This window comes from Lepidochelys olivacea, assembly GCF_965140295.1.
Source record: "Lepidochelys olivacea isolate rLepOli2 genome assembly, chromosome: 1".
NCBI classification, from domain to species: domain Eukaryota; kingdom Metazoa; phylum Chordata; order Testudines; family Cheloniidae; genus Lepidochelys; species Lepidochelys olivacea.
Window position 1 is genome coordinate 300,581,840 of NC_140411.1, and position 576,716 is coordinate 301,158,555.

The following is a 576,716-nucleotide window of genomic DNA, read 5'->3' on the forward strand; positions in this document are numbered from 1 at the left end:
TTTTGGGTGAATGTGGGGATGTAATTTTGTCTTTTGCAGCATGCCCTCAGTTTTGATCAAATAATGTTTGTAGGGAAAGACAACAGTGAAGCAACTTGAATAGTACTTGATTTCAGTGGGAAAGGATCAGGCCCATAATTAATATTTTTCAACTGATATTACAGAAATGATGAAGTGCAACATCCTGAAAATAACCGGGTTGCAGTTCATTTATGATGTTTTTTCACTTTAAAAGTTCTTAAATATGTGGTAAATCAGATCAGATTTTAAATATTTTGTGAACAGAACAAACAATGAAATTTTAAAACCACATTTATTTTTAATACAAAATCTGTTGCACTATTACAGAAGTGAGCCTGTATGTATACCCTTACATGCACAGATAAATTCAGCATCTACAATTAAAGAAGAGTAAAATTTCACGTCATTGTTACCAATACCATTGGGAACTCTTATTAAGAAACTCTCTTTGTGCTTTGTAATCAGTGTTATATAGTTCATTTTTTGTTTTTGTTTCCATAAGGAAAATGGATTATGGAAAGCTTAATGGTGCAAAAGAAGCTTGTTCAGCTGACTTCCATTTGTGATTACTTCAAATTGTGCTTTACCTACAATAAATACATAAAAGCTGTAAAGTGTACTATGGTCTAATGTAATCCACGGACACAAGCTCTTAAGATAATATCTAAAAATCTGCAGTAAATAAGTAGAACAGTTCACTATTTCATTTTCACAGCAAAAAAATATATGTTTAAGTAGATGCTTTAAAATACCATGAACTCCATTGGCTACAGTACTTCTTACACAGTACAACGTAGGCTTTTTTTGTTCTGTTTATTTGTTTGTAACACCTAGAAGCATATAGCATCTACACTTTAAGTGTATTTACAAATTCAACAAATATCTACATATAAAAAGCATACTTAAAATTAAACTTGATGCAAGTTATGAAAAACCAATTTATTGGCAAATGAAACTGAGCATTCCTTCAACCATAGGTTGCTATAAAATTTCATATTTGGAGGTAAACCGTTTGATTGATCTAGTATGTGAAAGGATATTTTTGTAACTGATAAGAGTAATCCTTTACCACTAAACCTTGTTAGCATTTGTCAGATTCCTTGAATTCTGCGGTTTGAGCAGTAATCTACACGCTGCTTTCATGCTGGAGATAATTTCAAAAGTTGCCACACGGGTCAAGCAATGACTCAGAGGAAAATTTGCTGTTGCTGGCATGGCATTTTTTAACATATTTTGCAAGAGCGTTTTAGGTTTTGCAGCATTATTCAAATATCTGAATTCAGCCATTTTTGTATAAACTGTGTAAGGCAATGAAATCGTGTTGTGCTCTAACGGTCTAAAAACTGTTATTTTATCTTCAAGGGAAAAATCATATTGTGCTTTGTGTAATTTAAAACATGTTAACTCCTTGCCTTTTGCAGCTCAACACTTTAGGAACATCTCTGCTTTTTACCAGTTACTTTGTTTGGCAATGATAGTAGTTCACTAATCACAGTTTATTGCACCAACTTAGTAGTACAGTGCATTATGGAATGCATATTCTATAAAGGCACTGAATGTATTTTGCCCTGTGTCTTCTGGAATATTTTGTCTCATTTTAAAATTTCACTTCAGTGACTGTACAAATTCCAAAATGCATTGCAATGGATATTGGTTTATGTCTTAAAATCAATCCAACATACACACGATGTAAAAATAGAACACTGTAGTGCTGTAATACTTGATAGATTAGGAAGGCTATAAAGTAATAGGAACAAAGAGCAGATAACAGGATCTCAGTAAGCATCAGCAAATGCAAGTGTCATAATTAAATCATTTAGCAATTATATACCATACATACTGTTCCTAATTGTCTTGCAAAAAGACATATGATACCTAGACATTAAGTCACCAATTTCACAACAATGTCCACAAAGACATTGAAGTTCTATATAATACTACTGTAACACTCTGACAATGAAAACGGAATTCATATCCAGGAATTCAGCTGAGGACTGCATAACAAAGTATCAAACCAGATTTTAATAGCATACACGGGTTTATCTGTGAAATGTGTAGCATTTTTCATGCATTATACTGTACTTTCAACAGGAAATAACATTAGCAGATGATGTTATATTATTTGTGTCAGTTCCTTTTTAAAAAAAGCAAAAATACTCAAGTTCAGAGCAAAATTATTGAGTTTTTCACTTTGATTCATACTAACATATCACTTACTGTGTTTTTATAGTGTATAACTGTATTGACCTATATGTTCTCATCGTATAAACATTTTGTTGCTAGGAGCATTGTCACCTGTATGTTCTTAGTATGAGAAGGAGGATGCACAAGTGCTTTAAACACAATGGAAAATATTCTAGGAAGGGAATTGAGTTTTTTGATTAAACAAAGGAATTCATGGCATTGACAGGAGAAGGAGCCTCAGAACTTTCATTTCCTTCTGCAGGTTCTTTCTCTTTTTTACCACTGTATTGTCCAATAAAGGAGCCATCCTCATTGAACTGACCATTTACACCTTCGCCATAGTCAACTAAACTATCATCACTGTCCTCCTTTTTCACAGTCCTGTCTGAAGGCGTTCGGCTTCCTTTCTTTAGAGGTTTATGATCCTCTGCATCACTGGAAAAATACAGGAAATTCAAATAATTAAGAGACATATCATAATTTACAAAAGCAAAACCAAAACAAACCATGCATGCAGATTTTTAAAAAGCGTGTGCCCAGTCCTACAATCCTTTAGTAAATGCAATCACATTGTAGAAACAAACTGATGTGATAAATACATGGTGTAGAAATGGTTTAAACATATAATGTCTTCAGTAGAGGGAGTGCAGTTTTCCCACCGTGCATGGTTTTTCAATGATAAGATATTCTGCTCTTGATTTGGAAGCAAAAGAACGGCAAGCATTAAAAAGGGGGTTGTTAACATTATAAGAGCAAGTTCTTTGTTCTTCAAAGAAAAAGCTTATGCTGTGCCATGAAGTTAGTCTGTTAAACTTCATAATTCATTGATTCCTTGAATATGAATGAAGAATGAATTCGGTTAAATGAAATATATTGATTCTTTCTGCTAGTAAAAAAGAAAAAAAAGTGGGACATTTCAAATAATTTGTTACATTATGCAGGCTAGGCTTGCAATTTTCAACCTTACCTTTCAAGAGACCTATATAGTCCATTAAAAGGGTGCAGAAGAAACAAATGAAAATAGCCTAAGAAGAAAAGCAGAGTCCATATCCTGATCATGATCAGTATTCATTTAATAGGAATTTGAGCTTATAATTGCTAAAACATTCAATATGTTCAGACACAGAATCTCTTTAGTTGAATATTGGTAACACAGGTCAGTTTCAAGCATGCTAAAGATCTTAGAAGTATTTTAGACTTTTTTTTTTTTAGTTATGGAAGAAATGCTTTGCCCGATTTCTTTTATCTTTGCTACCACCACCCTGTGGGTGTATGCACATAGAAAAAGACTGTTTTCATTGTTTAGACGGTTAGCTCTCTATTATACTCCTGACTCAAATACAATCTACATATGATAGGGTCCAAATCTAGTGCAGCAGACTTTGCTGGGCTGTGTTTAGATTTTTTTTTCTTCTATTAAACAAACAGGCTGTGAATGACCTTGAAGCTGAAGACTTCAGCAATAGTTCAAGCTGTGGCTTCCCATTTAGTAACCATTGGGTTAAGCTGCACATTCAAATGCAAATATCTAACTTGTAGGTATAATAAAACACTCAAGCCCATATGCATATAGGGCATAGAAGGGGTCCACAAACGTGTTTTATTTATTTATTCACAGATTCACAAATTATGGGGGTGAAAAATAATTTTGTATTAGGAAAAGCAAAACTTACATTGTGTCATACTAACCCAGAACGGCTTGTTAACTTTAGACATATATTCAGCACTGAGTGTTTTGAATTAGCTGCATAATTCCTGTTAGTAAATTCTTTAATTGTTCACAATATCTGTTTTCCATTCTTATTTGAAGGGATATCATCATATAATAATCAAGAATTTACTGTTGTCCAGCATGCACAAGAGCACACAGATATTGATTCTCTTGATTAATATTCTGAAATGCACTTTAACGTCATTACAAACCATTAAGCCAACTTTCTATCACACAAGCTACTTTTTACATTATCACCTCCTCTTTTTAGGCTTCAGAACATCCCAAATGGCTGGACCTTAAGAAAATCTGTTATCTATAGGCAGACCTATATTTACAAATAAATACATCACTGTATATGTTTTTATATCTACACATAGACAGAGAGAAGGTGTGCTATTGTATCATATATGTGCATTTAAGGATTTAATGTTTGAATAAAAAAGTCAAGTGACAAAGGAGTTTTGTTTGTGGCTACCTAGGCATACATGGCACGAGGATACAAACAATATCCTCATCTTCTCTGCCTGCTTTGGTATCATGAGCATACAAGGTATTAACAATGACAAGAATTCTACTCTACAATTTGAACAGCAGGACTGCTCACAAAAACAGAGTTGGCAGGGAGTGTGGTGGGCTCATGGTACATCATGCATGCAAGCGCCTGTAATTACATACACAGCCAGCATCCTGAGTTGTTTCTTGTTGGATCTCTCAGAAGAGCTTTCATTTTGGCAGGGCATTATATTTGTCAGGATGAGGAGGGAACAATGTATTTACACATCTTATGCTTGAATATCCTTTTAGCTAGCTAAGAATAATGTGATTTAGCCATTTTCACTGTTTTCACCAAACACTACATATGTATGATCTGAATCAACTTAAGATGAAACACATCACTTCTGAGTAGCACTATATCATGCTGCAATAATACTGTATTAATCTTTTCCATTTCAGTCAAATATCTGAATGCAAGCGACAGATCCACAGTCAGACAAACTACAGCATAATTAAGCCTTATATGGCTGGAGCTTCTAGTCAGCCTCATCTCTCCTGGTAATATTACTATATCTGCTGAAACAAACATATATATATTTTAAATCTGTTGAGTACCCATATGGGAGACTATCTCTTCACTCTGCTTGTTCCATTCTCTCATGACATATAGCTCACACTTGTGAATGTGGTTAAAAAGGTTTGCATTAGAACTGCTGCCTAGGAGACGGATACATTCACCACTTCAATTTTAAGGAACATGTTTTTTTCCTGAAATTCAGTTGTGGAGTTTGCAGTGGTCTGTATGTAACTGCAGTTAGCAATTAATACTGCATGTGTGATCTTCCTGATTAATTCTTGATTAATTCTAAAGCATTAAATCCATAACCACCACTTGCTATATAACGTGTGGTGTGAAAACAGAAAAAAAAACAAAAACAAAAAAAAAGAGTTTCTTGCATCACACTCAGATCTAACAAGTTGTTAGTCACGTATAGTGACTGCTCCATAAATATTAGGCAGCTCAATTCATTTCTAGTTTGATATTTTACAAGTGCAAAATGAGAGCCTGCACAATTTTGTGTTTCCAAATGTTCAGATAATCTTGGATGAAATGTAATAAAACACATAATATAATTTAAACTTTTGACATACATGCTGCAATGCAAAAAACAGGGTTACAGTTACAATATACAAAGATATAAATTAAAATACATGGTATAGTACCAGCAGAAGGGACAGCAGTCATTTTATACTAATGTAAAATTGAGCTACTCAGTCAGAAAATATTACATGCTTTTGTGAGGTTTTCAGTGAAGCATGTGAACTTGCTTATTGTAATGTCTTTAAATAGCTATTGAGTCACCACAACAAAATATATTTTGTGCATATATACATGTGCATTTAATACGGTGAGAACAGTGAGGTACAGTAAGCTAATTGTACTGGGAATTCACCTGAATAAAGATTTGGGTGAGTAAGAATTGCTGCCAAGATTTACAAATAGAGATGCCTGAAGGTAGGCTCGCAAGTGTATATTTAGACATCTAAATAAGTGGTTTGATTTTCAAAGGTGCTGAGCAGCCAGCAGTTTTCACTGAATCTAGGCATTCAGCTCCTTTAGAAATCAGGTCACCTCTTGTACACAGGCTCCTAAATTTTTCAAAATGATTCGTGATTTGGAGGTCTCTCAAATTTTGGACATTTAGCTTGAGACATATTAAAGGGAACTGATTTTCAGAAAGTGCTTACCATGTATCCTAACTTTCAGCACCCATTTGTGAAAATCTTGGTCAACATTTACATGATCATGTCAACTGCAATATTTTCAGGATAAAACAATCCATATAACACAACAAACCTTTAAAAATGTAACCAAATTGTTACTGCATATGTAACTATTTTGTTTTGTTAATGCTGATAAGCACTGCACAAAAGTCTTCAGTTGTTCCAGAAATTCTGTCCAATTTAAAAATGACAAAAATATAATTTCCTTCTCAAGAGTTCAGAATGTAAATCATTTAAAAGTTCTGTACTATACAGCGTATGATCAATTTAATTCTTACACTGAAACAACAAACCTGTTACCTAGTAAGAATCTTGCTTACCAAAAGATCCAAATATTTTGTGAGCTGTGCTTCAGTTAACTTAATACTTTGCCAAAGTTTCTGAATCTTTTGTTTTGTTTAAATGTACTCACTGTGGGATGACAACTGGCAATGAGCAACGATGGTATTTATGGTACTGAATTTTACACAGCCTGGTACAATAAGCAGCAAAGAAAGCTCATGGAGAAACTATTGCTTCCTATTCTACTGTAACACTTTTTACTTAAAATTCCATGATAACAAAATATTTGGACTTAACTGGAGAAGTTCTCTGTGCAGAACAACACGTGAGCACAGGTAGCTCAGTTCATTACTTTAGGGTATACAAGTAAATAAGAAATACTTTATAATTGTATCAGAAACATTTGTAACAGCACTGACTTCATACAATTATTGTACTTTCTACAAAACAAAACAGAATCTTTTTACTTCCAAGTTCCTTTATGTAACTTATATTTATTTTATTTTATTGGGGAGGGGGTTACAAAATTTATTTATAATCTAAATAATGAAAAAATACTTACACAGTTGGTTGCATTGGGTCTGTGATTTTTCTATATGCTAGTAAGGATGCAGATTCTATTGTCTGTATAATTAAAACAAACAAACAAACAAAACTGCAGATTTACACAGGAGTGTACCTGCATGGAGGTGGATGCTGGCGCGAATGCACAGTTACAGCATATGCAAAAATCAAATCTGGGCATGGGGATTCCCTCCCTTTTTGCACCACAGAAGTACAGTAAGAAGTTCTGCCAAAGTGCTGGCAGTGGAAAAAGCAGTTGGGATACCCAGGGAGCCTCCCACTCCTCATTTGGGAGGAGGGAAAGTAAGAATAACGTGATTTTTATCAACCCGGATTATGGTTAAGACTTGTGTGCTTAGATGAGCAACTACTAAATTTTTGGAGGAAGGGAAAGAAAGTGAGGGTGAGGGAGTGAAAAAAGGAAGGAACGAAGGGAAAAGGAGAGATGAAGGGGTAGACGGAGAGGACATGAGAACACTCACGTTTCATACAGTGCTTTTATATCCCTGGGGGTGCAAAACAGAGAAGGGACCCTGGTGCTCTGGGGGAAATGAATGAGTTTTCAATGTGTTGCCAAGAAGCATATTGCACAAAACAGCTGAATTGTCTCATTATGAATTCTGAAGCCCAAAGAGCTGTAGAATATCAGCTTTAGAATGTTTAATAACTCACTGCAAAACCAGATTGCTAAAGCCAGAAATTCTGATGTAGTATCTGTGAGGCTTGCTCTTCTTGTTTATGGAGCTTCATAAAACTTTTCCAAAATACATGCATGACAGATCATAAAATCCCTTTTTCTTTCTTTACTCATGATTTTATTCACTGACTTATACTTACCTATTGTAATTTTTAACAGGAAAATAAATTACAAATTTACTGAAAAAATTTGTAGTGAAAAATTTAAAACCAGTATTTTGAAATGTTTTGCACACACACTACATATAATTAACATTGAGACAATAACTACCAGGAACAAAATAATAGGTGTGAACATGTATGGATTTTGCACTGAGATGAGGTTGTTATCATAGTAAGTCCAATGACATGCTTGCTATTTGCTGTGCTAGAACCAAACCTTAAGTTCCTAGCTGTTTAATAAAGACTGATACTAATGGATGGCTAGACATTTTTCCCTATTATCTTATATTAGGAACCTTTGCTCATTGAAATTAAAAGACGTATTTTGGAGACATGAATTAAATATCTTGAATAAAATGGCAACAATCATGTAACAAAACTAATTCATTTTTCTTCCTGGTTTCATGAAACAAATAGCAAACTTGTAGCTGATGGTTGAGATGAGTGAAAAAGTGAGGAGGTGAGAATGAAGAGCTTAACTGTAGTGAATTTAAGAATATTTGAAGAAAACACATTAGAAAGGTGGAGTGCGCAGAACAGCTTTACAAGTTCATCACAATTTTTAAAGGAATGTATTACCTGCAAATCTTTTCTGTGTCTACATATTAGTCATTCCTCCCTAGAGATAGGTACATGCAACAACCAGTCAGAATGCAGAAGAGGTTTTTGTGCTCTCTGTACAGCTCAGCAGCCAACCAATTCCCAGTAGATTCTTCCATAGTCACAGACATGCAAAATAACTCAAAATATGGTTAGCACCATCCAGTTGGTAACACGCAACTTCTTTCACTTCTAGCATAACTCTGACTAGAAGGGGGAGACATTCTGGGCTGATGGATATGAGGATGCAGAAAATGAAGTTTGTAGGGAATAAATTACTTTTTCTGTGCTCTCAGATCAACAGCCTGAAATGATTGGGTATAAGAGGCCATATAAATATCTTAGATACATATGGCCTCTCTGTAAACCTGACCTGAAAACACTTCCGAACCCTTCTGCTCATAATCCCAAGTCAAGTGGGTCTGAAGATGAAAGGGATAAGGAATTCCTTCTCTGTACACTAGAAGTGTATAAATCAATCCAGAAGCCTATGCAGATTTTAGAGATTTTACTACCTTTCCTTAATCTCACTAAATAAAAAAAAGGTTTTGTCTAGATATGTTTTCTTAGCATCTCAGCAATACCAGGGCTTTCTTTCAACTGTGGCAGAAGCAGGAAAAAAATTGGAAGTTTAAGCTCTTGTTCTAAGACAAGATCAGATGAAACATTTGACAAGTGTCAAGGAACCATTCATGACTTCCTCTTTGTGAAAGAAAAATATCAGGGAAGTTTACAAGAAATAGCAGACAATTCACTGACCCTCCCACCTGATGCTATGACTACTCGGGAAAAAAAGACTTCTAACAGAGGAGTCAAAAGCAGTGACCCAAAAGAAAAGTGACAAAGAAATTGAAGATTCAAATTAAGACCCCTCAAAGTAAATGTAAGTGGGGACAAAGCAAGACCCACCAAAAACAATTAGAATATGCAGAGATAATTCCCCACTGGGAATTCTATAAAATACCCCTTAAGCTACAAGGTCAAAAGCTGCTCCATTTATCAAGAAATCCAGGATACAAAAGACATCTTCTTAACTGAAAACTCTGAAACTACAACAGAGGAAAATGATATTGTAAGCCTTAAAATATATCCCTGATGCTGACCATCATGCAGAATAAAGAAGGATTGCAATGCCTTATCTAATAAAACAAAGCACTCAGAGTCAACCATTCCTAAGCAAGTCTCTCACAGTCCAGATGTGGATTTCTGATTGAAACACTTGCTTGTGGGTCAAGATGTTGTGGAAAACAGGCAGAGGAACACTAAGATGTATATCTGCAGACCATCCCTGGGATGATCACACTGACACTCTTACTACTGTATAGGCCTTGTCCTGTATAGTCTTCTTGAACACCTTTTACAGAATTGGGATTGGTGGAAATATATGCTACAGAAATCTCTGGTTCCAGAGAACAGAAAAAAATCAAACAGTTGTACTGACTGAAGAAGCTTTGAAGTTTTCTATTGTCTTCAGTGATGAATGTGCATTTATGACCTCTCCCCAACTGTGGATCAGCAGGTTTGTAGATGTGGATAAAATTCCCACTTCCCTGGAGTAATGAATATTCTGCCTAGGATAGAAATTTGGCTTCTCCTGCAAGGTGAACAGGGTTGACACCTCTTTGGTACTTTTGCACTGAGGGGAACAGGAGCTCCTTGTATAGCCTCTGATTTCAGGTCTCTTTACACAGTCACAGTCTCCTGCTTAGTTGCTTGTGTCACTACTAAGACATTTTCTGTTTCCAGCATACTGGCCTAGACTAATCTTCTTCCAAGACTCAGAAGAGGCACAGGGCTTTACTGATTGCTCATAACAACAGCATGTTGATATAAAATAGCTTTCTGGAGGGACTCAATTTCATTTCTACTTTGTGATGGTCCAGGTATGCTCCCCATCAGAACAGGCATGCATCTCCAGTCACTGTGTGCTTCTGGGTTTCCTGAAGTGACATTTCCTTCATTGCATGAATCTGTCAAGAAATACATTCACCAGCTGAAGAGGCTAAACCAGCTCATGTGTGCCTTCACATGGAGAAATCACAATTGAAGAGGTCTAAACTGAAAACAGTCCAAGACATCACATCTGTACAGGATACTAGGAAGACTGGAATGTGAATGGGACAATGAATCTTCTTAAATCTGATATTGTAACCTTTCTGGAAAGTATTAATTTGTGGTAGAATCCTTTGCACCTTGCTTTGAGACAGCTATTTCTTTCGGTATGGGATTGTGCCTTCTTAGAGACACTTCTGCCATGACCTTTGAGAACACTTTAGGGCCAGAAATCAAAGTGAATGGAAGGGCTGATACTGAAGACTGATAAAATAAGAACTGAGATACTGGTGATCTGTAGTGATGTCCATAGTACGTAAGCATCTTGTGGGTCTACTGATATCTCCTGGCTATACTCTGTGAGGAGAGTTCTGGATTACTCAATTTTTAATTTATTACGAATAGATTGGGTCACCTGAAGTCCAGAGCTGGTCTCTCTTTGAAGACTATGAAATTCAGAGAGTAGACACCTAGACTTTTTATTCAGTAGGGCTTGAAATCACAGCCTTGGCTGATAACAAAAACGCACTGCTTTTTCCTGTGGAACAGAGAGGGAATTCAGTAGGAAGGGAGAGCATTTCTACAAATTCTGTGCTGTATCCCATTAGGGCTATCAAAAGGATCTACATGTCTAGTATCATAGTCCAGTCACTGAATATGTCAACTTCTTCCACCTATTTTGGCCCTTGAAAGATTGGGAAACAGCCCTATGAAGTCAGAAGGCTCCTCTTAATGGATCTATTGTCTCCCTGAAAACCAGGCTCCCTTATGTAGTTGGCACAAAAGGATCGAGAGACCCCATACTTTCTCTGTCCCCATTAGCCATTGCTGAAAAACATGATGTCCAGAGCCATCCCTGGATTTCCACTCATCTGATTGCTTTACCTCCTGACAGAGGGAACACGAGAGGGAACTAATCCTTGAGAGCTTTGAAGACTGCTTAGCCCTGCTCCTGGATGAGGGGGCTTCTGATCTGGTACTGGAGGATTCATCTGCTGATCTTCTGGACAAGTTGGATTGCTCAGATTTCACAGACACTGCTTTGGTAAAGCCAGGGTCTGCGTCATGAGTTTTGATGGCACAGTTTTCTCTTCCTGTCTTTGTCCAATGTCTTTATTGTCCACATAGACATGGACCTGAAGTGATGAAAAAATTCAAAATACTCGAATTCTTAGAGAAATTTTTAGAAAGAACCTAAACCACCTTTCCTCAAAGAAGCATTGCACCATGACCAGAGCTGTGTGAGGTGGAATGAAACTGGGAACTAATTGGCTGCACTGATGCTGAGCTGCAGAGAGGGTGCCAAAACATCTTCTGCAGTTTGACTGATAGCTGGAGATGCCCTGTCTCTAAGGAGAAAAAAAGGAAAGCCCATCATAGGCTAATGCCTCAGAAATTCATTTTAGAAAGGAGTTTTCTGCATGGTGACTTAGATGAGCAACTCCTTTCCTGTGAACAATTATAGAAGTTGCAGATGTTGTTCTCCATATTCACCACATAATGGGTTGGTAATATCTTTCTTAAAATGCATTATAAAACCATTTAACAAAGCAATAGATGGTTCTGTGGGTTAACACACAAGCCATTTAAATATGGATACATACATTCAAACCCTGGTACATGTCAACACATAAAAAGCAAATTCACTGGTCTCATCCTAGACCTGACTGAATATTTGTCAAAATCACAAAGCCATCACATAATTTGGCACAGTTCTGCATCAATGTCAGTTTCTGCTAAGGAAATGTCCAGGAATAGAAAAGCAGAGGGGCTGTAAATTAGAATTCAGGTACAATAGCTGGGCTGTATAGAGAAGATTGTATAGCACTTGTTTGTACTGTGCCTGTTCCCAGCCAATGCTTTCAGTCTCTCATTTTTGTCAGCTAAAATCAACTAAATTAACCCAATAGGCATTTCAAATTAAAAACAAACACCAAGTTTAAAATATTTTTATACTGACTTGGTAAATATTATGAGGGATTAGAATAATTTTAATAGCTGCAGGAGTAAACAGAAACTGCTCTTTGGCATTCAGAACAGTGAAAAAATATAGAAATTATTCCAGCCAGATGAGATGCACATTCCGCTACACAAAAAAATGTTACAACAGTCCAGTGAACCCCATTTGAAAGAACAGATTTTCCATGCACTAGAATTGATTACATATAAAAATTAAAGTCTTTTAAATTGTTATTTACATAGGAATATACTATAAAGAATATATTACCTATGGAAAAATAAATGTAACACTGACCTGTGAAAGAAATAATAAAATCCTTTTCTGTACTAAATCAAAATGTATTTAATATAATGGTACAGCTCTCTTTAAAACACACCATATGTAACTATTATGAAAAGACTTCTTTAAAGAGTATCTTTTTTGTGCTGCAAGGAGATTCAGCTCACATGTTTCTGCAAGAATGACAGTCAAAAATGGCATGCAAGAATGACAGTCAGCTCAGTGACATGGTCTGAAGCAGTCTGCTGTATCTCATGCACTGAATTCTCTGGAGTGGTGTGTTTTTCTTAAGTGATAGTTCCTCTTCTCTGTCGTGTAATTAATTTTTTTGCTGTTTCTGTATTGGTACTGGCAGCAATTTTAAAAGAACCCGCATTCCAGTGAATGGGATACAGGTTACTACTGTCTCTGTTTATATGAGAAGCACATTTCCAAGACAAAGTATTTTGTATGTGCTGCAGGACAGGGCAAAAGTGCTCCCAAGTATTTGAGATTTTCAGTATATTAAAGATGGGCCAGAGACTAAACTCTGTATGGAAATGCCCTTAATTTTGAGACATCAAAATTCAAATTTGGATCTGAATTTTACAGTGATGGCCCATCGCTAAAATATAGGATAAAATTAGCATAATCCTGCAAATCCTAATTCTTGATGTTTTACATTTTTCTACCAGTCTCATTAAAGATATATTTATAATTAATTATGTAAAACATTAAATGCAAAGTAATTTGCACCATTACAAAAGGTTGTAATTTCATTTTCATAAAATAAGTGTCATGTTCTATAAACTATATTTTATTCCTAAATCTAAAAATTAACAAGAGAAGGAAACATAAGGAAAACTATGTGTTAACTGCTTACCTGTATTCACCAAATGTTCCATCATCTTCTTTCATAGGCTGAATTTCTGGATCAGCATGTGCATCTTCCTTTTCCTTCACTATAATATTTGAAATTGGGATTTAATCATTAAATTTTAGGACTAAATATTTAAGGCCCTGATCCTGCAAAATGACCTATTTGGATGTGAGTACTATGGATTGGGCAGGATCACTTTGTAAAACCGGGGCCTTAGATTGTTACTTCTAAATAAAATGCATATGTGGTAGCTTAAAAATATCTTTACTGAAGGACAAGATACTGTACATCATTTGGCAGTAGTGAAAGTCCTTTGTTGCAGCCATTTTTGAACATGATTTAAAAGGGACACTTGCAGATTTAAAATTCTATTTTAAAAATGCATTACTTTTTTAGATTAATAAAAAAGTCAGAGTATTAAAATTTAAATACGTTAGTTTTATTTATGCTGTTAGTTGACTGCATTTCACTCATACTAATAAAGGAAAATGATTAGTTCATTTTGCTTTTGATTATAACCAGTTTCTAGCAAATTTGCTTTCATCTTCTTATCCACTGGTACAATTGCAGGAATGCCTGGGTTACAAACAATACATAGGGAATGTTTATTTTTATTTTAAAAATGGTTTCCATGGATTTTTTTTAACTACAGGAAGAATTTTTGTTGTTGTAACTATTTTTTTTTTAAAACTAACCAAAACCAAACCAAAAAATCTCCTATATTTGGGGATAAATATGACATAATCTTGTCTCTCTTAAAGTTAACTGTATTTTTCAAAATATTTTTCCTACAAATACTATTTTCAATTAAATACATCTTCTTTGTATACTGAGGCTGCAATCCTCGGAGCACTCAGAGATTTAACTAACTTTACGCATGTGACTAGTGCTATTTAACTCATGTAAAGATATTAACATGTATTTACAATATTGGGACGTTTGATACCAAGGTGACAGAACCCTAGGAATAACTAAGATAGAAGATAGATATTTAAATAGTACATATGCCAATAAATTGTGAATATAGTACATATGCCAATAAATTGTGGGAAATTATATTATGAATCTTACAAGTTTTTTAAAAAAATATTGTTTGTGTCTTTTCATTACTGTTTTGCTAGTTATTATTCTAATATGTTATCCTGATATAGTAGTTATGGGTATGTGGTTTATAGTATCACATTTTTACACTAGTAACAATTTTCATACTTGGTTCGTACAAATTTAGTTTATATTCCATTATTCAAGGTGATGTGAATCATCTTTGGCAGTAAAATTATGATAATGCATGTCATCTTGAGTAGTCACTTCTGGCTCTTATAATTACATATTGAAATAACTGATTTCTTTTGCCACAAGCCAGCTCAACATGACATGCTAAAATCAAAACACACAAAATTGTTAGTAATTGTGTGCTACGTATATCTCAGTTTATTTATGGAACTATACTTACTGTTGGAAAACTACATCATAGTGACTATCCAGACACATCTGTGGATGAGTAATGCACTGAGTAAAATTTATTCTGAAATAGCTGTAGAACAATTGGCACAAAGAAAGCTTTCTAACTGGCTATTAGCACATGATGTTATGCAGTCAATGTCCACTATGACTAGCTGATGAACAGGTATGACTTCTCCTGCATGTTATTATTTTAGTTTACATTGATGTATATCCTACCTGGATATTTGCCACCCTTATTCCTCCTTATGAAGCAAACAATCAGCAAAATCAAGATAAGAAGAGCAACAGCACACATAAGACCAATGAACCATCCTTGAGTAGCAATGTCAACCTGCCGGCTTGCCATTGCTGAAGAATGAAAGGGAAAGAAATATTAGATTATCTGATACACATTTAAATGTGTTTTATATTATTATTCACATAAATAACATATCATTTATTAATGCAGCAATAGTAACAATGTGGCAGTTAGCAATCATGAGGGATATAGCAACACTGTAGTTTGTAGTTGTTTAAATTTAAAAATTGTAGGTTTTTAAAAAGCTTAGTAAAGCTTAGTAAAAGTAAAAAAGCTTAGAACTGACTTTTGAATATCTCTAACATTCCTGTATTTTACTAATTTATCATTTAAGTTTAAAAATTCATTGTAAAGCATGTACATGTCCTACACATATACACTTTTTACAAATGTTAAAATTGTTCTCAAACTCACACTGATACAAGTAAAAAAAGGAATTGTGTTTTATAACTTATAAACATCTGGATTACATTCTTAAAAAAGCAAATACTCTTTGGCTAGCACAGGCCAATTCCACTGAAACAAGGGAGAAGGTAGGTCATTCAAGACCCCACCATTCAATTAGAACAAGAAATCAGCATTTGAGCACCATGTAAAGCCTTATTAGGATTCTGCTTTCTTCCAGGCCAACTATTATCATACAGTCCATCTTGATTGCCATGATTTAACAACCTATTTTAGCTTTTGAAGGACTAAGTGGCATTTGACTGGGCAGCCCCTCCCTGGGTCTCTCTCTGACCTAGTTTCCTCTGACTGTCTATCATGACTTTGGAAAGTGACATTCAGAAGAGACATCAATTATAGAGCAGATACTGAGGGCCTTTATGCAGGGTTGGAGCTTCCATTTCTTGTGCATCCCAGAAATCTGTGTGGTTTGGGTGCTGTGCCCCTGTTTCCTATTGTGTTACACAGGATGAGTTTTCCTAGTGAACGCAGTGTTTTCCCACTCTCACATGTGAAAATTGTGGAGCCAGCTGCCCTGAGGACTCCCCTTAAAGGGAGAGGGAACCCTTGAAGGAGGACAATAGAGGAGAAGACAGTTGAGAGAAGAAGAGGAGGAGTGCATCCACCTGCCACCAGCCTGTCCGCTCCCTGCCACTCCTCACTCATAGAACCCCTGGCCTGTGAAGAGCAGTCCAGGAGATTTGGGTCTGTAGGGGTTGATAGAGACAACAGATCCACAGGGATGGGGAAAACCCACAGGCACAAAATCCCCTCTCTGCACAGATGGGATATTTTTGTCCAGAATTTCCAGATTCCTCTGCTCCGTTTCAAATGAGCCCATGTGCCAGGGAGGTTACCCAGAATTTCTATTGAGATCAGTGGCATCTCACATCCAATCTCAGTAGAAATTCTACGTAAGAGTAGTTTATGTCTTAAGATCCATACATGAATCTCCCTTGCTCTGCCTCTGTATGAGAGAGGATCAGCCACCTCTATGGCACAGTCTCCCTCTCCAGATTCTGAAGAGGGTGCTCTGTGCACTTGACTCCAGGAAGAAGAAAGAGGAGAGGAGGAACAAGTAGCTGTGCTTAGGTAGGGGATGGGTTCAATGAAACACATACCTTTCCCCCAACAGCCCTGCAGAGATGACCGGGGAGATTACCACTCCTCCTCAAAGGAGATCCATCTTTAAGGAAAGTCCTGGGGACAGCTCTGGCCAGACAAATCCCTGGTAGTGCAGCTCCATTGGAGCAGCAACTCCTTGCAGCCAGAAGTCGAAGGAGACACTGGGGTTCCTGAGCCAATGTGAAAGCACAACCTCGGGATGGCCCTGGATTCTTGTGGATTTAGGGTGACCAGATGTCCCGATTTTATAGGGACAGTCCCAATATTTGGGGCTTTTTCTTATATAGGTGCCAATTACCTCCCACCCTCTGTCCCGATTTTTCACACTTACCATCTGGTCACCCTATGTGGATTCCCAGGATCTGTAGGCAAACTCAGGGTATCTTTGAAGTTTGGAGGCAGGACCTGCTGCTCATTCCACCTAGAGTGCAAGTCCTGTTCCCACTAGAAATTCTGGGGATGAGTTTGCCTGTTTCTTAGTACCCTCCTGTTGGTTTTACTGGGGGAGGGTATGATTTGCCCTTCACTTAATTTCTTCATGGTTGGATGAGTCTGATCGGTGTGGGATTGATTTTTGCAGCTTTCACAGCCTTTGGTGGGGCATCTGTATTCTGATTTTTAGAAGTTGAATAATATTTCTTACGGAATTGATCCCAACACTTCTACTAATACACATAACAAAATAAAACAAACCCATTTTCTCTCTTTTTTACATAAAGTGGACGTTAAAAACCTTAAACTTAAATATATAAAAATGTCAGGATAATATTTACAAGAAAAAAGAAATAGAAGCAGAAAGGTGATCCCGCTTTGAATTATAAATAAACCTATACCAGTAGTTTTCTTTTTGGGTCTACATTTACGTTAGAGCAATTTTGCTTTTTGTAAACATGCATATATAATAAGGCATTAAATTTTTAGTAGCAAATGCTATAGCAAAACACACAAGCACATTTAACATTCAAATGTAGTAAGAAAATAGTATCAAACAAAACAATCCATGCATAAAAACATGCAAGAGAGATGATAGGAGTAAAGATGAAAACTTACTTATGCAGCTTCTTGTATTCTTTGACTTAGTGTATATCCAATAAAGAGGGGTTTCTAAAGCCCAGTATAACTTTAAAAAATGGCATAAAATTTCCTGTTTACTCTAAACAAATTATCTGCTTCTGGCAGAAAGATATTTACTCCTGATGAACACAGAAGCTGCTAATATGTGAGAAAAAACATAACCCACTATACTGGACATACTCAAGAAGAGAAAATTGCACATTATGAAGATGCTCTATAGGAATGCTTGCTAGAACAAATAGACAATTTCTGGTAGAGGCCTCACATACCCAGTCTAGGGTTTTCCTTCCTTGCAAAGGAGTACTCGAAAAAGGTATCTTGCTCTTTTGTCCCCATCCCCAATGTTTAGCAGCATTAGCCCAGATTTCAGAAAGTGACATAGCTAGATTCTTTTAAAAAGAAAATTTGCTGTACAAATTATCTGATGGGGGACTCTAAAGCAATGCTTTATACTGAACCTTTGCCAGAAAGAGAGAACATTGCCTCTAGTGTTCCCAGCCTTGAAAGACTCAAGGAATGGAGCCAAGGTGTTTAACTTACTCACAGATACATATAGGAGTCTTGACTTTTTGATCTACTGAAGTTTTACTGTTAAGCAGAACGTTGACTGGGAAGGTTTTGGTCTTCCCCTCCCCCGCCGCTTTGAGTGCATTACAAAACAATCTTTGCGCTCTGCTGCCTACTGGTTCTGAACACACCTACATATATAATTTTGCATATCCGTTTTCTGGTATCACTAGCCTCCTCTGGCTAAAAGGTCACTAACAAAAACCTTTTTTTCTGAAACTGCAAATGTTTGTGAGGCACTGCTATTTAGCATTATGTTTCAAAAGCTTTCCTATAGCAACATTGTAACACTATGAGCATTAATGTACTATAAACATGAAACAAAACAAAAACATTATGACTTTAGAAAGTGAACGCTTTTTCAAACTGGCATGCTAATCACTTGCTTTGTTATCTGAAGGATCATTGTTTCATATTGCTCAAACTACTTTACATATTAGCAATCTATTTTCTTAAATCATAATGTTTGTGTAGTAGGTGAGACCAAAGTAAGATCTACTGGATAACTGTTCATGGGCCACATTGCTTGGAATGAGTAAGAGTGCCTGGCAAACACAGACCAGACAATAACACTTCATCAAGAACATGCTGATATTGCAACACCATATTCATCATGACATTAATACATTTCCAACAAAACCCTTTCTCTGAGTTAAATGAACAGGCATTACTTATTCTTGTATGAAGTCACAACTGCTTCAAACTTTCTTGCACTAAAATCTATTATTTTTCTATGGAAAAATAGCTATGGAACACTTAAAATTCTTAAGCTGTTTTATTAATGAGAGTATTTTGTAGTTTAAGTGATATAAAAATCATCTGGAAGCCAATGTTTGATGGAAAAAGAAACATTTATAACTAGAGATCTTCTTATTTGGCACATAATATGGATATGGATGTAATAATGGATTACAATTTTACATCATGCTTCTGGAAACTAAACTGCTGATATTGAGATTGTTAGTTTTAAAAATAGGTATTCTGCTGTGTTACAGTACACCACGTTATTTAAATATTGAACAATAGGTTCTAATTCAATTCAAAGATGAATTAGAAACAAACAAAATATTTCAGCTTAAGTGCACAGAATACAGACCGAATGTGAACAGTAAGTGTTTTTTCCCATAACATAAATGGCAGGGAAACAAAGTGAACTGAAAGAAGGAAAACATTCATAGTCTACAAATTAGATAGGCTGGCATGTCTAGAAGTTTACAAAGTAGTTTAGCACCACTGAAGAAAATGATATCAAAATGTTTTAGCTAAAATATCTCCCCACTAGCAGCAATTCAATGTTTCAGCACTTGGCATATCACAATTCTGAATGTGAGACAGAATTGGTATGGTGTGCCTCACCTGGACCTGTCTCAAACACATCCTCTGAACTCACAAAACCAGACAGACCCTCAGCACCAACCCGGACTTTATATGATGTTCCTGGTGTTAAACCCTTTAACACAAAGAAGCTCCGAGAACCATTTACAATTTCTTTTTTCCAATCTTCTTTGCCTATAAAAATTTTAGGAAAACAACAAGTTGGAATATTTTAAGTTACTATCTGCTACTCTAAGTTATAGTCAGAACACTTTCTATAGTCAGTTGGCTAAACTTGGATTTGTTGAACAAATAACTGCTTTCTCCAAAAAGAATATAATTTTAGGCAAAATAATGATTTTCAGTACTATACTGCATGCAATATCAAGAAAAAATACTATCTAAATAAGAATGCTTATTTTATACTTTTGTTCCACTGCATTACAGATAATTATTTTGCATCTATTTACAGAAATGTGTTTGAATTTGCAATTACAAATTATAAATTATAAAGAAAACATTTATTCACTGAATTTGATAATACTGCTTGCACTTTTAATCAGCATTTACTTTTGTTGAGAAATTCTCTTTAAATGCTGAAGATGATGTGGAAATAGTTCCCGATTGTTCTGAATGTTTTCCTCATGTTTGTGTACATCTTTTTCTAAAATCATCTCAAGTGACGCTGAGCAAAGTTCAGAACAAAACTTATACCTTTTCATAAGAAGACTTACAATTACAGTCGAACCTCAGGGTTACAAACATCTCGCGGATGGAGGTTGTTCATTACTCTGAAATGTTCGTAACTCTGAATAAAATGTTATGGTTGTTCTTTCAAAAGTTTACAACTGAACATTGAAACTTAATATTGAAACTTGAAACTTTTCTATGTAGAAGAAAAATTCTGCTTTTAACCATCTTAATTTAAATGAAACAAGCACAGAAACAGTTTCCTTAACCTCTCTAATCTTTTTTTAAACAATCCTTTTTTTTCAGTAGTTTAAATTTAACACAGTACTGTACTGTATTTGCTTTTTTTTTTCTCTGCTGCTGCCTGATTGCATGCTTCTGGTTCTCAATGAGCTGTGTGATTGACTGGTCAGTTTGTAACACTGGTGTTTGTAACTCTGAGGTTCCACTGTACACTGTCTCTGGCATTTATTCACCACTTAATAAGGACAGTGTACTGGAAGTATCTCCATTTTATCAACTCAGCATCTTAATGTTAATGCATAATGAGAACTAAATCAAATTGCTTTTACAGAGGGTTGGAGCTTTATTTTTGTTATTAACTACATGCTAATGTGTAGGTAGAAGTTTGTTGTTCCTAATATGCTATTTGTCTGCTGCTATTTTAAGGGATAACTTAACAAGATTTGTTTTTGTTTGATTCTTTTCTATTTTGATATGTGTATTTTTGTCACTGTAATATTCTTAGGACATTTAATAGAACCACTACAATATATTTTCACTGCAGGATTGTAATCACTGTATGATCAACAGCTTCAGGCAGTTAAAGGTAGTAATGGTTCTTGTTCACAAGAGTTGATAAAGTAACACAAGGGAACAAAGGCTTATTTTCTAAGCATCATGTATCCTGAAGAGCAGGAATTTTTATTACTATATTAATATGACACAATCTGCTAGATCAAATTAAAAGATATTTTTCTAGACATTTAAAAAGCTATCAATAAAGCTAGATCTATATATGCCAAATTCAGTTATTAAAATATTTTAAAATGTATCTCAGCACTTAGAATAATTAAACGAAATGACTTCTTACTGCCTGCTACACCATATTCAACATAAAAGTTCACATGATCTGGTCCCTCATACTCCCAACTGATATTGGCATAGGTCTCAGCAGCAGATGCCGTAACATTTCTGATCCTTGGGTAAACTGGTCGCACTGAATACACAATAGAAAAACAAAGCAAAATATGAAATTGTGGCTCCATGCATATAATAAAATCTATCTTAAGAAACCACTATGCAAATTTGGACCACATATATGGAATGTACGGTTCATACATACTCATTGTTTCCATTATTGAAAATTAGTGACTAAATTACAGCATTAGCACATGCGGTAGTTGAACAGCAGGTAGCCACTACACTATTAAATTAGAAAGGAGAACTAAGTCTATGAACTCTACTGGCATGGCCTAGACCACTAAAATTGCCAAACCCTTTAAAATACCAAATTGCCAAAGCCCTGGAAAATACTATAGTTTAAATCTCTTGAAGTACAATGCAGACAGCTGAAAAGTGAAGAGCATTCTACAGGTCACTCAGTACTGGGAACTGCAGGAGAGGATATATTGTAATGCAGGTACACAATTTCCTTGATTCCATGTGGTATTTCACAGACTTTGCAAATTCCTCACTGCTGGCCCTGCATAGAATTTTGCTTTTCAACTATCTCTACTGAATTTATAATGATAAAAAGGATCACAATACCCTTATAGAATGTTGGATGGACAGTATGTATGACAGGGGATGTTGCAAAAAGGGTTTCTGAGTATCCTTCATCACCAGAGATAATAGAAAAGAAGAAACATAAAAAGAGTAAAAACAGTTTTACATAGGAAAATGTTTAAGGAACACAGCAGATAACAGAAGCTTACCTGTTAAGTGAACCAACGCATGCATACTCTAAGTTCATGCAGGTTTCTTTACAAATAATTTTACTTGATAAAATATGAAAAGGACAGGGTAATGTAAATTACTCTGAAAGCAAGCCAGATTACAGATGTGCTAAACCCTAACATTTATAGAAGAACATTTCTTAAATAATCATAATTAACATTTCAGACTTTTATTTTAAATACTCTATTGACAATTTAGCCATCAATAGTAACTCTCCTGCACCAAAAAAAGCAATTAACTATTTTTAGATTCTAGTTAATCTGTATTAATTCTAACCCATTCTTGAAAAGCAAGTAATCAGTATGCAGACACTAACTTCAAGGGAAAAAAACAAGAGCCATACAATCTTTTTCTGGTTCTGGAAAATTGAGTGAGGTTTGACAATCCTACACACCCCTTGAGAATCTTTGGGAGATATTATACTTTTCTCTCTCTAATTTCTATGATTTAGGAGGTGGAGACCTACATTTTCAATTATCCATTTAGTTTGGATAGCTCAATTTTTGTTGTCCAGCCTCAAAATACCTAGGAACTTGATTTTTGAGGCACTTAGCATCCACAACTCCAACTGACTTCAGTGGAAGTTGCAGTGCTGAGCATCTCAGTAAATCAGGCCCTTCATGTTTCAAGTTGATAACCCTAAAATTGAGGTACCCAAAATAAGTGGACACTTCTGAAATCGTAGGTTATAGCATCCAGGTGTTAATTCAGACCTTATATAGTAAATCTGGACCCAGTCGAAAGTGGATGTTTTTTGTTTCTGTTTTTGAAAAATATAAAGTGGGTGGTTAAACAAAAAAGAGAAACAGAGGCCCAACACTTCAAAAGCTCACTACCGCATGAAAATGACTGTACTACTGGAAAAAACCAGGAAGAACCACATATTGGTGTAACCACTACCAAAATATTCTGGTGTGAAGGGTAGAAATCAATATTTTGCATAGCCAAGAAAGATTCATGGATAAGAATTATGGATATTATGGTATTATCTTATAAACACTGCCAAAAAGATGTTCCCTTCAACATGTGGCATTTTCCTGGATGAGGAGAAGGCATTTGATTGCAATGAGTAGGACCAGTTTCTTGTGGACCCTTAAATAGCTATATTTTGGCTCACTTCTTTTAAATCAGTATGTTTACTTTATAGTTCTTCAATTGGGCTGTTCATAAATAGAAACTGGTTTTAGTATTCTTGTGTACCCAATGCTATTAAGTAAATAGATTCTTTTTCACGACATATGTCATCCTGAAATCCATCTAAATAGAAATCCAGAGCAATTAATTCACTAAGCGGTTTTCCTTCAGAGAACAATGCATGAAATTGCGTTTCTGTGCTGATATTCTGCTATTGTAGTATTATTTGTCACTGAGGTTTCCACATCTAGTAAAAAGGCACTTTCTCTCTCTCAGATATAATACCAAGAATGCTTCTCAAAGACCAACAAAATACCATCGGTGAAATCCTAGCCCAAGTGAAGTCAATAGAAAAACTCCCATTGACTTCAGTAGGGCCAGGATTTCACCCCTCATGTGGAACCAGACAGTCTAATACTCTACAAATTAGATTCACAAATATGAGGGCACTCAATCTTTGCCAAAATAATATTATTAAATTGTAAATGACAATATGTCTGAAATTTGTTTTGCAAACAGGCCAAAAGATCTTGATGGTGCAATTCTCAGGTGCTATCACACATTTTTAAAAATCCTGCCAAGTTTATTATTTTCCCATGTTCATAACTCTGTTAACTCAGAGGATCTAATATTTATGGAGTTGCTTTCTACATCTTGAAGAATAATGCAATTCATTCAAAATGTGCTGCAGGTAGCCAATTTCTAAAAATATTCATAATATTAAACATGTTTATGAAAATCTCATTCTAAGTTTTCTCTCTTAGTTTGTGAAATTAATTCCCCAACTTAAATCTAAAGAGAAAATGCCTCATTCCAGCAATACACTTATGAGGAATATGTTTGTGGATGATCTGTTCAGAGTGAAAATAATAGTGAAACTGGTAAGAAAATATTACCATCCTTTAAGGCACAGAAAATTTAAATTAATTATTTTCTCTGAAAAGTTATTAATATTTTTAAAGTTCATTGTTGAAAGATACATGATCACATGTAACACACTGACATTCCACACCCAACCCTGCAGCAAAATCCTGTTCATCTGACTTGTGCAAGTAATCCCAGGAAAACATGATCTGATGTCCAGTATTTAAATATATTTTTAACTCTCCTTCTGCCCCCACACACCAAAATAATTAAAAAAAACAACAAAACCAAACCAAAAAGCAGCTCCCCTTTGTTTCACTCTCTCACACAGTTTCATTGTAAGGTTCAAATTACACCCTAAAACTACATCTGTTATTTTCCATAGTCTGCAGAAGTCATTGTGGTTCTTAATGGCTGGCCAATTTGAGTTTAATTTAGTCAATTAAAAAGTATCATCTGTATCTTCTTGCTGCTTCTTTGTTTGTTCTTTGTTTACTGGGCTAACATTCTTACCCTTCTATGTCCTTTCCACATCTTAGTATCTCTAAAAAACACAAGAAACTACTACTACAGAACCTTGTTTGCATCATAAAAGTATACAAAGAAACAAGAAAGAGCTTACAACACAGGATTCCTAACTGAAATTCACGTCTTACACCTATTCATAAACGGACAAAAACTATTCCATTAAAGCAAGACCATACATTTATTCAGTTTAGAGCAGAAGTAACACCTGCAGTCTCTCCTTAAATATCACTTTAGTAAAACACTTAATTCACTAATGTGAAATAAACACCTGAATAGCTACTGCAAGAACTTGTAATTATCTGCTGCACCATAACTCTGCAATAACAGATGAACTCATTTAGGACTTGATCCAATGACCACTGAAGTCAATGGAAAGAAGCCCATTGACTTCCATGGGTATCAAGTCAGGTTGTTAAATTAGAGGGGCTTGAAATCTGAAATACCCATTTCATACATCCTATGAAGTGAGCTGTAGCTCACGAAAGCTTATGCTCAAATAAATTGGTTAGTCGCTAAGGTGCCACAAGTACTCCTTTTCTTTTTGCGAATACAGACTAACACGGCTGCTATTCTGAAACCATTTCATACAGTACTTCTAGCTGCAAGGTGAGAGGGAAAATTACATATAAACTCCTTTGGGATCATTCTTTCTGTAAATCTCTCAAAGATGTACAAAGTAACTAAATGATTTAAAAAACAACATTTTTACAGTAATTACAACAGTGGTTTAAAATAGTCTTTTTCTTTAAGCCACTCTTTTGGCAAGATCCTTTTAATCATACAACTATTGAAGAGAGAAAGATTCTTGTGATAAAAGATGAGCCAGTCCCTCTACCTCACAATGCAGGAGAGTTCCTTGCAATTCATTTACAGCTGTTAAATCCAGTATAATGAGGGGGTTTATTCTCATTCTCTCATGAGATTATTCCACAGCCTAATAATTTCCATGTCAGGAATTTTTCCTGATACTGTATTTATATTACTGTTTTATTGTCTTCATTTCATCAGACTACTTCTAGTTAAATCCCTCAGCACACTATCAAACCACATCATTACTCTCCTTCCTCCCATACTTCTTGTTTACCTCATTAAAGTTTTGGTTGACTTTTATTGTGCCTTCCCAAAGCATCTCTCAGCCACGCTATACTGTATATATTACATCCCAAACCAAACCCCAACCCAAAAAATCTACATTAAAAAAGGAAATTTAGATTTCAAAATCAAGTAGTCAAAAGTTAGTAAATGCCAGATCTACTGTTGCCTGGGGAAACAGTTTTTAATTACATGATCACATACCATCATGATGCATATACATAAGGACATTAGGCTGCAGTCCTGACTCTTCCATACCCACTTTGAGGTAGCTAGAGCATATAGTGAGCTAATACTGAGCAGTCTTTGAACTTAGGAGAGTGCAGCGACTGGGACTGTGCCTGGCACTGGCAGCATGCAAGATACATAATGGTCCTTACTCATTTGCGCACTCAAACATGGGTCAGCCACAGTCTGGTCCTTAGTATTTGTTTCATTCATATACTGGGATAAAAGACTTACAGGATGGCAATTGTCACGATGGCACTCTTTGGTGGGGGGGTGCGGGTAAAATGGTACCTCTTTTTTTTCCTGCAATATTCTGGTCTCTCTAAAGTTGTCAATGATTTTTTAAATATAATTGTCAAAGGAACAGTAAGTTTTTTCGTAGGTTTTAAGGGCAGAAGTGTTGATTATGGTCAAATACTTCGACCTTCTGCATATAATGGCCACAGAATTTCACCTAATAAACCCTTCATCAAGTCTTATAACTTGTGGCTGAACTAGACCATGTCTTTTAGAGATTTCTAATCTTGATTTAAAGACTCCAAATGATAAAGAATCTACTATATCACTTGGCAGACTATTCCAATCGCTAATTACATTCCCTGTAAAAAATTTGCATCTTTCTTCCTTTTTGAACTTCTCCAACTTCAGTTTAGAGCTTTTGATCTAATTAGACTGCTAGAACTGCTAGGTTAAATTCCCTCTGGCATTGGTAAATTCTCCCTGTATATGTAATTGTAGACAGTGGCCAAGTTGCCTCTATTCTTCATTCTCTTTGTACTTTAGGTTCAATATCAACCCAGCTGTCTGATTTATGTTCAAATTCTCCACATATACTCTCATCTGATTCTTATAAATGGTTATTTTTACATGGTCTTCCTTGCTTACTAATTGTTCAGATTTCTTTTCTAGGTTTTTCTTACTGAAGACAGTATTTTGAAGAAAGAGTTCAGTTACACAGGATCATTAATTTTATACCCATCCTTTTTTTAATTAATTGACATATTTTTTCGTACGTTTTAGAAAAATTGGGGGGATTTGTTTGTTTTTTAAAGTCTGTCTCATGCACCATGTTCTCATGGTGTATGATACTGCATGTTACATAATTCAATATGATTTCTGCAGCCTGAGGTGATGAAAGCCAGGGGTCTGTGTGGTTGAACACCCAGAGTCTGTCGTAAATCTACCCAAATTCTAGCTTTCTGGGTCAGCACACCTCTAATGGCAATTAACCTTTGGCTCTGAAAACGGAGGTTTCTCAGCACTCATCACCAATGCATAAAAAACAATTGGCAGGAGCTCTGAAACGGTACTGGTGCCAACGGGTTAAAAAAAAAAAGCTTAGTACTCTTGTGAAGAAATGCCTATTCAGTAAGAGAGTAAATGTGCATTAAATTCTGTGCCACTGCAACTATACAATAGTGCTGTACAAGCAGTAATTTGATAGTCCATTCGCGCCACAAAGAAGAAACTGGATTACTATGAAGTGAACCAGTTTACACAGGCTGATTGATTATTGTTCAGCTACCTCCAACAAATTAATCTCTGTTAACCACTCTGTAGCAGTGATATGATGCTAAAATATAGCTGGCATCAATCAGTGACCATGGCTCCAATCCTGCAATGGGAAGCACGGTCTGGAGCCCCACTAGTTTCAATGGAACTCTCTTGGGTACAAACATTCACCTGCTTGGATCTAATTGTAGGATCAGAGGACCTAAATAATAGGACCTAACTAATAATAATCTCTTCTTAAAATCAATGACAACCACTGTTTTTAATCTCTCTGCATAGCCATGTATAACGTTCAAGCCATTCACTAACACTGTTCCTCTAGATAACTAACCTACACATAGAATATACAGTCGGTAAGATTAGTAATGAGATAAAACGAAGTTTTAAACTGAGGCGGATAATTTCTTCAATATTTAGTTCAACTGAATAGCTAATTAAATTCCCACAGGAATGATCCAATCATGTGACAAACTCACCATCAAACATGACTTCAGATGGATCCTCAAATCCCTAAGTCCTGCAGTAGTACACTACTACTCCATGAAGAAAGTGCTGGGTTGAGAAGGAAATATACATCTCCAGACTTCTGTAGAGTGAAATTATGTTGAATATGTCTATACAACTGCATCATGCTATTTTTGTTTATTGCCCTGTTGATAAGACCTGCCTTTTATGAGGCACTGTTGCAAAATTATAGGTAGATGAGGAATAGCCTCAAGAATATAAAGCAAGAAAAGATGACAGGTAGTAGATTCTGCCACGAATTGACTGGGCAAAGAATTGTGTGAAAGTGAATTTTTGTTAAAAGACAGCTATTGCACAATGAAACTCATTTCCCTGTGCAACAACAAGAGTGCATTGCTTTTTAGAATTAGGAGATGCAAGTATTAAGCTACTCTCATGCTATGTGAGTTGCTGAGATGATATTCTACTAGTAGAGAGCCGCAGAAAAGTCACCTTCCTGTTACACGTCTAACTAGTTTCATATGAAAATTGTCTGATTTCTGGACCATGAAAAGTTATGGCAAGGAAGCAATGATTGCATGCTATTACCAAGAAGTCATTACTGTCTTCTCTAGTCTACTCTCCCAATTATTATGAGTATTCAAGGGGGATTTGAATAAGGAGAATGAAGTTGCCTTATTGACCAGCTCCTGATGGGTGTTCAACACATAGGGACTGGATGGAGAAAAGCATAGAGACATTAACAGTGCGTTAAATCTGGCCTCATTGATGGAACCAGTGGACAGGGAGTAATACAAAAAGATACTAGGACAGAGTTATGCAGAGCCTTGAAGACAAGGACAAGAAACTTGCACTTGATATGGCAAAGGAGGGGGAGCCCCCTGAAGGGACTGAAAGAGGGAGCAGGGAACATGATCTTAGCTGAAGCATTTTATATGGAATAAAGGAGGTAGACTACAATGGTGTCTGGGAAGCCAAAGAGAAGGAGGATGCTACAGTAATCAAGATAGGAGATGATAAGGGTCTGAATATAGAGTTTAGCTGAAGGAAAAACAAAGTAATTAAGGCATAACTAATTTTACAGACCAAACTGTCTGACTAATCAGGCATTCTTTTATGGTTTCACAAGCTCCTGTAAAGGCAATTCCACTACAGTACTCCACATGTGAGCTAAGGGCTCATAAGTGGCTTTTTATCTGGGCCAGACTGGTGCTCTTCTCTATATACTAAATACCTCCTGATTTGGGGTCTGAGGAGAAAACAACTAGCAATAACAAGTCATATTGGAGAAAAGGCTGAGTGTGCAGGAAATCTGTCTTAAGTACTTATCCTGGTACCTGAGCACTGCATAATTTTTCAGTGTATTGTCTCCTCATAAGAACCCTCTCAGGTAGGGAAGTACCATTAGCCCCATTTTTTTTCAAATGGGGAACTGAGGCACAGAGAAACTAAGTGACTTGCCCAGTGTCAGGCAGGAAGCCTGTGGGAAAGCAGGGAATCATACTTGGGTCTCCTGAGCCCCAGACAAGTGCCCTAACAACAGGACCATCCTTAATAAGTGGTCTCTTCTCCTACTGCAAGCACAAATTTGCTGATGCTTCTCCTGAGATGACCAACACTCTAGCTGAAAGTAGGAGACAGGACTGCTGCTGAGAATGATTTTTAGTCCACAGCAAACAGCTACATATTGTATATGCAAGTGATACAATCAAAAAGGGGTAGTTTCAGACTCAGTGCCCACATATACATTTTTTGCAACAACAGAAGTAATATTTTAAAAAATGATCATCATTTGGGATTAATACAGAAAATAAGATACTATCCTAATGTATTTGTTTGATTAGAAGTGTTCGTATTTAATGCTAATGATGCTGAAGGTTATGCAAATAATTGTGCCTCTCTGTGAATGTTAAGTCAGTATCCCATATGCTCTGGTAGTATTTATCTTGCTGGTTCCTCAAATCTCATTCTCTCTCCCTTCCTTAATGACCTATTTATATGACCTGATGATAGAAGGTGCTCGGTGGGACTGAAGTCAAGTAATTACAATGATTTATTTCCGGTTGCTTCAATAATGTATATGTATCCAGCTTCTCCGTCGATAATCTTCTCTTTTATTTCAGTAGCCTCAAGTCCAGCCAGTTGATGGATTGCAAAAGAAGCATCAATTATACATTTATGTAGTTACCTACCTCCTAAGTGCCAATATTTTATGTGGTGTGTGTGTGTTTTATATATGCAGTTTTTAGATGCATGCATTTTAACCAGCTGTTGCTAAAAAAAAATCACCTTTATAAGGAGCTGCATATTCTGAGTAAACAGAAGTCATGGAGAAGGTCAAACAGAACAGGGTTAGGAAGACAAAGATCATGTAAGTGTAAATTTGAAAGTAAACCGAGTGTGACAGCGTGATTTATCCAGTTAAGTGAAGACTATGTTTCCTTCTTCAGTGATCTGGGCAGGTGGGGGGAAAGGCAGATTTGCATGACAAAGGGGTTGTTGAATCTCCTGCCTCTCCCTTGTTTTGTTTGGTTTTTGTTTAAGGATTCTTGAGAGTGGAAATATTGAAGGGAATGAGAGCTCAATTATGTATGCTCTGCCAAGGCTGCCTACTTGATGTAATAGTCTATCCAGCCCTGAGAATCTGGTTATGGGAGTTCATATGTACAGTATATTAAGTTTGAACAATTCTTCTCCCTTTTACTTTCTCTAAATTGCTGCACTATTCTGTCTTTCTAACTTCTCACAGCAGGGTGAGGAAAACATCTCTTCCCCAACCCTCCTTTTTTTCTTTTTTTCTATTTAAAAGGTCTATTTTACCTTATGTGAAAATTGCAGAGCAATAGCTTCTCTTAGTTTTGATCTAAAAAATTCTGGGATGCCTAAAGCAGTCATCTTCCCCTGACACGCACTACCATTCAGATCTGACCAATCCAGCTAGAGGTAATTTAAAGAATCTCAAGTTTAGCAATCAACAGCTAAGAGAAACGGAGAAAACAAGGATACTGTGGTTGTTTAAAAGATTAGAAACAGTAGTATACAGTCCATTTCAGACTTCACTTCTGCTTGGAGAGACAGTAAGAGAAGTATTGGCTCAGAAGGCAGAGGATTTATTTTGAGACTATGGTAAAAAGTTTGAGGAATTGTAAAGATCCTTAGTTTACTATAGCTTTGCTTGATTCTGCATTTTAAGGTGTGGTTCATGGGATGGAATATGGAATCATGGGACTTGTCCCATTGACTTGCACCACAAATGTGCTTGTCTTCAGGGGGTCAAGTACGAAAAACAAAGAATAGTTGTACTTTTCCAAGCTCTGCTCGGAAAATAAGCTCCACCCACTTGAGATGAGAAAATGAGATGCTGTTTTCAAAAGACTGTGCAGATGCTGAAAACTGGATCACATGGTCTACTGGGGCTTGGCTCTACATCACTGGGGTTCAATGCATTGCTGGGCTCCTTGGGGTTAGCTCCTCCTTGATGGGGGGAAAAAACAAGTGTTGCTGTCTCAGCTGTGGAAACAGTTAACCACGTTGACATACCAATCATCATCATTACTATCTGAGTTAATGCCCATTGAGATGAAAGGGGCAGCTAACATTTCACAGCTGTCATTTCAGGTTGTCTGAGAACTTAGTTGGATGTCTTGGCTTCTGTTATATTTGGTTCATGTTTTCAAAGTTTTTGTTGAAATCATAAAAACTAGAGACTTTTTTTCAAAGTAACATTGAAATTAGACCCGCAGTTATACATGTGGAATCTAATTTTCCTTCAGTGGGTTTGTACAGTGGGAACTCCTTGGGACTTAGTTTATAATGACCTAGAAGAACAAGAATCCAATTCCCTTGCTCCCAGCTGTGTTGACCTTTCAGTGATAAATGGAGTAAAAAAGCAGCAAAAAGAAACTGTTGTTAAAGTAAGCTGTATACACAACAGGAACACACCTGTTGTACGAAGATACCATGTTTATAAATCTGATTTCAGAGTATAAATACTTTAAATCAAATTTGTCTGGTTTAGTTTTGTCTGGTCAAGTTTGTCTGGTTTACTGATCCTGGATTAGAATTGAAGTATGTTCTTCACTAATGGACATCATTTAACATATCTGATTGCTTTAGATATAGTTTCCACTGAACAATGTCTTTATATTGTCAAATGTATGAAAATGCTTGATAGGATACTGCACACATAGGTATTTATGACTCCCATATTCTGAGTATCTACTTACTTTTCCTTAGGAAAAAGGGATGTTTCATCAGGGTTAATTATGTCTTCACAGTAAACTGTATAGTTAAATCACTCATATACACAGACATCTTTACGACTCATAACTACATTAAAATGTTTAGAGCTGCTTATTAAAAATGCATACAATGGGATCTGCTCTTATCTACTGTCTCAATTGCTTCCCTTTTCCAAAGCTATTACAAGAACTATACATGCGAAAATGCACAAAATAGGAAGGTATTATCTTCAAGAACTCTGCACAAAGGCAATCCTGTGTCTGACAAAGGGATCAGCTACCTCACTAAGGAATAAATAGAGCTGAATCCAAGGCCAAAGATGAACATGTGCCTCAAGCAGTAGATCAACAACTGAAGAAAATAGCCCTGAGTGCTCAGTCATAAGATTTGTGTGCCTGAGAAAGAGAAGAAAAGGGAGACAAAGAAAGCTGTTGCCTATATGTTCAACCTGATACCTCCTCTATGCCCTCTTTCTGTGAACAGACATATAGCAGAAGAGAAGGTCACTTAAGGTGCTGTCAGTAATCTACCTCCTATCCATATTTAATTTGTAAGTGAATGAAAGTTGACCAAATGGACAACAGTGACCAGGGTTCAGAACAAGGATTACTCCTGAGGGCATTCTGTGCCAAAAAATAAAAATTCTGCGCACAATATTTTTAAATTCTGCAAATTTTATTTGTCAAATAAATGTGGAGGCTCCAGCATGGCATTGGGGAACAGAGGCCACTGGTTGCACAGAGGGTGCACAAAGGGAGATCACTGTGCAGCTCCTTTCCCTTCCACCCCCAGGACATGGACTCAATGTTGAGGCTGCACCCAACCCTGACACAGTGCAAGGACCGGGCCTGTTCCAGAAACACCCCAGGGCCCTGCCCCTCTGTGTGGGCAGGCAGGCTCAGCAAGGCAGGATCCAAGTGTGGAAGGCTTTAGTGGGGGGAATGCAGGTGTGGGTTGAGAGAGTTCTGTGTGGGGCAATCTAGGTGCAGGCAGCTCAGTAGTGGATTCAGTTGTGGGGGGGATCTGGATGCACAGGGGGTTGTTGGGGAGTTCTGGGTGCAATGGTAGTGGGACTCTGCAGGGGGGTTCCAGGTGAAGGCAGTTGGGTCTCAGAGTGGGGGGGATAGAGCTCAGCAGGGGTGTCCGGGTGTGGAGAGCTTAGTGGAGGGGGGGTCCAGATTCTGAGGGAGTGGGGATCCAGGTGCAGCTGCTTGGGGCTTGGTGGGGTGGGGATCCGGGTATGGGTGACTCGTCGGGCTAGTTCAGGTGCAGGGGGAGCAGGGCTCATTGGGGGGAGGTTCTGAGTGTGGCGGGGGTGAGGTTCAGCGGGAGGGTCTGGTATGAGGGGGTCTGGATGCATGGGGGTTGGGTGGATGGGGGTACCATACTGGGATCCTTCCTCCTGCAGCTGAGGAGCGATGCATGCAGGAAGCGGGGTGGTGATGGTGGGGAGGTTGCAGAGCTTCCTGCAGCAGAGGGAGAAATCTGGGGGTGCCATGCAGGGGAAGAGGAATTCCTGTCCTCCCGAGTCCAGCCAGGACTAGAAGCTGAGCCCAGCACAGGGTGGGAGCCACCAGCCGGGTCTTTCCCACTGCCCTACAGTGATTTCTCTCTCTGCCAGCTTCCCTGGGAACCCAGAACATACTGCTCAGGAGGGTCGCATGACCACTCTTATTACTTCCCCATCAGAAAGTCAGCAGAACTCCCCCAGGAGTAAAGGATGTTCCTCTTCCCAGACAACATAAACTTGGCAGCATAGGTGCTAGAACAGTTTTTATAGTGGGGATGCTGAAAGCCGTTGAACCATACTGTAAACCCTGTATGTGATGGAAACCACTTCAAACCAGAGGGTGCAGAAGCACCCCCAGCATCCCTAGTTTGAGTACCTATGCTCGGCAGAGTCCTTTCAATATCAGTTGTTGGGTACATCTACACAGCAAGCAGCAGTGAGTCTCAGAGCCCAGGTTGACAGACTCAGGCTTGCGCTAAAAATAGCTGTGTCGGGGCCTGGGCTGGAGTTCAGGCTCTGAAGCTTAGGCAGAGGGATGGGGCTTGGCTCCAGCCCTCCACAAATCACTACACAGCCGTTTTTAGCACTGTAGTGCAAGCCCTGCAAGCCTGAGTCTGTCGAGCTGGGCTCAGAGAGCCCGCCATGGTCTGTACAAACGTACCCATAAAGGCTCACCTCTATAAGGTAGGTAAGCTTGCGTGAAAGAATGCCTGTTTACCCCATGCTAGTAAGAGGGTGAAACTGCACCTAGACCCTGAACACACAGGACAGTGCTATACAACTTCATAATGCAGAGAAAGAATTAGACTTTGCTGAAGTAAAGCTAACAAATTCCTCTGGAATGTTGTAGCAAAATATGCAAAATATGTAGGGTGCATCTTTATCAGAAAGGCAGCCTATTAAATAAACCGTTCCCCCAATATCAATTAATAGTTAATACAACAAAATATAGGTCAGTGTTTTCTCTCCTTACCAGCAGAAATTTCCCCATTTATAACACCGCAAAAATCCACACACTTACAAAATCATGCAGAGTTTTATTTTACCTTTGCCTGCACCTAGAGCAGGAGGGAGAATACCAGCTTTAATGGGGGAAAATAAAAATAGGACACTATATAATTAGATACAACACCAGAGGGAACATATATATATAAATATATATATAAATATAAATTGTCATAAAAGCATGCAGTAAGTGAAATGTATTATCAATGGAGTAAGAAATTAAATACATACTTATGCTGAACATTGATAGATTATTCTAAAAGTTAATATACATGCATTTATTAATTTTTACTGTTCATGCTTGTTAACATTCACTTTTTTAAAAAAGGTACATTTTATGATATAACCAGAATACACCTACTAGATCTACTGAGTTTCATACCAACCAATTTATGGCAGTTTCAACAAACTATAAGCTTACCAAGTATGAAACAAGTAAATCTAAAGCTTGCAATAAAACAGAATTTAATATTAGAGGTGTGCAAAATTATCAAAGGCCACATCACAAAGTTTCCAGAGTGATTTTAATTATTTAAATTGAATTTCCATAATATTTTTAAGGATAGCACTCCCAACAGAAGAATTCTGTACCAGATCCTAAATATAAAATTCCTAAAACAACATAAGCTTGTGAAGAGATACTCTCACTCCTAAATTAACACCAGACTCTTTAACTGGTGACCATATACTGGGCTAGTCTTGGTCTTAGCTGTGGTACTACATTTACAGTACACCCATGTTCCTATTAGGCCCATGACAAAACGTTTAGACTACATATAAGTTATTGTGACTTAGAGATTTGTATTGTTTTAGACTTTATAGATTTTCTACTAGCCAAACTGTAGCAGGCAGCATTTCATGACTTTATCACTGGACGAAGGATAACCACCAGAACAAAGTATTTTACCTGTGACCAGAAGAGGTCATGGAAGCAGAATAATATAGATATAGTATAGATGACTGGGGGAAGGCACTTAAGAGTATGTAAAGTTGCATGAAATTTTGAAAGGCACAGCCTAGCCCAGAAAAGCAAGTAGTCTAGATCTTCTAAGGAAAGTGATATACAGATGTGGCTTTTTATACCAATTATTTTAAATGTCAGTTGTGGTAGAAATTTTTGGCACATCTTTTCTTTAAAATCTGTTTTAAATAGTTTATATTAGTACACACTAAAACTAGGTATTCACTAAATAATTTTTAATAAAGATTGCTTCAGCAAGGAAAAAGTACTAACATTTTGAATAAAACATGTAGGATTCTTTAAACTTAAATGGACTTTCTTTATACATACCCAGCTTACCTTCATCCATAATTGTTACTGCTTCCTCAGTTATTTGACTTCCAGATCCAACTGATGTTTGTGCATAAAAGTAAAACTTGTATCGTGTGCTGTAATTTAAATTACTTAATATCAAGCTGGTCTCGTTTGCAGGAATTCTGATCTCTATCAAGGGGCCTAATTCATGAGTGCTGTTAACTGTCATTGTGAAAAAAGCATAAAGAGTTAGATGGTTTATCTTTGAATATTGAAGATATTCAACTATATTACAGTTGTGTAAATTAAAAACTTTTATAACCAGGTACTGACCTTCTTTTCAAATTTCTCTACAGTGCTGTTCATTTTCGGATTCCAGAAATGATAAATACTGTAACTTCTGCTATCTGACTTGCTAAATCAGCTATATGCTGGACAGAGGCTAGGCTTGCGTGGCTGTGTAATGGGGCATAAGGTTCAGTTTACTCCCTCCTGAGAATGGCAGGGAGACAGGGAGGTATTTTTACCAGTAAAAAGACTAAGGGCAACATTTTCCAAAGCACCTAAGTGACTTAGGAGCTTAAGCCCCATTTTGAAAAATGACTTTGCGCCAGATTTTCAAAGGTATTTAAGGGCCTAGGGATGAAGATAGTTGTCTAGTGGGATTTTCAAAAATGTCCACGTAGGTTAGGTGCCTAAATGCCTTTGAACAATCTGACCTTCAGGCACTTAGGAGTTTAAGTCACTTTGAAAGTCACTTATGAAACTGGGACACCTGTGTCATTTCTGAAAATGGGACTTACATGCTTTTGAAAAATTTATCCTAAAAAACTGCTAAAAGCTAATGCATATGCTAAATTAACTACCTAAGAATAAAACACACCAAATGTTGGGACAAAAATAGTTAAATGATTGCTAACTGGTGCCAAACTACTGCAGCAGTTGAACAGAAATTGAGGCAGCTGGGAGTTTTTTATGTGGGAGGGACATATGGCTCAAAATGGTTCTAGGTGCACCGCCTGAGACAAGTGCATCCCAACGGCAGGGCTGAGTGAGAAGCAATCTTGGAGATGAATTCAAAGTTAAGATACTTTCTGATATCAGTAGATGATTATGTGATTAAAGGTCCTCATTACTGTCATTATTGAAGCACACATTTGTAATTTATCAATAGTCAAGTAAAATACATATTCTATACATATATCTAGTGCATTTTTATTTTAATACTGATAAATTGCCCACACACCCACATGTATTTCACAGTCAAATGAACCCCATACTGTTACCAGGCAGAGAATAAAATATTCCAAATAGGACAAGCATCATGTTGCCACTAGGGGTTTTTTTATATTAACCATATTTTACCTGAACATTCATAAACTGTAAATATATGAACATATGTGAATGTTATATATGGTCCAACAAGTTTTTTATTTTTTGACAACTGATCCATGCTTCCTTTCAAAAGATAATAAAAAGGTATGTATGTGCAATTATCAACTAAACAATAAAAAAACACTCAGATGAACCTGCAGCTAGAGTCCCTCAATACTGACATCTTTTCATATTACATTAGCTATGCAGGGTCAGGCGTAGGCTGTTGCTCTAGGAGATATCAGCAAAGAAAACTCCGGCTGTACATGAAGGAGTGTTTGTGATGCAGCAGATGGAAGTCTTCTCTTCACATTGATAATGAATTAAATATGCCTTTGGCAACCTGGAGTGCTCAACCAGGACGAAGGATGGGGTGCACAAGGTGTTTGAGATGGCCAAGTGGGCTCTCCTGCAGACCAAGTGCACGTACAGGAAGAACTCATGCCAGTTGCTGTAACCCCCGCACCCTCCTGCCAGGCCCTCTTTCTGATCCCCATGCTTGGAGGGTAGGGGGGTAAGGGCCCCTCCATCATAGCCTCACAGCTCGTAGGGTTGAGCTGACTATCTTTTCTGGCTGCCGGAGCCTCATGCAGCCATGTGGGGTGATCTGTGGCTTAGCCCGCCTCAATCCCAGCTGTGGGGACCCCCAGTTTCTTTCCAGAACAGTTTGCAAGGGGGGCAGGGCTCCACTACTTCCCAGCTTCTCTGCCTCAGCCCCTTCCAATCCCCCCTTAATCAAGCCAGAAATCACCTGGTTTGCCCAGAACAGCCTGCCCTGTCCCGGAAGTCCTGGCCAGTTGCAACCTGCAGGTCCCCACTGAGGAGCTCATCACTGCTGCCACAAGTTTGAATATGTCAACCTGGGCCTTTCCCATCCCTAGGCTTCTAACCATGCCACCTCCTTGCTTGGGGGAGCACTGGATCATCATCAAGGTGCCCCTCTCCTGGGGTCTGCCTCCTGCCCCAGGACAGGGTGGGGTCATGGGTGCTACCCCCTGCTGTACAGGTTTCTCCCTTCACTCTCCTATTTATCTCTTGCCAAGCAGAGGTGGCCCCCCAGAGAACTATATATTTTTATGCAAAGTCACCGCGGACTGCTTTGCCTGAGGAGGGTGTCCAGCTCCCGTTCTTGCCTCTCAGCAAGTGCCATAGTCAGACCACTGCGGGCAGGGTCTCCCAGCGCCCCGCCCTAAATCACAGATGCCAGCCATACACATGTTTGTACGCAAATAGTAAAAATGGTCGTTACTTTTCAACTGTACTTGAAAGACAAACAAAATGACTCTTAGGGGCTCAGTCTTTCAGAAAATATATGAAACAGTTCTAGACCATTTGTGGTCATGATAAATCTGACAATTTTTGCAAAATTATATTCTGTCTACCTATATTCCCCATACGCGTCAACTGGGCAGAGTACTTTCTATCCTGTAAGTGTTGTGTAACTGTACCGTGTTCTGTTGAACCACTGTTGTTACATTTTATCACAGAGCTCTCTGCTCTCCAGTGGTGGATGAAGTGATTACTGTACATTTGATAAAAAGAAAAGGAGTACTTGTGGCACCTTAGAGACTAACCAATTTATTTGAGCTTAAGCTTTCGTGAGCTACATCCGAGCTTCATCGGATGAAGTGAGCTGTAGCTCACAAAAGCTTATGCTCAAATAAATTGGTTAGTCTCTAAGGTGCCACAAGTACTCCTTTTCTTTTTGCGAATACAGACTAACACGGCTGTTACTCTGAAACCTATACATTTGATGTAAAATCAGTTAGTAAATTTTATAAAGGGATCCAAGTGTATGATATATGCTACATGTCAGATATTTATCATGACCACAGCAGAAAGCTCAACTGTATTTAGAGTGACCAGATGTCCCGATTTTGTGGTCTTTTTCTTATATAGGTTCCTATTACCCCCCATCCCGGTCCCGATTTTTCACACTTTCTGTCTGGTCACCCTAAACATATTTATTAGAGTAACAATACTGTATTTCTGCTATCATTTATAAGAATTACATTGCTCCCAGGAGCCCAAGGCAGTGTCAAGCACATATCGTACATACAGAGAAACAGTTCCTGCCACAAAAAACTTAACATCTAATTTAAGACAGAAACATATGAAGTAGATGTGACAAATAAATGGAAAGAATGCATGGGGGAGGACAATTAGATGGACGAGCACAAGCCTATGGGCCGGATGCGCTACATCCAAGAGTGCTAAAGGAGTTGGTGGATGTGACTGCAGAGCCACTGGCCATTTTCTTTGAAAACTCATGGCGATCGGGGGAAGTCCCAGATGACTGGAAAAAGGCTAATGTAGTGCCCATCTTTAAAAAAGGGAAGAAGGAGAATCCTGGGAACTACAGGCCAGTCAGCCTCACCTCAGTCCCTGGAAAAATCACGGAGCAGGTCCTCAAGAAAACAATTCTGAAGCACTTAGAGGAGACGAAAGTGATCAGGAACAGTCAGCATGGATTCACCAAGGGCAAGTCATGCCTGACTAATCTAATTGCCTTCCATGACGAGATAACTGGTTCTGTGGATGAGGGGAAAGCAGTGGACGTGTTGTTCCTTGACTTTAGCAAAGCTTTTGACACGGTCTCCCACAGTATTCTTGCCAGCAAGTTAAAGAACTATGGGCTGGATGAATGGACTATAAGGTGGATAGAAAGCTGGCTAGATTGTCGGGCTCAAAGGGTATTGATCAATGGCTCCATGTCTAGTTGGCAGCCTGTATCAAGTGGAGTGCCCCAAGGGTCGGTTCTCGGGTCGGTTTTGTTCAATATCTTCATTAATGATCTGGAGGATGGTGTGGATTGCACCATCAGCAAGTTTGCAGATGACACTAAACTGGGAGGAGTGGTAGATATGCTGGAAGGTAGGGATAGGATACAGAGGGACCTAGACAACTTAGAGGATTGGGCCAAAAGAAATCTGATGAGGTTCAACAAGGACAAGTGGAGAGTCCTGCACTTAGGAGGAAGAATCCAATGCACTGCTACAGGCTAGGGACCGAATGGCTAGGCAGCAGTTCTGCAGAAAAGGACCTAGGGATTACAATGGACGAGAAGCTGGATATGAGTCAACAGTATGCCCTTGTTGCCAAGAAGGCCAATGGCATTTTGGGATGTATAAGCAGGGGCATTGCCAGCAGATCGAGGGACATGATCGTTCCCCTCTATTTGACATTGGTGAGGCATCATCTGGAGTACTGGGTCCTGTTTTGGGTCACATGCTGCAAAAAATTGGAAAATGTCCAGCAGAGGGCAACAAAAATGATTAGGGAACTGGAACACATGACTTATGAGGAAAGGCTGAGGGAACTGGGATTGTTTATAGTCTGCAGAAGAGAAGAATGAGGGGGGATTTGATACCTGCTTTCAACTAGCTGAAAGGGGGTTCCAAAGAGGATGGATCTAGACTGTTCTCAGTGGTATCAGATGACAGAACGAGGAGTAATAGTCTCAAGTTGCAGTGGGGGAGGTTTAGGTTGGATATTAGGAAAAACTTTTTCACTAGGAGGGTGGTGAAACACTGGAATGCGTTACCTAGGGAGGTGGTGGAATCTCCTTCCTTTGAAGCTTTTAAGGTCAGGCTTGACAAAGCCCTGGCTGAGATGATTTAGTTGGGGATTGGTTCTGCTTTGAGCAGGGGATTGGACTAGATGACCTCCTGAGGTCCCTTCCAACCCTGATATTCCATGATTCTATGATTCTATGGATTTGAGTCATTCAAAAGTTTTTGGTTTTTGAGGGGTTTAGTTCTAAGATGTAAATAAAATGAAAATCTTGATAACACCAGCTACCTGCCTAACTATGATCAGTTGGCTATTTACTGTAGACATCATGGTAGAAGTGGGGATCTGAAGGAGGACAGGCTAGTGGCTTTCCAGTCTAGATTGAGAGGGTATTTCATGACTTGTTTATTGCTTAGCTGACAATTACACATCAGCTTTTACTTGCATTTTGGGATGAAGCATGGATCAATTCATTGTAGAGAAGTACAGATAAATAAAAAACCAAAAATCCCACAGTTGTAGCCCAGAGGATGAACTCTTCCACTTGGGACTATTGTCAATGTAGATCAACCTTTACCATATTTTAACAAATATAAAATTCAGCATGATTTATTTGTAATTTATAAAGGTATACCACACAGTTGTTGTAAATTGTGAAATAACTACTGAATTAAAGGTATAAATTAGTATTCCACAGGTGGGTGGTCTGAGACAGGTTTTTGATGTTACCATTATTTACTTACTTGGTTGAAACTTTATTGTATATGCTATCAAAACACCATTTGGGTGAGTAGGCGGACCCCATTCCAAAGTCAGAGAGTCCAGTGTTGGATTAGAAATCTTCAAAAAGGAAGGTGAGCTGGGAACTTGTAAGAAGAATATATGGTAAATGCTAAGTATATTGCACTAGAATGTCTTATAAAATACTTTGGCATAACTTCTGTATCATCTTTACATTTGCTTTCACTTTTGTACATAAAAACATAATGTTTAATATTGTGCCTACTATAAACCCCCGATTTTATTTCTAAACTACCCAAGAAAGTTTAAAATTTAATAACAATCTTACAACATGCTATTTTTGAACTTACTAAGCTTAGCTTTTATACCTTAATTTTCTCATTTCATACCTCCTTCAGGAGTCTTAAATAATTTGTCAGGGCTTGCTGGTCCTTCCCCTTTACCATTAACAACTCTAACATTCAGCTTGTAGGAACTATAAGGCTCCAGTCCTGGCAACATTCCATGTGTCTTGTTTCCACTGAATGTCAGAATCTTTTTCTCCACATGCCGCCGCCTTCGTTTAGATAAACTCTGGACTTTCCAATAGTAAATCTAAGCATTAAAAAAAAAATCTGTAGTGAGTATTTTGGTATTCCAGTTTAGAAAACTGGTATCTCTGATTTTTTCATGAATACCTAACTACATTTTACAAGCTCCATGTAAGGGGCAGTGCATAGTTGCACTATCCCAGAAGCAGACCAAGGATCAGATTTCAGAGTAGCAGCCATGTTAGTCTGTATCCGCAAAAAGAACAGGAGTACTTGTGGCACCTTAGAGACTAACAAATTTATTTGAGCATAAGCTTTCGTGGGCTACAGCCCACTTCATCGGATGTGACTTTCAGAATCTTGAAGACATGTTTGTATGTGAAGGACACATAGGGATTTTTCTAGTCTGGAATGATAGGTAAATTATCAAAGGAGACCTATAATTCAGGCCTGCAATGAAATCCACACAGGTGCAGGAGTCTGCCTCCCTTCATCTCACTGCAGGATCTGGATCTCAGTCTGAGACAGGCTGAGGATGACCAAATGAAGCTTCTTTTGCAGTCCATTTTACATATAAATCATTTTTTAAAAAAAGGAACTTTCCCCGAGCTCTTGTGGAGGCTGTTCTTTCTTCACATGTTTATCCATGTTCTTTTGCTTCTGAATGCTTAGCCCTCTTTAATAAGGGATAGATACATGAAAGTGAATGAACAGACACTTGGGATGAATTTTAAGCAGACGGACATTTTATTTAACAGTGAAGAGGGGGATTATGTGCCCTGCCTCCCGTGCACTTATACCAAGCATTTAACATTGTGGTGTTCAGAACTCACACTATAGAATAACTAGGCTCATCCCTAGGACTCAGCTAATTTTTGAATACTCTCCACCTCCCCCATATGGAGGGGTCAGAGGCTCCCAAGGAAGGACTTCAGGTCTCCCCTTTTCCCATCAGTGAAAGGTCCACCACCACAATCCCAGGTCTCATTTACCCCTGGGATCTGATCCCTTTTATCCTTATCCACATTGGACACCAGCCACAAGTTGTGGCAAGCTAAGCCGTCTTACTTTCCTAATGTTAAACCTTTTTAAGTCTTAATGCTGGAACCTAACTGTGCCTCCAAGATGTTGCAAGGAAGGCAAAGAAACCCACCAGACCAGACCCTCTTACCAATTTGGTTCAATGGGAAAAATTCCTTCCTGATCCCAAAATGGGCACTTAGTCAGACCTACAGCATCAATATTAAATAACTAACCAGTGAGTCCATTCCCCCATGTCCAGCCAATGAAAAGGCAGCAGACCTGGCAGAGGGTAGCCCCCAGTTGTAACAATTCACCCGACAAATATACCCTTATTGTGAACCCAACTGTGGGAACACTGACAAAAGTTTACAAATGGGTCCAATCACATATAACAATAAATGTTGATGGAAAAGGCTGCAAAAAGGAGAAAGAAAGATTGAATTAGTCCAAACAAAAAGGCTTGCTGATATTACTCAAGACTATGTTAAGATCTTGTCCAATAAACAAGAGATGTGTGGGACCAGAAATCAATGAAGAAATGGCTACTTAATGTAACTCTGGCTCTTTGAGATGTGATGGAGACAGGTATTCCAAGTAGGTGTGTGAGCCCCATGTGCCAGAGCCGGAGATTTTTGCCTTGGGACCAGTACCTGTAAAGCTCACGCCTTGTGTCCACAGTCCCTCCCCTATATAAGGCAACACTGCCCCAATCACTCTCCGTTCCTTCACACTGAACATCCAGGGAAGACTCTGAAGCACAGGGGATGAAGGGTGGGTTGTGGAATATACATCTGCGTCACATCTCAAAGAACCCAATTACAGTAAGTAACCATTTATTATTATTCTTCGAGTAGATATAGACATTCTTCGAGTAGATATAGACATGTATTTCGACTAGGTGATCAGTGAGCAGTACCCCCATCTGGAGGTGGGGCTTGGAGTTTATCTGAGTAAGGATCACAGGACTGCTCTTCTGACATTAGTGTCCATTCTGGAAGAAGCAGTGATCATGTAATGATCCGTAAGTGTATGTATGGACGTCCATGAGGGTGCCCTATAAATGTCCGATATGGAAATGTCATTGAGTAATGCTACAGACATTGCATAAGCTCTAGTCAGACATGCCCATATCTGTTGAGGAGGCGTGGCTGATGCTATCTCATATGTAATCTTGATATAAGATATTGTCCACCTAGAGATGGTCTGCAAAGAGATTGCTTGTCCCTTCCTGCGGTCCACAAATGATACAAAACAGGCCAGGCAAAGCATGAAATTGTTTGGTCCTGGTCAGATAAAAGGCTAGACAGCATCTAACATCTAAAGGCATTGCTCCTCTGGGGAGGAATGCAGCTTGGGGGAAAATACAGGTAAATACACCGCCTGGTTCAAATGAAACTGAGAGACCACCTGGCATACAAACTTCGGATGTGGACAGAGCATAACCTTATCCTTGGAGAAATATGTGTAAGGAGGCCCTGCCATTAGCGCCAGCAACTCACCTACCCTCCCGGCAGCAGTAATGGCCATCAAGAATGCTGTTTTCTAAGACAGGAAATGTAGTGGATTGGAAGCAAGGCGCTTGAATGGAAGCCCCAGTAGAGCTGATAAAACTGTGTTCAGGTCCCAAAACTGGCTCTTGGACTGGAGGATGCAGGTGGAGAAGTTCTTTCAGAAAACTCATCACCATGGCACTGGAGAAAATCAATTTTCCTTGGATAGGTGGATGAAATGCCAATATTGCTGTCAAGTGCATTCTTAGAGAACTGAGTGCTAAACCAGATTCCTGAAGGTGTAGCAGGTACTCCAATATGTCCCGGGCAGAAGTTTCTGCTGAATGGCACCACAGGCCAAAGACCACATGGAAAACCTCTTGCACTTCGCCAAGTAGACTGTTCTAGTGGAAGGCTTCTGACTGTTAAGTAGGACCTGTTGGACGGCCTCCAAGCAACACTTTTCCTCCTTGTTCAGTCATGCAGTAGCCACACCATAAGGTGCAAGGGGCTGATCACCAGATGCCAGGTGCACCTGCAGTACTGTGTGAGGATGTTGGGAAGGAAAGGAAGCGGCATGGGATGCTGAACTGAGTGAGGAGGTCCCAAAACAAGCACGATCTCAGCCATGATGGAGTGATCAGGATGAGCCTGGCTCGATCCACCTTGAGCTTGGCAATAACCTGGGGAATAAGTATGGCAGAGTCAACTGCCAGCTGTAGTGCAAAGCATCGGAGAGGGAGTCCAGGCTGAGTCCCTTCAAGAGCAGAATAGGTGACACTTCCTGTTTTCCCTCACTGTAAAGAGGTTGATCGTGGGGATGCCCCACATTGTGAAACCATCCAAAGGGCCTCCACCCTTAGGGACCATTCGCAGCTCAGGGAGAAAACCCTGCTGAGATGATCTGCAAGGTGGTTCTGGATCCCTGGTAAGTAGACAGCTATTGGAGTGATTTCTTCTTCGATGCAGAACTGCCACAGGTTGATCTCCTCCAGGCAGAGTGATCTGGAGTGGACTCCCCCTTGTTTGTTCACACAGTATGTTGCGGTCATATCATTGCTGAGTATGTGAACCACTGAACATCTGATATGGTCCCAGAAGGCACGACCCACATTGTGGATGGCCCAAAGCTCCAGCATGTTGATGTGGACTAAGACCTCCTGTTCCAACCAGAGACCTGCACCCTCAACAAGTTCCGATGCTCCCCCAACCAGAAACGATGCATTGGTAGCCTTGACTTGGTTGGAGAGGGCTAAGTGAAGGGGATGCCTTGCACACATTGCATGGGGACTCCCACCAGCATAGGGACTCCAGGAATGATCGAGGAAGGTGAACCAACCTGTCCAGAGGCAGGGCAGGGCAATAAACCAACTGTAGGGCAGGGCAGTAAACCATCCTGAGCCACATATGAAGAGGGCAAACACACAACCTGGTAAGTTGTACCACCTGGCCCAACAGGCTCAGATATATGCCAACTGTTGTAAACGGTTGTGATTGCAGATCAAGACACATCTGTCAAATTGCCTGGAAGTGGTCAGTCAGCAGAAATGACCTTAACCTTGTGGAATCTAGCAGGGTCCAATGAACTCTGTTTTCTGTGTGGGAGCCAAGGTTGACTTCACGGTGTTTAAAATGAGTCTAAAAAGGTTGAATAAACATAGCACGGTGACAATATGGGCAAGAACCTCCTTTCTGGAACCACCCTTCAGCAGCCAGTCGTTGAGGTAGGGGAAGATATGGATTTTCTTCCATGACTACAGCCATGCATTTGGTGAAGACTCGGGGTCGCGGGCGAGGGGGAGAGAAGAGAGGACAAACAGGAGAACTGTGTACTGAAAGTGGTAGTCTCCTACCATGAAGTGAAGAAGCTTCTTATGACTCAGCAGAATGGCCACAGGAAAATAAGCATCTTGAAGGTCCAGAGCAGTGAACAAGTTGTTCTGAGACAAAGCAGGGGGGATACCTCCTCCACTGCTCCCAACGCTAGCAGAGAGCTGACCTACTCAAAGAGCAGTGTCTCATGAGAGGGGGTCCCTGAAGAAGGATGGAGAAGGAGGGTGGCAAGGGGCATGGAGAAGAACTGGATGGCACAGCCTGATCTCACAGTGTCTAGGACCCCGCTGTCTGAGGTAATCAAGACCCAGGAATTGTAAAAATGGGCCAGCATGTCCTCAGAGGAATGGGGGATGACAAGGGAGGAAGAACAACTGGAACAGTGCTCTGGTCCAACAAGTCAAAATGGCTGATTAGCAGGCACCAAAGGAGGGCACGCACACCGGCTGGGCCTCAAGACCGAGTGTTTCCTCTTATGAGACTTGTCCTTCTTCCTGGAGTAGTCTTGCTGTTTTGAGGGGGAAGGGCTGCACAAACGGATGTTGCAGCCTGTACAGCTGTTGTTGCAGTGCCCCGCAGTGGCACCTCTGCGAGGATGGCGCATATACCCCCAAATACCTAAAAGTAGCCCTTAAAGGAATTCAGGGTTTCATCAGTCTTGTCCGGAAACAAGGTTTGGCCATCAAAAGGCAAGTCCTCAATCACTTGGTGGACATCCAGAGTGATCCCCGAGTTTTGGAGCCAGGAAGCCCTCTTCATGATAATTGTCCCTGGCTGAAGTCCCTGCAACATCACAGGTGGATTACAGAGATATTTTGGCCACCAAGCAGCCCTCAAAGACAAATGCCCGAAATGCCTCATGTGAAGCCTTGGGCAATTGCTCCTCAAATTTGGCCACAGCTGACCAATTAAGAAAGTCATACTCGGCAGCAAAGCTTGCTTGTTTGTGATCCTCATCTATAGTGAAGAGGAGATGTATATCTCTCTTTCCAAAACATCCAGGCACTTAGAGTCTCTGTCCTTGGGAGTGGACTTGAATCTGCTCTGCTGGGTGATCATTCATCGCCTTGACCACCAGGAAGTTCTAGGCCAGATGGGAACAGAACCACATGTATTCATGAACAGGCATAAAACAGTACTTCTCCAAACGCTTGGCCAATGGCGGTACTGAGGCCAGTGTACCCCAAAAATCTCTTGCAGGCTTGAGGAATGCCTCTTTAATTGGAAGGGCCACCCTCCCAGGGACAGAGGGCTGGAAAATGTCCATTAGTTTATGAGTATTCTCCTGGAGAAACTCTGCTTGAATACCAAGGGATGCAGCCACACAGCGTAAACGGTACTGGTATGCCTGGAAGCCCTCCAGGATGGAAGGGGAGGATAAACCAGGCAGCACAGCATTGTCTGGAGGCAAGGATGAGGCTGTTGGCTGAGCCACAGATGGGTCACTCCTGAGTTAGCATCTCCAGGTGGGGAAACTCTGGTGGCTCCACAGGAAGGGGAACTGTGGGTGTCTGGACTTGCGGTTGATCTGCAGCCCACAAAGTCATACGAGCAGGCAATCTTGGTTTTGACTTGGACAAAGGAGCTTCCCACTGAGCCCAAGGGGCTACTGGTATGGGTAAGACATTGGTGGCCAGTAGGCATGGGGCCACGCGCGTCCATCCTGGCCTTGGGGCAAATGCCAACCCTCGTAGCCACACTGCTCTACCGGTGGCCTTCGGTCCTCCTCAGACCAAGTGGAGTGGGATGATAAGGATCCCAATTCAGAAAGAGAAGAGTCCTGACACCTTGGAGACTTTGCAGGGGGGAGCGACTCCAAAGGGAGCCAACAGGCGATCCAACTCATCCATAGCCCAGAATGAGGTCAGCACCATTGGTGCTGAAAATGCCTGTGCTGCAGGCCAGGACAGTTCCAGTGCAAACAGTGGTACTGGAGCGCCTGAGCATCTCGATGTCAAGAGTGGCAACAACCTCCATGGAACCTGATACTAAAGAACTTTGTACTCTGGTGCAGAGTCAATTCCAACCCCCGGGAGGCGTGCTTCCTAGTGCAGTGCTGAGAGGCCTGAGAGTTCGGCAGCACGCTCGAACCGGGGATCCATCGTGGGCGCCAGCCTCACAAAGTCCTGGACCGGTGGCAAAGACGGGACTGAAAGGCAAAGAAGATCTGCTGCAGCCTTGTACGCTATTCCCGTCAGCACCAGACTCAACAGACACCTGGAGGCTGGAACTGGAGTCAATGGTACAGGGTGTCTGCCCTCCCTACCTGTACCAAGGGAGTGTCAGAGGTACCCATGCCATCCCATGTGCTGGAGCCGGTCTCGTGCTGGTCTGTGCTTCTTTTACGGGAGGCAGAAGAGTTGCCTCAGGACCTGGAGTGCTCATGATTTATTCTTATGAGACCTCTTCTTTGGCACCAATGACAGAGAACGACTCCTGTGCCCCTTCGGCGAGGCCCCTGCCCTGGAACAGGAGGCAGCAGCCTTTTCCAAGCTGGATGGCCATCGGCAGCCTGAGGAAGGCCTTGGTACTGGGTCAGGCCGCATGGCCTGTTCAAGCAGGTGCTGCTTAAGCTGAAGGTCCTGCACCACTTGAGTCCTCTTCTTGAACAATCTACAGATTGAACAGAGCTCCTTAAGGTGGGCAGAGCCAGCATCTTGCATGGGGGTCACTGTTAGGAATTGCCCCTCCACGAAGGTCAATGTCTGTACCCCGGTGAGGGCATCACCAGGGAGCACTACCACTGTATTATACTCTATAACTTTTCCACTAACACTAACTAACTATTAACTATGTACAATTAACTAGGCTAAGAGGAGAAATTGTGAGGTTGTGAAAACAACAACCATGTGGAGCTCCAACTCCAACCGTCAGGTGGTGAGAAGGAACTTCCGGGAGGAGTGGGGGGGGGGGGGGTCAGGTGGTGCTGCCTCATATAACAAGGAGAGGGGCTGAGGACGCTAGGTGCAAGCGCTTCCCCTCTATGGGTAGTGTTAGGCAAAAGTGTCCAGCTCTGGCACACGGGGCATGCACACTTGTACTTGGAATACATGTCTGCATCTACTCGAAAAGAAACCAAAATTGGTATGTCAGAAACTAGCTTTAATTGCTGGAAAAAATTATGAGGGAACAGGCTCGTCTGCTCATCACTCTCTTTTGGTGTCCTAAAAAAAAAGATTTAGGGGAGAAAATCAAAGCAAATGTAACAATTACTAACTGAAAAAAGGAAAGGGGTAAGCTTCACCATCATGGCTGCCACTCCTACAGCTCCTGGGATCCTGGGATCTACTGTTACACTTTTGGGCCTTTGTCATCCTGATCCTGAGAGATGTTCTGATCAGCCCAGGCTGGAGAGAGAGTCCCAGATGACATCACCACCTCCACTGGCTTTGGCTGAATCCTGAACAACACCTGGGATGTGAGACTGTTACTTTGTCCCTTGTTTGTCCTTTTACTTCCCCACCTTATTTCTTCTCTTTCTTATCCTTCTCCTATTGCCTTCTGTCTTAGCCAGCAAAGACTATATTTTTGCAACACTGCTGTAAGCTCGTGACCAGAAAGACAGCTAAAAGCAATGCCTGAACAGGCCAATGCTGGTACAAGTTTGTCAGGTCTCGGAGTGGCTGGTAACGCCACATTTTGTGCCTGTGTTTCTCCAGCAAAGAGGATGCAAATGAGAGTCAACACGAGAGACATAAGCTGCATATTCTATCTTTGCTGTTCTTTTCTCTTCCCTATTGTGTGTATTTGTCTTGGGTTGCTTCTACAAAACAGAACTGGACTTTAACAATAGCAGCAATAATAAAAGCTCCAGCTCAACTCTTTTCCCCCCCAAACTTATTTTTTTCCCAAAAGGACAGTTATCATATCTTTAATACCATCTAAGAGATGGTAAAACAAGGACTTTTTCCTTATTAAAAAGAAAAGGAGGACTTGTGGCACCTTAGAGACTAACCAATTTATTTGAGCATAAGCTTTCGTGAGCTACAGCTCACTTCATCAGATACATTCAGTGTAGCTCACGAAAGCTTATGCTCAAATAAATTGGTTAGTCTCTAAGGTGCCACAAATACTCCTTTTCATATTGTTGTTTATTATTCCAGCATAAGGTATTGTGGGAAAACCTACAATATAAAAAAAGTATCTACAGAGCAAGAGGCTTCCTTCTGAAAGAAAGAGATTGTTCTATTGGTTTTCAATAGAAAGGATAACTCTTTATGCCCTTCAGTTTTGAACAGACGCAGTTGGCAAAATTTGAGTCAGACAAACAACAAACTGCATCCTGGTTGTCCAGATTCATGCAACACCATTTCTTGAAACACCTTGAAACTTCTTCCGTTCTGTAGTACTCCTACAAAAGTATTATGATCAGAATGAGTAAATCAATCAATGTTTAGCCTGTGGCAAGCTTGTATTTTGGATTGGACTCAGTTTGGATTTCGCATCTGTTCTGAAGAGCTTGGAAGCATTTTTACAAATCCAAAGTTTATTAGGTAACAGAAAAGGAAAGAAATGAGAACCATGGCATGTAGATTATGTGGCAAATGTGACCCTAAAAAGATTGGTCAAGAGAAGGAGAGTTACACATGTTATCAAATCTGCTATGAGGAAGAAATGAAATAAAAATACTTAGAGTAAAAAGAAGAAGAAAAAACAAACAAACAAGGATATACTAATATTTCGGTTCACAAGAGCCTTCCACACAGCTTCAGTGTTAAAAAATGCTGGTAACTTTCGCACTCCTGACCAGTTTAGCTTGAACTCCTGGTGTTACTAGTAGAATCAAAGCTAAACCATGCCATGTTAATTTTCAGAAATGTTGAAATCACAAACTTTTCAGAAAGCACTTTAGTAAGGGAATATCAGCAGTCAGACTGAAAATTGTCTCTGACTGAAATGAACTTGGAGGACATCCTACCAGGTGATGCAAAACAACCTTACTAAGAACAGATCAAATAAGTGGTCTATTCATCTGGAAACTGACAGGATCACTACTTCATACCAGTGCTGGCTCTGCAATACAACGTGCCAGAACTCTGATCGGTGAAGAAAAGATGATTTGGCAGGGGAATATGAAGTTCAAAGAGAATATGTTATGTTAGTCACATAATTTATAGTTCAGCCAGGAAAATGAATTAAAGTAATAGGAAGAAGGGGAGCAGCACCACTGAAAACAATGTGTGTGTTTGTTTTTAACCAGAATGATTCACTGCACTCAGTGGTATAAACTAGGGGCCTGATCTATGTGCCATTTTGCAAATGTGCAAGGGTGAGCTGGGTGTAACCTGCTTCATTCTGCAGCTACCCACATGACTTTCTATTATATGCCATCATGTGCCAGCAATGCCCTTTGCCATGTACATTGGTCAAACTGGACAGTCTCTACGTAAAAGAATAAATGGACACAAATCAGATGTCATGAATTATAACATTCAAAAACCAGTTGGAGAATACTTCAATCTCTCTGGTCACTCGATTACAGACCTAAAAGTGGCAATTCTTCAACAAAAAAACTTCAAAAACAGACTCCAACGAGAGACTGCTGAATTGGAATTAATTTGCAAACTGGATACAATTAACTTAGGCTTGAATAGAGACTGGGAGTGGATGGGTCATTACACAAAGTAAAACTATTTCCCCATGTTTATTCCCCACCCCCACCCACCACTGTTCCTCAGACGTCCTTGTCAACTGCTAGAAATGGTCCACCTTGATTATCACTACAAAAGGTCCCCCCTGCTCTCCTGCTGGTAATAGCTCACCTTAAGTGATCACTCTGGTTACAGTCTGTATGGTAACACCCATTGTTTCATGTTCTCTATGTATATAAATCTCCCCACTGTATTTTCCACTGAATGCATCCGATGAAGTGAGCTGTAGCTCACGAAAGCTTATGCTTAAATAAATTTGTTAGTCTCTAAGGTGCCACAAGTATTCCTTTTCTATTCTCTGGCTGGTTCTCAGTCATGTGACACCTGGGCACATCTTCTCCATTGAGCTGCGTATGCATTTCTAATGTAATGCTGCACATCCAATGACCAAAAGGTTTGAAATCCAGTTCCAGTAAATACATGCAGTAATCCTAATATAGAAGTCATTTTGTTTTCCAGAAAGGCCTGAATTTGGCGTTAGGACTTTGCTATTGTTTCATGAAAGATAATTGACTACTTTGTAAACCATAGACTATGACATCTGAAGTGCACTGTCTTTGTGAAGTAGTTATTCAGATTGGGCCTACTCCAACCCGCATTGAAGTCAATGTGAGGCTTTCCATTGATTTCAATGGGAGTTGGACTAGGCCTATTGGGAAGTATTACCATGCAATGCAGTGTTTATCCAAAAGTCTTACTCCTGACCGCCACTCCATTTATTTTGTGCCATCTTCAAATTTTACCAGTTATGATTTTATATTTTCTTCCAGATTGCTGCACCCCTTATGGCATGCTACTGGAGACACCCTGCCTCAGTTTTCTATCCTGGGTTTCCTGTGCCTCACAGCTTCCAACACTGTGCAATTTTTTGGAGTGATTTAACCCTCCCAATGAGTCATGTAAAGTCTGACTTCTGGGGTACATAAGTCCAAAAAAACCCACATAAAAACCAGAGTCTTCTGACCCACTCTTTAGCTGGTGACAGCCCTTCCTCTCAGGGTCTGTCCTCTCTTGCTAACACTCTTCAACCCTCCTGGACTTTGCTCAAGCTTTTCCCACTCTTTCAAGAGTGCCAACTAGATGTAAGATCCATCCAGGGTCTCTTTCCCTGGTGTCCTTCTGCAACCTGATGTCTCCCTACCTGAAGTTCCCCTGCTCCCCGCAGATCCTCTTCCGTTCTCCTCCATACTACTACCCTGCTCCAAGGCCTATTACCACAGGAGCCCCTCCGCCCCACTCCCTATATTCTCCCTTTTTAAACTGAGCCTTTACTGAGCCACAGCTGAGAGGCAGCTAACCAGTCATTAAGTGGGACTGGCCCCATCTCCTCCTTAAAGGGCCAGTCACTCTGTGACACAAATCATTGATAAAGATAACAAATAGCATTGGGCTAAGAACAGAAAAACCCCACTAAAAGTACTTCCACAGGATAAAAATTTCCAATCTATAATACTTTTTGTGATCTCTTAGATAATCAGATTTTAATCCTTGTAATATGGGCTATATTGATTTTGCACAGTGATAATTATTTTTAACCACAATGCCATGCAAGAATAAGTTAATTGCCTTACATATTTGCCTTAAGTATATTATGTCAACAAATTATCAACCAAAATTGTGGTATAATAAAGAACCGAAAATACTCATTTAAAATAGCAGTTACCTCCCTCCCAAACACATATACACATTAGGAATATTTTATTTTGATAGATGAGGATATAAAAGCTTCTACCGTTACTTACCCTGTATCCTTGAAGGTGTCCTCGGACAGTTTTTAGTGGAACAGGGTCCCAGTGCACCTTGGCTAATGTGCTGTTAACAATGTGCACCTGCACGTTGCCTGGAGCAACCATTGGTACTGTGTGGGAGAGAGATTTAACAAATCCCAGATGATAATCAGAGACTATATGAACAGATAAACTATATGAACACTCATAAAGAAATGGGTCACACTATTATCTCGTTTAACAACTGTTTGTTGAAGTGGGCCTCAATATTCATACCGCTGAGGTTTATGAAGCCTCTAACTATCCTCCAAAGATTTGAAGTTTACAATTTTCATTTATTACATGAGAGAAAAATTCCCTCCCACAAATTTTCAATAGCTTTTTTTAAATCCCTCTGTGACTTTGCATTTGGATATTTTTAATTAATACAAGTCAGTCAGTCTGAGCAACTTACAGTCTTCCCCAGAATGTCCAATCACCTCTGCAGGTTCTGGTGCATATCCTAGGTCATTTAAAGCCTGTACTTTTATCTCATATGGAACAAAGGTCGGTGTACCAGATACAATATATTTTGAAACATTTGCAACTATAACAGAAGTCCACTCATCACCAACATCTTTCTGACGCCAACTGACTTTGTATTGAAGACCTGGTCCATTGGACTGAAAACCTTTTAAAGGCTAAAATGAAAAAAAAATGAAATTAATATTTTAAAATTATTTTATAACATTTGCAAAGAAGAGCAATCCAGGATAATAACAAAATCATAGACTTCTAAAGAAGAAGGAAGGTGTAAAAATGAGCCTGGTTCACCATGTAGTTCCCCCAGTTTTATACCAGTGTAATGATATTGAAACTTCTGTTTCATTTTTACACTGCTGTAATTTCAGTTACACTGGCATCAAAGTGAAATAATACATTCGTATATCACCCTGAACATTTTGAAAAGCAGAGAACCTAATCACCAAGTGTTTTAATCATGCAAGCTAACTGATGTAAATATACTCTTGTTAGTTTTCGTCAGTCGTTGAAGACAGATACTACGAAAAAGCTAAAATAAGTTATTATAAATCATATTTCCCAGAGAGTTGGAATCTTTTCAAAGCTGTAATGGGAAGCTGACTTTGCAGTAATGAGTAGTTGGGAATCTGTGTTTAGAAAGAGAATCAGAATTCGTGCCTTGTAAGTGTCAGTACAATGCATCCACAAACAGCTTTAAGTAGGAAGGTATAATGATAATTTAGTTTATAATAAAGTTTAGTGAAGAGTTAGGATTTAAATTGGAATCCATTCTAAAATTATGAGGCTAACTGATCTAAGATACTATATATATTTTTTAATCTTAATGCATGAAAACACTTCAAGTTATCCTAAATTAATGAGTTTGTCAGGAAGAGGGAGAAACCACTAATAAACAAGAGAAAACAGTCCTTTGAAAGTATGTTTCTCACTGTGAGTATTCATTTACATTTTCCCCCTATTTAAGGAAGGGGAAAGGTTCAGACAAATTAGTGGATTTTTATTTTGTCTCAAACAAGCACCAACTGTAACATCTATTAATTTGTTCAAAGTTTATATTTTTATTTTCTAGAAAATGTTGCTTATAGGCTAAAAAACTTACCTCCCATATAATCACCAAATTATCGGGTTCTGATCCTATCCCTTGAACACCAGAAGGATTTTCATCTGGCTCTAAAAGTTAAATATTTATAATTGAGTAAGGCCCGACTGTTCTTTGAGTTCTAAATAATTCAATGGCGTCTAAAGAGTAAACTGATTACTGGTAAATGGTAGTGTTTATTTACTTGCAGCTTTTGTTAGGTATTGTTCAGATGCTTCACTTGGCTGACTTCTACCAATCTCATTGACAGCTATTACACGGAACGAATAGTTAACATACGGAGACAGCTTTAACTGTACAGTTGTCTGAGTCCCATGGACTTCTGTCTGGTAATGCCATACCCCTGGTTCACGCATTCCATCTTCATATTCAATGACAAAATCTATCAACAAAAATTGAGTTCAATTATATGTCAGATCTATAACATTCCTAGGCATCAGAGACTAGCACAGTCATTTATGAATGAAATAATCATAAGTCAGCAATCTGATCTACACTAAATATTTTTAAAATAAACTTGAAATTATAATAAATAAGTTAGAGAATACAACTGAACAAGTAGTCCTTAGCAAGAAATGTAATGGAAACATAACTCTTTGGCATTCTAACTGTAAGTAAGCATAATTCTATTGTAACTGTCTTAGCTGCTTGGATACTGCCACAACAGGAGCCTTAGAAATACCGTACTGAGAGAAAGACACAATAGATGAAGTTTCAGCACAGAAATAAGCAGTGAGAGAAAACATTTGAAATTGTATATGTACTGTGATGGACCTGCTAAGCAGGGGTTATAACTCCCGTCAGCCCTCCTCACTGCATGTCCCCTTCCTCTTGGACAGGTAAGGGGAAGGGTCCTGCATGAGGAAGTGGCCGGGCTCAACTGGGAAGCGGTGGCTGCTTGACAAGCCAGGAGCTGCAGAGAAATCAGATGCAGAGAGGAATCTGTGGGAACTGAACACAGCTCCACCTGTGGAACAGACTGTGACTGCTGGACCTTACAGCTGAGTGCAAGCTGGGTGGGACTTATGGGGGAGCAGCAGCGGCTGGGGAGGGAGCCACTGCAGAAGGGCCCCAATGAGAGACACTAACAGAGCCGGCCTGGAACCTGCAAACTCCTGTTTGCTGGAATAGAGACTGGACTGGACAGCACACCCCAAGCACTAGGCCTGAATGAACTGCTTTTGATGTTTACCTCTATCAAAAGTTTGGCTTTGAAAAGATCAGAAAAACCATCTGGTTTATAATTTTGAGGAAGTTAAAGCTTTTCTGTCAACAAAGATAAATAACACATAAAGGTATTGCTGCCAATGAGCTTTCAAATTCAACGGTCGCACATTCAGGTTAGTTTAAGATTTTAACACTGTCAAAAAATGTCTGGGAGTAAGTTTATTTCAGTGGGGCTGCGCATGTGATTAAAAATTTACTCCTGTATGTATTTGCAGGATTGAGCCCTTAAAAGGGGTTTCACATGGATGCAAGTGTCTGTGCTACTGGTTGTGACTGCAGGATTAGGGGCTTTTGACTGAACTCTGTGGGGCAGGGAATGTGTCCTTCCATATGTTTGAACCGCATGCAACATGTTTTGGGCACCACTGTAATACCGGTAAATAATAATAACAATGAAAGAATGTATTTGCTAAGCTTACTAGACAAAGGTATATTTCAAAACTCTTTGGAATCTGAAAAAGTAAAACAATGAATTTTTGTTCCAGTACATACAACCAAACATACTTGTAATGGGGCTGTTATTGTCATATCCTGGTATCCAGGACAGCTGTATGCTTCTTTCTAGCTGATCTGTTAATTCTAAATCAAAGGGTGGATCAGGACGATCTATAAGCCAAATAAATACATAGTAACTAAATATAACAGATTAAACAGTTTCTTCTTGGCAACAATTCTCACATTTCAACCAAAACTTTTCCAAAAGCACAACAATAAAGAGATCTACTTCCATTATGCCGATATGATTTAGTGGCCATTTGCATGCAATTGTAATGGAATGCATAAGAACTGATGTTGCTGGGAACTTTCTAAATACATTTGTAACAAGCAAACGCTACTGACAGAAACTCTATGCCTGATTGTTTTGCAATATAAAAGCTACTGTAATGAAAAGCAAAGAAATATGAAATGCATGGTTCAGCATCATGTTCAGTTAATGACTAATGAATATGAGTAGCTAACTATTATACACGAAATAAAATCTTTGGTCGTGAAAAATAAAGAAGTGCAGATATTAAAAAGAAACTGTTTCAGAATTAGTACAAATATTTCATGCGTCAATTTAAGAAAGATGCTCTGCAATAAGAAAAACAAAGGTATTTTACTTTTAACCTACACATTTTAAGAAGCCTGAAAATATAAACTAAACTGTTAATTTACAATACTCTGAATTCATAATTATGAAATTGTTCATCCCAAATTGCTGAAAATCATTCATTATATTAATAAGCATTTGGAATGAAAGACCGGAGTAGGTCCATTAAGGTCAATGGGACTTATTAAAGTGAATAAAGTTATTCATATTTTAAAGTGTTTGCAGTATCAGGTCCATAGTACCATATTTTGCCTTGCAATATAAATTCAGAGAATATGAAATAAGAAAAAGCCTTATTCAGGATATTGTAAAAGATTAAAATCTAGACACTCTTATGCCATAACATTAAAATTAATGTAAAATGTTAATGAGAAGCAGAAAAGAACCTTGATAATAAAGTCCTATTTCATTTCCAGTGTGGAGTAAAATCAAGACATTTATGAGATCAATTATTTGGCCACTTTTAAGGACCCCTTTCAACTGAGAAAACAGGATGGCTTTTGACATTGCAAATACCTATCTAGGGCCATGTAAACTGCTACAATTAGATTTTCAGGCCTCGTTTAGCTTATGCTTCTGTACTGTGGAAGCTAGAATTAAAGGCCTTGATGCTTCTCTCAGTGAAGTCAACAGCAAAACTCCCTTTAATTTAAATGGTGCAAGATCAGACCTATACTTGTTTTTGATGTGGGCCTTCAGGACACTGCTGAACTTTGTTCTTCAAGTATTTGTTCTGTATTACATATTATTACAGAAAATATATTGCATTACTGTACTTAGTATAAATAAATTTAATAATACTGTAAACAACAAACTTAAAAAATTGCTTAAAAACTTCATTTTCTATAAATTGTATACTCCCAAATAATTTAAAATAGCCTTGGTGTAAAATTCTAAAGGCTAATAATATAGTAATGAAACAGTCTGAACAAATAGCTAATAAGAAAATGGTATGATTGCACAGAATTCTCTTCTGCTTTAAAAAAAAAAACAAAGTTGGTAAAAAGACATGAAATGGAAATTAAAACCAAAGATGACACAATTTGCAATAGGCAAAAGTGTGAATATGTTTGGTGGATGATGCAGACAAATTTTGTATTAGTTTACCGTAAATGATAGCTGGAGTTGGGGTAGCAGCTGAAAAGGACATTAATATAAAGGATTTAATCAAAATTAGTAGCCAAAGAAACATGATTTTACACATAGTTAAAGATTATATTTATTAGAGATAATAAAGTGAAGTTATTTTTGCTACAAGAAAGGGTCAATTTTAAATCATGCATTGATTATTTTTAATTTTTTGCAAGAAAGATAAAGTATCCAATTTTTTTAAATGAAAAATTAAATCAAGAAAATAAATACAGAAATGACTCTTACACAAACTAGACAAATGTTTTTAACCTTATTTTGCATATGGACAAAACTAACATTTTGCTTATCTCACCCTTGAATAGTTATTAAGACCACTGCAGAATTTTAGAGCACCAGTAGATTTTGGTTGGAGATTCCTGCCAGCTTCTCTAGCTAAGGATCACATTGAAAATATACTTACAAGGCGGGAGATGATAAGACACCGGACTGAAGTAAAGCTGGTTAGAGAAATAAAGGAAGTAGGGCTGCCTTCTCACTCAGTGAGCAGAGGCAATAGCTACTAGAAGAGTTTAAACTCCTGGGGACTGATTCTGAGCTGGACAATGTTATACCAATAAAATAAAAACCAGCAGGATCTTATTAAAGGGGAAAAGGCAAAATGCCACATTTACTGTGAATACAGACAGAATCATAGTAAGCAGTTAGTTATAGCTATAACATTCCATTCAATTTCATATTTATTCACACATTCATTCATTCATACAACACATACACAGGTTCTGCAAGGTTGTTATCATAGTTACCAGCCTTAGAGTTGCTCATGCCAAGCCACTGGCCAGGTGTCCTGGACATGAGGAGGGAGCAGGGCCTTGTCAGATGCACATCTGATGCTCCTGGAAGTTGGTTTGCAGAATCAGACCCCAAAGTTCTCACTTTCTAGAGTCCATTTTTATAGGAATTTATTCCTATGCCAGTCTATAGGAATTGCTTCATCATGCTGTTTCTGAATCAGTCAGCAGATGGCACATTCCTGATGGCTCCGTGCTGCAAGATGTTATCTTGTTCTTCAGTTCTCCCATCCTTGAGGCTGTTGGGTGGATTCCAGTCTGCCCTCCGGGAGTACTCTGGTTATTTCCACTTGATGCCTTCTTCAGCCGATGGACACTGGATTCTTAGGCTGGCATCTCCCGGATCATTCAGTTATTATCCACACCAAGCATCCATCCACATACATCCTCTATCTCTATTGTAATCACAATTGTTAACAAAGCTAGATGAATACAACAAAAGGGCGGGGAGTCTCTGGGTGCTGTTTCTGTTGTTAGAGACTATTGCTTTGAGTCTCTCTCTCTGTGAGTAGTTGTTACAAAGAATTGCTTTGAGAACAGACTCTGTCTTAGGATGTACTAACACAATTAGCAGCTTGCAAGTTTCACACAGAGAGGGAGAGAAACAGTAAAAATAAGAGACCAAAAACCAAGAGACTTCTTAATTAATAATACCCTGGAATTTAAACTATGGGGAATCAAACTCATTTGTGATTTTAATACAGAACTTCTTTAATATGATTCAACAAGAGTGCTGGTAAGCAGCAGGATCTCCTCATCTGGGTATTGATTCCTTCCACAATTGGTGTCCCCAGTCAGCAGAAGGCATGTGCTGGAGGCATATGCACAGTACACTGTGGTCCAGCAGTTCCTGGCTGGTGGACTTCATAGCTATTTCTTAATTACAGGAAGCCTAGCTAAACTGAAAGAAAACTAGACTAAGAAAAATCCTGGAAGTAAGAGTGAAAGTTAAACAAGCATGTTGTTCAACTTGTTTGAAGCAGAATGCAACTGTAGAAGCTGGCAAGAACCTCAAGACAACCGGTGCTGGTGCTGAAATACTCTGCAGAGTCATTGGTCAACTGCACCAGCTCAAGTACAATGTAGGAGAGCATCTAGCATGAGATTGACCTTGTCCCATTGGAAACACTACTTGCTGCTTGAACACTTTCTATTAAGCAGCTGGTTCATATTTTACCTTCTGCTTCATACACTACCTTAAAAAATATCAGACAATATAGGCAAGATTGAATATCATTTATTTTTTATCTTAAAATTTAACTGAATGCCCAAAGAGCATATATGTGTTCGGGTGTTTTTATTTTATCAAACTCTGTTAGTGCCTGTCATATCAAATCTAATACTGCTTTAACAATTTATACAAAACAAACACAGCTTTGCCCTTACAACATTTTAAAAGCAATCTTACCAACAACAGTGAGTATGGCACTTGCAGAAACGCTGTCCAGGGTAGTATTTGCTACACATGTATAGGTTCCATCATCCTTATCAGTTACATTCATAATGGCCAAACTATCTTTATGAATAATAAACCTGTAAATAATACATTCAATAGTGGATTTTTCATTGTTATAATAAAGTTGTGTATAAAATTTCCAAATCCTAATGATGGCTTAATATTTTTGTGGGTACCAGCAACATCTCCATGACTTAATGTAACTTCAACATTTGGACTACAACTACATTTTCACTGATAGGTAACATCAGTATTCAAATGTGTTTTCTTTTCTGAACGACACCTCGCTTAGCAGTTGATTCGACCTCTGATCAGCAAAAGTGTTGCTTTTGCATCTCAGAAGCTAGCAGAAGTTTTCAATCCTAACCGTTGCTGCAACAGGATACTGATGTCCTCCAAAAGACAAGGCAGGACACATCACCAACACACAACTAGAGCTGTGAACATCTGATCAGATTTATAACGAATTCACTTATTCTGAGTTTGCTAACCTTTTGTAGCTGCTTTCTTCAAACATTTGTTTGATCCAGTTTTACTGGAATAAAAGAAAGTAAATTGCAAAGTCTTATGTGTACTTGTGTAATATGCCTAACTGTGGAATATTTGCATACTATTTGCCTTAACTTTTTAAAATAAAACCTTTCAACATTTCTGCCCAAAATTACAGTTGGAAGCCTAGAAATGATTCACCCATGCATGGTCATGAATGTAGGGTAAACACTGACAGAATCTGCTAGAAACATTAATAAGCAGCCCCCCCCTCCTTCCCCCACAACCAAATCCATACAGAGGTATGCTTTTCACTTTTGGAACAAAGAACTTACTTTGTTGAATTTGGCTGTATTGGCAGGTTAACATTAGCACAATATAAACTTCAGCCTAAGAATCCTACCCAAGCTTGACTGTTGCTAGGGCTTCCCTACAGGACCTCCTCTCTCCTAGCTCCCAAGCTCCTTCTCCCACCCATCTGCCAGTTTGATTTAACAGTAGTTACCTTGCAGTTAAATGTAGAGTTTTAGCCTAGGATGCCCTCAACAGAAAAGTCCTGCATTCTCATACAAGTTGTTAAAGTCGGCCACATAATTACAAAGCTCTAGTGTTTTCTAGATCAAGAACAGAAAAAGTACTCTCTCTGTGATTTAGAATTTTAGGCCAGAAGGGACCATAACGTCACCTAATATGACCTCCTGTATATCGCAGGCCTTTACATTTCATCCAGTTACTTCTGCATTGAACCCAATAACCTTTGTTTGACTAAAACATAACTTGTGTTTGGCCAAAGCACATATTCCAGAAAGACATCCAATCTTCAATGGATGCCACCAAGAGAAGGAGAATCCTTCACTTCCCTTGGTAGTTTGTTCCAATAGTTAATCACTCCCACTGCTAAAACTTTGTGCCTTATTTCTAATTGGAATTTGTTGGGCACCAGCATCCAGCCATTGGTTCTTGGGATTCCTTTCTCTTCTAGATTAAAGAGCCTTATAGTACCAGGTATTTTTTTCCCTGCTAAAGTACTTATACGTTGTAATCAAAGGATGCCTCAATCTTATTTCTGAAAACCTAAACAGATTCAGTTCTCAGTCTCACACTATGAGGCATTTTCTCCTGCCCTCAAATGTTTTTTGTGGCTCTTTTCTGCACCCTTCCCAATTTTTCAACATACTTATTAAAATGTGCACACCAGAACTGTATACAATATTCCAGTACCAGTCTCACCAACCCATATACAGAAGTCAAATCACTTCCCTGTTCCTACTCACCACTCCCCTGGTTATACATTCAAGGATCGCATTACCCCTTTTGCCACAGCATCACACTGGAAACTCATGTTCAGTTCAGGGTACATTATGACCCCAAGATATTTTTCAGTCACTGCTTTCCAGCATACAGGCCCCCATTCCTTAGATTTGGTCTGCATTCCTTGTTTCTAGATGTATAACTTAGCATTTGGCTATATTAAAACACATTTTGTTTGAAGATTACCAAGCAATCCAGATCACTCTGTATGACTGCCCTGTCTGCCCTATCATTTACCACTTTACCAATCTTTGTGTCATCAGTAAATTTAATTAGCTGTGTTTTTATATTTACTTCCAGATTATTTATGAAAATGATAAATAGAATGAAGCCTAATAGTGATCCTTGAGAAACCCCACTAGAAACACCACCATGATGATGACTCCCCATGTACAACTACTTTTAAAAATCTGTCAGCTACCCCTTTCTTAACCCATTTAATATGTGCTGTCTTAATATTGTACAATGCTATTTTTTTACTCAGAATGTCATGTGGTACTAAATCAAATGTCTTACAAAAGTTTAAGTATATTACATCTACAGTTAATTTCATCAGTCAAAATTGTAATCTCATCCAAGAATGAAATCAAGTTTGTTTGACATAATTCATTTTCCATAAAACCATATTGACTGGCATTATTTATATTCCTATTTTTTATCAATTGAATCCTGTATCAGCTCTTCCATTATTTTCCCCAGGATTGAAGTCAGGCTTACTGACCTATAGTTATGTGGGTCAACCTGTTTGCTCGTTTTGAATATCAGCACATTAGCACTCTTCCAGTTTTCTGAAATTTCCCTTGTATTTCAAGATTTATTAAAATTAATATCAGCAGGCTAGAGATCTCCTCACACAGCTCTTTCAATATTCCTGGGTGCAACTTTTCTGGATCTATTCAGTTTAAAATGTTTATATCTAGCAGATATTGTTTAATGAAAGCCTTGCTTATTAATGGACTAGAAATTACTTCATCATCCTGATGTGATACAAGTACATCATTCTGCTTCTTTCCAGATACAGAATAGAAATATTTATTGAACACTTCTGCCTTGCCTGCATCACAAACAATTTTATCATCTCTATCTATTAATGGGCATATACCATTGCTATGAATTCTTTTGCTCCTAATATACTTTTAAAAACTCTTTCTTATTGTTCTTAGCACTAACCATGGATTTTTCCCTGATGTCTTTAGCTTCCTTTATCAAATTTCTACTATTCATACTTCTAATTTATTTTGATTGCTATCTATTTCCCATTTTTTCCATTGTTTAAATGTTGCTTTTGCATTTCTAATTGCTGCCTTCACTTTGCCACTGTACTAGGATGGGCTTTTAGGCAAAGACAAACATGGGTCTGATGTTGTTATTGAGTAGTCTTCTTGTGGAAGAGTTACCCAACATTTCAGATGAACAGGAGAAACATGAACAAAAATGAGTTTAAAAGTACAATTACAAAAAACAAAATAAATAATTTATCTGTACCTTTCATCAACTGGCAGTTCACCATTATCCTTCAACCATGTAATAGCTGGCATTAAGGTACGATCATGCTTTATAGTACACTCAAAGGAAACCTGGCCACCCTTTTGAATGATTTTATATTCAGGCTGTTTAATAATCATTGTTGGATCTGAAATTTAGAGTTGCTATTAGACATTTAAATTGTTTGAAATTCTGGGTTACACTGTGATTAAAATGGTTTACAACAATGATTGGTTTCTTACCTTTGACTTCTAGATGGACCTCATTTTGTACCTTTCCTAATTTATTCCTTGCTACGCAGGTATATGTGCCAGTACTATCCTTTTGTGCCACAGGAATTTCCAGAGTTCCATTGTCATGAAAAACATAAAGATCTCCATGCAGGATGCTCCCTTTTACTCCCTTAAACCTTTATATTAAAAATTGTATCATTATCCAATATCATGCACTAATTCAATCACATCTAGTGTTAGAAAAGCAAATTTTAGAGTACTGCATAAGAAAATACAGATGTCAAGCAAACCCATGCAGTGAAATTTAAATGGAATCGATCAGTAATTTAATTAAATGTTAAATTACATAAATAATTTAATGTATCAATATTGTAATCAGTGCATGCTAAAAAAAAAGAGAGCCCTATTTTATTTTTAGAAAAAGAAATATAGAATAACAAAAAACATTTAAATGATTGCTTTCAAGGAAAGTTAATGCCTCTTCAGAAGTACTTATACACAATGACTACAACTTACCATTCAATTTCAGGCACAGGTGAACCAAAAAAAGCACAATCTAGCAATGCAGGATTGTTTGCAATGATTTGATATAATTTATTAGCAGGCGTCAGAATTCTTGGTGGCTCAGCTAAAAAGACAACACAACACATTTTATTTTATTTATCTATATATAAGGCATGTTTGATTACGACGATCAGGAGTAGCCTATAAAATTACACATTTACATCTCTCTCTAATGTGACTTAGGGGCTCTATCTAGCTCTGCTGCTGGTAGTCTGTAGAAGCTGTAATACAGGGGAATCTTCCTGTTACAAGTAAATACTTCCTTCTTGTTTTTCAGTGAGCAATAGTGATAAGCACTGAAGTATGTGACTTCACTGGAAGAATTCAAGTCAGAAAATGCTAAAAAAAAAAAAAAGAAGAAGAAGCAAGGTACACTGGGCCAAATATCTTTGCCCCAGTGCAGATGACTGATTTGACCACACAATTACCAGGCGGTTCTACAACTCCTGGGTGCAAGGAAGCTGCACACTCCAGGATCTGGGGTCAGACTCTTTGGTGGAGCACCTCTCCTTTCCTCTGGAACATCTTGCAATGAAAGAGGGTCTTTCCTCGGCTCCATCCACTGAACTCGGATCTTTGGAACTAATTATTTTGGTTCCTCGTGCGGAGGCTTTACAAGGTGACCTCTTTCCAACTAGGATTTTACAGCAGGCTTAAGCTCACAGGGAGGCACTGAAGGCCATACTACTCATGGCTGGAGATACTTTCTTAGAAGAAAGTCTCCCTGACTCAAGCATAACAAGATCATCTTGCAAGAGCAGATCCTGAAACAGCGTCTTAAAATCCTTTTGGATAATTTCTGAGAAAATCTTAAAGGTGTTGCAGGCTTTAGCTGCGTGTCCTTTACCTTTTTCATGACTATCTGAAGACCTGGTTTTTATGTGGATCAAGATAATTTTTTTTAATGGAACATTAAAAAATTAAAATGAAACATTAGTTTAAACCTAGTACTAATTAACTCTTTACAGCTATTTCTGTTGGCCTGAACTAACAGAGAAAGGGGACAAGATGCTTTCTTGCCTGCATCAGCAAAGGGGAGGGAGGAAGTTAGAGAGAGTGGGGTATCTATGCTCTTCATCTGTAGCGTGAGGGCTCAAGGGATATGCTCACACTCTACTCAAAAAAGTTCTGTAGCTATATGGCTGGGCATGCAACCCCTTCAGTGGGGCTCTGTGGAGACCATATATGAAGGAGAAGAAAGAACTGTGTTATATAGGGGTTTGATCAGTACTCATAATCACTTGCAATATAAAAGATTTATTTTATTAACTTTTTTATTGATTTAACCAGCAATATTTTTCTGTTACTTAGCATTGCAGAAAGTCTGGATTAGATTAAACAATATCAGGAAAATTTACTAGTCAACAACTCTTAATTAAGTTACAGATGAAAAATGGAAGATTGATCTTACCCAAAACATTCACAAATGCATTTGCCAGCAAGTATCCATATTCATTAGAGGCATTGCATTGATAAACAGCACTTGATCTTTCTTGCACATCAGAGAAAATTATGGTATCACCATCTACTTTTCTGCTAGGATCTTCTGGGGCAACTATATGGGTTAAAAAAAGTGTATTTATTCTTTCTTAAATTGTTATTAAGATGAGTACTATATTTGTGAAGGGAATGAAATATTATGAAAGACAGAAGTATTTCTTGATTCCATCTTCCCAGACTTCCCTTCAGTGGTTCACCATTATATCATGACGTGATTTAGAAGGTGTCAAGTATCAGGGGGTAGCCGTGTTAGTCTGTACCCACAAAAACAACAAGGAGTCCGGTTGCACCTTAAAGACTAACAGATTTATTTGGGCATAAGCTTTCCTGGGTAAAAAATGCACAGAAGAAGTGGGCTTTTAAAGCTTATGCCCAAATAAATCTATTAGTCTTTAAGGTGCCATCAGACTCCTTGTTGTTTTTGTGATTTAGGAAGTTATCCAGATTCTATACTTATTCAGTGCAAACTGGATACCTTCACTGTTCTTTTATGATTAATGCCAAAGGCATATGATCCATGTAATTTGAAGAGGAAAACATACAAAAATATACTGATGTATGTATGATTCAGACAAACAAAGATACAGACACAGATATGTAATGAGTGGGATAAGAAAAAACCTTCTTCTTAATGCCAAAAGAAAATGAATTTATAAAGATGGGGGAACTTTAGAATATTCTAAGAACTCAAACTGTTCCCATGTTCTGCTATTCTTAAACGTAAATATGTCTAAAAACATAAAATAAAAAATAGCTTTCCCCATGTGAAAATTACCTCAAATGAAACTGTAACAGGTCAGATGCATTACTGGGAAGGAGTTCTCTGTCAACAAGCTAGGAGCATTTATGGAAGTGGTGTTAGTGATTCAGTAGGTGGCACTCTTTCCTCTGAATGAGCACTGCCAGTTCAAAACTGTTCTGTAGTGCTGCTGCATGCGATTAAACAGCTGCTGAGTTCTAGAAGTGGCATGGGATGCTTTGGGATGAAATATACAATGCTGAGTAAAAGACAGAGATATTATTGAAGTTACTGGGCCAAATATTGCTCAGTTATCCCTGCACGACCACAATAAATTGGGAGGAGTTGAAGGTGAAACTGAAAATAGAATCTAGCCTGTCAAATTTTGTTGTATATAAATACACCAAAATACAGTTTAATGTATTTGCAGACATCACATTTTTGACGATATCTCCTGGGTCTGCATCCCCTGATATTATCTGTGAATTTGAGAGCATAATTAAGCCTGCAGAACGCATTGCCAAAGATATAATTCAGACCAAGAGCTGAGGAGAAGTAAAAAAAAAGTAACCATTTATATGGATAATAAGAACATCCACTGCCAAATTAGCAAGGATTTTTTTTTAAATGATATAAATCTTCATGCTTCAAGGCATAACCTAAATTCTAACTGAGAGGAATTAGGAATTAATTTCCCATATACGTTATTTCACAACTGCCTATTATGGGTTGTTTTCCTTGAACCTTATACTAAAACATCTGGTACTGACAACTGTGACAGACAAGATAGTGGACTAGAAATATCTCTGGTCCAGTTCTGTTTCTCAGTGTGACCCCCTTTCCTCTGCTCAAATGGCTCTCATCTCACTCTGATTGCAAGGCTTAGTTTTCACAAAGAAATTTCACCAATTTAACTAAATCATTTTCTAAATACATTTTTTCCTATCCAATTCCAGGCTCAAGAATGGTTTCCTTTTCAAGTCCAGTCCACCTCCATTCCTATTTCTGGGCCACCATCACTCTGTTGCTGAGGGGGTAATCAAATTTGCTTTGCTTCCCTTTTGTATCAAAAGTTTCTGGTCTTCTCATATTCTGTTTCAAGACCCATTTTGCCTTAATTCTGCCCATCACCTATCTTTCAACTGGCTTAACTACCTGGCTGCTTGGCTGGTCACAACATCAACACTTGCCTCTACTTCAGAGAATCCTCCTCTCTTTACGTATGCCTGGTTCAAAACCTGTTGCCAACAGACATGCCAAACCCGCAAAAAAACCCACAGGAATTTGGCTTGTTTTTGGCTTAATTGCCTTGTGAGTTGCTTGTTGGCTAGTTTTTGGCTTGTAGCTTGTTGTTTCTTTTTTTTGATTGGCTCCCGGCAAGCAGGGGCAAGGTGGGGCAAGCAGGGGAGACAGTCAGGGATGCACAGCAAGCTCACCAGAGTCCCAGACTGCACACCAGGGAGTCTAGTCACATAGAGTGTTAGGGTTCTTAGGGATTGGCTCATTTTGGCCTTGTTTTGAAATGGGATTAGCTTGATTTTTGGCTTATTGTGGAAGTCAGGGCGCTTATTTACCAAGTGAAAGTTGGCAACAGTGGTTGCCAATACTGGCCCTACTAAAAATGTGAAGGAGTCATGCTGTTTCACATGTTCACATGCTATGTCAAAGATCTTAATTTTATGATGACATTTCATACTCACGAAGTGAAACAGATCCTTCCAGCCCCTGAAATTAAATACTAAATCAAGGTCTCAATATAATCTCTGAGGGCATATTTACTGTGCTAGGCCCTGATCTTGCAAAAGAACTTTTCCAGGCACATATTTCTGCCAGTGTAGATCCCTTTTACAGGATGAAGTACTTTGAGTTGACTGGCAAAACCATATCAGTTTACTTAAAAAAAAAATCTTCTTCCTATGGAATGTGTCTATTCTGTGTGATTGATTTAGGAATTCATGTAATCAAAGATTGACTCTACTGGAATACAATTTAGGAGTTTCTGTAATATTCATAAGACTTATGATTCTTTTACTGTGTTCATCAACAGTTAACTGACTTTGGGCAATTACCACAGACTTACAAAGATGTACCAGTAGCACATAAAAGTGATGACATTATTTTTGGAAATGGACTATTTTTTGCAAGCAACAGGAAGGATTTGCCTTCTAAGACCTGTTTTGTGACATATTTGATAATTTGTAAGTCACATTGACCTCTGTGGAAGGAAGCAACTGAAAATGAGCTCATTTTTACACGTTTATGATAATGATGCTATAGGTAGCATTGAAAAGCCACTTTTAATATATGTGCCATTTTCTGTTGCTTATAACTTTCTCCAACAAATTACTTTTTGGGATGAAATTTCTCACATTAAGACTCAGTTCAAAAGTTAACTTGTGTGGGGAAGGTGTGGTGAGGTGAGGGGAGGCAGGTTGTCAAAATTCCATTCAGCTGTGTTTGAGATGTCAGTGTATGGAAAGAACAGTCAAATCTGACTGCTTTTTGCAATCCTATCTAAAAGCTGGCTACTTTTTAGAACTTCAGTGAATCTATGGACTTAAGCCCCAATCCTGCAATCTGATCCATGTGGACAGACCCCTGAACTCAAGCAGAGCTCAGCTGACTCTGTGCATAAGGGACCTGCCCATGTAGATGATCAGAGTGAGAATCATGACTTTTGTTCAGAACATGGACTACTGGCATGTTAGACAAAATTTGAGTTAGAAACATTGATAGCAAAAGCAGCAGGAAGCTGCATATTGTTTAAACACAGTGTGCAACTTTCTGCTAAAGGAATGATCAGGACTTGCTCAAGGAATTCTGTTGCTCTAGACAAACTTGTAAATATCTGTCCCGACAAGCCCACATTTGGTTCCACAACGTTACTGAAACCCTAATCCTGAAAATACTTACACACGTGATTACGTATTTGCAGAACTGAGACCTGAATGCTTTGCCACTCCCAATATTTGCAACACCCTTAGGTGCACATTTGCTTTCTGTATGTTGAATCAGCTTTCTATGTGCTTCTCCAAATATGCAAATAAATACAGCATGTTCAAATACAAAGAAAGCTATATACTATGTCAGACACTTCCTTTATCTTAGCTAGTCATTCCGCACCGTAAGTCTCCCCTATGTTGATCTGAATCTATCATCATCATTAGACTGCACATCCAGTTCTAGTTTTGCATGATATCCCCCACTGGATAGCACTGGACATTTCTTACAATAATATATTTATTTGATTGGACTTAGTAGCACCGTTCTATTTTCTTGTAAAAAAAGTAAATGCAACATTATAGATACAACTGATTAAAAGCAACATTATGGTTAGACTTGGGTGAAAAATGGAAAAAAAATTCCACAGAATTGTTTTTGCCATTTCTCATTGAAATTTCTAACTTTTCTGATGAGATGTATTTACTCTTTAGATTGTATACGTACAAAATTCAGGAAGTTCAAATTTATGATTCTCAGAGCAACAGTTAGTTGAGTACATTGCATATAAACATAGATAACTAGCAGTCAAAAGAAGAAAAGAAGAAAAATGTACCCTGATTACCAAGAAAAAATCCCTGACAATAAAATATTAGGGCCTGAACAAAAGCCCACTGAAGTTAATTGAAGTCTGTCCACTGATTTCAATGGGCTTTGGATCAGGCCCTAAAATGCTGTTGAATAGTCTTGCCAAGGAAAGGGGGGAAGTTACATTGCCTGACATGTTTAACATTCGACTAGTCAAACATGTAATAGATGTCCATTAGAGAATAACCCCGAGAATGAAGATGGGCTGGATGGCCTAAGATGTATTTTTCCATCTCTGGTTTCTATGAATTTATGATGTATTAATTATTATTATTATTATTATGATAATGGTCAAGCCGTTGAGTGCTCCTAGAATCACTGAGTGACTTCCTCAAATTATTTCCACGTCTGAAATGAAGAAGCCACCAAACATTAATATCACACAACAGCCGGTATTAAATGTTCTCAGCTATATTTATTTAAACTGTTAGACCCACAGGGCAGGGACCGTGTCTTTATTTGCCCATAAAGTGCAATGCAGGCCCAGGATACTAAACAAATTATTCTCAGAAATATGCTACTTGGAACAGAACCATATTTTGTAGGGTAGGCTGTTAACTGTGTTTCTGTTTGATAGTGAAGGTGATAACAAGTATGTTGATGACATGCTCAGATGCTGTGTGGCAGACTCCCTTGAACTAAAAGCTAACCCAGTATACTAGAAAGGAAATAAACACAGTAACCAAGCTGCTTTTTCACATATTGTTGACAAAACGTACACCTTGTCGTTCTGCTCATCTTGGAGCGTAATCTTACTTTGATCAATAAGATGTCATAAAAAACACAGAGTAGAAGTGGAGAAGAATTTCTCTTTGGGACAGAATAGCAACATTAATTACTCTAATTGCCTTTAGATGCCAATATCTTCTTTAACACAGTACACTTATGAATCAAGAGCAATAATTTCTTCCATGCTTTTAAAGCGAGCAGGTATGATTTCTGATAAACCTTTCAGAAATAAATTTTTATTTTTTCAACCCCCAAATAGAGGCCAATAAGATAGTGTTGGGACACATAATAGTGTACTTATACTCGATGCTTGATACTATCAGAGCAACAGAAGGAAATGTCGTTAAACTGTGATAATTCACAATCTCTTGTTCATCTTTTTTAAAAAGCTGTTATGGTATCATTTTGCAACAGGGTAGAAAATTAATCATTCAAAGAAACAAATACTTGATATGAATGTTGACACTGAACATATTTCATCATAACTGTACAGCCCAGATTGTCAAAAATATTTCTCATAGATTATGCACATTTTGCAGTGAATGTAAACACTATGGCGCATGTCAATCATAGCTCTTATATATGTGATCCCTAGCAGATGGTGCTTAAGACCAACTTCAGAGATAACTAAAACATGAGCAATATTCTGAAGACATAGTAGATCCTGTTGTTGTTTCTGATGAGATAATATAATAATGATAAGCAGTCTTTCTTATTGACATAAATTGAAATACTTGGCCATTGTCTAGCCTTCATGCAGAATGCTGTTAGTCCTCATGTAGGGTTTGCAAATTTTGGAATGACCAAAGTATCATCTGTCTTACAGCCAATAATGCTAAAAGTAATGCTATTTATTTCATCCTACATGCCTCTTCCTCCAGAGGATCACATTCATAACCAATATGTAAAAGTTGTGATCATATCCATTACTTGTCAGTCATTTCCCTACTTAAAGTTATAAATGTATGATCCAGTATTGCTGAAGGGAGCTGAAACCATAAAAGTCAAATAAGATCATAGTTAATTATTTGCATAATTGTGGTGACACTATGCCTTTTATTAGCTATAGTTGAAAGTCTAGAATGGGGACAAGACAGTAAATATAAAATAAAGGACAGAGTAAGAGAAGAATGTCCTAGTGCTTATTAGATTTAAGTAAATTCTGTTGGTAACTGGCTGAATCAAGATGGCATCATAACCGGAATAATCCATATCTTTGTGACCTCCACGTTTCTCACATGCTCTACCTGAAACTAATCTTGAAGAACATCCAAAAGCTACAGATAGTGCTGGATATGGCTGTTCTCCTGCATATAGATTTTAGCTGCAATGAACATGTTACACTTATATTATGTAAAGACTGTACTTGTGATTCAAGACACGACACAGGTGTATGATGGGGTATCCACCCCACATAAGGCCTGAAAGGGTCAAGGTGGCCAGGTAGGCCAATTAGCTGCCTAGGCTACACCTGGAGAAGCCAGGGAGATGGGATTAATTAGACCTGAGGTTCAGCTGGACAGGAAGAGGAGGGGCCTGTATAAAGCCCAAGATCCGAGAGCACAAAGGGATGGCAGGGAGATAGTCTGCTGTCACTTCCTGGGAGAAGAGGGTGTGTTTAGGGTATAGAGATAGGAAACCTACAGTTACTCCCTGGTTGGAGGGAGTTTGGGCTGGTAAACCAGAGAGGTGGGAGAGCCAGAAAGGCAGGAAAGGCTCAGGGGAAATGCAACAAGGTATGAGATAGGGCAGACCCTGGCTGCTGATGAAAGGGCACTGAGCTAGAACCTGGAGTAGAGCAAAGGCCTGGGTTCCCCTGCAGGCCCCTGGGGAAGTAGCGTGGACCAGGCAGCAGAGAGTGGACTGCCTGGGACAGCTTGTCTTGGAAGACTTTGATACCCTGGAAGGGGAGGACCTCAGTGATTTGGCCAGAGGGCTGAGTCACTAAGAGGAAGCTGCAACTCCTGGAATGAGAGATGCCAGAGGGTGGGAGATAATGACGGGTGAAGAGACTGACAGAGGAGGGCACAGCACCTGGAAGGAGCTAATCCCCAGAGCCACCAGGAGGAGGTGTCACCTGCAATGAGTGGACTCGTGACGTGGTGGAGAATGCGGACAGGCGATTACTCCTTATAAAAGGGGAGTCTAAGAGATTGTGGTGGACCATGAGGGACAGTATAAGGTGGTCACACCTGATACAAGAGGAGCGTGGAAGGCAATAACAGAAAAAAGGGAAAGAGAAAATGGAGTCACAGTAGGTGGAAGCCTTTTTTGCTGAAGGCACTTATACGCTCCCAGCCTGGACTCCAGAGTCGTCGCCCCTGCAGATGGGGACTGGCAAACAGCCAGAACGGATCCAGATCCTGCTGAAGTATGATCAGAGACAGTGGGAGGCACATTGGTACCTGCAAAACTATTTGACACAGCTGGCTCAAAGCACTGTATTTATTTAAGCTCATGCAGGAAGAAATTAGCAGAGACTGCAGAGAGTGGAAAAGAGGTACTAGGGCCAGGAGGGCAGAAGCCTGGCCAAAGGAGTGTTATGCCTCCAGGTGAAGGGGACACCTGAAAAAGAGAGTGCCCCTACCTGTATGGGGGAGAGAAGCCTCACCCAGAATGCAGAAAAACAAAGAACCCCCAAAGAGTCCAACCTGTGTGGAGAACAGGAAAGGGAGGGGCATGTTTTGCCTGCGGTCAGCAGGGGCACCTAAGGAGGACATATATGAGTTGTAAGGTGAAGGTGAGCCCAGGAGAGGGGACTAGACAAGAGAAGGTCAAAGCATGGCCAGCTGACAAGGCACAGAAAAAGGTTTGTTTTGGGTTCAACAAGATCGGCCATATAAGAAGGCACTGCCCTCTTAAGAAAGGACGGGGTCGCAAACAGGATAGCATGGACCCGAATGAGATAGGAAAAAAGGGATCAGAAGATAAAATGATTGGGATGGAGAAGGCCCAAATAGACACAGGAACGAACACAGAAGTGAGGGAGGCTATGATGGGAACTCAGACCCTGAGGGAAAGGGAGCTGGGGGATTCTGTGCAGCAAGTAAAGATGCTGCAGAAGAAATTAGGAGCAGCCAAGCATGCCTTACAAGAAGCTGTAGAAGATTTAGAATTGCAGTGAAGTGAGTATCAGGACACCATCGAGGAGAAAGGCAGATTGCTCCTCATGGTGGGGGACCTTGAGCAAGAGATGGATGACTTATGGGCCCAGTTATGGCAGATGCCAGGCAGGAGACACCCGTGTCTTCCAGGGATGCAATCTTGAGGAGGAGTGATTGTGATGGGGTGTCCACCTCACACAAACACTGTATAAAGCCCAGGATCTAAGAGCAAAAATGAACTGCAGGGAGGTAGTCTGCAGTCACTTCCTGGGAGAAGGGAGGTGTGTTTGGCCTATAGAGAGTAGCCTGCAGTTACTCCCTAGGAGGAGGGAGTTTGGGCTTGCAAACCAGAGATTGGGGAGAATGAGAAAGACAGGAAAGGCTCATGGAAAATGCTACAAGGTATGGGGTAGGCACACCTTGGTTGCTGATGAGAGTTGCAGGCCCAGGTTCTCCTACTAGCCACTGGGGAGGTGGCATGGACCAGACAGCAGAGAGTGGACTGCCTGGGATAGTTTGCCTTGGAGGACTTTGATACCCCAGAACGGGGGGACCAGAGTGACCTGGCCGGAGGGCAAGTCATGAAGAGAAAGCTGCAGCTCCTGAAGTGAGATGGTCCTCTCTCACCCTGTGGCCTACATGTGAAAAGACAGCCAGAGGTCTCTTCACACATAGGTCGCAGGGTGAGAGAGGACAATCTTACTCCAGGAGCTGCAGCTTCCTCTTCGTGACTTGCCCTCCGGCCAGGTCACTCTAGTCCTCCCATTCTGGGGTATCAAAGTCCTCCAAGGCAAACCATACCTGGAAGGAGCTAATCCCCAAAGCCACCAGGGGCAGGTGCCACCTGCCAGGAGTGGACCCTGTGACAATGTATAATTCACTCTACATAGTTTTGGGCCTGGAAACTTGAAAGGCTGCCTCTTTTCTATATGCTATCCCAAGGTTTAAGACTGATGGTTCTGAGTAATGGTGCCTAGATTTAAATGTCTAGGGGCTGATGGTTGAGGGCCCCGAGTGTCCATCATAACCAAAATCTGTAGGTCCTCAGGGCTTTGTGCAGATCTACTTTCTCAGACCTTTGATCAAAGTGGCTAAACGTCACATTATGTATTTACACTATTTTATGGGACTAGAGTCTTTCTGGTGGGTTTAGTCAAGGTGTTGTTTAATCACATATGTTCTGTGGGGAAAAACTAGGAGAGAAAAGCTGGGACTCTTGGCCTGCAGTTGGATTGTGTACTTTGGAGGAGTAGGGGAAGTGTTAAAGGTAACTAAGCAGGGCTTGGAGAAGTTCTGAACTGGGCAGTGGAAGGGCCAGGTTTGCAGGGTTGAGCGAAGGGAGTAAAGAAGTCATTTGGTCAATGAGGGTGTGGGTGAACTGGGAGTTGGTGTGCGTGGTGGCGAAGACAGTAGCTGAGAGGTGATTTGGTATGAGCTAGATTGGAGGAGCAGAAGTTGGGACTCGGAAAGAACAACGAGGGGACACAATGTTAAGAAGAATGAATACTGTTTTCTCTCATCTTGCCCTTTACTGTAAGCCAGCACAATTTTTCATTCTCCAAGAGAGAGAGGACAGAAGACAGAAGAGAGTGCCCCTTTATTTTCTCTTTTCTTCCTCCACCAACCCTTTCTTATTTGCCTGAAAACCAGCTGCCTGAGACCTCCCTAACTGGTACTCCAGGTTCTCACTCTGAAAATAGGGTCAACCTACAGGGAATGGTAGGAGGTGGAGGCTATAGGGTGACAGATTGTTACTTGCAGCCCCACCACGTATTTTGGGCACCAGCAACCACTGTCCATTGGGTACACTGTATGCACTAAATAAAACCCAGCTTCAATGGATTTCATCCATGCTATATTCATTAGGCCAGATCCTGGCCCATCTGCACAACTCCAGCAGGAATGATGGCTGGGATGGTGAGTGCATGCTGGCACTGACAGCCCATCTCATTCTCTTATGGGACTGGTCTCCTCCAGAATATCAGAGCCCAGTAGCCTCCATCCTACACTCATGTGGCTGGGACCAGCAGAGTGCATGTGTGTGTGTAAAAATTCAGGGAAAATAATAAGAACTAAGAATTTTCCTAACCAAGGATTATGAAACATTCTCATGAACAGAGATCAAAGGGTTATCCTTTCTGTCTTCAATTCAATGTATTATGTGATTACAAAGAGAGACTGAATAAAAATATCACTTTAATGTGAAAAATGATATAAGCATGTAAAGAGCATATCAAGTGAAGATCATCAGTTTCTTTCAGTATACTTCATCCTCTAATTTTGAAATGTGTGTGTTTAATATTTAATAGCTCAGCCTGTACTATAAACCACTGAACCAATAAATTAGTCTTTTGTGCAGTATCACAAGTACCTTTCTAAAGTCCAGTTATGTCAGTGGTTCCCCTTACAATTAATTTGGATAATTACTTCCTTAAAAGTTTAGGCACTTTATGCAAGATTTCCCTTTTGTAAACCCATGTTGAACATTTAAACCATAAAACCTAAAGATTGTGCAGAAGTATGAATGATGCAGAACTCAAGTGTTAATTGAAGCACAAGGCAAAGCAGAGTCAGGGTCTGAACTGGACACCCTTACTCATGTGAATTATCGTAATTGACCTCAACTGGACCACTCATATAAAGATTACTCATGTGAGTAAGGATTGCAAGATTAGGCCCTTATCATTCCAGCAAATTACTGTAATTATAAAATTGTTTTCCTTTTAAAAATGTGATCATTAACTAAAAATGAACTAAAATTTATTTCTTTTAAAAAAGATGTTCATACCAGGTAACAGACTCTGGTGGCGGGGGGGGAGGGTGATTATTTTAGCCACTACTCTTTTTTAATTAATTTTTTTAAGTGCCCACTATTTTCCCCCTTTTTTGCATGATGTTGCCTTTCAACTTTCTCCCTCTCCCCCTCCCTCTCCTGGATGTTAGGACCTTTCCTTTAATTGAAACATGGGTGAGTGGCTTTCTCTTCAACACTGCCCCATCCCTTGTCTGACTATAATAGGAAAACAAAACCGGAAGCATTAACCATCTCCCAGATGTGTTTTCGAATAGAAAACTAAAAGTATTGCAAACAGATTATTGGGCCACAGAAGGTGCATTGTGGGATCTCTGGTGACAGAAGCTCTTTGAAATTCAAACATAGCAGTTTCGCTTTGAAATGGTGCCACGGGTGTAGCTCTTCCAGCACTGCCCTGCAGCCCAACCAGCTGCTTTAGTTTCATCATTTTACAATGATACATTAAAAATTCAACTTGAAGCAAGTGGGACCCTGCCCACATGAGTATTTTCTATGCCAAGTGAAAAAGAGGGCATGGTGCATTTGCAAATCCCACAGACTGGCTTCAGCTATTTTAAACTGGAACATTTTCCTTTTAGAAGCTGCAGAATTCACAAGTATAGCACTCTGTCACTTGCCTCCCTTTATCTCCTGCACTCCCTCAGATGCCCTGTCATTTAGTTACACTTTGCACTGCAGCAGTCAGCTAAACTCCCAGTTAAATATTTGCAGCTGCTAAGGAAAGAGGAATGGTGGAGGGGGGACAGAACCCTGCTAAGGAGTGAGAGAGATCTCGAACTTCCAAAGATACCAGTGACACATCAGTATGCAATAGAGGTGGATCCTGATTACCAGAGGAGGAAGACTGGAATAATCAAGAAGGACAGAAGAGAAAGTTGAACAACTGGGTGAGAGTGGAGGCTGCAGTGGGAGGGGCCAGATGAATTGTAAGGGCTGACAGGACAAAAAATCTACATAAATATAGGGCAGAAAAGGAAACGAAACTGCAGGAGAAAGTAAAGGAAGAAAATTATGAAATGGGTATAAAAATGTATTTGTTATTTTATCAGCTGTCGACCTATTTGAGTGTATCGAGCACACTTATGAACGCTTTGAGATTTACCATTTAACCTCAAGGTTATGTGACTGAGTAAGCCATCATGACCCAGCATTTTAAAACCTATGTTACAATCTTAATCAAATCATATTTATCTACATGTCCCACACCACTTCCCTGGTGAGTTTTTCTACCTTCTCTCACGCAGATGTCTGGCTTACAGCATTATCCCTCAGCTTCTCCTGATAGTCTCCATTTTAGTCACATTATTAGCTGTTTTCCTCAGACCAGCTGTCTCTCTTCATTTTCCAAGAGGTTTCACACCTATCTGGTAAGGTTTTACTTTTCTCTTTTGCAACTTCCTGGGATGAACTCTGACTCCTGGAAGCCCTGCTGACTCTCACTGATCTTTACTTGAACTACTTCTTACCTTTTTTCAACTTCTTCAGCAATTTCCCTTTCATACTACACTTTCAAATCTTTAAAGTGCCAGCACAAGACGGCAGAATTTCAGAACAATATCATCATTTCTGACAAAGCAGCTGGTTAGGTTGTCTGGCTTTATCTTCAGTGTTACATTGGGAAAGATGAGGAAAAAAGGGTGAAGGACCAGCAGTGATTATATGATATAATATAAGCTGAATATAAGAAGAATTGACAGCATATTGCAATATTGGTGTATAAGTCTTCCTCAAGAACAGATGTGCTATAGATAGCGGTTGTCTTGCATCGGTCATATTGTGCTGCCAGTCATAACACTGCTAACAAATGAGTGACTGGGGCATCAATTCACAGAGCTTTTCTTATCCACATACACAGAATTAGTTGTTTCATTGCCTTAGGGGTTCATCTCCTCTGACACCTACTTGCCACAAGCTGATTTCCAGACAGCTGCTGATTCATTCACACAGCCTTACTACAGCCTTTGACTGCTGAGAGCTGGAAGGCTAGTACATATTCCAAATTCTAACCCCTACAGAGGTGCGTAATACAACCACAGAGGTTTATTTCTGACCTCCTACCCTCTTTTCAGTTCTTACACAGAACCAACTTTCCTGTGGGGATGCAACTGAGTAGATATGAATCTTAAGAGATCTAATACATATTGCAATGGCAATACGATTAGCAGTTCTATCCCTCTGATATCTCCAATCAGTGGAACACATCACAGTCTCATTACTAAGACCTCATCTCCATGAGTATTACACTAGCAGACAGCGTAACAGGATACTGAGTTGCCCACTTCAAAACAGTAATATTTGGAAGCTTCAGCACATTGGGGCACATTAGAGGTAATTTCTGCTGTTTCATCTTCATGCACAGTAGCATTTTTCTTTCATGACATATGCATTTATTATTCAATGTCAGGAAAAACATCCTTAAATATGGAATAATTATTCATATGTGAACAAGTTTCATATCCCTTATGTGTCCCTAATCTTTATTGGTTTGTGTTTTTATTCATCCTCCATTAAGATTATTAAAAGTCTTACTTGCTATAGGCACACCATTTGTTAGCCAGCTAATATTAGGTTTGGGGTTGCCATTAGCTCTGCAGATCAGGGTTCCATCCTCTCCAGGAGACAATACAAGGTTTCTAGGTGCTGTGATCCAGTATGGAGCAGCTTTGGTGAGGAAAGAAAACACAACAATCATTAATGTTACAGGTCTCCTTTCAGAAGGTCACACAGCCCAGTAGCTATAACTGGCAAAAATGCTGATTTTTATATCTGAATATTTTACAGGTAAAATCATGTTTTGATTAGCTCAGGTTACAAGTGACACAAGCCATTAGGCTGTCAAATAGATGGACAATAAATCATAAAGCATGCATAGCTGTCTGCATCAAAATTTTCAAGTAAACAAAATGTGATTCTTAACTGAATTTAAGTAAATTCGATTAATACACATCAATGGCTTTAATCCTAATCTGTATTTCTAAAGTCAGCAAAAGATAACAGACTCTGGCTTCTGTAAAAGGATTAGTACAGTAGCCTTTCTAATAACTTTTGAGGCATCCCTGGTCCTCAGGCTATCCATAGAAGAGGAAGAGAGGGACTGATAATGGGGAAGAGTAAGTTTGAGTGACTTTTGCAGGTAGGGGAGGAGAAACAGATTTAGGGTGAAAACCTGGCCCCACTGAATCAATGGAAAAACTCCAGTGATTTTAATGGGGTTGGCTGACAAACACAAAGAGACAGAGAGAGAGAGAGAGAGAGAGAGAGAGAGAGAGAGAGAGACAAAATGGACAAGAGATGATTTCTTTACAAGAAAAAATAACTTCTGTGTGCCTATCAGCAGATCCTTTGCAGTAAGTCTATGCAAACAGCATATTTTTTCACATTTTGTATAAAAATAAATAAATAATGCGTTTGTATTCGTGGACACAGGTGCATGGAAAATTTATCTTTTTATTTTTTAAAAAGGAAGTGGTTGATACCCACAGAACCATCTTGAACCAAACAAAGTCAACATCAATGTAAACTGGTATCAAGAGTTGTTAACAAACACTAGCAGGTTACTTAAAAGAAGTGACTGATTTGCCAGGTGAGGAATAATCAACTATCATTAGCTAATTCAAACAAGAGCCATCAGGCACACTTCAAATACCAATTTATTTGAAGTGTCTTTAATACCACTGGACAGATAAAACCTAGTAAAAATTAGTTCGGTAGAACCAGAAGGGGATACGAAAAAAGAAGGAGGGAAGATGGGAAGGGCTGATAAGGGAAAAGAGAAGGAGAATGGGGATGGGAGGCAGAGGAGGATGAAGAGAAGGAAAAGAGCAGGGGTGAAAGTGAGCTGGTAGGGGCCGGTACTGTGTACCGGTAAGAACCCGCACGGCCCATACCCAGCCCACAGTAAAGTCCCTGCCCCTTTTGCCACTGACGGCGCGGGGGGAAGGGGCAGGATATTACAGTGCTGCCGTGGCAGTGCTTTAAGGAGGGTCCTTTGCTGCAGCAGCACTTTGACACCGATGCACTCCCTCCCCCTCCCCCATCGCAGCAGCGGCGTCCGGAGCCCCGGGCCCTTTAAATCAACACGGGAGCCCCGGGCAGCGTGGGCCACGCAGTCTGGAAGGGCTGGCTGGGGGATGCTGACCCATCAGCCCTGCCCCTTCCACCTGAGGCCCTGTCCCTTCCGGGGGCCAAAGCCACCCCGGCCCTGTACCGGTAAGCGTCCTCAGTTACCTTCACCCCTGGAAAAGAGAGAAAGGAAGAGAGAAGGACGAGGAGCATCAGAAGGGAAAGGAGCAGCAGAGGAAGTGGGGGAGCAGTCTCTTATGACACTGAAAGAAAGCCTAGACCAAATTCACCATAGGTACCAGTTAGTATTGCATTAATGGACTTCTTTCTAAGGCAGGGCTTCTCAAACTGGGAGGTCATGACCCCTTAGGGGGTTGCGAGGTTATTACATAGGGGGTTGCGAGCTGTCAGCCTCCACCCCAAACCCCGCTTTGCATCCAGTATTTATAATGGTGTTAAATATATTAAAAAATGTTTTTAATTTATAAGGGGGCCTGCTATTTGAAAGGGGTCACCAGTACAAAAGTTTGAGAACCGGTGTTCTAAGTGATAGCTTCAAGTTAGCACCACAGAGCTGTTTGGCAAAAAACCACCACCACATACTAACATGAGGCCATCATAAAAATTAAAGACTAGACATGCTAAAGTCTGTCTTGTGGGAAACCTTAGTCGATTTAATGTTCAGTTCATTTTACATTTATCATTCATCCTTGTAAATACGATTTACTGAAATATATTTTCCTGATAAAATATATTACTATATAACCTTGCATTGGGATGCTGACATTGTAAAATTTGGGGTTATTTTAGCATTACCTTTGACAGTTACTGTAATGGTATGGTGAGTGGAACCTAATAGATTTCTTGCTACACATTTGTATTTTCCAGAATCAGCTTCGGAAACCTCTATGATCTTGAGAGTTTTCTTAAAGTTTTCAAAAAATGTCCTGTTGATGGGCAGTTCTCCACCTTCTTTAATCCAGCGGATAACTGGTGTGGGTCTGGAGAAAGAAAAAACAGATGAGATTAAAGAGCTGGGGTAAAAGCGAGGTTAAGAGTTCAATCCATTAATTTTTCATGTTTGTATTGTGAAGATAATTATTGTACTGAGAACTTCAACCCAGGTTTTTGGGGATAACCAACAAATGTGGAAAATGGTCCAGCATTACTCTGTCATTTCCAGTAAATTCACTAACATCAATAAACTTCCTTGATTTAATAATTACAGAATAATGTTGAATCAATTGCAATTTACAACCTTAATGACTCTAATAAAAGTTTCAAATACATACGTGAATGTTCTTTATCTAAATTATGATTATTTATTTGTGGTGGCAACTTGATGTTCATGTTACTTTAGAAGAATTTACTCACCTTGTAGTGATGGTTCTTCAAGATGTGTGTCCCTATGGGTGCTCCACTGTAGGTGTGCTTGCATCCCTGCACTGTTGATCAGAGAACTTTGGCAGCAGTATCCATTAGGTCCACACATGCACCATCTCCCCTCATGCCCCGTCTTGAGGCCAACTAGTGCACTTGGGCTAACCCACCTCAGTTCCTTCTCTACTGCAGAGTCATTGACAAGAACTCCAAAGTAGAGGGGAGGAGGGTGAGTTGTGGAACACCCATAGGGACACACATCTTGAAGAACCATCATTACTGCAGAAGGTGAGTAAATTCTTGTTGTTGTTGTTCTACTTCTTCTTTGAGTGGCGTCCCTATGGGTACTCCACTGTAGGTGACTCCTGAGCAGTATCCCACAAGGGCTGGGGCTTCGGAGTCAGGTCAGTTACTGATGATAGTACCGTGGAACCGAAGATGGCATTGGAGGCCAGAGTCCCCAGTGATTGCATAGTGTTCTGTGAAGGTATAAACTGACGGCCACGTTGCCGCTCTACAAATCTCTGAGATAGGGACATTCCTGAAGAAGGTGACGAATGAAGAGATTGACCTCATGGCATACGCACAAATAGTATCTGGAGATGTCATGTTGCCAATCTGATAACATTGTCTAATGCAGCCTGAGACTGACTTAGAGAGTCTCCGGGCTGCTGGGGTCCCCAATGAAAAAGGGGGAAAATAGAGTCTCCTTTTTTGACTGGGGTATAGAAAACAAAAAGAAAGACTACAGCTAAGACTAAGGAGACTAACTACTAGGAATGCTAAAGAAATTAATGATAGCAAACAGGCTGCAAATGGCACCATCTCTAGCCAGGGATGGCTGAAAAGGAACTAAGGGGGGGTCGCCTCGTGGTGGGGCATGAGAAGAGATAGGACATGTTCAGGCCTAACAGATACTGCTACCAAAGGTCTCTGATCAGCAGTGCAGAGACGCAAGCACACCTACAGTGGAGCATCCATAGGGACACTACTCAAAGAAGAAGGTAGCTTTCAATAATAATATCACCTATATGCAGCATCTGTCTTCTTAAGCTAGGGTGACCAGATGTCCCGATTTTATAGGGACAGTCCCGATGGTTGGGGCTTTTTCTTATACAGAAGCCTATTACCCCCAATCCTCTGTCCTGATTTTTCACACTTGCCATCTGGTCACCTTATATTAAGCAAACCCATATTATTTTTTGTACTTTATAAATTATACTATAGCAGGCTAGAAACCTGAAATTTGTCACACAAGAAATTTCCAAAACAAAAAATCTTTGAAAATGTTCATTTCATTTTGACTTAAAACATAATTGTCTATGTTTTTAAGCCAAATAGCAAAAATGAAATGCCATTTTGAGTTGAAACAAAAAAATTGATTTCATAAATGTCAATTCAAAACAAAAAATGTTCATTTTGACTTTTCCCATAGGAAGGTAGAAATTTTTCATCAGAATTTATATTTTCGTGTAAAAAATGTCTATTTTGACAAAACTGTATTTTTCTGAGGAAAAAAATTCAACTACTGTGTACACCCAGGAATCACTTCATTGATATTGAAATTAAGGTACCTCTGGGGTGGTTTGTGACAGCTCTTTAAGGCCCCAATTCCACAGGAAATGTTTGGCAAAACTACCATTGACTTCAACGGGAGTTGTTAGGAGTAGGCCTAACAGCACAGTGCAAGTATCTGCACAAGTTTTACCAGGAATATTGTATCTTACTGAAAGTGCAGAAAGAATATAGGTAGGCCAAATGAAGTTACATAACCCTAAATTTGTCCTGGCCAAAAAGAAATATTAACACCCTTATCTTCTGTAAAAAGTGTCACATAATTTTAACTGGGGAGGGCTTCAGTTTTAAATCTCATCCTAAAGACTACAACTGTAGCACAACTATATCATCTAACAACATTAAAGGGCACTGAGTCACAACTGACTCAGAAGGAAGAGAGACACTTACTTCTTGTAGGTCTCCCATCTGAGCACTGACCAGGCCATATCATTCTTGCTTAGTTTGTGAGAGCTGATCAGATCACAACCAGCATTACTCTGGATAGGGACCATAGCTTCAATACTTGGTTGTACTCCAGACACTTTGTGCCCTACCAGACAGATCTGGCTCACCAAAGGATTTATCATCAATAGAGGGAGGATCTTCGAATAGTACAGAGCCACAATATTAGTTTTGATATCATCCACTCCTCGAAAGCTGGTTTAGAGGAAATGGACAGAGCAAAGGAGACATACCAGGCCATTCCTGTGCCCCAACAAGGCCATGTCTACACTACAAACTTTGGTCGATACAAGTTACTTTGGCATACAGCCGTTGAAGTTTGTATATCATTTGGGTGAGTACATACTTGGCTGCTTATGTCGGTTATTGCACATACTCACCAGGAATGCTTGTGTCAATGCAAAGTGTGGTGCTCCATGAGTAGGTATCCCAGTGTGCCACATACCGCTATCCAGTGCAATACCTTTTAGGAAATTTTGCTTCATGTTGTGGGATAGAAATGACTGGCTCAGGCATCTCTGGGAGACAGGGGTCAACTTCCCACCACTGAAGCAATGAGGTTCCTGACTGCAGTGGAGCAATACACAGCATGCATGGCCCTATTTTGGTATCAGCCTACCTTGCCACAGTGTATAACAGAAAGGGCTACTTTTCTATGGTTATGCAAGCATTGGTGAATCATCAGGGAAGCTTCACTGATATCAATGTGGGCTGGTCAGAGAAGGTGTATGACGCTTCCATCTTTAAAGACACAGGACTGTTCAGAGAGCTGCAAGCAGGGACTTTTTGTTTTCTTGACTGGCAGATTATCATTGGTGATATTGAAATGCCAACAGCGATTCTGGGGGGCCCAGCCTACTCCTTGCTCTCCTGGTTCACGAAGCTGCACACTGGCCATCTTGACAGCCCCACGGATTCAACTACTGGCTCAGCAGGTACAGAATGACAACTGAATGTGCTTTTGGTAGACTGAAGGGACCCTGGTGGTGTTTAATCATAGATTGGGTCTCAGTGAGGGAAACATCCCAATGGTTATAGCTCTCTATTGTGTCCTGCATAATATCTGTGAGGCGAAGGGGAAAAGCTGCTGCCAGGGTAGAAGGTGGAGGTTGAGTGGCTCTCTGCTGAGTTTGAACAGCCAGACACAAGGGCCTTTACAAGAGCCCAGTGTGGACTGATATGTTTGAGGAAGGCTTTGAAAGAGCACTTTAATGGTCAGGCACAGTTGTGTTCTGTGCTGAAGTGTTCTCTGGTCCTAGAGCTTTGAGTGCTGCTAAGAATTGTGTAGCGCTGGCTGTACATTTATAAGCATGACAGTGTGTTTTCCTGTAGCTATGAATTAAATGGCACATGCTGTAAATCTACAAGTACTGATTGCTTTCAGCATGCATTCTGTAATATGTGTTGTGAACTAATAAAGATAATTTTATTATCCAAAAATAGAACTTTATTGAGTGAGAAAAACATTATAGAAAAACAATGTGGGGGGAAAAAAACCCTGACAATGTAACACAAATGTTTAACATAAATTAAAGGGGTGGAACTTTAACATTGGAAAAGGAGGTAACATTTCTGTCCATTTGAGTGCACACATGCAGTCTGTTGTGGCTATACAACACCAACCATGGTTCTCACAGGTCAATGTCACATATATGCAGCATCTGTCTTCTTAAGCTAGGGTGACCAGATGTCCCGATTTTATAGGGACAGTCCCGATATTTGGGGCTTTTCCTTATACAGAGGCCTATTACCCCCAATCCTCTGTTCCGATTTTTCACACTTGCCATTTGGTCACCTTATATTAAGCAAACCCATATTATTTTTTGTACTTTATAAATTATAGTATAGCAGGCCAGAAACCTGAAATTTTTCACACAAGAAATTTCCAAAACAAAAATCTTCGAAAATGTTCATTTCATTTTGACTTAAAACATAATTGTTTATGATTTTAAGCCAAATAGCAAAAATGAAATGCCATTTTGAGTTGAAACAAAAACAACTGTGATTTTCCTTGCTGTCCCCTAGCTTGGAGTGGTACGGGTAAATATGAGGCCCGTGATGCCATGTGCGGGGTGCAGGGAGCAGTGACTCTAGAGTTCTCCAAGGACTACCTAGGGTGGGGAATCTTGGATTTTTGGACCTGCAGGTCAGCCAAGGTCTGCAGCATTTGAGTTTGCTACCTGAGAAGACCCACCATAGAATCATAGAAATGTAGGGCTGGAAGGGATCTTGAGAGGTCATCTAGTCCAGCCCCTTGCACTAAGGAAGGCTCAAGTAAACCTAGAACATCCCTGACAGGAGTTTGTCCAACTTGTTCTTAGAACCTCCAATGATGGGAATTCTACAACATCCCTTGGAAGCCTATTTCAGAACTTAACTATCCTCTTAGAGAGTTTTTCCTAGTATCTAACTTAAATCTCCCTTGCTGTAGATTAAGGCCATTACTTCTTGACCTAACTTCAGTGGACAAGGAGAACAATTGATCACTGTCCTCTTTATAACAGCCCATAATGTATTTGAAGATTGTTATTAGGTCCCCCTCAGTGTTATTTTTTCAAGACTAACCATGCCCAGTTTTGTTAAACTCATAGTTCAAGTTCCTCATAGTTCAAGTTTTTTAAACCTTTAATAATTTTGGTTGCTCTTCTCTGGACTCTTTCCAATTTGTTCACATCTTTCCTCAAGTGTGGCGCCCAAACTTGGACACAGTACTCCAGCTGAGGCCTCACCAGTGACGAGTAGAGCAGGACAATTATCGCCATTTCGAACACTCCTATTGATATATCCCAGAATGATATTAGTCTTTTTTGCAACTGCATCACACTGTTGACTCATATTCAATTTGTGATCCAATATAGCCCTTAGATCCTTTTCTGGAATACTACACCTAAGCCAGTTATTCCCTGTTTTGCAGTTGTACATTGAATTTTTCCTTCATAAGTGAAGTACTTTGCACTTATCTTTATTAAATTTCATCTTGTTGATTTCAGACCAATTCTCCAATTTATCAAGGTTGTTTTGAATGCTAACCTTTCCTCCCGAGTGCTTGCAACCCCTTCCATCTTGGTGTCATCTGAAAATTTTATAAGCATACTTTCCACTCCATTATCTAAGGCATTAATTAAAAACAGTAGTGGACACAGGACCAAACTCTGCAGGATCCCACTAAATAAATATGCCCTGCCAATTTCACTTTGAACCATAGATAACTACTTTTTGAATATAGTTTTTCAATCAGTTGTGCATTTGCCTTACAGTTATTTCAACTAGACAGCACTTCCCTACTTTGCTTATGATAATATAATGTGGGACTGTGTCGAAAGCTTTATTTTAATCAAGATATGTTTACTGCTTCCCTTATATCCAAAAGGCCAGTAACCCTCTCAAAGAAGGAAATTAGGTTGGTTTGGCACTCATTTGTACTTGACCAATCCATACTAGCTATTCCTATTATACTCTAGGAGCTTACAAACTGATTGTTTAATAATTTATTCCAATATCTTTTCAGGGATTGAAGTAGGCTGACTGGTCCACAGTTCCTAGGGTCCTCTTTGTTCCCCTTTTTTAAAGAGAGGTATTATGTTTGCCCTCCAGGCCTCTGGGACCTGACCTGTCCTCCAAGAGGTCTTGAAGATAACAGTTAATAGTTCTGAGGTTGCTTCAGCTAATTCCTTAAGTACCCTAGGACGAATTCCATCAGGCCCTGTCAACTTGAAACCATCTAACTTATCTAAATATTCTTTAACCTGTTCTTTTCCCTATTTTGGGTTGTGTTCCTTCTCTTTTCTTGTTCATATCAATTGTGCTGAGTATCCATTAATGGTATCTGGTCACCATTAAACTTTTTAGTGAAGACTAAAGCAAAATAGGCATTAAACACCACAGCCCTGATGTTATCAGTTATTAACTCTCCTTCCCTGCTAAGTAGAGGATCTACACTTTCCTTAATCTTTTTCTTGTTCCTAATATATTTTAAAAACCTCTTCTTACTGCCTTTTATGTCCCTTGCTGGATGTAACTCATTTTGTGCCTTAGCTTTTCTGAATTTCTCCCTATATGCTTGTACTACAGTTTTGTACTCCTTCTTATTTGTCCACCTTTTGTAAGATTCCCTTTTGATTTTCAGGTCATTAAAGAGCTCCTGATTGAGCCATTATGGCTTCTTACTATTCTTCCTATCTTTGCTTCACATCGGAATACTGTAGTTAGCAGTTGTGCCTTTAATACTGTTTCCTTGAGAAATTGCCAGCTGTCTTGAATTCCTTTATCCTTTAGCTTTTCTTCTCTGGGGACCTTACCTACCAGTTCTCTGAGTTTGTTAAAATCTGCTTTTTTGAAGTCCATTGTCCTTACTCTGCTGATCTCGGTCCCCTTTCCTGAGAATCATGAAATTTATCATTTCATGGTCACTTTTATGCAAATTGCCTTCCACCTTCAGAAGCACAACCCGTTCCTCCACCTTCTGAAACAAAAAGTTGTCCCCAATATATTCCAAAAACTTAGAGACTTAGAATTGAGGGCCAGAAGAGACTACTAGATCATCTAATGTGAGCTCATGACTCTCACAGGCCACCAACATCACTCAGCACCCACACTCCAAACCCAACAATCAAAACGAGACCAAAGTATTACAACCCACAGGAGACTAGACTATTATGAGCCACAGGCAGAGAATAGGAGGCACCAAGGGGCACCAATTGAGCCCCCACAATGACAAGGAAATGGTTAAGTGAGATATACCCAGACAATCCTGGCAAGTGACCCACACTCACATGCTATAGAGGCAGGCGAAAACCCCACAAGGTCACTGTCAAACTGACCTGAGGGAAAATTCATTCTCAACACCACATATGGCAGTCAGTTAGACCCTGAGAACGTGAGCAAGGATCAGTCAGCCAAGCACCTGAGATAGAGAGAATGCACTGTGCCACTTCAGATCCCTGGCCTACCCTACTCAATGCCCCACCTCCAGCTATGGCCATCCCTACTGCTTTAGAGGAAGAAGATTAAAAAAACCCTCCTTGCATATGTTGGATGGGGGGATCTTCCTGACCTCTCCTGGTGGCTGTCTGAATCCTGAAGCATGAGCTTTAGGAACATAAGAAATAAATTGGAAATGAACCTTAGGACTGTAGAACCCTGTCATCATCAGAATCAAGCTCCTCATATAATTGCACTTATTGGACATTATGTCCTGGTACATTTCCCTTTCCTTTTTCTGCTGGAATTCCTGGGCCTTTCCCCTGTCCTCTTTCCTTCTCCATACTGCCAGTCATATTGGCCCTCCAAGCCCTTTGTTCATAGTCTGATGCAGCAGTGGTTTGTAAGATCTCTCTGAACATGTCTTCTTTCTCCTCCTCCTCAGGGGCAAGAGTTCTGGGGCTGTGGAGAAGGCACTCCTCAAGGCCATCATAGCAGAAGCTGCTGATAAAAACCGAGATGTACCAATGGATTTACAGTCACAACAGAAAGGAAAAGATAAGTTTCTAAATTCCCTTCCCTCAATCCCATAAACAATTTTAATAAGAAATGCATATTGACACTTCAGCTTTGGAGTGCCTTGGCACAGCCCTAGCCACGGTGAATATTGCCTGTCAGGGACCAGGGGAAAGGATTTTCTGATACTCGAAGCTATAACATTTCAGTCCCTATTCCATGGGTACTGAGTACAGGGCAATGGCACTGAATATTGGCACGATTTTCCACAGGAGGTGGTGATTTTAGCTGATATCTTACTTCTTCGGGTAACAGAGGCACAGAAAGCACAGCTACTACTGGGGTCCAGAAGCTGCCTGGCCCCTGTGCCTCTAGCCTGTTTACTCCAGTGGTGCCTGCAAAACTCACTGCAGAGTGGAACGGGGAAGTGTTCTACTGTAGAGGAAGGAATAACGCAGCCATCCTAGAAACCTTTGGGAGAGGACTGCAGAGTAGCTCCCTGGAAGTTTCATTGAGATCTCTCAGGAGGATAAAATGGACATCCCTACGTACGTAAACAAAGTGCTCTGCATCCTGCCCTTTCCCACTTGCCTCAGCCAACCGGGGAATGAAAAAGCAGCTGCCAACTCAACTTGTTTGTTGTACCTCTACCTCTTCGCATGTGAGTAAATCAATGGAAAGTTGATACCTGTGACTTATTAATTTGGGGCTGGGCTGGGCTCCATCTTTAAATTTAAACACTGTGAGGAAAGATGCATGCACACGCTTACCTGAGTTCCCTTCCCCTTCATCATGCTCATCTGTGCTTGCCTGGTGGGACTGGCTAGACTTGAGGCGGAGTCTCAAACAGGTCCTGGCTTCCAGCATGGTTGGAGCCCCCCACTGCATATCCCCCTCCTCCTCCTCCTCGATGTTCACAGTAGGGGTTTCTGTATCAGCCTTGTCTGAGGTATCCGTGGTGGTCTGTGGAGCGCTAGTGGGGTCTCCACCAAGTAGGGCATGCAGCTCATTGTAAAAGGGGCAGGTCTGCAGGGCGCCATCAGATCAAATGTTGTGCACCCTGGCCTTGTTATATCCCCGGAGACGTTTCTTTGCTTTCACAGGGCACAGTGGCTGACCCCTGCTGTACCCCTTTGCCAGCATCCCCCCTGTCATCTGTTTGTATCGGTCAGGGTTTCTGTGGCTGGTCCACAGCTGTGCTTGCACAACCTCTTCTCCCCACAGGGCCAGGAGATTCAATATCTCCTGCCTACTCCAAGTAGCAGGGCATGGAGCCAACACAGTAACTTGGGCAGTTGCATACAACAAGGATGAGCCGATAGGTGTATTGCAAAGGTGGGCAATCAGGAAAAGGCATATCAAAAACATTTGAAGTTTTAAAGGAGGGGCAGGGGAATGACTTGCCGTCTCTGTGACTCCTGGGCAGTAGAGTTTACAATTGAAACCAGACCAGTCACTGCCGCAGGGAATGGGGCATTGTGGTACAGCTGCTGGAGATCCGTTAGTGTCGACACAGGTCACATATTGTCTACACTCACACTGTCAACCTCAGTAGGTCAGCCAGGACTCCACACTGTTCAGGGAGGCAGTTTTACTGCTTCACTGTAGCAGGGCACTTACATCATCCAGAAATAAATTTGTTCATAGACACATGCACAAATAGGTTGACACGAGGTGACTTACATTGACCTAACTTTGTAGTGTAGACCAGGCCTAAATGTGCTGGGGATGAGCCCATCGCAGAGCAGCCCCTGTATTCGGGGAGGCCAACCACCCCTTCTTTTCAGCTGCACTCAGTGCTCTTTGGCTGCAGTTGAAGTTCTGGGCCCACATCTAAAATATCAGATGATCTGTAGTGTACTGAGATTTTGAAATGCTAATAGCAAATTGTTTGTTTTAACACCACATCTGAGCTGACCAAACTTATGGAGAACTATTTTTAAAAGTATAAACATAAAAAATTATATTTGTTTCTCCAGTAGAATGTCACCTCTCAAATATAAATAATTCAAAGCAGATAGCCATTTAGAAATCTAATATCCAAAATTATATACAGTAAGATGTGCTCTCAGTAATGATGGTGTTAACTAGAAGTAACTGGTTTACACCAGCATAACAGAGCAGAATTTGGCTCCACATGCACTGTTATCTACTAATAAATAACCACCATGGAAATAGACAAGACACAGTGTACCTGGTTAATATTTCAAAATTTTACCCCATTTGATGCAATCATGTGTACTTTATGCTAACATGGGCCACGGACTGTTTTTTTTTATCTTAGGGAACCACAGAAGTCTCAACGAGTGATAGAATGTTTCTAGTTCTGCACCAAATCAGTTCTGCACCCTTCTCTGCCAATTGCTTATTAAGAGTTAAAAACGGATGTGTTAGGTAAAATTCATTTATCAAATTGGTAGACTCAATGATAAAAGTATTTTGTGATTTCCTGTGCATACAGATACCAGTGGGGGCAACCAAACACAATATTAACGGAACATAAATACATACCAATTAACAAATTAATTTACAAAGAAAAGACAGAGGCAGGATAGAATGTGGTCCTAAGGTTTCCCACACAAGTGATTTGCCAGCTATTGTCAGTAGATGAAGATCAAGTCAGCAGGTTCTTACTTGTTTCTATAGTTTCAGAGAGTTTAGTTATCACAAATGTGAGGGAACACGAGCATTGGCTTGATTCAGGCATGGAGCGGGAACATGACAACAAACTCTTCCTTCCCTACACCTCTGCAGATGCATCCCAAGTGTAGCCTGAAGCACCCATGCTATTCTACTACCTGGCCTCTCTTGTACATAAACAATCAATACTACTGAGTTTGTGCAGCAGTTTTGTGATGTGCAAGGGTTGGCCAGCATAATAATGGTTGTTTCATTTATGTCCTAAATATGTGTTTAATCAATCACTATCCAAATATATGTGTCATGTTTTGAAAACAAACACCTCGGTTTTTAGTTTCTATCTGCTTGTCTCTGTGCATCTAACAATGTCTATCATTATGACATCTAGCATTATGCTATGAGTACTTTCTACGGCATTGATTTCTTTCTGAAATATTTCTCAGTATTTCTACATTTGTATTTAAAGAACATTTTGACTTAAAAAGCAACTCACAATCCTTCTGCAATGCACTCCAGCAAAAGGACATTTCCCCTTAGTTCCACTTTATTACTTGTGCTCCCCACTGGAGTTAAAAGAGTTGGTCGTCTCTCTGTCAATGGCTTGGCTGATTAAAAAAAAAATTAGAATAATGAAAACAATCAGAAAGATATATTTCAAACATATTTCCCAACCCAGCAAAAATCCATCTGCTTCCAAACAGTGACAGTAAATATATTTATAGTCAGGTCTGGTGATAGCGTATATATTAATATTAAAATGAAGGCCCAGTTTCATGCATATGGGCATTTCAGAATTTAGCACAGGAGTTTTTTCTGTGTATTGTTCATTTAATTCAAAAATCCTTTTGTAAGAATTTGCACAGCTACAAAGGGTTAGGGTTTTGCCCAGCACGCTAGAGTCCTATCTGGACATAAGAAACATTGTAATTTTGGACACATACATTAAAAACAGCCAACCTGTTCAATATTGTACTTGCTTAGGCCCTGATTCTGCAATATGATGGGTTCACATGGACACGTACATCTGTGCAGAGCCCCACACACTTCAGTTAGGCTCTGCATAGGTGCAGGGATCCATCTACATGGATCATATTGCAGGAATCATATTCAACATCTGATGTTTTCTGTACTTCCACTAACACCACAAATAAGACATAGAAAAAAATGGAGCCAATGTAAACCTGTTGTATTCAAAAACATGAGTGACAGGATATATTGCAGTTTAAAATATGCTTTGCTCAGCATCTTCCAGTCTACAAAGGACTTTTCTCATAAACCTCAGCCATGTCTTGTCCCTTTAAAACATAATTTTAATTTGAATATTTTGGCAAACCTGAACTGTATGATCAACTGCTTTCTCCACAGTAATAAAAATTATATAACATGGCCAATATATAGACCTAAAACTAAACCCAAATTTATACACAGATTACTATATCTGCTTCCAAAACCTTTGGAACTTCTTGATTTAATTCAAAGTCTATTACAGTATTTCATAACTCCATTTTAAAATATTGATGATAATGAAATTGGATCAGACTGTTTTCTGGAAATAAACATTATAAAACACTTTAGTATTCTACTATAATAGCTTAAAACATAGTAGTCTGCTGTGGTATTTTTTTTATATGGACAGCAATATAAAGATGTATATGCCTTGTTTATCTGGACATAGGATTTATTGCTAAATTAAGTCATAAAGAACACATTACAATAATTTTAGGATGTACCTAGAGCACCTCAAATGTGAGTATATGAAATGTGCCTCTTCAGAAGATAAAGATAAAGGAGAACATAGAAAAAGGCCACACTACAATAAACAATCTGCCCATTTCATGCACTGCAAAAACCCACTCAAGGCTGTGAAAAATCCTGAAAAATTGATTTCTGCAGCCTTGTGTCATGTGCCAATTGAATGGGTTTTTAATAACTGTACTCGATATGTCATTCTATTTGCAGGTCATTATTACCCTATTACAGAAAACCCACCATTATGGTTCGCTAACTAAACTTAACTTTTATGTAGACAATGAAAAGTTGTCATGCTCCTGCTATATTTTAGTTTTCAGTAATTGAAGATTAGTGCCTATAGAACTTCAGTTATGGAAAAGACCTCAAGATAAATACAATAAAATAATAATATATTTTTTATCTATTTTCTACCCATCACATAGAAAGTAAAATTGTGGGGCCAGATCCTCAGCTGATGTAAAATTGTGTACCTCGATCAAAGTCAACTGAGCTAAGGAGTTTTATACCAGTTGAGGATATGGCCCACAATATAGAAAAATAGACCATTCAAAATGGACTGAATTAAAGTTAATTAAAACAAAAATATCCAGAATTTTGTTTCTTTTAAGTTACTTTTCAAATACATTTCAAAGTCTTAGATTCTTTAATTTAATTCAAAAGTCTTTAATTCAATCTAGTTTTACATTTATAAAACAGATTAAAAATGAATGGTATATTAAGTGAATTATTAAATATTAAGAGCATCTGTTAAATTATTTAAGGTTACTAATAATGCTTATAATATAGCATGTGATATTGACTAGTTCCAGTGATAATGAAGGTTTCCACTTATCAATTAAATTAGAGGAAAAACATAAATGAACAGCATAATACAGAAGCAAGTAGACAAATAATCTGTAAAATCTGCCAGTGTGACTGGATTCATTTGCTGTAAAAGCTGAGATTTTTGTTGTGTGTCATATTGTTGACATTACATCAAAATTATTTAAGTATTTTTAAAGGCTCACACTGTGGCATCCCTTTGTAAAGTGTATATTATCACCAGTACTAATGGATATATTTATTAGAAATTGGAAAGGGGAGTCAAAGGTAAGTAGCCATGGAGGTGAAAGTTAGTTAACTAAATTCTACTATGAAAGAGGGAATACCAGTGGGGATCACCATCCCATAACTCACCACCATAAAAATCAGTGTCACTCAAATTAGCAGATATAGTTTCATTCAATGAATCCACTGAAATAAACAGAATATCATGAAGAATGCATACAAGTGGGTAAATCAGATTATTGGGCATCAAACGTGAATCACTATGGACAAGTTGATTTAACAATACAAGCAGAGAGCAGTATGTTATTGCAGATGTCTGCTGATTAAGTCATTTGAACAGTCATGAGCATTATAAACTGGTGTATGCACATAGGAGTGCCAACTTAAATTCAGTATTTATCACATTATAATTTTTAAATAAGTAAAATGTTACAAAATATAGGTGATTTGAGTGAGATATTACTGAAAAAGAAAAAATCAGTATTTAACGTAAAACTTTAAAGGCGAACATGGAAAGTAAAACAGCATGTATGATTTAGGACTACTCATGTTTTTGTAAAGTATTTATAAAGAAAACTGGACATTAATATTTTAAAGTTGTATAGAATTATTTCTTACTTATTGTGATGAAGATTACAATTTCTCTCTCACATACAACTACTTAATTGTAGGCCAGCAAGTGAAAAATCCAGATAAATACAATGTAAGTGTATAATTAAGAAAAATAATACTTACTTGAAAAAACCTTCACAGAAATAGGTTGCTTCTGCTGTATAGTCTGAGTGTGATTAAATCTCGCATAACAAATATAGTCCTCACGAGTGTCCTCTGGTTTTACATTAGAAAAATAAAGGTCTCCATTCAGACCTTGGGAAACCCTTTCATTTTGAGGCAGTCTTTGGAAAGCTAAGTAAAAACAAGGACACATTTATTTTCATTATAATACATAAAAAAATACATTAGTGATCTGTGGACCCCAGATGTGACCTACCTTCTGCCTTTTGTAATGTCTCATCTCTTTGTAAGTGCTCTCAGCTGCTTCCTTATCTCCCCTCAAAAATACGTCAACAAATATAAAACCACAAGACTCATGAAGACAGCCCCAACCCTCTTTGCACGCACTGCACATGAGCAGCCTCTCTGCAGGCATGGCCCTTCCTGTTCTGTGGAACTGTGCAGCCTTGCACAAGCAGAGACTAGATTTTATCCTCACTGAGCAACTACACTGTCTCCTGCAATTTTTCATAAGTAATTATAAATTATTTAGAACAGTAATCAAAATTGTCAAGAAATATGTTCTTTATGCAGATTTAATATAAACTTACAATTATCCATCCAAAATATTATAGGTGGTGGTAAGCCAACTGGAGGGCTGCAGTGAAGTACTAGAGGATCACCTTCTCTGACATATTTTGGTTCTACTTTTTCTTTAGTCCACAAGGGGGATCCTGTAGAAGATAATTTTCACATTCATATACACTCTGGATTGATAAAGTTACAGAACCCCACGAAAGAACGATATGTGTCACATAATTTAAAAGGAACGGTCTTCTGACATTTACTGTACATGGATTATAACTTCTACTTCTGAGTAGTTGTGTTGTCTTTGGGAAAAAGAAAGGTTTCGTAATTTTTTTGTTTATACGTTTTAGAGAATCATTGCTTTACTCTACGCAATCAAACAGAAAGGGATTCTTCTGGGTAATCACTAACATTTGACAAGTTTGATTCTGGATCATGTAGAAAAGCAATGCATACAATTAGAAAAAAACAAAGTGAGACAGTTCTAAAATGGCATTCCATGTGGAGAGATTTATCAAAGACTATGGTAAAAATAAGAGCAGCTCAAGAAAATACATTTGAGCTCAAGAGCTGTGACGTTTGAAAAGTAAGCCAATATAATACCACAATAAATTCTAAGATTTGGGGACAGGAGGGATATATGTGTTTGTCTCAATATACTCCATGTTAGGGCTTTTTTTTTTTTTTCTTTTTTAAAGTAATTGCTTTGCAAGAACAGATTTTTTTTAAAAAGAGTACTCCACACCAAAGAAATATGTTAAAGATTTACAATTCTTTTTTCTAATTGTAATGTTTTATACACTGTCCAATTTTAAACATGACAAATGAGTCAGACATACTGAAAACCAGGAAAACATATTGGGTGTTTAACTTACTAAGGAACTTTGGAGAAAATTGGCAGCTTTTTCATGCAGTACAGCACTAAACCAGAATATCAGAAACTGTACAATTACCTTCTAATAAGATCGCTTTGATGATTAAAAAGATGTCTTTTTTTTTTTTTTAAGGAAAGGAAAAAAGAAAATAATTAAACCAAAAAGTTCACAACAAAACAAATAAGTACAAATGTTTCAGGTTTGATGAATGTTAGAGTTACACTTACTGGACGGGCGTATAACAATGTTATTGGAAATTGCTGCTCCACGTTCATTCCTTGCTGTACACTGATACACTCCTTCATACGCTTCTGCCTTTCCGCCATTCATAATGTTTATTACAAGGGTTCCTGAGTTTGGCTTCACTGTTACCCTTGCATCTTTATCTATATCAAAATGAGTTCCATTACGTGTCCATGAGAAACTAGAATCATAAATACAAGAATAGGAAACTAATTACTAAAGATTTGGAAAAAACAAGAAAAATAACTTTAGAAAAATCTCTTAACACCACACAGATTTTTGTAAAAAGAAAAGGAGTACTTGTGGCACCTTAGAGACTAACCAATTTGTTTGAGCATAAGCTTATGCTGAAATAAATTGGTTAGTCTCTAAGGTGCCACAAGTACTCCTTTTCTTTTTGCGAATACAGACTAACACGGCTGTTACTCTGAAACAGATTTTTGTGTATACCATAAAAATGTGGCTTAAGAATAATATATTTGAATTATTTAACTGAGAAATAAGTAATAAACAAACATGCTTTGAGACAAAAGACTTGGTTATATTTGTTAATAGGTGCCATTTTTAGGGTCAGCAGTTTTGCTATATATTATTTATATTATTAAAAATTACAAAAGATAAATTATTGTTTATAATATTTATATTATAAAATTACACAGAAGGATTGATAAGCTAATCACAGAGGAAAAAATGCTTTCATTTTCCACTAAAGATGATACAGCGAAATCTGCTAGCACTGATACTGTTAAAGCTTCATTAGCATTTCCATTATAAACCCCATTATTCAAAGAGTTTATAACTGGCCTGTAAGAATTTGCTCTGGGCTGAAATGTGTCATATAAGTTCTCAGCAGGAGATCATGTCTTTTACTCGGTTTGTCCATTTTTTAAGTTACCAGAGTGAATAAAAAGGTAATATTGTGGGTTTGATTGCTTTTCACTACTCTAATGCAAACAGTTGTGATTCTATATATTAAATTTTGCATTCGGGTAGGCCATAACCAATCTATTAGGTTCCTTTTGGTGTTACCCAAAACAACTGATATTTTGTAAAGTAGCTGCTGAGAATTTACAGTATTACAATTCATAAAGATTTATTTTTTGGGAAAAAAAATAGATCCATAGTATGCCAATCCTACTGCTCTAAAAATGCATTCATAAGATATATTCTCTTACTTCCAAAAATACATTGATACAATGCTAGGATCGTGACTGTATGGCAGCACCTCATGAGGTGCTGAGCACATACAACCCCTAGTGTAGTTAGAGGGTGTTGCTGATACTCATTACCTCTCAGGATCAGACCTTAAACATTTACATTTGAAAACTAGTGAGCTTTTTACATATAAATCTAAATACATGTAGTACAAGTGAAATTCAACCAACTCAGCAGGGTTCACACAGCTTAAATTGTGGTATGTCCTCCTATGGTTGGACAGTGCAGGAGAGTTTCTGTAATCCATGAGCACCATGAGTGGCTCAACTTTAGCTTCAGATAGATAGGTGCGGAATGGGCAATGTAGGAGACTGAACTTGGAATAAAAGCATGAGCTCTGTTGCTCAAACTAAAAAGACAGCTTGCTGGTTAGAAGCAGTAGCATATTCATAAGCCTCAATCTATGGTTTAGTCCAGGGGTTCTCAAACTTCATTGCACCGTGACCCCCTTTTGACAATAAAAATTACTACATGACCAGGAGAGGGGACCAAAGCCTGAGCCCACCTGAGCTCCACCGGGCCAGGGAGTGGGAGGCAAAATCCAAGCCCCGCCGCACTGGCGGGGAGGGCCAAAGCCAACGCTTGAGCCCCATTACCCCTGATTGGGGGGGAGGGGGGCAAAGCCCAAGGGCATCAGCCTGAGGAGGGGGGGGCTGTAACCTGAGCCCCACCACCCAGAGCTGAAGCCATCAGGCTTTGGTCCTAGGCTCCAGCAAGTCTAACACCAGCCCTGGCACCCACTTTGGGGTTCCGACCCACAGTTTGAGAACCCCTGGTTTATTCAATAGCAGGGGACAAAGATGCACATTGCATTAACCCTCTCTCTAGCAAACTTTAGAGTTCCATAGCCATGCTAATTCCCACTTGTGTCTGAAGGGATCTAACCCAGAACCACTTGATCTAAAAGATGAGCCTCTACTGCTTGACCAAATGAATCAAGTCAATTAGCTCAATCAAAAAAAAATATTTGGTCACATAGTGCCTATGAAAATAGGCATAAATAAACTCAGGCTGTCCCGTCTTGTCCGTTCCCCCCACTTCCCTTTGGAAATTGCACTAGAAAATTCAAGCACTTCACAAACTACAGAAAGCATTACGAATTCATCACCTCACTCAACACGGAGTTTTTAGAGAATGTCATTACCTCTGTTGAAATAGAAATCCTGGTGCAGCATTAACACTAGAGATGCTACCGCACCTCTATAACAGACGTGTGACATTAAAAACATCCTACAATAAAAAATTTGAGAGCACAGGAGGGAAAATCTCCCTGCTCTCAGTTCTGGTGTCCAGCATCAGAACTGCCCCCAGATGCCAGAAGGAACAATTGCTCAGCCATGGATTGGCATATGTCAATGAGCTCTGTGGGGGTGAAGCATGCTCAGTGTAGTTTGCATAGAGCATTGTGTGAGTGGCGCATGCTCAGTACACAAAATGTTTGGTGAACTTTACTTCCAGCCTCTATCAAACCTCTACTGAACATATACAAATGGTAATTTTTAGATGTTTATAAGTTGAACAAATTCAGGTGGATTTTCATGAAGACACCAAAAAGAACCTCTCTTTGATCCCATAGTCACATCCCTGAATATTTTCAAGACCCAACTCTAAAAACTGGAGGGAATTAGAGCTTCTCAACAAAAGCTGTAAGATTTTTTTTAAATATTGGCAAAACAATATATTTTCCCTTACCCTCATTCTAGAAAGCAGCTGAACTCTTTCTGCTGAAACTTTCCAGACAATTCAGCCTAACACGCAGACATGTGGCACAGAAAATTTCAGCCAGAATTATTAAAAATTGGTAAAGTTACAAGCAACTGAAAACATGGTCTTACAATGGAATTATTGGGGAACCGTAACTATAGGCACACCACCACCTGTGCCCCTAATATACGGTGAGTAATGTGAAAGCTATAAAATAAGCCTAGAAAATCAAGGGCACTCAAGTTTAAGCTGACACACATTCCTTAGCTCATTGCATTTTGCTCACAAAATTGTACAATTTAGCAATCATAGAATACATCAATCAAGCAAATAATGGTGCAGACCATGGATGAATTTGAGACCTCCACTTTCAGCCTTGTTCTAGCAGTTATGTGTGCTCATACGCCACCTGCATTGTAGAAATTCCACCAGGATACCCAAGGGTAGAAGGTGAGCAGACCAGTGCTATGGTATTCTTTGAAGTGCCCCCCTCCTTTTACTGTAATGATCCCCTTTACTGATTTTCCTATTGAAAACTTTAAGAGGATCTTTCAACATTGTAACACTATACATTTTTAGAATGTTTCTATGGTACTGTTGTTCAGTTCAGTCTCCTCAGCACTTCTATGGGAAGGACTCACTTAATGCAGATATTATTAATATTATAAAAATAACAAGGATGGTAAACATAAGACTTCATACTGATTTGATGTCACTAGTTTAGATTAAAGCTATGTGTATTAGTCTAGAAAATTACTTCATTTCCTCTTAGTTTTCATATTTGTTATTCTAGCTTTTCTACATTTTTCTGTAGCAGCAAAAACAATAGAAGTAGTACTAACCTAGGAGGTGGCTTTCCTTTTGCTTCACATTGTATTACAATATTCTCTCGAGGGTCAACAATGTAGTCTTTTGGAGATTGCTGAGTTATTGTTGGAGGCTGTGATACTTTATTGCAGAACATAATTAAGAAACATTAAGAAACAATGATATTTTCAAGGTACCAACACACCAGTTTTATAGGCAAAAAAGACAAAATTAGCAACAAAAGACTGGTATCAAAGTATCCTTTGCATTCAAAAGGCAAGATGGTCTTCTATTGTAAATCAGGTTAGCTCTATTCACTTCAATGAAGCTGTGCTGATTTACCACAACGGAAGACCCTTCAAAAGAGGTTTTAATGGGTATTCCTTGTTTAATATACTACAGATCTCATTCAATATTTGTGAAGTCAAAGGACACCCGAATCCTTAAAATCAACAAATATTTCAAAACAAACAAACAAGAGCCCTAATTTACACTTGAAAAGAGCTCTCTTCAGTCTACATAAACCAATCAAAAGTGATGTACGTTGTTTTCATTTTATAAATATTGGATGTGTTTCAAACACTCCAAGTAGGAGTCCAGTTTGTTCAAAATTTCAGTCATAACATGACTAATTCACACTTGAGGTATGATTTAAGGACAGCTACATTTCAGGAGTAAAATAATTTTTGCATAAATTTGTACCTGAAAGTTTGACTATAGCTTAAGTTTTTAGAAAAATAAATATATCCACTAAGGATGGAATAAGACAGATACTGACATTTAGGAATTCTGTATCAAAAGTAGTACTTGGAAAAATTCTACATTTTTTTCTCCTAGTACTGAACAAACCTAAAATGGATTTTGCATTTTCTATCTTTTCCATAAACTAATGAGGAATAGCCATTTTGCTGAATTGTCCAAGGATGAACAAGAGATGTCAGGGTCAGTCAAGTGCTCAAGAATGATTGGCATGGTTTGACACTCATTCCCCTGGTGAAGGAGTTGGTGCCAATCTACATAAAGTAATTTGCAATCATTTACCATTGATTGCACCTCTCTTTGCACAGAAAGGAATGCAAAATTTCCTGACAGAAGAAGGAGTTGCAGACAGTGCCAGTCAATGTCTTACTGCATTTCTCACTCCCAATCTGTTTTACACTACAGTGGCAGCCAGAGTATCATTACAGTAGTTCAGAGTGCTATCCCTGAATATGTTCAGCTTTAAATAAATAAAGTCCATTAAATCCCTTGGCCTATGACCCTTCCTCACATATGCTGCTTTTTTCCAGAGTAAATTCCTCTGAAATCAAATGTAAATTATTGTGCACGTAAGCATGTATACCCCAGTATTCACTTAACCACTGAATTATCTGACCTGATCTGTAAGGGTATCATCCTGAAACCCTTACACGGGTAAAAAAATGTTCACTGACAAAAATATTCACCATAAAGTTCCTCTGGGACACTTCTGTGTGTAAGGATTGTAGAACGGGGACCTAAGATTGCTCTAAACATGCTGCTAAGGAATCATAAAACTGTGCAAGATTTTCCAGCTAGAAGTTGGTTAGTACCTCAAAATTAGAAGAAGTCTTAGTAACAAGGGTCCTGATCCTATCAATGGGAGTTGAGAGTGCACACCATCTCACAGGCGGTGCTCAAGTGCCTCACAGTACTGGGCCATAACTGTCACACTAACAGGAAGGTACTGAAATTCTCAGAGCCAACCTTTTTTTTTTTACAAATTTTGGAATTTTTTCATTAACTCATTGCAAATGCATATTTCCATATTTGACTAGTTATTACGTATCTTGAAAAGAGAAAGAGAAATGGTTTCACAAGGGACCAACCATTCCAGGAGATACTTCCCAGTGGGCTGCAGTGGGAGTTGCACATGCTCATCTCCTGGAATAGCAAGGTGGATACGTTCAAATACCATTGTATCATGGCGTGGTATAATCCCCTAAATAGAACAGAACGGGTCCTTCAGGATTAGCATGTCCTTTCCTCCCTCACTGCATACAGGAAAGTGATTGGGAGGTTTTCTTCCCAGGATATGACTCTTCACATGTTCCTGTAGAGAAGCAGTCAGAGGCTAGTTCTTTTCCCCTCTGGGGAACAGTTCCTGGGGCCAGTACACCCAATGTTCTAAGATGGCAAAAGTGCTGTCTGAAAAGGGGTACAATTTGAGCACTTCTGTAATACAATATATTGATAGCACCTGATGCACATATAAGATCTCAATCCTGCATCAAGATCTGAAAACATTCAAACCTATGTGGAGTCCCGTTGTATTTGAATTCATTGGATTCAAGATGGGCACAATGGCCATGTTAGTGCATCCTGAAGGAAGACTGGACCTAGTTAATTCACTGTATGCACTGTTTAAAAATAAATAAAAATGTCTCCACCTTCAGAGTTATAAAAAATGAGTGGATCATATTGTCCCTGCCTTATGCATACACACCTCTCAATGAATTCAGTTTCACCAAATGTGTTTACTCCTGAAAGTAGCAATAGCAAATTGCTTTAAAAAAATTGTAAGACTCTTATTGTTCAGGTAAAGTAAAATTAAACTGTGTTTGAATGTTTTATTTTATAAAAACACCTTCAAGCTGACACGTATACAATAGTGTTTTCTTAACACTGCATGCACAAAACATTTAGCCACAGCAAACACAATTGTGAACAAATACCTGATCCACATTATTTGGACTTTACACTCAATGCTCAACAAAATAAGTATTAATTTTAAGCAGCACACATTTTATTTTTCACTATCTATTTTTTGTGGACAGAAACTTACATTCTTTGAGAAGTATTGCTTTTCCCCCCATCAGAATCAGCAGGTGAATGGGCAAACAGAGATTAAAGAGAATCATTTGTTAGTAAGAAGAAACTTAGCATCTTAGAGAGGGAAGGTAAGTATCTCTGACAAATACGTGGACGTCTATAAAGAGAACATTTATCAACAGTTACCACACAGTAATATCTGAAATACTAAAAACATTTGCCATTGTGTCAGGAAATACTACAGTATCTCAGATTCCACTGTATAGGAAACTGCTCTGAAATGCTCACTTTTTAATGGCAACCCTGGTATGTGGCATTGACCTAAAAGGGACATAAAACATTGATTCGGAAGTATTGAGGAGGCAGGAAATCAGAATTAATAGAGTACATTGCTCTCATGCTGCAGCCAAAATCAATCTACCCATATGACCATATGGAAGTACAAAGGAAATGCTTAAGGCTAAAATAACTCTTACAAAGACAGGTTTCAGAGTAGCAGCCGTGTTAGTCTGTATTCACAAAAGAAAAGGAGTACTTGTGGCACCTTAGAGCCTAACAAATTTATTTGAGCATAAGCTTTCGTGAGCTACAGCTCACTTCATTGGATGCAAAGACAAAAGTATCTAACTCTATTCCACAGACATGCAATTAATTTCAATTTGAAAAATAACTGAAAAGTATAATTAATCTTCCCTGTCACATGCTATACTATATGATCTCATCCTCATACTGTTTACTTTGCATATGGTCCCATCTTCAATAATATTTCAAAGAATGAAAAGACTAAAACTACCTTTTATTACCTAAACTGTTGATCATCCCTTGGTCACACTGAAATAATTAATATATGTTCTGATTGTTTTTACCATTATTTATAACAACAATTATTTAGCTAATAATTTAAGAGCTGGCATGGTACAGGTAGGAGGTCCATTTTTGCTGTCTATTGAAGGCAGGTTAATCTAATCTAAAGCGTTGCTTTTATGGTCTTTCATGTGCCCAGATACCACTGTAATGGGCACATTAAAATCATTCAAATAAACTATATACATTTCAAACCTATGAAGGGGCTTGAATTACTTTTCTTTTTATTGTGTAAAATTAAAGAGCCTGGGAAACAAGTTCTACTTAGAAAACACAGGCATTTGCACCTCAGACTTTAAAAATCACAGAACGGCAGTTTAGTAATGTAGTGCTGTAAGGGCATTTACAAGTCCAGTCTCATTTAGATATATTGATCTTGTTATAGAAATGAAGGTCATTAGTTTGAAATATCTGGGAAACGTGTAGGGGAAAACTACAAATACTTGCAATTTAGGTGTATTGTTATTAAAGAAAAACAAGCATTTACAGTAGTGGATGCAGACATATGTTTGTGGAAGATTATAATTTAGAGACGCTCCCTCATAAGGGACAATATTATGAATATAGGAATTTAGAGATGTGCGCTGGACGCTAGCATTGAGAACACAGTGTAGCTGTGTACAGCAGTTCACCACAGAATCGCTCTACTTTGTTTTATTAAACGTTTTATTCCTTTCTCATTCACTGCTTTGTTGCTTAATGAACCCCAAGATGATTACAGTAGATAATCGTTTATTACAGACAAAACTGTGGTAAAGGAAACCATGCAGATTAGAGACATCAGTGAATTTGCTCATGTATTAAACCTGCAGTTATCAGTGGTCCTAAACTGTCCTTTCAGACAATTGGTTTAAGACAGGCATAGCACCTAAGGGGGAACTTGTGGCTCAGAATTCTGAAACATGGCCCATGACCATACTGATCTTCAAAATGGAAGTGAAGCCAGATGCCTTGAATGCCCCGATAAAGTTGCAGAGCTACCTGCTGGCCTTTTAGTCCCTGCAGGCTACACCACTGGCTCGAAGATGAAGGAGGCTGTTTTACACCAATTAGGAATCCACCTCAGACTTCCAGCAAATTGCCTACATAACCCTTGGTGTAGCAAAGTTTGAGTTTCCCTGTCTTAAAATTAACTTCTGTTAAATATGACTAGATTTAAACTGGGTTTCCCTGTTCTACGTGGTGTGATAAAGTTCCTTCTCTGCCTTGGTGGGTCTTACACTTATTGGCGGATTTGCTCTCCTCACAGATTCACAGTAGCCCTTGCTTGTGGCTCAAACCTGCCATTCACTCAGCTAACCTCATCGCTGGCCAGCACGGAGAAAAGGAAGGAGAACAAACCCCACAGCCTCTGTTGATCCACCTAGTGGGTTGGGAGACAGGCCAGGGACTTTTCCCTCTGGTGGGACCCACAGTCCAGGTCAACTGCTCTTATATCCAATGGGAGAAGGGGGATGCGGGGGAAACTGGGCACGCCCTCTACTCTGGTTCCAGCCCAGGGCCCTGTGGATCACAGCTGTCTACAGCATTTCTTGTAACAGCTGTGTGACAGCTACAACTCCCTGGGCTACTTCCCCATGGCCTCCTCCCCACACCTTTTTTATCCTTGCCACAGGACCTTCTTCCTGATGCCAGATAGCGTTTGTACTCCTCAGTCCTCCACCAGCACACTCTCTCACTCCCTGCTCCTTGCACGCCCCTCACTGACTGAAGTGAGGTCCTTTTTAAACCAGGTGCCCTGATTAGCCTGCCTGTCTTAATTGATTCTAGCAGCTCCTTAATTGGCTCCAGGTGTCCTAATTAGCCTGCCTGCCTTAATTGGTTCCAGCAAGTTCCTGATTATGCTGGAACTGCCCCTGTTACCTTACCCAGGGAAAAGGGACCTGCTTAATCTGGGGCTAATATATCTCCCTTCGATCACTCTCCTGTAGCCATCTGGCCTGACTCTGTCACAGTGGTTATAATCAATGGAAGTGTTCAATATAGGAACATAGCAATTGCTGCACTGGACCAGACCGGTGGTCCATCTAGTCCAATGTTCTGTCTCCAACAATGACCCACACCAGATGTTTTAGAGGCAGGTGTAAGAACTCCACAGTAGCTAGATGTAGAGTAATCTGCACCCCCACATTACATCTCAACGCAGTCTATAATGATTAGAGATTATCTTAAACCCAGAAGCATGGAGTTTTCATACCCCTTTCAGAATTGTCATTAGCGTTATCTACAACAACTCTGGATATTATTCTTATCCAATTCCTTTTTAAATCTTGTTAAATTCTTAGCCTTAGAAACTTCCTGCAGCAGTGAGTTCCACAGTCTAATTACATATGTGGCACAGTTACTCCCGGGAGAATTCTGTACCACTGCGCAATGCAGAATTTTGCAGAAACTAACATTGTGTACGCAGAATTTTCTTTCCCCCACAGAAATGGGATGCAATGCTACTGGGGGCCACTAGGGGCCACTGACCCAGACAGAGCCCAGCTCACACACCGAAGACACTGCTGGGTGGAGGGCGAGGGAGCTAGAGGATTCCTGGCAGCTGCAATTATCAGCACACCCTGAGGGAAGGAGACGGCAGCGCGCAGGAAGCTCCATGCAAGCCTGGGACCAAGCATTAGGCTGTTTCTCCCTCTAGATTCCTGGGCTCTGGGGCAGGTGTCTGGGCTGGAGGAGACATGGCTTGGCTCTGGTGGGGGAGAGAGGGTGGATGTCTGGGCTCTGGGGGGAAGAGAGTATTGGCTGAAGGGGCACCATGGCTGGACTCTGAGGGGAAGGGGGTTGTGGGTGTCTGCCCCCCCCCCGGGCTGGGCTTGGGCTGTGGGGGGGGGAAGGGGGCAGAGAAACTGGAACTGAGTTTTCATAGGGGTTTCTTTAACTCTCTACTCTTGGGGGAATTTTTGTGTGTGTCTGTATTGTTACAGACATACTTTCTGACAGGCATTTTGAAATAAATTACCAAAATAATTGAAACTGGTGTGATTATATAGTGTTATTTTGACAAATAAAATTTGCAGAATTTTGCAATATTGTGTGCAGAATTTTCAATTTTTTGGCATAGAATGCCCCAGGAGTAAACAGCATTTCCTTTTATCACTTTTAAATTTGCCATTTTTAATTTAATTGAACATCTCCTTATTCGGGTTAGGAGACAGGGAGAACAGAAGCTCAAGATCTACTTTCTTTGTACCATTCATTATTTTATATAGTTGTATTATGCCCCTTTTAATTTGTTTTCTTTCGAAGGTAAACAATCCCAGCCTTTTCAATATCTCAACATGTAAGAGTGTTCTCATGTCCCCAACCATTCTCATTACCTATTTCTGAACCCTCTATAATTCTGAAATACCCCTGTGAGATAGTGTGAATAGTACTGCACAGTACTGTGGATGAAGCTGCACCGCTGATTTCTACAATGGCATTATAATATTTTATGTATTATTCTCCATCCTATTCTTTATGTATCGTAGCATCTTGTTTGCTCTTTTGACTGCATCTGCACATTGAGCAGAGATCTTCATTGAGATATCTACATAACACTTAGGTCTCTTTAGTGAATTGATACTTTCACTTTTATGTAGTTTATTTTTAGTATCACACACACACACACACACAACTTTGTTACAAGAACATTATTTAAGTCGCAAAGTCAACCATTCCAAATTTAGGAAATGCCACTATAAAAGGGTGACCTGCTCCCTGGAGTGTCAGGTGACCTGGGGCAGAGATGCTAACCTTGGATATTTATGAAAAAAATTAGGTAGGAATTAAGGAGGTGGTTTGCAGCTCTTTCTCCCCCGCTACCCTCTCATCTCCCTCCCAGCTCCCTGAAGAAACCAGGACCTCCTCCCCCCAGCTTTCCTCACCTCTCTGTTTATGGCCAAAGCGCGGAGATCTGAGCCCCCTGGCCCTCCCTTGTTGCACCCCGACCCCCGAACCTGGAAACAGGGAGAAGGGGAGGATCGGCCCTAGGGAAGCTGTCCCCCTATGCCACCTAGGGCTCTTAATTATCTTTGCCAGTCCTGGGCCTGGACTTCCTTCCTGGAATGATCCATGGGAGAAACAATGTATTTTTCTCTAGTCTGTTCCTGAAAATGACTGAACTGTTTTGGTTGAAATTTTTCCAAAAAAAATCCAACCTAAGGCAGACACCAGGCATTGAACATGGAATGGAAAATTTCAGGCAAAATGGTCAAAGTTCAGCAAAATTATAAACTACTGAACACAGGGTCTTATAATGGGAAGTGTTGGGCAACCTTAACAATACCATCCCGGCCTATAATAGATACTTTTAGAAATTTGTCATAATTATGGAAATCTTCCATCAGCCATTCTCAGGCTAATTATGCAGGCCATTTTATTTATACAGTTCTTTTAAAACATTATAAATTGAAAGTAAACACTTAATGATTAAAATGCTTTGATACATAGATTCTCCTTCATTGGCTAATACATTCTCAATGTTTGGTTTTAGATGTTGTCCTTATCTTCCATTATAACATGCTTATTTCACAAGTTAATACTTACGATCAAGAGGTACTTCCAATGCAGTAATCATCTGGCACAGAAAGAGAATCAAGGAAGCTCTGCTCGCAGATATGGTCTTTTTTGTCATCATTATTTTAAGATGGATTAGTTAACTCCCACTGAGACAAACCTGCCCAACTTTCTTTTCTTCTTACCAAACTAGATGTTGGAATAGGTATGTAAATGTAACCAAGAAAGCTGGAAGAGAAGAATAAGAGAATAATTGATGTAACAATACTACAGAGATGTTCCATCAGTAGAGAATTAGTTCATATATTATACTTAGGACTAAGAACAGTGCCAAATCTTTTGGCCTTGGTGAAATTTAAGCCACTCATCAAATCAGACCTAAAAGCTGCAAGGAAGACTTAGCTCATGATTAAAGCTACTTTTTGTCATGAAGGTCATGAAAGTCACAGAATCTGTGATATTCTCTGCTTCAGTCCAAGGGGCTGCAGGACTCTGGAGCTGGCAGCCAGCAGGGCCTTGGCAGGATTCCAGTAACAGGAGACAGCAGGGACAAGGGACCCCCTGCAAGGTTCCAGCGACAGGTGACAGACTCCTGAGGGGGCCCTCCTCAGGGTTTCAGCGACGGGCAACAGCCTCGCACAGAGGGATGCCTCGGGCGAGTGGCTGGGGGTGTCCCATTTTCTCTTTTGAAAAAATGGTCATACTGCAGCTCCCAGCCACCATGGGCAGAGGGGGGCCCCCCTTGCAGCTTCCAGCTGCTGCGGGCAGAGGGGGAACCCCACAGCTCCCAGCCACCACGGTGGCAGGGGGGAGCCATGGAGCCTCAGCAGCAAAAGTCACAGACAGGTCACGGCTTCTGTGAATTTTTGTTTATTGCTCATGACATGTCCGTGACTTCTACTAAAAATAACCATGACAAAATCTTAGCCTTACACGTGATATATGAACCTGGTGCTTTTCCCTCATTACTAGTGGATGCTAATACCCTTTTTTAACTGGGCCCTTTATTAACTGAAAACATCAATGCCTCCTCCAAGAAAGACAAACCCTCTGCAGTCTAGCTAATTTTGAAAAAGTCTACACTAAGTGTCTGCAACCTTACCAATTAATGCCCAGTTTCCAAACCCCCTTTTCTTATGAAGGTCATTGACATAGTGGTGGCAATGAAGGCCCAATGGAAACTGTCCTCCAAAAATTTCCTCAGTCCTTCTTAGTAGTCCACCTCTCTGGCATCAAAGGTTGATGGGATCACCTCAAACCCATGCTCAAAGAACTACAGTGGCTCCTTTTTATCTAAATTCAAGTCCTGGTTCTAATCTAAAGTGACTTTAATGGGTTGAGACCTAGTTACCTCTTAGCTCCAACATCATCTGTAACCCACCAAGATCCACATGGACAATGTAGCTTGAAAAAGCCAGGATAAAACTGTTAGGTGCTTGTGGCAGAGGATTCTCTGTGGTGTGACTCCAGCTGAGAAACTACTTTCCAGAGGTCAGACTGAACAGAAACCTCATAGCATTCAGCATTAAGAGAAGGCCTATCTTATCAATAACATCTCACAACACTCAGATTGTAATAGCAGACACAATGTCACTAAATCCCCGACAAATAATAATTTATATGGTATAATAATGTGGTAATAATTAGCCAAACCTATAAAAGACTGGACTTTTTGTTTTAGACACAGACCAGTTAACTGTGGATTCCACTTTCAAGAGATTTGGGCAAATTTGACTGTCTCCTGCACCTCGGGACTTTAGCTGCCTCTATCTTACACTTGAACCCTTTTTCTGTGAGATCTGCATCTTTGAGTCTTTTTACCACAACATTCAAGTGGTTTGGAAGCAGAGCTGTGATCTAAGGTGCAACTGGTAAGCTGTGGTGTACTGTTCCTTTGGGAACTGTAAGAATTTAAGGGACTATAATCTGGGAACATGGTGGTTTAGCATTGCTGACACTACTGCATCATCATTGGAAGCTCAGGCCAGGTTTTCACTGGAGGACCTGGTGAAGCTAGACACTGCTGGAAGAACCATCCAGCAGGGTCTGAGTGGTGGCCCCGCACAGCCCAGCATTTGGCTCACATTGGTATATTAAGCCATTATGGGGAGCTATCTGAGCAATGATGCAGACCATCTGCTTTCTTCTGCTCCAGACCTTCCCTTACTGTGGACACTAGACTCCGGTTTCTGAACTTCATTCATCGCCAACTCCACTACTTGCCTGCTGCCTGTAAGCTGCTGCCTGAACCCTGACTTCCTAGTATCCTGACCCAGCTCAACTCTGATTCCACCACTCATCTCCTGAACTCAACTTGGTAACTGACTGATGCACACAGGCCACCCACAACCCAGCTGTGACAGTTTGCTCAGACCACTTTCAGCTCTACCCTCCCATCCAACCCCTCCACAGATGATGAAAGGGGTGGGTTACCCTCCGGCAATGAGGTCCCCAAGGGCCCAGGACTTGCAGGACCAAGTCACTGACCAGCAGGTGGAGAATATCATGCTACAGGCCCAAGTGGCACAGCCTGCTGCCAAAGCATAGACCTCATGCAAGTAACTAGCACACTAACAGGGAGAAGCAGCTATGCTATGTGACCAAACAGATCACTCATCACTTGAACTGGTTCCCATGGTGCCACTGCCCAACCAGTTTGATGGGGACCGTCAGAAATTCCGGGGGTTCCTGAACCAATGCAGGCTGCTCTTCCTGCCTGCCCTCAAATATACCCCAGCAAAGCAGTCACAGGTGAAGCTAGCAGTCTACCCTCCTACTGGCGAAGCGCTCTATTGGGTTTCCCCCGTTGGAGCACAAACAGCCCAGTGCTCTCCAATTGGGACACCTTCCTGAAAGCCTTCCCAACTATCGTTGATGACCTGCATGGCGTCCACTCCACAGAGTCTTCCCTCTGGAAGCTTTGCCAGGGGCAAGGGCTGGCCATCTCCTACATCATTTATTTCCGATGGCTTACAGGTGATATCACATGGAATGTGGCAGCTCATCTATACCAGCTCTGGAGGGGACTCAGTGAGGATGTAAAAGAAGAGCTAGCCCACACTGAAAACCTCACCCACCTAGAGGCCTTTATTTATCTCACCCTGTGCACTGACTTTCAGCTGTGCTTGCAGAAGGAGGGAAGAAGGGATAGCCCAATGACCCCCTGCCTGCCCACCACACCAAAACCTGTAGAACCAAGTCCTGAACCCATGCAGGTCACTGATGCCTGGTCCCAGAGGAGAAACAATGTTAATGGCAGCTGAACCTCTGCTTTTACTGTGGGACACAAAGACATATCCTCCACTCCTGTCCAACCTGAAAGAGCTTGAGAAACAAACCAGCACAGGCCTGGTAGCAGGGCACACACTGGTGGAGGCAACAGATGGGTCACTTCTATAGCAGGACCGATGACCCAAGAGACCGTCCCCGCAGGGGCAGTAATGGAAAGGATCCAGGAAATAATATGCTTTGATGTGATCTGCTCTTCATTCTTTCCAATAATTATTGGCATTCCTTGTGGAGTGGTATCATTAAAAGTAAATAAATATCAAGGCTCTAAAATTGATACACCCCTCGAAATGCATTCACAGAAAAATCTCTAATGAAGTTTCTTTGCAATGATTCTCAAATAAAACTGGACTTTAAATGAAGAAAAAAAAAACACCCCAAGAGTAAAGGAGATAAGAAATGTTGATTTTACGAATAATTATGTTTTCCGTAATTCCTCCTTCCCTTTCTAATAGATTAAGGGTAGCAAAAAATAACATATACTGATGTATAACTTTGAAATATAAAATGAAAAATTGTTAACGGTTAAGATTCAGAGCTTTGATAATTACAAGTCATTAAAAACATAGCTATGTATAGTGAATGAGTACAGATGAGGAGTAACAGGCTAAGGCTTTGGTGGCATAAGTATGGTTTTGCCAGTTCTTCTTTTACATAGACTGCTAATCTGTTTAAAATGTTAAGGCCGACAGAACAAAGGTAACATATTGGAAGATGTAAGTAAGAGATACATAAAAATGTAATGATAAATAAAAAAACCCTTCTTCTGGGAAGACCCAGGGCAGAGTGACACAAAACAACATGACCAGAAACTGCAAAACCATAAGGAAAAATACAGAAGTTGAGTAATTGTGGCTTGCTCATGCATAATGTATAGGTTACCTAAAACCCAGAGTTGATGTGCTAAAAGACAATAGGATCAAGATTACTTAATCTGCAATGCAGAAATGTATAAAAGACTGAAGTAAACATGGGCCCAACGTGGAGAAACACCAGCACAGAAACTGAAGAATGTGACTGAAGGACCAGACCAGGGGATTAATGAAGGGAGTGACTGTCATGGAAGGTGGAAGAACTTCTTGGTGCTCCAGAATGTGGTAACTTGGGCCCATTTACCAATATAGTGTGTCTGGCATAAATATATGTCCAGATACACTATAAATGACAATAATTCTGTCTGAAATTATATAAATAAAGGCAAACATTAAGCCTACATTGAGTGGATTTGTGACTCAGTTCCCCAATTTGTACTCCCAACACTTGGTTGAAGCTGCATAACCCATGTATCTCCTAATGGCACAGGAGTATTAACTTCTTCTCTGGCTATTGCCAAAAGCTTGCCTCCAACAAAACTGACCAGTCCCCAGGTGACCCACACCCAGGGCTCCAGGAGTTGGATAAGACCCTCGGAAGCAAGACCCCAAATGGTGGCGGCTAACCAGAAGGGAGTGGCTCCAGACCAGAACCTCAGTCTCCCTGAAAAGTGCCAAGACTATCTGGATGTGTTTGAAAAGAAAAATGAGGGTTTACTACCTCCACACAGAGACTATGACTGTCCTATAGACATACAACCTGGGGTAAAGGTGCCTTACAGACAGATATACACCATGTCTGAACCAGAGCTGGAGGTGCTACGCACACATATCCATTAAAATTTTGCCAAGGGGTTCATTTGGAGATTCACCTCTTCAGCAGGGGTGCCAGTTGTGCACAAAAAAAAAAAAAAAAGTTGGGTCACCCCTTGTTCTGGAATTGTTGGACCACTGAAGGACTATTAAGATCTTCACTACTCTAGATCTTTGTGGGGGCATAAAATCTAGTGTTCATAAGACCTGGGAATAAATGGAAGACTTTGGATACTTAGCAATGCCATTTGGCTTAACCAATGCCACTGCAAACATTTAAACATTTCATAAATAATGTGTTCAAGCACATCCTGGACCAGTACATGATCATCCACCTTGACGATATACTGGTGTATTCTAAGACACCTGAGCAGCACTGCTATCATGTCCAGTCTGTCTTGGAGAGATTACAGAAGCATGATTTGCATGCCAAACTAGAGAAGTGCACCTCTGACGAGGCCACCACTGAATTTTTAGGTTACATCATCTCCCTGAAGGGCATTCAGATGGACCCGCAGAAGTTGGAAGCCATCTGCAACTGGACAGCATCCCGGACCTGCCAAGAACTTCAGTGCTTCTTGGGCTTCATGACTTTTTATAGGCGATTCATCACCAACTTTTCTGAACAAACAGCCCTCCTGACTTCCCTCCTTCATAAAGCCATTCAGTTCAGTTAGTCACCTGAAGCCCACCTTGCTTTTGACCAGCGTAAGATCTCCTTCACCATAGCCCCAGTTCTGGCACACACTGACCTGACTTGTCCATTTATAGTGGAAGCGGATGCATCCAACATGGCCTCAGGGTAGTACCCTTGCAGCGGCTCAGAAGCTAATCAGTTTTGCACCCATGTGCATTCTACTTTTGAAAACTCACCACAACAATCCTGGACTGGCAACACCCCAAAGAGGAGCCTGAAGGGGGAGGAATGATGCAAGAACCTGCAGGACTAGAATCTGGGACCATGGTGGTTCTGGGCTGCTGATGCTTCCACATCTCCACTGGAAGCTTAGCCTGGGTTTCTGCTGGAGGACCTAGTGAAGTTAGATAATGCCGGAAGTACCACCCAGCAGGGTCTGAGTGTGGTCCACCACAGCCCACTGATTGGCTCATGTTAGTATATAAACCAGGAACCCCTCATGGGGAGATGTCTGAGCAATTAGACAGACCACCTGCTTGCTTCCGCTCCAGACTGTGCCTTTCTGTGGACACTAGACTCTGGCTGCTGACCCTCATTTGTCTCTGACTCTGCTACTTGCCTACTGTCTGTAACTTGGTGCCTGACTGTGACGCCCTGGTATCCTGACCCAGCTCAACTCTGACTTTGCTATTCATCTCCTGACTGGTGTACACAGGCCATCCATGGCCAGGTTTGACAGGAACAGAGGATCTGTGAATTCTGTAAGTGTCCAGTGGATCAGGGCCTGGACATTCCAGGGAGATGCTCAAAGGACACAGGAATTGGAATGTGCCCATAGTTAACCTGTAAAGAGAGAGTGGGACCTACATAGGTCTGAAAGTCACTGCTTGTGTTTCCAGAGGCTGGTGGTGTTGGGGATCTGACCCACAGATGGCACAGACAAGACTTCCCCATGCTAAAGGCAAGTGGTAGCAGGGTGCCTCACAACTCTGGGAAGCATCACACATACACAGAAAATAACATTAAACCTCAAAAAGAGGAAAATCTCTTGGAAATGTTTGTTTTTTTAGATAAATGTGTTTGGAGCAAAGGTAGTAACATAGCAACTACGTTACAAAGAGCAACTAGCTAAGATTACATAAAATAAGATGGGACACGGGATCTTGTATAACTGCAAAAACATCTTATGCCTAAACGTAGCTCCTCCTGGGAGAATTTCTTGGACTTGCCTTTTTGGGCAAAACAGCTCACAAGGACTCCTGACTGCAGTGAACTTTTTACATGGTGGAGGAAAATAAGGGAAATACTTTTCTTTGTTTGCATCCTAACAGTATTTGGGCCCTAGGCACATGCTTAGTTTGCCTGTGCATTTATCTAGATCTGCATACTTTACCCTTGATTTTTGTTCAAGCTTCATCTTGACATTAGTGTGAGGTCTGTTGTGAACTGAAATTTATATTCCAAACCACAACTAGAAGTGAAATTTGGCCCTCCTCACAGAATGAGTGTGACATCCATGATTTAGAAAAATCTCTCAGTGCTATGGGACCACACCCCAGATGAGTTTTGGCCTTCATTGATTCCACTCCCCGCAAAGCTTCCACCCAGATAGCTTCGGCTAACTTCACTCTCCCTTCAGGGAAATGCCCAGCACTCGATTCTTCACTGCATGGCATCTTATGGTGTATTTATTCCTGTGCAAAGTGAGTATAACACACTCGTGCATTGATTTGATAGCATTTTACACCTACATTGCATTCACTTTGTGCACATGTAAATGACTCCACAAGGCATTGGGCCATGACGAATGAGGTCCCTGGACTGTAAATACAATTAAAACTAGTGTGAAATTGGCATCATGCAAAAATACCTCCGGTTTTCTATCTTTATTACTGCAATGCTTTAATACAATATAGAATGCTGAAGTACTCTGGTATGCTATGGGGGAAGTAGCATTGGGAAAATTAATGCTGAATTTGCACTCCATATGTTATTAAGTGTCATATTTTATAAAGAGAAGATGCCCAAATGGTTTACGATAGAATGTATTTAACTAATTACTCCAGTATGTCCGTCAGCACAACTTGGTGTTCTTGTTCAACATATTCAAAATGCAATTTGCTATAATTTAATACTATATGAATACAACAGCTGCTGAATGTTGTTATATTATGTCATAAAGTCAGCCACTACAAAATAAGATGTGTCCTTAAATACAGGTCAGTATAAATGGTTCAGTTTCAGATCTCCAATTTTGGTACAACAAATTTCCTTTTCCCTTAACCTTTTTATCAAATATCTCATAAACCAGTGTCTCCAACCTAGATTCTTTACAAGAAAACACATGAAAACAATCTTTCATAGTAAAATTTGGCAGGAAGAGCAGGTTCAGGAGCCATTCAATAGATTTTCAGATTATACAAAAGATTGTATATACACCACTAAAACTAACTTACGGTGGTATTTCCTGTATTTCTTGCTGATGTGTTAATTGTGAGTGAGCTCAAACATGTGTATGTTAAACATGGGTTAAGGGAGACATATGCAAGCAAGCAAAATACAATCTGAGAGTCTGAAAGGAAGTTTTTTTTAAAGTATGCTTAGAAAAAAAGAATAATATTTAAAATCAAGGGGGAAATGTCTGTTCCTTTTGAAGTAAGGCATAATTAAATTTGGAGAACAGGACTAGAGTAAGGGCTCTGGACGTACCAATGACGCAGGAGCAGAGCACTAGGTATTGGCACAGCACACAGTGATGGTTCCAGCTAGCCACCTGCTCACAAGGATTCAAGGGTCTGGGTTGCTTCACCTGGGAAAAGAAAAGAAAAAAGCAAATAATCCCTCTGAAAGGAGGGGTGGGGGGTGGGAGGAAGAGTACATATAAGGAAGGGGTAAACTGGGAGGTAAAATCTGGATGGACACCTCAGTGTTTTATGGAACAAGTCCCCATCTAACCAAAGAGACTCAATGCCTTCCATAGATGCTATTGGGGTGGGGCAGCCACACACCACCTCGAATGTAGTCCCATGCTGAATAGGTACAACACACCCCTGATCTCCCATTAAATGCAGCTGCTGTGCCATCTTTTTAGGAGAATGTCTGATATGTGCCATATATTGCTGGCTGGTGGCAAGGTACAGGAGCTATGCCTAGTAAATCTGGCCAATATAGTTTTGATGTACAAATATGCACATAACATCACGCATACAGCCCTACCTGTCTACATCATTCTAGAGTATTCACATTAAAGTCAAACAAAGTTAGAAATGTGGAAAGACTATGACATTGCAAGAAAGGAATAATAAAAAAATGAATGGGTTTTAGGAAAATGTGCAATCTATTACATTTACTTATGAATACTGGAGGTCAGGTCAGATACTGTAAATCCAAGCAAAATTACAAGTAAACTGGTAGAGTATGAAACTTTTCTTTCCCCCCTCAGTCTAATATCTGTATTCTTCATGTAGACAAATAGATGAATATTTTACTACAGAGGACAATGAGGCTTTTTCAGGGAAATTCATCTGTTTTGAGCAGCAGTATATAGGTTCCCAGGGAAACAATGAAGAGAAACATTTCCACATGAGGGAAAAGGGAGTTAATAAATAGAAGCATTCAATGATTTGTACATAAAAAGCTTATATGTTATAAATATTCATTTTATGGCGCACATAGTATTTTCTGGGGAAAAAAAGTTTAATCAAAATATTCTCTTTTTGTGATTATAGCAACTCCCTTATCAGTCAAGTCCAGATCTTTGCAGGGTTTCTTTCTGTGTTTTACACAGCAATTATGAAACCGTCAGAATTTTTAATAGAAAATATACTTTTATGATGTGAGCGTTTTTTAAAAACAAGTCTATATCGTAAAGAAATGCAACATTTACTATTACCTAGTATTGAAATGATAAAGTTAAAATAAAAATTCCAGTTAGAAACAATTATAATCCAAAATCTTAAAAACAAATAAAAAAAAGCTAACACAATCTGATGACTATTTCAGCCATTAGTGACAGAATATTTTTATGGAGGACAGCATGATTCCACTGGATTGGGATTCAGGAAACCTGCCAGTAACTCAGTGAGTGACTTTGGGCAAGACACTTCACCTCCCTGGGCCTTTGTGCTATCCCACCTTTTAAAAAGGAGTACTTGTGGCACCTTAGAGACTAACAAATTTATTAGAGCATAAGCTTTCGTGAGCTAGTTAGCTGTAGCTCACAAAAGCTTATGCTCTAATAAATCTGTTAGTCTCTAAAGTGCCACAAGTACTCCTTTTCTTTTTACGGATACAGACTAACACGGCTGCTACTCTGAAACCATCCCACCTTTTGTCGGTCTTGTCAGTTTAGACATATGCACTCCAGGCAGGAACTGTCACCCACTGTGTTTTTATACAATCCCTAGCACAGTCGAGACCCAGTCTTAGTTGGGGCTTCTTAAGTGTTACTGTAAAACACGAACATTATAATAAATTTATAAGATATAAACTGCATAACTTCCTATGAGACATACGAATATTGACGTGTTTCTAGAACTATTATGCTTCCTCCAAATTATGCATTTTCAGTATGAACAATATTTACATTGTCTTTATCATTGCAGTTAAAACCATAAAATTAGCATTAACAGAATAAAAAACAAATTTATGAAATATCATACAACTCAAAAACCATTGCAAGCTGAATATCTCTGTGTTGAAGTCTCAAGAAAATAGTCTTATTCATAATGAACAAGTCACAAAAATATACATAAACATGTTACTTACCACTTCCTTCACAGCAATGATGAAAACATTATTTTCCTTTAGAGTGAAAGTATTTTGAGGCAGGGACTGTCATTTACTATAGATTTGTACAGCCCCCAGCAAAATGGACCCCTGATCTGACTGCTTCTAGGGGCTACCATAATATAAGGGTAAAATAATAATAAAAGTAAACCAGTTTTATTACCTATATGCCCATTCTGTTTGTGTTCTGTATCATTCTGTTGTAACTGATAACTCTGATTGCGACAACGTACAGTAAAAGCTTTGTTATCAGGCATGTTGGGGGAATGGGAGGTGCCGGTAAGTTAAAAATTTCGGTAAGATAAGAGGGAGGGAGTTTGAGTATGGGAGGGGGCTCAGGCTTGAGGGTTGGAGTGCAGGAGGGATCGGGGGCATAGTCCCCGGCCAATGGAAGCTGCGGAACCAATGCTTGGGGCAGTGGCAGTGCACGGAGCCCCCGTGGCCATTCCTCCACCTAGGAGCATTGACCACAACCAATGGGAGCTGCAGCCAGCTGCGCCTCTCCGTACATGTTGCTGCTTGTGGGGAGTGGCCCAAGGTGAGCGCTGCCTGGATCTGGTACCCCGAGCCCCCTCCCGTACCCCAGTTCCTTGCCCCAAGACCCCTCCCATACCCAAACCTCATCCCAGAGTCCACGCCCAGCACCCCCTCCTGAAATGCCGGTTTATAGAGTTTTTCGGTCTGTAAAGTGCCGAATAACACAGCTTTTCCTGTAATTTACTCTCTTCTCCATGGGCTTACTCCTGCAATAGGCTGAGCACTCTGGACCAATACAGTCTAAATTCAGTTGAGCTCTATCTACATAGGTGCTGGGTTTCCATCTGCCTGGAGTTAATTACAGGATTGGGTTGCACAGGTGTAACTGTTGATGTAGTTTCAAGACAAGACTGAGGAACTCCACAAGGAGGCTCTTTTCAATAGATCCTCTCTCTCCTGTGGGCGTTTCTGCATGGAGTTGGAGACCAGGGGAAACAATTGGGCCTTTGGCTTAAAAATAAAAAATGGATGTCAGTTCCTCTTCTTACAGCTGCTCCACACTGCCGGAGTAGGGGCAAGTGGTGTCAAGAACCCAAAGCTTTTAGTTTGCTTGGTTTTCCTGTCCTCCCAAGAGTCTCTGCAGTTCTACTCTGAAAAGTGACTATGTAAAAATGGCGCCTTCTTATTCAGCAGCTTTGCGATCTCTCACCCATCATTGTATATTCAGTCATCTCTGCTGACTTTTGTGATAAAAATAATACTGCTTTTTACTTTGGTTAGTTCTGCAGAGTCTGTACAACTCAAGAAAGCATGCTCCTTCTTGTGTGTCAAAGAATTGCTTACAAAGTTTCAGTTGATTACACCAATACAAATTCACCGAACGCAATGACAATGCATTGTTAACACCGCGAATACAACTTGCACAGGTGTAAGTGAGACATAATTTAGCATTTCTTACAGATGGGGAAGGAGGAAAGAACACAGCTTGACCCTCAAGATGGAGTGGGAGTTTGCAAGACTGGTAGTTAGGAAAACAATATTTTTATTTGTAAACTAAGCATGCTTGTTCTAAAAGTCATTGACATATAATACACAGGCAGCCCCATCATACCATTGTTACAATATTTTTTTCGACTGGTACCTAACTACACTAGGCCCAGATTCACAAAGATTATGCTGAGCATCATGGTACCTAACTTTCAGGTGCTTAGAAAATCACAGGAACACTGTGATCACCAAAGCCTGAATTAAATGCCTAGGCTCCTGCAATATGAATGGGGAGAGACAAGTGTCTTAGAAAAGGGATTCCCAATGTTTCATTCTAATATTGGTTACAATACAGAGTGAGCAAGCTTGTAAATCAAGCCCATCTCTACTTTAACAAATGAGACTAGTCATACTGCCACTGCACAGTGAGGAAAGATATCAAGAGAAATACTTGTCAACAGATATCCCAGCCATGATGGGTTCACTAACCAGACCCCCGGTCAGGTTACGCTCCAGAGAAAAATGTAGATGCATTATTTCAAGGATGTCCAGTAAACTGTGACACCACAATAGGTCTCTGGAACTTTATAACTAACTGTTGTACCTTTGCTTGAAGGAAAGCTTACACTATGGAAAGCATACATAACTGGCAGTGGAGCAATGAGTGATGAGAAGGTAAAAGGGTGGGTGTAAGCAAGAATGGTTTACTTGACGTATGCATCAATGGGGATTGTCTGCTTTTGGTGGTCTCAGGTATGCATAGAAAAGGACACTGGAGGTGGGGGAATTACTGTTAATTCTTTCAGTTTTTTTAAATCATAAAGTGCAAAGTAAAGTCTTCCAGATTTCTAGACAGAGAAAAACATTCAGCATGTGTAATAGGACAAAGAGAGAGCACAAATGGTGCAAATGCAAACAGAAAGCTGAAAACAAAATAAACGTATTTGTCTCAGAACAATGAACTGCTAACAACAAAGGCACTTCATTGCGCATTCATGTTATTGTGTTGAGTATTGACTATCTGCTTGGCACTAGAGAATGTAGAAGAGCCTGCCTGCCGTGAGGAGCTTACAAAGGAACCAAACAGACAATAATTCAAACACAGAGCAACCTCCTCCTTGCCCCCTGGGGTGGATACAGCACAGAGTAGTCTATATGTTTTGTGTGGTGTTTAAAATAAAATAAAATAAAATAAAAATAATTAGCAGCCCTTCATTAGGTGGCAGACTGACCCTTATAGAGGAGAGGGTGTGTAGTTGCAATAGCAGAATGGAGAGACTATTCTAGGTGTAGGGGGCAGCTTGGATGAAAAGATGGAGATGAGAGGGGGAGAAAATACAAAAAGAATGGTATCTTTTATGAGTTACAGGAGTGAGGACAGAACAGAAGAAAGAGGAGTTGTAGATATTGCATTAGTGCCTACAGGTTTCAAACAGGTCACAGCCCTATTGTATTATGCACTGTGCAAACATGTGGTAAGAGACAGTGCCTGCCCCAAAGAACTCACGGTGTAAGGAAAGGGCAACACACAAACTTGCATCAAAATTGGTTTCACCCCTTCATTTCCTCCTTCCAAAAAATCCCAAAATATGAATGAGTTAATTTTTATATGTGTTTCATACCCAGGTAAATGTGGATATTTTCTGTGACTTGAGCAATTTGAAAGGATTAACATGCCTATTTTTAATGCATCAAAAATAAAACCAAAGCTTAATTCTCTGACATGTTAATCTTGCATATCTAATGGAATTTTAAAAATATCATTATCACAAACTAATCCCTCTAAAAGAGAAAATGCTAACATCCTTTCCCAATGTGCTTCCCTTTCAGTTAAAGCTTATTTTAAACTTAGTTTATATGATATTTTCTGTTTTCAAAAATCAGAGAAGGTCATTTAAAACCATTAGAATAATACAGTTTTAGGTGCAATATCATCAAGCAGCTCATCACTAGGACAATGCCAATTACTATGATCTGTCTAAGTGACACAAGTCATTAATTCAAAGCTTTAGGGTAAGAAAGGATTCATTTATTCATCAAGAGGTAAATCCACTCTGTTCTCTAACTTACTTTATCCATGGCATGTGGGGGGTGGGGGAGTGAAGAAGGAAATGCTATACTTTACTTAGACAAAAATAATTATCCATACTTATTCAGAAGTACATAAATATTATCTAGGTAAACCAAAGCCTGGCCCTAGAGCAAATGGCGCCGTAATGACGAATGTCTTCGGCGCCTCCATCCCATTTGTTAAACTTTTAAATACCTTATTTGTATTGTATTTATCGCTATTTTCGTGATTTTGATGCACGATTTGCATGTGTGATTTATCCCTATCATATAAGAGGATAAATTTGCACTCTAGGATCTGTAAATCTGTACCTATTCATCCCATATATAAACAAATAAAAAAATTCATTTCCTCTAAGCTTATAGAACCTTTTTAATTTTAAGAATAACTGAAATGTATTAATATCAAGAAATTGAACTGTGCACCAACATTCAGAGGACCAGTATTAAATAGTGTTGCAGTCGGTGACAGCCTTAGAATGTTAACCCTAGTCCTTTAGTTCAAAAAGTTGCTTTTCTTGCCTTTGCCCTCACAAACTGAAGCACAGTGTCAGAGAGATCCAAAGACGGGCCAATGGCATTTTCAAGTAACAGAATAGCAAGCGATCTCAGTCTCTTGTCGGCCATTGTCAATTGAAGATATGTTTTAATGAGCCTGAGCTTCGAAAAGCTGCGCTCACCACTCGCAACTGTGACTGGTAGCATGAGCAGAATTCTCAATGCTATCCACATATTAGGAAAAGTGTCCTTCAGCTCTGCATCATGAATGAATTGGAGAATTTGGAGAGTACAGTGCTTCCAGTGTGGCAAAATGTGATGGATGTTGTCCAATTTGACTTTGAGGTCTTTATCATTGATGTCCGAACATTCCCTAGGTGTCAACATCCAGTGAAGGTCCATACAATTGCTTAAAAGTGTTTTCTTGTCCGCCAGAAGCTTACTAAGGTTTCACAAAAAAACACAAGTCTTTTTGTCATGCTTCATTTGTCCGAACCTTTCTTCAATGTATACTCGAACAGTGTCATTGATCAAGCAAAAAAACTCCCTTTTGAATTTTTCTTCTGAGCTTCCCATAACCTCACCTCCACCCTCTTAACCAAGCTGTTTCTTTTTTCAATGAATACGAGCTTCCTAGTAGACAGGCTCAGCTCCTAAGTTTCCACCATTTCTTTGGCAGCAGTGATGGCATCTTCACTATGTTGTCTCTGTAGGCCACAACAAAATCAAGACAGCTTCTCATCAAAGTAGTAGCAGTCGCAATGTCCATCGACTGAGTTTGTAATGCCTTGCTTATAACATTTACTTGAAACAGGATATCTTGTCAAACCACAATTGCGACCAGAAATTTGAAGTCAGTGATCTGGTTTGCCAGGCCGTGCACCTTGTGTTGGATTCCAGCCTTGGCTTTCCTTGACTGTGCCACTTCCATCAGGGCTTCATAAATCTCAGTCACCTGGTACCTCACTGGCCTTACTCTGTCAATGCGACTTTCCCAGAAAGAGTCACTGAGAGGCTTCACTGTCAGATTTGTAACATTGTAAGTGAGGATCTTCCACCTGATTGTTGATGTTGAAAACAGGACGTGTATCCTTTGCAGTACTCCGAATGGAGATCCTGAATCTAAAGAAGATGACACTGCATCTGACACAACCAGGTTGAGGGAATGGCATCCACAAGGCATGAAGAAAGCTCTTGGATTCAGCACAAGGATCCTTTCCTGGACGCAACTGCTTCTTCCCTTCATGTTCGTGCCGTTGTTGAAGCCTGGGCTGCAGCAGTCCTGAACCTTTATTTTATTCTCATTCAATATGTTCCTAAACAATCCTGTTTGGCCTTCTCCAGTAGAGTCGTCCACAGACCGGAAACAGATAAAGTGTTCCTTTAGTTGGACACAGCGATCCTCTTTGGCAACAAACCTTACTGTAAATGACATCTTTTCACTGTGACTAATGCTGGGAGTGCAGTCCATTATTAAGTTGTAGTACTTTGCTTTTCCAAGCCACATCATTATGTTTTCAAGCACCTTCCTTGCCATAAAGCCAACCAATTCATTTTTAATTGTTTTGCTGCAGTAATGGCTCCTAGCTTCTTTATGAAATATTCAACATAGGTGCTCACTCATGACAGTGGCATATTTCCCAAGGAGCTCTACCAAACTGGGGAAATTACTGTCTGGGAACAACTTATCCGATGAGCCCCAGAAAGCCAAATTATTCTTTGCAAGGAAGAGGATGATAAAGATCAGATGCTTGAGCACGTTCCTCCAGTGCTGGGTTTCTACATTAACAATGTGCTGTTTATCTGCGTCTATGCATTTATTCAGCTTGAGCCTGGACTCAGCCCCCATCCATTTGGAGTGGGCTGTAAAATGGCTGGGTCACTTTTCTGGTTGCTTCAGAACATCAGCTAAATTATGCCAGTAATTGTACCTGGAAAGTGCAAGCAATGATTTGGCATCTTTGTCAAATATTTTGCAACAAAAATAGAACATTTTGTCAGTTGATTTACAGTAAACTAGCCAACGCTGATTCAGTTTCTCACCATTCTTGAGCACTCTTTCACAGTATGATTTTGAGAAGTATCACATCTCCTCATTTTCTGGAAATGTCAGTTTTGCCCAGGCCTATTCAAAATTGTTCGATCAATATCTATTTGTGGTATGCAATTTTTCTCACTGCTGTTTCTGTCATCACATGGGGCTGATTGTAGTTTTCAGAAAGACTAGAAGGTTCCATGAAATTCTACAAAAGTCCAGAACATTCTAGGAGGCTAGTGAAAAATGAATCCACGTATGGAATACCTGAAACATGTTACTTCCAACGTTTTATTTTCTCTTTTGTTGTTAACAACAGAAACACCACCCCGAGCTGACACCCCCCAATCCTGGCACTCTAGGTGGTCACTCCTGCCCCTAAATCCAGCCCTGGGCAAACATTACACTTTGATGTAATAATTTAAAAGATGCAAACATGAACTTCCAATTCACAGAGATACGGATCCACAATTCCACTAAACAGACTTGTTTAATGCTAATTTGCTTGACTGCTATTTTCCTCAGGATATTTTCTGCATACATTATTGTTTTGATGAGAACTCCTATTTTTTCCTTGTAAATCAAGCTTTTGAACAAGGGTATGTTTCAATTTTATTCTCCAAGGGTATGCATACATACAGAATTTATTGCCGTCTATATTTTAGTTATTGAAATGAAGATCAGTATATTTCTCCATCAAACAGATGGGAAAGGATTTTTCTACTATAAAATACTTGCTTCCACATCATATAAAACTTATGCCAAGCATATACTATAGATTCTCACAAAATGCATAGTAAGTATTGAATCCAAAGAATATAATGTGAAAAGGAAATACAGCTCCGTAGCACCACAAAAGAGAAGCGGATAAATGCTGCTGCATATAAGAAACCCAAGAAAAATGCCATTTGGGACTATTCAGATGCTACTGCCAAAGCAACTGATTACAAACTTCTACCTGGAGCATGTATTGGTAAGTGTAGCTCATGGGTAGGCACATTGTTATTTTCCAAATTGGAGAACTGATTTATGGAAACAGAAGAAAAATTAAGACTGAACTTCAAAAATGTGAAAATATTTTAAACTATACAGTGAGAGAATACTATCTCTGGAGAAGGCCAGTAGAGTACAATTTGAACCCAATCAGAAAATATACAGTTCCATAATTATGCTTCTATTATGACCATCAGCACTGAAACCCCACACTCTTAACTTTTGTCTTCTCACCCAAGTTGTAGCCCTGCATTTCTAAATAAATATGCAGGTAACGCTGTAAATACAGTTCCCCATTCTAGTAGTACTAAATTGTATTGTGCGTAATTTCTGGTATCAAAGTTATTGGAAATTATGTTTTATAAAATACTTTTTTAAAAAACTGCAATTGTGGAATTCCATGTGTACTTTCTTTATTATATATATATATACTATATTCCATAGTGTGTAAGTTCCAGCACAAACAACACCGTAAAGCAACACACTTCCTAAAAATATATAGAAGATTTTTTAATGGTTTTGATCATATGCTTTGCTATGCTTTAAAATTCTCTCACTCTTACCTTATTTTTAGAATGAATCAATAACTTTAGTCAACCCAATTATAATCAGAATAATGGTACTTCAGACAGACAGCTATTTCCCGGTCTGAAGTGAGACCTGGAGATGACAGAGATGTGCTGGATTTCACTATTCAGGATTTCTAATTGTAAACAGTGTTCAGCTGCTGACACCTCAAATGTTAAAGGTCAAATTCTGTTCTGAACGACACCAGTTGAACTAATCCAGAGTAACTCCACTGAACACAGAACTTTGATTCTGTACAGAGTTGCTTTATTGCAGTTACTCCAGATTAACACTAATTTCAGTAAGAACAGACTGAAGCCCTTAATCTTTAAGGCAAAATTACAATTCCATGGTTTTTCAGTATAATTCATCCACATGTATGGAATTATTTAAAACTGTGATTTCTTATATGCATTGTAATGAGGGGTTGGACAGAATGAGCAAACTACTTCAGCACTGTTTGACTTCCTCTCCTGGCCTTGTTTTCCTAAACCTCCAAAAATCATCCACTGGTTTATTTCCATCTTTGCTCTCTCATCAGTCTAAAGGACGCTGCCTCCCACAGCCTTCACAACTTCATCCTCACCCAGACTTCCTTACAGGACCTACATCCCAAAGCAGTAATGGTGGCAAGCAATATGTCAGGACTTGGGGTTGTTGCCAATTTTCCCTATGGCCCTGCAGGGGAAACTGCTGTAGCCAAAAACAGAGATCAGGGAAATGTGTGGAAAGGTGATTGGGGGAAGGGCCAAGGGGATGACAATTGTGTACATTTATGAGAGTTTGCAGGTGTAATGGGGGGAGGTGGGGATTTAGGGGAAGGGTTTATAAAAATCTCCTACCAGATGCAAGAATTCTAAGTAGGAGCTCTGGTAGCCACTGTTTTGGGGAAAGTAAAGACACACTCCCCATCAGCCTACTTCCTCTTGAGCCCCTCTCATCCTTAAGGGATCATCGCTGCCCATCCTGGCTAAAAGCCATTGATGGACCTATCCTCCATGAATTTATCTAGTTCTTTTTTGAACCCTGTTATAGTCTTGGCCTTCACAACATATTCTGGCAAGGAGTTCCACAGGTTGACTGTGCATTGTGTAAAGAAGTACTTCCTTTTGTTTGTTTTAAACGTGCTGCCTATTAATTTCATTTGGTGACCCCTAGTTCTTTTGTTATGAGAAGGAGTAAATAACACTTTCTTATTTTCTTTCTCCACACCAATCATGATTTTTATAGACCTCAATCATATCCCCCCTAAGTCGTCTCTGTTCCAAACTCTTTTCTCCTCGTACGGAAGTTGTTCCATACCCCTAATAATTTTTGTTGTACTTTTCTGAATCTTTTCCAATTCCAATATATCTTTTTTGAGATGGGGTGACCATATCTGCACACGGTATTCCAGATGTGGGCATATCATGGATTTATATAGAGGCAATATGATATTTTCTGTCTTATTATCTATCCCTTTCTTAATGATGCTCAACATTGTTAGCTTTTTTGACTGCTGCTGCACATTGAGCGGATATTTTCAGACAACAATCCATGATGACTCCAAGATCTCTTTCTTGAGTACTAACAACTAATTTAGAACTTAATTTTTACATATAGTTGAGATTATGTTTTCCAGTATGCACTACTTTGCATTTATCAACACTGAATTTCATCTGCCATTTTGTTGACAAAATGTTTGTTTCATCTGTCATGTTTGGACTTGACTATCCCATGTAAGCAAAGGTTACTTACTATAACTGGAGATTCTTCAAGATGTGTGGTCCCTATCTGGATTCAAAGCATGGGCGTGCATGCACACCATGCACCAGAGCTGGAATTGTTCATAGTAGTGTCTGTTGACCTGCGCACACATCGAGCACACGGTGCGTCCGAGGCTTTAAGAGGCTGCATGGGTCGACGCCACTCCAGTTCCCTCTTACCAGGTGGTAGGAGAACCCGGAGCCAGGGCCATCCCTACAGGGGTGTGGAGCCTGGGGTTGAAGTGACGGATTCGTCTCTTCCGAGACTGACCGTCCTGGCCAATCGCACCGGCTCGTGGGGCCCCCCAAAACGCTGGGCTCAGAGCGGTCGCCCCGATTCGCCCTACCCAAGGGATGGCTCTGCCCAGAGAAGAGGGGACAGAGAGCGGGACTGGAATCCAGATACGGACCACACATCTCGAAGAACCTCCAGTTATGGTAAATAACCTCCTCCTCTTCTTCAAGGGCTGGTCCCTATGTTGATTCCAAGCATGGGAGAGTAGCAAGCAGTACTTTGGGAGGAGGCGGGCGTGAGGGCTTTCAAGAAGACCAACTGTGTAGGACAGCATGACCGACAACAGCATCCATCGTCATGGAGTGAGATAGTGTAATGTGTGGAGAAGGTGTGTACAGAGGACCAGGTTGCTGCCTGGCATATGGCCTGCCAAGGTACATCTGCCATGAAGGCAAACATGGCAATGTGAGCCTGTGTTGAGTGGGCTGTGATCCTGAATGGAAGAGTGGTGCCCGAGAGGTCATAGCATGTTTCAGTGCAGTGGGAGACCCACTTGGAGAGGCATTGTGAGGGTAAGGCAGAGCCTTGGCAACGTTCAGTGATGGCAACGAAGAGTCACGGAGATGTGCGGAAGGCCCGGGTTTGGGGGAGGTAAAAGGTCAGTGCCCATTGAACCGCAAAGGAATGGAAGGTGTGCTCCAGGGAGGAGGCGTGGTGTTTGGAGTAGAAGACTGGGAGGTGTATACTTTGGTTGAAGTGAAAGGAAGAAGCCATCTTGGGAAGGAATTTGGGGTGGAAGACAGTAGCGGGGGGGAGGTCTGCCATCATGGCCGCTAGCTCACTGACATGACATGCTGAGGTGATGACCAGGAAGATAACCTTCATGGAGAGGTGGGCAAAGGAACAGGTCACAAGGGGCTCAAATGGGGGTTTGGTAAGGGCTGAGAGGACCAGGTTGAGGTTCCAAGGTGGGAAGGGCTGTTTCACGGGAGGAAAAACATTGAGAAGTCCCCAGAGAAATCTGGAGGTCATTGGATGAGAGAAGATGGAGAAGGCATCCACAGGAGGGAGGAAGGCACTGAAAGCAGCTAAATTAACTCGGATAGCGGAATGAGCCAGGCCCAAATGGTGGAGATGGAGAAGGTAGGTTAGGAGTGTAGGAATGGAAACAGAGTTGGTAGGAATGTTATTTCGGCTCATCCAGGCTGTGAAGCGACGCCATTTGGCAGAGCAGCAGGTTGAGTAGAGCGTTTTCTGCTATTAGTGACATTGCTGCGGACAGGTGTAGAGCAGGCCAGGTCTACAGTGGATCCCCAACCAAATAGCAAGCTGTGAGGTGAAGAGGGAGCGTGATAGGGTGTTGAAGACGGCCATGGTTCTGTGTCAGGAGATTGGGAATGTCAGGGAGAGGGGTGTGAGGGCAAGCGGAGAGATGGAGGAGATCAGTGTACCAATATTAGTGAGGCCATGAGGGGGCTATAAGGATCACCATCACTCGACCCTTGAGTATTTTGCATAAGACCTTGGGGAGAAGGTGAATGAGGGGAAATGCATAGAGTAGATGTGCAGGCCAGGAGACAAGAAGGGCATGGCCCTGAGAGCCTGTGCCCAAGCCTACTTGGGAGCGGAACACGGGTAGTTTGCTGTTCTGTGGTGTTGCAACGAGATCACAGTGAGCATGCCCCATTGGTAGAAGAGGGACTGGAGAGTGGGATCGTGGAGTTCCAACTCGTGGTTGGTGTGGAAAGAATGGCTGAGTCTGTCTGCCAAAGAGTTGCTGGTGCCTGGGAGGTGTACAGTATGTAGGGTGATTTGGTGTCAGAGGCACCAGTTCCACAGGTAGGCGGCTTCCACGCACAGAGAGGGGAACTGGGCACCACCCTATACATTTATATACATGACCGCTGTCATGTTGTCTGAAAGTACTTGGACATGGAAGGAGCGGAGGAAGTCTAGAAAGGCTTGGAGCTCAAGGATGTTGATGTGCATCTGTGCTTCTCGTGAGGACCAGAAGCCCTGAGCTGTGCAGTTGTCGAGGTGGGTGCCCCAGCCCACTAAGGACACGTCTGTGATGAGGGTGGCAGTGGTTGTGGGGGGTGTGAATGGCATGTCCACCAGGACCATGGACGGGTTGCACTATCGTCAGAAGGAGGTCAGTATGTGGAGGGGAGGACCAGCAGATTGGTGAGAGAGTCTACCTCTAGATCATAGACTGTGCAGAGCCAATATTGGAGGCTGCACATATGGAGGTGGGCATGTGGTATAACAGCAATCTAAGCTTCCATGTGTCCTAGAATGGAGAGGCATTCGCAGGCACGTGCACACGGATGATGTCGGAGCATGGTAATGAGGGCAACAAGAGTGGTGAAGCGGTCCCTGGGGAGAAAGGCTTTGGATGCCATGGAGTCCAAACATGCTCCTATAAAGGTAAGTCTGCAGGTAGAGACGAGGACTGATTTTTTTTCATTGATGCATACTCCTAATTTCTGAAAGAGGGTGCGCAGGGTGCATATGGTGGTCAAAAGGCGGGAGCAGGAGGGTGCCATAAGAAGCCAGTCATCTAGGTAAGGGAATAGAGTGTGCCCAAGTTGGTGCATATAGGCTTTCACAAAGACCTTGGTAAATTTGCGAGGGGCAGTGGCTATCCCAAAAGGGGAGGACACGGAACTGTTAATGAGCATCGCCCACCACAAAGTGAAGGAATTTGTGATAAGCAGGATGTATGTCTATATGAAAGTATGCATCTTTCATATCGAGAGCTGTGATTGAGGCTCCGTGGGGGAGGGAGGGGATGAATTTATTTAAGGCATGGAGGTCCAGGATAGGGTATATACCATCCCCTTTCTTTGGAATGAAGAAATAGGGGTACTAGAAGCCACGGACATGGTGGCTATGTGGCACAGGTTCTATGGCGCCCTTGAGGAGGAGGACGGTGGCTTCATTATGGAGAAGGTGGAGTTGGAAAGGGCCCGGGGGGAAGGAAAGGAATTTGATTAGGTATCCCTGACAGTATCCCAGCAGCTGGAGGTGATTGAGCTCCAAGTGCAGGCAAAGAGTGCTAGACAACTCCTGAATATGACGGGAGGTCTGTCTATAAGAGTTATCAGTGGTTTTGCGGGTCTCAATCTGAGAGTCAAGACGATTTCTTGGGTCACAACCATTCCTCCTGGAGGGTGGCCGTATGTACTGGAGAGGTGCAGTGTGGGTGACGCACATTGCGATGATGGTAAGGGTCCCATGAGGCCCAAAACGGCCATGAGTAGGGGCTGCCATGCATAGGCAGGGGCCGTGAGTATCGGAACCAAGGGTTGGCAGTGTGACTAGTCCTGAGGGTAGGCACAGTGCTGAGGGTCTGGACTTTAAGAGTGAGAAGGTGAGAGAGATGTGTCCGGTTCAGAAGACCAGTCAGACTCCAACTGTTCCGGGAACGGGGAGGCGATGGTGCAGGTGGTACCAATGGTAGCAGTGATGTCAGAGGACAGTCAACTGTCAACCAGGAGAAGGGGCTTGGCTTGTTGCTACCGGCACAGAGGAACAAATTACGAGGGGTTCATTGGATGGAGTAGGGAGCCTCAGGCCCAGTGGTGGTCCAGAATGTGGTGGGGTACAGCATAGGGTAACATTAGCTCTGCTGTTGGTGTAAGAGGGGATAAACAACCTGGAGTGTGCAGGACTGGGAGCACTGAGCTTGATGGACCCGGTGCGGTCAACGGTGCCAGGAGTGATGTGGAGAGTCCCAGTGTTGGAATCGACGGGGCCGGCAGAGAGCAGTGGCATTTAGAGTGATGCTCTATGCATGCTTTCTTGGAAGTTGGTGCTGAAGTCAAAGTCAGATCTTCAGCTATTGCGTGTAAATTCTCACCCAACCGATCCCTGCTTGGGGAGGAAACGCTGCACTTTGAGGTGGTCCCAATTGGGGAGCCACCCTTGTGCCCATGCCTGTGCTTCTTGTGCACGCGGTGGGGCTTGGACGGTGCCATATGGGAGGGGACAGGTGAGGTGCTCACTGTAGGTGACAGGCATCGCTCTGGTGGTTCCGCCAGAGCTGGATCTTGCTGCGCACGTGGCTTCCTCCATTAGAAAGTTTCGGAGCCAAAGTTTGCGAGCTGCCTACGTCCGGGATGGAAAACAGCAGCAAATGGAACAGTGAGAGAATATGTGGGCTTCGCCCAGACATTACAGGTAGAGGGTGTGCTTGTCGCTCACTGAGAAGGAGCAAGGGCATGAGGCACAGTTTTTAAGATGGTTTAATGGGACATAATCCCTTCTGATGATAAGTCAATTTTAAGTAAACAATCTTTCCATGAATATTCAGTTTCACTCTCCAGGAAGGCTGTGTGTCATCAAACGCGATATATTTCAGAAACAATGGCTCTTGAACGGCTCTATAGTAGTAATCATAATGTGATTAAATGTAACATCCTTGTAGGAGAGGTAAATGTTAAAGAAAGCCACCACAGCAGCTTTAACTTCAAAAAGGGGAAGTACACAAAAATGAGGAAGCTCGATAAATGGAAATAAAAAGGGTGAACTGCCTGCAAACTGCATGGGGACTATTTAAAAACACCATAAATAGACTCAAAACTAAATGTATACCCCAAATAGCAGAAATAAAAAAGAACAGTAAGAGGACCAAAAAACGTCACCATGGCTAAACAGCACTGTAAAAGAGGCGATTAGAGACAAAAAGGCATCTTTTAAAAATTGCAAGTTAAATCCTAGTGAGGAAAAAGGAACGTAACATAAGCTCTGGGAAGTCCAGTGTAAAAGTATAATAAGGCAGGCTGTGGTGGGTGAGGCCTCTCAAGTCCCCACCAGACCACAATTTGGGCTGGTTCCTTCTCCAGACTTGTGGCATACAAGGGATTCTCCAAACAAAAAAGATGCCTTTCCCTCTCCATCTTCTGGGAGAGAGAGAATCAGAGTAAAAGAAAAAGACAAAGGTGCTCAATCTTTTAGGCAGTCCTTTGGGTACCCCTTTGGGGTTTGGCTTATCTGCAAGCTCTACGGTCCCTGATCAAGGTTAGGGTCTGCCTCCAACCCCTTCTTTTGGTAACCCCGGGTTTATACCTGGTCCATACATTCTCAGGTGTGGCAGGATCTGTGACCATTTTCCTCTTTGTTGATCTATCCCCGAAGCCAGCAGTCTCTGAGGCAAAGCAGTCTTACCGTAGTCACCTCCCCATCCTGTGGCAGGATTCCCTTTTTAAGCTTCCTCCCTCCAGGCAGAGCAAACCTTAGAGGTGTGCCTGGCTAGTGCTGGCTGAGCCCATAAGAGCTTGTTAGCCTCCCCTCTACTATTCTGAATTGTCTGTAATATGAGTCAGCAAATAATTGCAAAATGTCCACATTTTGTGCATTTATTATATCTTGTGCCTTTGGCTGGACGTACATCTCTTGGGCTATGAGTTTTCCCACTTCTTGTGCAGTTGATCTGGAAGGCTTTGTAATTAGCCTGGGAGTTCTACCTCTTTGCCTCAAGGTTTTTATGATAATTACTTTTAGCACTCATGCTGTGTCTGTTTACTTCTTCTAAATTAGTTTCTGGTTTGGCAAGTTTGTATTGCTGCTTCACAAGTTTGGACTGTCTTGCTATTTAAATAGCTGTATATAGGGTTAAGTTTGTTTTAATTGTAGTTGTTATGAAAGACTATACCTGCAAGGGCAATAACTAATCTATTTCTAATGTTTTCACCTTTTACAGGCACAAAACCACAGTTGTCAGCCAATGCATGTAAAGCTCTAATAAAAGATGCCATAGATTCCCCTGGTTCTTGAATTCTCCATTTTTTTGAGATATAAAGTATGCCTCAAACATAGCCAGAACTCTGTCATAGTCACCTTTCTGACTGTCTTCAGTGAAGGAAAGGATTTAAAGATACTGTCTGCTTGCATCCCATCCCCATAGCATACACTAAAGAGCATACCTGTTTTCAGTTTACGGGTGGAATTTAGTAGCAATTCAAAATCTTGCAAAAAGTTGCTTCCAATCTGTCTATTCTGAAGGTCTGACAAAGCTGATTTACTCTGGGGCACTGAAAAATGGCATCAACTTTGTTGGGTTTTTTTTTCTGCTTGCAACATTTGGTGCAGCTTTCTTTCTGTTTCTGTTCTCCTCTGGCATCAGTTTGGCTTCCTTCGCTTCTGACACCATGACATGTGCCAGATATGGACTGATTACACAGCTTCCATCCCAGAGACGCACCAGATGTGTTCCTGTTAGAAATCTTACTACACTGCGCCCTGTAGCCATTACCGGCTCAGGTAAGGTGTTATCCACTGTGCCACCTAGTAGCTGAACAGTGTAATACAGTTTAGCTTTTAGAAAATGACACTTTTCCTCCCTACCATCTGCTATCTCTTCCTCCAACCAGCTCTCTCTTTCCCAGCAGCTCCTGGCTGTCTGGACACCAGTAGTGAGAATGTTGAAAGTGGAGGAAGAGATATTCTTAATGCCAGTGCTACAGCACCTTCCTGCAAACACAGTCATTACAGGGGAAATCCTGGATAAGGGAGTTGGAACAAGAGTACAAGAAATCTAAAAGGACATCTCATGCTGAGATTTGCATTTTCTTATTGTCAAGTTTGTAAATACAATATTAAGACAAGAGTTTAAGACCCACCCATACATAGGCTAGTCTGCAACCATGGGGTCTGGCTCCACAGTTTGAGAAAATGTGGTGATATTACTTGGTGAAATTAAGCATACTGCCCCCGTCTCTCTGAATTTGTTCTAAGCTGTACCATTGCAAAGATTTCTTAGCCCTTTCTCTTTGGATTGGGGTTGTCGTGTTTTGCCAATGGCATGTTATAAATTTTCTGACATAAATTACAAATTATTTCAGAGTGATGCTTCAGAATCAAGGTCAGCTCAACACATGCTCCTACCAGGTCATGTAAAGTGCTAAATTCTCATTCACCACCTGAATTAAATGTGCATTAGAAAAGGATTTAAAAACCATTTAAGTTTCTAAATCCAGGGAAATAATTTCAATTTTTAAGATTAATAAACAAATACTATAACACTGAAAAACAATTTTCGCCAAGTCTATAAGGAACAGACTTATTCCTGGGCAGACACATTTAGAATCCTTGTATGAGTACTAGGGCATATGAGAAACACTTTGGTCTCTGCTAATCTTATGGTTCTCTTCTAATAGGTCTTGAAATATTAAAAATGCAGTAAGTTAATATCTACAATGTTCATTGGGGGAACTGCAACAAATCTGATGTTCAATATCATAAAGCAGAATTTCTGACTACAAAGCTAATAAGAGGAATGACTGAGACTTTCTGAACTTCAAACATACGTTTTCCCAAATGTTTAATCAGCAAGAGTTTACCCAAGCCACTGAACACCCACTGGCACTGGACTAACCAAGATATTGAATGCCATAGGGAAAAAGAGAGAGAGAACACAAGGATTAAAAAAGGATGATTAAAATACTGTTTTAAAAGGAACCATTCTGTGTATTCGGGTCATGGGATTTGTACAAAAAACAGCACCTAGTGAAGTGTGGATTATTATGACAAATATAATTAAACCCTAACTAACTCTAACTATCCTTACAGAGCAGAAGAAAAGACAGCTATTCAATTTCCTTTCACTGTTTTAATGACATTAGGGTCCAGAATTTCAAAAGCTGGGTGGCTTTTCTCTTACCTGTAATTACTGTCACTTGGTTATCAAAGCACCTGATCTGAAGGTGCAGTCAGATATTTGAACTACCAAGTGACCTACATTGTGTCTGCAAATAACTACAGACATGAAAAAAGAGACCACACAAAAACTGAACTGAATTTGCTCCTATTTGTAAAAGATGAGACATCTGCCTCATACATCCGAAAAGTCATCAGGTCCATAATCATCACTTTTCCATAAGATGAGAATGGCATCTACCAATGTTTGCCCCCTGCACTTCCTCCCCAACCAAATGGTCTCAAGGAAACTACTGGATGCCAGGGCCATCTGAGCAAATGTCACGTGCCCTCTGCCTGCAGCATCCCACACAGCGAGATTCCTGCAGGAGCCATGCTGGCAATGTGTTCACTCGTTTATGATCCTAACAGTTCTCTCTAACCCTTTGGAGGTATGTGCATTTCACTCTTCAGTGAAGAAACTACTACAAATTAGTACCCAGCCAACATGTCTGAGAATTCTCATGACACCAGGTGGGAGCAATGCCACAATGAAAAGTCATTCCCATGATCCTAACTCTAACTCCACTCCTCCCTCCTATGGGAGCCCAATCCCCGGGAGCACCTCTGCAAGGATGGGAAACAAGGGGTCTGTGCTGTAGAGGGGAACATTTGGCTATATATATTTAGGCAGAAGAAAGTTCTTTAAATACAAATAAAATTAACCAAAGAGACTTCTTAGTATTTTTGTTCCCCTTCACTGCTTTTGATTCACACACAGGCGTGCCAAGGCATCAACAACAAACAATGACACAGCAATCTTCAAAATTCATTCAGTATTCAAAAAGGTTTAAGAGTTAAAGGGCCTTACGAAGAGATGGCATCACAATAGATTTCCTCCCCCAGCTTTGTTTTTATTGTAGGGAAAATAAAGTCACTTACCAAAAGTCCACGCTTGCTGCATCTCCCACAGACTTCCTTCACACTGCTACTGAATGTTTTCCACACTTCATTGTACTATGCACTTGTATTCATGCTATTCAAATAATTACACAGTATGGTCATTCTTTTTCATTCCTTTCAATAGGGGCACAATTTCTTCACTTTTCTCACTGAGATATAACTTTGACACACACAATCTTTATGCATACTGTGCATTATATCATCTTTCATGTTAGCAGTCTATTCAGCTCAACCACCTGATGGCTATGACACCTGCTTTTACAGAACTATGTCTTATCAATTTTATGTAACTACTGCTGGATTCCTATTCTGTATTCAGCAAATTTATAGCACACAGAGTTCAAACTTCCTTTCACTTTCTATTTCTCAGGATAGACAGGGGATTAAGACACAGATGAGGGGATAGATTTTAAATTGTGGGCTGCAAATCTGAGCTGTCCAGCCCCCTCACTCCCATAGTGAGCATTTAACTGGAAAAAGCTAATGTACTCAATGCTTTTTTTGCCTGTCTTCACTAGCAAGGTCAGCTCCCAGACTGCTGCGCTGGGCATCACAGCATGGGGAGTAGATGGCCAGCCCTCTGTGGAGAAAGAGGTGGTTAGGGACTATTTAGAAAAGCTGGACGTGCACAAGTCCATGGGGCCGGACGAGTTGCATCCGAGAGTGCTAAAGGAATTGGCGGCTCTGATTGCAGAGCCATTGGCCATTATCTTTGAAAACTTGTGGCGAACAGGGGAAGTCCCAGATGACTGGAAAAAGGCTAATGTAGTGCCAATCTTTAAAAAAGGGAAGAAGGAGGATCCTGGGAACTATAGGCCAGTCAGCCTCACCTCAGTCCCCAGAAAAATCATGGAGCAGGTCCTCAAAGAATCAATCCTGAAGCACTTACATGAGAGGAAAGTGATCAGGAACAGTCAGCATGGATTCACCAAGGGAAGGTCATGCCTGACTAATCTAATTGCCTTCTATCATGAGATTACTGGTTCTGTGGATGAAGCGAAAGCAGTGGATGTATTGTTTCTTGACTTTAGCAAAGCTTTTGACACGTCTCCCACAGTATTCTTGTCAGCAAGTTAAAGAAGTATGGGCTGGATGAATGTACTATAAGGTGGGTAGAAAGTTGGCTAGATTGTCGGGCTCAACGGGTAGTGATCAATGGCTCCATGTCTAGTTGGCAGCCGGTGTCAAGTGGAGTGCCCCAGGGGTCAGTCCTGGGGCTGGTTTTGTTCAATATCTTCATAAATGATCTGGAGGATGGTGTGGATTGCACTCTCAACAAATTTGAGGATGATACTAAACTAGGAGGAGTGGTAGATACGCTGGAGGGCAGGGATAGGATACAGAGGGACCTAGACAAATTGGAGGATTGGGCCAAAAGCAATCTGATGAGGTTCAATAAGGATAAGTGCAGGCTCCTGCACTTAGGACGGAAGAACCCAATGCACCGCTACAGACTAGGGACCAAATGGCTAGGCAGCAGTTCAGCGGAAAAGGACCTAGGGGTGACAGTGGACGAGAAGCTGGATATGAGTCAGCAGTGTGCCCTTGTTGCCAAGAAGGCCAATGGCATTTTGGGATGTATAAGTAGTGGCACAGCGAGCAGATCGAGGGACGTGATCATCCCCCTCTATTCGACATTGGTGAGGCCTCATCTGGAGTACTGTGTCCAGTTTTGGGCCCCACACTACAAGAAGGATGTGGAGAAATTGGAGAGAGTCCAGCGAAGGGCAACAAAAATGATTAGGGGTCTAGAACACATGACTTATGAGGAGAGGCTGAGGGAACTGGGATTGTTTAGTCTGCGGAAGAATGAGGGGGGATTTGATAGCTGCTTTCAACTACCTGAGAGGTGGTTCCAGAGAGGATGGTTCTAGACTATTCTCAGTGGTAGAAGAGGACAGGACAAGGAGTAATGGTCTCAAGTTGCAGTGGGGGAGGTTTAGGCTGGATATTAGGAAAAACTTTTTCACTAGGATGGTAGTGAAACACTGGAATGCGTTACCTAGGGAGGTGGTAGAATCTCCTTCCTTAGAAGTTTTTAAGGTCAGGCTTGACAAAGCCCTGGCTGGGATGATTTAATTGGGGATTGGTCCTGCTTTGAGCAGGGGGTTGGACTAGATGACCTCCTGAGGTCCCTTCCAACCCTGATATTCTATGATCACCTCTGAATCCTCTTGCTCTACCCTTGTGATGGGGAAAATGGTATCAATGGTTATCTCAGTCCATGAAGACTTCATGTGTCCCCTTCTCTTTACAGGTAAAAAAGATCCCTCAGCCATATTCCAGGTCTCATTTAACTCTGGGAGTTGGCCCTTTCAGCCTTTATCTGCACTGGACACTGGCTGTAAGTTGCAATGAGCTAAACATTCTTATACTCCTCCTACCATTAAGATTCCCATTCTTACTCTTTTGACCTAAATTTGACCTTCAAAATGGTACAAGAAAAGCTTTCCTCTGGACACCTGCCAATTTGGCTCATAAAAAAAAATTCTTACCTTATTCAAAAAACAGGTAATGAGTGAGACCCACAGCATCCTGGAAACACAGCTCAGCAATACCTCAACTATCGGGGAATGAAGCAGGGCAGCAATAGTGGAAAAATGTCCCATGAATACCCAGAAGGGCTTTAAATTAAGAAGAGGGGCCCCCATGAGAGCCTTTTGGCTCCCCCGGCTGGTCAAATATCCCTGTGCACTTGAGGATAAGGAAAGGCTAAGCTCTAGCATATTTGGGATCAAGCGCTTTTCATTCCCTGGCCCCCCAAGAGTTGGCCATGCTTCCCCACCCCTCAGATGGAGAAGAGCATTTGAAGGAATGCATAGTGAGAATTCCACACATTATTATTAATAGTTTCTTAATTGCCAAAGGATGATCTAGGTGCCTCACAAAGACAAGGCTACTGCCCCCCAAAGTGCATAATGTACATTCAACATGGAACAACAAGGAAAGATAATAAACAGGTATGTATGAATGGGGAGAAGGGGAGAAAGACAGGGTTGCAATATAGTATTATCTTGTAGTTACTTAGACCGCATCTTGCAAAACACTTAGACACATACTTAACTTTCAGCTTGACTATTGCCAGTGATTTCAAAGGGGTCCTCTCATGTTTAAAATTAAGTATGCACATGAATATCTGCAGGATCAGAGCCTTAGGAATGTAAACAATTACGGTTGTTACTTTTAAATACATAAATATATGTGACTTGTCCTTCCTTTCTGCTTCTCATAGGCAAAACGACAAGTCAGTTTCTAGGAATGCCCTCTTCTGTACTCAATACAGTTAAACTGATGGCTTCAAATTTTAGGTCCAATTCTATCTTTATTTACACCAGTTTTATATGGGTATAACTCTATTCACTTCAATGGAATTCTTCCTAATTTACACTGAAAAAGTGGGAGTAGGCTCAAGTTCACAGTCTTCATTTTTAACTATGCTGCAACCATTCTGAAACAGCACAGCAAAATTTAAACATTCACTCTTTTCTTATAACTTCCTGTATACAATCAGAGGATATGTTTTCTTGAATTTCATTATAATCTTAAGAACTCCATTATTAGCTTCTCTTTTTTAAACAATCTTTATAATTCAAAACACATTTTCTCCATATTTCCTCACAAGAATTGTAGCACCACTTGTATATTCCATCAGAACCGAGAAGATGCAGAAAAACAGCACCTGAGGAAGATAGGATATATTCGCCATTCACAATAAATCATGCAAGAAGGAATCTCAACCCTTCAATGGATTTCCTAAAGAGAGTTTGCTTACACAAAATTTGTTTTTATGTTCAAGAATAAAAATGGGTAGGATAAGTCACTAACAATATAATTTAAAAAAACAACAGATGCCCTTTTTACCAAAACATGAAAAGACAACCTTATTACCGAATTATTTTATTCTCCTTTTACATTTTAGTGTTCATAAAAAAGATATGTGCAACAAAGTTTATGCCCAGTAATGCATATCTAATAACAAAAGTGTATCCTTATCCAACCTTATAAAATACTAAATATCTATTTCTATAATAAGTTATAGGCATAACCTAAGACAACCTGTATAAAGTGAATGTCAAAAAGAAATAAAATATTTTAGTAAAACATAAAATAATGTAAGAATTAACTTTAGTTCAAAAATATTTCATTCAGAAAGAAGCATAATAATTCATTTATTTGTTGCACTTATTCACTCTAAGCAGCTTGAATAAACCATCTGATTTTTTAAAAACTGTTGCACCATTCAAGAGCATAATTCCTAGATGTTTTCAGTTAATATTTCTAAAATATTTGTGGAATGCAATGCTCATAAAGGTATGGTATCTTCTACAGCTCATTTGGATTCAGGCAAGCATTATGCATACATTTTCCCCACATAATTCTGTAAATATGCTATAATTCATTTTATTGACCTTCAGACACATGTATCAGGATACACCGTACAGAAAGATTATACACCATAGATTAAGTCATGAGGAAAAATAATGTTTTAACCAAAGATGTGAAAATTGATCCTTTTAATATAAAAAAAATCCTAAAACTTTGACAATTCCCTTATACCAATATAAGGGAATGACCTCTTTTCACATCTAAATCGGTTTGGTAAATAAGTCATCTGTCATTCAGGCCCTTAGCAAACAATGTGCCACGATACCCAGTATCTGGAAGGTTTGTAACCAGAGTCCTGTAGGTCTGGTGACTTGTCTGCTGGGTCCTACAGTTGCTCCTTTAAAAATAAATTTCCTAGCGCTCCTGGCTTCCTCATTTAGTTGTACCCCAGAGCATACAACATGTCTGGAATTCTAAAACTATTCAGTTTACACATTAAGGTGCAAATAGTCTGGAAACCATGGTGTGATCCAAAATTTAAAACAGTTGCTAAAACGGAATATAGCAAATCACATTTGCAGCAGTGATGAAGGAGAGGTTCTGGATGAGGAGAGGAAAGGATAGAACTGCTTACACATTACTAAAAGATTCTGTTTGGAATGCGGTAAAAAGAGGAAGAACTAGTCCAAGTGTCTCAGCCATAACCGGTAATATCACTGTCACCCTTTTCCTGCTGGTAATCAATTGCGCTGACTCTGACAAAATACGTAAAAGTTTTGACATGAGAACAAATGTTTATCAGAGATAGTTGTGACCACTAACTCTATTTCACCTCTTGATATACTTTATTTGAAACAGAAAAGAATATTTTTCTCTGAAGCACTGATTGATCACAACAAAGCTACAGTAAATTACTATTTTCTTTGTAGAAGAAATACTTTAAAGTCAATCAGTGTTGTTTCTGTTTAAGATGTAAATACTACAGTGCATTAACAATTTATGATACCAACAGAGAAGAGAGATGTATTATATAAACACACATATATATACACACAAAAGAAATTTGTCTGCAAAAGCTGTTGTGATCTATACTTTTAAGTTATTCTTTTCTCAAAGTTTCATGAAAATCTCAAATTTATGTTCACACTCTGCTTTACTTAGTACAGAATTCCATGAAAAATAAGTAACCAAAATTCATATTGTTTCCTACTTTTAAAACATGTATTCTTTCAAAGGATATACACAGCTAGAAGAAATAATATTATTTTCAATGGCTAACCTCCAGTGCTTGTTTATATGTAACTTTTTATATTATTTTTGCCAAACACAATATATAGTCAGGGGTGAAAGTAAGTTAAAGGATTTACCGGTACACCGGAGTCCTAAGCAGGGGGCATGGCCTCAACCGGAAGAGGCGGGACCTTAAATCCCCAGGCCCTTTAAATCAAGATTTAAAGGGACCGGGGATCCAGCTGCAGTAGTGGTGGCTGGGAGCCCCCGGCCCTTTAAATCACCCCCAAGCCACTAGCTGCAGAGGGGGCTGGGAGCCCCGGGGCTCAGGTGTGATTTAAAGGGCCCAGGGCTCCAGCTGCCGCAATCGCAGCAGAGCCCCGGGCCCTTTAAATCACTGAGGAGCCCTGGGGACTCCCGGCTGCCACCACTACCCCAGGGCTCTGGCAGAGCTTTAAAGGGCCTGGGGCTCCACTGTGGTAGTGGCTGCCGGAGCCCTGAGCCCTTTAAATCCCCGCCTGAGCCCTAGGGGAGCGATGGCGGGATCCGGCGGTGATTTAAAGGGCCCCGGGGTGGTAGAGGGCTGGAGCCCTGGGGCCCTTTAAATGCCCACCGAAGCCCCACAGCCGCTAATCCAGGGCTTTGGCAGCAGGGTTCCAGCGGGGATTTAAAGGGCCGGGGCGGTAGCGGGGGCTGGAGCTCCGGGGCCCTTTAAATCCCTGCCGGAGCCCCGCCGCCACTACCCCAGGGCTTTAAATTGCCATCTGGGAAAGCCGGTCCCAGTACGGTGCACCGGTTCTTGCCGTACTGAGGTGTACCGGCTTACTTTCACCTCTGTATGTAGTTCATTGATTCATTTAGCCACCACAGTATGTTAATAATTTATTTGTATTTGCAAAGCCTTTAAAACATTTCAAGTGTAAACTTTAACACCAGAAATGTATGTTCTTTTTCAAAATATTTGCACTGTTTAATTCCTTCTGATAGTATTTCATAAACCAACGAGTTTGTTGGCAAATGAACGGATGACAATATTCAAAGTAATGTGTGTTTTCACTTTTTGTGGTTAAAACATTTGATAGATTTCATGCTGAAAGGTGTTCATGCTGAATGATACTTTATACAGGTTGAACAATAAAGAATTATATTCCAAACTTGTAAAAGCCAATAAAACCACATGAATTGTAATTATTTTGGAAACTAAATGGCATCAACGTTTAAATATCCATTCTTTGTTTTGTCATTCTAGCACTGTGCATTGTACACTCATTATCTATTCTTTCAGCAGTATTAAAAGGCTTTAGAAACTGCTGACAGTAATCAACTATCTAGTGAAGCAGCAAAGCTCTGCAATATTACTGGACCATGTCAAATATGAAAAGACACTTAGCTCCTGCAAAATAGGGTTCCCAATGCCTGATGACATTATTGAACAGCTACAGTACACACATCTGCTTAATTTTAGAGAATCCGTAAGAGCCCGTGAATTCCTGAACAGAAGTCACTGTTCAGTAAAAACCAGAATACATCTACACCAAGATACATCATTTACATGTTTTTGCTTTGAATTCCCATATCGAACACAGCACCCCTTGGGTGCTTCACTAGTGCTTGTTCTATTTTACTAAGTGCTTAGGTAGCTTTCGCATAAGCAGAGAATTTTGGACAGAAACACAGAAAGTTAGTTTTGGTCACTGTGGAACAGCCAGGATTTGCAGCTTTAGGTAACCAATTAACAACATTTTAGAATATAAAACACAGCAGATGATTTCAGACTAACAATGAGTCCAACTGAAGGCACAAACAGTATAATTAAAACATGATAAACAGCATCCTCTCTAGCCCATACCCATAGTCTTTCTCTCCTTTACTCACTATTGAGAGTAGTTTATAAAGCCTTTTAATCAACTCTGTAGTGTAAACTGAAGCTAGCTGGTCTGCCTAGCAAGTTTGTTCACAAGACTTGGGTTGGGTTTCTTACCTCAGAATCAGACATGCTGGATTGGGATCCATAAAATACAGCTGGGGTCACTAGGTTTTAAACCACTGCTGGATTCCAGGGCCTATAGACCAACGCTCTGTGTACCAGAGAAGGAGACTACCAAAGTACAAAGGTCATCACTGGAAAGGCAGCAGTCACCACACCACAGTTATTTCCTATTATTTGTATATCTGAATAACTGTGGGATCTCAAAAACAACAGTATGATGACTGCTGACAGTTTAATGGCAACCACAGTATTCAGCGAGGGCAAGGTATCTCTCCTTAGAGAATTCCCCCATTGTGCATGGCACAGTTGTTATTCTCATTTCAACTTAACTAAGTTTCAACAAACAAAGACAGCCTTGTGTGTAATCTTCCTTATATTGGCTTATTACAAATCAAAATGACTGATGAAAATCAAAATATAACAGGAAAAGAAAATTCACGTAATTGATGTTCATTCTATCTGTTCTAATTTCATACTTCCCTAGTCATTCTGATTTTATCACAAGAGATACTGAATGAAATCCTGGAGCAACTGAAGTCAACTGCCACCCACTCATCTCACCAGGTGGGATATAGATTGGACCTGCTGTGTGGTGGACAGACCCAGAAAAGATATGGAGGAAAGGAGCTCATATTGGATATCTTCTGACCAATTTGAATAAATTCAAATCAGCGGGGCTTGATGCTATTCACCCCAGGTTACTGAAGGAATTAGCTGAAGAAATCTCGGCGCCACTGGCAACAAGGTTTGAAAACCCATGGACGACAGGTGAGGTCCCAGAAGACTAGAGAAGGGTTAACATAGTGCCCATCTTCAAAAAGGGGGAACGGAAGAGAACTACAGACCAGTGAGTCTCACCTTGATACTTAGGAAGCTACTAGAGCAAAGCATAAAACATTCCATTTGCGAATACCTGGAGGATGAAGGGATGATCACCAGCAGCCAGCAGGATTTACTAAGAACAAATCAGAATTCAGAGGGATCTTGATAAACTGTAGAAGTGGGCTATAGACCAGTGGGGTGCCTAGGGGAGGCAAGCAGCAACACTGGGTGTCTCATGCCACCCCTGTGTGGTGGAGCCCAGGCCAGCTCCCGTAGGGAGTGTGGAGAGAGTGCCACGCTTACAGCCCTGCTCCACCCGAGAGCAGCTCCTCCCCCAACCCTGTTCAGCACCCAGTCCTGTTCTGCCTCCAGCCCAGCTCCACCACAACCCTGCTACTCCCCAAGCCCCGGCTCCACCCTGCCCCCTACTCCACCCCCACCCAGCTCTGCTCCCACTTCCTCTCTGCCCCCAGACCATCTCCGCACCTAGCCCCAGCTCCTGGCCCATCCTGAGTTCTGCCCCCAGCTCCGCGTCAGCCCAAGCTCTGCTGCTGAGGAAGCCTTGGCTGTGCAGTAGTGGGGGGGGGGGCGAGGGGGCAGAGTCAGTTACTGGTGTGGGGGCACAACTGGCAAAGTTTGGGCATCTCTGCTATAGACAACAAAGTGAAATTCAACACAGAGAAATGTAAGGTGCTGCACTTCAGGAAGAAAAACCAAATGCACAAATACAGAATGGGGGTTACCTGGCTTGGCAGCAGCACTGCTGAGAAGGACCTGGGCGTTGTGGTGGATCACAGCTTCAACATGAGCCAACAATGTGATGCTGTTGCAAAAAAAGCAAATGCAATTTTAGGTTGCATGTGTCATAAATATAAAGGGAAGGGTAACCACCTTTCTGTCCACAGTGCTATAAAATCCCTCTGGCCAGAGGCCAAACCCTTTCACCTGTAAAGGGTTAAGAAGCTAAAGGTAACCTCGCTGGCACCTGACCAAAATGACCAATGAGGAGACAAGTTACTTTCAAAGCTGGAGCGGGGAAGAAACAAAGGGTCTGTCTGTCTGTGTGATGCTTTTGCCAGGAACAGAACAGGAATGGAGCATCAGAACTTCTGTTAAGTTAGTAAGTAATCTAGTTAGAAATGCGTTAGATTTCCTTTTGTTAAATGGCTGGTAAAATAAGCTGTGCTGAATGGAATGTATATTCCTGTTTTTGTGTCTTTTTGTAACTTAAGGTTTTGCCTAGAGGGATTCTCTGTGTTTTGAATCTGATTATCCTGTAAGGTATTTACCATCCTGATTTTATAGAGGTTTTTCTTTTACTTTTTCTTTTATTAAAATTCTTCTTTTAAGAACCTGATTGCTTTTTCATTGTTCTTAAGATCCAAGGGTTTTGGTCTGTGTTCACCTATGCAAATTGGTGAGGATTTTTATCAAGCCTTCCCCAGGAAAGGGGGTGTAGGGCTTGGGAGGATATTTTGGGGGGGAAGACGTCTCCAAGTGGGCTCTTTCCCTGTTCTTTAATACGCTTGGTGGTGGCAGCATAGGGTTCAAGGACAAATCAAAGTCTGTACCTTGAGGAAGTTTTTAACCTAAGCTGGTAAGAATAAGCTTGGGGCGGGGGGGGGGGTTCGTGCAGGTCCCCAGATCTCTAGCCTAGAGTTCAGAGTGGGGAAGGAACCTTGACAGCATGCAGATCACAGGAGGTGATAGTAGTGCTCTGCACAGCACTGGTTAGGCCACAGCTGGAGTTATATGTCCAGTTTTGGTCACCAATGTATAGAAAGGATGTAGAGAAACCGGAAAGGATCCAGAGGTGAGTGACAAAGATGATCAAAGAGATGGAAAGCAAGAAAAGGCTGAAGGAACTGGGTATATTTAGTTTGGAAAAGAGGAATTTAAGGGGAGACATGATAACAATCTTCAAATACTTGAAAGGCTGCGATAAAAAAGATGGAGAAAAGTTGTTCTCTCTTCCACAGAGGGCAGGCAGGACAAGAGGCAATGGGTTCAAACTACAGCATTTCAGATTTAGATTAAAACTCAGGAAAAACTTCCTAACTGTAAGAACAGCAGGACAATGGAACAAATTGCTTAGGGAGGTTGTGGAAGCTCCTCCACTGGAGGTTTTCAAAAGAAGACTGGATAGCCATCTCTCTTGGATGGTTTAGACACAATAAATCATGTAGGGTTTAGACTAGATGGCCCCTGAGGTCCCCTCTAACCCTGTGATTCTATTATTCTAACACAGGGACTCTTCAACTTGCCATTGGCCAGCCAAAAGGACATGAGAGCTGATTGGTCCCTCACTCCTCCTTCCCCCTCATTAATATAAACCTTTGCCTGGGTCTTTTAGAGACTGCCCCACTCTCCTTCCCCATACTTGTAGCATGTTTTTTAAAATGTTGCAGGTCTCACTGATTGCCTGTTTCAAGGGTCAGGAAGAAATTTTTCCCAGTGGGGCTAAATTGGCAGTGGCCTGATAGGTTTGTGTTTTTTTGTTTTTGTTTTTTGCTTTCCCCACAGCCTCATGTAGTTAGGTTAAATAAGAGCAGGACTCCGAAATTAATATTAGTAATTTGTAGGAATGTTTAGTTGTCGCAACTTGTGAATAGTGTCTAGTGTGGATAAAGGCTAAAAGATCCAGCTCCCAGATCTAAAAGAGCCCTGGGAGTTTGATGGTGGACTCGTGGCTATGGGGGAAGGGGAGACCTTAAGTCATTGCAGAGCAAGGTCCCTCTTTGGTAATCTCCATCCCCCGTGAGGGAAGGAGGATTCAGAAGAGTGAACTGAACCCTACGGGTAAGCGGAGCAGAGCCTGTTTTGAGTTATATGGTAAAACCTTGTAACCCAGAAAACTGACCCACTTTAAATGCCTGGTATGCAAGAGTCAGGGAGATGGAGCAGATTACACTGTGGGTGGGTGCTAAATTAATAAAGTTAAAGCCTGCTACTTAAATCCATCCCTGTGTCTATCTTCATTCACCTGCATGGCCTAATCAAGGGAATTTTGCAACCGACTTCAACGGGGCCAGCATTTCACCCAGTGTTTTCCACCAGTTGTACAGGGGAATGTATGTCTGCCTCAATCCAAATGTTTAATTAGCTATAGCCATTATTAGGACAAATTCTGCAAAGTGAATGCAAAATGAACCCACAGGATGTAAACAGGTATAGTGGTATGCTAAACGGCTGAAAAGTACTGTAGTGAACACCGTGTAAAATAATGCTATCATAGTGATGGGTGCAAAGTCAGGGCAGTGCACAGTAGTATAACTGACAGGCAAGGTCTGATGCAGGCTGGATCTCAAACTCCCCCAGGGAAAATACTGTCAAACTCAGCAGATGTCAGAGGCAGTTATCGTACTGAACAGACACAACTGCACCATACACAACAACAGAGATCAATGCAGACACCTGTCAAGGTGCAAACGCACATGTCATACAGTGCCCTTACGGAATGGCTCTGTCCTATGTCAGTGTACATCACCACAGCAAGCTCACTTGACCATGCCATATCCCTGCTCCTCAAGCATTTTTAATGTGTTAGACCTGTTTGTGGGAACGTACTGTTATGGCACCAACAACAGGCTTGTGTGAGGAGATAAAGAATTGTGTCAGTGTTGTGCTTCAAGAGGACTAATGGGGGAAGGGAGCATTTGGAAGTAGTGGTACCAGTGCTTCAATCTGCAAAATAATTTTAGTTGTGTGTGGCTACTCTTTTACTGCCTCTGTATAGAATAATTTAAAAGGCAATGCCCCATTTTGGACTGGTGATATACCATTTGCCACTCGATTCCCTTTTTCCACCACCTCAATATCTAATTTAACAAAGACTCTGTTTATAGATTACCAGAATCTCTCACTGATGCTCTTGCAGTTTTCATCTTCTTGCACCAAATTACACTACGCTACCTCTAAAATCTGGTGGTGGTGGTGGTGATGGTGGGGTGTTCCATTATATTGACCTTTCACGCTTCGTTACCCCACGGAATTGCATGGAGTTCTCAACATTTGGCCCATTGGCTACTGCTACTTTTTTTGAGATGATGTTGTAAATGTTCTTCCTGAAACTTCCTAGCAACCCAAATGATTATTAACAACAAACTCATATTTAATTCCATGTAGCACGATAAAGATTATTAATATTTCTTGCAGAAGCTTTTTGTGTCTCTCTTCCCTTTAAAGTACCCCTGGGCATTGGTATGCAAAAATAAAATTGCATAAAACCTTCTCTCTACACCATCTTCCCCTCCTCCAGCTCTTCAAAAAATAATGCTTTAAATGACCAAGTGAATCCATTCCTGTTTGGCAGTGCACTATTAAATATCGCATCAATACAGGGGAAATGGTAATTGCAAGGGTAGCAATGACTGTTTCACTAAGTATAATAAAACTCTTTGTGGTGGGCTTTTAAAATGATTTGGATAGTTTCTGTCTAATCCAGGGGTCTGCAACCTTTCAGAAGTGGTGTGCCGAGTCTTCATTTATTCACTTTAATTTAAGGTTTCACGTGCCGGTAAAACATTTTCACATTTTTAGAAGGTCCCTTTCTGTAAGTCTATAATATATAACTAAACTATTGTTGTATGTAAAGTAAATAAGGTTTTTAAAATATTTAAGAAGCCTCATTTAAAATTAAATTAAAATGCAGAGCCCCCCGGACCGGTGGCCAGGACCCGAGCAGTGTGAGTGCCACTGAAAATCAGCTTGTGTGCTGCCTTTGGCACACGTGTCATAGGCTGCCTACCCCTGGAATCCATGGGCCAAAACCTATTCAGCAGTACTTACTTATGTATCTCATCAACTTCACTGGGGCTACTTGCACGATTAGAGACTATTCATGCGAGCAATAGTTTGCAGAATCAGGCTCTGTATTTCTAATAACTTAATTCTGAGAGAGCAGTGAGCAAATATCAGATATATCCAGGGGTATGCTTTGGCTTCAACATATGTGAAGTTGCTACAGTTTCCTTGCAGTTTTAAGTATAGTTGCCAGTCACATTTGCATCAGTGCTGGAAATCAGTCAAAACCAAAATCAGCCTACGTAAACCTGTGATTAATTTTCAACTGACTAAACAAAGCATATTTTTGTAGTGAGTACAGTCATTTCACAAGGTCGTAAGTTAAAATGCTGACAAGTAGCACACTTTGTGAAGGTTCTGTGAACTGCATCTGTGCTTCACACTAGATATTGTTTTGGGGGAGTCATGTGGGAGAAGGGAACAAAACTTCATTGTTTACTCAAAAAAAGAATTCAGGCATGGCCTTCCCTTATACCCCACCTCCACTTTTCACATCACCACGCAGAGGGGCCTTTTCTTCCTACCAGCAGTTTTTGTGAATGACCAGAATTCAGAAGTGTGTCACTGATCAGAATCCAAGGCGTAACACAGAATTTCTTTACACTTCTCTAACTTCCTGGATCTTCTCATTGATTTGATTTAATCTTATATAACTCTAACTTTAATCAACAAAAAATAAACTTAACAATGTAACCATGTTTCAATCCTGACTGATCGTTAAGGCTTCAACTGTTAAGTTACCTAATAATGTGACTATGCCTACTGAAGTAAATAGGCATACTCATATGCTTAAAGTCAGACACATACATAAGTACCTTCCTGAATAGGGTCCTAAAATCATAACCCAGGATTCTGACTTCACTTCTAAATGGGCATATTAACATCCCAAAGACATCTTATTAGATTTATAATAAACTAAATAAGCATGTATGAAAGAGATTTTAGTGTTACGCAAAATACTTCAAGATAACTCCTTCTAATGTATGTAAGCCATGCATATGAATCAAGGGAAGAGTCTACTCCGCTGCATCTTTTGTGTTATGCTTTTTAAATTTTTTTAATTTAGTCTTTTGTTTTCAATATGGTGAAATTTTAACTAGAGTAAACTCTCAAATAATGGAGACGAGAAAATACACACACACACACACACACACACACACACACGAAAGCATTTAAAACACACTAACAAAATTCTAAAATGACTTCCTGTTAAAATGTGTACCATACAACCAATATATGATGACGGTATAAACAGTTTTCATCAACTCTCCATGAATGACCTACTTAACTCTTTCACAACTTTGCACCGCATGAATAATTCAATCATCCCAAACTCAAGACAGTAACAGATCTGTAACACAGTGACCCACCTACATGAGGGTGAAATAGAAAATATTTAAGAAAAAATGTAAGCTGTACATGGTAAGAAACATTAAACAGAATAAAATACTATCCACTATCCCTTGTGGCTTCACTAGTAAATATTGTGCTATGTTGATCCTATTAAATATTAAAAAGAATGGTGGTGAATCTAGGGAAAATGCTAAAATATATTATTCTTAATTAAATTCATTTGTCTTTCATGAATTAAAACTATCCTGAGCTGTGCATATCCTGTAAGACCAGGTGCTAGCTCTAGCAAGCAGACTCAGATGAACAGTTTGCTTGCTGTATATTATTGTGCCCCCATGTCCAAAACACAGTTGAGCATCTGCAAGTTGTACAATTACTTGGAGGAAGTGAACTTGTGCAAGTAAGTTATCTTCATACATTACACTGCTCCAGATTCTGAGGGCCTTCAGTACTTGCTGAAATGATGTAGGCTGAAAGAGTTACTCCAGCTATAGGACTGGAGAAGCCTATTGAAACATCTATTGACAAGTGGGGATGAATATGTGGGCTAGACTAGGTCATTAAAAAAAAACAAAAAACCTAAAGACTTTTTTGGGAGAGATGAAGAGGAAGTAGGAGCTCCCTTCAGTCCACATTGCAGGCTTTAAGTTGTGCTTGCAACATCTTTCTTTCTTTTCTCTGGCTGGATAAAGTCCATTCCTGCCTGCCTATTTTTACCCCTCATTTATCTCTAGTTCCTTTGAAGTACTTCTTGAGAATGTAACAGCCCAGTAAAACTTTCAGGTAGAGGCTAGCCCTTAGAGACTCCAGGGGAAATAGTATGGAATAGTTTATACATCTTTCACAGTCCGTAAGGTGGGTAGAGAGGCTCTGTGGGCCACCAGCGATGGAATCTAATTTTGACTAAACTGGGATTCAAAACTAAACTCAGTCCTGGATTAAAGGGGAGGAACTCTCACAGAAGACAATTGGTCAGCACTTCTGAGAATCAGGCCACTTATTTAGGTGACTGAATATAGATTTACGTGCCTAACCGTTAAGCACTAAAGTTTGAAAATTTTGGCCAAAACTCTTATCTGAACATCATTTTTCCTCTGGATTATTCTTTCCCCTCAGCTACATCATTCTTTCTGATGTAAATAGTTTGCCACAGTGAAAGTGAAGAGACTTCAAATTTATGTAACAAAAGTATGCAAGTAACCTGGGAACTAAAACGAGCGAGGTCTTTCAAAATTATTTGAAAGTTATACTCTACAGAACTAAGGAAAAAAAAGGCAGAAAGCAGTAAAAGATCAAGTTAAAGTTCCTCACAAAGAGCTGATACAATTGTGCAAGACTTTATAAAAAAAATGCAGCTTGGCTAATTCAAAAGCATGACTAACATGTCAGAAAAAAAAGTTACAGAACATAAACTTAAATTGTAACAAAATCGGATTGTAAACATTCCCTGACACGACAAACCTCCCTGTAACCCTTTTAGTTTGGAAATAATTGTTTTACAGAGCAAAAATACTTTACTACAATACAGAGTGTTAATCACCAATGATACAGTTTATTACTAATGTATAATGAATGAGTCTTGAAATGCTGGGTTCAGCAAAACACAGGTGAGTAAACAGCCAATGAACTCAGACTAAGTGAAAGCTTCTAGACCATAGTTGCTATAAATGACAAATATGTAATAATCCTGGGGGGATTCTGCACCAAAAAAATAAAAATTCTGTAACAAAAAATTAAAAATTTGCACACATTTTCAAATTCTGCATATTTTATTTGTCAAAATAACACAATATAATCGCACCAGTTTCAATTATTTTTGGTCATTTATTTCAGAATACCTGTCAGCAAGTATGTATGTAACAATACAGACAAAAAAAGATTCAGGAAATGTTTTTTTTTTACAAATAGATTCCTTACTAGGCATATTAATAGAGAACTCTGAGTAATAATTCATTTAAACTACAATACAGAAACCTATTTCCCACACCCCTCAGAAGCAGTACAAGGGCTTGTGGGAGTCGGAGTAATGGAGGAGCTGGAGGAGAGGGAAGTAATTGCTGGGAAGGAGCCTGGGTGTGAACTTGGAGAGCTATTGGGTATGGGTGGGAAAAGTATGGAACAGGTTTGGGGGTTTTTTTTGGGGGGGGAGGGATTATTAGGGAGCATCCCCCATGCAGTCAGGCACATCTACCCCTGTCCCCATGAGCCCCTGCACCCCCATGTGTCCTTGCACCCCCCATCCACGTGTCCCTCCATCCCCACTCAGACACCCATCCCCATGTTGCTGCTTGCAATTCACAACCAGGAACCCATCTCCTGGAGTCAGGCAGTTTAGGCACCTAAGGTGTTTCTTGTGATAATACCTTAAGCAGGCACCTAACTCCACACATAACAGCTGGTGGTAGTACATCCACCACCCAACTCTACAACTTTTAGCCCAGTGGTTAGAGTACTCACTTGGGATGTGGGAGACCAAAGTTCAGTTCTGCCCCCCTTCAGGCAGAAGGGGAAAAAGGATTTGAACAGGGGTATTCCACTTCTCCAGTCTGTATTCTAACCACTGAGCTAGGGAATATTCCGATATGGGGTTTCCTCAACTTCTCCTGGTGAAGCTGTTGCACTGTGGATATATAATTAGAGAGCCTCTGGTCCATAAAGAACAATTCTGTCAAGCAGTGGTTAGGGCACCCACCTGGTAGGTGAGAGACCCAGGGTCCAGTTCCCCTGATCCGATGACTTTTTAATTATTTACCCACAGTGGAATAGTTTCAATAAGAGACTAAGGGAACCCACATCCTAATAACCTATTTCTCAGTGGTCAGCCCACACTCCTTAGAGGTGGTAGACCCTTATTCAAACTCTATCTCCCCACCAGGCACAGGGGAGAAATTGAACATGGGTCTCCCACAGTGCTTAATTTGTGTCACAGCTTGCTAGGGCTGAGCCCCTTTCCCTCTAGGCTTGGCAGTTCATAGGGCCGGCACCTCTGGGGTTGCTGCATCAGTTATGAATGTAATATAAATTGCTTGAGCCCTGGCATCTAATTGCTTGAGCCCCTGCACCTCTTTCATTACAAATCAAGCACTGGTCTTCCACCTCCCAGGGGAGTGCACTAACTGTGCTAAAAGTTATAAGGTCAGCACCATCACCGTGACCACTTCCAACCCCACTAGATTTTGAATAGGACCCAATTTGGTAGGCAGCCTCTAAGTACAATTACCAGATCAGGCCCCACATTCGATTTAGGTTTCCCCTGCCTATCTTCCCTGGTTCATGAATTGTTCTGGAGCTTTGGTGGGAGAGAGCTACCTGGACAACTAGTGAGGCAGCAAAGCACATACTCACAGGCAGAAACTTAGGTGCCAAGGGAACTTTTACACTGAAAATGTAGGCACTGTGTGAGTTTAGGGTTTGGTGGGAGTTTTCTGAATCATAGTGAAGCCAACTCAAAGTGTGACGTAGACTATATCTACACTACACAGCTTTTAGCGACATGGCTGTGTTGTGATAGCTGTGCTGCTAAAAGTCATGCAGTGTAGCTGCTGTTTGTCGGCTCTCCTGACGACAAAAAACGTCTACCTCCAATGAGCGGCATTTGCGTTGTTGGCAAGAGAACGCTCCTGCTGACAACACGTTGTTCATATTGGCACTTGTCATAGCAAAACTTTTGTCTTTTTTGGGGGGGGGAGGGTATTTAACACCTCTGAAAGACAAAAGTTTTGTCATTCAATTGCCAGTGTATACATAGCTTTAGGGATCTAAACCTGAACTGTCAATTTTGTGAACAATAGCTTTTTAAAGAAATGTCTAGTTTCACTACAAATATCAGCCCTTTACAGCCCATCTATGCTCAGTAGTTTATAATGCACAACTGACTTTTGCAGGCATAAACAATTTGGGATACAATTTGCTTAAAAGATTAATTCAAAATTAAAATTAATGTACTGTATTGTATTATTCTCCCTACCTATTTAGACATACAGTACTATATAAATTTGTTAAAATGTTCCTGCTGTTAAAGGTTTAGCTATATTCTATGCGAAAGGACATCAGCTTTGAATGCTGATGGGACACACAAATACTAAATTCTTTGTAGTCTTTAGCCTCATTATCCAAGATTACTCTATGCTATATTGCATGAACTCAAGCAGTATAAATCAGTCCAGATCATCTGAGTTTAGCATGTCTTTTCATTTATATTTGCTAACTTTTCTACAATTTCAAAACAGAAAATGTAGCCCTGGGAGAAACTGCATCCTTTCTTGCCCATTTACAAACAAAATAATAAAAAAATAGAGACACTTGCACAAACCAGCTCATCTCTCTCTCCACCTTGAACTGCGATCCTTTGTCTTTTGTATGCTGCTATAATCCATTCCAGGGGTCCCTTTCTAACTAACCTTGTAAATTGATCTTTTGTGTAGTATAGTATCAAAAGCTTTTCTGAAATTTGGATTAATTATGAGGTTCACTGATTCTCTTTTGTTTGTCACTTCAGGAAACTCATGCATGAAGTTACACGTATGCAGACTATTCTAAACAAATTCAGCATTTCCAAATCTTCTGTATTATAGATCCAAATCTATTTACAGAGCTTCCTCTACCAAAGGTCTAGGTATTAACTATATCTAGATGTTTATGAGCCACCCAATCCCTATGGACACTAAGGTTTTACTATGCTACAAGGACCAGCCCCTGTGGTCACAGAGGATCCATTAGGATCACTGAAATAGGATGGTGGGGGAGGGGCAGCCCTGCCTTCGGCCTGGCAGCTCAAAGAGACATTTGGATTAATTTTATATAAGAATCTGTACCTCAGGGAGAAGAGATTCCATTGAATATATGCCTGGCCAAGACTGAGTAACAAAAAGCCTCTATTTGGATGCCTGCCTGTGTCTGGGCTGCTATGCTATGGTAAAATAATCCTACCTTTTATGGTGATTGTTTTTTTTAATATGGTACTTCACTGGAATTCTAGGATATAATTCACCTTAGTGGAGAAGTTTATCACCTAATTATTTTATTTTCCTCCCACATTTCAAGCATAACTAGAAAATATTTTACTCCAATCTCTCCCCTCTAGGCAAAATTAATCCTACGTCTAGTATACAATCTCCTGATTCTTTCAGATATTTATGACACAAAGAATTCATTCAAGCTTGCAGAAATTTCAGCAATAAAAATATCTGCCATTCATAAATTTTAGGAAATACAATAAACTAAAAAAAATGAGAGAGTGAAATGAAGAAGTAAAGAGCAATAATGCCTCTCTAGAAATGTTCCTGAATGGCAACTCTTCTTTAAACAGGGATTAATATACCATATTCAATATCTTAAAAACCAAAATTGAGGGTTTTCTAAAACCATTGGCTCCCACAATAAATGTGCATTTCAAATTCTATATGAAGTGTGCCCTCCACCCTCCTGAATGTAAAGGGAGGGAGAGGAGTAGGGCGGTTTTTCCTCCTGTTCTAATCCTCACTCCCACGTGTTTTGTTCCATCTGTCCTGTGTTTACAACCTCCGCTGTTGTAGATAGTCTATATCTTACGCTTCGCCCTGTGTTTCACCTTTCCTCTGTCTGGTCACCCTTTCTTTCCTGCTACCCTTCTGATCTACATCTCTTTCCCCAGTCTCTCTTCAGTTCCTATTGCTTCCCCCTCAGGCAAGGTAGCAGTACTAAAATTATGCAATCAGGAGTTACCTATTGCACCTGACTGCATTCTTTTCACATACTAAGCCAGCAACAGCAAAATCCTGGCCCCACTGAAGTTAACAGCAAAAATCATTCATTTCAGTGGGAGTCAGAGGAGTAGAAAAAGCTTGAGGAGGAAAAGGTAGGAAGATGTTTGTTACAGGGAAAGAAAAAGAAGTCAAAATATAGAGGCTATCTGAGATTTAAGTAGTACTGTGTTTTTACTAATATTGATTTAAATATCTTTACACATCAAGTCAAGCAAGTTTGTCAGATGCTGTGGCTGTGATTCGGCATAAGCAGACAGTTAATCAGGTGCTCAACTTTAAATCTGTCTTTAAGTCCCACTGATGTAGGGTAAAAACATGTTTACAACTCCAAGGGCTTTTCCCGTCCTTTCTGCCCCTTCATAGGTTGGATGCTGCAGGAAGGGAGGAGCGTGGGGGGAGGAGCAGAGGCACTATCTTGTCTCCAGGGAAAACAGGGGGAGAGGTGGCAGTGGAGCAGCCTGGCTCTTTGCTCTCTCCCCCACACCTGTGAGAACAGCTTTGGGTTGCTGCAGTGAGAGGGAGGGAGCTCCGCCTACAGCAGCTCTGATTGATTATTCTGTCCCAGGAGGTGTGCAAGTGGGGCATGCAGCCAATCTGAAGGCTCAAATTTGTTCCAGGCCTGGAGCATTTGCATCACCAGGAAACTGGTGCTAGCTAGTTTTGACAGCAAAACTCCTGTCACTCACAAAAAAACACAAGAAATGACAACACTGCCGTTCCAAGCTCAGCAAGGATTAGAAGTCGTTCCCTTCTACTAAATATTTGTTGGTCCCTATAAGACAGAAGGTTGGCAAGTCCCAGTTCCTGCTCCCATGTCACACAACCATCACTATGCTTAGCACTATAAGTTCTTCAGAGCAGGGACTGGCTCTTTGTATTTGTACAACAGAATCCTGATCTTGGATGGGACCTCTAATGAGAGCTCCTGCCAGAGAAGCCAAAATCGCATCACTCACAATAATTTTGGGAGCGATGTCAATGCTGTAACTATGCACACCTAGTGGGGGAGTGCATAGGGGGTTCAAAAATCTGCAGACAGATCAAAAAACACTATTTAAACTTCAAAAAATAATTTCAAGATTTTTTGCACCACTTACACGATGTGGGGTTAACTCACGATTTTTGAATGTTTGGGTTGGCAGAACTGTGGCATAAAATTGCGTTAAGTCTAATTCACTGCCTATCACCTATGAAAACTGTATCAGCCATCCCACTGAGGGTAAAATATATTCCTTTTATTCCTCCTTCAGCATCTACCATCTTGAAGAAATGTGTTACAACAGAGCTACCAAGCAAGCAGCTGAAGGACGCGGTCCAGTGAATTTAATTTATTTTCACAGTCTCTGAATCCTGTGCTTTCATGCTTCCATGCACTTAAGGTAAAAAAAAGCCAATCAATCCAAAATCCTTCACACACACTCAAGTGGTCCCAAGAACTGAAGTCAGTTTCTGCTCATTAGAATCAGTCACACTTTGCTCATTAGAATGTCACTACCCAAGAATCTCAAATAAATCAGAACCTGCAAGTACTTTTATTGAAAAAAATATTTTAATTTCAGATACATCTTTCCCTGTAATATATTTTATTATTTAATAAATGAAACTTTTATGAAGTCTATACCTTCAAGTCAGCGGCACTGCTATGGGTACCCGTGTAGCCCCACAGTATGCCAACATTTTTATGGCTGACTTAGAACAACGCTACCTCAGCTTTTGACCCCTAACGCCCCTGTCATAGATATAAAGGGAAGGCTAACCACTTTTAAATCCCTCCTGGCCAGAGGAAAAACCCTTTCACCTGTAAAGGGTTAAGAAGCTAAGATAACCTCGCTGGCACCTGACCAAAATGACCAATGAGGAGACAAGATACTTTCAAAGCTGGAGTGGAGGAGAAACAAAGGGTTTCTGTCTGTGTGATGCTTTTGCTGGGACCAGAGCAGGAATGCAGGTCAGAACTCCTGTAAAGAGTTAGTAAGCAATCTAGTTAGATATGCGTTAGATTCTGTTTTGTTTAAATGGCTGATCAAATAAGTTGTGCTGAATGGAATGTATATTCCTGTTTTTGTGTCTTTTTATAACTTAAGGTTTTGCCTAGAGGGATTCTCTATGTTTTGAATCTGATTACCCTGTGAGGTATTTACCATCCTGATTTCACAGAGGTGATTCTTTTACGTTTTCTTTAATTAAAATTCTTCTTTTAAGAACCTGATTGCATTTCATTGTTCTTAAGATCCAAGGGTTTGGGTCTGTGTTTACCTATGCAAATTGGTGAGGGTTTTTATCAAGCCTTCCCCAGGAAAGGGGGTGTAGTGCTTGGGGGGATTTTTTTGGGGGGGGAGACATTTCCAAGTGGGCACTTCCCCTGTTCTTTGTGTAACACTTTGGTGGTGGCAGCTTTTAACCTAAGCTGGTAAAAATAAGCTTAGGTGGTCTTTCATGCAGGTCCCCACATCTGTAGCCTAGAATTCAGAGTGGGGAAGGAACTTTGACAGCCCCTACTCTACTTGAGCTACATTGATGACTTCTTCATCATCTGGACTCACGGAAAAGAAGCCCTTGAGGAATTCCACCATGATTTCAACAATTTCCATCCCACCATCAACCTCAGCCTGGACCAGTCCACACAAGAGATCCACTTCCTGGACACTACAGTGCTAATAAGCGATGGTCACATAAACACCACCCTATACTGGAAACCTACTGACCACTATACTTACCTACATGCCTCCAGCTTTCATCCAGACTACACCACATGATCCTTTGTCTACAGCCAAGTTCTAAGATACAACCGCATTTGCTCCAACCCCTCAGACAGAGACAAACACCTACAAGATCTCTATCAAGCGTTCTTACACTACAATACCCACCTGCAGAAGTGAAGAAACAGACTGACAGAGCCAGAAGAGTACCCAGAAGTCACCTACTACAGGACAGGCCCAACAAAGAAAGCAACAGAAGGCCACTAGCCATCACCTTCAGCCCCCAACTAAAACCTACCCAGCGCATCATCAAGGATCTACAACCTATCCTGAAGGATGACCCATCACTCTCACAGATCTTGGGAGACAAGCCAGTTCTTGCTTACAGACAGCCCCCCAACTGGAAGCAAATACTCACCAGCAACCACACACCACACAACAGCACTAACCCAGGAACCTATCCTTGCAACAAAGCCTGTTGCCAACTCTGTCCACATATCTGTTCAAGGGACACCATCATAGGACCTAACCACATCAGCCATGCTATCAGAGGCTCGTTAATCTGCACATCTACCAATATGATATATGCCATCACGTGCCAGCAATGCCCCTCTGCCATGTACATTGGCCAAACCGGACAGTCTCTACACAAAAGAATAAATGGACACAAATCAGACGTCAAGAATTATAACATTCAAAATCCCAGTCGGAGAACACTTCAACCTCCCTGGACACTCAATTACAGACCTAAAAGTGGCAATTCTTCAACAAAAAAACTTCAAAAACCGACTCCAACGAGAAACTGCAGAACTGGAATTAATTTTCAAACTGGACACCATTAAATTAGGCTTGAATAAAGACTGGGAGTGGATGAGTCATTAAACAAACTAAAAACTATTTCCCCATGCTAATTTTCCCCCTACTGTTACTCACACCTTCTTGTCAACTGTTTGAAATGGGCCATCCTGATTATCACTGAAGTTTTTTTTTTCTCCTGTTGATAATAGCCCACCTTAATCGATTAGTCTCGTTAGAGTTGGTATGGCAACCTCCATTTTTTCATGTTCTCTCTGTGTGTGTGTGTGTGTGTGTGTGTGTATGTGTATATATATCTATCTATATATATATCTTCCTACTGTATTTTCCACTGCATGCATCTGATGAAGTGGGCTTTAGCCCACAAAAGCTTATGCTCAAATAAATTTGTTAGTCTCTAAGGTGCCAAAAGTACTCCTCATTCTATAAACTTTTGCTTTCACAAAGGATAAATTGGCAGCTCAGATTCTTTTTTTTTCTTTAAAAAAAATCATCATTCCTCAGTCAATTTCTCTCATTTTTCAAAATGCCGACAGTTCCTTAGTGAGATTTTTTGTGATTCACAAAGCATCGTTTCACCATCTTTTTTGCTGAAATTTAAGAACTACTGTACTTTTCACTGCTACAGAAGTGTTGAAAAATGCATACACAACTTTTAAAAGAGGATTTTTGTTGTCAAGTTTTTGAAAATTATCTAGAGGTTTTGTCATGAGCCAGGTTTGTTAGAACAGGAAACCATTTTCAATTTCTTTTTAAAGGAATACTATTGATTTGAAAATCACATTTCTATTTGTACCTACTATTGTACCTACAAGTAAGCCATTAAGATTTCTATTAACTAAATAGTTTAGAGAAATATTTTCCCTCTCTTATTTTAGTTTGTTTGCTTTGTGTTTAAACTCTGTGTTTAGTTAGTTTTACTGTTTTGCTGATGGTACATGAACTTTCTAGGCCCTGAAAGTAGGTGTTTACCAGTAATAGTAGCAGCATAGCTGAAAATGAAAATGGGCAACAGCAGCAAACATCATTATGCAAAAAGAGAAAGGGGGCTGGAAAAAGGTCTGACTATATGCTCATTTTAGACCCACTCAAAAGACCCTTCTAAATATAAATAAGGGAGTATAAAAACCTATTTAACAATTTTTTAAGGATTATTTTAAATGCTTATTATTTTAAATGGCTCCTATTTAAAAGGTGCTCTTCCAGACAAATGCATTTTTACAATTAACCAATTGAAAAAAAAAAAACCTGTGTCCCTTTAAATAAATGCTGAATGGAGAAACGTTTCCTTCACAGAGGCAGACGGACACTGCCAGCAGGATTCAGTGTGACAGAAAATGGGCGTATGTCTGGGTGAGACACTCTTTGAAGATGCAGATTAGGACAGACCAGCTAGAGGAAAGGGCCACAAGGCAGGCTGCCATGGCTGACTGATGAGGGAAAAGGGCTAAACTCTGATCCCCCTACCTTCTCCATTGCCTGTGATTGGATCCCACTGCATACAGTCAAGCTGTTTAAAGCTTATAGGGTGGTTCTGTCTTGCAGCTCCACTGAAATCAATTCCCACCTCTCCCATGTACATAGTGATGCCCAAGGTTCTATTTCTTGATGTCTAGCCATTACTAGTGCCATGTGTTTCTGTACCTAATAGGCAGCTTCAGTGCTGCATCTATTGTAGCTTTGTTTACACTGATCAAACCATCTCATTGTGTAGTCATGTCATCATATACCTATGTCATAGAATCACAGAACTGGAAGGGACCTCAAGAAGTCATCTAGTCCAGTCCCCTGCACTCAAGGCAGGACTAAGTATTATCTAGACCATCCCTGACAGGTATTTGTGCATCCTACTCTTAAAAATCCCCAATGATAGAGATTCCACAGCCTCCTTAGGCAATTTATTCCAGTGCTTAACCACTCGGACAGCTAGGAAGTTTTTCCTAATGTCTAACCTAAACTGCCCTGGCTGCAATTTAAGTCCATTGCTTCTTGTCCTATCCTCAGAGGTTAAGAAGAACAATTTCTCTCCCTCCTCCTTGTAACAACCTTTTATGTACTTGAAAACTGTTATCATGTCCCCTCTCAGTCTTCTCTTCTCCAGACTAAACAAACCCAATTTTTTCAATCTTCCCTCATAGGCCATGTTTTCTAGACCTTTAATCATTATGTTTGCTTTTTTTGCAACAGCATTACACTGTTGACTCATATTTAGCTTGTGATCCACTATGACCCCCAATCTCTTTCTGTAGTACTCCTACCTGGGCAGTCATTTCCCATTTTGTATGTGTTCAACTGATTGTTCCTTCCTAAGTGGAGAACTTTGCATTTGTCCTTATTAAATTTCATCCTATTTACTTCAGACCATTTCTCCAGTTTGTCCAGATCGTTTTGAATTTTAATCCTATCCTCCAAACCACTTACAAATCCTCCCAGCTTTGTATCGTCTGCAAACTTTACATAAGTGTACTCATTATCTAAATCATTAATGAAGCCATTATCTAAATCATTAATGAAGATATTGAACAGAACCGGACCCAGAACCGATCCCTGCAGGACCCCACTCGTTATGCCCTTCCAGCGTGACTGTGAAACACTGATAACTACTCTCTGGGAACGATTTTCCAACCAGTTATGCACCCACCTTATAGTAGCTCCATCTAGGTTGTAATTCCCTAGTTCAGGGATCAGCAACCTTTGGCACGCAGCCTATCCGGGAAATCCGCTGGCGGGCCAGGACGGTTTGTTTACCTGCAGCGTCTGCAGGTTCGGCCGATCGCAGTTCCCACTGGCTGCAGTTCACCATTCCAGGCCAATGGGGGCTGCGGGAAGTGGCAGCCAGCACATCCCTCGGCCCATGCCGCTTTCCACAGCCCACATTGGCTTGGAATGGCAAACCAGGGCCAGTGGGAGCTGCAATCGGCCGAACCTGTGGATGCTGCAGGTAAACAAACCGCCCCGGCCCGCCAGCGGATTTCTCTGATGGGCTGCGTGCCAAAGGTTGCCGATCCCTGCCCTAGTTTGTTCATGAGAAGGTCATGCAAGACAGTATCCAAAGCCTTACTAAAGTCAAGATATACCACATCTATCGCTTCCCCCCTATCCACAAGGCTTGTTACCCTGTCAAAGAAAGCTATCAGGTTGGTTTGACATGATGTGTTTTTGACAAATCCATGCTGACTGTTACTTATCACCTCATTATCTTCTAGGTGTTTGTAAATTGATTGTTTAATTATTTTCTCTTAATATCTTTCCAGGTACAGAAGTTAAGCTGACTGGTCTGTAATTCCCCAGGTTATCTTTATTTCCCTTTTTATAGACGGGAACTATATTTGCCCTTTTCCAGTCTTCTGGAATGTCTCCCATCTTCCATGACTTTTCAAAGATAATTGCTAATGAGTCCGATATCTCCTCAGTCAGCTCTTTGAGTATTCTAGGATGCATTTCATCAGGCCCTGGTGATTTGAAGACATCTAACTTGTCTAAGTAATTTTTGACCTGTTCTTCCCCTATTTTAGACACTGTTCCTACCTCATTTTCACTGGCATTCACTATGTTAGACGTCCAATCACTACCAATCTTCTTGGTGAAAACCGAAACAAAGAAGTCATTAAGCATCTCTGCCATTTCCACATTTTCTGTTATTGTTTTTCTGCCCTCATTGAGTAACGGGCCTACTCTGTCCTTGGTCTTCCTCTTGCTTCTAATGTATTTGTAGAATGCTTTCTTGTTTCCTTTTATGTCCCTAGCTACTTTGATCATGTTTTGTGCCTTGGCTTTTCTAATTTTGTCCCTACATACTTCTGTTATTTGTTTATATTCATCCTTTGTAATTTGACCGAGTTTCCACTTTTTGCAGGACTCTTTTTTGAGTTTTAGATCATTGAAGATCTCCTGGTTAAGCCAGGGTGGTCTCTTGCCCTACTTCCTATCTTTCCTGCGCAGTGGGATAGTTTGCTTTTGTACCCTTAATAATGTCTCTTTGAAAAACTGACAATCGTCTTCAATTGTTTTTCCCCTTAGACTTGCTTCTCATGAGATTTTACCTACCAGCTCCCTGAGTTTGCTAAAGTCTGCCTTCTTGAAATCCATTCTTTATTATGCTGTTCTCCCTCCTACCATTCCTCAGAATCATGAACTCTACAATTTCATGATCACTTTCACCCAAGGTGTCTTCCACTTTCAAATTCTCAACCAGTTCCTCCCTATTTGTCAAAATCAAATCTAGAACAGCCTACCCCCAGTAGCTTTTTTCACCTTCTGAAATAATAAATAGTCTCCAACACATTCCAAGAACTTGTCGGATAATCTGTGCCCTGCTATGTTATTTTCCCAACATCTGTCTGGGTAGTTGAAGTCCCCCATCACCACCAAGTCCTGTGATTTGGATGATTTTGTTAGTTATTTAAAAAAAGCCTCATCCACCTCTTCTTCCTGGTTTGGTGGTCTGTAGTAGACCCTACCATGACATCACCCTTGTTTTTTACCCCTTTTATCCTTGCCCAGAGACTTTCAACAAGTCTGTGGGCAGGTCTTCACTACCCACCGGATCAGGAACTCCAGCTCAAGAGAGGCAGAAGCGGAGTCGACAGGGGAGCAGCAGTGGTCGACTCGCCGCCATCCTCATCGCCAGGTAAGTCGACCTAAGGTACGCCGACTTCAGCTATGCTATCTGCGTAGCTGAAGTTGCGTACCTTAGGTTGACCCCCCCACACCTAGTGTAGACCAGGGCTGTCTCTTATTTCTATGTCAACCTCAGTCCAAGTGTATACATTTTTAATATATAAGACAACACCTCCTTCCTTTTTGCCCTGCTGTCCTTCCTAAGTAAGCTGTATCCTTCTATACCAATATTCCAGTCATGCGTATTATCCCACCAAGTCTCCGTGATGCCAACTATGTCATGTGTATTTACTAGCATTTTGAGTTCTTCCTGCTTATTCCCCATACTTCTTGCATTAGTATATAGACATCTAAGATACTGATTTGATTCCCACCCCCACCAGTTCTGTCTTGTTTCTCCCTTATTTCTGCTATAACAGCCCATGCTCCCCCCAGATTCTGCCCTTCTCCCAGGTCTTCATGCTACTATGCATTTTACAGTCACAAGTCCGAGTGTAAGGTACTGGTCCCTGCCAAAAGAAGATAATGCATCATCCCTCTCTATCTAAGTTGTTTCTAAGAGGCATCAAGATTTAAGAGCTCAAACTATAGAAGCAACTAGCAAGGCACAGGGAGAGTAAGAGTCACAGAGGAAGGCCAGACCACCTCACTGCTGGGGAGCAGGCACCTGTCCATGAGCCAATTCAACATTCAAATGGCTGTCAGCTTAGGTATGGCTGGCTGTCACTCAGCCATATGGCCCCAGGGAATCTGCTGCATGGCAACATTGCCCAGCAAGAGAACAGGGTCTCAACTGGGCAGCAAGGGCACTGTGACAGGAACTCAAGACCCTAGTGAATCAAACCAGCCTTCAGCAAAGCCAGACGACCTGAAGGCTTCCTAGAGAAAATTTGGTTACCACCCAAATGAGCTTTTGAGCATCTTTAATAGTGTTTTTTTTCAGACAGCAATCTAGCTTCAAAAAATGATGGTAACAGTTGACTTTTATGGAACTGCATTTAGCTCATGAATGACTTGGTACCATTTTGGACAAGATTCTTGAACTGTACAAAATAAAACCTTTAGAGAGAAAAGATGCAGTGAATGCTGACTCTTAGGAACAGCAGCACCATTTGGTTCACGTCAATGTTTTTTGTTACCTATCACTTTCTTTACATTGTTTTAAGTCTACTGTACAGTTCATCAAGTTGGGAAATAATCTGAAACACACAAATCAAAGCGAAATGTCTGTACGGCCACCCATGCCTATGAACTGCACAACAGAGATAGCATCTGTTCTGATGGACACTACTGTATTCAAGATCCCAAAATAAGAGTTTTCTTTCACAAAAGTCATATATTAAAACACAGATGTCTATTCAGCAGCCACTGCTGAATTCTAGCAATGCTATCTCTTCTTAGTGGTGAAAGGCCTGTGCAGAGCAAATACAAAAAGAACAGAAAGCAGAATCAAAGTAACTTCAAAACTTCCAAAACAGGCTTTTTACTCTTTTGACCAAAACTGTGGGACTGAAGAACCCGTGAGTGGATGGCTCCGTAACAAAAACTGTAAGGGAGTGTGGAAGAGGGGGGGAAAAATTGTATTTACTCGCATAATAAGAATCTTCAAACTTCAGTATCTTCAGAGGAGCATTTGTTTCCTGGTATGACTTGTTCTGAAGTTTGTTCCCTGTTTTGCCCAGCTACGAACATCATCATTTATTAAGTGTAATTTCTTAAACATGAGATGCCATGGGACACTGTTTGTCCGCTTTTCTTTTTTAATACATTTGATCTGAGCTCTTTATCAACTAGAAAAACTTACATTTTTTAGTTTCTACTTATCACAAACTGTTTATGCCAAGCTTGAAAATGCAACTTAATACAGAATGTGATATATCATTTTATGAACACAACACAATCATGGTATTTTATGCCATGAGATCTGATTTCACCTAGTGTTAATTGGTAAAAGAAGATAAATGTTTAGGAAGAAAATAAAAACTGTCCTACCTTTGTACAAATACTTTCAGAGCACAATGATCTGTGTCTCTGTTTTTCTTTCCTTCTTATCTCTTGGGACTTCTTTATGTTACTGCTTGGTCTGGAAAAAAAATTGAAGAACGAGACATTTAAATAGGTATATATCCCTTCTCACTGAATCATGTTAAATAGTAACCTGCTACAAAATAGAAATTAGAATTGTAGTACAGAAGTAGACAGACCTGTCAGAGATACGTCTTGACATACCTGCCACAATAAGTTCAATGTAGGTGGATTGAAATTATATTCAAAACTGTGTTTTAGTAAGGACTGAATTAATAATATTTCTGTTGATTTTCTCTTCCCCTTCATACAGGAGCACTGAGTCCCAATGGTCACTTGCAACTACTCGGGGCAGAAGTGCACCCTCTACGTCTCAGGTGAGGGGTTAGCCCGCAAGAGGTAGAGATTGCTTCATCAGCAATATAAAGCAGCTACTTGTTAGAGCTTCAATTGCCTCCCTACAGCCCTGTGATTTCTTGTATTACTGGCTCATTATGAATGGGAGAAAGATTTGAGATGAGAGAAGGGAATGTGGGTTGGGAGAGGGCCTTGAAAGGAAAACTGTGGTCAACACCTGAAGTGGAGGGAAGAGGAGAGTTGCATGGTGGAATGAGGATGAGGCTGGTTGAAGGTAAGGCGGCACTTTATCTATGATGAGCAATGTAATGTGTTTAGAAAAACAGTGGCTCTGCAGAAAGGGTTCAGGAATCAGGTTCTGCTATAAAGAGATAATAAATAATAAAGAAAATCAAGAAAAATCAGGCAAAATTTAAGGTCTTGGCAGGAAAATGACTGATCTAAAAGCATTGAAGAGGTGCTTTTATATATATTTTATATATACACAATATGTGTATTGACACATGTATATGTGTCGATATACATATTCTGAGACCAATAAGACATTTATACATGTTACCTGAATAACCATGCGATCTTATCATCACCTGCATATACGCCTTCTATTCCCCCCACACACAAACATCAAACCTATACCCAGGTGTTTGTTCCTTTCTCTTGTGTCACGACTACAGTTAGGTTGTAAGTGTTTCAGGACAGGGACTGTGCCTGTTTTACTACCTTGTAAAGCAAACAGCAAACTTTAGGAACTATATAAATAACAACAACGTCTCAACTCTGTACCTTAACACCAAAATAACTTTATTCCTTTTTGTTTTGTTCTTTTTTTTACATTCTGGCATTTTGGGGTAGCAGACAGCATTTTGAGGTAAAGAAATAAAAAAAATTCTTCTTTACTTTCAAAATATCTGTAATAAAGAAAGACTAACATCTGCACTGAAAGCTCTGATACACACAAGGCTATAATTAAATAATTTAAAAGTCAGGAATTCAACTATTTATACATAATTTCCTAGAAATCCCAGATACTGGAGGGGAGAGGGAAGTACAGCTGTCTTTTAGTAATACAGTGCATTAGTAAAATGCTTCAATAAATGGAGTTTTGGAGAGGGAAAAATGTCTGCATAGAATTGCAAAGCATTTTCCTGATTAAAACCTTTTCTTTACCTAGTGAAGCATGTAAAATATAGACAAAACTTTCTAAAAAGTTTAATCTCACTAATGATACTGTCTCAAAGACTTCAATGAGTAGATCAAAAACCTCATAATTACAGCTGTTCTGTGAGAGTTACTTTTTGGCTCAACAGTGAAAACTTGAAGTAATGCTATGTGGATTGTGATTAGGCATGAGGGCACAGGGGGGAGAATTGGGTTTTTTTCAAATCACATTCAATTATTCCAAATGTTTCAACTAGAATTATTCACCCATTTCTCCCCATAATTTAAGCCCATTTCCTCCTCCCTCCAATGACAATCCAAATTGAAAAACAAACTTTTTTAAAGTTAAAGAGATGCTTATACTATGTCTTAGGGCTAGAACAACTTTCTAAAAGTTACACCGGCAAAAATGGGTCACACACACACACACACAATTCCGTAATGAGATCCAACTCCTTTGTGCCACTTCGGAAGTGCAGATGGGCTGGACAGTAGATGCAACTGGCCAGCAGGGAACTCGCTTGTTAGAAGGAAAGTTCTTGCTGATAAAAGTGTATTGCTTCTCAACCCCTCCCAACATAGGAGGCAGGAGGGGGCATGTCACCAGTAAGCAGGATGTGGAGCAGCTGTGTTAGAGCTCTGTGCTTCCACGCCTGTGCTCTACAGGTGTTTACAGTGACCCTTCATCAGTGGAATATAGAGCTGTTACCTCTTGTCAGGACCCCAGCTGGCCCAAAGAATGAGGAGGCTGTAATCAGCACCCTGATGGTCTCCCCAGCCTGTCCTGTTGAGCGCTCAGTCACAGGAGTAAAGCAAGCCCAGTTCAGTATTTTTTTTAATTCAGTTACTTCTTTCTGATCCTTTTTCCACAGTCTCTGTATTATTTTTTCACTCCACCTGCTTGTCAAAATTTTAAACCTATAATTTACTGCAGAACTTCGATTTTATGAACAGCAATCTTATGAATAACAAGTTTCATGAATTTTTCCCAATTTGGGGGGGGAGAGGGAAATCACATAAGGAAAGTGATGTCGATGAAGAACGAGATAACATCACTTCACATTCCGATGAGCTCAGTGCATTGGAAATCACTGCGCAGTGGGTCTGAAAGTCAAGAAGTAAGTGAACAATGCACCATGCTGCAATGTATGCACTATACCAACTGTAATTCTGAGATGTTTAATTTTATGAATGTCTCTGTTTTATGCACTCCTCAATCCCCAACAAGTTCATAAAGTGGAGGTGCTACTGTGACCAGATTTGTTTTCTTTCTGCTGTTTTTCTAGTGTCTCTTCACTAGAAATCAAATCAAATACAAGCTGAGTTGACCTTTCAAATCTATTATGTTTGAAACGGTGAGAAATGAGCTTACCTGCCTCTCACTGTGAGTGCAGTGAGTTCTGAAATGTGACTTTACAGATTGCAAACACAACTGGGCTTGCAACTATGAGCAGTCCCACTTGCCAGGCCTATTCACGGCAATGTCTGCAAGATCAGGCTATGTGTCACAGTACAATACAATATCATTAATATAATTAAATGATACAATTAATATAATTAAAATTACAATATCAATTTTTTATTTCCTTTCTAGAGAGGTTATTACAGATGTATAACTTACTGCATCTCATTGCATTTCTGATTACAAATGAGAAGACTAAAACAGAAGAGACTTATAAAAAGTTAAAACTATGCACAACTCCTTTCAGTGACTTAGTTCATTTGTTTTAGTTTCATTCAATTTGATACCATTGGTCACACAAGATAATTCATCTGCATTTCTTTCACCTCCTGTTTAAGTCCATTTTGCTGTTACACTGTTCTGTGACCTGACAACCTTGATTTATTTCTCAGCACTAGCCTAGAGGTGTTTTACTTTGCTCACAACTATGTAACCATTTGACATGTTCTTTAAACTGAATTTGTGGTCCCTTCATAATCAAAAACCAGAGAGAGAAAGCAAGTCTAGTAACTCTGGAAGACTGATATGTGTCTTTAGTTTCACGGTTACAGACAGCCTTCCATTTCGATGCCATGTTCAAAAAACCCAAATGTTCATATATTTCAGCTGGACCACTTACAACAGAGAGGATCTAATTTTCCAAAGTCAACTTCCAGACTTGCACTCAAATGTTACATGCACATAGCTCCCAATCTAGCAATGCACTGAAGCATGTGAAGTCAATGGGACTGTTTCTGTGCTTGGAGTTATACAGGTGCTTAAGTGCTTTTCTGAATCTGGACCATATAGACACTGATGTAAATGAATGTTCATTTTCTGCGTGCCAAACACGTGCAGCTTCACTGACCAGTTTTGAAGCTTTTTTTCTTAATCTTGCCCAAACGATTTCTGTTTTCCCACACGATGACCTTTTAAACTAAATATGGTCTACAGCCTTGTATGCATTGTAATCCATTTTAATTCATTTCAGTTTTTCCCATTTAATTGTGAGAAAAGAAACAGGAATGAGACAAGAGCATACTCAAACTACTGAATTTCTGAACTGATGTGGGTAAAGGTCAAAGTGTCAACCCTTTGGTTAGGTCAGTATTAACTTCCATCTACTTTGAAGATCAACTGTTTGCAATAAGGCTTCTAGAACCCTTCTAATGAACTCACTTATAATTCATAACAAGAATTAGCCCTTTACTGTGTAGTTATTTATTTTTTCCTTAATAGTCTCTTATAAGAGAGCTAATCAAAAGCTTGAAGATCCAAGTAAATTATGCAATGGGATCATCTTTGAAACATCTACAGACCAATACTTGATTAAATCTACATTAAAAAGAATAAGAGTTGTCAGTATTAAGGATGTCAGTGACATGGGGAGACATCCTCACCCCACTGAAGTCAATGGTGAAACTGCCAGTGATTTCAGAGGGGCCAGGATTACACCCTAGAGGTTTAAACATGTAAATTAAAACCTGATTCTTGGTTTTGAAATTCTATGGAGCAATTGAAGCGTAGATGAATAATTGAGTAAGGGTGGGTGATGGCATTTATTAAAAAGCTCAGAAGAAGACTTTCAAATATGTAATATACAACTAGATTGTTTTGTAAGAAAGAATATGATTACAGAAATGCTGCTTTATAATATATTACAGCAAGGGCTTAAATTCAGCTGGAGCTGTCTGGAGCACCCCATCAGTTTCTTCTTACCAACCCTCGGAGAGAGGGGACAGTGGGCAGGTCTTGGAAAAGACATGTGCAACACATCTCAAAGAACAATAGTTACAGAGAGGTTAGTAACCGTTCTTTCTTCTTTGAGTGCTTGCACATGTCCTTTCCAATGCAGATGATTCACAAGCAGTTAGATAATGGCATACTGTGCTAAGAATGTGTGCTAAGAATGTCTCCTCACCCCCACCTCGTTCCTCAGACATTCTTGTTAAACCCTGGATTTGTGCTGGAAATGGCCCACCTTGATTATCATACACATTGTAAGGAGAGTGATCACTTTAGATAAGCTATTACCAGCAGAAGAGTGGGGTGGGGGGAGAGAAAACACCCATTAAACCCATTTATAGTGATAAACACCCATTTTTTCATGGTTTGTGTGTATAAAAACATCATTTGTATTTTCCACTATGTATGTATGCATCCGATGAAGTGAGCTTTAGCTCACGAAAGCTTCTGTTTGAATAAATTGGTTAGTCTCTAAGGTGCCACAAGTACTCCTTTTCTTTTTGCGAATACAGACCAACACGGCTGTTACTCTGAAACCTATGATTCACCAGTCAGCACCATGAAGCAGAAAGAAGGACCGGGAGAGGGATCGGTTTGCACCACCCCTTACACCTTCAGTATGGAACATGAAGAGAACAACTATGTGGGTGCGGACTAATGGACACTACTTGCTAGAAATCTCCAGTCTCAGCTCCATGGAGCATATGCATACCCACAGTGGAATTACACATAGGGACCAGCAGTAGTAGAAAAACTGCCACATCCGATCAGACTGTCTAGTTCAGTATCATGTCTCTGTGAGTGTCCGACACCAGATGGTTCTGAAGAAGGCAAAAGAAAAGTACCTGGCAAGTATGTGGGCAATTCAATGTACAAAGGCGGTAATTCTACAAACACATATGCAAGTGCATATAGTTACTAATGCACATAGTCCTAATGACTTCAGTAAGACTATTCAAATACCTAAGGGTTTACAGGATTGGGCCCTACATCTGCCACTATTGGTGAAATTATTGCGTTACACCTTTAAAAAAAAAAAAAGCATGGTTTGTGTGTTAATTCATCTTCTGACTCGGGATTCAGTGTGGGAACTCCTCCCTCTGGGATAACTCCATTCTCCTCACTCTACTCACTTACATGGGGTGATGAAAGTACAGCAGAACCTCCCAGAGGAGAGCCAGTCCTCAGCAGTAACAGAAACTTTTCAAGCAACAGCTGGAGTTGAAAGCAGTAACAGCAGCAGTGGAGAGGCTCAGATCTGTGGCTTCTTACCATCTCCCAGAAGGCTGCTTTTTGCAGTTTGCACTCTGGATATGATTTTTGATCTGTTGCTTGCTGCAACATCCTCCTACTTTTCCTCATCTCAGTTCCTCCCATGCTGGTTTCACACTTCCTGCCCTCTACTCTCCTCCCCTTCTTCCTCTCACACCTCTTTCCTCTCTCCACTCCCCATCCAATCTGTGTCCCTGTGTTCTTTCCCTTCTTACACTCACTCAATCCTACTTACCTGTAACTATCCCACATTCCATTATTTTTAAATGGGAGTCACAATTGGCAACATTTTCAAAAGTGCCTAAGGGAAAGATTTTTACAGGTATTCAGACACCTGAACATTTACAGGTGCCCAGGGGGATTTTCAAAAGCATCTAAGCGCCTAACACCCATTGATTTCAATGGGAGAGAGATGAGAGGGAGGGATAGATAGAAGTATTAAATCCTCTACCCTCCCTCTCATTTTAGATTGTGAGATCTTTGGGGCAAGAACTGCCTGTGCCTTTCTTTTTGTTTAAAACAATATTGATTCTAACTGGGATCTTTGAGTGTTTTCACAATATAAACAGTAAATAAAACCAATAATGAATAATAAGATATCAGGATTTCATTTGTTCCAAGATGCTAACATTTTTTAAGGAACTGATATCCTCAGAAGTTTATCCAAAATACTATTGTGCTTTTGGAGTGATATGCTAAGCTTCTCAAGTAATTATCACCAAATCAGGTACATGGGCAGATCTACTTATTTCAGCATTAGCCTAATGATTCCACATCTGAAGTGGAAAGTTATTCCACCTCAAGGGTGAGTAACTTCTTTGCCTCTATTGAACTTTCTTTTTCACCCATGCCAGGACAATGGAAGACCCTCCAGAAGAGGATTGTTGGATCAAACATTCTCTTTTTAGTCCAAATTCAGAACAGGTTGAGGTGATAGTTGATTCTTCAGTAGCTTTGTCCGCTACAGTTTGTTTTTATCTCAGCGTAGAACAGCATCCCTTCATTTTGTATGGCATCTTCTTGCTGTGTTATGTGTAAATTGGTTAATTCATGATGACATAAGGCAGATAAATAAATACTATAACAAACCAGCACATGCTCTAGCCTGGTACAACCATTCTCTGATCATTTCATTAATAATAAAGAAAAATATACAATATCAAAAAGTATAATTTAATTATATAATTATATAATTTAATTTCCTGAGGCCTACAGCTAACGTTGGTTCTGTTAAAATATTTAATTTTTAAAATTGTTGTTATTGTGGTACTCAGGGCCGGATTAACTCTCCTGTGGGCCCAGGGCTATTAGATTTTGTGGGGGCCCTATGTGCAAGACTTTTTCCTGGGAGGGAGTTGGGTGCAGGAGCAGGCTGGGGCAGGGGATTGGGTTGTAGGAGGGGGCACGAGGTGTAGACTCCAGCCGGGAGGTGCTTACCACAGGTGGCTCCCAGCCGGAGGTGCAGCAGGCCTCAGGCAGGCTACCTGCCTGCCTGCCATAACCCCACACTGCTCCCAGAAGCAGCTGGCTGCTAATACATCTCTGCGGCCCCTAGGAGGAGGGAGACAACATGTCTCCGTGTGCTGCCAATGCCCACAAGCGCCACCCCTGTAGCTCCCACTGGCTGGTTTCCAGCCAATGGGAGCTGTAAAGATCGTGCTGGGGGTGGGGGCAGCATGCAGAGCCGCCTCCCGCCAACCCCTCCAGGGACCACAGAGACATGCTAACAGCCAGCCACTTCCGCGAGTGGTTTGGAGCCACGGTATGCAAGCAGCCTGCCTGAGCGCCCCACTGCATCGCAGGACTTTTAGCGGCCCGAAGCTGGAAATCGCTGCCTGTGATTTATTTTTGTGGGGCCCCTCTTGAGCTGGGGCACTTGGCCGCAGCCCCTAAAGCCCCTGCCTTAATCCGGCCCTGGTGGTACTTAAGTGAAATATATATGATGAGCCGACCAAAAGACTTTTTAAATATAAATGTTTTCAAAGTTTCAGTGGTCTATCTGCACATAATGCATTAACATAATAACCAAATCAATGCTTTCAGTTCTCGGTACATAACAGACTTTAAAGCTAGGCATACTATGGTCAAGCAGAGGAGCCAGATGGTAAACTGTTACAAATGAAAGTCTCTTATAACGGGTAGCTTTTACTTAAGTGAAATATATATGATGAGCCGACCAAAAGACTTCCTAAACACTTTGTGCAATTCAAAAATAGGTTGCCAACCATTTATAGTGGTGTTTTATTATATAAATTAGGTTGTAATGAAACTGACAGAACACAGTACCCCAGTTAAACTCAATGACATTTCATAGTTATTTTAGTATCAGCTGATGGCAATTTGATCTTTAATGCTAAGATATAGCACAATATATCTATTTCAATTCCTTTTCAATTCCCCCTCAAACACACACAAAAGCTCAAACTTGTTTTAAAGTTCCAAAATACAAAGAAAGAAAAAAAAATCAAAGATTTCAGCTGATTTAAGTGATTGTGAAAAAGGCATAGATAAAATCAGTGGGGAAAAGATCTTAAAATATGACATTCAGCTTTGCATATCTGGATCTGAATGTATAGTAAATGTGAGCCAGACTAAAATTGTTAATTTAGTTTTTAAAAGATATTTTGATCTGCTTTGGAGTGTGCGAGTGATCATACTTCTCTGGGATATACTAGTACAGATGTTTATACAACAGGATTGCTTAGATACAGCATCCTAGACTGCATTGTGGTCTCTGAGATTTCAAAAAACAAAATTCATTTTTCTGACAGAATTTTTCCCCCAAGTATTTTCTAAAGAGGGTTATATGCAAAAATCTAACAGTCACTATAGGGATTTTTATCACAGAACTGTCACATGTCAATGTTTAGAGAGGAGTGAACATGCTCTTCTCTGTTTAATGAAACAGGAGCAGAAGAATCAGTGAGTGATCACACTTTTTCTTCTTGTGAACACACAGTAGTCTGTTACTTAGATCCCCGTCAAATATTCGTTCTGGAAGAATAATAACCAGGGAACGCCCCAAAACTCATTTAAAACTAATATGATAAATTTGTAACTGAAAAAAATGTCAATTTTTCATGAAAGAAAACTTTCAGCAATGTGAATCCTTGAAGAAAATTAAACAAGTTTATGATAGTTCAGAAACAGTTCTATCTCACATGATATAAGCTTTAAAATAATGGATCTCTTTTCCCAGAAATCAGCATTAAAATCAACCTAAGACTTTCCAGCACACCGTATTTAATTACATCTGGGCTTCACTGTGCTACCAGTTCAAGCCATTCTACACAATTTAACAAAGTTAGAGCAGTGTTGATTTCAAATTTTAGAACATTTAACCAAGCTAATCAAATATATAAAATTAATTGCACAAAAGAGATTTTCAACCTCATCCTCAGAGCTATAAACTCAACTTCCTCACATTTCTCATATTCTGATAAACCAAACTAGCTGATACAGTACTCAGATGCACAAATCTATCTTAATAAGCTGAACATCAAAGAGGAACAAAAGAGTGTACAAAAGGTAGCTGTAGAATATTACCTTACAGATGTAATTATTTGCCTCTTTCCATTTTCTTATTAAAAAATGGTAACTTGGTAAAACTCTCCCCCTCACGTTGTAATCCTGTGGACAAAACTGTGTGCTGCTGAACCCTGCTGTTGCTGGACTGTGTGCAGAAACATGTATAAAAAGAGGACAGTTTTAAACAGCCAATCACATTGTGTTTGGACCTCCCAGGCTTCACTGTGTGATCAGCACAGGCTTTGTGTCAATACAATAGGGGTTAAACATTTCCCTGTATTTATCTAAAAGCAAGCAAAAATCTGTTTAATTGCTTGAACCTTTAGTAAAATGATGTGCATTGCTTGGGGGTGGGTGGAGGTAAGGTTAAACAGTAACTGACATTCTATCTAAAAAAATAGAATCTCTCTAGCTCCTCCTGCTTTTACACAGTACATAAATAGTAAAACCAATTAAGTCAACAAGCATTTCCATCCAGATCTTCCCCCTCCAGTATTTTCCCCTAAGCAACTGATAGTGATTTGCTTCTCTTAACTCAGAGACCTGCTTTCACTTTGCCCTTGCATTCGGCTATATGAATTGCCAAATGGAGTAGCTCTCAATTTTCTGTTCACCATGCCTGAGATATGGATCCTTGCAAAGCCTTCTATTGATGATGACAAATGGCATTCCAGTGCCAGAAAGCAAATTTATCCATACTGAAAAATAAACCAAGAAAGTTCAGAAAAGCTGACTGCACCATACATTGTGTTGGCAGCCACGGTTTGTCACTTCTCATGAATCCCTGAATCACCTTTGCTTTTCAAGCAATTACCTTGAGGAAACATAGGTACATAACAGCGATTCTTTTTCAAGCTTTATAATTCCTTAGAAACATGTTTAAATACCATTCATCTATTTTCTGAAACAGCACACAATGCAAGCTGCAGAGAATTTCAGTTAAAAAAATCATGACTTTTGCTATTATTTTACAAGTAAAAATGTAAAAATCCTGTCAACATTAGTTATAGTGTTTGTTCACAACAATAACTATTTACAAATTCCCCTGAAACCCATTTAGCTCTGAAGACCCATTCAGAAGAATGCTTTTCTTCACAAAAGCACAACTAACATGTAATATAATCTACTTCAAAGCATATTGTCAGTGTGGCTCAACAATGACCACAGTTATATGACCTCTTAAACTTAACAGAGTATCTTAACTGGGCCCCTTCTGCACATATGGTGCACCAGTACTAAAGCTATGACTTATTTAGCTGAAAAATATAAAACATTTTAAAAAAGGAAATTAAAAGTTAACAGCCAAGTCTTGTCTGTCTTTTATCCAAATATTTATCTTTAAATCAATATAATGATGCTTATGCAAAAATCCTATCATTCAAAGTTATTCCTTTTTAATTACACATATGTGGCTGTGCAAGAGTTTTTAATGGTACCATCTGACATGAAACTGTAAATAATTAGCTATTTATTACACTACAAATGTGGTATGACATTATTCACATTTAGTATCATTTAATACATGCAAAACTCAATTCTCAAAATTACTATTTTCATAGCTTTATTCATTCCTTTTAAAGTGAAATCCCAAATGAAAGAAGTAATCTCCTCTCTGAGTTTAACCATTTGATCCCCTCTACATTTGATAGTATCCAGAGGTATAAGAATCAGCCATATGATGTTAAGAAATAAATGGTATTTTAACTAAAGATGCAAGGACTTTTAAAAACTGTATTTTAAACAATGATTGTTCTCTGTATTTTAGAGCAGAATGGAAAAGGGACAGGTCTGATTTTGTAGCTTGATTGACCAAGCCTAATCAGAATTATTTCTGCACACTGCTTCACTACAGTAGTAGACCCATTAAGCACTAAATGCTTCTGGAAGCCCATTCCCTTTCAACCTCCCACTGTGACACGTTACTTTTCAAACAGTAGCTACACAGTGGGCTACTCAAAACATTCAAAAAATGGAGGCGCTATATTTAACAGACATTTGAAAACCCACAGTAAAATCTGTCACTTGATTGCCAGGATGGCAGCTATCATAATAAAACAGATTCTTTGTGACAGAGAGTTACAAAAGAGTCCTTTGAACTAATTCTCTTACCTTGCAATACATTTTTATTAGGAAAAGGTTTTTAATCACGACATCTATTACTTCTTCAACAAAAGCAACTCTATGTATGTCTCTGAAAATGTTCACTGAGATATGCTTATTTTTAAGTCATCAGATCATCATCTGTGGCCTGCTATTTTACAAATCTTTGCAGCCTGGGAAGTTTTTACTGACAGATACGGCCATTAGAAATGCCCAGCTTCATTGCATACATTCCAATAATGCTACTTAGCAATTATTTCATATAATGAATTATTTAGAATAATTCTAATATAGCTGATCAACAGAACTTGCACACATTGTACAATTTTTCATTTTTATTAAAATATTTTTATTCATTTTCTTTGCTTTAAATAGTGTATGTATGTGTATATATATGTATGCCCATACCTACACTAAAATGTTAACAGTCATGCTTCCTACTACTATGAATAACATTCGAACAAAAAGATTTTTGTAATGCCCAATGACTCCAGAGTTTGAAAATTTCTAGTTCTGTCACACTGTGGATCTATGATTCTGTAAAACTGAGAAACTAAATATCTTGCAGATCTGTTGTATAAGCCTGGATTTTATAGATATGGGAAATATGATTTGAGGTGCAATCTCAAACAAAATAGGGGTGTTTCCAGCTGTATGGGATTTAGATAAGATGTATTTAATACAACTGTCTGCTACACACTCTGGGAGAAAAGTTTTTGTTTTTTGCCAGTGGGTGGGGGAAAGAAAGAGCAAATGAGAAGTTAGCACAGAAGACCATGACTGGGAAACAGTAGAATTGGAGAAAGGAGGTGGGTGAAAGGAGAGAAGGATCTCTTGAGGGGTCAAGGAGGGAGACTATGACTGTGAGCTAGAGCCAACAGGGAAAGTAGATAGAAAGGAGGGGCCGACAATTAAAGATGGGGTTTAGGGGAGGAGAGAAAGAACAGAAAATGAGCCAGGATGGAGGGAACTGAGACTGGCTGTGCAATAAGAATGAGACTGGGACCGACTGTGAAGCCCGGGACTGGAAGTTGGGGCTAGTTTGGAGAGGATGAGGCAGAAAGAGTAAATCTGCAGAACGGGGACAATGAGCAGAAGAGTTTATTCCCAGTAGAGCACATACCCCTCCAGAGCTTGAAATGGAGCCAAAAATTCCTATTTCACCATTCCTCTGCTGTCTGCGAATAGCTCCACATAGGTCCACAGGGAAGATGACAATCTTCTACTGCTATTTGTTACTCCATTAGTTGAAGTGACAGAGGTCTATGTAGTGGAGCTAAAGATCCCAACCCTGTTGATTCCTGGGTGTCTATGTGATTGCTGGGTTTTTTTTTTCAATTAGCTTTATTAAAAACTTAGTAAATTGTGTATGTGCATACACACAAGTCCACACAACTATGTTGAAAGAACATTATTAAGATTGCAAAGTCAAGCACTCAAAAGTTAGGAAATGCCAGAATTAAGGCTGTCCATGCAACCTTAATGCAGAGTTCTTATGTGATGCAGAGCAAGTCACTAGGAAATCAAACTTTTTACAAATGGTCACCAATTGTGTGTTCCTCATTTTCTTGGTGTCTGACATAAGACCTTAGATTTAATTTGCAGACATGCTGAGCACTCACAGCTGCGACTGAAGTCAATGGAAGCTGTGATTTGAACATATAAAGTGCTACATAATGCTATGTACTCTGAATCATCAGGTCCTAACTGTCCCAAATTGAGCACCCAGAATAAGTGGACATTCTTGACCTTAATCTCGCTCTTTTTCATTTCCCCATCTGTAAAATGGGGATAATAATATCCCATCTCACAAGAGCGTTGTGAAAATAAATTGTTTGTGAAGCACTTGGATACTACAGTTATGAGTACCACAGAAAAACCAATGAGTAAAGCAGTAATTCTGTCGTCAGAGCATGGTTTGAATCATGTGCTGTAAGTAAGGTATGGGGCCACACATTAACTGAGTGCTATCCATTCTGTGTACTGAAAGAGGAGTCCTGTGGAAAAAAATAGTATATGGATATGTAATTAAAGATTGTATCATAATGCATATGAATAGGAGGGTTGAATTAAGATTGCATGGGCAACTTTAATACTGGCATTTCCTAATTAATTAGTGCTTGGCTTTACAACCTTAATGACATTATTTTAACATAGTGTGTATGTGTTACAATATTACATGATATGGACATGTGTTTCACTTACAAAATTCCCCTCTAGGTCCTTGGGATAATTTTAAATCACTAAATGTTTAAGACTACTGAGATGCTGAAAATTCTCTACACTACGGGCTGCATTCTATCATCTTTAGTCTCATTATTCTCAGTGTGGCAATTTGTAGAGTAAGGAAGGATGGCAGAGTCTGCCTTTATGTGAACATGGATGATTGCTTTCAATAAGTAATGGTGTCCAAAATGCAACAATATATTTAAAAAGAAAAAAAGCATGTATGCAAAAGGCAATTAAGGTTCCTATGATACTACTTTAAATTGTAGGCATCTTAGATATTAAAATACCACTTTGAATCAATGAATGTTGCAATTTTTAACATTTGGTTAAAATAACCTAAGAGTATATTAAACTATAAGATTATTATTAAAGACAGATTAGGAAATAGCATGAAATCATGTATGAATACTTGGGCTTGATAATGCATGATACATTTAAGGATGAGTGAAAAAAGGATTGAGTATGATCAAAATTATTTAGGTAGCACATTTTGCCTAACATTTAAACAATTAAAATATATGCTTCAACTTATTTGCATGCCTTATGTTAGAATTTGTTTTAGCTGAGCTGTCACAGACAGTTGCACCCTCTATCCTCCTTTGTCTTAGAGGGTTTCTGGCCATGAAAGCAGTATAATGAGCAATGCAGGATGGGAAGGAGAGGAGCTGTACACTTGCTGTGAGTGTAGAGCTCAGCTCTGCAGTAGCCTCCAGAACATCAGAACACAGGGATTTAGGTGGTGCAAGGGTAGGCTTGGGTGTATTTCTGCTACTCAGATCCAACTCTGCCTCTTAGAGTAAGGACCATATTAGGGTTATTACCGCAGTAATAGCTTTGGAACAGCTCCAGAGTCATTCCAAAGTCATTTCCTTTTTCTTGTATATATTTGGCTCCCGAGTGCCCAGCCGAGTTACTTGGATTGGACACTGGATTTGGATTGTAAGGCTTGAAAAATAAATATTAACTTACTTCAAATGCAATTATACCATGTTGCTCACATGACATTAAAAATGTAAAAAATCTGGATTCACTGGAAAATGTAACTTGGGGAAAAGGGTATGTTGCGTCTTCTGTATTACCTCCTCTCAGCATTAATAATAAATTAGAAAGATACTATATGTTGAATATAAAATATTGTGACAAATGAAAAATACATTAATAGGAAATATGCAGATTCTGGATATTGGCTATTTTAAAAATCTTTTTAAAAATATTTAGGTTTAAAAAATGAAAAGATGTTTTTCTGCGTTGTAAATAAATTGCAATGTAGGACAATTCACAGGGAATGATCGGGTAGTAGAGATGTCCTGAGGTTATGAAAACAAAGATATGCAAAATAGGATGCCATAGATGATAACATAATTACTTTAATATAAGTGAAGCACAAGAACAGTTATGAAGCATGGAGTTGCTTTTGTTGAATTAATAATAGCTGTCACAATTGAAACCCTATGGACCTATTTTTGACTAAAACCACTGTCTTCAGTTTGTAGATATAAATTTTCTCCTAGCTTTTTATTCTATAAATAGTTTTGCATGTTAAAAGTGTAAATGTCAGGTATCAGTCTGATATTATTTTAGTTTTTATCCAATGTCAAATGTCAATAATAAATAAAGTTAATCATATAATTTCAAAGTGACAAGATATAAAGAAAAATGTTATTTTTATCCCATTTTTCCCCAACAGCTCTAACAACATGCAAGTCAATCAGCATATTGACTAGTATATAACAACAGTTTCAGAGCAATGAGCACATGAACAGTTAGAATATATTGTTTGCTTCTACAGTGCATTTTATGGTGTCTGAATTAGGATGGGGATTCTCCTTTTTTCCAAACACACTAACACTATGGAATTTATACCTGAATAACTAAATTCTCTCTCTCCACACTCACTGCTGTATGTATGCAGTGATTATGATGCCTGGGTGCTACTCTCTTCTGTGTATTTTCCTCTTAACATCCATTGAGATGGCCAAGACAAGCTGGCTGCTTGCCAGTAGCAGAAAATTATTTTTAGAATGCTCTAGGAGTGCAGACTTACTAGTTTGATTTCACTCATTCTTTCAGAGGCAGAGACTTTGTTCCCACATCTAAGGTGCTTAAGCTGTTTATCACACAGAGGAGTCTCTAGGGATAGTTACATATTCTCAGATTGACTCCAGGGTGCTGAAGTGAGTAGTACTCTCTTCAAATGCCTCTGTATCTATCACTTTTTATCAGCTGAAGAAGATAGCTTAGTGCTACTATAAATTGATAGAACTATGTTTTCTCTTTTGCTTTCATATTACTTTTTGAAGTGCATGGTACATGCTAAGTCTCTCAGGATCAGCTTCCACTACACTGTTTATTTCCTCCAATGTTATTCTTTCTTCCTCTTTTCACAAAGGGGCAAATCCTTTTCTCTTCCTCCTTGTGTGTGGTGGGTCCTGACTGTAGTACCAAGCACAGTTTCACTGCACAATATGTGGAGGTACAGCATACATGGAGCCAAAAGTGTGCCCTGTGTGTGGTGCAATAGTTGTTCTGCTCCTGTGAAACCCATCATCTATTCCTCTTTGAATGTGGAGGTTCACCAGCAGCAGAGCTGCTCTACAGCCATCAGAGAGAAGGGGAGACATTATCTCCCACAACCTCTGCAGAATTTATCCAGTGCATAGCCCAACTGGTACTGCTGGCGGAATTCTGTGCCACTACACGCATGCAGAATTCATGTCCCCACATGCTTCCCCACAGAAAAATGACTTCTGACTGGAAAGCAAATGGAAGCCGCAGGAGTGGTCATGCACTCCTCCCCAGCAGTGCGGGAGCATTGGTTTGAGTGCCTGGAGCAGCCAGCAGAGACGTAAATCGGGGTGAGGAGCAAGGCTGGGTGGGGGGGCATGCATGCAAGTGAGGTAGAACGACTCACACCACAGACACAGACCCCCCTCCACCAAGCCACACCCTCCCACATCCAGATGTCCCGCACCCAGACCACCCCATGCAGAGCCCCCCCACACACACCTGGACCACCCTATTCAGGCCCCTGCACCCCCACCCCACTGAGCTCCAACCCGCTGCACCTGAACCCCCACTCCATCCCACCAAGCCCCACTCCCCCAGCACCCAGACCCACTCCATGCTGAGCCCCATTCCTCCCACACTCAGACCCCTGTACTGAGCCCCAACCACCTGGATTTGGGGATAGGTCTAGGCGTGCATGCGAGATTCTGTCCTTCTTGGTCACTACTGTGGTGCCCTTGGTGCAGAGGGACAGGGCCCTACGGTCTTTCTGTTTCATTGCTGGAGCCTGGGTTCTAGGACCCTGCAGGGTGGGAAGGTCCCAGAGCTCTGGCTCTAGTCCAAACCCAGAAGTTTGCACAGCAATGAAACAGCCCCTCAGTCTAAGCTCTGCCCAAGTCGACTGGCACGGGCCAGCCACTAGTTTTTCTTTGCTTTGTAGACATACCCTTAAAGTCTTCTGTGCTTGACATCCTTGGAAATATTAGTATTGCAATCTGCTCTGTGGAGCCATATAGATGTGCTAATATACTTAATAAGGAAACTATTTGTCAAAAACATTTCCTAAATCTATTTTTGTTGTCTGTATTGTTACAGACATTCTCACTGACAGGTATTTTCAAATAAATTACCAAAATAATTGAAAATGGTGTGATTATATTGTGTTGTTTTGCCAAATAAAATATGCAGAATTTTAAAATACTGTGCGCAGAATTCCCTTAGGAGTAAGTTGGATTGGCCTCATGTGCATTAGAAGGAACCATTTGAGAAGGAAGCCATTTGTGTCAGCAGAGAAAAAGGAGGCAGTTGCTATCTCAAATTGGACCCCTGGTTCAGAAATAATCCAGATGTATTTTTCCACCTGGGAGAGTGGGTTGAAGAGAGCGGAGTTCTTATTTATGATGTGTAGGACTCTTTTGAGACTGCTGAGTTGTCTAAGGAGTTTTGTGTTTATTTTTCTGATGGGAAGGGATGTGATAAACTGTGCACCAGGAGCCTACTTTAGGTGCTGGGTAAACTAGAAGGCAGGAATGATACATTTTTTGCAGGGGTATTATTTAGGAAAGTTGCCAAAATTATTTATTTTATGACAATTCTTCTTGGTAATAAAAGCAAATTATTAAACAACATATAGTAGGGATACACTTGTAGAGTAACATTTACATTCACAATAAAATTAATAATCAGGAAAATATTCACACTTCCATATATTAGCACCTTAAAGGTAATATTCCTCAAGAAATCCCTTCCTACCACAGACCGGGGAGGGGAGGGCGAAGGGGGCGCGGCTGCCCAACAGCTTGCATACCTTTTGCGCTGCTTCACGTCTTTTGGTTGCCTCCTCTTTCAGGGATTTTCTAGAAGGAACAGTGCTGCTCCCTTTAGATTTTTAGGGGATAGCGACCACACCAACTGTACATATACAGTACAAGTCATGTAGGATGGACAAGGAAGAGCCTGTTCACCAAAATCTGCCCATTCCTATGCTTTATAGCTAGGGTCCCAACAAATTCACGGCCACGAAAAACAAGTCACGGACTGTGAAATCTGGCACTCAGCCAGGGGCTCCTACCTTGTGCAGGGCTCCAGCTGCCAGTCCCAGCTGGGAATGGGGAGGGATTAGACTTCCTCTTCCCCTCCAGGGGCCACTCTTAGAGTAAGTCTCCCCTAGCCGCAGAAAACTCGGTGGCTCCAGCTGTCCCCCCTCCCGCCCCCTGGCAGGCAGGAGACTGCTGGGAAAACCAGACATATGGTAACCCATCCCCCCAGACCCTGCAACCCTCACTTCTGCCCTGCCACTGGCCAAGGTGCTGGCTTTAGAGCTGGGCGCCCTTCCTCTCTGGCTGTCCAACTTTGAACGCAGTGTCCCTTCCAGCAGCAGGGCAGAAGTAAGGGTGGCAAGCCCATGACCCCCCTACAATAGCCTTGCAACACTTACCCCTACTCTGAGTGCCTTTTGGGTCAGGATCCCCAAGGTAACTACACTTTGACATTTCAGATGTAAGCATCTGAAAATGTAAAATGACTAATTTAAAAAACCCCTGGTCATAAAATTGAGCAAAAGGGACCATGAATTTAGTAGAGCCTTATTTATAGCCAAGGAAAAACTCCTGCCTCACTGTTGCTGAAAGCTATACTGGCTGTGGGTCTGAGACCTAGTGCTGAGCCCTTGAGTCATGAGCCTCAATTTTCTGCTCTGCAAAATCGAAATAGTAATATTTACCATAAGCAACAATGAAAATATTCAGGATTAAATGTATATTTAAGTGGGTAAATATCCTATCTCCATTCTACAGATAGGGAAAAGTGTCTAAGTAGTAATTTTCTTGCCTGAGGGCTCTGCAGTCTAGTAGATTAAACCTAAAACAGTAAGGTGCGAGACACGGGTTCTAATAGTGACATGTCACAGGAACTTTAGCAAATTACTTTTCTGAGCCTCATCTGTAAAACAAAATAATGTACCTACTAAATATTGTTTGTAAAGCATTATTACAGCATTTATAAATTATTAAGTGGCAGCAGTGACAACAAAACTCAAACTCCTGGCTTACTACTTTGTGCTCAGTCCACCAGGCTATGTAGTTTTTTTGACTTTTCACAATTTGCACTTTTGAATTTTCATACTATATAGCAGCTTTGAAATGTTTTATGCATCTACAGCACAGAATATATTTACCTTGGAATTTTGTAAATTTCCATTTCACTAACTCAAAAAGGCTCACTCACTGGAAGTTATTATGGGGAATATTTCTCCCAGCTCTACCTCTGATTACATACAGGTCTTGTTGGGCAATTCAGTCTACTATGTTCCATATTTTGGCTATGTAATCTGTAACAGACTTCCTAGCCATTTATTTACAGGCCATAACGAAGACCAGCATAGCAACTTGATCTACAACAGTCTGAAGATAAACAATCAATCCTGTACTGAAACTGTAGGCTTTAAAGAACAAGCTAGAGTATGTGTGTTATGATATAAAAATAAATGTATGCATATGTAAACATAAATATATATGTTATTCAACATTTTCTCATATCCTGTTCATGACTGTTGCAATAATACACTAAGTATAGCGGTTAGCTAAAATGTACGCCAGCCCACTACGTACTGCACTTGGGGTTGCTGAGAAATCGTGACTTGTATCATGCCCCTCAGCAAAGTGAAAAGTATATATTAACCTAGAAGTGTGTCATGCTTTTCCTTATCTGAGAGGTGGGCCATTTCACAAAATCACAAAATGCTCCCATCCCTTGTCACATTTAGATAAGTCATTCCATCTGGTTGTGTGTTCTCCCACAGGGAAACATTGCAAAAAAAGTAAAGTAATTGAAGACACTGAAGTCAATGTCAAAACTCCCATTGGACTGAAATGGGAAATAGGATCAGGTCTAAAATAAAGAATATTTTCCAATGTGAGTAATTTAAGATGAAAAATCTATGTGTTGTTTAATGTGGTGATAACTCAACTGATGCAAAGCACCCAGATGCCACAACAAATCGATAAATAATCTTTATTGAATTATACTTGGATTACTCATTTAATGAAGATTATCCATATTGTATCTGTCAAAGATTAAAAACAACAACATATGGGTGAGTGTAATCCATTCTTTGGTTTATGATCCAAATGTCCCCTGAGTATGTACAAACTCCTAAGATGTCCCTGAGTGATGGAGTTTCCATTTGGATCTGATTTAGCTCAAAGCTGTGTAAAATTACTGAATGTAAGATGATGACTCCCTACTGATTACACATCTAAGGGGACTTGTTGGCTTTGTTTATTCGAGTAATATATCATGTTCATGAAATGTGCCCAAAATATGCTAGTTTCAGACAAAAAATGAAAGTAAATAGGACAAACAGCTAAAATCTCTCACTTACACTCAAACTCCATCCTGTTTTCATTATCTTCGAGCAGAGAGGTGCTCTGACCAGTTCTACAGTGTAGAGGACAGTTGGCTAAACAGGGACAGAAGGATATACAAAAATCAAAACATTTTGTAGTCCTCGCTTGACATGAATAATTGGACATGGATGAGGTCTCATTTATTGGGAGACAGGATTAGGAAGGTAAATGGATCAGCAGGCTGGAAACAGAATGTCTAGACTAGTTAAAATAAAGGGGAACACTCAGAGAACCATTTACAATGGACAAGATAACAATGGATAAAATAAGCTTGGGTGAGGTAAAAAGTAAGTTGTGCACAGACAGTACATATTGTACAGGGATTAGTTCCAAAATGTGTGATGCGATGTATAGTGAATGCAATGTAATGTGCAATATAAAGGAAGAGATTTGCTGTGTAACCTTGGATGTGTGGAATGCCCCATGCCCACTCCTACACTGGAGTGTCATAAATATAAAGGGAAGGGTAAACCCCTTTAAAATCCCTCCTGGCCAGAGGAAAAATCATCTCACCTGTAAAGGATTAAGAAGCTAAAGGTAACCTCGCTGGCACCTCACCAAAATGACCAATGAGGAGACAAGATACTTTCAAAAGCTGGGAGGAGGGAGAGAAACAAAGGGTCTGTGTCTGTCTGTATGCTGGGTCTTTGCCGGGGATAGACCAGGAATGGAGTCTTAGAACTTTTAGTAAGTAATCTAGCTAGGTATGTGTTAGATTATGATTTCTTTAAATGGCTGAGAAAAGAACTGTGCTGAATAGAATGACTATTTCTGTCTGTGCGTCTTTTTTGTAACTTAAGGTTTTGCCTAGAGGGGTTCTCCTTTTTTGAATCTAATTACCCTGTAAGGTATCTACCATCCTGATTTTATAGAGGTGATTCCTTTACTTCTATTTACTTCTATTTCTATTAAAAGTCTTCTTGTAAGAAAACTGAATGCTTTTTCATTGTTCTTAGATCCAAGGGTTTGGGTCTGTAGTCACCTATGCAAATTGGTGAGGATTTTTATCAAACCTTTCCCAGGAAGTGGGGTGCAAGGGTTGGGGGGAAGACGTGTCCAAACTACGTTCCCCAGTAAACCCAGTTAGAGTTTGGTGGTGGCAGTGGATACTCCAAGGACACAGGATAAGATTAATTTGTACCTTGGGGAAGTTTTAACCTAAGCTGGTAAAAGTAAGCTTAGGAGGTTTTCATGCAGGTCCCCACATCTGTACCCTAGAGTTCAGAGTGGGGGAGGAACCTTGACAATAAATGTATATAAAGGAAGAGATTTGCTGTGTAACCTTGGATGTGTGGAATGCCCCATGCCCACTCCTACACTGGAGTCTGATCAACTCATGATGTATGCTAAGTAAAGAAACCTAAGCAACAAGACTGAAGTTGAACTGCGTTCTTGGAGCACCAAATGGAAAAGGGCTCGGGGGAGCACCAACATGTTTATTTATCTTCAAAGGTATCGAATCATCCCAAGGACCAAATCCCGGCTTCCATCTGTACATGAGTACACCACAGACACCTGCAGGGGAAATGTAAACATGGATGTTTTATACCCCCTTCAGGCTTCCCAAACATCTGCTGGGAACCTGTTCCACAGACTGCTGGTGGCAGGAGACACAGGGACATTCTGGTTGGGAGGCCAGGATCAGAAAGTTTGGTCCACACACCTTTGCATGTATAATCCTGGCCTGACAATGGCAATTACACATTCGAACCCCTCCACCCCCAATTATTAATATTCATTATTTGTTGAGCACTGACAAGGTACTCAGTGAGGTATAGGACTCAAAACAAAGACAAAATTAAAGTATATTGGAAAACAAAAATTACCCTTGGAGAGGAAACCCAAGCAGTTTATTCTTACTCCTGCTCCACGCTCACTGTGAGAGCGTGATGCCAGTCAGAAAGCAGGTGATACAATAAAGCTTATTTTTCAGTTTCAATGTCAGCCTGACATTGTTCAAAAACAGTCATTCAGTTTCAATGTTTGAGGGCTGTTTCTACACTTGTTTAGAATTTGGACTTGTTTGTGGAGGAGAAGGAAGGAATGTTGAAGTCCTGCAACCTTTCACACAACCACATCAGAGCTGCAGATACACCAAGAAACCAAAAAACAAAACAACACTTAATTTAGATGTGGAGTTGAACAACTGCTCTCCAGACCTTGAAGAGGCAGTGAAGAGCATTTGTTATTTATTTTATTTTTAAATTAAAAAAGATGCCGAAATAAGGCCCCAGGCACCCTAACAAGTAACTAGTAATACAATAAAATCCCAGCAGCATTAAAATAACAATTTCATACAGGAGCTCTGCTTGCCAGCTACCTACCAAAAACTCCTTTGCACTCTTTCATTGTTCTGGAAAGCATCCCTCAGTCCCTTCTGAAAACCCTTTTAAGCTTATTTCTTTTATAGCATGCCTGGAAGGTCACCAATTCAGGCTACTGTGGACCAAAGACAAGAGAAAGTTCCAGAGTCCCCGAGCCCTCACAGGATATGTCTACAGAGGCCATGGCAGAAAGCCTCCTAGCCCAGACTGATAGATTCAGGCTCGCACTAGTGATTTAAAAATAGCTCTGTAGATGGTACTGTGAAACTGCAGTTTGTGCTGGACTTCAGCCTCTGAAGCCCATCCCCTTCCCTAGGCTTCACAGTCTGAGCTTTAGCCCAAGCCACAATATCTAAGTGATTGGCCTGGTCTGGGAGGCTTGCTGTTGCAGGCTTTGTAGATGTACCCATAGAGAACAGCTGCCCTGTCAGCAGTCCTCTCTCTTTATAACAAACAGCTGCAGAGCCCCTACTAATATGGTAGGGCTTGTGTTGCCATAGCACCTGACACTAGGTGATCTGTACAGCAGTTAATATAAAGGACCTAAAACATGAGTCACATAATATAGTATAAAACAGAGGTTTTCACACTGTGTGGCGCACCCCCCTAGGGGTGTGTGGAGGAACATCCAGGGGGTGAGTGGCGATGCCAGGCAGCTCGTGGCAGCTCTGCACAGCCCCAGACCACCCCCCACATGGGACTGGGGAGAGATGGCCATCTCCACCCCAACTTACCTCAATGGGCGATTTAGACATCCACTATGTCTGCACTGATTTCCACGCCCAGCGCTGGCTCTGCCCCCAGAGACCCATTGCACATACCTTCCCCCACCCTGAAAACTCAAGGGGGTAGGGGCAGAGGGGCAGGCATCGGCCCTGCCCTAGCCGTGCAGCCTGGCTGCAAGGTAGAAGCAGCTCACTGCTGAGGAAGCCTTGGCTGTGCCATTGATAAGAATCTACATATTTGAAAATTACAGGTGTAGGTAAGGTAATTAAAGGTATGTTAAGATCGCTGTTAGGGTTATGAGTAAGCTATCAAGCTTTTGCATGTGTCTAGTTTTGTTTGGGTGGGGAGGGAGAGTGCAACCAAAAATTATAACTCAAAGCAAGGACTCAGCTCAAAAAGTTTACAAACCGCTAGTATAAAAGATGTGGTGGATATTTTCAAAAATGCTAAGGAAACTTGCTTGTAAAGAATATCTCCTTTTATTAAATAATAAAATTAACTGAATTACTAAGTAACAATAAGGTTGCAGCATGAACCAATAAACACAAGGACGCTGAAAGCTGAGGCTGACACTCCACCTTCAAGTTAGCCTGCTGTTCGCTGGTAGTATAGGCCTTTCAAATGCCTGGTTGTACAACATACAGTATGTACCTCAACACTTAGATTTGCGAGATAGAGAGTTAATGGAACTCACAGTTCTGTGGGTAGAAACTGGCATCTTTACAAATGACTGATGTGAGGATAATGAGAATTAAAAAAGCAAAACATTTCTGGTGCTGCCTCTCATACCTGGCACATCTCTAGGGTGAGCCACGACCATTTTGAAATATGAATGCCCCTTTCTGCACTAGGTGATAAATTTGTATTTAGCATTGTGTTACTTAACCTGGTGCATTTTCTTAGCATAGACAAGCCCCCTGAAGTTGCCGTACTCCACGCACATTTCAAAAGAATGCTCCTGCACAGGGGCTGTCCCATCAAACCACACCCAAGGATGATTTTTGAGTTTATTCAATGCTTTTGAAAGGTGCTGGACTGAAGCACTCAGCCAAATACAGCACAACAGCAGCAGCGCAAGCTTCTCTAGACCACCATCAATATGCCTTCCTCCTGTTCTCAAGGGACCAAGTTTGGAGGTGAAAGGATAAGTCAGTCTCCATGCTCATTCTGCGACCATCACCAACAGTGCCAGTTAATGGCAGCTATGATGCAGAAACTTGTACATCATCAGGAACTGGTCTGAGACCATTATTCACATCACAGAAAGTCTGATGGTAAATGGTGCTAATGTCAGGGTGTCCTCCTCCTGCCCCTGTACCTCGTCTCCACAGAACGGTGTGTCTCTCTGTTTCTCTCTCCCTCTCACTCACACACACACGGTGTGTGTCTCTGTCTCTCTCTGCCATGCTGTGTCTCCTCCCTCCATTCGTGCTGCCTCGTAGAGTGTGAGGCTACATTAACAACAATGTGTTAACCCTTGAGGGCTCAGCTGAATGCTAGTTCATCATTTAGCAGTAAGGCTTCCCTGGGAAATATCCCACCCTCTTCCACCCTCTGTCTCCACCACCTCAACCAAGCTTCACAAGAAAGAGTTGCAAACTCCCACTTCCTGACTCAGTGTTTGAAGCTTCTCCCTAAGCAGGGGAACCTTTTGTTCTGATCACCTGTGACATTAGCACAGTTCAAAGACAATCTGTATAATGGAGAAACTGACTTACTAATGAGGGTGCTTGTTCTGAGCTGAACCTGTGATCAACTTGTGACCACAGGAAAATCCCATGTGGAGTTTGAAGGACTAATCATCAACCAGAGCCCTTGGTGGAAGTGAGGGCGGGGAGATCTCTGGTAAGCTTATTAGCATGCATGTAGGTTCTTTTATTATTTTTAATATGTTTCCTCTGTAATGCTTTTACCTTAAGAATAGATGTGCTTGTTTAGAAAGCTGTACGGTACCTTAACTGTAGCAAGTACCCTGTTTGCCATCTCAGAGGAGACAAGGAGTTCACAGTATAGGCAGGGAGCTTTGCAGTCTGAAAATACCCCAGTCAGGAAGGAGAGACACTCAGGTCTCCACCCAAGAGAGGTGACAGCTGAGGAGCTTACTGGACCACAAAGGGAAATACGGTGCAGTTGCCCTGAACTATGACACTGGATTTGAACTGTTGACCTGGAGACGAAAGGCTCCACATTCCATTATCAAATCCCTGAGCCATACACCCCTACCCCAGAGTCTTGTTATTTTAAATGTATCTTAAATAATTAATACCGAAGGAAAGGTGACATTTGATATTCATACTCATTCCATCATCAGCTGACATTGCTGGCAACAGCAAGACCATTTTCCCCCATTCAATAAAATTAGTAGCAGCTTCTGTATTTAAAGTACACTTTATCTGTGTTTTGTAAGCAGCCATAATGGCAAGCAGACCTTTGTTGTTTCAACTTACTCTTCCATATTTACATTACTTGAATGCAGAGGAAACATTTCATTCATGTAATATCCTCTAAAGGAGCAATAAAAAGTAACTATGTGCATGCAATCTTTCTCATCACTGTGGCAACAGATAATGCTGCTGGTAATATATATATATTAAGACAGCAAAGGCAATTTGGAAGCACAGATAATGAAAAAAAGGATTAAAAATAATTAAACCATACATACTGCAAAAACTTTTCCACCAAGTAAATGAAGTTTGCAAATATAAGAGGAGGGAAAAAAGCTGTAGGATTTGTATGGGCATACAAAAGTAGATGGAAAAGAAGGGTTTGATTCATGAAGAGATGCAGTCATTATACAACTATTTAATGTGGAACTTGTACAGGAAATTTCATTTCGCTCTTTGTGCACAAATCTGCATTCCTCTCACACCCAAAACTCTCGTTGGATTTGAGTTTTGGTGCACAAGGAATGTAGGACTGGGACCTTAATTTTTTCTGTAAATCACAAACATAAAATAAAATAAAACAAAACAAGGTATCGGAAATATCCAAAAAGGTTTAATTATTATTTCCAAAACCTAATCCAAAGTCAGTCATTGGAAATGTCCCAAAAGGTTTAATTATTATTTCCAAAACCTAAACCAAAATTAGTCACCTTATTTTTGCATAATGCCTCTTCTCTCTCTCTTCTCTTACTTTCAAATAAACAAAATTTTAATGAGATTCTTGTTGAAATCTCCATAAAATTCTAATACTAGTGCACATGACTTGAAAGGTAACATCAGCATACATGGCAGTTGGTACTTTATGCATCACCACAATGCACAACTCAAAAGAAGGGAGCCAGCAGTTAGCAAGAGGAAATTAAAAAGGTGAAAATCTACCACCACTGACTCTATGACCAAAAATGCTTTTTATTATTATTGTTATTAAAGCATATATGATTTCACAATGTATCAACTTACACGCTTAAAAGTCCTGTTTTGAGACAATAAAAACACAAATGCATATAAATAAATAAATGAAAATCATAATTAAGTAAGTTTGGGTACAGTTTTTCATTAAAGCTGGGATTCAATCTCTTTGCTTTAAATGAAGAATTGTGTACCGTGACAAAGTTCCTGCTCTACCTTGGTGGGTCTTGCACTTATTGGCGGATTTGCTCGCCTTGGAGCTTCATGGCAGCCCTCAGCTTGGCCGTTTTTCTGAATTCACAGTCCAGGTAAACTCCTCCTGTGTCTGACCAGGAGTTGGGAGGTTTGGAGGGAACCCGGGCCCGCCCTCTACTCCGGGTTCCAGGCCAGGGTCCTGTGGAATGCAGCTGTCTAGAGTGCCTCCTGGAACAGCTGTGCGACAGCTAAAACTCCCTGGGATACTTCCCCATGGCCTCCTCCCAAAACCTTCTTTATCCTCACCGTAGGACCTTCTTCCTGGTGTCTGATAATACTTGTACACCTCAGTCCTCCAACAGTCCGCGTTCTCACTCTCAGCTCCTAGTGCCTCTTGCTCCCAGCTCCTCACACGCACACCACAAACTGAAGCGAGCTCCTTTTTAAAATCCAGGTGCCCTGATTAGCCAGCCTTAATTGATTCTAGCAGCTTCTTGATTAGAACACCTGCAGCCAATCAGCCTGTCTTAATTGTCTCCAGAAGGTTCCTGATTGTTCTGGAACCTTCCCTGTTATCTTACCCAGGGAAAAGGGACCTACTTAGCCTGGGGCTAATATATCTGCCTTCTAATACTCTCCTATAGCCATCTGGCCCGACTGTCACAGTACCTTCACCAAACTTAAATCCGTGGGTGAAGATTGAATTTTCTAGTGATTGTCAATTAAATCTGTTCCGTATTTTATGAGTTACAAATAAAGACATTCTTCTCCAATCTCTGACTTTTTCAATTATTTTTGGTTAAAAAATGTTGTGTGTTGTCATACTTCAAACTTTCCATTCAGTTAAAATATATTGCCAGTTACCTTTGAAGAAATTAGGTTATAATAAAGCAAAATTATTAATGATGTTTTTTCCTGTCTTACCAATATTTACAATTTTTCCATATTCAAAATGTCAGACATTTTCTAAAATGTACAGTGGGACTGAAGATACCCATTGGGACAGAAGCTGCTTATGCCTTCAGGAAAAATAGCCTTTACTGCAATAGTGGGTCATTGCATCAAATAAAGATGGCCTCCACCTTTCAATTTCTATTGCTTTCAATGGAAATGAAGCCACAGCCTAGCTATCATCTCTTTTATGCAACTGAGATGTTGACTCCCACCTTTATTCCGCCATCAATGCCAAACTTGATGGCCCATTTGTTAAATTTTCCATACACCACTTAATGCACTCTTCCATGACACCATTTATGCATGGAAATTGCTCTCCATAAAAATCCACAAAGCTACCACATTGTCCTCTTTCAAATGTCTCCTTAAAACTCATCTCTGATGTGATGTCGAAGAAAAACCATGATAATATGATAATTATATCAATATTGATAATCATCTCACTGTTACTTTGTGCCCTGTCTCTTTGTTGCATCCACCACTGTCTCGTCTTATTCTTAGAGTATATCTATACTTCCAGTTGGAGGTTTAAATTCCAGCTCAGGGAGATATATCCATGCTAACTCTGATCAAGGTAACATGCTAAATATAGAGTTGTAGCAACAGCAGCACAAATGGCAGGAAGGGCTAGCAGCCACAAATAGGTATCTGCCCAAGATGCTAGTAGAGCTGGTGTAGGTATATCTCCTCAAGATGGAATTCACACCTTCCAGCTGGAAGTATAGGTAAGGATGTCTTAGGTAAGGACTATCATTTTGTTATAGACTTGGATAGCACCCAGCATAACAGAGCCCGGATGCATGACTGAGGCACTACAGTGACACTAATAAATAATAATAAAGCATGAAAGTGCCAAGTTCTGGCACACTTCATAATGGTACTCTAATGCTCACACACAGCACATTCCTACTGATGATCAAGGACTCTGCACTATCACAAGGAACTTCCTTCTATCTCCAACCAATATAGAAACACATACACTCAACACATGAATCTCCATCTTAGTAGAACACAACATTTTAATTAATCCTCCATAACAATACTAGCAACACTATGTTCAGGGTTCACATACATGCACAAGTTAAGTGTGAAGTGTGCGGTGTTCTCAGGAAGGTCATAACTGAGATTTTATGATGTACAGTGAGGGAGAGTAATGCGTTGCATATAGTACTGAAGCAGAAGGAAGTTCTTTGAAACAATGCAGAATCTGTTATTATCAATGGAGACATGCTACGTGGACATCAGGGTATGGTTAAGAAGTGTCTCATAATTTGCCATATTTCTGCTTTTCAGGTTTTCTGTTGGTGAAAATATTAAAGACAATTTTGTTCATGGAATCAAGAGATCAAAAATCATGAGACATACCCCAAAAGTCATGAGATTTTTTTTAAATTGTGTTTTGATTTTTGGAAACCCCACACCCCTGCTCACCCCAAAGTGGGTGGGTGTGTGGAGGCAATTAGCATTGCCCACTCTTCCAAATTTAAGTAAGGTGATTTTGGCCTCCACTGCTGGAGCACTCACTCCAACATTTGCCCCTTCCCTGCCCAGCAATTAATTCTGCCCCCAACCTCCAAATCTGAAACCTGAAATTTAGCCCTCCCCCTGCTTTCTCTGAGGCTACTGCCTCCCAGACTTGATCTGACTCTCCACATACGCTGTGTACATAGGCCAAACTGGACAGTCTCTACATTAAAGGGTAAATGGACACAAATCAGCCTCCAAATCTGAAACCTGAAATTTAGCCCTCCCCCTGCTTTCTCTGAGGCTACTGCCTCCCAGACTTGATCTGACTCTCCACATACGCTGTGTACATAGGCCAAACTGTACAGTCTCTACATTAAAGGGTAAATGGACACAAATCAGACATCAGGAATGGTAACATACAAAAACCAGTAGGAGAACACTTCAATCTCCCTGGACGTTCGATAACAGATTTCAAAGTAGCCATCCTTCAACTAAAAACCTTCAAAAACAGATTTCAAAGAGAAACTGCAGAGCTACAATTCATTTGCAAACTTAACACCGTTAATTTGGGCTTGAATAGGGACTGGGAGTGGCTGGCTCACTACAACAGCAATTTTCCCTTTCTTGGTATTGACACCTCCTCATCAATTATTGGGAGTGGACCACATCCACCATAACTGCATTGGCCTTGTCAACACTGGTTCTCCACTTGTAAGGTAACTCCCTTCTCTTCATGTGCCAATATATATTTATGTCTGTATCTGCAAATTTTCACTCCATGCAGCTGAAAAAGTGGGTTTTTACCCACAAAAGCTTATGCCCAAAGAAATCTGCTAGTCTTTAAGGTGCCACCGGACTCCTCATTGTTTTTGCACATATACTTTGCTGACCTCTCAAGTCTTCTCCCATTGCTGCCTCTTTCTCAGAAAAAATGTAATCCAGAATCCTTCAAAACATCTCATGGGTTTCCCTTGTATTTGGATAGATCTACTCTGGTCCCCTGAATTATGTCCATTGGGAAAGAACAGCAAAAAAGTGCTTAATTCCCACTTCTGTCCAGTGCTGACATTAGATTATAGTTTCCGGTGTGGCACACTGATACATGTACTATCTGCCACACTCAGCATTTCCTCTCGCTGACTGACGAAACACTTCACATACTGAGTGTGAACTCAGTGCAGTGTCAGGACATACAGACAAGCAGGGACAGAGTTAGACAGCCACAAGAAAGGGTAGCCTACAATGGAAAGAGGGCTACAATTGCCACTATGGGTATTTTCTTAATAGCATAGGCTCTAAAGTCTGTCCTCAGTGGACTAAATTCTAGTAAGGGAGCTGCAGGGTATACACCAAAGAGAGTGCTTGTGTCCACATAAAATGCCTAAAATCTGCTATGTACTGACTAATCATTGCACCTCAGTGAGGGGGGGAAATAGCAGAAACACTCATTCATTGGCATTAGGCATATATCATCCAAATACAAACCAACCTATGGGATTCCTGCAGACTTCTCTGCAAACAGCACCTATTCCATCCCAAAGATGAAAAACTTACAAACCTACATAGTATTTATCGCTTTGTGGGCTATTAATACAGTTAGGCAGGCATAAATCAGGCATATATCTACTCAGCTTTTGATGAACATGTTTGTGTCATGTCTCTGTGGACAGCTTTTTTTTCTTTTCAGTTTAAAAGTTCAACAAATAAATGTAGGAATAAAAACCTTCCTCTTCACCTTGATAAATCATAGTTTGCTTTTCCTATTTCTTCAAGTACATATTGTTAAAAGTTTCTAATTTTTTTTTATTCCTGATTAATATTTCTTTTAAAGCTTGGTTGATCTGGTTGATGTTGCTAACAGTTTTTTTAAAGGAGAAAAAATTATGATCAAGATTAAGGAAAACACAAGTAGTGAACACGCAGGGAGTTTTTATATACACAGCAGGTCTAGCACTTAAACTCTGTACTATAGCTGCCCAGTAAATATTGCCAAACTTACATTTCATTCAGCTGTTGCTATGGAATCCTTGCCTAAATTAAAATTGGGTTTCTTTTCCTGTTTCCATGGTTTTGTAATCTGTGGTGCTGGGTAGTTCATCTACCCAGAGTGTTGCCATGTATGTACTGTACTCTCTATTATAAAAAAGCAATACTCTAACAAATACCACGAGAAGCAATGTAATTCAAAACTATTTACACTTAAAAAGTGAAACAATATATGAAATAGATTTGGTTTCATCGAGAATATACAAGAATTACAGGAAAAGCTATACGTTCGTTGTCACGCACAAAAATTACTGGAAAGAGTCAGCATGGATTGCTCAAGAAATCATTTACAGGTGCCCCACTCCTAAGTTATTTGAAGGTAATGTGTGCAGTAACCAGTTCAGTTTGAACTAATCAGATGACTTTTTAGACTTAAAACATGATATGGTATATTGAAATTGTGCTGCTATTAAAAATATTGAATGTCACTTTATCTTAAAAAAAGGACAAGATGTCTATTTCATCAAAATATGTGACACATGGTATGAGTAACTGTGACATCAAAGAGCATTTGAACTTTCCTTTTAGCACATACTCAAATTTAATGAATTCAGTCCAAAACTTTCATCTTCCAGATACTTGAAAACATTTGAAGAACTCTGCCTTCAAGATACTTTTTGTTTCACAGTTACAGTGTGTCAACTCAAATACATAAAATAATCTCACATCATTTAGAAATAAAACCTCAAAAATATTTCAGTACAAAATTACTTTCCATATATTTACCATATAGCTGACAAAATCTATTCAAACAATTCCCGACACAATTTATTAAAGCTGCCTTCAGAAAAGATGCACATTAGAATTTCTTTTGAAGTAAATTTTTGCAAAACGGTAATGAAATTAGGTGAGATTTTGGATCGATTAGGGCCCTGAAATGGGGCTAAATCAAAACCAGTGTTATAAAACTCCAACCTGGAGAGAGTGACACATTAAAACCTCTCTCATACTGTTTTGCTCTATCCCTGCTACGGGCCCTGTCCTTCTGAATTTAATCATATAACTACCACTGAAATTGCAATGATGGGGGCAGTATCATGTGGTAGAGGAAAGTTGTCCATGGGAAGGAAGGGGTGCACATTTCCCCTAATCCCTCCAGAGGGACTGCATGTGAGATAACACACTTGAGGCGTATGGATATGAGACAAAAACCTGAACTCCAAGTACCTTCATTCACCTGGGAAGTGAGAGTTAAAAGGATAACTGAATACTTGGCACTGATGTGGCACTTCATTTTCACTTCACTAACTTCCTCACAACAAACACCCTTTGAGATACCTTAGTCACAAGGTATTATTCTTATTTTACAGATGAGGCTGACAGTTTAAATCATTTAAAAGCTAGGAGGGAGTAAAAGTTCAAGATGGGATTAGGACTCCAAAGATCTGAGCTCCCAGTCCTGTACTTAGGCAACTACATATTATTAAATTATTATTACTTACAGTGGTTCCTAGAGATCTAAGCCAAGATTGGAGCCCTACTGTGTCAGGTAGTGTAGCAAAAAAGACAATCCCTACCTCAAAAAGAGTTTACAATTCTTTTGCGACTCTCTCTCATTAGAGACCCTTTCCTGCATCCACTGAAGTCAATAGGAGTTTTGTCATTTATTTCACCTGGAAGCAGTACCATTGCTTCAAGTATGTTTCTACTCTTATTAAAAATTTTATTGTATCTGAAACATGATAAATGGGTTTTACCATATTCTTGTCTGTATATTTTTTTGCTGTCTTTGTTTCCATTTTACAAAACCATGAAGACCCTTAAAACCAAAACAATTCGTAATTAATATTTTTTCTCAAATTTTTAATTATTAGACACTTTAGACATCAGGAGCACTGACTTACTTTCAGATTCCCTGTTCCACTTGTGTGGAAATAGGTATTGGCAAGAAAAAATAAGTTAAAGAAGAACTCCAACTTTCCTTTTACCTTTCGACTTTAATTTTTGCCCTTCTAACTTCCTTTTGAACAAACTTATATTTAAAGGGGGAAATAGCAGCTGACTGTCAGACTTGTCATTTGAAGAGTTCAACTGCTGACTATCAGCCAAGGTCTGGAAATGCTCTTTCAGATTGTATGAGCTTAACAACAATAATAAAAATTTGATATCCAGAGAAGGATCCACTAATATTCTTTCCCTTTAATTTTGGGGATGTGGAATGATGCTGAAAGGCAAGTGGCTAATGCATCTCAACCTAAGCAATTATATCAGATATCTGGAGAGCCAGAACATTTTCTAGTTAATCATATGCTTCCACTCACAATGCCCACTTTATAAATAGTAACATTTCACTCCTCACTATTGTATAGTCTGTATAAAATGACAATAAAAGAGTAACAAACAAATATTTGAATTTGCAAGGGTCTGTGTTTGCAGCATGATACAAAAAGATGACATCCGCAAAAGCTGCAGCGTATGAAATTAATTTTCACCACTTGATATGGTGAGTAATCCAGAGGCCACATGGCTGCTACCATAAGAAACATGGGACCGGGTGACAAGTTAAAAATGTATATTATTCTCCTTACTCGCAATTTTTATTTTAATTATTTATATAAAATAGAATATATTTAACATATAACTAAAGTGTCCCCCTCCTAGTGAAAAAACTTAGCTCTTCAAGAAGCTAATCCTGGCCACAAGGCTGGAAAACCCAAAAACAAGATCTTGTGAGTTGGCAGGTTATTAAAAGTGACAAGGTTCTTGCTCTATGAAACTTTGGAGAGGAGGATTTTTGTCAATTTCAATCCCCTACTGATTTACAGGAAAAGAGCTGACAGGACATTTGCAATCTCAACAATGAAAGTGTTGTGTCACCAAGACGAAGAGCTGGGATTTTAACAATGCTGCAGAACCCTTCACGCTGGAGGGCTGAGAGTGGAGGGAAAAAATAACCCTATAAAACTATCAGTAGGATACTTGAAAATAGAAAAATGAAATGTTTCATGCTGAGATGAGGGAGATTTTGAGCCTGACAAATGTATTTCTGTAACATGTTTCTCAGATAGATTTTGATTTCTCAAATTTACATTTCAGTTTGTATACCGATTGCACACACATTACATATGTGAAAAACTATCTTAAAGTTCATTTTTATCACACAGAACTTGGTATCTGACTAAGTTTCCCATAGCAACTGTGACAGGTTGGATCACAGAAACCACCTGGGAACTGTCACTTGATGTGCCAAAACTACTTCTGCCCCTGCTTTTCCTGCCAGCTTGGGACTCCAGCACCCTGTCTTGCTGAGCCAGACATGCCAGTCTGCTCCAACACAGACCCAGAGTCTGAACCACATACCCCAAAGCTGCAGACTTAACTGAAAGCAAGTTAAGAAGTGGTCCTGCCTTTAACACTCAGATGCCCAACTCCCAATAGGGTCCAAACCCTAAAGAAATCCGTTTTACCCTGTATAAAGCTTATACAGGGTAAACACATAAATTGTTCGCCCTCTATACAGTAACTACAAGGGATGTGAGGGATTGCTGGACCCAGACTAGAAGGAGACTAGTCTGTAAAAGGAAACTTACTGGAACTGGTGAGGTTTTATCTGTATTCAGTTTGATTAGACATAAACTTGCATGTTTTATCTTATTTTGCTTGGTAATTCACTTTGTTCTGTCTGCTACTACTTGGAACCACTTAAATCCTACTTTCTGTATTTAATAAAATCACTTTTTACTTATTAATTAACCCAGAGTATGTCCTCCACAAGTATTAATACATACTCTGGGTTAATTCTTCCCTACCTCTGCCACAGAGTTCCTACGTGACACTGGGCTAGTCAGAAGTCCCTTAAACCAAATTATGTACAAATGGTCACTAATTGTGTGTTCCTCATTTTCTATGTGACATTTGTCCCTGGGGTCTGATTTGCAAAACTGCTGAGCGCCCACAGCTGGAACTGGCATTTGTGTTTTGACCATATAAAGCGCTACATAATGCTACGTACTCTGAAAAATCAGGTCCAAGGCATCTCAAACTAGTGGATATTTTTGACCTAAATCTTTATGCCTCAGTTCCCCAGCTGTAAAATGGCAATACTAACCTATCATCTCATGAGGATATTGTGACAATAAACTGAATTAATGTTTCTGATGCACTCAGCTACTATGGTGATGAGCACCATACAAAAACCCATTAATTAAATTAATAATTCTGTCTTCAGAGTAGGGGGCACAGAGGGGTGCAGACCAGCCCCACAGGGGGGTGGAGAGAGAGTGCCACCCAGCCCCACTCCTCCCCTAGCTACAGCTCTGCTCCCAGCCCCACCCCCAGCCTTGGCCCTTGGTTGCAGCTTGGTTCCCGGCCCTGGCTATGCTTCCGGTCCCAGCCCTGCCCCCAGTTGAGTCCCCAGCCTCAGCCCCTTATCCCTGTTTGTGTCCTCCCTCTGCCCCGGGAGCCACAGCCCCACTCCTGGCCCTGGCTCCTGTGAGTATGGACAGAGGTAAGGGGGGGAGGGGGTCACAATCCTGAAAAGTTTGGGGACCACTGCTTTAGATCCACTGCACAGACCTTTGCAACTTGAGCTAATGGAGTAACAGATAGCTGTAGTAGGTTGTCATCCCCTGTGTAATTCCGCACTAAACAGGGATGAGGTGCACTTTGCAGTGTGTTTCATGGAAATTTCCTGACAGCAGAGGAATGGTGAGACTCAGAAATCTTGTGTTCCACCCAGGCTTGGAGGGAAGGGGCTTGGAGTGTTTCTAGGGGGCAGAGACTCTTGTGTATTTCCCAAAAGCTTGTTCCCTCCTACTTTTCTATGTCCCAGTCATGTCTGTTCCCCACCTGTGGCTCCTTGTCCCAGTACCAAATCCCCAGGCTTCTCATCTCAGCCCCAGTCTACTCACCTTCAGCTCCCTGTCTGATCTCAGTCTCTCCTCCCCCACTGACTCCCATTCACCGTTTCTGGCCAGGCCCAGGTTTCCCACACCCATCCCCGTCTCCTTATTGCAATCTCTACTCCTTCTTTTGCCCCTTCCAGGTCCAGCTCTTGTACCCTGTGCATTTGAATCAGGCAGTTTCCGCCTTCACATTGCCTGGGCATCAGCAGGGGGACACAGAGCACAGGAGAGTTTCCTTGCTTTCAGTTCCAGTGCCTGGTCCAGCCTGCAGCAGCACAGACCTGCAATTGCAGAAAAAGACCTACTCAGCCACCTGCAGAACTAATCTGGACCACGGTCAGGGCAGACAGAATCTTTAGGAAATGTAGCTGCAAAGCTTTAAGAAGACTCTACCGGGCACATGCTAACTATGATTTCTCAAAACCTTTTAACTCAGCCATATTTGACCAGATTTTCCCATGGGAGGCAAAAGGCACATGCAGGCCAAGTTTTGAGTTCAGGCTCCAAAGCATAGGTATGTCCTAGTTTCTCCAAGAAAAGGGTCCAGAATTTTTTAACATGGGTAAAACAATGTACTTTTCTCTAACTTCATTCGTGGAAACAGCTGAACTGTTCTGACTGGAATTTTCCAGAGAAATTCAGCCCAAAGCAGACACCCGGTGTGTACAATTTCAGCCCAAACAGCTAAAGTTTTGCAAAATTACAAGCAAGTGAAAACAGGGTCTTATCATGGAAAGTGCCAAGCAACCTTAATAATAGGCAGAGCCACCAGCCCCACCTCTACCAATACAAAATGATGATACATACATTCAACTTGGGCTATAAATGACTAAATTGTGATGCCCAGAACTGGACACAGTACTCCAGCTCAGGCCTCACCAGTGCTAAGTAGAGCAGGACAATTACCTCCTGTGTCTGACATACACACTCCCAGTTAATATACCCGAGAATCATATTATCCTTTTTTTTGCAGCTGCATCACATTGACTATTCAAATTCAGTTTGTGGTCCATTATAACCCCAACATGGCTGAGTTCTGTATGATCCCATAATGAATTATTCAACCCTAATTTATACATGCAATAAGAAAGTAAAAGTTAAAATATCCTGATTTGGAAGAGATTCCACTTTTAAACTTAGCATTACATAATTTTCTCGAATACAATTTTTTAAAATATGAAAAGCTGAAAGTGTGTAAGTATTGTTTGATTTTTTTTTATAAAAGGATGGAAAAAGAGATGATTTCATACACTACAGTATCAGATGATCTGTGGAACTTAATGGTTAACTTATCACTGTTTTTGCCCAACAGCAGCACTGTTCAGTGTCCAACCACACAACAGTTTGTGTGTAGTAGCAGTCACATTAACAATAAAGCTGCTGGTGTAGACCTACATTCTGGCAAGAATAAATAATACTTTGAACCGAAAACAGCAACTTTCATCCAAGGGTCTCCAAAAGTGCATACAAGTTAAAAATCCTGAAATGGGTATTTTGTAATTCAGGAAGGCAACCAAGGAAATAAACATCAAACAAAGGATTATCCTTGTGTACAAAGAATCTTTCCACCAGAGGACTGAACTGGAGATCTAGGTATCAAAAGCAACTGGGTTACTGAGGGCTAATCCTGCAAGGTGCTCAGATCCCTCAGCTCCTACTGACTGAAATAAAAGAAAATGGTGCTCAGAGCCTTGAAAGAGGTACATGGAACCTTATGGATTGGGCCCTTGTTGCACTAAGGAAGAATGTCTTTGCCTGTCAGTAGTAGTCCCATTGCAAAGACAGCTTTGAATTTAAAAGCAGTATATCTCAAAGAGCTGGATTAGTATTCAGCCCTACATGGTCATGCAAGGGTCGTAAGAGCCCACCCTTAGCCCATGGCCAGAACAGCAGCAACCCAGATTTTGAATCTGTGCCTGGGGGGGAAGGCAGGTGCTACATGTCCAATACTCCATGAGCGAGTGGGTTGGGAGAAGCTAGGGTGGCTGCAAACGGGAACAAGGCTGGGCCAGAGCTCTCCCCAATCCACACCCATGGGCCCAGCAAGCACAGGTAGCTGGGTAAGAGTGCTGGGGAGAACAGCATGCTACATTTATTAATGGAATAACAGAGCACATTCCCCACTGTGTGCAATACAGACGTTCAAAGGCATGTTTCAGAGCTCCTCCTAGGATGGCAAATCTAAACGTCTCCCCATACTCAGGGCTGAGAGTCAACTTGGCACCCCTTCCAAAAAAATTCTGTTGACCACTAAAAGAAATAGAGCAAAGAGCACAATAAAAACAGCCGGAGTCAGAGCACCACACAAAAGGAGAAGTAACAAATCTTTCAGCTCTAGGTTTTAGCAGTGCATGGGATCACTCATTCAAGTACTAATTAGGCTCATCCTATTCAGCTTTTAAAATCAGATGACAGCAGCACCAGATTGGTAAGGGCATCCTCTCTCAAATACCAAGCCGTATCCACTGCGCTTTCAACTAACTGATGACTCCCTTAACACATTCGGCTCAAGATACATTTTTCCATCTGAACTATTATTTGTGTTTGTTCCACTAACTTCTACATCTAGACCTGAAGTGCTGGACATGTTAAGGAATGGTCAGTGTCCTGATGTTGCTAAAAGGAGAAAAGATTTCTGGTCCTCAGAGATGGGACCAGATTGGGAATCTGGTTTGCAGTGAATTCCAAATGGGCCTCTACATGCCTAGAACACCTGTATGATATTTCAGCATTGGAAGATTCCTAGTTTTACGAGAGAAAGCAACAAAATAAGATCTTATTCCAATATCTGGAGAACCTAAAAGTGGGTGTGTTTGTTATACCAACAAATACAAAAAACATACATCATTTCCTCTCCTGATAATATACTATTCCCAATCAAAAAGCTTTGTTAATTTATATTTCAGATTGCTCATGTTATTTCTTCACAACAACGTGAAAAGGCCAAACTTTCCAATACTACATTTTAAGTGCAATTATAATCATAGCATCACCGCATACCATACACCAGATAGAGAATCACTCAAAGTGTTTTCCCTTAACAAAAAAAACTTCCGCTATGTATTTAGATTACTTTATTAAAAAAATAAGATCAACTATATAATATACGCTAGCAAACAAAACTATTCATCATGTTCCCGAAACGCACACATACAACACTTCACGTGTGTACTCATTATTAAATGAAATAGCCAATCATCTGGAAGCTAGCTAACCCAGACTTTTACAGGTCCACTGCCAACCAGTTTGGAGCTGGAAAGCTGACTGTGGGTAAAGTGGTGGCAGAGGTTTCTGAGGCAATCAGGCATGTGGTTACCGAAGGCAGCAGGCATTAAAGATACTTTGGAGGTAATTGCTGGTTTTGAGAGAACGGGGTGTCCGAACTGTGGTAGGGCTATTGATGGGACTCACATGCCCATAGTTTGCCCTCCTCAAGGAGCACAAGTACATAAACCACAAAGGGCACTACTCCATTATTATGCAGGCACTAGTGGATCACCGAGGCAGATTTATGAATGTCAATGTGGACTGTACAGGAAAAGTTTATGACACCGGAGTTTTCCACCGCTCAGCAGTCTACATTCATGGGCAGACTGGGACACTATTTCCACCAAATGGCATTGACATAAGCAATGTTACTGTTCACACTGTTATTCTGGGGGACCCTATGTACTCCCTTTTGCCTTTGTTTATGAAACTGTATCCTTATTTCAGGGGCCTGGGGGAAAAAAAACTTTAAATACATTCTTAGCAGGTGCAGAATGATTGTTGAATATGCTTTTGGCAGATTAAAATCATGTTGAAGGTGTCTACAAACCCATTTGGACGTCATCAATGCTGTCCGCATTACTGGGGTTGCTGTGCTCTTCACAACCTTTGTGAAGCCACACATGAGCCAATTCCCCCTAAATGGACCTGTGACAGCAAGGGGACACTGGATCTGGACTTTCAGCCAGAAAGTGCAGCTATCACTGCAGGAGGTGGTTGCACGCAGGCAGCAGAAGTCAGGGATGATTTGTGTTCTCACATTATGGAATTGCATGGCCCAATGGAAGTGGGGGAATACTACCTGTACAAATGTGCTTGTGGGGGGAAACTGTCTCATTTATTTGGGGGGGGGGCATTGCTTGAGAGGAGGGTGGGCTTGATTGCCAATGCAATGTAAGTCTGAACGTCATGATAAATAATGCATTTGGTTGTGGGGAAAGGTGGGGTCTCCAATGGCTGTAATACTTAAATATTAAATACTTTGAAATGTGAATTTCAAATTAAATACTTTGAAATTTGAATTTCAGATTAAATACTTTGAAATGTGAATTGCTGTACATAAGAACATAACAATGGCCATACTGGATCAGACCAAAGGCCCATCTAGCCCAGCATTCTGTCTTCCCACAGTGGCCAATGCCAGGAGTCCCAGAGAGAATGAACAGAACAGGTAATCATCAAGTAATCCATTCCTGTCACCCATTCCCAGCATCAGAAAAACAGAGGCCAAGGACACCATCCCTGCCAATCCTGGCTAATAGCCATTGATGGACCTATCCTCCATGACTTTATCGAACTCTGTTTTGAACCCTGTTACAGTCTTGGCCTTCACAACATCCTCTGGCAAGGAGTTCAACAGATTGTCTGTGCTGTGTGAAAAAATAACTTATTTTGGTTTGTTTTAAACCTGTTGCCTATTGATTTCATTTGGTGATCCCTAGTTCTTGTGTTATGAGATGAAATAAGTAACACTTCCTTATTTACTTTCTCCACACCAGTCATGATTTTATAGACCTCTATCATATTCCCCCTCAGTAATCTGTTTTCCAAGCTGAAAAGTTCCAGTCTTATTAATCTCTCCTCATATGGAACCTGTTCCATACCCCTAAGCATTTTTGTTGCCCTTTTCTGAACCTTTTCCAGAATTCAAGATATGAGCGTACCATGGATTTATATAGACACAATATGATATTTTCTGTCTTATTATCTATCCCTTTCTTAATGATTCCCAACATTCTGCTTGCTTTTTTGACTTCCCCTGCTCACTGAGTGGATGTTTTCAGAGAACTATCCACAATGACTCCAAGATCTCTCTCTTGACTGATAACAGCTAATTTAGACCCTATCATTTTATATGTATAATTGGGATTATATTTTCCAATGTGCATTACTTTGCATTTATCAACATTGAACTTCATCTGCCATTTTGTTGCCCAGTCACCCAGTTTTGTGAGATCCTTTTGTAGCTCTTCACAGTCTGCTTGGGACTTAACTATCTTGAGTAGTTTTACATTATCTGCAAATTTTGCCACCTCACTGTTTACCCCTTTCTCCAGAACATTTATGAATATATTAAATAGGACTGGTCCCAGTACAGACCCCAGATCCCTCTCTCCATTCTGAAAACTGACCATTTATTTCTGCCATTTGTTTCCTATCTTTTAACCAGTTACCAATCCATGAGAGGACCTTCCCTCTTATCCCATGACTGCTTACTTTGTTTAAGAGCCTTTGGTGAGGGACCTTGTCAAAGGCTTTCTGAAAATCTAAAACCACTATATCTACTGGATCCCCCTTGTCCACATGCTTGTTGATCCCATCAAAGAATTTTGTTCTTTACTACAGTTTCAACCAGTTTCCCCAGTACTGAAATCAGACTTACCGGCCTCTAATTGGTGGGATCACCTCTGGAGCCCTTTTTAAAAATAGGCTGTCACATTAGCTATCCTCAAGTCATTTGGTACAGAATCTGATTTAAATGACAGAACTACCAACTGTGGTTTGTAAGCTGCAATTCACATTTGAGTTCCTTCAGAACTCTTGGGTGAATACCATCTGGTCCTGGTGACTTATTACTGTTTAGTTTATCAATTTGTTCCAAAACCTCCTCTAATGGCACCTCAATTTGGGAGAGTTTCTCAGATTTGTCACCTAAAAAGAATGGCTCAGATTTGGGAATCTCCCTCACATCCTCAGCCATGAAGACTGATGCAAAGAATTCATTTAGTTTCTTCACAATGGCCTTATCATACTTGAGTTCCTTTAGCATCTCAATCATCCAGTGGCCCCTGTTCTGTCCTTCTGATATATTTTGTACCCTGGTATTACTGCGTCCCACTGATTATCCTCATTCCACCAAGTTTCCATGATGCTTATTATATCAATATCCTCATTTAATACGAGGCACTCTAGTTCACCCATTTTATTATTTAGAGTTTGTATAATAGCACTTCAAAAATTGTCACTTTTTAACTGTCTGCCATTACATGATGTAACTGAATGGGACTCTTTTTCATTTGACTGTTTCTCATCAAATCCTACCTGTATTTTATTATCTTCCATCCTTTCCTCCTTACTAGGACATAGAGACTCTCCATTAATAGACCCTCACCTAGGCGATGTCTTTGTCCAAACCACATGCTCCTCCGCATCTGCCGGCTTTCCCCCCAGTATCTAGCTGAAGAGAGGTATACCATTTGCTTACTAATGTTTATTTGCTCCTAACTTGTTTTTAGCTTTATCATCTCAAATCATGATTGGATGATGTGATGCACTGCTAGTAATAAACTATCAAAAACATAACATGCTTTATTTGTAAACATGCCTTAATACAGTAAACCACTAACATGGTCTAGGGCAGGACAGCTGCCATTACAAAAGCACACATCCAAAAAGAAAGGGCAGGAAATAGTTCATATCTGACACAATACCCATACCACTACATGTCTTCTGGCCCCATGTTCTCCTGTCTTTACACGTTTTCCCCTCACTTGGTGGCAGGGGATGAGGGGCAGGAAGAGGGATGGAAGAAGGAAGGCTGCATAGAATTTAGTTGCCCTGCCCAGCTGCTCATGAATCCTGAATGCCTGGGCAGCCCTGACACAGAGTTAGCCAAGTTACTGCTGGAGTGAGGGTATGGTGCAGGGTGTTCATGCTCTTGTGTGGGGGAGGCAGCAGGATCTGGTGCTGTTGCAGCCATTATAGACATTATAGGCTCTCTCTTGAACTCTGTCTGCCTATAGGCCTTCATCTGCGTGGTGAGCCTCACCCTTTCCTCCTGCCTGTCAGCATGCTGTTATTTAAGTCTCTCATCCCTCTTCTTCTTGTACTGAACCTGCTGTGACGCCCTCTCAAGAGCACCAACAATAACTTTGTAACAGAAACATTTCCATTTGTAACTGTCCTTGAAGGAATGTCGGGCAAGAGACTGAGTTCCAGAAGAACAGCAGGCAGGGTATGTTGAGGGTCCTGAAAACAAGTCAAGAAACAGAGGGTTATTGCCTAAAGCAGAAGAGCACAGAATTAATTATTGTGGAATCTCAAACACATAAAATTTAACAGTTCTGAAGTGAACCAACACCTATTGTGGAGGGGATGCTTCAGTCCTCATACTGCCTCTGGACCCAGCCTTGTTAACCACAGTTACAGAAGTGCAGAAACAATGGTAAGTTTAAAATTATAAGCTTTATTCTGTAAAAAGAACAAGAGGACTTGTGGCACCTTAGAGACTAACAAATTTATTTGAGCATACAGCTCACTTCATCGGATGCATTCAGTGGAAAATACAGTGGGGAGATTTATATACACAGAGAACATGAAACAATGCGTGTTACCATACACACTGTAACGAGAGTGATCAGGTAAGGTGAGGTATTACCAGCAGGAGAGCGGGGGGGAAAAAACTTTTGTAGTGATAATCAAGGTGGGCCATTTCCAGCAGTTGACAAGAACGTCTGAGGAACAGCGGGGGCGGGGGAAGGGGAGGTATATAAATCTCCCCACTGTATTGTCCACTGAATCCTTCATTCCGATGAAGTGAGCTGTAGCTCATGAAAGCTTATGCTCAAATAAATCTGTTAGTCTCTAAGGTGCCACAAGTCCTCCTTTTCTTTTTGCAGATACAGACTAACACTGAAACCTGTCATTATGCAAGGCACTGAATTTAGCCGTGTCAAGATTCCTTCCCCACTCTGAACTCTAGGGTACAGATGTGGGGACCTGCATGAAAGACCCCTAAGCTTATTTTTACCAGCTTAGGTTAAAACTTCCCCAAGGTACAAACTGTTTTACCTTTTGTCCTTGGACCTTATGTTGGACCTTATGCTGCCACCACCAAAGTGTCTAACAAAAATAACAGGGGAAGTGCCCACTTGGAAACGTCTCCCGCACAAAATATCCCCCCAAGCACTACACCCCCTTTCCTGGGGAAGGCTTGATAAAAATCCTCACCAATTTGCATAGGTGAACACAGACCCAAACCCTTGGATCTTAAGAACAATGAAAAAGCAATCAGGTTCTTAAAAGAAGAATTTTAATTGAAGAAAAAGTAAAAGAATCACCTCTGTAAAATCAGGATGGTAAATATCTTACAGGGTAATCAGATTCAAAACATAGAGAATCCCTCTAGGCAAAACCTTAAGTTACAAAAAGACACAAAAACAGGAATATACATCCCATTCAGCACAACTTATTTTATCAGCCATTTAAACAAAACAGAATCTAACACATATCTAACTAGATTGCTTACTAACTCTTCACAGGAGTTCTGACATACATTCCTGCTCTGGTCCCGGCAAAAGCATCACACAGACAGACCTTTGTTTCCCCCTCCTCCAGCTTTGAAAGTATCTTGTCTCCTCATTGGTCATTTTGGTCAGGTGCCAGAGAGGTTATCTTAGCTTCTTAACCCTTTACAGGTGAAAGGGTTTTTCCCCTGGCCAGGAGGGATTTAAAGGTGGTTAGCCTTCCCTTTATATTTATGACAAGCCGTATGGAGTGGAAATCTATCAACTTCATGAAAAAACTCGTACAGATACAGACAGACATCATCTTCCTTTCCAAATGCAAACAGATGGACATCATACCAAAAGTACTGAAGGTAAAAAATCTATTACAATCTACATACCACACAGACTATGCTGACAGATTGGGCCAGACACTCTCAAAGAAACTGCGGAACCACCTGATCACCATCCTCTACAGCAAACAGGGAAAGATTAAGAATGAGCTCTCAAAACTGGATACTCTCATAAAAAAACAACCTTCCACACAAGCTTCCTCGTGGCTGGACTTTACAAAAACTAGACAAGCCATTTAAAACACACACTTTCCTTCTCTACAAAAGAAAAAGGACACTAAACTATCTAAACTACTACATGCCACAAGGGGCCACAACAGTGGTTCCCTTAACCCACCCAGCCATATTGTTAATCTATCCAACTATACTCTTAACCCAGCAAAAGAATCTGTCCTATCTCGGGGCCTCTCCTTCTGTCCCTCCACCCCCATGAACATGATACAGTTCTGTGGTGACCTAGAATCCTATTTTCGATGTCTCCAACTCAAGGAATATTTCCAACACACCTCTGAACAACATACTAACCCACAGAGGCCTTCCTACCAACACTACAAAAAGAAGGATTCTGGGTCGACTCCTCCTGAAGGTCGAAACAACAGACTGGACTTCTACATAGAGTGCTTCCGCCAATGTGCATGGGCTGAAATTGTGGAAAAGCAGCATCACTTGCCCCACCACCTCAGCCATGCAGAACACAATGCCATCCACAGCCTCAGAAACAACTCTGACATCCTAATCAAAAAGGCTGACAAAGGAGGTGCTGTCGTCATCATGAATAGGTCGGAATACGAACAAGAGGCTGCTTGGCAGCTCTCCAATGCCACTTTCTACAAGCCATTACCCTCTGAGGGTTACCAAAAGAAACTACAGCATTTGCTCAAGAAACTCCCTGAAAAAGCACAAGAACAAATCCGCACAGACACACCCCTAGAACCCCGACCAGGGGTATTCTATCTGCTACCAAAGATCCATAAGCGTGGAAATCCTGGATGCCCCATCATCTCAGGCACTGGCACCCTGACAGCAGGATTGTCTGGTTATGTAGACTCCCTCCTCAGGCCCTATGCTACCAGCACTCCCAGCTATCTTCGAGACACCACTGACTTCCTGAGGAAACTACAATCCATCGGTGATCTTCCTGAAAACACCATCCTAGCCCTCTACACCAACATTCCACACAAAAATGGACTTCAAACTGTCAGGAACAGTATCCCCGACAATGTCACGGCAAACCTGGTGGCTGAACTTTGTGACTTTGTCCTCACCCATAACTATTTCACATTTGGGGACAATGTATTCCTTCAAATCAGCGGCACTGCTATGGGTACCCGCATGGCCCCTGTCATAAATATAAAGGGAAGGGTAAACCCCTTTGAAATCCCTCCTGGCCAGGGGAAAGCTCCTCTCACCTGTAAAGGGTTAAGAAGCTAAAGGTAACCTCGCTGGCACCTGACCAAAATGACCAATGAGGAGACAAGATACTTTCAAAAGCTGGGAGGAGGGAGAGAAACAAAGGGTCTGTGTTCTGTCTATAGTCTATATGCTGGTTTCTGTCGGGGATAGACCAGGAATGGAGTCTTAGAACTTTTAGTAAGTAATCTAGCTAGGTATGTGTTAGATTATGATTTCTTTAAATGGCTGAGAAAAGAATTGTGCTGAATAGAATAACTATTTCTGTCTATCTTTTTTGTAACTTAAGGTTTTGCCTAGAGGGGTTCTCTATGTTTTTGAATCTAATTACCCTGTAAGATATCTACCATCCTGATTTTACAGGGGGGATTTCTTCATTTCTATTTACTTCTATTTTTATTAAAAGTCTTCTTGTAAGAAACTGAATGCTTTTTCATTGTTCTCAGATCCAAGGGTTTGGGTCTGTGGTCACCTATGCAAATTGGTGAGGCTTTTTATCCAACATTTCCCAGGAAAGGGGGGGTGCAAGTGTTGGGAGGATTGTTTATTGTTCTTAAGATCCAAGGGTCTGGGTCTGTAGTCACCTAGGCAAATTGGTGAGGCTTTTTACCAAACCTTGTCCAGGAAGTGGGGTGCAAGGTTTTGGGAAGTATTTTGGGGGGAAGGACGCGTCCAAACAACTCTTCCCCAGTAACCAGTATTAGTTTGGTGGTGGTAGCGGCCAGTCCAAGGACAACGGGTGGAATATTTTGTACCTTGGGGAAGTTTTGACCTAAGCTGGTAAAGATAAGCTTAGGAGGTTTTTCATGCAGATCCCCACATCTGTACCCTAGAGTTCAGAGTGGGGGAGGAACCTTGACAGCCCCACAGTATGCCAACATTTTTATGGCTGACTTAGAACAACGCTTCCTCAGCTCTCGTCCCCTAGTGCCCCTACTCTACTTGTGCTACATTGATGACATCTTCATCATCTGGACCCATGGAAAAGAAGCCCTTGAGGAATTCCACCACGATTTCAACAATTTCCTTCCCATCATCAACCTCAGCCTGGACCAGTCCACACAAGAGATCCACTTCCTGGACACTACAGTGCTAATAAGCGATGGTCACATAAACACCACCCTACTGACCTACTGACCGCTATGCCTACCTATATGCCTCCAGCTTTCATCCAGACCACACCACATGATCCACTGTCCACAGCCAAGCTCTACGATACAACCGCATTTGCTCCAACCCCTCAGGCAGAGACAAAACACCTACAAGATCTCTATCAAGCATTCTTACAACTACAATACCCACCTGCTGAAGTGAAGAAACAGATTGACAGAGCCAGAAGAGTACCCAGAAGTCACCTACTACAGGACAGGCCCAACAAAGAAAATAACAGAACGCCACTAGCCATCACCTTCAGCCCCCAACTAAAACCTCTCCAACGCATCATCAAGGATCTACAACCTATCCTGAAGGATGACCCATCACTCTCACAGATCTTGGGAGACAAGCCAGTACTTGCTTACAGACAGCCCCCCAACCTGAAGCAAATACTCACCAGCAACCACACACCACATGACAGAACCACTAACCCAGGAACCTATTCTTGCAACAAAGCCCGTTGCCAACTGTGTCCAGATATCTACTCAGGGGACACCATCATAGGGCCTAATCACATCAGCCACACTATCAGAGGCTCGTTCACCTGCACATCTACCAATGTGATATATGCCATCATGTGCCAGCAATGCCCCTCTGCCATGTACACTGGCCAAACTGGACAGTCTCTATGTAAAAGAATAAATGGACACAAATCAGACGTCAAGAATTATAACATTCAAAAACCAGTCAGAGAACACTTTAATCTCTCTGGTCACTCGATTACAGACCTAAAAGTGGCAATTCTTCAACAAAAAAACTTCAAAAACAGACTCCACCGAGAGGCTGCTGAATTGGAATTAATTTGCAAACTGGATACAATTAACTTAGGCTTGAATAAAGACTGGGAGTGGATGGGTCATTACACAAAGTAAAACTATTTCCCCATGTTTATCCCCTCTATCCCCCCGCTGTTCCTCAGATGTTCTTGTCAACTGCTGGAAATGGCCCACCTTGATTATCACTACAAAAGGCTTTCCCCCCCCCTGCTCTTCTTCTGGTAATAGCTCACCTTACCTGATCACTCTCATTACAGTGTGTATGGTAACACCCATTGTTTCATGTTCTCTGTGTATATAAATCTCCCCACTGTATTTTCCACTGAACGCATCCGATGAAGTGAGCTGTAGCTCACGAAAGCTTATGCTCAAATAAATTTGTTAGTCTCTAAGGTGCCACAAGTCCTCCTTTTCTTTTTGCAGATACAGACTAACACGGCTGCTACTCTGAAACCTGCCATTATGCAAAGCTTTATTCTGTTTCATAAAATTTTCGTTAATAATTGCCACATGCAGGGGTGGCAGGTGTGTATTGTGCTCTCACTGTAAAAGCCTTTTTCTGTTGTCAGCCTTTCATATTTTGGAATGATAACTGTCCTTGTGATGCCCTATTGGCAAAGGAAGATATTACTCCAAACTGCTGGAAGGAAACTTTCAGTGTACATAGCTGAAATAGTCAAAGAAATAATGATCAAATAATACATCTGTGAGTGAAGCAAACTAATCAGTTATATGGGGGGCCTGGAAAATATGTCCTTCCCCACAGTATAACTAACTATTTGGAGTTCCTTGTTCAGCAGCTATCAGCATCCAGGACTGGGTCAGAATCCACGAGGGAATTAACATGATGCTGTGTTTCCTCACACATGGCTTACCCTGTTATTGCCATATGCAAATTCACTGAAATCTGCAGCTTTACTTGAACCTGCACAGTTCTGGGAAAAAATGGACACCTCACTCATTCTTGGGAGAAATGACTTTGTGACCTGCAGACTTCTAAATGGACTAGATTTAGAAACAGACTCCTGTTTCCCAAACACACACACACACACACACTCTCTCTCACTCACTCACTGTTTACAGGCAGCTGCATAGGAGTGATTACAGAGTGGCAAATTTCTAATTATTGAAAGGAAAAAAAGAATGACCCTGGCAAACCTCTGTGACTTAATAGTTAAAATAACTTTTACAGTTGTTTATGAATCTCCATGTGGGCAGGAAGGGGTGGGGAATGCCTAGGTGCTGTGATACAATCCACCATCAGTGGCCAACCACTGGTAGCTGGGGCTTATCATTTTTACATTTTTTCTTTCAGCAGAAATCCCTCCCATTAGCGTAGTATTAAATTTTTAATTTGAGTCACACACTTACCGGACTCTGGGGAAGCTTCTGTCTCTACGGAGTTCTCTGCAGGATCAGCAGTGAGCTGCTCCTTGTGGGATGGGGAGGTGGATCAAACAGCTCTTCCGTATAAGAACAGAGAATTTGGTATTGATCCTGATCCACGCTGTTCTCTGAGACTGGTTTCATTAAAAGAGTCATTTCATGCTCCTGACTGGGAGCCCGCTGCTGGCTCCCACCAGTCCCCAGCCTGGATTCAGAGGCCAGCAGGGCACCATCCCAGCTGACCAGGTCATCGTGAAGAATGGTTGGCTCTGTCCTCGGCACAATGCCCAGGACTTGGCAAAGTCATTATAAAATGGGCATGTGGTTGGCAAGTTGCCCCAGGTGCAGTTCTTGTCCCTCGTCTTCCAAAACTTGCTCTTCAGCCTCTCAATACACTTCCTCCACTGATCACCTGTCCAGAAAATCTGCAGACCTGCCAGCTTTTAGCTATCTGCTGGTTCACGTGGTCATTCCTGGTGCATTTACTGAAGTCCACAGTTTTACTGACCTCGTGCCGAGATTCACCAAAATCTGGCTGCACTCCCGTGACCAGGAGGCAGCTCACTTTGCAAAAGGCTTGATTAGTTTGCTCTCCATTGCAAACCCTGGAGGCTCTCTGGTAGCAGGCTTGCAGCTCAGTCACCAGAAGAGAATGGGTTAACACTGACTCACTGAGCAGCTGCCATTCACAAAGGAGGCTTCTTCTGTTTTCAACAGAGTGGATTTCAGATTGTTGGGATAGACAGGACTAAGAAAATCGTCCCATGGAATTGTAGGATACTTCTGGCTGACTCCTGGGACCAGGGTCATGCAAGGCTGAGTCTACACTACAAAGCAGCAAGGCTTGGACCCTTCAGCCCTACAGGGTCCTGGAACCCTGGGTTAGTGCAACTGTAGTGTATACACAAGGGGACTTAAGCTTGAGCATGGTCTTACATTGCATAGATATACCCTTTGAGTCCTAGGTAGGTGTCTTCTGCCCCTGTTCACAGTTTGGCCAACACCCTGTCCAGTGTTCATACTGTAAAGGGCTGGATCCAATGGGCATTGAAGTTAATGGGTGTCCTTCCACTGATTTCAATGGTGTTTAGATAAATCTCTAAGCTGTAAGGCAGTCATTTTAACAAATAATGCTTTCGCCAACAGCCTACCATACACAACTTACACAGAAGAAATAAATTATGCAACACATTCTCCATCAAATAACTTGTACAAAATCAATTTTACTCTAAAATGTTAATGATAAAATACATTGCAATGACCAATTAATCTGATAATAATTTAAACAATGAACACAGAGATATAATCAGAAATTATAAATACCAACAGCGTTCACAAATTTTAAAAAAATTGTAATATCACTCATAATATCACTCTTTTAAAATAGCTTATGTCTTAGGTTTTGGAACAACCTAGAAGTGAGAGTTTTCAACTCTCAAAGTTTAAGAATTTGTTGGCTAGAAGTGTCTAAAAAAGAATTTTAGTTTGTTATTACATTTGTATTAATAAAGTGTATACTTAGAACTCATTAATTTAAGTATTTGGTCACATTCTTTTCTGAAATATTGTGTGGTAACTTGCTGTTTCCATCAATGAAAGAGATGCTATAAAACCTTTTAGTGGATTCAAAAAACTACTGTCTATGTGCAAATGAGGGTAAGGCCATGGGATGTGAGTCAGACTGCTGGCAGCCTAACATGTTACAGATTAAAAGACCGGGGTGTGCTGGGTGGAAGCGTTTGCAACAGAAGACAGTTAAAAATTAGCATCACTGACATCATGGAGCCAAAGAGTTCCTTCAGAGTCCATATTCATTAGGCAAATATGTACTTAGGGAGTCTTTATTAAAGTTTCTTATTACTGATCCAATTAGCCTTAAACTGTAACAGATTTTTAGGGTTGTTACTGTGTATTTAGAAATGGCTATTACAAAAACGCTTAAAACATAAATTACTTATTTATCAATCCATATAAATCAAAGTATGAAGCTAGATGCTGACAAGTATTAATACTGATCTTTTTCTTTTTTTTATCATGTAAAATACTTGATGAAAGAATCAGTAGTTACAAGACAGATGCTGTAGGATTGTTGTGGGTTAGGATAAATCTTGTTTAAAAAGTTGTGAGCTCCACCCCTCATTTAAGATAGCTGAAAGAGACAGCTAAGGAGCCAGTTTGAAACTTGTTAACCAAGATGAGTTACAGCAAGGACTAAAGGAGATAAAGAAATAGAAGTGAAAGTCAGCCACCTGGATGTGGAACTGGGCCAAGCTGTATCTTGCTATAGAGGAGTATGGCTTGTTCAGGAAGGTCCGGCAAGATAAAAAAGCTGTTGCATTATACATCAAGAATATATATACTGGTTCCAAAGGAGAAGAAGCAGAACAGCTGAAGGTCTCTGAGTAAAGACAAAAGAGATTGAAAATAGGGCTAACATCATGGTAGCATTCTTCTATAGACCACCAAAACACGAAGAGGAGGTGGATAAGCCATTCTTGAACAAACAGAAATACCCAAAACACAAGACCTAGTAGTAACAGAGGACTTTACCTACCCAGACATGTGTTGGAAAAATAATATGTCAAAACACAAAATTTCCAATAAATTCTTGGAAGGTGTTAGGAACAACCTTTTATTTCAGAAAGTGGAGGAAGTAACCAGAGGCATAGCTATTTTAGACTTGATTCTGATTAACAGGGAGGAATTGCTTGAGTATCTGAAGGCTGAAGGCAATTTGGGCGAAAGCGATCATGAAATGAAAGATTTCAGTCTAAGGAAAGGAAAGAGTGAGAGCTGCAGAATAAGGACAATGGGCTTAGAAAAATCAGACTAACTCAGAGAACGGCTAGGTAACGTCCCATGAGAAAATCTAAGGGAAAAACGAGTTCAGAAGAGCTGGCAGTTTCTCAAGGAGATAATATTAAAGGCACAACTGCAATAATCCCATTAGAAGGAAAAATAGGAAGAACAGTAAGAGCTAACATGGTTCCATCAAGAGCTCTTTAACGACATAAAAATTAAAAAGGAATCCTACAAGAGGAGGAAACATGGACAAAATGTTAAGGAAGAGTAAAGAAGAAAAACACAAGCACGTAGGGAAAAAATCAGAAAGGCTAACCTACAAAATGGGTTACACATAGCAAGGGATATAAAAGCCAATAAGGAGAGGTTCTTTAAATACATTAGGAGCAAGAAAAAGATGAAGGAAAGTGTATGTCCTCTACTTAGCGGGAAAGGAGAAGTAATGACTGATGACACCCAGAAAGCTGAGGTGTTTAATGCCTATTTTGCTTCACTCTTCACTAAAAAGCTTAATGGTAACCAGATACTCAACACAATTAATATTAACAGTGAGGAAGGAAGGAAGCCAAAATATGGTAAACACAGGAGATCAGAAATTGAATATGAGTCAACAATGTGATGCAGTTGTGAAAAAGGCTGATATTCTGGGGAATGTTAACAGGATTGTTGTATTAAGACACGGGCGGTAACTGTCCTGCTCTGCTCAACACTGGCAAGGCTTCAGCTGGAATACTGTGTCTAATTCTGGGCATCACACTTCGGAAAAGACCGGGAGAGTCCAGAGGACAGCAGTAAAAATGATAAAAGATTAAAAAACTGGGCATGTTTAGTCTTGAGAAAAGAAGACTGAAGGGGCAGCTAGTAACAGTCTTCAAATATGAAAAGGGATTATAAAGAAGACTGATCAATGGTTCTCCAGGTCCACTGAAAATAAGATACAAAGTAATGGGCTTAATCTGCAGCAAGGGAGATTTAGGTTAGATATTAGGAAAAACTTCCTAACTATAAGGGTAGTTAAGCTCTGGAATAAGCTTCCAAAGGAGGTTGTGGAATCCCCCCCAAGCTGTGACCCAATGCACCCCTGCATTCAAACCCTACACATGATTGTAATAGTAATACTTTGTACAAAATATGCCTTGTGAGGCATCACTTGAAAACTAATAACTTGCTGGTCAATAATATCATGGTGAAATGTATGTAGCACCATTATATGTAAAGTTATAAAATTCCCCCTGTACGATATCAAACATACATTCTCAAACTCACATAGCTCCAATTAGGTAGAGCTGCTCAAGCAGGCCTATCTTAAACAAAAGGATATGTGTTTATCTCAGGTTGCACATAAGTGTAAACAGATTAATCAGGCATCGTGAAGGGGAAGAAAGACGACAAAAAAAAAAATCTGCATTTCAGCATACACAGATGAAAAGAAACAGCATGAGGCCTCCTTTCTTCACCAGATTCCAGGTCTCCTTGTTCTCAGCTGGAAAGAACTTCAACTAGGAGTATGGTCAAGAAAATGCTTTTCAAAGGGTTACTGAACTATAAAAATGAGAGGCAAAACCACCCCAAGTTCTCTCTCCCAGCCCATCTCCCTCTTTTCACCTAAGACGGCAAAAGAAACAGCTGTTGGACCTTTGGAGCAGATTCTGATCTGAAACTTGGTCAGCAATACACTGAAAACATATGGTAAAACTTCACCTTAAACCAAGTCTAGTTTGTTAAGTTGAGAAAGTGTTTTATCCTTTTTTTCCTTGTAATCATTTCTGACTTTAATGCCTCATTACTTGTACTCACTCAAAATCCTATCTTCTTTTGTTAAATAAACTTGTTTTAGTCTTTAATCAAAACTAATGAAGTGTTGCGGTTAACCTGGGCTGTGTGGTAACTCCATCTGAAAGGAGCAAGTTGTTGTATATTTTTCCCTTACAGGGACAACAAACCTAAAATATCACTACTGTCCAGATATTGGGGGGGGGGGAGGGTAAGAGGGGGGGAATTCAGGACTGGAGTGCATTGGGGTAACCCATCTTAGCAGTTTTCCTTGTCATTAATCACCAGGATACTAGTACAGATACTAGTTAGCGCTAGCCCCAAACTTAACTTAATTCAAAAAATTTCAAAAGGAAATGTCTAGTTATTTTCAACAACTCTGAGATGGTAATGACAGCTTAAGACTGTACACTGGAAAGGGCAGAATAAAAAAAATCCATTTCCATTTTTTTCCTCTGCAAAGTAGTGCTTTCTCTCACCTTAACAATTCCAAGATAGTCCCCAAAATGTTCTAACAACAAATTTTAAACTTGAAATTGACAAAATGAGAATTCAGAGAAATGTGAAGATGAAAATGAAAAATATTTGTTTAAGACAGAGTTACCACAGTCAAATGGAAATCCATATTAGATAATTTAAAGATGGCAAGGAAACAGACAGAGTTTTAAACATGTGAGCACACAAATCACACTCCAATTTCACATAAAGTCTCCCTGCAGTGAGCTTAGAGCCAGCAGTGAGAGAGACATTACACTTGTTGGGTATTTTAGTAGACCTCTAAAAAGGGTTTAAACGCAGCAGTGTATTGGGAAAAGCCATAGACTTGGCAGGTCTGCCTCGTGGACTAATTTGCACCCACTCAGATTCCCCTGTCTCAATATTATCTCTCAATGCAAAGCTGCGACTCCAGCACAATCTCCGGTAGAAATCTCTCTCTGCCACAGAATATGAGGCAATAATACTAAGTGAACTATGCTCTCCCCAAACACTGAGGCTGATAGTACGCCTATAGGATGCACCCAGCCTCAGCAATACCACAGAGCAAAAGGCACAGGAAAACTCCACACAACGATCTAAAATAAAGATTTAGGATATAGAGTAGCATTAGAAAAATATTACTATTGACTATATCCAGCATCTCCATTTTATGCAATACAGAATATTATTTCTGTCCCTTGAAGACTCAGCCCCACCCTATCAAGCCCTCAACCAACACCTCCAATCTGCCAGTCATCACCACCTGTCAGACCAATTTTCCCCCAGCCACATTTGTGCTTTCTCGTGCATCCCCCCTTAGGCACAGAAGAAGCTCCTGTGAAAACCCACAAACCTACTATATATTCCTCCTTCACATTCATTCTTAACACTTGCTTCTGTCATGATGCCTACAAAGTACTTGACCATGTTTAGGGACCTAGTGTGCTGTGACCCCTGCTCACTATGCTAATCGTAAACTTCATATTACTACCTTCGGCTCCCTCTCTGTCTGTTGTGTTCACCCTATTGTCTCTTAAAATAGATTTGGATTGTGAGGTCTTTTGAGGCACGGACAATCTTTTTGTTGTATGTGTGTGCAGTGCCCAGTGTTTTTAAGTTTAAAATCAAGATTGGTTTTGTTCATACATTATTTATACAATAGTGCTTTGAAAAAAAGCAAGCCTGAGGTCCGAGTCCACTGTGAATAGTTTATAAAATACCAATTTGAGACCAAGACCCCAGGGGCAACAGAATTTCTACCTAATACTGTTGCACATTTGAGAAGATATCATTAATTCATATTACATTATTTAAATCATTTTATAAACTAAGGCGTACATAAATTCATCAGGCGCTGTTCTGATTCTGAGATAAGAAGTTTACCCAATAATAGGGCTCAAAAAAGCTAATTATGCTTTACCACAAACATATCCAGTCCAATCTAATAACTATCAAATCAACAAGACAATGAAAACATAATTCTAATACAGAAAATTCTTACTATTGATAATAAACTTGAAATCGTTATCTCAATAGAAGCCTATTGTCATTATTGTCCTGTACTCACAACTACAAACTGCTAATACCAGTGCTTGGACTGTATGGGTAGATTTAATCTGCATTTTTTAAACTCATAAGTAACATCAGGGCAAAAGATAACACACTTCAGCTCAAACTGTGTTGCAAACCTATTGAAACCCTGCCAGTTCAATATGTCAACCTTGAAGTTCAGGTTTTAATAGAGAAGCTATTAAAAAGGTTACAGTTCTGAAGTTGTATGTGCTCAGTGCACCATTTGCCTTATGGTATGGAAAAATCCTTATTTGTAAGGCTTCTGTGATTTCGTGCCAGAGACCAATCTCCCTAAATGAGTCAAAGCATTTACCATGAGATGGGAAGGTGGCAGACAGTCGCAAGAACTGCTTCAAGCTGGGTCAATACATTAAACTGAAAGTACATGAACAATGAGGGTTTGTCATGTTCCCATAGCAGTGTCCATATCTGTGAAAAGAAAGTTCCCATATATTCTGAAAGTAAATCAAGAGAAGACTATTTTGACACTGCCCGTTTTCAGTACATGTGAATCACACTATATGCACCCCAGCAACTTACAGCACACTGGCTATCCTACAGTGTTAAGCCATCCTAGGGATTACAAATAACGCTTCAATAACTAAGAGAGCCCCCGGAGTTTTCTATAAATCATCTTGAACTTCATTGTGTTTATTAAGCTATTCTGACATTTCCAATGAATGCAGATGTTTCTTTAAAGCAATGGGGAGAAAGAGAAGCCTTGCCAAAATGAGCTGATCTGCACCACTGAAAATATTATGTTCTTGTATTTCTGATTATGATTTAATAGTCAGTTTTAACGATTATTTGTCACTACACGATGGAAACTGCAAAAGTCACCTTTGTTCCTCGGAAAAGCAGTGTACGGAAATGCATTGTGAACTGAAGAATAGATATCTAGAGATACCTGAATTATCTTCCAGGCTGAAAATAGCCTACATCAGAAAAAAAAAGGGGGGGGCATATTTTGTGATTTATTCATGGCTATTTAATGAAGAAATTAGTATGTTTATCAGGCACATGAATCAAAGCCCAAAACACTGAGTTTGCATTGGAAGTGAGACGGGCTGTTTTGCTGGGTGTTAGGAAAGGCACAGATGTATATAAAAATTCAAACGTAGGCAAAAGAGATGTCTGGTTTTGACTATGTTCAGTAAAGCACAGGAGCAATATCTAAGGTAGACAGGAATATTAAAAACACCACTACCATTTATTATAAATGATGTAATGGAATTTTGAGCCAGGAATAGTACAAGTGTGAAATAACTCCACACTAATGCACAGTAACAACATGGCAGGGAATGGTAACATCATTTGCCTGAGGCCCCCACATTGCAATGATACAGAACATTGTAAAGAAACACACTCTGCCTCTCCCCCACCTTCACAAAGCACAAACATGGTAAAACATGAGAGGAAAAGTTGTAACAATCACTATTGAGCATGACATTTAAGCTCTGCTCTTCCTTCTCCTTGCCCCATTTTTCATTAACTATTAATTATTAATTATTATTATTATTAATAACCATTTTTCCTGGGGGACATATTTTTCACACCTTCACTAAACACTTTTATTCTCTTAATTCTGAAAAGTTTAATTGTTATAAAGGAGCCATATATGAGTATTTCTAATTTTTCTACCAGATGTTGAAACTGTAATCCTCTCTCCAGAAAGAGCTTTTAGCTCAAAGTAGTCTCTGGGACATTGTATGTTTGGCAAAAAGAAATCCTTGCTTTCATCTTTGGATGTGAATACTATTCCACATTTACTGTTTAAAAATGTCAAAAAGTGGAACAGGAAAAGTGGGGTTGAAAAAAAAAATTCCCCATGGGTGCATAGTCATTCAGGTTTTGCACCTTCCTCTCAAGCATCCGGTGCTGGCCACCGTTGGCCAGAGGACTAAATGGAGCAACAGTCTGACCCAGAATGGCAATTCCTGCATCCCTGTGAAGGTTCTTGGGGTGAATGACTTTGGAGGGTTGAAGATGGCATTTGACATAAATTACTGTGATAGGAGGGATTTGAATGAGGAGAAGATTCAGAGACTGGCCTACTGTAACAGAGCTATGGTGCCGATTTGATGAGTGTTTCTTGGCACATACCCAACCAACCACCTTTACAAGGCTATGGACCCTCTGATATACGGAAGACCCTTTTCTCAAGAAGAAATCTGAGAGGAAACCAGGAATGTGTTTGTTTTCCCATCTTTAAGGGCAAAGTATTGTAATGAATTTGTTGGTTTATTACTGGGCACAGTTCAACAACCACCCAGCAGAGGGCTCCATAACCTCCAGAGCAGTTAAGTACAATCAGAGTTCAGAGGGAAGAAGCCAGAGACTGAGAGAGAGCAGGACAAGCAGGCAGTGCAGTGGCTGCAGGGGTGGACAGCTGGACAGAGCGCAACACTGTTCTCTGGGATTGGCAGTAGCCACATCAGGAGAACACGAGGTTGCGGCCTGCAGGTAGGCAGGACAGTATGAAGAGACTGGGACTCACTGGGACTCAGTTACTTTTATGCCCTGGTCTGGACTGCCCCTAAGGGCTAAATTGAGAAGTGTTATGTTTATGTCAGTTTGTGCCTGGAACATTTGCACAGTTTATTTCTGAAAGACTCAATAAAGCAGTTCACATAGACTCACAGACCTAAGGCCAGAAGGGACCATAGTGATCATCTCATCTGACCTCCTGCATGTTGCAGGCCACAGAACCTCACCCACGCCTGTAATAGACCCTGAGCCTCTAGCTGATTTAGGATTTAAAGATTTCAAGTTCCATAGAATCCATCATTTACTCTATTTTAAACCTGCAGGTGACCTGTGCCCCATTGCTGCAGAGGAAGGCAAACCCCCTGCACCGGGTCTTTGCCAATATGACCCAGGGGAAAATTCCTTCCTGACCCCCAATATGGTGATCAGTTGGACCCTGAGCATGTCAGCAAGACCCACCATACTTACCCAGAATCTGTGATTCTTTTGGGAACTACTGAAGGCTAGAACCCGAAAAGCCTCATGCTTGTAGCACCTATAGCACTTGCTTCATAGCAGGGGCTACCCTCAATAGGCTACCAGACATCCAAGAGACTGCTTTACCACAACTCAGAGAGACACCCTGCAGAGGCATCGATTACAGCGTGAAGGTAACAGGAACACTAGGAGCAAGTGAGCTGCCTGGGTACTCCTCTTCCTGCATTAAAAAGATTCTAAAACATATGTTCTAGTTCAACCTCAAATTATCGAATTAGAGGAATCACTAGGTGAAATTCTAGGGCCTGAGTATGACTATGTGATAATAATGGTCCCTTCTGATCTTAAAAATCTTTGACTATGGTTTTGTATAATGAATTTGTACCAGCTATCATTTTGCTGATTGTGACTGTGCTGTCCCACCAATAAAGACTATGAGATCACATAAGACTAAGATGAGAACTGCATTCCACATAAGAGGACAGCATAGAAATGAGAGTGGCAAAGGAATCAAATGGAACATCGAGGCTGGCACAGTTATTAGAATGGAGGGGGCTAGCGAAAACATGGTAAGAAACAAAATCAGAGATATAAGCTGGTGAAGAATTTTGCTTGTGAACTACAGAAAAAAATAAAATACTTTATAATCCTGATCTTGCTAACATCTACTACCATCCACAATGCCTGCTGGAGGGAATATTCCAAAAGGATACTCTCAGTAGCAAGCATGGCATGGAATTACTCTCATTCGTAGGCATTATACCCAGTAGTAGATGTTTGCAAGATCTGACCCCATTGCATTTTTCCTAAATTAAATGAAATAATTAAGTACCATTTTATTCTATTTTATTTTGAAATGCTCATTGAATATGAGATAAATATAAACCACAAAACTTCAATTAGGCAAGATGTGTATAATTCATCATCATATTAACTTGCATTCTTACTAGTTTCCAAAATGCCATCCTTATTGTATTTGTACATTTAAATATCAAGCAAAAAGATCACATATCAAAAATCTATGAACCACATGCTGATACTTTCTCATGTTGAGTGTTATCTTATTTCACCAGTAATTCCACTGTCAGTGTGGTTTCTCATGCAGTAAGGTGTTATTCAGCTTGAGTAAGCTGTCAGAATCTAGCCCTATTAGAAAATATATACATTCCCTAGCTGCTGTAAGTGTGCTCATATATTTGTTCATTTAAACAGCAAGCTCAATACACAGATGAAATTCTGGAAACTAGTAAAAATGTGTGTGTTCTCTCGTGTACAATTTCCCCTATCTTACATGCACATTTTAAAATTTTTAATTAACAAATCACAAATGATCTTTATTTTAAATAATTCTGCTAGAAAAATGAATATGACCCAATTTGCCAATCCTTACATTTGATATATTTTAAGAGTATGACAAGGGACTAATGAGATTATTATTGTTCTTGACATTTCAAGCATGAGAGAGATGTGGCAGTAGGAATTATGCCATTGTTCTCTCTTACAATAACCGTGGATTATATTTAATGAAAACCCAATATGATCAAATTAAAAAGGCTAATAATGTACACAACCCACAGAATTATGTTCAGCAATATACAGATCTCCATGTTCCTATTGTCTAAAGCAAAAAGGGTCAGTTTCACCTTCCATCATCATCAAGGGAAGTTCTTTTGCTGACTGTAATGGGAACTGAATCAAACCCTCAATGAAAAGAAATCTGTGTAAATTTTATACTGTCCTACTACACCAACCTTAGCTTCACTACACCCCACAGTACAGGTATAATTTCCCAGTGTTCTACAAAAAGCATACCTACACTATTTCAATTTATTTAAATACTCAACTTTATGATGATCCATAGAAAATACAAAATATTGTTTTAGTGTGATAATTATTAATAGCTACTTAGCATACCTACAAACATTTCTAAACACACAGGCATCAATTTTCAGCACATGGCACAGAAAATTAGTAATATAAATCCCACAACCAACAACATGAATTTTACTCTTAAGGTAATTCCCTATGTACCATATTGAATATTTCCCCCAAGAAACTTATTACAAATGCCAGCTAAATAAAATACATTACCATCATCCCTAATATAAACATAGATGTCAGAGAGGGGGATTTAAAAAGGCCTATTGGAGCATTTTGATCACTCTTGTGACAAAGTAGCATTGCTCCTTGCAGAATATTCTCAAGTGCTTTACAGAATCTAGCTCTCGTGATTACAGCAATACGGCAACCACACTTACCTCAGCTGGCTCTCCACAGTATAAGAGACCGCTGATCTACGAACACTTTCCTTACAATTAGCTGGGCTTGGAAGGATTAGATTTTTAGTGGTAAATGTCAATTTCACTGCACACATGCAAACAGACAGTAAGTATTTCTCTAGATGATAATCAAAATTCACAAACAGACAAAGAAAGAAAAATGCTGCTTAGGGCCTTGCGTAGACTGCTGCGTAGACTGTCGGTCCTTCATCAGTTGAGACTGAGCCGATCACAACACGTCTTCCAATCTTCTCTCGCTCTGGCCATCCTTCACCATGCTTGTCCATATCTCCTTGTTAGGAAATCATCCCACCTCTTTGGAGGCCAACCATGTGGCCGTTTCTGTTCTCATGGATACCATTCGGATACAGCTGCCGTCCATCTGTTGTCGCTGAGTCGGGCTACATGTCCCGCCAACCACATTTTGCTGAGCCTGCTTTCAACAACGTCTCGCACTCCAGACTGTTGCCTAGCCCAGTCCGCTGGTGGCTGAAAACAATGGCTAGAACAACATGGAAAACCTAGGACCTTACTAGTGTCAAAATCAAGTGATGTAGACATTTGAATTAGTCTTGCTTGCTAAAAACAGGTATGATTTGTTGTTGATTTAAGGATACTTTGTATATTTTGACAGGTGATGTTGACAATTTGTATTTTACATGCTTTACACATTTAACTTTTTGAATCTCAACATCTATCATCAATTTCATAATTGACCCCACATAATTTCCCATAATTGTGAAAATTTTAATAGACAAAAGTCTTTAAAAATGGTTAAAATATACATTGATATTATCAGTCAAAACTATAAAAAATTAAAATAAAATTCTGCCAAACCTACATTTAACCAACATTTTCTTTTGCTCGGTTTCTTCTCATTACTCTGGTTTATACCACCTTCCCTCGGTGTCTACCTGTCCATCGAGGTTCTTATATTAGCCCTTATAACCATGGTAATCCAAGAACCACCCAAGAGTCAGAATGACAGCCATCTCTTATTCTCTCTTTCTCCTCTCCCTCACCCTCCTCCTGCAAGAGACAGTCTTTAGTTATTGGCTTTTTACTTTTTTAAGAACTGAAAACAGAAGTGAGTGTTGGATGTAGGTGATGGTACTACTGCAGGAAACATGTTTATATCTAGCTCTGCTTGCAGAAGCTGGGATCTCAGGGTTTATAACACTACTTGAGCAAACATGTTTATATCTAGCTCTGCTTGCAGAAGCTGGGATCTCAGGGTCTTTGAGGAGCATGAATGTTAGCTGCACTGCACAGCAGCCCCAGCAGACAGTCCATTTGCTTAACCAAGTGGATGCTGTGGGGCATGTAGGAGAGCCCAGTGACCACTTCAAGAGGCTAGGAAGACTGTAGTTGGGGGAGGATGGCAGATTGCATCTCTCTCGTCAGGGTTGAAGGCACTACAGTGGAATCCAATTTCTGATGCTACAGGTGCCTTTGTGAGAAAACAGAAAGGATGAGGAGGGACCTAGCCTACAAGTATCCTTCTGATTACCAAGACATCTATTTCTTATCCCCATCTTAGATACATACTGATTTTTCGCAAATTAGTTGCACAATATTAAAAACCTTTTAATATATATGCATGCACATTTAGTTAATAATATTTGCATTTGGTACAAGAGTATCAATTTTCCATACCAGTTCAATTTCAAAATACAGAACAACTTCTGACAAAGAGAAGACGTCTCAATACAGATGAACATTTTTACACAGTTTTACAAAAAACTGCTTAATATAATTATGTGGGCTGCTGAGTTATGTTTATTTGTATACAACTTACTGAATTTCTTGTATCCCACCCCTATTTTAAAAAAGGATGAATGAATACATGTTGTCAGTTCTCTTCTGTAGTAGTACTATTTATTACTGATGCAATAAAATTGTGAAATTATATCTAATGCTGCCTGATACCTACTTTGAGCTTTTGAAAACATAACGGGTCTCATGTACAAGAAAAACAGAAACATCCTTTGGCTCACTAGTGCTGTCTGAGCACCAAAAATCTGCTATTGTCCATCCATGTTTTATAAATTGGATTATTGACCCTATTGACTATAGTAGCTCATGTAAATCTTTTTTTACTTAACTGACTGACTCAACACTCATTTGAAGTCATTATGGTCTGTTGTGTTAATCAAGAAGCTGAAGGTCATGTGCCCTTAAGCTACATGCTAAAAATCCTTATGAAAATGATGGAATGGAAATGATCATACATACACAAAATAACCCTGTTTCTGTCTGTTTTCCTTCCTTCTATCCACCTAAAACAAAACATATGAGCTGCACATCAGACAATTCACCCACAACATTTCAGTTAAAAAACAACACCTTTTTTGAGTAATACAAGTGCATAGATTGGTACACAACAGCCCAGAATTTGTTTTTAAATTATCCAAGTTTCCAATTTTGGCAAAAATGTCAAATGTGTGCCAAGCGAGTTCTACTACCTAGATATAAACTCCTGAAATTTTAGGCTTAATGTGTAAATACTGACACCTCAACAACAGTAGCATAAGCTACATGAAGAAGGGTGTTCCTAATGGGAAGGCAAAGAATCATACAAATGGAAGGAGAGAGAGAGAAAACATTCACAGAAGAAATGGGACACTGAAAGAAGAGAGATAGATAAGATCTTCAGAGCAGGAGAAATAGGAAAGCTCAAGAGTAGAAGAGAAAATGGGGATTTCCTTCTGGAAAAGCCCTATGTTCTTCCTAGGAGAAGGTTGGAAAGGAAGAAAAGCCCAAAGGCCACTCAGAAGAAAATCCTCTGGAGATGGGAGAAGTCCTGCAACCTGCTTCCCGTCCACCACCCTAAGAGGTTACTCCTGGGGGAATTCTGTGTCACTGCATGCACAGAATTCATGTCCCCCACAGATTTCTTTGCTTCCCTGCAGAGAAAATGATGGGGAAGCAAAGGGAAGCCTGCAAGAGCGGTCATGTGCTCCTCCCTGGCAGCACAAGCAGGTTGGTTTGTGTGCCCGGAGCAGTCAGTAGAGACATAAATCACCACTGCGATGGGAGGCCCCGCTGAGCAGTCATAAATGTGACACAGAGAGAGACACTCTGTCCCTCTTGCTCACTATTGCAGCATGCTTGGCATGGCGAGGCAGGCCTTTGGGGCATTTCTGCTCCGCCCCACACCTATCTCCTCAGAATGTAGCAAGCCTGACTGCTTAGTGAATTGTTCCCATTGCCTTTGTGAATTCCCCCAGGAGTACAAAACAGATGTAAAAGTTTTAAGACTCCTTTACATTGTCAGAGTGGTGTAAAGGACAGTATGGCCTTATAAATGCTCATGGTGTTTTAGTGATAAGAACTGGTCTAAGTTTTTGAACTGAAAAAAATTCCTATCAAAATGCATTTCATGACTGTTTGGTACTGACCTTTCTGGAGATGGTCAGTAGTCAATATAAATTGTGAGTTTGATTCCGCACCCCTCAATTGCTCTTCAGTTGCCTATGATGTAACACTGAGCATATGGCTGCATATATTTGTTGACTAATAACTAGAAATAAAGGGTCAAACTTAGCTACATTACTGGACAAAGGGAGGTTGGGAATTTCCACCAATGCTCCCGACGCCCATTCTCAATCCATTCTATTGTCGTTTAATAAATTACAAAAATAATTGTAACTGGTGTGATTATATTGTATTATTTTGACAAATAAAATATGCAGAATTTTGAAGATTTTTTAAATATTGTGCACAGAATTTTTAATTTTTTGGTGCAAAATGTTTAATATTTTGGTGCAGAATTCCCCAAGAATAAGAGATGGAGGAGGAGAAAGAAGGTCTGCCATCCTTCCAGTAAGATACCATGACAAGAAAAGATCTGTCATCCTCCTCGCAAGAAGACACTCATAGGTAACGTACGTCTGTGGTTGGAGTAGAAGTTTGCAGCAGATGGAGGATCATGAGGGACTTCTATAGATCCCCAATCTTGGAACTTCATGTACAACTCTCCAGTGGCTGGAAGTATAGCAGCCCACAAGCCTATGTCTTATTTGGATAATTGTCCCTGGAAAAATTTTTACAATGCTGCAATCATGGAAGGGCCTGTGTTAAACAAGCTGATCCTGTCATGTGTGCAAGTGGAGAAGACAGTGCTGTAAAAATTATTTTCAGTTTTCCCCCATCCTTCACCTTTAGGCCTCACAGTTCTGTGGAAAAAAAGTATATTTCGTAGCTTGTTGGAGCTACACATTCATAACCAATTAATTTTCTACTTCCCTATTTCCTAGCTTGCCTTCAATTCCAGAAATAGAATTTCCATTTTCCGATAGACCTGCCACCTAAGAATTCCAGTTTCAGTAACTGTTTATTTTTTAAATAAAATACAATAATCATCTCCCCAAAAAAGCATTATTTTTTAAATAAGATTCCCCTCCTCCATTCTCTCCCCACCAACATCCATTTTAGGTAATATTAATAACTTTTTTAATTTTAACATTTTTTTATTGTCAGCAACACCATCAGCTCTGCATTTATTATCTTCCCAGTACCTCATCTCTTCTTTTTCTGTTTGAACCATTTGTTCAATTTTATCTTCTTTTAATTTTATGAAGGTGTTATTAGTATTTTTAATTTATTATATTATATGTTGGCAAGGAAGGCTTTTTAAATAAATTATATTTTATTATAAACTAAGTCAAAAGGTACAATGCAAAGCACACCTATTATTTCCTGTACTTCAGAATTATTATTAATTCTATTTAATGTCAGCATGAGGTTGATATAAAATAGACTTGGAATTAGGTTTAAGAACATGTGGCTCATTATGAAGGGAGATTAGTGTAAGAATCTTACTAAATTATTCACAATGATGTAAAATTGTATTCAGTCTCTTTTTGTTGTTGTTTCCCCTTCTTTGGTTTCATTCTGATTTGCTGTGTTTTCACATCTCCAAGTTCCATTAACCTGAATCTTACATGCTTTGAAAGAGAATTTAAAGTCTCCACTTTGCCCCTAGGGCTTTAACCTAGCTGTTAACAAGTTCTCTGTTTCTTACCAAAGTAGTACGCAATTAAACATAAAATGAAGGAAGATCCTTAAATATTTTCTTCCTGGGCCAGAATCATGAAAAATGCAGTACACCATCAGAGCACCATCTCTCCAATCACAGACATGATAATAAAGGATAGACCTGACAGATCGAGATAGTTGCGGGTGTGCTGCTGAGAATTAGTCTGTTCCCTTTTTTTTCCTGAGGCAGTTCTTCTCAGCATAGTGACCCATGTCAATCTTATTGAGATATCCAGAGAAATTCATTAGAATACAATTAAATTAAATTTAAGTGAATAGTTTGAGAAGAAAATATTTACTTTTGTTTAATGTTTGTTACCTATTAATTTGTTACTTAGTAATTAGAATTGAAATGAATTTTGTATTGATATTTGAGTAATTAATTATTCTTTGTTATAATGGTTGAAAATAACCAACCATAGAAAAATGTCCATCTCTTCATTTAAAAAATTTTATTAATACATTTGGGGATGAGACTGTGCGTGCATCAAATATACATTAGGGTGACATTTTTACATATCTCTGATCATCATCTAGAAAGGGAAAGGAACAGGAACAATTTAATGTTTGTTTCTAGTTATCATTATAAGAGCCTCCATAAGAGAAAATGACACTTATAAATTGGCCCTGTGCATCTTTTATCCAAAGCCATTTTAAAATCCTAACATGGGTGAAACCCTATACACCCCACCCACAAAGAGCGGTCCTACAGAAAATAGTGGAACTATTTGTGTATGTAGGGCAAGATGAATTTGGCTCATAAGGTACTGGGGAAATTTTCCTGATTACTTACTGAAAACAGAGATTTGGGGTTCACCAGCTTATAATGGTTATCTGATAGCTCATTCGCATCTACTTAAAACATTCAGTGATTCAAATTCTAACAAAATCTGGACAAAATCTATCTAATCTTAATTCTACACTAACTAGTCTTTGGAACTCACTCTAGGCCTGGCTTTGTTTACCTGTTAGGCTTTTTCTGATGTCTAATGGCTTGTTCACATTTACAGCATTTATTTAATTTGTTACATCTATTACACTTGTTTCTTGATTACATACATGGAAAGTGATAATTGTTTGCACATCCACTAATTCATTGATCAAGTGAAAGGGAGAAATTGTAGAGAATCTTGAAACACAAGACATCTTGTTCTCAAGTCTGGTCTGTAAACTCCATTCTATTATGTGGGAAAATAAATATCACATAGAATATACTGAGAACATAAACACTAAACTACTACTATGTTTTCCCGTTTTCCCTTTAATGGGTTCACTTTGTCCTTGTGAGAATGGGATTGAGAGTCATCATATGTGGCTTTCTTGACTTCATTTTCTTTATTGGTTACACAAATTTATTCTCTTATACAACAGAACCAATGTAATGTTTTGCTTCTTTCACATAACCCTCCTTGAAAGACAGCTACATGATATGAGGCAAATGGTAACAGGAAGATGAGAAAAGTTAATTTCCCTGGAGAGTTCTGTGCAGATTTTATTTCTGATACTCTCCAATTATGTTTTTCCTCACTGTTCTGTGCAGCTCAATATATGTATTTATTTTTATTAAAAAAGAACAAAAGACATAGAATCATAGAATATCAGGGTTGGAAGGGACCTCACAAGGTCATCTAGTCCAACCCCCTGCTCAAAGCAGGACCAATCCTCAACTAAATCATCCCAGCCAGGGCTTTGTCAAGCCTGACCTTAAAAACCACTAAGGAAGGAGATTCCACCACCTCTCTAGTAACCCATTCCAGTGCTTCACCACCCTCCTAGTGAAAATTTTTTTCCTAATATCCAACCTAAACCTCCTCCACTGCAACTTGAGACCATTACTCCTTGTTCTGTCATCTGCTACCACTGAGAACAGCCTATATCCATCCTCTTTGGAACCACCTTTCAGGTAGTTGAAAGCAGCTATCAAATCCCCCCTCATTCTTCTCTTCCGCAGACTAAACAATCCCAGTTCCCTCAGCCTCGTCTCATAAGTCATGTGCTCCAGACCCCTAATCATTTTTGCTGCCCTTCACTGGACTCTTTCCAATTTTTCCACTTCCTTCTTGGAGTGTGGGCCCCAAGACTCATAGATATTAAGGTCGGAAGGGACCATTATGATCATCTAGTCTGACCTCCTGCACAACACAAGCCACAGAATCTCACCCACCCACTCCTGCAATAAACCTCTCACCTATGTCTGAGCTATTGAAGTCCTCAAATCATGGTTTAAAGACTTCAAGGTGCAGAGAATCCTCCAGCAAGTGACCCGTGCCCCATGCTACAGAGGAAGGCAAAAAACCTCCAGGGCCTCTACCAATCTGCCCTGGAGGAAAATTCCTTCCCAACCCAAATATGGCAATCAGCTGAACCCTGAGCACATGGGCAAGATTCACCAGCCAGATATCCAGGAAAGAATTCTCTGTCGTAACTCAGATCCCAACCCATCTAACATCCCATCACAGGCCATTGGGTCTATTTACCACGAATAGTTAAAGATCAATTAATTGCCAAAATCATGTTATCCCATCATATCATCTCCTTCATAAACTTATCGAGTTTAATCTTGAAGCCAGATAGGTTTTTTGCCCGCACTGTGTCCGGGCAGGGGCCACCAGATGCAAGTTTTACGAACTATTTAAAAAAACCATGTTCTAGAGCAGTGGTTCTCAACCCAGGGTACACAGAGATCTTCCGAGGGTACATCCACTCATCGAGACACCTGCCTAGTTTTACAACAGGCTACATAAAAAGCACTAGCAAAGTCCGTACAAACTAAAGTTTCATACAATGACTTGTTTTTACAACTCTATATACTGTACCCTGAAATGTAAATACAATATTTACATTCCAATTGATTTTATACCTATATGATCAAAATTAGAAAGGAAACAATGTTTCAGTATTCATGTATGGTGACAGTTTGGCATTTTTAGGTCTGATTTTGGTGAAACTTGGGGTACACAAGCCAAAGCAGACTCCCGAAAGGGGGAACAGCAGTCTGAAAAGGCCCCAATGATCTAGAGCAGGCATGGCTGGGGCTTCAGGCAAGTCATGCTTCGGCCATATTAACAGGATCTGTATTTCAATAGCAATTGCCACTAGCTCCCCGCCCGCGCGGATGGGCCCCGGGACACACTCGGCTCCGGGGGGAAAGCCGCTCAGCGCCAGCTCCGGGGGGAAAGCCCCCGGGCCGCCAGCTCCCCCACTGAGGCTGCTTCACCATCTTGATTTTCTTAAATAAACGCCCGAGCGCCCAGGCTGGCCACGCAGCGCAGGGACAAACCCTGGCCCCTCCGCACACATGCGCAGCCCGGCTCCTTCCCGCGACCAGCCCGGAGCCCCCGACACACCACGAACCCCACCTCAGCCGCCGGATCTCAGACCTGTGGAGCCCGCCAGCACGGGAGCAAGCCTGGCGCCGGAGCGGGGCTGCCCAGGCAGCCGGACCGGCCCCGCCATGCGCACCACGAGCCCTGGGAACGGTGTCACCCACGGGCCCCAAGCCAGGGCAGGAGCCTTTTCCTGCCCCCACCCCCACCTGCCCCCCACCGCCCCGCCGGGGGGCTCTCCGGCCCCTCCCACCCGCCGCGGGGCTCTCTTCCCCCACCCGCCCCGGGGCTCTGCCGCTCAAACTGTACACAGTACTCTAGATGAGGCCTCACCAATGCCGAATAGAGGAGAAATGATTACGTCCCTTGATCTGCTGGCAATACTCCTACTTATACTGCTCAAAATGCCGTTAGCCTTCTTGGCAACAAGGGCACACTGTTGACTCATATCCAACTTCTCATCCACTGTAACCCCTAGGTCCTTTTCTGCAGAACTATTGCCTAGCCACTCAGTCCGTAGTCTGTAGCATCTATCTCAAGTTCTTGATGCCCTGCCATCGATTAAAAGCACAATCCCAATAGACATAATAAAACCAGAACAGCAGACGAGCCCACTTTTGGTCAGCAAACATTACTAAACCAAAAGTCTCCACCCCTCCAATCACCACTATAAAACATATACCCCAAACAACTGTATGGAAAGATGGGCATTGCAGCCTGCCCTAAAAATCTTGGGTAGAATCTATTTCAAACAAAGGGCTTGTTTACATGGTAAGGAAATACACACTACAGGAGTGTGATTTCTAAAGTTCACAAATGTACTGCACATTAATAGGTCTCTGTAGACCCCACTGGTGCACACTAAAGGCTCCCAAATGTGCTTCAACATAGTGCTGTTTGAAATGGCACTACATGAAAGCACACCAGCAAGATCTACGTGGACCAATTAATGTACCATGTTAGTGGCCTTCACAAATCACACCCCTTTAGAGCACATTACCCCACCATGCAGACAAGACTTAAAAGTTGGGATCCAAAGTGAATTCCAAAGTTGAAGCACCTTCATGGAAAACTTTCAGCCCAGTAGTACCCTCTCCTACATGTCAGGAGGCACACCAAAGAAACTCCAGCTTCAGCACCTCTGCTGATCACAACTGTGGCAGTACTGCCGATGGAGAAAGGCAGAGCTTCAAAGCAGGTGTACAGGGCTGTGTAGTCTGGCACCAACACAAATGCTATCATCAATTCACATGGAGCATTTTGGTTTCAATTTAATGAATCCAAGAAAACACCACAGATGAGTGGTATTGAATATCACTACTGTCAACACAAGTTAACTGCAAGACCCTCACATGACTGAAGCAGAATACATTTCTGTAAAATTGGAGACATGAAGAATTAAATATGCCATGTGGTTCTGGGTTAGTTAGTTTTATATGTCAATCTGTTTAGAAACGTGTATCTCTGTGGTTGTTACATAACAGTTAACTGCTGTCACAGTTATGTAGAATGAATTACGGATGTAGATGTCCTACCAACATCAACAATGATGGAAATTTGAAATCAGGTTTTCATTTATTCTTTTATTGTTTACATAAATACAAATGCTTGGAACAGTGATACAGAATCAGAACTTCAAAACTTTTATTGGTTCTGTAAGCATTTGTTCAGTTCCTCCAAAGTATTTGTAGTAAGTCATGAGATAGCAGACCTTAATCATGTCATTCTTCTTACCATCTACTCCTCCCTCTCCTCCCCCTTCCATTCTAATCAAATTTTGGTGGCCTGTAACTTTAGAACAGAAGAGCTAGAAGCCACCATGTTACACCAAGACGGTGGAATCACAGCTTCATTAATCTCCAACACTAGTGAAATACCACTACGTGCTGCTGCTAGGGTGACCAGATAGCAAATGTGAAAAATCAGGACTGGGGGTGGGAGGTAAATAGGTGCCTATATAAGAAAAAGCCCCAAATATCGGGACTGTCCCTATAAAACAGGGACATCTGCTAACACACATACTGGAAATGAAACAGGAGGAGGAAAAGAAGGCACAATAAGATTTTAAGGTTATCTTTTTCATTACCTCCCAGATCCAGAAATGAAGAACCCAACATTAATTTACTGTAGAGTTTATTTTGGAGCTATGTGCAATGAATATGTGAAATATTAGCATTTGCTTTGAGTATAAAAATAGCTTAAAAGCCAAGCTGTCCTCCTATGCCTAACTTGCTGGAATTCAGCACATATGCAGGTAATGTAAGGATTCATTTGGGATGGCTGCATATCAGAATGAAATGTTTTGGCAACAGCATTGCTAGGTTGAGCAAAATTAAAAGAAAAACACCATTTCAAATAATTTCATTGTTAAAAGAGACACAATCAAGTTGATATTTGGTCAGATTATTTAAAAAGGTAACAGTTTCAGGTGCTGCACCTGCATCTAGGTCCCTCTGCCAATTAGTGTGATTTTATAGTCACTTTTTTTGAATTTTTAAAATATTTTTCTTTCCCTGCTGCTGTGTGAAAATAACACGAGAAATTAACTAACTGAGGCAAGTCCATCCCCTTTTCCCCTTCCTCATTACCGAAATGCAGTAGAGACCCTTAAAGGAGCCCTTTTACCTGCCAACCAAAGACTCATCACATTCAGTTGTGGTGAGCACATTTCAAGGGGCTATTTGTAAAAAGAGTGAATAAAAATTCTGGACAGAATGTGACCCTTTCATATAAATGTGAGCTGCAACCCCTTTGTTTATTCTTAATATTAAATTAACAAGAATCATGCCAAAATGGACTTTGTGGCCACCTATTTTTAAGTCAAAGACTTGAACATTAAAACAGAATTGCAGTTCTACTACTGCTGTCAATCAGAATGAGATGGGAGAAGCTTAGGGTGACCAGATCACAAGAATAAAATATCGGGCCACATATGGGGGAGCCACAGGCTCACAGCCCCACCAGAGCCAACGGGGAGGAGGGTGCACAGCCCAAAGAAGCTGCAGGTTGGGGGCAAGTGGCCCTGGCTCTGGCCCCTGCTGCAAGCTGGGGGCGCACGGCCCCAACAGCAGCCCCTGTCCACAGCCCCGCCGCAAGTTGATTGGGGGTGCATGTCCCCAGCTCTGGCCCCCGCCGCAAGCCGAGGATCAGCTGGGAGCACATAGCTCCATCTCCAGCCCCCACTTCAAGTGGGGGGTCCTCAGGGCTGGGGCAGAGTGTTGGGGCATGGGAGAAGGTTCAGGGTGCCAACTCTGGGAGGGAGTTTGGGTGTGGGAGGTGGCTGGAGGTTGGGGCGCGGGAGGGGGTGTAGGCTCCAGGCAGCGCTTACCTCAGGCAGCTCCCTGGAAGTGGCGACATCTCCCTCTGGGTCCTAGGCGGAGGTGCAGCCAGGGGGCTCTGCATGCTGCAGCTCCTGCAGCTCCCATTGACCATGGTTCCCGGTGAATGGGAACTACAGAGCAGGCGCTCATGGTGGGGGCAGCACGCAGAGCCCCTCTGGCCGTCCCTGTGCCTAGGACCCAAAGGGGAGCTGCACAGAGCCAGGTAGGAAGCCTGCCAGCCCTGCACCAACTGGATACCAGACAACCTTAAAAAATTAGGACAAATGGTGTCTTGATCGTACATCAGTGGGGATGTGGGACAAAGAATTAAATAGTGGAACAGTCCCGATTTTATCGGGATGTCTGGTCACCCTAGAGAAGCTTGAATAGAAGAGAACCTCGGTCTAACCCACGACTTAAGGGGCTGTTTGAAGAATCACAAATATATTGTCTGGAAGTATGCAATGGAACATGGACAATATAGAAACAGTATTTTTCTATTATATGCCTGTGACAAGATGAGCATACCCCGCACTAGGAGAAATAGGATTAACTCCACATTATGGGTAGCATAAAGTCCCGCCCCTCAGATCATGCTGGGCAAGCTCCAGCTGCTGCCTCAGTATAAAAGGGAGCAGCCCAGCTCATTCTGGGCTGACAGCCGGGGAGGAAGGATGCTTGGTGGAAGCTTCAGCCCTTGACTGCAGGAACCAGAGACCCTGAGGCACAGCCAGGAGACCGGTTGCCTACAGCCAGCCAACAGGAGTCAGAAAGCTTGGAGACCCAGACTACAAATGGACTCCAGCTTCAGGACTCAATAGGAAGTGGCCCAGGGAGGTGGGGTGAGTGGTATCGCCCACCCAAGGAAAGTCAGCGTGTGTGGCAGGATCCCCGCTGATTGGGTGGTGACCACACTTACTACCGACAGGGCCTTGGGCTGGGACCCGGTGAAGAAGGAGGGCCCAGGTCCCCCTACGATAGCCCCACCCACACCTAAGTGGCAGTCCACTTCCATAACTCCAGCCTCTAGGCTGTGCAGCCCCAAACCCAAAGGCAGCCGTGCCAACTCTGACCACTAGGTTGCACAGCCCCGAACCCAAGGGCAGCCATACCAACTCTGGCGCTAAGCTGCACAGCCCTTTGCCCGAGGGCAGCCATCTTGATCCTGAGCACTGATCCATGCTGCTTTCAGCCTAAGGATAATCTGATAGACAATAGTTGCTGTGATATCACAACTCCACCTCACCCTGAAATAGGATGGGGTGTGCATATTCTGCAACAATGCCATTAAAAAAACCTTTACATTCCATCTTACCAAAAAATACAGCTATATGAATATATTTTCAATTGTTCCATGACTTAAATATTATCAAATCCCTGCGTAGCATATGCTGAAGTTAACTAATAATTTCTAAATGAATGTTTTCATAGTATTAATTAATACTTAAATAAAACAACATTAAATTTACTACCTTTAAATGGGAATATTAATATATAAAATGTGTATTATTTAGGCTGGTAAATCTTGAAGAGATAAGCTGAATTTGGTACCACTGGAATTTGTTTTATCTGGTCTTTCTTCATGTACTATAGTTGTCTTTTTCAAAAAGATATATTCTATTCTCTAATATCAGAAATTAGAGGAACACACCAGTAGAGGGAAAAGGCTTAGCAGGACCAGTTCTGAACAATACTAGACATGCATCACTATGAGTTTGAAGTACTGTTATTTATTCATCAAGTTGCACTAGATAACAGGATTAATCAACTAAATTGGAACTTGCTTCCGCAAAACATTTATAGCAAAGCTAATATCATTAAGTAGCTTTCTTGCCTCTGAATATATTTTGCTGCTAAATTTTCTCTACAGGGCTACAGTATATGCACTGACCCCTAGATCAACTTCTAGTAACATATTACTGTCCGCTAGGATACCATGCATAGTAAAAAAAAAAAAAAGTCCAATGTGCTTGTGTAGAGGATTCCTCTGGGCAATAAAGAGAATTAAGTCAGCCAGGCATGCATTTGGCATTTCCAACTGACAACTGCACTACTTCTACTAATCACTTGAATAAAAGAATATGCAGTCTGTCAGAAAAGAAAACAAAGACCTGTGGCACCAGTAAAGGGCTCTCTACTCACTGGGCAGGGACACATTTACATTATCCTAAGCAAAACAACTTTTGTCACGAGAGTTTACCACGATCCACTCTCTTTGGGCTTGTCCATATGGCACAGCAACATACATTCGAGGGTTGTGAATTCTAAAGTACACCACCAGGCTGCACATTAACCAGCCCATGCAGATTTGCTTGCATGCACTAAAAGTTCCCTGCTGCCCATTAACACCACTATATTAACGTGCACTAGAGAACTTTCACAGTGCATGACTACCAGGCCTACGTGAGCCACATGCTGGTGTGCTTTAGAATTCACAACCCTCTAGTGTGCATTGCTGCTCCATGTAGACAACCTCTATTTCAAAACATATTATCTTGATATTATCTATAGCTAACTGTTTGGGTCCTCAAAAATAGCTGAGTAAACTGTAATTTGGACTGGACTGAACACGGTTTCATGTAAGTTGAGAAGGTATAGTATACAAGGCTAAAAATCATCTCACACATAAATGGGGTAAAATCAATCAGATTCTCCTATTAACCTTATTTGCGCACACAGAGCCCTATTAGTCCTTTTCTGTGGTCAGGGGGAAGTACAGGAACACTGCATTCTCTCACAATATCTGGCCTTTTTAAAGCTGTCAGACTGTCAAGACCATCTCCTCAGAACTGTAGAACTCACCCCCATTTTCCACAGCATAAAGCCCAGCTCTAGACTAGCAGATACATATAAGTGGGTGGGAGAGGAGAGGAAAGGTCTTACATCCTTTCTCCCTGTCCTACTAGCTCTGAATTAAAGACAGCTTAGGATCAAATCATGGCTCATCCTGCACAAAGGAAGCAGAAGGGCTGTAAGGCACCCCCTCCGCTCTCTTGCACTGTTCCCACTCAGAGAGGGAAGCAGACTCCACAGAGCCTATATTCCCTTCCCCCTTACAGGTGGGCAGAAAGAGCTGGGGAGTGGGCAGAGCCTTTATCCCCCACCCAACCCAATTAGCACTGTAGTTACATCTATAATTTTACACCCTCTCCAGATCAGTGGAATTTGGGGAAGACTCAGTCTCCCTTCCAGCAGACCTGCCAAGGGTTCTGCATCTCACATGGCATTCATGCATTTTGAAGCTCCATCTGTCACAAATACAGAGTAAGACAGAGACTCTGACAATACCCTATACACTAGAGGAAAATGCCCTGAGCTACAGGCCAAAAACCCATGAGTTCTAGTCGCAGCTCTCTCTATTCTTAATATTTCTGAGCATTTCACAGTCCTTATTATTCAAGGCCTCAGAGCTTGCCTTATGGGAGATAACCATCGTTCCGTTATCTTTGCTGTAAAATGGGTGAGAGTCGTACAAGGTCGCTGAAGTGAGAGTTGGGAAATAGAATCCCCGTTGCTAACATGACAGACTGAGTCTCATCCCCTCGGTCACTCTGCCTTTATTGTTATTGCTGAATATGCTATTGCTGAATTTTAATATTTAATATTTTGATTAATGGGAGCTGTCACTTTAAGAACAGAATTGGGGCACATATTATAGGGGTTCATTTTATGAAGACTGACCAGTGATTGGGGGATGATGCCTGTGTGTGCAGAGAGTGGAAGATCCTATCTGTGTAAGCTACAACAAGAACAGAACTTGATTTAATAAATGTATCATAAAGTGTGAAATTAGGTCTTGTATGGGGAGTGGGGGACTGGAAGCCTCAGGACACTGCTATCGAGCTTCAGAGCCTTTTGCCTGTAAGTCACCAGTCTGAATCCATACCAATGGAGTAGGAATTTGAAGTTGTTCCCATCTAATGGATGGCCCTTAAATGACAGGAGTTTGGTAGGTCTTAGTTCCAGCTCCTCTATCTTACACACACGACCATGCTTTGCAGACACAGCTAAGAGTCCAAGAATTTCATAAGCCAGTGAGACTGAACTATCCCTGGAGGAAATTCCTCTCCAAATCAGGGTTCTGTCATGCTAGTGGGAACCATGCTCTGTACAAAAACAGAGGGCTTCATTCATCAGGGCTGCAGGGGCACTAAATCCACATTTTTTTTTTAAGAACCCAAAGTTTATGTTACATCAGGTATGACATGATAAATCAAACCCGAGGATTAAACAAGTTTACCAATAAATGCCAAATGGAAAAGGGATGTGAGAAGTGAAATCAAAGAGATGAAGAATGTCAAGCCATATGCATAGATACTAAAAAGATCTGTAAGTGCTAAATACTGTTTTCAGCATTGTGAGATTCAAATGCCTACACAGTCTCATAATCCAAAATTAATATAGACAAATTTTAGTTCTGAACCTCATGACAAACTTTTATGCACCAAAAGTAACAACGTTTGCATACACATGATTACTGAACAAAGATGATGTGTTATCAGATATTGTTAAAAAAATAAAAACTACATAAGAACATTGTGTATTAAACTTCCTAGAAACAATTAATTCAGAAACAAAAATCATTTGTATTATTAGCTTTACTCATAGCAAGACTCCATATTGTGGTGAGAGAGAGAGAGCGAGAGTGTGTGTGTGTGTGTGTCACATATATATATATATTTTCCAATTTCAGAACTTGATGTTGGACTCAATATTTGCACCATCTACACAGAAAGTGATTTTTAAAGGTCGTATTATAAAATATGGTCAAAATTCCTAGATTATCTGGAGATAGATGCACTTTTAAAACTGAAAATGTAGAGGACAAAATACCACAGAAGAACATATACCTCTCTAAATGTAAGCAATTTTAAAGCATTTATTTTTTGGAAAATGACAGATCAACAGCTTTTTTAAATTGTGTATAATGTTATAAAGTAATGGACAATGTACACATAGATACATAAAGCAATGATAAAAGTATGATCTTTACTATGTACATCACAGTAAACCAAATAAAAATATTTTTCTAGAAAGCCACATATAGGGTTTTACATAAACCTGTAAAATTAATCTGCACAGAACTGCTTCATGTTGGGCCTTCATTCACTGTAACATCCCTAAATGGGCATATTACATGAAAAAAAACAAAAATCTTTGCTTACATGAGAAGTGGTAAGCCTCACTAGTCTATATATAAGTGTCTTTAAAAATTGCACAAACCAACATAACACACGGTCTGCTTTGTATTTTACATTAAATAGTAATCAAAGTCAGGAATCTGCACTGATACTTCAGAGCTAGAAGTAGACCAGCCGATTAAGAGGAATCGGCATTATTATTTCAGATGACATAACCACTGAATCAATAAATCACTGACCTAGAATATATTTTGAACCTTGGCTGTATGCACTATAAATACAGACATAAGTCAGTGAACATGGGGGCATTTTCATTCTTAATTGCGTTTTGTATAACTACATTCTTCCTGCATTTCACATGGATGCATTTACTTTTCTGTATGAAAGACTATTGTATAGTGATGTTCAGCATCATTAAACAGCTGTTTATTACATTCCACCCTAGTGGCGACTGCAACTCTGTTTCAGTGGCTAGTAATAGATTTCTTTACCTGGAGAGTTTGAAGTATGGTTTGGGATCGTTTGGAATGAAATACATTGGAAGACAGCATGCAAAAAAGCTTCAATAGCAACACTTTTATAAGAGAAAAATGGTCTACCTGGCTGACAGACTTCCTTCACTCATAGCTGCAGAGGGCACTGGCCACAATGAAAAGCCACATCTTCACTTTCAGAGTCCCAGCATAGAACACTTGCACCAAGTCTGACCCAGCTTTTCCTACTCCTTACTAGCAGTAACTCTAGCAGGACTGGGAGTCAAGTATTAATTTTTTAATCCCGGCCTATGAGATAGTGACAACTTCTACTAACCGTCTTCCCATGCTTTGTAATGAGGTTATCCTATTGAATGCAGCAATTAACTTCAGCATTCCAAGGGGATCTGTGTGTAGTAAAATCCTCTTATAATATAATGGAAATTCACTAGAGCCAAATCCTGCCCCTTCCTTCCCTGGAAAAGAGGGCCTTGACCCAGCAGCACCACTGTCTATCACAGATGTCAGCTCCGTAGGGGGCTCCCTCTGCCTTAGCATACAACGCGTTTGGAGAAAAGAAGCTGGTGCAGGTCCAGTGGATCCATCACTACACAAATCCATCAGCCACTCTACCCGTTAGAGTTTAGCACAAAGCATGCAGGATTACCACAGGTCTTCAACTGCAGTAACAGTTGTTGGGTAACAGCTGGCATTTTGTAACCTGAGGATGGGAGAGAAATTCAGGCTACACACAGGGGTCCTGGATCTGTTCCTAAAAGTGAAGCAAAAGTCTGTTTGATGCACCACATTGAAAAACTTGCACTCCACATCACTACTGGCAATTTCACTATACATGGGTACTGTTCTATTACTATTTCCATATTTTTACTAACTTCACTGTAGGGCATTGCTGAGTGTTCTGACGTAACAGTTCCTCTAGATATGTGGCTGCATGCTGGGTATACCACAAGCTCAGACACAAGCATTATAGGTACGCCAAGTACTAGGTTCTTCAGGCCCTAGCTCTCCAAGAGCCCCATAAATGTTCACTAAGACTGCCAAACACTAAAAAGGTGCACATACCTTAGGCACGATTGCTTTAATAATTACAACAACAACAACGATCAAACCAACAGTTGCTAGCCCACCGCCTAGACTCATAGGTTCCCAAGCCAGGAGGAACCACTGTGATCATCTAGTTGGACCTCCTCTATAACACAGGCCATAGAACTTCCCCAAAATAATTCCCAGAGCAGATATTTTAGAAAAAATGTACAGTAGAACTTCAGAGTTACGAACACCAGAGTTATTAACTGACCAGTCAACCCCACACATCATTTGGCACCAGAATTATGCAAACAGGCAGCATCAGAGACAAAAAAAAAAAAAAAGAAAAGCAAATACAGCATAGTACTGTATTAAATGTAAATTATTAAAAAATAAAGGGAAAGTTTAAAAAAAGATTTGACAAGGTAAGAAAATTGTTTCTGTGCTTGTTTAATTTAAATTAAGATGGTGCTTTTAACCATTTCTCTTCTGTATAGTAAAGTTTCTAAGCTGTATTAAGTCAATGTTAAGTTGTAAACTTTTGAGAGAACCATAACGTTTTGTTCAGAGTTACAAACATTTCAGTTACGAACAACCTCCATTCCAGAGGCATTCGTAACTCTGAGGTTCTACTGTACTATCTTGATTTTAAAACTGCCAGTGATGGAGAATCCACTATGACCCTTGGTAAACTGTTCCAATTGTTAACTACCCTCACTGTTAAAAGTTTACACCTTATTTCCAATCAATTTGTCTATCTCTGTCTTCTAGCCATTTGATTGTGTTATACCTTTCTCTGTTAGATCGAAAACCCCATTATCAAATATTTGTTACCCATATAGGTTCCTATAGACTGTAATCAAGTCATCCCTTAACCTTCTCTTGTTTAAGCTAAACAGATGGAGCTCCTTGAGTCTATCACTGTAACGCATGGTTTCTAATCCTTTAATCATTCTCTGAACCCTCTCCAATTTATCAACTTCCTTCTTGAACTGTGGACACCAAAACTGGACACAGTATTCCAATAGCAGTCACACCAATGCCAAATACAGAGATAAAATAACCTCTCTATTCCTACTTGAGATTCTCCTACTTATGTATCTAAGGATCAAATTAGCCCTTTTGGCACAGCACCACACTGGAAGCTCATGTTCAACTGATTATCCAGCACAATCCCAAATCTTTTTCAGAGTCACTGCTTCCCAGGACAGAGGCCCCCACTGTGTAAGTATGGCCTACATTCTTTGATCCTAGATGTACACATTTAGCCATATTAAAATGCATATTGTTTGCTTGCATCAGGCTTACAAAGCAATCCAAATAACTCTGAATCAGTGTCCTCTTCATTATTTACCATGCCCTCAATTCTTAAGTCATCTGCAAACTTTATCAGAGATGATTTTATGTTTTCTCTCAGTCACTGATAAAAATGTTAAATAGTTTATGGCCAAGAACTATTCTTTGTGGGACCCCATTAGAAACATAGCTGCTAGATGATGATTCCCTTTTTACAACTACAATTGGAGACCAAACAGCCAGTTTTTAATCAATTGACCGTGTGTCATATTAATGTTGTCACATTTTAGTTTTTTAATCAATACATTGGTATGGCATCATGTCAAATGCCTGACAGAGCTCTAAGTATAGTATATCAATACTATTGCCTTTATCAATCAAACCTGCAATTGCATAAGAAAACATGATATCAAGTTAGTTTGACAGGATCTATTTACCATAACCCCTTATGAATGGTCATCAATTATATTACATGGCTGTGCCCTGCCAAAGATCAGGGCAACTGCATCCTGTATTTCCCCCTGTATGGTCCCTTGATAGCATGCACTCTAGGCTCCCAGCTCCTCAGTCATCATCTTTCTTGGGCAGAGACCTGTCTCTCTCTCTCCCTGTTCCCTGACTACACTGATATTTCCAGCAAGCCAGATTGCCTAAACAGGCAGCATCTGCACATTGCTTTCTCTTCGAAGGTTAATGAACAATGTAATTACCAGCAGTTATGAGCTGTCACACAACTCTCTCTATAACCAAGTACATTTATTATTAAGGTGAAAGCATTACAGAGAAAACATATAGGAACTTTTATTGTTTTTATTTGCATGCTAAAAGATTACAAGAGGTCTCCCCTCAGTCTTATGGGGTCTCAGTAACCCAACGTCCTTCCAAGCCTTCCCAGGAAGCATTTGGGGCCTCCTCAGACAGAAGGTTCTGGCAGTTTGCTGGATCAGAAAGAAGATCAAGTCAGTTTAAACTCAGGGTATTTATCCAAAAATCCTTTCTTTGCCTGTTGGTCTCTGGAGAAACCAGTTTGAACTAGTATATGCAAGCCTCTCCACGTGATGGTACTTCTTTGGAGGTATTACAACCTGAGTGAATTTGCTTAATCACCCTCCACTGTTTGCTCCTGTAGGAGCTGTGGTCACCTTCTCCCATGCAATTACATACATTGGCCTACAATGACACAAAGTTAATATAGTAAGGTCTGTCACATTACCCTCCTCTAATTTTTTATTAATCCAGTCCTGTATCAGCTTCTCCACTGTCTTGCCTAGGATTGACATCAGACTGACAGGCCCATAGTCACCAGCTTATTCCGTTTACTCTTTTTAAATATTGGCACAACATTTACTTTCTTCCAGTCTTCTGGAACTTTCCCAGTGTTCCAAGACTTGCTGAAAATAAGCATTAATAATCCAGCGAGCTGCTCAATTATAGGTTTGCCAGGCATCAGATTTTCGACCCTGGCAGCTCCGATCAGCACCACTGACCTGGCCGTTAAAAGTCCAGGTAGAAATCCCAGCTCCGTGAAACTCCTGGAAGCAGCCGGCATGTCCCTCTGACTCCTAGGCATTGGGGTAGCCTAGGGACTCCACACGCTGCCCCCGCCCCAAGTGCTGGCTCCGCAGCTCCTATTGGCAAGGAATTGCGGCCAATGGGAGCTGTGGGAGCAGTGGCTGCAGGCAGGAGCAGCGCACAGAGCCACCTGGCTGCCCCTGCACCTAGGAGCTGGAGGATGGACATGCTGCCGCTTCCAAGAGCCGATTGAGGTCAGCATCATCCAGAACCCACACCCCCTCCCATACCCCAATCCCCTGCCCCAGCCTGAAGCCCACACCCGCAGCTGAAGCCCTCACCCCTCCTTCTGCACCCCAATCTCCAGCCCAGAGTCCCCTCCCACAGCCTGAACCCATCATTTCTAGTCCCACCCCAGAGCCCACACCCCCAGCCCAGAGCACTTGCCTCCTCCCACACCCTGATCAGCTCTCAGCCTTTTAGTCCCAGCTCCCAGGCGACCTCTTGTTTGCTGCTCCTGCACACACTGCCTATGGCTTCCTCCAGTGTCCAGTTCCCTCTGACTTCAAAATATTACTTTCTTTTCCTGTACTCAGGTAATTATGGAGCCCTCTGCTGGTTGATGATGAACTGGGTGACGGTGCCCTCCACTGGAATGTACCCAGTAACGAGCCAATAAGTTTAGTACAATATTATTATTAAAATACCTCAAATAATAATAAAGTGAAAAACAGTGTATTGATGCAACTTTTAAGTCATAAACCAAAACCCCAATCCGCCTATCAAAAAACAGAAAAAGCAGAAGAATTTCATAATAAGATTATCTAATATACTTCACATACTAAAATATAGTATGTTCAATGGATATAATACTGCTATGAGGACTGCATGGGTGGCCCCAGTCCTGGGTGGCCCCCGCCACCCAAGTCCCAGCCACCCTAGCTCCAGCCCCAGCAGAACACTTCTCTGAAGAGGAGCAGCATGCCTGGGCTGGGGTTAAGGGGGAAGGGCAAGCAGGGCTTCGGGGAGGAGCGTGGGCGGGGCCACGCCAGGCTGTTTGAGGAGGCACAGCCTTTCCCAGCCTATGCAATGTGCCATCCATGGAGAACTGTAACTTCTGGATTGCCAAATTTATTAGATTTACATCATCAACATTCACACTGCATAAATGTGTTTGTGTCTGGGGGTGGATGAGTAGAGGAGTAATGATTTGCATTTTATTTCCTGGCAGAGATTGGGGGGAGGGGGAGAAATCAAGCATATTCTTCTTCCTTGCCCCACATACCCAAAATCACCTAGAATACCTCCAGTTCAACATCAACATTTCTCAATGTAGTTTTGCTAAGTGAAAGAAACACAAGGCCCAATTGTAGCAAAGAGGAAAGAGTTACTCAGAGATCCCTTAAGGGGCAGCACAACCTCTCTGAAAATGTTACTTTCACCTTATTAAAAAAATCCTGAGACCATTTAACAGCTCCTGATTTGGTTTTGTAATATTAACTTAAACAGCACCTACGAAATATTGATGAAGCTGAAGGGAAGAAATGGTAATATATGCATAGTGAGCTAGGGAAACAAAATCAGTGCATACTAGCAGCCTTTGGCTGCTAGATATTCCTAAGCCCTGTATTGTTGTATTAAAATACAATTTAAAAAGGCAAGAAAAGGATTTCTCTGCTACCTCCTAAAAACACAACAAGATTTTACTTGTGAGTGATCATTCACACAGTACTGTAACTCCTCACTTAAAGTCATCCTGGTTAACATTGTTTCGTTGTTACGTTGCTGATCAATTAGAGAATGTGCTCGTTATAATGGAGCATTGTGCAACTTTAAATGTTGTTTGGCAGCTGCTTGCTTTGTCCACTGCTTGCAGGAAAAGCAGCCCATTGCAGCTAGCTGGTGGGGGCTTGGAACCAGGATGGACAGGCAGCCCATATCAGCTCCCCGTTTCCCTAAGTTCCCTGTGTGGCAGCTGCCCAGCAGGCTATCAATTGCCAGCAGTTCAGCTGTCCCTCCCCCCACTGCCATGTGCTGCTCCTGCCCTCTGCCTTGGAGCTGCATGAAAGACCCCCTATGCATATTCTTACCAGCTTAGGTTAAAAACTTCCCCAAGATACAAACTTTGCCTCGTCCTTAACAGTATGCTGCCACCACCAAGCATTTTAAACAAAAACAGGGAAAAAGACCACTTGGAGAATCTTCCCCCATAATATCCCCCCCAAGCCCTACATCCCCTTTCCTGGGGAAGGCTTGATAATACTCCCCACCAATTGGTACAAGTGAACACAGACCCAAACCCTTGGACCTTAAAAACAATGAAAAATCAATCAGGTTCTTAAAAGAATAATTTTAATTAAAGAAAAGGTAAAAGAATCACCTCTCTAAAATCAGGATGGTAAATACCTTACAGGGTAAACAGATTCAAAACACAGAGAATCCCTCTAGGCAAAAAGACATAAAAACAGGAATATACATTCCCTCCAGCACAGCTTATTTTACAAGCCATTAAACAAAAGAAAATCTAACGCATTTTCTAGCTAGATTACTTACTAACTTTACAGGAGTTGGAAGGCTGCATTCCTGGTCTGTTCCCGGCAAAAGCATCACACAGACAGACAGACCCCTTTGTTCCCCCTCCCCCCCCATTTGAAAGAATCTTGTCCCCTCATTGGCCATTTTGCGTCAGGTGCCAGCGGGGTTACCTTGCCTTCTTAACCCTTTACAGAGAAAGGATTTTGCCTCTGGCCAGGAGGGATTTTATAGCACTGTATACAGAAAGGTGGTTACCCTTCCCTTTATATTTATGACGTGTGTGTGTATATATATATATATATATTAGTTTTTTTGCCTGGTGAAAAAAATTTCCCTGGAATTACCCCTCCCCCTCATTTACATTAATTCTTATGGGGAAATTAGATTAACTTAACATCGTTTCGCTTAAAGTCGCATTTTTCAGGAACATAACTACAACATTAAGCAAGGACTTATTGTAGTCATAATACCTAGAATTAATAAACCTACCTCATGTTACCATTTTATATGGCATTTAAATGTGGGGTCTAATATCACAACAACAGACTGGTCCACTAGACAGTCTGAAGCCAAATGCATACTGTTCTGAATCTTCTTTCCCAACTTTAAGATAATAACTTAGAAAATATTTTTCCTACTCATGATATATATTTAATTTTTCAATCTACATCTCTTATGACATTTATATGGTACTTTCAATTTCATATTTTCTTTACTTATGAAATCTATAATAATACATGTTTTGTCTATATCAGAGATCCTGGGCATGGAGATTCTCCCCACAAGGAGAAATTTTTTTTGTGATGTGTCAGGACAGTGAGATTTTAAAACTGCCACAGATTTACAGGATGTACCATGCCTCCAGCTTTTATAGTCTCCCTGCCAGTGTTCCCTTTACTGTGCTAGGCCTTACTGTGCCACTTTTTGCAAAGCAAGGGCAAAACCCATGGCTCCACTACTTCAAAACTGAGCTCTCTGGCTTCAGCACCCGGTTCTCACCACAGCTCTCCAGCAGATCCAAATGAGTTAGATCCCTGTTAGAAACCTTACTCCTTTAGGGAGCAATGCAACTAGCATGTATTTGCAGCAAAGCAGACCAGCCTCTTCAAAACAAGCCAGCACAAGTTAGTCAGTAGCGGTACAGCATTCAGGTTAGAATGATGAGGTTAGGTTTAAATGAAAAAGCAAAGCTAAAATGAGAGTCCATGTTGGCACTATTACTTGCCATTCTAGTCCAAAACCTCCGAGGACTTCATCTCTATCTCCCTCTCCCATTCCGCCCTGCCAGCACAGAGTCTTATATCACAGTGTGCTTTCACATTACTCCTTTGTCTCCAGTTGCTGCCACACTGTATTCACACCATTCTGCTTCTGTTGGCTCCAATTCATTAAAAGTTACTATCCGGTTGTTTGTCATTCATATGTGGACTTTTTCTGATAGTTCATTCAAACCAACCTAGAAAGCCTACATGACATCAACACCCCATCCCTTATTCCCCTGTCCCAGGGGAGAAGGAAACGTTACTTACTCTGCGCAATAACTATTTTTTCCAGATGTATTCCCCTATGGGTGCTCCACTTCAGGTGCGCATGTGCCTCTCGAACCCTCGACTGGAGGTTTCTAGCCAGCATTATCCGTTCAGACTGCACATGCATCCTATGCCTCCTTATGGCAGACACCAAGGCTATATAGGGCATGAGGGCAAACTGCCCTCAGTTCCTTTTGTACCCAGACTTCCCCAAGGGAACAACCAAAGCAGAGGGGAAGGAAGGCAGATAGTGGAGCACCCATAGGGGTACACATCTTGAAGAACTACAGTTACAGCATAGGATGAGTAATATTTCCTTCTTTGAGAAGTGTCCCTATGGTTGCTCCATTTTAGGTGACATCCGAAGTACCCCTAAAGGGAGGAGGGAGCTTCGGTACAGGGTCCAGTACTGAAGACAGTATTGCAAAGCCAAGTGCTGTATCAAATCTGCCAGCATGGAGCAGGGCATAATGTTTCAAAAATGTATGGACCGAGGACCAAATATATATCGCTACACAGAACATTCTTCAAAAATGCAGTAGATTTTACCTGAGATCTGGCCAACTGTGCTCTCACCCCCAAGGGGCTGAGCCCCTGCAGACTCATAACAGGTGGAGATACAACCAGATATCCATTTAGAAAGTCTCTGAGTAGAGATAGGCTCCTCCTTATAGCCACCTGTGAAGGATACAAAGAATCTAGGTGATCTAAACTGTTAGTGCTATCCAGATAGAAGGCCCAGGCTATGGAAATAGGATCCTCTGGAGAACTATGGGGTTTCAGAAAAAAATACTGGTAGACGAATAGACTGGTTAAGATGAAAATCCAATGTAATCTTTGGAAGGAACCTAGGATGTGGACGTAAAGTGACTATCATTAAAGAGCACTGTATATGGGTGATCTGCCATCTAGGCTCCAATCCTCCTAAGTCTCTAGGCCAACATGATGGTAACTAGGGAAGCTTTGTTGACCTAAAACTTGCAGGACATGTTGTCTGACATGACCCAGATTGCTTTGCCACAATAAGGGGCAGGAAACGGAGGACGAGCATTCCTGACTCCTACCCCGAGCTCTGTCAAGTTCATGTGGAGACTGGTTTTGTGGGCTGTCCATCTGATCTGAATCGTGACAGTATTGCAGTGGGCTCTCCATCCTAACAGGGATGTGTCTGTTGTTAGAGTCACTGATGAGGTTAGGCAACAGAAAGGGATGCCCGCACAGATGATGAGTTGCTCCCCCACCAGTCTAGGGAGTTCTTTATGAACAAAAGGACCATCACCTGCCTGTCTAAGGTGTCCCTGTTCAGAGAATATGTAATTTTGAGCCATTCCTGAAAGCAGTAGAGGCATAGCCTTACATGATTGGTCACAAAGGTCCAAGTTGCCATATGGCTTGCGGGTTGAAGACAGTTCTTTATTGTGGTCTGAGGGCTTCCCTGAATTGTCAGTTCTAGTAGGGACAAGGTCACAAGTCTGTTTAAAGGGAGGCATGCTCCGGCCATCAACGAATCTAAGACACCCCTATGAACTGTACTCTTTGTACTGGTACCAGCATGGATTTCTTTACGTTCAGCGGTAGGCCCAACTCTTGAAACAGAGTGTGAGCTTTCTGAGTGGATGATAACACCACCTCAAAGGAGCGGCCACTGAGCAGCCAGTCATCAAGGTACACGTTCTCTCTAAGAAAGCCCTATGAATTTTGAATTCGCTCCCCTCCCTTCATCCAAAGTAGATGGATTTGGGGTGACAATTTGGGGTCTACTTAATGAAACCAGGGTACCTCCCACCACACTGGATTTTCGAAGTGTAAATTCCATACTTAACCATTTTAAGGGAGGTTTTCTAAGATGTTTCCATTTGTTACTTTCACCACTTGTCAAAGAGCCTACTCACAGCATTCCCACCTCCTCTGGTCTTGCCGGTTTTAGTGTTGCTCCGTATGGAGTCCTTCAATAACTAAATGTGAACTTCAGACTGAGGGGGTAGATTGAGCGCAACACAAGGCACTCCCTTCTGTAGAGGCAGCCTATGCTGTCATCATAACAATTCAACTCCTGGTTGACAGCACTAGAACCCATATTTTGATCCAAGTGAAACAGAATTCTGGCCATCAGGTCAGCTGCAATTAATCGTAATCTGCAACTTGTGCTCACATTTCTTATGAGAATGCATTACTAGCAGTTGAAAGAAAAAGAGAAAAGAAAGATAATGGTATTGATTCCCTTTAATTAAAACCAGCTGAAATTATAGTTTTCTTGCACACTTCTGATGTGCAATATTACATAAATATCCATTAAGTGCTCCCAGTGGTCAAAGTCATTACCTTCTGTATAGCCTCAATGCTGCCTCCTTCCGTCAGCCTATATCTAAAGGGTACATACTGCAGTGCACTAGAAGTGTTCCTCCACAGGAGTAGAGCAGCATAAATAGCTGGCTTGGTAGGGACCATGATGCTAGCACTAGGAAGCAGTATCACAGTTCTCCTCTGAGCATAGTTATCTCCTTACAAATGCTGACAAATCAGAGACAAAAGAATTAGTTCAAACTAGCATAAAAGTCAAAAATGTCAACTATTTGGCATCTTTCCAGTTAAATTTGTTAATAAAAAATGATTCCTCCATGGATTTCGAAGTCTTCAGCTTTCCAAAGAGAGTTGTATTACCTTAAAAGAAGGTAACTCTCCTTTCCCCTAATAGGGAGTGGCATATTATAAGCATTCACAGAATAAAGCACCACCAACAATGCAGTGCCACATGAAGCAACCCTTCTGTGCCAGCTGCAAGCTTCCTGAAATTTCATTTACCAAAAGGTCAAGAACTTGCAGTACTGGAAGTATGAGACTTTTCAGACATTCTTTGGAGTTTAATTGCTCATGACATTTTCCATGTACTTCAGTCCAAAACTAACAGTTCACTGATCTTGTTCATTGTACGACATTTTATCCCAAAAATGTCTCCTGTATACAGCATACATTAGGTGTTTTGTGGTGCTGTTTTGACAACTATGTAGAATGGCCATGTACATTCTTTGCCTTAGGAAAAGTACACAAAGTGATAGTCTGATACCTATTGAAGCGAAACTCAAAAACTAAGGGTACATTCATACTGCAGTTAGACACCTGGTGCTGGCCTGTGCCAGCTGACTCAGGCTTGCAGGGCTCAGGCTAAGGAGATGTTTAACTGCAGTGTAGACAATCTGACTCGGGCTACAGTCTGAGCTCTGGGATCCTCCTTGCATGGTCCTTGAGCCCAGGCTTAAGGCCAAGCATCTACACTGCAATTAAATAGTCCCTTAGCCTGAGCCCACAAGCCCAAGTCAGCTGGCACAAGCCAGCCATGGGTTTTTAAATTGCCAGGCAGACATACCCAAAGAGGCTATCCATTTTGAAAGCTATTAAAATAACTACTCACAGGTTTTAAATTCAACGCTTTAAACTGTGAAAAGAGAACTAAAAATATATCTAGGATTCCAATCAGAAGAACACCACTTTCCAAACTCAATGTACTAGGTTGTGTATAAAATGCAGGCATCTACCCCTAAAATGATCAAATATTAAAAGCACGGGTAATCCATCTTACATAAAGCCATTTGCATCCTGTAATCCTGTTAAAAATACTTATAATATCAGATCCATTTGATTATTAAATTCACTATTGTTATATCCAATCCACGAATTGCTCTCATCCAGTATATTTGCTGCTGGGTTTTTATGTCACTGTGTTTTTAAAATTAAGTCCAAGGCATCTAGAGATCAGGATATGCCTTTTTATATTTTGAAATACATCCGACAGACATGCAGCCACACACATCACATTAGTGGTGGGAATATTCTGCTGATAAATGTGAAATTTTTAATTAAAGTGATGTTTTTAAAATCCCATGATTATGCAATTTGTGTCTTTTACCACAATATCTGCCCTTTGCCCATCTGCTCCAGGACTATTTTTAACAAATAAACCACTGAGCACCTTCAAACAACTCCAAATTTTTAAAATAATCTACCAATTTTTTCCCCTAATTTCTTTCCAAATGTGGAATAGCTCTTTTCCTTCCATGAGATACTGTATCTTAAACCTCTCTGGATTCTTGAGAGGTTTAAGATACAGTATCTCATGTCACTGCAAGGCTAGAATGCGAGCTTTATACCACTGACAAGAGAAGATTTCCCAGCTTTCCAAAGAAACAAATAGCACTTGCTTCTAGCTCTTGGTGTCCAGAGTGATTTTCAGTTTAGAAAAGCTATTTTATATCATTTTAAGTTTTTGTGGCTTAGAATCATAGAATATCAGAGTTGGAAGGGACCTCTGGAGGTCATCTAGTCCAACACCCTGCCCAGAGCAGGACCAATCCCAACTAAATCATCCCAGCCAGGGCTTTGTCAAGCCTGAACTTAAAAACTTCTAAGGAAGGGGATTCCACCACCTCCCTAGGTAACGCATTCCAGTGTTTCACCACCCTCCTAGTGAAAAAGTTTTTCCTAATATCCAACCTAAATCTCCCCCACTGCAACTTGAAACCATTACCCCTTGTCCTGTCATCTGCTATCACTGAGAATAGTCTAGATCCATCCTCTTTGGATCTACCTTTCAGGTAGTTAAAAGCAGCTATCAAATCCCCCCTCATTCTTCTCTTCCGTAGACTAAACAATCCCAGTTCCCTCAGCCTCTCCTCATAAGTCATGTGTTCCAGACCCCTAATCATTTTTGTTGCCCTTTGCTGGACTCTTTCCAATTTGTCCACATCCTTCTTGTAGTGTGGAGCCCAAAACTGGACACAGTACTCCAGATGAGGCCTCACCAATGTCGAATAGATGGGAACGATCAGGTCCCTCAATCTGCTGGCAATGCCCCTACTTATACACCCCAAAATGCCATTGGCCTTCTTGGCAACAAGGGCACACTGTTGACTCATATCCAGCTTCTCGTCCACTGTCACCCCTAGGTCCTTCTCTGCAGAGCTGCTGCCTAGTCATTCGGTCCCTAGTCTGTAGCGGTGCATTGGATTCTTCTGTCCTAAGTGCAGGACTCTGCACTTGTCCTTGTTGAACCTCATCAGATATCTTTTGCCCAATCCTCCAATTTGTCTAGGTCCCTCTGTATCCTATCCCTACCCTCCAGCATATCTACCACTCCTCCCAGTTTAGTGTCATCCACAAACTTGCTGAGGGTGCAATCCACATCATCCTCCAGATCATTAATGAAGATATTGAACAAAACCGGCCCCAGGACTGACCCTTGGGGCACTCCGCTAGATACCGGCTGCCAACTAGACATGGATCCATTGATCACTACCCATTGAGCCTGACAATTTAGCCAACTTTCTACCCACCTTGTAGTGCATCCATCCAGCCCATACTTCTTTAACTTGCTGACAAGAATACTGTGGGAGACCGTGTCAAAAGCTTTGCTAAAGTCGAGGAATAACACGTCCACTGCTTTCCCTTCATCCACAGAACTAGTTATCTCATCATAGAAGGCAATTAGGTTAGTCAGGCATGACTTTCCCTTGGTGAATCCATGCTGACTGTTCCTGATCACTTCCCTCTCATCTAAGTGCTTCAGAATTGATTCCTTGAGGACCTGCTCCATGATTTTTCCGGGGACTGAGGTGAGGCTGACTGGCCTGTATTTCCCAGGATCCTTCTGCTTCCCTTTTTTAAAGATTGGCTCCTCTGAACTCTGTACATTTGGACTGATGGTAACTAAAGAAGGTCAAAAAAAATGTCCCAATAATACCTTTAAATCCTCTGTAAAACATTCCTAGAACAGGTTGTTTGGGTTTTTTTTACACAACATATGTGGCTTATAAAGAATACACAGTGGTGTGATTTAAAGGTTTTACTCACACTTTTTGAAATGACATGTACAACTCAGCCAATTTTTTTTCCACTCATTTGTAATGTGGTCATTCTGACTTCATGCAAATTAAATTAAACCTTTAGCCCACATCACACCATCATGTACGCTTCCTCTATATACACACCATGCTGTGTTTATATGCCTCTTCTGTGAAATGATCTAAAGTAAAGCGTTAACACAATCTAAAAATGAGGGAAAGGACAGGAAAAAGCCCCAACAAATTTCAAGCCACTAGCAAAATGTCTTCCATTTATTTTCAAATCAAAAGTGTCCTCTTTAAATTTGCAAAATATGGCTGCTTCCAAGCTTTGAATTAATTTCTGCACTATTCAGCTCTATTGCTTCACTGTCTTATGCTTTCTAAGCACTTTAAAAAGATGTACGGTATTAAAAGGGATATCGGCACTATTATACATTTTACTTAGGATTTCTGGTTCTGTCATCAGGATAATGACTTCTGACTTTTTAGACTCTGCATTCAGGAACTGGATGATTGCCTTATTTAAAACAGTGCATCTATTATTGCCACTTACTGCATATAAAAATACAAGATAAGGTTGCAATTAAGATACAAAATGCCATCACATAAAAATGTAAAATAGTGTCCCTACACTTTCCCACAAATGTTTTCAACTTTGTCCATTAGGAAAAACAAGATAAGGAGAGAACTTTTAGACCACAGTTTGACAGAAAACTATCTGCTTAAAATGTTGTTTGGAGAGACAAAACTATATTCTCCCCTTTTGGGAAATGTTAATTTAAATTATTCCTCAAAACAACTCAACTGGCACAATCAGTTGAATTAACCTGCATTGGTGTTGCTTCACTAATGTTTAATGCATAAGCCTATTTTCTATTCTTCAGATTGCATTCTGAATACATCTTGGGGTAATACTTTAAAGTATATGGAAATATTTATAGTGTCAAAGTAGTATCGAACTATAAATGAATGAAAGAACAAGAGATCAAAGGCTTGATTCCTTGATTCAACATTAACTTCACTGTTAATTTCCATTTACACTGGTGCCAGATCAGTAACAGACCTCTAGTCTAAAGTGACTTTGAAATAACTGCACATACGCCTACACACTAGAACCGAACAGACAGTGTCCATGTTTATGCACATACTTTGATAGTTAAACATTTTTTTTAAAGGGTACTGTTCACAGAAGTGAATGTGTACTATCTAAATTATTTGGGTCTTCACATATGCAGCTGGAGGATACAGAGAGAATATAGAATATTCAAATGAGGGTGCGCACCTGTCATTTGTTGTACAGGTTTGCAGGTTAAGAGTCTCATTGAATTGCCAGCTGCTCGAGCAGATAGCAGTTGCAGCCAAATCAGCTTCTTATCATTTCTGTACAGCCAAAAGATTGTGACACATTCTTTCAGATAGATACCTTGAACCATTATCCACATCGTTGTTGCTTCAAGATTAACCAACTGCAATGAACTCTACATAGGGTACACCTTTAAAAGGATGTGGAATCTGAGCCTGATGCACAGTGGCTGTTTAGTAAGCAGATATCCCATCTTAAGCATAGTGAGCCTGTGCTTCATGACCTGCACTGGGCTGCCTGTGTATTTCTGGGTGGCGTTTAAGGTGTTGGCCTTACCTTTTAGATCCTAAACAGCTTAAACCTCTATCTACCTGAGAGAATATCACCCTGTGCCATGACACCAAAGTTGAGATCAGCAGAGGAACCTGAGCTCAAGCACTGCTTATATAATTGAGAAGGGGCTGCTGGCCACGTTCTCGCTAAGAAAGCCCTATGAATTTTGAATTCGCTCCCCTCCCTTCATCCAAAATAGCTGCTTCTTGTATCACCATAAATCTCCAATAATTTGATGTTAAAATATCATTAAAAGCAGATGTGCACAGAAAGCTCTTTTACTTTGGATGCTTCAGAACTTCAGAGAATTAAATCCCAGCATTCACTTACTCCCTGAGCCAAATTTTATACTTGTAAATAAGCTACTGCATAATTAGATTTACAATAGGTTGTATCATTTATTCAGACTGTTGATGAAGTTAGTTAAGAGAAGAAGGCTGTTCTGGTCCTTCAAGTTGGATACTGGTGCTGTCTCACAAAGCCAGCTGCTGGGCATTTTATCTTCTTGACAATATAGTTCTTAGTCCCCGCACACTGAAGCTCTATTCAAAAATTAAACTAGCTGGGTATAAATACAAGCCTTCATTTTCTCAAGAGTGAATAATATTAACAGATACAAATCCTGCTTTTTTTTAAAAAACAGAAAACTTTCTGACAAGCAAGGTATTATACATAAAGGTCTTCTGAAGAAAGAAGTACTTTAAACAATACATGTTCTTTCATGTTGCATTTTAAAAGAATTTAAGATCTGCCGAACAACAGAAGAACAGGGTATTTATTATGCCTGATGTGAACATTTGGCAGGTCCTACTTTAATTTTTTTTAACTGCAACTAGTCATTTAATAATTTGCAATTACTAGTTTATATGAACATTTTCTTGTTTTCATACACAAACATCTATCTTTGCAGCAAATTTTTTTTAAAAGAGTATTTCTTCTGGGGGAGTTCCTGAACTGGTCACAGTCTTAGGAAAAAATGGGGAACTTTTTTTTAAGAAGGCTTTTAAACCTTGCATCTGCAATGACACACCTACAATTACAGCAGTGGTCACCAAGCAGTCAATCGCGATTGACTGGGAGATCCTAGAGGATCTCCCAGTTGATTGCGATCTCCGGTAGTGCAGTGTGGCTGCCGCTAAGGGAGACTCCCGGCCTACCTTGGCCCCACGCCACTCCCGGAAATGTCCAGCGCAGCCTCAGGGGCAGGGATCTCTTTCCACGCACTTCTCCTGCCTGCTAGCACAGCCCCCACAGCTCCCATTGGCTGGGAGAGCTGCGGGGGTGGTGCTTACAAAGAGGGACAGCGCAAAGAGCCACGTGCCCCCATACCTCACAGGGTCCGCAGGGGCCCATTGGTCCCTTTCAGGAGCATGGTGGAGCTGAGGTAGGCAGGGAGCCTGCCTTAGCCTCACTGCGCTGCCAACCGGGAGCTTCCGGAAGCAGGTGCTGTCTGGCTTGGAGGCCGCATGCCAATCCCCTTACCTGAGCCCCCTCCCGGATCCAGCACCCCATACCCTCTTCTGCACCCCAAACCCTACCCTGAGACCCCTTCTGGAGCCAGCACCCCAAACCACTTCCTGTACCCCAACCCTCCTCTCCAGCCCTGACCCCACTCCCAGAGCCAACACCCTGTACTTGCTCCTGCACCCCAACACTCTGCCACAGCCCAGAGTCCCCTCCTGCACCCGAACTCCCTCCTAGAGCTTGCACCCCTCACCCCCTCCTGCACCCCAACCCCCTGCCTCAGGCTCAGCCCAGAGCCCCCTCCCACACTGCGAACCCGTTGGCCCCAGCCCAGAGCCTGCACCCCCTCCTGAACCCCAGCCCCCTGCCCCAGCCTGGTGAAAGTTAATGAGCGTGGGAGAGAGCAAGTGACCCGGGAGGGGGGAGGAGAATGGCGTGAGCGGGGCAGAGCTTTGGGGAAGGGACAGAGGCTGGGTTGCCCTTAGATTCAAAAAGTGATTTGGGGCATAGAAAGGTTGGAGACCACTGAATTACAGGCATACAAGATAGAATTTAGATGTCTAACTATTTTCTTATACCTGCGTTAAATGCCAGCATAGGATTGGAGAGGCAAAGGCCCCCAGGGAAAGACAAGAAAAAGAGCCTCAGGATGTGCTTATGATGGGGTGCTAATCCTTCTGCTTATGGGGGAAGGAAAACCAAAGCAGTCACATGCTGTCCTGAAGCTCCTGTTCTGCCACTAGTGGTGCTTGTTTGGAGAATAAGGGCAAACACTGAATAATGGCAACAGCTAAATCCTCAATCTATTAACTAGTAAGGCCTATGTTCCTGAGTATTACTTACAGCATTGCAAGTTTTTTTTCCATTTTGAACAATGTGTCCTTTTGCGAGAAGAAAATGCTCAAAGTTAATCTCAAAATTTGGGTTTGGTGGTTCATTTTTGTCAACCCACCTCCCAACTGATAATTTCAAGGTTTTTATTTTTCCCTTTCAGAAAAACAGTGGGTTATTTTGAGGTCAAAAATATTATTAAAAATAAAAAACACAAGAACCCTGGTCAGTCAGAAAATGCTTTGCCCATCTGTTTTCACAAACATTTAGGGCTTATAGGTGGTTCAAGAAACAACTGAAAGGCTCTCTAAACATTACACACCAAAAATCAAAGGATCAGTGTTGCAAGGCAGACTATTTAAATATACTAACTGCATTTGGTATTGCAAATTGTAGTTCAGTGTATGAGCACTCACAGCATCAAATGGGTTCCAAATACTACTACTATATATCAAAATAAACAAGCACACACACATTTAAGGTACGGTCAGAAATGTAGCTTATTGCATACTCTAGCCATCACAATTGGATAATTGTTTAGATACAGTCTACAGTGTTATTCTGAATATTAATTCACACAACCACAGTTAAAACCTGCAACTGATAAAAGCATATATTGAAATAATTTACGTACATGTTTTATAAAATTAATTGTGATATCCACCTTTCATCATCTAGTAGATGTTAGACATATAAATCTACAGGTTTCAGAGTAGCAGCAGTGTTAGTCTGAATTCGCAAAAGAAAAGGAGTACTTGTGGCACCTTAGAGACTAACAAATTTATTTGAGCATAAGCTTTCACGAGCTACAGCTCACGCACACGAAAGCTTATGCTCAAATAAATTTGTTAGTCTCTCAGGTGCCACAAGTCCTCCTTTTCCTATATAAATCTACGTATCAGCATTATTTCTGCACCTTACACTACTGAACATGTTCCTCTGCTAAACTGCAGTGTCATTTCAAATACTCTAACCATTAAAGCACTGGAGAACCTATGCAGTCTATTATTTAAGCAAGACGGACTCCTTTAGAGGTTTTTAACACTTACCAAAGATGAAAGAAAGGTCACACAATATTCTAGCTAGTTATTAAAAGGCAGGGTCCCCTCTCATGGATGTTTATTTTATGTTTTATTTATTTCTGTGCATAACTAGGCTATAGAGTCTAATTTCAAATCCTCTTCTATCTATTCCCTCAATCTGAGTGCAGCAGATCACGCTGCAAGAGGATTTTTGAGATCTGTACTGCCCTTGCAAATTAGTGTTCACAGTGCTTTCATTTCCTCCTACAAATGCTAACATGTATGGTGAGCTTGTCTACAACAAGCATCTACAAGCACTAGTTCCAGGATAAAATTGTTTGTTACCCTAGCCTAAGCCTAACTGACAATCAATTAACTCCAGGTAAAAACAGTCCAGCATAGACATACCCTTTGGGCCACACACTCACCCACTCTTAGCTTCACACCTACTTTTATACAGTCCTTTGAGCTTATTATGGTCTTTCTATTTTTTGATTGCCATTTACCTGCTATTTCCTCCTCTTTCAAATTTATCTTCACATTTTACTGTATTCTATTTAGGTTTTTATACTGTACCCATTACTGTCATCTGTGACTCTTTTCCCATTATTCCTGCCTATGTTGGCTCCCTCACCAATGATTTCTCCACCCCCTCCCTTATTTCAACTGTTATATCCTACCTTGGCTGGTCTATGTTGTAAACTTTTTTGGTCAAAGGCTGTTGTGTCTATTATTTTCCCTACAGAGCACCATTAACATTGACAGTACTAAATATGAAAAGGAGTACTTGTAGCACCTTAGAGAGACTAACAAATTTATTTGAGCATAAACTTTCATGAGCTACAGCTCACTTCATCGGATACAACTAACACGGCTGCTACTCTGAAACCTGTCAGTACTAAATATGATTATCTGAAGTACACTACTCATATGTTCTTGGCTTAATGTTCTCTGCTCCAGCTAAACAGACTCCCTAAATCCCTTCCACCAAATGTACAGAGTCCCAATGTAACAGACTGCAAACACTGTGCATCTTCCAAGGCAACAGTTCCTTCTTTCCCTTTTCTTCTCTCACTTTCTCAAAGAACTTACCACAGTTCAACAAAGCCAACTCAGTACCTCTAACAGTTCACTCCACTATGTCAAAATTAGCTTCTAAACACTGAAATACACTGAAAGCACAAACCTGAGACAACCCAGAATTCATGTAGTATCAGACAGTCTGACCAATAGAGTCACCAATATATTCCAGAAAATGTTGGCTCAACTCCCCATGTATACGCACTACCCTAACTTAACTGCACTGAATCCTCCTCTAATTTACATTTTGCATCACAAACTGTCATGGATCAAGATGGTATTTGTGACAGTCTGTATTCCTATGTTCTCCCCTTTTACAAGATGATAAATTTTGTACAAAGGATGCCTCGTGAAGTATCATCTGAAAACTCAATCTGCTGATCATTGTTGTCCTGGTAAAATATCTGTGGCAACGTTCTATGTAAATCTATAAAATTCTACTGTATGATATCACTGAGACATGTTCCAAGTTTAGAAAAGCAGGCATAAACCAGTTTCCTCAGAGACAAAAGGCAAACTGACACCTCATCCAGGTGTCAACAAAATCAAATTGACAATCACCTGGTTAACCGGCCATTCTTTGGCAGGGAAAAGGGTGTGAGCGAGAAATTTACATCTTGGCAAAGGAACAGCTGGATGTTCCCATCCCCACTGACCTTCTGTCTCCTAAACCCCAGCTGGAGATTATTTTCAAAGAAAAAAAAAAGAATGATAAAGGGAACAGATGACCCAAAATACTCTTCCCTTTCTCTCTGCGCATGGCATCAACACCACCTTAAGGACAAGGAAAGTAACACTGAACTGGGGGAGGAGTCCTCGCTGAAAGGGTTCCAGCCAGCAAGACTGCTGAACCACGTGGTGAGAGAGACCCTTTGTTTTGAATTCATTTAGCTTGTTAAGTTAGACGATAGGTTTTTTTTACCTTTTATTTTCTTGTAATCACTTCTTACTTTTATGCCTCATTACTTGTAATCACTTAAAATTTTTCTTCCTGTACTTAATAAACTTGTTTTACTGTTTTATCTTAACCAGTGTTTGGATTGAAGTGTTTGGGAAACTCCATCTGAGATAACAGGGTTTGTGCATATCATTTTCTATTAATAAAATGACAGGCTTTATATGAGCTTGTATTGTCCATGAGAGTGCTGGGCAGTAGTAAGATGCACATTTCTGGGGGCAAGTGGGGGACTGGGAATTTGCTGGTATTACTCTGCAATGTAATTCATGAGTGGCTGGCTGTAGCACTCATACAATATAACTGGGAGTGATTTACATACTGGAGGTTGTGTGGGCACAGTTCAGGAGTGGTTGCTCTCACAGCGAAACAGTATAAAAGGCACCCCAGGTTAGAGAATTGAGAGGACACAGGTGTCCATCAGTCCAGACTGTACCCTGGTAATGTCACAGTACAATCATACAAGATGCAAGTGTAAGCCTCAGACGGAAGAATAAGGATACAAACAACCAGACTGCTTTCTGATGTGTTCAAAAAAAGATTTGGAGATATGGAACAAAAAAAACATATTGTGTTGTGTGCCCCAAGCCCCATCTGGACCCAAGGAAAAAGAAAACACAGCAAACTCAAAATATACACTATAGATTTTAATCAGTAAGTCGGTATAAGATTCCCAAATCGAATAAGCTGCAGAGGCAAGAAGCCAGGACAGAACAAATTAGAGTAATGGTCTGATGGCAGACTGTAACTGCAGCCACTCACAAATCCTTTTGCTATCACAGGATTGCACATGTGCTACACATCTCAATCATCACAGAATTATAGAAATTAGAGCGGAAAAAACAAATATATAGTTCGTATTAAGTTTCTCAATCTCCATATCTGTATAGACTTGTTTCAGAGTGTTTTGTCCTGGCTATTTGTAAATGACTCAAGTGGCAGAACTTCCATTATTTGCCTTTGGAGACTATTCTATAGTCTAATACAAATATGATTTTTTTGATATTCAGAACAAGCTTTCCTTTGCTTAATTTGATCTAGTTTCTCCTACTTATACCATTTTGGATCACTCTAAACAATTGCTCTCCTTCCCTACTCTTACACAGCTGTTTTTATCTCTCCATAACTCTATGTTCTTTTTTCAAAAACTTAGCCCCAATATGAATGTGATGCATAATCATCACAATCTGGATCAAGAAACTAACTAGTCAATGGCCAGCTCGTGTTAATTGACCTGCAGAGAACAACAGATGTGTGATTAAGTTATATTTTAAATAAATAAATGCTTTTTAAGAGATTTAGTAGAACTTGTACTATTCTGCTACAGTGAGATCTTGCACCAACTTGCTCTGTTTGGCAGTCCAGATAAATTCTGATTGGCAGTTAATTGTGCCATTCATAAAAACAGTGCTTTGATGTTTTTACAAGAATCATAGTTTTGCATTTTGTATTTTTGGAAGCCATGTGTGTTTACATGGTTTGCTGCTGACTATGTAAATAAAACTGGTATTATAAATTGCAAACATTCCTATGAGCTTCTAATTCCTACTCTAAAAGGGTCCAGGTTTTAATCCATCACCTACAAGTTTTGGAATATTTCATATTTCTATTTAATTGCATTTATTTTATATCATTTACTGTATAAAATATTCCTTTATCAACTGCTGTTTTACAAGGAATCTCCCCTTATTTTTTTTTTATGTTTTCATTTGGCCTTGGATTACAATAGATACAGTCAAGAAGGGACGATAAAACCAGGTTATATGTTCCACCCTATGAAGGTTTCTCTGAACTCTTCCTTGGCCAAGAGCAAGCTTTCTATTTTGCACATCAAAATGCTTCTAGCTCATCTTTCAATTCAACTAAGAAAAAAATCCCACATGAATATTCATGTCCCTCTTGTAGGTCCCCATTACTGTCATGCTTGCTTTTTAAAGGTACAGCACTTGAAACAGAAGATCACGGGGGTTTAGGTTTTGTGAAACCCTAAAGAAATATTTCTAATTATTTTAAATGTTCTAACAATATACAGAAGTGATTTAAACAAACCATTTAATGGAAATTACTCAGAATGTGTTAAACATATATCAATTTGTTCTGTAGCATAGATGAAACTCAACTATATTCCTTTCTGGCCTTTGTCTACTGTCAGCATCTCATCAGTCTTCTCCCTCTGCACCTTTATGAACTGGACTTTCATCTTCTCTGTTCCAAGCCCGTAGTCTCTGCTCTCAGTTCTTTCTCCTCCAAGACCCCATCTTCCTGATTCCACTATGCTTTTTTCCAGCCTCCCTCTAGTTTCTGTTTGCTACAGGCACCTTCTTCTCAATTCTGTCTCCTCCATTCTAATCCCACCGCTGGACTATACAGCTTGCTCCACAACAACATTTTCTAAGTGGTCAGCATTTTTCAAATACAGTTGCCTGAAGACAGGCACCTAAGGCTGTATTTCCTGACCAGACTACATTTATTCGTTTAGGTTTATAAAAGGTAACCAAGACATGGTCTGAGAAACTCTGCTGCCACTACAAGATTTAAAGATAAAACTAGGGAGAATAACTTTGAATTAGGGGTTGGCTTCAAATATTCCAGCCCAATCAAACTGAGAAGGGAAAAGTATGCAAACCCTGTCCACATGTGCCACACAATATCTGAAATTCCCTTCCGAAAACAGAAGGACAAAACACTTATATGGATGCCTATATACCGTAGCGATGGGCACGCTATAAATATGTAAGACAAATCTTTCTATCGACATTAACTTTTGAGCTAGGCCTGGCATTTTATTTTTAAGTCACAAAGAGTCACCAACTCTCAGCTCACTTCTGCAGCAACCAAAACTGAAATGCACGTTTCTCCTCTCACTTACATGGATACAAAAGCCAGCATAACTCTACTGGAGTCACTCCTAATTTACACTGATGGGAGAAACAGGAGAATCAAGCCTCTTCATTGTGCATGTGAATTATATATATGCACACATTCAGTTTTTTTAATTTTGATATCTGTTGCTGTACATACTGGACCAAATCCATCCCTAGTGCTATGCTGACAACTCTCACAATCTGATTGCTGTACTTAAAGCTCCAGCTTCTGGAGACAATTATATGAGAATCTCAGCTTTCATTTTAAAAGGATGAAGTTTCTAGTCACCATGTTTTCATGGAAAAGCTTAACATATGTGACACAATTTGAATCCTGAAAGCACAAAATCCAAAAGACAGATAAAAGGAATGCATTTTTTTTTTTCAATCTCATGATTTCTTGGGGATTAACATAATTTTTGAATTTGTCAGTACTGCTAGTAACATTCCATTGACTTGAGTCAGATCCTCAACCTCACTCCAGCCCCTATGTACTAGGTAAAAATGCCAGAGCAGTGTAAAGAGTCTCTAAAAGTCCCAGCTCTGGATGGGGAAGTATCAGCCAATACAGCAATTGAGGATAACAGCAGCAGGCTGTCCTTCCAAATACCCCCTCTCAAGCTCAACTAGCCAAGGAGTGTGCTGGGGCAGGAAAAAGAGCATCAGGACCAGGGCCACACATAGTGCTGTGGAGAGTCTGGACAGCACATGGGACTGTCTAAATCAGTCATTTTCAAACTTTTTTTCTGGTGACCCATTTGAAGAAAATTGTTGATGTCCGAGACGCAACAGAGCTGGGGATGAGGGGTTTGGGGTGTGGGAGAGGCTCAGGGCTGGGGTCAGGAATGAGGGGTTCAGGGTGTGGGAGAAGATGCTGGGCAGGGTTGGGGGGATGGCGTGCAGGTTCTGGGGTGGGGCCGGGGATGAGGGGTTTGGGGTGCAGGAAGGGGCTCCGGGTTTCAGAAGCTCAGGGCTGGGGCAGAGGATTGGGGTGTGGGCTTACCTCGGGGGCCTCCTGGCACAGCAGGGGTACTAAGGCAGTCTTCCTACCTGTCCTGGCACTGCAGACCACGCTGCACCCCAGAAGTGGCCAGCAGCAGTTCCGGCTCCTAGGTGGAGGCGCACAAGTGGCTCCACGCGGCTCTCGCCTGCAGTCAGTGCCACCCCCCCCCCAGATCCCATTGGCCAGGAACCAGCCAATGGGAGAGCGCAGCCGGTGCTTGGGGCACGGTGCAGAGCCCCATAGCCCCTGCTGCCTACGAGCCACACCTGCTGCTGGCCACTTCCAGGGCGCAGCGTGGCATCATAACAGGTAGGGATTAGCCTCCCTTAGCCGGGTAGCACTTCCGACAGGACTTTTAATGACCCAGTCGGCAATGCTGACCAGAGCCACCATGACCCAGTGCCTTACATCCTGCGACCCAGTACTGGGTCACGACCCGCAGTTTGAAAACCACTGGTCTAACTTACACTATGTGCTACTCCAGCCACCAGAGTTACCAGCCTTTCCAGAGGGGATAATAGCTGCATTAAATTATTACAAACATCTTTTAACAGCCCTTTTTTAACTGACAGATTGTACTCTCAGGGAAATGATAGGAACATGCACTGTTAACCTTTAAATGACCTGTTTTAAGCACTGGTAATGCCCCATATAACTGAACTGAAAATCTGCCAATACCTAAGCAATTCTCTTTCTACTTTCTATTCCTTTTACTGTTCTTCTCCCAAGTAACTAATCTTTTCTGCTTCTGAACTTCTTTCTGAGGATTCTACCTTTCCTCCTGATCTATTCTATTTTTCACTTTTACCTTCATTAGCTATCTTTTCCACTGTTTCTCCAATTCATACCACAATTTTACATGCCAATTGGTTTCCAAAAGTGTACATTCTTCTTCAATCCATTCAACTCTCAATGCTCCATCAAAAACTATTGTCCTTTCTCCTCAAATCTCTTACGTATTTTATTCTCAATTCTCTCACTTTCATTGCTACTTTCTATTCAAGTCTCCAATACTTTTTGCCCTTGACCCTTTCATTTACATGACAGCCTTTCACATAATAGATGTTGCTCTCTATCCACCAACTTCTACAGCCTTTCCTTTCCACATACACTTTCCATACTACAGTAATATCCCCAGTGAGAATAGCAGGAGAAGAGGTTGTCATCACTCAGTGCCTTCTGTTAAATGATTCATCCTTACAGGTGAGTTAACACACTACCATTGAGTTCTCGGTCACAAAACGTTGTGTGAAGTTAATTTGTGCATCTACTGGTCATATACTGTACCTTAGTCTGTCCAAACCCTGTAGCAAATTTTGATTTTTTCTTCAATCAATGTAATGCATTTAAACCATTAAATGTCTCTTTATTGATGTTTTTGCTAAAAAAATGTTTTGCTGATCTTCATATTGGTGTAAACGGCATCTTACTGACCACTTTAAAAAAAAGAAAAGACAGGTCCCTTCCCAGAGTATTTTACAATCTAAATTAAAAAAACAGCATGGATGACAACAAACAGGAATGGCGAGATATTGAGGGGGACGGGAAAATGAGAAACAATTGTTATAATAGTGAAAAATCATGGCACGCTAATTTTTATAAGCATCTTGGTAACCCCTTTCTGGGATAATTATGTTTTAAAATTAATATATTCATATTTGGGGACATTGTCTAAATTGAGGACCTGAATACAGGTCAGTGGTATTAATGTATCCAGCAATTAAGTTACAGATCAACTCTATTTATTCTAAGGCAAAAATTAAACTACAGCAATAATTGTATTTAGAAATAGCTGAAATAAAAAGGTCTCAGTATATTTTAATGGTGCAGGCAAACAACACCTAATTAGGGCTAACTTATTCTTCCTTATGCCTCACCAAAATTCAGAGATCTTATGTTTAGATTTATAAAAAAAACAGAAGAGAAGCCAAGTTAGCCTTAATTGTGTCTTGTTTAACTGACAATTTGAAAGGCAAACTCTTTTTTAATGCGGCTGTTTTTTAAAATTATCACGTCTATTTCTGAACTGTTCTTTTTCCTCATTTGACTTTTTTTATTTTTTGCACAGAGATTTGGATCAAATACTAAGTATAGTTGCTCAAAGAAGAAAAAGGGTACTGTGAGCTCTTACAGGAAGATTTTATAATTCAAGCTGTTATGCTTCATACTAAAAGTTAACAAGGAGAAAGCTGTAATCACATTATGAATTGAACCATTTCAAAACTGAAACAACGCAGGAAGTAACAAAAGATCCAGATGAACATTTCTATATGTATTCAACAAGCACTACAAGAGGAAAGCTGAAGAGTGGTCAAGACGAATATTTGCAATGCAGTTAGACTAGACGAGTAAATCTGACTGTATGCCAGCTGCAAGGGCTTGCCCTTAATTTACACAATCAAATGTCTAGTGTTGCACAGTGTCTAGCATCACTACCAACAATCTTAAAAATCTCATCAGATAACTCTACTTTTACTGAGCATTTTAATCAGGGACTGAACACATTTCTAGCTATACTATGTAGCGCACTCTTTCTGTTGGTCCACCACCATCTGTCACTTATAGCTTCCAGAAATACAAAATTTTTCACTTCATACAAACGCACTCTGCACTTAAACTAAGCTATCATTCAAATTCCGACATGAGAGCTGAATTCCTTTTCTAGTGTTCTTCAACTCTGACCCAACTATACCCACTCCTTCACTGAAAAGGGCAAAGACAACAACCCAGCAAGTGGGACAGGCAAAACAGACCTCCTTTGTTCACTTCTTTTTTTTCTTTCAGTTTTCTATTGAGGTAAATAACTGAAAAGCTCAGCCAGCCTTCAGTGGCTCAGAAGAATGCAATATAGCTAGCTTGCAACTATGCTTTCCTGATCAACAAACAGTATGATGAAACTTAGGGAGCATCATTTCAACCTTAAAGAACAATGTACTGAAGCTCAGAACATCTTTTAAATTATAGTAGGAATAGTACAATTTACAATATTAATCAAACATGTATACATAAAGTGACAATATCTTTAATGTTAACACACAATAGGCACTATTTGCTTGCTATCTTAAAATTCAGCAAATCATCACTATAAAGAAAATATACTGAATTTTCTACATGCTATCAGACCACTCAAGAAGGCAATATCAGATCCACTGCATATTGCAGAGCAGATGACCTGCTACTTCATTCCCTCAGTTTACACTCCTAGGATATGCATTTTTCAGTGTTACTTTCCATTTCTTTCCTGCTCTGTACATAAAACAGAACATAAACATACATGCAATAAGAACTATTACCAGCCTGTCCTAATGCCACTTAATAACAATGTCGGCTTCAATTGTGTTTGGCTTTGTTATCTGACAGCCAAGAAAAACATAGGGTAAATAATATCTCAATTCAAGGTGATTTGGGGAAACTATGTAGCTACATATATGCAAAACAGATTTATTTAGCGTTGCTTTTTGATATTTATTCTGTAGTTTAATCTGTGTAATAGGCCAGTTAGCCTTTTTAGGACTCAGTATTTCTTATATTCAAATAGTAACTGTAGAGATTCACTTCTTTGGATAAAAAAAAAAATCATCACCTTTGTTGAATTGAAATTTCAATCCTGCACACCAATAAAACAGGTGAATTAGGGTGATGCTGTCGCTCTCCCATTAACTCTGCTGAACAATTATAATCTTGTAGTTAAAGCTTATGCTGTCATCTTTGCAGAGTCCACAGTAGAAGGCAATACCCCAACACAGCAGGATCTAACTAGCAGCACCAGCAAAGTAGTAAACACCCACCTGAATGTTTACACCATTATCCTTTTCTCTCTTACAACCCTTCTCTCTAACAACAACAGAATTAATATCAGTTAGACAATCTTTTCCACACTAGAGAAAAAGCATGCTAAGTAATGGTCAGATTCTGATGCCCTTACTCACAAGGAGTGTTCTCTTATTTTGCCAGTATTCCCATTGAGGTCAGTGAGACTAACTGCATAGTAAGGGCATCAGACTCTTTCCCCATATATTCTCCCAACTGGTAATATTTTATTTCAATGGCCTCAGCATAAAAAAAAATCCTATATTTACATTAATTTTACATCATAGATTAGATATAATTTCAGACATTTCTGACTTCAAATATTTGTTTTTGTTGTAATTTGTATTAAAAATATTCACTTGTTTAACCATTTAAGTCATTTGCTCAGTAATTAAACATTTTAAAATGAGTACAGCCATCAACTAATTGCATATAGATTTCCCTGAAATGCTTATAATATAACCTACCTCAAATACATGGAAATATAAGAGATAAAATAGTTTGAATTAAAAATAGAATGTCTGTTGCCCCTGCAAATTGGTTTTCAAATAAATTTTTATATCAATATTGTACCATCTGAACAATTTCTTCCATTTTTCAGCTCACATATTTATAGATATTTGTTGACCAAAGTTTGAGACTTTTCTCTCAGCACATCTGGAGAACTGAAATCTAAAATGAGGCCAAATGACACTGAGTAATGCCCAGCTCTGCGCCTAGCCCTATCAATTTCAGTTTTAAAGTGTAATGTTAATTATGTCAAACAACTGGAAAAGATGAAGAAGTTGATCATATGGCTACTGGAATTAATGGAAGTTTTACCATTGACTTCAATGAGTGCAGGATTAGGTTTTAAACTTTTATCCACTGTTCCACACTATGTACTAAACACATTTTTAATTTGAGTCTAAACAGCAAAGCAACGGAAATACTACAAGGCTGAAGAATGGGAACACCAGTGAAAGTGCTAATCTTCACTGCCTCAATCAAAAGGTTTTGTCCGAGTAAAGAGTGCAAAATTGGACGCTACATAAGCAGAAAAATTCACATCCCTAACAGTATTAGACTCCCAAACTACAGTCTCACACTATTGTTATGTTCTTTACCTCACAATACAAACACCAAAGAAACGTTTTGCACTACCTTTCTTAATCGGATGGCCAATAGGGATCAGCGCTGGCGATTTGACAGAAGCACAATATCGTCTTAAATTTTTAACAGCTTGGAAGTCTTGTGATTTTTCCTGATAATCAGATATAACTTACTATTGAACTATAAGCCCTTGATTGAAATACATTCAACGCTTCAAAAATAACCTTTTGTGCTTGATGGTATAGTAGCAGATCAAGGTCAGGTTAATTATTACTTTTTAACTAACAGGTAAATACTTTTGCCACACCGACTTTATGTTCATTTTCTGCCAGTTACCATTAAAAGGGAAGAAGCAGAGAAAAGGTGCAGATGAACACCGCAGTATCTATGTACTGTTAAGTTGTTGCAACCATACAGTATACTGTATTTCCCGGTATGTGCATATAAATTTAACCACAAGGAAAATGCCGAAAGGCATCTTTGGGTTAAAAATAAAATGGTTCTACTAAATACATTGTACACTCCCAAACTACAATGATACATTTGACAGGTTTCAAATTAAACTAGATTGTGCTGGTCGAATGGCCGTCTGTATAACGAAAAGGAGGACTTGTGGCACCTTAGAGACTAACCAATGTATTTGAGCATAAGCTTTCATGAGCTACAGCTCACTTCATGCTCACGAAAGCTCATGCTCAAATAAATTGGTTAGTCTCTAAGGTGCCACAAGTCCTCCTTTTCTTTTTGCGAATACAGACTAACACGGCTGTTACTCTGAAACCTGTCTGTATAACAGGATACAGCTAAAAAGAAAAAACAGCACTAATGATAATTCACTAATGCTTTAGTAGCAGCGAATGATCCCCCAGCAATAGGTCCAGTACTCATGAGAAAACTGCTCTAGGGACAGGAAAAGCGTTTAACAGCGTGCAGGGGACTCTTCAACCCTAATCCCATGCAGTTTGCTACTTCAGCATAGACAGCTCCTTCCGTGTATTGCCAGGGAGACAGGAGGAGGAGGGGAGGAGGAGAGGAGGAGGAGGGGGCCGGGTGGCGTGGGTGGGAGGACAGGGCAGCAGCTACAGCGGCCTGCCTGAGCCAAGGGAGGCAGCTCCTTCCCTTCGCCGTTGCGCATTTGCAACCCACTTACGTGCAAGGGTGCGAAAAGGCGGCCTGCGGGAGGCAGGGGAAGCGGGCGCCCCGCCAAGCAGGCAGCCTGTTGCCCCCTGCTCTGCGCGTGAAATGGCGACCTCCCCGGCTCAGCGGAGCGCGCCGCGTGCGAGGCCAGCCCGGCGGGGCTGGATCCCGGTCCGCGGAGACGGAGCGCGACGCGCGCAGCGTCTCCGGCCGTGGCCGGGCGGGGGCAGCAGGGATGGGAGAGACTCTCCCAGTCTCAGCATCAGTGCGGGCGTCGGCACGGTCAGGCTGCCCCCGCATGCACCCAACTGAGCACCGCACACCGGCCCCCAGGCAGCTCCAGCCACCTGCCGCTGGCAGACCGTGCCCCGGCACCAGGCAGCCCTCCCAGCCCGCCCCTGTAGCGCTGCCCCGGCGGGAAGGAGCCTGGCCAGGGCCAGGCAGGGGAGCCACACAGGCACCCCCACCCCGGGGCGGCGGGCAGCGCGCCGATAGGGAAACACACACACGCCTGTGCGCACGTCCCTGGAGGTGGGTGTATAAACAGCTCCCTACACAGCCCGGGGCCACCGCACACCCATGCAGGTGCCTTGCTCACGCGCACACAAACCCTGGGGGACTGGACGCCGGCCTCGCCCGCCAGCCGCCCCGGAGCAAGGCTCCAGCAGACCCCTCCGTGCCCGCCGGCCCCCGCCCTGCACAGCCCCGGCGGGGGCGGGGCGGTCCAGCTGGGCGCGCGCCCGCCGGGCTGCCTGGGCATTTGGGGGCAGCCGGCGCAGGACACCGGGAGGCGGAGGGTCGCGCGTTCCCCATGCCCGGCGCTGCAGCGGCGCCACCTCTCCCCGCTGCCACAGGGCCCGGCGAGGCGGCGGCCTCTCCCCAGGCTCCCCCCGCTGACGGTACTCACGGGTGGCTGCGGCCCCGCTGCCCGGCTCGGGGTGGTGGTACGGCGCGCACCTCCCGCGGCGAGCCCCTGGCCCTCCTCCCCGCTCGGCAGGCTGGAGCAAAGCGCGCCGGCAGGCGCGCTCCCGAGCCTATCCCCTCCCCACCGCCCCCGACAGTGCTGCGGGGCGCGCGCCCGCCCGCCTGGAGGGAGCTGAGCAGGCTGGGAGCGCGCGCGCGCGCGCCCGCCGGACAGACGGCAGCGGCCGGCGGCGAGCTGCTGCTCTGCCCCGCACACCTGGCCGGGGGGGAGGCGGCGCGCCCCGGGCGCCTGGGCTCGTTAATGCCACGGTGCGCGCGCCTCGGCTCAGGAGGTTGTGCAGCGCAGATACGTGAATACAATTGTCCCGGCCACTTGTCACAGCCCGCGAGACGGAGAACAGCCACTCGTATCCTAGGCGTGTGCGCTAAGGAAAGGTGACCCTAGACATCTACCGCTGCTACAAGGATTTCCCACATTGGGGGGAGGGGCTATTCCACCTGAAACATTTTTTTTTTCTAAACAGACTAGTCCGTCCCCCAGTGTTTAGTAAAGAATAAACCAAACCGCCTTTTCTTATATGTCTACACTACGAAATTAGGTCGAATGTATAGCAGTCGGTTTTTTAGAAATCGTTTTTATACAGTGGATTGTGTGTGTCCCCACACAAAATGCTCTTCGTGCATTAGCTCGGCTGAGTGCTTCCACAGTACCGAGGCTAGTTGACTTCCAGAGCATTGCACTGTGGGTGGCTATCCCACAGTTCCCGCAGTCTCCGCCGCCCAGTGGAATTCTGGGTTGAGATCCTGATGCCTGATGCGGCAAAAAACATTGTCGCGGGTGGTTCTTGGTACATGTCATCAGGCCCTCCTTGCCTCCCTCCCTCCGTGAAAGCAATGGCAGACAATCATTTCACGCCTTTTTTCCTGAGTTACCTGTGCAGACGCCATACCATGGCAAGCATGGAGCCCGCTCAGCTCACTGTCACCGTATGTCTCCTGGGTGCTGGCAGACGTGGTACTGCATTGCTACACAGCAGCAGCAACCCATTGCCTGGTGGCAGCAGACGGTGCAATAGGCCTGAAAACCATCCTCATTGTGTCCGAGGTGCTCCTGGCCGCCTTGGTAAGGTCGGTCAGGAGCGCCTGGGCAGACCTGGGCCCAGGGACTAAATTAGGAGTGACTCTACCAGGTCATTCTCTTTAGTCCTGCAGGCAGTCCTATTGTACCACCTTATGGTGAGCAAGCAGGAGATGAGGACAGCTAGCAGTCCTATTGCACCATCTTCTGCCGAGCAGCTAGGAGATGTGAGTGGCTTGCAGTCCTACCGCACTGTCTGCTGCCAGCCAAAGATGTAAAAGATAGATGGAGTGGATCAAAACAAGAAATAGACCAGATTTGTTTTGTATTTATTTGCTCCCCCCGCCCTTGAAATCAACAGCTGACAATGGTTTTGGTTAGGTCTGTCAGGGGCACCTTGAAAACTTTAATGGAGATTCAATCCTGCCTGAAATACTAGAGGGAAGTATAGCTTAGTGGGTTGAGCATTCACCTGCTAAACCTAGGGTTTTGAGTTCAATCCTTGAGGGGGCCATTCTGTATGACAGTTGTTTTTGTTTCTTCTTGATGTAAAGCCACCCGCTTCGTTGATTTTAATTCCCTGTAAGCCAACCCTGTAAGCCATGTCATCAGTCACCCCTCCCTCCATCAGGGCAACGGCAGATAATCGTTACGCGCCTTTTTTCTGTGCAGACGCCATACCACGGCAAGCATGGAGCCTGCTCAGATCACTTTGGCAATTAGGAGCTCATTAAACACCATGCACATTGTCTAGTGGTATATGCAGCACCAGAACCTGGCAAAGCGAAACAGGGCGAGTAGGTGACATCACCGCGGTGACGAGAGTGATGAGGACATGGACACAGACTTCTCTCAAAGCACGGGCCCTGGCAATGCGGGCATCATGGTGCTAATGGGGCAGGTTCAGGTGGTGGAATGCCGATTCTGGGCCCGGGAAACAAGCACAGACTGGGGGGATCGCATAGTGTTGCGAGTCTGGGACTATTCCCAGTGGCTGCGAAAATTTCACATGCATGAGGGCACTTTCGTGGAACTTTGTGACTTGCTTTCCCCTGCCCTGAAGCGCATGAAACCAAGATGAGAGCAGCCCTCACAGTTCATAAGCGAGTGGCAATAGCCCTCTGGAAGCTTGCAATGCCAGACAGCTACCGGTCAATTGGGAATCAATTTGGAGTGGGTAAATCTACTGTGGGGGGCTGCTGTGATGCAAGTAGCCAACACAATCAAAGATCTGCTGATATCAAGGGTAGTGACACTGGGAAACATGCAGATCATAGTGGATGGCTTTGCTGCAATGGGATTCCCTAACTGTGGTGGGGCCATAGATGGAACCCATATCCCTTTCTTGGCACCAGAGCACAAAGCCGGCGAGTACATAAACCGCAAGGGATACTTTTCAATAGTGCTGCAAGCACTGGTGGATCACAATGGACGTTTCACCAACATCAACGTGGGATGGCCGAGAAAGGTACATGACGCTTGCATCTTCAGGAACTCTGGTCTGTTTCAAAAGCTGCAGGAAGGGACTTTATTCCTAGACCAGAAAATAACCATTGGGGGATGTTGAAATGCCTATAGTTATCCTTGGGGACCCAGCCTACCCCTTAATGCCATGGCTCATGAAGCCATACACAGGCAGCCTGGACAGTAGTCAGGAGCTGTTCAACTACAGGCTGAGCAAGTGCAGAATGGTGGTAGAATGTGCATTTGGACGTTTAAAGGCGCGCTGGCGCAGTTTACTGACTCGCTTAGACCTCAGCGAAACCAATATTCCCACTGTTATTACTGCTTGCTGTGCACTCCACAATATCTGTGAGAGTAAGGGGAAGACATTTATGGTGGGGTGGGAGGTTGAGGCAAATTGCCTGGACACTGGTTACGCGCAGCCAGACACCAGGGCGGTTAGAAGAGCACAGGAGGGCGTAGTGCGCATCAGAGAAGCTTTGAAAACCAGTTTCATGACTGGCCAGGCTACGGTGTAAAAGTTCTGTTTGTTTCTCCTTAATGAAACCCCCCGCTCTTTGGTTCACTCTACTTCCCTGTAAGCTAACCACCCTCCCCTCCTCCCTTTGATCACCGCTTGCAGAGGCAATAAAGTCATTGTTGCTTCACATTCATGCATTCTTTATTAATTCATCACACAAATAAGGGGATAACTGCCAAGGTAGCCTAAGGGGGTGGTGGAGGAGAGAAGCACTGGGAGGGGTGGTGGAGGAGGGAAAGACAAGGCCACACAGCACTTTAAAACTTTAAAACTTATTGATTGCCAGCCTTCTGTTGCTTGGGCAATCCTCTGGGGTGGAGTGGCTGGGTGACCGGAGGGCTCCCCCTCCCCCCACGTTCTTGAGCGTCTGGGTGAGGAGGCTATGGAACTTGGGGAGGAGGGCGGTTGGTTACACAGGGGCTGTAGCGGCGGTCTGTGCTCCAGCTGCCTTTCCTGCAGCTCAGCCATATGCTGGAGCATATTAGTTTGATCATCCAGTGTGGCGGTTCAATGATCAGACAGAACACAGCTTTATGCAAGCAAACAGGCTGGTCAGCGGAGATGGGCTGTTCTGCCCCCCCGTCTTCCACCTTCTCCTTTTATTATATTTCTCCCCCTAAGCATTACACACTGCTACCCAAAGGAATGTATGACGTTGATTAATACACTTAGTTACCATCCTTTATCTACTACAATCCTGGTTCTCAGGCCTTGAGCCCAGGCTAAGAAAGCCTCCCACAGTTGCTGTCCAAACAATCAAGTTCTCATGGTTCATATCTAGCCCTTGTCCTTGGATAGAGCAATGTGTGCATTGCTTCTACAAAACAGTCAGGGGGTGCCCTGCCTGCTTCCAGGTGGAATAGCTAAACATGAACTCTTCAATCCAGCAGCCTCAGCATTGAATCCTGCCTCCTCTCATCACGCTGCCGCCACCTTTCAGCTTCAACCCGCCACTTACTGTCCTCAGCCCGCCACCTCTTCTCCCAGTCATTTTGTGCTTTCCTGCACTCTGACATTGTCTGCCTCCATGCATTTGTCTGTGCTCTGTCAGTGTGGGAGGACAGCATGAGCTCAGAGAACATTTCATCGCAAGTGCATTTTTTTCGCCTTCTGATCTTCACTAGCCTCTGGGAAGGAGAAGATTCTGTGATCCTTGAAACACATGCAGCTGGTGGAGAAAAAAAAAGGGGACAGTGGTATTTAAAAAGACGCATTTTATAGAACAATGGGTACACTGTTTCACGGTAAACCTTGCTGTTAACATTACATACATAGCACATGTGCTTTTGTTCCAAGGTCACATTTTGCCTTCCCCCAGCGCGTGGCTAGCCCCTCTACCCTCCCACCTCCCCGTGGTTAACAGTGGGGAACATTTCTGTTCAGCCACAAGCAAACAGCCCAGCAGGAACGGGCACCTCTGAATGTCCCCTTAAGAAAAGCACCCTATTTCAATCAGGTGACCATGAACGATATCACTCTCCTGAGGATAACACAGAGAGATAAAGAACGGATGTTGTTTGAATGCCAGCAAACATACACTGCAATGCTTTGTTCTACAATGATTTCCGAGTATGTGCTACTGGCCTGGAGTGGTAAAGTATCCTACCATGGTGGACGGAATAAGGATGCCCTCCCCAGAAACCTTTTGCAAAGGCTTTGGGAGTACATCCAGGAGAGCCACAAATGCCAGGGCAAATTAATCATTAAACATGCTTGCTTTTAAACCATGTATACTATCTAAAAAGGTACACTCACCAGAGGTCCCTTCTCCGCCTGGCGGGTCCGGGAGGCAGCCTTGAGTGGGTTTGGGGGGTACTGGCTCCAGGTCCAGGGTGAGAAACAGTTCCTGGCTGTCAGGAAAACTGGTTTCTCTGATTGCTTGCTTTGAGCTATCTACAACTTCATCATCATCTTCCTCGTCCCCAAAACCTGCTTCCGTGTTGCCTCCATCTCCATTGAAGGAGTCAAACAACACGGCTGGGGTAGTGGTGGCTGAACCCCCTAAAATGGCATGCAGCTCATCATAGAAGCGGCATGTTTGGGGCTCTGACCCGGAGCGGCTGTTTGCCTCTCTGGTTTTCTGGCACGCTTGCCTCAGCTCCTTAAGTTTCATGGGGCAGTGCTTCGGGTCCCTGTTATGGCCTTTGTCCTTCATGCCCTGGGAGATTTTGACAAGTGTTTTGGCATTTCGAAAACTGGAACGGAGTTCTGATAGCACAGATTCCTCTCCCCATACAGCGATCAGATCCTGTACCTCCCATTCGGTCCATGCTGGAGCTCTTTTGCGATTCTGGGACTCCATCATGGTCACCTCTGCTGATGAGCTCTGCGCTCACCTGCAGCTTGCCACGCTGGCCAAACAGGAAATTAAAATTCAAAAGTTCGCGGGCCTTTTCCTGTCTACCTGGCCAGTGCATCTGAGTTGACAGTGCTGTCCAGAGCGATCACAATGGAGCACTCTGGGATAGCTCCTGGAGGCCAATACCGTCGAATTGCGTCCACAGTACCCCAAATTCGACCCGGCAACACCGATTTCAGCGCTAATCCCCTTGTTGGGGCTGGAGTAAGAAAATTCATTTTAAGAGCCCTTTAAGTCGAAAAAAAGGGCTTCGTCGTGTGGATGGGGGCAGAGTTAAATCGATTTAACGCTGCTAAATTCGACCTCAACTCCTAGTGTAGACCAGGGCTCAGTCTTTATGAAACTGGCTGTGAACAGCAAACCACAGACTAGTCTGTTTGCACCCTCGCCCAGGAGAGAGATGCAAGACGCCCACCACGAGCATGAGTACCACAAAAGAAAGGTTTCAGAGTAGCAGCTGTGTCAGTCTGTATCCACAAAAAGAACAGGAGTAATTGTGAAACCTTAGAGACTAACAAATTTATTTGAGCATAAGCTTTCGTGGACTACAGCCCACTTCATTGGAAGAGGTGGTGGATGCTCTTCCTGCGGTAACAGGCAGGTACTGTTAACAGGAACAGAGGTCCTGATTCTGCAAAGGGACCAGCACAAGCAGACCTTTACACCCAGAGTCCAATTCAAAGACTTTACTTTAAATACACAGTATTTTTAATCTCATAGTGGCCCTTTAAATAGATAATTTAGAGTAGTTCCTAACTGGAGCTAGGGATAATTATTGGTCTTTATTACATGTATTATAATAGCACCTAGGAGGAGCCCTAGTCATTGTACATGACCCTGTCGTGCTAGGTATTGCTTTCAATTTAAATAATTTTAAGCTATTAAAATTAAGTAATTTTAAGCTAGTTTACTTCCGGAAGCGGACTTTCAGAGTTAATATAGTCATTACTTATTAACAGTCCTGATCACAAAATATTTACATATGCTTAACTTTTCACAAAAATAGTCCCATTGAACTCAACTGCGCTACTCATCTGCATATAGTTAAACATGAACATTTGCAGGATTGGAGTCAATACTTTTGCTCTGGCACTGTACAACAATGCAATAAAGAAAATCATTTTTAAAATACCAAACTCATGCAACTGAAGCTTAATAGGGGCCAAATTCTGGGACATGCTGAATTTCCTATAAAATGATGATGAGCCATTACAGCTTCTTCCTACAGGCTGTGACTAGAAGGTTTTTCATTCTCATTCAGCAGACCACCTTCCACATCCATCTCTTGATACCAATCCCTTGATTTCCCCACTTCATTCTTTGTTCCAATTGTCCTGAGGACTATCCAAAAGGGCTCCAAGTCTAGAACAGCCAATAACCTTTCCAAATCCTATACTACTGAATTTCAAACCATTCACAAGTAAATTTAATCTACATTCTCAATACTGCCATAGCTCTAGAAAGTTGAAAACTTCCTAGACATAGCTACTAAAGATGAATCAATCCACAAGATGAATTCTATGGCACTAACTTAATAGCGCAGAACACAATGTTTGCAGTGTGCAAAAACCTTATCCTAATTCTACTGACTGTACCAACAAAGCCATCATTACAACTGTGGCAGTGTTAAAGCTGTACTACTGACCTACTGAAAACACAGTGGATAAATGACGGGTTCTAGAAATGATGCAGCACAAGTTTAAATATCCAGAATTGTACTAAGTAGTAAATCAACTGATCGCCACTTTAGATTCCATAGGTACTAAGTTCAAGTCAATCAGTGTTGTGCAAGCTATTAGGTATTATCAGTTTGTTGTCCAAGATTAGATGGATGAGGGAAAGTCTATCTAGACTAGTTAACTGTGTTAACATTTAAAAAAAAAAAAGAAACAGTAAGTACTCAGGTTTCAGAGTAACAGCCGTGTTAGTCTGTATTCGCAAAAAGAAAAGGAGTACTTGTGGCACCTTAGAGACTAACCAATTTATTTGAGCATAAGCTTTCATGAGCTACAGCTCACTTCATCAGATGCATGCCGTGGAAAGTGCAGCAGGCTTTATTTATACACAGAGAATATGAAAAAATACCTCCTCCCACCCCACTGTCCTGCTGGTAATAGCTTATCTAAAGTGATCATCAGGTAAGTAAGCACTCACATAGTACACCATGATGTAATTTACTTGTACTTCTGCACTTACACAGCCTTCAGATATAGCATTCTCCAATTCTCATCTAACTTATTTTTGTTTATCATGAGCGTAGTAAAAATACAATTTAAAAACCCAACAACCTGCAAGAGGAAACCAGAGGGCCCAGAACGCCATGGTGCTGTCTGACTTATCCTCCCCATTGGACACAGTTCTCTTAAGAGATGTGTTGTTTCCCTGAGTGAAGAAGTACACGCATGAAATGCTGAAAGCAGCATTAACATCCAGAAAGATATCTGCTTGCGTTCCCACCAGATTCTGAGAGTGACCTGCAGAGCTGCAGCAATGAGCTTCTACAAACTTTGAAGGAGAGATAGCACGTAGTACAGCTTTTGCTCTTTTACACCCTTTTGTGTGCACATAACATATCTTAATACAATATTAAGTATACAATCACACAAGTCACAACATTCAAAGTCATAGTTTCCACAGTAATTTAAGCTCCGAAAGTTGTGTGTGAGATAGAATATATATTACATACACACAGAGTATGTATACATTCTAATGTAGACATTCAACAGCATAAACAATAATACAAAATACCAACTATTTATGATGTGCAGAGTTTACGCTTCTGAGGGAACCTTCACTTTTCTTCATGTAAGTTTTCAGAGTGACTCTCTGCAGCTTTGCATTCTATGAATTCGTTTTGCTACCTTTCTGGTTTTGTAATGTTTTACTCTCACTTTTCACGCTGAGTGTAAGTGACTGCACAGGCTGCCAGGAAGTTGAGAATCCATCCTAAAGTCTTTGTGCTGCATTAACACTACCTTTTTCCATTTTATGTACTGCATTAAATACGACATTTATTAACCCTTTGATATTTGTTGATTTTTGGTCACTTAAACACCAGTCAGGTGATATAATATGGCATATGACACTCAGATAATTGACATATAGAAGGCTTTCTCATGTGCTATAGCATAGGGAAATATACCATGTAAATAGGCATAGAGTGCATTATGGATATCAGTCATGACATGGACTCCGGTGAAGCATGGGTAGGAAGAAGCTATCAGCTAACATTTGCTGAGTGTTGATATAGGGAGGAGGATGGTTTCAGCTGAAAAAAAATTGTAAACATTTTGCTCCTGATCCAACTCTCATTAAAGAAAATGGAAAGACTCCCACTGACTGTAATGTGAGTTAGTTTAAGTTCTACACCACCAGTTGCTTTCATGTCACTCGTGCTGATGTACGGAGCAGAACGCAGTGAGGATAAGAGAGAAAAATTTCAAAAGCACCTGAATGACTTATTGAGTTATATTGAAAGTAAATAGGTCTTAGACTCCTAAGTGACTCAGGCACTTTTGAAAATTTTACCCAGGGTATCATGGGGCCATCCCTGCCGTATCCTAGTTACCTTTTAAGGTGGAAGTGGCCAATCCAGGTGTTCCCCTGACCTCTTCTTTTACAATAAGCCACACAACAAACTGATTTAGCAAATTGTTTTACATTTATAACTTGGTACATTTTCATCTAACTAATTTTTTATTATTACTAATTTCTCTCAGAGGGCCTGCTGATCCAGTATATTCACTTTTCCTTAATGGTTATTTCTGGGTTGCTGTACTAATGCACATAGGAAACTAGTATTTCTAGGCATCAGATAAACTGTGATGCAAATATAGGAAAATTAAATAATGCAAAGCAGAAAAAAAGAAGATCAAAAGCTCTAGTGCTCAAGGTCTAATGTAGAAACTGCACTGTTTGGTATACAGTAACAAGGTTACGTTTCACAGCATGCCATCTAGGATATATTCTTTTGATGTAAGATGTAGAGAACTTGTCTGGAAAATAATCACACTGAAGATGAAAAAGAGTGAATGCACATGTTGTGCTGTGTTGTGAAGAACTTGGTTATTGAAAATAATTAATATCTAATTTACGGCATCAGTGCACAATAAATATCAATTTCATTGTCCACTAACTGATATTTTAATGGGTCCAGTTGATAATTCCTTTTTTTTTTTAAATTAAACTGAAGGGTATGCCACAGAATACTGCATGGCAGATACTCCATGGTAAACTAGTTGTTTTTATTGATGTCAAAATTACGCTTATTGAGATCAAAAGAATATTACCTACTCTATATTTATTTATTATATTTGTATCCAACTGGATGAAATTTTATCTCCATTGAAGTCAATGGGTGTTTTGCCATTAACTTCACTGGAGCCAGGAATTTATCCACGGTGTACAGGGGCAGATGTTATGTAGTCTGCAAACTTTAAATATTTCTTGTACATGACTACATCATTCACCTTTCTCTCTTGTAAAAAACATCTCACTCAAAAGTTCTTAAAAATAGGAAGCCTAAAGACAGGCTTAACCTTGAGAGATTATCTAAAACACTTCTTGGGTTAATCATATATAATCCAGGGATTTTGCCTTTTCTCTGGAGTTTTACAAAACAGAAAGTGAGCATGGGGGCAATTCTCCTTTTAAGACTGTCAATTTTGATTAGCGTGTGAACTAATTTTTGTTAGTGATATAGTTTTACATTACTCTGTATGTCCTGATCCAGCAAAGATTTAACCTTACATATGACCAGTAGACTTACTGACTTCAGTGAAACTACGCAGTGTGTAAAGTTCATTGTGTGTTTAAGTATTTGCAGGATTGGAGATTGTGTGAGATTTAAGGATGGTGGAAGGGAGAGTAAATTTGGTGAGAAGGCAAATTGATGATCAAGGAATAAGTGCTGCCTTTTTTTGTTTGTTCCCCCCCCCCCAACACAATTTTGTAAAGTCAGCTTTGTCCACATGATTAAATGTATTAGGACTCATGATTGAGGGAGTTTGGGAATGAAGGATTTTGCATAAGCAACTACAAAAAAGAGGGGAAAATGTTAGTAAAAAATTGCATCATATAACAAAAGTCAGATGGAAGTGATGCCGGGGACTTTAACCAGAATGATGCCCTAAAGATCTTTTGTAGTTTGATTTCCTGAGATACTCTTTATTCTAAATCCTTTGGAGCTTCCAAAGAGGAGATGCCATTGGATCACATACAGGCTGTTGCCCTAAAGGCTTATATGTTTTGATGCTTTGAAGCAGTTTAAGTGAGAATTAAAGATTAATCTTTTATTAAATAATATGTATATGATGAAATCTTCAGAAAAATATCCAACCAAAATTGGCAACCCTATGTTGATTTCTTCAAATCTCCTTACTCTACACTAGTGGTCCTCCCCATTCAGGCCACTTATCCATCTCTCTCCTACATATGCTGGTCTCTGACACTCACTTATTCAGCATGGTGCTGCCTATGGACTATCAGCAACAGCTTCCTAGCTCTTTGTAAAAGGGAGATTTGCCAAATATGCAGTAAGCTGTTCAATTCTACAGTTTTTATACGCATAAAGTTCTTCTTTACAACACCTCTATGCTAAATGAACTTAGTTTGCTTTTCAGAGCAAAATGCAGTATTAGTACCAGCTGCTAGCTACCCTGTTTTATAGCAAGCAGCGTTACGAGAAAAAAAAATATTGAGAGTAGGATTGTCACGTATTGACCCAAAGCTAGCTCCACCACCATGTGACCTTTGGAAATCCACATCCAGAGTTCCAGGTGGAGTCTAAAGATATTAGCCCCCTTGTTTAGTGCATGAACAAGTATTGTAGCCTTGGGGACAGAGAATAAGATCCCCTGGTGTGCATACTAGCTACATACACTCAAGTACAAACATCTATAATATTAGCTCCCACTATTCAACCCACTCCCATTCCTTAGCGAATTACAAAGAATTCCTTTATTTCTTTCAATCTACGATAGCACCATTTAATTATAGTATTTTCCTCTCTCCGCTGATAATTCCCTTTTCTTCTACTTTCTTTGTTCCCCTGTCTTTTATCCCCAGCAGATTCTTAATGTCAATCCACCTTCTAAGGAAACTACTTCCTCCTCTCCTGTATCATCTAGGTCTGTCTCCCATATGCTTACTAAATTACCTCCAATATCCAACCCCTTTGTCACTGGTTTAGTACCTGCCCCAACTTCTCTGAAGTTATATTTTTATTATACAAGTACCCTTCCCCAACTCTCCAAAAACAACCCCCCTCCCTGACCAATTCTCCAACACTACTTATCTTCCTTTATTTTAGCTACATGATTTAAAAAAGGAGCTATCTCTCATCGAAAAAGAGAAAGCTATATTACTGTTTCAGTTATTTGCTGAATGTCTTAAAGTATCTTCCAAGAGATAGGCAAGAAACATTTGTGCTCAACTCAGCCTTTTAGAAATACCCTAACATTGTCATTTTTGAACACAAGAGACAAGGTTATTTCTTGTTTTATTATAGCACTTTGTGTTATTTTTTGTTCAATGGCACAAACTCAAACTCAGAAAGTAACTAAGAGAATTACCTTACCCAAATATAACTTTGTCCCTGAATAAACAGGAAAATAGTTGAGGACAAAGATAATTACTGTAATCTTTTAGCAATTAATGCTGCTGTAGCTGTTAACTTTCAAAAGTAGGCATTCATGCACTGACAACATTATAAAGCGAACAAGAGTGCTAGAAGAGGAGGTTGGGGAAGGGAGTCAACATTAGAGTACAAACCACAAGAAGTTAGCCTGTAAGACAGAGCTAGTGAGAGTTTGTCAGAAATTGGAGCTAATGCATGGAAAGTGCTGAGGTTTTCTGGTAAAGGGATAATAAAGAACCTAAAGTAACAGAGAAACTCGTGTCTGAACTCAGACAGGAACACTAGCATACCTTCCATTCTAGACCTTGATTTTCACCAGATGTTGTCCTAGATTTTGGTAGTAAGATGAGACTGGACCTACAACAAGGCAAGATGACTTACCTGAGAAGATCTAATGCAATTAGACATCTTCGCTGAGATAAGAGGGATCAGATGCACCTGAAAGCAGTTGACTGCTCACCAGCGACTACCAGTGCAGCCTGTTTAGTAACGATAGAGACATTTAAGTAGAGATTAGAGATATATTTCTCTGACACAGACACCTACCAGTACACATAAGTAGTATATTTAACAGAATAAAGGCCAAACAAAGATGTAAAACATTAACATTGAAGCTGCTATAATGTCATCCCTGCCTATGAGGTAAGGTGACTACACACAAGAGGTTAACCTTAAAATAAAGAATAGCCATCAAGGGTATTGTTTCATTCAAATTAAATGAAGGCTTACAATCTTATATTACTGTAAAGCTTTTCAAGTATATCTACATCAGATTAGAAAATATAAAACCTGCTGTGTTACTGTTTGGGGTGATGAGATTTACAAGGAGCAATGTGTTTGGCTTTTGAAAAAACAACCTGACAGGGCGACCTACCTTTTTTGTTTCTTTTCAGGTGTCTGGGGAGGAAAAGCTGTCTAGGGATTGTCATATAAGGTATATATTTTGGAGTTGTTGTTTAGGGATCCCTGAGGGTCACACTCCTGAATGGGAGATTAAAAGTTCTATTCACTGCCCTATCCAACCCTGGTCATATCCCACTTAATTTCTGGTTTCTCCTCTGCACTGGGAATCCTCTTACTTGATTTCTCTGAGCAAGAAGAGACACAAATAGTGAATGACTAATCCAACCATCCTTCTAGATCATTGCAAATCTGTCTTTCTAATAAGCTCCAGAACAAAAGAATGGTTCTTTTACCCCTTTTCCTGTGAAAGGACTAACTGGATAACTGAGTGGTAACTGATGTAGAGTAGCCTTAATTCAGAAGGAGTAGATCTGTTATGCAGTTGGCCACTCCCTGGATATGGCTGCTGTTAGGCATCAGCCAGCCTAGCAGTGGCAATTTAATGAATAAGCAAACAACAGAAATGGAATGTGAGTAATTCTGCTCTATAGGAGTGACACAGCAATGGTCTGGAATAGTATAAAGCTGGAGCAATGCTACATGATTTCAACTAATAGATTCTGGATATATTCTGAATTCTTGAACCAGTATTCTGCTTTTCTTTTAATATTTTGTTTTACATGAATAATTCCTACTTACTCTGACAGGTTTCAGAGTAGCAGCTGTGTTAGTCTGTATCCGCAAAAAGAAAAGGAATACTTGTGGCACCTTAGAGACTAACAAATTTATTTGAGCATAAGCTTTCGTGAGCTACAGCTCACTTCATCTGGTGAGCTGTAGCTCACGAAAGCTTATGCTCAAATAAATTTGTCAGTCTCTAAGGTGCCACAAGTACTCCTTTTCTTTTTACTTACTCTGAGTCATCTCAATGTAAGCCTAGAGCAGCTGTACTGAACTGGGGAGAAAAGACATTTTGTTGACTGTCTGCAATGCACTTAGTCAGTATAGAGGAAAAGACAGTTCCCCAAAGATCTTACAGTCTGAAGTAGATGGATAATACAGGGAAAACACAAAATACATTGGATGATCAGGAACTGGGAATCCAGGTCAAAATGGGTCTGGGATGTTGATTTTAGTGAATACTGTGCACCAGTGTGGTCTCACAGCAGTCACACTAAACTCCTTGATACTCAACTGACTAACACCATGCGCATAGTGTCAAGGATGCTCAAATTGACTCCAGTTCACTGGCTCCCAGTCCTATCATGCATCCAGCCTCCACAGATTTGAAGAGTTGCCCAGACATCTTGCTTTCTCAACCATGTCAATGCAAACACAAGGATCCCATTGCACGATGACTTCAGAACCTGCCAAACACAAGATTAAAATCCTGTAACCCTGGATGGAACTGCATCAAGACCCTTACACTCAACTTTGACTCTGAGGTTCAATGGAGAGCCACATGGAGCATTCTGACTGCTCAAAACAAACAGCTCACCATTGACCATGCAGAGGAACCACTGGGTTTTGATTTATGTTGGAGAGACTGGTGCAGATTGAATCGCATCAGGACATCTCAAGGGAGATGTGGACAAACCCTCTTTAAATGGAAAATGAGGCAAACACCTGTATGTGACGGTGGTCACCAGGCACAAACAATGGAGCACATCATATCTGAGTATCCCCTTCATTCTCTCGCTGGGACTCTGAAGGACATATACCAGCTCATTGCTTCCGCAGTGTGCTGGCTATCAAATCTAGATATACATTTGTAATCGTTGCTACCTACCCAAGCCATACGAAAGAAGATTTTTGGTTAGAACTAGCGGCATAAACACAGCACTTTATATTGTATTTTTTATCCATGTGGATAAATATACCTCCTCCTGGACTGCCTTACCTGCACTCTATCCACTAAGCCCCTTTCCCAGGGATTTACAACATTTCAAGCCTGCTGCAAACATCCACTATTTTTAAAATTCAACCTCCTAGGGAAATGTTTCCTTTTCCTTCTACCCCAATGTGTGCAATTCACACAAATCTGCAATAGCCCAAAGCCAGGCATTATTCAGCACTGCCCCATGACAAATTTAAGTCTAATATCTAGCTAACCTGTACAGCTAGAAAAGAGAACTCTCTAACATTCATCCCCCTTCAGCATCAATGGGCCACAACAGCACTTGCTTCCAGCTAAGTTCTCAGATTTTAAAGTTGTGACAAGGTTATCCATAGCAAAATTATGTTAAGTCATTTTCAGAGGTTTCAAGTTTAATTTCCCTCTTATTCCTAACCTTACCTCATGGTAACAGAGCTACATGATTTTCCAGGTAGAAGGATATAAATTAATTCTAATACAACTTTCAAACTATCAAACCTTTCTAAAATATTTTTTCTGCAACACTTGTGACTATTGACTCCTTGTTTATTGGACTGCATGATTGCTTGTCTTATCTGCCTTTCTCTCTTCTATCTCCCTATTTCCCAGTGCCTGACATAGATGAAAAAGAAGCCAGACACAGTCTAGAAAACAGCTTTGAACTGACAAGACTGAGTTCCTGGTTCCAGCTGAGCAGCCACATTAATTGACCGAACAGGAACCAAACCATCGGTTTTGCTGAAAAAAAAAGACCATATACTTGAGATATATTCTTATCAGGTTATAAAGCAATTACTTTAGTGTAACTGGGGTTCCAGTGGGGGCCAGCTGTGGTCACTCAACTAGGGTGAACTGCAAAGAATGGGGCAGACAATCCCTGAAAAGCTGGTGGATATTCCAATACTTAGATACCAAGACAGCATAAAACAGCTTCTTTATTACCTTACTGGGTACTCAGAAGTCCAAACAACACAGTTCCCTTCAACTGATCCAGCCTCAGGCCTCCATCCAGGTACCTAAGTCAAATATGTTGATTTCTGAAAATCTTATTTCATCATATAAAAGAAAAGGTTCTACCAATCCCAAAGGATTGGACACATTACCTCCCAGGTTATTGAATATTCCAGATCTTACCCAAATACACGCTACAGACAATTTTTATTAACTAAACTAAAATTTATTAAAAAACAAAAGAGAGGCAGTATGGTTAAAAGATGAATATACATACAGACATAAGTTCAATTCTTAAGATTCAGATTCATAGCAGAGATGGTGAGCTTTGTAGTTGCAAAGAGTTCTTTCAGAAATAGTCCATAGGTTATAGTCCAATGTTTTTATTTCAGGGTGATCCAGTTAGAACTGGGATCTCAGTCCTTGTGGCTTAGGCTTCCCCTGCATGAAACCTCGAGCTGATCTTAAATGAACAGGATCAGGACCCAAGGGTCTTTTTATACAGTGTTCTAGCATCAACTTGACCACACAGTCCTGCTTAAAAAATAGGCTTTTGATGTAACCTTTTGCTTGCTAAACACTACCAGTAATGAGTTACACAAATTAATATAGGGCAATTTATCCATTAGGCAGTCTATTACAAACGTCAAAGAGGCATATAGACAATGCCATTATTTAAGCCAAGATTCATCTAAATGTTAATATTCCATTTTAATCTCTGAAGTAATAGTTATAGTGACAGACAGGAACTATCTGTTTACATTTATAAAGACATGTTATAAAGACAATGGATTTCAAGAAGGCAGACTTTAGCAAACTTAGGGAGTTGGTAGGTAAAATCTCATGGGAAGCAAGTCTAAGGGAAAAACAATTGAAGACAGTTGGCAGTTTTTCAAAGAGACATTATTAAGGGTATAGTGTCCATCAGAGCATAGGAAAGATAGGAAGTAGGGCAAGAGACCACCCTGGCTTAACCAGGAGATCTTCAATGATCTAAAACTCAAAAAAGAGTCCTGCAAAAAGTGGAAACTCAGTCAAATTACAAAGGATGAATATAAACAAATAACAGAAGTATGTAGGGACAAAATTAGAAAAGCCAAGGCACAAAACATGATCAAAGTAGCTAGGGACATAAAAGGAAACAAGAAAGCATTCTACAAATACATTAGAAGCAAGAGGAAGACCAAGGACAGAGTAGGCCCGTTACTCAATGAGGGAGGAAAGACAATAACAGAAAATATGGAAATGGCAGAGGTGCTTAATGACTTCGTTGTTTCGGTTTTCACCAAGAAGATTGGTAGTGATTGGACTTTTAACATAGTGAATGCCAGTGAAAATGAGGTAGGATCAGAGTCTAAAATAGGGGAAGAACAAGTCAAAAGTTACTTAGACAAGTTAGATTTCTTCAAATCACCAGGGCCTGATGAAATGCATCCTAGAATACTCAAGGAGCTGACTGAGGAGATATCGGAGTCATTAGCAATTATCTTTGAAAAGTCATGGAAGACGGGAGACATTCCAGAAGACTGGAAAAGGGCAAACATAGTGTCCATCTATAAAAAGGGAAATAAGGACAACCTATGGAATTACAGACCAGTCAGCTTAACTTCTGTACCTGGAAAGATAATGGATCAAATAATTAAGCAATCAATTTGCAAACACCTAGAAGATAATGAGGTGATAAATAACAGTCAGCATGGATTTGTCAAGAACAAATCATGTCAAACCAACCTGATAGGTTTCTTTGACAGGGTAACAAGCCTTGTAGATAGGAGAGAAGTGATAGATGTGGTATATCTTGACATTAGTAAGGCTTCTTGTCTCGCATGACCTTCTCATAAACAAACTAGGGAAACACAACCTAGATGGATGGGTGCATAACTGGTTGGAAAATCATTCCCAGAGAGTAGTTATCAGTGGTTCACCGTCTGTCAAGGTTCCTTCCCCACTCTGAACTCTAGGGTAAAAACTTGCCCAAGGTACAAACTTTGCCTTGTCCTTGAACAGTATGCTGCTACCACCAAGCGATTTAAACAAAGAACAGGGAAAGGGACCACTTGGAGATGTCTTCCCCCAAAATATCCCCCCAAGCCCAAAACCCCCTTTCCTGGGGAAGGCTTGATAATAATATCCTCACCAATTGGTACAGGCGAACACAGTCCCAAACGCTTGGATCTTAAGAACAATGAAAAAATCAATCAGGTTCTTAAAAGAAGAATTTTAATTAAAGAAAAGGTAAAAGAACCACCTCTGTTAAATCAGGATGGTAAATATTTTACAGAGCAATCAGATTCAAAACATACAGAATCCCTCTAGGCAAAACCTTAAGTTACAAAAAGACACAAAAACAGGAATACACATTCCCTCCAGCACAGCGAATTTTACAAGCAATTAAACAAAAGAAAATCTAGCGCATTTTCTAGTTAGATTACTTACTAACTTTACAGGAGTCAGAAGGCTTGCATCCATGATCTGTTCCCAGCAAAAGTCTCACACAGACAGACAAAACACTTTGTTCCCCCATCCAGATTTGAAATAATCTTGTCCCCTCATTGGCCATTTTGGGTCAGGTGCCTGCAGGGTTACCTTAGCTTCTTAACCCTTTACAGATTAAAGGGTTTTGCCTCTGGCCAGGAGGGATTTTATAGTTCTGTATACAGAAAGGTGGTTACCCTTCCCTTTATATTTATGACAGTCATGCTAGAAGGGCATAATGAGCAGGGATTGGTTCTGGGTCCGGTTCTGTTCAATATCTTCATCAATGATTTAGATAATGGCATAGAGAGTACACTTATAAATTTTGCAGATAATATCACACTGGGAGGGGCTGCAAGTGCTTTGGAGGATAGGATTAAAATTCAAAATGATCTGGACAAACTGGAGAAATGGTCTGAAGTAAATAGGATGAAATTCAATAAGGACAAATGCAAAGTACTCCACTTAGGAAGGAATAATCAGTTGCACACATACAAAATGGGAAACGACTGCCTAGGAAGAAGTACTGTGGAAAGGAATTTGGGGGTCATAGTGGATCACAAGCTAAATATGAGTCAACAGTGTAACACTGTTGCAAAAAAAGCAAACATCATTCTGGGATGTATTAGCAGGAGTATTGTAAGCAAGACACGAAAAGTAATTCTTCCACTCTACTCTGTGTTGATTAGGCCTTAACTGGAGTATTGTGTCCAGTTCTGGGTGCCATATTTCAGGAAGGATGTGGACAAATTGGAGAAAGTCCAGAGAAGAGCAACAAAAATGATTAAAGATCTAGAAAACATGACCTATGAGGAAAGATTGAAAAAATTGGGTTTGTTTAGTCTGAAAGGGGACATGATACCAGTTTTCAAGTACATAAAAGGTTGTTACAAGGAGGAGGGAGAGAAATTGTTCTTCTTAACCTCTGAGGTTAGGACAAGAAGCAATGGGCTTAAATTGCAGCTAGGGTGGTTTAGGTTGGATATTAGGAAAAACTTCCTGTGACGTTGCACTCTATATGATTTTATAAAAATATGCTAATGTGTGTGAATATAATGTAACTGGGATATGCTTCATGCAAAAGGTCTCGTGTAAGGTATCATTACAAAGCTTATAATCTACTGAATGTGTTCATCCTATTTGTATGAATGTATCATTCTTGTATCTGAAACTAGAAATATAAAATATAACTCTGAGGGCCTATTGTAATTACGCAAAGTGTGGGCCATTAATGGTGGTTTGGAATCTTAATGGCTCCCATTAACCAGGACAATTGTCTGTAGATGGCTCTGTTTTACTTGTAAGTCTTCCTGTATACATGTGTGCTGGCAAGTGGGTAATGAAGTTTTACAGTGACATGTGATCATGTGTCACCTGAACTGGAATCCTGGCATTTAACCTGACATTTTTCCACTGAGAAGGAGGGGTGGGAACCCAGAGGGACAAAGGATTCCTGCCTTATGCAAAAGATGTATAAGTGGGTGGAACAGAACAGAGGGGGCAGCCATCATGAGAAATCCCCTAGCTGCCACCTGAGCTGGAACAAGGACTGTACAAGGGGAAAGGATTGTGCCCAGACTCAAAAGGTGTCCAGTCTGTGAAAGAAACTTATTGAAACATCTCTGAGGGTGAGATTTTATCTGTATTCAGTTTTATTACTGTACTAGGCTTAGACTTGCGTGTTTTATTTTATTCTGCTTGGTAATTCACTTTGTTCTGTCTGTTACTCCTTGGAACCAATTGAATCCTCCTTTCTGTATTTAATAAAATCACTTTTTACTTATTAATTAACCCAGAGTATGTATTAATACCTGTGGGGGGCAAACATAATAAGGTTTATACAGGGTAAAACAGATTTATTTAGGGTTTGGACTCCATTGGGAGTTGGGCATCTGAGTGTTAAAGACAGGAACACTTCTCAAGTTGCTTTCAGTTAGTCTGCAGCTTTGGGGCACGTGGTTCAGACCCTGGGTCTGTGTTGGAGCAGACTGGAGTGTCTGGCTCCACAAGACAGGGTGCTGCAGTCCCAAGCTGGCAGGGAAAGCAGGGACAGAAGTAGTCTTGAAACATCAGTTGGCAGCCCCAAGGGGGTTTCTGTGATCCAGCCCGTCACACTTCCTAACTGTCAGAGTGGTTAAGCACTGGAATAAATTGCCTAGGGAGGCTGTGGAATCTCCATCATTGGGGATTTTTAAGAGAAGGTTGGACAAACACCTGTCAGGGATGGTCTAGATCAGGGGTGGGCAAACCTTTTGGCCCAAGGGCCACATCTGGGTATGGAAATTGTCTGGCAGGCCACGAATGCTCACAAAATTGGGGGTTGGGGTGCAGGAGGGCATGAGGGCTCCGGCTAGGGGTGCGAGCTCTGGGATGGGTCTGGGGATGAGGAGTTGGGGGTGCAGGAGGCTGCTCCGGGCTGGGATCAAGGGGTTCAGAGGGCAGGTGGGTGATCAGAGCTGAGGCAGGGGGCTGGGGCACGGGACAGGGTAAGGTGTCAGTTTCTGGGTGGCACTTACCTCAAGCAGCTTCCAGAAACAGCGGCATGTCCCCACTCCGGCTCCTATGTGGAGGTGTGGCCAGGTGGCTCTGCATGCTTCCCTTTGCACAGGTGCCGCCCCTGCAGCTCCCACTGGCTGCAGTTCCCTGCCAATGGGAGCTGCGGGGGTGGCGCTTGGGGTGGGAGAAGCGTGTGGAGCCCCCTGGCTGCCCCTACGCGTAGGAGCTGGAATGGGGAGGTACCACTGCTTCCGGAAGCTGTGCGGAGTGGGGCAAGACCCCGACCCCACTCCCCAGCTGGAGCGGGGCAAGCCCCAGACCCCACTTCCCGGTGGGATCTTGAGGGCCAGATTAAAACGTTTGGAGGGCCAGATGTGGCCCCCAGGCCATAGTTTCCCCACCTTTGGTCTAGATAATACTTAGTTTTACCTTGAGTGCAGGGGACTGGACTACTAGATGACCTCTCGAGGTCCCTTCCATTTCTATGATTCTCTGCTAGCATTAAAGATATACACAATTAGTATCACTTCTAATGTCTAATAATATAAGTTCTAGCCTACCTAGCCATAAAATGGCCCTAATTACCATTTCTAACATGTCTTTAAAGGTCGGCTTTGCATACTGCAGCCTGCAAACTGTTTAACCCTCTCTGGCCATGAGTTACACTTTGTATAAGATTTGTGGCAAGTATACAACAGTATAGTGGTAGAAATAATGGCTTGCATAATTATATTTTAATCAGACAACGTCACACTTAGTACTTTACTATCAAAACTCTGAGAAAATCTGGAGATGCTGAAGGAGTGATCCAAATAAGGTTATTTTAGCTTTAGGTTAATAGATACAGGCATGATGCAAGCCTTTCTCCCCCCTTTATCTGGGTTTTCACAACTTAGTGAATCTTAAAACCTAAATTGTAGATTTACTAAGATCAGCATGTTACTTTATTGGCTTGCCAGCAGCTGTATCTCTAGCTATCCTAAATGGCGTTATCTGAGAAAAATCAAAATAATGGTATGGTCTTTCCTCCTCAAAATTGAGGGCTTTCAAATTCCATGTCAATGATGATGTTTCTTAGGTTACTACAATTATATGATATTTGGTTTCCTTTTTAGAATGCTTGAACTAAAATTAAGCTATAATTATAAAATATTCTTGTAAGAAACTGTATTAAATTAAAATTCAAAAGACAAAAACTGTATTATACCAAAGAATATTTTAAAATATACTTTGCTCCCAGTGATTACAAGAACATTTGAATTCCTGGTTTGATATATTATTGTGCTGAAAGATGCCAATGGCTGCCATCAGCAGAGTGTTGGATCCAAAGATAATCAGAGACCTTATTAGAGCCAGTGGATGTGTCAATCACCCTCCTTCAAGCTCAAGCCCCTTTATATAATAAGGACAGCTACAAATAACTGAGGCTACCACCCAAAGACTAGGTGTGTGGCATGCCAGAAACCTGATTGCAAAGGCATGGACTAGGAGACTGGGTTACAGCCTGTGTGTACTAGAACAGAAAAAGACTGGAGGAGTTGTGAGCATGACCCCGAGAGGAAACATGGAGACAGTTTCTTAAGCACAGAGATCACAAAAATCACAATTGAGGGTTTCTGAGCAAGGAAACTGCCTGCTGTTGCTTATTTCTACTGTGTTCAGGAAAACAGGACTTCTTTTTTGGTAAAGAAACAATATTACACCAATAACACCTGACTCGTATAACTGATGTTCTCATCTTAGTGGAAACAACTTTGCAGGGCCCTAAACTTGGCTAGCTACTTGGGCCAATCTACCGCATTTGGGACCTGATCTGGTAGGCAGCCTCTGAGCACATCTAGTGGATCAGGTCCCATTCAACATCCAGCTGGAGGAGATGATGCCCACCTTATAACTCTTAGTCTAGTGGTTTGCGCACTCACCTAGCATGTAGGAGAGACAGGTTCAATTCTCCCCTCCTTGCTAGAGGAGGAGAAAGGATTTGAATAGGGATCTCCTGCCTGATTTGCTTGTGTTCTTAGGACAATAAAAGAAGCTCCAAGCATAGGACCTTAAAAAAAACCTAATGCCTTAAACTTTATTTCCCTCCCCTGGCAGGTGAAACTTCCCCCCGCATTCCCTTCCACTCACATTATTGAAGAGTTACAGATAACCTGTGGACGTCCTAAGTCTCTGGTGTAGCATAAAGATAAAGAAAATCCTGTTATATTTATATTTATTGATTTTAAAAGACTTTGAGATCCAAGGTGCTTAGTGGTTATATGGGTAGGCTTAAGCATGATAAACAAGATATCTATACCTGTTTCTTCTTTTGTTTGAGCTTTTCCTTCCTATTGCCTCTCAAGATGAGATCAGAGTTCTGTGTCACTTCTGCAAAAGACCCGATACCATCTTCATCTAAATTTAAGCAGAGAACTTCATCCGTTATACTTTTTTCCCCCCATGGCATTATTGATTACTTTACAGAATTCTGAACACACTTCTGGCAGGTAAAATTCCTTTCACTCTACTTTTCAAATGTATTTGTAAATGTTAAGTTTACACATGCACTGTACTGTGTAAATTATATTATTTTAGGGACAGATTTTGCTACCTTTATTCATTCTGATTAGGGCTGTGAAGCGATTAAAAAAATGTATCTCGATTAATTGCACTGTTAAACATTAATATAATATCATTTATATAAATATTTTTGGATGGTTCTACATTTTCAAATAATTGATTTCAATTACAACACATAATACAAAGTGTACAATGCTCACTTTATATTTATTTTTTATTACAAGTATTTGCACTGTAAAAAAAAAAAGAAATAGTATTTTGCAATTCACCTAATACAAGTTCTGTAGCACAATCCCTTTATCATGAAAGTTGAACTTACAAATGTAGAATTATGTACACAATAAACTGCACTCAAAAATAAAACAATGTAAAATTTTAGAGCCTGCAAGTCCACTCAGTCCTACTTCTTGTTCAGCCAATCGCTCAGACAAACAAGTTTGTTTACATTTGGAGGAGATAATGCTGCCTGCTTCTTGTTTACAATGTCACCTGAAAGTGAGAACAGGTGTTCTCATGGCACTGTTGTAGCCTGCGTAGCAAGATATTTACGTGCCAGATGGCTAAAGATTCATATGTCCCTTCATGCTTCAACCACCATTCCAGGGCACACATACTGATGACGGATTCTACTCAATAACAATCCGAAGCAGTGTGGACTGACGCATGTTCGTTTTCATTGTCTGAGTCAGATGCCACCAGCAGAAGGTTGATTTTTCTTTTTTGGTGGTTCAGGTTCTCTAGTTTCCACATTGGAGTGTTGCTCTTTTAAGATGTCTGAAAGCATGCTTCACGTCCCGTCCTGATCAGAATTTGGAAGGCACTTCAGATTCTTAAACCTGGGGTTGAGTGCTGTAGCTATCTTTAGAAATCTCACATCGGTACCTTCTTTGTGTTTTGTGAAATCTGCAGTGAAAGTGTTCTTAAAATGAACCACATGTGCTGGGTCATCAACTGAGACTGCTATAACATGAAATATATGGCAGAATGTGGGCAAAACAGAGCAGGAGACATACAATTCTCCCCCAAGGAGTTCAGTCACAAATTTAATTAATGCATTATTTTTCTAACGAGCATCAGCAGCATGGAAGCATGTCCTCTGGAATGGTGGCTGAAGCACAAAGGGGCAAATGAATGTTTAGCACATCTGGCATGTAAATACCTTGCAATGCCAGCTACAAAAGTAGGAGCACTGCCAGCAGATCAAGGGAAGTGATTATTCCCCTCTATTTGGCACTGGTGAGGCCACATCTGGAGTATTGTGTCCAGTTTTGGGCCCCCCACTACAGAAAGGATGGACAATTTGGAGAGAGTCCAGTGGAGGGCAACAAAAGTGTTTAGGGGGCTGAGGCACATGACTTAAGAGGAGAGGCTGAGGGAACTGGGCTTATTTAGTCTGCAGAAGGGAAGAGTGAGGGGAGATTTGATAGCATCCTTCAACTATCTGAAGGGGGGTTCCAGGGAGGATGAAGCTAGGCTGTTCTCAGTGGTGGCAGATGACAGAACAAGGAGCAATGGTCTCAAGTTGCAGTGGGGGAGGTCTAGGTAGGACATTAGGAAAACCTATTTCACTAAGAGGGTGGTGAAGCACTGGAATGGGTTACCTACGGAGGTGGTGGAATCTCCATCCTTAGAGGTTTTTAAGGCCTGGCTTGACAAAGCCCTGGCTGGGATGATTTAGTTGGGGTTGGTTCTGCTTTGAGGAGGGGGTTGGACTAGATGACCCCCTGAAATCTCTTTCAACCCTAATCTTCTATTATTCTAAAAAGAGGGCAGCATTATTTCCTGTAAATGTAAACAAACTTGTTTGTCTCAGCGATTGGCTGAACAAGAAGGAGGACTGAGTGTACTTGTAGGCTCTGAAGTTTTACATTGTTGGTTTTCTATACTTTTTTATTTCAAATACAAATACAATATATGTCGAAAAACATCCAAAATATTTAATAAATTTCCATTGGTATTCTATTGTTTAACAGTGCGATTAAAACTGCAATTAATTTTTTTAATCGCAACTCATTTTTTTGAGTTAATCATGTGAGTTAACTGCGATTAATTGACAGCCCTCATTCTGATTAGTGCCTTACTCTGGAAGTAGTCCCACAGTTTGTACTACACACAAGGTGAAATCCTGGCTGCAGTGAAATCAATGGCAAGGATATCACTCTGAGTTTGACATCTATTTTTGTCCACTGTCTAAAATTGAGCTTTGCCATCTTTTCTCTAGTTTGAAAATTCCAGTACTTCTCTACCTTTTCTGATTCAATCTTTCTTGTTTTCCCACTCTTTGTTATTCTCTCCCGTTTGGTTTTTTTTTTTTTAAATGTAGTAACAAAACCTATTACAATATGTTGTTTGAGGGCTTACATGCTAAGCATAGTAAGATTAAAATCTTATTCTTCCATCTACATATTCCTATTTATACAACCCTATGATATGATATGATACTAGAGGTTTATTTTTCCCTCAACAGTGTCATTTTGTTGACTTTTTCAATTTGTTAACTGCGATATCTCCCAGAGCTTTCACTGTGGTACTGCACCAAGGCTGTGTGCCTCCAGCTTGTGCTTTTGCATTATTTTTCTCCCATGATCAAAATTACATTTGTTCTTGTTAGAGTCTCATTTTATTGGTTTTAGCCAATTTCTTCAATTTACCAAAATCATAAAGCATTTAAATCCCATTGTTCAAAGTATTTGTGATCCCTCCCAGCTCAGTGCAACCTATGCAGTTAATTAACACATTCTCCAAGCCATCCTCCAAGTCATTGTAATTTTCCTGCAATTCCATCTAACCCAGTGGTTCTCAGCCCGGGGTATGTGTACCTCTGGGGTACACAGAGGTCTTCCAGGGTGTATATCAGCTCATCTAGATATTTGCCTCGTTTTACAACAGGCTACATAAAAAGCACTAGCGAAGTCAGTACAAACTAAAATTTCATACAGACAATGACTTGTGTATATTGCTCTACATACTATACACTGAAATGTAAGTACAATATTTATATTCTAATTGATTTATTTTATAATTATATGGTAAAAATGAGAAAGTAAGCTATTTTTCAGTAATAGCGTGCTGGGACACTTTTGTATGTTTATATCTGATTTTGTAAGCAAGTAGTTTTTAAGTGAGGTGAAACTTGGGGGTATGCAAGACAAATCAAACTCCTGAAAGGGGTCCAGTAGTCTGCAAAGGTTCAGAGCCATCTAACCCACTGTTCTCTAGCACCTCTGTGAGCATACAAAAGTGCACCAAAGCCCCACCTGAATTTATGTGTAGGGTTGTAGGAACATGTCCACAGCAGATGAGATTCTAATGCACTGTTTCAATTTTTCTTGAAGGAACTAAATAGGTAATCACGAATGTATGGCCGCTGTATATTTTCACCTGGGCCAAAGGGGAAGCGTACTCCTAATCCATGCCTGTACAGTGTGTTTTGTCCTGAGGATCAAGGTGTTTACTATGAAAGGATTTTGTACATTTGTCTTAGAAATGTGTGCATGTAATGGCATGAAAGAGTCAGAATTAATTCTACTCTGCAGCTCAGCTCCCTTTTACGTATAATTTATAAGTACACCTAATGAGAGAAATAGAGCTACAGTAAATAAAGTTGTTACACTATAAAGAATAGAAGAAAAAGTGTTACAAATAAAGACCAGATACAGGCTACCAGCAGAAAAGATTTAATAGAATAAATGCAGCTCCTGCTCCAATGGAAGCAAAAGCAGAGCTCCTTCGGGAGCAGGAAATCAGCTGAAAAGAACAGCATGCAAAACAACGACAATAATCCTGACTCAAACCAGAACCCTCTCGTACACCCAATCTGGATCTGAAGAAAGCCTCCTCTGCCTATCTCTTCGTGACCCCCGTTTTGCTAGCTTAAGGTCAGTACTTTGATTTTTGACCTACTTCACTCCCTACATGGAAGAAGGATTTCACACTGGGAATTTTTGCTATGTATCCCTGTGTACTGACGTGAATCTGTTCTGTCCCAGACAGTCATACTTATCTAACTCTGAACCAGAGTTCCATTACCACACCGTGAGGGTGAGGCCACGTTAAAGACAATAGTTCACACATTACCCTTCCAAGTGCATGTGCTCGTACCAATATCTCAAAGTTCCAAATTCAGGGGTTTTATTGTTATTTAAATTAAATCAAAACAAAAGCTTACAGATAAGACAATCAGTTCTTTCTTAAGTGATCATATACTTCAAAAACTGCATACTCCAAAATTAGCACTATTGTGCACAGAGCTGGATTAAAGCAAAGGCAAACTAGGCAGATGCCTTCGGTCAAAATTTGCAGGGGTTGGGGGGCAGGACAGGGGCAGGGTGCAGCAATTTAAAAAAAAAAACAATGCAGAGTTGAGTGCAAACTGAAAGAACTTCGCTCCCTAGAGTGAGTGGTGTTGCGCTCCCATGCACCAGATTTGCAATGCCACTCAAGTGAGTGAAGTTCTTTCAGTTCACATGCGAATCCACACCAGTGGGTGAGTGGGCAGATAGTTCTCATACACAGCTGAGGCTATGCCTACACTTAAACCACGACAATGGCACAGCTGCAGCTGTGCCCCTGTAGTGCTTCAATGTAGACATTCACCAAAGTGACAGGAGAGTTTCTCCCATTGCTGTAGTTCATCCTCCTTCTGTCAGCCTAGCACTGTCTACACTGGGGGTTAGGTTGGCTTAACTATTTCACTCAAGAGGTGTGAAAAATTCTCACCCTTGAGTGACATAGCTAGGTTGACCTAACTTTTTAGGGTTGACCTGGCCTGAGTCCCTTTGCCATTCCCAACAGAATCAAGGAGAGAAGAGGGCGTTGGGTAAACAAATCGCTTCCTGCTCCAACAGCAACAAGTGAACAGGCTGGCATGGGGATTTCCTGCAGAGGCATGTATGAGGGAATATCACTGAAGTGTATTTCCCCCCCTTCTTTCCATTTAGTAACTGAGTGTTGTTATTCATATTAGAAGGTAGTGGCCCAGTGATGAGTTAATCCAACCTTGATTGTGCATGTGTATGCAAGCAAAATAATGTAGGTTTTCTCAAGACACATGGGTATTGTGAACTTATGAAGTTATAGTTAAGCCCTTTGAATTTGCATCCTTTGAATTTGAATTTGCAAGTGTTACAAATAAAGGTTGAGAGCCATCTAACCCACAGGGAAGGGAGAAAAGTGAGGTAAGCACTGTGCCCTATTTACCCTAAAATGTCCATTTTGCCAAAGGATACTGACAGAATGGCTTGTCTTTTCACAAAACACCTCCTGTGCTTCCTTCAGTGGTGTATAGGTTTTTTTTTTTAAAACACCCCCCCCCCACTTACTTCACAGCTCACAGAACAGACTGCCAGTGAACTAAACAGATTCTTGCCATTCTTTTGGCTTTAAGGACACTTGAGGGTGAAGATCCTGAAGAGAGGGTGGGAGTTGTATAATTCTTTTCCCCACCAAAACTCTACAGGTTGCTCTTACCAAACACTCCTTGGTGTCCGGTGATGGCATTGCAGGGGAATTAGCCTCTAGTGACCCCTGATGACCACTTCCTTGGCCCTGCAGTGGTCTGTTGCTGTCTGGGTCTTCCCAGTCCTTTCCCCAGGGACTATGGCAGTTTTCTTCAGGGCTTTCCCTACTACCTGTAGGCAATCACTCACCGCCTCCTCCACAAGAGCCTAGCGTGCTTCCTGAGGGTCTCTTCCAGCATGAATTTCCCAGGCTCTTCCCAGAGAAGAAACACCCCTTGCTCCTCTTTCCCTGATCACTTCCTTTGACTGTATCCACAGCTCTGTTTAAGCAACCCCCCTCTCTGATCCCTTCAAGCTAGGGTCAGTCATATAATTAAGTCCATCAGCCTCAGCTGGGCGATAGCTGTCTGGTCACAGCAAGGCTGAGCCCGGCTTGCCTTACAGGGCAAGCCAGGCTGCAGCAAAGACTATAGACATGTTCTTTTAAAGGAATTAACGTTAGCCTTTGTTCTGGGAACCCTTTCTGGTGCATGAGTGTTCATAATGACAAATGACCAATATACTTTATTTTTTCACCCAATTACTGTGACACCCTATTTTTCTAATCTTTCCCCAGATCAAGGAAAAACCCAACCTCATTCCTTCCCCCTCTGGTGCCCCAAAGTAGAAAGGCTTCTTTGGTCTTTGGGTATCTGGAATTTATTTGCATCATGGAGATCATTAAAACACTCCAGCCAAAGGTTACACTTGGGCCTTAACAGAATTTACTAGCTTCAAAGACAAAAAGAAACCTGGAAATCATGGAAAGTCTTATAATGGCTGAGGAAGGAAGAACAGGTGGGGCAGAGAGGTGACAAGAGTCTCTCATGTGGAAGTTGAAAGCTTGATTTTGTTTTACCCTAATCAAGCCAGGAGATATGTGGCACCCTGCTGAGGGGAATGCAGGATCTCAGAAGTAGCTTCCTCTTCCTACTCTGAATCCCCCTTAGAGACACTCCCTCAAAAGGAACCGGAGGACGTGTGGCACCTTAGAGACTAACATTTATTAGAGCATAAGCTTTCGTGGGCTACAGCTCACTTCATCGGATGCATAGAATGGAACATATAGTAAGATATGCATCCGATGAAGTGAGCTGTAGCTCACAAAAGCTCATGCTCAAATAAATTGGTTAGTCTCTAAGGTGCCACAAGTACTCCTTTTCTTTTTGCGAATACAGACTAACACGGCTGTTACTCTGAAACCTATCTTTGGAGTCTGTTTTTGAAGCTTTTCTGTTGCAAAATTGCCACCCTTAAATCTTTTCCTGAGTGGCCAGAGAGGTTGAAGTGTTCTCCTACCGGTTTTTGAATGTTATGATTCCTGATGTCAGATTTGTGTCCATTTATTCTTTTGAATAGAGACTGTCCGGTTTGGCCAATGTACATGGCAGAGGGTCATTGCTGGCACATGGCATATATCACATTGGTAGATGTGCAGGTGAACGAGCCCCTAATGGCGTGGCTAATGTGATTAGGTCCTACGATGGTGTCACTTGAATAAATATGTGGACAGAGTCTCAAAAGAAAATACACATTTTATTTGAACTTATTTACTCCATGCATCATCTTTATATACTTTTCTTGTACATTGGTTTCTAAAGTTTGGTGCTGTCCAGTTCTGAGATTTCAATATGTTCAGAAAGTCACTATTGCAGCATGAGAAGTGGGTTATTTCAAGAGTTTATTTCCTTTATTATGTGACAAGAATATTTGCTGGGATGAGGTTTGAGAGTTATTTTCCAACAACAAATAAATTATTCTGGAGTTGAACCTATAAAAGTTCATGCACAGCACAACTTAAAATTACAGAAAAAATACTGGTTGATTTTGAGTATTTTATACCTTTTTATAATCAGCAAACATCTTACTGGACAAAATTAATTGTTACACACAAAAAAGTGCATATTACAAACAAATTTTAACATCATCTTTGAAATGGAAAAGTGCATTTACATAGGCCAAGGTTTAGGTTTTCATAAACTGAAAGGATATTACCTTCGCTGGCAGTAAAACAGCTTGTACTATATATTGCAGGCCTACAATATACTTATTTAGAAATGAGTTTGATTTTTGTTTTTATTTTAAATTCAATAATAGGTAAATAAACAAGGTATTACTGTCAACATGATTATGGTATATATTTACAAAAATGTCTAGCATATTTGCTTTTCATAATTTTCAATCTTAGCTAGCACAAAGTGAGCTAGATGTAATTAATCTAAAATAGGCCTGCATGAACAGCCAAAAAACACCAGTATTTTACTAAAATTAACTAGTACAACAGTAATGTTCCTAAAGCTCAAAAAAGGAACACCATGAAACCTTATTCCAAGGATGTGTGTACAAAGCAAGCAGCACTATTCCAGTGCTTGACTGAGAACTGCTTTCTCTAGCATTCCCTGGACTTTGACAGCGATCCAGAATTATACAGTAACAATGTATGCACAGATCCCTTATACTATTGGCTGGATTTTCTGGAACAGTATATATAAGTTTTCGTTAATTACATATTCACAGTTTGGAAAGAAATGGAAGTCCTTCACACATGTAGGCTTTTAATCTTATCCACTCATTAAATCTCTGCAAAACTGTTTTTTCTTGTGTTAGGATTCTGGCAGCTTTTTTAATTTTTTCTTCATTTCGTTCTAAATACCGTATTCCATCTGTCCGCAACTGATAGAGTTTTTCCTTACGATTTTCATCCAGAGGTATGTCTTCATTCATTAGAGGATTAAATCTGAAATAGGTGTCTGGAGGTAACAGGCCATCCAGCATAGTATGGACTTCTGGTTTAAAACAAAGATAGTAAAATGTTAAATCATAATGAAGTTTCTGACAAATCAAGAGAGAAGCAGTCCTACAAATTCTGCTTGCTTTTGCAGGCTAATTAACGTCACAGCAACTCCACCCTTACCAATCACCTCCTTCAATATCTCCTCCCTCTCCACATTTCTTAGCCATAGTAGCTCCCATATCACCAAATTGCTTAGTTAAGCTTCTCTTCCTTCCCTACTTCCACACAAGGTGAACAACTCAGCTACCTCTCCACTTCACCATTTTACACTGATGGGAGGCAAACTAAAAGTAATAAGAGACCAAATCCAGCTTGCCTTACTGAGTAGTCTCACATTGTTGCTCTACTCATGCATGGAACTAAGCAGCAGGAGAACTATAAAGACATGTGGGTACTTTTTACATCAACATGTATCAGTTCACTCTGAGCCAATAAGTTTCCAATAAGTGTTGATACGGACAAAACATTATTCCAGACATTCACATTTCTGCAGCTTATAAAATGGAGAAAGGTATGACCATCTAATTATGTAATTCTACTGTGCTCCCATGCCTAGGTGAGATTTTGTTCTCAGATGTGTGTGAATGGCTCCCATCGACACCAAAGAAAGACACACTGATTGACTGACAGAACTTGGTCCTTAGAATGAAGAGGATGTTTTAAAAAATGTCACAAGTTTCAGAAGACAAATCAACATTCTGAATCAACTGCTTTAATATTTCTCTGTGAAAAGTTGAAACTATATACATAGAAAGTGTCCCCTATTTCCTTTACTCCTGAAATGATTTCCAGGATTATTGTTCTTCTGAAAACCAAGTTAAAACAAACAAACAAAATAAACAGTGCTTGACTACAGTAATTCTCAGCCAAATTCTTATTGTGATTTCTAAGGTTTATAACCTTTCTTGATGTAGTTTTGTATTCCTAATACAGCATCAGTATTATGGCTACACTGCTCTGATGTGATGTATTCATCAATTAAAGACAGCTTAGTAATAGCATACTCAAGGTGCAGACTCAGAGAGATAATTTAAATGCATATTTCACTAGCTCTATAATCACCCAGTACAATAACAAATAAAAATAAAAAGCCAATATCAGAGGTAATAAAGAGAGGGAAAATGATAAATTTAAAATATAGCAAGAAAACTGGAAATATTTACGATGTATGGTGAAAACAGATTACTGAAAAAACATTATTCTTTAAATCTCCATTTTCCTGCTTTGGTCTAAATTGACTTTTCATCTAAACTAAACCTGAAATCCAACTGCATATGCAGGCAAAGAGATTAACAATCAAATCCCAATTTGAAAAAAGGTCATGAAACGTTCCCTGGACTAAAAGTGGACAAGATACATTTAAATTTTCTTTATTGCATATATTTTCATGGTATTATATGTTTTTTGACGTACTGTATTTCTAATGATAACAAGTGACACCCTGAGAACCATAAATAGTTAAAATCAATTAGAAACAAGATGACAAATCATTAGACACTAACCTTCTGTGTCAGTTGCGCTGCTGATAACATTTGTAAGTTTGGTTTTCAAACTTGTGTACGTGATGCTGTTCTTCCTCTCACTTTCATATCGACCAGTGCCCAACGATATTACACACTGCAGTGGGACATTTGGCCAAAGGCATTTGCACTCATGGACTGCTAAAGCAGTGGGATTATTCAGAAGCAGACCTCCATCCTGCAAATTAATTTTATATTAAATTGCTTGCATTTTCATTATGATTTAACACTGCACAGCTGAAATATGACAAATTAATGAAACAGAACACACGGTAACTTGGTGAGTATTGTGATTGGTCTCCTTGGTCTCCATGAGGGTCACGTGGCTTGGCTTCCAGGACCTGAATAGGCCAGGTGAGACAGGATTGATTTGTATCTCTGTTAGGACCATGTGTCTGAAACCTTGCTTCTGTGATCAGCCCCTGCGTTTGAAGTCTTTGTGTGGTTAATCCCTCCCTCTTTTTGAGGGGATGGATTCAAGCAGTGAGGCTAAGTACAGAAGTCAGTTGCTAAGCGAACTCCTAAACAACCATACAGGAAGGGCAAATGGCAGTTTTGAAGGGAATGTAAGAGGCTCTCTAGGTACAGTTCTAAATGTAATAATGCGATGGCAAGGAGGAGGTAGTGACCTGCAAGGGCTATGCCGTACTTGCTTTCCTGCCTGAAGCCAAAAGGGACTTCCTCTATGGGAAGAAATTGGAGATACTGTGTAATAATTCACAAATACTGTACATTGATCTATTATCGGGATGTTTACTGTATGAATTTAGTGGTTTAGCTTAAAAGAGTTCTGTAATGAAAACAAGCAGGAAACGAGAGAATGGCTCAAGTTAAACTACTTCTCAGCAAACAGTTGAGGGTTGTTAAGAGACAATGCCAGGAAGCAACTGGGGAGCATAAAAGATCAAAGGACTAGCAGTTTAAAAAAAGGGACTATCTTGAGAGAGGGGGGCGGGGGAGTTGTTTGGGGAAACCAGGGTGAGAAAGAGCCCCTGCTGTGGTGTCTGAAGAAGCTGGGCCTGGTAGGTTACCAGCCCCTTAGGGTAAGACAGACATCTGTAGATGGTTTCAAAATCCCTTTCTCTAAATGCTTTTCCCCTACTGTTAAAATAAGCAATACTTAGGTTTTAATAAGGTCATTTGATCATAACAGATGCTATATATTATTGGTCACAGACTCTCTATTGGGAGAACTGCAAGTGCTAAATGCAGTCAGACTTGCTGGGTAAACATGGTTTATACACAGGGAACCATAGCCCAGGACACAGTCTAAGAGTGGGAGAATATTGGAATTCCATCCCAGGATAGGTAAAGGCCCGAGCCCTGACACATAAAGGATTATATTCAGAGAAACCAGGAAGGGGACAAAGGTGCAGCTAGCTTTTAAACTGTGACACTCTGTATGAAGTGCAAGTTGGCGGCTGAGCTGGAAGACAAGATTTGTGGTTGGGAAGAACAAATACTGATTCTGCAGAGCATCATTAAAGCTGAAGAGCACTTGGAGAGCCAGATTCAGGAAGCATCACCATCCCAGATTCAAGGAAAGAAAAGGAAGTGCTAACAAAGGAATGAGAGAGAGCAGAAACCAGGGAGAAGGAGAGGCACTCTATGTCAAAAATGGCTGTCTGAGTCACTGACAACTCTGAAACAAAATTATCCTGAATGCTTAATGGATCATTGTCCTAAAGGATAACACTCAAGATGACTGGGGCCTGCTACAGACCACCAAAAATCACACTAGAGAACAGGACTCCTTAAGCACATATCTTTAACATGCCCAGTATTCTGTCTTCCAACAGTGGCCAATGCCATGTACTCCAGAGGGAATGAACAGAACAGGTAATCATCAAGTGATCCATTCCCTGTTCCCCATTCCAAACTTCTGGCAAACAGAGGCTAGGGAAACCATCCCTGCCCATCCTGGCAAATAGCCATTGATGGATCTATCCTCCATGAATTTATCTTGTTCTTTTTTGAACTCTGTTATAGTCTTGGCCTTCACAATATCCTCTGGCAAAGAGTTCCACATATTGACTATGTTGTGTGAAGAAATCATAGAATATCAGGGTTGGAAGGGACCTCAGGAGGTCATCTAGTCCAACTCCCTGCTCAAAAGCAGGACCAATCCCCAATTAAATCATCCCAGCCAGGGCTTTGTCAAGCCTGACCTTAAAAACTTCTAAGGAAGGAGATTCCACCACCTCCCTAGGCAACGCATTCCAGTGTTTCACCACCCTCCTAGTGAAAAAGTTTTCCCTAATATCCAACCTAAACCTCCCCCACTGCAACTTGAGACCATTACTCCTTGTCCTGTCCTCTTCTACCACTGAGAATAGTCTAGAACCATCCTCTCTGGAACCACCTCTCAGGTAGTTGAAAGCAGCTATCAAATCCCCCCTCATTCTTCTCTTCTGCAGGCTAAACAATACCAGTTCCCTCAGCCTCTCCTCATAAGTCATGTGTTCCAGTCCCCTAATAATTTTTGTTGCCCTTCGCTGGACTCTTTCCAATTTATCCACATCCTTCTTGTAGTGTGGGGCCCAAAACTGGACACAGTACTCCAGATGAGGCCTCACCAATGTCGAATAGAGGGGGACGATCATGTCCCTCGATCTGCTCGCTATGCCCCTACTTATACATCCCAAAATGCCATTGGCCTTCTTGGCAACAAGGGCACACTGCTGACTCATATCCAGCTTCTCGTCCACTGTCACCCCTAGGCCCTTTTCCGCAGAACTGCTGCCGAGCCATTCGGTCCCTAGTCTGTAGCTGTGCATTGGGTTCTTCCGTCTTAAGTGCAGGACCCTGCACTTATCCTTATTGAACCTCATCAGATTTCTTTTGGCCCAATCCTCCAATTTGTCTAGGTCCCTCTGTATCCTATCCCTGCCCTCCAGCGTATCTACCACTCCTCCCAGTTTAGTATCATCCGCAAATTTGCTGAGAGTGCAATCAACACCATCCTCCAGATCATTTATGAAGATATTGAACAAAACCGGCCCCAGGACCGACCCCTGGGGCACTCCACTTGACACCGGCTGCCAACTAGACATGGAGCCATTGATCACTACCCGTTGAGCCCGACAATCTAGCCAATTTTCTACCCACCTTATAGTGCATTCATCCAGCCCGCACTTCTTTAACTTGCTGACAAGAATACTGTGGGAGACCGTGTCAAAAGCTTTGCTAAAGTCAAGAAACAATACTTCCTTTTGTTTGTTTTAAACCTGCTGCCTATTGATTTCATTTGGTGACTCCCTAGTTCTTGTGCTTTGAGAAGGAGTAAATAACACTTCCTCATTTACTTTCTCCACACCAGTCATGATTTTATAGATCCCAATCATATCCTCCCTTAGGCGTCTCTTTTCCAAGCTGAAAAGTCGAAGTCTTATTAATCTCTCCTCATATAAAAGCCGTTTTATACCCCTAATGATTTTTGTTTCCCTTTTCTGAACCTTTTCAATTCCAATATATTTTTTGAGATGGGGCGACCACATCTGCATGCAGTATTCACGATGTGGGCGTACCATGTGAGTTTTTTAAACTGTTACTCTCACCTATGATTTTATCTCTGTGTAATATTGTTTGATCTTGCAGCTTTGATAAGTTGTAATGTTGTATAATTGCACAATTTTATTGGCTATACTGTGAAATGTATGATATTTGGTAACATACAAATTAAGTTGTTTAGCTTTTTGTATTGTTTGTTTCTTTACAAAAATCAGTCATAAAAACATATTTTTTCTATAGGACACCTAGTCATGTCCTGACACTGAGTACCAGACTTCATTTCCAATTTCTGATTTTTTTAAAAGGTGTAATGAAAAATTTGATAAAACCACAATACCAACCGCCACAAAGTAAATCAGACTCCTTCTCTTTCTCTTCCTCCCTGCATTCTGTGTAATAGCCAAAAGGAACGTGTCTCCCCACGTGTAGCATTTAGTTACTCTACATATTGAATTTTTATTATAATCATATCAAGGACATTCGGCTATCACAGAGTTAATTTGCAATCACAATTCAATTCTAATGGAAGTATAAAAATTGATAATGTACAGTACAGGATTTTGTAATGTAATTACCTAGTCAGCAGTAACTGAATTTTAATAGCCATTATACAATTCTACTTTACCTTAGCCACTTCCAAACCCCACTGAAGGAAAAGAGTTTTTTCATTTAATTCAATGGCTTTTGGATCAGGTTCTCTGTTCAAAAAAGCATGTAAGCACATGCTTAATCTACCCCTGTCACGGTTCCTCCCCCACTCTGAACTCTAGGGTACAGATGTGGGGACCTGCGTGAAAAACCTCCTAAGCTTATCTTTACCAGCTTAGGTCAAAACTTCCCCAAGGTACAAAATATTACACCTTGGACTGGCCGCTACCACCACCAAACTAATACTGGTTACTGGGGAAGAGCTGTTTGGACGCGTCCTTCCCCCCAAAATACTTCCCAAAACCTTGCACCCCACTTCCTGGACAAGGTTTGGTAAAAAGCCTCACCAATTTGCTTAGGTGACTACAGATCCAGACCCTTGGATCTTAAGAACACTGAACAATCCTCCCAACACTTGCACCCCCCTTTTCCTGGGAAATGTTGGATAAAAAGCCTCACCAATTTGCATAGGTGATCACAGACCCAAACCCTTGGATCTGAGAACAATGAAAAGCATTCAGTGTTTTACAAGAAGACTTCTAATAAAAAATAGAAGTAAATAGAAATAAAGAAATCCCCCCTGTAAAATCAGGATGGTAGATATCTTACAGGGTAATTAGATTCAAAAACATAGAGAACCCCTCTAGGCAAAACCTTAAGTTACAAAAAAGATACACGGACAGAAATAGTTATTCTATTCAGCACAATTCTTTTCTCAGCCATTTAAAGAAATCATAATCTAACACATACCTAGCTAGATTACTTACTAAAAGTTCTAAGACTCCATTCCTGTTCTGTCCCTGGCCAAGACGACTACAGACAGACACAGACCCTTTGTTTCTCTCCCTCCTCCCAGCTTTTGAAAGTATCTTGTCTCCTCATTGGTCATTTTGGTCAGGTGCCAGCGAGGTTACCTTTAGCTTCTTAATCCTTTACAGGTGAGAGGAGCTTTCCCCTGGCCAGGAGGGATTTCAAAGGGGTTTACCCTTCCCTTTATATTTATGACACGCCCCCCAAATCTCAGCTAGGGTGAAACACTGGCTGGGATTTCTTCCTGGAGCTCTAGGAAAACAGAGTTAATAAGACACATGCATCTCTAAATATACTACCAAGTACATAAAGACTAACAATATTTTCCACATCTCAAGGACGATTTTAACCAGTTGATTCTGGGAAACTTTCACGGGAGAGTGCATCAGCCACTTTGTTAGAAGCTCCTGAGATGTGTTGGATGTCGAAATCAAAATCTTGGAGAGCTAAACTCCACCGAAGAAGTTTTTTGTTAGTTTCTTTGACGGTGTGAAGCCACTTTAGTGCAGCATGGTCGGTTTGCAGGTGGAAACGCCGTCCCCAAACATATGGGCGTAGCTTTTCCAGAGCGTAGACAATGGCATAACATTCTTTTTCAGTGACTGACCAGTTGCTTTCCCTCTCAGACAGTTTTTTGCTGAGAAACACTACAGGGTGGAATTCTTGATCAGGTCCTTTCTGCATTAAAACTGCTCCCACACCACGCTCGGATGCATCTGTGGTTACTAGGAACGGTTTGTCAAAGTCTGGGGCCCTTAGTACAGGGTCAGACATGAGTGTCGCTTTAAGCTTGTTAAAGGCCTTCTGACACTTTCCGGTCCACTGAACAGCATTTGGCTGTTTCTTTTTGGTTAGGTCTGTCAGTGGGGCAGCGATTTGGCTGCAGTGCGGTACAAATCGTCTGTAATAACCGGCCAAGCCTAAGAAGGATTGAACCTGTTTCTTTGACTTTGGGACAGGCCACTTTTGGATAGCATCCACTTTGGCCTGTAGGGGCTGATAGTTCCTTGACCCACCTGGTGTCCAAGGTAAGTCACTCTGTTTAGGCCTATTTGACACTTCTTAGCCTTAACAGTTAGTCCTGCCTCCCTTATGCGCTCAAGGACTTTTTGTAGATGTTCCAGGTGGTCTGCCCAGGAATCCGAAAATATGGCCACATCGTCAAGGTAGGCGACTGCATATTCTCCTAATCCCGCTAGGAGACCATCTACAAGTCTTTGGAAAGTGGCGGGTGCATTTCGCAGCCCGAAAGGGAGTACATTAAATTCATACAGCCCGAGATGTGTGATGAAGGCTGACCTTTCCTTGGCAGATTCATCTAGCGGTACCTGCCAGTACCCCTTGGTTAAGTCCAAGGTAGAGATGAACTGGGCCCGTCCCAGTTTCTCTAATAGTTCATCAGTGCGTGGCATTGGATAGTTGTCTGGGCGAGTTACAGCATTTAGCTTACGGTAGTCCACGCAAAAACGTATTTCCCCATCTGGTTTGGGAACTAGAACCACTGGAGATGCCCATGCACTTTCAGAGGGGCGGATTACACCCATCTGTAACATATCCTGGATCTCCCGTTCTATAGCAGTTTTAGCTTGAGGAGACACCCGGTAAGGTTGGACCCTAATTGGGTGAGCATTACCTGTGTCAATGGAGTGGTATGCCCGTTCAGTCAGTCCTGGGGTGGCTGAGAACGTTGGCGCGTAGCTAGTGCACAGCTCCTGGATCTGCTGTCGCTGCATACGCCCAAGGGTCATGGAGAGGTTCACCTCTTCCACACCACCAGCACATTTCCCTTCGTAGTAAACACCTTCAGGCCACTCAGCGTCGTCTCCTCCCTGGGCTGTAAACTGACAAACCTTTAATTCTCTGGATCGATTAGAAGAGCTGAGAGGCGGTGGGTTGCTCCGTGCCGCTGTCCAATCTCTCTGGAGGCTTTCATCTGCTTCCTGTTCGGTCTGGAACTGTTCCCTTGATGCTGGAGACATCAGTTCCTCATGGGATTGTGGACCTAGGCTTGGTCCCTCTGGAAGCGATATAGGGGATGGAGCTGTTTCTGTTGACTGTGAACCGCTCTCCGCTGGTGCACTATGTTGGGATTCAGGCTCCGGCTGAGCCTCTTGTGTAGGGTTATCGGCTGCTGCCAGTTCAGGTTCGGTGGGGCCCTCTGGTGTTGAGGTTGCAAGTACTGGATTCAGTGCTGGCACGGGGTCTGGTGTTGGTTGTTTGGCTGGTTCCGGTTCTGGGACTGGTTCCGTCTGGGTCTCTGGGACTGGATCCACTACTGCTGTTGCAGACATTGGCCTGGGGTCCGGGTCCATCACCTCTGACTGGGTCCTGATAGAAGTTTCTGGAACAGAGCTAGGCCTCACGGCTTGTTTAGCCTGGCTGCGGGTGACCGTTCCCACCCTCTTGGCCTGCTTCACGTGATTGGCCAAGTCTTCCCCCAACAGCATGGGGATGGGATAATCATCATAGACTGCAAAAGTCCACATTCCTGACCAGCCCTTGTACTGGACAGGCAACTTGGCTGTAGGCAAATTGAAAGAGTTGGACTTGAAGGGTTGAATCGTCACTTGGATCTCTGGGTTGATTAAATTGGGGTCCACTAAGGAAGCATGGATAGCTGACACTTGTGCTCCGGTGTCCCTCCACGCGGTGACCTTCTTCCCGCCCACACTCACAGTTTCCCTCCGCTCCAAGGGTATCTGGGAGGTATCAGGGCCTGTGGACCTCTGGTGTGATTCCGGTGCAATGAACTGTAATCTGTTGGGGTTCTTGGGGCAGTTGGCCTTTACATGCCCCAGCTTGTTACATTTAAAACATCGTCCAGCTGACGGGTCACCGGGGCGAGGTGGGTTGCTGGAGAACGGGGTGGTGGGACGATAAGGGGTCTGGAGGGTTCTTTGGGAGGTAGGTGGGGCTTTGGGCGGCCCCCGGTAATAGGGTGTGGTCTGGGGTGGTCCCTTCTGGTCTCCGTTCCAACTGCGACCAGTTTTCTTCTTCTCTGCCACCTCCACCCATCTGGCTCCAATCTCTCCTGCCTCGATTACAGTTTTGGGTTTCCCATCTAGGATGTATCTTTCTATTTCCGCAGGAACACCCTCTAAGAATTGTTCCATTTGCATTAGGAAGGGCAAATTTACTGGAGATTCAACACTTGCTCCTGATATCCAGGCATCCCAATGTTTCACAATGTGGTAGGCATGTCGGGTAAATGACATGTCTGGTTTCCACCTTAGGGCTCGGAACCTCCGACGAGACTGCTCGGGTGTTATCCCCATTCTGACTCTCGCCTTGGATTTAAACAGTTCATACTTGTTCATATGTTCTTTAGGCATTTCAGTTGCCACCTCAGCTAAGGGTCCACTGAGCTGCGGCCTCAGCTCTACCATGTATTGGTCAGTAGAGATGTTGTACCCAAGGCAGGCCCTTTCGAAGTTTTCTAAGAAGGCCTCAGTATCATCACCTGCCTTGTAGGTGGGGAACTTTCTGGGATGGGAAGTGGTACCTGGAGAAGGATTGCTAGGGTTTGTTGGTATATTCTGCTGGGCCTTTATCCTCTCCATCTCCTCCACATGCTTCCTTGCCTCCATTTCCCTCTTGTGGGCAGCCTCCTGTACCTCCTTCTCCAGCCGCATGAGTTCTATCTGTCTTTCATGTTCCCTTTGTTTTTCCTCAGCCTGAAATTTGGCTAATTCCAGCTGTAGTCGAGCCGAGGATTTGGCCATTCTAACCTCTCTGTTTTTAACTAACTTTACACCCGAGGTTTAGAAATAAACAAACAAAACTTGGCTGTAAAATTTTGCTGTGCTGGAATAGAATACCTATTCTCTGATAGTGATTGTCAGCCTACAGAAAAAGACAATTCCCTTGTCTCTGCTCTGGGCCCAAATTAAAGCAAAAAACCTCCAACTACTTGGAAACCTGCTTACCCAGCCCAAAGAAAAAAAAAATTTTCTTTTCAAACCTGTGCTCCTTGTAAAACAAAAAAAAAATCAAAATCCTAAAAAAAACCCTGCCACTTTGGTCTCCAGGCAAATGGGTAGAGCACACACCCCCTATTTACTTTTAGGAAGAAAAGAAAAAAAAAACCTCTGGGTTGGAAGACTGTGAATTTCCCTGCAGGAGTTAAGTACCCTGCCTCCAGGCAAAGAAAACCTGCAATTCACAAGATAATCCCCTTTTGTCTCTGCTTGGCCACAAAGCAGAGAGAAACCAAGCTGCTTTCAGTTTCAAAGCTGCTTCCTGGACTTCCTAAAAATTCCTTTTTAAAATCTGTATTTCTAGTTCAAAAAATCTCAACTGGATCTCAAAATGATTTCAGGTTAATCCCACCACTGTGCCACCATGTCACGGTTCCTCCCCCACTCTGAACTCTAGGGTACAGATGTGGGGACCTGCATGAAAAACCTCCTAAGCTTATCTTTACCAGCTTAGGTCAAAACTTCCCCAAGGTACAAAATATTACACCTTGGACTGGCCGCTACCACCACCAAACTAATACTGGTTACTAGGGAAGAGCTGTTTGGACGCGTCCTTCCCCCCAAAATACTTCCCAAAACCTTGCACCCCACTTCCTGGACAAGGTTTGGTAAAAAGCCTCACCAATTTGCTTAGGTGACTACAGATCCAGACCCTTGGATCTTAAGAACACTGAACAATCCTCCCAACACTTGCACCCCCCTTTTCCTGGGAAATGTTGGATAAAAAGCCTCACCAATTTGCATAGGTGACCACAGACCCAAACCCTTGGATCTGAGAACAATGAAAAGCATTCAGTGTTTTACAAGAAGACTTTTAATAAAAAATAGAAGTAAATAGAAATAAAGAAATCCCCCCTGTAAAATCAGGATGGTAGATATCTTACAGGGTAATTAGATTCAAAAACATAGAGAACCCCTCTAGGCAAAACCTTAAGTTACAAAAAAGATACACGGACAGAAATAGTTATTCTATTCAGCACAATTCTTTTCTCAGCCATTTAAAGAAATCATAATCTAACACATACCTAGATAGATTACTTACTAAAAGTTCTAAGACTCCATTCCTGTTCTGTCCCTGGCCAAGACGACTACAGACAGACACAGACCCTTTGTTTCTCTCCCTCCTCCCAGCTTTTGAAAGTATCTTGTCTCCTCATTGGTCATTTTGGTCAGGTGCCAGCGAGGTTACCTTTAGCTTCTTAACCCTTTACAGGTGAGAGGAGCTTTCCCCTGGCCAGGAGGGATTTCAAAGGGGTTTACCCTTCCCTTTATATTTATGACAACCCCTATTCAGGACCGTCACTTAGGGCATGTCTACACAGCCCTGCAGTTCAGACTATGCTGGTGTGAACAGAAGTACACAAAAAAGTGCTGCCCTGCAAGTCCCCCATGTGACCACTGCAGGCGTGAACTAAAAGGTTCCTACTTTGCTTTAACATAACCCTGTTCGAAGATTACATTATTATTTTAAGTATGTACTTAAATTCCATTGATTCTAATGGGATTTAAGCATGTACTTAAGTGCCTGTCCTGAGTTGGGATGCTTTCCTATTTCAGCACCCACACCACTTTCTAATAAGTGGACATCAAATAATGTTAAATATCAACAGAGTTACTTATTACAGTTACAGGAAAATCAGAACAATTCACTGTGATCATTATTATGATGAACACCAAAGGATGTAATAAAGATTTACCACATATTATGCATTGCTGCTGTGGCTTCCAATATTATTCTGTTCAAGTCTCTAACCCTTAACCATTGCATTTTAAATAGGGATCATGATAGGTCTTCCCAGTTTTGTTTGTTAAAGAAAAGATGAATGTTAAAAGCTGTGTAGCTTTGGAAGAAGTGTAAGTGAAAGAGAGGAAATTTGAAGGAGAACAAAGTGATACGGGAAGTAAAAGAGAAAGGGGAGCTGTATGGAGAACTGCAGAAGCAAAAGGGGCATTTTCCTTTTTATTTAAATAACAGAAATACCAAATTATGCAAAATCAAAGTTGGAAAAATGAATTACAAGACTATTAAACATATAATGTCATTACAGTCTATTAATACAGCTTGTAGTTCTAGTTACAAAGCTATGAATATGTATTATGGCACTATAACTACTAGATGCATTTATAGACTGTAGTGATCTATAATTTATTATAAATAGAGAAAAATATGATGGCTGATGTCTTATGACCATTATATTTTATGCATTCAGAGAAGAGGATTAACTCACTTGGGAACTACCAAAGTCCTGTCTGTAAAAATACTATAATAAAATATATGTACTGCACAAAATGTCTGAAGCCATTCTAGTCCTCAAAAAGCAGACAAGATATAGACACCTTTCACTTTCAGGTGCCCCAAAAGGTTGTTCTTCAAGTGCTAATATGACTACACATATAACCAATGCAAATTTTGCTGCAACCACAGTGGTGTTTTTCTTAACAGGATTGTTTGTGTTAATATGTATATTTCAGTGAAGTAATTAAATTTTATGTTAAAAACATTTAAGTAACAATCCAAAAATGCAAGGCCTTTTCCAGATAGCGGTCACATAAAAGCCTTGCTACAATTTCATTCAATTTCAAATGTTTCAGTATTTAAAAAAAAAAAAGGGGAACTACATATTTTCTGGAACCAAAATGTGTTCTACTAACTGTAAAATGACCTTTAAAAGTTTACCAAGACTAGTGAGTCACTATGCACTGGGAAAACTACTTCACTGGAGCTGATGTCACAATATCCTTTACTAAGCAATTAGCCCTTACAATAACCTTGACACATACTCAAACAGATTTTTTATCTTTCAATCCAACCAAAAGAATTGGATATAAAATCCAAAATGCTGAAAAGGACTTCCTACATGGGGAAAACATCACAAAAATAAAAATACCGTGAAAGTTTGAAGTAGCCCAATCAAAACAGAAAACATAATCAAGTTCAACAAGCAGCAGTTGAATCTGAATTCCTTGGAAATGTACCGTTTAAAATTTCACCTTCAGGCTTCTTTTGGGTGGGGGTATGGTTTTTAATATTTCTGCATTTATGATATATTTAAAAGTTCCAAACAACATCATTTTCACTGGCTATGTAAAACTGAGTTACCTCTGGAGAAAACAGACCAATTTGCCACTAATTTTGATACTTATTTTTTAACCAAACAGTTCTTTTCTTATTGCAAGTATGTATCAGTTATTGTACATTTATTTTGCCCTTGAAGCTTATAGAGATGTTATAGCTGAAAGACAGACACTCATCTTGGAATAACACCTTTTACTCTGGTGTGAATGTTGGAATTATATCACTGCTAAGATGCACACCAATGGTTTAAAACTCCAGTAACTCTCCTGTTGGAGGGCAGATTATTTTAATAAAAGTGGACCTCCTCGTTCTGAAAGCTGAATTTTGATACGAGGCAAGTAGTCTTTTTTTCTTGTGATTGTGGCTCCATTTGTGTCTGGCCCAATTAACCATTACGCAAAGTAAGTTAATAGCTCAGTCAAATTGTGACCTGTTTAAGGGCCTGATTCTGCTTCTACTAACATGAACTGGCCTATATCGGGGCAGGACCAGATACTCTGGCTTTGTCTACACTACAGACCTTACAGAGGCACAGCTGTACCACCGCAACTGCTCTGCTGTAACGTCTCCTGTGTAGCCGCTCTATGCCAGCAGGAGAGAGAGCTCTCCCGCTGGAATAATTAAACCACCCCTAATGAGTGGCGGTAGCTATGTCAGCAGGACAGTGTCTCCATACCGGCGCTTTTGTCGGTCGTGTGTGGTTTTTTTTTTTTCCACATCCCTGGCCAACAAAAGTTTTACCGACAAAAGTGCTATTGTAGACAAAGCCCCAGTCACCACATGAATAGAGTGAAAACAGATACCAGAGGAGGGTAGCTTACAATCTCTTCTTACTGTAGAGATGCAGTCCAGTAATGCATGTGTGTCAAAATTACACCGCTATTATCCTACAATCTTTCTCCAATGTGCTGCTATGATGAGCTATGGGACCTTTTCCCCAACTCAAGAATGTGCCCAAGTGCTTTCCTAAAGCCACTCACAATTGGATTTCACTTCCCCCTTGTTCAAAACAGCCCAAATCTGCTTTCCTTCTGGGCATGGTGAAAGCCCATCATTCTGAGTAGGCATTGCGCAAGACTAAGGAAATGGAGCTTTTTTTTGGAATCTGAGGAGAAATTTTATCTCTGCATATTAGTGGTTGTATGTATGAGGTTTAGCTGGTGTTTGACTTGATTTTAGTGGATAAGGACTGCACTTTTAATGGATGACAGAGCTGTCTAGGGCCTGGGATTGGTTTTATTATTGTAGTTTAAATCCTAACAAAATCATATCCAAAAACATTTAAATAATGTAAATATAGATTAAAGTTACAGTACAATATAAGAAAAACATATCAGCTGGTCCATCAAATAACAAATATAACCAAAGATGCACTCATACTCTAGCCTAGTTTGGAATAATAAATAATTTAGAGTGGATTCACATTCAACAGAAACCTTTTTTTTAAAAACTACAGCTGCAATGGATAAATAAATGTTGTGAAAACAGGATTATTGGCTTGATGAGGTTTTTTTTTTTTTTTTTTATTAAGCTTTCATTTGGATCTACAAAAGCTCTTTGAACTGTTGCTGGACTGGTTAGTACATTTTGCTCAAATGCAGCTGAAACGAACAATCTTGTTTGGTACACCGTATCCTCACTTATTGTTAATCTGTGTTCTATACAAAAAAAATCCCAACCCAAAAATCAAAGTATAGTGTTGCCCGTGAAGAAGCTAATTATTCATAGGACCTTAATCTAAAACGTCAATATTTCTATTTTGCCTGCTTATTTTCTTAATCTTAGAATAGAGTGTGTTAACTGAATCACATCTACTCATTCTAGTGAATTTCATTTAAGTTTCATTACAGTTCTGATTTTCACACACACACCCATCCCCCATGTGCTGTACAGAAGAATATGTGACTTGTCACCAAAAACTGAATGGAATTATAACCATCTGTAAAGTAGGCAAATCCATTAAAGCAATAATGCTGAAGTGCACTGCATGCTGGGATATTACTAGGTCTGGCCATGTTGCCATGACCAAGGCCAAAGGAGTGTGCAGTGTACACAACCACTGGAATGTTCCCAGCACAGCATACACCTGAAGTATCTCACAGGGATAATAGACCTGTGCAAAGAGTTTTAAAAGTGTGTGTGTGTGTGTGTGTGTACAAGCACACCCCTTCCCTCCCCACCCACTGTCCTGCCCCTAAAAACTTATATTACAAAGCTCCTGCAATGAGAACACACAGAGTAAAGATTTTATAGAATACTGATTTAAAGGGGAAGCCAATTTCAGCTGCATACAAATGAAGTTAGAAATTGTTCACTGCTTCCAATTCATATTTTTAAAGTTGAAGGCATGAGTGGGATATGGACTGAGGTTCAAGAGAAGTGCTTCCCAAATATGGGTCCTTGCAGCTCTAAAGGGAGTTTTACGAAGAAAGATTCTCTCCAAAATTTAGCTCAGTACATGGTTCTCTTCCATTTCTCAAAAGAAGTGTTAAAATTAGAGCAGAAAGAAAGATTCCAAATTACCTCTTATATATTTGAGATATTAAAGATGAAATCATTGAAGTCAATAGGAGTTTTCCCCTGACTTCAATGAGGCCAGGATTTCAACATAAATTTTAAAATCTCTCCTATAGTGAAGAAAGGTAGGGCATGAAACAGGCGCTGATATCAAAAGCAGGATGTAATGCCACCTTATCTGAAAATGCATACTTTTAAAATACTAGTGATTATATAACAGGGAAAGATTTAAAACAGCCTAAATTATTATTTATTAAAAATAATGGGAGTTACAATACTTGAAGAGGAAAAAATTGACAGGGAAGTTCTATAAACAATCTTTTATTTTATTTGTGTCTAATCAAAGTAATTGGCAAGGTAATCATGACTATCAACAAGGTCGCGCATCCTATGTGGCACATGAGACTTATTCCTACTAGCTGTTTATTTTAATATAAATTCAATTATTTTATGTTGCCCCTGATTTTAAATTCTGTGAATTTTTGTACCGACAATTAATAAATGAGTTACAGAAGTTGGGGGGGGGGGAGGGGGAGGCGGAGAAACTGGAAGTTAATTGCTGAATACAGACAGCTGAGGGTGAGTCATGGGAAGTTTTGGAGATCTTTAAGCAAGTATGGATGTTGGTAGTGGGGAAAGCAATGCATCTCCTCTTTCCCTTCCCCTTTTTGTTTTTGGAAAGGGTAGGGGACAATTTCCTGGTGCAAGTCCTGGAGGAACCAACTAGGGGCAGAGCTCTTCTTGACCTGCTGCTCACAAACCAGGAAGAATTAGCAGGGGAAGCTAAAGTGGATGGGAACCTGGGAGCCAGTGACCATGAGATGGTCGAGTTCAGGATCCTGACACAGGGAAGAAAGGAGAGCAGCAGAGTACGGACCCTGGACTTCAGAAAAGCAGACTTTGACTCCCTCAGGGAACTGGTGGGCAGGATCCCCTGGGAGAATAACATGAGGGAGAAAGGACTCCAGGAGAGCTGGCTGTATTTTAAAGAATCCTTATTGTGGTTACAGGGACAAACCATCCCGATGTGTAGAAAGAATAGTAAATATGGCAGGCGAACAGCTTGGCTTATCAGTGAAATCCTTGCTGATCTTAAACACAAAAAAGAAACTTACAAGAAAGGGAAGATTGGACAAATGACCAGGGAAGAGTATAAAAATATTGCTTGGGGATGCACATGTGAAATCAGGAAGGCCAAATCACACCTGGAGTTGCAGCTAGCAAGAGATTTAAGAGTAACAAGAAGGGTTTCTTCAGGTATGTTAGCAACAAGACGGAAGTCAAGGAAAGCATGGGCGCCTTACTGAATGAGGGAGGCAACCTAGTGACAGAGGATGTGGAAAAAGCTAACGTACTCGATGCTTTTTTTGCCTCTGTCTTCACGAACAAGGTCAGCTCCCAGACTACTGCACTGGGCAGCACAGCATGGGGAGGAGGTGACCAGCCCTCTGTGGAGAAAGAAGTGGTTCGGGACTATTTAGAAAAGCTGGATGAGCACAAGTCCATGAGGCCGGATACGCTGCATCCGAGAGTGCTAAAGGAGTTGGCGGATGTGATTGCAGAGCCATTGGCCATTATCTTTGAAAACTCATGGCGATCCGGGGAAGTCCCGGACGACTGGAAAAAGACTAATGTAGTGCTCATCTTTAAAACAGGGAAGGAGGATGATCCTGGGAACTACAGGCCAGTCAGCCTCACCTCAGTCCCTGGAAAAATCATGGAGCAGGTCCTCAAGGAATCAATTCTGAAGCACTTAGATGAGAGGAAAGTGATCAGGAACCGTCAGCGTGGATTCACCAAGGGCAAGTCATGCCTGACTAATCTAATTGCCTTCTATGATGAGATAACTGGCTCTGTGGATGAGGGGAAAGCGGTGGACGTGTTGTTCCTTGACTTTAGCAAAGCTTTTGACACGGTCTCCCACAGTATTCTTGCCAGCAAGTTAATGAAGTATGGGCTGGATGAATGGACTATAAGGTGGATAGAAAGTTGGCTAGATTGTCAGGCTCAATGGGTAGCGATCAATGGCTCCATGTCTAGTTGGCAGCCAGTAAGTGCCCCAAAGGTCAGTCCTCGGGCCGGTTTTGTTCAATATCTTCATAAATGATCTGGAGGATAGTGTGGATTGCACCCTCAGCAAGTTTGCAGATGACACTAAACTGGGAGGAGAGGTAGATACGCTGGAGGGTAGGGACAGGATACAGAGGGCCCTAGACAAATTAGAGGATTGGGCGAAAAGAAATCTGATGACGTTCAACAAGGACAAGTGCAGAGTCCTGCACTTAGGACGGAAGAATCCCACTCACCGCTACAGATTAGGGACCAAATGGCTAGGCAGCAGTTTGGCAGAAAAGGACCTAGGGGTTACAGTGGACGAGAAGCTGGATATCAGTCAACAGTGTGCCCTTGTTGCCAAGGCGGCCAATGGCATTTTGGGATGTATATGTAGGGGCACCTCCAGCAATTCGAGGGATGTGATCGTTCCCCTCTATTCGACATTGATGAGGGCCCATCTGGAGTACTGTGTCCAGTTTTGGACCCCAAACTACAAGAAGGATGTGGAAAAATTGGAAAACGTCCAGCGGAAGGCAACAAAAATGATTAGGGGACTGGAACACATGACTTATGAGGAGAGGCTGAGGGAACTGGGATTGTTTAGTCTGCAGAAGAGAAGAATGAGGGGGGATTTGATAGCTGCTTTCAACTACCTGAAAGGAGGTTCCAAAGAGGATGGATCTAGACTGTTCTCAGTGGTAGCTGATGACAGAACAAGGAGTAATGGTCTCAAGTTGCAGTGGGGGAGGTTTAGGTTGGATATTAGGAAAAACTTTTTCACTAGGAGGGTAGTGAAACACTGGAATGCGTTACCTAGGGAGGTGGTAGAATCTCCTTCCTTTGAGATTTTTAAGGTCAGGCTTGACAAAGCCCTGGCTGGGATGATTTAGTTGGGGATTGGTCCTGCTTTGAGCAGGGGGTTGGACTAGATGACCTCCTGAGGTCCCTTCCAACCCTGATATTTTATGATTCTAGGGCCAGGGCAGAGGAAACAAATGGGGGGCAGGGGAGGAGGTTTGGTTTATTTCTCCCCCCTTGAACTAGTTATCTGACTGCATCCTGTTCCCAATCTGCTACTAATTTAAACAAAGACAAAAACATAATAGATTGCTGTTTCTGTTAAAATGAACACTGTTGAAACAGTAAATGTTGACAGTTAATGTCATCATTTGGCTTCAGAGTTAACTCCTATTGACATTAGTGAGGTATGTTCAGACTTACCACAGCTATTGTTTTAGGCCTTCTGCAGACTCAGGAAGACATTACCATATCCATTTACATTTGGTTCACATTGTGAGACTGTTCTTTGTTATATACTTTAAAAAAATGAAATCCTAGATTGTGGAGTACTGTTGTGTAGCACTTAAATAATTATCTGCTATGATCTTCATTGTATACAGGGCACTAGCTATAGACAATGCAGTTACAATGAAGGATTTCCAAATGTCATTGTATAATAAAACATTTATATCAAATGAAATGATCTATCAGATTCTAAATACTTGTTTCCTCACTTCATATTGGTGAAGACTGGAAACTGTAAAATGTTTTCATTGAAACAAAATATTTTTAAATAGTCAATACTTAAGTCCTGAATGACTGACTTAAATATTGCATAAAGTGGATCACTTCATAGGATCATGACGAGCTTTTCATGTTTGTCTGAGACTCTACAAGACACTGCAAAAATAAGTCCTTATTCAATTGTATTTATAAAACACATTGAGATTATCACAATCTTCTTTACAACATACGAATCCTTGGCTGGCATTTGAGCGTCTATTTTTATTGTCAATTTGAGTTAGGTTTGTGCTAATATTCATTTAGTTTCTTTCTTCCATTTGCTGAGCATGTTCCATATTTGTTACTATTTTAAATGCTTTTTTCCATAGTTGTAAGCATTCTTAGCTTCTAAAAGTCAGGCATTACTATAATAGACACAAGCCAAAATATAGGCTAATCATTCAGTTTGGCTCACGTCCTTTCAGTGCTATGGAATATCCGACAGACTAAAATTAAAGAAAATGCAGAAGTACTAAAACAATGTCAGGTAAAAATGCCAAAGTTCTACATTGGCAAGGAGTTGACGAGCAAATAGATAAACTTGACCAATCCCTGGGTGCAGGGATCATATTTGTGGGCCAAAATCTGAAGGTTTGCTCTTGACTTCCTGCCTTTATTTTAAAAAGCAATTATGTCAAGTTTGTCGGTTTGATTTAAAGACCCAGTTTCCACTGTATCTGCCTTTTTGAAGCCTTTATCAATCACCTTTCTGAAGCATTTCATCTATTTGAATATTGGAGGTGTAACTGTTATCACCATTCCCAGCATGCTTCTGCAGCAAAGAAGAACAATGACAGGCCAAGGGTAGTATATCTGTATGTGAAGAGACTTACCCAAGCTATTCATGTTTGACTCTTGCTTGAAGAGATGGACCAATACAAGTTCATGATTGTGTGAAATCAAGTAATGGAATGAGGCTATGAAACACCCTGGTAGGTACAATAAATTATACAGTGGAGTGGCCATCACTGAAAAGAATGTGGGAACTATAGTGTACAAGAGCCTACCAGCTGTGGTGACAAGTTGCATTTTCTAACCTACAGATTAATAATGATGAGGTTTTGGAGAACTAGCTTGTTTTTCATCTACATGTATAATCAGTTGCACTTAAACCATGATGAACTTTTGAATGCTCCTAGGTGTAACAATTAGTGAATGCAAGGCATCAACAAGAAGTATAGAATGTATCACAAGAAGCATGTAGCCTTTAACATGTATTCTGACATCTCTACCTTTAAGGTCAAATATTCATTCCTCTCTCTATGTTTTCAAAATAGTGATTTACACTTATAACACACATTTCATGGACCCACTGTGCATATATGCATTCTACTGTCTCAAAGCCTCCCCCAACTTTCAGCTTATCCTAAGGAAAGATCAAGAAACAATGCAAACAAACCTATTCTTGCTTTACCAGACTGAAAATGTTTTCATCAAGATTAAATTATATCCCAAACAAAATGACCAATTTAAGGCGCAACTCTCCAAGCTCATGAGCACCTCGTGTGGGGAACTGAGCCTTCTCAACTCCTGGAGAAGAGAGGTGAGAAGAGAATCAACTCCTCTCAGAAAGTACAGAACACATTCCAGTATAAAGCCTCATTTATTTATTTATAAGGAATAGGGTGTACACCATGGAAGCATATATAATCAGTTAGTTTAGATTTAAAGTGAACACTTGTTTAAAAAATGTATTTTTAGCTGAACTTTAGTGTCAGCCTAAATCACATGTCATAATACAAATGGAATGGTCATTACCCATAGGGATTGGTACGTTGGAATCCATGATGAATCCAGATGTTCTTGTCAACTGCTGGAAATAGCCCACCTTGACTATCACTACAAAAAGCTCCCCCTCCTCCCCCCCCCCGCTCTTCTGCTGATAATAGCTCACCTTAAGTGATCACTCTGGTTACAGTGTGTATGGTAACACCCATTGTTTCATGTTCTCTGTGTATATAAATCTCCCCACTGTATTTTCCACCGAATGCATCCGATGAAGTGAGCTGTAGCTCACAAAAGCTTATGCTCAAATAAATTTGTTAGTCTCTAAGGTGCCACAAGTACTCCTTTTCTTTTTATGATGAAAAGGGTGACTACAATGTATTGCCACTCTTCAAATAACTATTCGGTTAACAAGCATCCATAAAAAGTTTGTGCAAATGTCCAGGGTTCTATTAGACTACTGGGCGAGTGGCCAGAGCTGACAAGTGGCTCATTCCCTTTATTCTCTCTGGTTCTTATGTTGTCTTGACCTACATTTTGACATCTCTTCCCTTTGTATACATTCACAACAGCTGCAAGTCCCCCTCTTCACTTAACCAAACATAGAGTCATCCCTGCCCTTTGCTGTTTCTCCATTCTTACAATGCTCTATCCTGTCATGCTGCTGCAGTCAGTGAGATAGCAAATAAGTCACACTTCCTAACATTATGATTTTTGCAACACCTCTCCAGATGTAAGTCCGCTTTGCTGCCAGAACACTGAACATAAAGCAAGGAAAGAGGATGTAAATGAGTGATGAAAAAGATTTTCTAACAGGTGTTAAGTTAACATCCCTTGCTCAACAGCAAATCAACTAGTGTCATACTGGACAATATAAAATTTTTCACACAGTGACAAATTTTACCAAAGCCTTTTATAAAAGTAATTCAGTACTATCTTTTAATTTTTATGCAATTTAGTAATATATTCATAGATCTAGTGTTATTTAGCGTGATATGGAAATTCAACAACAAACATTACAATATAAGATTTTTTTTCCTTGAAGTTTTGAATGTCTGCTCTTGGTTAGAATAGTAATTTCAAGGCTGGGGGAAAGATAAGAATTTTACTTCTAAAGCACTAGAACTCACAGTTACAACTTGATACTGCCAAAGGAACTGATATGTGCCAGTTATAATGCAAAAGCAAATACGATGCAATAAATAGGGTGTGGGAAATCAAATGGATGAGATTCTAAATGCAGCCATTTGCAGTTTTGCCCTATTTATTCTTTTGGAAGGAGATGGTCAAGTTTTTAAAAGCTGGTTATAACACTCCCCCAAATTTACAGTATACACATAAATGTACAAGCTTTTACATAAAGTGAGAGAGAAAATACACACAATTCAACATACATGGATCCTGAAAGATACTGAGTCTCACTGAAGACCAACACACAAGGGGTAATTGTAGGCATTTCTGGTTGATTTGTACATGTCAAATTAACATATTTGAAATTGATGGGGTTTGCATGCACTCTGTCTTCCTCAGGACCAGGCCTTTGGAGCAGTGGTTCTCAAATTTCTTAAGCCCATTTCGCCCCCTTCCCAAAAATTCACACCTTCTCTCCACATTACAAAACAGATTAACTAATAGTTGTGGAACATTCCTCTCTTTAGTTTCACTGATGGAGATTTGAGGGGGCTCAGGCTCTTGCAGAGCTTTAAAAAAAAAAAAAAAAAAAAAGACAAAAAACCCCAACAGATTTTTGTAACGGCGAAGTAGCCTAGAAAATGATTTCTTGTGACCAGCCTGCAAGATACTGACTAATTTGCAGCAGTAAGAAAAGGTAATTTTTGTGAAGTTAAAAACCAAACAAAACCAAAATAATGAAAACCAACATTCGCCCTGCACTCCAACCCCCGTCCCCCAGAAAACTGAAACCAGCCAACTTCTATTGGTTTCAAAGGTAAAGAATTAAAATTATGATATGGAAGTCAACTGTGGCAGGGATGTATAAGTATTATAAAGGAGGCAGACACAGACTTCTAAAGTCATAGGGAAATCTCACACATGCTAGAAATCATAAGCAGTGGAACAGGGATGGGGTGAGAAGAAGGCTAGTGTCCCCACAATGGAAATACTGGAGGGCAGCAGCTGATGCATGTCCCCCTCCCCACCAGTGTTTTCCACCACCACAATATCTCACAGAGGAGAGACTGGAGCAGCCACCACAGTGCATGAGGATTGGGCTGGCTACTAGGAACAGATCTCCGCTCTCTGCCTTCTAGCCACCACTAGTCCCAGCAGAGGCACATGTGCAAACTGTTGGGGTGGGGGACAGGCCACCCAGGCAGTGGAGCATCAGAGCACAGGGTGCCAGCCACCACAGGGCACCAGCTGCCAAGGAATTGCCATAGGAATGGCAATAGGAATTGCTGGGATGCCCTTTCCAGGGTGGGGATGGCTGCTCTCCCTGCTGACGTCCCCATAGATCCCCTTGCTCCCCCTCATATCCTTCCACCCCCCCCCATTCACAGCAATCTTATGCCCCCCACTAGAAACACAGGGGCACAGAGGAAGTACTGTTGACCTCACGGGAGGTCTTCTGTTCCTTTGATGGTCACAGACTGCACTTGAATAATCCTGGTTTTAGAGTATATAAATAATCGGTAAGGATCAAATCAAAATACATTACAGTATTCTATATTGTACTAACAATAGAAGCTTAATTACAGTTTAATTGTGTCATACTTTACTGTTGACAGCCAGCTGTTTGTACGTTCCTAGCCAGTCATCATATTTCCTAAATTTGTTAAATTCAGATTGTGCCTTGAAATTTTCTATGGCATCCTGTATACTGCACAGATTCACTATAATGCTGTTAAGCTCTGTGAAAAAATTTACCATTATATATGACTTGGTACAGCCAAGTCTGATATTTGGGAGCGGAGTCTGTTGGCTCCATAGTAACCATTTCACTTCACTGCTTGTGCAGACATGCTTTGAATTTCTAGTTCACTTTTACAGACTTGCTCTGTTGTTTACCTTCATTGTATTTGTGAAAAAGTGGAGACAGAACTAATACAAGACTATTGCAGGCAAAGCCAAGATTTTGAAAGGATTTCTCAAAAGTATTTTTCAAGTCTAAACGTAAAAATCAACATAATTAACAGAGATTAAAGTTAAGACTTGTTCTTGGGTTGAGGCATATGAAACGCTTCTACATTGTTAAAACGGACTACTTTCTAAAAAAATTAAATAGATTAAAGACTTTATCCTAGTTTCCAATAAGTGAGTGTGCACTGCCAAGTATACTGTAAATTCAGTTAATGCGCTTGCATAAGTGGCAGTGGATGTCCTCAGACCAGAAGGCAGGACGAAGCTTAGAAGCCAAATTTATGCAGCATCTTTTACTATGTGCAATATTTCTGATTTGGGCAGACACACAGAGAAAGTGAGAGACTGACTCTACAGCCCAGTGATTATGACATTCACCTCGCAGGTGGGAGAGGCAGATTCACGTCCCTGCTCCAAGAAATATTATTTTTACAAATTGGAACAGCTCCAACAGAAGAGACTGAGAGAGACAGACCCAACCCCTGAACTCCAAATAGCCTGGTGGTTAGGACACACTCCCCTCCCTCGGCTATCTTTTGTGCAGATTAGGCATAATCTGAACATGCTTAATGGATTGGGTTCCGCAGGTGACACAGATAGGGAAAATGTCCAGTTTGAGAATGCTTTTAGGGTTGAAGTGTGAACTAGTGTGCTGAATATCTCAGTGGTATTGGGATTTAGGCATTTTTGATATGCCCATCAGGGGAAATTTAGCTGCCTACAGGGTTAAGCAGCAGCTGGGTATGGTTTTGTGAATGCCAGTGGTGCCTAAATATTGGCTTTAGTTACCTAGAGAGCTAGTTAGGTGCTTAAATCTCTTTGTCAATCTAGCCCTTATATTTGTTCAGGCAATTATTACTGGTCTGCTAAATCCTAGTTTTTTCAAAGATATGCCTGAATTCAAGATTTTCCTTTTACATATGAAAGGAGTCTAACAAACCAAATCCAATAGTACCATAAACTAACCCCTGAATTATCCCCAATAGGAACATACTTCTGATGTAAGTGCATAAAACAATCCAATTGTCATCAGGCTGATTATTCTTACCTATTCATTCTGAATGTGTGTGAAGAACTTCTAATTTGTGGTGATGTATAATTTTAGGTGAACTGTGCTCTATAAGAATAAAAATCAATTTAAAAAATGTTTCTTTTAATAAAAAAATAGCAAAACTTAACCACTTTGGAAGCGCTACCGAATATGAGCTCCCCAACAGGCACTTGAAATCCTTAGGGACTGTCAGTCTGCTCTGTAAGCTATTTTCAAAAGTAGGGAAAATGGAAATTACACACTAAATAATGGAGAGCTAGAATTGCCTGACTTTTGCTTTGATGGTGGTTGGCAGCCAAGGGTGGTGATATTTTTATCTTAAAACCAGAAACCCCACATACATATTTTCATAAGGCTCTGGAACTAACTACTTACAGTTTCATTTTAATGTTAGGACTGTTCCATTTTAAAAGTTACATTTGGAAAGGGGAAGGGGGAAAAATAGTTTTTAATCTTAATAAAATTTATGTTTTATAGAAAATTGATTTTGTGGCTTAAAGGTAACCCTTATCATATAAATAAAGTATTTCATTCACAGTTTATTTGAAAAGAATACACACTTTTGCTACACAATAGAGATGCCCTAAGGTCACCAGATTCATTTATAATGTATGCTGTGTGTTGCAGTATTCTAAAATGGGGAATTAATTGATGATGTATAACAAATACTTTCCTTCCATAGACCGAATGCATCCATCATTTTAAGAATCAATCTATTCTTTTCCCATCCAGAAAGACAGAGACCCTCCTTCAAATTGCTCTCAAATGTAGCCGTGTAAATTGATAAGTAAAAGACTCATCATTATATTAACCAAACTATGATTTTCGTTCAATTTATTATTTTAAAAAGTTTAATACCAGAAACAAATATGCTAAATCAAGCTTTGAGAAGTGATTGCTGTAATCTGGCTGCTTAATGGAACACATTAATGCCACTAGAACTGGCTAACGGAATTATTTAAAAAAATTATTTGCATTACAAATTAAATAAAATGTAAATAGGAAAAAATTTCCCTCTCCATGTATTTATCTTGTTGCAAAAATAATTCTGGTATAAAAGCCTCCTTTGCTATCTAGTCTGACTTTTAATCATCATACAAAATGGATGTAAATGGCACACAAGCTGCATTATGAACAAAGACAGGATTACTTTATGCTGGATGACATAACGTCTGCTCTCAATTTTACCTTCGACTGAGAAGAAAACTATGCAGACAGTAACAATGTATAGAAAAGGAAACAGTTTCACAGTATAGCATTAACAGAATTTCTGAAACTCTTGAAATTTCACATACATACTGTATATTTAAGGAAAGTATGATTAATCAGTATTGCACTCAAAAATACACAAATAAGAGGTCTTATAAACATGAATTAACACTATATACTAAAGTTTGAAAGTCCTTTCCAACCCACCCAAACATACTTGTGAAGTAAAATACATGTACACACTTATTCATAGGATAATTGTTATATTTACATTTAAAATGTAAATAATTTTATTCAGATAAAAATTGATTCCCTTACTAACATGATATACTGTCCCATATAATAAATCCTGTCTTGAAAACCATTCAGCTGATACTGTAACACACTAATGAACAAACATCTATGGATGTCACACACAAATGTCACTCTACAAATTCTTAACTGGGCATATGAATGCTATTGCTATTAGAAGTTAAACATTTGAAAAACTTTATTTTTTTTAAAATAGCAATGCTTGTTCAGGGCATTTCTTCAGGATTAATGATGTGCTGGGGTTAATGGGCTGATTATCTTGAGCTATCAACTCCTCTCAGCCACTCATTAATCAACAGGAAATGCTCAGCTGGTTGGTAGTTACTGCTAAATTAGTGGCTGCATACTAGATATTGAGAAAATACTCCGATATCCTACTGATGCACATTTGCTAAATATTGACTAGCATATTAAAGAACAATGATTGGTCATAAAATATACTGTTAGATGTTTCATACAAAACATAGTATATTATATATATATATATATATATATATATCATAAATTGAAGTCTGTACACTGTTTAATGAACCGAGGCACACATCACCAAACAATACACAATACAACTCCTATTTTATGAGCTAATTGGAGACTGAGTTCATTAAATGAAAAGTTTACAAAATTTCACATCTCAAAATTAGTCAGTACTGTGCATAAGTTAACTTATGGATCATTCAATGATAATGCACATAAAGGGTAACAAAATGTACAGTGTTTCTTGGCTATCACGAAAGAGAACACTGAAGAACACAGATGCTCACACACTACCTTTTCAAAGCAGGACTCATCTGATACCAAGGTGCCTTCCCCCAAGTGTGGGAAGGTAAATAAACCCATACAAAGTGTGGGTGACCTCTGCTTATTGCCCAAGAACATATATGTGAACGTAGATGAGGGATATGGGTTTTTTTTCATGTTGGGTAAAAATAGTTCATGTAACTGGCGGTTCATAAAAATCAGTGTGTGCAGAACTGGGGAGCTCTACTGTACTGTGATATACAACATACAACTTGCCTGCTTCATTGGGATGTTGTGAGGGTTCAATTCTTAAGAAGAGAAGGGACTATTAGATCACCTGGTGCAATCTCCTATATATCACAGGACATAAAATTCCACCCAGTTTCCATTTGTTTAGAGCCCTATAAATTGTGTTTGGCTAAAACATACCTTTCAGAAAGGCATGAAGTCTTGACTTAAAAACTTCAAGACATGGCAAACCCACCACTTCCCTTGGAAGTTTGTTTCAGCGGTTAATCACCCCCTCTCAAAAATCTGTGCCCAATTTTTAATCTGAATTTGTCTGGCTTCAGCCTCTCTGTGCTAGATTTAAAACCCAACACCAAATTTAGTACGCAGTATTTTCTCCACAGGAAGATACTTATACACGGTGATCAAGTCACCTCTCAATCTTCTTGTTGATAAAGTAAACAGACTGAATTCTGTAAGTCTCGCACTAAGGCATTTTTCTAGCCCTTGAATAAATTTTGTGGCTGTTCTGGAGATTTTTCAACATACTTTTTAAAATGAGGACATCACAACTGTCACAGTAGTCCAGTATCAGTCTAATAAATGCTGTATACACAGAGGGAAAAAATCACCTCACTATTCCCGTTTATACATCCAAGAAAATCACTAGCTGTTTTTGCAGCAGCATCGCACTGGTGCTTATGTTGAGTTGCTTGTCCCCTGTGACTCCCCAAGACCCTTTTCAGCGTCAGTGTTTTCCAGAATCCAACACCCCATTCTATAGACAGGGTCTGCATTCCTTCTTTCTAGATGTATAACTTTGCATTTGGCGGTATCAAAACACATTTTGTTTGAATTGGCCCAGCTGACCAAGGGGTCCAGATTACTCTGTATGACTGCCCTATCTGTCATTATTATTTTACACTCTGCCAATCTTTATGTAATCTGCAAATTTTATCAGCAGCGATATTATATTTACTTCCAGATCACTGATAAAAATGTTGAAAAGTGTTGGGACTAGTACCAATCTCAACAGAACCCAACTAGAAACTCTCCCATTCAATAATGGTCTCTGTCCATAGGATTGAGATCACTTGACAGTGCATTTAGCAGGGACAACCCTAGTTGAAGACCTGAAACCAGACTGGAAGGGGTCTAGAATGTTGGTAGTAGTGACAAGTTCCTAGAGTTTGCTAGCCACCAACTTAAATGAATTTACCGCAGGAGGGAGAAAGATTAGTGACTGAGGAGTAGCTGACGTGCTTGATGGAATTAAATGATTCTTTCTTGACCATGAGACAGATTGATGCATGTTATAGAGATGATGGAAAAAATGGTTACTTACTTTCTCGTAACTGTTGTTCTTCGAGATGTGTTGTTCACGTCCATTCCAAATTCGGTGTGCACCCTGAAAGGTGCCAGGCATGGAGGGCTGATCAGTTATGCCCTCGAGCTCATCATTTGCACTGTGTTCGCTTAGGTCTGGGCTCAGTGGGGCTTGTGCTGCTGGGACTGCCAGTGCCGTTACAGTGGCCTTCCCGCTCTTATCCGGGCCTTGGGAGGCACCGGCCTCCTGTGCGGGGAACGACCGTGCCTTCCTTTCGGCTGTGTGGGGGGCCGCACCGGGGAGGACGAGCGGTGCCGGGGCCTAGTCTGGCGCTCTGGGGCCGACAGTTTACAGTGCTTAGCCGGTGTCGGGTCTCTTGATGGCTGCGGGGCACTACGCACCGAGGAAGCCTGAGCTGGCGTCGGGCACTCCAGGCCCGATAGCTATAATGCGGCTTCCATCAACAGCTACTTTAAACGAGTCTCTTTCTTTCCTTGTTCTTGGCTTAAATGTTTTGCAAAATGCTACACCGCTCAGTTTGATGTCTGTCTCCCAGGCAACGTAGACGTGAGTCGTGGGGGTCACTAACTGGCATAGGTTTGTGGCACATGGCGCAAGCCTTGAAGCCGTGGGCCTGCGGCGAGTGCTGGAAGCCTTCAAGCAGCTAATCACTTAAGTGTCCACAATAAAGGTATGTTAACTAACTGATAACAGCTAAGGGACTACTCTTCTACGAGAGAGAGAGAGAGAGGGAGAGAGAGGTTGTTCCAACGCCGCCATGGACGGTAAGAAGGAACTGGAGGGGGTCAGGCTGGCAGGGGTATATATGCACAGCGCAGTGGCGCCACTCGGGGGGGTCCCGCTGGCCCGACAGGAGCCGCTAAGGGAAAAAGTTTCTAATGCTCGTGCACGCAGCGCGCGCACACCTAATGTGGAATGGACGTGAACAAGCACTCGAAGAAGAAATAAACCTTCCTTGAGGGAACAGCTGTCAATAGTGGCTCTAAGTATTCTCCTCTGGCTTTTACTAGCAATGAAAATCACAAGTCCATGTCACATGCTTCCTTCTGTGCTTCCAGTACCTCTGTTAGAAACACTGGCTTACAGTCTGTTTGGAAAGGTGAAGTGTTTTTCACCTTTTATCTCGAGCTCGTTTGATAGAGCTGGAGAGATTGTCTCTGATACACTTGATTCTTTTAGCATTCTCATAGCATGTAGCATTTAAGTCTGGAACTCTACAGTGCCCTCGACTGGTTAGATGGCTCACTAACTGAATCAGTACTGCAGGCTGATATTTTGCCGAAGTCCTGGTAGAAAAGGAACATGATTCTTTACTCTCCTGTTCCACAATGGCATGGATATCATGCAAACCCTTTATGACGCAACTGAATGGACTCAGATTTAGTTCTTCATTATACCACCCTCTTCTGCTTTGTGTAAATTTGTGTTGTATTGAATAACTAGCTGGGTGAGCTGCATCAATAAAGTTCTACAAATTCACAAATCTAAACAAAATATTTTAATCTAACAATACCAAAAAAGTCACCATAAACCAGCTATAAGTGCCCCAATAATTAAATTCACATCTACAAAAAGATATCACCCAACTGCACAATACATAAAAATTAACAAACCACCAATAACATAGCAGCAAGACATACTTCCTCTCCACTTTGCCCAAACACACTATACTCACAAACCTCCCCAGAAGCCCTAACAAACAAGAATTTACACACGTCCATATACTTGGTGCATAAAGGTAAATTCCTCCTCTCCTAAACAGTAAAGGAAATTTCCAGTAGGACTAGAGGAAAGTACATGTGACAACAACTGGACTGAAACAAGAGATAAAAATAAATATTTGGAGTTGTTAGTTTCAAAATTTGTTTAATTTTATAAAATTGTGAGAAGACATACCTATCATGCTGCATCCTATCTAAGCCTGTATTGCACATCCATCACCATAGTATATCCCAGGCATGGGCAAACTGTAGCTCGTGAGCCACGTGGCTCTTTTACTATGAAAGTGTGGCTCCCAGAATCCCCCATGCATCTCCTATTGTCTGGCTACAAGACTGGGCAGGGGGGGAGCTTGGGGCTTCTGCCCTGCAACGGGGTAGTAAGACTAGGGGCTTTAGCCCAGTGTGGGGAGAGAGGGGAAGAAGCTCCATATCCTGGCAGGCACTGCCCCGTGGGACAGGTTGTGTGTGTCTTGTGGCTCTTGAACTTCTGAAGATTATTGTATGCGGCTTGGAGGGTCAGTAAGTTTGGCCACTCCTGGTATATCCCATGAATGTGAAGACCGCCGAGATGACCTACATTCTAAGTCGCCTCCTTAGAAGATGGGAGGCAGTCTGGAGTTTAATTTTGAAAGCTGCAAGTTTAAAACCAGTTGGGGTAAGGATTCACTGAGCAAGTCACCTTTGAGGGTCTCTCTATTTGGTGCAAATGTTGAGTACCTCTGCAGGTTTGTTGCCTTTAGTTGCTAGGAGAAAAAAGTCTAGAAAATAACTGGAAATTATATTGTTTTCTCTTTCATTTTATCAAGAGCCCATTTGAAGTTCTAGGCACTTCAGTATATTACTTTGACATTTTAAAATATTTTTCTATATTACAGAAGATATTTCTGTTATCTTTTAGGTTGCATCTTCACTAGCCGCCTTCTTCACATTTCCCATTATTCCACTTTCACAGGCGAAATTACACCATTAGCAGTACTAATGTAGACTAGCTGACAGCAATTTAACTACCATGTTATCTAACCCTGCCCAGAACAGGTCTAGATGACACGGTGGTTAAATCATTAGTGGCTTGCCTACATTAGTGTTCCCACAAGTGGAGTTGTAATATATTAGCGCAATGATGGGAAGGTCTGAAGAAATTTGCTAGTGAAGGGGAACCATTAGTGTTAACGAGTATATTTTGTCTTATGAAAGAAGATATATTGCTGTTTTAAATCTTTATTTTTTAATTATTCTTATGATACAAGTTACGTTTTCCTGTGAAATCAAACAAGTGAAATGTGCATAATAATTTTGGTTAAATCTTAGCCTGCTCTATTATTTAACTAACAAATTGCTTAACATGCTATGCTGCCTAGTCAAGAGACATTACTGAGTATCCCAAACACTGAATGTTTTTCATACTGAAGAAAAAAGGAGGAGAAGATCTAAGAAACTGCTTTCCCCGTGAAGGGAAAAAAAAAAATTCATTGGTAGCAAGAAGACTGGGAGATTCTAACAGATCATGGGTGTTTTATATCTAGATTTTAATATCAGATTTCTTTTTATATATAGATAGTAGTATAACTTCCATATCTTGACATCATGACTTGGTATCCCTAGACTTTCATGGTTACTGCTGAAGCACGCTAGAGGGATAAAATCCCTTTGAATGTTTAATGTGTTCCTCTTTTGAACCACAAAGAGCATTAATCCTCCTCCTCTCATCTACCAACAGCTGCATTGTTTTTCCGACTTGCTAGGGTGTAACAGGATAGCACCGCACGACTGAGCGAACATAAACATTGCTAGTTGTTTTTTTGGCAATATAAACTTTATAGCAGCTGATCTCCATCCAACAAATAGGAAAAATATTTAGGCATCTGATGCCTGTGAGATGTAGCAATCCCATACTCTGTCAACATTTATACTGAGAGTTAAATTTAAGAAATAATTAGCATAATACATTTCTGAGCCTTTCCAAAATTTGATAGCACCCAGTTCAGCAAGCCATCTTGTACGTGTTTTCCTAGAAATTGTTTGTGTGAGAGAGAGAGAGAGAGAGAGAAAAAATTTTTTAAATGAGAAACCGATAGCCATGGTTAGATTCAGACACAGTTCAGGAATGCATTGTTCAACATTCCCTATGCCACTCGGCCAATGCATCTCAATCCTGGCCTTGCTTCACTCATCCAACTACTTCACACAGTTCCACACAAGACTCCTATTTCAACAAATATCAGACAACATTCGTAGGGGAAACAGTCAGGCTGACTACCTGTAAAAATCTACAAAAAATTTGAAATGTCAGAATAAATATTTTTCAGATTCATCCTGATACCCTAAAGTCAGGTCTGTTTTTGAAAGCAGAATTGAAGGATGCAACTGACTGACGAACTGATGCAACATACTGTCTCTAAGTAATCCCTTATCAAAAACTGAAAGGCCAAAAGCCATACATGATAATGTTTCAGTTATAATGCTGTACTTTCACTGATACTTTAACAACCATCTTGACACCTTAACTGGGTCTCCAGGGACCTCTACAGAAGTTTTTTCAACTGTAAAAATTGTAACCAGGTCTCCATATACTATTCATGTGAATAGAGAATTAGTATTTTTGAAAAAAGACGACATGATGATGAGCTATTCTGAGTGGTGAGAAGACAATTTCCAAGCCATTTGAAAAACTCTTCTTTTAAAAACAAGTGTCATCATTCTGAGATAACACTACAAATATTAAAGCCTTTGACACAGGCCATTACTTCCAACTGAAGTAATGCCTCCTGGTTCTGAGACCCTTTGCAAACATATCTATATCATTTATTTGATGTAAGCATTCTATATAATTTCTGTAAAAAAAAAATAAAAATTTTAGTATGCATTTAATTTCCAGCCGAGTCTTTAAGAGTATGCAGTATTCAAAGCTCCCAAAATATAGCCACAATTTTCCCCATCAAATTGATAAATGAACAGATGTAATGTAAAAAAAGTAACCGGGTGACAAAACAGAATGATTCCTCTTTATACTAAAAATCAAAAGGAAAAAACCTTTTCTGCAGTATTTTGGTCAATGAGACTGATCGATGTAGGTAATGAAAATGTGAGTACTGAGTGCTCCAGAAATTGTACCACATAGGGTTTTCTAAGGTACATATCACCATGATATCAACATCACTGTACAGGGAGGCATACTAGGATTTTCCCCAAATTCCACCAGAGTCCAGGCAACCTTGACAGGTCATGTACCAGTTCACTTGTCCAATATGCCTTGCACACACTGGCAAAGTAAGATTTGCAGGATGAGTCCAATGGTAAGACTGATTCCCTCTGACTGCATCCTTTAGAACTCTACAGGAGAGTCTTCTGCCCCTCTAGAGATAGAGCTCCCTTGGTGCTTGCTCTCCAATGCCATTTGTCATCCATGATTTTTTACTCTCAAAATATAAGTAGGCAAGTGGATATGTTGAGAGCTGACCTTAGGAAAGCAGAGAGGAAATAAACCATCAAGTTCTCCCTACCTGAACTGGAGAAGTTTCAAACTAAACAACCACTGAGCTGACTATATACCAGAATTACTTTACGCTAACTTGGAGAAAGGAATGCATGGGAAACAGCAGGTTTGACAGTTTTAAAAGAACTCTATAAAGTTGTAAATTGTATGCACTGATTGATTATGTCTGACATAATGTCTTCTAAATTCCATTCTGTTAGTTTACCATCTTCTTTCCATTAGAGGAAACAGCGTTTAGTACTGGAAACATGCTCAGCCCTCTACAATACAGAAAAATAAAAACTGTTCCTGCCCCCAAAAGCTTAGACTGAAAGAATGGGAAACCCAGAGGTGGAATAATTTAGAGTAACCCACCACGTCTCACATCTCTTGTCTTCTAATAATTAAAATAAACCAAGTGAGGTTTTTGGAAAGATCTGAATGAGAAAAGAGTGGTGGATTTGTGAATTGGGAGGACTTTACACACAAAGGACCAGAATGGAAAAAACAGAGATGGGAGCGGAAAAATAGAATGAATAGGGTACTGAGTCTGGCATCAGCAGATTTTGATAATTATAGACAATGGACCTGATTCTTGGTTACACCAAGGCCCCTTACATGCTTTGGCAGCGTAAAGGGGCCTTAAAGTATGTAGATCATGAGTATATCATCATCTTTAAGGCCCTTTTACATTGTGGTGTAAAGTGGGCATTGTGTAAATGAGACTCAGTCCCATCATACTGTAACAATAACAATCAAAATATTCTATTGAGGGAAAAATCATTCTACTTTTTAAACCATTCTTCATATAGAAATGGACTTTTGTGAACAGTGCTCTCAGCCCAAGGAAAAAGGGGAAGGAAAGAAAGAAGAAGAAAAAGTGCTTCACATGGCTTAACAGTGACCCAACAAGCAGTTATGGAGCAGCTTGGAAGGTCTCCAAAAGCAAAGGCAGCCTCCTTTCCAGTCCTTCCTGGCCAGATGGGAGATGTACATACTGCTGGGTCTCAAGCAGTGCTCAGCTTGGTAATAAATGTGATGTATGTGTCCATTTTTCTTTTAAAAATAAAACTGTTATAAAATAACAACCTCAGTCGGCACTGATGAAAAGGGTGTACCTGGTTATAGTCACATATATCACCCCCAAAAAGAAACAGCCTCAAAACAAACACATGAAAAATAACGTATTAAGAAAATGGAAGGATTCTCAGGATCTGACTGAAGTGGCTTATAAATGTTTATACTCAAATATTACTTAAATTGTAAAGTCACTATTTTAAAACATTCCATAATTTATTAGGATTTAATATATTGTTTTCCCAACTACTAGACACATTTCATGCTACAAACATATGAACAAAGACACGTTGCCTGACACATATAAAATTAAAAGACTGGAAAAAACAAAGTGCACAATAAGGAATAATCCTTCTCTTGTAGGAAGATGTGCTGGATCACCTAATAAGTCTTTCCTCTGAATATACCTTAAAAAAAACATACTCCCTATAATAGATGCACTAATGCAAATATGATTTTTTAAAATAGAAAGTCAGCATTTCAAAAACCTCTACTAACATAATTTGATACCCTCAATTCCTATTTTATTTAAAACAAAACAAGGTATTATAGGGTACCGTGTGGCTACTCTCAAGCATCAGGCTAAGATCCATTCCTTCAATAGTGCTGACTCTCTGAATTGGACTTCCAGAATATTCCTACTCTGAAACCTGTCATTATGCAAGGCACTGCATTTAGCCGTATGGAGTGGAAATCTATCAACTGCATGAAAAAACTTGTACAGATACAGACAGACATCATCTTCCTTTCCAAATGCAAACAGATGGACATCATACCAAAAGGACTGAAGGTAAAAAATCCATTACAATCTACATACCACACAGACTATGCTGACAGCTTGTGCCACACGCTCTCAAAGAAACTGCGGAATCACCTGATCAACATCCTCTACAGCAAACAGGGAAAGATTAAGAATGAGCTCTCAAACATGGATACTCTCATAAAAAACCAACCTTCCACATAAGCTTCCTCGTGGCTGGATTTTATTAAAACTAGACAAGCCATTTACAACGCACACTTTGCTTCTCTACAAAAGAAAAAGGACACTAAACTTTCTAAACTACTACATGCTACAAGGGGCCACAGCAATGGTTCCCTCAACCCACCTAGCAATATTGTTAACCTATCCAACTATACTCTCAGCCCAGCAGAAGCAGCTGTTCTATCTTGGGGTCCTCTCCTTCTGCCCCTCCACCCCCACGAACATGATACAATTCTGTGGTGACCTAGAATCCTATTTTCGACGTCTCCGACTCAAGGAATATTTCCAAAATACCTCTGAACAGCATACTAATCCACAGAGTTCTCCCTACCAACACTACAGAAAGAGGGATTCTAGGTGGACTCCTCCTGAAGGTCGAAACAGCAGACTGGACTTCTACATAGAGTGCTTCCGCCGACGTGCACGGGCTGAAATTGTGGAAAAGCAGCATCACTTGCCCCATAACCTCAGCCATGCGGAACGCAATGCCATCCACAGCCTCAGAAACAACTCTGACATCATAATCAAAAAGGCTGATAAAGGAGGTGCTGTTGTCATCATGAATAGGTCGGAATATGAACAAGAGGCTGCTCGGCAGCTCTCCAACACCACTTTCTACAAGCCATTACCCTCTGATCCCACTGAGAGTTACCAAAAGCAACTACAGCATTTGCTCAAGAAACTTCCTGAAAAAGCACAAGATCAAATCCGCACAGACACACCCCTGGAACCCCGATCTGGGATATTCTATCTACTACCCAAGATCCATAAACCTGGAAATCCTGGGCGCCCCATCATCTCAGGCATTGGCACCCTGACAGCAGGATTGTCTGGCTATGTAGACTCCCTCCTCAGGCCCTACGCTACCAGCACTCCCAGCTACCTTCGAGACACCACTGACTTCCTGAGGAAACTTCAATCCATCGGTGATCTTCCTGATAACACCATCCTGGCCACTATGGATGTAGAAGCCCTCTACACCAACATTCCACACAAAGATGGACTACAAGCCGTCAAGAACACTATCCCCGATAATGTCACGGCTAACCTGGTAGCTGAACTTTGTGACTTTGTCCTTACCCATAACTACTTCACATTTGGGGACAATGTATACCTTCAGATCAGCGGCACTGCTATGGGTACCCGCATGGCCCTACAGTATGCCAACATTTTTATGGCTGATTTAGAACAACGCTTCCTCAGCTCTCGTCCCCTAAAGCCCCTACTCTACTTGCGCTATATTGATGACATCTTCATCATCTGGACCCATGGAAAAGAAGCCCTTGAGGAATTCCACCATGATTTCAACAATTTCCATCCCACCACCAACCTCAGCCTGGTCCAGTCCACACAAGAGATCCACTTCCTGGACACTACAGTGCTAATAAACAATGGTCACATAAACACCACCCTATAAATGGTCACCCATAAACACCACCGGAAACCTACTGACCGCTATTCCTACCTGCATGCCTCCAGCTTTCACCCTGACCACACCACACGATCCATCGTCTACAGCCAAGCTCTGCGATACAACCGCATTTGCTCCAACCCCTCAGACAGAGACAAACACCTACAAGATCTCTGTCAAGCTTTCTTACAACTACAATACCCACCTGCAGAAGTAAAGAAACAGATTGATAGAGCCAGAAGAGTTCCCAGAAGTTACCTACTACAGGACAGGCCTAACAAAGAAAATAACAGAACGCCACTAGCCGTCACCTTCAGCCCCCAACTAAAACCCCTCCAACGCATTATTAAGGATCTACAACCTATCCTAAAGGATGACCCAACACTCTCACAAATCTTGGGAGACAGGCCAGTCCTTGCCTACAGACAGCCCCGCAACCTGAAGCAAATACTCACCAACAACCACATACCACACAACAGAACCACTAACCCAGGAACTTATCCTTGCAACAAAGCCCGTTGCCAATTGTGCCCACATATCTATTCAGGGGACACCATCACAGGGCCTAATAACATCAGCCACACTATCAGAGGCTCGTTCACCTGCACATCCACCAATGTGATATATGCCATCATGTGCCAGCAATGCCCCTCTGCCATATACGTTGGTCAAACTGGACAGTCTCTACGTAAAAGAATAAATGGACACAAATCAGATGTCAAGAATTATAACATTCATAAACCAGTCGGAGAACACTTCAATCTCTCTGGTCACGCAATCACAGACATGAAGATCGCTATCTTAAAACAAAAAAACTTCAAATCCAGACTCCAGCGAGAAACTGCTGAATTGGAATTCATTTGCAAATTGGATACTATTAATTTAGGCTTAAATAGAGACTGGGAGTGGCTAAGTCATTATGCAAGGTAGCCTGTTTCCTCTTGTTTTTTCCTACCCCCTCCCCCAGATGTTCTGGTTTAACTTGGATTTAAACTTGAAGAGTGGTCAGTTTGGATGAGCTATTACCAGCAGGAGAGTGAGTTTGTGTGTGTATGGGGGTGGGGGGGATGTGAGAAAACCTGGATTTGTGCAGGAAATAGCCCAACTTGATTGTCATGCACATTGTGTAAAGAGTTGTCACTTTGGATGGGCTATCACCAGCAGGAGAGTGAATTTGTGGGGGGGGGGGGGGGGTGGAGGGTGAGAAAACCTGGATTTGTGCTGGAAATGGCCCACCTGATGATCACTTTAGATAAGCTATTACCAGCAGGACAGTGGGGTGGGAGGAGGTATTGTTTCATATTCTCTGTGTATATATAAAGCCTGCTGCAGTTTCCACGATATGCATCTGAGGAAGTGAGCTGTAGCTCACGAAAGCTTATGCTCTAATAAATTGGTTAGTCTCTAAGGTGCCACAAGTACTCCTTTTCTTCCTACTATGTTATGTTATATAAGTGCTAATTATGTGCTTGGTGCTGCAAATGGCACAAATTAAAAAAAAAGCAGTCAGTGTTCTGAGGAGCTTACAATTTTAAGAGTCCAATCCTGCAAACAGTTACCAGGCACATCTTTACTTCTGTACATAGCTCCACCAAAGTCTTGTGTTTCACCCAATTTAGTTTTAAAATATGTCAAGAGTGTCTTCCACCACTTTCTTTGGAAGACTATTCCACAGCCAAATTCCTTAGTGATCTCTCACTGTGAGGAAGGTTAGCTGATAGGCCTATGCACAGAAGTTTTCAGGATCAGGTCCTAAGAACAGACACAAATATGACTCACTAGGAAGTTCAGAGGACAGTGCAGTGTAACTTGTTGGATAAAATGTGCTGTGTTCTCTTCTAGAAGCTGCCCCTCATTCAGTGATCGAGCCTACTAAAGTTACAACATAATGGAACTTCTCCTTTAGCTCATGGGATAGAAGCCTGTGCTTTTGGTGCTGAATATCTCAGGTTCAATCTCCACTGACAACTGTTTCTGACAGCCAGAAAAATACCAGTCTGCAACAAAAGATTTAAGTGCATTCTACCTGTATGCTATAAAAAATACCCTTTAAAATCAGAAGACCTGCACGACTGGCAGTAAAGAGAGCACTGGAGGAAGGAAACAACACAGAAAGACTGAAGAGAACTATTAGAGAAATGTATGCGTCTCTTTCTACTTTCTCAAAAGTCAGTTAAAAGGTAACAGTACCTTAAAATGGAACAGGCTGTTGACATAAGAGATTGGCTTATTCAAGTTTTAATAACTATACATTTTTGTTGAACCAGTTAAAAGTGGGTGCTGCCAAAAGGGGTGCTGTAACAGCAGGCTATTCTCATAACATAGCATGTGGTCTTGGACTGGAAGGGAAATTCTCTTAGGAGGTATGACGGTTAGTGAGGGAAATTGAAATAATAAATTTTCTTCCCTAGTGTAGGGAACACGAATAGTACTAATTTGTATTTTTCATGCTTTATGCTATTGTTTAATATTAGTTATAACATCTGCTTAGTGAAATAATGCTTAACGAATTACCAGTTGGAAATAGGAACTTGGAAGCAATTTGCAACTCTTGTATAGTTTCCTTCCAGAATTAGAAGAATTTGAAGGCGAAAGTGGGGTATGTGTGTGTGGAGGGGGTTGGTCAGTGAGAGACAGACATTCTCTTTCTTCATACTTTTTAACTCTTCTGTAATTGCTAAGCAAACTAAGAGTTTCCTTTCCTTCCCATAACCTTCCTGGATTTTCTCTATGCTGCCACTTCCTAATAATCTAAAGAATAAATAATTACTAAGATTAGAATTAAACATGATAATAGTTCTTACATATTCATCTCCAAATATAATGTAACAGGATATTTATTTATGCAGATGTCAACTTACCTGATGAAGGTCATTACCCAACACATACTCCTGAAAGTAACCTGGTGCAGCAGATGATGCTCTAATGGCTTGCCATAATTTATATTGACAACCTCCAATGTAGTGAGACTTGACACCTGGAAAATGGTTGTAGTTTCTAAACACAAATGCTTTCAGTGGTGTTCCTCTGTTTACAATGGTGCTTACTGCAGCTACCTTGTAGATTAGAAAAATAAAGATAATTTCAGATACCGGCACACTATATCTCCCCTCCCACAGTTACAAGATTTAAATATTAGCTTTGTACATCATGCTGTGGGTACAAGTACACTTGACAACCGTTCAAGTAAAACGGGAAAATAAAATTCACATGACTAGCTTGAAGAAAAATGAATCCCTTGTAATCTACAACCTTGTCATACCTGTAACGTACAAGAAATTTTCTTCTTCATTTTTAACCCTATGTCAGGTTCTATTGCCCTTCTAGTTGTGAAATATGGACATTGCTCCCTGTGGAGCTCACCAACGCTTCTCCCATGTCAACCAGAGTCATAGCTGCAGAGTGGAGATACCTTCTCCCCAAGAGTCTGCATGCCAATAAAAGCCAGAGAAGCTCAAACTCTGAGGCAAAGACAGCATCCTGTATTATTTTTATCTTTAAAAAGAATACAACAAAACTCAATGGAAAGAAAGCACGGAGGATGAAGTTTTGTTTGTTTTTGAATTGCAGGTGGTAGTAGAAAGAACCTACAGACTTTAAATTCCCTATTCCTCTTCCAAACAGGCAACAAGAGTTACCAGCACCTTATGCTACATTAGTCAAGAGAAAATAGGTCTCCATATCAACTAAGAAAGTTTGTAAATCAGTGAAATATCTTTTCTTGAACTTGTTATTTTCTGAGAGAAATGATGAAATTATCACCATTTGCTATTCTGTTTTTCACAAGCCCTATCAACTGAAATTTAACAGAAAATAGTCAGGTGCCTGACATAAAATGATGTTTGGGGTTTTTTTAGTACGTTACAGGCAAAGGCAAATGTTGGAGAAAAAATATTGTTTAAAGACAAGTCCCAATGTCTAACAAGTGTTTTATTATTTTTAACTTATGTGGATATTTACAGATTCTTGGAGCTACTATAAAATAGTTATTTCTAATCAACACAAAGAACTACATTAAAATGTGGTCAAAGCTGCGGAGTGGAGCACTCAAAAAGAAAAAAAAATAGCACTATCCAAGTAAAAATTATGTGCAACACATACCTAATGTTACAAGCATCAACAGAAGTAACTTTAGATTGCCCAGTCTAGCACAGAAGCTCATATCTTAATAATTCATGTATAAACTGCACCTTTGTATTACACTTGTGGCATGCTTCCTTATCTCAGGAAAACAAAAGAGATAAAAAACATTCACTATATTTCAACAAAAAATTAATCAAATTACTATATAACTAAAATCACTAAGGTGATTAGTAGTATGAAATTGTCCTACATTTTATAGTTCTAGAATTTTCCATAAAGATACTGAAATATCATGAACAAAAGAATTGTGCATGTCATTCCAAGTGGGAGACAGAAAGTAGTCCTTCCCAGAAAGAAAGGTCTGGAAGCAACGATCAGCATGGTAAGAATTTGCAAGATCTTTAACTGATGATGCATAGTGCATGGCTGGCATTGTCTAAAACAGTGTATCTTGGCAAATTAGTGGGTGGGTGATACTATTTGCATACTAGTTTACAAAGCAGTCTTTGTTTTTGTGAATGTATTGCTCATCAGCACTTGAAGCTGAAGTTATGGTATCAGCATATTAACTCCCATCTCTCAGTTGCACAATTACAAGTAAATCACTGTATTCACAAAAAATATAGCTTTACCAGGAAAAAAACAATACATGTAAAACTTCTATATGACAGTGATTAAGATACAAATGATGAAGTACAACAATTTTCTTTTCACCCCAAAAGGGTCGTCTTCTGCTCCCATTGAAGTCAATGACAAAACTTCCATTGACTTCAATGGGAATAGGATCACACTGAAAAGCTCATATTTGTTTTTTTAACACCTACACATTTTTCACTTCAGGATATAATCCTAATCTGTGAAGTACTAAATGCTTCCTGCAAGGCACTAAGCATCCAACTCTTAATAGGAATTCAAAAGGAGTTGAGAGCATAAAGCACCTTGTACGGTTGCATGTTTTATTTGTTTTATGTTTTATTGGATAATACTATAGCCCTGTTACTTTGAATAACTAACAATTTCATTTCTATTTATATACTCATTTTATTACTCAGGAATTTAGAAAGGCAAGATCTCAGTTCAAAGATAACTTTTAAATCAAGTCAGTATAGGACATCAAATCCCTCAAAAAGTAGTATGGTGTTCCAGCTTTTTCCATGTCCTCCTTTTACACAGAGAGCATAAGGAGAGTCAGTTGAGCTCATGTCTATTTTCAGAAGAATCTGAATCTTTTCCATTTAATAGTAAAACACCGAATATAGTACTATAATGACACTAAGACCTGTTAATTACCAAATTGTTCTTAACAATGTGCTATTTTATTTCTTCTCCTTCCTAATAACAGAAACAAAATACCCTCTCCTTTCTCATTTTTCACTCTTGGGCTGTGCTAGATATAACACCCCTCCAATTTATTAGTGCCCTTCATATGCTACAGGCAAAGAGATCACTACCTACCAAAAGAACAAGAGGAAACCTGGTGATGCAGATGGAGGAGATGGTATGATGGGATAACATGGTTTTGGTAATTAAATATTCATGGTAAATAGGCCCAATGGCCTGTGATGGGATATTAGATGGGGTGGGATCCGAGTTACGCAGGAAAGAATTTTCTGTAGTATCTGGCTGATGAATCTTGCCCATATGCTCAGGGTTTAGCTGATCGCCATATTTGGGGTCGGGAAGGAATTTTCCTCCAGGGCAGATTGGAAGAGGCCCCGGAGGTTTTTCGCCTTCCTCTGTAGCATGGGGCATGGGTCACTTGCTGGAGGATTCTCTGCTCCTTGAAGTCTTTAAACTATGATTTGAGGACTTCAATAGTACAGATATAGGTGTGAGCGTTTTTTTTTTTTTGTAGGAGTGGTGGGTGAAATTCTGTGGCCTGCGTTGTGCAGGAGGTCAGACGAGATGATCATAATGGTCCCTTCTGACCTAAATATCTATGAAAAAAAAAAATGGGGAGAGACTACTAGCTCTCTCACACCACCCAACATCACAGGACTGCAAGGAAACACTGAAAGGATTCTAGGACAAAATAGCAAAACTGTAGAATCCAAGATGTGACATAAAAGCAAGGGTAGTTGAGAAGTATGTATTCGTAGTCAGTTCACAAACATCATCTCATGGGAATTAATGTATGTAAAATCAGGACACTTATCAGCTAAGAAGTATAAGACTACTGCAGCAGGGTTGGCAAATATTTAAGATATCTTGTGGAATTTTAATTTTTAAATGGGGATTGTTTTTATAGATACTTTTCAGAGTAGAGGTTACAAAAAATCATGCAAGTTGTACAAATAACATTCGTCAAGTGATGGCACTATCATCCAAAGCTATTTGTTCCTAATTAATTTTTTTCAGTAAAATATTAGTTTTTGAAAATCTACACTTACCTTAGGACATTTGGGATTTCTTGCAGTTTCAATCATGAGATCCGATCCCATTCTATCTCTATATAACAGGTAAAAAATTGAAAACGCATCACCAGTTTGGCATCATCAGAACAATAAATTAGTCAACATCAAAGAGACAAGTAGGGTGAAATAATATCTTTTATTAGACTAACTTCTGTTGATGAGAGAGACAAGTTTTTGAGCTTACACAGCTCTTCAGGTCTGGGAAACTTACTCAGTGTGTCACAGCTAAACACAAGATGCAACAGATTGTGTAGCATAAGTAGTTAACACATAGTTCAAGGGACCATTCAAGGTGAAGTGGCCTGTTATCATCTCACCCACCTTGTCTCTCTAATATCTTAGGACCGACATGGCTACCCCACCACTGCATAGTCAAAACGAGTCATTTATGCCTACTCTTACTTCTGGTATTTTCTATTTAAAACATACAGGGTGAAATCCCGGCTACATTGAAATGTATGGGAGTTTTGCCATTGACTTCAACAGACCCCAGATTTCACCCTCTGTATCTCCTCACTGGTTGGAAATGATGAACTCAGTATACAAATGATTTGAAAAGAATGACTGAGGCCTCAGTCCAGCACAGTATTTAAGCATGTACTTAATTTTAAATCAATGGGACATGTAACTAAAGTTAGGAACATGTTAGAGTGCTTTGACTGTTTGGGACTTGAAAAAGGAACTCTTAAATGTAGTGGTTTTACTTTAATGAAAGTCATTCTTGCTGAGGTGTACACCATTATCAAACAAGAAATAAAAACATCTTTCTTGAAAACCCCCCCCCCACTATTATGAATTTTTTAGACTATAAGCATGCAGCAAGAAAACAGAAGTTAAAATATCTATTCTTCATTCTGCATAGATTCTTTACAAGTCTCCCAACTGCTAAGGAGAAACCATGCAAATCATCCAAAACTGAATAGATCATCACATCAACTTTAGGGTTAGTGCTGCATCTTGTATATAACCCTTGTATATTCTGAGTCAGAAGACGACCTCAATACACGATCCAAGACTGGTTTCGGCAGAAGCCTGGAAGCAGCACTGTGCAGAAGGCCTTGTATCAGAAGATACCTCTGATCTTTCTTCTCAGCTTACAACATTCATTTACACCTTAAAATAGATAACAGCTTGACAGTTCTTGTGGGGACAGTTATAGACAGTAGGCTCTTGCCCAAGACAGATTCCCTCAGCTTCTGCAGAATACAAGCTTTCATTTACATAAAAAAAATTCTAGCCCTCCTGATAACAAAAAAAACCCTTCTGAATGCAGTCCAAGTTTAAAGCAGTGGGGTGCTGTCTTCCTAAGTCTGCAAAGACAGTTCCAGTGCTGCCATAGTCACTAGTTAAGGTGGTTCTGTGACCCAGTCAATGCTTGGTGCCAAATGGCAGAGGGCACAGGGAGTGCATAGGGCTTTACAGGGATCCTCTGGGTCAGATATACACATAATAATCAAAGGGTGGCATGTAAGGTCTGTCCTGAGAGCTGGTATCCCACTGGTCATTATAATCATTGAGAAACATATGTACGGATAACATTTAAGGAGTTACATTTCTATACCAAAAATTACGTTCTTAAGGTCTTGACATTAAAGCAGGTCACCAGGAGGGGGCATACTCAGGCATGCTCCTTTCATACAAAGGCTAGCAGACACTTATCTCCCTATCTGGCCAGTTGGGTATTGTGTATTGTATGCCTATTTGCATGAAAGAATACAATGAGAGATTGTGAAACTCTACAAGAAAGGAAATCTACAAGATGAAACAAACACCATCGGGAGTGTTCCTGTTGACGAATAAAAGACACAGGATGGGACTGGTATATTTTGGGAAGCAAAGAAACACTGGAGTTCTTCATCTAGGAGGCAAGCTGACAGCATTTGTATCTCATGAAGAGATGGATCACAGTCAAACCTGGCTGTAAAGTGCTGCAATGATTTTGGGGAAGCATTACTCTACTATATATGACAGTATTTCAGTCTAGGCCCTAGGGTGAACATTATAATTTTATTTTATATTTAACCACTTGTTTCCAATACTTGTACTTGCTACTACTTGAATCTCTATAAATTTATACTTGATTTCACAATAAACATACGTAAGTGCTGTGTGTTAAGTGGGGCACTGATCTAAGATGGAACTAGTAAGCTGGGGTGTACTATCTTTTGGAAGCAGCAGATCTGAATACCCTGAGTGTCCAGTGGACCAGGAACTGGACACTCCAGGAAAATGCTCAAGGGCTGGAGTGTACCAACTGCTAACCTGTAGAGACTGCAATGCTTAAAGGAGAGTGCTTGTGTTGGCCATGGCCAGTAGAGCGGGGGAGGTGACTGTTTATGTGGGGCTGGCATTCATTGATTTGTTTATAGGGACTAGATTGTACGGATCCAAGTAGAGGACCGGTGGAAGACCAAGTAAAAGGGGTGCATGGCTTGGGCGAGACTCAAGATAGGGAACTGCCCTTGGGAAAAGTAGGCTGAGCCTTTGGGATAGTAGACGTTGGGTAATTTTTCAAGACCAACTCAGGCAGAGAAAGTTTACTGTTGCACCAGCATCCACTACAAATTTTTTAGCATTATTTATTATAACTCTTGATATTCTTAACATTCACGTAAGTGTCCAATTCATTTTTGAATCTTGCTAAACATATGGCCTCAACAACATCCCATGGCAATGAGTTCCACAGTCTAATTTTCATCCAATGGTACAAGTCATTGTCTGTTACTAGTTTTGAATTAGTCCATCTTTTAATTTAATTGAGTGTCCTCGTGTTTTTGGGTTACCTCCTCTATACTATTCATTATTTTACATACTTTTGTCATGCCCCCTCTCATTTGTCTCCTTTCAAAAGGAAACAAATCCAATCTTTTCAATCTCTCTTCCTTTAAGAGTTTTTCCATGACATAAATAATAGGTCACCCTTTTCTAAGCCTCCTCTAACTCTTCTATCATTTCTGAAATGAGGTGACTTGTATTGCATACAGTTTCGTCACTAGAGCTGCACCACTGATTCATATAATGGCCATCATTATATTTTCTGTATTATTATCCATCCTATTTCTTATGCATCCAAACATCCTGTTTGCTTTTTTTGTGCACAGATCTTCTTCACTGAGTTGTCCACAACGACACCAGGTCCCTTTTCTGAGGTAATAAAGTTAATTAGAAACCTGCAAGTTGTAGAAGCAGTTACATTTTCCCTTGCAATATGCATTACTTTGCATTTATCAACACTCAGTTTCATTTGTCAGAGTATGGGATGTGGCCCAAAATGGTAAATAGGTTGAGAACCACTGTCATATACAAATCAGTTCCCCTCAATGTACCAATATTTTGGCTAGTTTGTCAAACCCCCTTTGCTGCTCCCTCCCAGATAAGTCTTCTGCATATAGTAGACACTATTCAAGGACAAAACAAAACAAAACACACATTCAAACTCAATTCAATACAAAATCCAACAATATGGAACAAAACTATATTCCTATTTTTTCTAGCATATTAAACTCAATATGGTATTATGTAAATAGATTTACATAAAAAAAGTAAGGTCACTTTTGCTTTCTGCAGGAAAAAAATGGAAATGAATAGTAAAAGTAACTACATGTCATAAATGTAATGATCTTAATGATGCTATAATAGGAAGCCATCAAATTAAATGAAAAGCAAAACAGGCTGCTCAATTAAAATTAAAATGCAAAGAAATATGCATAAGATTAATACTGAAGCAAATTCTCTGCATTACTTACAGCAAAAAGCTATTGTTCACCAACATTAGTTGTAATTTCCCAAGTAGGCTTTATACCACACTGTAGGGAAAACATTAGCTTTACTACGGTTATTAGAATTGTTCTGTCAAAAAGTGTTTTTTATTAATATATACTAGGGCAAATTTTATATTGGAAACCCTACGTTGAAGCAAGGAAGACTGTGTATTTTAAACAGAACAAGTTAGCACAACAAGGCATGTAAAGTTAAACTGCCTTGTATATTCTGCAATGACTGGAAGTGAGCTTAATCGAATTTTCTTACTGAAGCGTTTAGAGAAATGCCATCCAACATGAATATTTTTTTAGTATACATTTTAAGGCCCAGCTGCTAGATCATGACCTGTGTGGAACCCCACTGAATTCAGTGGAACACTGTGTGGGCATAGAGTCTGCCCTGATCCCTCCAAAATCTCATTGTAGGATCAGGTCAACAGTTATATTAATATTCATGGATTTTAATTTTCAGTTTAATTTGTAGACAAAATGTGTAACATGAAGATGACAGGTTTCAGAGTAACAGCCGTGTTAGTCTGTATTCGCAAAAAGAAAAGGAGTACTTGTGGCACCTTAGAGACTAACCAATTTATTTGAGCATGAGCTTTCGTGAAGTGAGCTGTAGCTCATGAAAGCTCATGCTCAAATAAATTGGTTAGTCTCTAAGGTGCCACAAGTACTCCTTTTCTTTTTATGAAGATGACAGTAATTGCCTTGCCACTATCCACATCACAAAAAGCGTACAGTACTAGAGTGCTTAATCAATACACTGCCTTCCTCCTGCGTTCTTTGTAGCTGCAGTAAATTTTCATTTTCATAAAAGTGTGTGTGTGTGTAGCATTTCCAGACAAGTTGGTTTTGACTTACACCAACCTAAGGGGTCTGCACCCATTTGCCCTAAATGTGAGACAATTTTCCTGAGAAGATTCCGTTGAGCATAATTGGGAAGCTGAAGGTCAATCCTTCTTTTTCAACCATCTAACACTAAAGGTGGATGTGGAAGAATTTTTGAAATTTAAAAACGTGCACTGGACTGTGTTAGATGCTGCTTCTTTATAAATGGGGTTTAAATAGGACTGGACAAATGTATCAGATAACTGCACATGAGAAAGTTCTCATCTTTCTCTTTTTTGTTGCCTGACCAAATGGCAAAGATCTCCAAGTCTTACTCCTTTCTCTGCATTCTTGGATAGCATCTTCAGACATCTGGACACAATAGGTCTGTGGTTTTCCTTTCAGAAAGGGAAACTATAACTAAATAGGAATGCATTTTTCCTGAATGGGTGCTTGCCACCATTATCGGATCATTCTTCGTATTCAACCATTTTACATTGGATTTTTGCTTTGTTTTTTAATATTGTGTTTCTTTATTTTCAGATGTCATAGTGGACCTGAGAATTTAAAGCTGTCTGGAGAATATCCAAGACAAAGAGCTCCAATTATTAAATTGTCATACACTGTAGGTGTGGATGGCATAAAAGGAGGACAAAACTTTTTTTTAATCGAGTACCTCTTTGCCTTTACACTATGATATTATAGTATATTCAAAGATTGGTGTCCACCATTTTCAGGATGTCAAAGACAAATACAACTCCTGAATGAAGCTGAAAAGCTACTTAGAGGCCTGAAATAATGACTGAAGATATCATCACGGCTATGTTTTGAGGATAATGGTGATGCTGAATGTGTCTCACTTGAAGGATTATCCAACTCCATGTTTTCCTCTTCTACTTCAACAGTGAAACACTTTTCTACATTATGCTTTTTAACTGTGTTTACTCCCATATAGTATTTCAGTTACTTTGACAATATCAGAAGTTAGACTCTTACATTAAGCTCCCTCATTAGCTATTTCAGTAGAATGATTCCCTATCTCAATTTTGCTTAAGATGGTTGATTACTAACTTTCTGTAACTGTTGTTCTTTGAGATGCGCTGCACATGTCCATTCCACTATTAGCGTGTGTGTGCCTCACGGACAGTCACCAGAAACTTCTCCTTCAGTGGCACCCGTCAGGGTGGCTTGAGCACCTCTGCTGCCGGCATTGGCACAAAGGGTCCAGTTGACCCCCAGTCTCCACAGTTCCTTCCTTCTGGAAACTCTGATGCAGAGGGGTAGGAGGTCAGTTTGTGGAATGGGGGCATGTGCAACACATCTTGAAGAACAAGTTACAAAAGGTTAATACACTGGACCCTCGCTAGAACGTGGGGTTCGGGATCCATGCGCGGTATCGTGTTAACGTGGGGACCGCTTTACCATGGATCCCACTTTAAACATTTAAATTTGGGATCCATCACCGTGACCGCGCTATATGCAAATCCGCGCTATAGCAATGTGCGCTCTAGAGAGGGTCTGTTGTAACTGTTTTTTCTTCTTTGAGTGATTGCACATGTTCATTCCACTCTTGGTGACTCCCGAACAGTTAAACAAGTGGACTGGAGTTCATGTACACAAAGACTGCACTATAGTTCAAGCAAATTTGGCATCATTTCTTGAATACTGAATGGTGGCATAATGGGAGAAGAAAGTGTGCACAGATGACCAGGTTGCTGCTTTGCAAATGGATAGGGATCTGTGCTAGGGATCCCCTGGAGGATATTTGCGATCGTGTAAAGTGGTCAGTCAGCTTGCCTGGAGGAGAGACACCTGCAAGATCATAACACAAAAGGATACAAGAAGTTATCCAAGATTAAATCTTCTGTGTGGAGACCTTTCTTTCTGTCTGCTATGACCACGAACAGTTGGGTGGACTGCCAAAACAGTTTGGTTTATGTAGAACAATAGTGCTGGTTTAACATCCAGTATGCACAGCCATTGCTCAACCCTATTTGCATATGGTTTGGGGTAAAATACAGGCAAGTAAATGTACTGATTGATATGAAAATCTGAAACTACCTTAAAGAGAAACCTCAAATGAGGGTGTAAATACATCTTATCTTTAAAGAAGACTGTACAGTGGTTTGGATGTGATGATGTGCAGTTTGGAGACCCTTCTGGCAGAAGTGATAGCAATTAGGATAACCACATTCCAGGAAAGGTATGATAAGAAGCACATTGCTAGAGGATCCCATAAGTTTACACAAAACTAAGTTCAAGTACCAAGGGGAAATGGGCTCCTTTAGTTGAGGGTAAAATTTTTCCAGGCCTTTAAGGAATCTAATTGTAATTTTGTTATTAAAAACAGAACAGTTATCCATGTGAGGGCAGAAAGCTGATATTGCTGCCAGGTAAACACTGATAGAGGAAAACTGCTAAGTTTGTACTATTTCAGGTGCAGCAGATAGTCGAGTTTTTGCTCGACTGACGAATGCAGCAGTGAGACTCTTTGGTTCCCTGTAAGCTAACCACCCTCCCCTCCTCCCTTCGATCACTGCTTGCAGAGGCAATAAAGTCATTGTTGCTTCACATTCATGCATTCTTTATTAATTCATCACACAAATAAGGGGATAACTGCCAAGGTAGCCTGGGAGGGGTAGGGGAGGATGGAAGCACCAGGTGAGGTGGTGGAGGAGGAAAGGACAAGGCCACACTGCACTTCAAAACTTATTGAATGTCAGCCTTCTGTTGCTTGGGCAGTCCTCTGGAGCGGAGTGGATGGGTGCCCGGAGTGCTTCCCCCCGACGTTCTTGGGCGTCTGGGTGAGGAGGCTATGGAACTTGGGGAGGAGAGCGGTTTGTTACATAGGGGCCGCAGTGGCGGTCTGCGCCTTTCCTGCACCTTAACCTTACGCCGGAGCATATCAGTTTTATCCTCCAGTAGTCTCAGCATTGCATCCTGCCTCCTTTCATCACGCTGCTACCACCTCTCCTGTTGCTCTAGCCTCCTGTCCTTGTGTTCATTTTGTGGTTTCCTGGACTCTGCTATTGTCTGCCTCCACGCATTCTGCTGGGTTCTTTCAGTTTGGGGGGACTGCATGAGCTCAGAGAACATTTCATCGTGAGCGCGGTTTTTTTGCCTTCTTATCTGCACTAGCCTCTGGGAAGGAGATGCTAGTCGCAGCGTTGAAACATTTGCAGCTGTGGGAGGAAAAAAAGGGAGATTAAAATTGAAAAAGACACATTGGCCATTTAAAGGGAGGGGCTGATGTTTTCAGGTTAACGTGCAGCACAAACCCAACTAACTGCCCCTCCTCCCCCCCCCCAAATTCTCTGGGATAATCACTTCACCCCTTCTCCCACCACGTTGCTAACAGCAGGGATGATTTCTTTTTAGCCACAGGCAAACAGACCAGCAGGAACGGCCACTTCTGATGTCCTCTTAATAAAATTCCCCTATTTCAAGCAGGTGACCATGAATGATATCACTCTCCTGAGGATAACACAGAGAGATAAAGAATGGATGTTGCTTGAATGCCAGCAAACACCAGGACCACACGCTGCAACGCTTTCTTATGCAATGATTCCAGACTACGTGCTACTGGCCTGCCATGGTAAAGTGTCCTACTATGGAGGATGCAATAAGGCTGCCCTCCCCAGAAACCTTTTGCAAGGGCTTTGGGAGTACCTCCAGGACAGCTTCATTGAGATGTCCCTGGAGGATTTCCGCCCAATCCCCAGACACGTTAACAGAATTTTCCAGTAGCTGTACTGGCCACGAATGCATCCCAAGTCTTCTGGGCAAATTAATCATTAAACACGCTTGCTTTTAAACCATGTATTATATTTAGAAAGGTACACTCACCAGAGCTGCCTTCTCCAACCTTCAAGGTCCAGGAGCCTGGGTTGGGAGGGTATTGGACCCAGGGTGACAGTTCCTGGCTGTAGTGGAGAACGGTTTCTCCGCTTGCCTGGTGTGCGCTATCTTCCTCATCCCCAAAATCCTCATCCCTATTGCGTGAGACTCCCCCCTTACAGGAGTCCATGTACAGGGGTGGGGCAGTGGTAGGGGCACGCCCTAGAATTGCATGAAGCTCATCATAGAGGTGGCATGTCTGGGGCTCTGACCCCGAGCAGGTGTTTGCCTCTTGGGTTTTTTGGTAGCTTGCCTAAGCTCCTTAAGTTTCATGCAGCACTGCTGCGGGTCCCTGTGATAGCCTCTGTCTTTCATGCCCTTGGAGATTTTTTCAAATATTTTGGCATTTCATCTTTTGGAACGGAGTTCTGATAGCACGGATTCATCTCCCCATACAGTGTTCAGATCCAGTACCTCCCGTTTGGTCCATGCTGGAGCTCTTTTGCGATTCTGAAACTCCATGGTCACCTCTGCTGATTGCCAAACAGGAAATGAAATTCAAAAGTTTGTGGGGCTTTTCCTGTCTACCTGGCCAGTGCATCTGAGTTGAGAGTGCTGTCCAGAGCGGTCACCATGGAGTACTGTGGGATAGCTCCTGGAGGCCAATACCGTCGAATTATGTCCACACTAACCCAAATTCGACCCGGCGATGTCAATTTCAGTGCTAATCCCCTTGTCAGGGAGGAGTACAGATATTGATTTTAAGAGCCCATTAAGTTGACAAAAATGGCTTCGTTGTGTGGAAGGGTGCAGGGTTAAATTGATCTAATGCTGCTAAATTTGACCTAAACTCGTAATGTAGACCAGGGCCTACACTAAGAGTGGAATGCACATGGGCAATCGCTTAAATAAGAGCTCTTAGTGATATCTTTCCATGCAGAATGTGCCACCTGGGTAAAGCTTCTGCAGTGATCCTATACCCCAGCCCAAGGTGATTAAAGTCACTTGACTCCATCTTGACTAAACCTGAAAATATGCAGGACTTGGACCACTAAAGCCACAGAAAATCATAAGCTGGTGAGAGACTGGACCTGTAACACTTCGTCACTCAGAATAGGCATCTTATGCCAATTCAAGGCCAACCCTGAAGATGCATATATTTTTCACTTCAGGCAAGGCTGTGGAAGAAAGAAGTTATTGTAAAATGTTTGCTCCACATTTTCATCTCTTTAAAATATTGAATGTGGAGTTAAAACAGCATTTGTTTTCAAGGATTAAACTATGTCCCCGATCATTTTCCAGATACTGAGGCAATTCAGGTATAATCTTCTACTAATAGACGTGACCTTCAAAGCAACAGTGGGGAAGACAGACTTCCCAGAATAGCAAGACATGGCAAATTCTCCATTATACTACTGAGTTTGGATAGCAAGTTGCTTCTACTTTATGTACAGTTGCAAACTTGCAGTCAGTAGATACTATTTGGTAGCGCAGATACGGTCCAGAGCATCAATTTTTTGAGACAAGCAAATGTGTCAGCCAACCTTGTGTATACCCTACCATCTACAGATGCCTGCTTGAGAGAAACTTGACTCACAAATACTCAACTGTCTTAACACAGACGCAATGCTGAGTTTTCTACAAGGAAATGTTATCATCGAGGGAGAGAGAGTTAGCAGCTGGTGAATGTGATCCTTTCTGGTAATGAATAGGGAGGTCTAGTCCATCTCAGCTTTAAAATGTCCTCTAAACAAATACTCAGTGCTTTCACCTGTAAATACTGGAAGATAATATTGTAATAACCAACCTCAGATGCTGACATAAAAGCTGCTCAAAAGAGACAAGGAATAAAACAGAACAGGTATTGAAAAATCAGGATTAAAATGTATTGGCAAGTCTACATATGGAAGCTTGCCATTATTGTTTGATAGATAATCAATGTTATTTGTCTCTCATTAAGAGCCCAAAAGTTTAAAATTTAAACAACTTTCCTCCATAATGTTGATATAGGTTTTCTTAACTTTACTATTTCCAAAAAGCAAGCCACTCTAAATATACAATGAATTATGAATACTAAAACTATTTTAAATATGAATATGAAGCAATTTAATAAAAAAAAAAACCTCCTGACATCAATATATAAAAACACTAAATGCATTTCTTCAACAAATGATTTCCTAACTTGTTATCTGTTATTACACACACAGAAAACCAACTGCTCCTCACTTTATAGACAGATTTTACACAGCAGCAGGTACATCTTTTCATCACAGTATGTTTTAGTGGATTTTTTCCTTTTCAAAGAAAAAGGCAGTGGGTAGGAAGATACATAATGTAGCATTTAAAATGGGGGGCGGGGTGCTTGACACAGCCTATTATTTCACTTTTAGCACTTTTCCTTAGGGAAAATTCACAGCATGTGGCCAGCAATATTTGTAGCAGACACGTAGTGAGACAGAATGAGCAAAGTTGGAAAGTATATGGGCATAAAATCAGAAAGCTGTATATCACAGCTCATTTTATTCCCTGGAAACAGAAGAATGATTGCATTAAATGCTTTCAGATACTTGGGCTAAATGGAAACAATCAGCTATTTCGAAAGATATTGGTATAATGTATCTACCCTTTTAGAGCTGTGTTTTTAAACTTTTGCTTACAATTAAAGCAGCAACAAGACCACATATTTTCAAAAATGATTTAAAGTCCATTTTAACTTACTTGAGCATCTTTTCCCAGATATCACTGTCATAAAATGCATGGCTCCAGCCCATTTTCATTGTCCCAACAATAACATTCTGCTTAAACACATCTGATCCTAATTTGTGATACAGTTCCTCACATTCATCCAGAGGGATATGAAACAACCCCAACATAAATGCTAATATAGCACCTGAAAAAAATAAAATAAAATTTGATATGTAACTTGGGATGACACAATGATGCTGTATTACTTCTTTTAATATAATAAGTTTCAGAAGCCACGGTAATTCACATATTATAATATTTTCCTTTAAAAGGTACGATCAACTGACTTTCTTTTCACAGGCTCTTTTTTTGTTCAAAGAGTATATCAATTTGTTTGGAGGGACATAACTAGAGACAGCTTTTACTTTCAGCAATAAAATTACGGAAAGTTTGTAAAGAAACAATAAAATATACTGTGATTTATTATTGCAAAGAGTTACATAAAATAAATATGATATTTGTAACAAGTTAAGTCCCTTTTTTTATTTGAGAAGGCAACCTAATACGTGAAGTCTAGGCTACATGTAACGGCCTAAAATCAAATCATGATGTTTATTTTTCACTCTTTACATACAGAATGTCTGACAAACTCATCAGTTCAGTAAAGATACTAAATAAATATGTAAAGATTCCAGGAAAGCTCGGAAAAATTAAAAGCTTTGTAATATATTTATCTGCAACTGATTTATAGTTAGCCATTCATTCATAGTGTCACGTAGTGTGTATCAAAATAGCCTGACCCTGAACTGCTGAGAAAAAAGGTTCAATGGTATTTGAAGAGCATGCTTGCAGAATACCACCAAATGGACTTTAGACAGTGCTGACATGTGTATCACAGCAGTGGCTTTAAGGGCAGGGCCAGGATCTATGACAGATGGAATTATTATTCTAGAGTCACTCTGCAGCTAGCACAAAAGAGAAGCATAGATGTATGGAAGTGAAGCTGAGCTCTAGTCAGATGCAGAGTTTATACTACGGTAAACCAGACGATACTGCAAATGTGGGTGAGGACACAAATAATCTATACACTGTATAGACGTTAGGAATCTGGGTATGAAATAAAATTAGACTCAAATTGGTGCCGTTCAGGAAAAAATAATGTAAAACTACAGATATTCAAAAAAAGGGGAAATATTGGGACACCAGTAATGTCAAATGCATACATATAAAGAACAGCAGGACCACAGATTAGATATGGACTGGCAATGTGATATTATGACTGAACCTCTCCTCCCACCTCCCCCAAAAGAGTAGAGGCACAGTATCAGGGACAGGGTGTTAACAATTTTCCTTTATAAAAAAAAAATCACGAGACAGATTTTAATTTGACCAGTAGACAATTAAGATAGTGGAGAGAGAATTTAGTAATATCTGAAGAGTTTCAATGCTGGTGAGGGAGAAAAATTGTTCAGGAGAGACAAAAAGGTACAAATTAGGAGTAATTAGATTAAACTGGGTAAAAGAAAATGTAGGCTCAATATTCCCCCCAAAAAGAGTCCTAGACATAACTGAGATATTTATTAGGAAATGTCTAATTAGTAGTCATTTAAAAGCTAGACTTCTCATAGTAATAGAAAATATGTAATAGGGAAAAATCCTGCAGTCACAAATTAATATTATCCACAATGCCTGGTCAGGTCAGGCTGTACTGTAGCCTGCTATCATAATGGCAATAGATGGTACCATCAGTGTCTGGCCAAAGTCTCAGGAAGCACCAATGGCTTTGGATGGACAAACACGTTGGGAGTGTAGTGCAACAGCTGATGGAGGAAATGCCATCTAAAGGCAGAAGTATTCAATTACGACTTAACCAGTGCAGCCACAAACCTGAGGTAAGGCAATTGCAAACCACCTTTTATATTTTCTCTCACAAGAACTATCATGGGAGAACAAAGGTAACATGATCCATGTGTGGTGCTGGATGGTGAGGAACACCCCTCTCCCTCCCGCCCACTCCCCGCATACACAGGTCCAGACGGCATGATAAATTACAGTGGGAAAGAGGTTCTGACCATATAAAAGAGTACTGCTTGCAGTTATGGTGGTATACCAAATCCTTCAGGAAATAGTGCCTGATATTTGCTCCAAGGTAAAGAATGACCTGAACTTTCATAAACTAATCATCAGAGTAAAGTATATATAAATGGAGGATTACTATTGTGACCAAAGAAATGGAAAGATGTAAGATAGCTGTATGTGGAACCTCAAAGCTATGATGGAATGGTAGAGGTCATTTCAGGATGATAAATGGTAGAGGTCATTTCACATGCTTTCTTGGATCCTGAAGAGTAACAGAAAATGGAATTATATTTATCTTATCCAAGGTGACATCCAAGTGTGTGCTTCGATACAACCCATCAAACAACTGACTCATTATAATTCGCCTTTGAATTAAGCCAGTTAATATGTCGATCATACAGGTTTATGACCCAGCAGCAGCAGCTGACGACGCAATTCATAAGTTCTCCACATGGTTTGAAGAGACACTCATTCAAAACACCAAGCAAAGACATCACCCTTGTAACTGGGAACTTAAAAGCAAAAATTGGAGCTATATGTTGTCCTAAAAAAAGAATGGGAACAATGGTCTTTGTTTACAAAATGAGAGCGGAAGGCTCCAATCATCTGGTCATTACAAACACCAAATGGGAGGTCAGCTCAGAGTGTGAAGTTAGGGATGGATTAAGAAGGCTTCCAAAAATTGTGCTACGATGTCACCAGTATTCAGACATGAATAAATAGTCTTTACTTGAAACTGCCTATTAGATCTGGAAGTTCTCTCTAGTATTTATGATTCAACTCAGTACTTCCTCATGGAAAGTCAAACTGCAATATTTCAAGTTGTGATGCCTGCTAATGTATTTTGGGAACAGATTACATATATATACAGAGCAGGAGAAATGACGTACTTAAATTTCTAAAGTGAAGAGTACTGTTTTGTAACCTAACCTGTATTGTGTTGTAACCTACAATAGACCACTTACATCAGCCTTAATAGTATTACATTGTTACTGACTGGACATTACTTTTTGAAAAGTGAACACCAGGGTGATTAATTGGTCAGTTTTGGCCTTCTAAAAAATGGTTTGGAACCTTTCTTCTTTTCTAGGGAGAAGCATCAGCCCACCTCTTGAGGTTGTTTTCTAAATCAACACATGGGGTAGTAGTAGGAGCTCCTGAAAATAACACACTGCTGTTTGAACAGTAGCTTAAGATGTACAGCATGGATGGTCAAAGAAGCTTTGGTGCCCACCCTTAACAGAATATGGCAGCTTAGGCAAGAAATACCACCTCCCGAGAATGAGAGGATTATGGTGGAGATCACTAAAGGGGAGATCAAGAGGCTGGTTGATGGAAAACCAATTCTATGAGGGAAGAGAAGACAAGGGGTGGAAGGAAACATAGGTGCTGTATCCTCTTCAAGTGGGTGGCAGATCAAATGGTTGCCAGAAGAGGAGTAGTGACAAGCAGGCCAGGACAGCAGATTGGCATGGGACAAGAGGAAGAATAGGAGCTCAGCACTTCTCTGTAATTGTTGTGCACCCTGTTATAGTTCTCTCTTTTGCAGAGGAAACTGCTTATCTGCCCCCTCCCACAAGCTGCCAGATCTTAGAAGAGGAGCACAACTGCTTCCCCTCCCCTGGCCTCAAATTCACTGCACATCTTCAGCCTTGTCCCTTCAGGCACTTTGGACATCTGCTGCCTAGAGCCCCACTCCTGCTGATATACAGGAAAGAATCTCAGCAAGTAGCAAGGCTTTTCCCTGGACATGGGGAGGCAAACAGCTAAAATTAAAACTATTTTAAAAAAAGACCCAGATTACAAGTATGTTTACTATGACACTCACTTTTTAAAGAAAGAGCATGTTTAAAAAGAACATCAAGCCATGGTAATAATATGTACACATGATCATAATACATACTGTGCTGATATATTAATATATTCATGACAAGTCTTACCACTTCTCTCTTCTATACTGAGGTGCCCATTTTTAATCACTCAAACCTTATAACAATTATGATCCACATCAATAAAATTATGTGTTGATTAAGCATCTTGGAATGTGATGCCAAAGAGATAGTGGATTTCAATCCCCCTCCCAAAACAGCAAGACCCAGGAAACCTGCTAAATATCAAAGAAGGTGTACATACATAAGATATTAATATTATTGCATCTGTTACATTTGTTTTTCTATAGACCCTTTGTGGTATTGCTCAAAACCTGCAATATTCCTCATCAGTATTTATGGGACACCAAATATCTTGATAGCTAGGTGTTAAAGAGCACTTTCTTCAAAAATAAATTCCTCTCAGTTTCACGGCTCAACATAAAATTAGACGGAAATCATGTGGTAATAAACAAGCATTCTTTGTGTCACCAACATTTCTACTTGGCAAACAATTATAGCTATTTAACCTAGGTCTTAAATTACGCTGTAAATACAAAAGCAAACTTCTCAAAGTTGCATCCAGTTACCAAAAAATAAAACATTCCCCAACAAAAGAACTGGTTTACATTTATGAAGATGGAGTTGTTTTCCTGGGGAAAAAAGATTTTTTCATATTTTTACTTGTATTAAGTTTATCACATAAAAATCCATGTGAATACTAATTACCTGTGCTTACACCACAAACGTAGTCAAAAAGTTCATGAACAGGCTTTCCAGTAAGTTCTTCTAGTTTATGTAAAGTCTGAAGTGCTACTAAACCCCTGAAACATATTAAAGGAACATCACAGATAATGGTGGTTTGGTTACGCCTTACGCAGAACTAAACATGTATACAGTTTGAATAAGCAACAACTAAGACAGGACATAATAAGTCTACAAGGTTTTAATACAAGAGAGGAAGAGGAATTTTGTAGTTTGACAATTATAATGAGGAGTAGTATGATGCAATAAGAAAGGGGAAAGGTATAGGTTAAATACCAGTGACTAATGATTTTGGGTGCCTAACTTAAGAGCCCTTGAAGGAGCCTGACGTACTCCATGGTGCTCAGTACATTCTGAAAATCGAGCCAGACACCCAAATTAAGGTACTCAAAATGACTAGTCACTATTTAAAACCTGTCTAGAAAGTGTCCTGCAGGAAGCAATCTCTAACTTTCATTATCTTGAAACTAAAGTACAGGAATTATTATATCAGTTGATGAAACACAAATGGGTACCATAAAACTGATTTTATATTTTGATTACATAAGAAAATGCATTTTACTTTTACTTTAAAAGTTGAAGAATTTTGCAGATTTGCCTTAAGACACCAAATAAAATTAAGTTTGCAAATTTTCTATTCCCCTGCTTTAGAAACCATACCATAAAAAATAAAATTATAATATGAAGACCTATAAGTCTTAGTATCTAATTTCTTAAAAATTAAAGGATTTACAAATAATTTTATACTGAAGTAAATAGAAATTTAGTCCCCGGTTTTCAGAAACTTAGTTTCTACTGCACAGATCTAACTCATGGGAAAAAAGGTCAAGGCTGCATAGTGAAAATGTAAAGCCCTCGGAAAATTAAAACGGAGTACAAAAACTAGAATATTTTATTTGGGTAGGATTAATGTCTCATAAAATGGGAAACAATCTGTTGTCATTCACCTTTATAGCTCATTGGTTCAAAACCAGACAAGATGATAGTGATTAAAAGAAACTAATCCTTGAAGGAAGCTTTATAATTTTTAAGCTCTTGGTTGTAAAAATAAATTCAGGTCCTAGTGGGCAGGAAGCCAGATTTCCCCCCAAAAGGCAACTGGCACTTCCCTTGGCACTCTGACCACTGCGTCTAAAGAATAAATAGGAAGAAACAAGTTTTCAGCCTGAAGATTATCCCTCTAGAGCAGAATTAAAGTAATGCGGCAAGATGTCATGAAAAAATACACATGCCCACTGCAAGTATATCTACTCTATGGATACATAAAAGACTTTAATTTCCAATATAGTTAATCTGACTTTTGTAAATAATAAAACTATGCAAATATTCAAATATTTGTATAATTGTAAAGCAGAAAAGTGAGTGCCTTTTGTTCAAACTACACTGGTATTTACATTTTTAATGAAGATTGAGCCTATCGCTACCTCTTTATGATCTTGAGACCCTGCGCTGCAGGCTTTGCGGGTCCTCTGCCAAAGCACCATAGTAACCTACAATTGTCTGAATTAAGACTTGACCCCCGCAAGTCTTATTCATGCTAAAAAGGGCTGAAGTAACAGTCCTTAGAATCTAAACTCCTTGTGGAATGAACCTTGTCAAAGATGTTTGTCCAGTTTAGAGCACACTATCAGTGCTAGATAAATTAAATATAGGATTGAAAAGAGCTACTGCATTATATAAATCTATTTTCACCATGTCAACTCTCTCAAGGCTTTTCCTTTTCCGTTGAAGTTTTCATGCTCTAAGTGGAATGGTGATTTTCTTTAGGAAAACATTAACAAAAATCAGCTGAGTAGCTTTGGAGTTATGCTAAAGGGGGGGACAAGGCATATCCTCTAAAAAAGAAAAAGAAAATGATATATATACTCAAGTAACCAAAACAGGACCTTAAAACTTGCCACGGACTTAGTCCTAAATAACTGTCTTTGATGTGAATGAAGAAATTTTACTCCCGAGGGCATTCTGTGCCAAAAAAATTAAAAATTCTGCACCAAAAAAAAAAAAAAGAAAAATTCTGCACACAATATTTCAAAATTCTGAAAAAATTCTGCAAATTTTATTTGACAAATAAATGTGGAAGCTCCAGCATGGCATTGGGGAACACAGGCCACTAGCTGCACAGAGGTGGGAAATCATTGTGCAGCTCCTCCTCCCGCAGGGACATGGACTCAACGGTGAAGCTGCATCCAACCCTGACACAGCACAAAGGCCAGGCCTGCTGCAGAAACACCCAGGGGACCTGCTCCTCCATGCCAAGTGCACCAGGTGTTAGCAGGCAGGCTCAGCAAGGCAGGATCCAAGTGTGAAGGGGCTTAGAGTGGGTGGATCCAGGTGTGGGTTGAGAGGGTTCTGTGTGGGGGAATCTGGGTGCGGGCGGCTCAATGGTGGATCCACGTACAGGGGGATCTGGATGCATGGGGCTCCTGGGGGGTTACTGTGTGCAATGGAAATGGGACTCTGAAGGGGGGGGGTGGGAGAAGGTGGCTGAGGCTCAGCAGAGCGGGGATCTGGGTGTGGGGGGGATGGAGCTCAGCAGGGGAATCTGGGTGTGGGGGGCTCAGTGGGGGTAGGGTCCAGATGCTGGGGTAGAGGACTGGGGATCCATGTGCAGCTGTTTGGGGCTCGGCAGGGTGGGTATTTGGGTGTGGGCGGCTCATCGGGGTGGTCCAGGTGCAGGGGGAGTGGGGCTCGTCAGCAGGGTTCTGGGTGCAGGGGAGGGGTGTGAGGGTCGGTGGGAGGGTCTGAGTATGAGGGGGTCTGGATACACAGGATTGGGTGGATGGGGGAGTAGCTCCCTGTACAGTGATCCCTCCCCCTGCACCTGAGCAGCAATGGGTGCAGGGGAAGGGGGTTAGGAAGAGTTTTCAGAGCTTCCAACAGCCAGGGAGAAATCTGTGGGTGGATCTGACACAGCCCCAGATGCTGTGCAGAGGAGGAGGAAGTCCTGCCCTCCCCAACCCAGCTGGGACTAGCAGCTGAGCGCAGGATAGAAGCCACTGGCTGGGTCTTACCCAGTCCCACCCCTGGCCCACAGTGATTTACTTCTCTGCTAGCTGCCCTGGACACCAGAAACATACGGCTTGGGAGGGTCACATAACCACTCTTGTGGTTTCCCTTTGCTTCCCGTCACAAAGTCATTTTTTTGCAGGGAAGCAAAGAAATCTGCAGTGGACAAATTCTGTGCATGTGCAGTGGTGCAGCATTCCCCACAGGAGTAAGAAATACTGTGTACCTACATCTATAAGCTACTGAAACTGAACTACAACTGCCCAATATTTCACTTTCCATTGGGGATTATCTGAAACCCAATTTTTTTGAACATGTTTGAAAACACTTGTTCTTTTTGAAAAATTTGGGACCCAAACCTGCAAACACTTGTGCACATGCTTAACTTCATACATGTTAGTAGTTTCACTGAGTTCAATGAGGCCTCACATATGGAAAGTTAAGCATGTGCATAAGTGTTTTTAGGATTGGAACTCTAGTAATCAAGTAAGTTAGGAAGAGGAAAAGAAAAAAAAAAAAAGATCAGTGATGGTGGTGGAAGAGGATGCATGAATCAGTAGGCCTTTAAATAGTGCTTTCTTCGCCACACCATTCATTCTTCTGTAGAGGACAATACCAGATGAGCTGCTAAAACAGAATACCTGAAAAGCTGCTACTTGCTATACCCATTGAGAGAGAGTAGTGTACTTTTGCGTTATCCTTGCTCCAGGAACTACATGTGAATTTGTTTGTCTTACTGTGAGTTTAGTACCACAAACAAATACTTGTGGTACTAAACTTGTGGCATTTTTCATTTTTATACCAATTTTGAAGTTTTGTAAGCTGATTCTTCCAACGAATTAACAACTACACACTCTAAACAGCATAATGCATGATGGAACCCTTTAAGATTAAAAAAACTAAACTGACTTTTTTACAATGTCTAATCTCAGGTATCAGAACTATTAAGATCAATCATAAATTAAGAACAGAAAGACTTTTTACAAAAAGAATCTTACATTTGTTTCCTTTACTTGCCTCCATAAACAAACTAGGGGCCCATTCCCACAAACACTTATGTACATAGTTTACTTCACATAGGTGAGTTATCTTAGGGGGATCAACTGGACCATGCACATACGTAAAGTTAAGCACACACACAAATGTTTGTAGAATCAGGTTCTAGAGCTTAGAGTTTGACTGCAATTTTACCTACATTTGCAGTTTACAAAGAGATAAAGAGTTTCTGTCATACCTTGTTCCTCCTCCATCAATAGTGAGAATTCGAATTCCCCAGGCTTTCACAGGGTCTGTATATCCAATTATAGCCAAAGCCTCCCTAACAGCAGCATGAAGAGTTTCATCAATTCCTTGTCTCAGCTGTAGTAAGCATGGAATTATTTTTTCCTACAGTTGAAATGAAAAAAGTTGTATTTAGACTAAGTGTTAACACCAAAAAACTTCCACTGTTAATTTACTACTTTAAAATCTAAATTTAAATGCAAAGTTTAATTTAAAATAGCTTTTTTTCCCCCCCAGTAGATTTATTATCTCAGGGTGGGAATGGTAGGAAAAAGTCCAATACTATGTGTCTTGTGTATTCACGGGAAACTTCATATCACAGTGCAACTATCAAAAAATTCTAATATCTACTACAACTATAGCTACAGAGGTTTTAGAGTTAGGGTGTCAATTTTGGCATACTAGCTAAATAGCAGCTCAGGTTATTAAATAAGTCCCTTTTTGGATCTGGGCCAAAGCATGACAATCCTCAGCATTGCAACTCCTGAATTCTAGTCACCTAGCCACACACTGGAATTGGCAAACCCTGCGCCAGACAGCTAGGCTCCTTATACAATGCATGGAAAGAGAGAGAGGTGCCTGAAAATGGGATGCACAAAAACCAGCATGCTCAGCGGGCACATGCGTAAATTAACCCATATCAGACACTGAGGAGAGGGGAACATCCTACGCCCTGCCCCCCTCAGGGACTTAGGAGCCTCTCTCTGGGCTGGAGGGAGGTACCTATCCCTGGGCAGCGGGTGGACACCTTTGGAGGGGCTAGCCTCCTGGCTCTGCCCCGCCCTACACAACCCCCAAGGCAGAACCCTGAGGCACCCCCTGCCCTGCCTCCCACAGCCAGAAAAGCCCAGGGCCTATCAGAACCCCTTCCCCCTGCCACTGGAGGAGCCCCAGAACGGCCCGAGCTGCACCAGCAGGCCTACCTGAGCACCGGCCTGGCTGTGCTGGCAACCCAACTACGCTGGCCCCAGCCCAACCACGCTGGCGCCGGCAACCCATGCAACCCTGGGCCGGCCACAGCTGCACTGGCTGACCGACTCGAGCCCCAGCCACGTCAGCCAACCGACCTAAGCCCCGGGCCAGCTCCAGCTGTGCCAACCTGAGCAGCCCAGCCCTGGCTTAGTCAGCCCCAGCAGCCCCAAACGCAGAGCTGACCCAAGCTACACCAGCCGGAAAATGGGAAAGGCAGTGCACCTTCCACAGCTACCCAACAGAAGAACGCTGAGCTTTTTATATACTCCATGCAGGTTCCGGGATGGCTGAGGAGGCAGTATCTGCTACTAAGCTTCCCAGGTTCATCAGTAATCCCTCTGGAGTCCAGGGAGATTACTGATGAACCCGGGAAGCTGAATAGCAGATACAGCCTCCTCAGCTGCCCCCGGAACCTGCATGGTACATAATAATAAACAAAAAGCCGCTAACAGTGTCCTGTGGCAGTGGCTTCGCCTTCCCTGGCCTATTATACCCACTGCCTACGTACCTATTGCACAGCTAGGAACCCTCTCCTGGAATTAGGTATCTTAGGTGCATAAGCCATTTCTTGAAAGAACAGCAGCGGCCCCTGGCTAACTCCACACAAAACAGCCAGGGGGTCAGGGTGGAAAGTGAAAGAGGAGAAGTCCCCCCTTATAACCTTTAGCTCAGTGGTCAGGATACTCATTGCAGGATGTGGAAGACCCTGGCCTGGATCAAAAAAGGGATTGGAACAGGGGTTTCCCATCTATCAGGGATATTCTGATGTGGGTCTCCTGTTGAAGCTGTTCCACCTTGGATAAACAATTAAATATGCATTAGGCTAGAGAGAACAACTGCAGTTCAGTGGCTAAGGCACTCATCTAAGAAGCAGGAATCCCCTGTTTAAATCGTGTTCTTTTCAAGCAGAGGGAGGACGTGAACTGGGGTTTCCAACATCCTGGGTGAGTACCATATACATTGTACTAAGGGTTATAAGTATGACCCTACCAAATTCATGGCCATGAATAACGCACAACAGACTGTGAAATCTGATCTCCTGCATGATACCTAGCTATTGTATGGGATGGGCAGGGCTGGGGGTACCCCAGCTGGGGACTCCCATCATGTGCTGGGCTCCAGCTGCTAGACCCAACTCAGTTGCGGAGGGATAGTACTTGCTCTTTACCTGCAGAGGCAGCTCCTGGGGCCGGTCAGACCCATCTCTGGGCTCTGGTGAGCTGGGTTCTGAAGGCAGCGCAGCTGCAGAGATATTATAAGGGAGGGGCAGGACTGGGGATGACCCATTTGGGGGCTCCTAATGTGCAACGCGCTCCAGCTGCTAGTCCCAGCCAGGCTAGAGAGGGATGGGACTTCCACTTTTCCTAGTGCAGCCAGGGGAGGTTCCTGGATGTGGATCTGACCCAGCCCTGGGAGCGGCCTGTGCAGGGGAACAGGAAGTCCTGTCCCTCCACAGCCCTGCCGGGAATAGCAGCCGAAGCCTGGAGCACAGTATGAGACCCTGGCTGGGGCACACCCATCCCTGTCCCTCCTCAGCTCTGGGCTCAGAAGTTCAAGGGGCTTTCTGCTGGCTGTGGGAGGGAGGCGGGATGGACCATAGTGTCCCCCTGACCATGGGCGGTCACCCACCCATAAGGCAGGCCCTGCTCCCCAAAAAAGGGGCAACCCTGCCTTATCCTGTGACCCCCCAACACACCACCATAACCCTCTTTTGGGTCGGGACTTCCATGGTTACACCACCATGAAATTTCAGATGTAAACATCTGAAACTGGCTATTTAAAAAATCCTATGACCATGAAATTGACCAAAATGGATGATGAATTTGGTAGGGTCCTAGTTATAAGAGTAGCCTCCTTCTCCCCCATACCATTTTGTGTGGAGTTAAGGGTGCTATAAGCACACCTTCTGGATCAGGCCCCGCAGACAAGAGGCGGGGAACACCTGTCTCCACCTGGTTTAATAACTGTGCTGGGGCTTAGGTGTGAGATTAGGCATCTGGAAGCCTGCCTGACGCAGTGGTACACATGACCAGAGAGAAACTTAGGTACTTACTGAGTTTAGATGCCTACAGGGTTAGGGGAAGGGTAAGTGGGAGTTTTGTGCATCACAGTAATGCACAAATCTGGGCCATTCTTCCTTTTGTTTTGAACAGGTATTCATAGTTTGTTATAAACTACAATGCCAAAAGCTAAGGTGTTTATTAAGACAAAATAAGGTGCACTCAGACAGGAAAAGCCTTCAAATTATTTTAGTAGTATGACAGAACAGAAACTTTTCTTTGTACTGAATAGTCTATTAGGTTTATTACTACTATTCATTATTTGTATTACACAAGCACACAAAGGACCCCAGTTAGGACAGGGGTTCTGTTAGGGCACTGTACACTGTATTGCTTTGAGAACTAAAGAATTCCTTAACAGTTAACGTATAGGAGAATTAAAAGTCCAAGGTTTTCTCCAAAGCAGATACTGACTGCCAATCATCATGGCTTACATATGTATCTCTTGGAGGGAATACATTAGCAATAAAAAAAAAAAAATGAAGATACTCACATAGTACAAGTATAAGATACAACAGTTTAAGAAGAAAAAAAAAGATCGATTATACATTTATCTATTTTATGATAAAACATCTGTCATTACAAAAAATACTTGTTATCTATCTGTAGTTGATAGGTTGAGAGTGAAAGTGATTTGTACCTTAATAGCAACTCCTCTGGTTTCTGGAAATTCCAGAAGATGGTAAGTCAATTCTTCAATCCTGTTAATAGAGACTCTTCGGTTAGAAGATCTTCGTAAGGCCTGAACTAAAGCCCGTGTTCTGTTATCAATACTCACTCTTGCAATTATCTAAAGATAAAGAGATATGTATATTAAGAATATGAAACTGCTCCAAGAAGATATATACAAATCTTGACATGACTTTTTTGAAATTTTTGTTTTCTTAGATTACTCCAAGAAGAGATGAATGGCTTATAGTAGAATACCACTAGAGGCTTCAAGGAAGGTGGCTTTTCATTTGTTTGGGTTTTTTTTACTGAACTGATCTCTGGTTCTTCATTTACGTAAATTAGAAGAGCCTACTATAAATCTGGCTCACAGTGACAGTCCTTCAAATATCTTGGTTCAATGTTTCACCTATGCAGGTGAGATTTCAATATAGCTTTGAAATTATAACATTATAAGGCTATAACATGCCTCTGACAACTATAGCAGCTAAAAAACCCGGTATTTGTAAACACTAAGCAAATACTTGCCTTTTCTCTCTGAAGAGACAAACGCTTCTCTTTCCCTTCTGCAGTTTTGATCTCTTTGCTGCCATCCTCTTCATCTTTCAAAGACTCTTCGCGTTCTTGTAGTTTATCTTCTGAAGCAGTCTTTGTCTCAAATCTCAACTTGGGGACCAGACTGCCTACATAACTGTCTACAAAAGCTTGTACACTGTTACTAGGGTATGAAAGGAAGCTTGCAATGCTCTTTTTAGTGGAAGTTGGAAGAGCAGTATTTGTCTTGTCAGCACCTTGAATCTCAGCTGCAGAAATTAAAGCAGATGCTGAACTCATCCTATTTTCATTACTCATTATGTCACTTTCTGGTGAATCAAGTTTATTTCTGAGTTCGTTCTCAGAGTCTTGTAGAAAAGCATTTCCTTTTTTCTCTTGATCCATAACAGTATTATTCCCAAAGTACCAGTTGATATGATTTGCTAAAAAGTTGTAAGTCTCTCCAAAATTTGTCATGAAGTAGCTTACATGAAAAAGGTTGTTTTTAATATCTACGGAATCTTTTAAAGTATCTTGATTAGTGCCACTTCTACTTATCAATGTAGACTCTGAGTTTTCATCTGTGTGAACAAAGTTCTTTACAGCTACGCTGTTGTAATCTCCCTGAGCTCCAGCACATGTAGTTTGTTTATCATTTTCTAGGTTTACCTTGAGATTGTTTTCCTGAACATTATTTTCAAATGCTTTCCCCAACGTGCCAGAGTTGGGCTTGAATCGAGCTATTCGTGCAAGCAGTTCACTGTGAGTGCCAGAAACAGCCTTTGAAACAGATTTGAAAGTGTTCTTAATTCGTGACATATGATTATTCACTTTTGTTAGTCCCTTGGGAGAAGAAGTGCTATGTTTAGAAACTCTATAATACAAAAAGTCATGGCTATAAATGTGTTTACTACACTTCCGTGTTTTGCTTCTGGTCCATTTACATTGAGTTTTGCCTGTATGAAAAACTCTAAGTGAAATACCATGACTAATCCTCCAATAAAGTTTAGGTCTACACAAGTAGTACAGCTGCTTGTTTCTCTGCTTCCCCCAAAGGCTTCTTGTGTTAATCAGGAGATAAAAATATGCATTTAAAGGCAAATTAACTGACATTACTTATAAATATTTATGTATTTCATATGTTGCTTCTTTACTTCACTCCAGAAAGCTTATCTCAAAAAAGTCACACTTCATGATGTTACCTGAAATGGAAAAATATTAGTAAATTAAAATAAAGATTAGGAGTAGTTTACAAATGAATACAATTTAGTTCTCTTTCTACTTAAATAGGGAACAAACATATGGAAATGAGGTAAGTTCTTAGGGGTACTATATTGCTCAGAGTATTTGGTAATGACAGGCAGCACTTTCCCACTTTAGGTTATTAGTTTAAATGCACCCCAAGGCAATAAACAGCAACTCAAAACATTTGGTTGCCTATCATAGAATATCAGGATTGGAAGGGACTTCAGGAGGTCATCTAGTCCAACCCCCTGCTCAAAACAGGACCAATCCCCAGCTAAATCATCCCAGCAAGGGCTTTGTCAAGCCTGACCTTAAAAACTTCTAAGGAAGGAGGTTATACCACATCCCTTGGTATCGCATTCCAGTGCTTCACCACCCTCCTAGTGAAAAAGTTTTTCCTAATATCCAACCTAAACCTCTCCCACCGCAACTTGAGACCATTACTCCTTGTTCTGTCATCAGCTACCACTGAGAACAGTCTAGATCCATCCTCTTTGGAACCACCTTTCAGGTAGTTGAAAGCAGCTATCAAATCCCCCCTCATTCTTCTCTTCTGCAGACTAAACAATCCCAGTTCCCTCAGCCTCTCCTCATAAGTCATGTGTTCCAGTCCCCTAATCATTTTTGTTGCCCTCTGCTGGACGCTTTCCAATTTTTTTGCAGTGTGGGGCCCAAAACTGGACACAGTACTGCAGATGACGCCTCACCAATGCCGAATAGAAGGGAATGATCATGTCCCTCGATCTGCTGGCAATGCCCCTACTTATACAGCCCAAAATGCCACTGGTCTTCTTGGCAACAAGGGCGCACTGTTGACTCATATCCAGCTTCTTGTCCACTGTAACCCCTAGGTCCTTTTCCGCAGAACTGCTGCCTAGCCATTCGGTCCCTAGCCTGTAGCGGTGCATGGGATTCTTCCGTCCTAAGTGCAGGACTCTGCACTTCTCCTTGTTGTTGTTAGGAAATCACAAGGTAGCCCCCATACAGTTTCTAATAGACAGGTGAGCAGAGACCAAGGGTAACATGGAACGATCATCCCTAAAAATGATTTTTCCAGTCAAGGTGTTGCATGTGTTCTGTGAATAAATAGTTGACTTTACACTTTAGTACTGCAAATCCAGCAGATTCCACCAATAAAAATAATATATTGAATACCTTTCACTCTGAATCTTATAAATCTCATACAACCTATACACAGAGATTTAACACACCACTGAAGCACCACCACTTCTGGAGTGAAATGCAACAGTTTGAAAAAATACTATACAATAGCTGCTATATCAGCTGAAACTGTAGGAAGAACTTAGGCAGGCAGATCATTACTCCAACTAGAATTTGGCCCAAACATCAGGGTTTAACACCTCTGTTCTTGTGAGTACTGCCATAAGTAGCCAGGACATGGTTTGCAAAAGCTGAGGAAGCCATATTCTGAGGTGCATGGCTGCAGGCAGGTAAGTGATTTACATGCACAGCATACAGATACATAGACTATGTATACACAGAATACAGAGATACGGTATACATGTACACACATTCATACACAGTATAAATACAGAGACAGGTACACATAGGTGCTACTTAGCTATCACATACCCAATACATGCTACAAACACAGTGACAAGAACAAAAGTCACTCACTGATGGTATAAGCACCACAACATACAGACAGGGCACGCACATTGTATAAACACAGAGACATACGTACATGATATACAGAGGACATGATACATGGCATATGCACATACAGGACACAAATATGCAGTCTAAACACAGTGACATCACACACACACACACTCAAGATAAACATGGTCTAAACACGGTGATACACACAAACGCAGGACAAAGTGATAGGCACGGAGGAACATGAGACACACGCACGTAGACACAGTGCCACACGTGGTATAAACATGTAGCGTGACACGTGGGGCGGAGGGAGGACACACGGGGAAGAGGGCACACCTAGGGATATACACCCCGTGTGCCATGCAGGGCGGGACAGAGGGCACAGCCAGGGATACACGCGCGCGCACACACACACAGAGTGACACACGGGGCGGGCGGGCGAGCGGGGGAGGGGGGGGCAGAGCACACCCAGGGATACACGCGCAGTGTGATACGCGGGGCTGGGCAGGGCACACCCTGGGGATACACCCACCCTGAGACAAGCCTGTCAGTCTCGCTTGTTCGCCCTCCCGTCCACAGACGTGCCTGGCACAGTCTCTCGCCCGCCCCGAGACGCGGACCGCCCAGGCCCAGGGACACACGCCCGGGGAGCCGGTCCGGCAAGAGTCCCGGCCCGCGCTGAGCGGAGCCCGCTGACACTTACCCCGGGGGGACCCGGCCCCAGGCTGGCGCGGGGTGGCACCTGTTGGGCGACGTTCCCGCCTCGCTCCGCTCCCCTCTCGCAAGACCCTGAGGAGGCCCCGCGACCTGCTGCCGCCGCCGCCCCTCTCAGACAGGGCCAGCACCGGGGCCGTCCCTCCTGGCGCGCGGGCCGCGGCGGGGAAGGAGGGAGGCGGCGGGGCCTGGAGACCGGCTCCAAACAACAACACGGCTACGGGCAGGAACCGGAGGCACCCCCAACGCGCATGCGCCGGAACCCGCCGACGCTTCGCTCGCTGAGGGGCGGTGCGTGTCGTCCTTTCCGCCCAGCCCTGCGTGAGTGGCCCCGGCCCTAGGGCGGGAGGCTGCTGAGGGACGCCAGCCCGGCGCCGAGCTCAGCGCCCGCTCCTTCCCCACGCTGGGTGCGTCGCCCCGCGCAGGGCCGGTGTAACGGCAGAAACCGCAGCCGCCCAGGGCTCCCACCAGCGGATCAAACCCCGGGGGCTCTGTGCAGGCTGAGCCCACCTGGCAGCCCCCGGTGGCTCTGTTACATAAGACTGGCCATGCTGGGTCAGCCCGATGGTACAGCTGGTCCAGTATCCTGGCTCCTAGCAGTGGCCGGTGGCTGGTGTTTTCGAGGGAATGACCAGGGCAGTTTGTCCCGTGCCCTATCCCCTGCCCCCGTCCTAGCTTCTGGCACTCACAGCATGGGGTTGTATCCCTGACCATCTTGGCTAATACCCACTGATGGAATTTGTCTCATTCTTCTTTCAAAATCCAGTTACACTTTTGGTCTTCACAATATCCCGTGGCAACGAGTTCCATGGTTGACGGTGCGTTGTGTGAAAAAGTACTTCCTTTGGCTTGTGTTAAACTTGTGCCTATTTATTTTGTTGGGTACCCATTCGGTGTTGTTATGAGAAGGAGTAAATAACACTTCCTTATTCACTTTCTCCACACCAGTCATGATTTTATAGACCTCGATCATATCCCCTCTTAGTCGTCTCTTTTCCAAGCTGAAAAGTTCCAGTCTTATTAATCCCTCTCATATGGAACTTCTCCCTGGCTGCAGCACCCCCTGCCCCTCCCCATGGAGGAGATCAGATTTCATGGCCTGTGACATGTTTTTCCCAGCTGTGAATTTTTGTAGCCCTTCTCTGTACCTTTTTCAATTTTAAGGTATCTTTTTAGTGATAGGTTTCAGAGTAGCAGCTGTGTTACTCCGTATCCGCAAAAAGAACAGGAGTACTTGTGGCACCTTAGAGACTAACAAATTTATTAGAGCCTAAGCTTTCGTGGGTTACAGTTTGTACGGCAACTTCCAACTTATCTGTATGTGCGTGTGTATATATATGTACTTACTATATGTTCCATTCTATGCATCTGATGAAGTGGGCTGTAGCCCACAAAAGCTTATGCTTTAAGAATTTGTTAGTCTCTAAGGTGCTACAAGTACTCCTGTTCTTTTTAGTGATAGGGTGACTAAAACTGCACACAGTATTCAAGGTGTGGACGTACTATGGATTTACCTAGTGGCATTGTGATATTTTGTCTTATCTTTCCTAATAGGTCCTAACATTCTGTTAGCTTTTTTGACTGCTGCTGCATGTTGAGCAGATGTTTTCAGAGAACTATCCACAACGATTCAAAGATCTTTCTTGAGTGGTAACAGCTAATTTAGATACCATCATTTTGTATGTATAATTGAGATTATGTTTTCCAGTGTTCATTACTTTGCATTTATCAACATTGAATTTCATCTGCTATTTTGTTGCCACTCATCTAATTTAGTAAGATTCCTGTGTAACTCTTTGCAGTCAGTTTTGGGCTTAACTATCTTGAGTAATTTTGTATCATCTGCAACTTATACTACCTCGCTGCTTAGCCCTTTTACCAGATCATTTATGAATATATTGAACGGCACTAGTCCCAGTACTGATCCCCGGGGGACATCACTATTTACTTCTCTCCATTCTGAAAACTGACCATTTATCCATACCCTTTGTTTCCTGTCTTTTAACCACTTAGTGATCCATGAGAGGACCTTCCCTCTACTCCCATGACTTCTTATTATGCTTAAGAGCCTTTGGTGATGGAGCTTGTCAAAGGCTTCCTGAAAGTCCAAATACACTATATCCACTGGATCACCCTTGTCCATGTGTTTGTTGACTCCCTCAAAGAATTCTAATAGATTAGTGAGGCATGGTTTCCCTTTACAAAAGTTGTGTTGACTCTTCCTCAACAAACTGTGTTCATCTGTGTGTCTGATAATTCTGGTCTTTTCTATAGTTTCATCCAATTTGCCTCTGAGGTGCCTCATCTGTGAAAAGTCTTTATAGATTAGAACCAAGGTTGTAGTTCAGGCTGGAGACCATTGGGGAGTCTGTGGATCTATTGAGGCATTTGGTATGTGTGTCAGGTTTCTTTACCTACGTCCACTTTGCATGCAGTGCCAGATGCAGCTTCCACATGATGATCGTGCTCAGTCATAGATAAATTGACCTGCGCAGACCTGACCTACACATGATGAAAATGTGGATGATTTTTTTCATGGATCAGATGGCACTGTCTCCTTCAACTGTAAACTCAAAGGGGACTTAAATGTTAGGCATTCATAGCACTGACTTAGGTGGCCAGGCTCCTACAATAGGGAAAAGCTAAGCACCTCTGCACGGGATCTACAAAAGCAAGCATGTTGAGCAGGGAGTTACCTTACCTAGTCAATATCAAATGCTGAAGGGTGGCATGGAGGGAAGGCATGATGAAGGCTAAACTGCTGCCTTTCAAAGGGACTTAAGTACCTAAATGCAGACCGGGGGAGGTGCAGATCTCAATGTAAGATTCATAGCTGCAAACCTTCTTCTGGAGATAGGCACTTAAACTCTTTCTCAACAAATACCAAGGAGGTGATGTTGGTTGGTGGTAGTGTTCCTCTTTTTCTCAGTAGTCCAGAGTTTTGTTGTAGAAATCTGGATCTTTTTTAGCATTTAAAACTAAAGAGAAAGGAAAATCAAAGTCCTTCTCAATAATTCTCAAACAAAAAAAATTCTCAAACAACAAAAAAAAGGGATATATTTGCTGAATAAATTTGTAATGATTATTTCACCCAGGGCTTGTCTACACTGGCCTACTAAATTGGCACCGCTGCTATTGATGCAGTGGCATCAATTTAGTGGGTCTGGTGAAGATGCAATAAATCGATGGGAGAGCGCTCTCCTGTCGACTTCAGTACTCCACCTTCCTGAGAGGCGGAAGCTAAGTTGGCAGGACAGCATATTCCACTGACAGCGTGCGGTATGGATGCTGCATTAGGTCGATGTAAGCTGTGTCACTCAGGAGGGTGATTTTTTCACACCCCTGAGTGACGTAACTTACATTGACTTAAGTGGCAGTGTAGCCCCAGCTTGGTTGTTCAGTTCTAGAAAACTCATGAGATCACCAAGGCAGCATGGCTATAGGTCTTCAAAGGGAAAATGTCAACCAGTTTATGCTCCCTAATAACTTTAAAGAATAGACACCACCCATGCAGCATCCCTTTAGGATGCATGTTATGCATAGGGATGTAAATATTGTTTAAAAAAAGTAACTATTTAAATATTCAAATTGTATCGGTTAAACATTTAACCATTAAGGAGTTCACAACATAGGCAGGGAACTAGGGATGTGGGTGGTGCTACAGCACCCCCACATTTTACGCAGGGCTCCACTGCACCTGGGATCCCAATTGCCAGCCCGACTGGATCCATTATATGTTATAATAGAAATATTGTCAATTAAGATATATTACTTACTAGCTGAAGTAAGCCGCTTTGCATTGACCTAGTTGTGCATATGTCCACTTAAATTTGTCTCCCACCAATATAAGCTCCCCATTATGCTACCATAATAATATCCCCTCTCTGAGTGGCATTGAGCCATGGTTGATATACTGAGGTCGTGCAAGTGTAAACACTGAGTTCTCTATGCCGATCCTAACAGTGCTCCAACAGCTGTCCCACAATGCCCAACACTGACCGCTCTGGTCATAATTTTGAACTCCACTGCCCAGAAATCATGCAGACTGGAAGGCCCCAGGTCCCTCTAAAGCCCTGCAAATTTTTGAAGTGCCTTTTCCTGATTGTCCAGGTTGGTGAGCAAACCTAACAGCTCTCCATTGTGCAGCTGCCCCGCTGACCATGCCAGCTACTTGCTCCAGATGTGCTTCAGCTTGGGGTAGATAGAAGATACTGGATCTTCTGGGCCTAAGGGGAGAAGAGTCTGTGCAAGCACAGCTATGGACCAGCCATAGAAATGTAGACATTTATGAGCAAACTGGGGATGCAGGAAAAGGGGTACAACAGGGGCCAGCAGTAGTGCCATGTGAAAGTGAAGGATCTGTGGCAGGAATACCGGAGAGGCCAACAGTCAATCCAGTACCAAGCTGCAGACCTGCTGCTTTTACAAAGAGCTGCATGCTATACTTGGCAGAGAAATCATCCTTTTCCCCAATGATTCAGTTCTTGCAGCTCTGCAAATACTGGAGGATTGTGTGTCCTGTGCTTACAAAACTCATGACAATAGTGCAGATGTGCAGGCTCCATGCTTTTGTAAGAGATGGTGAACAGTGAGGAGGGCCATGTGGGATTTTGTAGGGTTTTGAAAAAAAAATACATGAAAATTATGGGATGGAGACAGTTGCACACCTTGATCCCAGTCACCCCTGTACAACTTGTTTCTGCCCCACCATGTGTTGCCAAATTTCCCAAAGGAGAAGGTGCTGAATGGTTGCCCACTGGAATACCTACTCCTGGAGCACTACACTGTGTATCTATACAAGCAGTCCTGTTGAGTACCTGCACTGCCAACACAAGGAGCCAAGTGTGCACATACGCAAGCTATATACTAATTGCAGCGACTTTATGCTGACATAATTTGCATCAATCAAAGTTTGTATAGTAGACACAGTCTAGTTAGCTGCTTACTTTTAACATGATCTTCTAGGCTTTTTGTTATCTCATTGGTCAGTTCCAGTGGTACCCCATGTATTACCCCCTTTGTTTCGCTCAAACATTTTGGTAGATGGCAACTTATTTTAACTTTCCCTAAACTTTTAGTTTTTTAGGAATTTATCAGCCTACTCTTTGTATTTACATGCAGCTAAAATATCCCTATCTTGCATTTTTCTGGCTTTTACTATATCCCCTATGCTTTCTTAAAAGCAGTCATATCTACTTTCACAGTGCTAACGTCACCTATTCTTGTTTCCTTTGGTAGTGGCCTTAGTTATAACATTTTGGTTTATTTATTTTCTCATCTTTGCTTTTTTGACTATGTCACCATCATTTCAGTCTGCTTCTACTTTTTTCCTACTTTGTATCCATTTGTCCTCTCTACTAAGCTCTTCTTCATTTTCTGGAGTTACCGCCCCACCCCCAAAAAAAGTAAGACTATCTTCTATGGCACTCCACAGTCAGCCCTGGCTCTAGTACTCCTCCCATCCCAGCCTCCTAATGACCCTCATTAACAGCTCTCAGACTGAGCTCACTCAGGACTTTTATAAGGCTTGCTTCATACTACGAGGACACCCATCAGGTATGTCCGTTGTAGCTTTCTGTTCCATTCCTCCAGGGGGAGGTTCCTTGGTAGTTGACTCTGAGTATCTGATAAAAAAAATCATTACTTCTAGCTGCGTTAAATGCCTCATGGTTCTTTCCCCTTAGTCATAAGTAAGTCTGGTTCTTTAGTTTCTACTCTCCTGTTCCTGTATTGCCAACCTTCTACTTGTGGTGTCTGTGGCAACCATTTGTGAATCTGGTTGTCCAAAAAAAATTTTTCTTGGATGCTGTGCAGTGTTTGAACTTGGTCTTCCAGTCCTTGTATCATCTCCTTCAACATGGCTACCATCTTGTACCAGAAACTTCTTCTGGCTTGTGGCAGAAAGGAAAACAACACATCCAAGGCAGGTCACAGCAGTTGTTCCCTGGTGTTCATATCAGCTACATGGGATAGTCATACCTAAACAGAAGGAACCACACACTTCCTCCTGTAAACTACCTGTTAAACTGCCCTGTTCACCTGCACAAGGGTTTGCTTTGCAAATGGCAGATCCTAAGCTTTGCTGTGTAGCTCCACATTGTAACTGATAAATTAGAATCCACGAGAATACTTAGGTGCCTAAATCCTGTTTTTGGGTGTCACTGTGAGCCATAAAAGCCCCAGTCAGTTGCCACCTAACCCTGTAGGCACCTAAACTTATTCAGTGAGTAAGTTTTTACAGTAAAAGCTCCCTAGGTGCCTATGTTTCTGCCTCTGAGCATGCACTCTGCTACCTCACTCTAGGTCAGTGGTTCTCAACCTACTTACCATTGTGGACTGCATATGCAGCTCTCCGTGTTATGTGGGCTGCATCCACACAATAGATATGCTACCTGTATGGCCCTGAGGATGTCACATGAGCTGCAGCTGTGTACTGATTGGGCTGCAATAAGTCCATGGGTTGAGAACTACTGCTCTGGGGTGCTTGGGCAATCTATCTCCCACCTAGGCTCCAGAGTGATCCACAAACCATTGGAAAGATAGGTGCTTCTCTGCCTAAGTCAGATGTAGTGCCAGATCCAGTAAGCATGCTCTTCTAACAGTAGACAAGCCATGTAACTCCACACAGGAGCGGTGGGGGGAGGAAGGGAGAAGTTGGCTTCTCTTATAACCTTTACCTCAATGGTAAGGGTACTCACCTTGGCTGTGGGAGACCCCAGGTTCAAGTCCCCCCAGCAGCCTGGTGAGGAGAAGGGATGTGAACCAGAATCTACCCAGTGTTTAATTTGTAATGAAAGAGATGCCAGGGCTCAAGCAATTAAATGCTGGGCTCAAGCCATTTTTTTTTACATTAATAACTGATACAGCAAGCCCAGAGGTGGTATGAATTGCCAAGCCTAGAGGTGTTGGGAATCAGCCCTGGCAAACCCTGGATCTACCACCCTCTCAGGTGAGTGTCCTAGCTACTGGGCTATGGGATATTCTGATATGGGGCTTCCTCAATCTCTCCTGTTGAAGTTGTTGCACTTTAATTAAATAATTGAATATTTAAATATTAATTGAGCCAGAAAAAAGTTAGAATGACTTTAGCCCTGTGGTTGGGGTATTCATCTGATGGGATTTGACCAGGGGTCTACCACCTTTGTCCTTATCAGGCAGCTGAGGCTTGGACCAGAGGTCTTCACATCCTAGGTGAGTACCCTAACCACTGGCCTACTGCTGCCACCTACCCCCAGCTGCTTTGAGCTGTTAGGTGGCCTCTGCGCACACCTACTAGATTGGGCCCCACATGTAACCGGGGCAGCCAAACACCTATCTTTCCCCACTTTGTGGATCTCTAGCTGGGTAGGTGCCTCTCTGTAGCCCAGATTTGGGCACCGAACTCTAAGAGAGGGATGGACCTCAGCTTATATGCCACTGCCAGAATCTCCCATTGGCTAGATTAGGCGGCTTCCCGCCTAGCGTGCTGGCTTTGTGGATTGCTTTCTAAGGAACTTATTTCTCCCTATTCATTGTATAGAAGCCTAGGCACCTAACTCAGGACTTATGGATCACAGTTTTGTTCCTCTGATTTTCTAGGCATCTAAACATTAGGCACTGCAACACTCAGTGCACAACAGTTCAGTCTCTTTTGTGGATCTGGACCATGCTGCTTAGCATCATGAAGAGTCCTATTAGATTCTACGCCTAGTAGTCTGTGTCTGTCAGTCCCTAACAGCATGAGACTGCTCCCAGATGAAGTTAATGGTGAAAATGGGTTGACATTTGTCATAGTTCAGGGCAACAGCACCTGTATTTCCCTTCAGTGGTCCAGTAAGGGCATCTACTCTTAGGCTTCCAGTTCCCCAGCTGTTGCCTTTCTAGGGTGGAGATCTGTGTCTCCCTCCCTTCTGACCAGGGTATTTCCAGACTGCACAGTTTGCTGCCTTCACTATGTTATTTCCAGCAGAGACAGGCTGCCCAAGTATACCTGCTTGCTCTCCCTTCAGAGATGGCTAACAGAGTGACTGCCCACGGTTACAGATACCACACAGCTCTTTTTATTCAAACTTGTTTTAATCTTAAGGTAAAAATGCTATGGAGGAAGCATTAAAAACAATAAAAGAACCTATACCCGTTAACAAGCTTACAAGAGATCTCCCAAACCATAACAGGCTCTAGCAGGAGCAGTCCTTCAAAACCCCATAAAGGGGTCTCTTCTACAGTCACAAATTCATAACAGCCATAGCTCAGAGCTAGCACCCAGTCTTATGGGCCTCAATAGGCCCAAGTCCTTCCAATCCATCTCTAAGGATTGGGGCCCTCTGTAGGTCAGAGATCCTGTCTGTTTGCTGGATCAGTTTGCCCTGAGCCAGTTTAAAACCAGGCTGTTTATCCAAAAATCCATTTTTTGTCTGTTGGACCCTGGATAATCTAGTTTGAACTAGTATATGCATACCACTTCAAAGGTCTAATGATGGAGGAATTATATCATCATCTCACCCTCCTAGTAGAAAAGGTACATACAATAACATACACAATTGCATTTTTAATATAATGGACCCCAAAAGTATTAAACATAATTCAATAAGGTTTAACTCACTTCATTAAAGTTTATCTTCTTTCCATAAGGTTTGTCCAGGATATTACTGGATATTGTCAGTCTGCTTGACTCCAGTATCTCAAATTCAGCTTTGGGGAAAATACTGTTTGTTTTTCACATTAACATAGTTTAACAGTAGTCAGAAGCTTTATAGTATTCTTCATTTTTTAAAAAAATATTTAAATACAGAATATATATATATTCTGCATCCTAACACTAGATGGCAGCCAAAAGTGGCAAAAGCCCCTTTTTTCAAAACTTTTCTGTAAGGATTAATTGACAATTTGGTTTTATACATTTAAAGTTCTCAAAATATTAAGAATGGAGAGGATTGGATGGGTGTAAAAGTTATAATCTTATCACATTAGATGCTTTGAGCTCCTTTCAGTAGTACTGTGGTTTCTGGCACAGATGCTATTAATTGACTAGAACATTTTCTGTGTTATAGCTAGGCTTCCTCATTGCTTTTTCCTCCCTCAGCCACATCCCTACAGTATTTCCCCCCCTCTTTAGGGAATAATTAAAAATTATTATTCTTGGGCTTAAACAACTGAGCCAGATACATACTAAGCCTACTGAGAAGACTTTTATGAACAATGATCCCCATGGCTGTGCTTGTTCAGCTTCTGAAAACAAATGATGTGAGACCTGATTTTGTGATACATTGAGTGTCTTCAGCTTTCATTAGCTTAATGGAAAATAAAGGGTGCTCAGCATCTTACAAAATGGAGACTTGATGTGATATTCATTTGTAAGTGAACCCCAATTTGTCGGAAGAAGAGACTAAAATGACATACTTGTAGAAAAGGCAGTTCAATTTGATAGAAAGTTACAAACCAGGGCTTGTTGTAGACATCCAGAAATCAATCCATTTAAGGAAGAGAAGAAACTTTCTGAACAGTTACACACTTCCCTCTCTGTCCCAAATCCAACTGCACATACTCAAAAAGAGGTTTGAGGAATTCCTGTAGCAGGAAAGTCAGGGGCCTTAAAGGAACAATAACCACATAAGGACACTGTCATATATATATAAAGGGAGGGGTAAACACCTTTAAAATCCCTTCTGGACAGAGGAAAAATCCTTTCACCTGTAAAGGGTTAAGAAGCTAGGATAACCTCGCCGGCACCTGACCAAAATGACCAATGTGGAGACAAGACACTGTCAAAAGCTGGGAGGAGGGAGAAAAACAAAGGGTCTGTGTCTGTCTGTGTGATGCTTTTGCCAGGGACAGAACAGGAATGGAGTCTTAGAACTTAGTAAGTAATCTAGCTAGATATGCGTTAGATTATGATTTCTTTAAATGGCTGAAAAATTAAGCTGTGCTGAATAGAATGGATATTCCTGTCTGTGTGTCTTTTTGTAACTTAAGGTTTTACCTAGAGGGATTCTCTATGTTTTGAATCTAATTACCCTGTAAGGTATTTACCATCCTGATTTTACAGAGGTGATTCTTTTTTACTTCTATTAAAATCCTTCTTTTCAGAAACTGAATGCTTTTTCATTGTTCTTAAGATCCAAGGGTTTGGGTCTGTGGTCACCTATGCAAATTGGTGAGGATTTTTACCAAACCTTCCCCAGGAAGTGGGGTGCAAGGGTTGGGAGGATTTTGGGGGGAAAGATGTTTCCAAACAATGCTTTCCTAATAAATAAACCCAGATAAATGTTTGGTGGTGGCAGTGGAAGTCCAAGGGCAAAGGGTAAAATAGTTTGTACCTTGGGGAAGTTTTAACCTAAGCTGGTAAAAGTAAGCTTAAGAGGTTTTCATGCAGGTCCCCACATCTGTACCCTAGAGTTCAGAGTGGGGAAGGAACCTTGACAGACACATTCATCCCTTAATGATAGAATCATAGAAATGTAGGTCTGACAGGGACCTTGAGAGGCCCTCAAGTCCAGCCCCCTATGTTGGAGCAGGGCCAAGTAATCCTAGATCATCCTGACAGGTATTAATTCAACTTACTCTTAAAATCTCCAATGGTGGGCACTTCACAACCTCCCTTGGAAGCCTGTTCCAGAATTTAACTGCCCTTAAATTAGAAAGGTTTTCCTATTAGCTAACCTAAACTTCCCTTGCTGTAGATTAAGGTTATGACTTCTTGTCCTACCTTCAGTGCACATGGAGAACAATTGATCACAGTCCTCTTTATAACAGCCCTTAACATATTTGAAGACTATTATTTTGTCCCTCCTCAGTCTTCTTTTCTCAAGACTAAATGTGCCCAGTTTTGCTAACCTTTGTTAAGCTTTTATCATTTGTTGTTGTTGTTTTCCTCTGCATTCTCTCCAGTTTGTCCACATCTTTCCTAAATGTGGCACCCAGAATTGGACACACCTTGTCCTCACCAATGCCTACTGGAGTGGGACAATTACCTTTCATGCTTTACATACACCACTCTTCTTAATACACCCCAGAATATTAGCCTGTTTTGCAGCAACACATTGTTGACTCATATTCAATTTGTGATCCAGGATAAATTCCCAGATCCTTTTCAGCAGTACTACCACCTAGCCAGTTATTCCACATTTTGTAGTTGTGCATTTGATTTTTCCTTCCTAAATGAAGGACTTTGATCTGAAATCAGTAAGATGAAATTCAGTAAGAACAAGTGCAATTCTCCAATTTGTCAAGGTCATTTTGAATTCAAATCTTATCTTTCAATGTGCCTGCAACCCCTCCAAAGATTGGTATCATCCATAAATTTTATAAGCATATTTTCCACTCCATTATATAAAAATATTTACTAATATGAGACCCAGGACTAACCCTTGTAGGACCCCACTAGATATGTCCTCACAGTGACAGCAAATGAATAATAACTATGAGTGCTATCTTTCAACCAGTTGTGTTCCTCCTTTTAGTAATATAATTTAGAGCACATTTCCCTAGTTGGCTTATGAGAATGTCATGTGGGACTATGTTCAAAAGCCTTACTGAAGTCAAGGTATATCATGTGTTCTGCCTCTCATCCACTAAGCCACTAACTCTGTCAAAGTTAGTTTGGCATGATTGGTTCCTGTCATATCTATTCTGGGTATTTTGTTACGACCCTATTATCATCTAGGTGCCTACAAACTGATTGTTTGACAATTTGTTCCACTAACTTTCCAGGTATCAAAGTGAGGATGACTGGTCTATAATTCCCTGGTTCTCCCCCTCTCCCCTCTAGAGATAGGTACTATGTTTGCCCTTCTTCAGTCCTCTGACACCTCACTCATCCTCCATGAGTTCTCAAAGATAATCACTAATGATTCTGAGATTGCTTTAGCTAGTTGTGTAAGTACTCCATGGTGAATTTTACTTGAATATTTTACTTTAAGACATCTAACTTATCTAAATATTTTTAACTTTTTCTTTCCCTATTTTGTCTGGCATTCCTTCTCCCTTGTTAATATTATGTTGAGTGTTTGATCACAATTAGCCTTTGTAGTGAAGACGGAAGCAAAATAAACATTAAACATCTCAGCCTTCTAGTTGTCATCTGTTGTTAGCTCTCCTTCCCTGCTAAGGAGAGGACCTACACTTGCCTTTGTCTTTCTCTTGCTCCCAATGTATTTAAAGAACCTCTTATTGCCTTTTAAAGAACCTCTTATTGCCTTTTATGTCCCTTGCTAGGTGTAACTCATGTAACCCTTTTGCCATGTGGAGCCAGCAGCAACAGGGCCTGGTTCAGTATCTTTTTCACCAATACAACACAAACCGGCTCGAGCCCCCACCCAGTGATGTGGGACTATTAAACACCACCCCCGGGCCCCTTTAAGAGGCTATACTTTCACTCTTGCAAGCACAGAGTCTGAGTGTAACACAAACTTTTAATAAAAGGAGGGAAGTAATTCAGCATTAATTTGAAAAAACACTGCAACTAGGGTTCATAAACCTAAACCATGAGAAAAGACTCACTCCCAAGTAAGTTGGGCAGTGTTCTTTTCCTCTCAGGTTCTTAAGTCCAGCAGCGCAAAAGTCCCTTTAACGTGCCTGACCCTTCTCTGCACCCCACTCACAGTTGCTGTCTTTGGCCAGTGCAGCCCCAGAGTTCAGAGGTTCATCCGCAGAGTTCACCTCCCACTCTGAGTGGAAGGGGGGTAAGGAGGCGCTTTACATGCTGGGCTGCTTGGGCACTCACTCACCATCCTGCTGGCCAATTGCCACACCTCTCTATGGGGCTCTGCTCTGGCCCTCTCTGGCAGCCGCCCTGCTGTCCGCTCGCCGCGCCTCTCCGCCAGCCTCCATGCTGGCCACACCTCTCTGCCAGCCACATGGTTGGCCACTCACCAAGATTTATTTATGGCCCACCACGTAACACAGCTCTCAGTGATTTCAGCTGTTAGCTGGTGCACACTGGGCAGTCTCTTGCAATACAGATGCTATCTCAGGGTAGGTCCAATACTTAGACCTAGATATCAGTAATTTCAGCTCTGCAGCATGTAATAAGACTCTTAAGTGAGTCTAAATTAGCTTTTTTATTATACTATAGAGAGAGGAAGGGTCAAATGGTGTCTAGAACCCTTAAACAGAAGGTAGAGGTTCTTGTTGTTCTATTCTATTCTCTCCTTCCTCTCATTGGGCTTTGGAACCCATATTCCCTTCCTAGCGAGTTCCATTCAGTTGAGGGTGAGTCCCTTCATCGGGGTCTACCAGATACAGTTCTGCTGCCCTTGATTCACACAACAATTTATTACTCCTGCCCCAATAACAAGGAGACTGAGGATCCAACACCAGCCACAAGTGATCATCTGGGCAAGCAATCGCGTCATGCTGAGCACCTAGGCAGGGTGGGTGTGCCCATGCAAACGAGATCAGCTCCTGAAGTCCTTTTCCACAGCTCACCACTAGATGTCAGGGGAGAGCTCATTCAGAGTCTGCTTACACTCATATTGTGCCTTAGCCTTTCTGATTTTGTGCCTATATGCTTGTGCAAGTATCCTCCTTAGCAATTCATTCATGTTTCCACTATTTGTAAGATTCCCTTTTTTATTTTCAGTCTTTAAAGAGTTCTTGACAGTGCAATACTGGCCTCTTACTATCTTTCCTTTGCATGGGGATAGCTTGCAGTTTGTGCCTTTAATATTGTCTCCTTGAGAAAATGCCAGCTCTCCTGAGCTCCTTTATCCCTTCAATTTTCTTCCCACAGTACCTTGTCTACCAGTTCTGAGTTTGTTAAAGTCTGCTTTTTTTGAAATCTATTGTCCTTATTCTGCTGCTGTCCCTCCCTGCCTTTCCTTAGTATCGTGAAATCTATCATTTCATGATCACTTTCACCCAAATTGCCTTCCACTTTCAGATTCATAACTAATTCCTCCCTGTTGGTCAGAATCAAGTCTAAAATGACTCTGAATTACAGTTGCTGGAGCGAATATGTAAACCTTCTGCCAGGAGCAGTTGGCAGCTAAAAGGGCTGGATTGAAACATCTAGGGTCCTTCAACAATTAACACATATCACTGGCACAAGCCCTCACCCAAAAAACCTGGGAAAACTAAATTACCTCCCCTGGGTATCCTTGATATACACTAGTTCTCCACTCCCAAGCTCTAGTCTGAGGTTTAAATCAAGAACTTTACTCTATATCCCTTCTCCCCCCCCAGTGAATTTGGAAAACCACCAATAATCAACTGACAATATCTATCATATCTGTTAAGTAAAACCTTTTGCTCTCCATTCCCACCCCCTGGATGGTTTGGCAATAATTTTAAACTCAGTCCTCCTCTGTGTGTCAAATAAAACCATGACAGGTTTCAGAGTAGCAGCCGTGTTAGTCTGTATTCGCAAAAAGAACAGGAGTACTTGTGGCACCAGCTGTAGCTCACGAAAGCTTATGTTCAAATAAATTTGTTAGTCTCTAAGGTGCCACAAATACTCCTGTTCCTTTTGCAAATAAAACCATGTGTTTCTGAGACAGCCACCTCCCTTTTCTGCTTCCATTGCTGCATCTCCATTCACATTGGGCAGAGTTCAGAGTTTGGGCAGATCCATCTTCAGCCACTAAAGGAAGTGCTGCTTGGTCTGTTCTGGGTGCCAACCACCTAATGCAACCCTATTGATTCCAACTTTGACTGCTGGGTAGGGGGGCCTTCAAAATTCCTCAGCTAGGGGGCTGCCCTCTGTGGCTTTAGTGAAAATCACCTCAGTACTGCCTTAGGTTGCACAGCTATTTGTGTCATCTCCATCGCTACCTCTGCCCAGTGATGAGCTGCCAAAATCTTAACAACCAGTTCCCTCCTCACCCCACGAGGGGGTTGTGCCCCCTCCCCTGTCCCCTGACTGCCCCTGGATCCAGGCAGGAGGGTCTCATTGGCCACCATAGTGGGTGCCCACCCCTAAGAGGCAGAGGGACCTGCTGGGGGGTGAGGTGGGGATTCCCAGCGGTGCTTACCTGGGGCGGCTCCCACGAAGCATCCGGCAGGTCCCTCTGGCTCCTAGGGGCGGGGTAACGTAGCTGGGGGGGAGCAGGGCAAGCGGCTGCTCCCCCCACTGATCGCATCAAAAGTGGCGCCTTAGGCACCGACTCTGTGGATGCTCCAGGGCTGGAGCACCCACGGGGAAAATTTGGTGGGTGCAGAGCACCCACCGGCAGCTCCCCGCCCCATACCCGGCCCCAGCTCACCTCTGCTCTGCCTCTGCCTCCACCCCTGAATGCGCCAGCCCAGTCTGCTTCTCGGCCCCCCCCCACCCCCGGCTTCCCGCGAATCAGAAGCCTGGGAGGGCTGAGAAGCAAGCGGCGGCTTTGCGCTTAGGCCCAGGGAGGCGGAGGTGAGCTGGGGCGGGGAGTGGTTCCCCTGCGCGCCTCTGCCCCCCCAGGTTACCTGCTGTGGTGTGGGCGGTCCTCCTCGTGCCCCCCCACCCCAGCTCCCCTCCGCTCCACCTCCTTGGGCCTGAGCACGAAGCCGCCGCTTGCTTCTCAGCCCTCCCAGTCTTCCCACGCGAACAGCTGATTTGCGGTAAGCTGGGGGTGGGGGGTGAAGCAGAGAGGGGCGGAGCGTAAGTCGGGGCGGAGGCAGAGGGGAGCTGCACCCACCAAACTTTCCCCGTGGGTGCTCCAGCCCCGGAGCACCCACGGACTTGATGTCTAAGGCACCACTTTTGGCTGGTTGCTAAATTTAGAAGCCCTTTTAGAACCGGTTGTCCCTCGTGGGACTACCGGTTCTAAAAGGGCTTCTAAATTTAACAGCCGGTTCCAGCAAACCAGTGCGAACCGGCTCCAGCTCACCACTGCCTCTACCCACTTCAAATCCATCTCTGCACTGTTCCCCACTCACAAAAGCTACCTCTGTATCACTTCTTTGCAAAGTCGTCAGAGAGATCAGTGGCTGAACAGGGTCTGATGCAAGCTTATCCTGGGTGACAAGGAGTAGGAACCCCTTTCTCCTCTGGCTTTGTTCTGGCTGTTCCCCAAGCACACCAGACTGTTGTTTTGGTTAGCATGAGGCTTCACCCCAGGTACATTTGGTGCAGTTCTCTTCACCTTTCATTACCCCCAAATTTAAAACAACTGCCCCTAACTGTCACATAACAGAAATGCAAATGAAGCCTGGCCTATTCAGTCCTTTCTCTGTGCTCACCAACAGATGCTAGCAGAGAGCTCTCTCCCAGAGGGTAGTGGTTCTCAACCTTTCCAGACTACTGTGCCCATGTCAGGAGTCTGATTTTTCTTGCATGCCCCCAAGTTTCAACTTACTTAAAAACCACTGGCTTATAAAATCAGACATAAAAATACAAAAGTGTCATAGCACACTATTACTGAAAAATTGTTTATTTTCCATTTTTACCATATAATTATAAAATAAATCAATTGGAATATAAATATTGTACTTACATTTCAGTGTATAGTATATAGAGCAGTATAAACAAGTCATTGTCTATATGAAATTTTAGTTTGTACTTCACTAGTTTTTTTTATGTAGCCCGTTGTAAAACTAGGCAAATATCTAGCTAAGTTGATGTATCCCCTGAAAGATCTCTTCATACCCCCCATGGGTATATGTACCCCTGGTTCAGAACCACTGCCTTAGGGAACCCTTGTTCACCCGGAGCTCTCAAACTAGTCTGGGCTGCTCTTTTCTCAGTTCACCAACAGGTTCCAGTAGTGAGCTCCCTACTCCCCTAGGCCAAGGCTTCAGGACACTGAGCTTATGTTTAATATTTTCTTTATTTCATTTCTGAGAGAACATTCAGTGTTCTGCCCATACAGCCATTATCAAAATTATAGAACCCGATTCTCTGATTTTATTTTACTCTCTACGGGTGGAATTTTCAAAGTGCTTGAAAGAGGTAGGTGCCTTACTCTTACTGAAAGTCTTAGAGAGTTGGGCATCTCACCCTCTTTTGAAAATCCCTTCCTATATAATTGCTTGCAAACAGCCTAGGGCTGGACAATAGTATATTTTATTTTTGGATTTCAGTTATTTCTGTAAGTGAGTAATGGATGCCCTAGTTTTAACATCTAAGGAGTAAATTATGATTCTATTGTGTTCCTTTCCCCAACCTTTAATATTCTGTATTTTTTAGACTGTAAAAAAGCTCTTAGCGGCAGGGACTATTTCCTTATGTTAGTACAACTTCCTGGATAGGGCCTTTTGTGTCCTCCAGCACTATATTTAATAAAGGATCATAATAATGTGATACAGAATTTAAGAGTCATAGCCATGCTAAAATACATGGTTCCTTTTATGCTTATTTGTGATGACTGAAATAGTTGTATAATCATTTTTCTGCAACAAATAATCAAGATATGAGTTTCATTACGGTAGCAGCTGGTTGAAAGTAGGGTTGTCACAGTTTATACAAGTGACAAGGCCCAATGTTTGGCATGAATGGGGGTCAGAATAAGCAATCTCCCCAGGTGCATTTGAATTATTTCCCTGTCCTCACTATGGTGTTTGAAACTGTTGGTTTAGTAAAAAGAAAAGGAGGACTTGTGGCACCTTAGAGACTAACCAATTTATTAGAGCATAAGCTTTCGTGAGCTACAGCTCACTTCCTCAGATGCATCTGAGGAAGTGAGCTGTAGCTCACGAAAGCTTATGCTCTAATAAATTGGTTAGTCTCTAAGGTGCCACAAGTCCTCCTTTTCTTTTTGTGAATACAGACTAACACGGCTGTTACTCTGAAACCTGTTGGTTTAGTATCGCCTGAGAATTTCATTCATTGCTGTTTAATAAGGATGTTAAATAAGATTGGACTTTTTGCCAATCCTTGAGGTATCATATTAGGTACTTCCTCCAACTCAATACTTTGCCATTTATTATGTCTTTGTTTACAACTTCTGTATGTAACAGATTCCGCCATTAATGTAACGCCAAAAATTTAACAAGGAGCTATTTCAGAAGTTTCCCACCTCAGACAGCAATACAGCTCTGGGTAAAACACTTTTTCCACTGACCCACAGAAAACAATCCATCAGTTCCATAGGCTGCCCTTCCAAAAGCCATCAATCTTTTCAACAACCCACCCTCCAGCCCAGTATCTCTCCATCCTCCTTGCTTCCTCCTCCCTGGTACCTCAGGCTCCTGTAGGTGGCTCCCTTATCTAGCAACTATTCCTCACAGCACCAAGTGGGTTGGCAAAGTCTTTTTGGGCTATCTGGGATGGCATAACTGGAAAGAGATAACTTGTTGCCTGTTAGTACAACTGGCAACTGCAGTGATTCAATCAGATACCCTTCTCAGGTTCAGCTAAAGGGAGAATGCGAAGGACCCCACCGTTACTTGCAGGAATAGTAGACATACTTAAACTGTGCACAGTACCTTGAATGCTAATATTTTAAAAACCTCACAAAGTTTTCTGAGGCCAGCTGAAAGAAACTGATGTTTAAAGAATCATTTACAAGATGAGGGAAAAGAGTTCTACAACTGGAATTCAATTGTAGCAATTGTGCATGAAAGTTGCAGTCTTAGAGGAAAATCTCCAGTAGATGTGCAAGTGGGGCTCCCATTAACTTTAGTCGATATTTTTGAAGTCAATGAAAATCATGCACTTAAATCTGGAGTCCAAATTTGGCCCCAGGTAAACATTCTCAGTGGCTGATAGGGGAACCCAGGCCTGCCCTCTACTCCAGGTTCCAGCTCAGCACCCAAGGCTGTCATTAGCAGCCAAGGTCTGCCCTATCCCACACCTTGCTCCCTTTCCCCTGAGCCTTTCTTACCTCTCTTACTCTCCCTCTTCTCTGAGTTCACCAGCCCCAAATCCCTCCTCCCAGGGTGTAACTGTAGGCTACCTAGCTCTATAGCCCCAAACACACTTCCCTTCTCCTAGGGAATGATTGCAGACCTTTCCTGCATCCCCTTTTTGCTCTCAGCTTCTGGGCTTTATACAGGCCCCTCCTGTTTCTGTCCAGCTGAGCCTCATTTAATCAATCCCTGTTCTTTGGCTCTTTCTCCAGGTGCAGCCTGGGGCATTACTTGGCCACCTTAACCCCTTCAAGTCTTGGGTAGGGTGGACACCCCATCACACTTACATAACACTTTACTGAGCAAATAACTATTGTGATCCTTTCTCCATCTATAAAAAAACAGTCTCAGAGGTTATGACATTGCCAAAGTCACATCTCAGTACCAGGTGTAGATCTAGTACTTCTGACTCTCAGTAATGAGCCTAATACATTAGTATTAGACCACACTGGATCCTGGGCAAATCCTTTATAGGCAGTGAGACTGATTGTGATGCCTGAGAGATGCTATGATTTAAGTATAGGACCAAAAGTCACACAACCTGATTCTATTTCTGGACCTAGCAGTGGTTTTCTGTGTAGCATTGGGCATATCACTTAATCTCACTTAAAATTAGAGTAATAATGTTTGTTTGTCAAATTCTACACAAACACAAAGTGTTATGGTATGGCAAAGGTGGGAGTAGAATCTAGTCTAGGGTTGGTTAAAAATGTTTATCAAAAACTGTGTGGGTTTTTTTTGAGAACAAAATTTTTCTATGGAACTTTTCTATTTTCTATAGAAAATTTTGGTTTTTCAACCTAACATTTTTCAGTTTTCATTTTTTTCAATGAAAAATTGAACTTTTCCTTGGGAAAATGATCTCAGGACCTTAAACCACTGGAAAATGCACACTCGTGTAGGAGAGTCTCAGTGCTACTTCTTGAAGTCCCTGGGCATAAAGAGGTAACTAGTGCTGCAAGATTCACCAAGTATTCCAGAAGAAATCTGAGTGAGTGGGTTGGAGACATATCAGCCCTCTCCCACAAAGCCCTTTTTATTCAGATTTATACCAACCTTATCACCATAACTGAGCACTTGCAAATAGTGCATTAAGCAATGTGACTAACGACTGTCACATGAGGCTTGTTCTTTCATTCTCTCCCCAGGGGGAGAATTGTATGTGTAGTGCTGTCTTTTTGTTTTTTAAAACGTACATGCTGCTGTATGTTTATGTTAGAGAAGGCACAGTCAAAGAAGTGGCCCTTGTGCTTGCAGTTGGGAGCAGAACTTGGCAAGGTTTGTGATCTTGGTGGTGGTGGGCATAATAAGCCAGGGGAGGCTAAGCCTCCCCTGGTGCAACCACCACCACTGGACCCCAGGTTGTCGGTTTTGGCGGTTTGCATGGGCCGGGCTTCCGCCGGAGGACGTTTTTATTATGCGCCATGCAGGTTCTGGGGCAGCTGAGGAGGCGGTGTGTGCTACTCATCTTCCTGGATTTTTCAGTAATCTCCCTGAACTCCAGACAGATTTACTGATGTACCCACAAAGCTGAGTAGCACACACCGCCTCCTCAGCTGCTCCGGAACCGCATGGTGCATATAAAAAATTCAGGTTGTTCTGGAAAAGCTTTTGCTTGTCCCATGGGGCAACTCAGGGTCTCTGGCTGGCCTGGGGCTCCTCCAGACGGGTTGGGGGTTAACCTCCCCAAAGAGAGTGTCCCCCCTGCCGCCCATGTTTGTGATGGCCTTTAGTTTCTGTGGGAGTCTCTTCCATAGTCTCAGACAGGTTTCCTGCCCAGATGAGCTTTCCCCCTATAAAAGAAAAATTCATCATGTTCAAGGAGTGGAACTGTCACCTACATTCATCATCCTGCATTTTCTAATGCCTCGAGGCCAGCATCAGCAGCAGTCTATGGTGCATGATTTTAAAGGTGTTCTAAATGTTGCTTTTTAAGTATATTCCATGCAATAACCCATGGCCATTATGCCTGCTTCTACTTAATGCAGACAGCATAGCTCTAGCTACTACTATATGGATGTTTTACCTATATACACATTCCCCACCAGTGCTCTAGCTGTATGAGCTATAAATGAATTCTTAGGCCTGGTCTACAGTTTTTTGTACTGGCATAACTCCTTCAGTTATGGTGGTGTGTTTTTTTTTTTTTTAAATCAAAATAGTTATACTGGTACAACCTCTAACATGGCTGCAGTTATAGTGGTATAAATGTGCCTTATAAAACTTATTCTTATAAGGGAAGGGAAATAAGCTATACTTAAATACTAAATGCTTGAATTGTTAAAGCACTTCTTTTGCTATAACTCCCTCCATTCTAGAAGGGTTGTGCTTTAACTATACAGCTTTTGATTTCGCTAAGTCCTTGCTCTTTTTGCCAACGTCCCATACACAAGAATCCCTCTGCTAGCAATTATCCTGCTCTCAGAAGGAACTCTTACTGTGTTTACATGACTGTAGTTATATTAATATCCCAGAACATACTTATCATTAGGAAGATTATTTATATTTATGACAAGACCCTTGGGAAAATAAGAACTGATCTAATTTTAAAGGGAAGGGTAAACCCCTTAAAAATCCCTCCTGGCCAGAGGAAAATTCCTCTTACCTGTAAAGGGTTAAGCAGCTAAAGGTAACCTCGCTGGCACCTCACCAAAATGACCAATGAGGAGACAAGATACTTTCAGAAGTTGGGAGGAGGGAGAAAAACAAAAGGTCTGGGTCTGTCTGTATGCTGCTTTTGCCCGGGATAGAACAGGAATGGAGTCTTAGAACTTTTAGTAAGTAATCTTGCTAGGTATGTGTTAGATTATGATTTCTTTAAATGGCTGAGAAAAGAACTGTGCTGAATAGAATGACTATTTCTGTCTGTGTCTCTTTTTTGTAACTTAAGGTTTTGCCTAGAGGGATTCTCTATGTTTTGAATCTAATTACCCTGTAAGGTATCTACCATCCTGATTTTACAGAGGTGATTCCTTTACTTCTATTAAAAGTCTTCTTGTAAAAATAACTGAATGCTTTTTTATTGTTCTCAGATCCAAGGGTTTGGGTCTGTGGTCACCTATGCAAATTGGTGAGGATTTTTACCAAACCTTCCCCAGGAAGTGGGGTGCAAGGATTGAGAGGATTTTGGGGGGAAAGACGTGTCCAAACTACGTTTCCCAGTAAACCCAGTTAAAGTTTGGTGGTGGCAGTGAAAATTCCAAGGGCAAAGGGTAAAATTAATTTGTACCTTGGGGAAGTTTTAACCTAAGCTGGTAAAAGTAAGCTTAGAAAGTTTTCATGCAGGTCCCCACATCTGTACCCTAGAGTTCAGAGTGGGGAAGGAACCTTGACAGGTCTAGTAGAAGACAGTACTATAAAAAAAATGAAACAAGTGTCCCTTTCTGGCTTTGAGCACCCACTGGAATGAGGCAATTCAGTAAAACCGCTTTAGGCCGGGCAGGCTCAATTACTCTGTCAAAGATGAACTATCATGGGTGGAACCTCCACCTGGCTTGGGAGCTGTAAATTGATCTTTGCATTAGGATTGATGACCAATTAACGGGGAGGGCCCAAGAAAGATGTTGTGCTCCCCGATCCCCCTCGGTCAGAACTCCTCCATCTCCCAAACTTCAGTTGTCCTACCAAACCCTGAACTGAGGCAAGTTGACTGAGTCCAGCCCATCTCTCTGCTGATGAAAACAGCCATCGTGAGATATTCGGATCATGCCTGTACTGTGGGATGCACAGGCACATTACAGCAGGTTGCCTGACCAAGGGTTGGCCCACCCCTTGGTGGGGAAATTCCAGAGCCCAGCTCCAGTAAGGGGTTCTGGTTGGACTTATGCCCTACTCCTCCCCACAGCAAGTCTCATCGCCACCTCTCTGCCAGAATCTTGGCAGCTTCTATTCCACACATCGCCACTTTTTGTCTTCCGCTTCATTTCCAGCATCCTGTCATGCCTGATGTCCACTTAGAAGCGTTAGCTGACGCAGGTGCCTCCAATCATTGACCAGGAGTTTAAGGAGATTTGATTCCCAACCTCTACAAGGACTTCCCTGAGATCATCGAGGTTATCAGTGGGTCACCTCTTTCTTCAGGCTCCATCATGCATCAAAGAGCCTCCTGAAGATCATTCTCATTAGTTATCATGAGATTTTGCAGTTGGTGTTATCCATGCTCCACATGCGCCAGTCATCCCTGGTGTCCCCTGGCTCATCACAATGACTCCTGAATCAACTCACAGTCTATACTCTTCTGTTCCCCACAGTGCTGATGAGCATGCATTCCCAGCCCCATCCGATGATCAGTCAAGCTCCGCAGGGTGTTCCAGACCCCTAATGATCCAGGGCACAAACTGTAGGTTCATCAGCAGTGTCCAGAATTCTTGTGAAATATTGAGAGTATGCCAATGTATTTGACAAACAGGAGGTGGACACTTTACCACCTCATTGCAGATACAATTGCCTCATCAACCTCTAGTCAGGAGCAGAGGTTCATTTTGGACACATTTACACCATAGACAAACCTGTGGTGCAGGTCCTTTGGGAGTGTCTTTGTGTCCGATCTTCATCCACCCTCCAACTTCTCCAATGGGGGCACCTATTTTCTTTGTGGCTAACAAGGGTCAATCTCTCTGATCTTGGGTCATTTATTGAGCCCTAAACAAGATCATCATCCATAACGAATACCCCTTCAACTCATAAACAAACTCCTGGACAGACTCTGTCCCAGGTCTTCATGAAGCTAGACCTGCAGAGAGCATACAACCTGGCCAGAATCCAGCAGGGGGATGAATGGAGGATGGTATTTCAAATCAGATATGGCCATTCTGAATACCTAGTTATGCTGTTTGGTCTATAAAATGCTGCCACTATCTTCCAGCATTTTATGAATGTCTTCAGAAATACCCTTAACCGATTCATGATCATCTACTTAGATAATATTCTCATTTTTCCTGAGAATCAAGAGCTCCATGACCACCATGTGTGCACTGTTATTGATTGGATTTGCCAAAATCAACTTTATATGAAACCCAAGAAATTTGAATTTGACAAGAATAGTGTGGCGTTTCTCAGCTGGGCCATCTTACCAGTGAAACTCTCCATAAGGCTACCACTATCACTGAGTGGAAGGTGCCCTTGAACATACATAGGGTGCAGCAGTTCTTCAGGTTTGCAAATTTTTACCAGCAATTCATCAAAGGCTTTTCTAACATGATTGATATATATCACATATATAACATCCCTTTTCAAAAAGCGGGCTGACATGCTTTTGACTACTTGAAAAAGGTATTCTCTTCTGCCCTCATTTTGACTCATCTGGACCCAACAAAGGCCTTAATAGTAGGGACCAATGCCTTGGATTTTGTGATAGGTGTAGTCCTCTACGTATTCACAGGTCCTTGCCAGCTGCTCCATCCCTGCACCTTCTTTTCTCAGAAACTGACTCCCACAGACTGAAATTATGATGTGTAGGAGAAAGAGATCCTGGCCATCACTGTCACTTTTGAGGAATGGCATCACCTCCTTGAGAATGCCCGTGCCCCTGTCCGAGTTTGGACAAATCACAAGAATTTAGAACATCTACAGACATGACCACTCAACCAGTGTCAGATTTGCTGGCCCCTTTTCCTCTCTTGATTTGACTTTATGGCTACGTACCATCTAGGAACTAAGAACAGTACTGTTAAGTGGAGCAGGAAGCCCTCACCACTGTCCTTAAATCCTCCCACTTTGTCAGTGGGACCACTAGTTGTATCTCTGCTCCCAGGTGATCCTTTTGCAGACCTCATCTGCTGGTCTCTAAGACCTATTGGTGTTTCCCTGGATTCAAGGTTCTAGCTGCAGCAAGACCTCCTGTATTGTGGGATTACCTTGACATTCCCGAAGGCAGCTCCTGGCTTTATGTGCTAAGATTTGTAGACCCGGCTTGACATGAGTAATTGAACAAGGGTGAGGCCTTATTTCTTGGGAGAAAGGAATAGGAAGGTAAGTGGATTAACAGGCTGGAAACAGAATGTCTATAGTAGCTAAGATAAGGGTGAACTATCCAGGGAACCACTGACAATGGACAAGTCTCACAGGGTCCTCTCACCCATAGGTGTAACTCTTCCTGATTGCTCTGGGGATTAACTCTTTCCAGGTCTGAAACCCCTTTCTACTGCTCACTGGCATGACCTGAAGCCCCTTTCTGCTGCGCGCTCTTTCTCTCTCTCTCTTACTCAGGATGCGCTGTCTTTCTGGCATGGCCCTCCAGCCAAGTCACTGTGTGTTTTCCTTTTCTGGGGTATCTAAGTCTCTCCCTCCAAGATTGCACTCCTTCTTTCACTGCCTAGACTGTACCACTTCCCCAGTGGCTGATAGGGAAACTTGGGCCCACTCTCTATGCCAGGTTCCAGCTCCAGGACCCTCCAATCAGCAGCCAAGGCCTACATCATCTTAAATCTTGCTGCCTTTTCCCTGAGTCTTTCTTCCTGACCCTCTCTACCTAATTTCTCTTCTTTCCCTCTCTACTGTCCAGAGAGTGGCTATAGCCTCCCTCACTGCAGCCCCATTCTACTACCACTTTCCTGGCTTCATCCTAGCTCTACCTGCTAATTCTCAGCTGGGTTCCATCATTTTTCAGGGATTATGTAGGCCAGCTAAGTTCCCTCAGGTGAGGCCTATCTGGTTAATTGGCTTCTCATCAGACCCATTAACTCTTTCTAGGCCCGTTTGGGGTGAATGTCTCATCACAACAAGATAAAAACGTATAAGATAATCCTGGAATTTAAGATGAGGTAAAGAGTAAATCGTACATGGACAATGCATGGAGAAAGTATGCTGTACAGGGATTGGTTCCTACGAAGTAACCCAGCCAATCCCAAAACATGTAATGTGATATGTAGTAAACGCAATGTGATGTGTAAATGTGTAAAAAATAAAGAAGAGGGTTTCTGTGTAACTTTGGTTGTGTGGTGTGCCCTATACTCACCTCCTGTGCTTGAGTCTAATCAATTCAGCATAGCTTTACTGTGTGCCAAATAAAGGAACCTAAGTGATGAGACTGAAGTCGAACTGAGTTCTTAGGAAACCAAGTGGAAGAGATCCCAGGGAAATTCAAATATAGTGGTGCTATGACTCAGATACACTAATTGGAAGCAGGTAATTGTAGTGGGGTGGCTAAAACAGGGGTTAAAAGCAGCCAAACTAGGGTGATTGGGGAAGCAGCCACATCTATAGCCAGCTTAATTAGGGCCCAGCTGGCCCTGATAGGAGGGCTGTGGGCCAGAAGCTGGAAGAGTCTCGCTCTAGTCCTGGAGTAGGAAGGGTTAGCCGCTTAGGAGTAAGGTACCTGAAGCAGAGCAGAGCAGAACAGAACAGTGTTGGGAAGGGCAAAGGGAGCTGGGGAGCTCCAGCCTGGCAAACTCCTAAGCTGCAGGCCTTGCTAAAGGCCAGGAAAGGAATTGGGGCTACAGAGGTATAGCCTGGGAATAGGCAGAGGCAGTTGGTCCTACCCCCTTGCCAATGATAAGTGGACATTATGGACTGAAGTCTGCCCCAGTGAGCAGGGACTAGATGATGACTGGTAGTTACCACTGAGGCAAGGTGGGTTTTGAGGGTTGGGGGTTCCCTTGGGAGGGGAGACCCAGACTGTGGGGTACTGCAGTGGGCAGAACCCCAGGGTAAGGGGCACTGGAGTCTGGGAGGGACATGGGGAGCCCTAAAGGAAGGTGAGAACCTGGCCTGCAGAGGGCACTCTGGGCTGGAAGAGCTAATTCCCAAGATGACCAGCAGGAGGTTCCATGCTTGTGAGTCTAGCTTTGCTACAGTAATGTATATACCTCTTAATGTGAGGGTCATAACCTAGAATTGAGGGAAATTACATTGGAAGGGTTTAGGAGTTTCAATATGTGGAAGTTAATACTATGCTGAAGAAATGGGTTAACTCTAAGGGTAGACTTTATGGACTCCCCACAGAAGTATTTGGGACTGAGTGAAAAAGGAACTCCAGAGAGTGGTATTAGATAAAAAAAATAAAACAACAAAAAAACCCCAAACCCAGAATGCTTGGTAGAGCACAGCAAAGGTTTGTTGAATGCCACTGAAATCTTCAAAATATGGGACCCATTGGCAACTGTGGGAAAAATAGTATCTTGGGTTTTTTTTGTTTTTAACCAAGGCAATTGAAGACCAAATCAAGGCAGCAGTTTTGGAAGGATTATTTCTGGAGGGTAAAACTTTACAAATGAAATTACTCCTGGGGGAATTCTGAGCCACTGCATGCATGTGTAATTCTTATGCCCCATATAATTTTTTTTTCTGCAGAAAATAGCTTCTGCTGGAAAGTTGATGCAGTTCCACCTTTTGCCCACCAGAGGGTTCTGTGATGTTAGAACAGATCAGCTGCTTCTGGCCAGCCCCAGCTACCATAGGGAACAGAAAGAGCCTGCAGTGCCTTCCTCACAGCACCTGTCAGGCCAGGTCAGAAGAAAGGGGATATGGGGAGATAGACAGACAGTGTGGGGCACATGGGGTCACAGACAGAGGCTCACAAGTGCTAGCTGGGGAGGACAGAGTAAGGCAGGGGCTGAATGGAGTGGAGGTGCAGAGCCACAGAGGGGAGGGGGGCTCAGGAGGATGAGGGGAGGAGGCTGGCTGATGGCGTGTAGGGGGATGGAGGGTGCAGAGCTACATGGGGGTAGGGGGATGGCTGAGTGGGGGCACAGAGACACATGGGGACAGGGGCAGAAGTGCCTGACTGAATGGGAGAAGCAAGGTGTCAGCCAAGCTCTGCATGGGGGAAGCTCCCTAACAATCCTGCCCCACCCCACAAAAAAAACCTGTTCTATACTTTTCCCACCCATATACAACAACCCTCTAAGTTCACACCCAGGCTCCTTCCCAGCAATTACTTCCCTCTCCCTCAGCCCCTCTCTTGCCCCTGACTCCCCCAAGCCTTTGCACTGTTTCTGAGAGTGTGGGAAATATGGTTCTGTATTGTAGTTTAAATGAATTATTACTCAGAGTTCTCTATTAATATGCCTAGTAAGGAATCTATTTGTCAAAAACATTTCCTGAATCTTTTTTGTTGTCTTTATTGTTACAGACATACTGCTGACAGATATTTTGAAATAAATTACCAAAATAATTGAAACTGGTGTGATTATATTGTGTTATTTTGACAAATAAAATATGCAGAATTTTGCAAGATTTTAAAGTATTGTGAGCAGAACTGTTATGAATTCTCCCAGGAGTATGAAATGTACTACCTTGAAGGATGATTGCAAAAAACACAAGGAGCAAATCAAAGTTGTAGAGGAGGAAACAAACTAAACAGGAATGATTCCTGAAAGGTCGGGGGAAAACAATGTCTGTTACTTATTTGTATAATTCCAAAGTAAAAAGAAGCCACTGTTCAAGAACTGTATTTAGTGAGTACAGCATTGCAGGCAAAATGTACTAAGTTAAGAAATAAGTGCAAAACCCCCGCCCTCCCAAAAATAATTAGCATAGAGCTGCCGAAAAAAGTCAGCAGAGAAGTGTGTTGGCCAAGTTTGTGTACAACAACTTGACCCACTCTTCAACTTAAAAGATTCCCTTCTATCAAATTTCAATTTTCACCTCATTTAATCCACACCTACCAGAAAGCTTGTTACCAGAAGATTTGAAACCAATTGTACTAAGACAATGATATTGCCTACAAATGCTGTTTTTAATTAACAACCTTTATTTTTAAATTTATCTATTCCAGTAATTAAGGTTGTGGCCCTCCCTAAAGGAGGTTCCAGGGAAAGTCTGGGGGGAGTGATAGCTCAGTGGTTTGAGCATTGGCTTGCTAAACCCAGGGTTGTGAGTTCAATCCTTGAGGGGGCCATGTAGGGATCTGAGGCACAAATTGGGGATTGGTCCTGCTTTGAGCAGGGGGTTGGACTAGATGATCTCCTGGGGTCCCTTCCAACCCTGATATTCTAAGTCATGACTAGCTAACTTTCCCTTGAAAGGACATGGATACAGCTCTCCGATTAAGAATAGACAGTCAAGCAGTAAATCTTTCAAAAACAAAAATAATATTTATTTAGAAGTGAGTAGTTACAGTAAAAGAGTAGGTAAGACAGGGTTACAGTTTAAAAGGGAATGAAGTGGCATGGCAAATAAAAACACAACACTGCAGTAACCATTTCAGTTTAACTTGAAGGCACATAAGTAAATGATTATACTGTTAACACTCTATGCCTTATGCCAATGTAACAATTAAACATGTGACATTATATCCGTTAAACATTTGATACTAAATACTTAACGCTAACCAACCAACAAGTGCTGATCAGGCGATTATTAGATAGGTAGGGGAAAGATGTCACTCAGACCACGAACATCCAAAGCTTTATTTACACTTCGCACCCATACGCCATGTTGAGATAAAAGACAATTAAACTTACAGAAGCCTTCTTAAAATGTCCCTCTGAGTCGTCTTACAAGGGTCCTTCTGTTCTGTCAGTAGCTAGAGATCACAGTTCGGAGATGGTGGATCGCAGGTGATAGTGGCTGCATTGGGTGGCTGCTTGCTCCTGCTGAGGTGAAGTTTCTCCTCAGATGACTGATACGGAAGCCATTGGTAGCTGTTATGGTAGCTGCTGTGGTGGCTTCCTGCAGGTGGAGTGGCAGGAACGGCCATTGCCAGGGCAACCTCAGAACCCTGGGTGGATTGCTGCTGTTGCGGTAAGAGCTGCTTAAGAACAATGATAGCGAGCGTGGGCTGCGGTGCTGCTAAAGATGCTAGGGTAGCAGGGCCGTTAGCTACTTACAAAAAACGTTACTTGTGGCTTGTGATGTTGCTTCCACAGTATCTGCCTTGAGAGCGCTGGCCGCTAGTGAGCGCTGTTGATGCTTGTGATCATGTGTAGCTAGCGCCTTCTGCTGCTGTAAGGCAATAGGTAGCTTTCTTCCCCAGCTGCGGTCCGTTGGTGTGGTTGCCGCAGCTCCATAAGCATCTTCTTCCTTCCAGGTGTCCTGCAGCATTCCATTTTCCTTCAGGTCCCTGTCCCTACAAGGTTTTAGTCTGGTGGTTGTCACCTTTATATCTGATTTCAGCTCATTAATTTATTATAATTCAGCGAATCAGGGATTTGCATATGCTAATTTGTCAGGTGTACTGATGTGACACTCAAGTTTAGCCAATCAGCTTTCAGAGATTAGCATATGCTAATTGGTCACATATACAGAAAGCTCCTCCTCCTCCCATAGACTTCTGTGGGCTCAGTGCATTCCTATGGGGTTTTTCAGCTGACCTTTAGATGAACCCTAGCTTCTTCCTGACTTGAAGTCCCTCTTGTTTCTATGGACTATAATGTATTTCTACGGGATTTTGCTGAATCATTCCCCACAGGAAGTGATGCAATACCGTGCCTTGATTGCATCATTCCTATTAATTTCTATGGGCTCTCATAGATTCCTATAGAATTTCCCATTACATTACATAACCCTTCAGCTGCCATTATTGTATTTTCTAGTTTAAACTATTCTTAATTTTTATTTATAAGCATAATGCCAACCAAATGTGACAAGCCACTCCTGACTTGCTGTAGGAGATAAAGTCTGGCTCTTGAGCAGAACTTGAGAATGGACTGTCCTTCTGCCAAGCTCAACCACCAATACCTGAATCCTTTTCAGATCATCAAACAAATAAACCCAGTGTCCTTCAAGGTTCAACTCCCAGAATCTCTAAGAATTATCCCATCTTGTATGTTTCCCTCCTCAAGCTGTTCATTGACAACCCCTTCCCTGATGGGGTTGACTCTCCTCCACCCTAAGTAAAAGTCCAAAGGCAGGAGGAACATGAAGTCCATCAGGTCCTTGATTCTCAACAGGTTGGGGGAAGCTGCAGTATCTGATAGCCAGGAAGATGTATGGTCCAGAGGAGTGATTCTGGGAACTAGAAGAAAATGTTCACTCCCAGCTTCCTGCAGGAATTTCACTGAAGATACCCTGAAAAGCCAGGGCCGATGGCCTTTAGGAGGCGATGGCTCCAGGTGCGGTGGCCTGGCAATGCAGTGAGCTCTGCTGGGCCCAATAAGCTCTCACTAAGTGACTGGACAGAAGAGCCAGCAGACCATCATTTAAGCTTTGTAGCAATAGTAGCACAGTGGCTTCTCAATGCATTCTACTCCCCCAGCTGTGCCAGACCTTCTTCCTGTACCAGTCCTTGCTCCAACCTTCGCCTGTTCCCACTCCAGCCCTAGTCTCTACCTTCCTCCAAACTCCCTGGCTCTGACCACTGCCTTGTCTCCTGACTATGACTCTGGTTCTACCTTCTGGCTCGGCTCTGACCATGAGACCTGACTCCTGTTCTGACCACTGTGTTGCACCCCCTACACCTTGGTGTGTGATATGTCTCCAGGGAACATTTGAAAAGGTCGTCTTATAAACCGAGGAAACTATCTGACTAAGACTTTTAAAAGCTATGACCTGCTTTAACACTGCAAACCCCGCATAGTGAAGGTAGGAGGCCTGTACTGAATAAAACACTGGACAGGAGCTGTGCAGAATTGTGCTTAATAAATGAAGTGGTGCATATGATACAGTCAGGGTCCAGAACCAAACTCAGGTTTATTCATAAGAAACATCTAAGGAGTGACAAAGAGAGAGAGACTTTCAAAGTTATCCTCAAAGACTGAATCTACAATTTCAGAAGAGTACCCCAATGTGATTCCACTGGAGTAGGATAGAGAGAAGATTTGTCTACATGGGGTCACTCAGGAAAGTTAAGACCAATTAACTAAGGGTGTGAAGTTAATATGCATAAGTTAAAGTGCATAAAACCCTCATGTGGACATTTTCATTCAGAAGTAAACAGGAAGAAGCTACAATAAAGTAAAGCTACTTTACTTTTGAATGAGCGTGTCCACACGGAAATTTAATGTACTTTAACGTCTCACCATTAGTTAATTCATCTGAACTCCTCCTGTGCATTGGGTAAAAGACTTCAGAGGTTAATTGACACCCACCACATAAGGAAATACAAATAAAGTGTACCAAAATAAATTATACCTGAGGTGAAGTAAAACTTCATAGCAGTAGGACAACTTTCAGAGTCAGGCAAAGATAGCAGAGTCTGTCTGTCACATAATGAGCAGGGCCTTTAAGCGAGGTGGGCTAAGTCACACCCGTGTCCCCTTGTCAGGTACTTCTCCACAAGGACTCCTGACTCCCAGTTCCATACTTCAGTCACAAGAACATGCATACCCTAACACCATGGCAAGATGTATGTTTCTATTCATGTTCAATTTTCTTGTAAATCCACGTATGTCTTTTGGGACTGAGAAGAAAGACTGGGGAGATGAGACGATAATAAATGTATTATTATCCCCTTTTGTCACTAACTATATGCAAAATTCATACCAAATAGAGAAACTGGGGGAAAATATCACAGTCTTAGTACTGCTGTCACACAAAACCCTGGCAGAGCTCACCATAGCTGGAGACTTACCAGGCTGCTGTATTTGGGCCTCACAAGCTGCGCCTGCATTCTCTTAAGCTTCCCTTGGTCTCCAAAAACTGCAACATTCTTTCTAATTTACCTCTCTGGCACATTGCCTGGACACAGGCTCTCTATGTTACCCCTTCACAGAAATGGGTCCTCACAGCATATCTGCCCTGGGCCCCCAGGTACAGTACTGACCCTCCTGACACACTAGGAGCTTGAGCATGACCTTTCTCAGAGCTCCAATCTTTTAGGCACTCTAGATTTACAGTTCACTTCTTTAGAGACATGTTATAGTTGAAAGCAAATAAATACACAGACTTTTTAAGGGGTCTCAAAACCAATCACTCTTTACATTAGCTAGCACAAGAAATATACAGGTCTAAACAGAATAATAAACATACCTGTATGCATTTCTCTACCTCAGATTCTGCACCACTCTGAATTTTTTTTGGGTTCAGGTCACTAAGTAATCCAGGTTACTTCCTGTCCTCCTAAATATGACTTCTCCTCAAGAATGTGGAGTCTCTCTGGTCTCTCCTCCCGCTCTCTCCAAAGTGGCCAGTGAGAGACTCTCTTTTATAATTTCCTGCCTGCCCCCTTTGTCAGGTGACTCACTGATCAGCCTTACTAGGTGATCTGTTGCTTAGGCCCGGTCTACACTTCAGACCTATATTGGTATTGTGACATGGTGTACCTCAAAATAGCATCCTGTAAACCCCATATTCCTCATTTGTATATGGTTGTGATGTTTCATACAAAACATGCCTTGTAAGGTACCATATGAATTGTCATGATCTGCTGAAACTCCTTGTCCTGTCAAAATACATATATTGTTATGGTGTATGAAATTATGAGATTTTGCTACACGGTTGTTTTTGAAATATGTTGTGTGTCTGGGACATGCCCACAGTTAGCTCTCCAATGACAACAAAGGTGGTGACCCACACCCAAATGGGCATTAAGCAACCATCATGCGCCATTGACGAGCCGGAGAATTGTAAACAAGAGATTTACACTTCTGTAAGAGACAGTTGTGCAAGCACCACACAATGAGGATTGCTCAGCTGTATGACTCAGTTGCCCAAGCACCACATAATGGGGATTGCTCAACTCTGTGACTCAGCAAGGCCCACCAGGACATGCCTGGGCCAGTATCTTCCCTGGGACATGAATTGAGAGTATAAAATAAGGGACAGTGGCACCATGAGATCACCTTTCTCCTCCTCCACCTACACTGATGGCAACAAGAACGCTGGGAAGACAAAGACTTTGAAAACTGAGGCGATTGGTCCCAGGCTGAGAAGGAAATTTATCCTGTGTATTAAGAACTGTGAGCTGCCTGCCTGTTAGGGTGAGAAAAGCTGTTTGATTCAACTCTTGCTTAGCCTAAAAGTTTAGGATTTAGAATGTGTGTTTACTTTTTATTTTCTTAAGGTAACTATCTCTCACCTTTATGCCTACCACTTATAATCACTTAAAATCTATTTTTGTGTAGTTAGTAAACTTATTTTAATATTTTTTCCTTACCAGTGAGTTTGACTAATGTGCTCGGGGAATTTGCTCAGCTTACAAAGGCTGGTTCATGTGCACTATCATTTGATGAAGTGGTGAACTAATTAATGAGCTTGCGTTGTTCAAGAGGTTTGCTCCTTGTCACTAGCAGAGCATCGTGAAAGGCAGCCCAGGCTGGAGAGTTAAGGGGGCACAGTGGTCCCACAGTTCCAGGTTGTACCCTGGGGATTCCATCACAGGTATATCTACATTGCTCAGAGGTGTGAAAATTCTATACCCCTGAGTGACATAGTGTTACCGACCTAACCCACTGTGTAGACAGCACTACATTCATGGGACAACTTTTCCCATCAACATAGCTACCATCTCTCGGAGAGGTGGATTAACTACGCCAATGGGAGAAGCTCTTTCGTCAACATAATAACATCTTCACTAAAATGCCACAGGGGCACAGCTACCCCAGTGCAGCTGTGCTGCTGTAGAGTTGTACATGAAGACAAACTCTTAGTTGCCAAACCTTCTGGAGTCCAGACTTGAAAAACTGGTTTGCCCTGGGCAGTATCCATCTCTTTGTCCATTTAAATGGACAATCAACATTTAACAACTTTCCTTTGGGCTTGTCTACACTTAAAAGGGTTACGGGGAAGCAGCTGCATTGAGTAGAAGTTACCTACACTGACAGGGAGGGCTTCTCCCATTGGTATAGGTACTCCACCTCTCCGAGAGATAGTAACTATGCAGACGGGAGAAGCCCTCCCATCAACACAGCTTTGGCAACACCAGGAGTTAGGTTGGTGTAACTGTGTCACTTAGGGGTGTGGAAAATCCATACCCCTGAGCAACATAGTTATATCAATATAAGTTGCTAGTGTAGATTAAGTCTTTGTTAGCCATGTGCCACCACCCCTTAGAATTTAGACCTAGATGGAGGCATAAAGACAACAAAAAAGGCAGCAAGCCCGACTTTCAAAATTGAGTTTGCAATCTGAAACAGAATTCATAAGCTATACTTAGACAAGATTCCTCAAATCATCAAAATAATTTACTCCATGTAGAGAAAAGAAAAATATTAGACAGTTTACTTTAAAACATTTAAACAACTATACAGGTTGTAGGACTGGAGTTTAGAAGTGGTCTTCTAGACTGCTATGTAATTCATATCTCTTCAGCAGCTGGATTTTCCACAGAATGTTCCTGCCCTCCCTCCCATCCCCTCTCATTAAAATATCAGCAGGCTTGCAGTCCCAATAGATGTAATGTATTCCATGTGTTATTTTTCTTTTTGCTTATAAAAGAATCCAGTCTTCTTGCAATAAAGGATCATTTAAGTCTCTTCTTTTCTAGATCAGCTGACTGAGATCTGAAAACAGAAAAATTAATGGAAAAAAAATCTCTCTCTCTGTGTTTGCAGCTTTTAGGATATGGTCTTTGTCTCAGGGATCCAAGGTGGTTGCAGCCAGACTCAAGGACCTAACTTTTCCATCCACATGTAAATATTTACTAGTTACTAAACTGAGGAATACAGTTCTGGTTCACATAACATTTATATTTGGAAAAGCTCTCATGGGTAAAAATATGTAAGTATGATTTTGGCCACACTGAAATAAGTGATTTGATTATTTCAAGTTTCTGTGATTCTCATTTTATTTATATATTTATCCCTATTATATTAGTCGTTTTCCTATTGGCTAAGATAACTACAGCCTACCAAATGATTATGAAGTTACATAAGACTCTATTTGAAGACTATATAAAGCCTTTTTTTCACTCTAGCAAGAGAGAGAAGTCTATCAAGATGCAGGTTTGCTGCGTCAGGTTCATTCATGCATGGAGCTTTGTTTCAAGACACACTGAAACCTGAACCAGTGCTGATATATTTACTAGCTCATACTTCAGAGCTATCAACCTGAGTCGTGAGTAACAGCTACTGTAAGTGGCTTCTGTGCACGATGAAGAATTTTTCAGTTCCTGTGCAAGCTAATGAATATCAGACTGAAAATCTTTTTCCTCAGCTTGTCCTGAATTTGACAAATAAGTCAGATCCAGTTGGAAGACCAGAAAGAGATGAGCAATTAGCTCAGCTAGAGATTGCTGTGTTGGGAGTAATATTTATGACAGCATCTGTGGGCAATTTTATTCTCATACTGGTATTGTGGAGGAGGAGAAAGAAGTTGTCTAGGATGTATGTATTCATGCTTCACCTGAGCATAGCGGACTTAGTGGTAGCATTTTTTCAAGTCCTTCCCCAACTAATATGGGATATTACAGACGTTTTCATAGGGCCAGATGCATTGTGCAGAACTATCAAATATTTGCAGTTGTTGGGCATGTTTGCCTCTACTTATATGATAGTGGTTATGACAGTGGACAGATATCAAGCAGTATGCTATCCCTTGGTCACTTTCCAAAAGAAAAGGGCTCTTTGGAATGCTGCCATTTGCACCAGCTGGTCTATATCACTGATTTTTAGTCTTCCACAAGTATTTATCTTTTCTAAGACTGAAATATCTCCAAATATTTTTGAATGCTGGGGTGAGTTCATCCAACCTTGGGGCTTAAAGGCATATGTGACTTGGATTTTTGTAGCTATTTTCTTCATTCCCACAGCTACCCTTACTATTTGCCAGGTTAAGATCTGCAAAATAATACAAATGAACATACAGGTGAAAAAAAGGAATGAATTTGAAGCAATAAATCAGAAGCAAATCCTGCCATGCCAAGCAAGCAGTATTAACTGTATTTCAAAGGCTATGATCAAGACTGTAAAAATGACAGTGGTGACAGTTATTACATATATCCTGTGTTGGGCACCTTTCTTCATTGTACAGTTGTGGTCTGTATGGTACCCCAGTGGTGTTACTGAAGGTAAGATACTTCTTTTTCTTATCAATAACTATAGTAGACTACCACATTGCTACATTTCCTCTTTATATATACATATTATTTAGGTTAAACTATGTGTAATCATTTTATGTATGATTAAATTTGCAGGACGAGTTTGTTTGCATACTGTATTAATGATGTATAGGGCCCTACCAAATTCAGGGTCCATTTTGGTCAATTTCACAGTCATAGGATTTTAAAAATAGTAAATTTCATTATTTCAGTTGACCAGTGTTCCCTCTAATTTTTCCCACACATGTGTGGAATGAATTTTTTTATGTGCACCAATATGGAGGTGATGTGTCACACATCACCTCCATATTGGTGCACAAAACAAAATTCATGTGGTGTGGGTGGGGCCGAGGGTTTCGGAGTGTGGGAGGGGGCTCAGGACTGGGACAGAGGGTTAGGGTGTGTTGGGGGGTGAGTGCTCTGGCTGGGCATGCGGGCTCTGGGGTGGGGCCAGGGATGAGGGGCTTGGGCTGCAGGAGGGGGCTCTGGGGCAATGGCAGGGAGAGAGAGGACTCCCACCAGCTCTCTTCTTGCAGCAGCATTTGGGCTAGGGGGGAGAGGTGCCTCTCTACGCCGCAGCAGCTCTGGGGCTGGAGCCATAGCATAGGTGCCCCTCCCCCAGCCGCAGCAGGTCTGGGCTGGGGCTCCATGGCTGGAGCACCCACAGAGAAAAATTAGTGGGTGTGAACAGCACCCACCAGCAGCCAAGCTTTCCCCACCCCCGAGCGCCTCTCACCTGCTCACGGTCCCACTGATCAACTCCTCCCCCTCCCTCCCAGTGCCTCCCGCCCGCCTACCATGAACAGCTGTTTCGCAGCACGTAGGAAGCTCTGGGAGGAAGGGGGAGGAGGTGGGGAAGAGGTGGGACGGGGGCAGAGCAGGAGCAGGAAGGGGCGAAGGGTTGAGGTGGGGGCAGGATCTGGGGTGGAGGGTAGGGTTGAGCACCCCCCAGACTAGAGGGGAAGTTGGTGCCTATGGCATGCTTATCCCCTGGCTGCGGCACGTCGGCTGCACGGGTTCCCTGAGCGCCTGCACGTCGCTAAATAGGCCGCTGTGCGGTCACGTAGCTTACAGGGAACTTAGGTCCTGACTGAAAAGGGAGTTGTGGGGTGCGGCGGGGGGGGGGGGGGGGAGGGAGTTGCAAGGTTATTGAAGGGGCATTGCAGTTCTGCTACCCTTACATCTGTGCTGCTGCTGCTGGCGGTGCTGCCTTCAGAACTGGGTGGCTGGAGAGCGGCGGCTGCTGGCCACGAGCCCAGCTCTGAAGGTAGAGCCACCGCCAGCAGCAGCACAGAAGTAAGGACGGCATGCTACGGTGTTGCCACCCTGATTTTTGCGCAGCTGCCTTCAGAGCAACTGCTGCTTTCCGGCCGCCCAGCTCCGAAGGCAGTGCAGAAGTACAGGTGGCAATACTGCGACCCCCTTAAAATAAGCTTGCGACACCCCCCCCACACACACCTTTTGGGTCAGGACACCCAGTTTGAGAAACGCTGGTCTCTCCCCATGAAATCTGTATAGTATAGGGTAAAAGCACACAAAAGACCAGATTTTATGAGGGGAGACCAGATTTCACAGTCCGTGAGGCTTTTTTCATGGCCATGAATTTGTTAGGGCCCTAACGATGTACAATAGCTGGTAACGTATGACACAGCATAATCAAAAATAATCTTGGGGGTTACTTAATGTGTGTGTGTGTGTACACATGTACAAACATACGCTTTCAATAAGGCTTTTTTTCTGCAAGGAAGGCTAACCAAGATTAATTAGCATTTAATTATTAGTAAACAAAACAGTCAAAATGTTATAACTTTTATCTGTACTAGCAAGAGATCAATATATACATTTAGCGATTTTAGAGATTATGGAGTTACTTTTTTGTATATTAGGGAAATTAAAAGCAATATAGCATTTTAACTTTAATTAATAAAATAATTATTCAAATTAATAAAATAAATATTTCTGGTTTACTATTTATAACAGCAACACTATAAAACCTCTGAAGTGTTTTTGAATATTAAAATGTTATTAGCAGTGAAGTATCTTCAGTGAACTATGGAACAATTACAAATTGTGTAAGGGTTGATATTTGTAATGAAAACAAACTAAAATACAAAAGAATAAAATGCTGTACACAATTTTAACATTTCAAAATTATATTGCTACACTTTTGTTAAAACAGACTCCCTATCAACTTCATTTCTAATGTTTAGCTGTTGAAAGATCAAATACGGATAGAAATCAGACAATATTATGCTATAAATTTATAAAATTAGACTATAATCTTGTCTTCTGAAAAGATCTCACATTCTGATCTTTGGTTTAAAAAATCTTTCTACAGGTATGCATTTCTGAGATGGTACAGTATTTACATAGATTAGGATAATAAGCAACTACATTAACATTTAGATTTATATGGGGTAAGAAGAGTTATACAAAAATATTGATCTCTGAAATACATCGTATGCATATGCAGCTACAATGTATTATATACTGTACATAGCCACAGAATTACAATTTTTTATAACCATTGAATAAACTGAACTCTCCTAATGTTATTTTAACTTTTTCTCTATTCAAAATGCTAAACGGATCCTACAACAGTTAAGTCAATTGATTTAACAACAAGTACATCAAAGAGCATCAATTCATAAGAACATTACTACTTTCTAGAGTGTTTCATGGTCTGTGTGTATAAAAACATCCTCTGTATTTTCCACAGTATGCATCCAATGAAGTGAACTGTAGCTCACGAAAGCTTATGCTCAAATAAATTGGTTTGTCTCTAAGGTGCCACAAGTACTCCTTTTTTTTTTGCGAATACAGACTAACACGGCTGTTACTCTGAAACCTGTCATTATTTACACTGGTTTCTCTCCAATTCTTTCATTCTAGGTGCAGCATTTACCATCATCATGCTCCTGGGTAATTTGAATAGTTGTGCCAATCCATGGATTTACATGTATTTTTGTGGCCACATTCCATATTGTGCCAAAAAGAAGTCAAAAAACATCTCAGCTCAGGAAGAATCTGGGATCACAGGAAGCATTAATTTGGTAGACAGGGAACCAGAAGAAAACCTAACTTGTTTATAAATGTAAACTTCTTTTTTTGTTCCTTTGATACATTAATTACATTCAGATTTTTTGGGAATATTTTATCCCTATCCTTTGTTATCTGAAGAGTGGAGTGAGTTGAAAAATTGTCCTTCAGGGTATAAATATATTTTTCTTAAATATCGTAGCATACACTGCATTACAAGAATTCCAGTGTTGTGCAAGCCTGACTTTTAACAGTTACATTGCGCTATAAAAGACAAATGAATTCATATAACTATTGCTACTATAAAAAAGATATGTAGAGCTATTTTATATACTTCTTTTTTGTCTACAAAAACTGCTTTCTGGTCTCTAATTTTGGATTGCCAACTAGAAGATTTCTACAAGAGTGATGACAAATTGCGATATTATTGGAAAGGAGAATCCTATAATTAGATTTGAATGTGTGATATTGAAATTGAAGCATGAATAGTTCTGGAAATATTTGGGGGAAATATTTGAGAAACCTTGAGAGGCATCAGAAAGTCACTAAAGTCTGCTGTCAGCTTTAATTAAACACTTTATAAAAATGTGTCGGTCCTGGGGAGTTAAATGTCACAGTGTCTTTATACATTGCCCTTGCAACTCTGGACATCTGCTGAAGATTCAAATAACATCTTGGGTCACAAGTGCTCAGGCACTATGGTAATGTTCCAGTATAAGGAGAATGGTGGCTTCATTGTAGTTCCCATTTATATATAATACAAAACAACCACATAGGACTAGATTCTCTATCAAGTCACCTGGTGCACAGACAGGTGTGCAGTGAATTTGCACCCTATCGAAACAGACATAATGGGTAAATTTGAGCCATTTTTGAATTCTGCATATATTTGTGCAGAGTGCATTCAGACCTGTTCTGTCTCCTAGCACCCATCTGCTAGCACTGAATGTGCATCTAGGACAGGTAGCTTGACAGGTAATTTCTGAACCATATAGCTCTCTATGGGCTTAGCAGCAGAGGAAAATAAATATTTCACCTTTGTGGTAGAAATTAGTCACTTACCCAAGATCTGCAGTATCCTTACCTAGATTGCTATTTGCTGGCTGATGTGTGGATACCCTATGCAGATAGGTATTTCTTCCCTTTTTCAATATCTGCAGTCTATTCAAGAGAGTGTGGACTGGAATATTAGTAGGTCTGTCACAGGCCAAGACAGAGATGCATTGGCAAAAAATCTCTGGAGATGATTGCACATCATCTGTCTATATTATGTCTAGCCCAAATCAGTGCTATTCTTCATTTTCATGAGTGCTAAAATTCTCAGATGTTCAGGAAAAAAACCTATAAAAGTGTACTTGACATCTGCTCTTTTAATATTCTAAGACATAAAGAGAAATACTATGCATTACACAATCATCTTAAGAGATAGTGGGTATTTTAAGCACAAAATGTACCAAACACCTGGACCAAATCCTGACAAGTGCTGATATACAGTGAGCTGATGTACACTGGCTTGATGTGTGGGGTATTGATTGTATTTCCCATTAGTAACTATAGCAATGTACTACTTATAATTAGTGGTGTTCCCATTTATCTCAAATGGCAGATGTCAGTATTTTGCGGTGAAGGTCCAGGATTCAGACTCCACAGATGACTGGGTTTCTATCTATGCAACCACTGAATGTCTTCAACTCTCCATGAAATCAGCTCCCAGTGAGGATCTCTCATGAGGATTTAACCCTTTGGTTGCATGTTTTTGTCTTTTCTGTTTGGTTTTATTTCAGCTGGTTACATTTCATATAACAGAAACATATTCAAATGAATATAAATAAATATTACAAATATTACTGATATTAGTTTTGTCAATTGGATTTTCAGCAAAACATGTATCGTATTCAGTCAGTTTAAATTAACTATAGATAATAATCTGCACATCTGAAATATTAATCTTGAAAAATCTATTCCTAAATGACATTTGGTTGTTTTTATTTGTTTTTTGACTTTTTGTTTGTTTTTGAAACTCAGGCACAAGGATAAACAATTTAATAAGAAAAAATGGGAACAATAATTGGAAATCATTTAAAAACACCTCACTAGATGCCCCAAAAGTCACAATCCCACAATCAAGGAAGATGATTGTACTGGTCAAAAGAACACCTGGTTTAGAGGAGAAGTGAAGGAAGATATAAAATAATTTAAAAAAAATGGAAGAAAGGGGAAGATGATATAAATGACTATCAAATCAGAAATTAGGAATTGTAGAAAATTGATAAGGGAAGCACAAGGACACAAAGCAAAATCTATGGTCAACAGAGTTAAAGACAATAAGGAGTTTTTAAAATGTATTAGGAACCAAAAGAATCTTGACAATGGTATTGGCCCATTACTAGATGGAAATGATAGGATTATCAATAATAATGCAGAAAAGACAGAAAGGTTAAATAAATATTTCCATTCTGTATTTGGGGAAAAAAGATTATGTAGTCTCATCATATAGTGATGATCAAACTCTTTCCATTCCACTAGTGTCTCTGGAGGATGTTAAACAAAAGTTACTAATGCTAGACATTTTTCAGTCAGCAGTTCCAGATAACTTGTATCCAAGAGTTTTAAAAGAGCTGGCTGAGAAGATCACTGGGGCATCAATGTTGCTTTGCAATAAATCTTTGAGCAGTGGCGAAGTTCCAGAAGACTGGAATAAAACTACTGTTGTGCCAATTTTTAAAAGAGTAAATGGGATAAATGGGATGACCCAGGGAATTATAGGCCTGTCAGCTTGACATCAATTCTGGGCAAGATAATGGAGCAGCTATTATGGGACTCAATAAAGAATGAAAGGGCCACACGTTATATGCAGTTTGCCCACCACTGGGCTAATGTGATCCTTGGCTGCATAAACAGGGGAGTCTTGAATAGGAGTAGAGAGTTTATTTTACATCTGTATCGGGCACTGGTGTGATTGCTGCTGGAATACTTTGTCCATGTCTGGTGCCCACAATTCAAGAAGGAGGTTGATAAATTGGAGAGGGTTCTGAGAAGATTAAAGGATTAGAAAACATGATAGATTGAACTCCATGAGTCTATTTAGCTTAACAAAGAGAAGGTTAAGGTGTGACTTTATTACGGTCTATGCATATCCACATGGGGAACAAATATTTAATAATGGACTTTTCAATCTAGCAGAGAACAGTATAATATGATCCAATGGCTAGAAGATGAAGCTAGACAATTTCAGACTGGAAATAAGGTGAGAGTAATTAATCTCTTTTTTAATCTTTTTAATGGTGAGAGTAATTAATCATTGGAACAATTTACCAAGAGTTGTAGTGGATTCTCCATCACTGACAATTTTTAAATCACGATTGGATATTTTTCTAAATGATCTGCTCTAAGAATTATTTTGGGGGAATTTTCAGGCCTGTGTTATACAGGAGGTCAGACTAGATGATCAAAATGGTCCCGTCTGGCCTTGGAATCTATGAACCTACGCTGAAAATGCTACATATCTCTTCGAAAGTCTCAAGTTTTTGTTTTTGGAAGTTACATTAAAGTAAGCATTCAAACTGCACAAATATTACACATACTGAGCCAGATCCTTTGCTGGTGTAAATCAGAATAGCACCTGGATCATTCAGCGGAGCAGTGCCAGTTTACACCAGCTGAGGATCTAGCCTGCAGTATTTGAAAGAATAGCTTCAGATGGCTGCTTTACTGTATATTTCATATATTCATAACCGGATTTACAAATAATCCTGTGGAACCAAATTTCCGAAGCTACAATAACTCAATGAGTCCTGTTGAACAGACTTCCTTTTTATCCCTCCATTTGGGAGCAATATTAACTTTTCATATTTCAGATGTTCTGATCACCCAAAGGGAATGAATTTGCCACAACTTGTTAAGAGCAGAGGTGCCCCTAGTGCCTGGATGGAACACACGGAGACTGCCACACTCAGGGCAGATGCTCCCCAAAACTGGCAGATTACAATTAGCTTCACCAACTAGTATCAAGACTGTGCTCCTATGTTGCCACACTGCTTAACAAGAAGCTAAACAGTTCCCTTTATGCATTCCAGCCTTGAATCCCGTCTAGACAACCAACTCTAACACAGTGAGAGGTTATTAAAAACCTATTCACCATAAATCAAGTTCTCCCAATCCCAAAATATCAGACGCATTATTCCCCAGGCCAATGAATATTTCAGATCATACCCAAATATATGCTTACAGCCAATCCTTAATAACTAAATCTAAGATTTATTAAGAAAAGGAAAAAGAAAGAAGAGAGTTACAATGGTTAAAAGAACAATATACATACAAATGACTTTCAATGTTCATAGATCAGGATCGGAGCAGTGATGTTTCAGAGGGGTAGCCGTGTTAGTGTGTATCAGCAAAAACAACGAGGAATCCTTGTGGCACCTTAGAGACCAACAAATTTATTCGGGCATAAGCTTTCGTGCCTACAGTATTTTCCACTCCATGCATCTGATGAAGCGGGTTATAACACATGTATACCCGAATAAATGTGTTAGTCTCTAAGGTGCCACAAGGATTCCTTGTTGTTTTAGCAGTGATGTTGTAGCTGCTGGTGTGTAAAAGTCTCTCTGGAATCAATTCAATGCATTATAGTCCAATAGGCAGTTCAGGTGTAGAATCTGTTAGAATTTCTCTATCAGAGTTCTAGGGTAATCCAGGTATCCACCTGGAGACCTCAATCCTATGGCTTAAACCTTCCCTGTTAAAGTTTAAGCAGACCTGGGATAAAAGGATCATGCCCAAAGCTTTCTTTTATAGTTGAAGCAGGGTAAGTGCTGACAGGCAACTCCACCACAGTGGGCTTTGATGAAAGTGAGCCCACAGTTTGTGATCTCTAGTCAATGGGTCCTTTCTCAGACAATACCTTCAGCAATAGCCATTCAAATTATCAATGCACTTCACAGATTGTTTGCTCTTTGGAATTACAAACTTCCAGGAGAGATTAAGACAATAATATTATTATACCACAAGTCCCATCTAAATGATGATATCCACTTTTGATCTCAGAGTCAATAGAATACAGTAATGAAACATTATAAAACAGGAACAGGATTTAGCATCTACCAGCTAATTAGATCACATTGTTAGATTTCTAATAGGATGCAGGTAAACATAAACAGATTTAGCACTTACTCTTTGATTCTCTAACAATACAGGCAAACAGGTTAAATATTCTAATTTACTTAACATGGCTTTGATAACTATCTACAAGGAATGGTGCTGTTCACCATTGCAATACCCTTTAGATATGTCCTTAACGGTTGCTTACAGGTCACCCAGCTTGCTGATTGTTTAACCTTCTCTGGCCCAGCGTTACAGCAGGTAACAAAGATTCAGTGTTTGTAATGTGTAAAACAAAATAGTCCATCAATGTTTTTATTTCCTGAGGATCAATGTCATCTCTAAAATAACAGAAAAACAAAATGAAAAAAATCCAACAACAATCAAGTTTTCCACTGCCAGAAAAAACAAAATGAACAAAACAAAAACCAACAATCTGGGTTATTCCATCAGCACTGAAGTGTCAAGATTACAACTATAATTACTCCCATTTCTGTTTCCTAAGAAGCTGCTTTATAGAGTTGTCTGCTCTTTTCCTGGGGAATCTGATTGGTCTGCAGTCTCCAGCCTGCCTCATTATCTCCCCCCAAGTACTGGCATTAACTCTGTTTGCTGATGAAAAGGTTGTGACACTGAACCCTCATGCTGAAGTGACTTCTCCCTGCGATTCAGTTCACTATTTATGTGCTCACCCACCTAACTTTTGATCAGGAACCTGATTTAACCCCTCATCTAGTCCCCTGGACTTCAAGCTGTACCTCTGATTTTGTGGGGCCAAACATAGTGTTCTGTTGCTTCAAAGCTCTACCTACAGTGTGAAAGCACTGTTCTACAGACCTGATCAGCTGCTGAATCACCTCTGCTACTTTGTTTCCCATCCTGGCAGATACACCTATCAGGTGTATGAGCCAATATATGTAAATAATTTAAGGCTGGTTGAAAATATTTAATTAACACCATTTTTCAATGGAAATTTGGGTTTTCACCAAAACATTTTTTTTCATGAAAAGTGCCTGCTTTGGGCAGAAAATGTCCATTTTTCTTCAAAAAACTGTTCCAACCCTGTTGGAATTATTAATAATATTTTAAATTATTAATGTTAATATGGGAAATCACCACAGGGAGTGGGGCTGTGGGCAGGGGCTGAGGCTAGGAGGGGGATGGGAGTGGAGCTGAAGCCAGGCTGCAGTGGGGGCCAGCCACTGGGCCGGCGGCCAGGTGTGAGTCTACTCCTGGCCTTGCCCCCAGCCTTGGGCCCGGGCCGGGAACAGAGCCATGGCTAGTGGTCAAGGCTGGGGGATGGTGTGGGGCCAGACGCGGAGCCATGCTGAGGCTAACAATGGGGTTAGGCATGGGGCTGGAAGCTGGGGACTGGAGCAGAGCTGTGGGCAGGGAGGGACTGGGTGGCACTCTCTCCCGGGCCTGTGGGGGCTGGCTTGAGCTCACCATACACCCCTGGATGTTCTTCCATGCTTCCCTGGGGGTGCATGCCCCACACTTTGTGGACCTCTCTCGTAGGGTATGAGATACCTGAACTACAGCTCCCATGTGGCATGGCAGCAGCATATTCAGATCCAAAATTTTAGTTTTCAGATTAAAGTTTTTAGCTGAAAAATGTTTGGCTTTTGATTTGTCACCAAAGTAGAAATTTTCCACAGAAAAAATTCCCAATTTTCTGACCTACACTAAAGCAATTCTGTGATGGGGCAGACAGGCCCCATACTGGCTATAAGAGGGCTAAGGAGAACCTGTGGGCCCAATTGACCGTACCCTACTATACCTGCAGCAAATGTCAGGCATGGAGAGGGGAGGTAAAAGGAAGAGATCTAGGCTAGTTGAAGGTTGACTTGGAGGGAGAGTTTTTCTTTTCTGTTCTTTTCTTTTCTTTATGGCAGAGAGCCTGAGATAGCTTGCCAGTTGGATAAGACCTTGGTAGAAGAAACAACCAGAGCCTGGGGGAAGTATTGACTGTTAGGAGACAAACCCTGAAGAGAAGGGTGGGGTCACACTGAAGGTTTATTGCATGGCCCTGGCTTTAATTGGGGATGGGGTTGGGGGCAGAGTTTGTTCCTGATTTCCTTTGGACCTTAATACCCTGGAAAAGGTAGAACAGAAGTGTGTCTTGGCCAGGGGGAGGAGGGAAGCACTGCTATCTTGGACCTGACAGAGACAGAGCAACTGAGACTTGCAGCTGGGTGAATTGTGCCCCGAAGGGCCCCAAAGGGGTGCCACCTAGGCAACCTGGTTACAAACTCCCTTACAATCAATGGCTGCCTGGCCTATGCAAGGACTCCAGCAAGAGTTCCAACTGCTGCTGCCCATTGCAGCCAGGTCCCCGCTCCCCACCCCCACACACACAATTAAGCACTTTTGAAATCAGGATTGTCAGTTGATAGGGACTGTCCTGGCTGGCAACCACAGACCTTAAAGCTGATCATAACATAGGAATTTGAAGTTTTATTTTTAAAGGGAACATTTCAAGTGGATCACTGCTGTCACCTCTCAGCCTCTATTTTATGTGCGTAATTCCTCAGTGCTAATGATTGTTGCTAATGTTTCTTTGAAATTATGTTGAAGGTGGTTACACTGCTTTCCTGCCAATTTCATTACATTCCTTAGTGTTATGAGCAGCAGACAAAGGTGATGGATGATGATAAACAAGCCAGTACTTAAGTCTAACAAATATTATGGGTACAGCCAAAATCTTGTTTTAATGACAACCTTCTGTTCTCTTCGCTAGGACTAGGAGTTGGCCATCAGTATGTACAAGAAACTTACATTATTATAAAAAGATGAACTACATACATAGCAAAACAGGATTGAAAACATTTTGTGTCTCATAGGGGAGAAACATAAATTATATTAAACCCAAACAACTTTAAATTTTATTTGCTGGCTCAACTATTGCTACAAGAGGCCTTACCATGTCTCAGTTGACCCAGAAGACAGCCTCCAGGTATTTTTCCAAGAATCTGGTGACTCACATTTCCAATGCTTCCCACTTTAGGAAGGAAAGAGAGGATTTGCTATGGATTCCAGCTCTGAATGAAGCTATGCAGGATACCGCCATTTTCCCTTTCCATTCTTTCTGACCACCACTCCGTTAGACAAAGCAACTAAATATTTTCTTCTACCAGTAAATCACAGCAAACTAAATACCATGTTAATCCAGTTTCCAGCTGCAGCCTAAACTCGAGAAGGAGTGAGACTCCACCCAAAAGGTGTCTGGAATTTCCACCATGTGTTGCCTTGGAGATGTCATGTGAATAATTCCAAGTTCTATTGTATCTTGCTGAACACTGTTACATCACAAGTCACAAGCTTCCTGTGAGTTCAAAACTGAGGTTTATATTTCAATCTATTCTCCTGCATTTACTATAATACTGTATTTTATTCTGCATATACATTGTCTAAGTAACAACATAGTTACAAAGTTTTCTAATAATGTATATCAATATTCCCTACTGCAATTTGAACCGATTAATTGTTGTTCTGCCCTTGGTTAATGAGACCAACTGATCCCCAGCCAATTATAACATCCCTTTACATTCGAGGTTTGAAACTCAGTTAATTCCACTTAGTTTCCTTATCTTTATTCAAACTTTCTTTGTCTGTCCTCATGGGTTTTATTTCCAAGCTCTTTCCTATTTTGCTTGCTCTCCTCTGATTCTCTTGAATTTGTTATTGTCTTTTTATAGCACTGTGATGTCCCAAACTAAATAGTGATTTGTGGTCTTGCAAGAGTTGAATAGAGGGAAATCACTGAACAGAACGTGGCTGATCATGCAGTATTTCATGAGCTGCAAACTTGAACAGGAATCCATGGTGTCTGCCCTGCTGTTTGCTATGGAAAGAAACAATTCCAAATTACTTTTGACATTCATGGAGCAGCTACATATGGAGGCATGTCACTGCTGGGCTCAGGAAACAGGCAATGAGTGGTGGGATCGCACTGTTATGCTGGTAGGGGATGACAAGCAGAGGCTGTGAAACTTTCAGATGCGCAAAGCCACCTGCCTGGAACTCTGTGTGGAGCGTGTCCCTGCCCTGTGGCACAAGGACGCCAAAATGAGAGCTGCCTTCTTGGTGGAAGATTGTGCGGTGATCACTGTGTAGAAGCTGGCAACTCTAGACTGCTACAGGTCAGTCGTGATTCAGTTTGGAGTTTGAATCAGGCAGGCTTTGAAGCAGCATTTTAACAATGAATCCCAATAATATGTCTTTATGTAATGCATTCAGCCAGGCTTTGTTTACTTGCCGCATGGAATGACCCTTCCTGAACGTGATTTGTAGTTTGCAAATGTGCCAGTTCTCACTGTGTATGAATTCCAGCAGCAATGACCGTGTGTAGGAGAAAAATAAAGATTCATTTTCTTTTATGAGTACATTTTTTATTAAACAACAGTGATCAATACAGAGAATTCGATTTATTGCAAGGGATAGGACATTGAGGAGCTCTCTCTTAATGGAGCAGCAGTGTTTGTCTTATCCGCAAAAAGAAAAGGAGGACTTGTGGCACCTTAGAGACTAACAAATTTATTTGAGCGTAAGCTTTTGTGAGCTAGAGCTCACTTCATCGGATGCATTCCTGAAGTGAGCTGTAGCTCACGAAAGCTTATGCTCAAATAAATTTGTTAGTCTCTAAGGTGCCACAAGTCCTCCTTTTCTTTTTTCTCTTAGTGGAGGCTCTCATAGCTGTATATAAGTCCAGCTGACACGAGGGAACCTGTCCGAAGGGGTGGAGTGAAAGGGGTACTGCTATGGGCTGGGAACATGCAAGGAATGTGTTTGGGGAGGGCATGGCACACAATTCTATATAGGCTGCAGGGGGACATGCGCATGCATCTGTTCTGACTACAGCACAAACAGGGACTTGGGCATCTCTGTTTGGTCCTCCATCTGTTTTATCATTCACTCCTTGCCCAATAAAATATGCTCCTGGCCCTGCTTCCTCTCCAGGCTATTTTCAATTTTTCATTAATTATCTCTCTCCAGGCCCTGTGATCGTGATCTGAGGTGGAGACGATTAGAGCACCTCCTTAAACATGTCCTCCTTACTCCTCCTGGGTCACCTTCATATCTGACAGAGGCACTCTACTGGTGTTTAGGGGTTCCCCTCAAGGGCACTACGACTGAACAACAAGAAACAGAAGTGGTATTGTGAGTGCACTCACAGCATTGAATCATCATAATTAAATACACCTCTTTCTCACTCTCTCTTGACAAGCACACAGCTCGGTGAGCACCCTAAACATGGTGGGTGGGGAAGATACAAGATGGGGAAAAAGAATCTAGATTTTTTTTAAGGGGATCATGGCAAATGATGAGGGACGCCATTGTAAATTATGCCACCATTTTCCACAGGCAAGGGTAATTGAAGCCAATATCTCATTCCTTAGTGTAAACAAGGATGCAACTCCTACATGCATGTGGCTTCAGACAGGGTGGAGCCACCATGATCAGCTGGGAAGATATGATGGGAGCTCTCCACGCTGAGCAAACAGAAAGTGGAATTTTAAAAATTCTCAGGGCTTTAAAGGGGAAGGGGTGGATGTCTGTGTGCCTGGGTGCGGGGCAGCAGAGTTTGAACTGCTGACCAGAGCACTCAGGAAGGGCATTATGGGACACCTCCTGGAGGCCTTTTACAGCAACATAATCAAGTGCAGGGTCTACACTGACACTGCTTCGAGCAAACTTTGTCGCAAAAAGCTCTACACCTCTCATTGAGGTGGTTTTGTTTGTTGGCATAGCAGGAGCAGTGAATCAGTGGAAGGAGCATTGTAGTATGTACACCTACATTGTTTGTCAATAAAACTCTGTAGTGGAGACAAGGCCTTACCCTAGGTAAAATCTGCACTTTATCACAGAGAAGTACAAATCTTCTGGCAATAGGGTGACCACATATCCTGATTTTATAGGGACAGCCCAATTCTGGGGGCTTTTTCTTATATAGGCTTCTATTACCTCCCACCCCTGTCCCAAGTTTTTACACTTGCTATCTGGTCACCCTATCTGGCAAGGATAGTCATGGGTGGCGCATGAACCCCCCCTTTGGGGAGGTTAGACCCCTGCTCCACCTCATCCACCTGAAGCCTCACCCCTAACCCGCCCCTTCTGTCCCCCTCACCCACTGGAGCCCTGAGCCCCCTCTCCTCACGGCTGGAGGAGCCCCGGCTGAACCACCCAGAGCACTGAACTGCCTGCCCCTGTGGCCCCGACCCCTGGGCTGTTGGCCGCCCTGACCCCCAGGCTGGCCTGAACAACCCCAGGCCACTGGGTTGGCTTGAGCTGCTGGCCAGCCAAGCCCCGAGATCCAGGCTGCAGGCCTGAGCTGAGCCCCTGCTGCCTTCAGGAGAGAGGGTGAATCAGGGTGGTGCCTCGGGGTGGAGCATGCATGGGGCCACGGGCTGGGTTAGGGGAGGCTTAGCTTCCCTTGGCCTATTATACCCACCACCCATGAGTACGGTCATAATCTGGACACATGACTTATTGATGCATTCTGTCCAACTTTCAATCTGGTGGTGATGTGATTCTTGGTCTTCTGTTGAGAAGAAGGATTCAGCATCAGCTTTTGAGCGGGCATGTGCTCAGCAATAATGAAGCTGAACTATCTGTTTTAAAAAAATATGCTAGCAAATAAAAGTAAAGGAGTCCTGATTTTCTTCCACATGCCACTATAGCTGGAGGCGTGATGCATTTGCTGCAGAAAAGGGGATTAAAAACTCCATTGTGGTATTTTGCCTCTTATGTTTACACACAGACTATATAGATGCATGTAATAATTACACATAGATAACTTGTAACAGAGATTTACAGTTACAAAGTCAAGCACTCGAAAGTTAGGAAATGCCAGAGTTAAGATTTCCTGTGCAACCTTAATTCAGCACCCTTAAGCATATGCAGTATTACACAGATTTTAATTGTCTGTGGCCTACAGCAACTGGGATCAGCTATTGGAGAGAAAGTGCTGTTCAGCCCCTGCAGTCCCAGGATGGAGCATGCTCCGTTGGCAGGGAATCTTTGGAGAGTTTACCTGCCAAATTCTAACAAGTCTCCACAGAGCATGGGTGAACAGCAATTTAGTTTACTTGAACAGAAAAAGGCCCTGAGACCCGAGCAGTTCTCCTGCCAAATCTCAAGTCCTTCTAAAACATGGTGGCCCTAGAGCTTCTCGCTGAAAGAACTGCAACGCTATTTTTAACACAGCAAAACAAAGTTATTTTTTTCTCTAATCTCTGTCTCAGAAATAGCTGAACCATTTTTGCTGAAACTTTCCCAGAAAAAATTCAGCCTGAGTCTGCTATTCAGCATGGAAAATTTCAGCCCGAATGATTAAAGTCTAGTGAAGCTATAAGCAACTGACAACAGGGTTTTATAATAGGAAATGGGAAATTTTATACTTATAATAGCAACCTTAAGTACAGGCAGTGCTACCAGCACCACCTATATATTATTCCTTTCAGAGCCCATTGATGCTTTCGTTCTATAATCAACGAGAAGCATTTTTAGGTAATGTGCAACACTTCCTTCCATAGACCTGCCCAATAAAGAAGGGTGTCGGTACTGGATATTGAACTACAGGCAGAGGCGCTGGCTTCCTCTGGGACCCGGGGGTGCTCAACACCCTGCTCCACCCCAGGCCCCACCCCCACTCGCCCCTTTTCTCCAAGCCCCCACTCCCGACCTGCCTCTTCCCGCCACCGCTCCACCCCAGGCCACACCCCCACCCACCTAACAGCCCACACCCCCACCCCACCTCTCCCTGCCCCCGCTCCACCCCGCCCCACGTCTCCCTGCTCAGTTCCACCCCCTCCCCTTAGCATGCCCAGCCCTCGCTCCTCCCACTACCCCCTCCCCTCCTGCACCTCCTTGCATGCTGCGGAACAGCTGATTGCAGTGGGTGGGAGGGGCTGGGAGGGAGAGGGATGAGTTGATCAGCAGGGCTGCAGGTGGACGGGATGCACTCGTGGGGAGAGTTGGCTGCTGGTGGGTGCTAAGTGCCCACTAATTTTTTTCTGTGGGTGCTCCAGCCCTGGAGCACCCATGGAGTCAGCACCTATGACTACAGGTTCCAATTCTTGAGTCAAACAGAGCTATGCTACTCACAGGACAGGAGTGAGGGGCACTCAGGGGCTTCTCTAAGTTATATCTGGCTATCAGTGTCCTTAAAGGGCCACTTATTCAACCATGAGTAGCCTCAGTGAAGAGGTACTCTAGTGAAGCTTCCTTTTTCCCTGACCCCTTCCCTGTACCATGCGACTACAAGGCAGGGATGGCACGGCACTGCTCCAGTAGCTCTGTGTGATTGGGGATGCCTCTTATGTTAGGAGAAGTACTGAATAATCTTAGCCATTTGCTGGCTAAGTGCCTCTTTCTAACATCAGAGCAGCTCAAGGCTGGCAGCATATAACTGCAAATCAAGCCTGGAGTTGTAAATATGTCAGCACAAAGCACTACCACAAAGGCACGAAACCAGCTCTTGGCTTTTTGGGACTTTTAATACACACACAAGTCAGAGGTTAATAACTAGATGTTATAATATTAATATATATTATTAATTGTTATAATGTTATAATATTTATATATATTAATAATTGTGCAGATGTAAGATCCACTGAACACAGCTGTGGAAATGACCTTCACTTCTGACCTCCCACACCTGTATACCATTTCAGCTGGATTCTTTCTAATAGAGACTGACACCAGGACCACAGTGTCTGATGATTTTGTTGAACATCTACTAAGGATTATGATAGGTTAAGAGTCAGACAGATAAACTCTTTCACTTGTAACTTAAACCAGATTTGACTATAAACCGAGTTTTGTTTTTAGTTAATTAAGGATACCATAAAAGTTACATTATTCTCATCAGATCTTTATCACTCAATAGAATAGAAAATAAAGTAGAAGCCAATTAGAGTGAATAGCTGATTTATATTTTAATTCATACAGTTCAGTTTTTCAGTTAATAAAGGGTTTTTTCTTTAAATCAAAGTAGTCAAGTGGAATATCATAAATGCAAAATTAGGCTAATTCTATTGAATTCAAAACTGTGATGATACTCTTAGTTAGAATGAATTCACTGGTGTGAGAAAAGGAATTCACTGAGATGTTGAACAAAAGAAAAACAGTATTTTCGCTGTGTGTTGCCTATAAAACATTAGGAGGCAAAAAAGGCTGCCCTAAGAATGCTGTTAAATACTGAGGAACAAATCAGTTTGTAATGTAAGTCCATTTTATAATGAAACATTACATATCTATCATGAATAAATATTGATTTTGTGTTTCTTTGTTGAATTTAATTTTGTGAGTTGTTACAGTTTGCACAATTTACACTTTTTTAGCCTACTGGAGTATGTTAATTAATGGATATCTCTGGACATGAAGTATCTACTTTCCATGGGTTAAGTATGCAACCAACTGAAAATATATAGATGCGATATATGCACTAAAATTACAAAAATACTTAGATAACTATCAGGGTGCAGTTGATGATATCCATCTAAATGGTTAACAAACTAATTTCAAATTGTTTACCATGTTCTTGAATCTGAGGATGAAATAATGGAAGTGGCACCTTTATTCCAATCAACACTAATGGTTGAAAATTGAAAGCAAAATTTGAGAATGTTTTCCCAAATTTCTCTTCCCCATTTTCCCCAGAAATTTTAAAATCTTTTGACCATCCGTATTAATTAACATTGCACTCTGAAGGAATCACATGTAATAAACGTTCTATTTAGTAAAATGTCTTTTATTAAAAATGTTAAGTGACTATAATAAGAGATCACAATGTAATAGGATAGGACTGTCCTCCCCCCCACACTTTCTCAAGCTTGTTTTTAGAATTATATGCTTTTGTATTATGATCACTTTAGAATTTTTGCTTTTGATAGTGGGAATGTAGAAATGTAAAGACTTGTGAGACACAAATTTCTGCTGTTGACAAAGATTAAATTGTCTTAAGCGTGAACTCACCATTCAGTTAACATAACCTACCAATCTCAATGGGATTTTAACTGAACCCATCACAAGATTTCACCTAGTACTTAACAGTATTCCACACCTCAGTTTCAGTCATCATCCTGATGAGACCTAAAATGTGGACACCCAAACCATCCCAAACAATAACTAAAGGAATAATTTGACAAATGACAAGTGATACAATATAACTTGTGAGAAAGTTCCTCCTCCGCCTTGGTGGGTCCTGCGCTTATTGGCGGATTTGCTCACCTCAGAGGTTCACGGCAGCCCTCTGTTTGGCCACTTTCATGGCTCAAATCTGCCATTCACTCAGTTAGCCTCATCTCTGGCCAGCATGGGGAAAAGGAAGAAGAACAATTCCCTGCAGTCTCTGCTGATCCATCTAGTGGATCGGGGAACAGGCCAGAGACCTTCCCCTCTGGTGGAATCCACAGTCCAGTTCAACTCCTCTGGTATCAAGTAGGGAGTTAGTGGGATGGAGGAATGGGGGGAACCCGGGCCCGCCCTCTACTCCAGGTACCAGCCCAGAGCCCTGTGGATTGCAGCTGTCTACAGTGGCTCCTGTAACAGCTGAGTGACAGCTACAACTCCCTGGCCTACTTCCCCCTGGCCTCCTCCCAACACCTCCCTTATTCTCACCACAGGACCTTCCTCCTGATGTCTGATAATGCTTGTACTTCTCAGTCTTCCAGTAGTATGCCTTCTCACTCTCAGCTTCTTGAGCCTCTTGCTCCCAGCTCCTCACACACACCACAAACTGAAGTGAACTCCTTTTTAAACCCAGGTGCTCTGATTAGCCTGCCTTAATTGATTTTAGCAGCTTCTTGATTGGCTGCAGATATTCTGATCAGCCTGTCTGTCTTAATTGTTTCCAGAAAGTTCCTGATTGTTCTGGAACCTTCCCTGTTACCTTACCCAGAGAAATGGGACCTACTTAACCTGGGGCTAACATATCTGCCTTCTATCACTCTCCTGTAGCCTTCTGGCCTGGAGGGAGGAAGGAGGGAGAGGATCCTGTCTCTGCCCCTCTCCCTGCCCCTATTCCTGATCCCTGCCCCGCCCCTGCCCCTGCCCCCTGCCTTTCACCAATTGAGCCCCAATTGAGCCAGGGTTTGAGGCGGGCCGCGTGGCGCCGGCCCATCGGGTGCCACGTTGGGGGTCCGCCCCTTGCCTGCCTGTCTCGGTGGGCCATGGGGCTGTGTCAGGGGCCCCACCAGAGGATAGCCGGGGGCCAGTAACCCCAGCCCCCCATACGCTGCGAGAAGAGCTGCGGGAGTTCCTTGGAGATGTCTGCGGCTCCCGTAATAAGGTGCAGCTGGCTTTCCAGCAATGGGGGGATTTTCATCAAATCCTCTGGGCTGCGAGGGCCCTCATGGGGGAGGGTAAAAGGACCAGGAAGCAGGGCGCCGTGGCCTAACAGTGGGTCCACCTCTTCCGTGACTCCTTACTCACCTATGGGGTAGCTCATGGTTTGTTGCGCGGCCCGACGGGGGCCGTGAGCGACCCTGCCAGCGAGGCTCCCCCCAGCCCTCCTCATGGCACCTATCATCATCGCAACATTGAACACCCGGGGCTGTAGGATGGGTCTCCGCAGGTCCCAGGTGCTCTCCTTCCTTCAGGAGGGGGGGTACTCTGTGGTTTTCCTGCAGGAGACCCATACGGATCTGGCTGCCGAAGATAGCTGGCAGCTGGAATGGGGGGACAGGGTCTACTTTAGCCATCTCACAGTTTGCACATTACCTGCCTTCTGGCAGAGGACGGCACCCCCCTCACGGATCCGGTGGAGATGTGTGGGAGGGCCAGGGCCTTCTACGGAAACCTTTTCCTCCCAGATCCGACCGATCCTAACTCTTGCAAAGTGCTCTGGGACAAACTCCCTACAGTCCGCGCGGGTGACCGAGACTGGTTAGAGCTGCCTCTCACTGTGGCTGAGTTCTTGGAAGCTCTCCGCTGCATGCCCACCAATAAATCTCCGGGCATGGACGGGCTGACTGTGGAGTTCTATCGTGTGTTCTGGGATGTCCTCGGCCCAGACCTAGTCACCATCTGGGCCGAGTCTTTGCAGAGCAGGGTCCTCCCTCTTTCGTGCAGGCGAGCCGGGCTCGCCTTATTATTGAAGAAGGGGGACCTCCGCGATTTCCGAAATTGGCGTCCCGTCTCACTCCTCAGCATGGACTACAAAGTCGTAGCGAAAGCCATCTTGCTGTGGCTAGGGTCTGTGCTGGCGGACGTGGTCCACCCAGACCAGACCTACTTCGTCCCAGACTGCACCATCTTCGACAACCTGTATCTGGTCTGGGACTTCTTAGAACTCAAGGTGTAGGGATTTGTCTGTTGTTCGCCCTCCTATCCTTGGATCAGGAGAAGATATTCAACAGGGTGGACCACGGGTATCTCCTGAGCACTCTGCAAGCGTTTGGCTTTGGACCCCAGTTTGTGGGTTTTCTCCGGGTGCTGTATGCCTCCGCAGAGTGTCTGGTCAGGCTCAGCTGGACCCTGACCAAATCGGTCAGCTTCAGGTGAGGAGTATGGCAGGGGTGCTCCCTCTCGGGCCAGCTGTATGCTCTGGGGATTGATCTCTTCCTCTGTCTCCTCCATAGCTGGTCCTGTCAATGTACGCTGACGATGTGCTCGTTTTGGTCCAGGACCTGGGCAACTTGGCGCAGGTGGAAGCTTGCCAGACCATCTACTTGGCAGCCTCCTCCACCCAGGTCAACTGGGTCAAGAGCTCTGGCCTGGTGGTTGGGGACGGGTGGCAGGCAAGCTCCCTTCTGCCCATGCTTCAGGCCATCTGGTGGAGCAGGGGTCTGCTGCTCTATCTCAGCATTTATCTTTCTGCCACGCATCCATCTTCACCAGAGAACTGGCACAATTTAGAGGGCAGGGTGATAGATTGGCTCTGGAAATGGACAGGACTACTCCGGTGCCTCTCCCTTCGAGGGATAGCGCTGGTGCTAAATCAACTAGTCCTGTGCATGCTCTGGTACTGTACATGCTCAACACCCTGGTCCCAGCCCTGGGCTTTCTGGCCAACCTCCGGACATCAATTCTGGAGTTCTATCTCCATCCGAGAGGACTTCTGCAAGACCTCTCCGGGCTGCCAATCTTCTACCAGGACCTCCTCCGGACCTGGAAACTGTTCTCAGCAACCAGGTCCGTGGAGGCCACTGTGGGGGCAGATCTCCTCGCGGAGCCCCTTCTACACAACCCGCAGCTCTGTGTGCAGGTGGCGGAGTCCCCCTCGGTGCACCAGAGGTTGGTCCTGGCAGAAGTCACAAGAGTCAGAGACCTCCTGGACTATGAACAGGGAGACTGGCTGGATCCTCTGATGCTTGCTCAGCCATGGGGCTCTCCAGGCTTCGTACTCCCCGGCGCGTACTTCAGGAGGTGAGGGCCGCTTTGCCGCCCGCTGCTCGGGTTTACCTCGACCGGGTCCTGCGAGAGGGCGCGCCCCGCCCACCCTCCACCCCAGGCCCTCCGGACCTTTTCATCGGGCCCCTGCCCCGTGGACCCAACCGACGTCCCCGCCCCTTCACCGTGAGCCGGCTGCATGATCTGCAGCCAGTCTGCTTCCAGACTGCGCCAAGGAAACAACTATATAAACTCGTGCTCCACATCCTCACCCTCGTGTCCCACCCTGACACAAAGCGGTGGGACCTCCTGCCACCTCTAGAGGGTGAGGAGCCCCAGTGGGCCAGCCTATACTCCACCCTGGTCCCGAGGCCTGCTGGGGATATCAGTTGGTGGCTCCTTCATGGGGCCGTGAGCACGGGCGTGTACTTGGCACGGTTCACCCCTATCCTGGACATCTGCCCCTTTTGCAGCATGAGGGAAACCCTGGTGCACATTTACTTGGCGCGGTCCACCCTTATCCCGGACACCAGCCCTATTCCGGCACCTCACGGATATTTTGTTATGTTTTTGGTTGCACTTTTCCCCTCACCTCCTTATCTATGACTCCCTATCCATGGCCCCACAAAGTCACGGGAGCTCCTGGTCAACCTCCTCTTGGCCCTGGCTAAAGTGGCCGTCTATAAAACCAGGGTGAGGAGATTGGCCGATGGAGTCTCCTGTGACTGTGGGGCCTATTTCCGATCCTCCATCCATTCACGTATCCAGGCAGAGTTCCTCTGGGTGGCATCCACAGGCTCCGTTGACACCTTCGAGGAGCAGTGGACGCTGTCCAGGGTTCTCTGCTTGGTGCCCCCATCTGGTTCCCTTCATCTGACCCTTTGACCGCACTCCTGTCCCTGTTATTTCATTAGTTGTCCCCCCTATTTATTTGCCCTCCAGGTCCTGTGGATCCCCCTCGTAGGCTGCGGGGGGATCCTTTGCCCACCCACTTCCCGAATCCCAATAGTATCACTCTCCTGTAGCAATCTGGCCTGACCCTGTCACAAACTATTTACACTGTCTTTCTCAAGATAGTTTCACATCGCCAACATAAAACCTTTATTCCTTCCCAAATCTCTTTTGGGTTTCTCTCTCTGGATTTCCTTTCAGCCACCAGTGAGGGGCCCCTTTCAGTCGGCCCCTGAGGAATGCCTGTTCTTTCTGTGGCATTTGATGGCTAAAACAGGCTCTGCCCATTCTGTTCAAATGGGAGTTTGACACTAAACCCCATATTTGTCATAGTGGTATTATTTTGAAATGATTATGTCATAATTATTATGCAATTTGTTGAAGATGGGTCATGTAAGGTGTCATTGGAAAAGTTATGATTTGCTGAATACAATTATCCTATTTGTGTGCATGTATCATTTTTGTATCTGAAGGTATGAATATTGACTATGTACCTGTATTTCAAATGTGCTTACTCTGGAAAACATCCACAGCTAGCCTTTCGGGTACAACAATGAAGAAGCTGGACAGTGCTGATGGCCCATCAGCAAAGACAATGGACCATGGAAGAGCTTAGCCTTCCTGAGAATGCTCAAACCAGCCTGTAAGTAATGGCTGCTATGACTCAGCAGGGCATGAAAGGGCATGTGACCAGACCAAATGACACTGAACTCCATTTTGATACCTGTATTTTTCCACAGACTGGTCTGGGAACTGAATTTGGAACAAATGGTTCCCGCTATATGGTAAAGCTATATAAGGAGGGGTGTGACATCATCTAGGGGCCTCACTCCCACAAAAGAGAACTCCCGGAAACACCTGAGGACCAAAGACTGAACTGGGGGAAGTGCTGGTCCCAGACTGAAAGGATTTCTAGCCTGTGCACGGAAACCTGGTGGACTGCTTGTATCATCAGCCAGGATGAGAAATTGCTAATTCATCTCCAATCTGTCTACTATGTTAGGCTTAGTTTGTGTTTTGTTTATTTGCTCGGTAATCTGCTTTTATCTGTTTGCTATCACTTATAATCACTTAAGATCTACCTTTTGTAGTTAAAGAAATTTGTTTTTTGCTTTATCTCAACCAGTGTGCCTTTGCGTGAAGTGCCTGAGAAAAAATCTCAGCTTGGTTAACACAGGCTTGTTGCATATCCTTCCCACATCAAGGGGATGGCAAACTTTATTAATGTGCATATCTTGTACAGATCCCTGTGAAGTATAAGACGGCATAATTCTGGGTTTGTAGCCTTGCAGAGGTGCAAGGCGGGGGGAATTGGGGAGTTGGCTGTATGTCCTTTAGTGGCTTTGGTACAGTACACAGGTAGCTCAGTTTGGGCATGTTGCCATGTTGGGTATTAATAGGGCCTGGTGAGGCTGGTTGTGTCTCCAACCCAGTGGTGGGCAATCTGTGGCCTGTGGGCCGCATGCAGCCAGGGCCGTACTTAGGCATATGCAAAATACACAGCTACATAGGGCACCATGAAATTAGCACCTGTGTGCTTCATATGTGCATTCTAGAGGGGTGTGGGGCCCGGGACAAATCCCTCTGTCCCTGCCCCACTTCTTCCAGCCCCCAGCCTGCCCCCATTTTCCACCGCTTTTCCCAAGCCCCCTCCCCCAGTGATGGATGCGGCTCACGGGATTAGCAGGGGGGCCTGGCGATGGCAGCAGGGGTCAGGCCTACCCCCGCACTCACTGGTAGTGGTGGGAAGCAGAGCAACCCAGCCTCAGCCTGCTCCACTCTGCTGGCTCCCTGCTGTATTGCTCCACTTCCCACCACCAGTTTGTGCGGAGAGTCGGGGGGGGGGGGACGAACCCTTTCCACCAAACCCCCTCCCCTGAGTGACATGGCTGGGGTGGGGGGAGCGGAGTGGGCTGGGTCATTCTGCTTCCTGATGCTAGTGCCAGGTCCCGCACTAATCCCCTGGGCTGCTCTGGGCCTGTGCGGACCCCCAAAGTGGCCCCCCACAGCTCCTGCCTCCATGGCCCCACAGGCCTTGAGTGCAGCCCAGACCCTCCGTGGGCGGTGGGGGGGAAGCAGGTGCTTGGGCTGCATAGGGCACTATAATTGGTAGACACAGCTCTGCATGCAGCCCATCAGGGTAATCTGCTGGCGGGCCACGAGACAGTTTGTTTACATTGACCGTCCGCAGGCACAGCCACCCACAGCTCGCAGTGTGTCTGAGAGGGATGCAGTGGTTCCCATGGCTCCCAAATTTGTGACTAAACTCCTTGGGGGAGATTTGTATGTCTCCGGCTCTGTTTTACTCACATTCTGCCATACATTTCATGTTATAGCCATCCCGGATGATGACCCAGCACATGTTGTTCATTTTAAGAACACTTTCACTGCAGATTTCACAAAACGCAAAGAAGGTACCGATGTGAGATTTCTAAAGATAGCTACAGCACTCGACCAAAGATTTACAAATCTGAAGTGCCTTCCAAAATCTGAAAAGGGTGAGGTTGGGAGTAGGCTTTCAGAAGTCTTAAAGGAGCAACACTCCGATGCGGAAACAACAGAACCCAAACCATCAAAAAAGAAAATCAACCTTCTGCTGGTGGCATCTGACTCAGTTAATGAAAATGAATCTGCATCGGTCTGCACTGCTTTGGATGGTTTTTGAGCAGAACCCGTCATCAGCATGGACGCATGTGCCCTGGAATGGTGGTTGAAGCATGCTCATCTGGCACATAAATATCTTGTGACGCCGGCTACAACAGTGCCATGAGAATGCCTGTTCTCACTTTCTGGTGACATTGTAAACAAGAAGCAGACAGCATTATCTCCTGCAAGTGTAAACAAACTTGTCTGAGCGATTGGCTGAACAAGAAGTAGGACTGAATGGACTTGCAGGCTCTAAAATTTTACATTGTTTTATTTTTGAATACAGTATTTTTGTACATAATTCTACATTTGTAAGTTCAGCTTTCATGATAAAGAGATTGCACTACAGTACTTGTATTAGGTGAATTGAAAAATACTATTTCTTTTATCTTTTTACAGTGCAAATAATTGTAATCAAAAATAAATGTAAAGTGAGCACTGTACATTTTGTATTCTGTGTTGTAATTCAAATCAATATATTTGAAAATGTAGAAAACATCCCAAAATATTTAAATAAATGGTATTCTATTATTGTTTAACAGTGTGATTAATCACGATTATATTTTTTAATTGCATGATTAATCATGATTACTTTTTTTAATTTCTTGACAGCCCTAGCTTCAGGATATAAATATATGAAAGAATCAGGACTATCATCACAGGCCACAATGTTAACATTATTTTGACCTGCTTTGCCAATTTTCTTGTTTGCTGTGTAAATGACTAGCACCGTCACAGTCTTGCTACCAAAGAAATATGCTAAAGGAAACGCAGGCTGTAGACAATACTCAGGATCCAAGCAATCTCTCTCAAGGGCTTATGCTATGGCACAGCACCCTGTAGCAGGGAGATGAAAGTAAGAGTTTGAGGGCCATTGAACAAAGTTGATGTTTCCCCAATTGTATTGCACAATTAGAGAAGCACTTGGGCTAAATAACTTTGCTCTACCCTGCTGTGAGCATGTATAGACTATTAAACAACCATCTGAGATTCTCATTTTTTCCTCGGCTTGGGGAGAATTCAGCTCTAAAACCTCTTAAAGGACTTTTTCCTCTTTTAAAATTAGTCTAGTTTGTATTTGGCTGTGCTGCTGTAACTAAGGGCTTGTTTTTCAGCCTTGCTTTTTCTCAAGTTTGTGAATTCCAGCTCTGAAATTAAATTTGTATGGAAAGGTCCATATCCTCCAACACATTGATGAGGTGCCCAGTGCAGCACAGGAGTGAGGTGGTGCAAAGATGTCTCTGTTCTGCTTTTCCTTCGGGGCCTCTTTCACCCCAACAAGCTGGTGGCTGGTTCAGGCCCCAGGACAATGTAAAGCAGCCTCAGAGCTGCTCTAAGTTGCACCCAGTTGCAACTATTCCCAAGGGGCCCACAGCCCCTATGCTGGAGGTCAGGAGGAAGGAGTGATATACAGCCAGCTCTTACACTAGGGAAACCCCCATGTAGCTGGTTATTCTGGTTTTCCAGCTGCTTTGTGCCATAGAAGTGTGGGAGTGTGAAGGGCATGGGGCAGAATGATTCTCTCTATTATCCTTCTCACACCTTGAATATTGCATGCAATTCTGGTCATCCATCTCATAAAAGATATGTTAGAAATGGAAAAAGGTACAGAGAAGGGCAACAAAAATAATTAGGGGTCTGGAACAGCTTCAATATGAGGAGAAATTAAAAAGACTGGGTCTGTTCAGTTTGGAAAAGAGACAGATAAGGGGTCTATATGATAAGAGGTCTATAAAATCATGAATAGTGTGGAGAAAGTGAATAAGGAAGTGTTATTTACCCCCTAACATAACACCCTATTGACGGGTTACCCAATGAAATTAATAGACTACAGGTTTAAAACAAACTTAAGGAAGTATCTCTTGACAAAGCTCAAAGTCAACCTGTGGAATTTGTTGCCAAGGCATGTTGTGGAGGCCAAAAAGTATAATTGGTTTCAGAAAAGAATTGAATAAGTTCATGGAGGATAGGTCCATCAGTGGCTTTTAGCCAAGATGGTCAGGGTCACAAACCCATGCTCTAGGTGTCTCTGAACCTCTAACTGCTAGAAGGTGGGGCTGGATGACTGGGGATGGATCACCTGACAAATTGCCCTATTCTGTTCATTCCTTCTGAAGCACCTTAAGGCCACTGTTGGAAGATGGGATACTGGACTAGATGGACCATTGTTCTGACCCAGTAGGGCCATTCTTATGGAACTGAGATATCTCTAAGGAATTTCAGGACCTCATTCTATTCTGAAAAAGATAAGAAATTGAAGTTTAAAAAAATCCATTGTCATTTTCAAACGCGTCATGTCGTAAGTTGGTATCAGGCCTTAGGAGCTCCAGCAAATGATGCGTGGTATTATCCCTTTTCAAGTGTAGCATTGGGAAAATCCCACTCCCAGCATGAAAGGCTTAAGTGGAAAAGAAACTTCATCTCTTGGGCCTATTAACAAAGAAATAGCTTGCATACAGCTTACACACGCAATCATGGATGCTAAAAATATACTCACTGTATTTCCCAGGAGCTTAGAATTTTACTCCTGACGCATGTATATCAAAAAGTAGCTATTTGTATGGGATATCTTTTTTCTTTCAAGCTAAAATTTATGAAAGCTGCAGTCTATTCAGTTCCAAAAAGAGAGCGATCTGACAGGAGCTAATGCTGGTGAGCAGATGGCAGGGTCACTAGCACACATAAGTGGCATGCATGAACGTGCAGAGAATTATAGGATACCATTTGCATTTTGAGGGACATCGAACTTATAAGAGAGAATTTCTAAGTGTGACACAGTGTCACAGGCTTCTGCATCCCCCCCCCCCCCGATGTCTATACTCTTACTTAAAATGAGAACTGAAAATCTCAATTCACTTGTTTTCTGGGAACAGTTAGCTGGCTGGAAAAATTCTCTACTACCCAGGAGCTGAATGACCCAGCAGTTCAAGCCACATACTGGTTTTAATCTATAGGCTTTTGTATCGTGCTCATCACCTTAGAATTTCAGTGCCTTACAACAGGAATGAATTTATTCCAGGTGAGGGCCAGGGAAGTACTTTACAACTGGTGAAAGTGAGGCTCAGAGACGTTGAATGACTTGCACAAGGTCACATGGGGAATGTGGGGCAGAAAGCGGAATCTGTGTCCCAGTTTCGTGCTTTAATCACAAAATCATCCTTACCCTCCTCTTCCTCTGCTCTGATTGGCCTTAAACACTTCATGCCCCCGAAGAAGCATACTTTAGGCTGGGCCTTGGGACTGCTGGTGAAAGGGAATTGAGTTACAATTCACTGACAATGTAACCTGACCATTATGCTGGTTCACATGATTTTGAATATGCGAACAGGTATGAAGAATTTAAAAACACCTATAAAATGATTTGTAGCCAAGGATAAGAGCTCAGGTAGATTTAGGATACAGAAGTGAAATATACTTATTCATTAACGTTGTAATATAGCGCCCACAGGCCTATAAGATATTTAGCTTAGCCAAACAGGGCCTCAGGCTGAGGACTACATTGACATGATTAGCTGACCGACGAATAACCTTGTAAATTGTGCTGTTACAGTAACGGATGTACTAAGTGCTGATATTTTGGGGAAAGTGTATTGTAACATACCAGTTAAAAGATGCCAGTTAAGGCTGATGGTAACATTTTGGGGATTTTTGCAGACATAGGGTGTCAGGAACGTGTGCGCCACAAGTTGTTATGGTGACTGAAGGATGTAAATGTTAATGCGTATCAGGGGAACTGACAAGCTGGCCTTTGAAAAATGGGGCATCCAAAATGTAGTGTGGTGTGAAAATACAGATAAGGAAAAGTAGGTTGTAACCACCTTCATAAATATGTATAATCCCCAGTGGGTATCAGCGTTAACACATTATCAAAGCTGTATCCCAGCTCGTGTGCCTGGGTCGATGGCAGGAAGATACTCAATGGTGATGATGGTGACAACAATGATAATAACTGATAAGGAAGATAATAACTGACACGCTGGTGTTTCCCAGCAGGACATGTGAGTGATGCCAGCCCTATGGCTAACCACTTTGCACTGTCTCTTTGTCTGCTGCTGTATTTCAATGTTTGTAGGATTCTTCATCTGTTTATGGATTTGATAATAAAGGAACTTGTGATAAATTGCAGTTGTTTCTCATGTGCTCCTTGTGTCTCTCATTCTAGTAATAGTGGAGTGAACTTTCCTGGTACTGTAGCTGTTCAGGAGACCAAATCTTTGTTGACCACTGAAGTCTAAGAAATTAACCAATCCTTAATATATAAATCCATCAGTTAGGCTACAGATTCCAAGAAAGGGGTTGCACTGCACTGAGGTCATCCACAGATTGAAGGGTAAGATCTCAAAAGATGATTCAAAGTAGAGGCTGGGTCTGAGTCATCTCCCTAGCCAGATAATTAAAATATTGTGCTTTCACAAGTGGCCGTGTGAGCAAGCAAGCAGCATGGACAAATGACGATGCATAGTTAAGTGGCTGAGGTTAAGATCGCATGGACGTGCAGTAGTAGGAGAAGATAATCTGGATATGCAGACTCAGGAGGACAAAATTGAGGTCTCTGAAAGAAAGGCCTTGCAACATGTTGATCAAATCACTGCTGATAGCAGTAAGTCCTGATTCAGCAAGGTAGTTAAGCACGTATATAACTTTAAATACAAGTCAATGGTACTACTCATGAGCTTACGGTCACTTACACAGTATTGCTTTACCTTGTGGAATTGTGACCATAGTTGGGGCTGACAGAGTAAGGAATAAGGTTGGACAGAGAAGGAGGGGAAGCAAGGCTTAAAGGGCTGTTTGAAAGTAAGAAGTGAACTTAATGAACTAGAAGAAAAAAAAACAGTGAGGGGGAACCCTACGCAAGAGATGGACCTCGCTCAGCAGCCCTGAATACGAACTCTCTTTTAAATGAAGTTAATATGTATGTACTTATAACATGCTCTATTTAGAAAGGCATGTTATGTGTTATTCTAATAAATTCCTCATAATGAAACCATACAAATTATTTCCAAAAGACTACCAAAATATTTCAAGAACTACTAGAACTTTTAAGAGTCTAAATTTATTAACCTTAAAACCTATAATCTTGTAAAATTCTCCCATTTCTAACTTCCATTTTCTCACAAACTAGCATACAGCAAACTAATTAGGCATTAAATAATGAAATGCTGATGAATTCCGCATTTTCACTAATGTTAAACATGTGATAGCCATCTTGTTCCATGTCAATTAAATAAATAATGGTTCCTCAGACTAATAAGAATCCAATTATATATTAAGGGCTTGACTCTAACCTTTGCAAAAAGTGAACAAGTGGGAAGAGTGGAGCTGTTGTGAGCCTGCTAGTTATTACCAGGCAACATATTTATCCCCAGTTCAACATCCAACCAGCAGAGGACTCCAAATAGGAATGGGAAGTACAACCAGAAATCAAAGGGTGACATGAGGATGAGCAAGAGGCTGTGTGGGAGCTGGAGCAGTTGGCTGGAGGTGGCAGCCTGAAAGCTGGCTGTGGAGAGAAGGCCAGGCATCTTGAGAGCTGGGACTGAAAGGCTGAGAAACAGTCTTCTGCTGGCAAGAGGCTGATAGTGGGGAGTGGCCTGCAGATGGGGACCATGCAGATGGGACCAAACAGGACAAAAGGACTGCACTCTGGCTGGGGGATCTGTAGGCCAGTGCATGGTTGTGTTGGGGAGACGGGTGTGGTGGAGTGAATATTCTGGGCACGAGGCTGGGCAAACCCTACCTCCATATTCTATACTGGGCTGCTTCTCAGGGCTGAGCTGGAAGCTTTTGGTTCACCCTTCCTTTTAACTGATAAAGAAATTGTGCCCAGGGTATTTGCATTTTCCATTTCTAGCAGCCCTAGTAAAGGAATCTTTTGTTATTTATGGCAATCTACCCAAGGCCAGAGCCTAGTGCCTGGAGCCCGTACAGTACTTACCTCTGAGCAGCACACAACTCACACCACATACCCTCTGTTCTAAGTCTGTCCTGCAGATAAACATGGTCTGTGTTAACCTATGCCCCCTATAATGTGTTTATATGACTATTTTTTGTGACTCAGCCCAGAACAGGCTTCTGAGCCATATCTTTGTTAGGTGCAGAATAACTAGAACAGCGGACGAGACAAGCATTATGTGAAACATAAACTTTGGCTAAAACTGCTTGGACCCACATCTGAATGAATGAGCAGGAAAGATATATACTTGACTCATTTTTACTTCCTGTTCCTGCTTGTTCCATTGTATACCACATCTAGACTGTAATTTAACACTTATTACACCTGACCCATATATAGCCCCCAGGATTTTGCTGTTAGGATTATAGCATTTCCTAGCATACGGAGTATGTCTCAGTGAAATGAAAAAAAAAAAAACACACACACATCAACTTTTCACATGTGAAATGCCACCTAGGATTTGGCATGGTTCATTTGAAACACCAGACTGTGATATGCATTTTAATGCACCGAGAGGCAAGTCACGTGCTACTAAATGCAATTATTTTCTCTCTGATTTGTATCAGAGAGTTGTGTTTGGGTTTGTTCTCTCATTAAGAGTATTTTAAACTAAATTTACTAGTTTGTATTGAATTATACTTGGATTAATTAAGTGAAAAAGGCTATCTACATCATTGGTGTGCTGTATGGATTATAATTATTAGTGTGATATCCCAAAGTGTTGTGTGGCAGGAAAAGAAACCCCAGTCACATGAAAACACATGTCCTGTAGACTATGCATCTGAAGAGGCTGTTATGTGTTGTTTATTCCAGCAGTTACATAGTACTTGTATATTGTATTTATGAAATATGCTCCTGGTATACTACTTTCAGACAGGCATGTACAAATATCTCAGAAGTAAGCTAAAGCGTCCCACATTTTGGGGTTTTTCATGCTTCATTTTTATAATCTTCTAGTGAATTTGAGCCGTACTTGAGTATCTGAACTATAATTATTTTAAATATATTTTAGGAAGGCCACAATACCCCAATAGTTTAGTGCAAAAACTACTGTGAACTGCTCAAACACATTGATTATTTTACCTTTTGCTGCTGTGGATGTGAAAATCAGAAGTCAGAACTTGGGGTTTGTTTCGATTTAGAGGGGATGGAGTTGACAGATTAGATTCATGCAAGATTTGTAGATTGTTTAATATTTGTTATAATAACTAGTTATTATTCTTTATTATTAAGTTGTCACTTAATACATTACTAGAATTGAGAGCTGTGTCAGTAAAAAGAAATTAACCCCTATAACCATTTCCCTTGCAGGAACTCTCTTTGACCTGTGTGTCTGAACCTTCTACCCTCTCACACACACAAGCTATGTCTACACTACAGTGGTAAGTCGACCTATGCTTTGCAACTCCAGCTACGTGAATAACGTAGCTGGAGTCGACGTACCTTAGGTCGAGTTACCACAGGGTCTACACCGTGGAGGGTTGATGGGAGAAACTCTTCCATTGACTTACCTCACTCTTCTCATTGGGGATAGAGTACAGGGGTAGACTGGAGAGCGATCTGCTGTCAATTTGGTGGGTCTTCACTAGATCTGCTACATTGACTGCCGGTGGATCGATCTCAGAGCATTAATCCCGGCTGTAGTGTAGCCGTGAATATCATTCCCAAAAGAGAAGTATTGTCTCCAAAATCTGCTATAGAACCAACATTACCGCATGGTGGGGTGGGAGCTAACAGGTATAAGGAAAAGAGGCACTCTGCTTGGTAATAAAACCCTCCTCTACTTACACAGCAGGGACTTCTTGTTTGAGTAAACCTGAAATTTTCAATGGAAGAGACAAGACTAGGACAAGTCTGTAATAGTGGGAAAGACAGGTTTAAAAAGTTGCATCATTTCTCAGTGGATGCACTTGGCCTGCTAAATCCAGGGTTGTGAGTTCAATCCTTGAGGGGGCCATTTAGGGATCTGGGGCAAAAATTGGGGATTGGTCCTGCTTTGAGCAGGGGGTTGGACTAGATGACCTCCTGGGGTCCCTTCCAACCCTGATATTCTATGACTATGACATCTGTCACATAGACTAGATTGTTACAAATGGAGGAAGCCGCTGAACAACTAGTGCAGAACTGACAGATTGTTTCTTGTCCTCGGGGTTGCTTTGGGGAAGATTTGTGAACAAAGGAAGGGGGATAAATATTTTAAACCTTCCTTTTATTAAAATATTAAATATTAACAGGATTGGTGATTTATGTGCTAAAAGGTGCCTACCCCTTTTAGTCTGTTCCTCTTTTCTAGAGCAATGAAGGAATGAAAAAAGGGCTGTAACTTTATGTGGTGTTTAGTTAAAAAAACATTCTGGAGTCTTTTAGATTTGTTGACACTAAATCAGCAACAATTATTTGTTCTACTTCTCTTCATATCTATGGTATTTCTAAAGGGCTTGTCACCATGATATCTAAGAACTGACGATAAAGCCATGGTAATAAAGTGTCACCATTGTTCTCCTATTTTAGGAATAAACAACTAAATAATCAAGAAAGCTAGATGTCTGATTCTGGTATATATCTTAATGATGGACCAATATCCAGTCAGGGTTTCTTTTTGAATATGTGTATTGAGCTGCATTGTCAGCCCTAAAGAATTAACTTCTTTATTAATCTGTGCCACAAAACAGAAGTATGGCAAAATTCCCCACAATGCCCTGTCATGACTGTGACTAGGGTCCCAGGGGGACCATGCTAAGATTGCTCAATCAGGGCAAACTGCAAAGAATGGGGTGCAGGCCGGACCACCGCTTCCCGCAGCTCCCATTGGCCAGGAATGGTGAACCGCGGCCACTGGGAGCTGCGAGTGGCCGTACCTGCAGACGCTCAGGTAAACAAAGCATCTCATGGCCTGCCAGGGGCTTACCCTGAACAAACCATGAACCAAGTTTGGGAACCCCTGGCATAAGGTAATTATCCATTAAGCAGTTCATATACAGTTTACTATAAACTTCAAAAAGAAATATAGACAATGATATTATTACATTCAGGTTTCATCTAAATGTTAATGTTCCCTTTTTGATCTCTGAATCAATAGAATAGAGTAACAGAGAGGAATCTTTGGTTACATTGTTAACCTCTAACAAGATATAGGTAAACATAGACCACTACAATCACTATCTTCTTCCAGTTCTCTAGCAATACAAGTCTACATTTCAAAGTCCTAGTCTATCTAACATGTTGGCTATTAATAAGGAATGGCCCTAATTACCATTCACATACTTTTATAATATGTCTTTAAAGGTAGAATTTGGGTCATTTATCCTGCTAATTGCTCGCCTGGCTCAGTGTCACAATGACATACACGGTATTGCCAACTCTTGTGATATTTTTTTTTTATGAGTGACAAGATTTCAGAGAATGCTGGAGCTTGTCTTGTGATGAAGTGAGCAGCTCCAGCCCTCTTGCAAAATTCAGCCCCTGCTGGTAGCCAGCAAAGTCCCTTGTCTCCACTTGCTTGTTCTCACAGGTGGGGAGCGGAAAAGAGGGAGCAAAGAGCCAAGCAGCCCAGCGCAATTCTGTTCTGTTTTCCCTGCTTCCCTCCTGTGATATGGGAGGACGGCACCTCTGCTCCTTCTCCTGTAGCACCTAGACTTAGAAGGTGCCGATGAGTTCTTGGAGTTGCCTCCACCCCGTCTGGGAAAGGGGACCCTACGGCAGCCACCCCAGGCCTGGGAGAAAGGGTTGAAAAATCCTAGAAGGAGCAGAGGTGAAGCTGGAGGCTGAGCTGTGGGGTGGGGACTGATGTGGCTGGGTGGGGACAGGATTGATTTAGAGACTGGGAGGCAGAATTTCTGGCCAAGAAACACTATTTCACTAGGAGGGTGGTGAAGCACTGGAATGGGTTACCTAGGGAGGTGGTGGAATCTCTTTCCTTAGAGGTTTTTAAGGCCTGGCTTGACAAAGCCCTGACTGGGATGATTTAGTTGGTGTTGGTCCTGCTTTGAGCCGTGGGTTGAGGATATAGGCAATCAGATGAAATGTAAGGCATCTGCTGTATGTAATGCCTGAGCATTATCATAGATATAACTCACTACCAGGCCACTCTTTAGTGATTCCATGAAATCATCTTTGTAATTTGTCTCTCATTAACAGTTCGGCAGGAAACAGTCCATTTTGCAACTGTGGTGCATGCAAACCTGTAAAGATCTTTTTCTCAGACTTTGGGTAGCTGCACTTCCTGTTCTGTCATTTGCTTAAGGATACAGTGGCCTCATTCTAACACAGCTGAGCTCAGAGAATGAGCTGGAGCCCCCTTCTATACAAAAAAAATGAGGTTCCTGGTGGGACATTCTCTGTTGCCTTATTTTCACCAGAGATTTATCTTGAGGTCTGGCCTAACTGTTTCTGTTAACTTGCATCCTGTCCAGATACAAACCTCCCTCAATCCTATGTTTCTTATGCAGTAATTGTTGCAGCGAGCATGGACAATGGCCTTGGGTAGACCTCAAGTTACTTTGAGTGAGCAACAATCATAAGCTATTTTCAGTGAGAATGCAGGTGACTGCCATGACACAACAATCAATGACTATTAGTTCTCCAGTACTTTCCCACAGTCCCTCAGAATCTTGCCAATTCATGACTTACTCTAACATCTATCTACGCTCTTTCTGTCTGGAAGTCACTTATCCCTGCATACAGGACTGAACAATGTCCTAGACTCCAGTCATATATGGCTTCCAGTACCAGCACCTTCACTCATCTCAGATACAGAGCTGCGAATTTAAGGAATGTCCATCAGAAGTCATTGTCTCAGTGTCTGTCCCCTTTAGAACTTCTCCTGCCCTACAGGATCCAGACTAGTGCTGTTCCACATGAGAGAGGTGGCAGGAATAGAGGGTAACATGCTAAAATAGTTAAGTCCTTCACGGAGGGAGGCACTAAACAAGTAATGATAGGAAACTGCAACTCAGCTACTAGTCCCTCTCACTTGTGGAGTCCCACAAGGATCAGTTCTGTCTCTCGTCCTATGCAGCATCTACATGCAACCACTGGATGAACCAGTCGGATGATATGGACTTAAGTGCCAGCAATATTCAGATGGCACACAGATCTGTTTATCCTTCATCACACACAACTAGATAACCAACACCAAGATGGCCTAGTGCATGGACAAGATTAGCTCATGGATGAAGAACAGCTGGCTGAAGCTGAACCTGAGCAAAACAGAAGTGATACTGGTGAGCAGAGGAAAGCACTTTGCAAAGTTGGCAGCCCACAATTGGTCAATTCAGTCAGTAGTTTAGAAGTGCACTGGATTCCTCACTGATGCTAGGCTCTCACATAGCAGAATCTGTGAGTAATACCACCTGCCATCTCCGGTTGGCGAAGAGCCTCTATCCCATTCTGGCAGATGATGACATGGCCTCAGTTATATACATCTTTGTCATCTCCCATCTGGACTACAGCAGTGTGATGATATACTTGGCCATGAAACATTCAATGCTTAGGAAACTCCAACTACTACAGAATGCTTAGCCAAACGAAGGCTGAGAGGGGATGCTCTCTATACACATGTCACGGGAGCAAACACCAGGCAGGGGAAGCACTATTTAAAGCTATTTAAAGCACAGTGTTGCCACAAACACAAATGGCTATAAACTGGCCATGAATAAACTTAGAGCAGAAATTAAAAGAATGTTTGTAACTATCAGAGATGTCAGCTTTTGGAACAGCTTTCCAGTAAGAGTAATGGGAGTAAGTAACCTAACTTGTTTTAAGATGGCACTTCATACATTTATAATGGGATTATATGACAGAGTTACCTGAGATAGCAGGGGACTGGAATTCATGACTGAGAAAGTCCCTTCTAATCCTACATTGCTAAATCAGTTGAATGCTGCTCTGAGGAACTGGATTCTATTGTTCTATAGTTATCCTTCTTAAAAAAAATTCATTTATTATAAAATATTGCCTTGATTCCTTTAAAATTTTGTTAAAATATTAGTACAATTTAGGTAAGGATTGAAATGGAAAGGAAATTTACCATTTCAAATGGAAAAGGAATAGCACCAGCACTTGGGAATTAATGAAAGAATGTTTAAACATCAAGTTAAGGGTTAACAAACCTTACTGGGCATTTAACACTGTTACTCAGCCTGCGTAGAATATTCTCCATTAAGATGGTGCTCTTATTCTTGGAGACTATGTTGGCTGTGTAAGCTAAAACACCTCCTACAGTCATTTTGGTGACCTTGGAATAAAAATAATGATCAGTTGGAATGGTTTTTAAACGTATCAGTCACTGAGGGGAAATGTACCAGAAAGTGGGCAAACGCAATGGACTAGTTAGTGTAATGGCAATTGGCAAACATATAGTCTTAAGATGAACTTTTGAGACATTTGCCTGGCATGCAGCAAACTATTGCTGATAGCCAAGAGTGCTGCAAAGATTTAGTGGCAGTGAGAAATTCTCTTTTGGATTATTAACCCTTAATATTTATAGATATTGCTAAATATGCTGATAATTTATTTGGGCTTTTATTGACCCCAGTCACGTGACCTGGGTCAGGGTTCTGAATGCAAATATCCCTTTTGCACAATATGGGTCAGTATCCACTGACTGTGGTAGTTACTGTTACAAATTTTATTTGTGAAAATGACACTCAAAGTTAATAGGCCCCTACATTTTCACCTCTGTCTTCATTTGCTCCTCTGTCTATACACACCTTACAGTCAAAGTGATCAGCCTTTCCATGCATCACTGAGTCATCAGCTGCAAACTACTGTAGTACAATATGTTGAAGCTACTGCAAATGCACATGTGACTTTCACGCTGTCCCTTTACTCTCTTTAATAGCTCTAGCTATGAGAGACAACAGGAGACTGAAATTGGCAAGATTCCTTCTCTCAAAGGAAGTTTAATGTCAATTCCAATGCACTACTTGCTCATAACATTGTCAACTGAGCCACAGAGGGGAATGGTGTGACAGCACGAAGTGCACGCACAGGTTCTTGCTCACAAACCCATCCTGCTGATTTGTTTCTTTCTGAACAGCAGTGGTTTGGGCCCAGTACTGCGTCCAAGGATGGCAGTGGAAAAAACTCCCATTGCCTTTAGTGGGAGCAGAATCAGCCTTTTATTCACAGCTGCTGTTTTCATTTTGGACAGGGAGAGACTCTTATGCCATGTGCATGGATACATTTTATTTACACAACTTAAGTTTAAAATGTAATTTTTGCTGGGGTGTTAAATTTTGGATCTGTCAACCTGCTCTGTGCATCTAAATAAATCGAGGCAGCCTTGTCTATTGTTAAAGTAATTCATATCTTCAGTCTACACAAAAAAAAGTGTCAACTTTTTAAAAATATGTAAGCTCAAAGGCAATTCATTCAGCCCTGCTGATCCACTCTCTGCGTTTGTTGGAAATAAGCTTTAAGATTATTATTGTGCATTATTACTGAGTGTTACTTAGTGCTGTATAATACAGCAAAGATGTTATTCTTGCCCCCCAACGTTAAAATCTATGTTCTACAATATCTGAGAAGCAAAACCAAGTAAACTCGAAGTTTAAGTGAGCAGCTTTTAATGTAGATCAGGTGTATGCGCCCTGTTTTCTGCTTTATTGATATATCAACTAACCTCTTAACACCTGAAACTCCCAACATACAAAAGTACAGAAAAACAGACTTGACATTCCCAATATTTCTAATGTCAAAGAGTAAGCAAGAAAAAACATTTTGGGGCAACATAAAAAAAGTCCCTCTCCAGCCCTCTGTGTATATCCTAAAGAAGTAAAAAAGGGCCGTGATGGGGTGTCCACCCCACTCAAGGCCTGAAGGGCGTAAGATAGTTTAGAGGGCTAGTTAACCACTTAGGCTGCACCAGGAGGAGCAGCCAGGGAGCAAAGAGGATTAAATAGAGATGAAGCTCAACTGGACTTAGAATTGGAAAAGGTTCAGAAAAGGGCAACAAAAATTATATGGGGTATGGAACGGCTTCCGTATGAGGAGAGATTAATAAGACTGGGACTTTTTAGCTTGGAAAAGAGACAACTAAGGGAGGATGTGATTGAGGCCTATAAAACCATGACTGGTGTGGAGAACGTAAATAAAGAAATGTTATTTCGTCCTTCTCATAGGGGTCACCAAATGAAATTAATAGGCAGCAGGTTTAAAACAAACAAAAGGAAGTATTTCTTCACACAATGCACAGTCAACCTGTGAAACTTTTTTCCAGAGGATGTTGTGAAGGCCAAGACTATAACAGGATTAAAAAAAGAACTAGATAAATTCATGGAGGATAGGTCCATCAATGGCTATTAACCAGGATGGACAGGGATGGTGTCCCTAGCCTCTGTTTGTCAGAAGCTGGGAATGAACGACAGGGAAAGGATTACCTGTTCTGTTCATTTCCTCTGGGGCACTTGACATTGGCCACTGTCGGAAGACAGGATACTGGGCTAGAGGATCTTTGGTCTGACCCAGTATGGCTGTTCTTATGTTCTTATGGACAGGAACAGGAGGGGCCTGTATAAAGCCCAGTCGCTGAGAGTAGAAAGAGGCTGCAGAGACAGAGGCTGCAGTCACTGTGAAGGTGAAAGAAGGCAAAGTAGGAAGTAGCCCAGAGATAAGTGCAGACCTTGACTGCTTGTTGCAGGGTCCCTGGGCTGGAGCCCAGTTGTAGAGGGCAGGCCTGGATTCCCATGCCAGCTACTGGGGAAGTGGCAAGGTTAAGGGGCAGTGAAAGAGAAAACTGCCAGGGACAATGGCCCTGAGAGGCTTGTACACACTATTTCCCAGAAGGGAAAAACCTGAGTGACTTGGCTGGAGGGCCAAGCCATGAAGTGGGAGCAGTTGAGTCCTAAGAGACAAAGACTGAGAGAGTGATGGAGCGAGCAACCTCAGGAAAGGGTGTTAGACTGGTAGAGCTAACTCCCAGAATTGCCAAAAGGGGGCGCTACCCAGCAGCGAGTAGAGCACTGGGTTCAAGGGCATAAAGTCTTTTGCATGTCCCTTAAATGGGTGCCACCTCTGGTTGATACACAGCCTGTTTTGTTTACTGCCAAGGTGGTGCATAACAGGAGTTATGCACAGATGTTGAATGCAAGCAGTCACTTTATTTTGTGGTTGCACATACAAAGAAGCAATTTGAACCAGCTGTATTTATTACTACTTAGGGACATCTAGTGTTCATCTGTAGAAACTGCAGATCAGCATCCACTATACCACTCATGACTGACAGCTAGCTATGCACATGGTTTACCTGTTTTGTTTATCTTTTCACAAAACAGATCCACGGATATTTATTTATGAGAGGTATTAGTGTCTGGAACAGAGATTATAGGTTTGAAAATTCAAAAAAGACTGAAGGAGGCTCCAGACACCTGGTTTGGTGATGGCGGAATCATGTTACATTGATGCCACCAGGTTCCAGATCATCCTTTCTGTTAAGGGTAGTTGATATTTTATGTCTTTTTTTTTTCTACAGCCTGAGTAACAGAAGGTTTTTAATGTAAATTTACACTGGAGCGTTACTGAGGTTGTTGCTGGATTAAGTATAATGCTGACTGCTTTGGAAGCTTGTTTTTGATGGTAGCATCTTTGGGAGCACTCAAAAAACCCCATGAAATCCAATTTATTTCCAGTGTTCTTGTTTCTGGCAGCTCCAGTAATCACTTTCTTTGAGGTTTTGTTTCAGCTTTTGTAGTAAAGCACCAGCAGAGATGAAGGCCAAAACACTATATGAAGGGCAATTAGTTAACAAGTTTCAGACATTTTGTGTTTAAAAGAAATGACTAAGGATCATGTTGGACTCTGCATGGGAAGAGACAGTTCTTCCACTGCTCATACAATTCCTGCAGTTTTATTTGCAAGTGGGTGGTTTCTTACAGACTCTCTATCAAAAATACATTGCTAATAAGGTATCAGAGGATAGCAGGAAGTGGTGTAATGTCCTGTGGTGAGATTCTTGTGCTATGCCTCTAAGACACTGGTTCCCAAACTTGTTCCATCACTTGTGCGGGGAAAGCCGCTGGCTGGCCGCACCGGTTTGTTTACCTGCCACGCCCGCAGGTTCGGACAATCGCGGCTCCCAGTGGCCGTGGTTTGCTTCTCCAGGCCAATGGGAGCTGCTGGAAGCCGTGCGGGCCGAGGGACGTACTGGCCGCTGCTTCCAGCAGCTCCCATTGGCCTGGAGCCACAATTGGCCGAACCTGCGGATGCGGCAGGTAAACAAACCCGGCGCAGCCCGCCAGGGGCTTTCCCCGCACAAGTGGTGGGACACGTATGGGAACCAGTGTTATAGTAGATTGAAGAAGGCCTTGTGGTGCCTAATTTTGCCATTGTTCATTATGGTCTTCTCAATCTGTCTGTAGTCATTAAAAAGAGCAGGAGGACTTGTGGCACCTTAGAGACTAACCAATTTATTTAAGCATGAGCTTTCGTGGGCTACAGCCCACTTCATCAGAAAGCTTATGCTCAAATAAAATTGTTAATCTCTAAGGTGCCACAAGTCCTCCTGTTCTTTTTGCGGACACAGACTACTCTGAAAGGCTGCTACTTTGAAATCTGTAGTCAGTGAACTCCCATGCACTTAGCTCATAATGGCCAAGAGAGAGACAGTGAATAAACCTAACAGAAACTTGGGGAATAGGAACCTTGTTTTCTGTTATCATCTCTGCAACACATCTTAACAACAAGGCTGCGTAACTACAGAATAGAGTACCTTTCATCCGAGGATCTCAAAGTTTTATGCAATCCTTAACTGTGCTTCAAAATACCCAGAGAGCTAGGTGAGTACCATTGTTGTTAAGAACAGTAGATGAATATATTCTTAGATAAATAAAAGAACATGCCATGGTGTAGGGAGGAGGGGTTTAGATTTATTAGGATCTGGGGAAGCTTTTGGGAGAGGGGGAGCCTATACAGGAAGGATGGGCTCCACCTAAACCAAAATGGAACCAGATTGCTGGAGCTTAAAATTAAAAAGGTCATAGAACAGTTTTTAAACTAAGAGCTGAGGGAAAGCCGACAGGTGCAGAGGAGCATGTGGTTTGGACATCTCTTAGGGGAGGTTCTATAAATGGAGATTCCCTATGTCCTAATAAGGAGGAGAGGATGGAAAATTATAAAATAGAGGGAGGATCTGATAAGAAACAGACAAATGAAAAAAAATCCCATTCAATTATGTCATGCAATAGGGGACAGCCAAAAAATGACAAGATTTTAAAATGCTTATATACCTGTGCTAGAAGTCTAAATAATAAGATCGGTGAACTAGAGTGCCTAGTATTAAATGAGAATTCTGATATAATAGGCATTACAGAAACCTGGGGGACACAGTAATACCAGGGTACAAAATATATCGGAAGGAGAGTACAGGTCGTGCTGGTGGGGGAGTGGCACTATATGTGAAAGAAAGCGTAGAATCAAATGAAGTAAAAATTTTAAATGAACTAAATTGTACTATAGAATCTCTATGGATAGTAATTCCATGCTTGAAAAATAAGGATATAGCAGTAGGGCTATACTACAGACCACCTGACCAGGATGATGTTATTGACTCTGAAATGCTCAGGGAGATTAGAGAGGCTATTAAAATTAAAAAACTCAATAATAATAATGGGGGATTTCAACTGTCCCCATATTGATTGGGTACATGTCACCTCAGGAAGAGATGCTGAGATAAAGTTTCTTGACGCCTTAAATGACTGCTTCTTGGAGCAGCTAGTCCTGGAACCCACAAGAGGAGAGGCAATTCTTGATTTAGTCCTTAGTGGAGCACAGGATCAGGTCCAAGAGGTGAACAAAGCTGGACCGCTTGGTAATAGTGACCATAATATAATTAAATTTAACATCCCTGCGATGGGGAAAACTCCACAGCGGCCCAACACTGTAGCAATTAATTTCACAAAGGGGAACTACACAAAAATGATGAGGTTAGTGAAACAGAAATTAAAAGGAACAGTGCCAAAAGTAAAATCCCTGCAAGCTGAGTGGAAACTTTTTAAAGATACCATAATAGAGGTTCAACTTAAATGTATACCCCAATTTAAAAAACATAGTAAGAGAACCAGAAAAGAGCCACTGTGGTCAAACAACAAAGTAAAAGAAGCAGTGAGAGGCAAAAAGGCATCCTTTAAAAAGTGGAAGATAAATCCTAATGAGGAAAATAGAAAGGAGCATAAATTCTGGCAAATGAAGTGTAAAAATATAATTAGAAGACCAAAAAAGAATTTGAAGAACAGCTAGCCAAAGACTCCAAAAGTAATAGCAAAATTTTTTTAAATACATCGGAAGCAGGAAGCAGGCTAAACAACCAGTGGGGCCACTGGATGATTGAGATACTAAATGGGCACTCAAAGACATTAAGGCCATTGCGGAGAAACTAAATGAATTCTTTGTATTGGTCTTCACTATTGAGGATGTGCGTGAGATTCCCAAACCTGAGCCATTCTTTTTGGGTGACAGATCTGAGGAACTGTCCCAAATTGAGGTGTCATTAGAGGAGGTTTTGGAACAAATTGATAAACTAAACAGTAATAAGTCACCAGGACCAGATGGTATTCACCCAGGAGTTCTGAAGGAACTCAAAATGTGAAATTGCAGGACTACTAACTGTCATCTGTAACCTATCATTTAAATCAGCTTCTGTACCAAATGACTGGAGGATAGCTAATGTGGTGCCAATTTTTAAAAAGGTCTTCAGAGGTGACCCTGGCAACTATAGGCCAGTAAGTCTGACTTCAGTACCAGGCAAATGGTTGAAACTATCGTAAAGAACAACAAAAGGATGTGAAAAAAATGGAAAGCGTACAGCGGAGGGCAACAAAAATGATTAGGGGACTGGAACACATGACTTATGAGGAGAGGCTGAGGGAACTGTTTAGTTTGCAGAAGAGAAGAATGAGGGGGGATTTCATAGCTGCTTTCAACTACCTGAAAGGGAGTTTCAAAGAGGATGGATCTAGACTGTTCTCAGTGGTAGCAGATGACAGAACAAGGAGTAATGGTCTCAAGTTGCAGTGGGGGAGGTTTAGGTTGGATATTAGGAAAAACTTTTTCACTAGGAGGGTGGTGAAGCACTGGAATGCATTACCTAGGGAGGTGGTGGAATCTCCTTCCTTTGAAGTTTTTAAGATCAGGCTTGACAAAGCCCTGGCTGGGATGATTTAGTTGGGGATTGGTCCTGATTTGAGCAGGAGGTTGGACTGGATGACCTCCTGAGGTCCCTTCCAACCCTGATATTCTATGGTATTCTATGATTGTCAGACACATAGATGAACATAATTTTTTGGGAAATAGTCAACATGGGGTTTTTGTAAAGGGAAATCATGCCTCACTAATCTACTAGAATTCTTTGAGTGGGTCAACAAGCATACAGACAAAGGAGATCCAGTGGATATACTATATTTGGATTTTTAGAAAGCCTTTGACAAGGTCCCTCACCAAAGGCTCTTTAGCAAAATAAGCAGTCATGGGATCAGAGGGAAGATTCTCTCATGGATTGGTAATTGGTTAAAAGATAGGAAACAAAGGGTAGGAAAAAATGATCAGTTTTCAGAATGGAGAGAGGTAAATAGTGGTGTCTCCCAGGGATCTGTACTGGGCCCAGACCTATTTAACATATTCATAAATGATCTGGAAAAAGGGGTAAACAGTGAGGTGGCAAAATTTGCTGATAATACAAAACTACTCAAGATAGTTAAGTCCCAGGCAGACTGTGAAGAGCTACAAAAGGATTTCACAAAACTGGGTGACTGGGCAACAAAATGGCAGATGAAATTTTATGTTGATAAATGCAAAGTAATGCACATTGGAAAACATAATCCCAACTATACATATGCAGTGATGGGGGTCTAAATTAGCTGTTACCACTCAAGAAAGAGATCTTGGAGTCATTGTGGATAGTTTTCTGAAATCATCCACTCAATGTGCAGCGGCAGTCAAAAAAGCGAACAGAATGTTGGGAATCATCAAGAAAGGGATAGATAACAAGACAGAAAATATCATATTGCCTCTATAGAAATCCATGGTACTCCCACACCTTGAATACTGCATGCAGATGTGGTTGCCCCATCTCAAAAAAGATATACTGGAACTGGAAAAGGTTCAGAAAAGGGCAACAAAAATTATATGGGGGTATAGAATAGCTTCTATATTAGGAGAGATTAATAAGACTGGGACTTTTCAGCTTGGAAAAGAGGCAACTAAGGGGGGATATGATAGAGGTCTATAAAATCATGAGTGGTATAGAGAAAGTAAATAAGGAAGTGTTATTTACTCCTTCTCGTAATACAAGAACAAGGGGCCACCAAATGAAATTAATAGGTAGCAGGTGTAAAACAAACACAAGAAAGTATTTTTTCACACAACACACTGTCAACCTCTGGAACTCGTTGCCAGAGGGTGTTGTGAACGCCAATACTATAACAGGGTTCAAAAGGGAGCTAGATAGATTCATGGAAGATAGGTCCATCAATGGCTATTAGCCAGGATGGGCAGGAATGGTGTCCCTAGCCTTTGTTTGCCAGAAGCTGGGATTGAGTGACAGGGCATGGATCACTTGGTGATAACTTGTTTGTTCATTCCCTTTGGGGCACCTGCCACTGGCCACTGTCAGAGGACAGGATACTGGGCTTGATGGGCCTTTGGTCTGACCCAGTATGGCCGTTCTTATGTTCTTATGCCAGTGGCAGCCTAGCACAGGGATGGGCAAACTTTTTGGCCCAAGGGCCACATCGGGGTTCCAAAACTGTACGGAGGGCCGAGTAAGGAAGGCTGTGTCTCCCCAAACAGCCTGGCCCCACCCCCTATCCTCCCCCTAACTGCTCCCCTTAGAACTTCTAACCCATCCAACCCCCCCTGCTCCTTGTCCCCTGACCACCCCCTCCTGGGACCCCTGCCCCTAACTACCCCCTATCCAACCACCCTACTCCCTGTCCCCTGATTGCCCTGGCCCCTATCCACACCCCCACCCCCTGACAGGCCCCCCCGGGGCTCCCATGCTTATCCAACCCCCCTTGTTCCCCAATCTCTGACTCCCCCGCCCTCAGAACCTCTGCCCCATCCAACCGCCCCCTGCTCCCTGTTGCCTGACTGCCCCCTGGGACCCCCTTCCCCTTATCCAACCCCCCCGGCCCTGCCCCACCCTGGCCCGTCCCGCCCTGCCCTGGCCCCCTTACCATGCCACTCAGAGCAGCATGTCTGGAGCCGCACTGCCCAGCCGGAGCTAGACACACTGCTGCGCGGCTCTGCATGAGCATGCAGCCCTGCCACCCAGAGCGCTGCCCATGCGGTGGCATGGCTGTGGGAGAGGGGGCGGGGGAGGGGCCGGGGACGAGCCTTCCGGGCCAGGAGCTCAGGGGCTGGGCAGGACAGTTTTGTGGGCTGGATGTGGCCCGCGGGCCGTAGTTTGCCCACCTCTGGCCTAGCAACAAACTCTTCCCCGTGTATTGTGGTGTGTCTAGACAGAATAAGGATAGTTATAGAATACATCCCTTTAAAAATAGAAAATGTAAAAATAAGCTGGGTCTGTCCCTTCTTTACCTATCACTGAACATTCTATAGTGTAAATTCTGCCCTCAATTTCAGCTTTGCAACTCCAATGGCTTCAAATTTGCCCTCAGTTACATCTGGATGACCCCATTGTCCATTGTGAAGATGCCCAGGTGTGACTGAGGACAGAATCTGACAAGTGAGTTCCTAAAGTTAGGCTCATAAGGCCACATGTAGTTCTCTAAACTGGAAGCCTGATTTTCTAAAGTGCTGAGTGCCCAGCCACTGCCATTGATTTGGCTCTTCTGAAAATCTGCCTGTTGATTTTAGGTGCTCTCGGCACTCAGTTCTGAAAATCTTGGCCTAAATAACAAATTCTGAGTGATGAACCGAATAGAATCCATATCACTCTCCCATAGCTGTATCTACTTGGCGGTGCTAACAGGAATAAAAGTAATGCAAGCTTTTTTGGTCACAAAACTCCATAGCTACACATAGAGAGCAGATCTGTTGACAGGAAATGTGAAATTTCTTCGTCGTTGCTATTGAATCTATTTTGAGGAATTAAGTGATGTACAGGCCTTTGGCAGGCTCTCAGCAGAGGGGTGGATTTCACCCTTTAATTGTGGGAGATTTCTATATGGTTTAAAGTGAGTGTGTCTAGCAGAGCTGGATCAAGAAGTTGTATTTTGCTGCCTTTTGTGGACTAGCTGTCAAAGCCAATTTGGTTGCTGTCCTAAAGGGCTCTGGATCACAGAAGCGGATATAAAATAAAAGGGCCAGAGTGTCTTTACCAGGTATGGAAGAAGACTTAGACCAACACAGCGAACTAGAAATCTATCTTTCCCTTTGCCAGCCCACCTGATAAACACAGATAATGAAAGGATACTAGGCTGAGCTGTTGCTGTCTCAGTAAAAGTGAATTTATATTGAAATTGCTGAGTCTCTGTTTACCTGTGTGGGGTCACTTAAGGTGATGGTACTTTCACAGGGTCAGCCTGCTACACCCATATAAGCACTGATATAACTGCATCCATACTAGTGGTTTGTACTACGTTAAGTATCTATTGGTTTAGAAACCCATAGAGTGAAAGCAGAACAAAAGCTGTGAGTAGATCAGCCCATACCCTGCTCCAAGTGGCAGGAGTCTGATATACATATCAGCATAGTTCTGAGTGCGTGGAGTAGCGTGTTCACATCTGAACCACCTACCCTTCTCAAACCAGTGACATCTGAAAGGGAGTGGGGAAAAACCTTCACAGTCTGACCCTTTCTCACATGCTACCATGCTCTCTCCTCTCCATGTCCCTCTCCCCCAAACTCTCTGTTATGCTGTTTCTCTCTCTCTCACAGAGCAAACTGATTTAACAAGCTAGCTGAACACAGTTTAACCAAAAGGTCTGACAGAAGAATAGCATTAGGGCGTAATGAATCTGAATCAGGGTTACATGGAGGGGCAATTTTTGCATAGCCTCTGATTGTGCAGGAGGGGGAGGCTGCATGGATTCTCCTCCACTTGTGCACCTTGCCCATGGGCTAGTGACAATTGCTGTCCCTAGGGACAATTATAAATTGCTCTTGTAGCCCAGCTCCCCTCCATACCAGCCCACAGAGCAGACTGGGAGCAGTAATCTGGGAGGAACAGGCTGCACCCTTCTGAAAGTGCGCTGCCTCTCAGGCTGGGCATCAGTGACATAATTTAGACTGCAGGGCACCTTCATTTTACTCCAGTAATAGAAGGTAGACTAGGCTATTCTAGCCCTATTTCTTGAAGCCGTTCAAAATGAAAATCAATTTATCTTCTCATGTATTTTTCCCTGTGTTGTACAGTAGATACTATGTGCTCAAAGCTAATGTCTCTTTACCAGACAAAGTGTCCCGTCAGCAGAGAAATTCTCTTTTGCATAACTTTGTTTACAGTAAATATTAGTCTGGATAAATGTCCTTTCCTTTCTTCTTTATAATTATGAGCCAACTTTTAAAAAAATAATAATGTTCCTTCCATGTCTGGGCGGAACCCGCTCCTTCACTGCTGTCACGCATCTTCTACGTCTACAAATAAAGAGAGGATTTCAGTTTGGAGGCTTGTCAGTCTCTCACAAGCTGTGAAGTTAACTTTGTTTTATCACTGGGCTAATAGTGTGTGGGCCAATCAGGCACGTCCCATTTCCATCCCTAGCCCTCCTTGGTAACCTCAAAAATATAAATCTAGAACACACGTTGGTCTGTGGGTGTGGATTGTCATTCACAACGGTGCAGTCTTACAAAGTGTCATACAACATGACAGTTGCCTAATATGAGAATTTTGCAGTAATATTGTAAGCGTTCACAAACATAGGGCCACATTCTGGTCTTAGTTGCTCCTAATTTACGTGAGTGCAGCCCCACAGATTTTTTAATAGGATTACTCCAGATTTACAGTGGTATAACTGAGACCAGCAGCTGGCCCATTAGTTGCTCTGTGTTCCAGCTACGGCTAAGCGCACGGCTACACTATGACGCTACAGGGGCACAGCTGCAGCTCCGTCACTGCAGCATCATAGTGCAGACACTTACTGTGATGACAGAAAGGTTTTTGCCATTGGTGGATGGAAGGATTCTTCTGTCTCTCTAGCTGTGTCCACGGTTGGGATTATGTCAATCTAACTACATTGCGGAGTGTGCAAAATTTCATACAGCCCTGGGTGATGTTGTTAAGTCAGCCTAATATTTAGGTCTAGACTGGGCCTAAGTAAGGGCATGTCTACACTGGAGCTGGAAGGTCATTTCCAGATCAAGTAGACATACCTGCAGTAGCTCTGATCAAGCTCGTGTGCTGAAAATAGAAGGGTAGCTGCAGTGTGCACAGCAGGACAAGCTAGTGGCTCTGAGTACAATTCCATTTAAGACCCTAGGTATGTATTTGGGTGGCTAGCCCCTCTACTGCTGTGGCACCTGTGTATTTTTACCATGCTAGATCAATCACAGCCAGTTTGGGTTTATCTTCCGGAGCTGGAAATTACACCTTCCCTCTCTGGTGTAGACATACCCTAAATGTTACAGTCAGTAGTTATCTTTGGGGATGAAACACCTTTAGGTTGTACAAATGAGATGCTGTTCTGTATGCAGAGACCAAAGGAGTTTTCAAACATGGTGCTAGTATTTTTGACCTGAGTGGTTAGCCAGTATCCAGGGTCTTTCAGGTTGTTTCTGTTAGGAGGAGGAATTGATGATGGAGTCAGCTATTTCTCTGATACAGTGTGTACACAAAGTCCTATTTCCCTGAACACAGAAGGAATAAAACAAGAGACAGCTTCTTTGCTCACAGTTCCAAACTCCTTTCTATCCAGCACTCTGCCCAAAAGTGCTCTTTAATGTAAGTGGCCAATGCTAGGTGTTTCAGAGGGAATGAACGGAACAGGACAATTATCAGGTGATCTGTCCTCTGTCCAGTCCCAGTTTCTGGCAGTCAGAGGCTAGGGACACCCAAAGCATGGGGTTGCATCCCTGACCATCTTGGCTAATAGCCATTGATGGACTTACCTCCATGAATGTATCTAATTCTTTTCTGAATCCAGTTATAGTTTTTGCCATCACAACATCTTCTGGCAACCAGTTCCACAAGTTGACTGTATGTTGTGTGAAGAAATACTTCCTTTGGTTCGTTTTAAACTTGCTGGCTAGTTAGTTCTCTTAGCTTTTTTTCCTCTACAAGTGCTTCTCTGGCAGCCTCTGGTACTTCCCTGCTGCCTCTGGTGTTTCTTCTGCTTCTCTCTCTGTCACTCACAATTCAATCAAACAATACCCAGCCCTTTGCATTTTATGAAACCCCCAGTGAAATCCCTCTACCCACATGCTCAGATTCCTAACCAGCCTTGAATGTGGCCTGTGTCTTTTACTTGGTGGTTTCTTTTGTTTCAGCTATCTATTCCATACAGGTGCTTAATTGCCTTTCATTCCGAACAAATATAAAAAGCAATTGTTACACTCACCAGTTTCAAGGACGTTTCACCCAACCCCCAACAGAACAAGGGAAAATTGAACTATGTACATGTCTGCTCTTGCATTTGCTTCAATTCCTAAAAACCTTTAGTGACACTCTGACAGTAACTGTCTCCCAAATAGGGCTGTTAGTGTCCAAGAGTTGAGGTATACTATTATCTGAAAATGCTGTCATCATTTGAAATGGCTAGATAGAACTAATTTTTTCTATGGCATATGCATTTCAATTCAGACAATATAAAACAAATCAAAGAACATGAGAGATATGTATAGGAGGATGGCTGGAATAAATGGTCTAGTGAACTGTCACAGGACGATCAAAGTCCTGCTATCTGTGACAGTCGTTATTACTGCACTCTGTGGGTGTCAGCAGGGATCACTGAAATTTCATTGTCCAGTTTGTTTTCCCTAGCTGCGTAAAGCTACTGAAAGGTGGGCTAGAACAGCGCATAGCTTACCAGTTAGGGGGTAAAGGCCATTTTTCTTTGCACTGATTCCCATGGTCCCCCCTGAAAGCCAGTTCAGACTCAAGCATCCCCAAGATCTTCTCTAAATTGTGCCAGTTTGTAACAGCCCCCTATGGGCTATTGTTGCGTGTGGGAGCTGGCTGTCGTCTGGCTATGATACACCTCACACGCTGGGGGAGGAGTGGAAGAGAATGTCATACCTGGCTCGATGCCATCTGTGGTTACTCTCATGCCAGGGCAATTTTCAGCTGCTTACATAGGGCAGCTGTATGTGCCCTCTATATTGTCAGAGGGGGCTCATTGGGGCTAATGATCTAGGGGTCCTGTAGAATTAAATGTAAAAAGAAAATTATGAGAGTACTCCCAGTATAAGGTGGTACTATGTGTGAGTGACAGTTACAGAAGCAAGCCCTGATCATTACAAAGGGCTTGATGTAGAATAGGTGAGCACTGACTCATGCAAGCTGCTGCACTGAAGTCTGTGGGACTACTTGCTAAAATGCTCACCACTTGTGGTTAAGGGAGGGTTCCACAACTGGGTATTTGCTAACGTGCATCTCTGAGTGTGTGCTGATTATAGCTACAATGGATAGGAGAGAGACATTTCCAGGACAACTACCACCTGCTGCTGTTAGTTACCTGTATCTTTAGTATGGGGGGAGAAGCTGAAGATGGTTTCCCCCTGCCCAATTCAGAAATATATACATTTTCTCAAAGGAAAGAAAGAGATGGCAAGTAGTGTAGAGTTGATGAGATAATTTGTTATCAAGGAAGTAAGCAAGGAAGTAAACCACTCCATCCCTCATATAGCTTTGTTAGTTGGATGCTGTATGGGGTTTTGATTGCTTTTCCCCTCCCTCTCCAGCTTTCCTCAGTCTACTCCCAGAGACAGTCCATTACAAACTCTATATTTCTTGACTTGGACAACTGCCTCTTAATAGGAAACAGAGTTTTGGTTTAGTATGGAGGTAATTAATCTACCCGTTTGCTTGACACATTTGTGACTCAGAATAAAGCTGAAAATGTTTGTCTCTGTCCTAAGACAAAATATGAAGGGAGGGGGGGGCAGGATTTCCAGAAATGACACACGTGTCTGCAGAAGGCTTACAAGTGGGGATTTTCTAAAGTGGCTTCACAACTGCCATTGAAGCCCTACAGGTGTAATGCCAGATATTAAAGACAAACTTGTAATATCAACAGAAATAATCCAGACCAAAGAAAAAAAACTAGATTAATCGAAAAGGCTCTCAAGGAATGGAATTTATTAATGTGACTGCAAGAAGTATATTTTTTCCCCAAAGCAGAATGGGACTTATTTAAAGTGACTATTTTTTCATGGCCACCTCATTTGGCAAATCTAGCCCTCAAGGATGATATGCTAAAAGGGTGAAATGCTTTCATGGCAAGTGGTAACAGCTGATAAGCTGTAAACCAGAGTCAATTTTACTTGTAAAATAGCCCATATTTATGTATTGATTGTCCATAGCACCAGTCTGAATTTTGCTGGTTGCAGAAAATTATTCACAATAGGGCAAGTAAAGTTAAAGGTGTTATTTCTAGTCTCTCAGAACCACTTGGCAAAATATTCAGTTGTACCCTTAAAATGGGAGTCTGTAGTGGCCTCTGCCCCAATACGAACTCAGAGGCACAATGGAAGAAATTCTGGCCCCATTTAAGTCAATGGCAAAACTCCCATTGATTTCAATGGAGCAGGATTTCACTCAGTGTTTTCTGGAGCTCAGTGGAGTATGGTACTGCTGTGCCACCCTTGGAGAAGATGCAGTATCCACTCTCCTCTGAATCCAACTATCTCTGCTGGTTCATGCAGATGGAGCTGAGCCCATGGCCTGGCCCATCCCCTTTCAAAATCTAGTGCCTCTGCAGCACTAGTCTAGTGCTTATTAACAAACAATAATAGTAAGCTAAGACACATGTGGTTTTGTCCCGTTACACATTTATTCACTGAGTCAGAATGAAAGGCCAAGAAATGTCTAGAAATGAGGAAGAACTAGGTATTCTGTATAAACTATTATCTTACTTTAAGCCTGATCCAAAACCCACTAAAGTCAATGGAAAGATTCCCACTGACGTCAATGGATTTTGGATCAGGTCCCTATTGCATAACTTCATGAGATTATACTTTAAACTCATGTATACCTACCACATTCAAGAATAAATTCCTGTGTATGTTTTAACTGGCAATAGTACTGTATAGAAAGAAGTGGTGTTGTAGCTGAGTTGGTCACAGGATATGAGAGGGGCAAGGGAGGTGAGGTAATAACTGTTATTGAACCAACTTCTGCTGGTGAAAGAGACAAGCTTTCAAGCTACACTGAGCTCTTCTTCAGCCATCTAGCATGATTATAGTTCAAAAGTAAAAATATCTAAGTACACGAGGAAAAAAGGATGAATTGATACACTATACAAACATACCCACTAAAGTGCTCTTTGTGATCAAAATAGAGTCTCACGTATATGTCAGGTCAAGACAAAAAGGCTTTTGAGTGGAAGTAGGTGCTTATGGCATGCTTCTTACTCCTTCCTCTAAACACTCTGGTACTCTGCTACCAGAGACAGGATACTGATCTACATGAACCAACTGGTTTCATCCAATAAGAAAATTACTATATTCTAGTAATGGCTCCAATACCTTCCTACTGGCCTTTGCCAGACAAGGGGGCCCTAAGTCTAATGCATATATCATATCCTGTGCATCTGCCAGCACCTCAGTGCGTGACAGACACGGTCTGAAGCTTGACCAGGGAAGACTCTGCATTTCTCCCAATAAGGTAAAGCCCTGCTATCATGGAAACAGTGCAGTATCTCACTGATCTCACCAGCAAAATAGTTTGAAAATTTCGCATGGAAGGAACATTTGGCTGTCACCTGATGTAAACAGCCTGGGTTATCCAGGTTGTTTACGACCCACAAAATTCTGATGAATTGGCCTAGGAAACCTTTCACTGCCTCCTTTACATCTACAGCCAAGTTTCAAAACTCTGTATCACCAAGTGGTAAGACTCACAACAGGACTTTTGGTTCACGTGCCTTAGACTTTTACCCCCTTTCTCTCAGTCATAGGCATTTTGAATATTGTGCTGACCTGAGAGTATTAAAGCCTCTCATTATTATTAAAGAGAGTGGGAAGCCTGCCTTTAGGAACCGCTGAGTCAATGGCTGAAGACAACAAAAGCATTATAAAGTACCACCAGGCCATTAACAGAGTGACCCAGTTAGCAAAACAGTACCTTTCCTCAGAGCTCTCTGAAACCCAGGGGGTTCTCCATTAGCCTCTGAGAGGACACACCAGCAAACTAGGTCCTGACCTCAAACAGAGAAAGTAATGGTCTATCTATGACAAAAGCGTAAACTTCACCATCCCTTCCCTTTACCTCCAGTCCTAGCGTAAAAGGAAGATCCAGTGTGTAGCCAGCTATATGAATTGAAGTCACCTGGGACAGTCCCATTGTGGTCATGGTTGCTCTGAGATCTTGAGCTAATCCTGTTACACACCATAGTAAATTGTGCTTGCAAATGTCTTTTATATATTTTGTTTTGTTATCATTAAAATGCTATAGTAATGCAAATTGGCAACATTCACACAAGAGGAAAAGAGAAATACTTTGCTCAGTCAATGGCTATGTAATAGTCAGAGTTTGTGCATATGACGCATTGCCGAAGATTCAGTTAGTGTCTTCCTCAGATTTGAAATCCATCGAAAAAGAAATGGCTGAATGTAGTAAGACAGCAAGGGCAGTCTTCCTAAAACTTGCTTTCACCAGTTTGCTTTATCAGGGGTTTGCAGACTGCATTTGCTCAGGGAAATTAGCTGCAACTAATTTAGGAGCAATGAGCAATTTATCTAGAAGCTTACAACTGTTGCCTAGATACAAATCTGTTCAAATGCTTTTATATATGAAATGGTTTGGGGGTTTTTGCAGCAATTTGTTTGGATGACAAGTTGTCAAACAGAACCAGGTCACATGGTATCCTACATTAACCTCCTAAAGGACTCAAAGTGCTGGCTGTATGCTCTTCCTGAATAGGTACAATAATGAACAATACGTTGCTGGACTCCCATTCTGTGGGAGAATCAATGCAATGACTTTGACTGTGGTTTTTGGTTTGCCTTTAGGGATTAGTGAACTGGCAACACAAAAAACAATAATTCACTTAGTCAGCTGAATACATTCGGAAAGTAGCTACCAGTGTTTTGTAAACTAGAAATAAAGGGGAGAAGCACCACAAAAATGGGAACAAAATTAGAGAAACACACAGGGTAAATTGGGGAGAAGGAGAAAATGTTGCTAAATTTCCTGAAAGCCAGACTTGGAGACAATTGTGAGTTAGAAATGTGTAACAAGTCAAAAAGTGACATTAACCCAAATTCAGGGTTGGTGTAAGTGGATACGATTCTCACTTTTGACTGGACTTACACATGTTTTCATCAGAGCTGAATGTGATTCGTTATGTCTAAGAGGAAAATACACTTTAATCTGGAGAATGGAGAGACATTTTGAACTCAGTATCTCTCTCCAATATGTGGGAATGCATTGCCATGTACCTCCCAGAATCAGCAACTGTGCCGACATACACAAACTAAGTAGGTGTATTCCCAGGGTAACTGCTGATTTGCATGTACATATCTAAGAGCTGAACTGAGCCCTAGAAACACAAGACTATATATAATGGTGGGAAATAAGGAAAGACTTCTTCATATTCTCCAGACCAATACTCAAGGGGAGATGGCAGAATGTTGCATTCTCTGATACACTGTGCAATTAATAGTTCATTTAGTATGATGGCATCATACCAGGAAATGGGCTGCAGGAGGGGGAAAAACTGCTCAGAACACCCCCTGAGAAGAACCTTGTGGAGTTGCTGTAGTATTTTCTCCACTGGATTTGTCCTAAAGAATCTTGAGCTTCAATTGGAAATTGGGCTCTTGTCTTGTGAGCTTAGTGTCTCCCCAGAGAAGACCTGGCCCTCTGTAATGTTCCCTGAGCTTCCCTTTCCTGGTAGCCTGAGTCTTGAGCAGTTAAAGCAAGAAGGGCCAAAGATCTGGTTTTCTATGCTGAAAATCCTTTTCATACTGAATAGGCCTAAAGACAGGGTCACAGCAGGAAAGTATTTCAAATTTTGAAAGTTTAATGACACGCTAACACTTTCTTCTTTGTGAAAAAAATGTTTCCCAAAAAGCAAGCAACAAGAAAAATAAGATAAAGCTGTCCCTACCCAGTGTATTTTACACCCTCTGGTTGGTCACTTTTCCTGCTACAGCTTTCCCTTCTGGCTTCTTCCCTTCTTAGAACGTAAGTTCCAGTCAATCACACTCCACCTTAATGAACGTTTCCATCAGGTCTGAATTTGAACTAAATTTAGTCAGCTGAATGCATTTTTCCTTGATGATGTAGGCTTTCAAATTTGTCCAGAAAACTGCAAGCAAATCACTTAGCCACAGTTGTATGCATTCAGTGGAAATTAGAAGGTGGGCCAAGTTGTATAACATGAACACATTTCTTGCACTCCCAATTCTAGGAATTTTAATGTGACTTTTGTTTTACCCATTTTCCCCTGTTGGTACGTGCTAGCCTACACACATGGTGTGCACAACTCCTGCCCCCATTAATAAGTATTAGGTGTGCAGTATTAATACATTATGTCTAGGTGTTGGGAAGTTATGTTACTGAATGTATTATGCTCTTCCCATAGTTCTGTTCAGCTGTGCTAAGTATCCAATAACCTTAACACTCTGCGAAGCTGAAGTCATAGGAAAATACAAAACCTGTCAAAGACATAAACCCCCCTTGGGGATTAAGAGAACATAGCCCCTTTAAAAACTTGTCCAGAGGCAGAGGAAGTGCTGATTGTTCCAGGATAGGGGAAGGAGAAAGTGAAAGGGAGTGTGTATCTGGCACTCCAGACAAGAAGGCCTACAGCAAGCAGGCCCTCACATAGTGACGCAGCCGACAACCAGCCTGAAGCCTGGGAGGGACAGAACTAGGGTGACCATATGTCCCATTTTAGTCGGGACAGTCATCAAGTTGCATCAAGTTGGCAAGAGCAAATGGGACAAATGCCCACTTTCGTCAAAAAAGGGAGGTGCAGATGAACGTTTGGCAGGGAGGGGTGGGGGGGTCGGGGAATGAACGGGGATGCTAGCTCCTCACTGGGGGGAGGCAGAGCTCTGGCAGAGGGCAAACCAAGCTTGAGTGAACAGCGACATCAGCCCAGCCTCACGTGGGGGCCAGGCAGGGCTTGGGTGAGCAGCGATGCCAGCCCTGCATAGGGAGGGGGGCTCAGGCAAGTGGCTCGGGCCAGCCCCATGCAGAGGCTCAGGCTAGCTCTACCCATTGTCCCATTTTCTCTTTGGGAAATATGGTAACCCTAGACATTGTGGCGGACCAGATACATCCCAGGACAAGAGCCAGGAGGAGCACCCTGCCCTGGAGAATTCACCTGAAAAAGACAAACTGGAGTTAGACCCACTATCACTGTCACCCAGAGCTGTCTGGGACTGTGAATACTGGGGCTTGTGACTTTGCATTGGGAATATGGCGGGAAGCTGTTAGCTAGTTGAGTGGAGGTTTCACTCGGTGTGGGTTTGGAGAGAGCAGCAGAAGAGGGCAGCAGAGGTGTTTTGGGGGAAAATTCACTGATGCCCAAGGTGACCAGGCGCACCCAAGACTCACTGATGGACTGGAACTCTGCCCAGGTTTCCTGAAGTCTGAGTTTAGACGCATTGCTCAGTGTGAACCCTTTCATACTGTGGTACTGGGCCTGTTGGTCCTTCTATATCCATTGTACTATTCCCGCATGTGTGTATTTACTCCAGGGGGTAGTTGGAATAAGTGTCCCTGGGGTGGAAGGGAGTTTCCCTCCTGCGTTTTTGCATGTGCCTTTTGTTGGCTGGAACTGCCTGCAGAGTGGATTCCATCTTGGCCATGAGGGTGCTATAGTTACAGACACGAAACATGAATGTTCTGCCCTGGTACAAGCTTGGGAGGTATTGTAACCCGCGGACCCTAGAGGCCAACTGGCAGAGGACACAGAGGGTGCATAGGGTTTTACAGGGATCCCCTGGGTCGAAGAGCTGCATAATAGGTCACCAAAGGTTGGAATGTGAAATCTGTAGTGAGAGCAAGTACCGATAGCACTGGTCTTCATAAGCATTGCAAAATGTACCTACAAATAATATTTAAGGAGCTATGTATCGATACTAAAAATTGTGTTCTTAAGGTCTTGGAATTAGGGCAGGCCAACAGGAGGTGACAAACCTCAGAAATGTTCCTTTCAGGCGGGACATAACTGACACTTATCTCCCTGTCTTCCCATTTGTGTATTGTACACCCCACAATATATTCTATTTGCATCCAGAGTAATATGCGGACTGAGAGACTGCAATATCTATAAGAGAGGAAATCTACAGGAATAAATAACCAGCCGGGGGTTGTCCAGTTTATGAATAAAGACAAATGATGGGTCTGGTATATCTCGGAGTGCAAAGAGACACACTGAATCCTTCACCTAGGAGGCTAACTGACAGCGTTTCTATCTCATGAAAGGAGGGCCACAGCAAGTCTGGCTGTAAAGCGCTGCATGGATTTTGGGTGAGCATTCCTCTGCAAGACATGAGAATATCTTGTTAATTAAGTCTAGGCTCTAGAATGCATGCTATGGTTTTATTTTTTATTTAACCATTTGTTTCCAATAATTCTACTTGCAACTACTTGAATCCTTAGGGTTTGTTACATAAACTTATACTCGATTTCACTATAAACATATTTAAGTGCGGTGTGTTAAGTGGGGCCTTGATCTGAGGTGGAACTGATAAACTGGGTGTACAATTTCTTTGGAAGCAGCAGATCCGTGAATATGGCAAGTGTCCATTGGAGCAGGGGCTGGGCACGCCAGGGAAATGCTCAGAGGGCTCCAGGGTAGGAGTGTGCCAATTGTAACTTGCAGAGTGAGAGTGGGGCCTGTGAGGTCTAGAGGGGAATGCTGGTGTTTCCTGTGGCTGATGGAGTTGGGGAGTAGACCCACTGCAGGCACAGGCAAGGGTCCTCACGCTAAGGGCAGGTGGTAGCGAGGTGTCCCACAGCCCTGGTTACTCACTGGAAGGAGAACTTAATGGGCAACTGGTTTGGAATCTAGTATCCAAAACAGAGCTAAAGAAACAAGTGGTACCAGTGAAACCAGATAAAAAGCTGATTGGTAAATTTTAATCTTGGGTGACATATAAAGTGTTTTAAGCTCATAAACTACCTTAAACATGGGTGGGTTTGAATGCATATTGGGGAGCAGCCCTTCTGGGCTAGGTGGACTGAATGCTGAGAGAACTGCTTCCCAGAAGGATTGACAATGTATTAACTCTTTCCTTTCTGTGTTGTGCTGCTTTGTCTTCAGCCAAGAAGTTTGGCTATGCTTGATTAATTGGTCTCTTAAACATCCTTAATAATAAACAAGTGTAGTCAAGCAATTGGCTGCACATTTAGCAATATACTTGTAGACTCCTTAGTGGAATGCAATCATTATCGCCCTAAATAAATATCCCTCCTTCTGTACCGTTCTGTGGCATGCTCTCGTGTTAGGCTATTTTGTAAAGTTAAGAACAACAAATATGGCACAACAATATATATGTCCATATTTAAATTTGCCACTTAGGTGGCTAGTAAAGAGAATAACATTTTTGCAATGTTTTGATATGTATTTTCATAGATATTTAGGTCAGAAGGGACCATTATGATCATCTAGTCTGCCCTCCTGCACAACGCAGGCCACAGAATTTCACCCACCACTCCTACAAAAAAAACCTCCTACCTGTGCTATTGAAGTCCTCAAATCGTAGTTTAAAGACTTCAAGGAGCAGAGAATCCTCCAGCAAGTGACCCATGCCCCATGCTACAGAGGAAGGCGAAAAACCTCCAGGGCCTCTTCCAATCTGCCCTGGAGGAAAATTCCTTCCCGACCCCAAATATGGTGATCAGCTAAACCCTGAGCATATGGACAAGATTCATCAGCCAGATACTACAGAAAATTCTTTCCTGGGTAACTCGGATCTCGCCCCATCTAATAGCCCATCACAGGCCATTGGGCCTATTTACCATGAATATTTAATTACCAAAACCATGTTATCCCATCATACCATCTGCTCCATAAACTTATCGAGTTTAATCTTCAAGCCAGATAGATCTTTTGCCCCCACTGCTTCCCTCGGAAGGCTATTCCAAAACTTCACTCCTCTGATGGTTAAAAACCTTCGTCTAATTTCTAGTCTAAATTTCCTAGTGGCCAGTTTATATCCATTTGTTCTTGTGTCCACATTGGTACTGAGCTTAAATAATTCCTCTCCCTCTCTGGTATTTATCCCTCTGATATATTTATGGAGAACAATCATATCTCCCCTCAACCTTCTTTTAGTTAGGCTAAACAAGCCAAGCTCCCTGAGTCTCCTCTCATAAGACAAGTTTTCCATTCCTCGGATCATCCCAGTAGCCCTTCTATGTACCTGTTCCAGTTTGAATTCATCCTTCTTAAACATGGGAGACCAGAACTGCACACAGTATTCCAGGTGAGGTCTCACCAGTGCCTTGTATAACGGTACTAAAACCTCCTTATCCCTACTGGAAATACCTCTCCTGATGCATCCCAAGACCACATTAGCTTTTTTCACGGCCATATCACATCGGCAGCTCATAGTCATCCTATGATCAATCAATACTCCAAGGTCCTTTTCCTCCTCCGTTACTTCTAATTGATGCATCCCTAGCTTATAACTAAAATTCTTGTTATTAATCCCTAAATGCATGACCTTATACTTCTCACTATTAAATTTCATCCTATTACTATTACTCCAGTTTACAAGGTCTACAGCTGATCTACTTCAAGTAATCCCTAAATAATACAGTCAACTCTGGATGACTGATGATAGAGTTGCCCCTTCACCCAAAAGGTTAGCCAACATTTAGGGCCCTGCTGGGATTGTTTCCATTAGAAGAAGAAATTGATGGTAGCCAGGTATCTTGAGTACAGTTCTGTTTACTTTCAATGAATGTACTTGTAACACCAACAGACCCCGGTCGTCAGCAGGCGGGATTGAACTTGGGACCTTTGGAGCTAAACGTATAAGCCGCTACTGCACGAGCTAAAAGCCATGTACTTAGCTAAGGCTGTCGAGGAAATTTAGTAATTTCTCTTTAAGTGGTCTCTGTTCCACTAGAAGGGACAGAACATGACACCCAGGAAATGTGTGGGTTACGTACACAAAATCCTATTTCCCTGAGTAAATTAGGAACAAGCAGGAGGTAGTTGTTCAGCAATCCAAGTCCACTTTCAGCCAGTTCTGTATCCAAAAGAAGCTCTCATTTTTTTATCCTTCTGAGGGCCACACTGCTAGCACTTCTCTGTCTCTCTGCTGGCTTTCCTGTTCCTCTCATGCACACAGACAATGCAGCTGCAACCAAATCAATGCACCAGCTCTTGCATTTTGCATTCAGTGTTGGGAACCCCTTAGGCTTGCATGGCCCAGTGTCTACAGCAGCCTTGCCGTGCTGATCCATGGGTTCACTAAAGAAAGGGCATTTTATTACTCCCTCATTTAGTCAGAGTCAAAGCTGGCTAGCATGCCCATCAGCTTCAACAAGGCTTGCAACTTGCCATGGAACAAAGATACTCTTGGTGGCAGATACCAACATCCTCCAGCATAACAACGGCAATTAAACTCATACAAACGATGACATTTTTAAATCATATCTTTATCTGTGAAGGGATGAAGTGACTCCCTCCTTGACATGACTGACTTATTATTTTGAGGCTGAGATAATATCTATACTTCAATATTCTCTTAGAGATACTATTTGTGTTGTATAAACTGATTGCTAAACGGTTAGAGAGGATATTAAGGAATTTAAAAAACTTGTTCTGGTAAGGAAAAAGGGACAAAAGCGTGAGCAAAGAATAAATAGAGAGGTAGGGAAATGATACAGACAATAAAGTAGAAGAAAGAGTTGGGGACTAATTCTGTTTCCACTGAATGCAGTCCCATTCACTAAGCTTCTTTTCAAATCTACATTTGATATGAAGAAGAGAAGCTCAGGCAATTAGAACTCTTACTTCAGTAGAGTTATATACCAGTGTAAACTTGCAAAAAGAAAAGGAGTACTTGTGGCACCTTAGAGACTAACCAATTTATTTGAGCATGAGCTTTCGTGAGCTACAACTCACTTCATCGGATGCATACCGTAGAAACTGCAGCAGACTTTATATACACATAGAGAATATGAAACAATACCTCCTCCCACCCCACTGTCCTGCTGGTAATAGCTTATCTAAAGTGATCATCAGGTTGGGCCATTTCCAGCACAAATCCAGGTTTTCTCACCCTCCACCCCCCCACACAAATTCACTCTCCTGCTGGTGATAGCCCATCCAAAGTGACAACTCTTTACACAATGTGCATGATAATCAAGTTGGGCCATTTCCTGCACAAATCCAGGTTCTCTCACCCCCTCACCGCCCTCCCAAAAACCGCACACACAAACTCACTATCCTGCTGGTAATAGCTCATCCAAAGTGACCACTCTCCCTACAATGTGCATGATAATCAAGGTGGGCCATTTCCAGCACAAATCCAGGTTTTCTCACACCCCCCCCCCCACCCCCATACACACACAAACTCTGTATATAAAGTCTGCTGCAGTTTCCACGGTATGCATCCGATGAAGTGAGCTGTAGCTCACGAAAGCTCATGCTCAAATAAATTGGTTAGTCTCTAAGGTGCCACAAGTACTCCTTTTCTTTTTGCGAATACAGACTAACACGGCTGTTACTCTGAAAAGTGTAAACTTGGTGTAATTAAGTGGAAAATTAGGGCCCCTGAGCTTTAAACTCAATTTTGTGTCAGACCAGGAGCCAGGGCTGTCGGAGGGAACTAGGATGGGGTGTTCTCTTTGACAGAAGACAATCAGAATGTTTGCTGCAGCATGCTGTACTGTTTGGAGCTTTTTCACGGAATTGTGGCAGTCCCCAGAACGCTTGCCATGCTGTAGTCAAACCTGGAGAAGATGAATGTGTGGACTGCTATGGCCAGGCCCACAGCCAATAAAAAGTGGGGCAGTTTCCTTCCCAGAAGATGGTAAAAGGCATTTCTAGCTATTGAAGCCATTTGGGAGCAATGAACAGTGTAAAAGAGCCTGATACTATGTATCACCTTGACAATCAGAGGGCAGATGGCCATTGAGGATAGACATCTGGGCTATGCTTATACAGATTCTGTGCTGTGGTTCTGGAGTGGTGGAAGTAATAGGAGCTGCTAGGCGCTCATCACTTTTGGAAATCAGACCACTTCTTAGATGCCTGAGACTGATGGGCTTTGAAAGCATTATCTGCACAGGCTAGAAATTAGAAAAAGGAATTACCGTAATCACAGTATATATATCAGGGACTATTTTCTTCACCAAGAATTAGTAATGTATGGAATATATTAGCAGCAAAAGTTGCAGGTTTTGTCCTGAGGGAATGGAATGATACAAGATAATGAATTTAGATTAGGAAATAGCCTTTTAATGCCTTCCATTCTTATGCTGCACTATCAGCAATGTGAAATGAACATGCAAGTGGTACAGGAACATTTCCTATGGTATCTTAGTTCACTGTGTTTATTCCCTGTAAGCAAAATCTAAATGTGTGTTCTGTATGAAAGATTAAAATCTTAATCTTAGTGGATATGCATCAAAGTAAACAGAGAAAGCTAAAGCAGAACTGATAAAGATGAGCTCCCTAAAGCTCCATTTCACAGCATCATGACTTTTTGGAGTCAGTTTTAAAGAGATTTGATCTGGTAGCTTGAGGAGATCTTGGGACAACGCATTGGGACAGTTCTGCACCCACCGAAGTCAACAAAAGCTTTGCCACTGATTTGAGTGGATACAGGATCAAGCCCATCTCTTTGTTACAAAAAGAAATTGAACAGAAGAAAACTGGAAATGTTTCATAGCACCGTAACAATGGAACTTCACGATGTTTTGTGTTACATGACATTCACCTTATGGCGAGGTTAGGTTTTCATTAAAAACAACCGTGAGGCACAGAATATTTTCTGTGCAATAAATTATGGCCTGATCCTGCGAACATACTCTTACAAATACACCCAACAAAGTCGCGCTAAGAGTGTCCTTGTAGTTAACTGAACATTGGCATTTTAATGTGAGTCAGAACATGCTTATAAAATACATTTCTTCATAAAGAACCAATGAAATTGTTCAGTATAATGAAAAGCAATGCAAGTTACCATAATAGCTGTCAGAAATGTATGAGCTCTGCAATAGTCAGGCTCCCCTGCTAGAAAATTTAGTAATCCCACATTCTCCTGTATGCTGTAGGGGTAATTTGCATATCTGGTTGCTGTAACCTCTCTCTATGGCAAAAAAAAAAAAAAGATGAGTCACCCAAACCTATAAGACAAAGATGTACTGTTACCACAATCTGCACAGTTTGCCAACGTAAAACCATTTACTATCTCACTAGATACTTATAGGGCCCTCGTAATAGCAGAGCACTTCCTACGTATTTATAGACTTATCCTTGCAACATCCCTGTATGGTAGGGGAGTATTATCTTCATTTTACACTTAGGGAACTGAGATGCAGTGATTAAGGGCCATGTTGCCCTGTGCACACCACACACCTCATGGCTCACATCATGAGGTGCAAGAAAGCAGCTGGTGCAGGGCTGTTTCTCCTCTATTTCATGAGGCAAACCCTTGACTGTGCATCCCACAATGCACTAGCCAGCACAGCTGAACCAGACCTGTTACTAGCAAAGCCTGTACTGGTAGTAGATTACTTCCTTCATGAATCAGGTGTTTGTATTGGGGGTGGGGGGGAATGGGGAATGAATTCTGACTCTTGAGAGTCACAGTTATTTTCCTGGTTTGAATTGCTGCCAAGCTTTTTTCTGCTCCCTGCATGATGCTATACAAATGATCTAATGAACAGAGTTGCATATTTGCCTATAACAATAAATAAGCTTATGGTGAACACCCCTTGCGTATGGGAAGGTGGTGGAGCTGTACAGAACTTGGCAGCTGTGGAGGGGAGAATGGTTGAGTGCTCAAGAACATGTAGTGGGGATAGCTGGTTGGGTGGCATGCTGATTGGAGAGCAGATGGGTGTGGGAGCTGCTGGGGGCAGGGGCATTCCTTGAGGGCCGGGGCGGGGGGGGTAACAGGACTCTGGAACACCTGGATGGGAAGAAGGTGCAGGGGCTGCTGATGGTTAGGCTTCTGGGGGTGGGGAGGTGGGTGTTGGGGGCTCCTAGGGAGGAAAGAGCTATTTAAGGGTCAGGGGTTGTGTTGGAGAGAACCTGGTGCAGCAGGCTGCAGGGAGCTTCTATCGGGCATCCTGAGCGACCTCCCCAGCTGCTGTGTTCTGCTTCCACCGCCTCTGGGCTGCTGCTGTTCCTGGCCTTGATAGGGAAAGGAGGCGCCTGGCTGCATGCTCATCGTGCACCACAGCAGTCTCTACTGGCCAAAAGGCACAACTTCATACAACTGCCTGCTGCCTTCTTGCCGCTCAGCCAGATGCTTGAGATTGCAGCAGAGGTGTCAGAATGTATGACGGAGGTGTCAGATGTGACTGTCATGCTATATGCATGACCCTGGGCAGCCCTGGGTCTGTTAAATTTAAATGTAGCCCTAAGTGACTTGATCAAGGGAACAAGTTGGGGGTTGAGCTATGAAGTGAAATCAGATCTCCCGCATCCTGGTGCAGTGCTATGTCCTTTCCCTGGGAGCCCTACACACAAGAGTCTTTTCTTTGTTTATGGAAAAAATGTCTTTTAAAAATAAACGTAAAAGGAAAAATCCTTTGGAGCACTGAGCCTACTATCTGAGCCACACTCTAATTCATCACCTGGGAAGTTACAAAGGAAACAACCACCTCTCTGGCAGCCAGAGGTTCTTTTGAAGATGAGCAGCCACCTGCCAGCTGTTACAGTCTGATTAGCAAATATCAAGTTATCTGGCTGTACCAGAATGATAAAGTCCCAATGGTGTAAAATAACTCTTCTAATACCTAGATCCGTCCCCCAGATAACAGACTGAAAGCAATACATCATACAAGTGATGCCATTATATCTCTTACAGCCTCTCACGATAGTTCTATCAGGCTAATGCAACTGCAGGAGCCTATGTCTCTGAAATATCCCACCTGGAATTAAACTAAACTCCATTGTTACAATCTCCAAGACAAGTAAGGGGTAAAATTAATACAGACTGTGCAAAATCAGAATGATCTGTAATAATGCAGTATGTGTGTGTTGGTTTTTTCATGGAGTTTGATTTTCTCCAGACTCTGAAGCATTTTCTAAGCTATCTGCAGTGTCCAAAGCTGTTTCAATTTCAGCCTTTCCAGATAAACTGGACTGCTGAGGGGCATATTTGATTCCCAGGGCAGAATTAACATGATCCTACCTAGACTGACAGGTTAGCTAGAAATAGCTAGGCTGGCTTTGAAAGCTGAACATGCTAAAGAGTGACTTGCCTAAGCTTTGACACACAAAGGATTGCATGAAGGGATAACACTGACTTCAAAGATAAGCAAGTTGCTCCGAAAATTAAATCCTATTGAGTATCATGGCAGCTGGGGAAACCAAATAAGAAGATTAACTGAAAATATATAGTAAGATTTAGCAAATGGGCAATTCTTATTTGAACCTGGAGAGCATTTGGGGGGAAAAATAGCGTACCATATGCATCTCTAAGGTAACGTTCTATCATTATGTTATCTAAGTTGATCTTCACTTAAATATTAGTGCTGGAGAACAGATAAGACATTACAAAACAAATGAGAGATTATAAAGGGGGAAAGAATGTTTATAGAGAAAGGTTTATTTACAAACTAAAAGTAATCTCATTACTACTGCCCCCCCGGCAGATCGCCTCCTGTAGGGCTAGAAATTGTCAAAAGCTAAACCCTAAAATGAGTTGAAAATTAAGATCCGGGCACATTGTTTCATTACAGGACTCTCATCTTGATGAAGGTGCTGAGTTGCTTTCTGCTTAATCTGCTTTTACATATGAACCTTTTTGTCTTTCTGCTGAGCCTGGATGCTTCATGTTGATGAGGCCTGAGACAAGTTGCTTGAGTAGACAGACAGCCTTTAGTCTCTGAGTATAAACTAAAAGTAGGGCTGTCAATTAATCACAGTTAACTCACACGATTACCTCAAAAAATTAATCACGATTAATTGCACTGTTATACAATAGAATACCAATTTAAATTTGTTAAATATTTTGGATGTGTTTCTACATTTTCAAGTATATTGATTTCTATTACAGCACAGAATACAAAGTGTACAGTGTTCACTTTATATTATTATTTTTATTACAAATATTTACCCTGTAAAAATGATAAACAAAAGAAATAGTATTGGTCATGTCCCCTCATACAAGTACTGTAGTGCAATCTCTTTATCATGAAAGTATAACTTACAAATGTAGATTTTTGTTACATAACTGCACTCAGAAACAAAACAATGGAAACCTTTAGAGCCTACAAGTCCACTCAGTCCTACGTCTTGTTCAGCCAATCACTAAGACAAACAAGTTTGTTTACATTTACAGGAGATACTGCTGCCTGCTTCTTATTTACAATGTCACCTGAAAGTGAAAACGGGCATTCGCATGGCAGTTTTGTAGTCGATGTTGCAAGGTATTTACGTCCCCGATATGCTAAACATTCATATGCCCCTTCTAGCTTCTGCCACCATTCCAGAGGACATGCTTCCATGCTGATGATGCTCGTTAAAAAATAATGAATTAATTAAATTTGTGACTGAACTCCTTGTGGGAGAATTGTATGTTTCCTGATCTGTTTTACCCGCATTCTGCCATATATTTCATGTAATAGTAGTCACGGATGATGACCCAGCACATGTTTGTTTTAAGAACACTTTCACAGCAGATTTGACAAAATGCAAAGAAGGTCCTAATGTGAGATTTCTAAAGATAGCTAAAGCACTCGACCCAAGGTTTAAGAATTTGAAGTGCCGTCCAAAATCTGAGAGGGACGAGGAGTGGAGCATGCTTTCAGAAGTCTGAAAAGAGCAACACTCACATGTGGAAATTACAGAACCTGAACAACCAAAAAAGAAAATCAACCTTCTGCTGGTGGCATCTGACTGACTCAGATGATGAAAATGAACATGCGTCGGTCCATTCTGCTTTGGATTGTTATTGAGCAGAACCTGTAATCAGCATGGACGCATGTCCTCTGAAACGGTGGTTGAAGCATGAAGGGACATATGAATCTTTAGCATATCTGGCACTAGATGTCTTGTGATGCCAGCTACAACAGTGCCATGCGAATGCCTGTTCTCACTTTCAGGTGACATTGTAAACAAGAAGCGGGCAGCATTGTCTCCTTCAAATTGTAACCAAACTTATTTGTCTGAGCGATTGGCTAAATTAGGACTGAGTGGACTTGTAGGCTCTAAAGTGATACATTGTTTTATTTTTAATGCAGTTTTTTTTGTACATAATTCTACATTTGTAAGTTCAACTTTCATAATAAAGAGATTGCACTACAGTACTAGAATTAGGTGAATTGAAAAACATTGTTCTTTTGCTTTTTACAGTGCAAGTATTTGTAATAAAAAATATAAAGTGAGCACTGTACACTTTGCATTCTGTGTTTTAATTGAAATCAATATATTTGAAAATGTAGAAAACATCTAAAATATTTAAATAAATGTTATTCTATCATTGTTTAACAGCACAATTAATCACGATGAATATTTTTAATCACACAATTAATCGCGATTAATTTTTTTAATCACTTGACAGCCCTAACTAAAACATTTATTTTCAGCATAATAGCCCTACTACGGGTCTCTGAGTCTATTGAATAAGATCACCTGCATATTAAAATATCCATGCTTCTTAGATCAGATATTTGTTTGAAAAAAATCAAGGGAGCAGAAGCAGCAAAATGTAATAATATTTTTAGGTATTTGGCATAGTGAAATAATTGGAATGGCATCTGGAATAGAAAAGGATTTATCAATAATGGGATCTCTCTCCCTCATGCCCTCATTAAAGTTGTCTCTGGTATGTCACAGTTATTTCGGAGTGAATACTCTGTTAATTAGTTTCAGTTTCCCTAGGGAAAAGGTTTGACCTTATTTTTTTCTTTCCTGCCCCTGAGAACATATTTTCACACTTTTCATCAGAATCTGCTGACTACCTCAAATCAGTGATTGTGTTCAAATTTTATTCAAATCAGTGGAGTATGTCAGAACAATGAAAGCTCCAAAAGTGATGGCACCGTCCCCACTGCTCTCTAGGAAGTAGTAGACTAGCTTTTTGTTTTTATACTTCCCTGCACGTTCACTGTGTAGGAAATAAACTTGTGTGCGTTTAAAAACATTCAGCTGTGGTTGTTGTTGTTGACATCTGAGAGAGGGTTGGAAAACTGACATACAAAGGCACCTCTTCAGAGCCAAGTTATAGCAGTGAGTGAAGCTCACACAGTATCTGACTCAATTGGTAATGCTTACCCTGAGGAGTCTCCACTGATATTCAGGCCTCTTTTCATCCCCCTAGTGATATTGACCTTTCAAGATCAACAACATGACTTGAAAACAAAGGGTGACTTATTATGGTAGAATGACTTGGTTCTACTACCATTGATTCAAACGGATGTTCCTAGTTTTCCTTGAATAATACTGGAATGTCTCTAATTCCTTCACAGCTTCAAAGGCTACATATTTTAAGATCCTCCTAAGGAAAATACTCTACTGCCCTCTTGTTCCCCCACACACTTTGACCTAGTACAAATCTGGTTTCTTTCTAACAGGAGGTTATTCAGAAGAAAACTAGGAAAAATAATCAAGAAATAAGTAAATATGCAGTGAAAAAAATAAACCACTCAAGCCAAAGTATTTCTATTTCTCTTATGAATTATATCAAAGAATATATTAATTTTGAATTTTAATTTTCTGTTTAATGGAGCTGATCCAAAGCCCTCTGAGGTCAATAGGCTACAGGGGAGCTCTCCAAATCACAATAAAAGTTAATCAAGAAAGCTTTCCTACACTCGTCAGGAGACAGATCGGAAAGTCACCTGGATGCTCTTGCCCTCCGCATTTCATATTCTTGTCCTTTCCTTTGATGATACAGCGGTCATAAAATAAAAACTTCCGCTTGCTGCTGTTATCCATATGTAGAGCAAGAGTGGGGAGACCTGTAAAATGTTTAATAAAGCATTAAAAAAACCCCTCCATCTGGTTTGAACTTGCTAATGACCACAAACTACGTTGAATCAGGCATAAAGCAGAAAAGAAGGGGTCAGATTCAGCCTAGAATCTGAAGAAAGGAGTCTGCTAATAAAAAACAGGGTCTCTGTAGGGGGAGTGGAATGCAGGAGGTTGTAATAACAGATGGCTGTCACAATCACCCCTCTGCTGGTGGATCAGAAGGAGAGCAGCACAGCAGTGAGCTGGCCAAAATGGGGGAATAACTAGCAGTGATTTGGCACATCTCCTCAGTAGCCTACGCTGACAGGGTTCCCTGGAGGCTCCAGTGATAACTGAAAGCAGTCCTACTCCACCAGAAAATCCAAGGGAGCACAAACTATGGCAACATTGCCTGCCTGCTCCCCCCCCCCCCCCGATGGTTTCTCTGCAGGGCACATGGAGGATAGATGGCCCATAGAGGTGTATAATTAACTATTTTACAGGTCCCTTCTTACTGAGGAGATTGGCTCAAAAAGACTAAGACTTCCACTCTTGCCTGTTTTAGTCATGCCTTTCCCATACAAAGCCATGTGTCGGGCATGGTATGTGATTTTTCCACATGTGCAGCGTGGCCTTCCCACAGCTGTTTGTACTCTTGTGACCTGATTCTTGCTTATTGGAATTTGTCTTAGTAGGGCTATAATTGCGCATCTGTTCCTGCAGCTTGTTCAGAAACTGTGACCACATTATGCCATCTTGTATTTTGTACACTGGCTGTCAGTAAAACAGCAGGTATGCTTTAATTTGGCACTACTGGCTTAATACCCTAGGCCCTGGCTACATCTGAGACCTCCTTCTTGAGCCTCCTGCTGACTCACATCTGCACTAAGACAATTTCATTGCACCTGAAGTTACAGAAGAAGGATGGACTCATGATTAAGACTGGAACTCAGGAGAGCGGGGAGCAGTTCCCACCTCTCCTGACAGCACAGAAAACTGTATATTAGGATAAAATACCAAGGTTGCTTTACAGTACAGACTTATGGAGGCTTGTGATATAACTTTTGCTCACCTAGCCATGCCCCTTGAGAGTTACCGGCTTCCAGTGCAAAGTGAACAAGCAATTAACACTTAATGACTCTGCAATGTTCCAAATGCAAATTGCTTCTGCTTTATCTCTGGAGAAAATGGCAGAAAACATGAACTCCTGAACACGCATCAATAGTTATTCCATTTGAAAGTGTTAGCTCACAGGCTCTGTTTGCCTGAAAGGCAGCCTTTTCCTACTGCACCAAAGACAGTCATTTTGTTAGTTATACTACAGCAAAAGGATTATTTCCTAATAAGATGGTCTCATTTTTTTTAAGCTGATGTAATCAATATTGACACATTTCCACATCACTGTAAATAGTAATTTCAAATGCACCATAATATTAACCCATCTTCTGCAAAAAAAGTCAGGACATAGCTCTCCGTTCATAGACGAAGGTCAGAAAGGACCATCATGATCCTCTGACCTCCTGCACATCATAGGCCATAAAACCTCACCCACTCACTCCTGTAATAGGCCTATAACCTCTGGCTGAGTTCCTGAAGTCCTCAAAGCATGATTTAAAGACCTCAAGATACAAAGAATCCACCAGGCATCATTTTAAAACCTCCATGTCCTACTGATACTTTATCAGTATTAAAATGTATGTTTAACATTAAGAGTGGTAAGGCAGCACACATAAGCCAATACACCGGCAGATAAAAAGCAGCATCAAATTTTGGGCTTGTTCTGAAAATTTCATTAAAAAAAAAGAATTATAGTAGCTTAAATATTGATACTCCTAATTACATGGAGAGTGGTGTGCATAAACCAACAGAAGCCTGCATCTGTTAGAAAAAAAAAGCTGGGGGGGGGGGGGGAGTTCTCACTTCAGGGCAGCTGAAAAGCTTCCTTGATCTTGTTATGTTTCACAGCATACAAACAGAAATTAGATAAATGTCACAGAATCACAGAAATGTAGGGCTGGAAAAGACCTTGAGAGGTCATCTGTCCACCCCCCTGAGCTGAGGCAGGACCTAGTTAACCTAGACCATCCAATAGGTGTTTGTCTAACCTGTTCTTAAAACCCTCAAACACAGGTTTACACAGCTTCCCTTGGTAAGCTTATTCCAGTGCTTAACTATCCTTATAGTTAAAGTTTTTCCTAATATCTAGCCTAAATCTCCAGCTGCTGATTAAGCCAATTACTTTTTGTCCTACCTTCAGTGGCTATGGAGTACAATTGATCATCAAACTCTTGGTAATATCCCTTATCATATTTGAAGTCTTATCCGTTCTTCGTTTCTTAAGACTAAATCTATTGTTGCCTCTTTTTCACATGAGTGGCAAATCAAAGTCAGGGCCCTGGGGATGTTCTAACTAATCTAATTGCCTTCTATGACGAGATAACTGGCTCTATGGATGAAGGAAAAGCAGTGGACGTGTTGTTCCTTGACTTTAGCAAAGCTTTTGACACGGTCTCCCACAGTATTCTTGCCAGCAAGTTAAAGAAGTATGGGCTGGATGAATGGACTATAAGGTGGATAGAAAGCTGGCTAGATTGTAGGGCTCAATGGGTAGTGATCAATGGCTCCATGTCTAGTTGGCAGCCGGTATCAAGTGGAGTGCCCCCGGGGTCGGACCTGGGGCCGGTTTTGTTCAATATCTTCATAAATGATCTGGAGGATGGTGTGGATTGCACCCTCAGCAAGTTTGCAGATGACACTAAACTGGGAGGAGTGGTAGATACGCTGGAGGGTAAGGATAGGATACAGAGGGCCCTAGACAAATTGGAGGATTGGGCCAAAAGAAATCTGATGAGGTTCAACAAGGACAAGTGCAGAGTCCTGCACTAAGGACGGAAGAATCCCATGCACCACTACAGACTAGGGACCGAATGGCTAGGCAGCAGTTTGGCAGAAAAGGACCTAGGGGTTACAGTGGACGAGAAGCTGGATATGACTCAACAGTGCGCCCTTGTTGCCAAGAAGGCCAATAGAATTTTGGGATGTATAAGTAGGGGCATTGCCAGCAGATTGAGGGATGTGATCGTTCCCCGTTATTCAACATTGGTGAGGCCTCATCTGGAGTACTGTGTCCAGTTTTGGGCCCCACACTACAAGAAGGATGTGGAAAAATTGGAAAGAGTCCAGCGGAGGGCAACAAAAATGATTAGGGCACTGGAACTCATGACTTATGAGGAGAGGCTGAGGGAACTGGGATTGTTTAGTCTTCAGAAGAGAAGAATGAGGGGGGATTTGATAGCTGCTTTCAACTACCTGAAAGGGGGTTTCAAAGAGGATGGCTCTCGACTGTTCTCAGTGGTAGCAGATGACAGAACAAGGAGTAATGGTCTCAAGTTGCAGTGGGGGAGGTTTAGGATGGATATTAGGAAAAACTTTTTCACTAGGAGGGTGGTGAAACACTGGAATGCGTTACCTAGGGAGGTGGTGGAATCTCCTTCCTTAGAAGTTTTTAAGGTCAGGCTTGACAAAGCCCTGGCTGGGATGATTTAGTTGGGGATTGACCCTGCTCTGAGCAGGGGGTTGGACTAGATGACCTCCTGAGGTCCCTTCCAACCCAGATATTCTATGATTCTATGATTCTAGTTGGAAGTAGAAATTGATGGACTCTGATATTTTCTTTGATGCAGTCTTGTTTATTTACAAGGAATGTACAAAGTGCTGCTTCTCCAAATGCAGGAGGCACCAAGAACAAAAGAAGCAGTTTCTTAGTTTACAAGTCATTTTAGTCAACAGATCCAAAAGCTCTCTCTCTAGCTTTTTTCCAGGGTCACACTGTGCTCATAGACTGCTGCTTGGCTTTCCATCTGGCTCTTTCTCTCTCTGTGTTCTCAGTTTCTGTGCATTTTCTTCCCTCATCCCCTTGCCCCCAGATCTGGTCACAATACCCAGTGGACCTTCTGCCCACAGTGCTAGTTTCTGGGCAGACTGTTAGGCCTTGTTTTACGTGTGGCCCTTCTCACAACTGCCTTGTTCACACCCCATCTCAAAGAGGTTTGCTAGAGGGCTCACACGCTTTGGTTCAGAGCCCTGTAACAAGCAGGGCCCAGAACTGCTCCCTCCCAAGCTCTTAAAACAATAGCTTGCAATTCCAACATAGGCCTCAGTATGCCACACATCTGGGCTCCTATTATCAGAGATTGGTCCAGGAGCTTGCCATTATAGAACTACCCCTGCATCAGTTTCTGGAGGAGGGAAAAAGTGTTTCAGATGAATTGATGTCCATGAAGAAGGAACCATGAATCAAAGGAAGCCTTCGTCAACTCTCCTGTTTGTGTTTTCCCTGATCAGTCTAGCATGTTATCCTCGGTTCTGTTGTAAAATAATGTCAGAGAGAGAGCTGTGTTGTCTATGAGAAGCTGAGATGCTGAACAAATGGTAGGCCTTTTACAGCTAGGAACCTTTACAATCTCACATGTCGGTACCTTCAAATGTGATATGTTCAAGTAGGTCCCCGTTTGGGAGTAAAAATCTCGGAGAGAATGACTGCAGCAGGTGGACGGCAACATTTTCCTAGCACTCAGAACCACATAACCAAGGCCATGAGGAGTTATGACTTTTTAAATTATGAGCCAAGTATATGTTCTTACCACAGCATTTTAATGTGTGGGGTGTAGATAAGAGAGAAGTACATTAGTAGAAAGCAGTGCCTGAGTTAATCAGCGGACACAGACACAGTTGGGCTGGATATTTTGAATGGAAAGCTGTTTTGTTGGAGCCCTGAAATGTGGTTGGATGTGCTAGAAAGACTAGTTATTTTGCTGCTTCTTTGTGTTTGGAACTATGTGCACATTGTAAATAAACCAGAGGAGGAAAAAGTGTCCTGAGTCAGCAACCATGCAATTGTCGCCCAACAAGGAATTAGCCCAATCTAGAAGCCCAATTTTTTTCTTGTCCTCTTGGAAGCTAGGACAATGGCTACTTGGAAAGCTGTGAACAAAGCTATAAACTCATCTCAGGATGCTGATTACAGAATAAAGTACCTGAAGCCCTTCAAATGTATTACACAGATACTTTGTATATTACACAAATGGGTGGATTTAAAAATGTAATTCATGGTTGCAATGACACAGCTGTGCAATGCAAAATCCTATCTAATTCATGGGTGTGATCTCACTGCAGAGAATTATACATTTTAATACTGTGAAAATTAGTCAATTCAAATACAACTAGTGGCTAAGCTCATCTTTTTATGGCAGTACCAAATAAGTGTCAACTTTTAATATGTAGTTTTAATTTAAAAATCTAATTGGGAGTTTTTATTGTTCCTAATTAATCTCCCTAAATGAAATATAATTCCATGCTGATTCTTTGCCCATATCTGCATATTTTACTTCTTGCAGAATGTTCTCACCCAATCAGTTCTGAGTGGGCCAGGTTATCCTTCCCTGTTCTGGGTGCAGTAAAGAAAGGGAGGTCACCACCTTTTGAATTCTAGTCCCTGTTGGGGACATGCCTGGCCCATTTAAATTGTGTCCCTTCCCCTCCTCCGGTTAATAGAGATTTTGATCACTTAAGCATCCTGTCCCTAATTCTCATATGCAACCAAGCTCTGTTAGCATAAGATCCAAAGCAGGGGTGGCAAACGACATTTTTTATTCTTAGGTCAGATTATTATTATTTGCATTGCGATAGTACCAAGGAGCCTGAGTCATGACGCAGGACAATATTGTGCTTGGTACTGGCTACTGTGTCCTTAATACAAGTTAGAGCAGCCTCAGAGCTACCCTAGTTTGCATCCTGTTGCTTATTATGGTTCCAAGAGACTGTTGTAGTAGCCAGTAACCATTAGAGGCTAGAAGCACTCAAACTGTGCCCCTACACGTGCTCTGCAAAGCGGTCCTGGTGACGAGCTGATACAGCAGGTGTTGCCACATGAGAACTCCCCAGGCATCCAAAGAAGGGGCTGCTGTGGGATCCCTTTTTGTCACTGAAGCCATCTTAAAGGGTTACAGCTCAATGATTTGGACCCTTTATCTCCTCTGTTATTTTTAAGCTTGCTCATTCACTCAGCCAATGATAATGTGATGACTCTCCAAAGACATTTCTCATCTATATCTCTAATCTCTCCCAATCTATTGTATTTCTAGGTAGTACCTGCTGGAATAAGCTGGGAGCGAACTTGACTATACAGGACCAAATTCTGTCATCATATATGGACATTCAAATCCTGTCCAAGTCATTTCAAGCTATGCATGCATTAAGTAGAATTTGGTGCTCAAAATTTTGAGAGGAGATTAAATATATGAACAGCTACAGTACTTTAATCTGCTCAGTCTCAATCCTTTTACGCACTATTTGGGTGAGTGGTGAGGAAAGATGGACATACTTGATGAGTGTGTGCTTGCATGCTTACACAGCTGCCCTGATGAACAGGCAGATAAGCATTGCTAAACTGTTCACGGGATTCAAATCTTAATCACACTGACCCAGTTCAATAAACAAAAGGTCTGAGTAAAAACAAGGAATGCATCCTCCATTGGCTTCGGCAGGAAGTATATATCAGCAACATTTAGAAATACAAGAAAATAATCTATGCAAATGTAATTTGGGTACTTAAATTTCAAAACACAAAAAAGGGAAAGGATAATCCAGTTTGCTACTATTTCTTCTACAATATGATCCAGTAGCTCCATCTACTGTTAATATAAGGCACTGGTTCTGCTTATGAAGGGTAAATGTTTCAGAAGCTCTAAGGAGTGACTAACAGGGCTGGCCTTACCATGAGGTGAACTGAGGCACCGCCTCAGGTCCCAGACTGTGTGTGTGTGGGGGGGCGCCCCTAGGACCCAGAGTGTAGAAAATTGTGTCTGCTACTGGTGCCTATGTATTCTCTCTGCTCTAGATGCACAAAGATGGCGGAGGGCACAAGAGACATAACAGGCAGGCAGGAGAAAAGGTGAGAGGGAATAACAGAAAGCAGCAGGAGAGAGGAGCCTCTTATGTACCTCTTTAGCACCCTCAGGAGTCGGGACTGATTAACACCAGCTTCTCAGGGAGCTTCCTGTTTCCTGCTGCTTCCCTGAACCTACTTGAGGAGAACAGGTAGTCAACTGAAGTAGTAGGAGCCAGTTAGGCCCTTAAGATGCTGATATCTTCCCTCACTCAGGCCCTGCTACCAGCCTGCTTATTTGTCCCCTTCCACTGAGTGTTGAGAGCCACTATAGCTGGCACAGAACAGCAGTCATCAGTGAAAGAAGAAAACACCCCTCTGCGGCAGCATTCAGAAAAAGAAAGTAAAGGAAGCTTTTCTATTTAAGCAGGAAGGAGCTCTCCTGAGATACATAAACACAAATGTTCATGGTGAGCCTTCTGGCCCCAGTGAGGATGTGAGTGGTGAGGAGATGCCTGATCTTCCAGTTAGTCAGAGTGCAGGTGACCTGGCAGCTACTGCAGCATCCATATCTCCATCTCATCGCACATTCCTGAAGAAAAGTGGAGATCAGAGAAGAGTGTGGTGGAGGTGCAAGAAACAGCTGCTGCTGAGTTTAGTTCCTTAAGTCTAGATGATCCAGGATTGTGGACCCACTTGAGCAGTAGCCTGAGGGACTTCCTTGTATTGCATGGGCCACAGCAAGTGAAAAACTTCATGTTCCCCAAAGACAATGAAAATAGAAGTTTCCATCCAACACGTTACTGGCGTGAAATCCCCAACGGTGACAAAGTGGAGAGGGCATGGCTTATGTACTAAAAACCCATAATGCTGCATACTGTTTTTGTTGCAAACTCTTCCAGTCTAATGTTCCAGCCACATTGGGTTCTACAGGGAACAAAGGACTGGAAAAATCTGGCTAGAAATCTGGCATGCCACGAGAAGGCAGCAAATCACCAGAGAGCATTCCATAGGTGGAAAGAGCTTGAGATGAGACTAAGGTTAAAGGCCACCATAGATGATCAACATCAAGAGAAGATTGCATCAGTGTCTCTTTACTGGCAAAATGTTCTGAAAAGGCTCATTGCCATTGTGAGAATGCTTGCTACCCTAAACCTAGCACTGTGTGGCACTTCAGATCAGCTGTATGTGCCAAAAAATGGAAACTTCTTTAAAATTGTGGAGCTGATGGCTGGGTTTGATGCTGTACTCCAGGAGCACCTAAGAAGAGTCACCACCCAAGAAATGTACACACACCACTACCTTGGAAAAACAATTCAAAATGAGATCATACAGTTACTGGCAACAAAAGTCAAACAGAAGATTGTGGCAGATCTGAAATCAGCAAGATATTATGCTGTCATTCTGGATTGCATACCTAACATCAGCTGTACAGAACAAATGACTTTAATGGTACGTTTTGTAACAAGTGAAAATGTCCCTGCAATGGTGACTTCCAGAGAGCATTTTCTAGAATTTATTGAATTTGATGATACTACAGGAGCTGGTATGACAAATGCAATTCCCATATCTTCCAGCTTTTTAAGAAGCATGATAGCTGACATGAGAGGTCAGGGCTACGATAATGGTACCAACATGAGAAGAAAGAACAGAGGAGTGCAGACACAGATCCAAGAGTTAAACCCTCAAGCTTTTTTTGTCCCATGCAGTTCTCTCATTCATTGAACTTGGTGGTCAGTGATGCAGTATCAGCTTCTAGTAAGGCTGCTGAATTTTTTAATGTAATTCAAAGCATCTATGTATTTTTCTCTGCATCAACTCATCAATGGCAAATTTTGAAGCAACATCTGGAAACATCCTCTCTGACACTGAAACCACTGAGTTCCACAAGATGGGAAAGTCGAGTGGAGGTGATAAAGCCTATCAAACACCAAATTGTGAAGATAAATGATGCCATAGTTGCCATTATGGAGGATAATGCTATGGCAGGAACTGTTTGTGGGAGAACAGTGGCAGAAGGAAAAGGAATCACCAGAAACATACATAACTTCAAATTTCTGTGTGGCTTAGTGTTGTGGCATGACATACTGTTTGAAATAAATGTTGTAAGCAAGAGACTCCAAGGTGTTGACCTTGATATATCTGGAGCAATGGAACAACTGGACAAAGCAAAGTCATACCTACAGTCTTACCGGTCAGAAGAGGGATTTCAAAACGTTCTGAAGAGTGCACAGAAGCTGGCAGAGGAAATTCACACTGAATTTTCCCACCCATTCAAGAATACAAGAGTCACCGAAGAAGACATTTTGATTACGAGGCATGGGATAATCCCACAAGAGACCCCAAACAACAATTCAAAGTTGAATTCTTTAACCAGGTGCTAGATTGTGCAATCCAGTCAGTTGAAGAACGTTTCATGCAGCTCAAGGAACACAGCAGTGTATTTGGGATGTTGTATGATATTCCAAAACTCCTCACTACACCTGAAGAAGACCTACACCAGCAATGCAGGGCGCTAGAGACAGTGTTGACACATGATGACATGCGCGATATTGATGCGAGTGATTTAGGTGATGAACTAAAAGCCCTTTCAAGATACATTTCAGCAGGATCAACTCCAAAGGCTGTTCTGGAATATATGTGCACAAATAAGATGACCACCCTCTTTCCAAATGCTTTTGTTGCTCTGTGCATACTTCTAACACTTCCTGTAACAGTTGCCAGTGGAGAATGCAGCTTCTCCAAGCTGAATTTAATAAAAACACATCTTCGCTCCACAATGACACAGGAGAGGCTGGTCGGCCTTGCAACCATCTCAATAGATCATGAGCTGGCCCAGACTGTGGACCTTCTGGAAGCAGTTCAAATCTTTGCAACCAAGAAGGCATGGAAAGCACCACTTTGATTATTCAAACAGATAAAAATGCCAGTGTTTACTATGCAGACAAAAAAAAGTTACATTTGCTGTTCAGGCGTTTGAAAGTTCAGTGTTACTTAAAATGTTTGAACAAGGCATTTTAAGTTGTTAGTTCTCCTTTATTGGGGTAGGTAGCAGAGCAGTACCATGAGAGGAGTAGACCAGGAAGAAGGCAGAATTGAGACCTTTCAAAGTTTTGGCCCAAGTGAGGGGGCATCATCTGAGCTCCCCGCCTCAGGTGCCAAAATGTTGCGGGCTGGGCCTGGTGACTAAGGAACCTAAATCCCATTGAAAGTCAATGAGACAGACTCAAATTGCTTATGTGCTTTTGAAAATTTTACTCCAAATGTCCTATATGGAAAAAGTAGAAATTTAAAATTCTGGTTTACATTCTGCACCCGTTGCTATATCATTTTTACAAAATGAGAAGTCTTGTATATTTTGGGGCCAACCATACTTTAGTACCTAACTAGTTAACTGTGCAAAATATTTCAGGAAACAACCACCACCACTACAATAGTAAATAATCTGGTATATAGGGAAGTCAATCATTTGATTCCAGTGAGGAACAAAAATTAATAAAATTGATATTTGATAGAATTTATGACCAAAAGTACTAAATATTTTCCTGTTTCAGAAGAGTCAATCAAGACTGTGGAAATAAAATGAAATAGCTATAGAAGGTCACAAATAACATTAACTGGTAATCAGAGCAGAGAGAAGTGTACCTATGATCAGTCTACATTCAAGTTCTGATATGCATTTGTAAAACAGTAGAGGTAAGATAGAACTTCCATTATACTAAACCTTTCTTTGAAGCCAGATATGAACTTCTTTGCTCCATCTGGATGTTCACAAGCTATTTATTCAGGCTGCTGTTAGCAGTACTTTCTGGGTTTGCTGGGATAGATCTGGTCTAGACTACAAAGTTTTTCCAGAATAATTATGTTGGATAGGAGTGGGAGAGTGGGGAAGAGGAAAGTCACAACCCTTAGCTATGTCAGCAAAACTTCCATTGTAAACACAACTTCTGTCAACACAGCTAATGTCATTCTGGGAGGTAGTGTGGCAAATGAACTCCTTCTGCAGGCTTACGCTGCAGGTAGCCTGGCAACTCTGCTGGCATAACTAAGCTGGCCAACACTCTGTAGTGTAGACAAGTCCTAAGTTTCTGAAGCATAGACATGAGCGTAGTATTTCATTTGTATCCTTTATTAGCTCAGCCAACCTCAGGATGTCCTTTGGTCACTAGTAAATTCTTAAACCTGAACAGGATAACAGAACCTTGAACAATAACCTCCATGAGTTTATGAAGGAACACATCCCCCCAGACGAATGTTCACTTTTATTAACAGAATTGCGTAATAGTGGAGTAAAGAAACCAATAGGTCATATTCCTGAGGGAGGAGAGGCCCCAGACTGAGCAGAGAGGCAACTGACAGCAAGGGTTCTGGAAAGCTTGGACAGAGTAAGAGCTGGTGCTAAGGGGAAACAGGCTCCTATGTTAGTTGTAAGGACACTAAAACAACTACAATTCTATGTAAAGTAAACTAGTATAATCTTCTGTCCACTTAGAGTTAAAGCCCATCTTAAAATGGCCAAGTAGCAGATGTATGAACCTAGTGCAAGCAGATCATGGCTCTCAGAGCCCAAGTATAGCATACTGAGGGTAGAATTGGTGATATGGAGGAGCAGAGAGAATCAGAACTATTTATAGGGATGGCATATAGGGGACCCCCCTCAGAACTAACTACTCCAGTTCTCCTTTTGAAAGAGCAAGTCCCATGATAGGAAGGGAATTAAGTGGAATGGAGGAATACACCCCATATCAGTCACAGCTTCTGAGTGAGATAGAGGAGGCTTTCACATTGAGGAGGCTGTTCCAAAGGATGGTGTTACAGTTGGGAGACAAGCTGTGGTAGTAAAGGATTTGACCCTCAGGAATAGAAACTGATGTGGTGACTGTGACACTAAGCACCACTGTATTCATACCCTACACACTATTGTAGCAATATCTGTACAAAATAGGTCTTGTGAAGGATCATCTGAAAACTGATAACTCACTGATCATTAATATTGTTGTGTGATGTATGCATGCAACATGTATTAAGAGTTATGAATATATGCTGGAATTATGACAATGTGTGCAAACCAGGTATGTTGGGGGAGTTGTTAAATAGGTCTGTCTTAGACAAAGAAATGTGTATTTCATTCTCTCACCAGCCCAACATTCAGACAAAGACAGTGGAAGTCCATATTTACATATAAGCAGAAACAGAAAAATTTGCACTTCGGTAATCAAGTGGGGGAAGAGAGAGCGTGGTGCTTCTTTTACTACCAGATGCCATGTTGCCTTCCTCACAGCTTGAATAAACTTTACTTTGCGGGGCAACCCTGAGAAGAATCCATTTCAAAGTTTTACTGGTTTATAAAGACTAGAGGGTCTGAACTTCAAGTGATAAGCAATTGAATCAACTGATTGTATGCAATATTACTGTATTATAAGAGTATAGGAAGTGAGGTCATTACTGAAAGCTAATGATATACCGGTGACTGACATCATTGTGAAATATATGTATTAACACTATGTAAGGAACTATGGACACGCATTGATATTAGACTGTACAGTCTGCCCAGACAGGAGGGAATGTCATGGCCATCTATCTCTCCCCTCTGTAAATTAAGCGTGGTGGAATCAGAAACAATGGAAGCCCTATTTACATAGAAATCATGTGGGGGGGATGGGAAGCCCGTAGGAAGGGGAGAACAATATTTCACTTTCCTGGTGGACACAGCAAGCTAAGCACACTGGAGGGCTTCCTGCCTCCTGAAGCAAGGTCATTGAACTTTGGGAGATATAAGCAAGGACAGAAAGCAATTTTAGACATCAATTACTAGACAGACACAAAGGAACAGAGCCCTTGCAAGCTCAGAGATGGCTCCTTCAGCCAAGTGGGGTTGAAGTCTCTGGAACTGAATATAGGTGAGAAACCTGCTGAGGTAAAGATCTTTCACCTCAGATGGCAAAGGAAGCCAGCACCTTTTGTGGAAGGCTGTGAATGAGGGAAAGTGAACCATGGCTGGGAAAAAGAATGACTGGTGAGAGAAACCATCTTGAACAAAGATTGTACCTTGCTAGATTAAGTTTTAGACTTTTAGAAGCATAATTTGTTTTGTTTTACTTGTAACTTTTTCTATCTTCATTCCTTATACTTGAACTCACTTAATCCTATGTATATTTTGTTAATAAACTTATTTCATTTTTACCATGAACCAACTCAGTGCTGTATTTAAAGGGAATGGTGCATTTACCCCCAGTTAAGTTAATATGCTGTAAGTGGTTTTGTCTCTTTACAGGACATTGCCCAGGAGAGGGCTGGATACTTCAGGATTGGGAGTGTGTTGGGGTCATCTTGCTGGTTGTAACCAACACTGGGACTGTAGAAAGGCTGCTGGGGTCAAAGCTGCTGAACCAAGGCTGTTTAGCACACAGACACTCAAGGTATGACCTCCATGCTGGTAGGCTTGTCGTGAGTGAGCCAGGTTGGGACCTACAGCAGCAAGGCATTGTGAGGCACCCCAGGGTTACAGGGCAGGCGGTGACACAAGCTCTCACTGGTCTGGAATTGCACCCCAGAACATGACAATAACCATGAGAACTGTTTGGTGCAAAGGTGGTAGATCTCACAAGACATCTAATGAGTGGTGGGGAGGAGTCTGTGGATGTACTCTATATTGGTGATGTGAAAAGATATAGGAGGTCCTAGAAGCTAAAATTAGTTTGATACGAAGAAAGCTTAAGCTCACAGCTTCAGGAAGGACCAATCAGAGCAACTGTCAGGGAATAATACTGTATCTGAAAGATTCCATAGAATTTAGTGAGATAAAATTCTGAGTGGAGAGGACGACACAGGATTATGCGGCTAGGCTCCAGATCAGGAAAGTGATATTGAGAACACACTTGGAAGCAAGAGAAGAGAAGCAAAGTCCAAAAAAACAATAATGGGCAACTTCAACTTCTTGCACATGAATTGATCAAACGTCACAACAGGACAAGGTTTAGAGAAGCCATTTCTTAACACCTTAAACAATAGCTTTTGGGATGGTGAGTATTATGGTATAGTATACAAGAGGAGAGACTTAACATAGTCATAAGTAATATGCAGGACTTAGTTCAAGAAATAAGTACTGCTTTATGACTAAGTTCATAAAAACAAAATGGAAGCTAGTCAAAAAGGCCCCAATGTCAAAAGTAAAGAAATTAAAATGCTTAGACCTGGCACAGATGTAACTTTAAAAAAAAAAAGCGTTCACAAAGCTATACGTTACTGTTGTGCCTAGGAGCCCTAGTCACAGACAAGGACCCCATTGTGCTAGGTGCTGTACAAACCCAACATAAAGACCATCCCTGCCCCAAAGCACTTATTGTCTGAGTACATTACTCTAAATAAAAAGGGTAGTAGCAGGAAGGTAAGAAGTAAACCAGCTAAATGGCAAGCCTCAAGAAGTTATTTAAGCCAAGCAGGATTCCTTCTGAAAATGGAAATCCACCTAGAAAGGAGCACAAGCTATGGTGGGTATTTAAAAAGCAAGTCACACGTCCAATTGGCACACATCCAAGAATTCTGAAGAAACTTAAGAATGCAGTGGCTCAGCTGCTAGCAACAATGTGCAATCTCTCATTACAATCAGCTATTATTCCGGAGGACTGGAGGGCAGCAAAATGTTGTACCTATACTTAGAAAAAAGAGGGCTAGGGGTGATTTGAAAAGCCTTACTTCTGTACTTAGTAAACTGACTGAAATTACAATTACAAAATAGAATTATAAAACACCTAGAAGGAGTTTAACCAACACTGCTTCCACAAAATAATTGTATGCCTCACTAATGTATTAGATTTCTTTGAACATATCAATGAAATAGTGAATAAAGGAGAACCAATTTCAGTTATTTGGACTTTCAAGGCCTTTGACAAAGTTCCTCACAAAAGAACTACTAAAGAACCTAAACAGTCATAGTTCAAGCAACATATTGTCATGGATAAAAGTGGCCAGGAGATAGGAAATAAGAAAGTGTACCTTAACTTACTCAGAAATTTCCTTTCTTGTAGCAGTGAAGGCTGCAGATTCATTATCAATGAGTCTTACCAAAGCTTGCTGCTCTTTGAGAGGCAAAACCTGACATGGCAGTCAGGGTGTGCTGGGCTAGGCTACAACCCTGAAGATCCAACCAGTTCAAAATACTTCTATAGCTGCTTCATAGAGCTAGCTTCTTTAAGCCTTAACTAACAGCTTGCTAGATATAAAAAGAAATTCTTATATGTATTCTATATATTCTTATTTCTATAAATTCTACTGCAGAGCAATTTCAATTTTCACCCCAAACTACTAGTGGACAAAAATTGTGAACCAAAAAGAATGTAGAGGATGGTATGGGAGCTTAAGCGTTCCTGCAGAACAGTAAACCTTGTGCCAGGTGGGTTGAAACTGCAGCTGGATTTAGCAATTTTGACAAAATTGAAGTATGGTAAATTCAAATCAGGTAAAAGGAATTATTTTTTCTCACCGTGCATAATTAGACTGTGTAACTCATTGCCACAAGGCTGAGAACTGAGAGCTCAGCAGGACATTGATATAACAAGCATATCCAGCTGTTATAATAAATATTACAAAATAAACAGATGTTTTGAAAAGGCTGCAAACATTCATGTTTCAGGTTATAATCCAGCATCTGACCATTGGTAGTTAGAAGACTTACTCTGGGGCACCGTATTCTATAAATCACCTACTACAGGGTTATTTATCCCTTTCTCAGAAGTAGCTGGTGCAGGCCACTATAGGAGGTGGGAACCTGGACTAGATGAACTACTGGTCTGATATACTGAAGCAATTTCTATGATACTATATTTAGAATGAAGTTAATATAAATTCAGATGTAAAACAAACAAATGTTCATACATGGGTTTGCACTGGTTTAACCAAATCTATTTGAAAACTGGCAGTTATTGGTGCAAATTGGTGTGTAGACCAACTTTAAGATTCAATATTCCTTTCTCCCCTTTGTGCAGGTTTGGTTACAGGCTTATGCAAACACTATTCATGTTTTCCTAGGATCTTCCTAAGGACTTCCAGTCGAAAGAGGAAAGTGAGCACCTGTTATTTATAGAAATCCCAATAAAATATATTTAAAGAAACCCCATTAAAAATCTTTTAGAGTTAATACACTATAATGTGGCAATAAAGGGTAAAAGCATAAAAATTCTTTGCAGATCAGCTCTAACGTTGTTTAAAAGAAAACTGGTGCTTTTTCTAAGGAATGGGCTTTGACAGTGACAACAACCAATTACTTTGAAAGGAATATTATTCAGATGAACTAAATTTTATGAAGTGGATTAAGCAGACATTCTTTGTGTTTTACTGATCATTGTCATTTTGAAGAGCCACTTCAGATACAGAATGCTGATGGGATGAATTTCATACTCTACAGCTTTCTACAGGATACTTCCACGAAAGAACACTTACTTTATAGTAAACTGTAGCTCTCTGAAATTTCTTTTCCTGTCCACATAGATTCCAACTCCTGGTCCATGTGTCCGATGTGCATGAAATAGGAATCTTTTGTCCAGCAGTCATCTTAACATGTGTCCAACATGTTCTTGCCCCACTCTCTCACCTGAAAGCATAAAGGGCTCAACCAACCCTCAGTTCCTTCACCAATATGCAATCCCAACAGGGAAGGAGACAATATATCTTAAAGAACCACAGTTATTGCACGGTAAGTAACTATAAGGTAAGTTCTTTCCTCTGCAAATGATTGTCCACACGGATTCATCTGTTGATGACTAACAAGCAGTTGTGTGTTTTTCTTGGAGAAACTAGGAGTCGTTCTTAAACAATGACTGCAGGACAGCTCTATCATAATGGGAACCTGATCCGAAAGTCTCTACAAAAAAGTGTCTTGTAAGTGTGTGGATCAAATTCCACATGGCTGCCGTACAAGTCCTAGAAATAGGGACATTCTTCAGACAGACAGAGGCTTCCCGAGTTCTACTGGAATGAGGTCTAACATGGCTAGGTAGATCTAACTTGGCTAGCTTGCAACATGTTTTTATACAGTTAGACACCCATTTTGATAAGTTTCTGTAGGGATGCTGCCTGACCCTTGATCCTATCAGCAAAGACCACAGATAATAGAGATGTGTTCCTGACTGATTTTGTCCTGGTAAGGTAGCATGACAATGACCTTACTACATGGAGTGTATGAAGTTTATCTTCAGCCACGGTTGAGTCAGGAGTAGTGAAGAAAAGTACGATATGAATAATGAAACAACATTGGGCAAGAACATTGGGTCTGAGAGTAACCCTGTCCTTGTAGAACACTGAATAATGGAGACAAACCATGAGGGCCTGAATCTTCCCTATCTTTTTGAGCGGATGTAATAAAAAGGCAATCTTATGTAATAGGTAATTGTGACAGTCTGTACCCGTATACTCACCCCTTTTACAGAACTATGATAAATTTTGTACAAAGTATGCCTTGTGAGGTATAATTTGAAAACTCGTAATTTTCTGATCATTATTGTCCTGGTACAATATGTGTGGCAACATTGTATGTAAAGTTATAGGATTCTGCTCTATGATATTATAAAGACATGTTCCAAGTCTGGAGAGCAGTCACATAGCAGTTTCCCAGAGACAAAAGGCTAGCCAACACCTAACAGGTGTCAACAAAATCAAAGGGACCTGCTTATGTGGCCACCCTTTGGCAGGAAAGATGGCATGGGTGAAAAATCTACATCTTGACAAAGAAACAGCTGGGGGTTCTCCTGAACCTCAGCTGGAGATGATTCTCAGAGAAGAGAAAGAACTATAAGATGAGAGAGCAGACACCCCAAATTATTCCTCTCTTCCTTTCTACCCATGGCAACTGAACAACAAAGGAAACAACTTTGGACTGGGGGAGGGATACTGACTGAAAGAAATTCAGCCAGTAAGAGTGCTGAAATGTAGCAAGAGAGACCTTTGCTTTGAATTCACTTAGCTTACTAAGTTAGGCATTAGTTGCATTTTCTTGTAACCAATTCTGACTTTTAGGTCTCATTACTTGTAGTCACTTAAAATCTACCTTTCTGTAATTAATAAAAATTTGTTTTATTGTTTAATCTAAACCAGTGTATTTGGATTGAAATATCTGGGTAACTCCATTTGGGATAATAGGATTTGTGCATATCATTTTCTATTTATAAAACGACAGACTTTATATGAGCTTTTATTGTCCAGGAGAGGGTTTGGGAGTACATTTCTGGGGAAAGTCTGGGACCGAGAATTTACTGGTTTTGCTGTGCAGTGTAATTCATGAGTAGTAGGCTATAGCACTCATACATTATAACCTGGAGTAACGTACATGCTGGAGGCTGTGTGGGAGCAGACCGGGAGTGGTAACTCATAGAAAAGCAGTGTAAGAGGCACCCCAGGTTGGAGAATAGAGTGGAAACAGCTATTCATGGTTCAGATTGTACCCTGGGTATGACACAGTGATACAGCCAACTGGTTACTAAGGGCTTCATTGTCCATCAACCCTGTTAATACTATACTGAGAAACTGAACTCAGAGAAAAACATGAATTAGGCCATTCGGGAATCTGGCCCTGAATAGCAGGGTGATGTGGAGATATTGCCGCTAGGTGGACCCTTATAGAACTAAATACTTTTTATTATTATTATTATTTGTATTAATGTAATGCCTAGGAGCCAAAGTTATGGACCAGGACCTCATTGAACTAGGGATTGTGTGTACACAACTCCCTTCCCCCACCCTGAGATGTCCCTGCCTCAAGGAGGTTACAGTTGAAGTATAAGACAAGTCACAACAGATGGATATAGACAGATTGGGGAGTGTATATAAACTATGAAAAAATATTAGTCAGTGTGATTACCAGTGATTTCTGCCCACTGGCAGCCTAACCATTGTCAATTTTTTTTGTAGGCATCATGGCAAAGGAGAGTTTTGAGAAAGAATTTAAAAGTGTACAATGAGGTAACCTGCGGATTTTTATGGAGAGTGTGAGGGGGCAGCATCTAAGAAAGCACAAAGGTGCTTGTTTGAAAATTTAACAAATGGGCAGTGGAGGCTGGCATCATTGGCTGAATGGAGGTGAGCATCAAAAGCAAGAGAAAGATGATAGGCAAGGTGGGCCTTGAAAGTCAATACAAGCACCCTCTGTTTGATGCAATAGAGCAGGGAAAGCCAGGGGCAAGATTCAAAGAAGGGGGGACATGCTCAAAGCAATGCGCTAGGAACATGATGATTACAGCAGTGTTGTGAATGTATATGAGCAGTGTAAGACTGTTTGTCAAGGCCAGACAGCACAATGTTGCTGTAATTGAGATGTGAGATGTTTAGTTTGGACAAGAGTTTTAGCTGACTGGATTAAAAGGAATGGCTGTATCTTAGAAATATTATTAAGAAATAACTGTCAAGATGAGGGCCTAGAGAGAGGTCCGAGTCAAAGATGCTGCCCAGGTGACAGGCAAAATGGTGGCGTTGCTCACAGTGATTGAGAAAGGGGGAGATTAGGGGCTCTGCAATAGAGTGCTATAGTACTAAACTGTTCAGCCACTAGGTGGCACTGTTGTTTTAGCTATGTTCCGCTTGAGGGGCTAACCGTCAATAATGAGCTCTCAGAGGAACAGTCTAAGATTTTAGTTTGGACAGAAGGAGACAGGTCTGGAATAGGTAGGTAGGTCAGTCTGTGAGCCATCAGCATGGAGAGGGTAGCTGAATTTGTATTTGTGGAGATTAGCCAGAGATAAGATGTAGATGGACCAAGGCTTCAGAGAAGAAAAGATTTCAAGACGGGCATTATCAGCCATATCAAAGGTGAATGACGGATCAAGGAGGATGAAGTTAGAGTATTAGTTCTGAGCTTTAGCTAGGAAAAGATCATTGGAGACTTTGATGAGAGCAGTTTGAGTGGAATGCAAGGGGGCAGAAGTGGGACTTGAGAAGGTCTAGGATGGAACTGGAGGTGAGGAACTCCAGACAGTAACAATCTTAAAGATGAAGGGGAGAAGGGAGATGGGTCAGCAGCCGGAGAGGCAAAACGGGGTCGAAGGTATTTTTTTGAAAGATGGGAAAGACTAAGCATGTTTGCATTGTGAGGGGAAAGCAAGGAGAGAGTGAGGTTAAGGAGAAGATTAAGGGAGGAGATAAGAGTGGGTGTGAGGGAGATCAGGAGATGTGATGAGTTCACTGGGGCAAGTAGAAGGGTTACAGGAGAAGAGCAGATGAGAAACTTCTGCATCTGAGATCAGCAAGAATAGTCAGTGGGGAAGGGAAAGCAAACCGTGGGGGGTGGGAGATAAAGGTCACACTGTAGTTTGTCAGTTTTCTCTTGAAAGAAATCTGCAAGTTCCTGCACAGAGAGAAGTTGGGGCAGGAGGAGGGGAAAGTTTGAGAAGTAAGCCAAAGGTGACCAAAAGATAGCTGGGATTAAAGGCATGAGATTCAGTTAAATGGGAGAATTAGAGTTGTTCAGCTAGGACAATGGCAGAATTTAGAAAGAGAATGAATTTGTAGTAGATAAATTTGGCCTGATCATAGGACTTTTGTCAGAGATGCTCCTGATGCATGAGAGCAGGAGTATGGATGGTGGATGTGGGGAGCGAGTGAGGGCTGGGAGTTAGCACAGCAGACCTTATGGTGGGGGAGAGGGGTCACAAAAGGCAAAAGACCAATTACTAATTAACTACAGTACGACTAACACTAGCACATTGGACAGAGAAGCAGCTGGACTCTACAAGGAGTCCATCTCATTGCCATTGGCAGGAAGGAGCCAACTGAATGACCTTTGGGCCTGATCTACCCTTTATGACCTTGGGGGAAGAGGAGGAAGGCCATCTAGATGTCAGGATGGCCCCAGAGGACACTGCTGACCAAACAAATTTGATCTTACCTGCCTGCAGTATATGTGCACCAAGAGTGGATTCCATGTGGACAATCACGTGAAGTATTCTCAAATACTAAGATAAAACAAAAGTCCATAGAAAGGAATACATTTTCAGCATTGTGTGGTGAAAACTAGTTGTACACTTCATGTTAGCAAGAGCACTGAGCTCTCAAGGTTGAAAAGCAATTGTTAATGAGATCATTTTTTTGTACAGAGCTAAGTGTGATTTACCAGGTAGTAATTGTAAATTTTTCTTATGAATAATAATGGATTGACTTTACAATAGTTGGCCGACCTTATTTTAAATCATGTAAGCTAATACAGAAATCTAAAATTGGATTAATGCTTGTATCATCTCTCTTTAGTAATATAAGATTCCATCTTTTTGCTTAATTTGCTCCTACCTGAAGTGATCTGAGTGGACTTCCAGCTGTATATATAGGATTATTTCCTCATTATCTGACAAATGAGGGCTAGTGACCCAAGTCTCAGCAGTCTACTCAACTATGCTATTAGGGTCCTGTAATCACAAACAAACATCTCCCTTCTACTCTACTCTTCCCCCACAAATTCTTTCCCTACAAATAAATAACAACCCATTTGGCAGGCTTTAGAAAAAATTAAACATACACCCAGTACATGAGTAATCAGGTGTCACAACCCCATTAGGACAGTTAACACCTGTCTGACATTTAAATGCCATGTCTGAGTTAAGTGTCTAATGCCACCACCATTCTGCCTGCCAGGCAGACATTTAACTCAGACATGCCAAACCTGTGGGAAAAAAAATGTGGAAACTTGGCTTGTGAATTGCTTGTTGGCTAGTTTTTGGCTTGTAGCTTCTTGCTTGTAGTTTGTTTCTTCTATTTTTTGATCAGCTCCCGGCAAGGGGAGGGCAAGGGTAGGGAGAGAGTCAGGGGTGCACAGTGGGCCCACCATAGTCTCAGACTGCATGCCAGAGGATCTAATCACAGAGTGCTGGGGTTCTTAGGGATTGACTTGTTTTGAAATAGAATTAGCTTGATTTTTGGCTTTTGTGAAAGTCAGGGTGCTTATTTACTGCGTGAAATTTGGCAACTGTGATTTAACTTATCCCCAATCAGTTAGCAAAAGGTGCTTTTACTGGTGTAGGAATATGATCACAACCACTGGTATATGGCATTATGCCTGGTACTTTTGAAAGACTCCTCCTCTGATAGGGATCCCTGGGTGGCAGTGGATTCCTGGTGGCACTGTTGCTGCTCACCTTCCCATTCAGCTGCATAAACCCCGATATGCAATTCTTGCTTGTACAGTGGTCTGAAAAGGCTGTGAAGCACGCACGCAGAACCTGAGCCTATCCCAGGGGAACTCCCCCAGGTGTTCTGAATATTTTCCTCTTACAGTTGTGTTTATAGCCATCATCTCTCCAATGGAGATTATTTAGAAAATCACTTCCTCCACCCAACTTCATTCCTGCATGCCTATGGCAACATCAACAGCTTCATTGGGCATACAACATCCCCAGCAGTATACATTTAAGCAGCAATGGGCAGACATCTGATTGCCTATATCTCCAGTGCTTAGCAAAATAAAGAAACACAAAGAAGGGTTGAGGCAAAGTAATAGTATACAAGTACTTCAGAAGTTTAATTTGACATTTACTAAGGCCTTGTCTACACTACCGCAGTAAGTCGACCTAAGTTACACTACTCCAGCTATATGAATAATGTAGCTGGAGTCGATGTAGCTTAGGTCAACCTACTGTGATGCCTACTCTACACTTTGTCGACAGGAGATGCTCTCCCATCGATTTACCTTAAACTTCTCATTCCGATGGAGTACCGGAGTCAACCGTAGAGCGCTCTGCAGTCGATTTAGCAGGTCTACTGAAATTGACCCCTGGTAAGTGTAGACATGGCCTTAGAGTACCACTGTCAATAAGCGAAAGAGTAAACAGGAGTGGTACACACAGTATATATACTGGGCTAATAAAACTACTTTAGAACTCACTCCCCCCACCCTCCCAAAAAAACCCACTCCCAAACTGTTTTTAAATTCTTAATATTTCTCCCTGTAAAGTGCATCAGGGCAATATATGTTGGACAGGGCACTATTTATTTCAGCAACTGTTACTGATACATTATCATTCAATGAGGTAGCTCACAATTTTATTCACTAAGTGAACCAGGTTATTCAGTATTTCCATAGGTAATCAACTATATTAGAAAAACTTTATCACCCAAAGCAGTTAAATGCAATGTATCAGAATTATAGCAGTTAGTGTAAACTGGGATTCTATCTCCCCCAATTCCCAACCTTATGTAGCACTAATCCTTGAACAGTAAGACCTTGTCTACATTACAAAATTAAGTCGACCTAAGTTAGGTTGAAGTATAGCCACTGCAGTAATTACTGCACTGATTAACGTCCACACTATGTCCCCTGTCGGTAGTGAGAGTCCTCACCAGAAATGCTTTCACCAATTTAACTGTGTGGGGGCACTGACAGCTGGAACCGTCCCGCCCCCTCCCCACATGGCGGCCTCCAGCTACGCTTCTTGTGGGGGTGGAGTTATTAGGTCAGTGTAGGACGTGACATATCAGTAGGAGCAACATTATATTGTAGACACTTACAGGGTTAGGTAGACATAAGTTACCTTACAGAAGCCTAACTCTGTAGTGCAAACCCACCCTAAGGTGTAGCAGAACATTAAGCCACATTCTGCCACTCTTACTCACTACTATCCACTCTGCAAATATAGTCTTCTTTTCTTCAAGATACAGCTAAGGTATAAATCAGGACGATAACTGTGGTAGATTCTGGTCTGATGCTGGTATTTGAATAGAGGGTTGAAAGTATTTTGCGTCGACAACTTCTGTTTTACTGAACAAAATCTAAAACTTTTGTCTTTTACTAGCATAGAAGCCATTATTCAAATTGTTGTGCGTATTTTAGTATCGTAAAAATTAGGAGCTGAACTGTATTGTCCCTAATGTTCAACTAGAAATAATGTTCTTATTGAAGAAGAAAGGGCAAACTTTGTTTTATTGTATAAATGCAATTTTAATTAAGGTCAACCTGTACAAAAGCTATTAGAATGAATACTAAATGAGGATATAAACAGCAAACACGATGTCAGTACACAATGTATATTATATCTCCCAGTTTAAGAAGCAGTAACTCTAAACTGTTCTTACTCATTTGAGAGTGAACTGGGACAAGTTGACTATAACTATTTATTATGTGCCCCACATAGCTGTGATCTCCACTTGGTTTGTACTGAACTGTAAGGCTTATAAATTCTAGAGAAGCTTGAATCTGAGAAAGTTCCTCCCATTTTTATTCCACGACTTTATATTTTATTTTAGATGTTCCTTTTATTCTGCTCATTTATGATTCATGTTTGTGGGCAATAGTCTATCACTGGGCTTCAGCAGAATGGATGACATAACTTTTTCAAGAACACCTGTTATATAGCATTTTTGTGTTATCATTAATATGGCATCATGGAAAAAAGATGTATCATTTATATACAAGGATAATCAAAGAGACTAAAAAAAAGCCATGTTAGAACACCCATTTTAAAGATTTTATTGAATCATAGTCACTTCAAATGTTGTGAAACAATTTTCTACAATCTTGAGCTTTTCTTCAGAAAGCAGGTTTTCCTGTTTTAGTTGTCCAATAAGAGCTTCCAAGGATTTGAGCCTACCTAAAGTTTTTCTTTCCTGTTTTTCAAGGAGTGTTATCTTAGAATGCAGCTTTGCAATTTTTTGCCAGAGATGATCCCTGTCTATGTCTTGTCTGCAATACGAATGCTCAGTTTGTAATACTTCAGTTTCACCATTATTGTTTATATATGCAGATTTTTGAATTTCTATTTCTTCCATGTCTATGAACTCCTGTTTAAGAGGCATGAAAGAACTACTTACCATCGAAGACTCTTTAGAACACTCAGCAGGTACAATGATAGCAATGACAGATTCGTTATTTCCATTAAACTGTTCGATAGTTCGTGTGATTGTACTGAGAAAAACTGCGTTTTCACTTGGCTGTACTTCCACAGAGCAGACTGCAATATGTGAGTTAGCATTCTCAGCTAGATGGTCAATAACTGGCCCACCCGCATTTTTAAATTTCAAAGATGAATCCAGGAATTCAGGGTCTGTAACTTGCAGAACCGTGGCTGTACAACTTAAAAGATTCTCTACCGATGTAGGAACATTACTTGCTTCTATGTTCTGGACAGCTTCTGCCATTAAAACAGGTGTTTGTTGAATATGCCGCTCAGATGAACTAAGAATTATGGTGCCCGCTTGTAAGTTTTCTGTATTCTGAAACTGCACTTTCTTTTGTGGAGGTTTGCTCAGGGTTGATAAGCAAATTGCTTCAGTGTTTTCATCTAGCCTTTCTGCAATTGTGACACTTTTCTTTGGCGAACAAGGTTCAAACGATGCAGATACATTATCTGACTCTGCACACACATGGATGTCCTCCCCATCCTCTGTTTTTATCTCTTGTGGCTTGTGCTGAGAAGGGTCTTTTTCCTGGAGGAGAAATGACACCTTTTAACTATAACTACATATAATGCACAAAAGTTTCCTCATTCTGTAATGTGCTATTGAGTAACTATTTTTTGGATAATCACAATTTTTTAAAATATTGCTCAAAGATTAAACAAGTAATTTGCCAACAATCCATATATTTATCTCCAATAGAATGTTTTCCTTAAACTCTGTATACCACCAGAGGCACTCTCAAGTATTGGTCTAAAAAACTCTATGTAAAATACTTTTATAAACCTGAAATTGTTTTGGAATTCTTCATGTAAATTGATGACACATACAATAGAAACAACAAGTTGCCTTTCTCTGACAAACTGGTTAGCTTCTCCTATTCTATCCCCAAACATGTTATTCGATACAAATTAATGATTGAGTATGCTGCTTTTGCATTACTGAAGCAGCAAAGCAGAAAATCCTGTTTTTTCCACCTAATGTAATTCAGTGGACTGATGGTTCTTTCAGACAACCGCCAAGCGACTTTACTTTTACAGAAATTTAGTACAATGGTAGAAAAGAAACCTAGATCTTCAGTGCATAAGTAACTGAAGTGGGTTATATGGATGTATGTGTGCAATCATGCATATGTGGTAAGCATGCACATCTACACAGGTTTAATTTTAAATATACAAGCAAGCATGGTGTTGAAAGTTTGAACACTTCATAAGGATGGAGACATTTCTTTTATGACTCATGGTAAGTTAACAAGGGGAAAGATCTTACATGGATACTGCTTCTGTTTTTGTCATCATCATCAAGGCTTGCGCTTCCCTGGCTACTCTCTCTTCTCCCCATCTACACAAATCACCTCTCCCCCATGTTAAGGATTAAAATCTACATAAGCTTTTTGATATGTTGGTCATTAATATAAAAATATACTAATGTTGTGTGGTATATTTTTTCAATAGGTTTGATTTTGAAGAGGGTAAGCTGTAGAAGTTGTAGTCATGTTAGGCCAGTAGACTAAGAATAAAAAAAACCAAAAACCTGTAAGCAACTTTAACTTTGCTCACTAAATATAAAAATAAGACAGGCAAGTATTAATAAGAATGTGGGGACAGGATGTAAAAATGGTGTGTGGTGAAAAAAGACAAGTCATTCTAAAGTGTACATTCATAAAGATATGCCTATTCCAGACCACCCATACTGTTGACTGATCAACCTGTTCAGTGTTTTCCATGTCCTTCATAGATAAGAATTAAGTAGGAGTTCAGCAGAGTGACATGGGTTCCATTGCATTCCAATTTAGTTTTGTAACACACTTCAAAATTTAAAGGATTGAAAAAGTTATGGAAATAGCAAAAGTAGTTTCCCTACCTGCAGTGCTATCATCTCTAAAGTGGGTACCTAATGCTCAGAGATTTAAGAATACAGGGTAGCTCCCTTCCTCTGATCTACCAGAAGCTGAAACAGGGCTTCTTTGATTGATTGCTGAGCCCTGCTTCATCTGTTCAGAGATGAGAAAACTGAGAAAACACCCAGATTCTCTTGAAATTCTAACCTAAGGTTCTACCAGAAGCACAGCTAGGCTGGACAGAGAGAGGGAGGGAAAAAAACCCAAAAAACAAAAATCCCATCAGGGTAGAGCACTCACAAGTAGAGCTTTGAGGAATCCCCATTTGTTTTGTACCGAGACATAAGACTGAGCCTCAATATGTAGCTGCAGTACCTCAAGCATGTGAGCAAGGGAGCTGTACTATGGTTTAAGGAATAAAAACTCAAAACACAATCTCCAAAGCATGGAATGAAGGCCCATCACTAGCTGACTGACTGAGCAGTGGGCATCCATACAGGAGCAGAGATATCCTTCATATATACATGTTTTCCTTAGGCTAAACACACATCTCAAGAGTTCTAGTGCCACACTGGCCTTCCTCTCAGCCAGAACACCTGTTAGTAGAACTAGGCATTGGACCCTATGAAGGAGAATCTAGGCTTTCATTAAAAAAACCCCTAACCCTTGTCTTTTCCACGATAGCTTTAAAAACAAACACAAGCCAATGTAAAATGATCACTAGTGTTGAAATGAGCAATCACCTAGGCTCCATTTCTGCAGCATAGGATCTTAATTATTTTCCCATTCACATATATTTTTCATGTAAAAAGGTCACTTGAGTTTGGGAAGTGTCCTAAAGAATCACCTTGCATCTCTAGGAGTTCATGAGAGATGCACACTATACCCCAGTGAGATACTCCTATAAAAAAAAAAACAAAGTCTGGGAGTCAGGACATACGTGCCTAAGCATCTTTATGGATCTGGCCTTCAGATTCTACAGTAAGTGGGGTCATGTAAGTGTCCGGAACAGCTGCCACATACAGGCAGTGAAATGAGCCTCCACGAGGTGCTGGTGAGGAGGAGGAGGAAGCATGCAATATTAAGAGCTATAGTGCCTTGAATAGAGGTGGAATTTTTTTTTTTTGCCAGTGACAAGAGAGGAATATAAAATTGATGCTTTCCTCCTCCTCGTTTTGGGGATTCCCAAAACACAGTTTCATCCAGGGAATGTTTCATGTATTGCTGACTGGGAAGAAGCTACAGGAAAACTGTTGTTAAAATATTGGCAGCATAACCTCAAAGTATTCGTACAGCTTTATAGATCAATTATCTACGTAACATCTCCTCTGTAAAGATTGTGATTAGACTATGAACACAGACGTAAAAAAGGAAGGTTATGCTTCTGCTAAATGCAAATCACTACCTTTCTCTCCCTATAGTTAGCAACAAACTAATATTTAAGCAATAATTATTTGAGGCAAGAACCATCTTTTTGTTTTGTGTTGTACTGTGCCCAGCATAATGGGGTTCTGCCCTATGAGTAAGGCTTCTAGCAGCTATGGTAATACAGAAAATAATAATTTAATTCCATAAAGATTTTTAGATCATCCCAAAAAATTACTATTACTGTGTCATGAACTGCTGGATTTTCTTTCCATATTTTTAAGCAACTCATAGTTTTCATCCTAGAGATTGAAAACCTGTTTATATTAAGTTCACCTGCAATTCAAGGAAACCCACACTTATTTCTGGAATTCATTTATTATATTTTAAATCTCAAAAGTCTGTGTTAAATGTTTTCTTTTTCAATATCAAAGTAGCTAGATAGACACAAATTTCAGTTTTATAAATTAAGCTACGATGGAAACTAAATATCCATCTTTGTACCCTGCCTCTAACACTTCTCTCTACTGGATGCTTCAGAGAAATAGTAGTAAACCCCTGTAGTCTCCTTCAAAACATTTATATTAAAAACAATACTACGATATATGTGAAGCACTGGGTCTTTACCTGACCAGTTGAATGGGAAATGTCTTCATGACACAACATGGGGATCAGATGAAAGAAGGCTGATAGTCCTTACAAATTTTACTCTGGATAGTTTAAAAGCAGATCCCAGTTGTTATTCATACAAAGTGTAAAACGATTCTGTGTCCATTACCATTTACAGGATGTAACCATTTTTTATACTTCTGTGTAAAAGGAATACCTGAGAAAGCAACTCGTGTTGGAAAATTTTAACTAAACAAGATTTGAGTATTATACTTCTGAAAGAGTATATGAAGTTGTTTTGTTGGATCATATTAAAGACGTTCTGTATTAAAATCACAAATGAGTTTGATTCCCCATAGTTTAAATTCCAGGGTATTATTAAGAGGTCTCTTGGTTTTTGGTCTCTTATTTTTACTGTTTCTCTCCCTCTCTGTGTAAAACTTGCAAGCTGCTAATTGTGTTAGTACATCCTAAGACAGAGTCTGTTCTCAGAGCAATACTTTGTAACAACAACTACTCACAAAGAGAGAGACTCAAAGCGATACTTTGTAACAACAGCACACAGAGACTCCCCGCCCTTTTGTTGTATTCATCTCGCTTTGTTGACAATCGTGATTAAAATAGAGATAGCGGATGTATGTGGATGGATGCTTGCTGTGGATAATAACTGAATGATCAGGGAGGTGCCATCCTAAGAATCCAGTGTCCATAGGCCGAAGAAGGCGTCAAGTGGAAACAACCAGAGGACCCCAGGAGGGCAGACTGGAATCCACCCCACAGTCTCAAGGATGGGAGAACTGAAGAACAAGATAACTTCTGACAGCACGGAGCCATCAGGAATGTGCCATCTGCTGACTGATTCAGCAACAGCATGATGACACAATTCCCATAGACTGGCATAGGAATAAATTCCTATAAAAATAGACTCTAGAAAGTGAGAACTTTGGGGTCTGATTCTGCAAACCAACTTCCAGGAGCATCAGATGTGCATCTGACAAGGCCCTGCTCCATCCTCATGTCCAGGCCACCTGGCCAGTGGCTTGGCACAAGCAACTCCAAGTCTGGTAACTATGATAATAGCCTTGCAGAACGTGTGTGTGTGTGTGTGTGTGTGTGTGTGTGTGTGTGAATCAATATGAAATTGAATGGAATGTTATAGCTATAACTAACTGCTTACTATGATTCTTTCTGTATTCACAATAAATGTGGCATTTTGTCTTATTCCCTTTAATAAGATCCTGCTGGTTTTTATTTTATTGGTATAACAAAGTATACTGAAGTTCTAAAAAACTTATGAAGAAGCAGATGATAACCCATTATGGTATATTATACTGTATAAAGCAGTAACTGCTTTGCAGGGATATGCCAATGAAAATACACAGCATGAAAAATAGCAATATTTTTATAATTTGAGCCTGGACTCCTGATCCTTTAGTGAATTTTATATTAGAAAGAGGAGAGTCAAGAAAGAAGAGACATACACATGCTGAAACTGAAAACATTTTAAAAAGCTAATGTTTTTATACCATATGAATACATTTATTGTTAATAAGGTGGCCCTGACAAAATTAGCTATTTGAAACAAAATAGCAGCTGTAAAAGAAACATTAGTATTTGGACAGAAATTACCTAACAGCAACACTTCCAAGATTGGGTCTCAATCAAAAGTATGAAACTATTAGATGTTCAAAAGAAAAAAATTCCAAGTATTACTTTGTATGTATGGTTTTGAAAATTATACTATACTAATATCCAGCCAACACAGCGCTGTATTAAATAATAAAGTGACACATTACCTGATTATCAGGCAAAGAGAAAATAGTTGGTATTGCAGTATGTTTCAAATATCGAATTCCCCATCGCACATCAAGAGAGTCAGGGGTAAAATGGTCACTGCACAGGAGTTGGTGCTTACTGGGAGTCCACGTGTCACGTTTCATATTCCGCAACCATTTCTCAAGTCTTTCTTTATCATGAAGTGGAAACCTGGTTTAAAAGATTTGCACAAAATTAGTTTTATACTTTTTTCAAATAAAATCTCTTCATCTCACTCCTAAATCTTCCCTTACACAAGAATCTATCCTAAGTTTTTATATAGTGCTTATAAGTGCTAATTCTGGTAACCATGAAACTTACATCTAGATAATCATGTGTGGGGAAATCTTGGCTCCACTGAACTCAATGGCAAAACTCCCACTGACATCAAAGGTGACATCCTGGCCCCAAAAACATCTAATATGGGCTGATCTGGGAACCCTTGTTCAAAAAACAGTTTCCAGTGAAGGCCCTGGGAATACTTGCTTCAGTAGAAAAGTAGGAGGATGTGGTCCTTATTTTGTTTTAACAAATAAGCAAGCAATTCTCAAATTATTGGATTCCACCTATTACTTTAATTTTGTTTTAATTATATTTCTCTTAATCTAGTTGTGCACATTCCTAAATTGGGGGTTTTTTTTAATTCAAAAAGCCACTCTACTAGTTTAGGTTAAAAAATAATTGTATAAAATATAATAATAATAGTGTTTCTGTCTCCCTCTTCCCAAACGTTCTTTTGCAGTGATGTGAACCCAAACAGTAACACTGATTAGTCCATGAGATCTAGAGAGTGAAAGACTAAAAGCTAATAAAAGGAACCTGACTAGAGTAATTTTTATCATCCAAATTAAGTGAAAAGGAAAAGAGAGCACCAACAGTGGCAGGATTTTTTTTAAAATTTGTTTTTAAAATACTGTTATGCAAAGTGACAGGCAAACCCCAGGGGAAACAGAATGTAGGGGAGGGCTAAACAGAAACAATGTAAGCAAAGCCATGAAACTTGTCTAGTGAGTCAGTTTCCTGCCTATCACATCTGGAAGTTCATAGATCAACCTTCATAGATCAAGTTCATAGATCAAAATCAGTCTTATCAATGGCAGTGAAAAATATCAATGGCACTAAAAAAAAGTCAAGCATTTCCACGTACAGTAACATTATCATTCAGCGCAACCTCAGTTCACATCTCTCACCAAAAAGACATGACAAGACGCCAAAAAGGTTAGGATTCTCAGCTCCTTAAATATCTCTTTAGTTTTGACATGTAGCCAACTATAATACACATATCCAATCACTGTCACACTCAAACCACAACCTTGAGGTTTGATGTTAAGGTATAAATGGTCACAGGGTGTCCGGGGGATGTGAAAAGTACTGTAGATGTCAGTAGTGGGGTGGAGACTGGTGGCAAAATTCATCAGAGCCTCCTGGCACCTGCTGAAGACCCAGCTAGCCTGGAGCCTTTTTGCAGAGTCCACAGCATACCCTAATCCCAGGGGGCAACCAGATCTCCAGCCTCCTTGGGCTCACCCTGACACAGACCCACTCCCCAAACCCCCTTCTACCCCCCCCCCCCAGCAGCTTTTAATAACGCTTTAGTGTTCGTTCAATGTTTTACTCCGTCCCTAGCTAAACACTGACCGGGTAGAACCTCTGTCCAGAGGCGCAGCAAGCCCCGAGCTGGCCTGGGAAACGAGCAGAGCGGGGCTGAGGAAAGGGAGTTGGGGAACCGGAGCGGGTAGGGGCGCACTGCAGCTCCCAGAGCAGCCCCCCGCCCAGCGGGGCTATGAGGAGGTTGAAGCACAGGGCCTAGAGCCCATGGACAGCAGGTCCTGCGCCCCGCTACAGAGACACCCCAGCGAACGCTTGGTGCGGCCTGGGCCCGAGGGAGGGCGAGGAGCGGGCTGAGCGAGGGCGCCCGGCGAGGCAGGCAAGGGAGAGGCCCCGCTCCCAGGGCGACGGGCCCAGCACCGAGGGGGTGCGAGCGCGCCCTGGCGCTGCTGCCTCAGGATGGGAGGGCCCTGGGCTCCAGCGGAGCGTCCCCTCCCGCCGCGGGACCGCCGGGCCGGCCGGCACTCACGGGTAGAAGCTCAGCTTGCGCTGGTCCCTGGCGCTCTGGCCTCCCCGGTTCTTGCAGCAGGACGCGGCGCAGTATCGGGGCATAGCGGGCGCTGGAGGACCCAGCCCGAGGGGGAACCATACACGCAGGCAGCGGGGCGCGGGGATCGCCGAGACAGCGGCAGCCCCTGGACGCTCGCCCCGACCGCCGCCCCACTTCCGCTTCCCCAGGGCTCTGACCCCCCCCCATCGGCTTATCAGCCGGAAGTAACGTGACTCTTCAGGGTTCACAACACCCTTCCACGTGCACTAACGCGGCGGTGTCACGTGAGACAGGGCAGCCAATAGTGTAGCGCTTCGTGTAGGATTCGATCTACGGTTGCGGCCGCCGTGTTCGTCCGCTCAGAGCAGGAGGAGAGGAGCGCGCGCGCGCGGGGCGGGAGGTGAGCGCAGTCGTGAGGCGGCGACAGCGCCCCGGCTTTTGCGTTGGGGCTGGGGGGGGAGGTGTCGGGATTTCTCTGCTCTTCGGGGTGGGATGTTTTTGTTTCAGGTCACTCTGATGTTTCTCAGGTTCTCGGGCCCTGCTTTTTATTCTCTTCTCTCCTCTTCCCCCGGGAGGAGGGTGTGTGAAGTGCTGAGCTCCCCTCGGTGTGGGGGCATCTGTGCTTGTGTGGTGCTGCGCTGCTGCCTTGGCATTTGGACAGTGGGTTTATGTAAAACTTTTTTTTTTTTAAACAGCGTCGCGTCCAGTCAGTGTAATGAGGTTTAATTTGGCTAGGAGGGCTGTGAGAAAGGTGGGCTGGGGGGGAGGGGGAGAGGCAATAGCCTCCCCTCCCAGACTTCAGTCACTTGTCTCCATGATAAATTCTCCAGAATAATAGTAAACCCCATAATTTTATTTACATGGACGTTATGGGTGAGGTTTGGGGGGGTCAGCAACTAAATGACCCCATACAAACTGCAGTGGACTTCACAGGTTCCCCCTAGCATTGAGGTCAGGTTCTCTCACTGATTCTCTTTCAAAATCACAAGACTGTTTTTAAGGAATTGTGTCTGATAGCTAAAGCCTAATAAGGATTTTTTTAATTAACTTGAATATATTTTTTTCTAACACACTTAAAAACCCAGAAATACTTAAAACAGTTTAAAGCTCTGAATGCTCCCATGTAACGTTTTCATCCAGATATGACAGCATTTTGATAACTAGCACATGAGGAAAGGAAAGTGAAACTTATCTGTCTTTCAGATTCCGAACTGAAATAAAAGAAAGATATGCAGAATAAATGGTGACAAGTGGGTTTTTTTTTAAATAATTGTTATAATAAAGGTACTGATACTAAGTTGGATTTAAATAAAGCTTTTTATGCTGCCAAAAAAATGCATCTATTTTACATAATGCCAGGTTAGTAAATTCATATTGTAGTAAAGAAAATACACTGTCAGCTATTAATAGTTAGAGCTAATCTAATATACAGGCCTTGCTAGTGTTTTGTGATAGCCTTTTGTCAATTAAAGTACTTTTAAACATTAGCCATTTTCAACATTGCTCTTAAGTCTGATACCATGGGGATGTTGAAACAAGCTGAACATTGCATAAGGTTTATATTGTTAGAAATAGTGTTTTCGGGAACTTTGTCTAAAACATTCTGAAGAACAACCAGTTTAATCTGAACTGGGGTTTCTTTTAAAATATGGCACAACTTCAGTGTTATTTTTTCATATAAAAATTAAAATGCTTTACAACTTCTATACAAGACAATAGACAATATGTAGTATAAAACTGTTTTGCAGGAAAGAGTAGTTTAAAATAATTGGAATGCGTGCATGTGGTAATAATGTCAGTATACAAGTCATAGAAGTTGAGAAGCTTAGGTGGATTGAAAAGATTTGAAGGCAGGAATGGGGGGGGGTAGTTTGCAGCAGTTTTTGGGAGGTGCAGGAGTCATTTCTGGCCAAACTGCCCTTCACTAGTGGGAGTGGATAAAGTCAGATGTTAGAATGAGCAGGGGTGCATAGACTCTATCTATGAGAGAATAGGGCAATCTTATAAATAAGGAGGTCAGTTTTGAAAAGGATACTAGAATGAAGAGGAAGCCCATGGAGGTGTTTAGAGAGAGGCCAGATGCACTTCTGATTTCTGGCTACTTATGGGAGAAGTGCAGCAGTGTTGTACACTTGCTGGTTTTGGGAAAGCTGATTTTTGGAAGTCTGAGGAAGAAGGCATTTTAGTGATCAAGGTGTTAAATGATTGGGCAAATGTTTCAGCATAAGTGGAATAAAAGGGTTTACCTGAGCAATGTAGTGCCAATGGTCATAGGCAGATATGTATAGACAGGGTATGGAGTTTGGGGTTCAAGATGAAATCAAGGTTATGAACTGTAGTGACTAATTGGAGTTAACTGAGGTGGATGTTTGTCATGCTCAAGAAAAGCGTTCCTGATTTTATGGAATTGAGATGAAAATCCACAGGTCCATACCTGTGAAGGGTGAACAGGCAGGAAACACTGAAAGTGTGGGAAAACATGTACAGATTCATAGTATTCAGTATGAACAAGGGAAGAGACTAGATGTAAAAAAGAAGAGGGTCTAGAAATCTTGCTGTACTTATACTAATATATTTAGTATTGAGCAAGAGAGGTGCCAGAATGAATTGTACACTTCGTAGCTAAATACACTGATCAAAATACAGTTCCATTTTGAGACTAGCCCTTAGAACACTGACACTTGGCATACTACCAGCCAAGCAAATGTTTAGGAGGGCATTAGATATATATATATATATATCTAGTCTCCAAAGGATTGGGTGGTAGGATGTCAGAGCATACAAATAGTATTGAATATACTTTCAGTATTAGTAGTCACTGAAAAGATATAAACTATTTCATATAAACTGATATAAAGATATAAACTGTATAGGTCTGATTTTAAGTTCAGAACCAAAAGGAAGCCCTCTATTTATTTAAATACAAATGGGCCTACAAATCAAGTCCTGTCATGTTACAGCTAAATATTGGGTTTGATCTTTAGCCATGAATTTCTTTTTATGGATATATGCTCTTCTTAAAATCTTTTGTAATCAAGGAAATCCACAAAACAAAATTTGTGTATAGCAAATGTTTTATGGGCCCGTATTCTCCAAAAAAAATCACGGCCATCAAAGCCATACAGGTTTCAGAGTAACAGCCGTGTTAGTCTGTATTTGCAAAAAGAAAAGGAGGACTTGTGGCACCTTAGAGACTAACCAATTTATTTGAGCATGAGCTTTCGTGAGCTACAGCTCAGCATTCTGACTTATTCAGGGGAAGTAGAATGGAGCTGTCATCAAGGCAAGAAATGTATTGGACCCATGCTCCGATTCAACATTTTCCCTGGCTGAGTTACAGTCAGTGATGCCCAGGGAAATAGTGTGTCCACTCCCTCACCTAATCCTGCACTGAGATGATATATTATTTTTCTGAGTATGCTTAGTGCAATCCCCTGGCATTCTGCTGGCTGGATGAAGTCCAACTCTATCTTCGGGCACTCTATGTCCTCACTACATATCTTGGAAGCTTCTCCTTATTCCAAGGGACAATCAAGTTCTAGATAGTTAGGCTTCTTCTTGAAAGGATTCCTAGTATGCTGACTAATTGAATATAGCATGTGCCTGTTTTGTAATTGGTACTGTCTGTTTAACATTAAGCTTTTCTTTTTAAATGACTGACGATGTGTACTGTGTACAGATTTACTGGTCATCATTTCCTTAACCTGGCACTAGCTTGTTTTTTAACTCCAAACTTTTTATCTGTATCTCTGATAGATTGTACAATTCTCGACTATCTGATAAATCAACTATTTTAATCTTCACAAATGCCACATGCTGAAAGTTCCCCAGTGCACTTTGATCTTATGTTCTAAAACTGTTTTGGATCTTACAGAAAGCTTCAACCCAGAGTGAATTTCAAGTGCTCAGTTAACTATTGGTATATGGCAGGTTTCAGAGTAACAACCGTGTTAGTCTGTATTCGCAAAAAGAAAAGGAGTACTTGTGGCACCTTATAGACGAACCAATTTATTTGAGCATAAGCTTTCGTGAGCTACAGTTCACTTCATCGGATGCATAAAGTGGAAAATACAGTGAAGATGTTTTTATACTGTACACAGTAGCTCACGAAAGCTTATGCTTAAATAAATTGGTTAGTCTCTAAGGTGCCACAAGTACTCCTTTTCTTATTGGTATATGGGGGGCTTACACATCTAACTCCCAATGATACTGATTATAAGTCCTCTATATCAAGAATATTGTAGACTTTTTAGTTATCAAAACTGCATTTAACTGCAAGCCCATCCCATGTTTTTCTTCACCGAGAAAGGACAAATTTGCACTTTGTAATGGGACTCTGTGGCCAGTGGTCTCTTGCTCCACCACAGTAGTCTCTTAGGCCATTTAACTGGCCCTTTGAAATTAGGAGTGGGGGTTGGGATTCAGACTTTTCTCTTTCTTGAAGATCAGCACTAGGCCCTGTAGCAGCCCAGTGTGTGTGACGAGAATGTCTTTCTTGGGCCTTCTGCTCAATAGAGGCAATGGTTCTTGCCAGTTCCTTCTCAACCTCTTTGGGTAGCTCCATGTTCACAGCTCTTTTCACTTTCTTTCAAATGCTGCTGCTTGCTATCTGGTGACAGACAAGTATTCCTAAAAATGGTATATGTAGCTGTTGGACAAAATACAGAAAGCAAATACTGGGCCTTGCAATGAAAATGGCTAGTTAGTGAATACTAAATGTTTGGACCAGGACTGCGGGTGCTGGGGTGGGGGGAGATGAGGCAAGTGTAAATATGAACAAAAGAAGAAACTATGGGCATTTCTGTTGCAGGTGACAGCGTGGTGTGGAGATAATTCAAATCCCTAAACCCATCATACTGTGTACTGAAAATTCTGCAAAAGGGAGCTTCTTGAGCAAAAGTGAAATTAAACATGGTTCCATCTCTAATTGTTGCATGGTTCCTACTTTTAAACATTATAGACTTGCCTGTTTTAGTTAGCAAAGATGCAATTGAATTGTCTTAAGTTACTGCCCTACTTCAGAGAAAAAAATCGTGACCATTTGTATTCAAGTCTTTTTCTATCTTTTCTAGGCACTTCAGAAATGGCTACCACACAGTCTGTCTTCACATTTGCTGTCTGCATTTTAATGATAACCGAATTAATATTGGCTAGAGAAAGTTACTATGACATTTTAGGAGTTCCAAAAAATGCATCTGACCGCCAGATCAAGAAGGCATTTCACAAACTGGCCATGAAGTACCACCCAGACAAAAATAAGAGTCCTAGTGCAGAAGCAAAATTCAGAGAAATTGCAGAAGGTAATATAAATTATGTGGTAGTATTAAAGAGGGCTATGGATTGTTTAAGTCTGTGGGCTTGAAATGTCTGTCTGTACTCTTTTAACTTTTCTGTTGGGTTAAAAATTACACCAGTTTATGACACACAGCCTGCTATATCTAGTCAGTTCTAGAATAGGGCCACAAAAGTGCTCCTGGTCAAAGGCACCTGTGACAGTATCTTTGTCTACCAGAACTAGAAATGTTATTTCTGCTGTTGGTAGCTAGAAGTGTCTAGTCTTAAAATATTATGTCTGATTACTATCTTGATTCCCCCCTCAGTTGAATTGTGACATGATTTCAGTGGTGGCTGTCTGTAATAACTTCAGATAGAAACAAACACTTTAACATTTAGTCTTCAAGTGGATCTTTCATGATGCATTTACTAGTGGCTAATTGTATTAAAATTGAAATGAGTGGCAAGGAGCAAAATAATAACTGATACTTAAAACCCCCTTTCCAGTGTCATAAATGTAACCTTATGATACCATAAAATGTAATTGCAACTCCACTCTTCTTAGCTGTGTCTGTGAAGCTATCAGTAGTTCCTCTTTTCATGTTCTGTAAGTGCTGCTATTGATTCTTTATTGAACATTGTCATGACAAAAGAGTGCATTGTAATGGCCCAAGTCACACTTCTCTCTAACAGCAGAGTTAGAACTTTCTTTGTGTAGAGTATTTGAAAGCCCTTTAAAAAAAATTAACAAATAGAGGAACAGAAATATAGTTGAAATTGTCCTAACTGGGCAAGGCACACATGTTGAAGTCCATTGTTCTCTTGTGAAGTAGAAATGCTGACAGACCCATAAATTTTTACAAGCTATGGTCCTGGGCCAAAGATCAGGTAGAAACTTCATTTCCTAGTCTAATAAACCTAGATTTGTGTATTGCATGTATCATTAACTTGTTCATGTGGAGCACCACTCTTTTGTTTGTAAACCAACCTTGTTTCCCTACTGTTCTGCATTAAGCACAGTTTGGTTTAGAGATGTGTGCTGCAGTACCTCTGCAACATAGCTTGTTCCTACTGCTTTAATAATTATCAAATGGAAAGTTTTTATCTGAAAACCATCACAGGATGACAGAGTTCCTGTGATAGGAATGCGTTGAACAGTTTAAAGGGAGGGGAAAGCTTGGCTTGCCAAGTCTTTTTACATCTCCTTCCCTCCCTCCCCCCATTTCACTGCCATTTGAAAGAAAATATTTAACTGCTGTTCTTTAGTGCCTGGTGGTTAAAATACTAATTTATTTAAATAGAATATAGTCTTTAAGGATAAAATTACAGGATACATTTTGTCTTGACTTACTGCATGAGAACACTTGCGTGGTTATTTTAGAATTACATGAATGTTTAGCGAAATTGTGGCTTAACTTCATTATGTGTATATTGAAAGTATCACTTTCACCTGTTCTTGTCATCACTGATGTGCTTGCTGCTTAAAAAAAGAAAGGCGAATGATTTTGACAGGAAGATTTAAATCTGACTATATGTGAAATTCTGACCTAATTTCTCATTTCAATACTTCTACAGCATATGAAACATTATCGGATGAGAATAAACGAAAAGAATATGACCAATTTGGCCATGGTGGAGGACAAGGAAATAATGGAAGCCCATTCCAACAGTCATTTAATTTCAACTTTGATGACTTGTTCAAAGATTTTGACTTGTTTGGTCAAAACCAAAACTCACGGTCAAAGAAGCATTTTGAAAATCACTTCCGGGGTCATCGGGAGGCTCACAGCAGGCAAAGACGTTCTTTCCAAGATTTCTCCTTTGGAGGTGGACTGTTTGATGATGTGTTTGAAGATATGGAAAAAATGTTTTCTTTCAGTGGCTTTGACAATGCACACCAGCACACAGTACAAACTGATAGCAGATTCCATGGATCTAGCAAGCATTGTAGGACTGTCACTCAGCGCCGAGGAAACATGGTTACTACATACACAGACTGTTCTGGACAATAATATTTCCTTTTTCTTCCATATTTCTCTTCCCGTTTCCTCACCTTGATGATTTTCTTGTTTAGTGCTAATATGGAACAAAAACTCTTCTCTGAACTGTCTCATAAACTATTAAAGTATGTAACATTGCGGTAAAGAAATTCTAATTAAACTAATTCTTGCAGCTAAAACATGCAGCAAAGTGGGAGATGAGTGCCTCATCTGTCTAGAAAAGGCTGTGTATGGGGGAAATATTTCCCATATAAAATAAGAAATGTTTACCAAATTGAAATATATTTCAATTTTTTAACATAGGAGGGTGTGGGTGGTTTTTTTTTTTGTTTTTGTTTTATTTTTTAATTAAATATTCTTACCTTAATATGACTTTTGTCTACACCCCTGGTAGGATGTTTGACTTACTGATGCATGTATAGCCACATGAGTTAAACTAATTATTGTGAAGTGTTAAACTTACAACTTCCTCTTTTTTCTTTTAAAAAAAAATCCTTATAGACTTAACTTGCAGTATTCAGCTGCTGTAGACTACGTTGTGGGAACTATGTATAATTCACACACAATACAGCAGTGAAAATTCAATTCATCTGCATTTTAACTTGCATGATCAGTTCTAGAAATGTGAATGTAGAACATCTTTAAAACAGTGTAAGGAACCATTGCCTGGAGTTTAGAAGTTTGTTTGTATCTCCAAATGTCCTTTCATTGGCCACAAGCCTGTAAAGACTTTAGCATGAACATAGCTGTGCATATGTGAGTTGTCTGACTCCAGCGGGACTACTTGTGTGTGTAAAGTTGTGTACATGTGTAAGTCTTTGTAGGATCCAGGACATTATCTATCTAAAAACTAAATATGAGAACCTGTATTATTGTAGTACATACTTACTATTTAGTTATGTCCCCTGGAAAATGGGGTAGTGAAAGTTTATTTTATCCTCAAATTATTGCTTTTTAAATTCTCCTCATGATGTTATAGTGAACTTAAACTAAGTAAAATTAGATCCCTATGCCTGATGTGACTTGTAGGTTAAACAAGTACATTTTTGTAGTAAATAGATCTGCAAACTCCATCACAGATTTCTTCATATAAAAGAATTATTGTCCCATCTTCACAACTTGAAAAGTAAACTCTCTTCTCCAAGTGAATAAACAGCAAAATTGAAAGTCAAACTTCTTGTGGTATTTGTTTAGTTACATTTGGCAATTGAGTCTGCCGTAGTGGTGGTGGCATACTAAAGTTGTCATTTGCTATACAGCCAGCAATGAAGTCCATAAGCCACTATAAAGTGGAAGAAAAACCCTCCATATCCAAATGTCACCCTAATAGATCTCTACATCAGTCCTTGAAGATTTTCTTCGAGTATTAATATAGGACTGACTGGACTTCCATGTAGTCACTGTATCAAACTGCATCTTTTCAGTAAAATGGCTGCCACCCACAATTGAGAATTGCCAGTTGTAACTTTAAACTAATGTCTAGAATTACATTTCACTTACTTTATGTGAAAACTTACCTTTCACGTTGATTGAGTGAGCAAATTGAGTGTAGGGTTCTGTAAGTTGCTGTGTCCTAAATAAGCTTCATCTTTTTAAAAAGCCCTAGACTAATTTTATTATAAGGAAGAGACTTTGCCCTTCAGCTCTCATTTAATATTCCGCCGCTACATCCTCACTCATCGTGCTAACCTTCCCATGGCTGTCAATATTGTCTTTTGTTAAATTTCACTCACCTAGAAGCCTAGAAAGGATTTTTGTGTTATGTTAAGTGTTTTCTCTTTCATTCTTTGTCTACTTTATTTATAAATTGACTAATACCTCATATTCTGTCTTTATAAAAAGCCAGTAATTTGTGAAACCTTATCAGAATGTGCAATATTCTTATGGTGGAGAGAAATGTGCTTTTATTTTTTGTGCAAGTAGATTTTAATTCTGTTGTGTACTTTAATGTAAATTTCTGCACTTTTCCATAACATACTCTATATGGATATTAATCCTATGGATACATTTAAGCAAAAATAGCAACTGTCGTTCATACAACATGGGTATGTAAGTAAACAACTATTTACAACTTGAAATGCATTCTTGTAAACTATTTTGTCCCACGGCATCAAGATTACAAACATCTTCGTACTGTTTGGGAAAAGCCTCCTTTTCCCTTGGAGAAAAATTGTACACATTAAATGTTGGCATAAAAAGTGCATGCCAGCATAATATATTCAGGTTGTATATTGCTGAATGCTCATTACTGGTGTAGACTGCTAAAACTCATCTAGGTAAGAGGCATCTTAGTAAGGGAGATGGGAAGGTGTGGGAGATGATGTGTGGTTTTTGTTTTTGTTTTGTTTTTAGTGGAAAGACTAATAATGTTTAAATCACACTCTAAGAAGTTCTGGTTCTGTTGATTTTCATGGGCTTGAAGTTCCCTACCAGAACCAAGCTTCCATTAAATTCCTTCTCTCTCTAGCAGGGCCTGAGCTCTTCCTTTTGGCTGTTGACCCAGCCCTCTCGCTAAGGAGAGGCCTTTACCCAAAATTCTCCACCTACCTCAGAATAAAACAAGCCAAAACTATCCTGATTAATTGCATTTGGTACACTTGAAACAGGCAGCTCATTACCCTTCTTAGGGTGGGTTTTTGTTGTTGTTTTAAGTGTTTAGTAGCCAACTGCAAGCAACTATAGTACTGTTTCCCAGGATTCCTTTAGCTGAAGGTCAGAGGTCCTTTCCCTCCCAGGTTTAAGACTCCAGTTTCTGAGGACGCTCTAAACTGCTGAGGTCAACTAGAGTATGTCCACTTTTCTCAGCTCTCAAAAATCAATTTGTGAAACAATCAACCAAAACAGATGTTGCTAATACCAAGTAGATACCACTTTAAAAAAACAGCCTAGTTTAGCTTACTCAATTCCACATTCACTAAATCATATCTGCTTGTCCTAAGAAGCATGTCTAAGTCTTCAAACATCCCATAATTACAGGACTTCTCAAAACAACGTCTGTCACCTACTTGGGATCTTGGGGAAGAAAAACCCCAAAAGAGGATTAACAGACAGGTGGAGTGGGCATAGATGATTGGGAATGGAAGAGAATTGATAGGGAAGAGAACTAATGGATTGGGGAAGCACTGGTAGAATATTGGAAAGGGGGGACTGATTTGTATTGAAGTGGCCACTGGGACTTTACATTTGACTTACATGTGTAAATTGTTCAGACTTTTTACTGAACCAATTAAGGCAGGCCTGCACATACTCCTTCCTCAACCAGGCTGCTGTTAGGTCAATGCCTTTCAGAATAGAAGCTTGTGAAACATGCTGATCGCTTATTCAGAGCTCTTGCACGTTCTTTTCCTATTTAATTATAGCATCTGCTTTGTGGCATGCTCTGTAACTGAAGTCCTGATATAACCTTACAAACCCCTGACTTTAGTTACTCAGAAGTTTCTCCAGTTCTCATTTTGGGCTGAAGCTTTTATGCTTGGTTTCTGTCTCTTATGGAAAATCTATTCATTTGTGTTATGTGAGTGTGAAAACTACATTTTTGTATTTTTTTTAAAGTGAACACTTAAAATTTAAAGCTCTGCCATTTTGAGCTCATGTGAAAAGCTAGTACTTTATTCACAAATTCAAATTTCATTTCAGTTTTTACTTTTAAAACAATAGCTAATAGAGATGAAGGTACTGTAAACATTTAGGATGGTATTACATTGTCTATGGGAACATATTAGTTTCATGCATGCATTTTTTTTTTTTAAAGAAAGTGCTTGCTGAAAGTCAGATTGAAATGGTTTATATGGTATGGGTGTGTTTAATTGGGTGACATACTCCTCTCCTAGAAAAAAATTATGGGATAGTGGTTGGGGAAATCCGTGATCTTTTCACTTCAGAGTTCCCTTGGTATGCTTCCCTTGTATATGCGTGGTACTCTCGCTAGAGTAAAAGGATCATGACTAGGAACCACTCCGTTTAAAGAGTTTGCAGGGAATTCAGGTTCCATCCTTTTATATACCTTACGTGCTCCTACACGCACAGCGTTGAAGTGGTTTACAGTTTGGTTCAATGGCTTTCAGCACCCTCATTATATAAATTGTTCCCATCCCACTGCTTGGGAAGGGAAGGGAAAAATGAAGATGTCTCCTGGCCCTATCACAACATTCCTATAGCTCCTTTCCTGCTAGAAATGCAGTTCCTTGGGCAATCTGTTTCCACTGGCTCTGTACCCTGCAGCCTGTGCTGTACTTTTCTCCTCTGGAAGCTCAGGGGCAGCTACTGTTGCTTCCACCAACTGCAATGGTGCATGGATTTCCAGTAAAATCATGCAGTGTGGAAGGGCACATACATTGAAAAGAGGCTATTTCTTAGCTCTATAGTCTCCAGCTGTTGGTGGATTACCAGGCTGAGATGTTCTGCGGTTAGGGGAATGTATTTTGGAAGTGCTGCTGCTCCTCATTTCTCTCTTGTATGCTTAAGAGTTTTTCTGACCCATTTGCACATAAGTAGTCGTGTGTGTACGTGTGGGTGCTGGAGATCTTTATATGAAGATCCTTGGCTTGTGCAAAACAGCTGTCAATGCAATCATGCTGATCTACAGTGGCAGAGGCTCTGAGCCTTGCCCTGCTTGTGCGTGTATGTATTCTGGGTCTGATCCTGAGAGATGAGGCACATCTGCAACTCCCACTGGAGAGAGACTGCCAGTAAAACCCTAATCTGGCAGGTGAAGCCAGATGCAATGTACTTGTCCCACAGGGTAGCAGAGAATCCAAATTATTTCCTTGCTTCAGGGACGGGAATGATGGATGTGTTTCTAAATGCTTTTGAATTGGGGAGTGAATTGAACAAGGGGAGGCAGGAGGACATGGTATGGTACCTAGCTCTACTACTGTCTGGGACATTTTCACCTTTATAGACAAAGAGGATTATAAAGATTAAGGGTGATTAAACTTTTTCAGCAACGCTTGTTTACAACTGACCCCTGAAGTACATAGGAGAAGGTTGCAGGGAGTTCTGAAAAAAGGGGATAAGACCTATACTGTGGCTTCAACTCAAGTGAGGACATCTAAGAGGGCTTACAAGGCCTTCCTGTGCAGCTGCCCACTATTAACACATGTCCATCAGGGAGAAAGGCTGTGCACTCTCCCTAGGACCTATCACTTCAGTGGGGACCAGAGCCAGCAAGAGGGTGAAGGGGCCAGTTCCTGCAGACACCCTCCACTTCAGCAGCCTGCTCAGTGCCTTGAGCTGGTCACCTTGCAGCCCTGCCCCATTCACTAACCTAGCACCTTGGTGTGCCTCACAGGCACCCCTTGTCTGGGACCGAGGGAAGGGCTGGGGGACCACCAATGCTGGGCAGAGGCAGGTGCTCAGGCTGGATCTGTGTGTTACCTTGATTGTCCCAATCACTCCCCACCAAACCCCCAATCTCTGTGGGTGTGGGGCTGATACTCCAGGGGGCCTGACAGCTGTGAATTGTAGTGTGCGGAGGCTTGGAATGGGAATAGACTCGAACCCCCTAGCTTCCTCTGGTCACCTTGGGAGCCACCACCTTTTGGCACCAGTTCCTTCTTGCTCACCACCTGACAGCTCCGCTTCACCCTCTTCCACCTGCCAGGGGCTTTGGGCTCCTCTGGCCCTGGGCGGGAGACAGCACTACCCTGTCAACATATACAGTTTGGGGGTGCAATGCCCCCCCATCACCCTCAACTCTGCCCCTGGCAGGCCACCTGGGACTTTGTTAGGCCACACCCCACAGTTTGGGAATCCCAGACATAAGAAAATGGGGACCTGGTTGTGGGGGTGCCGTGATCAATGAGGTTTATACATTAACATGTTTAGAACAATTCTATAAATTTTTGCCCCTGAAACCTAAAATTGTGGTTAATGGACAAAGATCGTAGAGATGTAACTGTAGCAGGGAAATTGGCAGACCCTCATGTGTATAGTCTGCCTGGGTTTGATAGAAGGGGATCAGAGAACAAGGATTAGGCCCATGCGGAGACCCACCCTGAGGGGAATGAAGTCACCTTGGAGAAGCCCTGGGACATATCTTTTTTGTTCAATATCTTCATAAATGATCTGGAGGATGGTGTGGATTGCACCCTCAGCAAGTTTGCAGATGACACTAAAGTGGGAGGAGAGGTAGATATGCTGGAGGGTAGGGATAGAATACAGAGGGCCCTAGACAAATTAGAGGATTGGGCCAAAAGAAATCTGATGAGGTTCAACAAGGACAAGTGCAGAGTCCTGCACTTAAGACGGAATAATCCCATGCACCGCTACAGACTAGGGACAGAATGGCTCGGCAGCAGTTTGGCAGAAAAGGACCTAGGGGTTACAGTGGATGAGAATCTGGATATGAGTCAACAGTGTGCCCTTGTTGCCAAGAAGGCCAATGGCATTTTGGGATGTATATGTAGGGGCATTGCCATCAGATCGAGGGATGTGATCGTTTCCCCTTTATTCAACAGTGGTGAGGCCTCATCTGGAGTACTGTGTCCAGTTTTGGGCCCCACACTACAAGAAGGATGTGGAAAAATTGGAAAGAGTCCAGCGGAGGGCAACAAAAATGATTAGGGGACTGGAACACATGACTTATGAGGAGAGGCTGAGGGAACTGGGATTGTTTAGTCTGCTGAAGAGAAGAATGAGGGAGGGATTTGATAGCTGCTTTCAACTACCTGAAAGGGGGTTCCAAAGAGGATGGCTCTAGACTGTTCTCAGTGGTAGCAGATGACAGAACAAGGAGTAATGGTCTCAAGTTGCAGTGGGGGAGGTTTAGGTTGGATATTAGGAAAAATTTTTTCACTAGGAGGGTGGTGAAACACTGGAATGCATTACCTAGGGAGGTGGTGGAATCTCCTTCCTTAGATATTTTTAAGGTCAGGCTTGACAAAGCCCTGCCTGGGATGATTTAGTTGGGGATTGGTCCTGCTTTGAGCCGGGGGTTGGACTGGATGACCTCCTGAGGTCCCTCCCAACCCTGATATTCTATGCTTCTATGAATATTCCCCTATATTCCACATTGGTGAGGCCACACCTGAAGTATTGTGTCCAGTTTTGGTCCCCCCCTACAGAAGGAATGTGGACAAATTGGAGACAGTCCAGCGGAGGGCAACAAAAATTATTAGGGGGCTGGGGCACATGACTTACGAGGAGAGGCTGAGGGAACTGGGGTTATTTAGTCTGCAGAAGAGAAGAGTGAGGGAGGATTTGATAGCAGCCTTCAACTACCTGAAGGGGGGTTCCAAAGAGGATGGAGCTCAGCTGTTCTCAGTGGTGGCAGATGACAGAACAAGAAGCAATGGTCTTGAGTTGCAGTGGGGGAGGTCTAGGTTGGATATTAGGAAACACTCTTTCACTCGGAGGGTGGTGAAGCACTGGAAAGGGTTACCTAGGGCGTTGGTGGAATCTCCATCCTTAAAGGTTTTTAAGGCACAGCTTGACAAAGCCCTGGCTGGGATGACTTAGTTGGTGTAGGTCCTGCTTTGAGCAGGGGATTGGACTAGATGATCTTCTGAGGTCTTTTCCAACCCTAATATTCTATGATTCTATGACATCTGGGGAAAAGTGGTATTCAGCAGGCGGCCAGCAAGGTCACTTTGCCTGGGATTGTTCATTCCGCTCACTAAGCCCCAGTGCGGTGCTGGAAAGGCTAGCTGCACCCCAACCTCACAGAATTAACCATGTGACTGAATCACCAGAGGGAGGAAGTCTCACAGTCATTTCATTGATGGCACACAGTGTTCATGTGAGCCGCTCACACCCAAAACCACTGCCCACAAGTCATGTTTCACCCTTCAGGGTGCAGATCATCTGCCAGTGGGAGAGAAAGGTGGTAGTTAATAGGGAGAGAAACTGGAACTGCTAACACTAGAGTTAGGCCCCATATAATTAAACCCCATCAAATGCTCCCTGGGTGTGAAATCTGGGTTAAAGTTCCTGGTGTAAAAGCCTTTGTATAGAAATCTGTGCTGTAGGGAGAGCAGCCCCAGGAAGAGTAACTGGTTGTAGGTATATTGTTAGGTATTCCAATTCTTTGCTTTGGGGGAATGAATGATATCACTTTAAAATTAATAAATAGAATCACAGAATCATAGAATATCTGGGTTGGAAGGGACCTCAGGAGGTCATCTAGTCCAACCCCCTGCTCAGAGCAGGGTCGATCCCCGACTAAATCATCCCAGCCAGGGCTTTGTCAAGCCTTACCTTAAAAACCTCTAAGGAAGGAGATTCTACCACCTCCCTAGGTAACGCATTCCAGTGTTTCACCACCCTCCTAGTGAAAAAGTTTTTCCTAATATCCAATCTAAACCTCCCCCACTGCAACTTGAGACCATTACTCCTCGTTCTGTCATCTGCTACCATTGAGAACAGTCTAGAGCCATCCTCTTTGGAACCCCCTTTCAGGTAGTTGAAAGCAGCTATCAAATCCCCCCTCATTCTTCTCTTCTGCAGACTAAACAATTCCAGCTCCCTCAGCCTCTCCTCATAAGTCATGTGTTCCAGACCCCTAATCATTTTTGTTGCCCTTCGCTGGACTCTCTCCAATTTATCCACATCCTTCTTGTAGTGTGGGGCCCAAAACTGGACACAATACTCCAGATGAGGCCTCACCAATGTCGAATAGAGGGGAATGATCACGTCCCTCGATCTGCTCGCTATGCCCCTACTTATACATCCCCAAATGCCATTGGCCTTCTTGGCAACAAGGGCACACTGCTGACTCATATCCAGCTTCTCGTCCACTGTCACACCTAGGTCCTTTTCCGCAGAACTGCTGCCTAGCCATTCGGCCCCTAGTCTGTAGCGGTGCATTGGATTCTTCCGTCCTAAGTGCAGGACCCTGCACTTATCCTTATTGAACCTCATCAGATTTCTTTTGGCCCAATCCTCCAATTTGTCTAGGTCCTTCTGTATCCTATCCCTCCCCTCCAGCGTATCTACCACTCCTCCCAGTTTAGTATCATCCGCAAATTTGCTGAGAGTGCAATCTACACCATCCTCCAGATCATTTATGAAGATATTGAACAAAACCGGCCCCAGGACCGACCCCTAGGGCACTCCACTTGACACCGGCTGCCAACTAGACATGGAGCCATTGATTACTACCCGTTGAGCCCGACAATCTAGCCAGCTTTCTACCCACCTTATAGTGCATTCATCCAGCCCATACTTCCTTAACTTGCTGACAAGAATACTGTGGGAGACCGTGTCAAAAGCTTTGCTAAAGTCAAGAAACAATACATCCACTGCTTTCCCTTCATCCACAGAACCAGTAATCTCATCATAAAAGGCGATTAGATTAGTCCCTTGGTGAATCCATGCTGGCTGTTCCTGATCACTTTCCTCTCATGCAAGTGCTTCAGGATTGATTCTTTGAGGACCTGCTCCATGATTTTTCTAGGGACTGAGGTGAGGCTGACTGGCCTGTAGTTCCCAGGATCCTCCTTCTTCCCTTTTTTAAAGATTGGTACTACATTAGCCTTTTTCCAGTCATCCGGGACTTCCCCCGTTCGCCACGAGTTTTCAAAGATAATGGCCAATGGCTCTGCAATCACAGCTGCCAATTCCTTCAGCACTCTCAGATGCAACTCGTCCGGCCCCATGGACTTGTGCACGTCCAGCTTTTCTAAATAGTCCCTAACCACCTCTATCTCCACAGAGGGCTGGCCATCTCTTCCCCATTTTGTGATGCCCAGCGCAGCAGTCTGGGAGCTGACCTTGTTAGTGAAGACAGAGGCAAAAAAAGCATCGAGTACCTTAGCTTTTTCCACATCCTCTGTCACTAGGTTGCCTCCCTCATTCAGTAAGGGGCCCACACTTTCCTTGGCTTTCTTCTTGTTGCCAACATACCTGAAGAAACCCTTCTTGTTACTCTTGACATCTCTTGCTAGCTGCAGCTCCAGGTGCGATTTGGCCCTCCTGATATCATTCCTACATGCCCGAGCAATATTTTTATACTCTTCCCTGGTCATATGTCCAACCTTCCACTTCTTGTAAGCTTCTTTTTTATGTTTAAGATCCGCTAGGATTTCACCATTAAGCCAAGCTGGTCGCCTGCCATATTTACTATTCTTTCGACTCATCGGGATGGTTTGTCCCTGTAACCTCAACAGGGATTCCTTGAAATACAGCCAGCTCTCCTGGACTCCTTTCCCCTTCATGTTAGTCCCCCAGGGAATCCTGGCCATCCGTTCCCTGAGGGAGTCGAAGTCTGCTTTCCTGAAGTCCAGGGTCCGTATCCTGCTGCTTACCTTTCTTCCCTGCGTCAGGATCCTGAACTCAACCAACTCATGGTCACTGCCTCCCAGATTCCCATCCACTTTTGCTTCCCCCACTAATTCTACCCCGTTTGTGAGCAGCAGGTCAAGAAAAGCGTCCCCCCTAATTGGGTGCTCTAGCACTTGCGCCAGGAAATTGTCCCCTACGCTTTCCAAAAACTTCCTGGATTGTCTATGCACTGCTGTATTGCTCTCCCAGCAGATATCAGGAAAATTAAAGTCACCCATGAGAATCAGGGCATGCGATCTAGTAGCTTCCGTGAGCTGCCGGAAGAAAGCCTCATCTACCTCATCCCCCTGGTCCGGTGGTCTATAGCAGACTCCCACCACTACATCACTCTTGTTGCACACACTTCTAAACTTAATCCAGAGACACTCAGGTTTTTCTACAGTTTCGTACCGGAGCTCTGAGCAGTCATACTGCTCCCTTACATACAGTGCTACTCCCCCACCTTTTCTGCCCTGCCTGTCCTTCCTGAACAGTTTATAACCATCCATGACAGTACTCCAGTCATGTGCGTTATCCCACCAACTCTCTGTTATTCCAATGACCTCATATTTCCTTGACATCACCAGGACCTCCAGTTCTCCCTGCTTGTTTCCAAGGCTTTGTGCATTCGTATATAAGCACTTGAGATAACCTGTTGATCGCCCCTCATTCCCAGTATGAGGCAGGTGCCCTCCCCTCACAGACGTTCCTGCCTGTGCTTCCTCCCGGTATCCCGCTTTCCCACTTACCTCAGGACTTTGGTCTCCTTCCCCCGGTGAACCTAGTTTAAAGCCCTCCTCACTAGGTTAGCCAGCCTGCTGGCAAAGATGCCCTCAGTTAGCCCCAGACCTGCAAGGGACTGTTAGTCAAAATGCAAATGTGGCAGCTGACAGGGAGTAGAGGATGTGTGTTCCCCTGCCTGTATCCCAGAGGAATACTTATCTTTCCAGTATGTGCAGACAACCACCTCGGGGCAGGGGGAGTTAGATGCCTACTCTGGCCTGACCTCCAAGGAGGTGGGGCAGAGAAAGGAATTTGGCTATGGAGGGAGCTTGAGGAATCTCCGTTGCTTGACCTCACTGCTATTAAAACGAGTCCATGGTCAAGAGTCACTTCACAGGGAAGCAGCCCTGCCTCATTTTTTCCCTTTGGTCCAAAGAATACTTCCAGAGGAAGTAGGGAACCGCAAACCATCACTTTGGGGCCGCTAACCCCTTAAGGGACAAAAGGGACACCTCACATGCCTTCTAGTTCACACCCAAATGTTTTGGGGGAACACGGGTAAGAGGGGGTCATGAAAGAGCTCAGCCCTGTGCATTCTAAACAGAGGTTCTAAATTATACAGGATCGGGGCAGACCAGCAGAGAGCCCTCATCATCTGATGCCCTCCAATCCCTCATGCCCTCATGATGCCCTCCAATCCCGACCCTGGCAGAAGCTGCAAGGTGGGGGTAGCCCCCGCAGAGACCCTGCAGCACCCCGACTCTGTCTCCGGCAGTGCTTACCTGGGGCAGCTCCCAGGAAGCATCCAGCAGGTCCCTCTGGCTCCTAAGGGCTGGGGGGAGCCGCTTCCCCCACCGATCACATCAAAAGTGGTGCCTTAGGCGCCGACTCCCTGGGTGATCCGGGGCTGGAGCACCCACGGGGAAAAATTGGTGGGACACCCAGCGGCAGCTCCCCACCCCGCGCCCGGCCCCAGCTCACCTCACCTCCGCTCTGCCTCCTCCTCTGAATGCACCGCCCCGCTCTGCTTCTCCGTGGCCCCCACCCCCTGCCAGCTTCCTGCGAATCAGCTGTTCGGCAGGAAGCCTGGGAGGGCTGAGAAGCAGGTTGCGGCTTCCCGCTCAGGCCGAGGGTGGCGGAGGTGAGCTGGGGTGGGAAGAGGTTCCCCTGCGCGCCTGCTCACCCCCCCCCCCGGTTACCTGCTGCGGTGCATGTAGCCCTCCTCGCGACCCCCCTGCCCGAGCTCACCTCCGATCTGCCTCTATGGGTCTGAGCGGGAAGCCATGGCTTGCTTTTCAGCCTGCCCCAGCTTCCCCGCGCAAACAGCTGATTTGCGGGAAGCCTGGGGCAGAGAAGCAGAGCGGGGCAGAGCGTTCAGGGAGGAGGTGGAGGCGGAGCCAGAGCAGAGGTGAGCTGAGCTGAGCTGGGGCGGGGAGCTGCCAGTGGGTGCTTTGCACCCACCAAATTTTCCCCTTGGGTGCTCCAGGGGTGGAGCACCTGTAGAGTCGGCGCCTAAGGCTCCACTTTTGGCCGGTTAAATTTAGAAGCCCTTTTAGAACTGGTTGTCCCTTGTGGAACAACCAGTTCTAAAAGGGGCTTCTAAATTTAACAACCAGTTGTAGCGAACCGGTGCGAACCAGCTCCAGCTCACCACTGGATGGGGGAAGCTGTCCATCCCACCCTCTATGGCCCCCTGACTCCATCCACAGCAGAAGCCATGGGATGGGTGAAGCTGCCCCACAGTGGTCCCTGACCCTGGCAGAAGCCACAGGACGGGGGAAGCCTCCCCCCTGCACCACCCTAACCTTCACTCTGGCAGAAGAAGCCCCCAGTGCCCCGACCCTCTCTCCGCAAATGCTGTGATGTGGCAAGGGAAGTCCACGTGCCTGACTCTGCTCTCTGGCAGAAGTGCCAGGTGGGCAGGGTGGGAGAAACCCCAGCGCACGAATCCTGGTCCCTTGCAGAAGGGCTGGCGGGGGGTGGGGGTGGCAGGGGAAGCCCCAGCACCTGGATCCCCACTGTGGCCCTGGGACTAGAGGAGCTCTGACTCCCTGCTATGGCCCCAAGGCCTTGACGTGGGGACAGAGCTTCTCTGGTCTTGCCATGGCACAGGGACAGAGCTTCTCCAGTTTTGGGGCTGCAGGAGTTGGGGCAGAAAGAAGCAAATGGGTTGTGGGGTGGGCAAAAGGTGGGGGGGGGCCCTGGGTGGAATAGGGGTGGGGTTGCGGGGAAAGGGCAGAAAGGGGTGGGGCTGTGGGCAGGGGCTGCAGGTGGAAGGGGCAGAAAGGGGGAGGGGCCCCCACTTCCTCTGGCCCAGGGCCCCAGGAAACCTTAATCAGCTTCTGTACAGGATGGGATGTCTAATAATAATGTGGATTTTTGAAGGATGTATGTTGGCTTGCTAGCAGAATGTTTATTAGATGCATAGTTGAAATATGAAATTATAAATGGTGGTAATGATTTAAATGCCATTTTGGGAATAAACCTGTTAATTTCTCTTGGATGCCAGTCAAGCACTTTAGTTACACCCATTTCTTTAGGGGGGATATATGACAGATATGGCAAAGTTCTGACATATCCTTCTTGGGAGACCTTACTAAATTAAGTAAGTATCCTTGGGGTCCATTGTATTAAATTAATGGTTTATATATCGTTGTGGGGCCACGATTGTATGTTCTCTAGGGAAAAGATATGACAGATGTGAGATCTGGCCATTCAAAGGGCTTGTCAAGGTTCCTTCCCCACTCTGAACTCTAGGGTACAGATGTGGGGACCTGCATGAAAACCTCCTAAGCTTACTTTTACCAGCTTAGGTTAAAACTTCCCCAAGGTACAAACTATTTTACCCTTTGCCCTTGGACTTCCACTGCCACCACCAAACTTTATCTGGGTTCCTGAGAAAATGGAGTTTGGAAAGGTCTTTCCCCCCAAAATCCTCCCAACCCTTGCACCCCACTTCCTGGGGAAGGTTTGGTAAAAATCCTCACCAATTTGCATAGGTGACCACAGACCCAAACCCTTGGATCTTAGGACAATGAAAAAAGCATTCAGTTTCCTTACAAGAAAACTTTTAATAGAAGTAAAAAAGAATCACCTCTGTAAAATCAGGATGGTAAATACCTTACAGGGTAATTGGATTCAAAACATAGAGAATCCCTCTAGGCAAAACCTTAAGTTACAAAAAAGACACACAGACAGGAATAGTCATTCTATTCAGCACAGCTATTTTCTCAGCCATTTAAAGAAATCATAATCTAACACGTACCTAGCTAGATTACTTACTAAGTTCTAAGACTCCATTCCTGTTCTGTCCCCAGCAAAAGCGTCACACAGACCCTTTGTTTTTCCTCCCTCCTCCCAGCTTTTGAAAGTATCTTGTCTCCTCATTGGTCATTTTGGTCAGATGCCAGCAAGGTTACCTTTAGCTTCTTAACCCTTTACAGGTGAAAGAATTTTTCCTCTGGCCAGGAGGGATTTTAAAGGTGATTACCCTTCCCTTTATATTTATGACAGGGCTATATTAAAAATATGCCAGAAAAGAATAGACTTTTTGTAAGTGAATTTCCTGGGGAATCCCTAGGTAGAGGTTAATGTGAATTCCCCAGCTTTTTGAATCTATGCCCTGAGGAAAGAGTGATTATCAGTTGATTACCTGTTCCAGGAGACTGGTAGATTAAAGGCCTGAGCTGTTGTAAAGACACAGCTGAACTGCCCAGCTTATGTTCTGGTTCTGAATCTGAGACAGTTAAGAATGTCTAACCACAGAGAAAAACAAATTATGGGCTTTAACTACAGAGACCAAGGTTGGAGATCAGAGACCAAAGTTGGAGTTGGGGTTTTAGCATGTCTGTAAGGTCTTTTATTGTTTTCTCTGTAATGTGCTTGCTTAGAAAGAGCTGTGTGGTAACTTATAACTGTGGGCAGGTACATTGCTCATAACCTTTGGAGAGAAAGTGAAGTTCAGAGACTAGCCTGTTTCGGCAAGCTGGCTGGCTGGGAATATCACAGTGTAGGCAGGGAACTGTGCAGCTTTAAAGTTTCCCCACTCAGGAGAGAATGACCTGAGGGTCTCCACCCAAGAGAGGTAATATCTTGGAGCTGGAAGCCTAGACTGGATGCCCTTGGTGGACCCCAGTGGGGAATTACAGGTGCAGGTGCCTCATATCTGGTCTTGAAAAAACAGTGTGTTCAGAGGGTCAGCTGTCTCTAGTCACAGTCAGGCTTTGACCTCTCTAGCCAAACTGCCACAAGGGTGCCAATTCATGCCAACTGTGCTGGGGATTTCTGCAATGTGGGCACCTGTCTTCTAGGGACTGGACTGAGTCCAACTCATTTTGCATAGGCCATTGAGCAGCTGTGAGATTAACTGACTGTCAGTTACTACGGAGGTATGTCTGATTCAAAGTTCTAAGTCAGAGTTGTAGATCCATGCTTGATGCACGCAAGTGTGTGTTTGGATATAACTGAAATCTGTGTTAAAATAACGTGCTTTAAGCTTAGGCAAAGCTGAGGAGATAACATTTCAGTCTTTGCATTTTCTTCATTTATAAAGTGTATTTTTTCTTACCACTTACACCATTTATTTTGATCCTAAAATTAATTTTTCAAAGAAACACAGAGATGGAATAAATTAATACCCTTTCTACACTTTTTAATGTGTTCCAATCATCTTGGAAAGAGAGCAGCATTGGAAGAAAAATTGGAAGACCAATAATCTAAAAATAAATTGCCAGACAAAAATCTTTAAACTGAAGTTAAGGTTATAAATGAATTAAATTTAAGGAGGACCTTAGAAGAACCTCAAAGTAGAACAAATAAAGAACTCTGAAAGCTGGGAAAGTTGAAGTTGCACTTTAGAAACAATGATAAAAAACCAGTGGAATGTATGGCTTTGCTTGCACAGTTAGATAGCAGTGGTGTAGTGGATTGAAGAAGAAGTTGGGAGCCAGGAGACCTGGACCAAAATTTACAAACATCACTGGTGATTTTAAGGGCCTCAGTGTTAGTGTGCTCAACTTGAGACACCTAGAAATAGTCTGATTTTCAGAATGTGCATTGCACCTCCCCCCTGAAAATTTGGCCCCTTTAGGTGTCTCAAGTTGGGAACCCAAACTTTGTGGAACTCAAAATCATTATGGGATAGATGCACAAAAAAGCTTAGGCACCTAAGTCCAACATTGAGGTGCCACGGAGATTCTCAGAACCCCTACTCAGCTGCTGCCTAACTCTGTAAGTGCTCAAGTCCCTATCTACTGAAATTCCCACCGTTAAAGTCTCCATGGCACCTAAAAATCTAACAGTGAGCATGCACTTAGCTGCCTTTTTCTAGGCACCTATCTCACACCTAAGCCCCAACAGGATCCCTCCCCTTGCTTCTCTCACCTGTGGGGGCTGATCTTACAATTCAATGTAAGCACTGGGCCAGAGTGAGAGTGACTGTATAGCCTGCAGTTAGGACACTCACCTGGGAAGTAGTAGACCCAGGATAGAGACCCCTTGCTCCAGTGGATATTTAATTATTTAAATATGCAAAGTGGAACAACTTACAAAGAGAGTTTGAGAGGCCCTATTAAAGAATGCCCCATAAGCCAGCAGTTAGGGCACTCACCTGGGATAGGGGAGATCCAAGTACAAATCCGTTTGCCATGTGAAGCAGAGCAACAGTTGAACCTAGGTCTCCCCCAGGGCCAGATTAAAGAATCTGGGGCCTTGTGCATTATAGAAATTGCTCCTCCCACCAACCTTCCTTAAATTAGACAGAGCATAGATTTTAAAACCAGAAGAGACCATTATGATAATCTAGTCTGACCTCTGGTATAACAGGCCACAGAACTCCCTCAAAATAACTCCAATAAATAACTATTATTTATTCAATATTTCTGCCTTTTCTGCATGATTATGGATAATTCTATCCTTTCCATCTAGTAATGGATCAATACCATTGTCAGGAGTCTTATTGTTCCTAATATATTTTTAAAAGTCTGCATGGACAGACTTCTGCACCGCACATAGGCGGTTGTGAACTCTGTTCCGATACAGGAGTCCACCTGCATGGTTATTTCTGTAGGATCCAGGGCTTGGTTTATACCTGGTGTGACAAAGTTCCTCTTCTGCCTTAGTGAGTTCTGTGCTTATTGGCGGATTTGCTTGCCTCAGAGATTCACAGCCACCCTCAGCTGGGCCACTTTTGCTAGTGGCTCAAACCTGCCATTCACTCAGGTAACCTTATCACTGGCCAGCATGGGGAAAGGGAGGAGAACAATCCCCGCAGCCTCTGCTGACCCACCTAGTGGGTCATGGGATAGGCCAGGGACCTTCCCATCTGGTGGGACTCACAGTCCAGGTCACCTCCTCTTGTCTCAAATAGGGAGTTGAGGCAGATGGGGGGAGGGAGGGAACCTGGGCCCACCCTCTACTCCAGGTTCCAGCCCAGGGGATTGCAACTGTCTACAGTGTCTCTTGTAACAGCTGCATGACAGCTGCAACTCCCTGGGCTACTTCCCCATGACCTCCTCCCAACACCTTCTTTACCCTCACTGCAGGATCATCCTCCTGAAGCCTGATCACGCTTGTACTCCTCAGTCTGCCAGGCCACACCCCCCCCCTCCCCTCCCCCACAACCGATGGGAGGTCCTTTTTAAACCAGGCATCCTGATTAGTCTGCCTGCCATAATTGATTCTAGTATGTTCTTAATTGGCTCCAGGTGTCTTAATTAGCTTGCCTGTCTTAACTGATTCTGGCAGGTTCCTGATTGCTCTACTGCAGCTCCTGCTCTGGTCACTCAGGGAACAGAAACCTGTTCATCTAGTGGCTAGTAGATCTCCCTTTGACTCCTCTACTGAACCTGACTAGCCTGGAGGAAGGAGGGAGACTGCTGCTCCTGCTGGGCCTTGGGCCGCTGCTGCTGCCGCTGCCACCACTGCCGCTACTCCAGCTGCTCTCCTGGCTGGGCCGGATGCCATCTCCCCTATCTGGTTGCTGTCCAGCTACTGGACCCCCCCACCCTTGGGTGCTGTTGCTACTGTTCCAACTACAGCCCCTTGGGGGGGAGGCTGCTGGCCCATTCCCCAGAGTGGGGGGAGTGAGGGACCCCTACCCTAGCCATTGCTGCTACTGCTGCTGTGAATACCACTGCCACCATCAACACCACCTGTGAGGGGTCCTCTCTGCTTGCCTGGCCCCTGGGCTGCTGCCTGGAGCTGCTGCTGCTGCCTGGGAGCTGCCAGACCCCGAAGGAGGAGGGGATGAGGCCATCTGCTGCTGGGAGAGCGCACAAGGACTCTGTAGACCACTGTGGAGGAGGCCAGAAAGCTGAGTAACTTTCGGACTGTGCTCTTGTGGTGGGGGTTTTGACTGTGTTCGTGGGGACACAGGGGGTGTGGTGTGGAGCCTGCCCCCTAATCCATTAGTGTGTCGTCCCCCCACCACCACCATTGGTGCTGCCCCCTCCACCACCCCCAGTGGACACTCACCATCTGCCTCAAGCTCCTGCTTCTGGGACTCCGCTGCTTGCTCGGCCTGCTGCCTCCTTTCACCACCTTTGGGGCCTGCAGCAGCAGCCAGCCCACAATGACTTTTTTTGCAAGCTTTGTCCCTGGCTCCCTGCCCCATTTTTCCCTTTGCAGCCTTTTTGCCCTTCCCCTTCCCCCAGCATCTTGCTGGCTTCAGTTTGTTTGCCTGCCCTGCCCTTTTCCCTCTGCAGCCTTTGCTTGTTTGCCCCGCCCTTGCCTCTGAAGTCAGCCCCTAGGTTCCCTGTCCTGCCTCCAGCCTGGTTCTCCCCCTTCCCCATGTGATAGCCCTGCCCTGCTTGGCCCCTTATTCAGTGCGCCCATGCCCCCTCCTATGCGCTTGTGCCCTTCCCCCGTTTGAGTTTGCCCCGATCTCACTGTACTCCCTGAATGTTGTTATGACCTCCCTCCCCTAGTGCAGCTAGAGGAGCCGGTTTTCTACTCTGAGTCGGTGACTGTCCCCCACTAGCCCTTGAAGGCCCCCCTGTCCAGCCCATCCCTTTTGGTGCCCTCCTCCCCTGCCTGCAGCCTAGCGGGGAGGAGTGGTTGACCTGCCTCCCCTTTCCCCTCCTCTTTCTGGTGTCCTTCCCTGATCACTATGGCGGGGGATACGACGGGTGGGGCCCCTCCAGTAGCCCTCGATACCCCTCCCCTGCCTGCCCCTCCGTCACCACCCCGAGCCTCTACCTCAGCTGCCGCTGCCAAACCACCTGTTACCGCCCCCGCCGGGGCGCCGGCGCGCCGGCAGCAGCGGGCACCGGGGTGACCTCCGTTGCTGCCACGTCCCTCCCCCCCCTTAGATTCTGGGGGAGCCACCCCAGCCGGCAGGAAGGGTCAGGGTAGGAAGAAGGGGAAGGGTCCTGCTAAAAAGTCCAGGCCCTCCATGGCAGGGACTGCCCTTACTGCCGCGGCCCTGCCACCGGCCGCGGCCTCCCACCCCGCTGCTCCTTCCACCAGTTCTGCGGGTATCCCTCCCCTGGCCCCCAGGGCGTACGCCCAGATGGCGGCAGCCCCCCCGCCTACGGTTACGTCATCTCTCCCGCCCGCAGCCTCCGCTACCAGAAGTAGTGGCCGGGGCCCCTTTCCCACCATGACCAGGAAGCACGGCGTCCGTTGCCTCCTGGTGCCCGCCTCGCCCCACATGGAGACCTACGTGTGGGCGTTGGCGAGGGCAGTGGGGCCCACAGCCATTGTGGCGGCCCCCAAAATGTACAGGAAGGTAGTCTTCTTCCTGGCATCGGAGGCCACCGCCCAGGAGGCGGTGGAGAAGCCCCTGGCGGTGGGGGGCGTGTTCGTCCCCCTCGAGCCGCTGGACGACCTGGGTGTCCGCCTGGTTCTGACTTCCGTTCCTTCCTAATGCCACCCTGTTACCTGCCCTCTCTACCCTGGGGAAGCCCATCTCCATTTTAAGCCCTCTCTCCTTGGGCTGCAAAGACCCCGCCCTCCATCACGTCCTCTCGTTCCGCCAGCAAGTGCAGCTGCAACTGCCGCCGGCGGCGCATGACGGAAAGGTGCTTGAGGGGTCCTTTTTGATCCCCTACCAGGGGGCCCACTACCGGGTGCATTATTCCACGGGGGAGGCCCGGTGCTACCTCTGCCGGGCAATGGGGCACGGCAAGGAGAGGCATCCGGGACCCCCGAGCCCCAGCAGGGCGCTGGCCCCGTCATCGCCGGCGCCCCTGGTTGCCCGGCGCCCGAAGCCGCCCCTCCTCCCACTCAGTCCATCACGGCTCCCGCTCGGGCCCGAGGGGCGCTCCCCCCAGCATGCCCAGACGAGCGGGAGAGCCCGGCCTCTGCTGCCTGCAATTCAGCGGGGCCCCCAGAGGAGGGTGCGGCAGGGATGCCGCCAAGCGTGGGAGAGGGCCCGCCCCAGGGGGACTCTTCCCTCCCTTATTCTGCCCCACCGCTGCCTCCCACAGTCCCTGAGCCATCATCCTTGCCCCCTGACCCGACCCCTGTTAGCCAGCCCCCCGATGATGCCAGGGAGGGCTGGGCCCTAGTCTAGGGGAAGCGGGGCAAAAGGAAGGCTCGAGCTCCGCCCCTTTCTACCGATGCGGAAGCCCCCCCGGAAGACCAGAAGGGGGGGCGCCGATGCCAAGCCCTCTGCCTTGCCCGCGGGTGCACACCATCCCCTGGTGCCGGCTGGGGAAAATGTGGCAGCACGGGAGGGCAGTGCCGTCTGTCCCTTAGAGTCCCTTCCCTCCAAGGACCCCGATGGAGCCCCACCTGCCCCGTTACTATCCACAACCCCCGTGAGCCTCGGGGCGAGTGTCGCTCTGGGCACTAGCGGGGAGACCTCCGAAGTGGCGGAAGGAGAGCTCCCCTCCATATACGAGGAGATCGAGGCCCTGGGTCTGACCCCAGTCACCCAGGGGGAGGGCGGGCCTCGATCTGAGCGACCTCACCCCGGCCCCGCCTGTCCCATGTCCCCTTCCCCTAACTGCTACCTTTGCTCCCGCCTCCGAGGGTTCCCAGGGCTCCTCCATCTGCCCGGCCGTGGGTGACACCCTGCGGTTAGCCACCGAGCCCACCGAGGCGACCGCTGGTGCACTGTGGCTGGGACCCGAGCCCCACGGGTTGCCCCTCGAGGGTGTGGGGCAACTGACCTCCTTCCCGGGCGGGGACCCCACTGACAGTGCTGTGGCAACTATGCCGCCCGTGGTGCCAGAGCCTGGCATCATGGAGGGCCCCCTGCCCCACCCCCATCTCCCAGAGCCTGATCGAGAGGGGCCATTTTCAACGGCTCGGCTCCTGGGGCCCAGGATCCTACCTATGCCCCTCTGCCTGGCTCTGCACCCAACCCCTGCCTTGCCCTTATTCTGAATCCCTGCCCTGCCCCTGATGTCAACCCCGCCCCTGTTCCCCCCACCTCCCGTGTTGTCACTGCCGCCCCTGGGGCAGTCATCTCCTCACTCCTAGAGGATAGCCCCCAGGGAGCGGCGTCTGTTTTCCCCAGTCCCGACTCACTAGGGGCTGCTATCTTCCCTCCGCCGCCCCCATTCGAGCCAGGGTTTGAGGGGGGCCGCGTGGCGCCAGCCCATCGGGCACCACATCGGGGGTCTGCCCCTTGCTTGCCCGTTTCGGTGGGCCACGGGGCTGTGTCAGTAGTCCCTCCGGCAGACAGCTGGGGGCTAGTGGCCCCGGCCTCCCATACGCTGCAGGAGGAGCTGCGGGAGTTCCGTGAGGACGTCCAGGGCTCCCGTAATAAGGTGCAGCTCGCCCTGCAGCGATCGGAGGATGAGACGGAAATCCTCCCGGCCGCGAGGGCCCTCATGGGGGAGGGTAAAAGGACTGGGAAGCAGGCTGCTGCGACTTGCCAGCGGGTCCGCCTCTTCCGTGACTCCCTAATTACCTACGGGGTAGGTCATGGATTGTTGCGCGGCCCATTGGGAACCGCAAGCGTCCCTGCTGGTGAGGATCCCCCCCAGCCCTCCTCATGGAACCTCTTACCATCATCACGTTAAATACCCAGGGCTGTAGGATGGGTCTCCACAGGTGCCAGGAGCTCTCCTTCCTTCGGGAGGGGGGGTACTCTGTGATTTTCCTGCAGGAGACCCATACGGATCCGGCCGCCGAAGCTAGCTGGCAGCTGGAATGGGGGGACAGGGTCTACTTTAGCCATCTCACAGTTCGTACGGCTGGAGTGGCGACCCTGTTCTCCCCAACCTACGGCCTGAGGTGCTGGGGGTTGCTGAGGCTGTGCTGGGCTGCCTGCTGCACCTCCGGGTTCATTTGGAGGGGCTTGTGGTCAATCTTGTCAACATCTATGCCCCGACATCGGGCCTGGAGAGGCTACGTTTCTTTCAGCAGGCGTCCGCCTTCCTCGGCACTTTGGATCCTCAAGAGTGCCTGGTCCTGGGCGGGGACTTCAATACAACCCTCGAGGAGCGGGACTGCTTGGGGACCAAGCAGTGCCTGGCCACCGCAGACATCCTCCGGGAGATAGTCATCCATCACTCCCTGGTGGATGTCTGGCGCGACCACCACCCGGACGACGCCTCGACGTTCACCTTTGTCCGGGTGGAGGCCCGTCGGTCGCGCTACTCCCGGTTGGACCGCATCTATTTATCACGTCTCCATCTTTCACAGGCCCACTCCTCCAGCATCCGGCCAGCCCCATTCTCCGATCATCACCTGGCCACCGTGACGGTCTCTCTCTGGGCAGAGAGGCCGGGGCTGGCCTATTGGCATTTTAATAACAGCTTGTTGGAGGACGTGGGCTTCATGGCATCCTTCCGGGAGTTCTGGTTGGCCTGGCGAGGGCAGCGGCATGCCTTTCCCTCAGCGCGGCGGTGGTGGGACCTAGGGAAGGTACACACCCAGCTCTTCTGCTGTGACTACACCCGGGGCGCCAGCTGGCGGAGGGATGCGGCGATAGGGCAGTTGGAACGGGAGGTCTTAGAGCTGGAGAGGCGTCTGGCCACCAGCCCTGAGGATCCATCCCTCTGCGGAGCGTGCTGGGAGAAGCGGGAGGAGCTCCGGGCCCTTGAGGACCATCGGGCCCAGGGTGCTTTTGTTCGATCTCGCATCCGCCTCCTTCGGGAGATGGATCGTGGCTCCCACTTCTTCTTTGCCCTGGAGAAAAAGAGGGGGGCCAAGAAGCACGTCACCTGCCTCCTTGCTGAGGACTGCACCCCCCTCATGGATCCGGTGGAGATGTACGGGAGGGCTAGGGCCTTCTACGCAGGCCTTTTCTCCCCGGATCCGACCGATCCTAACGCTTGCAGAGTGCTCTGGGATGAACTCCCGACGGTCAGTGCGGGCAACTGAGGCCAGCTAGAGCTGCATCTCACTCTGGCCAAGTTCTCGGAAGCCCTCCGCCGCATGCCCACCAATAAATCTCTGGGCATGGATGGGCTGACTGTGGAGTTCTACCGCGCGTTCTGGGACGTCCTCGGCCCAGACTTAGTTACTGTCTGGGCCGAGTTTTTGCAGAGCGGGGTCCTCCCTCTTTCGTGCAGGCGAGCCGTGCTTGTCTTATTGCCAAAGAAGGGGGACCTCCGCAATTTACGAAATTGGCGTCCCGTCTCGTTCCTCAGCATGGAGTACAAAGTCGTAGCGAAAGCCATCTCACTGCGGCTAGGGTCTGTGCTGGTGGACGTGATCCACCCAGACCAGACCTACACCGTCCCGGGCCGTACCATCTTCGACAACATATATCTGGTCCGGGACCTTTTGGAACTCGGGTGTAGGGATGGTCTGTCGTTCGCCCTCCTGTCCCTGGATCAGGAGAAGGCATTCGACAGGGTGGATCTCGGGTATCTCCTGGGCACTCTGTGAGCGTTTGGCTTGGGTCCCCAGTTTGTGGGTTTTCTCCAGGTGCTGTACGCCTCTGCAGAGTGTCTGGTCAGGCTCAACTGGACCCTGACCGAACCGGTCAGCTTCGGGCGAGGAGTACGGTAGGGGTGCCCCCTCTCAGGCCAGCTGTATGATCTGGCGATCAAGCCCTTCCTCTGTCTCCTCCACAGGAGGTTGATGGGGTTGGCGCTACGGAAGCCGGAGCTGCGGCTGGTCCTGTCAGCATACACCGACGATGTACTCCTCGTGGCCCAAGACCCGGGCGACTTGGCGCGGGTGGAGGCTTGCCAGGCTGTGTACTCGGCAGCCTCCTCCGCCTGGGTCAACTGGGTCAAGAGCTCTGGCTGGGTGGTAGGGGACTGGCGGCAGGCGAGCTCCCTCCCACCCGCACTTCAAGCCATCCGGTGGAGCGTGGGTCCGCTGCTCTATCTCGGCGTTTACCTTTCTGCCACGCATCTGTCTCCGCTGGAGAACTGGCACGGTTTAGAGGGCAGGGTAGTAGAGCGGCTCCGGAGATGGACAGGACTGCTCCGGTGTCTGTCCTTTCGAGGGCGGGCACTCGTGCTCAATCAACTAGTCCTGTCAATGCTCTGGTACCGGCTGAACACCCTGGTTCCGGCCCCGGATTTCCTGGCCAACCTCCGGAAATTGATTCTGGAGTTCTTTTGGTCAGGACTGCACTGGGTCTCTGCAGGGGTTCTCCATCTGCCCCTGGAGGAGGGAGGGCAGGGCCTGAAGTGTCTCCGCACTCAGGTCCATGTCTTCCACCTCCAGGCCCTGCAGAGGCCCCTTTATGGTGCAGGTAGTCCAGTGTGGAGCATATTGGCGCACGCCTTCCTGCGCCGCCTCCGAGGGCTCCGATATGACCGGCAGCTCCTTTATCTCCATCCGAGGGGTCTTCTGCGAGACCTCTCCGGGCTGTCGGTCTTCTACCGGGACCTCCTCCGGATCTGGAAACTGTTTGCGCGACCAGGTCCATGGCGGCCTCCGTGGGGGAAGATCTCCTCGTGGAGCCCCTGCTACACAACCCCCAGCTCCGTGTGCAGGCGGCGGAGTCCCGCTCGGTGCACCAGAGGCTGGTCCTGGCAGAAGTCACCAAAGTCGGAGACCTCCTGGACTATGACTGGGGAGACTGGCTGGATCCCCTGACGCTCGCTCAGCGCATGGGGCTCTCCAGACCTCGTACTGCCCTGCGCGTGCTTCAGGAGGTGAGGGCCACTTTGCCGCCCGCTGCTCGGGTTTACCTCGACCGGGTTCTGCAAGAGGGCACGCCCCACCCACCCTCCACCCCAGGCACTCTGGACCTTTTCATCGGGTCCCTGCCCCGTGGACCCAACTGACCCCCCCCCCCACCCCTTCACCGTGAGCCGGCTGCATGAGCTGCAGCCAGTCCGGTTCCAGACCGCGCCAAAACAACATCTCTACATGCTCGTGCTCCATACCCTTCGTGTCCTCACCCTCGTGTCCCGCCCTGACACAAAGTGGCGGGACCTCCTGCCACCTCTAGAGGGTGAGGAGCTCGCCTCTGTTCTACCTTAGTTCCGAGGCCCGCCGGGGATATTAGTTGGCGGCTCCTTCACTGGGCCGTGAGCACGGGCGTGTACTTGGCACAGTTCACCCCAATCCCAGACACCTGCCCCTTTTGCAGCGTGAGGGAAACCCTGGCGCACGTCTATCTGGAGTGCGCCAGGTTGCAGCCCCTATTCCGGCTCCTCAAGAATATTTTGTTAAGGTTTTGGTTGCACTTTTCTCCTCACCTTCTTATCTATGCACTCCCTGTCCATGGCCCCACTAAGTCGCGGGACCTCCTGGTCAACCTCCTCTTGGCCCTGGCTAAAGTGGCCATCTATAAAACCAGCGTGAGGAGGTTGGCCGATGGAGTCTCCTGCGACTGCAGGGCCTATTTCCGATCCTCCGTCCATTCATGCCTCCGGGCAGAGTTCCTCTGTGTGGCATCCACTGACGCCTTTGAGGAGCGGTGGGCGCTGTCCGGGGTTCTCTGCTTGGTGTCCCCGTCCAGTTCCCTTTGTTTGACCCTTTGACCACACTCCCGTCCCTGTTTTTCATTAGTTGTTCCCCGTAATTATTTGGCTTCCCAGGTCCTGTGGATCTCCCCCTTAGGCTGGGGGGGATCCTTTAGCAGTGAGCGAGCTTCACCCTCCCACTTCCTGGATCCCAATAAGACCAGACTCCTGTACCCCACTGGTCTGGGTCTGTCACACTGGATATAGCTTCCTCATGGCCTTGAGGACTTATTAATGAGAACTCAACTGTACATTGGTGTAGACCCAAAAATCTATCTACTTGGTCTCTCCCTCTTTTAGTTAGTGTCTTAGATATTTAATTCTAATACAGTTAGTTAAGTTTCAAACACTCAAATTCTGTCCCAGAGTGTCGCAACAGAAACTTTTGCCTTCTTTCTCTCCTACAGAGCTTCTGTAATCTATCTGTAGTCTGCATGGCATATATGATAATTGCATGAGAGAACACATACTGCTCTCAGTTTTCCCAATTTAAACTGAACAGTCTATTTTACAGAGTCATATAATTTATTTATGCAACATGTTATAATCAGCTGAAGCTGCAGTCTGCATTTTTATATCAAACTCTGACAACCCTTTCTTCATGCATCACTGCCGTTAGCAGAACTGCGTCTTGGGGATGAATGGGAAGGAGAATGCTTTTTAGCTGGTGTCTTGCTGCTGCTACTGCCATCATCCATCCTTCATCTTCCCCTAGCACTGAGCTGGATGTGGTGAATGGGGATGGAATGTGGTAAGTGACCCTTGACTGAAGAGCCCCATGTGTTTTTATTCCTTTTACTTCAATACCTGGTATTTGCAAGATTTTTGGCTTTGAATTTATGTAGAGTTTTATCTACTGATCTAATGAAAAGTGGTGCATTATTTCCCCAGGACAACTCCTGTGGAGCTGAAATGTCTTTGTTGTGTCAGTGTTCTCTAGACTCTGAGTAAGGTAAGGTGTATGTCATGGCTGCATGCCACAACAGCAGGGATACATACGCTAATACATTCTAGCTGTGTGAATATCAGGAATAAATTCTCCTAACAGGCCAAATTCATCATGAAATCCAGAGGCTGAATTTGACACAGTTGGTTCTTAACATAAACATTTAAATTGTGATTGTGTAACTCGATTTAGGAGAATGTGGGTCTTTGTCCCTTTCTAGTGGCTGGTTCACATTAGAGCTTAATGAGTTTGCCATAGCTGCCAAGTAGGGTAAGGTAACCAGCTAGAGGGAAGCGCATGCAATGTTATGTGTCAGCCCAAGTGCGGTTAGTTTAACTTACAAATTTTGTCACTTGTGTACAAACAAGTGAAACAATTATTCATGCAAATACAGCAAATTTCAGCAATTGGGCATGTCTAATGTGCGCACAACCTTCATTCTGATTTCTTTACCCCTTCTGAAAAAAGAAACTAGATTAAATGCCTTTGCAGGCAACGGATGTCTGCTAATAAATGTTAGAAACTGACTTTGTCTCCCATGTTCCCCATTCTGTTTTCTCTCTTTCCCTCTCCATGTCTTGTGCTCTACTCTGTCTCCATTATCACTTTCCCCTCAAATCAACAATGATTGCATTTAAAATGTTTCTACTTGCCTAGGTGTGAGTATCAATGCTGTCAGTATTCCCCATTGCGCAAACAGGAAATATCTTGCAAACCAGTGAAATCTTTCAAAATGGTAGAAACATTTTCAGGGCAATCATGGTACTTCCTTTCCTCCTTCCACTCTCTGGGCCCAATATTAGCACCACTTATATTCACAGCTGTGAGATAAGAGTGGTACCTAGGGGCAAAACACTCCTTTGAGGCTGCCACATAACATTTTGTATGCACTTTCGCAAGAACTTTTCACATCTGTTGCAGTTTAGATTAATTATTTTATTCTCCTAGCACTCCTGTGAAGAAGGTAAGTACTGTTCCTGTTTGGGAAAACTAAGCCCATGGTTATACAAACAATCTGAGGCACAGCCAGGTCTCTAGGCTCTCAGCGCTGTGTCCTAACCACAATATCATGCTTGCTTGCTTTCCTCATTGCACTCATGTTCCCACATAAACCAGGTGACTGTTACATGGTATATCTGATGGATTTTTGCATTGGCACAAGATGTGTACATTGTATGAAACGTTTTAAAATATAAGCAGAGAACATCAAGGCTCCCAAAATATTCTGCCATGTCTATGGGAGGAAAGACAGGCATGGTGTCTGAATTTCATTACATTGAAGATAATGTGAATTTTTTCTCTCAGACACAAATCTCTACTAAAGAAGAAACTGACAGTGATTTTCACATCTCTGGATTGTTAGTGAGTCAGTCACATCATCTGAGAGAGGGAGGGGTACTCTATAAAGAATGTGAAAAACAGGCAATCATCATAAATTTGTCCTGAAACCTCACATTGCCCAAATAACATAGGTATTGAGATACCAAGGAGAGTAAATCTGAAAGACATGGCTACCTTAATGTGTTTATGGAATTCAGGAATCATGTGTATCCGCATTATTTATGCCTATAATTGTTATTTCCAGTAGGTGGCTGCCTGTCATATCACATGATTTAAGTAGTGTAAAATAAGAGCTGTCATGCCTCATAAGAACAACAGAGGCTATTCAAACAGTACAGTAAATCTGATTACCTGTGATCTGGATGGGGGAAATTCAGAGGTCCACAGAAATACTACTCTACCTAGCGTTAATTTTATTCTGAGGTACACAAAGCAAAACAAAACATCCCCTAGTGACTGCGTTTATTTAAAAACACAGTATTGTATTCCCAAGGCAAATAAACAAAGAAATTAGGCTTTTCAAAGCCTATTAGTCATCTAGTTCATCCTTCTGCAAATGCAGGTTTGTTCATAAGAATGGCTATACTGGGTCAGACCAAAGGTCCATCCAGCCCAGTATCCTGTCTACCGACAGTGGCCAATGCCAGGTGGCCCAGAGGGAGTGAACCTAACAGGTAATGATCAAATGATTTCTCTCCTGCCATCCATCTCCAGCCTCTGACAAACAGAGGCTAAGGAAACCATTCCTTACCCATCCAGGCTAATAGTCATTAATGGACTTATCCTCCATGAATTTATCCAGTTCTCTTTTAAATCCTGTTATAGTCTTAGCCTTCACAACCTCCTCAGGCAAGGAGTTCCACAGGTTGACTGTATGCTGAGTGAAGAACGTCCTTTTATTTGTTTTAAACCTGCTACCCATTAATTTCATTTGGTGGCCCTTAATTCTTATATTATGGGAACAAGTAAATAACTTTTCCTTATTCCACTTTCTCCACACCACTCATGATTTTATTTACCTCTATATCCTATCTCCCCTTTAGTCTCCTCTTTTCCAAGCTGAAAAGTCCTAGCTTCTTTAATCTCTCCTCATATGGGACCCATTCCAAACCCTTAATAATTTTAGTTGCCCTTTTCTGAACCTTTTCTAATGCCAGTATATCTTTTTTGAGATGAGGGGACCACACCTGTACGCAGTATTCAAGATGTGGGTGTACCATGGATTTATATAAGGGCAATAAGCTATTTTCTGTCTTATTCTCTATCCCTTTTTTAATGATTCCTAACATCCCGTTTGCTTTCTTTGACTGCCGCTGCACGCTGCGTGGATGTCTTCAGAGAACTATCTATGATGACTCCAAGATCTTTCTCCCGATTAGTTGTAGCTAAATTAGCCCCCATCATATTGTGTATATATAGTTGGGGTTATTTTTTCCAATGTGCATTATTTTAGAGTACATTTGATTGGACAACAAAATGGCAAATGACTTAGTTTTGTGAGACCTTTTTGAAGTTCTTCACAGTTTGCTTTGGTCTTAACTATCTTGAGCAGTTTAGTATCATCTGCAAACTTTGCCACCTTACTGTTTACCCCTTTCTCCTGATCACTTATGAATAAGTTGAATAGGATTGGTCCTAGGAGTGACCCATGGGGAACACCACTAGTTACCCCTTTCCATTTATTCCTACCCTTTGTTCCATGTCTTTTAACAGTTCTCAATCCATGAACGAATCTTCCCTCTTATCCCATGACAACTTTAATTTACGTAAGAGCCTTTGGTGAGGGACCTTATCAAAGGCTTTCTGGAAATATAAGTACACCATGTCCAATGGATTCCCCCTTGTCCACGTTTTGTTGACCCCCTCAAAGAACTCTAATAGATTAGTAAGACATGATCTCCCTTTAGATCTTCCTTACAGAATAGGTTTGAAGGTTTTGTTATGATTCAAATTACAGTAAACATGTGTAACCCTTCTGCCAAGTGGAGCCAGCAGCAACCTGGGCCAGGTTCAATATCTAGGGGCCCCTCTTCAACAATACAACAGAGAACCTGCTCAAGTCCCCACCCAGTAACCTGGGGAAATTACACACCCTCTCTAGGTGCCTCTGAGAGGCAATACTTCCCTACTTTCAAGCACAGAGTCTGAGGGTAGAAAAGAAACTTTTAATGGAAAGAGGGAAGTCACCTGACATTAGGAAAAATGCCACAAGCAGGATTCATAAATATAAAACTGTGAGCAGGATGCCCACCCCTGAGTGTGTGGGGAAGTGTCTTCTGCTTCATGTTCTTGAGTTCTACAACCAAGAGTTCCTTTTCTGGGCCCCTCTCTGCTTCCTCACCATACCTCACTCAGTGGTTGTCCTTGGTCAGTGAGGACCCAGGGTTCAGAGCTGCATCTATGTGAGTTCACCTCCCACCTAGGGAAGAAGGCACCTTGCTTGCTCTGCCATTTGAACACCTGCTCTGGCTGGCCACCCCACCAGTTGCTGTTAGTCTCTGCTGGATGCCCTGCTTGCTGCTCCTGCCAGCTGTCTGTTGTTCTCCTTCTGCTGCCACCCGCCTCTCTGCTGTGACCTCTGCAGGTCAGTCTCTTGAAGTTCCACACAACTCTTAATGATTGTCAGTCCTTAGTGATTTTCAGCTCTTAGGAGGCTGGGCAGAAATGCTGTCCCAACAGGGCAAGTGATTTCAGCTATTCCTGAGCACTTACAATAACAAGACTCCTAATATACCCTATTTAGCTCTAACTTTGAACAGTGGGGATGAACATATTAAACCCTTAGGAAGAGTCTATACCTTCTGGCAGGGACACCTGTCCCTATCCCCCTTACTTTCAGAGGGGTCTGGCATTTGAGCCTTTGGCTTAGCAAGTCCCTTTCAACTGAGGGTGATCCCTCAATTGGGATAGGCTCAGCACAGTTCTGCTCCCCTTTACTCATACAATAAAGATAACAACATTGCTAACAACATTCCACTACCCCTGCATTCAGTACTAAAGTGATTTGTGACCCAACACCAGCCAAACTTGATCACTTGGAGTTACACAACTCCTGTCTGCTGGATACATATGCAGAGTAGGTGTGTTCATGTAAATACAGTTTGCTCCTGAAGTCTCACCCCTCCCCAACTAGCTGTCAGGGGAGAGTTTATTCAGATCCTGCTTACACATGCAAACAATGAGACTTCCATCACTTTTCCTGGGAGACTGTTCTTCTTTTGGAAAGTGCTTTCATTGAGAAATCCTTTGAGATTAGGCTTTTCCTGATAGTCACTGTTAAGGTTCCTTCCCCACTCTGAACTCTAGGATACAGAGGTGGGGACCTGCATGAAAGACCCCCCCCCCCAAGCTTATTTTTATCAGCTTAGGTTAAAAACTTCCCCAGGGTACAAATTTTGCCTTGTCCTTGAACCGTATGCTGCCACCACCAAGTGTTTTAAACAAAGAACAGGGAAAGAACCCACTTGGAGACGTCTTCCCCCAAAATATCCCCCCAAGCCCTACGCCCCCTTTTCTGGGGAAGGCTTGGTAAGAATCCTCACCAATTTGTACAGGTGAACACAAACCCAAACCCTTGGATCTAAAGAACAATGAAAAATCAATCAGGTTCTTAAAAGAATTTTAATTAAAGAAAAGGTAAAAGAATCACCTCTGTAAAATCAGGATGGTAAATACCTTACAGGGTAATCAGATTCAAAACACAGAGAATCCCTCTAGGCAAAACCTTAAGTTACAAAAGACAAAAACAGGAATATACATTCCATCCAGCACAGCTTATTTTACCAGCCATTAAACAAAACAAAATCTAACACATTTTCTAGCTAGATTACTTGTAGATTACTTACTAACTTTACAGGAATTATAAGGCTGCATTCCTGATCTGTTCCCTGACAAAGCATCACATAGTCAGACCAAACCCTTTGTGTCCTCCCCCCAGATTTGAAAGAATCTTGTCCCCTCATTGGCCATTTTGGGTCAGGTGGCAGCGGGGTTACCTTAGCTTCTTAACCCTTTACAGGGGAAGGGTTTTGCCTCTGGCCAGGAGGGATTTTATAGCACTGTATACAGAAAGGTGGTTACCCTTCCCTTTATATTTATGACAGTCACTGAGAATTTTCTTTTGCTTGACCTACTTAATGGACCATTACCCTGCACTTGCCCCCTTCCCCCCCTCCCCAAAAAAAAAGCTTAAGGAAAAATGTCTCCAAAGTATAGTTTGAATTAATAACTAAAAGAATCATTATAAGATTGTGTGCAGTGTAGTTGTAGTCATGTCAGTCCCAGGATATTAGAGAGACAAGGTGTGTGAGGTAATATCTTTTATTGAACCAACTTCAGTTGGTAAAGAAGAGGTCTGTGTAGGTTTGAAAGCTTGTCTCTCTCACCAAAAGAAGTTGGTCTGGTGAAAGATATTACCTCACCCACATTGTCTCATTATAAGATTGTCCTTTGTAGACTTGTTTCCCTACATGAAACAACTAGCAAACTTTTTAATGAATACTACATACTAGGAAAACGTATAGCTTCTTGTAAATATTGCTGTGTTTCAGGGAGGAAAGCCTCCCTCTTTTCCACAAATGATTTATAAAGTTTCATGAAGCAAAACTGGAGCATAAACCAGCCACTAGAAATCTGACAGTGCCAAAGGGCAGACCCTCAAATTTTTGAGGAACATACAGATGTAGCATCAAATAGATAGGAATCAGGTACTTATGCCATACAGGATTCTCGCATGTCTATTTTATAACATTTCAATCTTACTAGATCAGAGGTTTTCAAACTGTGGTGTGAGCACCCCTCGGGGGCAGGAGGAACATTCAGGGGTGTGTGTGGGGGTGTGTGTGACTGGCGACACCAGGTAGCTTGTGCCAGCCCCCATGGAGGGCAGGGAGGGAGTGCCACCACAACCCCGTGACTCACTTCAGTAGGCCACCCAGCCTGTGGGTCAGCATCAAAATCTACCCTTGCTGCTCTGATTTTTGCTCCCGGCAGCCTCTGCACCCAGTGCTGGCTCTGCCCCCAGAGACCATCACACATGTCTTCCCTCACTCTGAAATTCCCCAGGGGGGATGGGCAGAGGGTAGGTATTGGCCCTGCTCTAGCTGTGCAGCCTGGCTGCAAGGTAGAAGCAGCCCACTGCTGAGGAAGCCTTGGTTGTGTCATTGGTAAGTAACTGTGTATTTGAAATTTACAAGTGTAGGTAAGGTAATTAAAGTTGTGTTAAGGTCTCTGTTAGGTTTATGAGTAGGCTATCCAGCTTACTTTTGCATATGTCTATTTTTGTTCAGGTTAGAGGAATGCAACCAAACATTGTAACTCAAAAAGTTGGCAAACTGTCACACTAGATTAATAACGCATCAGGGCCCTGCAGTTCATTTTGCCTTGTAGTTATACCCGTGTATCATGCTAAGTAATTTTGTTCCTTTGTTGTTTACTTCCTTCAAGAATTTGCAGAATATTTTACTCCTTTAGACAAATTATACATGTTTAGGTCTTTTAATCTTTCTTCCACCTGCAGATAGTTTCTGTTGCTCTTCTCTGATCTCCTTCCAACTTGTTAATATCTTTCTGTCACTGGGGTGCCCCAAAGTGAGTGCATTATTCCAAGTGCATTCTGAACAGAGCTGGATTATTTCCTCTTTGCTTTGAGACATAATGCTCTACGGATGCAAGCCAAAATTCCATTGGTCTTTTTTTTTTTGCAGCCTTTTTCACATAAACTCATGTCTGATTTGCTGTCTGCTATCATCACTAGATTTCTTTCAGCACTACAGCTTTCCAGAGTAAATTCTTTCTTTGCATAGGTGAGTTTTAGCTTACTTTTCACTAGAGTGATTAACTTGCTTTCCTTTTATTTTCATTTTTTTTTATTCTATGTGCATATTTGTGAGCTCCCTAGAATTTAGATCTCCAGTCCTATTCACTTCACATGTAATCTATAAAATCTGTGGTAAATTAGGAAGCAATAAAACTAGACTATTAAATAGATAATTTAAGAAAACTTCCAAAATATTTTTTTTCTGGCCTTAGATCCTCATATCAGTTCCTATTCTTTTTACAGTTTATTTGCTATGAGTAGAGGACACACATAGTTGTTGTTCAAAGTCAGGAAAAATTAGTGCATCACAAAGAAAAAATACTGGTTTTTAATCACAGTATGTTCTTTCGACCCCCTAACCATCCTGAGTATGAGTGATTTTGGTCAATGAACTTTTAGTTGTCTAGAGTTACTTCAGTTAATTGGCAGAGGTTAGTGGTTAAGATGCCCTACAAGCTTCTTTAGTTAATCAATGTATTAGTCATTAAGGTGCTTTCATATGCCTCCAGCAATTATAATTATATGCATACAGTACTGTTCCCCCCCGCACCCAACCCCAATTTTGTGAGCATTCATGGCCTGCCATGCAATTTCTATTCCCAGTTGTGGCCCTTGGGCCAAAAAGTTTGCCCACCCCTGATTTAGCACATCTGGCACATAAATAACTTGCAATGCTGGCTACAAAAGTACCATGCAAATGCCTGTTCTCACTTTCAGGTGATATTGTAAATAAGAAGCAGGCAGTATTATCTCCCGTAAATGTAAACAAACTTGTTTGTATGAGCAACTGGCTGAACAAGAAGTAGGAGCAAGTGGACTTGTAGGCTCTAAAGTTTTACATTATTTATTTTGTTTTTTAGTGCTGTTATATAACAAAATTTGACATATTTGTAAGTTTCACTTTCACGATAAAGAGATTGCACTACAGTACTTGTATGAGGTGAATTGAAAAATGCTATTTCTTGTCATTTTACTGTGCAAATATTTATAATAAAGAATAATATAAAGTGAGTGTTGTAATATATTTGAAAATGTAGAAAAACATCCAAAATATTTAATACATTTCTGTTGGTATTGTTTAACAGTGTGATTAAAACTGCAATCAATCATAATCATTTTTTAAAATTGGGATTAATTTTTTTGAGTTAGTCATGTGAGTTAACCTTAATTAATCAACAGCCCTCATATAAAAGCTTAATACCCCTGAGAGGGGTCAATATCCACTGACTTCAGTAATGTTACACCCAAGGAGGCTCAAGGTATTATCACCCTAGAGCACTTAGTCAGCACTCAGCAGCTCACACACAACAGCATGTGGCCCTGCCGCACAACCAGCAAACATTAGCTTCTTTTACTTTCCACCTGCCTGTGGGCTGGGGCCCTGTGGAAGTTCTGTTGGGAGTGCTGCTGCCCACCGTGTACTGCCCCTGTAAGAGTAATTCAGTGTCTCTTGGGGTTGTGTCCAAGCAGAAAGAAACAATATTCAGTTTAATGCAGCCCAAATTTAAATAGTAGCAGAGTCTCAGGGCTGGTTTGCTTCCATGAAGCTCTCGCTGGATCTGTCTGCAACCTGGGATGATCTCCTGGGTGCTGGAGATACTTCCAAACTGCCCAAAGGCCCATCTGGCTGCTCAGAGATTGCACATTTCCCTCAACCAGTGCTCCCCTTGCTAAAGGACAGCAGCTGTACTCAATTCCAGTTGGGATGCTTCTGGCTTCCCAGTTCCTGCCTTGACTTTCTTACTTTCCAGGAACATAGATATCTGTAACTTGGGAGCCCCATGCTGCTACAGGCTTGGCAGTATTGTGTCAAGCCATTGGGAGTTTGGGGACCTTTAATAAGGAGTATAGCACCTTCTAGGATTGAACCTTGTGATGGGGTGTGCTCCCCTGCTGCCATACTGAGTTTAATTAGGCCAGGTGGGCTTGTCAAGGTTCCTCCCCCACTCTGAACTCTAGGGTACAGAGGTGGGGACCTGCATGAAAAACCTCCTAAGCTTATCTTTACCAGCTTAGGTCAAAACTTCCCCAAGGTACAAAATATTACCCCCGTTATCCTTGGACTGGCCGCTACCACCACCAAACTAATACTGGTTACTGGGGAAGAGCTGTTTGGACACGTCCTTCCCCCCAAAATACTTCCCAAAACCTTGCACCCCACTTCCTGGACAAGGTTTGGTAAAAAGCCTCACCAATTTGCCTAGGTGACTACAGACCCAGACCCTTGGATCTTAAGAACAATGAACAATCCTCCCAACACTTGCACTCCCCCTTTCCTGGGAAATGTTGGATAAAAAGCCTCACCAATTTGCATAGGTGACCACAGACCCAAACCCTTGGATCTGAGAACAATGAAAAAGCATTCAGTGTTTTACAAGAAGACTTTTAATAAAAAATAGAAGTAAATAGAAATAAAGAAATCCCCCCTGTAAAATCAGGATGGTAGATATCTTACAGGGTAATTAGATTCAAAAACAGAGAACCCCTCTAGGCAAAACCTTAAGTTACAAAAAAGATACACAGACAGAAATAGTTATTCTATTCAGCACAATTCTTTTCTCAGCCATTTAAAGAAATCATAATCTAACACATACCTAGCTAGATTACTTACTAAAAGTTCTAAGACTCCATTCCTGTTCTGTCCCTGGCAAGCGCAGCATACAGACAGACCCAGACCCTTTGTTTCTCTCCCTCCTCCCAGCTTTTGAAAGTATCTTGTCTCCTCATTGGTCATTTTGGTCAGGTGCCAGCGAGGTTACCTTTAGCTTCTTAACCCTTTACAGGTGAGAGGAGCTTTCCCCTGGCCAGGAGGGATTTCAAAGGGGTTTACCCTTCCCTTTATATTTATGACACGCCCCCCAAATCTCAGCTAGGGTGAAACACTGGCTGGGATTTCTTCCTGGAGCTCTAGGAAAACAGAGTTAATAAGACACATGCATCTCTAAATATACTACCAAGTACATAAAGACTAACAATATTTTCCACATCTCAAGGACGATTTTAACCAGTTGATTCTGGGAAACTTTCACGGGAGAGTGCATCAGCCACTTTGTTAGAAGCTCCTGAGATGTGTTGGATGTCGAAATCAAAATCTTGGAGAGCTAAACTCCACCGAAGAAGTTTTTTGTTAGTTTCTTTGACGGTGTGAAGCCACTTTAGTGCAGCATGGTCGGTTTGCAGGTGGAAACGCCGTCCCCAAACATATGGGCGTAGCTTTTCCAGAGCGTAGACAATGGCATAACATTCTTTTTCAGTGACTGACCAGTTGCTTTCCCTCTCAGACAGTTTTTTGCTGAGAAACTCTACAGGGTGGAATTCTTGATCAGGTCCTTTCTGCATTAAAACTGCTCCCACACCACGCTCGGATGCATCTGTGGTTACTAGGAACGGTTTGTCAAAGTCTGGGGCCCTTAGTACAGGGTCAGACATGAGTGTCGCTTTAAGCTTGTTAAAGGCCTTCTGACACTTTCCGGTCCACTGAACAGCATTTGGCTGTTTCTTTTTGGTTAGGTCTGTCAGTGGGGCAGCGATTTGGCTGTAGTGCGGTACAAATCGTCTGTAATAACCGGCCAAGCCTAAGAAGGATTGAACCTGTTTCTTTGACTTTGGGACAGGCCACTTTTGGATAGCATCCACTTTGGCCTGTAGGGGCTGATAGTTCCTTGACCCACCTGGTGTCCAAGGTAAGTCACTCTGTTTAGGCCTATTTGACACTTCTTAGCCTTAACAGTTAGTCCTGCCTCCCTTATGCGCTCAAGGACTTTTTGTAGATGTTCCAGGTGGTCTGCCCAGGAATCCGAAAATATGGCCACATCGTCAAGGTAGGCGACTGCATATTCTCCTAATCCCGCTAGGAGACCATCTACAAGTCTTTGGAAAGTGGCGGGTGCATTTTGCAGCCCGAAAGGGAGTACATTAAATTCATACAGCCCGAGATGTGTGATGAAGGCTGACCTTTCCTTGGCAGATTCATCTAGCGGTACCTGCCAGTACCCCTTGGTTAAGTCCAAGGTAGAGATGAACTGGGCCCTTCCCAGTTTCTCTAATAGTTCATCTGTGCGTGGCATGGGATAGTTGTCTGGGCGAGTTACAGCATTTAGCTTACGGTAGTCCACGCAAAAACGTATTTCCCCATCTGGTTTGGGAACTAGAACCACTGGAGATGCCCATGCACTTTCAGAGGGGCGGATTACACCCATCTGTAACATATCCTGGATCTCCCGTTCTATAGCAGTTTTAGCTTGAGGAGACACCCGGTAAGGTTGGACCCTAATTGGGTGAGCATTACCTGTGTCAATGGAGTGGTATGCCCGTTCAGTCAGTCCTGGGGTGGCTGAGAACGTTGGCGCGTAGCTAGTGCACAGCTCCTGGATCTGCTGTCGCTGCATACGCCCAAGGGTCATGGAGAGGTTCACCTCTTCCACACCACCAGCACATTTCCCTTCGTAGTAGACACCTTCAGGCCACTCAGCGTCGTCTCCTCCCTGGGCTGTAAACTGACAAACCTTTAATTCTCTGGAATAAAAGGGCTTTAGAGAATTAATATGATACACCTTAGGCTTTCGGTTGGAGGTGGGGAATGCTATGAGATAATTAACAGCTCCCAGGCGCTCCTGGACCACGAATGGCCCTTCCCACGATGCTTCCATTTTATGGGCCTGGAGCGCCTTTAAGACCATGACCTGGTCTCCTACTTTGAAGGAACGCTCTCTGGCATGTTTATCATACCAGGCTTTTTGCTCTTTTTGAGCATCCTGTAAGTTTTCTCTAGCAAGGGCTAAAGAGGTTCGGAGGGTGTTTTGTAGGTTGGTTACAAAGTCCAGAATGTTAGTTCCTGGAGAAGGTGTAAATCCCTCCCATTGCTGCTTCACCAACTGCAATGGCCCCTTAACCTCACGGCCATATACAAGTTCAAATGGGGAAAACCCTAAACTGGGATGTGGTACAGCTCTGTAGGCAAAGAGCAACTGCTGCAATACTAGGTCCCAATCATTGGAGTGCTCATTTACGAATTTACGTATCATGGCCCCCAAAGTTCCATTAAACTTCTCCACCATGCCATTTGTTTGATGATGGTAAGGAGTGGCAACCAAGTGATTTACCCCATGAGCTTCCCAAAGGTTTTTCATAGTTCCTGCCAGGAAATTAGTCCCTGCATCTGTGAGGATGTCGGAGGGCCAACCTACCCTGGCAAAAATGTCTGCTAGTGCCTGGCACACACTTTTAGCCCTGGTGTTGCTTAGAGCTACTGCTTCCGGCCATCGGGTGGCAAAAATCCATGAAAGTCAGTATGTACTGCTTTCCTCTGGGTGTCTTTTTCGGAAAAGGACCCAGAATATCCACAGCTACTCGCTGAAATGGAACTTCAATGATGGGGAGTGGCTGGAGAGGAGCTTTGACCTGGTCTTGGGGTTTTCCCACTCTTTGGTACACCTCACAAGACTGGACATAGGTGGAAACATCCTTGCCCATTCCCTCCCAGTGGAATGACCCCCCCAAACGGTCTTTGGTCCTGTTCACCCCAGCATGGCCACTAGGGTGATCATGGGCTAAGCTCAAGAGCTTGGCCCGGTATTTAGTTGGAACTACCAACTGTCTCTGAGGATGCCAGTCTTCCTGGTGTCCCCCAGAAAGAGTTTCCTTGTATAAAAGTCCTCTTTCTACAACAAACCTGGATCGATTAGAAGAGCTGAGAGGCGGTGGGTTGCTCCGTGCCGCCGTCCAAGCTCTCTGGAGGCTTTCATCTGCTTCCTGTTCGGTCTGGAACTGTTCCCTTGATGCTGGAGACATCAGTTCCTCATGGGATTGTGGACCTAGGCTTGGTCCCTCTGGAAGCGATATAGGGGATGGAGCTGTTTCTGTTGACTGTGAACCGCTCTCCGCTGGTGCACTATGTTGGGATTCAGGCTCCGGCTGAGCCTCTTGTGTAGGGTTATCGGCTGCTGCCAGTTCAGGTTCGGTGGGGCCCTCTGGTGTTGAGGTTGCAAGTACTGGATTCAGTGCTGACACGGGGTCTGGTGTTGGTTGTTTGGCTGGTTCCGGTTCTGGGACTAGTTCCGTCTGGGTCTCTGGGACTGGATCCACTACTGCTGTTGCAGACATTGGCCTGGGGTCCAGGTCCATCACCTCTGACTGGGTCCTGATAGAAGTTTCCGGAACAGAGCTAGGCCTCACGGCTTGTTTAGCCTGGTTGCGGGTGACCATTCCCACCCTCTTGGCCTGCTTCACATGATTGGCCAAGTCTTCCCCCAACAGCATGGGGATGGGATAATCATCATAGACTGCAAAAGTCCACATTCCTGACCAGCCCTTGTACTGGACAGGCAACTTGGCTGTAGGCAAATTGAAAGAGTTGGACTTGAAGGGTTGAATCGTCACTTGGATCTCTGGGTTGATTAAATTGGGGTCCACTAAGGAAGCATGGATCGCTGACACTTGTGCTCCGGTGTCCCTCCACGCGGTGACCTTCTTCCCACCCACACTCACAGTTTCCCTCCGCTCCAAGGGTATCTGGGAGGTATCTGGGCCTGTGGACCTCTGGTGTGATTCTGGTGCAATGAACTGTAATCTGTTGGGGTTCTTGGGGCAGTTGGCCTTTACATGCCCCAGCTCGTTACACTTAAAACATCGTCCAGCTGACGGGTCACTGGGGCGAGGAGGGTTGCTGGAGAACGGGGTGGTGGGACGATAAGGGGTCTGGAGGGTTCTTTGGGAGGTAGGTGGGGCTTTGGGCGGCCCCCGGTAATAGGGTGTGGTCTGGGGTGGTCCCTTCTGGTCTCCGCTCCAACTGCGACCAGTTTTCTTCTTCTCTGCCACCTCCACCCATCTGGCTCCAATCTCTCCTGCCTCAATTACAGTTTTGGGTTTCCCATCTAGGATGTATCTTTCTATTTCCTCAGGAACACCCTCTAAGAATTGTTCCATTTGCATTAGGAAGGGCAAATTTACTGGAGATTCAACACTTGCTCCTGATATCCAGGCATCCCAATGTTTTACAATGTGGTAGGCATGTCGGGTAAATGACATGTCTGGTTTCCACCTTAGGGCTCTGAACCTCCGACGAGACTGCTCGGGTGTTATCCCCATTCTGACTCTCGCCTTGGATTTAAACAGTTCATACTTGTTCATGTGTTCTTTAGGCATTTCAGCTGCCACCTCAGCTAAGGGTCCACTGAGCTGCGGCCTCAGCTCTACCATGTATTGGTCAGTAGAGATGTTGTACCCAAGGCAGGCCCTTTCGAAGTTTTCTAAGAAGGCCTCAGTATCATCACCTGCCTTGTAGGTGGGGAACTTTCTGGGATGGGAAGTGGTACCTGGAGAAGGATTGCTAGGGTTTGTTGGTATATTCTGCTGGGCCTTTATCCTCTCCATCTCCTCCACATGCTTCCTCTCTTTTTCCTTCTCCTCCTCCTTCAGCCGCATGAGTTCTATCTGTCTTTCATGTTCCCTTTGTTTTTCCTCAGCCTGAAATTTGGCTAATTCCAGCTGTAGTCGAGCTGAGGATTTGGCCATTCTAACCTCTCTGTTTTTAACTAACTTTACACCCGAGGTTTAGAAATAAACAAACAAAACTTGGCTGTAAAATTTTGCTGTGCTGGAATAGAATACCTATTCTCCGATAGTGATTGTCAGCCTACAGAAAAAGACAATTCCCTTGTCTCTGCTCTGGGCCCAAATTAAAGCAAAAACCTCCAACTACTTGGAAACCTGCTTACCCAGCCCAAAGAAGAAAAAAAATCTCTTTTCAAACCTGTGCTCCTTGTAAAACAAAAAAAAAATCAAAATCCTAAAAGAAACCCTGCCACTTTTGTCTCCAGGCAAATGGGTAGAGCACACACCCCCTATTTACTTTTAGGAAGAAAAGAAAAACAAACCTCTGGGTTGGAAGACTGTGAATTTCCCTGCAGGAGTTAAGTACCCTGCCTCCAGGCAAAGAAAACCTGCAATTCACAAGATAATCCCCTTTTGTCTCTGCTTGGCCACAAAGCAGAGAGAAACCAAGCTGCTTTCAGTTTCAAAGCTGCCTTCTGGACTTCCTAAAAATTCCTTTTTAAAATCTGTATTTCTAGTTCAAAAAATCTCAACTGGATCTCAAAATGATTTCAGGTTAATCCCACCACTGTGCCACCATGTCAAGGTTCCTCCCCCACTCTGAACTCTAGGGTACAGAGGTGGGGACCTGCATGAAAAACCTCCTAAGCTTATCTTTACCAGCTTAGGTCAAAACTTCCCCAAGGTACAAAATATTACCCCCGTTATCCTTGGAATGGCCGCTACCACCACCAAACTAATACTGGTTACTGGGGAAGAGCTGTTTGGACACGTCCTTCCCCCCAAAATACTTCCCAAAACCTTGCACCCCACTTCCTGGACAAGGTTTGGTAAAAAGCCTCACCAATTTGCCTAGGTGACTACAGACCCAGACCCTTGGATCTTAAGAACAATGAACAATCCTCCCAACACTTGCACCCCCCCTTTCCTGGGAAATGTTGGATAAAAAGCCTCACCAATTTGCATAGGTGACCACAGACCCAAACCCTTGGATCTTAAGAACAATGAACAATCCTCCCAACACTTGCACTCCCCCTTTCCTGGGAAATGTTGGATAAAAAGCCTCACCAATTTGCATAGGTGACCACAGACCCAAACCCTTGGATCTGAGAACAATGAAAAAGCATTCAGTGTTTTACAAGAAGACTTTTAATAAAAAATAGAAGTAAATAGAAATAAAGAAATCCCCCCTGTAAAATCAGGATGGTAGATATCTTACAGGGTAATTAGATTCAAAAACATAGAGAACCCCTCTAGGCAAAACCTTAAGTTACAAAAAAGATACACGGACAGAAATAGTTATTCTATTCAGCACAATTCTTTTCTCAGCCATTTAAAGAAATCATAATCTAACACATACCTAGCTAGATTACTTACTAAAAGTTCTAAGACTCCATTCCTGTTCTGTCCCTGGCAAGCGCAGCATACAGACAGACCCAGACCCTTTGTTTCTCTCCCTCCTCCCAGCTTTTGAAAGTATCTTGTCTCCTCATTGGTCATTTTGGTCAGGTGCCAGCGAGGTTACCTTTAGCTTCTTAACCCTTTACAGGTGAGAGGAGCTTTCCCCTGGCCAGGAGGGATTTCAAAGGGGTTTACCCTTCCCTTTATATTTATGACAGGGCTCAATCCACCAATTAAGGTGCAAGGGTAAGATTTAGGCTGGAGGGCAATAATTAGAAGGAAGCACAGCTGTGAGGGAACAGGCAAGGCTTCCATAAAGCTAGGAGATAGCAGGGAGGAAAATTGCAGTCTGTCTCCCGGGGGGGAAGGAACTCATGAGGAAAGGTTTACCTAGTAGGCCTAAGAGAGAGGGAGTCTGATTAGGAAGGTTAGTGAAGGAGAAGCAGGCAAGAGAGCGATAAGGTTGGTGAGGACCCAGACTGTGCTTCCTACAAGGTCCTGCACTAGAACCCAGAGTAGAGGATGAACCTAGGTTCCCACTGCAGTGTTGTTGCTGAGTACAGCAAATGGGAAGATTGCCTGAAACATTGTGGAAGTGATATAGTCAGGGCAGCAGGTGTGAGGACTGTCTGACACTGTGCAGGTAGACTTTGAAAGACCTCCCTTCCTGGAAGGGGTAATCCTAGTGTGACCTGGATAGAGGATTGAGTCACAAAGTGGCCATGTGGCTCTACTTCTGCTCATGGAGTTGCAGTAACAGTGGAAGAGAAGAAAGTAAGTGCTGAACTAGGTGTAGCTAATTGCCAGAAAGGGGTGCCTCCCAATGGTGAGTAAAGTGCCTTGTTACAAACCCTTAAAGTAAAATTTGCTATCTGCCCAAATTCCATTTCCCCCTCAACATGCCTGAAAATAAACTATTTCCAAAATAGCTCTGTCTTATTGCTTTATCAAGCAACAGTTGACAGCTGAAATGCTCCTCCTCTGGCCTGTTAACTCTAGCTCCCTGATCAAAGAAGCATTTAGCCACACTGGAGATGCGATTGATGATGTGTATGTTAAAGTGTTCCAGCAATCAGCCCACCTGTTAAAAGGTGGGGGGAAAGCCCCTTCTTAATATCCACTAAACATCAAACATTTTCATTTTTATGACTCAATTTGTTTTTAACCTGCTTTAAAACATAACTTGTTGTAGAGGCAGTTAAGACTGACTGTCAGGTGATGGGGAATATTGATCTTTGTCATCTGTAGCTAGATCAGGTGACTGAACCAGGAAATAAAGTTGAATGTTTACATCAGCTCCTTAGTACTGCAGCATATCCTGCCTATATTTGGTTTTGTGCAATTTTAGCAGTGGCAGTATTTTATCTGTAATGAAGGTGCTGAGTGCTTTAGAATTTTTCATGAAAAATTCTACTGTCCTTATGACTGAGGGGAATTGAGAAATTGGCAGACACTATGCAGGAGCTATGAGAGCTGAAACATTCACATGCATATAACTCCCTGGCATTTGCACTTACATTTAAAAAGTCAACTGCTCCTTAGTTGCTGTTCCTTTCTGGAGCTCTGGAAAACTTTTTGTTTCATAAATATTTTGATGTGACATTACCAATGTCCTTGATGTTATTCATTTTCACATACAATCTTTTTTAGTCTGTACTCTCAGTTTCATTGCAAGTTTCAGCAACTGCCTGGGGATATGGGAATCACAGAAAGCATTTTTCTTTATGTTCATAGGCAGAAAGTTGGAAGATCACATGGCTGGGATTAATGGTTCAGTAGTATGTAGGAATGGATAAGCTGGAGTAGCGTGCCCTAAAGCTAAAAACACACACATTTTGGACAGTTATGAGAGACATGCAAAAGGTTCAGTTTATTTGGGTTGAATGATCACCCAACACATTTGAAATAAGATCTCCTGAGTCTGCAGAATGGGTCAGACAATCTCATATAAGCAGGCTCGCTCACCAGACGTTTTATACGGCCTGCATTTACTCCTTGTGAGAAGCAACAAGTGCACACTTTTTTTTTTTAATATAAAGTAACAAACATCTCCATACTTCAAAGAAATATTTGGTTTGAGTTACGATTAGGTTTTGGGTCAGCTGCTATTTTTTTGCAAACTGGTTCACCAATCGCTAAGGTTATTACAGTGACTCAGTTGTGACATTCTATGCCTTGGGGGAGCGCCCTGTTACCCTCGTATTCCTCATTTACATGTAATTGTGATATTGCATATAAAGCATGCCCTGTGAGGTATCCCGGGAAAGGTTATGATCTGCTGAAAGCCATTGTTCCATCTAAATAGGTGTATCATTTAATGCATGTAAAAATTATAAGAACTGTGGTGTACAATTTTCACTAAAAATATGCTGTGGGTTTGGGAAGCGCCCAGATACTAGCTGTCCAGAGACAATGACAAGGGAAGAGGCACCCAATGCCCTTGGGTGGGTGCTGAACAGACATCACCAGTCATTGTCCAGCAGAGGAGTTACAATTCAATGGTTTACT

At 41.8% G+C, this 576,716-nt stretch overlaps 5 protein-coding genes across 31 annotated transcripts; 2 read left to right on the plus strand and 3 right to left on the minus strand.

Annotated features, from left to right (window-relative positions):
* Positions 1–294: 294 nt before the first annotated feature.
* NRCAM (neuronal cell adhesion molecule) lies at positions 295–280,872 on the minus strand. Of its 26 annotated transcripts, none has more exons than XR_014713314.1 (35): positions 280,757–280,872; positions 169,777–169,867; positions 148,493–148,572; positions 119,095–119,194; positions 110,866–111,063; positions 105,485–105,502; positions 102,717–102,822; positions 98,940–99,136; positions 97,861–97,983; positions 97,271–97,441; positions 96,665–96,721; positions 94,230–94,341; positions 83,078–83,262; positions 80,729–80,860; positions 67,136–67,279; positions 65,677–65,788; positions 65,170–65,336; positions 64,928–65,075; positions 61,595–61,719; positions 59,354–59,383; positions 57,658–57,759; positions 56,111–56,308; positions 55,927–55,997; positions 54,760–54,985; positions 54,321–54,436; positions 42,441–42,645; positions 42,054–42,176; positions 36,469–36,645; positions 22,400–22,465; positions 21,723–21,848; positions 19,982–20,134; positions 15,334–15,465; positions 13,657–13,735; positions 7,044–7,105; positions 2,568–2,640 (listed from the first exon to the last, which is right to left on the minus strand). XR_014713314.1 is itself a non-coding variant. In XM_084641206.1 (34 exons), the coding sequence occupies exons 5-34, from the start codon at positions 110,954–110,956 to the stop codon at positions 2,403–2,405; spliced, it is 3,930 nt and encodes a 1,309-aa protein (XP_084497332.1). In that variant the 5' UTR covers positions 110,957–111,063; positions 119,095–119,194; positions 148,493–148,572; positions 169,777–169,867; positions 280,757–280,872; the 3' UTR covers positions 295–2,402. The 26 variants fall into 26 exon arrangements, 24 of the variants coding, with proteins under 24 accessions (XP_084497332.1, XP_084497351.1, XP_084497341.1 ...); XR_014713315.1 differs by lacking the exon at positions 2,568–2,640 and adding an exon at positions 3,173–3,184; XM_084641206.1 differs by lacking the exon at positions 7,044–7,105 and having other exon boundaries at positions 295–2,640.
* Positions 280,873–311,069: 30,197 nt separating this feature from the next.
* On the minus strand, positions 311,070–385,063 carry PNPLA8 (patatin like domain 8, phospholipase A2). Its single transcript, XM_084641430.1, has 10 exons — positions 384,795–385,063; positions 381,218–382,425; positions 380,661–380,810; positions 376,942–377,093; positions 372,666–372,760; positions 368,023–368,194; positions 356,849–356,906; positions 353,237–353,431; positions 313,829–314,024; positions 311,070–312,318 (listed from the first exon to the last, which is right to left on the minus strand). The coding sequence occupies exons 2-10, from the start codon at positions 382,334–382,336 to the stop codon at positions 312,044–312,046; spliced, it is 2,412 nt and encodes an 803-aa protein (XP_084497556.1). The 5' UTR covers positions 382,337–382,425; positions 384,795–385,063; the 3' UTR covers positions 311,070–312,043.
* Positions 385,064–420,454: 35,391 nt separating this feature from the next.
* On the plus strand, positions 420,455–424,492 carry LOC311514512 (arg8-vasotocin receptor-like; the record flags this gene model as incomplete). Its single annotated transcript, XM_084617076.1, has 2 exons — positions 420,455–421,370; positions 424,293–424,492. The coding sequence occupies 2 exons, from the start codon at positions 420,455–420,457 to the stop codon at positions 424,490–424,492; spliced, it is 1,116 nt and encodes a 371-aa protein (XP_084473202.1).
* A 91,395-nt stretch (positions 424,493–515,887) lies between these two features.
* On the minus strand, positions 515,888–524,250 carry THAP5 (THAP domain containing 5). 2 transcript variants are annotated; one of them, XM_084637410.1, is made up of 3 exons: positions 524,043–524,250; positions 521,947–522,136; positions 515,888–516,867 (listed from the first exon to the last, which is right to left on the minus strand). In XM_084637410.1, the coding sequence occupies exons 1-3, from the start codon at positions 524,123–524,125 to the stop codon at positions 515,911–515,913; spliced, it is 1,230 nt and encodes a 409-aa protein (XP_084493536.1). In that variant the 5' UTR covers positions 524,126–524,250; the 3' UTR covers positions 515,888–515,910. The 2 variants fall into 2 exon arrangements, with proteins under 2 accessions (XP_084493536.1, XP_084493537.1); XM_084637411.1 differs by lacking the exon at positions 524,043–524,250 and adding an exon at positions 523,604–523,980.
* Positions 524,251–524,361: 111 nt separating this feature from the next.
* DNAJB9 (DnaJ heat shock protein family (Hsp40) member B9) lies at positions 524,362–531,486 on the plus strand. Its single transcript, XM_084617975.1, has 3 exons — positions 524,362–524,463; positions 529,136–529,363; positions 530,913–531,486. The coding sequence occupies exons 2-3, from the start codon at positions 529,147–529,149 to the stop codon at positions 531,347–531,349; spliced, it is 654 nt and encodes a 217-aa protein (XP_084474101.1). The 5' UTR covers positions 524,362–524,463; positions 529,136–529,146; the 3' UTR covers positions 531,350–531,486.
* The last annotated feature ends 45,230 nt before the right edge of the window (positions 531,487–576,716 follow it).

What these genes read in the sequence shown, in the direction of transcription:
- NRCAM (XM_084641215.1), bottom strand. Translation starts at nt 110,956, where the DNA reads ATGATGACAAAAAAGACCATATCTGCGAGCAGAGCTTCCTTGATTCTC. An exon ending in AAATGGTGTGCCTATAGCAA is followed by an intron (nt 67,280 to 80,728) that starts GTAAGACTTTTA and finishes TAACCCATATAG; the next exon opens with TTGCCCCAGAAGATCCTAGC. An exon ending in TGCCATACTCACTGTTGTTG is followed by an intron (nt 59,384 to 61,594) that starts GTAAGATTGCTT and finishes TGTCCTTTTCAG; the next exon opens with CTGCTACCCCAACTCCAGCT.
- PNPLA8 (XM_084641430.1), bottom strand. Translation starts at nt 382,336, where the DNA reads ATGTCAGTTAATTTGCCTTTAAATGCATATTTTTATCTCCTGATTAAC. An exon ending in CGTTTGTGGTGTAAGCACAG is followed by an intron (nt 368,195 to 372,665) that starts GTAATTAGTATT and finishes TATTTTTTTCAG; the next exon opens with GTGCTATATTAGCATTTATG. An exon ending in TGGGTAATGACCTTCATCAG is followed by an intron (nt 314,025 to 353,236) that starts GTAAGTTGACAT and finishes ATTAATTTGCAG; the next exon opens with GATGGAGGTCTGCTTCTGAA.
- THAP5 (XM_084637410.1), bottom strand. Translation starts at nt 524,125, where the DNA reads ATGCCCCGATACTGCGCCGCGTCCTGCTGCAAGAACCGGGGAGGCCAG. An exon ending in CGCAAGCTGAGCTTCTACCC is followed by an intron (nt 522,137 to 524,042) that starts GTGAGTGCCGGC and finishes CTTTTAAACCAG; the next exon opens with GTTTCCACTTCATGATAAAG. An exon ending in TCTCTTTGCCTGATAATCAG is followed by an intron (nt 516,868 to 521,946) that starts GTAATGTGTCAC and finishes TTTCTCCTCCAG; the next exon opens with GAAAAAGACCCTTCTCAGCA.
- DNAJB9 (XM_084617975.1), top strand. Translation starts at nt 529,147, where the DNA reads ATGGCTACCACACAGTCTGTCTTCACATTTGCTGTCTGCATTTTAATG. An exon ending in ATTCAGAGAAATTGCAGAAG is followed by an intron (nt 529,364 to 530,912) that starts GTAATATAAATT and finishes ATACTTCTACAG; the next exon opens with CATATGAAACATTATCGGAT.